The following is a 441,968-nucleotide window of genomic DNA, read 5'->3' as shown; positions in this document are numbered from 1 at the left end:
TCTGTACCTGTCTGTGCATTTTAAAAGATGGCGATGTTGAGATAGGACCAACTAAAGCTGAGCACAAGCTCGGTATCTAAATCTTCAACCCTACGGGAATACATCTGAGTTACCAATGAGAGACACAGGATTAAGGGATTGATGGAGGCAAGGAGAGAAAGATGAAGGGAAGAGGTAGATCCCTCACGTCTGTATGGGTGTAATTCACTTCCTGACTAAATGCCTTATTACATGCTGGGGTGAGATATGCTGGAAGACAGTATTTTGCGAGGGAGGCACAAAGCAATAAAGATGGAAACATCCTTTTGCAAGTCTACCTGCTAATGGATTATTTGGAGAAAGTGAGACCAGGGACAGATGCAAAAAAACTAGATTAACAAGAGGTTCATCATTGAACAAAAGAAATGTTGATTTTTGAAAAATGTTCTGTTCCATATACACATATAAAACAACAGTTCAGTCATTTTATACATCACTGCACTATTATGCATATATACTCAATATCAAGTAGATCACAAAGTTAAAAATTAAATAGATATGAAAACTTTAAAAACAGATCAACACACTTTTTAGTAGAGGATTTAACTTTAGAAATCAAGTCACTGCCCTCCAAAATCACACACACAAAAAATGTCTCTGAAGCCTTTCAGTCATCAGGTTATGTTAATTGAAGCTTTTTTCTCTGAAAGTGGATTTACCTGAAGTTCTTGAAGGCTTCTTGAGTTTTTAACTCAAGAAGCATTTGGGATGAAACGTCCAGTTGCCTTTCAGATCAAATAAAAAAAATTTAAAAAAAAAGAAATGCTTCAGAGTGTAATCCATCAAAAGACATACGGTATTGTATATGGTGACCTATTTACATAATCCAACAGGTTGCTGTTTTCACTTTACCCACTTACCAACGTTTCCATGGTAACGTTGGTAAAGGTAAAAAGTTTCACAATTTATGACAATGTGGAGGAGGTTCTTCACTGATAACAATGGAGAGACCTGAGTCAAGTTAAACTATAAAAGGGGATTTGTAATATTACAAAGAAAACATTATACCTATTGGAGGCAGAGCCTTCAGTTATAGACCTGTCTTCTGTTCAATCACATTATGATACATGGAGGCAAAAAAACCTTTCAAATTTTAACTTTTGATGGGCTGGCTGTGGTAGAGTGGGTGGTCTCCCAATGGGCAGTGTCGATCCCCAGCTCCTCCAGTCTATATGTCAAAGTGTGCTTGTGAGTGTGTGTGAGTGTGTGTGAATGTGATGTGTAATTTACGCAGCAGCATCTGCTGTCAGTGTGTGAACATGTGTCTTATGCCTTTGTTTATTTGTTTGTTTATGAGTATATTTGTTTATTGTATTGTGTGTGTCTGCTTGTTTCTTTGTTGTGTGTCTGTTGCATTGTTTATTTGCTAGGTTAATTTATGTGTCATAACGTTTGTGTTTTCTTGTATGAGTGTCTGTTTTTTTGCTTTGTTAAAGTGTTCATCTGTTTGTTTGTTTGTTTGTGTGTGTCTGTTTGTAGATTTATTTATATGGCTGTCTGACAGACTTTCTGTTTGTTTGTTTGTTTGTTTGTGTCTGTTTGTGTCTGTTTGTAGATTTATTTGTATGGCTGTCTGACAGATTTTCTGTTTGCATATTTGTTTGCTTTGTAAGTTTGTCTGCTTTCTTCCATCTGTGTGTTGGTTTGTATTTCTATCCGTCCTTTTGTTGTTGTTTTTTTTAAGCTTTGTTTGCTTGCCTGTGTAAAAGGTAAAGGACTTGAGTTTGTAGAGCACTTTTCTAGTGTTCTGACTATTCAAAGCGCTTTACACCCCAGGTCACACCTACACATTCACAGAGGTTGCGGAGGATGAGACCATCAGAGGTAACTGCAGACCTATTCAGGGTGAAGTGTCTTGTCCAAGGACACATCAGACATGCTGTTGCAGGAGCTGGGGATCGAACCCTCAACCTTTCGGTTGAGAGACAATGACTCTACCAACTTAGTCAAAGCCGCCCCATACACATCTACACATGTGTCTGTTTGTCTTATTTTTTGTGTTTCTGTCTTGTTTTGTTTGTTTGTGTTTGATCTGTATTTTTCTGTATGTTCTTTCGTTTGTTTGTTTGTTTGTTTATTTTGTGTGTTTGTTTGTTTGCCTTTTCTGTCCATCGCTCTTTTGGCGCTTCTGTTTTTATCTTTTTAAATTATTAATTGATTGTTATTTGATTATTATTTGTGTAAACAAACATAAAGACAACAACACAGAGATATAAAAAAAAACAATTGGTCATCTATACATCCTCTAAATCTATACTGACGGAAATACATGTCAATTCATATGACATTTATCACCTCTGTCTATTTATCTCACTCACTCTCTCACTCGCTCTCTCACTCACTCACTCTCTCACTTGCTCTCTCACTCACTCACTCTCTCACTCGCTCTCTCACTCACTCACTCTCTCACTCGCTCTCTCACTCACTCGCCCACTTGCTCCCTCACCCACTCGCTCGCTCGCTCACTCACTTACCACTTACTTGCTCACTCACTCACTCACTCTCTCTCTCACTCACTCACTCGCTCGCTCACTCACTCACTCGCTCTCTCACTCACTCACTCACTCACTCACTCACTCACTCGCTCACTCGCCCACTTGCTCCCTCACCCACTCACTCTCTCTCTCACTCACTCGCTCTCTCACTCACTCACTCACTCGCTCTCTCTCTCACTCACTCACTCACTCACTCACTCACTCGCTCACTCGCCCACTTGCTCCCTCACCCACTCACTCTCTCACTCACTCACTCACTCTCTCACTCACTCACTCACTCACTCTCTCTCTCACTCACTCGCTCTCACTCACTCACTCACTCGCTCTCTCTCTCTCTTTCTGTCTCTGTGCAGATGTTGGTCTCACTCTTAAAAAGTTATTTTTTTATGTTATCATGTTTTTTAACCTTGTTTTCCTTCCTCACTTGTAGTTTCAGTTGATGTGTGACTTTTGCAATATCATTTGTTTCATGGATTGGTTGATTTTGGAGACAATGAAGAACTGATACACAAGTTGTAAGGTTTCTTCTCCTTCTGGAGACTATAGACATCAATAAACTCACAAATGAGATCCACAATGCTGGAAGCAAACATATTCCCTGGTGGTATAGAGAACAGAGTTGATTGTGATGTTTGTCTGTGTTTGGGTGAAACAAGCACACATGGTTAGATGTGAGATTGTAACAACTCCTCCCCTTGTAATGAGTTTATACCTCAGTATTGTCAAATGATGTATGTGTCAAATAGTCTGATGAAGCCAAAGAGCAAGTGTTGCTGTAGGAAAAAAGTTGAAAGGTCAAGTTGCCAACTGGAGAATGACAGCTCTGGGAGGGGGTACCATAGAAGAGGACAGCAGAGACAAAAGGAAAAAAAAGAGCCAATAGAGAGAGAGGGGACTGAGGGAGGGGAAGGGAGGGACGGTGATTGGGTGAGAGAGACACAGAGTGCAAGTACAAACAGAATTGAGAGAGAGAGAGACTGACAGCAGAGTTTTACCCAGAGGACGGAGGCTGAGAGTGAGAGACTCCTGAGAAGTTCAGTCTGACAAAATGCTGAGGCGGAGGAGAAGCCTTTCATTTGGTGGATTCGGCTGGTGTGTTAACTTTTCATTGAATGCTATTATAGTGTGTGTGTCTGCTGTGTGTGTGCTCATAGTAATGGTAAATTCAATGTAGTCACTATAGACAAAGAGGCAGATTATTATCATTTTTGCAAGGGAAAATTTGTGTGTGTGTGTGTGTGTGTGTGTGTGTGTGTGTGTGTGTGTGTGTGTGTGTGCGTGCGTGTGTGTGTGTGTGTGTGTGCATGCGTGCGCGTGCATGTGCGTGCGTGTGCGTGTGTGTGTGCGTGTGCATATGTGTGTGTGTGCGTGCGCGTGTGTGTGGATTGCTAAAATTTAAACATTTTTTTCTAAAAGGAAGGATGGGTGGGGACTGAGGCTGATCCTGTGTGTCACACCTCTCCTCTAACACTTTGTCCTCTGCTTGACAGCCTTGTGTGTGTGCGCACGTGGGTGTGTGAATGCATGTGTGTGTGTGTGTGTGTGTGTGTGTGTGTGTGCGCACGTGGGTGTGTGAATGCATGTGTGTGTCTGTGTGTGTGTGTGCGCACGTGGGTGTGTGCATGCATGTGTGTGTGTGTGTGTGTGTGTGTGTGTGTGTGTGTGTGTGTGTGTGCGCGCGCGCGTGTGTATACGTACAGTTTCACTCTGTGATATCTCTGTTCATTACTATCAACAGGCCTCTTTGTCTCTGCCTGCTGTCACTGTCTGTTGTTTTTGTTGTTGCTCTCCTGTTACGGGACAGTGGACACAGCTCTGTTTACAGGACACAGTGCTGAAGAAGCTGAACACTTTAGTGCTTGAATATACTGACACACTCAGATGTAGTGTCAGCTGGGCTGAGGCAGACTTGACTGCCAGACAGACAAAAATCTAAGTTGAAAGAGCTGAGGGGCAGCAACTCACATGAAATTTATCAAATTACAAAAACAGAAGATTTATCAAGGAGTGCTGGCTGTGTCATGGGGAGTGCTTGCACTGTCAACAGCTGAAGAAGTGGTTTGTAGCTCTAAAGGAGAATTAACATAAATAACCCTGATTTGCATCAAACTGAAGAATCAAGGGTTTTTTAGGGTTTTTTTTAGGCTTTGTACATTTTAAGCCTCTATGGTTTTGATTTCAACCAGTCTTTGTTAAAAGGTTATCTTTGCTATGCCAGACCAAAACTAAAGTGCAATGTAAAAAGACAACAATCTGTCTGAAAACACTGATGCCTCTCATAACCAGTCTGACCAGCTTGTTGAGGCAAAACACAGAAGGTGGGGGTTTGATTCTCAGCTCCTGCAGTCACATGTCAAAGTGTACTTGGGCAAGGCACTGAACCCTGAAGTGCTCCCACTGTTATATCAGCAGCATGAATACATGTGAAAGGATTAATACTGTTAGGCAGTATAGTGCCATCAGTGTGCGAATGTGACATTTACTGTAAAAAACACTTTGCGTTATCAGAAGACTAGAAAGGGGCTTTGCTTGTCTGAGACCATTTATCATTCACCATTCTTTATTTTGAGATAACACTTGTTATGAGTTTACGCTATACAAATACACTGAATTGAATTGAATTGAATTTGAATCACTCAACAATATTATCATGGCTTTTTAAGCAATTTGCATCATAGGTGTGATCATTAATATTTCTGTGTGTGTGTGTGTCTTTCTTTTTGTGATTTCTGTGTTTGTTCTTCAGGATTGACAAGTCCACTTTGTCTGCACTAAAAGCAAGGTAAGTTATTTATTTCACAAATCCCTCCTTGGTGTCAGTTTCCAGGCTTCATATACATGACTTGTCATAGACAACCTCTTCAGCTGCAGATTGCTGCTCCAGCAGTCACAGAAAGGCTGTATCCTGCTCTTTGAGGATCTTGCAGGCCAGTGCGACACAACAGTAGACTCTGAGCACAAGTGCTTCAGAGGCTGTAGCATCAGCACAAAGGAGTACTCCCAGGTGTTAGCTTTGACATCACCACTAACACCTAGGAGTGTTGGAGCATGTTTGCCCTCACGTTAGCTGACAGGAAGTTTTAGGTTCTCTCTCTGTGATGGTCACTTTGGCTCCCATAAGGCAGCAGTAAGCAGCTATGCCCACCAGTTCAGTGCCAGCTCTTTGTTCAGTTGCCTAACTGCAGCTTCCCCGATGTTTCCCAGTCTCAGTCAGGGCTCAGAACTGTGCTGATGAATTTTGTAATTCATAAAATGTGGGTAACACATTCTACATACGTTGTAATTATTAAGGCAAACCAAGAAAGCTCACTTACACATGTAACACAAACTAAGTTGAACTTTTAACAATGCGTGTGAGAGTGTAATGAAATGTTACTATGGTAATAACGTCAACAATGAGTACTCGAGTACCCGGAATATCGTACCCATACCTAATAAAATCCCTGTGATGGGTGAAGTTTGTTTGAAATTATTAGAAAGATCAGCAACACACTATTCAGGATTTTATTCACGGTTTCCCTCATAGAAGGCACAAGAGCCAGTTCCAACGCTTTAACTTTTAGGTTGACATAAATATATATGTGTCAATCAAATTGTGATAAGAACTTAATGATTTCTTGTCATTAAGACTGCCAATTAGCTTTGACAGCTAATTGGCAGTCTCACAGCCAATTAGCCGTCAAAGCTAGAAACCCCTGTTTTCAGATCTAATCTGGGCTGACTGGGGACATCCTTTATTTGTGTTGGTTTCTGTTTTTCTCCAACATTCTTAGACAAACTAGGAATAAGCTGTAGTTCTGTTTTTGTCCTTGATCAACACTGGTCTCAGAGGTGTAGATGGTCGACTGGCTTTGTGTGGCTACCCTCTGCTCCAGAACTGTAATGGTCGGTCATAGGACTAATTAGACAACAATACAAAAAGAAAACTCTTTGACAAAACAAAAAGTCTCATCTAAGTGGATTAGGCAAACTTGTGCAGGATACTTTACATTATGTTTCTTACTTAAACTCAAGTTAGCTTTGATCATTTTTTATTATTATTGTCATAATCGTTGTGAACAATTTAATAGTTGCCCTGTTTTGCCCCACCATTTAATATCTTTATGTCTAATGCACTTGGCTAATGTTAGTGTGCATTTTCACCTGCGCACTCTGTCCTACATATGTATTTGATTGTTTTTGGGAGAGAATTGAGTTTAATAAAAAAATATTGACTTTGTTTGTTACTCATGGCTGTACAAAGAGAAGTAGCAGTGGAGGTTTATCAGATTGGGATTTTCAAGTTGTCCAGGTTAAAAAAAAAACAACCAATAATGTTAATTAAAACATCTCATTGTGTAATGATGGTTTAAGGTCCATTTACCTGACAGCAATTAGGTCAAAGTAGTCTGGACTGAGGGGCAGATAGTAAGGGGCTATTATTTGCTTAATTTAATTTTGCTTGTTCTTTGAGGATATATATATGATAGGACAAATACGTTTACTGGAGTGATGGGTAAGGAGTGTGTGTTTGTGTGTCATTAACTTCTAAAGCACCAAAACACAATGTCCTTTTTAAGCAGTTTCAAATCTCAGGTGTTTCCTCACGTACTGTCTCCAAATCTAATCACTATCTCTTTCATAGCTCAAGTATTCTATAAACGTCATTATGAGGCTACCATGTTGAAACTCTCTCAAATTTGTTTGAGACTAGAGACTAGTAGCCTTAACTTAGAAACTGTTTCTGTCACCCTCAATATTTGTCAGTTAGTTTATTTCAGAGACTTCGTTCAGGTACTATTTGACATGTCCAATGTCTGCCTCTGTCACTTACCAGGTGTCACTGGACTCTCAGCTCTGGAGTGAGCTCATGACCTCTTGTCCAGATGTTGAACAACTCCAATTGTGTGCATTTGAAAACAGTGCACAGACAAACATTAGAGAGTTGAGAGTGAAGGGAACAGAAGTGACTCTCTGCAGGATAGAAAGGATTTGTATGTGTCAACTTAAGCTTATACTTGTTCCTAATTAGGGAGAAAAGACGGATAGAGAAGTGAATCTGAAGCAGAACTGCTTGTGGAAACGCTTCACATGCAAACAGGGAAGGAGGGTTTCTGAAATAGTTTTTACTGTGAAGTCAAACCTTAACCTAACTACATTAGAACTTCTTGATGATCCTAAATAATGCAAATTATACCAATAATATCAAGTTATCCCCAAAACTTCTTTCCAGAAACATTTGAAAACTTGACGGTTACAGTGATCAAGGAGCAGGGGGAATGACAATTGTAAAATACATAATTGGAGACCTCATTTGGAAATCATCTTTCTCCGTCAGGTGCAGGTCAGGCTTAAGGCGATATAGGCAGTTAGGGCACCAAGTTCTGAGGGGTGCTGGCAAGTGCCTCGAGTTTGTATAGATGCAAATATGGTGTGCATATAAAAAGAGGAGAGAAGATGTGGGCTTTCATGTCGATTTGGAAAAACAGAAATATCAGCAGGGCTGTTTATCATTAATTAACTGCATTAAATATTGTATTATTATTTTTACCTGGACATTAATTTGACTTACAGTTTAGTAAATTCAGTTTCCATTAATGACAAACCCTGCTCTTACATGATGAGACTATAACATGCTGTATCCTGTATCTTACTTTAGAGAGCTTATCGAGAATACGAATATATTTCTCTAGTGCAGATAGAGAGTGAAGACAGTGGTGATATATTTAAAAAAAAAAAACGATTTTGTGTGTAATGTTGAGTCTTCTGAGTCATCATGACCTTTTTAGAACTTGAGTCTATTCACATTGCAAGAAGCTAAAGTTTTTTTTATTTAATTTTTTACAATACCAGTTAATGTCAACATTTACGCCAACATTAACGTTAACTTTAGTTATTAACGGAATGAAATGATTAACAGCTATCAAAGTTTGTTAATGGATTAATGGTTAACGAGTCCATTTTTGAATAACTGTACCCATGTCTTAACTCGGTATCCTGATTGTTCAAAGAGAAGGAAGGGTAGCCTAGGACGTACAAGACTCTGAAATAACATCTTTATTTTTCTTGATTTACCATGCCATTGTAGGTGCCATTGTTTAGCTAACAGGCTATCGTCTGATAAAGCAGTAAAGCTCTATTTCGCCGAGGTTGCCAAAATGGCCGACCTGATAGAGGGCTGTCAACAAAGGTAGAGTGCTGGCTTACAGCAAACCAGAGCTGTTTGAGCCTGTTGTGCTTTAAATTCTTAACTTGTATTATTGTTTGGAATGTGTGTATTGTTATCTAATGGTCCATATAGCCTTTTATACTATATGTCCATAGGTGTGGTAAATTAAGTATGTAAAATACAGTTATATTTAGATTAAATTGCATCACATCATGGTCCCAAACTTCTCCAACTACATTAAAACCTATTGTTTCTATAAGCAGACAATAAACATCATGGACCAGAAACCTATGAGATGGCATCACTGTGGCATTTAAAAAAAACAACCTTTTCACCTTTGGCAATTTTATGAATTTTAGACTTCTTAAACTGTTCTTTAAATGTGAAAATAATCATGTGTCTCCACTGTTATCTGAATTAGCCATCAGGCGTCAGAGCTCTCGTAGGGAAGTCACACGAGCCTCCATCAGCAGTGATTGTCTTGTCCCATTGTACAAGACATCTTTTGACCAGTCTGCTTTCTCTGCAAAGGGGGCAAAACTTTGGAGCTCTCTGCCCACTGGCATAAAATTAGAGAGCAACAGTAATGCTTTTAATTAGAGGACTCAAACAATGGCTAAACTCAAAATCAAAACAATTCATGGTTCATTGCATCCTCCTTAACAAGTACAGGACTTTGATTTAATTTGAGTCACAGTAAAGCATCAACACAAACAGTAAAGAAAAGAAAGCCACAAAGGAAGAGTAGATAACAGAAAGGTAGAGGTGAACCAGGGAAGTAGAAGGCCAGGTGAACAAAAGCATCATCTGTATATCTGACTTCAAAGTTTGCAGCTGTAGAACAGCAGGTGTAAAGATTTAATTTAATGTCTGGTCTGCACCCAGCTCATTGTGGTTCTTTTATTTCTCCCTCATGCCAACTTTACTCTCCCTCTCTCTGCCCTCTTCGGTCATTAATTCCCAGTGTTCCTCTGCCTCTCCTTTGCTCACGCTTAGCACAAAGAGATCTCACTGAACTCCTCATTAATAATTGCATAATCAAACCCTGTGTGTCCTTGAAGCCTGCAGTGTGTATGTGTGTATGTGTGTGCGTGTGTGTGTGTGTGTGTGTGTGCGCACACACTGCAAACACATGCATCTGTTTTATGGGTTTTGTCTTGAAGTGGTGGTGAGGGTGAATGAATATTATATTGGGACAAACAGGGATAATAGAGGAGTGAGAAGATGAAACACAGAGAGAGGGACTGAGAGGGAGAAGGTGAACTGATCATTTTGGTAAAAGGCTTTGACGATGCCTCGCAAACTGTGGTAAGTTAATACTGTCTGACTTGTTTTCTCCGATGCCCCGATAACTATGATGACAATTATTTTCCTTCTTTGTCTTTTCTGAGCTCCTAAATACATACATTTGACTGCTGCTTATATCTTTACGGATGTACAAAAGAAATCGAAATGCTGATTAGAAAGAGCTTTCCATCATGTTTTGTAAGTTTGGGGATGGTTGCTTAACTGTTTATAGATTTAATGCGCTGAGATGATACAATGTAACATAAAATCAAATCATATCATTTAACATTTAATGAAGAAGGTTTTCAGTGATTGTGTCGATTGGTAGGTCTAATGTTGAAAGTGAATCATTGTAAGAACATTTATGTAGACACTAGGTTGAGTGGCTTTATTGTTGAATTCACAGAAGAGGGAGAAGAGTAGATTAGTAGGATTAGTTTGTAAAGTGTAACACTAGGACATGATGGGTAAGGCTGTTCTCATGTTTCTATTGTGTTTTATGAGTTTCTTCAGGAAATTTAATGGCTCTAGTCATAAAGCCCTTCAGTCAACATTGTTTCATCACAGCCTCAGATACAGATTAACTCTGTTTTATTATAGGGGGTTACAAAATAAGGCCCTGATTTATGTTGGTTGAGCTGCTGGTTATTCTACAATTCTACGATTCACTTAGCAGACGCTTTTATCCAAAGCGACGTACATCAGAGAGTAAGTACAACACAAGCAAGGATCTAGAAAAAAGGGAACAATGTCAGTAAGAGCAAATGATCAGCTTTGAGTCTGATTGGACACACAGATGCTGACAGGAAGTGACCAGAGGCAAAGCGCAACACTGACGGTAGTTCTTGAGAGCTCTAATCAGTATAGAAACCATCTTATAAGTCGTCATTATCAAACAAAAACCATCGTCATTACCATCATCATCATCAATAATATGGAGACCATCATCATTAAGTTAGTAGGTATTCATGAAAGAGCTGGCTCTTTAGCTTTTTCTTAAAGGTGCAGAGGGACTCTGCAGATCACATGGAGTTTGGAAGTTCATTCCTCCATCTGGTAGATTCCCACAATATTAATTCTAAACGAACAGACCGACTGCCTCTTCCAACCTTCTGTTATCATCATTGATGTGTATGTAGGGAAGAGAGACGCTACAGCCATCTGTTCCTTATGAGATACTGTACTTGTCATACATTATTTCCATCCTCCTCTGCAGTCTTCTGCTCTTCCCTTCACCTCTGCCATTATCGGCCCGATTCAAAGAGAGCAGCTAGTTCAATGTGAGAGCATTGTCTGCCTCTAGTCAAGAGGCAAGTATACTACCTGTGGTATTCTCTATTGCACTTCTAAATTATAAGGCTGCAATCATGCAGTTTCTGGAGAAAGGTGGGGAGCATGTTATTGACCTTTTTACCAAATGATTTGTAATCAAAGATATATATTTTTTTGCACTGTGAAGGTGTCCATAGTGCTATTTTGCTCTATTTCCATTTAATTTCAGGAATTCATATTTTTGTCTATCTTAGTTGTTTGTGGATAGACAGGCAGATAGAGAGAGAGGTTGCTGATAGGGGTTGCCTTTTTCTTAAAATTTTCCAAAAATGCATTTGGTTCTCAAGCCAATATTTTAGAGGCCGTGTGTAAATGTTATCTGTCTGCCAGCATCATCGAAATGAACAAATGGAGAGCTGCTATTTCTGGAGTCTGACATTTCCCCTATCTCCTAGTGCAACTTGTATATTGCAAAGGAGTTTGGTAGTTGTTGTCCACCACTGCGCAAACATGAAAATACATTTCTGCTGGTAGCACATTAACTTCAGGTGATGGCTAATTAAAGCTCAAGGCTTGCACAGAGAAGAAAGGATTAGTCACAGAGAGCCTGTATAAGCCTTTATGAGCTTTTTAATTATTAGACATATTTGTTGATGCAGTGTACATATTTACAAACGGCTGCCTGTAAAATAATAAAGGAGTGCAGATAGAAGGGATAGGAACAGTATTTGCAAAAAGACATTTAGTGGATTTTAATTGTTAACAACACTCAGGGTGTAAATCAGTCTTAGCTTTGGTAAACTGGTTAACTAGTGTTCAGTCTAAACACTCTCATTGTAACACAGAACTGTTTACGTTGATCGACTCTCTTCCCACAGCACATTTTCACATCATTATTTTAAGATGAGAAAAAAGTTGCTCTGGTGTGTGTGATTGTTTTCCTCTACCTATGGGTGTATGTGAGAAACCGGTAGTGAAACTAAGACCACAAGATACTTGTAACGCTCGAGTTAGGGATGTGTGCAACTCCACCCATCCTCAAGAGCTCGAGAGAGGAAGTGCAACATCCTCAGCTTTTACACATTCAAACCCAACAAATAAAAAATGTGGACCATGAGTCATGGCCACTTTTTTAAAACAAGACATTTTTGTTTGACAACTAATTTTAAATACACCTGGATTTATGGCAGACTAGATCTGATCATACAATTATATCTGCATACTGTATATTCAAGATTACATTACAACAATTCCTCCTAGTTTGAATTACAATAAAATGTTTTGAACTATTCCTGTTCATGTATTTTCTTTGTATGCTGTCTTCTGTCATTCAGAGCACAGTTCCTCTCTTTGTGTGATCTGTCCACAAGAGGGAGCTTAAACTACACATATGTCAGACAGTATACCACACAGAAGGAGAAATGAAGAGATGACACCTGCAGTGCAAAAGACGGTGCACTGGAGTGGGCACTTTCTCTATTTTTTTACCTGCTGAATGAGTGTGAAGCACTGTGGCACCTGTTAACATGACTACCTGTTGGAACCGGTATTAGGAACAGCTCTGGTGTTAGGAACATGCCCTGTCATCAAACTCATTTATTGCAAATATATCTAACGGAAAAGTTTCAATTTTTTTGCAGAATCGTATTTGTTTTTTGTTTTATTTATCTATCTTTTGATTCTTGACAAAATGTCGTCTTAATGACAATTTACATACAAAACCCTAAACCAAGTACGTATAGGTTATCACTGCAAGACAAGTGTGTTGGGTTTTTCAGCCATACTGTCGGTAGCATCCTATGGGGAGCCAAGGCTGTTGCCATGGCAACCAAAACTGGGATGGTCCACTATTACCATGGTGATGGGCCCTTGTTTTCTTGCCTTCCAGCCAGAATAAGCTATCAGTGCATCAAACATGACCACCCGAGGATAATCTGACTTGTAATGCTTATGGGTGCCTATAGACCTGACCACAGTGTGTTTTCTTCTTTTTAATACTGAGAATGTGTGTGTAATGCAAAGGGAAGTGTGTGAGATACATAGGGGGAGCAACATTTGAATGGTAACATGACACCTACAATATTATATAAATGTTCTGCTGCATGTCTTGGCCAGGACGCTCTTGTAAAGGATATTCTAAATCTCAATTCTGTTTTTCCTGATTGCATAGATATTAGATAAATAAAACAACATATGCCCTGTATGTCCTGTATAATGAACAACAGCCCAACACCAACTGTCAGGAAGGAGCTTTCATTTAATTAAGGCTATTTCATTCTCTTAAATATCTTTGAAATGATCCTAAAAGATGTAACCTATATTAGGCAAAGCATGGCTTTTTAAAGAATCATTCCCTGGTTGTTGCTAACTGATGTTATGATCCTGAAATCAGATATCGTTCTGATACTAAATCAAATAGTTGGATTGGGTAAGAGTAAATATGTGCTGATCAGTAGTCTCCATCCAAGTACATGCAGTGTATTGGTATGTCTTGGTATAATTCATAATATGCTACTTAAAAAATGGTTCTCTCACCTAGCAACAATGCAGACAGTCCTTCTGAGACAATATCCAGTCATTGAGCCTTAATGCAAAATTATATGTAGTATACTGTACATCGTCTCTCAACCGGAAGGTCGAGGGTTCGATCCCCAGCTCCTGCAGCAACATGTCCGCTGTGTCCTGGGGCAAGACACTTAACCCTGAATTTCTCCCGCTGCTTCGGCAGCGGCGTGTGGATGAGATTTAGTTACTTCTGATGGATGATACTACATAGCAACCACTGCCATCAGCATGTGAACGGGTAGGTGTGACATGCGGTGTAAAAGCGCTTTGAGTAGTCAGAAGACTAGAAATGCTCAAGTCCATTTACCATTTATCTGTTGCAAAAGCAAGTACTACACACTGCTGTGCAAAATCTGAAACATTTTACATTTCTACACACTATATTCAGCACAGTATGTTAAGTATAAAATATTCTATATCAATCACCCACTTGGAGAGTTTCACATAAAACACTACGTCTTTGACATTTGTATTTGTACTGAACTGCATTTACTTTTACACACTCATTCAAAATAATACAGGAGCAAGCCTTCAGTCCAGATTTGCACAACTATACCCAGAGTTCATTACCCCACTCAAGACAATACTTCCTCTGATGTTTGGCCAGAGAGGACTGGGCTTCTGATGTCAGTGTGATCTGATTGGTAATTTGTCCTCACATGTGTATTCTGAGTTCAGGTGATTGATAACTGTTTTGTGTTCCCGGGGCAGTGTAAGCAATCAACACACACAGGCTTTCAGTTTTTGATATGTCTCATGAAGATAAGTGTGTTTGGTGTTTTGCAAAATATTAGTCTGAGTCTGAAAAAGTGCAAAGTTAGGATATGAACTCTTCTTTTGGCAATGTTCTGGTTTCCCCTTGAGAACATTGGGGAAACATTTGACTGATTGATCTCCAGCTACGAGCTAATTGTTTCTGAGCTGGTCGTGCAATGTTGTTGTTTTTTTTTTCAATCTTAACGGCTATCTTTCAAATTGTCTGATTGCATCTAAACGAACCAACAGCTATGTTAACATGGACATAAATAATGTGAATAAAGAACTGATCAGAATCCAAATGCTTCATGTAAACACTTCATTCAAAAATCAATTATCCAATCCGGCTCATTCAGAAAGAAAATATATTCAAAAAGGGTGGTATGTGCGGTTTGTTCTACAGATCAATATCCATGTAAAAGCTTGATCCCATTGTGTCTCCCTGGTTAGGGAGGAACTTTTCTTACTGTCTGAAGGTCCTGTACCCCTGCACTCTCCCATTGTTTATGTTTGTTAGTTTCTTGCATGATAATTACACACTGCTGAGCTTACAGCTTAGTATGGAAGGGAAGAAGAAACAAGTCAGATAAAGTACAAATTAAATACAAACATTCAAAGTCACAGACAAGAGCGAGGAGGAGAATGAAATCTCTGTTTCACAGTGAGGGGGAGAGTGGAGGGGACGTGCAGCCACAGCGGTGTTTGTTAACAACACAGGAGGAGTCAGCTTGCACGAGGCTCTGGCAAAGCTTTTAAAAAAAACTACACAGAAAATAATGACGGAGCATGTACAAACAATGGGGCTTGAGTTCTGCTTGAATTAGATCTCACTCCGAAAAACATTATTGACACACGCCCAGTGACAGAAAACACAAACCTGATGTACCAAAGAACAGAGATCCATTTCTCACTAAAGTACACTGAGGCAACAGATTATTTGATGATACACATCAGACCAGCAGCTCTGTGCATGTCAGAATGTTTTTATTCTAATTATTGATGCATGTCATAAACGGATCACTTTATTAAAGAGGACATATTCTCCCCCTCCTCCACCTTTTCAAACATTCCCCTGTGGTCTAAATGAAACATCTGTGCTGTTCTTTGGTCAAAATTTAACATGAATCAAGCACCAGAGGAGGTTTGTGACCCTGTATAAACCAGCTCTCTCAGAACACTCCGTTTTGGTGTGTGTGTCTCTTTAAATGCGATGTTTTGTCTCCCTTCTCTCTTTCGTCTCCCTTCTCTCTTGATCCCTAAAATATGTGTTACCACTAGTGTTCCCCTGTGTGTGTGTGTGTGTGTGTGTGTGTGTGTGTGTGTGTGTGTGTGTGTGTGTGTGTGTGTGTGTGTGTATGTGCTCTGATTGTAAAGCACGGGTCTTTTTATTCTCAAGTCCCCCTGACAACCAGCTGCCTCTTTGCCTGGATAAATATTTACTTGTTGCCTTCTGCCTGATGCACACACTTAGACACTTAGACTAGTTGATAAGCGCACCATCTGGACTGAGTGCTGGTTGTTAAGGGCTCATAAAACAGACCCTTACCTACTTAAAGGCAGAGGTCTCCCTGAGCGCCAAGCTGTGGAGAAAACAACACACATACGTTCACCTCTGCATTCAACCATGCATAGTTACACACACGCCCACCCACATGGGGAAAAAAAGATATACAGGGATGGATTTTTACAAAACTACAAACTAATCTTGTGACACATGCATCACGGTTCCACGTGTTAGTGCAGTGGGGTTTGTTGTCGAAAAAGTAAATTCATCATTGCAGTAAAAAGATTAAAACTTAATGTATGCCTGCGAAAATAAAAACATATATACCCCTCAAATGCAAATCCAATCTATTCTTGGGGTTTTAAAGGAGAAAGGTAAATATTTGTCTTATCTTTCTCTTGGAATTATTGACTTTAAAAATGTTTTTAAAAAACCCAGAGGGGTATTCCATCAAGGCAAAGACAAACTTAAAAGAGCAAATGATTTGTGATGCAACAAACAGTTTGGTTAACATATAACTACAGCAAAACAAATGATGATTATCACAGTAGGAATGTATTTCACAAGAGGTTAAACAAAAACACAGTTCATGATAAAATATGCAGAATATTTTCACTAAAGTTTCCAAATTAATTAAAAATGGAATAAAACTATGTATATAGATTGAGTACTAACATTACTTCAAATGTTTCCAACAGTTATCAAAGCCGGAGAAATCCTTCATTTAAACGTTGTAACAGGACGCGTCTTGTTGTGGCGGTCGCGGTGACGCCATGATTGGCACAATCTGTTGGATGTAACATCAAAGACTGATCGCCGAGGGTGGGAGCTGCTACTGAAAGCTGCCATACTGTTGCTGCTTTCATAAAAATGTAATGTTTATTATACTTGGATACATTACCTCATTGGTAAAGTAAAGTTACCATAAAGGAAAGGCTGGCTAATGAATGTTACCACCTAGCAGTGTTGGACAGTAACGCATTAACACGTTACAGTAATAATATTACTTTTACTAGTAACGAGTAGTGTAACAAATTACTAATGAAATTCCAGTTATAATATTCCAGTTACTCATTACTACCTTACTGTTGTTGTTATTACCCCACTTCTGATTTAAAATGCAACAATCCCCAGATTCATTTCATCGCGCTCGTCAGCCGAGCAGGAAGGCAGCGAGCATCATGGTTGCCAGGTTTGTAGTTTTTCTGCTGAATTGGGCTTCTTTTTAGGTGCTGCTGCGGGTAGTTTTTCTTTTGGCCATTGGGCTTATTTTGTCAGTTGTTGTCATACATACCTGGCAACCCTGGCTAGCTTGGAAGATGGAAGCCCTTATTTTTACATTCAGCGGATGGAAATATTCCCATTACTTTAGAGAGTCGAGAGGAAAGATGAGAACATTGTTGTACTAGGTCTCTTTCTACTTTAAAAAACACGACCTCAAACCTCCTTAAGCACTTACATCAACAACAGCACAACAATGTGAAGCTTGTGTAAATAAACACCACCAACGAACCCTGTGCGGCCGCAGAGGATAGCTGTAGCCCTACAATACCTACAAAACAAGACTGGATTTTGATAGTGGACAGCTACAAGCAAAAAAGAACAAATGAAACATGTGGCTTAATAAGAAAAGTAATATAACGAGTAGTGTAACATATTACTGTTGGCAGGGAGTAATAAGTAAAGTAATTACATTACTTTTAAAAAGAGTAACGAGTAATGAGTAATATATTCCTTTTTTTTAGTAACGAACCCAACACTGTCGCCTAGGCGATGGTTAGTTTGGATGTCAGAAGCTTTGATAGGCATGGCTTTCCATGGCTTCAATCTACAATGTTACAATTCACTTAGCAGACGCTTATACCAAAGCGACATACATCAGAGATTAAGCTGGGGATCAAACCCTTGACCTACTGGTCGAGAGGCGACGACTGTACCAACTGAGCCACGGCTGCCCCACCCCACAAGCTACGTCAACATATTAACACTTTAGGGTTAGGGCTGAGAGAATCACTCCTATGATTTCCCGCCAAGACTATACAAATCAAATGCATAGGAAGTGTACAATCAGAAACAATCTTTGTCCAAATCCTAGAGACTCCAAAAAGCTTCTACAGATTCAGAAAATATTTCAGTTGTAAGCAAAACATTTGTGTTTCTGGAAAAGTTGAATTAGTTCAAGCAGGTTAATCTAACATTAATTTAAAAAAAGCAATACACAACTCTTCCAATATAGCCAGTTAGGCACTCTCTCACACTGCCATTGCTTGATTGAGAACAAACAACCTTTATATGTTCATGTTCATCACTTCTCCATGTTGAAAATCTCTGTTGAGTTTTTTACAGAAGTAACAGGCCTTGACAGTGTTTCTGTTGGTAACCAGCTCAGGAGGATGTTATAAATTATAGTCTGTGATTGCTGCTGTTACTGTTTTGAACACAAACACTTAAAACATCAGCAAGTTACAGCATGTCTCCAAGGCATCTCAGGAGGGTGACGCTAAAAGATGCTGAAGAAATGGAGAGAGACTTTTCCCTGAGGAGGGAGCAAGGATGCAAAAGAGCCACCGAGCAGTTTGGATTAGTGCAGTTTGGTAAACTCTGATCTTACTTGCGTTTTCACAGTGGGTGCATATGTGCCGCTTTCTCTGTGACCCTGCACCATTTTGCTGGAAGGTATGGTGTTCTTGTACTTTTTAAATAAATATAATATATAATGGGTATTGATTGTTACACCCTTCACCTGCTCCTCGCTGAAATCCTGCTTTTTTTTGCCCAGTCAGACTTACCTCAGGTTAGACCTCCTCAGCTCATTGTTCTGTGGTTTAAAAACAAATAACAGGACATTACTCAGGTGTACCTCAGATAGTTGTTATATACATTTCTTGGTTTAAGAAGTAATATTTTGCAAATAGTAATCTATTTCAGATTTCACATAACAATGCAGAATCTGTAGGTGCGGGACAGGATTTTGGTATTGAGCAGTCGTAGTATGTAATATGTCCTGATGCAATCTAGGATCAAATACCATTAATCCAAGGACAATTTTGCTTTAAGTTATGTCTTTAATCAGACACATACATGTACAACCAGCTCTACACTATTGATTCTCACAACCACCTCCATTTTCATTTCCAAGTTGCTAGACAAACTGTATAAAGTACAACACATGGAAAACTGGGCTGGAATTTCCTTATCTCTATCAGCTGCTCAACAGAAGACCGAACGAGTTGGCCATGCTCCCAGATTCAGTTTAATTTAACTCCATGTTTATGTGTATAGCACATTTCAAAGGTAAACTGCTTTACAAAAGGGACAAGAAAAAAGAGGTTATACACAAGCACAATTACGGATATACAGATCAAATGCATACTAAAGTGCATTGCAGATGATATCCCTGTAAGCAATCCGGAGATTGACTGTGCAGACAGATGCACTGTGCAACACCCACATGTTTTCGAAATGCTTTAAAGACAGCACCCTCTGGCAGCAGAGAGAAAAGCAGAAGTACTGTACAAGCAAATCTATATGTGTGTGTGTGTGTGTGTGTGTGTGTGTGTGTGTGTGTGTGTGTGTGTGTGTGTGTGTGTGTGTGTGTGTGTGTGTGCGTTTGCGTGTGCGTGTGTGTGTGTGTGTGTGATGTAACCAATCTCCTCACTATTTTCTTTCCTACAATAATGTAATGAGTTCTTTATATCCCTCCTCATGCCATTTCTATTTCTACATTTTAAACTGGGGATGAACCAGCAGTCAGTTAACAAAGCAAACCAAGAAAACAGGAAATTGATTTACCTCTCTGATGGAAGAGTTGTAGTCAAGACCACACTAACTGACACCAAGACACGCCAGAGACCAGAGTGCTCCGATACAAAGACAAAACCAAAACATTTAGAGGTTGAGACCAAGACAAGACCAAAACAAGACCAAGACCATGAATATCAATCATCACAAGATTAAATCAAAGAGCTCTCTTTTTTGATTTAAGTTTTGTTTTAAATTAATTTAACAGCAAAAAATAAGGTCTATGCACTTTGTTTTCAAAGCACCACAATGCAAAGAAAATCTCAAGTCAGATTTTTATCTAACCTTTTGTCAAAAATATTTCATTACACTTCATCTGAGAAGTCCAGATACACTTTTTTATATCTTGAAATAATAAAATGGAACAGCCTTATTTTCTGAACTTGTGTTTGTGAGCGAAAGAAGAGGTAGAATTTTGCCCAAAGCTTATTTGCCAACACATTAGCAAAGATAGACAAGCATACTGCAAATAGCCCAGAGTGTTTGAATATAATTATCTGATGACTTTTCTGTCACCATGAAATGACAAAAGGGAGATAAAGGCTCGTCAAGACCAGTGTGATGAGTGAATAACAACAACCGTATGTGATTTGACAGGCTAATCAGTGCTTACTTGTCATTCATCTGCTCCATCTCCAGTCTGCGATCTCTCACATTTTCTCATTATCTCCAGCTCACGTTCCTTCTTGTTAATTGTATGCTTTTAAAGGTCCCATATTCTTCTTTTTCTTCTTTTTTCTGGTTTTATATGCCCTTTAGTGTGTTTTCCAAGTGTCCTGTGCATGTTTAGGCACATCTATGTGCAAAAATTAAAAGTCCGCGGAAACGAGGCTTCTCCTACGTCCTCCTGTTAGCTGTAGCATTAGCTGCATGTAACGCTCGGTTCTAGCCCCCCTCCATAAAAATTTGTCAGTGCGGCGTCATTGTCAGTGTGAGATCACTGATCTAAGCCCTCGTTGTGGCAAGCCCTGCAGCTCATGTTGAAATTTCCGAGAAGCGTGCTGAGCAACTGACCAATAACGACAGAGGATTAGATGTGTTTCCCCCAGCCCATAACAGCGTGTAGGGGAGTTTTGTCAGTTGATGAAATTCAGTGATGGGACGCCGGTCAAACCGGTGAATATTGTGAACACTGGTATTGCGCCAAACAGACAAAAGCTGATTGCAAAAGGCGGTTGAACCTTGGTTTGGCTTTCACCTGTGATCATTTAGTTGGCCTGTTTTGTGTTGGACAGGCAGGGGCCAAACACCTGAGCGTGTTCTAGTAGGTACAAGCAGTAAATGTACAAGCTAACCATGCAGTGGGAGTGCACTTCTGGTGGTGATAAGCCCAGGAGGAGGGCTCAAATTTGAATGTTTAACGAATTAACTGTAACAAACATTGTTTTTAGTATGGTTTTGGATTTGGATTTTTGAGACAGAGCAAGTTCCCCTGTTTCCTCCAATCTAAGATGCCAGGATGTGGGCATTATTGGCAAGAGAGAATAAGTATGATTCCCAAAATATCAAACTGCTGATGCAGGTAGAATAAAAAAAATGTGCCGTATAAAAACAAATAAGAAGGCAGGACCTGAGGCCATGCTTGGCCATGGATGGATATAGAGAAAACATATGTTGTTCTGTTACATTAAGTAAGTACATTAAACAAAGAATATGCAACTTTTTGATCCAGCCGATGTCGCCCTTGAGCACCAGCATGAAACCAAAACAACTCACACTGCATTGTTGTGTTAGCATGCTAATGCTAGCGATCTTTATTATGCTCGTATCTTCAGACTGCATGTAAATTTACCTGAAATGAGCGTGATCTAGAAACACAGTTAAGCAGTGAGTACAGTATGTTATTCTTCTTTTCTCTAGTCCCTCAATTAAACAACTTTTATACTTGAGGTGATGAGCCAGCCGGCCGTCCTGGCGATGTAAACAAACTGAAGTTAGGACTCTGAAAACTCTGAAAACATCACAGACAGTGGGACTCGGGTGTTACACCCATTGTAGACAGTCATGACTCACAGGGTTATTTTCAGAGGATATACTTGATTTCTGCTACATTTATGTATAAAATGTTGCTTATTCAGCCTTTAATATTTTTTTTTGTCATTTCTGAATGCTAAAAGACAAATGACATATTATAGTTGTTGAGAATGAATTGATATTATACAGCATGTAGCCTATACCTTCTGTACTTTCTTCTCAATGCAGATAGCCATGGCATAGGGCGCCAGCTGTCTCCGCTGTCTGTGCTGCAGCCTATGGTGACCAGACACAAATCATACATCAGGCCCCACTTTGGATGCTCCGGGGATGAGACAGCAGTTTGAAATATGTGTCTGGGCTCTGTGTTTTGTGTGTAATGAATGTTTGCTTTGGGGGGAGGCGTAGGGGGTGCTAGAATATAACCTGTTTTCCTCTGCTTCCCCGTCATGCTCTGAATCTCACAGGATTGCTCACTGGCCCTGAAGGTACAAACAAAAAACACATATACACACTCGCACCCATGGACAAACACACACACACACACACACACACACACACTCTCAAAGACAGTTTTATTACTATTTCCTCTTTAGTTTATCTCCTTATTTCTCAGCAGGAAAGTACATTGCTGTTAGCAAGGGAGAGTGCGTGTTTGTCTTTGTGTGTGTGTGTGTGTGTGTGTGTGTGTGTGTGTGTGTGTGTGTGTGTGTGTGTGTGCGTGTGTGTGTGTGTGTGTGTGTGTGCGTGTGTGTGTGTGTGTGTGTTTGTGTAAATGTATGTGTTATAACTTGCCAATATTGCAGCCCCGCTTGTCACATAGCATTGTGTGTTTATGTTTATGTGTTAACTGTCATTATCACTCAAAGCCATGTGAGCCCTCGGTGTTGAGTCAGATGGTCAAACACTGTTCAGGTAGTGCAAAACTTGATATCTACACTGACTTATCTTTCATCTGTTATTCTATTCCAAGCAAAGAAAAATATGAATTACAATAGATCAACTTTTTTTACCTTTGATTAGTTCCACTTATGTTTAATTCTGTAATTGTAAACATCTTCATTAAATGCATTTTACTTTGCCTAGGATGTGCCACTATGCCATGTATTTTACAGTTGAAGGTTGGGATGCAGCTCACCATCTGCAATTACCATTTTGGTAATTATGAGATCTGGATCTCGCAATTATGGGATCCAGATCTTGTAAATGATGAGGCGGATGTACATTTATCTGGTGCCACTAATTAGTGCTAAATCCAAGTGGCTTGCTGATGGTAAAGTGCAGACAGTGTTTATAACCTGCAGCTATGTACTGCTTATCTTCTGCACTGGCAAGCCGACCAGTTTCTCAGTAAAGGGGGCGGAGCTTCTCCTACAACCCAACTTCAAAAATACAGAACTATCCCTTTAAAGACAAATAAATGTAAGTTTAGTTATTTACATATTTTATTGTTTTGGTTTTAAGTTTCAATGGCCTCTTGCAGGAGTGACCCTTTGTGGTTATGGCTGGGACATATGAGGAACAGTTTTATCTTTAGGTGTTGAACTATAACATGTAACAACAGATAACCTTTAACAGATATTCTCACCTCATCCTTTTAAGGTTGGGCCAATGTGTGTATGAAAATGTGCAATCACACGCCACCTGTCCTGTCTATCCCTCTCCTGTCCTCCTTCTCCATCTGTCACCTCCTTACCAACACATGGTGTCTTATTTTGCCGACTCAGCAAGGCTCCAGGCTCAGTGAGATACATGTATAATCACACACACTTGTGCATCTCTCTTGCACTGTTGTGTAAGGTCTGTGATATATTTGGTATGAAGGAATATACAACAGCTCAGAGAATGGACAGAGGAATGTCAGGTGACATTAAATTAATAAGAATGGAAAGCATAGAAAGGCAAAAAATAAATAGAAAATGACTATCTCAGTTCCTGTATAAGAGAAAGTGTATTGTATTCACTTGAGATTTTTGATAGGTTAGTCCTGTGTGTCTTGAAATTCTGCCTGAGTTTTTGCCTTATTTGGCAATGGATATATATGTCAGAGTGAGCAGGCTGATGAAGTTAGATTACATTTAATTAAAACCCTTGAAGATGAAAGTGACAGATTCTTAGTTAAAAAGGGAAAGCCTGAAGTAATGGCTTTTTGGAGGCCTCAACAGGGCTGTAAAAAAATGTGTTTCCACAGTATTGATACATTGTCGTCCCAAAAAATTGCTTTTTACATATACAGTACATTTAAAGCAGGATTAGAAATGGAGACCAATTTAACTATTTTCTGATGTGTATAAGTCACTCGCAACATCTACATGAGGTTTGTGGGTCAAGCTGCTAAATGCTACATTCACCTGATAAGAGTTTTTCTATCAGCCATGAGGTTCATAGTGCATGGTGAGTATATTTACCCTTTCCAGTTACGTTTACTTTCTTATACCATAATTTCCTTATGATTTCATGTAAGCACTGCAAGTTAACCAAAACACAGCAATGAAGGCTTAATAAAAAACAAATGATGAGACTAAAGACAATAAATTCTAAGTAAAAAAATGATGGAAACTGTTGTTTAGTGTTAATTCTCTGAGACTTCTTGCAGTGAAAGAATAAAGAAAAACCTACAAAAGCTTGCGGGTTAAAAATGGTATATCTTCCATTAGTGCTCATTGAGGTCATGTTTGTTGAACACCACTGAGCTGATCTCATTGCTTCCCATGTCACTTCATAATATATATTATCCTGTATCAACTGTGTGTGGGTACATGCTCGTCAATTTCCATGTGTGCTTGAGACTTTTGTGTACATAAATGATATTTACATAATTTCGCTGCCTCAGTGTAATAATTCACTTCTGTTACCTTGGCATAAGAGGAACAGAGAGCATGCTGCAGTAAAACTCCTCAATAACCCACATTTATTCTTTGTTTGCTACTCTCTGGCTTATATGGTACAGCAGTAAATTATGAAGCTTTTAAATTGAATAACAGCTGTCAAGGAGGACTGGGAAAATACCTTTCTCATATAGTAAATATTCTTTATATTGACTACAAAGCATTTAGAGAAAACCAAGATGTCCAAGTGTTCTTGGATAAGGCACTGGGGGCATAGCCAGCAATGTGTGAATATTGATGAATAAGACCCATTAGTCCACCTTCAGCATTTGAATGTGTTTATGAATGGGTGAATGCCACATGTTGTGAACAGCACTTTATATTGACAAAAGAGTTGAAAAGCCCTTTGTAATACAGTATAATACATGTACCAGTTAAATGAGGGGTTATTATATGGACTTTGTTCAATTGTAAAGGAGTGACTCAAAAAACTAGACAATGCCTCCTCAGGTAATTAGCAATTACCTTAAGTCGATACTAGAACCTAACTGGTATTCAGGTTTGTTTCACTCAAGGAAGGCAGGAGATGCAATTTCAAGAAGCTCAATAATCTTGATCACATTTAATAAAGTTGTAGTATCAAAAACAAAGCATCCTGAATACCTAACCAGTCACCTTTATGGCACCTCTGACATTTCCATTTAGGGCAGCTGTGTATCAGTAGTTGAGTAGGACGATCCCCAGCTCCTGCAGCCACATGTCCAATGTGTCCTTAATCAGCACTTTGAGTAGTCAGAAGACTAGAAAAGCGCTACAAGCTTAAGTCCATTTACCCTGTTGACCTTGTTTCTCTATTAACAAAGGTCACTTCACCTTTCTTGCCCAGCATAAATGAATGAATGAAACCTTTATTGCCCCTGGGGGAATTTGCCTTGCACAGAGAGCATAAAAAACACAATACAAACAAACATTTACAGGACAGCACATAAGAACAAATAAAAACACATTAAAGCATCACATAATTCAATGAGGGATTTCAGCAAGTTAAATAAAGTGCAGATTGCCGAGTTCATCCTGTATAACCAGTTCTTATTAAGCAGCTGAATACTGAGCGGTACAAAGGATGTAATGCCTCTTTTAGTCCTCATCCTGGGCATTCTGTACCTGCACCCTGAATTCAAGATTTCATACTCTGACCAAAGGGGGTGCAGAGGGTCAGCTGTGATTTTGATGGCTAAATTCAGTGTGTACAGGTCTGTCAGGAAAGAAATGCTGTACATTTGCTTCCCAGTTATCTCGCTGCCTAGTTTAACAACCTTGTCCAGCTTGTTCTTATTTTGTAAGGACAGTGCAGTAGCATTGGTTGCTAGTTGAATTTAATGTAGCACACATATATGGACACTCATACACATTCAGAAACAAAAAAAACAGACGTAAATGTGTCACGATGAGATGTATTTCCATTTTCCCAAAGTACTGTATAGAGCATGGATGATTGGAAACTCAGGAAAGTGGGAGGAGGGAGGGTTTGTTTAAATGTGTTGGGGGATGGAGTATAGTTACTCAGCAGCAGTTGTGAAGGTCATTTTCTCCAGTGGGGCGGGCTTGTTGTTCGGTCAAGCATTGAGTGTTTACAGACGTGTGTGTGTGTGTGTGTGTGTGTGTGTGTGTGTATGTGTGTGTGTGTGGGTGTGTGTGTGTGTTGCCAGGCCTATTTTCTGGACTGCTAAGGGATCGTAATCCTGCTGGGCAAAAATAGTGAAAGCAGACTGGTACATGTTGTATCTTTCTTGTACAATATGTCGATAATCCAGTTAGCTGCTTATAGCTGGATGGTGCTAATCATACGGTAGTTGATTAAACAGTAATTATATCTATGCCATCGTGTGTGTGTGTGTGTGTGTGTGTGTGTGTGTGTGCGTGCGTGTGCGTGTGTGTGTGTGTGTGTGTATTGCCAGACCTATTTTCTGGACTGCTACATTATTTTTCCTCGCCTTTCAGGCACATTTCAGTCATGTTTGCACGTGTGCTAGAAAACAAAAGCTTCAAAGATTGTTTGCATCAGCATGTTTTTGATATACTTAAAAAGGTGTGAAGTGGCAAGAAAGGCTGCCTGGATGCATTTGTTAAATGGGTTGTTGAAGTGCATCTTTAAAGATTCCATATTCTGTCCTTTTTGGGGTTCGTATATTTAATCTATGTATCTACTTTTGTACGTTCACAATAGCTAAAGCTCTAAAAAAGTGTCTGTTTTCATGTACTGCTCCTCCTTGCTCCCTCTACGCTCTGAGTCCGTCAGCTGCACTCTGTTGAGCCCCCACTGTTAGACCGCACGTGGGCCAAGTCTGCTCTGATTGGTCTGCTGATCCGCTCTGTCGTTATTGGTCAGTTGCTCAGCACGCGTCTCGGAAATTTCAACATGAGCTGCTGGGCTTGCCACAACGAGGGCTTAGATCAGTGATCTCACACTGACAATGACGCCGCACTGACAAATTTTTTTCGAGGGGGACTAGAACTGAGTGTTACATGCAGCTAATGCTACAGCTAACAGGAGGATGTAGGAGAAGACGTGTTTCCGCGGACTTTGAATTTTTGCACATAGATGTACCTAAACATGCACAGGACACTTGGAAAACACACTAAAGGGCATATAAAACCAGAAAAAGCATGATATGACCCCTTAAAAGTAAGAGGTCATGACTTCAGTAACCAGTACAGGTTTTCAATAACACACATTATTGTAGACTTTGTAGTCTTAAAAATGTATCATAAATGACTTTGAATATTTGCACAGTAACCTAATTTATGTACCTCCATCCATAAGTACATTTAACTACACAATGTGGATGTTAATTCAAGCTCAGTGATGTTAGTACACCTCTTGTTATGACAAAGGAAAAATATCACACTGTGTGTGTGTGTGTGTGTGTGTGTGTGTGTGTGTGTGTGTGTGTGTGTGTGTGTGTGTGTGTGTGTGTGTGTGTGTGTGTGTTGTGTGTGTGTGTGTGTGTGTGTGTGTGTGTGTGTTTGTGTGTGTGTGTGTGTGTGTGTGTGTGTGTGTGTGTGTGTGTGTGTGTGTGAATATGACTTAGTGAGAGAGAGGGGGGGGGCAGTGAGTAGTGTTTGTGTTTCTGACTGCGAACACTTACAGGTGTTTCTTCCACCCCCTGCCTTGATGACGCACAATAGAACCCTAGTGAAATAGCACAGGGTGTGTGTGTGTGTGTGTGTGTGTGTTTTTCATAGGCAACCCCTCGAGACATGTGATAGTCCAGCTTGTTCGCCTCAACACAGTTGGTAAAATCCTCAGATGGCTTTGAGCAAGAGAGCCATATTGTGTCGGTCAGATTTTCAAAGGAAACTCCACAGAGGGCAGGAAACAAAAATCTACTGAGCCTCGCTCTGACAGTCGTCAAGGGGATACAGCCTTAGGGGTCCTTAAGGCAGATCCTCTGGCAGCTGTCTGGTTGCCATAGTGCTGATCACAGAGAAGAGCAATGAGTGAGGAGAAAAATGGGACCTTCCAGTAAATTGTTGTGCTTGTTGTTGCTGTTATCCTTTCTTAACTCCTCCCTGGCTTCTGTTGAACGATCACTTCCTGTTAGCATAGTTTACTCAGTCACTTTGTCTCATTAAACATAGCCTATCTATTGTTATCATTTGTAGGAAATCTGAAGATCTCAATGTTCGCAAGCCATAAAAACCTTTAATATTTACACTCCTGTTTGATGGTTCACATGTGCAATGTTGGTTGCACTTTGTTTATTTTATAAGTTTTTATGTTGTTTGTATTTCATTTTGTGTTTCTACAGAGTGATATCTTCTCTTTTTTATTACCTTTAAGCAAACAGAACCCTGTTTAATGTTCCATACATTATCATTCAGGCCTTAAAAGACACTTAACAAATTAGCTTGATGAGGAAATAAATGCTGTAAAGCCCGGCTGTTTAGTTGTGCAATGAGATAGAATAAAGGCGATGAATCGGATTTTCATTACCAAACCAAAAGTTCCAATTTGCAAATATTTTTGGTTATTCTGTAAGGAGGTTAAGTGCGTTTTTTATGTTTGGAGTTGGAGGATATTTGATGATTTGTTTCATTGTCTTGAGTTTTCAAAATATCACTTCCATATTCAACTGTTATGAAGCTGGAGCAAGTGGCAAACTCTGGTCCTGGAAATGAAGCCAATGCGAAAGTGCAAAAAACAGTAGAACCTCAAGTTGGCTCGTTGCAGCTGTTTGCCTTGAGTCTTAAAGAGCCCATATTCTGCCCTTTTTGGGGTTCCTATATTTAATCTATGTACCTACTAAAGTATGTTCACAATAGCTTATGTTATAAAAAAGTGTCTGTTTTCATACTGCCGCTCCATGCACCGGCTCGCTTCTGACTCTCTCTTTAAGGCTCTGAAGTGCCCACGTTTAGAGTCCCCACGTGTGCCAAGTCTGATCTGATTGGTCGGCCTGTCGGCCCTGCCGTAATTGGTCAGTTGTCAGCCACTTTGGCTCCAAGTGGAGCAAAAACATTAGCACCTTAGCACTACTGTGCTACCGCAGGCTACCGCATATCGTGGGCGTACTACAGAAGTTAACGGGCGTGCAACATGAGCTGCTGGTCTTGCCACAACGAGCCAATGGGCTTAGATCAGTGAGCTCACACTGACAAGTGACAAGTGACAAGATCTCACACTGACAAGTGTGAGATCACTCGACAAATTTTTATCGAGGGGGGCTAGAACCAAGTGTTACATGCAGCTAATGCTACAGCTAACAGGAGGACGTAGGAGAAGCCGCGTTTCCACGGACTTTGAATTTTTGCACATAGATGTGCCTAAACATGCACAGGACACTTGGAAAACACACTAAAGGTCATATAAAACCAGAAAAATAAGAATATGACCCCTTTGCCTCAGCTCCAACTCTTTGCCTGATTGACCTAGTTAAGTTGAGATAGAATTAAAATTTGGTAACGGCCATCATTCAGCTTGAAAAATCCCCTTCAGTAACCAATGAGTAAAGTTTATACGTCCATGTTTTTTATTGTCTATGAGCTGGAGCAATAACATCATTAGGTTATGTTAATGTTTTTTTCTAAAGATTAAGAAATTAATAAATATCAGTAATGTCAGCCTTTTTTTTAGTTTAGTTTAGTTTATTTGTTTATTGTTTCATGGACAGTCCCCTTTAATTAACTGTACAGTAAAAGAAGCAGCATAGCCTTTACGGCTAATTTCCAGCAATAGTCCTCGGCCAGTAAAATACAATAAAATACATTACATTTATAATTACAACAGGTCTAAGCAAAAGGAATAGACACACACAATTGGAGCAGGCACAACCAAGCAGTTCATGCAATAAAGACAATACTGGGGCGACAAGGGAAAAGAATAATCACAGAGGCCACATTGAAAGCAAATACAAGACACAACATGGAGGCAGACAGCCTCTTAATACTCTATATTGTTTGTCCAGATCACCTAAAACTTGAATAAACAAAAATAGTATCTAAACAGAGGTATAAACTGTCATTTCTAGTCTAGACTGTTACTTTGTAGTTTTTTATTCAGACTCATGGCATGAAAGCTGAAGGAAAACAAATAGTGAACAAGCACAGAGGTAAATGATAAGCCGGCTTGTTTGAAGGAAGAAAGTAGGAGAAAGCACAGTAGAAATATTACATTTTGCTATCTAATGCCAACATATTAAGGTTGCTATTCATTAGATTAGCCAACCATTCACTCACTTAATCAATTAATACATCAGTTGGTTAACCTGAATACACAGGTAAATGAGAGGATGGTAAATGGACTGGAGCTCGTAAAGCGCTTGCTAGTCTGCTGACTACTCAAAGTGCAAAAAATAGCAGAAAGCTTGCAGGCAGTTTGTGAGTGGTGAGAATACCAATAAAGATTGTGAAATAAGTACCAGTGAACAGAAGGTGTAGTGTGTAATATTACATTACTATTGTGTGTATAAGCATAAATGAGGACATGTAAAATGTGTTCAAATACTATTTTTTCTCATGGCCTCATTTATTCAACTTCCATTCTGTTAGGTAACATTTAAGTTCCAATGTCCTTGGATGTGCACACAGACTGGCGAGCCTGTGTGAAGTGTGTGTTTCTCAGACAGATTGAGTAGTGTGGCTGTGAAATCATAAAACCAGGCATAGATAGAACAAGGTCAGGGAGATTAATCTAAAATTGTTAACAAGGTAAAAACAAGGGCAGGGAGAGACGGAGAGGGGCAAACAGAGGAGGAGGAGGAGGAGGAGGGGGAGGTGGAGGTGGTTCTTGTAATAACTCCAGCCTATAAGAGTGAGGAGGGAGGGGCTCAGCAGTCAGGAAGGAGGTAGCAGAGCAGCAACAGACACAGATGAAGAAGAAGCAGAGCATGTAAGAGAAGGTGGGGAGGCAGATGTAGATGTGACAGAAAGATGCAGTGCCACGGTGTGTCTTTCTGGAGAGCAGTCAGCAGCCTTTTCTTGTCGTCATGAAGTGTGATGTGTAATGGAGCTTCAATGCACAGATTCTCTGCAGAGGCACGGACTGCAGATAGAAGTTCACCTTGAGCTGGAGTGCAGCTGTGCAACCCTGGACCTCTGGGATAACAAGAAAGGCTTATTGAATCCTACACCAAAAACAGCGTTTTTTGATCTGACAACCTATCAAAAGTGGCTCATGAATCTTACTTTTTTGAATTGCTTGTCTGGATTTCTATCAGAATATCTGACAGAAAAGCTCTTACCTTAGACCAAACAGGTACTTTGTTTGGCAGAAACTATTTGCCCACACTCCTGACAGGATTCAGTACTAAGACTGGGACTACCACCATTCACACTGGATCCCCGCAAAGCAACAACCAAGCAGGACCTGCACTCCAGGGATCCTGGAGCTGGTCTGACCTTGGACCGCTTGTCACCTGAACCCCTTCTTGCACCAGCAGAGGTGCCAAGCATGTCTCAAACCGGGGGGCGTTTCCACAACAAGAAGGCAGGCATTCGGGCCGCTGTGATCCTGATTGGACTCCTGCACAAGTCCCGAAAAGCCAAGGAAAAGGAAAGAGAAAGAGAAAAAGAAGAGAGTGAAGGGTGGGTGAAGTTTGTCCTCTTGTGTCACCTGTAGGCTTACTGGATAGATAATGTACGGCCTTGAAACAAGCTGAGTCTGCTTTAAAATGTCAAGCTATTCAATGGAGGAAAAACTCTATGAGGATTTATTCTTTTTATTGTTTCAGAGTGATGAGGCAATTTTTTTATATAGTTTGCATCTGAAGTTTAATTATAAGTCCCTTTTAATAGAGTGCTTAGCTGTGTGATTGTGTGCTTCTTGCTGAATGCATTTGTGTGTTTATCTTAGTCGGTTGAAATAACAAGCACAAAAGACAGACAGGTACAGAGGATTGAGGGTCAATAGAATAGTGAGTGCAATGGAGCAATAGAGAGGCCCTGAGAGAACAGGAGCAAAGCGGCATAAGAGAGAGAAACGTTGTGTGAAGTATTAGAGAAAGAGAATTATATGGAAAAGAAAAAAAGAAAATGGTTCAGAGCATTTTCTTCCACTCGTTTGTCTTTAGGATCTCAAACATTAACAGACTAAGCTGGAAGCAGCAATGGACACTTGTTGATGTCTGTAAGGCTGTTCTAGCTGTACAGCATGAACACATGTTCAACTGGGAGACTTAAATAGGGGAGCTAATTACAACTATTGTAGAGAAACAAAGCACAATGTCATGCTTTATAAGTCCACAACCCAGCTCACATCAGCAACTATAAAAACAATATTCATCAGTTTTTGAATACATGTATTATGAACTATAGTGGCATTAAAGAAAGCACAAAAACAATAGTCCTGACAACTATATACTGTATGCCAAAGACCTTCAGGCAGAATTATATAACAGCATATTAGGCCTTCAAAAGTATTGCAGCCTAACTTTCACAGAAATATCTAAATCAACATGTCAGGGAATTTTCTGCATCTTGTTACTTCAAAATGATCTTACTGCTACAGCTTCCTTGGATCAGTTCAGTCAACAAGACCCATGGGAATATCCAAGCGAGTATCTGTGTGGCTGGCATTTGTTAAGACACAGAAAACTGTCTGTCTGAGTTTGTGTGTTTTTGTGTGTGGGAGCAAGTGAACATCTGATACGCTGCCTTGAATGCACTTTGCCACTCAGTTTCTAATAGCCTGAACCAAAATAGGTTACATTAAAATAGACTGTAACTCACTTTAAAAATGTGGATAAGTTGTTCTGACCTCTTGGTGTTTGTGTATGGATGTGTCTGTGTGTGTGTTTATTTGGTTTAGTGTCAGATATCTGGAAACTGCAAGGTCCTCGTCGGCCCACAGGTTCATTGCGTAACAATGAGATTCATTGAAAGTCTTTTAGTATGTGCACTACTTAAACATAAACGTGACCTATTCAAGATTGAATAACCTTATCCTGTTGTCTTGTTTGGTTAAAAGTAAGCTTCCTGTGCATAGTATTTTGGAGTTTTTACAGTTGATATGTGCCCTTGGGCCCTCTAGTGGTTTACTCCAGCAATGCCTGGAGGCTGTGGTAGTTTTTTATTAAACCAGTCCAATATTTCCACATAGATATACACAAATAAACCCAAAAACCTTTGGCATTTTTTTTGCATGTTCAGGCTTTTAATTCTAAGTACATTTATATCTGGATGGCATAAAGATCTTGAAGCTCTGCTGCTATGATCCACCGCTGTCATTTTATTGCACAGTCACTCAATGATCCAGGCAAAATTTGACAATTTCTAGCTGTGCTTTTGAAAGGGGCATCCTTTAAGACATTTACCATCACCAATGTTCTCAAGTGTAGGGAATCTATTGTGACAGTGTATTTCAGAATCAGATTCAGATTCAGATAGGGATTGTTTATTGTCCCACAAGGGAAAATTTGCGTTGCAGCAGGAGCACATAGAAGACAAGAAACACAACGACAACATCACCATGAAACATAAAGGAAAATGAATTTAAAAAATCAGACTGCACAACAAAATATAAAACCAAATAAAACATAATAAAGTGTCACAATAAAATCTGTCAAGAGCTCATACCAAAATAGCAATTCCTACCAAGTCATTAAAGTGCAAATGTGCAATTCAAGTGCAAAAAGAGCAACAAATGGCTGATTGTTGTTTAACATATTAATTGCACTTGGTACAAATGAGACCTGGAGTCTTTTTGTCTTCCTTACAGGAGCTCTAAAACGACGACCTGAGATTCTGTTGCTTGTTTTTACAAGTCTCACAAGTCTATTCTTATTAGACAAGTTCAGGTTTCCATAACATGCAGAGATGCAAAAATTTAAAACAGATTACATTTCCTCAAAGACACATTTTATGGGGATATAGAATCAATGTTGACCTCAAATGTCAGCTGGAGCAACACTGTCATTCTTCAGTTTATGTGTTATGACCAATGAAACTGGACACTCCAGCATTGTTGTCAATGCCATAAAGTATAAGGATGCAATGCACCACACTAGGTCTGCAGTAAAGTTTAGCTTGATTAAATGTTGTATAATATTTAAGTCAACCAATTGTTTATTTTAACATAAAAAATTCACACAACATTTGAAATGTCATTTTTGTTGTTGGACACAAAGCTGATTTGCAATAAAAGCAAAGGCTTGAAAATCTAAAAGGAAATAGCATGTAGTTCTTCTGGGCCACCCCCATCATGAAATAACAATACTGGTGCCAGAGGTACAATTACGTCTGTAGCTGCAAAGTATTAACTGTTGATAAATAGAGAACATCTGCAACAAAAAATTTTTGACACTTCAGTGCATCACTCGGATAGAGTAGAAGTTGAAATATAGGAAACAATCCCTTTTCAGCAGCATCTGGTCTCTTATGGCGGGCTCCATACAGAGAGCAAAGAAGAGGAGGCTAACCACCCAGAGTCTCCACCAGTCTGGTTTCCTCAAGTCATACTGGCATCAGCTGACACCAGTCCATTCACCTCTCAACCCTTACCTTCATCCATTCACCCATTTATCCCTCCATCCGTACCCTCATCCCTTCATCCCACATCCCTCGACCCTACCCTTCATCTATCTAACCTCAATCTTCTCTCCTATCCAAGCTCACCTCATCATTTCGATCTAAATAAATATCTTTCTTGCCATGGTCTTTGATAGTGAAGCATTATTATGATCATAATGACCAAAAGGCTCAACACCTCCTGTTGAGTACGAGGAGTTGGAACAGGAGTGGCAAAGAGAGGGATTAACCTCCACTGTAAACTCAAGGTTTGATGTGTGTTTTGAGGGCTTCACTAAAGAAAACAGATCCACTTCAAGGGGAGAATGTCCTGATGTAGACTATGAGCTGAGCAGATGGTAAATGAGGATAAAAGCCCAGATCATTTGTAAAAAGGATTTACAGACAAAGGTTGTTGCAGACATGTAAATGTAAATTGGCAAAGTGGTGCTTTAATTCAAATGATACAAATCTGTATCAATCTGATTCCAGTCTGTTTTCCTCATATCTTTACAGTAATCGCTTAAGGTGGGTTTTTTTAAATCCAGTAAATCTAATCTAATCAAAAAGAATTTCAAGGACTATTATGAATTGAACACCTCTTTTGAATGCATATCCTTTGTGTGTCTCAACTAAGGAGTCAGCTTGACTCAGCACTTTAAACTTAGCAGACCTCTTCATTTGTGCTTCATTTGATTCAATTTTCTTTCAGCTGTGAAAACCTCAAATAAACACTTTTTGCATCAAAATTCCATCTCTAAGTTCCATCAATGGACTGAAAGGGATTTGTCCTCTCAGTGGGATTCTGGTAAAAAAAATACAAAAATACCCTCCCTTCCCCTGATATCTCCACCAATGGACGACTCCACCCCTGGCCTAGAGCAAAACTTTAACGCAGGTCCGCCATTTTTATTCTCACTAGCAAAGGAGTCATGTCTCCCATCATCGCATTTAAAGAGACACACACAACAAAACGGAGCGTTCTGAGAGACTTGTTTTATACAGGGTCATAAACCTCCTCTGGTGCTTGATTCATGTTATATTTTGACCAAAGCACAGCACAGATGTTTCATTTAGACCACAGGGGAATGTTTGAAAAGGTGGACAAGGGGGATAATATGTCCTCTTTAAACAAAAAGCTTACTTATTTGTAAGTCTTTCAAGGGTAGATGTTTTTGTCAGATTCAGATTTGTCAGATATCGGCTGCCAAGTCCATCATATTTGACATATGGTCATGAATGGTAAATGGACTTGAGTGCTTTGTTTTTTGACACCGCAGGTCACACCTACACATTCACACACAGATGGCAGAGGCTGCTGTCCATCAGTATTAACTATCCCATTTATACACATTCACATGCCCAAGAAGAAGCAGCAGGAGCAACTTGGGGTTAAATATCTTAGACACATCAGACATGTAGTTGCTGGGGAACTAACCTCCGACCTTCCAGTTAAGAGACAACCGACTCTGATCCCTGAGATTGGAATGGATTCTAAAAGTATATCAAATATATTTCCCAAATCTTAAACTGTTGTAAACTTAATAGAGTAATCCACGAATATGGACTCCTAACTTCAAATTTCTATAATTCAATTCAATTTTCAATTTTATTTGTATAGCGTCAACTCATAACAAGTGTTATCTCAAGACACTTTACAAAAAGCAGGTAAAAGACCTTACTTATTGTTATGTTACAAAAAGCAGGTAAAATACCTTACTCATTGTTATGTTACAAAAAGCAGGTAAAAGACCTTACTTATTGTTATGTTACAAAAAGCAGGTAAAAGACCTTACTCATTGTTATGTTACAAAAAGCAGGTAAAAGACCTTACTTATTGTTATATTACAAAGACCCGGCCTATCCATCATCAGCACTTTAGCAAAGCAGCAAAAGTTACAGTGGTAAGAAAAAACTGCCTTATTAAAAGTTGTTCTGGCAGAATGTGATGTTATAGATGGATAACATCACATTCAGATCTGATGATCTCAAAAGTCCAACCTGAATACCAATTACTTAAAAGGCTCTGCAGATGGCAAGGGAACTCAACCAATTAACAACATTACATACATACTATACATGATCAAAATACAGCATTTTAAATGCACTGACACTGTATGATCCTGTGTGAGGTGCACATCATTATTTTTTATAATTTATACTACTATTTTAACCAATGGGTCTCAAAGACAGTGCACAGTGTACCTTTAAATCAAAGTCCACTTATGGTGCCCATAAAGTCTTCTTCACTTTTGAATGTGTATATCATTTATAAGGAAATGGCACCAACAGACACATCATAAAATGTGCAGATGATTCACTTTTTAGTCAGCCTACCAGGATGGGGTGGAATAATATCAGCAGTCTGTGGAGGAGGACCCTGTGTCATGTTGTGACAAGTACTTCATCCTGCTGAATGGAGCACTAAACTTAAGATGTGTATCCATTTAAGAAAAAGCCATCCTCTGTGTTCTTTTTTCATCCTATGAAAACTGAATCATTTGTTTCATATTTAATGGAGGATTAAACACCATTTGTATTTATTTACTGTCATCTGGTCAAGTGACTGTCCTCTTGTTAGGATGAGATCCATCCTTGACATCGTATTTTTCAGGAATAGGAAATGCCCTAAATGTTTCCTTTTGGATAGATATTCTGAACAAGGTAACCATGAGCACATATATTATAGAGTGCCTTTTGTCCTGTTTTCAGAAAATGCACTTCAGATCTGATATGATCTTAATCTTATTCATTTCCAGTTGGTTTTCTTTGTAATGGTATTACAGTTTTATTGAATTGTCCCAGTTGTCTGATTTGCTGGGGTTTTTGTGTGTTTTTTTAAATTCTTCCCCCGATTTCATATTTTCCTTTTTTTTGGAAAATTTAAAAAATTGATTGTTGGACAGTCTTGCAAATATCTTAATAGTTTAGGAGAACATTTGATCAAACACTTGGCCTTTATGAGAATTTTGAAGAGCGTCTGTGAGGCATAAAAAAAATGAAAATAATTAGAAAGAAATGTGGGGCTTTCTCCCTTGGCAGGATATTCAATTAAGAACACTTTTATTCCTTTGAAACAAGTATACAAGCTTTTCAATGGAAAAAAAAAACATGTGCATTTAGACTTTTCCTAGTAATTTAAATCTGGATCATGGAGTTTTTGCAACTGTATCCTGAAGTGTCCTTGGGGATGTTGAAATGTTTTGGACTGAACAACCAAGAGAAAATAATACAGGAGCAGCTGGTAACAGCAACAACCCGTTCCTCTGACACAAAGAGTCAGCTGTGACTCTGAAGCCAGCCAGGCAGCAGTCCAAAAGAGCACACACCCATTCATACATTACACAGTTCTTAAATATGTTGTGTGACTGCACATCAATTCAATTGTATTCATTTTCTTTAACTTCAAACATGAAAAATGGCTAATATGCTAAATATCTTGAACACTCAGTTTAAACTTTTCTGATTTATTGTGCACCTCCTGCATCCTTACCGTTCTGTATACTGTAAGAAGTTGCTGTCAAAGACTTCAGCTGTTATGGGAAAACGCAGCTTGTGTGAGAGCCGCACCACAACATTTCCTCAATAAACAGCTGAGCTACTGAGAAGCTTTAAGATTCAGAAAACAGCTACATTACCTCTAAGCTTCTGAAACATGTAGTTTAAACTACTAACGTCTCTTTTTGTCTTGTTCTTAAACTGTAATATTGGCGGTTTGGTCCCTGGATCCTCCTGTCTGGTTGTCAAAGTATTTTTGCGTATTAAACCCCAAATTCTCCTTTAAGGCATAAACTGGTGTGTGAATGTGTTTTAATGATGAGCTGAAGAAAGGCCCTTGTTAAGAGCTGGAGTTCAGCCTTTTCTAACCAAATACAACATCACTGTTAGGCCACTATAGGTCACCCACCGCCTAATTGAAAAGGTAAACATGTATCTTGATAAACATAATAAGCAACATATTGTCATATTTATCACCAACAGTTCCATTTTAATTGAATCTGCCATGGCTTTCCATTTTCTTATCATACATGTTTACATGTTCATTTCATGCTCCCAAAAGGTGATCATTTTACAACCCAGTCTCATGTCAAAATGTGTAATACCTACGTTGGTCCACAGCGCAAAACGTAGTAGTTTCACAATACGGGCTCTAAAATTGTGACATGTCTACATTTCCTTTTTCTATTCTTTTGTACAGACATACCTCAGGTCACGTGACTGCCCAGTTTTCCCCGGCGAAAAAGAAACATGGCGGACATCCCTTCTATTTTTGGTGGAAAATGCAATATTTTAAAATAGTTTGAGGCTTAAGTGTCGTTTTGATAACCTTTCTGGCGACAAATGTACATTGTATCTTCATAATCTTCGTTCGGTTTATGTTTATGATCTTTAGTTTGTTCGTTTCTACGAAGATTCTTTCAGGTCTCGATAGAGAAACGTTGAACTGTTACGTTTTCTACTGTTGCTATGGTGATAGCTATGGACGCTATCAACAACGAACCGGAAGGAAGTGGACGTTCGGTTCGTGGCTCTTTTTTCGGCTGCTCTGGTTCCGGAATTAAATTTTCCCATTCAAATCCTCCATTGATTTTTCACAAAATCCTTATATCAAGAGATTGGCGCCTGGGACCAAGACAACAAGCTACCCCAACACTTGTGACCATAGTACATTCAATTCGGCACCAAAACGGCGTTAAAAACGGAAACAAAGGTATAGGTATATACATTTTTTACAACCCTAATTATGTTCCCTCTGTGCACAACGCCAGACATAACTACCAAAATTGCCGTTTCTAGAATAACAGTCAAAATATCCGAAATTAACTGATATATGTACTTTATTTTAACATATATCATATATGTACTATGCAATAAATACTTCGGCCACACGAGATCCGTGACATATTCAGTGAATATATCTTTTGTAAGCCTTTTATAATCCTAGTTACAACCTTTTTTTGGAAACGGAAAAGACTACAATTATGGCGCCATTCAGTATCAAGCTGTATGACTTGACTCTGAGGAATTGTAGTCTTTTATACAAATTTCAGTGTTTCCCTTACCTAAGAAGTAATATATATTTAATTGCGGGTACACAGGGGAGTTAACACATTTATGTTATCAGATATTTAAAAAATAATTGATACATTTGTTAAAATGTATTTTAACCATATATAGCTGCTCCCCCTGTTGTTTTGGTGAGCTGACTACCCTCTCATGGTACTTTGTTCCAAGACCTCTCTAAAACAGTTATTCCCATGTCTGTAGCCCCTTTTGTTGCTGAGGTATAAGCCTTCAAACATGCCCTTGGTTCAAGGTTCAAAGGGCATTATTTCAAAACAGGGGTCATGTTGAAACCTCATCTTCACATATGTTACTCTCCAGGATGAGACCTTTCCAACGATGTATGTCGTTCAGCTCTAAGCCAAAAACTTATTTCATAGGCATGGGGTCTTGCAGTCATACTTTCATAGAGCGCTTTCAAAGCCCAGTACATTAATTTTTTTTATTTTTTTTTATTTTGTTTGTTTATTTGTTTTGATGTAAGTATATCATAAAATCTGGGGAACCATATGCTTGGAGGACAGCCTGAAGTGCTTGGTTTAGAATTATGGCTAAAAGTAAAACTCTCTTATGTTCTTGTCCATATTAATTCATCCTAGTACTTTTTTATCCTTCTTTCCTTATACAAGAGTTAATCTAATTTGTCATCAGTCATTGTTTTAATATTCAGTTTAATGTCTTTCATAGAGCAACAGGGTTGAACAGGTCAAAAGGCTTCATGTCTCTGCTAGGCCTCAAATGGTCAAATTAGCTCTTTTAAGCACCTTTAAAAGGAGTTTTTAACATCAGTCTTGTTCACAAAGCATACAGCATATAGTGGAGAATGACCATCTGTCTTTTGGAACATTTTCACACTTTTTAACACCCTTTTTTGATGTTTTGATAAAAGTGTTTCAATTGTGAAAGGTTTGGCAAATTGAGAGTGGGGCGTTAAGTGACTTGTGGGCTCACAAAATCTCTTAGAAGAGACCTAGGAAGTTGATTTCATTTAGGTGACAGTTCCCAATCTCATGAACAACTGGTGAAAATTTGGGGGTTCTAGGTCAAACATAAGTGTATGAAAAAGGGATTTAAAATTTGAATCTACGGAGAGGAGGGAGAGGGGGACGGGGGGCCTTGAGTCGATAGTGAACGCGCCCTCGGCCTTTAAACCGACAGTGGGCGTGACTGCACGATTGCGCATGTCAGCAGCACACTGGCAGACGATAGCATAGTGGGCTTTTTGAATGGGATTTTGCTTAGATTCCTGGAATGGGATCTTTGGTTAACACAGATTTAAGATGTGATTTTGAAACCAACCTCCAAAAACATCAGTAAATACCCCCTGAAAGATCTAATAAAGAGGTCACTCACAAGTGACGATTATCAATACGTCATTATTTGATGTCAGTGTCATGCGCCCGTTTGTAGTTTTTATCGCCGGCCGTTTACTTTATTGATTGCATTTTCTGGTATTAATCTAATCCGTCAGGATTATTTTGTTAAATAAAATTATTAAATCATATAAATCACACAAACTGTACAGTATTGTCTTTATGTATTGTTACATGTTATAGTTTATAATGTTGCTAATATGCATCGATCTGTTCCAATCGTTTTATTAAATTTGGTTGTAATGAAAGACATCCATAAAAATGTAACAGAAATCATTATTTATTGCATCGGAGTTTAGTTTGATGTCTAGGGTCTGATGTAAACCCGTTTTAAGAGCCGCGAGCCGAACGTCCACTTCCTTCCGGTTCGTTGTTGATAGCGTCCATAGCAACCACCATAGCAACGGTAGAAAACGTAACAACCCAACGTTTTTCTAGCGAGACTTGAAAGAATCTTCGTAGAAACGAACAAACTAAAGATCATAAACATAAACCGAACGAAGATTATGAAGATACAATGTACATTTGTCGCCAGAAAGGTTATCAAAACGACACTTAAGCCATGTTTTTTTTTTCGCCAGGGGAAAACTGGGCAGTCATGTGACCTCAGGTATGCCTATACAAAAGAATAGACAAAAGGAAACGTTGACATGTCACAATTTTAGAGCCCTTATTGTGAAACTACTACGTTTTGCGCTGTGGACCAACGTAGAACAGTTTACCAGAAGACCTGAGGGCAGAACACAATGTAAACAGTTTTAAAAGCAAACTCAAGACCTACCTTTTTAGTAGAGCTTTTAACTGAATCTCATTTCATCCTCCTGTGTTTCCTTATTTAGAATAAATGATAGCGTTTCCTCAGTACCTGTTCTTATCTAGTTACTTTTACTTTAGTTTTTGGATTGTGGGATGGGGTGGGTGAGGGAGTCATGTTGTTTGCTGTTTGATTAAATGTTGATGTAAAGCACTTTGGGATACATTTGTTGTATGAAAAGTGCTATACAAATAAAGTTTGATTGGTAGATATTAAAATGAAAGAAGATTCTGAACATTTGTTCCTATGAGGGAGAAATATGCGTGACACAGCTTTTTTTTATAAGTTCAACCTTTTATACTGCTCGTCTTGAACACCTTACACAGTTTTTCCTTGTTCCTTTCCACGTAGTCCCTGCCCTCTTCTGGCTGTACAAACCCTAAATCTCTCGTTTTTTCTCTGACTCACTTGTATTTCCATCCCTTCCTCTCCCCCTGGTTTTCCGCTCTATCCTTGAAAACACCCTATTTAAAACTCCTTCTTGTTTGTCTTTGCCTTTCACTTGTTTTTGTGATGTGAAGCAGAAGAGGCACATGTACTCTCTAACACACTGTATTTTATTGCACTTGAACTCACACATCCCTTTGTTTTTTTGAGTGCAGTGTAAGTGTGTCAGTCAGCTGTGTCTCGGGTTACAATGAGTGAGATGTCTGTAACAAATGCGACCCACCTCAGACGGGACGATTCAACCAGCTCTGTAGACTGAGAGGGCTATTTATAGTCAGCAGAGATTCATTTATTCTCTTGTTCTCTACCTCACTCTCTCGCCCTCTCTGTCTCTCTCAACAATGACATTCATTCATTCTTCTGCACTCGCTCTCAGTCTATACACATTTTTTTTCTCTTTCTTTAGGACATTTCTTGCTCTGGTGTGGTTGTACACTCGAGGTGGGTTGAAAAGAGATATATTCAGTAATATTCAACAGATGACTTACTCTATTTGTTTCCTCTCTACCCAAGTCAGTTAGACTGTGTAAGATTGGGCAATGATATAGGAGAAGAAGGACTAGAAACAGGAATAGAATTAGGCAGGTTTTATGGTATTTCCACTGTTATGACAGAGAGAGTGGGGATATCAGGCAAACACTTTTTTCACTGCAATGCAGTATTGAGCCAAAGGATCAAACATCTTCTATTTTAAATACATACCTGATGGCAACTCATACCCTACTGGTCGAGAAATTGATGGCTATTGAGTAAAGACAGTATAACAGCAAAGACAAAGCAGAAAAAAATACCAAAATGGAGACAACTAGAAAAACAAACAAAAGAAAATAGACATATAATAATACATTAGAACTTTTTTATTCCATAATGATCAACAGAAGGTACTTGGGTGATAATAAATATATAATAGCAATAATGATAGTTGTAATTAATTAAAAAATATAGCAGTATGTCATGAATAGAAGTTCAATGCATATTTTCTTGAGTGAATAAAAAGTATATCTACAATATATATTGATGAATAAGCTAAATAAAAAATGAATAAGGAAGTGCTGCTCTATCTTTACTACGCTAGTAACACACCATCACCTAAAAGTAGATTTAACAAAACATCAGGTTCAGTCAAACAAAGTCTAGTTAACAGCATAACGACACACACATGATTCAGTCCATTTCCTGTGTCTCACAGTTCAGTTCAGATGTCTGCTCTGTGCAGAGCCAGACAAAAGCACTGCTGACATTTCAAAAGTAAGACAAAAGCCATGCTGTTCATAACCTTTTACTAGCTTTAATTGTTTGACATTAGCGTTTACATGGTGCATCTAGATCAGTGTTTCTCAACTGGTGGGTCGCTACCGAAAGTGAGTCGCTGTGCCATTTTCAGTGGGTCGTGAATGTGTGCCTGGAAAAAAGTCTCTGTGTCAAAAAGTCTATTAAGGGTTTCAAAACATGCTTTTTTTGTCACGTTTTGTACCGTCTGAGCTCAAAATGGCTACATTTTTCATTGAACAATTCTGATTGGTTAAAAAATATCTGAAATTCGGGTTTGGATTTTTCATGAGGGAGTTGGTGGTGGGTCCTGAGGCTAGACCAGTTGAGAACCACTGGTCTAAATACAATGTGTGTGTGTGTGTGTGTGTGAGTGAAGCCTGTCATTGGGACTAAGTCAATGTTTTTCTGATTGGCTGTTGTACTTAACATGAGGTAACAGATATGACAATGAATTAACACCGCGTGTCATAGCACACTTACATCTCATTAACCTGATCTCTTTGAGAGGAACCAAATTACACACACTCTCATACTTTCTCTATGGGGCACTTTGTGTGCATGGAGGGAGCAAGACCTGTATGAGTGTCAGATTAGTCTACCACTTTGATTAATTACAGAGGGGAATGAGAGAGGAGTGGAGTATAGAGGTTATCTAAGAAGACAGGTGGGAATTAGAAAGTAAATGTGAAACATGGGATTACTTCCATGAGTTCTTTTTATAATTTTATGGAGAAATAATTTGAAACAGAAAAATAACAACATAATTAAAGGGCAATATTAAAACGTATGGCAGGTTGCAAAAATGATGAAGCTTGGTTTTATACTAAAAGTAGAAGGTAAATGTTTAATTGTTTATGAGTTACATGTGGTATGAGAACTGGTATATTCTTCTTGTGAAGGGGCAACTGCATGGAGAAAAGAGGAAGTCAATAAATGTCCTTTAAAAATCAGTCTAACGTACTCTGTAGGATGTGTAGAATGAAAATACTTTTGCCTTTGTTTTGAAAAGAATAATATATATTGATAAATTCCAAATCATCAAGTCTTCATTAGGGACCAAGTGGAGAGCTTATTTTAAAGCACAACAAACCCACAGTATCCAAAGAGCCCCTGTACTGTATGTGACTGAGCAGGGCTTATACTCCTTTGTCTTCAAGCTCAGTAGGACTTATTGGAAATAGAACTGAAACCCCAAACTGTTTATCACTTGAGTTTAAATGTTTGAACACAAAGAGAAATAGAATCACAAAATCGATATCTCAGATGCACAAAAACAAAAGGTGTTTCTACTTCCTCATCATTATTCCTGGTCGGACTACTGTTCTGTATTTGTAAAGGTAGCATGTCTCTTTTACTCCCCTCATTATCCGTCTGCCTGTTCCTCTTCTTCTCATTGATATCCAGAGTATTTTAGTTTTGTCTGGCCAGACAGTCTCTTGCCTCCTTACATGTTATTAAAGGCAACAGGCAGTCCTCTGATCCCTGTGCTCTCCTCTAGGACAGCTCACTGACTCATACATCCATTTCTTAATCTCTACATGTAGCAGTCTTTAAAACAAGGACAGAATGAACGAATCGGATACTTTTGTACAGGTGCTTAAAAAATGTGTAGCTTACATTTTGGCTGGGGATGGAGTCCATGTGTGGAGATACCAGGGGAGAGGAGGGTATTTTGTTTTTTTTTACCAGAATCCCACTGTGACATCACAAGTTGAGCAAATTTGAAAAGGAGAATTTTTCTCTGTGTAGTAAGACTTAAGCAGACCACAAACAAAGGACTGGATTTATTTCACATTTGGTGGGTCAGTAGACACTCAGGTTACCCAGACATATGTTCAAAAACACTGTTAAGTGGATTTCTCATTATATGTCCCCTTTATTACTCTTGCTTAACAAGCATCACCTCTGTCAACTGCTGAATGTGTCATCAGCCCAACGTGCTTATTAGAGTTGTAAATATTATGTTAAATCTGAATATTACAGAGGATTTTGATGGACCATGTGAGTCTTGAATCTCAGTCTACTTCTATAAGCATCAGGGTTAACTGTTCCTCCTCTGCATGCCTTCTTATGCTCACTGCTCTCCATCCCTTTACAAGTCTCATCTTTCTTCTTTTCTCTGCCTCCAATTACTTTTTCTACTAACTCCATTAGAGAAGCCATTAGTTGCATAATTGGCCAATTGGCATGAGGATCATGCTCCTTATCAAATTTCATAACAAATATGAAGCACAAATGGAAACAGGCGTACGTCTTTAGCCCCTGGGAGAGGCTTCATATCCGAGAGCAGCAGTTCACCCTCTCCTTGATCTTTCTCTGCCCTTCTTTCTTTATAATCATCCTCCCTTCACACACCATTACCCTGATTTCATTTTTTCATTCTTCCATCTCTTCTTCCTGTATCTGTCCATCTTATTGCAGAGTGTAAGGGAGTTGTTCCACACACACACACACACACACACACACACACACACACACACACACACACACACACACATTCTCTCTCATTCTGAGTCCAGACCTGGGCCCTCATGTCCTATGCTTGACACCTTAACTCACTTTAATTCTTTCTGCAACAACAATTTTCCAAAGTCCTTCAAAGACTAGAGGTACCTTTGCTGTTCATGGTCAGAGGAAGACAAATGAGAATGCTACAGCATTCCCTATGTTCCTCACACAGCATTTCCAATGAAGTAAGATAAACTGTATGGCAGCTACTACCCATATAGCTTGCTTGTAAATTTCTGATTCCATATGTATTATTTGTGACTGCTCAGAGCCAGACGTTTGAATGCAATGTGACCTTGTGACTTAAATCCACATCTCAGGATCTCTCCACCGTTAGTAATGAAGGTATCAGCAGGATGGAAATGACAAACTAAAATCTTAGTTTGTCTAAAATCTAAAATCAAACTAAAATCTTAGTTTGTCCTTTAAGTCAGGTCCTACAAGACTCACACATAATCTCAGGCAGCTAACCTTTAAGTATTGCTATCTTCTCTTTATGTTAGGGGGAGAAAGACATTGTATGGTTGAGGACAAATCTTCTTTCTGTGTACCTTTAGACCTTCAGCGTCACCCTTTGGACTACTTTCAGTCTCCCTTTGTTTTGTCCTTAACCCTTTGTCTTCCTAACAAGTGTTGGTATCATGCAATGCTGTGAAAGTCTAATATATGTAATCCCAAATGTTTAAGAAGCAAAAAATGCAAACTGTTAATGTTTGCCTGGCAAGGAAAGCATGTTTGTAAAAAATTAGTTTTATTATGACACATATTTCTAAAGGAATTTCTAGACTCCTCAAAGACTCTGGTTTCAGATACTAAGCACTTATCTAAGTATCACCATTTAGCTCTCATTATGCACATAAGATTATTTTATATTTTCAATGTTTATTTCATGCTTTGTCATAACCTTTAGAGTGGTTGCACTGCTGTCAGCTTTGTTCCTCCTTGTCTGTGTAAACCCACTTTGCAATAGACCCTGATGTTGAATCTGAAACACCTTAGAGGCACTTTGGCTACATGTCTTTTTTTTTACACTTTGCCAAGGTTTCCCCCTCCATACTCTCCATGACCTCCTGCTCTCCCAGAGTACAGTTTGCTCTCCCTTCCTATGGGATTCTCTGTGTGCAGGTGTGCAGTGAGTGCAGACAGCTAGAGAAGTGTCTTCCTCAAGCCCATACAGAAGACAAAGTCCTTTTGTAGACGCAGCAGAGATTTGCCTCAGAGACAGTGGTGTGAAAAAGCTTTTTTTCTTTTTATAGATCAGTGGGGAAAACATTGTCTTCCTTAATTTAGCTCATAGTTTTGTTTTTATCACTCTTTTAGTTTGTCTACGTATGAGTTATTATACTGCCACTTTACATACACTGACTGACACAGGGGTGCGTTTAAAGCTGAGTCAGTGGAAAGATCAGAGCAATATGACTTCCTCTGGACAGTGAAATTAACCAATGCTTGATAAGGGAATTGGTGTAGTGTATTTTTTTTTACTTTAAGCCCTACAGAGAATTTGGTGTAGAGGGACTAACAGAGATTGTTTGTTAGTTGTGACTTCCCCATTTGTTTTTGTTTTTTATTGGTTGTGTATTCATCTCTCCCCCTATCCCTTTCCAAGCCCGGTGCAGCCTAGGCCTGTGAAGGCTGTTTCCAGTTTTTTCTTACCACTGTAACTTTTGCTGCTTTGCTAAAGTGCTCATGATGGATAGGCAGGGTCTTTGTAACATAACAATAAGTAAGGTCTTTTACCTGCTTTTTGTAACATAACAATGAGTAAGGTCTTTTACCTGCTTTTTGTAACATAACAATAAGTAAGGTATTTTACCTGCTTTTTGTAACATAACAATGAGTAAGGTCTTTTACCTGCTTTTTGTAAAGTGTCTCCAGATAACACTTTTTGACTGACTGATTGATTGACAGAGTCTTTTAGGGCCTGTGTCCACGGACAGCATCTTTGAGTCGAGCGTTTTGCAGCGCTCACTGTCCTCGTGGTGAGCAACGCTCTCAGTGTCAACTGTTTATTGTCGCTGCGCTCTCAGTTGAAAGTTCAACTGTTCGAACAAAGCGGCACACTGTCTGTGTCACTTCTCCCTCACCGACCAATCAAAATCATGAAGGGGCAGAACTTATGCTGCCAGCATAAAAAAAACGCTGTCTGTGCACACAAGCTGTTACAGGTGATGTTAAAAACTATGGTGATTAAATTTATCAGCGAAAATGGGTAGAAGAAGTTTGATCTTATCTCTCATGACTCTTATCTTCAGGAGAATCTTTATTTCAGATGAATCCTCCATTCAAACGCTTGTCATGACCTTCCATTTGTTAAATCTGAAGTGCTCAGTGATGGAATCTGATAGTTCTACATCATGTATCCATTCAGAACTATACAAGGGTCTGAATTCAAAGATTTGAGTGTGGTTGGTTGGTTGGATATAAGTGTATCTGTCTTCAGAATAGGCAGCAGGTTTCTTGGGTAAAGCTTATCTTTCTGCTGTCTCCCAGTGACAGCTCAACCTTTTACATCAGGGATCATTAATGTGCTCTCATGCCTTGGAGTGAGCTTAAAAGCATAAAAGAGTAGAAGAGGCTTTCTTGCCCCAGGGGACTTATCTTAAAGTCTCCTTGACAGCCCCTGAGACTCCTGAGAGTTTATTAAAACAGCAGAGAGCCATCTGATACCTCAACTTTCCAACAGGCTCTCTGACTCACTCTGAAACCTTAGAGTAGCTTTTCAAAGTAAAAACAGATTGCTCTTAAGTTAATGGCTCTGGGTTTAACCAGCTATGAAGTACACAGCCTCAGAAAAAGAATCAAAACAATACTTACACCAAAGGATTCTTGCCAATGTGCTGTTTGTGTCAAACCAGCTTGATGCTAAAACATTAAGAAATCTTGTTGCCCATACAGTTGTGATATTTTGAGAAAAATCCAGCTAGAGATTGCCTGTTATAAATTGTCAGTTGTAAACAGTAAAATTTAAGCTTTTTGTTGTTCAGTTAGCTGGGTTATTATTTCACAGTTTTTAGCATCAGTGAGCTCATAGCTGTGGAAAAAGAGACGTCGCTATAGCTGGATTATGATTCATAATGAAGCTACTTTAAGATTCTTAGTTATTTCTCTTTTAGGATGTAAGTTACCACTTGTTGCAAGATACTTGTACCTTTTGTTTTAGTTATGTAAATCACACAGTTTTTAAGGATTTTCCTTTGATTCCTCTTTTCCCCTGAACGGTGTAGAGCAAACCATGATGATTACATGAATAAACACCATAAATCTAAATGTCAAACATTTTTTCATCATTAAAAATAAAGAAATGACCACAGTACAATGTCTACTCTTATGCCAACTGTATGTTGTCTTATCACCTCTGCCAACTAATAAAAAGAAAGAAAGAAAGAAATAAACTTTATTTATAGTCATTGTATTTTTTTTATTTCTCCCCAGGAAGCAGGAGCTGCTTAACATCACCAATGTCCCTCTGGGAGAGTGTCCCCCCTCCCCGCCCCGCACAGCACCGCCCAGCATGAAGGTAAGACATGCACACACTATTGTGCATGTGCACAGGCATGCAGACAGTGTACACACAGTTTGAGATTGATATGAATGTTCTTCCTTTAACATTTAGGAGAATTTAAAAAAAAAGATTGATTCTGATAATCCTCATTATTTCATGCATGCATTTCAGCAAAATGGCTGTAACTTATCTCAGCCGTCATTACATCTTTGAACATCATATCTATTGTGCTATGGCGTAATATTAGTGTCCCAGTCTGTGAATTCAATGTGAACACAGTGAAATCCAGAGAGAGAGAGAGACATACATGACATGAAACATTTGTTATAAATTAACCACAAAACCGACGCCCCCCCCCCCCCCCCCCCCACATATATATTAACCCCAAAAAAAGATTTAAGAATACTAGATGAATCAATTTTTTTTAGCAATGTTTAAAAAGAAGAAAATTATCAAAAAACAGTTAGTGCAAACATTAAAGTTGCGATTTCAATAATTGTGAGGTTACCATTAAAGTGTCTAACTAGAGGCTGACTCTTGGGACAGCTGAGCAGATGAGAAATGGAAAAATAAAATTTTGTCCAAGAGTCAGTGTGTGTATCATTGCAGCTTGTAAGCTAACTCAACATTCAGACTGGGCCCCTCATCCTGGGGTCATCTCCCCCACAAGCAAACACTCCCTGCAGGACGTAGTGTCAACCTTTACTGCAAGCTACCGCCCTTTAGCCCATGCTAACTGCTGATGTTTGGTGCCTTCCTGTCCAACAGATCGCAGGCCAACTCCCCGCCAACACAAGCTTTATCCCTTTGCCGTTTCTTCCCACTGTGATTATATCATCTGTTCTTTGCCACAAAGTCCACATCCATCATATTCGCTGGCTTGAATTGCTTCCAATCGCTGAATTATATCCACTCTTAAACTCACTTGTTCGCTGTCAGTGGCTGTGGGAAACACTCCAGCTCCCCATACCAGAATCATTCAAGTAAAGTGAAAACACACCAAAACATGAAAATCCAGTCAGAGGACTCTGCAGTCTCTGCAGACACAGTCACCACCACACACGGGATGATTGAGCAACAATACCTTTGTATAAAAGCTACTGACACTGCCTTTAAGGAAGCAAAAATAAGATCACAACATTTGAAAACTCATCAAATGTGTACTTCACATCTGCATTTACATTTATCTTCAAATTTTATATGAGTCACAAGTATCCGCCATGAGCATTAAGAGCTGTGAATGAATGCATGAATTAGGAATGAGAGTGACTACTTCCAGCAGTTTAGTAAGACTAAAAGTCTTTTGGGCCGGGTTTACTATGGCTAATAAGGAGTCAGGGATTATCTCAGGCTTATGCTTGCAGAAATGTTCATATTTAATTAAAATGTGTCATCACAGGACACTTTGCTGTTACAGGTGCATGGCAATTAGAAAAAAGCAGCAAAAAAAAGAGGACGAATGGTTTCTCGTCAGGTATCACCTGGTCTCATTGAGTGCACAGGATTGTCTTCTTTTTCTCAAAGCTGTAGCTCAGACAATTCAACAAAACATTTGAACAAATCCAACATCATCTTTCTCAGGTTGTCCCTCCAAATCATGCAGCAATATGAAATTTAACATTTTGCTACACATATGGGTAAAGCTCTTTATGAGATTGTATGAATGATGTTTTACCACATCCATTACCCACACTGCAACTGTTGAACAGCTGAAGAATGTGTTCTGTCTTCCTGCTGCAGTGAGGAGACAGCAGGGAGGCGGATTAACAGGACTATGTACATGAAATAGATAACAGCTCTTGCCAGAGAGAGACACTTTCACCTTGAACTAAGCCATCATTATTGAATCTGCTGAAGAAACACAGGGGGAACTAGCAGAGAGAGGAGCAGAGGCACAGGAGGAATAAAGAAGGCTCACGGTGGCAACACAGAAAAAGAGCTGATTGACTGAAAATGTGCTCAGGCCACAAACAAAAACCTAATGCATTGTTGGAAATGTATTTTATGAAAGAAATAATTCTGAAATAGGAAGAAATCCGTTATCTATTCCATGTGTTTCCAAAGATTATAAATCAGTAAGTCATAGTTTTGCTGGGATTATAACGCTCTAATCGACAGATAGTCATCATCAAGCAGAAGGGGCGGCTGTGGCTCAGTGGTAGACTCATTAACAATATCAGCTGACACATTCAACAGAAAGCGAGCAATGTGTGTGAAAAGGAGTAGGATTGACATTAAGGATTCAGAATACAGAGATTTTGTTTTCCCATTCCATTTGCACATTATATGTATTTATATTACACAGCATGACATTTTTATTTGTAGTACATGTTCAGCATGCTGTAAATGAAATGGAAAAGTCACACAGTAAAAGTGTTTTTAAGAAAATTATTGTTAAATATCATTAGAAAAATAGAAATATCAAAAGTGTTTGAGATACAGCACAGCATTGGAATTATGTGGAGTTTCTAAAGTTTAGATGATATTTGAAAAAGAGTTTATGTAGTTTAGAGTGCAGCAGAGATTTTAAATGTTGTGTGTTTTATGTATTTATGGGTTTTTTTGTGTGGCGTTTTGACAAAGAGGGACATCGTTTCAGGAACTGTGATTATGCAATAATGAGAAACTGTATGAAGGGATTCCTTTTGGTCAGTTTGCTGACCCCTGGAAACCCCCCTCATCAACCACGTCTTTTGATATCAACCTCTCTGCAGCAGGCATGCAGCTTTTATTAGCGAAAAAAAATTGTTTTCACTTATTATAGCGTGCGTGTGTGTGTGTGTGTGTGTGTGTGTGTGTGTGTGTGTGTGTGTGTGTGAAAGAAGGAAAGATACATTTAGAGATAACAGTAAATCTCTGTTGAATTCCCTTTTTGGATAGGACATGAGGGCCCAGGTCTGGACTCAGAATGAGAGAGAATGTGTGTGTGTGTGTGTGTGTGTGTGTGTGTGTGTGTGTGTGTGTGTGTGTGTGTGTGTGTGTGTGTGTGTGTGTGTGTGTGTGTGTGTGTGTATTTGTTTGGGTAAACACAGGCACACTGGAATAACCTGTTCTGTCTTTACATATGATTCAGTTTGCAGCCTGACTTGACTTTCCTGTTTTAGCTTTCTGCATTAAAAGGCAAAATGCCACATGTAGAAGGGAGGTAAGAGTAAGAGGGAGACAAGTACTCAGATGTTTAGCCAGCTGTGAGAGGGTAAGTTTGCATTAACCATTAACAAATGCTATTACAGGTTTAAAATGCTATTAGCTTGCTCAAACTGAAATGACAGAAATGTCTTCAGCCTGAAAAAGCTGGAAGAGGAACCCCCGTACTTCTCTGATATTCAGTCTTGGCCATATTCATGATGGTCCTGTTTTAAAGCATTTTGTATTCTTAAGTTCTCTAAATGTAACAAAGTACTCTGAAAATGTGCTGTAGTGTAAAGATCTAAATGGTGTTTGACAGTTACAAGACTTTAAAACATGTGTTGTCTGGTCAGTGAAGACTTTCGAATCAGTCACTGAGGGTTGTTTAGCTGCAGGAATAGATGGTGTTTGATTGGAATGGCATGCCTAGCAGATTTATTCCCACATGGTTCATAATGCAGTGACTATCCAAAACATTATACATGATGTATCAAATAAATAAGTACAGGAATCTCAGCAAATCTTCAAGATATCTGTGCTGGGGCTCCATCATCGAGCCACACATACTCACACAGTGAATTCTAACTGTCAGTCAATCAGTCAAGTTGACAGGCAGGCAGCTTGCCAAGTTTCTGTGTTGAGACAGAACATCTACAACCCAGTGGGATGTTTGAGAAGAGATGCAGATGTTATTGTCTGGATGGTGTGAGAGAGGTTTGGAGGTTAAACACAGAACAAGAGATTTAGACAGAGGGGAAAAAGAGAAAAGGTCAAGAAATACAAGGAGGATAGAAGATAACAGAAAATAATATCAGAGAAAAAGGAAAGAAGGAAAGAGAGGATAACATGAGACTGAACAAATACAGACAAAGTTGTGTTTTATAATGACAGTGAAGCAGAAAGACGGAGAGGTGTGACTAAACACATATTAGTGCTGCATCAGTGTGACTTTTAAACTCTGACTGTCAATGGCAAGGACAGTTTCACTCACATCTTGGTACATTTAAAAAATAATGAATAAAAAAAGCTAGCAGATTATATGATGCCATTGAGTGTGCAAAACCCCTGACTTGCATTGATAAGTGGAATAGGATATGTAGTTTGTGGTGTTGGCTGTCAGAGAATGTAAGTTAATGCAGTTGATTGTTTTATCACTAAATTTAACTTGTGTTTCATTTTCATTGGTCAAGTTGCAATTTAACAGCATGGGGTTATGTGGATGTAGCTTTGCACACGTTTTAAACGCTTTTATGTGCATTTCTTCCTTTAAACCAGATTTATTTTATTAGGAAGTTGAATTCGTTGTCATTCATACCGTATACTGTGTGTGAGTGCATAAAGATGCAGGCAATATATTATCACAATTTTATTATATATTTGTATTATTATTATTATTATTATTATTATTAATAATAAATTATTTAAATTGCACCTTTAATGTTTGCACTGACTGTTATTTAATGTCTGGTTTTTGATAATTTTCTTCTTTTTTAACATCGCTAAAAAAAATATATTTTTCTAGGGGTATTCTCAAATCTTTTTTTGGGGTTAATATATATGTATGGGAGGGGGGACGTCGGTTTTGTGGTTTAATTTGTAACAAATGTTTCATGTCATGTACGTCTTTGTAACCTCCTACTGGATGCTTTGAATTTCCCTCGGGATCAATAAAGTATCTATCTAACTATCTATCTTTTGTGTAGTCTAAACCAGTGTGCAGGCACATTATACATGTACCTACATCTGAGGACACAAAGCATGTAGACCATAAGTGCCCTCATATCTTGTTTATTTGAGATGGAAGCACTGGAGGCCAGGATGTGTGAATGCACTCAAGGATGTGTGTCTGTTTGTTACGTTCTGAGGAAGTGGTTTCTTATCAGCAAATGTTCATGTTGGTGTGAGAGGCTGTTGGGAAAGTATCTCCCCTTCCCTGCCCTCTTGACACATCTAATTTTAAATTGTGAAGGAGATTGTATGCAGTAGATGGTCGGTAAGATGTGCTGCAGTCAACACTCTGCAGAAGTAAGACCTTAAAATACAGAAATCGTGAGGTTTGAAGTGGAGCCAGCGATGTCTGAGTTGGTGACAATGGTGCTCTAAAATTCAAAGCTTAGAAGTGTTTTGTATTTTTAACATGTTTTTTTATGATGACCTGTTTTTGTCTGTTTCAGTCTGCAGAGTTCTTTGATATGCTGGAGAGGATGCAGGTACGATTTATTTATTTATAATTTAATATAATTTCTGTGACTCCAGTTCTTTTCTTCATTAATCTTTGTATCTCATCCTTTTATGAACATCTCAGTATCTCCATCCTCCCTCTCTGATTAATGATTCAATCAGTGTAGATCTGCTGCCTAGATCAGTCTGTTGCTCAGATTGGATAAAAGACATGCTGGGGACATAGAACAGAATAATAGCACTGGAAAGTTCTAGACTGGAAGAACTTTTCCTTAAGGAATCCATCCATGCAACTTATATGAACCCTACCCCGGCCCCTTAGGGCATGGAGCTTTGAGTACTGGGGGGACCAATGGAGATGTGAAAGGGGTTGATAGAGGAGAAAGAAGGTTTGAGGAGAAGTTTTAGGCAATGGAAAGATTAAAAGGGAAAGTGTCCAAAGCAAGGTAGAAAGAGGAGGTGAGGGCATAATTTAACCATAAAACTGGTTAATGATTAACAATTAGATCCCAACTTAACTGAACTGAGCAGCAACCATGCATGTAGTCATTGGAAATGTTTTGAAGATGAGAAGTTAAGAAAAATCCATTTTGAGTAGTCAGTATTATACAACCACCCTTGAATACATGAAACTATCCAACAAAAAAGAAGAAATGCTGCTGGCTTTAGTGTCTCCCTGATTTTATAGTCTCTCATTTTGAGTCATAATTTTTCGATAACTTTAGTGTATTTTAACACTGTGCTGTTGCTGAGGCAATAAACCTTTAATGATCTGCTTCTTAAGATAGTCTAAAACACGGCCCCCACAAGATAATTTGTCTTTTTATTTATGTCTTTAGAAACAGGGTTATGGGCCGAGGGCTCACCAGTGGACCTGCTCACTTGTATCTTTACAAACATCAGCTCGCTGTCTGTAGCTCTGCCTCGTATAAATACACTTTTGGACCTCAGCGCTCAGTGTGCTACAATGCTATACTCTGGATGGTGCTGATGAAGGTCGCCTTGTTGACCGATGTCTTATTTTCCCTCCTTTCTCCTCCCTCTTCTTACTGCGCCCCCACCACCCCTCCTCCCTCCTCCTTCTTGTGTTCTGTCTGGGTCTTTGTTATCACCTTGTGACTATAACAGCTGCTCAATCAATTTGCACTCAGACCAATACACACCATTGCCTGCAGACTGTGTGCGTGTGTTTATTGGGGCTCATGTGTTTGGTTTGTACAGTCTGTTTTTCTCACATGATTTAGTCATTATCTTTACGTTTTTATGTTCAGACATTTTGAATGAATTTGTTTCCTCACATGCTCATGATTACAAAAACTGTGTCAATGGTCCTGAACTCTAAATGGCCAATTATCCTTTTTGAATTTTTATATCTCCATACTGTTTATCCAAAACACAGTAGATTTAGAAAACAGCAGTCTTTGTCCTAAAGGAAAGGTTGTGGCAAATGAGGAAATGAATGTGCATGTGTGGAAGCTGGATCCAAGAAGAGAGAAGGATAAACTGTTACCTGTGGGAATGTGTCCGTGTACAGTACAGTGTGTGTGTATGTTTTGAGGAAAGTGATTGAGCATGACTCACTTATTTGTCACCTGCCAACAGAGACAATGCGGCCTGAGAATGAGAATGTCATGTTCAAGCACAGTTTTTTTAATGCACAAATAAAAATAGCATTTTTTTTTTTTACCTTTGTGCTTTTCCGTCCTCATGCTGCATACGGAAACTAAAAAGGTTCCTAAGGCGGAAGAGACCAAAAAATGGAAGGTGTGACAAGACCTCAGATACACCAGTACACAACTCATAAGTTGTTGTTGTTGTTGTTGTTGTTGTTGTTGTTATTGTTATTTAGTCCTCAATTTCTCTGCATTCTTTCCTTTATCACCTCCTAATAATGCATCCATTGTCCATGCATTTGATCTTGTCTCATCGTTTTCCCATTCTTAACACTCCTCTTAATGCTATTCAGTTTTACAGGGCTTTGTGCAAAATCAATTGCTTCCTGATCTGATTGATTAAACGTTGAACAAACTCCAACTGTCAATTCATCCTTTCTTAAACTGCCACAATCCTGACTCCTGCTGCTGCACAATATGAATGACTTGCTGTTTTGTTGCAGTGTGGTCTCTGAGCCACAGACTCAGCAGTATTTAGAGGTCATACACCAGAGCTGTGCTATGCTAGCAGACTGCTTAATGATAGAGTCCTGCAGCCTGAACCTCAGGGGCTAATGAATGAAAAAGCAGCTTCTGATATCCTCAAGGAGTGACACGTCCTCATTGATTTTTGCTGATGACTCTGCATACCAGGCTGTTGCTTCATTGTCCGACACTCCATACGGCACAAAAAGTTGTTTTTTCCATTTTTTTGACTGTGTTTGTGGCTGTGCTTACAACTTCAACTTGTCAACTATCATTATGGAGAAAATAAATGAAGATAAGCTACATTTAAAGTAGTCATTTTAATACTGTTTGTATGTTCTCTATTTCACAGGATGACTATATTCCCTACCCAAGAATAGAAGATGTGAGTTATTTGTCCTCACATAATACACTAAAAGTACATACACATACATTAAAAGTGGAAGTATTGCTTTATTATTCTTTTTATTTACCTCCTTCCCTGGGCTCTTGTAATAAAGGTTTTGGAGAAAGGTGGTCCATACCCCCAGGTGATCCTGCCTCAGTTTGGGGGTTACTGGATAGAGGATGTGGACGCACCAGCAGGGAGTCCCTCCTCCTCAGAGTCCAGTTTCTGTGGAGAGGAGGATGAAGGAGAAGGCATGAGTCCTGGTGAGGGACGCAGCTACCGCCTGGAGTGTAACGGGACAGCTCGGGCATACCGCAAACATTTTCTTGGCAAGGTTTGTGGGCCTGTGTATTATTGTCAGTTTAGCAATGTATTTCATCTTTTTGTTGGTGTTTGAACTGCATTCTTACTATCACACTTCTCTACACCTATACATCTAGGAACACATGAACTTTTACTGCACTGGCAGCAGCATAGGCAACCTCATCATGTCCTTGAAACACGAGGAGGCTGAGGGACAGGAGTTCCTACGCATCATGCTCAGGTAACAAGAAAAATACTCAGTCTATTTTTTATGTTACAGACTGTAAAGTACATCTTACTATAGCAATAAAATATCTGCATAACATCCTTTATATTGGCTTTTGCCCTTTCTTGAATGACCCATATTTCAGTTCTGTTCAGGCTATGACAATCTTTAACGTGTCAGCTCTCCTCTTATTCTTTGTTCTGTTGATGTTTTTGATGTTTTTCTGCTTGTCAGTGGTACTTTTGGGCAAAATTTAAAAATATTTTTCCATTTTGTCCTATATCAAGGTGTTTCAAGTGAATTATAATATCAAGGCTAAGGGCACACTCACACTAGGCCCAGTTGCCCATACCTTGTCCCCCCTCCTACGTAGGCCTGCACTCACAATGCTCAAGGCTCATCAGCATCAATGTTTCAAATCAGTTTTAGCAGTAGTACTATGAACCTTGTACTACAGCAATGTTTCCTCTTCTTAACCTAAACAGAACCAACTATAATAAGTGATATTTACAAAACTGTCCCAGATCTGCTCTTAACAGCCTAGGTCCCTTGCACACCACTAAGTGCACTTTCAAAAAATGTGCAATTCATGATGGTATTAAAACATGCTATCCATTATTAGTGGATCCATTCCTTAAGTGTGCACAAACCACATCCATTGTTACTAACATTGACAGCTTCTTAAATATTTAGTTATAAACCTCATATTTTTACTCATGGACATGGATTCATACTATTGGGAACATGAACTGCTCAAAGAATCAGAAAGACAATCCAATTATCACAATTGGTGACATTCTCACCTGAAGGCGAGAAAACAATAGAGTAGTGCTGCCAAATATAGGCACAGTAGCCAGTTGACTGCAAATCATAATCTTTCACAGCAGACAGTGATGATGCCATATATAATATTGTAAATATCACACATTCATTTTTGCAAACCTATGTTATGTCTCTGTTGACAATTTCCCTACTTCACCTTATTGCATAAATAGTAATTGGTCTCTTAAAATCAAAAGTTAAAAGTCTCATTGACAGAATCTTACTGGCAGAACCCCTTCTCTTGTTCATTTGCAGGTCAAGGATCAAAACAGTCCATGACAGGATCTCTTTGGCAGGCATCAGCCAGCTGCCCAGTGTCCCCCAGATTGCCAAGGTAAGATACAGATGCAAGTGCACAAGGTGTAAAAAAGGCATTTTCCTGAATTTACAACCATCTACTATTCCTAACTGCAGAGTAAGTTGGAGAGGGAGGGTATCTTTTATGCAGCTTCACATCTAATTATTTATTTATTTGCAGAATTAATGGAAAGAATCTATTGAATTAATTCAATGCACATTAATCAAACATGCTTGAATTACATTTCTTACAATTAATTTAGCTGACGATTTTGTCCAAAGCCACAAAAGCGACATATATCAAGGAGTAAGTACAAACAAGCATCGATCTAGAGAAAAGGAACAAACTTAATGTCATCCATTGTCCTAAAGGAGGTACCTACAAAAACCTATAGCACGGAAATGCTACGGTTTGAGGTCACATATTTTGGCTGCCTTCTTAATGAGAGATTTGATGGTTGTAGCTGGCTAACTGTTCTAAAACAATGTTATTAGAGAAAATAACACAGACTGGAAAGTGAGAGAAGGTCTATGTATGTTTACCTCTGTTGATTATGGGTTATATTTTTTTCCTTTTATGGTTTTGATATCAATTTTGCTAATTTGCAGTTGGCGTGGCTTTACCTTGTTTTTACCTGTGCATTTGTGTGGTGGGAGGCTAGACAAAGTGGGTTTGAATATTTTCTGTTGACCGTCATCGTTATCCTCATCGTCATCATCGTAACTATGAACATTGTTTTGTCTTTTGTTTAGAATTATTTTTAACTCTTTAGTTTAATAAATCAACAAATATATCTGGACTTTGAATTTAATTTTTGATACGGACGAGTCACAGGGTTAGGGTTAGGGTTATTCAGCATTCTCCAATCTAAGCCACCACAATAAAAGGTATTTTATGAGGTTTGCCAGGTTGAACTTTATTGCATCAGAACTTGTTTTAATGTGTTCCTTGAATATAAGAACCAAACACATCAATATACTGAAGTTGGTCTCTCTCCATTTACCAGTACGTGTGGTTGTCGGCCCTCTGCTGGCTGTTGGGAGAAAAACATGCAAACTGTTTTCTTGTATTGAGATTTAAACATGGTTTTTGAATCCATAGTGTACTAGGTAACCTAGCTGTGAATAGGATAGCAGTGATCTGATCTCTTGCTATGCAATTTCTCCCATATGACGCAGAATGAATAATGTGAGCTTAATTTCCTTTCAGCTTCTTTGTGATGATGCCACAGGGCTGAAGTTCAACCCAGTACTGTACCCAAGAGTAAGTTCATTTTCCACCTGTTCTTTTGGTCTGCTTCTGCCACTAGTTGAAGGGGTATTACGAGTTGACAGTGTTACATTCATTAACATGGACACACAACTTTAACCTTCATCAGTAACTTTGTTAATGTTCTACTCATCCATGTCCAATAAATATAGCCTGCCCTTTAGGCCTGAGGTATTTATAAACAACCTTATTACTTTCCATCCCCATCCACCCAACCCCCAAACCAGTACAGTACACAACATAACACATTATATGCATAAGCCCTCTACCTCTCTAACATCTGCCCTTTCCAGTAAGTACACATTAATAAATAATGAATGATAAAAGAGGGTAACAATTTTCTAAAAGGCTGTGACAGACCTGCATCTCCCCCTGTGAGCCCTGTGTAGGAGTGTTATGGAGAATGCTTCCAGCCTGTGCCGCAGGAAAGGAAAAATAAACCATCTGTGTCTCAGTCTGCAGGATCCCCGCCCTCGCTTAAGGACTTACAGTGTGTTGACTTATGTAACATGGGCCTAAAAAAAAAACCTGTCCTAGAACATGCAGGAAAAAACAATTAACACAGAAAGAAGAACAAGCATGTTTCAGGCGGAGTAAGTTAGAAGTTCTTGTTTTTGTTCATGTGCAGGGATCCCAGCTGATAGTAGCTTATGATGAACACGAGGTCAACAACACCTTCAAGTTCGGAGTCATCTACCAGAAATTTGGACAGGTGAGTGATTATGTTCATTTCAGTTATTGTAGTACATCTGGTTTGTTTTACCATGTTTTCTGTCCGATACTCATCATGTGTTTCTTCCTTTCAGACATCAGAGGAAGAGTTGTTTGGGAACAATGAGGAGACGCCGGCCTTTAAGGAGTTTCTCGGCTCTCTGGGTGACAACATTGAACTGCAGGACTTTAAAGGGTTAGTTCAGGACTAAAAGACCAGTGACTAAGAGATTCTGCAAATCTGCTCTACATAGGGAACGGAAAAATGGTCCACAAGAGACAAATTAAGGATGCTACTTAAGTGCAGTAAGAAACTGAAAGGATTAATGACTTTTACCATGATGCAATGTGACCTGCTGTTTCACTTTCAGCATGGAATGAAGATTAACTCCTCGGCGTAAGAGGAAGAAATTAAATAATGTCCAATGTGGACAAATTTTTACAGCTTTATATACAGTACAGACTGAATCCTTCCTGCATTTAATCCCATATTCTCTTTTATAAAGCGTCTCCAGATAACACTTGTTAAAAATTGGCACAATTCAGAAAATGATTGACTGAGTATTTATTTTGCTTGTTGAACACAACATTTGATGGACAATGAATAACATAACAATCTTATCTTATTTCTGAAAGCTTGAGAAATACAACATGATACATGTGCTTTGATACTCTGACAGGTTTCGAGGTGGATTGGATGTTTCTCACGGACAGACAGGCTCTGAATCTGTCTACACTGTCTTCAGACGGAGAGAGATTATGTTCCATGTGTCAACCAAGCTACCTTTCACTGAGGGAGATGTCCAGCAGGTACAGTAACGGCATTGTTGTTTCAAATAACAGTATTTGATTTGAAACCACTACAGGACTTAATGATCTATGTAAGTGGTTCTCAACTAGTCTAGCCTAGGATCCACCACCTAATCCTTCATCAAACAACGAGACTCAAATTTCAGATATGTTTTACCAAATCAGATTTATTAGGTCCAGTTTGGTTTACAGGAACACAGATTCATTCATCGTTTAAAAAGCACTTCATTTACTTTTTGACACATTTTTTTTTTTCATCCACATCTTTGCAACCCACCTGAAGTGGCTCCACATCCCACCAATTGAGAACCACTCCTCTATGTGACACAGAAAAGCTATTTAATATGTCCTTGTTTCAAAGGCCCTCTGAAGTAGAAAGCCACAACCCCAGAACAAACATATCAATCTCATCTCTTCTGCTTCACTTAGCTCCAGAGAAAAAGGCACATAGGGAACGACATCGTGGCAGCGGTCTTTCAGGAAGAGCCCACACCATTCGTTCCAGACATGATTGCCTCCAATTTTCTTCATGCTTATGTGCTGGTACAGGTTGAGAACCCCTGCACAGAAAACACAACATACAAGGTACAAAGAGGGCCTGTGTGATCAAATGAACGACACTGTATATGTCCAATCAGAGACACTACTGATGTGTGACTATATTCTATGTCAACAGGTGTCTGCTGCAGCAAGAGAGGATGTACCTCCTTTTGGACCCCCACTACCCAACCCAGCTGTCTTTAGGAAGGTGAGAGACACAGTTAAGATTAATAGGAGAAATCATTTAATAGACTTGGGTCTGTGATTTACAAATACTAAACTCGTCTATTAAATGTACAGGAAATCTGCTGATTATTTTTTACAATGCAAGTTTTTTTAAATCCAGGGCCAGCCATTCAAGATGTTTTTATTTTTCATTTTATATCTTTATTTTTTATTTTTTTATCCCAGAAGGGCAATCAGGTTTTACACACTTAGGTACTTAGACATACACACATCCTGCACAAACAGAATCTATGGACATGCATTGATGAAGAGATGTAATGTTGAGGGGGCTGCAGCAGTCCTAATGGTGCAGTGCACTCAGGTACTTGAGAAGTGAACTGGCACCACCCCAGCTACCAGAGCTAATTTACACTTTGGTCTGTAATGGGACTTGAACGACCCTCAAGTTCCCAACCCGAGTCTCTACAGATTGAGCTGCTGCTGCCATGTGTGGGAGGTGTTAGAAACTGTTTTTGACCAAGTAATATTAAATGTTTAGAAAGAGAAAAATGTAAATCTACAAAGTACTGCAGCTAGTCTACAGTGTCATAGGGACATACAACACTTGTTACAGGGCTTGTTGTGTTGAGACAAATAATCGAACAAATTCACCTGTGTGACACGGCTGAAAGGTTTTAAATGGAATGCAACACTTAATGCACTTCAATAATGTAATCTTTATAGTGCAAATAAAGGTCACCGTTTTCTTATCACATTGTTGCCCCATCCATACCTCTCTGATTTTAGACCCCTCTTCTCGCCCCCTCTCTCTCCAGGGTCCTGAATTTAGAAACTTCCTCCTGACCAAGCTGATCAATGCTGAAAACGCTTGCTACAAATCCGATAAATTTGCCAAACTGGAGGTGAAACACATTTGCACAACAACACTCAGAAACACTGCAGCGAATCTTAAATTACAATTTCAGTTAATAATCAGCGCTATCATCACTAGCAAAGTGCTCGCTCACTAATGCTCTTCATTTGTAAAAATAATTCCAGGGGCGAACACGAGCTGCGCTGCTGGACAACCTACACGATGAACTCCACAGACAGAGCCAGTCGGCCCTGGGTCTGGGCCAGGCGGGAGAGGAGGAAAAGTTGGAGAATGGGGGCCATGGAGGTCTGCTGGAGTCCTTCAAGGTGATCATGAAAAGAGACATTAGTCAAATGTCCGCTCCTTTGATTTTTATTTAATCACCATCAGATACAACAGGAGTGAGAGTTTTCAAGCTGTAGGTTAACTAAATATCACAAGCCTCCAGGATGACTTAAATTGCTAAACTAATGTGTAATTGCTGCTTTTCTCTACACTCACTTATGCCCTTATATCTAGCCTTCACCCGTGTTTGGGTATGGGTAGGCGCATATCTTTGTGGATCTTGATTATTCTCCTTCATTTACTCAAACTTACTACTCAGTTTTTTCTTTCTCTCTCACTTTCTCTTTGCACTCTTTTGCCCACAGCTGATGCCTTATTTATTTTATTAGAGCAATATTTCCTTGTGTGTGTGTCTCTGTGTGAGAGGAATGTGGAACTAATGTAACCAATTGGCTCTCTTGCTCTTCACAGGCATTGTACACAGCTACTTTGCTCTTTCTGCAAGCAATCCAAGGGGGCGCTGTTGTCATTGTTGTCCTGGCAGTCACTGCATATTACCTGTGTGCGTTGCTGTGAAATTCAACATAAAATCAAAAACATAATTAATAAACATTTTTAATATGATCTTGTTTGTGTTTATATTTTCAAAAACAGCTCCATTCTTTTCTCTGCAATCAATCTTAGAATTAAAGGGTCAAACATTTAAAAAATAACATTACATTACAGATCAGAACGTGTCACACACATATTGTTATAATGCAACACATGAGTATAAAGGAAGAAGAATAAGGATTAGGATTATACAGTTTGTGGTTATTTTCTGAAAAACTGCAACCTCTGGTGGTTGGATTGTCTATGAAACTGAATGTTAACTCATGAAGCCATTTAAAGCAACAAAAAACACTTTTAGTTTTCACCCCTTGTTTACATTTTCATTATTATTTAATTATTCTGTTATTACTCCACCCATCTGCATCATTTCCTTTTCTCTGTGATCCTCTGCCTCATCCACTCATTCCTTTGTTTCTCCTCCATCCAGAGAGCCATGCGTGTTAGGAGCCACTCCATGGAAACCATGGTTGGGTCCCACCGCCACCGCAGCCCAGGGGTAGGGGTCGGGGTCCCGGCCAGCGTGAGTGGAGGAGGGCTGCCGCAGAGCAGCATTGAATGCACAAAGAGCACCTTCACTGTGAGTTCATGGGGATTACTGACACCTGTGTGCTATATATTATACAATACAGACAAAAGCTATTATGCCCAGTGAGCTATGGCATTCTGGGGGAAATGTAAAATTATAGTTTTAGCTATAGTTACTGTGAAAAAGGAGAAACCTCATCTCTAATCTGTGATCTGCAGCCTCCTGTTTTGTCAGCCAAGTCTCCTCTGAAGAGTCCAGTGAAACGGCGCTCAGGCCTCTTTCCTCGCCTCCACTCCAGCACAGACAGCCCGTCAGACAAACACACACGAGGGTGGGTGGTATAATTATAATAATGATGTCAAATCATGGACACTAACAATACAAATTTGGTGTCCATTCAAACAGGCGACAGAAGTTCAGGAAGTCATCGTGTTGGCTTTGTTTCAAATGTGTTCTTTTGTCTGCAGTGACCAAAAGACTTCAGATGTCTTCCTGCCAACTCAAGAAGTGAGGTCAGAGACATCATCCAATCCCAGTTCACCTGAGATCTGCCCCAACAAAGAGAGGTAACACTCCTATTACTGTAAGTCTGACAGATCATTACAGATGTGTTAATAAAAGACAATCATTGTGGATACAAATGTCGATTACAAAGCCACACTCGTATCCTGGTTGTTCTTCTGAGGCTGTGGTGAAGCATGTCATTTTTCTCTTCATCTCTGTTTTTGTCTTTTCAACAGGCCATTTGTTAAGCTGAAAGAGTCCAGTGGTGGCAGGCCAAACATCTCTCGTTCTTCATCCAGCACCAGCAGCTTCAGCAGCGCCACAGGAGAAACAGAAACTCTAGAAGAGACCGAGTCAGTGAGTACAGCACCAGTCGACTCTTATTTTATATATATATATATATATATATATATATATATATATATATATATATATATATATATGATGTCAATGATATATATGATATACTGTATATATAAAATGTCCAAAAAAGTCACAACATTTTCTCCCACCTTATCCACTGCTTACACTGCCGCAAGCGTGTCCTCTAAAAATACTTAAGGTAAATGGTAGGAGAGAACACAACTAGAAACTAGAGTCCTACACTACACTAGAGTGTGTGGTTGTTAGTTTTATCAAAAGTTTGATGGATGAAAATGTAACTACCAAGAACTTCTTTATAGAGAGTGTTGACTTCCTGCATTTAGTATAAACGTATCCATTCATACACATTTCACTGATGCAGCAACAGGAGCAATTTGGAGCCTTGCCCGAGGACTTCAACATGTGAATGCAGGAGCTGGGGACTCCCCAATCACCACTGATCCACAGCTGCCCCATAGGAGCATCCGTTTGGATAGTTCTATGGAGCAGCTGCAGCATACACAAAAAGCAGTGTTTCTTTAATGGTTGTGTCCTGGAATACATATAGATGAAAAGCCTCCCAGAGGTTTTCAGCAAATATTCCAAGACTGCCTTCGGTCAAACTGCAAGTGTTTATGGCTTTGACACTTCTGAACAAACACGCTAATAAGCAAGTTTTAGAGATAGTGGTGGGGATTTTTTTATTTTATTTTATTTTTTTTACTTTTTTTTAAACTGCTGGCTTAAGCTTTTCAAAATGGAATATGTCCTTGTAACTGGTAAATAGTTTTTTGCCATAAAAGAATGTGGTTTAACCTTTATTAAAGCAAAGGTTAGGATGGCTCCCTAAGCATCCTTTGAGTTGAACTCTGGTTGTGCATACAGTACATTCAGACATTAAGGGCTTACATCACATCCTTGATTCTCTGAACCTCCTCAGTGTCAATGCCCTCTGCAACTACAATATAATAATGTCTGCTCCCTCTGTCCCATAGGCCAGCCATCAGTCCATAGGGTCCTCATATGCCTTTAGTCCTGCCCTCAGTGTTGACTGCCAGGTACCAGGTACCCCTGTAATTATGTGTCCTAGTCCAACAGGTACATAGTCCCTCAGAGAGTATTCAGACCATACTGTAAATATGTGTTCTTTAATAATCATTTCATTTCATTCCATCATGTTTCGGTATTGAGCAGATGGGAGAAGTAAGACTTCACCAAGGTCAAACTTGAAGTTCAGATTCGACAAAATGAGCCACTCATCCACAGCTGTGAGTACTGTAATGCCCTCTGGTTTGCATGTTTTGATAAATGTTCCAATAAAGATGTTTTCTTGCTGCAAACATTTGGACCTTTCAAGGATTTACATTTTAAATTATTACAATTAGTGTAGCAGGTAAGACAAAATAAGAACAAGTCTCACCTTTACTCCTCTGGTCTCTTTTGTTATTTTCTGTCTCTTTTAGTCTGAGTAGTTTTGTGGATTTGGAAAAAAAAGAGACTTTCGCCTCAAAGTGGCTGCACAGGCTGATTGATGGAGCTGCAAATACAATACCACACCAACCACGCCAACCAGACTGCTTCCTCAAGCCAAGGATAATATGAAAAGATTACCAAGTGTAAGAGTTCCTACCCTATGTAGACTAACTGACAATACTGTGAGTGTATAGTGAGAAAAAGCAGCTGAAATGTGGCTTTATTTTGAACCTTCCTTTGGGTACAAAAGGTAGCCCAGACTTTGTCTCATTACATGTAGCTGTATCTCAGTCATTCTGTTCACTGTACAAAGTCCTAGCATGGTGGGCCAAGCTAGACTCTGCCTAAGCTCTTTCTCAAGTTTATAACAGTAATGGTCTCAAAGAATGCTAACATGAGACTATGGCTGAACTGTTAGGTGACTGCTGAATGGTCAGAGGAAAAGACATCTTTAAGAATAGTTAGACATCAGGATAATCCCTTTTGCCTTTAAAACTTGATGATACATTTGGCCACAGTTTCTCTTTAGGGGAAAGAAGTGTGCACATGACAAATGCCCAGATATGTGACATACAGTAGCAACATTTTGAAGACACCACTGGGAGTCTTAGTTGACTCTGTCAGGATCTGAGTTTGTTCTTTGCTTATAAAATGCCCATTAAAGGAACCTCTTATTTTGGAGATATTTTTGTAAACTTTGCTAGCTGCTGCATTGTGTCTGCTGCACTTTAATCCAAACATTGCTGCAATTCACTTGATACAATAACATGATCTCTGTGTATTTAAGGGTTACTTCATATTACTGAACTCAAGTGCTTGGGCAGTGGAAATGTCTTTATTTAGGGAGGAGTTGGGTACACTGCCAACTCCATTTGCCATAAGCTTAATTTAGCCAAAGCTGCGCCTTACAATCTTGCAAAGCCTGTTTCACCACTGATGGCTCGGCCTGTCCGTCTGTCTGTCCCTGTCATTATGTGAGAGGTTAAGAATCTACTGGATCCGGTTACAGCACAGTTGTTAGTAGCAGATAAACCCCCACATATGCTAAGAATAGACTTCATGCACTCACCTTCTGATAACTTCCATAGAAACTTTGTATGCTTTCATATCCAGTTAAAACAGGAAAACTTCTAAACAGGAACTTCTCCAGGGTCTGAAGTGTCCCAGCGAGCTCAAGATGATGACTTGAAAAACAGTGCTTTAGGTTAAGTTAATCTTTGTATCACCTTCAGAATCAACTCTTTGAATGTGAACTTTGATCGTTTTTTTTTTATTTACAGTCTTTGGTTTGAAAAAAAAACTTTTTAATTTATTTTTTAAATGTATTTTGCAAAGCCAATTGCATAAAAGCACAGCAGGACAATAGGTTAGCTCCAGTTCTCGACTACTCCATAACATTAGACTGCAGCTGCACAAACTAGAACTAGCAGCACAAAGTAGAAGCTACTCAAGAAAAAGCTTAAAGACACACTAATGTGTTTTCTATGCGACCAAACAGCCAAGCCTGTAGGTTTTTTGTCAGAATGTTGATGTACTCTTACAGCTGTTGGAAAGAGTAGGGTGAACAAGAGTGTGAAATCCCTGAGGGTTTAAAGGGTGAGTCCAACAACAACAAATACTCTGCTTTATAATACAGGCATCTTTAAAATATTCAACAAGCTGTTCAGAGAGGTGAGAAGTACATTGACTGGACTGTAAGCATATGTGTGCTCTGTTAGTATAGACTGGTGCTTACACCTTCAGAAAGGGAAGCATGCAGCTATGATACAAAGGCAGGATCTTCAGATATATTAGGTTTGTTGCAGGTATTGCCTGAAATTCTTGCAGCGTTTTCTCTGTTCATATGCTTTATTTATTCAATTTGTTTTGAGTCTTTTGCATTGATGTCATGTAAAAATGTAATTGCGAAGTGAACTTATTAAAACAGTGAAATAATTAAAGGATATATATATTAATTTAAATGATGTCAAAACAGGTAAATGTATTTTTTCTTGTATATGTTATGTCCTGTGCCATTGAGAATTTATTCTAAAATAAAATGTTGTATTTTGTGTCTATCATTTGTCATCCTGTTTTAAATTTCAAATAACCTTTTTTTTTGCAACACCTTCAGGGTGGTTCAGCTGCTCCACATGCTGTTAGTCACATTTGATGCATGAAGAAGGATTTAAGACTTTTTTATTCGTCAAAAAAAAAAAAAGGACGATCAGATCACACACTCATGATAGAGAAAAAAGACGCTCCCAGGTCCCATCAATCTATTTTAAAGGTTACATTAAGACATTCATAATCAAGTTGAAATGAATAGATAACTGATCTGCAGCTGACAACTTTGCACCTCTATTATGTTTTGACAACAGTCTGAAATTTGAGGGATGAGTACACAGTTGACTGGGGAGGCTCTCTGGTGGCTCCATGTTGACTCAGTGCTCCCTGGGAAATATCTGCATACACCACCTGTAACATTGTAAAAACATTAAATAAAGAAAACAAATGAGTACAAGGGTTTATGCCTGAACTGCACCAAATAATGTTATGCGCATATATGCACAAAGAGCATCTTGCTGTAAAATACAAAGTTCCATCACCTCAGTGTTCCTCTGGGGCTTTGGGGGTGCTGTAATATGCAAAACAAAAAAAACAATTTAGTTATAGACAGTAGTTTTGACAATGCTTAAATAACTTTTACCAGTAGAACAGAAAACAAGTTCTTAATAGTTTACCTCTCTGAGATGAGGAGCTACATTTCTGATTTACTGGTTTATGTTTCAGGGTTGGCAGACATGGTGTTGGAAGGTGCGGAGTCGGGTGTGGTTGATTTCTGTATAAGTCATCATGTGCTGGAACTGGCTGAGGCTTGACTTGTGAACTCATAAAACGTGCCAATCCCAGAATGATGGGAAGACAAAAAGACGCTCCAGCACAGACAAAAACTCTGTGCGATACACTCCTCTGCAATGGGAGAGCTGAGGGAGGAGACAGAATAAGTTAAGCATTTATACATGTCTGCCTCAAAACTGGAAATCAAATGACCCTCTTGTTATTGTATATTGTTTGTTACCGTGGTTATTGCAGCTCTGCAGTTCTTTTTCTTTGATATAAATAATACAACATGAAGTACACTGACATGCTTACACACCCATTCATTTGCACATGGCACCAATTATCAAAATATGTATCATTATGCATACCTGCAGTAATGTTCACATAAGTCCAATGCCCCTGAGCAGTTTCACCTTCGACCCATTTAACTTTACATCCATATGAACCTTCATTTGATTGGTCGACCCTGACAATATACAAAGTTAGTCGTGTTTCATTGGCTGAGAGCGTCGCGCTGCTTAAGCCATGCCTCACACTTTCCTTAATCATGTAATCAGTATTTTCTTCTGTTGAATTTCTCCACATCCAGTCCCCCGTCCATGTGTCTCCACAGTGCTTGACCACGCAGGACAAAGACAAACTGTCCCCTGCAGTTACATGAAGTGTCAAACGTCTCGCCAGGACAGTCTTGCTGCACTCTTCACAGAGACCTGGGAAAAGAAAGTGTCCTTTAGCAAATAAAAGAAGCTAATGTGTATATATAAATGCAATGAAGTCTGTTTTCATATCCCGACTTTTGACATGTTTCATACAGCAAGACAGTAGGTAGCTATGTAGGTACTTTATTAATCCTTTGCAGGAAATTACATTGTCACAGCAGCAACTGAAATCACAGTCAAGACACCAAACAAACAAAAAATAACAGATATCATTTAGAAATATCATTAAAAGACACTAAGATCAGTAATTTTTTCAAAACTAGACTAAAACTTGGGAGTTATAAATAAAATATATCCTACAAATGTAATTAACCTTAAGTGTGCAAAAGTATCCAGTGTGCAAAAATCTGAGTAAGTTTATTTATAAATAAATAAATATGAGTAACTATAAGTAGTAGTACAGTGTGTGAGGAAGAAAGTCTGAAAATATTAGTGTTAGGAAGGATTACAATTAAGTTATTATGACAAATACCAACTATCTCCAACAAACTGTGAAAGTCTTCAAGTGTTGAATTGATTTTACTGCAGTATCATTTGGTGGGATTTCTTCAGTTACCTGCATAATTAGGTGCAAGTAAAAACCTGCATAATTAGGTGCGAGTAAAGGTTTTTTTACTAGAACCTAAATGTTTAACAGTTGTTGTTTTTTTCCCGACAGTATCTGACTTACAATTAACACATTCAGAAATAGATTATTTTTTAATTGAGACTTACCAAAAAAGAATGTCATCTTAATGAAACACCTTACAGAATAACGTTCATTTATCTACTGCAACAAAAGTGAATTAAAAGTTGAAAGATATTTTTCTTGTTTGACTGAGAACTCAGATTTTAAACATGTTACTTACCAGACTGAAGAAGGCAGAGACAACTGATGGTACTGAGAAGATAAGAATGTAATTTTGTGTTGGTCATGATTCATCGAAGGTTTTTCCTCCTCTGTATAGACTAAGTATACGGCATGTCAGGAAGGCTTCATTACTTGACTTGACTTAACTTGTTCTGAACTGCTTGTTTCTCTTTCTTAGGAATCTATTTAGTTCTCCTTTCTCTTACTTTCTTTTCCTGTTCTGGATCATCTACAGGCTTTCCATTATCCTGCTCTTTTTTCACAATAGAACTGAAGGAAGGAAGTGACCCACTAAAACCTACCCCTCAACAAACACACACACACACACACACACACACACACACACACATACACATACTTTCAGCGCCACGCACACACACACACACACACACACACACACACACACACACACACACACACACACACACACACACACACATACACATACTTTCAGCGCCACGCACACACACACACACACACACACACACACACACACACACACACACACACACACACCTCGTAAATGGGAACATAATTTTCAGAAAGGAAGGTCAGCTTTAAGGAAACCGCGATACAGAACAGGGGGGGGGGGGGGGGGGGGGGAATTAAATAATATTGAAACTAAGTGGTTGTTTTGTTTGACTTTCCAGTCATGGAGCACTCTACTACAACACAGTCCTTGTCCAACCTTAAGCCTTCTTGACATTCATGCTTCTATATAATTGTTGCAGAAAACATCAGTCAACACGCCACAAAAGTAAACATTATAAATAACAAGATGGACTGCTTTGATTTCATTGTATATCCACTATAGAGAGAGACATATATAAATGCTTTTGACACCAATTAGAAAAATCCAGAACTGTTCAGGTCAACACAAAGATGACTTGCAATGTTCAGGGAATTCCATTCATCTCAGGTCTTACTTTAGTCACTGTAGAAAAAGCATTCCCATGTTTTTTGGCCTCTTACAACAGAGTGGTCTTGAAGTTAATGCTATGGGTCCATCCAGTTGGGGTAAAACCACAGGACCAGAAGGTAAGTGTCAAGTATTATTAAGCTGTGGTCAAATCATGACGTCAAACTTGTTTTTTCTCTAGTTATGGAGGTATCACAATGCCTGCAGCCCAATGGATCATTACATAATGCATTTTTTGTTTTTGTTTTTACAGCATGAATACGGTATATATATTTTTACTTAATTTTAACAACAAAATCTGTCAGCTTATCCGTTAAACTCACTTTGAGTGTATCAGAATCAGAAATACTTTATTAATCCCAGGGGGGAATTTGTTTGCTACAGTTGATCATAACACCAAAAATCAGCAGGAAGTACAGATAAATTCACAATATAAAATTAAAATTAAAATAGAAAAAACAATATAATAAGCAACCAAGTGAAAGCAATAATAAAGTAGTAATAATAATAAGCTATGTTCAAGCCCAGGTAATTGAGAATATAAACAATATTTACAAATATGAATACACACTGATGTATAAACAGCCTAGATATTGCACGGTTCATGTATAAATATTGTCCAGTTTTCAACAGATTGCACAGTTTTAGGAGGAACATAGAGGTCCAGGTAATAGTCCAGAAAAATTGCAGACTCAGTGTCTGAGTCTTAAATGTAAGAGTTATAGAGTCTGACGGCCACAGGCAGGAATGACCTTCTGTGGTGTTCTGTGGTGCATTGTGAGGGACTGAGTCTAGCACTAAATCGAGATCGTTGGTTGACGGCCTGAGACAACCAACAAGCATTTTGCCAGCACATCATGGAGTGGGTGAGAGGCATTGTCCAAGATGCCACGCAGCAAGGACAGCATCCTCCTCTCTGACACCGCCATCAGAGAGTCCAGCTCCGCTCCCACGACGTCACTGGACTTGACAGTACTTTGCTCAATATTAATTCAAGTTAACTTAGGGGAAGATGTGATGGCTCTACCAAAGAAGGACATCTGAGCTGGAGCTACACTTCTCAGTGGTTTACAATCAAAGCACTGACACAAGTACTTGTACTGAGGGGGTTGTGGTTTCATAGCTCCCCCATGAGGCCAGTGACTGTGACACAGCTGATGGTTGAATAATTTGTTATTTTCTGTAAGGATTGTTGCACTGTAGTATTTATCATTATTGTTAATATAACCCACTAAAATATTTAATATAAAGCAGAGAGAGATGCTCAACTAATGTCAATGTACCAAACAAACACAATGACACCATGTATAGGGTGCATTGAAGATGTAAATTGGCAAAATGTTGTTATCCAAGAGCAAACTATGTGATTAAGATATGGGCACATAACTATGAATTAAAAATATTCAGGGTATTTTACTCTTGTAGTTTTTCAATCTGCAAGACAACTATAGGCACACCAAAACACTCAAGCACATCCTATCCATTCATGGGTACCACCAAATTCAATCTCTGGACCTGTCTGCACCTCTTTTTTGTGTTTGCTGTTCTTAGAAACAAGTTACACATTTGTACTTGATTTAGTAGTGGGCCTACTCACCAGAAGAAAAACGGTAAGTTACCCAAAAAGAAAATACATTAATTCTCATATTAACTAAAATACTGATTATCATGAACCAACTAAATATATGTTTGGAAGCTATTATGTGTACAGTAGGCCTAGCAGTTAATAAGCTAGGCCTACTGTACTGAACTTGAGACGGGAAAAGAAAGCTGGATATGGAGAAAAAGACAGAGAAAGATAGAGATATAAAAGAGGGGAGTGGGAAGCTCTTAAACAGGACAGTGTAGAGTGGCACTTAGCTTGTGGTTACCCTTGGCCGCTGATAACCACACTAGTATCTTTACATGGAACTGAGGCCCATTGGCCCAAACACATTCAGGCACCTTAATACCACTTTAGGCCCCAGGGCTATGGATGCTACTCCCCCATTCCTAGAAGAAAAACTTGCTGTGGATATATGATGCATTACAGATGAAAAACCTAAATCAGACCTCTGATTCCTCATGAGTGATGCATTATGTATTTTTAAACTCCAAGTGAGGAAATAGAATAATTTCATTTTGCATTAGCCGTTTGAAATTCATATATGCTATTCTTTTTGGATACAAAAATGATTGTTTTCAAACTGAAACTCCATGCCTTAGCTTATTGTCCGTTGAAAAATTTGTGGAAGAAAAAAAAGATCACTATGTACACATGCTACTGAAATCCACTGAAAGCGTTTTTAAACCGCAGGTCACACCTACCCATTCACACACTGATGGTAGAGGTTGCTCTGTTAAGTGACCATCAGAAGTAACGAATCCAGTCAGGCATGCATACGCTGCTGACGAAGCAGCAGGAGCCAATCAGGGTGATGTGTCTTGCCCAAGAACCTATCGGACATGTTGCTGCAGGAGCTGGGGATTGAACCCCCAACCTTTGGATTGAGGGACAACCAATTCTACCAACTTAGCCACATCACCAACTGTTTTCATATAGCCTATCAGATCATCATGTTAAGAATCAACATGATTAAACTATACAGCATTTGATCGTGTGTTATAGGCCTAATCTTCATAATATTAAAGGCAGGGTTGGTCATTTCCTCCAGATACACTTTTCAAGATTTTGATTGAAATTGTCTTTAGGTCCTGACAGAAATTAATAACTCATCTTCTCTGAAAAAGGAACAAAGAAAATCCATCATCTGTTTCAGTTGTAAGCCTGTAAAAACTTCAACCAATGACTGCTACGAGGTACCAATCTGATGAACCAATCACACGCCTCCCTGTCTCCCAGCTCGTTCTCTACCCCATGCTGCACGAGCCCACACTCAAAGCATGAGCTGAGGGTCCGCTTCTGGAGCAATGGCACATGTGCATGTAAGTGAGGGTTCATGGCTTTTGAGGGTGCACAGAGGGGAGGGGGTGGGTGCAGATGGAGCACAGAGGGAATTCTACTTTCAAAATCATACTAGTTTTAGAAAATGACCAACCTTTACATCGGCCTAAACTTGTCATTGTATGGAGCAGTGGACATTAAGGACAACCTTGGAAAGGGGCCACATGTCATCTATGCAGGTGCACACATGGGCATTCCCGTACAACGTATAATAAAAATAAACCTTTGCACAGTCCTGCCTATTTATATGTGTATAGACTGTAAATATTACAGTTACAACATAGGCAAATGGAGCAGCCATGCAGTCTATGATTTCTACCCAAAAAAAGGTTAATCCTGGACTATTTTAACGGAAGGTAAAACCTCACAATAAAAGCTGCATGTCACTCTTATTCAAATTGACATCATAACTGGTTGGTTTATGGTTTAGACCTGTAATCACTTCTCCTGTTTGTACGGGACATTAAAGATCCTTCCGTTGTGAATTTTCTAATGTAAGTCATGGTGAATCTGTATAGGCCTTTAATCGTTGGAAACTTGACTAATGAATGTTTACTGAGATTTGTTTTCTGTCAAGTTTGACTGTAGTCTGGCAGGTCGTTCTACAATTCTACAATTCACTTAGAAGACGCTTTTATCCAAAGCGACGTACAACAGAGAGTAAGTACAACACAAGCAAGGATCTAGAAAAAAGGGAACAATGTCAGTAAGAGCAAACGATCAGCTTTGAGTCTGATTGGACACACAGGTGCTGACAGGAAGTGACCAGAGACAAAGCACAACATTTAGTGCAGTTCTTGAGAGCTCTAATCAGGATAGAAACGATCTTATAAGTCGTCGTTATCAAACAAAAACCATCGTCATTACCATCATCATCATCAATAATATGGAGACCATCATCATTAAGTTAGTAGGTATTCATGAAAAAGCTGGGTCTTCAGCTTTTTCTTAAAGGTGCAGAGGGACAAAAATGCGTTATAACAGCTCTAAATGAGCAGCCTATTTCTTTGTAAAGTATGGTAACATTTTAATTTTCATTATTCATTAATATGAATGATCTAAAGTGGTCGAAATTGTAGGGTCGCAGAGCCTAACTTCTGGTCTAGGATTTTACAATTGTTTCAAGATAACAAAAGTAATGTCGGAATTTATGTTAGTTTGACATGAATTAATTTATTACACGTGGGGACAGAAGGCTCTGGTCAGGAGTAGGGAATAGTCCTACCAAGCGAAATGTGCTACCACCATGCGGATCTTGCCGATTGGGAACTCCGCCCAGCTGCTACGTCACAAATATACGGTGATGTGATAATCGAGCGCACCCTGTGTGCACTGAGTGACTGTGTGTGAATGAAATAAACAAAGAGCCGGTGACTTCTCAGGCTAACAGAAAACGCTCCTCAAGCTAAACAAAAACATGGAAACTGGTAGGTTTAGTGTACATTATTTTAATCAGTATTGTGTTTCCGGTAGCAGCAGCCTGTATTTAACAGCTGGAGGATGACACTTACACAAGCTAACGTCCACTTGCTAAGTTAGCATTAATTGCGTTTAATGGCAGCATAGAAGCAAGATTTCAACGCAGATTACTATGCTAGTAACATGACAGGTAGTGCCGATAACCTTTCAGGAAGGCACCCTCATCCAAACTTGAGACAAATACAGCTAGGACCTTTATTCCGTGTATCTGGTGTCGGCGACATGAGCCCGGAAACGTTAGCTGATGTGGCTAACATTAGCTAATCATTAATGAAGCTGTCAAACTCTAAACAATAGTTCAGATTCATTTTAGCGGGTTTTCGTTTGGAAGCACAATTGTAACCCTCAAAAGCTACTTTGAAAATGTTGTAACATTCTTCGGATACGTCCAAGTTTCGTGTAAATCAGCAAAGTCCATTGAATTGGGTTGTTTCGATTATAGGTTACTTCCATTTTTTGTTGATAGGCCAATGTCCAAACTTCAAACAGATGATTAAAGAGATGTATGGGGTTTTGACTATTTAAAGTAAGATTTAAAATGAGGCCGTGTTATTGTCGTGGTTTTCTGACCTTTACACTATTGTTGTACCCGCCCCAATGTAAGGCACCATGCCACCTGACATTTAGCCCTATGGGTGTAGTGATGTGCTTAGGTAATATAAAGCCAATTGTACATCCACTGATGTGTAAATTTACCCGTGCTTGGCCCCTCGCCATAGAAAACACTGTGATGTCTGTGCTCTGATCATCCATGGTCCCACTTGTTGAATGACTTGACAAACTACATTACTGACTGAGAAGACTCAAAACTTGTTGGGCCACAAGCAAACAAATATGTTGAAACTCAATGCTGGCCTGTTCTAAAAATATATTATCCGTCCATAGGCCAGTTATATGATTACAGGAGTATGAATGTAAGTTTGGCAGGGACACTATTCTGCATCTGAACTTTGTGTGGGCGGAAAGCAACAGAACACAACTGAAAGAGGGGTTGAAGTCCAGGCAGCATGCATGACTAGGCAATGTTCTTGTCAGTGTTAAATTGATTTGCACAGTTATTTGACTAAATTTCAAGCCATAGATCAGTGCAGGTTTGATTTTGTCAAAGTGTGCACCACTTCTCCTGTCCAGGGAGTCGACTTGCTTTCCAAAGTATTCCTCGCACACAGGGAGCTGGAGGAATGACACCATCAAGCTCTGATTCACTCTTACCAGGGCACTTATCGCACCATTAGGAAGCATTCTATATTTCTTCTTTGTTTGTCCCTCCCTCTCTTAGTATGCCCTTTTTTCTCTTTAAGACATCTTGTCATGATTGTGTTTGATGTCCTTAATCGACTCTTATCCAATATAATCTGTCCATGTACTGGAGAAGGGTTGTACAGTGAACAATTCTTCTGTGAACAATGTGCTACTATGTTATGACTATTGATCTGGTATTTTCCTGGTTCTTTTGTGACAACTGAGTCTGAGAGTGCTTATTCATCTTAAGGGGGCAGTGTGCATAAACATCATCCACAGCTTGTTTATCTAGCTGTGAAAGTCTTCCTAACTAAAGTCTAAAATCTCCATCCTTCTTCTATTCCTTATATCATTCATTCCTCCTATCTTTTATTCTTCTCTTCACCCTGACTTCTCTGTTTTATGTTTTTTGCTCTTCCAGGTCTAAGTCAGGAGAAGGTAGCCACCTTCCTTAAGCGGCTGCGGGCCGAGCCACGTTACCTGTTGGCCCAAAACGTATCAACCTGCATTGACCCGTTGGAGGTTTGTCTGCACCGGCAGACTGTCCAGGATACAGTGCATATCTTTCAGCACTCTATTCCCACGGAAGGCAAGCCCATTACCAACCAGAAAAACTCAGGTAGGAAAGCAGTATTGGAAGAATGACAAATACTGTACATAGCATACTTATAGCATCAAGTGAAGCATGGAAAAAATGTTTTTTTAGCATTATTCAACTCTCCTTCCAAATAATCACTGGTTTATGTTTTATTTTGAAAATCATTTATTTGTTCATAATGCATAAAATAGACATGGAGGTTTGCGCAAATTTTCAGCAAGCTTTGGAAGGCATCCTCATAAGATGGTTAGATCACACACAATGCTACTGATGTATCCATAAACACATGTTAATGATCTGAAAAATTCTTAGAATTGTTCTTTGTCTCATTATTTCACCAGGGAGATGTTGGATCTTCTCGTGCCTCAATGTCATGCGGCTTCCCTTCATGAAGAAGTTTAACATAGAAGAGTTTGAGTTTAGTCAGTCGCATCTCTTTTTCTGGGACAAGGTAAGACACAGCACAGCACTTAACATGTTTGGTTTTACACTCTTCACCATCTTAGAGGGCAACTATATGTTGTTCCTGCTCCATTCCAAATTTCTCCCTATTTTGTGGTTACATTCACAGCGAGTATACAGATAGTCAGTGTGTTACTTGTGTGTGAGGAGGTAGCATTGGTTTACGTTTGTGGCTGGTTTTGTGTATGTTTTCTAACTTTCTTAAGTTTTAGGTTTCTAGTGATGTAAACTTCTGGCTGATGAATGTTTTTGTTGTTTTATAGTCAGTACACCGTGTGTGTGGTTGTGTGTGAATGTGTATTGGTACTGTGTTATTGTACTGCCGTCTATTACTATACCATCATTGTCCACCTAAAACCCTCTTTGTGTTGTTGTCAGGGCTCTTCCAGCGGTGACGTCACAGTGACAACAAGCTAAATGTTTTTATCTCTGTCTCTGAAAAATCATGGGTGTAGCCAGGATGTGATACTAACCCACCAGTTAGAAATTATTTTCCCAGTAACTGGCAGAACATTTTAGTCATTGGGACATACATCTGAGAGACACTTCATTGGACACTACATTTCATATATGCCCCTCAGTGTAGGATAAGGCATAATCTTATGTTTTCAAGATGATATTTCCTGAACACTTATAAGAATTAAAAAAAGAAAAAAAAGGTCTGAAAAAGGCCTTTTTTGTTATTGTCAGGCCAGATACAGACATGCAGTAATATGTAGACATATGTGATATAAAACACCTAATGGGAAATTAAAAGGTCCAATTCCAGTGTACATTTCTGCATGTACCATAACATTGTGACATTGTTTCTTTGAACTAAATGTATTTCTCTATTTTGTTTTGGTTTTTTTTGAACAGATCGAGCGATGCTACTACTTTCTCCAGGCCTGTGTAGAGACAGCACAGAGGAAAGCCCCAGTGGACGGACGCCTAGTCCAGTTCTTGCTTTCGAATCCAACCAATGATGGAGGACAGTGGGACATGCTGGCCAACCTCATTGGTTAGTTCTCTTCATGACGCATAATCTAACTTGCCTAACCCCTGTTTTGCTCTGCCAGCAGAGCAGGGGTGTGCTATAAAACAATCTTAGATGGTGAAGGATTAGAATGGGTTGTCGATCTGCAAAAGTAGAAATATCACAGTATTGAGCAACAACAGTGTGCATTCTATCTGATGCAATTCTATACTCCTACACAGACGTTTGCCCTCCCATTTTCTTCACAGCGGCACGGGATTCATGGCTAAAACGGAAAATGAAGAGGTAGTCTGTGAAAATAACTTCATTTAGTTACATGGGACTGTTTGAGATTTTTCCAATTCGACAGGGTGCAAGAAAACAATTATTTGCAGAGTTTGCACTGTCAAGGTTTGCATTTTTTTGGTTTAGTTAGTAACAAGCGTCTCCACTCAAAGCTCACCTGAGGAATCAAGAATGAAATGACATTATGACTTCAGCGAGGTCCTGACCTCAGTTGTTAAACAATGTTTTGAACAGCACATTCATTTATTTTCATGCATTGGATGCTTGAAGCGATGTCAGTGAGTCAACAACTCTAGCAGGCAGGTGAGAGTGAGTAACGATGGTGACGCTGTCTGTCAATCATCGTTGTCCCGACCCCTCTATAAATAAAACTCAAGATTTCAGTAAAACTTACTTAGATGTGTCACAGAATACTTACATTCTGGATTATGTTTGAATTGTTTTTGTTTCCATTCTTGCCAGTCCATAAAGAAAACTAAAATAAATCCAGTAATGTTAAAATTAGACTATTTGAGCTTCTATGACTTGTTTTTAGTCACTGTGTTTACCTCTAAGTAGGCTGAAGCTTCTAAAAGAATCCGCTTTGTGCTTATGCAGAACTGCACTCAGCGGTGATGCTCGATGACGCTGGCGGGAGTAATAGCATCCACAGCCACTTTTTTGCCCATGAGTCAGAGCCACAGCCCGCTTCTTTGAATCATCTTAAGAACTTGAAAAGCAGGACTTCAGTTTGAACAGACCTTCAGCAGGTGGACCTGCTTTAATGGAGATGCTAATCCCTGCTGCACTTGCTGAAGTGGCACCGAGCCTAAAGCACGTAACCCATCAGGGATCCAGTTTACATTGTTACCACAAATCACCCAGTTACATTTACTTTAATTCTCTCTTTGTCGGTCTCTCTCTCTCTCTCTCCATCTCTCTCTAAAAAAGGTCTATCTGCCTCTCTGTCGCACCGGTGCAATGAGGTAAAATCGTTTGTAGCACAGCACGTGTGACATATATGTTGTACTGTACAGCCCTGCTGTCAACAAAGGTTACGTGTATGAAACTACAGTTGTAGGAATTCTGCAGGGCTAGAATAGTACAGAAACACAAGAAGTTGAAGTCCACATGTTTGCGAGTGAATACATCACAGTGTGAAAATGTACCTGATGAACTCTAAAATAGATTTAAAGACCCAAAAGAAAACGCTCAAATTGTGCATAAAAAGTGTTTAGAATGCATCAAACTGTGAATGAGTTCCTGCCATGAAAATATCATGATATATCTTTCCATATCACTCAAAACTACAGCAAATCAGGGGAACATTTTAAAAGTACTTACAGGTTAACGTGAGGTTAATAATGAATCTACACCAGACGTCACAACTACGATTAAAAAAGATAAAGAAAATATGATCAGTCATATGACGCCCTCGGCTTCACTTGTTCAATGGTGGGTACTGAATTAAGCCACACCCCTTCCCTTTGCCATCCTGCCTGTGTGAGAGATTTTCCTGCAGTTGCTTCAATCACCACAGAATACAGAACTTAGAGTGGTATCTTCAGAGAGTCAGGCTGAAGATTTAAACAAAACAAAAGTGTTGTTGTTACATATTAAAAATGGAGAAGTTGCATGGTGTCACTCTGATTGCTTCATCTTTAAAAGATGCCTGTTGTTAGTTGGTTTTTTCACTATGTGGTAAAACACTGAAGTTGCTATTCTGTACTTTTTGCAGTTTGACTGACAGTGTGATAAATGTATATGTGTCAATGTCTATGATGAAAGGTGGGGGAGCTTGAAAATACTTTTCGTCTTCCAGAAGGGGGCCCTACAGAACCACTGTCCTAAACAATGAGCTTGTGCAGTTTCAAAGTTATTGACTGTCAGTTAAAGGTTTACTCTAAATCATCGGGAAATTATCTAAATGTCTGTAAATCTGTTTTCAGAAAAATATGGAGTCATCCCAAAGAAATGCTTTCCAGAGTCACACAGCTCAGAGGCCTCACGGAGAATGAATGACATCCTTAACCATAAGGTATGTTTACACATTTCCTTCAGTCAAAACTAATTAACCCCCATTATTGCAGCATGTAATCGGTGAGGTAAAGCTAATATTTCTGTTTGACTGTGTGTTCTAGCTGAGAGAATACTGCCTAAGACTGAGGAACATGGTGGCCAGTGATGCAACTAAAGCTGAACTGCATGATGCTATGGACACCATGATCGAGGAGGTGAGACTGAAACATCATTATACAATGATGATAAAGATTCTATCTATCTATTGTGAATGTGCACAATTAGATGACTAAACCATTAAAAGCAGAAATCTCCGCCTGGGTGTAAACCAGCACATTAAATAAGGCATCTCATATAAAAGCTGCGTCAGGTTAAACTGGTATATAACCAGTCAGCTGGAGTAATGCCTAACCACATTCAGCACAGGCATGAGGATGTTAGTGAGGAATAAAGGCTGGTGACGTGAGCACTGCTAATGTTAGCCACAGCACTGTTTACCCACGGGGTAACTCATGTCACAAAGAGCCACACATTTTAGAGGCATTTAAAATAATCATCAATTCCATTATTAAAGTACGACGGAGGCTTATGGCCACATTGAAAAAAAAAATATATATATGTATTTTGAGATTAAAGTCATAAATTAACGAGTATGAGATCAGCCTGCGCAGAAATGATGAAAGTAGAACTCTTAAAGTCTTTAAAGAATAAAAGAATAAAGTGGTTATTTCAGTCTATATGAGAAGAGCAGCAGCATCCTGTTCTCAAATGACAAACATGGAGCATCTTGTCCTAAAGGTTTCACTAATAAGGAAATAGGATACTTCCTTGTGTAGTCGGTAAAAACAGTTGAAGAGAAGTTTTCACTTCAACTTGAAAGACTTTGTTTATCTGTAAAATGATAAACAAGACACAAACTGTCTCTGCACATGAGACACTTTAACAAGGCAGACAGATAACAGACACAAATAGTTGTGTTGTTTACTTGTGCAGATATGAAACTACACATGCTTTTGACACATCATCATCTTCACATTGTCATAAAATATCAGCACCCTGAAAAGATTCTGCAAAAAACTGAAGAAAGAACCACACTGACTGACAGGATTATTTAAAAAAAATATATATTTTTTTTAACATCCTCCGTCGTATTAAATAGTTTTATTAGTTGTTTCAATTTCTGTTTAATCAACGGGGACATTAGTCACTGGGAAGATCCCAAAAAAATCACATACATACTGTATATTTTAAAATGATCATTAACATGCCCACTCCAGGATGTTTCAGAGGGAATCAAGATCTTTTCTAGGAACTCAGAAAGGTAAACTGTGTTCAAAAACTAAAGACACATCTTAATTTGTCTTGAAAGCTCCAGGTGTCAGAGTCCCTGCTTCTAGTATTTGTTTTCACATTTAGCATCCTTTTAGTCACCATAGCCTTCAGTTGTGAATACAACAACCAGGGCTCAGAGCTGCATCCTTACCTGTCATAAGTCTCGCAATGTTATTATAAAAAGGAAAGTAAATAATGAACAGCATTTTGCAAAAGAGACTCGAACATCCTAGTTCAATAAATGGACTCTTTTATACTATTGCAAAGAAATAAAAGTGCATTAAAAGTGAGGTTTTCTCTTAACAATGCCCTATTAATAAAATGATTACATATGGTGATAAAGTATAAATCCTTTCAATGAAATTATTAAAAAGAGAGGACGCACTAGTACATGCATTCTTAAACACTCTGTGGCCATTTTAAAAGTTACACAGCTACTTTAACACAAAACGTTTTATTATCCACAACATTTCAACCAGAGGTAACTTTATACTTTTTAGTTACTATATGTAGAACTATGAAAATGTTCCCATGAATGAGACCTCTAGTCGAAACGTTGTGATTAACGTTTTGTGGCATTTGAGCAAGTGTGCAGGCTTTTTTTCTTCTCTCTGCTGCAAAAAAAGGAAAGACACCTTGCTAAACTATGACCTCAATAACAAACAGAATTGGAGGAACACATTTTGGACAAAATAATGAAGCACTTTCAGCTTTTTTGAATTGTGGGTGAAATGTAGAATTGAATGCAGAGAGATTTTATTTAACTGCAAAAGACTGTAGTGTAACCTTTACCGGGGCGTGTGTGTGTGTGTGTGTGTGTGTGTGTGTGTGTGTGTGTGTGTGTGTGTGTGTGTGTGTGTGTGTGTGTGTGTGTGTGTGTGTGTGTGTGTGTGTGTGTGTGTGTGTGTGTGTGTGTGTGTGTGTGTGTGTGTGTGTGTGTGTGTGTGTGTGTGTGTGTGTGTGTGTGTGTGTGTGTGTGTGTGTGTGTGTGTGTGTGTGTGTGTGTGTGTGTGTGTGTGTGTGTGTGTGTGTGTGTGTGTGTGTGTGGGAAAAAAAAACTGGTAGAAATGTTATTTTATTTTGAACACGCTTCTTTCTTGTTGTATTGTTCTATTTTGACCAGAAGAGGGGGCTGTAAATTAAGACATAACTGTGAATCGATGCCTTTGTCAGAACTGACTCAGTGTTAAGACTGAGGTCAAGGTTAAAGGTTCTCTTCCCTTACCTAAAATTCAAGTTAATGCTATTGATTTTTTTTTTTAAAAGAACATATAGTTAAACAGTCTAAACCCATTACTTGGGATACATCATATGATATTTTCTTGTTCAGTATACAGCTTTAGTAATACTTACTTGTATTACCTCAGAATACCTACAAATTAGTGTTTAATACCGTAATGACTTTATTCAGCAAAAAAGTTTAAAGCAACACAGGTGACACTCTTGCCTGCGGACAAATTTGATTTTTGCAGATATTTTTAAGAAAAATTATTTTTCATTTTTAGCACACTAGATCTGTTTTTATAAAGGCATGGATTATATCATTTAAACAAATGTAGCATAATAAGGACGTTTTTCCAGTATTATTTTGTTGAATGAAAGCAAAGTATGCCTGAAAGTCTCTATCTCATATGAGCTGATAAACGTGTGTGAACAGATTGTGCAGAAGAGATAACCACAAGCCCAAAGCTCCAGATGTTACACGGTTAAAGATGGCAATCTTGTTTATGGAACAGTCTGTCCTGAAACAGACTGAAAATAAATGAAATCCTTTAAATAAATAAATAAAAGGTGAATATGTTAATGTAGACAGGTTCTTCCACACTGAATCACACCTGTATTCAAGCAGTGACGTGCAGTCATGTGCCTACAATGTGTGCTTTTTCATGGCTTGTACAGGTCAACTCTATACAGTAGGTGTGTATGCATATGAAGCAGTATTTACACTTCCTGTGTGTTTGAATAAGCTCGGGGCCAGTCAGTCAATCAGCTTCCTATTGAGATGATTCACGCAGAGCAGGGGTCTGGTTAAGCAGCCTTTGTTGTCAGCTGTTTGGTTGCATTGTGCTGCTGGCTGCTTGCTTGTTTAAACAGTCCACTGTATCTCAAAGTGCCTCCAATGGACGTCCAGCCATCAACACCACCACACAAACACATGTTGTGCAACAGTAAAGACTGCTCACACTGCACCGCACGACAGAGTGAGGGGCAGGGGGTTGACAGGGTCTTTGTTTGTCCACCTGGAACTGGTTTATTTTATGAAATGCCAATCTATCATGGCCAAGTAGTAATGGAGGTTTTGGTCATTTCATAACAACGACTGCCATGAGGACAGTCAGCTTTGTACAGTTGTGTCACGTACATTTGACCAAAATCATTGTAATAGCTATTTAATGTTGTTCCATGTTCCCCCCCCCCCCCAATTCATGTAATCAGAATCAGGGTTTATTGCCATGTACATTTACACATACAAGGAATTTGACTTGGTGTATTGGTGCTAAACAATTAACAAGGAAATAAAGCAGAACTAGCAACAACTTAAATAATACAGAATAAGAAGATATTACACTATATAAAATAGAATTTAAAAATGTAAAATATAAAAAATAAAAAACACAAATGTACAAAATGTGAGATGTAGGAGCTGTGCAGTGGACTATGAGAAAACATCTTAATGTGTGTAACTACTCACAGAGTGCATGTAAGGAAGATACATTTTTAAAGTCCAGTGGACATTAATGTAACACATAAAGAACAGTTCAGCATTCACATTACTTTGATGTTAATCATGGATCAAATTGAACCTTTCCATGATTTTTTCGTCTTATGACCTCATGTCTCTATATTTATATTTGTTGAGCACGCTTTTTAATTGTATTTTCAAAAATAGATCCATTTGTCTATTAGATACAAGTTAACTCTTTTATTTATTTTTATATATGTGTGTATAATGGAAGATTTCAAATATATGGTAAATATTTGCTCGGTTTGCTTTTTTTTTATACATACTAACAGGTTAGTTTTTGTACCATGACAACAGTTCTAATTGTTTTCTTATTTTATGAAAGCCATCTAATTAAACTTAACCACAGCAGAAAAAGGTCTCTTTGCATCTATAGTACGTGTGCACATGTGTTTCTCACGATCAAATTGTCAGCCCTACTTTGGTATATGTGGAAGTGATGCTGTCCATCCTCCCAACTGGCAGATGTGATTATACCCTGCACTTCATCATCTCAGACCCCCACACACTTCCATGACATGCAACTGGGGTCAACATCTCTGCTTCCACTTACTGTACACAGGTAGCGCTCGACTCAAAGGGATCCCTGTGCGTGTGAAGAACTGCTTCTTTTTGTTAATGCCAGAAAGGAACCTTTAAAAAATCACATTTAGGTTAAAAGCAGCTTTCCTCATTTTAATCTTGACTGATACACACTTCAAGTTTCTTTTTGTAGTAGCTTCTAGGATGACAGGATCCATACGCTGCATCATTTAAGCAGAATGAATTAGTTTGAGTTTCAAAGCAAGTATTTTCTTTCATTCTGTATCTGGTGTGTGTCCCTGCTCTTCTACTCTCACTTATGTAGACAACACACACACACACACACACACACACACACACACACACATACATTCATTGGTTACTGTACAGTGCCATACAGTTCTTCACACACATGAGTGCACACAGATGGTATCCCTCACACCACAACTGTAGCCTTTTCATGCTCCATTGCGTCATGGAATCAGACTCACCATGTGCGGATCTGCTCTCGGCTCTGACTTCATGTGATTCTTGAGACATTAATTCATGAGACAGTCATCAAAAATCACAGAGGAGCAACCTTGCTGTGTCTTAGTACTGCTGGCCGTGGGCTCTGTTGATATGTTTGTTTGCTGTGGGTGGCGTCCTGTAGATGTGTCAATGTTAGGGGCTGCAACAATAGCTTTGCTCTTCCAGTGATGTCCACTTACACTCTAAATTTCTTTTTCACCGATGTTCCAATTTAACAATGACCACATGTGTTTCATGTTTACAAAATATGGACGTGTAATCAAAACCTCACTCATTTTTATCCAAACTGTTTGTATGGTGTCATTTGCTTACACTCACAAGTCCAGCTTTCAGACAATCGTTATAAATTGAATGCAGAGTACAAATTGGGTGCATGTTTTGTCTTAATTTGGCGTAAACTGGATGAGAGCCAGCTGCAGACCCTCATTATGTCTTCTTTGGCTTGGCCATAATTGTTTATTCAAACATTGTTGGATGAGCTTTTATCCTGCTTAAAGTCAGTTGGATAAATCTAATGTACAAATGTTTTTAATTAAAGATTTTATTTTTATTTAATCACCACTTTTATGTACAGTGAAATGTACTAAATACAAAAGTCATTCAATATTTTTAATGTACATTCTGTTTTTATTCTTTGAACCATAGCACCGTCTGGTTATAGTGTGTCACTGCTTTCTGTGGACCACACAGATTGTCCGGGGGAAAAGGAGGGCTTAACTCCTGCAGCCAAGCACCACAGCTATCTTGTAAAGTGGGGTGCCTTGCCCAAAGTTACCTATATATCCAAGTTTACTGTTGTGTGTTTTCATTGGCTAGGACTGTTTTACTCTACTTAGGGGATTATTTTTTGAAAGAGCCCATATTCTGCCCTTTTTGGGGTTCGTATATTTAATCTGTGTATCTACTTTTGTACGTTCACAATAGATAAAGTTCTAAAAAAGTGTCTGTTTTCATGTACTGCTCCTCCTTGCTCCCTCTACACTCTGAGTCCGTCAGTTGCTCAGCACGCGTGTCGGAAATTTCAACATGAGCTGCTGGGCTTGCCACAACGAGCCAATGGGCTTAGATCAGTGATCTCACACTGACAATGACGCCGCACTGACAAATTTTTATCGAGGGGGGCTAGAACCGAGTGTTACATGCAGCCAATGCTACAGCTAACAGGAGGACGTAGGAGAAGCCGCGTTTCCGCGAATTTTTGCACATAGATGTACCTAAACATGCACAGGACACTTGGAAAACACACTTAAAGAGCATATAAAACCAGAAAAAGAAGAATATGGGACCTTTAAGTCAATTAAAACAATTCAAAGTGAACAGGGGAGCACAGATGCTATCATATCATAACATTGTGTGTGTTTAGGATGGGATTGTATGCAGCCACTCAGCTTATTGTTTGTCACAGAGTTAATGCTGACCTGAGGATGGACCTTCTGCTAGATTCTGATTAGTCCAAGAGAAAGTAACTTGACAGATGGTTCTTGAAACAAGTAAGATTTGCAGGTCTTTGAAATGTTAAGATACGAATATTGGTATCTGGTGGTGCAGTGGTTAGTGTGCGCACCATGTTTGGAGCCTGTAGTCCTCTAAGCGGGCGGCCCAGGTTCAAATCCGACCTGTAGCTCCCTTCCCACATGTCATTCCCTACTCTCTCTCTCCCTGATTTCTGACTCTATCCACTCTATCTCTACATTAAAGGCACAAAAAGCCCAAAAATCAATCTTTTAAAAAAAAGAAAAAGATATGAATGTTGAAGTCCGCAAGAGAAGTGAAGATTAATGTGATGACAAATGTCACAAAGTTTAATCAGTATTCATTCAGAACATAAACACCCCCTGCTCTTTGTGGAAATGTTTTGTGTGATTCAAAAGCTAATTAAATAAGAAAAATGTGAAATAATGATAGCTTTATATCTAAGAAGTATTGCAGTGGGAGGAGTTTATTAAACGTGACCAACAATCAATCAATCAATCAATCAATCAAACTTCCTCTACTGTAAGTCTCTTAGGTTTGTAAATCAACTGTTTTTGTTTGCCGTTCTCTTTCTCTCTCCATCCCCTTTTTCCTCTTTTACCATATTCCCTCTTTCTCTGCTTTCTCTGTCAGTTATGTGTATCTGTCATCGATGCAGCAGGTGTTTTAATATTCATCCTTCTCTGATGTCCCTGTGGCTCTTTATTTCCTGATTTAGACCTTTCTGTCGGTCTCTGCCTCACACCTACTTTATTTACCTTGTAAATATTAGTGGGTGACAGCAAGCTGAAATGGCATTAAGAGAGGTCCTTACACGAGGCTCAGTGTTTAAGAAAAATAATTGTAAAGTCATTGAAAGGCTTTAAAGTTGCTTTTGAATTATTCCTTGAAGTGGGAGGGAGGAATATGGAAACATCTAAAGTGAAGGAGCTATGGTATCTGGACAAACATTGAAACAAAATGTAAACAAAGTCATTAAATAAGTAAGAAGATGTATAGGGGGCTGGGAGTTAAACAGATGCCTTTGTTGACACAGCCACATGTATTTTTGTGTGTGTCTGTATTCTTTTGAATACACTATCAGTGATGAAGCAGGGGATAGTTTGTACAAACCTTGAATTTGACTTTAATGTATGCCCTTTCCTATGTTTGTCTCTGTGCTAGGCTAGCATGTGCCCAGTAATGGCGGTTGGGGGGGTGGAGATACTGGGCTCACAGGGCGCTGTAACTACAAACCAGAATCCGAGAATGTCTTCTCTATGAATCAGGTTTTAATATGTGTTGACTTAGCTTGAAAAACTGCTTCCATGGCTACTTTATTTCTTCAGGCAGAGCCAAAAATAATTCCCCTGACAGAAGTTATATACTGTATGTCTAGATATTAGCTGCTGCACTCTAAAAAGTAGCATGTTGTGATTTATGGTATATTTGTCCTCTAAGAGTATGATGTTTCACCAGTAATTACCACAGTCAGAACATTACTCTGTGTTGTGGCTCACCGTACACTTTGTGAAACAAATTAAGCACTGGCGCTTCTTATGTCAGCCACTGACAAGAGGCTGTGCTGGATCTTTATTTCTCAGGACCTTCTTTGCATATTTTGATAAGAAAGCATCGGCTGCTTCCTGCAGAACAGAGAAGGGAAAAGCGAAAGTGGGAAATTCCTGAAATAACTATAACAGAGGTTAGAAGGGCGAGATTGACAGACAGTCTAAACAACCAGATTTAGCACACAGGAACCCAGTCTGAAGTTCAGCACCACAGGAAGCCACATGTACAGAGGGGGAATAGGTGTGGTGTGTAAATGAGCAAATAGAGTGATATGAAGAAGGTGGATGGGTGGGTTGCAATATAGAGAGGGAAAAGAGAAGAACGTGGGGGGGATAGAGTAGATGAGAAGTCATTTCAGCAGTGCTTCTCCTCAACAGGTTTAAGAGTATGAACTGTCTGTAGTAACAAATATTTAAAAAAAAAAAAAAAAACACTGTCATTAGATGATTATTGATTGATGATTAATAATAGTGACCCCTCTCTTACCTGAATTGGAAGCCCTCTGGACCGTATTCATACAGGCACTGCACATTCCCATTCAGGCTGAGGCTGGATTTAAATTTAATGTACTATGGCAGGTTAATAAAACCTTGAAGTGAGCATGATGAGGAAATGGGGGATTTTATGTCCTACTTCATTTGCCTTTTCTGGTTTTAATTGTATTGTCTGTTTTGGTTTGTTTCTTGTAGTGGTTGATTTTAGTCCTTTTGGTTGTGTCTTTGTACATGTCTTCTAACTGTTATATTGTTTGAAAAAAGAATAGTGACCCTAGTCTGTAGTTATGTTGATGTTTGAACTGTGTTTTCTGTTCAGGTGTTCCGTGTGGCCAGCGTTTGTCTAGGCAGCCCCCCGGAGACCATCTGTTGGGAATACAGAGACAAGGACAAGAACTTCCATCGTATGGGACCACTCACCCCTCAGGAGTTCTACAGAGAGCATGTCAAACCCCTATACAACATTCAGGACAAGGTGTGTGAATCAGCCATGTAGCTTTCTGTTAGTCCCCTGTGTTGAACACAGTTCCTGACACCCTGTGAAATTCAGCCCTTTGTTTTTTAAATCATGTGGTTAATCTCTTTTCTCAGGTCTGCCTTGTGAACGACCCTCGACCCCAAAACCCTTACGGGAAGCTGTACAGTGTTGAGTTTCTAGGTAACATGGTCGGTGGCCGCAGCACTCTGTATAACAATCAGCCAATCCAGCTGCTTAAAAAGGCTGCGGCTGATTCCATCAAGGACGGAGAGGTAGGTTAGGGCAGGCAGAACAGTAGAGACCATTACATTGATGATGACTGGATTTGTTTGCATGTGTGGAAAAACGTAATAAATCTTAAATGGCTGCTTTTTTTTTTTCCTCAGGCAGTGTGGTTTGGTTGTGACGTCGGAAAACATTTCCACGGCAAGCTGGGCATTAATGACTTGAATGTGTGAGTATAAAACATCTGGTGTTTGTAGTAGACTCTCTGAAATGATTGTATTGTAATGGGAATAAATATCCCAAAGTCCAAGTAAATGTAAAGCTTTATTGGATTATTGGCATGCAAAATGAGAAAGATGTGTGTTCAGGGTTTTCCATACATAGACTTAACTTTAGGGCCGTGCATATTATTGGAGGCAAAAGTACATTTGGAGACCGAAAGTCTTTTCTCCTCTTCTTTTTTATTTTTATTTGAGCAAGACAGAAGCATTCGAGATGAATAAACTATTAAAAATAATCACAGTCGCATATGGTCTCCAGTAAATAGACTAATTGTTGCCTAAGTCCATGGGGTTGATAGAAAGTGGGTGGTTGTACTCACATCAAGAAGTTGCAGGGCAGCAGCAGCAAGAGAAGGAGGACAAGCCCGAATCATTTACTCAATGCCGCAAAAGTTTAATAATGCCAACATTTTGACCAAATGATCTCTGTCATGTGTTTTGAAATAACACATGACGGTTTGTGTCAGTGGTATTTGTTACAACATTAGCTCTGACCATTCTGATGATAAATTACATCTAAATTATAAATAATATAAAGTAAAGAGTAAATATGGCTCAAAATAAACATGTCATCAATTCAATTCAAAAAATTTAATTTGTCCCCGGGGGGCAATTCAAAGGCACACAGACTGTAAATTAACAACAGTGCAGGTAGACGAAACATTTTAAACCTACAATATAAAGTGTCAATTTAAATACAACTTTAAGCTTAAACTTAACTTAAAATACAAAATATAAAAGTGGTAGATATAAGTGGATGAATAATGAATAATGTCTGAAGCTTCTTGGTCATACAGGCCATGGTAGTTCTACAACAACTGTGATTGAAGTTCTTGAAAACATGTCCCTCTCATTTTGTTCACTGAAAATTAAATAAAAATTTGAAATCCCTAAAACAAGAGATGTAGTAAATATTTTCACTTGAATCTGGGCAGACAAGTGAAGACTTCATCTCCCATCATGAGGTGTCAGCCTCTTCACAGGGACAAAGTTGCTCATCTTTAACCTTCAGGTGCATAAGCATCTGTCTGAGTTGCTGGCGCCAGGTTTTAATTTGCACACTGATCTAAACCAGCATGGGGCCATAAGTCTGGAACCATCTCTATTGACGCTCGTCTTCCGGACAGATCTTTTCTGGTGCCGAATCATCATAATTGGAAAGAAGCTGATCCTTAATGCAGCCTAATTTCTGCATTCCATCTCAGGGAAGAAATAAAGAGAGCAGTCTTTCAGCACATGTAGAATCCCGGACTTGTGAGATTAAGCTTTTGGATTTTAGGGTTATCACAATTCTTCTGTTGCTTTTCCAGAAATCTTTATTTTAATTGTTGGGATATGATATGGAAAATCTCCACATGAAGTTATCAAAAACTTTGCCTGTTCTGAAATGTTCAGCTTGAATAGTCAATTAAATGCATATTTTGATATTCTTGTTTTTTTTTCCTTTAGAGATTGTGCAATAGGATTTTTTTTTGTGTGTTTATATACATGCAGGTTCAACCATGAGCTCGTGTTTGGAGTCTCTGTGAAGAACCTTTCGAAGGCAGAACGACTGATATTTGGAGACTCTCTCATGACCCACGCCATGATTCTCACTGCTGTCACAGACAAGGTATGAATACACAAAGGCACAGTTCAGGTGTGGGACAGCTCCGTAAACTCTTCTACAAATACAGAGCACATACAAGCAAACCAACAGGAATACACACATTCAGAATTTTCCAGGGTTTAATGTATCAAAGCCTCGCTGTGTGTTTATTCTGCTTTAATCTGCTGCAGTGTTTCATAGTGATGTCAATTTCCCCCCATGTAAGTAACCCCAGCTGTAAGGACACTCTCCCTCCTCCAGTCTCAGCTTCTCACTCTTATCTCCCAATCAAGCTCACTATTTTTCTCCTTCAGGACGGGAAAGAAGGCTTTGAGAAGTGGAGGGTGGAAAACTCCTGGGGAGATGATCGTGGGAACAAAGGTAACACATTATTAAACTTTTGATGTCCTTTGGTCTGTGATTTTGTTTCTATGAGTGTAACCTGTGAACAACATGCAGCGTGTTTATGGAGTTACTTGTTTTCATAAATCTTAGTTAGTATATTATCAAAAAACAATAGACAAGCCGCTTTTAGGAACACAATTATTTAACATGATGATTCTGTCAAAACTTAAAATGCCACAGAAGGCCTGAGCTGCATTCAGTCAGCCATCAGATGGTAATTAGGATATTATTCAAGGGACCAGTGGAGGGAAATGGAGTATGGAGTAAAAACAGTTGTGCCCAATGGAGAATATAAGCCACATAAGCCGGCGTTGCTTCCCCTAATAGATGCAATATACAGTCAGATGTCACTTTGCACCATCACACAAGAAGAACATTATGAGTATTAAAGACAAAGGTTCTTTATACTGCCATTCTGTTGGAACATGTGGTGGATTTTCTGTGTTATAACAAAGGTGTTTTCAGTCTGCCTTTAACCACATGCCTGAATACATGTAAAACAGAGAGCCATAAGAGCACCACTACAAATAAATCAAGTGTATTTAACTTAAAGGTCCCATATCATGCTTTGTCTGGTTTTATATGCTCTTTAAGTGTGTTTTTCAAGTGTCCTGTGCATGTTTAGGTACATCTATGTGCAAAAATTCAAAGTCCGCATAAACACAGCTTCTCCTACGTCCTCCTGTTAGCTGTAGCATTAGCCGCATGTAACACTCAGTTCTAGCCCCCCTCGATAAAAATGTGTCAGTGCGGCGTCATTGTCAGTGTGAGATCACTGATCTAAGTCTATTGGTTCGTTGTGGCAAGCCCAGCAGCTCAGGTTGAAATTTCCGAGAAGCGTGCTGAGCAACTGACCAATAACGACAGAGCAGATCGGCAGACCAATCAGAGCAGACTTGGCCCATGTGGGGTCTAACAGTGTGGGCTCAACAGAGTGCAGCTGACGGACTCAGAGCGTAGAGGGAGCAAGGAGGAGCAGTACATGAAAACAGACACTTTTTTAGAACTTTAGCTGTTGTGAACATACAAAAGTAGATACATAGATTAAATATACGAACCCCAAAAAGGGCAGAATATGGGCTCTTTAATAAAATAAGTGCAACACACTGATAACAATGAGGAACAATAATAGTTTGATCACTTTTGTAGCCCTTTGGACATCAAAACTGCCCCTCAAAATGAATTTTGACCTTAAAGAGTCCTTCAACCTGATGTAAAAGTGTAAAAGTAGCTGTCTGAAAACATCTAAGTCGTAGCTTGCACTTGAATCTTTTTCCTGAAATAGTAGACAGGCTTTTCCAACAGAGTTCTGTGTCTGCCCTCTCTCTTTTGAAATCGTTCTCACACCACACTGTCTCCTTATAATTGATTAAGGAACAGGATTAGACTGTTAAATCAACTAGTAATTGGTTTTGTCCTGTTTCTACAGACTCAAGAACATAAGCACAAGCACAGCTGTCCTTATTTAACTTGACTTATTTTTACTCCGTCCATCTGGGTCCAGTTGCAGAAATATAATTCTCTATAATAAAAAAATAAAAAAAAGCAGTGGAGCTGTAAGCTCTGACGTACTGAATACTCACAGAGCTGAGCTACTGTAGCTAGCAAGCTAACCACTGACACAATAACCAAATGAGACATGAGCGCACTAATAACAATGGCTTCCCTTCACTTGTCTCTTCCCCTCTGTTTACTCCTATTCTTACAAGAGTTGAATTAAAGGTGTAAAAAGCTCTGCAAGACAAAGAGAATGCTAACCAGCAGGAAGCTGGCATGGTTGCAGAACATATGGTTAATTCAAAAGAGAAATGAAGTATGTTCAATAGGATTTGTTGAACCCATTTCTTAGCTCTTTGTTGCCATCGTTTGTTTGTATTCGTATTCTGAAATCAAAGTCACTTTGGATTTAGCCACCAAGGAGACAAATTGATGCATCATGGGAACAAAGTCTGTCAGGTTGGTTTTGTCTTTCTGCAACAAGCCTCACAACACAGCAGGTTCTCCACATCCCTGCCCAAGACTGTTCCTGTCCACACAAACAAACCACAAACCACAGTGACTGATGGGAAAACATGGGAATAGCCCTTCATCAAATCAAATGTATTTCACACATATCTTATTCCATAGACACCCTTAGATAGGAGAGCAGGGTCCAGGGCCCCCAGCCCATCCACAGCCAGATTAATAAAGTGTTTGAGAACAAAAGTTCAAGAAGTGAAGTTCACTTTGGAATCCAGAGAGTTTATTTGTTTTACTAAAGCTGAGGAATGGAGAGGCAAGCATGCAGGAGAAATCAGGGAGCTGATAGAGAACTTGATGCGTAGTACCAGTGGACTTACTTAGAGATAGAAGTTAAAGACTATTAGATTGTATGGAATATTATTAATCTGCTTTATCGGGTAAAAAAGGATCAATGTATACATCATTTTTAAACAATAATCAGATGTAACAAAAGTACATGATGACAAGCATTCCTAAGTAATCTAAAAGGATATTACTACCACTGCTAAATGAATACAGAGAATAAATCATAAACTATTTAAAGACTGTGGGATTTTCCTGCATTCTAATCATGAGGCTCATGAGAACTGCAGCATGAGAAATACTAAACGGTACACACTGGATTTCCCTTATAATTCTAATAAATAAATAAATAACAGCTTTCAGATTTTTCTGTAATCGCTCCCCGATTCGTTCACTGTGCTTCTTCAGATCCAGGCAGTAGAATGAGGAACAAAGACCCACCAGCCTTAGCTGCAGCCCTAGCTCCTGCAGGGTGGATGCATTACAGATTAGACATAAAACCCCCCAAAAATATGAACAGTTTATTGAAACAACTAGTCATTCTGGTGCCAAATAGCGAGGCTGATGACATATAATGATACATATGACATGAATATTTTAGTCAACTAATCACACACATCCTTAATAAACACAAACTTCAGTGAAAGTCTTGTGCTGTGAATTGCTGCTTTAAGGTGGAAAGCGGCTGCTCTGCACTCCTCTAGCCCACAGTATAGCCATCTGTTCTTAGATGGGACAGTAAGCCTATCCCTGAAAACAAATAATGACACCCAACTCACATCCACACACACATACACACAAAACATGCCACCCAACACGCTGGTTCCAGGAAGGCTCACATCAACACACGAGGATACCACAGTGAGAACTAGGCACTTTGCCATTCAAGACTTGCGTACTTGGAAGAACACATATACACAACAGACACGCCATCCCTGGTACATTGTTTTGAACTGTGGCACGTTCTTGCGGTCACCCCGACGTCTTCAATAAGTCGGCTTGACGGTAGGAGGGATGCTCATGTTTGCCTAACTCTGAAAACATGAGGAGGGTAAAGAATGGATGGAAGGGGGGAGGAGTTAAGTAAATATATAATAAGGTATTCAATTGTTTTGAGTAGCAGTGTACTTTGAATTCCGCTTCTTTCACATGACTTTAAGTCCTACTTATCTAAGACTCTTACACACACACATTGTTGATTTTAATTATTTCAGTACGAGCTGCAGCACATTCTCATCCCAGAAGGAAGATAAGGTTATCACAATATGGGAAGTCCAGGGTACACTTGCATAACAACCCCACATTCAGCCACACTGACCTTGTATGAATGCATACACAAAGATAGAGAGAGGCAGACATTGTTTGGTTTTATCAGGGTGGGCGTTCAGAGGTGATAGCAGAAGGATTTCATACATTTTACACTGCAGGATGGGGAAGTGTAAACCATGACGGGGTCGGGATCCCTGTCGTTATCCACCCTTCTGCCCTTTGAAACTGCCCTTTTTTTTGTGATTAAAAAAAGCACTTAAAGCAATAAAATATACATACACTGATACAACTTCTCTCATGAAAAGTTCTAAGCAGAGATACTTTCACGTTCTCTCTTTGATTGTCCTGTATAATAAAATAAAATAATAACTAAGAATTTATCTAGAGATCATGGTCAAATGTTAGTGTGAATCGAGAAAGCAGCAGAAACTATCATGACAAACCTTACTCAGACATATGGGGCCGTGGAATAAGAGGCACTTGGCCTTTCAATAAAGAGATGAAGCAGTGTGCCATAACACTATTCCAACTGCTTTTTTTTCACTGGATCTAACCACAGAAGTGATATGACATAAACAGCTCAGGAGTCAGGAAACTGAATCTACCACATGCTGTGGCTCAATGATAGAGTCGGTCAATCCTTACTTCCTGCTCTCATGTCCAAGTGTCCTTTGGCAAGACACTGAACACCAAAGTGTCATCCCAACACTGAATTAATGATGCAAGCAGCTTCTGCAGGTTACAAGCATAAAAATAAATCTTTTAGTTATTCAGTGTGTCATCAAACGTGATGTTACTGCTTTAGACAAAAATGTAATATTTGAATGAAATGTGAATGTATTAATTATGAGTAATGTTCAACTGGAAGCACATAAAGGTGGCACTACGTTCATGTATTGTTTGCTGTTGGGTTTTGTTTTTCTGATCATGTGAAGACATGTTTTCTATACACCTACTTACATGAGGGAATGGCATCACTCGTTTAAAACTTGAGTATTTTTGTCTTTATTTACTTACAATCCTTGTATAAGACAAACATTGTAACAGCATATCCATTTACTTTGTTGAGCTTTGATCAAACATTTTGTGAAAAAGTTATTAATTCATGCGCCACGTCAATAAGAAACTCACTGCAGAAGTATTATTCAAATCTGAAACCCATTTAGTACAGTGGTTATTTTAAATTTTCTGTAAATAGCCATACCTACTTTGATCAATAATTACCATTTTCATCAGCTGAGCACTGACTCAAGATTAGTGCAAACCAGATTTTGCATCAGTCCATAAAGATGCTTATGCTATATGAACTTCACACATTAGTCTGGCCTCCTAGTGGCAACATTAAGTACTACAGAGTGTAGGTCAGATGCACGAAGTTTGGTTTTGCTTTCCATGTTAGATTTAGTTTTTAATTTGGTTGTGTTTCCTGTCTGTCTTCATAGGTTACCTGATCATGACGGATGATTGGTTCTCCGAGTATGTGTACGAGGTGGTGGTAGATAAAAAGTTCCTAACCTCCGACGTCCTGGAAGTGATGCAACAGGAGCCAGTTGTACTTCCTGCCTGGGACCCGATGGGGGCGCTGGCCTAACTAAAGAAATCAAGGTTTTAGCCCCAACCTCGGATCTATTCAACTCCGCCCTATTCCCTGGCTGCTTTGACTTCTCCAATTATTACCCCACACATCCTTCCAAACAAGCCTGTTCCTCTAGATAAAATAATAAAGGTTTTGATTTCTTTTGTACTTCACTGCTTTTGTCTGCTGTCTTATTTCTACAGAGAGTGGTGGTTAACACTACCACAACATGTGTTTGTTTGTATTCTGGAATGGTTGAATGAGGTTTAGTGCATCATAACTGGGCTAAAGATTAAAGAGTTCATGAAATCTGTGCTGTGAAAACCCTAAGTTGCTCGGTTTTTTGTCATTTTTATATTAAATTGAAATTTCTATTCTACAGTTGGACCAGCATCTTTTTAAACAGGCAAGCGTCTTACTCACAAGCAAAACAGTTGTGATTAATTTTACTTCCACAGATCAGTGTCAAAAGGAAGATAGCAGAGATTTGTCTTTACGGTTAATCTTTGGAAATAAGTGATTTTTCATTGATTTAGACTAAAGATTATATTTACACAAATTGTTTATTGTAAAAGTATTTGTTTCAAAGATGAAGGATGGGAATTGTGTAATGACTTTGGTGAATAGACTCCCATCATGATGTCTTCATGTATATATGTATGTACCCGCCTGATGGAGTCTGGGTACTGGTGGTGGTAGTTAAGGAAGGTCACAAAGTGTGGTCAGGACTTCTGAGAAGAACCTGAACAAGTTGAGTCCATGTGCATCTGTTTGTGCTGGACAGGAGTGATTGGCTTTCTTTAAACCATACAGGAGGCTTCATCACACACTGGCACTCATTATTCCATTTCTGTTTTTTCTCTCCTTCCCTTCTCAGTTGTGTGTGTAAGTGTGTGCATGTGTGTGTGTTTGTGTTTGTGAGCTCATGCTTGTATGTGGGGATTTGTGTGTGTTGCAATAAGGATTAACCTAGTGCTTCAGCCAATACTGATTGGAATGACGCTGAACATACACAGGCCGGCTTTCCACAAAAAGGTGGGCCTGGAGTCTGTGTGAGTGTTTGAGTGAGATCGAAAGAAGGAGGACACATCGATCAAAATATGACGTCAGCATGACAGTGTTGTCTGCCTCTTACATGTCTCTCCTCCAACACACACACACACACACACACACACACACACACATAAAGGCTTAGACTGACTGGGCTACTGTACCTAGCACTATGCCTTTCAGCCCAATAGTTTATAGATGGCTGTAAACGGGGTAATTAGTCCAGGACACAGACACACTGAATGTGAGGGAGAGATTATTCTGTCTATCAAACATTTTATAATGCGCACATTTCACCATGCTTGTTTTCCACATTTTATGACTTCATCTATTGTTGCTCTCTTATTCCTATCTTGCCCTCTTATAAATATGCATCTGTGCGTCCTGGATTAGGGGCAAGGATCCTTTGCTAAAGCTCAGCATGTGTGTGTGTTAGTGCCTGCATGCTTGAGTATGTGTGTTTGTGTCTTAAGCCAGGCAAAGCAAGAGTACGGCCTGCTGTAAGCCCAGGCATGAGTGATTTGTGTGATTTGGTTTAGACTGTTGACATGCAGCCTCTTGGACACTAGATCACCAGATACTCTATGGACAATGCAGAACATCAAACTATAAATATCAAGGTAAGAGCACACTGCCTTTCTTCTAACATTCCATGATATTATTTCTAGGAGGTTCATCATTTACAGTTTCCCTTAGTTAGTCCCAGCTATAAACATATACCTGTACATGTCTTTGAGATATAAATCGTGCATGGGTCCAGTGTCATGAGGTGTTTTTAAAAAGATCTTTTTCTCTGTGTATGCCTAGTTTGAGCATGGTTTCTATTTGTGGCCTTCCTTTTCAACATTTTTCATCCTCTGTATTATTTATAAAACCTCTTTGACTTGAAGTTAGAGGAGTTATAATGCATGAGTTTTTGGAACAGTAACACATTCCAGATTTGGGTGTTAGTGATTTCATTAGAGATATTTTGTGTTTTGATTAACTACCTAGATTGTGTAATATGCATTTATACACGACCACTTTGTGCCATTGGTAATGGAAGAACGACAAAACAAATTATCGAGAGTTGAATCCAAAGACTTTTTTTTGGTTTTCACTGGCTGTCTCATTATTTTTGTGGTTTAAATTCAAATTTTCTTAAAATGGTTTCATAGTAAAGCCATAAGCCCAACCCATCGACAGGTCATAAGATAAGATCAGATATACTTTATTGTCCCCAAAGGGACATTTATCTTGGACTCTGTCCTGCAGTCACAGGAGAATTAAAAAGTACATAAATAGAGATCATAAAAACACCTTCAGTAATAACATATTGAGATATTGCACAGCCCTTTGGCACATCTTCATTTCCTCTCTTCACAATATTAATGAGCATTGGCATTGTAGCGCCTGCACACCTCCATTCATTGCTTCCTCATCTCACACTCCAATGAAAAACAGTCACAGTGCCGCGAAGTCTGAATCCGTCGTCCAGGAAGGACATTTGTATAGGTGTAAGTCACCGGTGATCGAGGTGGAGAGTCATTGAAAGAAAGTCAGTGAAGGAGAAGTGTTACCTCGGCACAGAGCGTGATTGAAAATTCGTGTTATATCCGTTTTGTGTGACATCTTTGTCGCTGGAGGTCGTCTTTGTCAGGCCCGATTACCTGTTGGATTTGTTTATTTCCCTGTTCCTGGCGGATCAGCTGTTCCCTGGAGTCAGGAGATGCCGGTCGCCATGGATCAAAGTCCAACTCTGACTCTGACTACTGACTGACTTAAAAACTTCGGTACCGTGAGTACCTGCTGTGTCTTTTGTTTCTTGCTGGTTTTCTTTGGAGTTTGTTTCCTTATTTGTTTTCGATGTAAAACCCGGAGCGGAGTTTAGGTGTTGTACTTGAACATTGAACTGAACTGGACTGAACTGTGGGTTGTGGGTATACCGGAGCGGACTTTCCGGAGCGGAGTGATCTTTGATTTACAAACAGAGGCTGTGCGCGCATTCATTTTGTTGCAGTGTGGTTGATACATGGGATAATATATATATTTGAAATCGCATTGTTGTTTTGTTTGATTGTTTTGTGGCTCTTGTTTATGTCATATTTTGTGCAGGTTGACTATTTTTTGTTTGCATTTAAATATTATTTGTCAGATTTGACTCTGACTGGCACCCCAAAATTAAAACCTTGTCAAACCCGCTACCGCATTTATCCCTAAACTATATAACAATGAATCTATGAGAATGTTTGCAGTAAATAGCCTGTGTCCTGATAATCATGTTTCATAGTGGAGGTATGGTTGCTGCTAAAGGTGGAAATATCTTAGTACTAAAACAACTCCGAGGTGGAGTGTGTAGTGATACTCTAATCCAAAGGTCACTTAATGACTTGTAAGCCAGTTAGTTTAGTCTCTGCATAATGCACTTGACTTTATGCCAAAGCTAATTGTAAAATACCGGCTGCCTTTGAAAACTCACTTACATCAAAGACAAATACCATGTTTTCTTCACATTGTAAGATGTACTGTTTGTATTGCCATTGTTTTTTTTTTTGCCTATAGTCAAATCAAATTGCCTTTTGAAGAACTGAGATATCCTGCTTGAAGGGGTGCTTTGCAATTTTCCCACTGTCAGATTTCTGTCCGCCTTCACAGTCTAATTGATTTTGTTCTTTACTGGCTGATTGTTGTTGATCCATGCCAATCCAAGGCAACATTTAATGAGACACCAACCCCTTAAGGTGTGCCTGCACTGCTACTGCAGTCTGAAGAGTTGTATGATCAGCATCTTGACCTCTTCTCCACCAGATAGATTCTGTTATAGTGATAACAGAACAGAAACAATATGACACTGATTCTCCCGACCATGAATGCATGAGTTGAAATTTTTTCATAAAAACATTTTGAGTTAAACTTGTTCCTTTATATGATGCTTTAAGCCCTGCAGTTTAACAACAGTCAGTGAAAAGGAACAAATGAAAACAATGTTTATTTGGTTGATACTGAGCCCTAAAGTGTCTAACATGAAGGATATACTCAACCTTTGTTTTATAGTAAAATCTTCATAGAGCCATCATTAGTCATGCACAACGTGATATAACTACTCGTAACTGTTGGATAATTTGGACTGTTATGCCGGTTTAAACACAAGGGCTGTGGATCTGCCAAGACAAATGCATTGGGGGGGGCGGGCCACTGGGTTTGTAAATCTGCAACGGTACAGTTCCAGTTGCTGTAAAAAATAAAAATAAAAATAAACTTTATTGAAGCACTACAACAAAGGGCATTTGTTGAATATGCAGCAGCTAGAAATGAAATAAAATACTCTGTTGTAGAGAGTCCCTCTGTCTAAAAGTGGCATGTTGTCAAGGCTGCATGACAGGGTCAACAGGCAGATTTTCTCTATGGAACAAGCAAAAGTGCTATAATTCAATAATACCCACATTAACATTTTCCACATTTCCAAATGTCTTGTGCAACCGCTGCACAGCTAAAGGAAGTTAATCTCTCCTTCAGGGCAGGTTACCATGCATGTCTGTCACTGCCACTGAAAATGTGTTTTTCATGTCTACTTATCAGACTGCTCCTCCATCAGGGACGTTTAAAAACCAAAGGTGTTATCTCCCAGGAGTAGTTTCTTTTTGAATTATAACACAGTACAACGGACTACTTCTTTGTAGTTTGGCAGGTTAAGGGGATTTCAGTCGATACTTTTAACAGGTTTCCCTGTAAATACTCGAGCACTATTTATTTTTAATTTTCCAGGGCCCTTCTCAGCATGATGTGGTATTAAAATCTATAACCCTAGCGTTCTACACTGATACAACTCATTTAAGCAAAACGTCAGAGAATGAGTTTAGTGTTTTTAGACAAATTAAGGTTTTATTCAGTAACAGTATTTTCTGTTAACCAGATGCTTCTGTTAACCAGAGAAATGCCTAATGACAAGAGCAAATATGTGTTTTCATTCCTATGTTTTGTTTATACATGACAGCCACCGAGTTAACCCTTTCACACATCGTTTTCACTACAGACCACGAGCTTTTTCTACTTAATGAGTTGGTTTTAAAGAAATGGATTTTCATGAAACACTTCAGGAGGTTCATCCCGTACATCCTGCCATAAGAGGTGAACCATCAAATTACCAAATCAAGATGGCAGCTCAGGAAAATCTTGCAAATCCTGTTTTAATAAATCAATCAATCAATTTTTATTTGTATAGCGTCAACTCATAACAAGTGTTATCTGGAGACACTTTACAAAAAGCAGGTAAAATACCTTACTCATTGTTATGTTGTTCAGGCAAATCTGCAATAAAGGCCCTTGCAGATTTGTTTTTTAACATCTAGTGACAACTAAGGAGCAGTATTATTTTTTCAAATTTCCGAGTAATGATTTAAGGTTTGGAGAAAACTCAAATTTAATCACTTGTCCATCATGCATTGCTGGATTTATTTCTATTACAATAAATATAAATATTGAGACTTTGATGTGGAGGTATTTTTTTTCTGTAAGCTGATTTATTTATGTTATCAAACTAACTTACAGATTTACTATTCCTGTAACTATGTCAGTTTCTTTCAGTGTTATTCTACGGTTAGTTTCAATTCAAATCCAAACTCTGTTAATATTTGCTCTCCCATTAAACGTCTGCTGTTGTGCTGCTCTGGCAGCATACAGGCTGAAACTGTTGAGTTAGGTTTCTTCAAGAATATTGAGGATATTAAAGACAGAAAAGACAGAAAACTATCTCATTAAAATATCAAGAAATCAAGGTGGTTCACTCCAGTGAATATAGGACAAACTGCAAAGAGAAACATTTTTATTCATTTGTTTATGTATTAGATAGTATTTTTTTAAATCATATTTGCATTACAGCATGGTATGATGTCCACTATTGTGGAGATTCCTTTAAATTCCCCCAAAAATGAGTGTTTTATAAATTGAAGAATCATTTCCCTTTATTTGTCCTAGAAGTTAATAATACTTTGAAGAATATGTTGCTCTTTTACTCAAAAAAATCAATGCAGCTTAAGCTGAAGCTGTGTGGGGGGTTTCACAAAATGAAGAAAAACTGAACACCAAGAGGAAAGTTGGACAGAGCAGGGAAAATAAGTCTGAAACTACTCAGGAGCCCCCCACTCTCAAGAGTTGCCAAAGTAGATCCTGATAAGAATATTATTTTTCCTGAACCATTGGCATCCATACCCAACACTAAAGGGTGTAGGCCTTACTTTAAAAACAGACAGTTTGTAAAAGCTGGCAACGGGCCCGAGGCTCTAAAAGTTGTTAGGGAGTAAAAAGGAGACTGAGCAGGCACCTTCTGGATCTCTTGGGGAATTCAGAAACACATGCAAATGTGGTTCAGTATACAGGTACTCTAGTGTAGGAATACTCTTCATTTAAGCATGAATTGTGGTAAATGTATTCATTCAACATATCATAAGAGGTATAAGATTGCATGGGATTATCTTCACTGTTGTAAATAGTTACTGTAACATGGGTATGTTTAAAGTGGTTAGTACATACTACAAGTTTGCACTTGTGCCTATCTAAACTTGTGTTCCCGCCTTTGCCTATGAAATATGAACAAAATACAACTCTAAGTTATTGACTGGTTTAGTTTATTTACAGCTGAGTATGGTTCAACCCAACAAAAGACATGCAACAAACTGTCGCAGTTTGATCTTATACAGGATTTTTACAAGACTTCACTTAATCAAGCAAACATGCCAAACTGACAGCATCAACTAGTTCAAGGTTATGCCTCTGCTGTCCAACCAGGGAGGTGTCCACCGCTACCACAGCCTTGCGCTGATTGCAGGAAGCAGGAGAGTTCAGGGACTAAGACTCTAGATTTTTCAACATTTAGAAACACAAAAAGTAATACCTGGAAATTCAGGGTTCCCTTGTAAACACATGTTGACCAAACACCTTTTACTGGAACATCTGAATCGATTGCAGAGACCTGTGTGTGAGGTGTGAACATGACCTCAAATGAAAGGTAACTTGAGTGAGAGCAGCAAAAGCATAATATCTGCTTGATGACAAAAGAATAAAACATTACCATTTGAGGAAAATGTTGGAACTTAAGGCGGATTGAAAAACATTCTGAGTTTTGATAGTGAATGATGGAAGAGGGAGTGTGAGTTTACCAGCCAATGTTTCATGATTGTGTGTGTGTGTGTGTGTGTGTGTGTGTGTGTGTGTGTGTGTGTGTGTGTGTGTGTGTGTGTGTGTGTGTGTGTGTGTGTGTGTGTGTGTGTGTGTGTGTGTGTGTGTGTGTGTGTGTGTGTGTGTGTGTGTGTGTGTGTGTGTGTGTGTGTGTGTGTGTGAGAGAGAGGGGGTGTGTGTGTGTGTCTGTTTGTTCATACTAGAAAGACGATTGCATGTAAAATACTGACACAGAGTCAGTCTGAAGGGTAGGACTTCCCCTGTCTTCAGTGTGTGCTTCCATGACCATACAGTTCATCATCACTCTTTGTGTTTTCTTTGTATCAAACCAAGCTTTAAAGTGAACTTCTTTTTGCATTCTGTTTCCTCGTTATGTTTTGTCTAGGTGCATGCATTCATAAGCCCATCTCTGTGTGTATGCCTGCGTGGCTGTGCGTCTCCCGACATGACATGTGTGTAAGTGTGTGTGGTTGTATGAGAGGAACAACAAGGGAGGGAAAGAGAGTGAGGGAGAGAGAGAGAAATAAGAGAGGTTCGAGAGCTCCATGGGAAAACACCGGGTCCTGACGTGCTAGAGCAGACTCTTTCATTACCTCAGGATTCTTTAAGTTTACTGTTGTAGTTGCTGCTTTTTGTATTTCTTTTCTCAGCAACAAGTTCTACTTGATGTCACTGTTTCATTTACAGTCTCTTAAGGTAATGTATGGAACAATTATTCAACCTTTTTTCTCTTAGTTGTTGAAATGGGGGATTTATGATTTGTCTGAGGTTTAAGGTAAAGTTAGAAATTACAAACAGTGTCTACATTTTTAAATGATTTTCATAGGTATTTCTCTAGCTTGCTCTCTTTTGGTTTATCTTTGTTAATAACTTTCTCTTCTCACATCACTCTTTGTTCCTTCATTGAACTTGTCAGGGGAATTCCTAATGAAAGATTTTTGATTTTCGATATGTAGAGTTGTTTTTGTAATTAGGGACGAAGGACATCAGAGTTATCAAACTTTATTGGAACCATATGTGTTGCTTCTTCATAAATGTTTTCAGACAGTGATTAAGTGTGTTCACATGCAGATCATAGCGGACTTTTGATTTTATTGAGCTTTAGTTTGTGTTTCTTGATCTTCATCTGTGCAGCTGTCAGTCGTTTCTTTAATGACAGATTGGTCAAGAAGAGGAGTTTTCAGTTAAATATATTTTTTATATATTTAATTAAATGATTATTGAGCTATTTTGTAACAGCCTTTACAATTCCCATCAAGTTTAAGTTTTCTAAAGTTACTGAGTTTTATTTCAGAGGGGACTCACTGGACTTTTGTCTGACTAATGGTTCAAATTAAACTGAGGTCATTACATTTGCTTTCATTTGGAAGTTAAACTTGTATTAAAATAAATAAAATGATAAAATGCTAGTGTTAAAATAGAAGATTTTGCATTTCCTCCACAGCGGCCAGAAACACAACAGTTCAAATGATCAGATGTTATTGTCGTTGTGTCAAACTGCAGGACGTTTGTTGTAAATGAAGACGATTTTGTTTTAATTTTGTCTTCCTGCAGTGTTGCATTAATTGTTAATTCCACTTACACCATAAGTCTTATTTACCTTATATCACTTTCTCAGTTTGACTCAATGATCCTGTGATAGTATATGGATGGAATGTGTGTGTGTGTAAATATATATTAAATGGAAACAATATCAATGTTAAAAATGTATTTATTTTTGTTACAGTTATTCCCTTAAACAGAAGTTATCAACCTTCCAATTCAAAATTACAAAGTGTTTCTGAAGCAGCTGCGGACAAAATGTGTGCTAGGGCAGAATATATTCTCTCATCATGCCATTTATGTACATTTCAGATTTTAAGAAATGAAGTCCATACAATGTATTAACTAGCATTTAATTAAGACAAAGGTCAATCTTATGCATTCATCATCACCGTTCATGGATCTTTACATGTACTGTATCTAAATGTGTTATAATAATCCATTAAATGTAGTGACACAAATAGTTTATTTTGGTGGCCTCGTTCACACTTGTTCAAACTCAGGGTAAATTGCATTTTGTGTTTTTTACCATGATTCAAATTGATTAAAATGTTTTATTTTTTGACATTTTGAATTTTGTTTTTTCATTTATGAGGTTTTTTTGTTGTTTCTTGTCTCTGAAAATGCTTCTGTTAAAGAAGAAGAAGAAGAAGAGAATTACTTTATTTATCCCTGCAAAGGGAAATTCTGTTTTTACCTGAATACATCATATGTATACATCATATGTACATCCATGTATACTGCTTTGATCAGAGAAGCTCAACAGGTTATGAGAGACCGTGTGAAATGAGACACATGAGGAAAAGCTGAGCACAATCCTCTCACTCAGTACTCCTGACACTGGACTTCATAATTGTACTTCCTTGTCATGATAAAAGCTCCTATAGCATGGAGAAACAGATTGTATAGATATTATATCCTGTCCTTACTTAAAGCTATTTTAGAAACAGAATTATTTTGTTTTCTTTCTGTGTTTCAGAGGATAAGCAGTCGGTGAAGAAGAGATTTTTCTGCTGGCTCAAAAACATCTCTTCTCTCTTTTCTCGTTCAAAAGACTCTTTTAGTCCACTCATAATAAACACATACCCTCCCTCATTGCAGCCCCCCTCTCCTCTGGGGAGAGCTCCCGTCTTCCTTACCTGTCCACAAGGATAACCCCATTTAGCTGAATTTGTCTTATGCCATCACTGCTTGCTGTTCCACTAATGGGCGCCACATCAGACAACAGTTCCACATTCCCTTCACTGTCACTGAGAGCCTCTCTCCACCCCTAACTGCCTCGCCAACACCAACACTAACACAAGCCGATGGAGAAGAAAGACATCATCATGACGAGCCTGCTGACAAAGGACAAGGGGGAGAATGAGGACGAGAGGAAAGAAGAGAGAGAGGAGGTGGAGGGAGAGAAGGAGGACATGCAGCAGGGGGTCTGTGGTCTGACTCTGGCTGACGGTCTCACAGATAGAGGACCCAAAGCCCTCACCCCCGGCTCTGTACAGCAGGTCTCCAATGGTTTCACCACATCCAGCCCTCAGAGTCCTAAGGAGGGACCGGGGACTGCAGCCTGCTCTGCAGGTACATCCTCTGGGTCTGGAGGAGCCACTGGCCCCTTTGTGCCACTGGGAGGCCTCAGGACTCTGGTGGTCCAACAGACCACCCTGGAGAGGCCCAGAGAAACCTGGAGCAAGAAGATGGACTTCTTGCTCTCTGTGATCGGCTATGCAGTGGATTTGGGAAACGTGTGGCGTTTTCCATACATCTGCTACCAAAATGGAGGAGGTGAGAAGGCATAGATGTTTAAGATCAGCTTACCGGAGATGTCATGCTATTAAGAACAGCATTTAGAAGATCAGAAAGAAAACATTCTTTATAGGTAGATTTTAATGCTTAATGTTAAATCAACATGATAATTCAGATTTTTGTGAACATAACTTTTTTCACTGAAGATAGACGTGGTTAGGAAATTCCTCTTGTATAAATCATTTATTCAAAAGAAATTAATGAATAAAAAAACCTAAACCTGCAGTTAACAGTCTTTTTTAACAGTCTTTCTATCCGTTCATTTCTTTGGTTCTTTCAGGTAGCTAATGTAAGTGAGCATATGTTTTTTTACAAAGTCTTTGAGGCCTGCACCCTGAGACTACAATATCCTAACCTTACTGCACACAGGGCCTCCCTTTTCGCTTTTATTGGATTTGCAATAATAAAATCTTTGCAATTTCCTGTGTTCTGTGTGTGTCTCCCGGAGCGAGGTAGAGATGGGGACCGGGGAGACACTTGATAGAGGCAACAGTATTAATTGTGGTTTTTATGAAAACGCTTTCAGACTTTTTCTTCTTGCTTAATAACCTGTTTCTCTCAGGCAGCTGCTCAATCAACCTTTATCTCTTCTTTCATGACACAAAGACACAAGGCACACACCAACTCAACCATATGCACAAATCATATTGTGCATGAGGTAAATAATGAATATTTACTGTCCATGCTGTATTCCATGGTGCTTTATTTCTTCAAATGATTCTCCTCTGTTTTCCCTCTATTTTCACTACAGGCTTCAATCCCTTTATTGTTTTCCTTCATGCTCTTCTTACTTCTTCCTTTCTCAAAGCCTGTATTTAACCCTTATCTCTCTCCTTCTTGTGCGTCCACTCAGGTGCCTTTTTGCTGCCCTACCTGCTGATGGCAGTGTTTGGAGGTGTCCCCCTCTTTTACATGGAGCTGGCTCTTGGCCAGTTCCACAGAAGTGGCTGCATCTCCATCTGGAAACACATCTGTCCTATCTTCAAAGGTAATAGAATGAGTGCAGAGGGGGATGGGAGGGGGAAAAATGGAAATGATTTACTAACTTGGTTAAGAATAGAAGAGGAGAGAACAAACACTTCTTATCCAGACAGACAGACAGTGTGATGCTGAGTGTGAGAAACAACTCATTTGACCTCCTTCATGCCCTCAGTGTGCTTCTCTTGAAGAGCATCCCTAAGTTCTTATACATCTAGCAATATGCAGTGTCTCTCTGTTATGGAAATTGTCACATTTCTATGCCAAATGCCAGATGCCAAGAAACATGATAGTATGTAAATTATTGTTATTCTGAAATGTCAGCCACTTAACCAACAGCAACTTGAATTGACTTGAAATACCACTGATGCTCTTTGAACATCTCGGAAGCGCTGGCTTCATTATTTTAAATGTAAAGTAGATATTCAAGATAGCGCAAGCTTGAGTTTTTCTAAATGCTTATAAAGTGCTAACAATATTTTCTTACATTCATTTAGGTATCGGCTTTGCTATCTGCATCATAGCCCTCTACATAGCCTTCTACTATAACACTATTATGGCCTGGGCTTTGTACTACCTACTGTCATCATTCCGGCCCACCTTGCCCTGGACCACCTGTACCAACAGCTGGAACACTGAAAACTGTAACCTCTACATGTCTACTGACCACAATGTGTCCTGGTCCAACTCCTCCACATCGCCTGCAGAGGAGTTTTATACGTAAGTGCATGACTCACTGATCCAAGATGTCCACAAAGCACTTCTACACTACATGGCCCATTCACCAGATCACGTTCACACACTGATGGCAGAGGCTGCTCTAAAGGGCCCAACTGCCTATCAGCACTGATCCATTCACACGCATTCACCAGAATTATAAAAAATGTGACATCCATGGATCAGCCTAAATCTAATGTATAACTGAGTTCAATCAGATGCTAATTTGCAAGAATGTAAAAACAGCCTTTAAGTGCCAGAAAGTGCTTTTGACACTTCTGGGATTTGAGTAGTTGAGAGTAGAATCTGAGAGGCTGAAGATGCATGTTAAAGAAACTGTTATGAAACATAACAGCAGGTAATCAGGTGTTAATGAAGTTACTTAGCCTATGTGGTGTATAAACACATTACTAAACGATTGTGTAAAAATGATTACAAAAATTCTTTAGAATGAACCTTGTTGTGAAATAAACAAAACTGAAAGGAATTTGAAATTATCTTAAAAATGACTAAGAAAATATTTGTGCTCGATAACTCTCAATTCACCCGTGATAAGCCTGCCAATACGTGCAGGAGGATTAGGACAGAGGAGGGGGAGAAGAAGTGAGAGAGACAGGCCTTATTGGTAGATAAAAAGATGGATGAGAATGTAATAGTTACTGTAAACATTATCAACACAAATATATTGCCTAACCTCCAAATATGCCATTTTACAAAAAAAATAATCATGACTGACATAATATTTAAACAGATTATGTTTAAATAAATTTACCTTTGGCATGTTTTATCAACTGTAATAAGCATGTCACTGAACTCCTTTTGAGACATGTAAAAACAATGTCTTTGTATTTCAGTACTATCTCCGTCATATAACTTCTATCTGCACTAAGTCTGTGTCCGTCCACTGAGACAGATTATGTTGACTTTTCCTAATTCAGGTTTAACAGAAACAAATTCCCTGACTCAGTCTGGCGCCAGAATTTCCTGTTTTCAACATAAATCATATCTCTGTTTTTTCATGCGAGCTCTGTGTTCTTAACCTGTGACCAGATGTTATCCACACTCTTCATTTCAGCCTCCTTCTTTTTGCCCTGTAGTGCTGTTTTTTGCTTTGTGTGGTTATTGACATAAATTTGCTTCTTTTAATTCCTTGTGAATTTTTTGATTAGTCTGTGTTCCCTTTTTGGTGAACTTTCATTAAATCTCATTCAATCAGTATTTGTAATCAATGTGTGGGAATATATCAGAGTTTAGACTCCCATATCTTTCTATGCTGTCCTGTTATTTTACTTTCATGCTGTCCATTTCTCGATCAGATATTTGCACTTCCTTGTTCTTTCCTTTTCCTTTACTTCCCATGTTTGGAAAACATCCCCTCATCCACCCTATCTGTATTCTTACTTCTTATCTTCCCTATCATTTCCTATTTTTCTCCACATTCTTCTCCTTCCGTTTGGCCTCCCTCCACTTCCTTCTCTTAGTTCCTTTCCCTTTTTCTTGATTTCCACCACTCCTGTGTCTCCCCCTGTTCATGGCTTCAACCTATATGTAATGTCCTCCCTTTTCCTGTTATCACTGTCTATTCTTGTCTCCCCCCTTGTCTTCAAAAATCAATCCCTTCATCCATCCATCTCCCTCCAGTCGCCAGGTGTTGCAGGTCCATCGTTCCCCAGGTCTGCATCAGCTGGGCTCTGTGAGCTGGCAGCTGGCCCTCTGCCTGCTCTTCATCTTCACCATCGTCTACTTCAGCATCTGGAAGGGAGTCAAGACGTCTGGAAAGGTAACTGAGAGGGCGCCTGCATGGTTAATGGGGCAGTCAGTTAGGGTAAATGGATGGAGAAAATTATGAAAATGTTGTTATCCTGTCATTTATTCCCCCAAGGTATACATCATCATCATGAGCACAACATACAGTTTGATAGGCTTAAAGTTAAAACATTCATTATGTGGCCCCATAAAGGGCCAGACATGCACCTAGCTTTTTTTAAATTTATTTTATTTGACCAAGGAAAGATTTACTGGTTCATACAAAGTAATGTGTTGTTAAGACTTCAGCGCTAGAGCTATCAAGATTTACTAAACAGTATTTATAGGATGACTGAATATCTTTGACTGACTACACAAACGATTTGTTCAAAAGAAAAACTTGTTCATTTTGCCTCATTAGGTGGTTTGGGTGACTGCTACCTTCCCCTACCTGGTCCTTCTGGTGTTGCTCGTCCGTGGGGCGACCCTGCCGGGGGCTTGGAGAGGCGTTGTTTTCTATCTCAAACCTGATTGGGAGAAATTGCTCAGCACAACAGTAAGTCAGTTAATGCAACCAAGCACAGCTTCTTTTTTCACTTGTGTTGCCTGGGTTCTTATGATGGTTCTTGTGTTGCCTGGGTTCTTATGATGGTTCTTGTGTTTCCTGAGTTCTTATGATGGTTCTTGTGTTGCCAGGGTTCTTATGATGGTTCTTGTGTTTCCAGGGTTCTTATGATGGTTCTTGTGTTTCCAGGGTTCTTATGATGGTTCTTGTGTTGCCTGGGTTCTTATGATGGTTCTTGTGTTGCCAGGGTTCTTATGATGGTTCTTGTGTTTCCAGGGTTCTTATGATGGTTCTTGTGTTTCCAGGGTTCTTATGATGGTTCTTGTGTTGCCTGGGTTCTTATGATGGTTCTTGTGTTTCCAGGGTTCTTATGATGGTTCTTGTGTTTCCTGAGTTCTTATGATGGTTCTTGTGTTTCCTGAGTTCTTGTGATGGTTCTTGTGTTTCCTGGGTTCTTATGATGGTTCTTGTGTTTCCTGAGTTCTTGTGTTTCCAGGGTTCTTATGATGGTTCTTGTGTTTCCTGGGTTCTTATGATGGTTCTTGTGTTTCCTGGGTTCTTATGATGGTTCTTGTGTTTCCTGGGTTCTTATGATGGTTCTTGTGTTTCCAGGGTTCTTATGATGGTTCTTGTGATGGTCAGGTTATATATGTCTGTTGGGTATCATGCACTATGGGATCTTTTCTGTTGAACTGTATTTAATTATTTTTAGTATTTAGCATTTGTTATGTTCTTGCTGTTGTTTATGTTCTTCTGTGTTTGGTTTAGTTTGTTCTTGTTTTTGCTGTTTGTCAAAGCACTTTGTAAAAGGTGCTATATAAATAAAGTTATTAATATTATTATTATTTTACAATTCTTTGTTGTTATACAAACTCCTTGTCTTGTTAAGGTGTGGATCGATGCAGCAGCTCAGATCTTCTTCTCACTGGGTCCAGGGTTCGGCGTGCTCCTTGCCTTTGCCAGCTACAACCCGTTTCACAACAACTGTTACAAGTGAGATGTCTTCAACAAACATGTGTAAACACTCTGCGATGGCTACACTGTTGATATTTGTTGGAGAACTTCTGTCATCTCACTGTCACCACTCCTCTGCTTTCCCCGTCTCAGAGATGCTTTGGTCACCAGCTCTGTGAATTGTCTGACTAGCTTCCTGTCTGGCTTTGTCATTTTCACTGTGCTGGGCTACATGGCCGAGATGAGGCAGCAGGATGTCGATGCTGTTGCCAAGGACGCCGGTAAGACAATACACCAACACAATCCCAACAACACCTTTACTTGGGTTTCATGAGATATAAATCTAAGTTATTATTATTATTATTTACTTGGTCTTGCATTGTTTCAAACCATGGATCTTGAAAGAATAAAATAAATGTCTAAATCCTAAAACATTTCCTTCTCTCTCCAGGCCCGAGTCTGTTGTTCATCATTTATGCAGAGGCCATAGCAAACATGCCTGCTGCTACTTTCTTCTCCATTATCTTCTTCCTGATGATCATCATGTTGGGTCTGGATAGCACGGTGAGTTTGCAGATTTCTCTTTCAATGTTCAATGGGGTTAACCAAGAGAATATTCTGTTGTCTGAATGTTATGTATCCTCACATCTCCTCCTTCTTGAAGCCTCGTGCTCAGCTCTTATGTGCTCTCCTAGAAACAGAGGTTTAATGTTTGCCCTGCTACAGAGGAGAATGCCTTTGCTGCTATATTATGAGTATGATTTTTCCTCCTCGCTGTTGTTTGTTTTGCTAACAGTTTATGAAAACAATATGACAGGGCTTTCATATTAATATTGTGTGGTGATCTTGTCTCCCTAAGCCTCTGTTTATCTGCTCCAAGGAAGCCAGCTGGAGAGACTCATAAGGCTCTTATCAAGTCCTGATAATCAGTGTAGAATCAGCGTTGGGGTTGCTATGTTACTTCATTTTAGCACTGAGAATATTACAGAAAAACGTGTCAGTGTGCATTGCTTCATGTCCAATTACATGAACATGGAGTCCCTCTATTTTTCTGTGATTGTGCGAGGGCTGTAACACACATCGCCCCTACACTTGTTATTCATAATCATGCTCTGATTATTAAAGATCCTACTATTACTATAGAATAGATCAAACTGATGATTATACAAATTCTTGAAAACTTAAAGATTTATATTAAGTTTCCTCTGTGTATTTAGGCCTTTCTTCTTCTTCTTCTGCCCCTTCAATCTGTTTTTGTTTTGTTTTGTAGGGTGTAGTATCTTCTCTGCTCATGTTGTTCTCCATGACTTCCCCTGTGTCCTCCAGTTTGCAGGGTTGGAGGGGGTGATCACAGCTATGCTAGATGAGTTCCCCCATCTCCTAGTGAAGAGGAGAGAGTGCTTTGTCTTCGGCCTGGTGTGTGTCTGCTACCTCGGAGCTCTCTCCACACTCACATATGTAAGTCAAATAAGTATATTAACAGCTGTATCTCCATAATATGATAATAATAAGAAATATCTATCATGTCTCTTAACACCATTCAATAAAATAGAGCAACAAGCTAATACTTTTCAAAAGTATCTTACACATTTCCACTATATATTTGGTAATTTGATGGTGCACAGTTAAGAATCATCTGAAGTGAGATAAACCCAGTCCCTGAGTTGTAATCTGTTTATCTCCAACCCACATTAAATAAGGACCAAAATGTGTCATTGCTCCATTAAACAATCACCATACCTTTCCAAGATAAAACATCTTTCATACAAGTACTGAGTAATAAGCTTAGCAGACATTCAGCCTGTGTATAACTTGTCTTATCCTCTGTGTCAGGGAGGAGCGTTTGTTGTGAAGCTGTTTGAGGAGTACGCTACAGGCCCTGCAGTCATCACTGTGGTCCTGCTAGAAGTCATCGCTGTCTCCTGGTTCTATGGTATACCTCAGCTATGTTCATTGTGATGTTGGCATTTTGAAACCATCTTATTAATGGCTGTAAAAGTTGTTTGGAGAAGATGACACAACACTGTGTTAACATAAGTTTACAGTATGTACACACTGTGGTGCTGAGGTTACAATATGTCATTTACTCAGCTCAAACATGACAAAAGGAAAATGAAAAAAAAGAAACGTCCTAATATTTTGAGCGTGTTAGTGAGCGTCTGTGTATGTTCCAGGTACCACCCGTTTCTGTAATGACGTCCAGGTCATGATTGGTTTCTCTCCTGGTTTTTTCTGGAGGATCTGCTGGGTGGCCATCTGCCCCTGCTTTCTCCTGGTGAGGCTCTTGTACAGATTTTACACACACACACACACACACACACACACACACACACACACACACACACACACACACACACACACACACACACACACACACACACACACACACACACACACACACACACACACACACACACACACACACACACACGTAAAAGGAGGCTGATCAAAAGCTGGAAAAATCAATTTGAGACTTAACACAAGAACATGCAGTAACTAGAACAGCTGCTATAATTACCCTTGTATCTGATCCTTGTTGTATCTGACCTCTTTGTGTCCAGTTCATCATCATCAGCTTCCTAGCCTTTCCTCCTGAGGTCAGGTTGTTCCACTACCACTACCCACCATGGACCACTGTCCTGGGATACTGCATCGGTGTTTCCTCATTCATCTGTGTGCCTGCTTACATGGTTTATCACCTGCTCAATGCCAAGGGCACATTCAAACAGGTACGGCATGTCTTCACATTTCACTTAGTATATTTTTAAAAACCCACATGACCCTTTTCTGTATCCTTCTCCTTCTTAGTCATATCCTCGCCTGACCCTTATTCCATTACTGACACCTCTCCAAGAACACGGGATTACCTCTTTTTCATTCCCTTCCATGCACTGTCAGGGTCCACCCTCTCCAGTGAACACATGACAGTAGATCAGATCAGATCAAAGGAGCGAGGGAATAGCACCAGCCGGAGATGAGCTTGAAAAAAGCAGTGAAACATCAAGGCCCTGTAGAGCTACACACATGTATTCAGGGAGGGTTTACACACATTGAACACTCACTCATAAAGGTTTGAGAGAGGCTGAACTAAGATGTGTGTTTTTTGCCATTAGTAGTGCATTAGCATCAGAGCACCCTGCACAACATTTAACATGTTGCTAAATCAGCATAATTAAAAATTCACTTAAAAAGGCAGATTATTCTAGATTCAGACCTTTGACTGTGTCCTTTGTTGATAATATCGCCCACTGACGTGATCCTCCTTGATTTCTGATCTTGAATATAAGCACTAGTTGTAGCCTTACATAATAAAATACAAAAATCCAGATGAAATCCATGTTTTGGACATTATATGTAGGCTAGATATTCAAATAAAAACTGATCTCAGCTCAGGTTTATAAAACCTTTATACACCAATCATTGATTATTATTTGATTTTTATTTCATAAATCTTTAAATAGATTAAAGACTTATTCAACCAATTTCTAAGTAATACATTCATTCATTCATTTATGATGCAAGGCTGTTTTTGCCTTCTTTGTAGTTTATTTCAGTAGGAAAATATAAGTTCAATGTCCTCACTTTGTCTTGCTGCCTCTAAAGTATTCTCCTTTATTCACAGCGTCTGTTAAAGAGTATCACTCCAGTGCCCAGCACTGACCAGCAGAGAAACTTCATCGTCACCAACGCAGTCTGACCAAAACCTGAACAAAAGAAGGTGCCATTCCAGCGACACACAGCGCCCTCTCCTGGACAAACTGCAAAACTACCTAACAAGGGGGCTACCTTTCACCGTCTTTGCCTCTTTTTAATGCATCTTCTCCTCTTGTTGTTAGCGATCTCACACCAAGATGTAGGACCAAAGGAGAAGTTAGAGCTGCAGTGTTAGAGCTTGGTTTAGTTCCTTCAGTTTTAAAGAAGTTGTCAAAGATCACCATGGTAACATCATCTTTTTGTGTGTGTGTTTTATCCAGTCAAAAGTCTTTCTCATAAAGTTACCAACCATTCGTCAGGTTAAACAGGTGACACATATCTTTTATACATTCATATAAATGAATGCTCATATAGACAGAAACTGGAGAAGGCCGGATTGTTTCGCTCCAATCCTCTCTCACCATTAACGGCTATATTTTCCTATCATGCTGGTATGTTATGCATTCGTTGATGTAGAGAAAAATCAGGTATCTTTTTACATCTCTTAATAAAGCCAAATATGTGATACCTGTTTTATTTACATTTCCTAAGATGTTTCAATATTGCAGTTGATGTTATCGTGATGACTGTTAGCCTGTGTGTTTTTTTTTTTTGGTGACCTCTTAAATGAATGACAGTTTTGCAAACAATGTGAAGCACTGTCTGAAAATGGCAAGAGTGTGTGTGTGTGTGTGTGTGTGTGTGTGTGTGTGTGTGTGTGTGTGTGTGTGTGTGTGTGTGTGTGTGTGTGTGTGTGTGTGTGTGTGTGTGTGTGTGTGTGTGTGTGTGTGTGTGTGTGTGTGTGTGTGTGTGAGACAGAAAGACTGTTATTATTTCTAGTGTAAAAATGGGTCTCAGACAGAATCAACAATGTTTACTGTATTCATTCAATGACTGTAAAATGAGGTGTATTTATTTTTACACGCATCATTGCCACTCACAATCAGTTTGAAAACCATCTCAGTATGTAGTACGGATATTGAAAACAATGATAGTCTAAATAACGTTAGGATCAGAGCTAATAACATCATCAAGGCATTGTTGGAAATCAGCTGCTCTTTACTTTGGACCAAAAGTTGTGTGTGTGTGTGTGTGTGTGTGTGTGTGTGTGTGTGTGTGTGTGTGTGTGTGTGTGTGTGTGTGTGTGTGTGTGTGTGTGTGTGTGTGTGTGTGTGTGTGTGTGTGTGTGTGTGTGTGTGTGTGTGTGTGTGTGTGTGTGTGTGTGTGTGTGTGTGTGTGTGTGTGTGTGTGTGTGTGTGTGTGTGTGTATCTGTGTTTGTAGGAGCAGGAGTTAAAAAAGTTCTTTACATCTACCTGTGTATTTACTAGTGGCTCTGGTAATTGGTGTAATATATTCTGTGAATACCTGTCTCCTCTCTCCATCGATGTGTGAATGTTCGGTGTGCTTGAGTTTGCACCTTGATTAGTGTGCCGGTGCTCACATGGGTGGTTGTGTGGAAAAAAAAGGATTGGAGTTGTTAAGCCCACTTTTATGTGCGCATGCTGTGGTGTGTGTATACTGTACCTCAAGTGTGTGTGTGTGGCGGGGAGGGGGGTGGATGTGTGTTTATTGTGATTCCCTGTTGTCTTGTGAACTGCCAAAATATCTTATGAAGGATGTTAACTCCCTCTTGCCTCTTTCTCTCTTGTACCTCTCAGTTTATGTACGATCTATGTATGGAGAAGTGCACCTGTATAGAATAAAGATAAATAAATATATTGGAAATAACAGATAATAAAGATATATGGGGAAACAAAGTATCTTGTCTGTCAGTTGATTCTTTGAGTCATATGTCAGCTATGTACACATAATGTTGCTGTAGTTTACTTTAGCATGTTTTATTGGAACATACTTATGCAGATTTCAACATAGTGAACATTTAATGTGTACATTTCAACACTTTCCATATCCACACCCAAAACATAGACAGTTGATGTGCACATGTAGTGAGTGAAGATCAGTGCTATACAATACAAAATATTTGAACTAAAACCATCAAGAAAAGAAAAGTATTTATTTGTACGATTTTAACCTCTGTGACAGGTCTTTATTTGTTCATTAAATTGTTTACATTGTATCAAATATTTTATTTATTCTTGAAGTTCACTCTCCATAGTCTACGGACTAACTGTAAAGATATTCAAACAATGTACACATCTACACTTTTTTTTTCTTCTATTTTTTTGTTTTTTGTGCCTTTATTGTAGAGATGAGATGAGGGGAATGACATGCGGGAAAGGAGCTACAGGTGGGATTCGAGCCTGGGTCTCCCGCTTGGAGGACCACAGCCTCCATACATGGGGAGCGCGTTGTAACCACTGTGCCACCAGCGCCTCTACACATCTACACTTAACTGTAAAAGACGCTGTAATGACAATCAAAGGATCTAAACATGAAAATAAATGCTCTGCAAAAAAACATGTTCTATCCACAGGAGCTAGACTCATTACACATATCATATTCAAACATGTTCTCCATCAGTGTACGTATCAGAGGGTGAAGCAAACCACATGGCACAATGAAGAGGACGGGCAGATTCTTGTTAGCTTTGCTTCAGAGGTAGAGTTGGTTGTTCCTGATTCTGAGGGTCAGAGGTCTGAAACCCGCCTCCTGCAGTCTACTTGTCCTTTATCAAGACATTGAATCCAAAATGTCTTCCAAAGACATATCAACAACAGTTTGCATGTGAGAGGGAAACTAGTACATTAGACTCTGCAATGAGCCCACAATAACACAAGTCATTTCAATTGAATCAAATATTTCTCCTTACAAAAGCTTTTAATGATGTCTTTGTCTTCATATGGTAAAACGTATTTAAACTATCATCAATAGTTCTTAGCACTGAGGGACATTATTGTGTTGTTTGTGATTTAGATTCATTAAATCGCATTTCTTGCTTCGTATTGGCTGATAACAATGTTCATGTTCTGCAGTGTGCAGGATTGTATATGCTGGTTAAATAGGTGGTAACATGTTGAGCCTCAACACTGCCAGATTAAAACTGCTGACAAAGTCGCCTAAATGCAGCAACAGGATCAGATCGTTCTTATATAAGTGCAACTCTGTGGGCAAATGGCACAAAGGGCTCCCTGTCCTTGTAACTGTGTTTAACAGTGTGAGAACTCTGTTACTCATTCTAATGGCTGCAGAATAAACTGCTGAAAGACAGGACCACATCTGACATCAAATAACATGTTAAAACAATTACATAAATAGTAATAATGGAAAACTATGTTCAGTTCAAAATATTTGAATTGTTTATGCTTTTGGCCCAGCAGAATGAAGGCTTCAACAGAGGTGAGTGTGTTGCACTGAGCTCCTTTCATTTAACCAACTTATGTCATAATTTACTCTTGTTTAGTTTGTTTATTCCTTTTTGTTGCTTAGTTGTATTTTGTCAGTTGTTTTCTTGTGTTTCTGTTTCCTGTGTCTTTTTCTGTTGATAATCCTGTGGCTCAGTCGGTAGAGTCATCGCCTATCAACCAGAAGGTCAAGGGTTCAATCCCCAGCTGGGCAACATGTCTGATATGTCCTTGGGCAAGACACTTAACACCAAGTTGTTCCCACTGCTATATAAGCTGAAGTCCATTTACCATTTATTCAGAGCATTAATAAATGGTTAATTATGGTTAAGTAAGGCTTATTCAGAGCATTAATAAATGGTTAATTTTGGTTTAGTAATGCTTATTCAGAGCATTAATAAATGGTTAATTATGGTTAAGTAATGCTTATTCAGAGCATTAATAAATGGTTAATCATGGTTAAGTAATGCTTATTCAGAGCATTAATAAATGGTTACTCATGGTTAAGTAATGCTTATTCAGAGCATTAATAAATGGATAATTATGGTTAAGTAATGCTTATATAACATCAACAGTAATGATAGGTTAGGGTGTAAATTAAGAACGTCTACATGAAGATAAAGGAACAATCTAACATCTACATGAAGACCATGGTGTGGTCCACTGATCTCAACCTTTACCAAAAATAAGTCATCAGTTGGAGAATGGACAAGTAAGTGAACAGTCATAAACCTTTAATAAACATTAATAAAAACAGTTTTGTCTTAATGACATGAATTAGCTGTGAACCTCAAGACATGTATCTAAATGAACATCTTTATCAACCATTTAGTAATATTAGTTAATAGGCTTAATTAACATGAAAACCCTTAATTAAGAGACATCTGTTAAGGGTTTCTTAATGTTCATTAATGTATTAAATTACTGTTAATTAAAGCTTATTACTGCATTAACTGATGTTAATAGCATCCTTAATAAGGATTAAATAATGTATTAATTAATACCGTAGACAACATGAACACCCTTAATAAATTATTACTAGGCATTAGTTAACCGTTAGTAACCATTAGTTAAGGCTTAATAATGCCTTAACTAATGTTAATTAATGTACCCTTATTGTAAAGTGTTACCCAAAAGGTATATTTTCAGCTCACATTAATTATACTGTGTATTCCCTTTTATTTTTAAATCCTGCAACATAAAAAAAGATAATTCCCCTTATTATATGAAACCTGAATTATCAATTACAATCAAGTTAGAAGTTCATCTTCTAGTGCAACATAAAAAGTGAGGGCATCATTCATCATTCTTTTATCAAACCTTGCAAGAATTTGAAATTCATGCAGAGAGTACATGTCATTTGGTGTTTATATGGAAAAAGCAATTGTATTTTCCTTAAACAAAAAAAGACAATCTAATGACAAATTGGTATAATAAGTACACCAGAAAGCAGGGAATAAAGGGTATGACACTCAAAACTTCCCATAGTAACCACATGTAGCTAGTGAGTATAGTACATTTTAGGTAGTGAGAATAAACGTTTAGACAAGTGTACGTATGTTAGCATGTACCAGGATGAAATTAAGTTGAACCAAAAATTCAATTTTTGTTTTTTATTTTTTGGAAAATTTTATATCTCTGGGAGTGCACAAAATGGTATTTATCCATACATTTAGTTGTGTGGGAGGGATGTCTCCTTTATTTATAAAGGTGTGAGCTTTATTGTAGCAATTTCCTCTGAGCCTCCGGGACTGATGGACATATCTTGTGTTCTCTGTCTCGCCTTATCACCGCAGATCTATATTAAACAGCATAACACAGCCAGTGTGTCATTCCACCTTTGGTGCACCTGCCATCTCTGAATCAACCACTCACTATTGGGTGTCTATCAAGACAATCTCATTTCATTCCTCTTTCCAGCTCTCATATCTCCTTATTTCTTCTCTCCTATATTAATTTTGGCAACACTCTGTGTTTATGTGTGCATGTATTTATCTTTCTTAAATGTGTCAGTGGGTTCTATTTGATCTGCCCTGTATCGTATTCAAACAGCTCACTATGACTCCTGAGTTTGACATGTCTTTGAAATTCTTTTTTGTCTGCCAGTCTTCCCCTGGCTTTGGGTTTGAATATGTTTTGAAAGCAATCCAGATGGTCACTCTTTTTCTCTGAAAGAAAATCCTGGCATTTACCTTCTTAACTTGCGCCTTCTGTCCCCTCAATCTCTGCATTTTTCCCCCTCTCGTCAGCCTTTCTGCTGATCCCTTGATACTGCTGCTGCCTCTGAAGAAGAGGAAATTAAACTCTTTTTTGTCAGTCCAATATGTCGCTCCTGCCTGTTATCACACAGAAACCTTGCTTTCCAGCAATGCCTGTCTCTCACTCCCCTAATGAACTCATTTTGCACGAAGAAAGAATACATCCTTATCTCTGCAGCAGAGGCCCTTTTCTCTCTCTGACACACACTCTCTGTCTCTCTCTTTTCTCCATAGCTTCTCCTACATTCATAGTTCACATAAATGTTACCAAGATACAGTAAGGTTTACTTATTTGTAGAATTGTCATTAGAGGTGAAGAGATGAGAAACACAAGGATTTAAATAGAGAAAATGTATCCTTAATAATATTCCAACATGTATTCTTTGTTTTTAATGGGATCCCAAGCTCTTGCAGTTCCCGTGTGGAAGTGTCCTCAGTGTGTGATATAAAGAACTTTGAACATTAAGAGAAATACAAAGGACTTAAATCACAGCAGAATATTTAGGATTTACAAGAAAACAGAACAAAAGTATAATTCATTTAAGAATACTGTAAACTGGAGTGCGGATAGCCTACAGTGGTTATGTCCCTCCCCCCATGTACAGAGGCTGCAGTCCTGTGGGTTCTAATCCGACCTCTGCCCATTACTGTATGTCATCATCCCCTTTTCTCCGCCCAACATTCCCTGTCTCTCTTCAGCTGTAATAAAGGCAAAAAGGCTTAAAAAATAATAATAATATAAATTTAGTTTATCTCATACAAACAGTTGACTTAGTCAAAACCAGTCTGCCAAATACTGTAGTTTCACCAGAGATCACTTGGAGCTTAATCCAAATGTAAACTCCCCAGCCAGATGTGTTCCACTATCTGTTCTTTAAAGTGTCACTTCTTCTAATTCTACTTAACATGACATTTCAGATTTGTATGTGGTGTTGCCTTTTTAAGATATTTCAATGCAAATAGACATGTGACTTGCAGTGTAGTAAAGTTTTCCAACGGACCATCCAGGAAGTATATGCTCCAGTGTTTTGGTGAACCATGTTGTAATTACGTATGTTCAATTAGCATGTTTCAATATTTGTGCTCATTGTCTTGGCTCACTGGCTCATTCAGGGCCCGACGTACACCAGGTGCAAAGCGTCTTGGTGTGCAGCAGAGTCATAATTGATATTTTCCAGCCACTGAAGTTGTCATTTTAACGCACAGCGCCTGTGTTGTTTGAATAGCAAATGAACTTGTGCCCCTGTTAGAGTTTCTATCTTGAGGATAAATGAGGAATGGTCAGGTGTGGTGGTGTGTTTTAGGATTTTAGACTAACAACAACCTGATGTGTTGAGAAGAAGGTAAGTAAGTAACCTGCTTAGTTTGATTTACCCGCTACCTGCTACTTGCTAAGATGAGTATAGTAGCAAGCAACGAGTTTGCTAACTAGCCTTGATAAACTTTTCATTTCAGTGAAATCAGACTGGCTTGGCTTGCCTGTAACAGACCTCCTCAGCCCTAACAATATATCCAGGCCGACATGTCAGTCGCTCACTCACGGCTTAGGCTCAAAGGGGATCATGCTTTTGCAGTCAAAGCCCCTAAACAGTGGAACAGCCTTCCCCCTACCAGGAGGTCTTCCCCCTCTGTTGACTCAAAACATGGTTTTATATGTTCGCATTTGGACTCATCTAATTATGAACAGGCAGTTTTTAAGGTTTTTGCTTTTTTGCTTTCTTTGTTGTTCTTTCTTTATTCTTATTATTTGCTGTAAACTCCTATACTGTATGTAGTGTCTGTACTGCATTGTACAACACTTTGGTCAGCTGCTGCTGTTTTCAAATGTGCCTTATAAATAAGGTGACATAACTTGACTTGACTTAACTTGTCCTGATGCTTTATTAGACGCATTGCTGCAAGATAAAAAAAAATCAAATTCATAGATTTGGCTTCACCGTTTAAGTTAGGAACATAGTTTCAATGAGTAATGTTGACTTCATGATGTTGGTTAATATATCAACTTACTTCTGTTTGACATTTCATTTCACATTTATGTGAGAACAGATAAAGAACGACAGAAAATTCAATACGATTGACCTGATAACTTCAGTTTCTCCACCTTGAGTTAACACTTTCAAGTCACCTCCTCTACCAAGAGAACATTCTGCTAAAGTCTTAATGCAGTCTTAAATTTTTTAACCCTTTAAAAAACATCTCAACAGGTAACTGATCCCTTGATGTTTGAAATAACGCGTTGTTTATTTTTTCCACAATTTTAGAATTTTGACATTAAAAGCTGACATTATTCTCTTTTAGGAACTGAGCTGCCTTCATACCAAAATTCATACTTGGGCCACAAAACAAAATATCTTTATAAAAGTTTGTCAAACACTGACTCCATTTTTTTTTCGTCCTGCAAAAAGGGTCTCGTTTTTATTGCATTATGATGTTTGTTTGCTAAATTAAACAGCCACAAGTTCAACACCTCTGTTATATTCAGGAACCGGAACCATGTATTTCAACTGATCTAAGATTCACATGTTTTGACAGGATGTCCACTAAGAAAGTGTCAGTGGAAGTATACAGCAACGACGGCCCCCAAGTCTCAAGTCTCATCAGAATCAGAATCAGAATCAGAATCAGCTTTATTAGCCAGGTATACTTACACACACAAGGAATTTAACTTTGGTGAACTGTGTGGGGTTAAAAGTTTGTGTCCAGAGTGTGTCTGTTTCAGCAACACACACTCACACACCAATAACTTTGCTTCCAGGAGCAATTTGGGGTTCAACATCTTGCAATAGGTCACTCCACTTTGGGGACAGAAAGAGACATGGGCTTAAATGGCAATCTTGGAAGTAGTGAATTACCTGCAGTCCATTAACAAATAAATGAAGACATTGTCCAATTATTGTGTTACATTTCCTCCCATCAGAATCCACACTCAGCCTTTATGGAGCTCTGATCCTCCCAGTGGTTGGCAATGTAAGCTACTCCAGATGTAAGGACATGATACACCAAAAAACCAACAGGGTGGGATATGTGGCCAATAAAACCCATCTTATGTTGGGGAAAGTGATCTTAAATGACCACAACATCCCTAAATAGACTTTTTTTAACCATTGGTTAGTGGAAAGAGTGAAGACAGGGCAGCCTAGTGTAAGAAGTTCAGTATGTTTACTGCAGAGGGTCAGTCCGGTTATTTCCTCTGACATTCTGAGGCTTTCCACATCTGGCTGCCATGAGGAGACCTATGCCTTCATCTAGTACAATAATTCATAGGCCAGTCTGTCTGTCCCAATGCAGGGTGTTTAAATACTTACTTAGATACAGTATGGCCATCTGGTTGAGTTCCATTGCTTGCAGCTGAACCCTGCAGCGACCGACTGTTTTAAAGTATAACTACAGGTATGATAGAGAATCACATGGGACAGCCATGCAGATAATTAAGAATGAACTCTGAAAGCACTTGGTAGTTGCTATTCAACAAATAGATGTTTGACTGATTTGACCACAAGTGGACAGCATTGAGTTAAATCCCTATAGGGATGTTGAAGTTTCATCCCAGCACCCCTGAAATATCACTGCATGTGATATCACTGCAGATCTTTTTAAATTTGAAAGGTATTTTGTAAATATCTTCATGTTATTTTTTATTTACATTCCGGTTGAGGGATGGCCGACTCTACCAGCTGAGCCACAGCTGCCCAACAATGATTTACTTTCACCACTGGTACCCCTGATCTGTGGGGGGGGGGGTACTGAGAGGTAAAATACAATGCTGGACTTGCTTTAAATCACAGATGAAAGGTTAGATGTAGCCAAGCTGTCGGCCAGTTTAGCTCTGTTATAACACAAGGTTAAATGGGACTTACTCAGAATGTGATTATACACTTGGTACAGTGTGCTCTCTCTACAATAATAATTGCTGATACACGACATGTTGAAATTAATGCAGTTATTGAACAAATATCCCGCATTCTTTCATGACTTTTTTTTCTCCATCCCTTTTTTTTTGCCTCTCCAGGAGTTGGGTACTTGAGTGAGGATGACCACCATTTCCAGCCCAGGAGGTAAGATCACTTCCCATATTGTCTGATTCCAGTTTGTTTTTGTTTTTTGGTACTGTTGGGCCTCAGCCATGTGCATGGGACAAAAGACTCAGGCCTGTATCACAGTTCTCAAGCCTGACTAGAGTATTTTGGAGGGAACTGAACAAACGGGTCTTAGCCCAGCAACCCCCCAACAGAAACCAACGAATAGGTGTGAAAAGTGGGGGGGTGTCTGAATTCTCTATCCTCATTGGAGGAGGCCTGAGGTAAACCCACAGGCAGCTCCAGTCTTTAAAAGCAATCACCAGGCATTGCTTCCTTCTCTTCAAGTGTGGTCTGCCGACACCAGAGGATACCCTCTCCAACAAGATGGACTCCAGCATTCGAGACAAACCCTTTCCTGCTCTTCAAGTGTTGTCTGCTGACACCAGAGGATGCCCTCTCCAACAAGATGGACTCCAGCATTCGAGACAAAGCCTTTCCTCCTTTTGACTTACATAGGTTAAACTCTAGAGCTGAGGTTGCTCAGTATAGGTAGCGCTTCACATGCTGAATTCAAGCATCAGAGGATTCAGCTGACTACTTCCACTGCATATTTTTAGGAGTTTTGGGCGCAATCAGGTTCGAGCAAAAAGAAGAGTTTCTTTCCTTTGATTTTTCGTAAGACGTCATTGAACGCAACTGGACAGGAGCGCTGAAGGAAGCCCACTGATCCCTGAATCCACAAGGACACATAAAGAACTCGGCTCCTGCAACCAGAAGACCCTATAGAGCAGCGCTCTGGTCGAAGATCTGAATCCCGCTACCCTCCTCCTACATCTGCCACGAAGGAAACCTGCCTGAATCTGTTGATTTAACATTCAACAGAGTGACGATCTAACCAACTTTGCAACGATCACCAGGAGTTACCCCAAGTAAGAGCTTTGGTCTGGGCAGAAATAGTTATGTTTCTTTTATAACCACTGATAATTATGCATCATTGTTGACGACACGTCACATTCTGTTTATTATCTGTTGTAAGCTACTGCATTTGTTTTATTGTAATGAACTGCTGTGTTCGTCTATGTACGTAATGCTATGCTAGTTTACCTTCAGTCAACGGTTTTCACAATCAGAAAGACCAGTGAACCTGCCGTTGAATCAAAGTCCAGCCACTGGCTTTCTGGTGTTTAAGTAACAGTTACTGAATTCAGCTCAGAGAGCTCAAACTATTTCAAAAGGTAGCCACACGACTTCCTTTGTTGTCCACCATTTTGATGAAGCCACATGGTGCATTGTCTCTCTCCACCATCTTGTTCTCTCTCTCTCTCTCTCTCTCTCTCTCTCTCTCTCTCTCACACACATCTACATACACACTCATCTACACACACACACACACATTTACACCTCATCCACAAGCCTTGCTTGATAATGTTTGTTGCTTAGATTAGTTTATAATAGTTATTTGTTTAATTAAGTTCATTGATTTTGGATTGATGTTGCTTTGTTTAAATAAATTCTGTTATAATTTGAGAGCAGTTGTTTGTGATTACTGGTGTATTTGCATTGTGATATAAGCTGGGTGCGAAGGCTTTGTGTACGGATTTCACGCCTTCAATTTATTAAATGTAGTTATTCATTATTAATAATATTAGTAATTAAATAACTAATTTGAGACTGTTTTATTTACCTGATTACAGGTTGGTGCGCCAAAACGAGATTAAACATAGTTTAATGATATTTTATTTATATTATTAATAATTAAGTATAATTATTAAAGAATATAACCAAAGTTGACTTGATACAACCCCAACAGTACGATTCTTTTTAACACTATTTCATACCACACTAGAACCTGTAAGATAGGGCTGAAGCCACTAGGGGGTGGTAGTACATTGGATTTACTGTGTTTTTCAATTGCAGAACAACACAGTTTGTTTTATCTTCAAAAGATATGTGTCAAGATGAAACCAGGGTATCCACACAAACAAAATGAAGATTCCTTTTGTTTGCTTTAACCAGTGAAATAAGAGTTTTTTTAAAATTCTTTTACTGTTTCTACTATGTATGATAAAAGAAAATAGAGCACAATAAAGTCAGCATATGCAATGGTTATGGTATCAATGGGCTTATGTTGAATCTAAAAAATTAAGTAATTTACTAAATTAGATGTTTTTTTTATGTACCATATAGTTAAAATTGAACTTTTGTTTCGAAAACATCACATCTGTGAACAGATTCACATAAAAACTGATCACCTGCCTAAGTCCTTTGTTTCAAGCTTCTGAAATATCTGACTTATCAAAATGTGAAAAGACGTGTTCTGAAGCATTAGTCATTAGCATTTCTAATAATATCAAACCCATTTAACCACAAAGATCAAACTGTCAGTCAGATTTCAACAAGTTTTTCACACACTGCTTTTGTGCCGAGGACACATGCTCCCAATTATCTGTTAGGTAATACAGCACCAGCAGCTGGTGATCATACTAACAGATGCCTGCAGACACACACACACACACACACACACACACAATAATACATAAAGCTTCTGTCCCATACACCAGAAATGATAATAGTCCTGTTTTTTTTATTCATTTCAGTTACGTCATGCGCAATTTGCTCAGCTTTGGCACATATCCACTCTGGAACTATCAGCCCACGGTTCAATATGTATCTCAGCAGGTTTTTTTGATCACAGGTTTTTGGTTTGGTTGGTTTTGAAGGCCCAGGCTGTTGGAGTGTTCTTTCGATTCACAAGCACGTATTGAAATGTGGATACCGTACTAAACTGTTCAATATTAAATTGACAATTACTGCATCTGTGGTATCCTCACAAACATGCACTCTAGCAAGTAGGGTGGGGCCAGGGGCATAGCTGAGTGACCCTTCTGTAAATTACATAAGAGTTAAGATCCAACAAATGGTGTTCTCCCCACCCTACTATGGATTTAAGCAGCAATAAAAAAATATAAATATATATTGTAAAAGGTCCACTGAGACCGAGGTGCACTCAAACATTAACTTCTCTTAAGTCTTTATCTCTTTAGTCTCTTCAACACAGTAACACCCTGTAACTCTCACTCTGATTCTTCCTCCCTCTGTCAATATCTTCTTCACACAGACACACACAAACAGCTGTCTGTACTCCCCTGCACCTCACAATTGGAGTATAATGTTACTGCAATGCATTAATGACTCTCAGGCACAGACTGCTGCCTCAGGATTGACTTTCAGGGACATTGGTGAAGACATTTTTTGTCCAGAGTTACAAAACCAACCTTAGTTTGAAGGTTAAATAAGACTTTAAATGGTTGGGAAAAATGTTCAGAATTGCTTCTAAACAAAGGAGGTGTTTGTTTCTGACCTTTCTTGTGACTGCAGGGGAAATCATATGAGACGGCATGACTTGTCAAAAGTGACAGCATTGCACAATCTATTCAAATTGTTTCTATTTTCATTTTTTAAACGTCGAATTATGAATCTTTTTTCTGATGTAACAGCACCTTAACCTAAAAAGACCCATTGGAAATGTTTGTGTCAGTCCTTGATTGCAGTTTGCATCAGCTTCAAACCCAACAGAGGAGCCTTTATGTTGCATGGGCAGGCTGCTGAATGCCTGTTGTCTCTCTGCTGTAGAGCGTTTTCTTTGTCATGGAAGAGTTTGATGTGAGCAGAAGTTGATTGTATTATTTAAGAAGAGAGACAACATTTAGTCTGAAAGTAAGTACATTTTGAAGAATAAAACTGGACCAAAATGTTTTGAGTTTCTATAACTCACTCAAATGTGACTGAAACTCATTTTTTAAATAGTCTTGACTGAGACTTGGACTAAATTGATAGTGGTTGCCAAAATTAATACAGCATGAAGGGATATTTTGAGCAATTGTTTTATAGTGTGTTAGAAGTATAGAAGTGGGTATTAAGCTACATGAGCTAGCAACAACACATTTGTATTTTAATTGAATCAGTATTTGGCTGTTGGAGCATTTCATCACAGCCAATGAGAGCCTTTGTTTAAAGGAGGGGCCAGCCCCTGTTCTGACTGTACTGATAACTGACATTTCTTGTAGCCAATGAAATTCTCAAAACATGATCTGCTGCTTCTATCAATACTTTTTGGATGAGTTGTTCACACAGAGGAGATTGATTTAAAGAGTTTTGCCTTTTATTCACCTTTAACTTTATCAACAATTTTGATCAATAGCCATCTAAATTGTTTTTATTATTTTTTTTTTTTTTAAATGGGGGGGGGGCAGCATCACTACAGAACAACAGTGCCTTTGAACTGCATGTTTCTTCCTTTCACATCGAGTACTGTAAGATATACTACAAGAAGATTGTGCACCATAACAGACTCATGTACCAGCCACTGGACAAATGAATTCCCTCTGCTGGTAATGGGTTACATCCCACTTGTGATATAAAAGTTGTCCAAATAAAAGATGAGTTATGGTAGGAGCATGTGTGTTCATGTGTGATGTGCATTATGTGTTATGTGTGATGTAATCAGATCAGCTGTAGGCAGAACACAGAGTGTATAGTGTTCACAGTCACCTGCCATTTGACTTCATTTTTATATCTTAACAGGTTAAGCCTCATGGGAATGTAAAGCTGTTTTTTTTATTATTTGTGAGATGGATTGTCTTGTTCCCAGGAGAAGATCTTAAGTTATTGTGTTGGTTATTGGAAATAGGCTTCCAGAAATGACATTTGAAATGAACTACACCTAGATGAACAAATTGTCATGTATCCTGACACATCAGTAGAATTAAAAATGGTCATTGGGATATAAAATGACCCAACACACATTTTGTCCATTTAGCATCTCAGGTGATCTTCCTATTCTCTGACTACCCTCATGTGAAGGCTCCTCTACACTTAAGACTAAAACATGGAGCCTGCCTTGCCAAGTCTTTGGCCTATTACAGGCACTGAGTCAGAATAACCTCAGCATGTTTCTCATTTGTCTGGCCTCTTATGTAACGTGATCACAAGGTCTGTACTTACTGAGTAAGTCTCCCCATTGAGCAAACCTGCCAAAGCAAAAACCTGTGTTGATGTGATAGACTCAATTTCATTAAGCATGAGCATGTGCCCTACAAATGGCAAATGGCCATGGAATTGACACTGCTTCTGCTAATGAAAGAATGCACCTACGTACCATAATACAGGTGGGTATAGTCCACAGCAAAACAGATTCTTGTCAGTTTGAAGCAGACAATCACAAGTATGGAAGTCTAAGACTGTTGAGTTGTTGTTGATTACGTCTTCTCTTGCCGTTTTCTGCTGTACTCTGCTAATCCGGTGCATATTGTGCTGCAGGAACTACATTCGTCAACAAAGCTGTCAATCATGGCATAATATATGGTGTCAGTCAGATAACTTATTTAAAAGAAACTTCTCAGAAAAAAGGTAACTTGAACATAGAATGCCATATTACTATGGCAAAAAACTTCTGATGTGCAGTTTGACCATGTCCAGTATGTAATAGTATTAACATAGAGGAGGCAGTGTTTATGTCTTATACTGCAGCCAGGCAGAGGGGGGAGCTCTAAATCTTTGGCTGCATTCCCAGGAGGCTGTTGTGCAATCCATATTAATCTAATATACAGTCTGTGGTCCTCACCTTGACACTGCTCAACGCTCAGAACTGGGGCTCCGGGTTTGTGAAAGGCAATGCAGAAGGGGTGGGAGAGAGGGCAGTCGGACTTCCCTGATGGCCTCATTGGTAACACGCTTTCCCCCAAAACACATGTCGCAAACTCCACCCTCCTGTGCCTTGTGGAGTGAGAATCGGACTTGAGTATTACATGTTAGTACTGTCTTCATAAGGATATCTACTGCTCAGTAGAGGGGATGTGTTTAGCGGACAGGACGGAAACATGTGGAAAATAGCTCTCTCTATCGTTTTATTGGGAAAGTTTGGCCAGGCAATGCTGTCGGAAGCAGGAACATTTTTAACTACAGCATCTCAATAACTTTGGAAACATCTCGTTTTAGCGGTGTATATTTCGCGGGGTATTTCGTCAATTGGAAGTATAAGTTCTTACAAGAAGACAGTGGACAGACAGCCTTCTGGACATAACAGAGCACATGACTGTTGGCAAGAAGTAAAAGATTTCTGTGGACCAAAAGCACCAGCCACCCTTCTCCTCCGTCCACTCCACTCCGGTATGACTCTCGGCGCAGTGTCCGGATCCGACAGCTCGTCGGCGGTCAGCGTGTGCTCCTGCTGCGGGGTCAAGATGGTGCCATACTTCAGCCATGATGCGCTGTTGTCAAACAATCAGATCAATCAGCTGTAAGTTAAACAAGTGGAATCAGATCGATGTAGCCTACTTTGTTATTTAGAAAATGTTTACACATTTAAACACAAGTAGCCTATAGGACTAGTGAAGGCTGTAGCCTAGCCTAAAGATGACATTAAGTATCTGGGTTATTAAAATAAATAAAAACCTAAGCAAACATTAGCTCAACTTAACTTTCAAAAGAGCTATAGTATTGGAATTGTTTTTTGTTAGTTTTTTTGTGCCTTGCCAGACTTTTTAAACTTAATGAAATATGGTTAGCTTAAATTTAAATTAGTTATAGGTACACCATAGCAAAATCTCAGTGTGCATGTTTCCTGCTGCTATAGCAGGATCCTCTGCATCTTAGTGCTCTCTTTATTTGACCTCGATAGTGCCTCTGCTCGAGGTATGAATCATCCAACCTGTTTCTCTGCTCCAGACCAGCTCCAGACACATGCAGCCTGATCACCTGATTACTGTATCAGACATTTGTATGGGGCATTTTGTCCTTCCCTTTGGTGTGTCCAAAGGTTGGATATTGTTTGTTTGAACACTTGAGTGTTTGGTGTAATAAGGATATTAGGCTGCATTAAACAACTTCTTCAAATTAAGTTTAAGTTTGATTATTGTCATTCACCTGCTAAGGGCTGGAAAGAAGTCAAATAGTGATGGGAGGAATTTCTGATTATTTGATGAAAAGGTGCTTGTTAACCCGAGACCGACAACAACTCTTTCCAAGGTTTCTTCACAAGTTAATGTTCCTATGAACTGATCAAAAGGTCAATATATCTGTGTAATACAGTCAAAGGATTCAAAGCTTGCAGGTATGGCCATTCTTTAGGTTTCCTTTTCTCACCTTAAAGAAATGGGCCACAGGACCCTGCCCCACAGGGTCACAGAAGTGATGACAACAACAGTCTCTAGTTCTCAGAAATATTATTTTGTTTTTGTTTCTCCTTTGCACTGTTTTGTGTCATTCTTAATGTCAGTAATTGGTTTTGCCCTGCACATGAACTGTGAAAAAAGTTTGCTTAAGCAAGTTGTTTAAGAGTACACACACACACACGCACACACACACACACATTTAAGAAGAGTTTAGCATGCATTGAAATATAAAACCTTGTGCATGAATTTGAGTCGATATGTTTAATTTTGTATGCTTGCCTGTTTGTTTAAGTATGTTCAATAAGAATGTATCCTCCCTGTTTTATTCAACCTGAGTTTGAGGGAGTGACTAGTCTTGAAGTTGTCAGTGGAGTTAATTGTCTACTCATGCTCCCGGCCAATTAGTTTTGACTTGTTGGACTTTCATGATATTAGTCAAGTTCTCGAAAATATTATTTTTGGGCATATAATTAGATTTTAGTTCCATAGTTGGGAAATAATAAATTGTTGACAGGAAACTAGACCTATTAGATTAAGACTTTAAAATATATATAGTTAATGAGAGCAAGCAGAAAGCAAGCAACATATGTACAAATGCTAACATCAATAATGATTCACAGTGGTTTGGAGCGACCAGAAAGAAGATGCTTTTGTAAATTAATTTCAACGAAGTAAAACATCAATTCTGCCTTTAACTTTGCCATGGCTAGCACAAATGCTAGGCTAGCATGATGCGTTATCTTCATGTCATTGTCTAAACTAGTTTAGAGACTTCTATATTTAAAGGGTTTTGTGTTATGTTGGCTGGATTTGTGAGGATAAAAGCAAAATAATAATTTGCCCTATACCTGAACATTTGTTATTGGCTTTGGTTAAAACTAAAGAACCCTCCACTCTTTGACTTTTTTAAAAGACATTTGTGGTTAATGAAGTAACTTCAGGGTTAACTCTGGGTTTTCAGTACCATACAGGTAGATCACCTTTAATAGTGTATATTGCCATGGCAACATGGCAACTGCAGGATAAGAGATCATTCTCTTAAAAACACAACTTACAGACCAATCAGATGTCTTGCTGACTGAGGTCTGTGACATGAGTGAGTGAGAGGAGGATTAACACTTTTGTCTTGAATGTATTCATCCTAAACAGAGACTGATTTAAACACTGCAGCTTTGTACTTATTGTATTCTAAAGACAGAAACATTAGCATACCTACAGCTTTGATTATGTATTGATATCCTTTTGGTTATCTCTGTAATGCTGTGTTTGAGACAGCAAGGCTGAAACTCATATGACTAAAACCCTCACACCATTACATCTGAGCAATACATCAATGTGTCCTCCCCTTATAATCTGCTGTGCTATTGGATGAGTACCAAACAAATGTACAGAGGAAATGTGCTTTTATTGGACTGTTTAGAATAAAGTGATGCTGGAATGAGTGAGGGAGATGATAAAAGATCCTCAGCAAGACTTGGGCTCAAAAAGTACAATGTGATAAGTTTTATGTTAAAATGATATAAGTCATCACGTTTATATATATATAGATTTATATATAAAATTATTTCATTTTAACAATATAATTTGATACTGATCCTTTTTTTTATTATTCCAGCCTGGCAGCAATATTTTTGGGTATTCCAGCTCCTTTGCTCGTTACACATTATCCATTGACCCCCCATTGCCCAGACCAGTGTGCACCTATTGACATCCAAGCAGCCTATTCTTTTCTTTTTTTTCTGCCTCGGGCGTGAACTAGTAGTGCCTAAGTGGGGCTGGACCTGCATAGATCAGGACCCTATATTTATCTCTCTCTATCCTGAGAGTGACGAATATGGTCATGGGTAGGCGTGGGGGTTCACTGAGTTATCTGGCCACTATGTGGAGTGGTCCTTACATAGTGATGATTGTGTCTGTGGCTGTTGCCCTTACAAGTACCTAACACTTGTCCTCTGCTTAAAGCCTGAAATGGCTGAATACCAAAAGAGGACCCTTGCTGCTTTCTGCCACCACACTCTGCTTTGTCTGTCTTTCTCTCAGAAAGAGAGCATTTACATATTGGCAGAAGTGTGAGCGCAAAACAGACATATGATAATATATGCCTGCCTGGTCTTTTAGTGAAGTGACACATGATGATAGGTGACTCTAATGACCGAGTCCTCCACATTCTGGGATCCACTCATGATATTTGAATTTTCTGATGTAACTTCAGCACTAGTTCAACTAACATGTATTTGCTGTCCTTGCCCGATTCTAAGCTTAAAGGTCCAGTTATATAATATATAAAATAATGTAGCAGAGGAGAATTGTTCAAGGGCATAGAAAAATGATGGTACAGTTTGTTTCCATTCAGTTCAATACTGACCTCCTGTATCAGCCTCATTGGGTTCATATTTAACAATAATCAAAGTGTTCTAAAATATGTCTCCCACCATTGTTCTATATCACACCAGATAAAGTATTCTAGTTATTGTAAGATTGGATCTTTTGTCACAAGAAAAACCAAGCATAGCTGATATTAGTTTCATCTGTTGTTACAGTTTTAGTTAATTGGGTTTTTTGTCTGGTGGGGGAGGAGACAAATTCCTCCCTGATGGGTTATTTTTAGAACTAGTTTATAAAGTTTACAGCCTACCAAGCTGTTACTCCTGCAGCACTCTGTACAATGATGCACATGTAGATTAAAAGTGGGAGATCTGTCTTAAAAATGCAAGACTGGTCTGGTGATTTGAATTGACAGCTGTTGCTTGGCAGTGTTTTATCATTCAGACATAGCATAACAAATGTATCACTTCAATCAATTCAGTCTAGAGGCCACTTTACTGCAGTAATAGACATTGCTTACAGAATGACGGGGACTTATCATTGTAGGGGTTTGAACAATTGATTATCAAAACAACAAATATTGATGATTTTCTGTTGATACTTAATTAAAAGCTCAGCTTACCATTGCAGTTTGAAAGCTGAAACAATGGTTGTTATCCACATCAAGTAGCCTACATCAATTCCTTATGCAGGCTTCATTGTTAAACATGTGTAAGAGGGTTTTGTTGTGTTGTCAAAGAAAAGCTTCCTTATACAGTAATTCAGCGAAGCTCTTTTGAATGCAGCCTTTCAATAGCTGTAACTTTTAAAGGACTCCTGTATTTTTAGTAACTAAGGTTAAGTGTCATTTAAAGCCCCCATCTCTTTAACCATCAGGCTAAGATTACACTTTGTCACTGTGTCTCTGAGCAGGAGGAGAAGTGCAGGTTTACATGCATGCACATTTATCCCCTTCCGCGCCTGATATAACAGCTGTCATAGTACAGTAGCACTGCTATACTGGGTCACTGTCAAGTACAGTCTATGATTCTATGTCTACAAGCAGCAGGACATGAAACAGCAAGAGTTAAGGAGAGTGACAGAGAACTTAAGGTTGTGAGGACAGCTGTTGGGGTTGTATCAAGTCAACTTTGGTTATATTCTTTAATAATTATACTTAATTATTAATAATATAAATAAAATATCATTAAACTATGTTTAATCTCGTTTTGGGGCACCAACCTGTAATCAGGTAAATATAACCCAAATATCACTCAAATCAGTCTCAAATTAGTTATTTAATTACTAATATTATTAATAATTAATAACTATATTTAATAAATTGAAGGCGTGAAATCCGTACACAAAGCCTTATATCACAATGCAAATACACCAGTAATCACAAACAACTGCTCTCTTAAAATTATAACAGAATTTATTTAAACAAAGCAACATCAATCCAAAATCAATGAACTTAATTAAACAAATAACTATTATAAACTAATCTAAACACGTGTGTGTGTGTGTGTGTGTGTGTGTGTGTGTGTGTGTGTGTGTGTGTGTGTGTGTGTGTGTGTGTGTGTGTGGGGCCTACGTGCGTGATGGCGCGGTGGTGGAGTTAGTCTCCAGACGTACGTTTACACAGGAATATGTGTGTGTGTATGTTCGTAGAAGGGGAAATAAAAGAGAAATGCGTGCCTGAAGAGGCCGGATCACAGTCCGACTCCCACGCCACAACTCGGAGTAATTCCCTTCATTCACAGAAACAAACCAATGGCCGAATTCAAGTTAATACAGCTTACACTGGCCTTTCTGATCAGAAGAGTAATACCCGGTTATAACGCTGTTACGCTAAACACATATAGGATGCAGCGGTCCGAAACAACAACAAGAGTTTTAAACAGGTAAAACTCAGGACACAGCGGTCCAACAAAGATAAAAATTGCAGTTTCTGCTTCGATCAACAATTGTTAAAAACACTCTCTAAAGCTAATTCTGCCCAGACCTAATTAAGCCTCACTTGTGAATCGCTTTGCCCGCGATTGGTGAAAGGAAAAGAGTCCGGCGATGGAGCAGATCTTCTGTCCGTCCTGGTGCAGAGGCGTCTGATGGCGGCGAGGGTCCCTTACGGCGAGAGCGGCTTCGTTGGTTCTCCGTCGAGTGGAAAGATGTCCTTTGATGTCCTTTCGTTGCAGGACGGAATAAGACCGTTATCGTTCTGATAATCTGTTATAGTCTGACGCTCTCCGAGAAACTGAGATGCGTTCACTGGACAATGCCGGCCGCGGATTACCTGCGCGCCAAAACTTAAAACAAAGAAATATTGTTGCAGAAAACAGGAGGTGAGCTTGGGTCTCCGAGCACTAGAAGTCAGCGCGTGGAAAGAGAAAGATCAATGGAAGTCTTGGAGTTTTGTAGCCTGGCCTGCTCCATGGGGGGTCTACCTCAGGTCCCCTCCAATGAGGAGAGAGAGGTTCCGGTCCCCCCTTACTGCACGCGTAGGTGTGAAGTACCACAGGGGATTCTGGGATTAAGAGTCCTTTTAGGCCTCTTTGTGATCTCAGTGAATAACTCAAATGAGGCTTTTACAGAGGTGCAGGCCCAAGTCCATTGTTTGACTGTCCTAAGCCTGCGTGGCCCAACATAGCAGAAAATGAATTGTGACAAACGGCAGAGAGAAAGGAAACTGCAGGGTCAAAGTTTGGAGGGTTGTGGGAAATAAGCTCAGCACAAGGCTGTTTTTATCTTCAACATCCAGGGTCTCAGCAAAACTCAGGAAGGTCAGTTAGATAACTGGCAAGATGGAAGGATAAAGTTACAGAGAAAAGGGGAAAGAGAGGAAGCCTAATTTGCAGATGGCATTGGCATTTTTTGCCTTGAGTGTAAAACAGAAGAAATATAGAACAATGTGAAGTGTAGATGTACAGCCTGCTGCTCAATTCAATTCAATTTATTTGTATAGCGTCAACTCATAACAAGTGTTATCTCAAGACACTTTACAAAAAGCAGGTAAAAGACCTTACTTTGTCTGTTATCATTACAAAAGAGAAGGTAAAAAGACCTTACTCATTGTTATGTTACAAAAAGCAGGTAAAAGACCTTACTTATTGATATGTTACAAAAAGCAGGTAAAAGACCTTACTCATTGTTATGTTACAAAAAGCAGGTAAAAGACCTTACTCATTGTTATGTTACAAAAAGCAGGTAAAAGACCTTACTCATTGTTATGTTACAAAAAGCAGGTAAAAGACCTTACTCATTGTTATGTTACAAAAAGCAGGTAAAAGACCTTACTTATTGTTATGTTACAAAAAGCAGGTAAAAGACCTTACTTATTGTTATGTTACAAAAAGCAGGTAAAAGACCTTACTTATTGATGAGATGGATATTAATTTGACTCGTCAACTGAGCTGTTTAAGTGTTTTGTAAAGTGAAATGAGACCTTCACAGATGAAGCTGGTTTGTTCTTTTCCATCACTGTGACTACTACTGAGGAGTAGTGTGTCTACAGTGCACTTGAAGGGACAAAACAGCCTGTGATTAATCACAATTTAAATAAATGAGCGCATTAATAATTTCACACCTTAATTAATCTTGATTCACCAGTTAATGCTGTAAGTGTTGTTATTGATTTGCCCTGCACCAATGTGCTGTGGGTCCTACCACATTTCTTTAATGCACCAAGAGAGTGTAAATGAAAACCTAAGCCCTTCTTCAACCGGAGGAACTATCCCCCAGAACTAAGAACCTTTCGAGGAACACTGCCTATGCAGGAACCAGGGTCTAAATTTAGTTCTGGGTAAAAGATCCACCCCTAACAAAGACCCTGCAAGTGGGGTAGGACTTTCTAAAGGTCTAGGGACTTTGGAGGCCGGGGCATGCAGCCCCTGCAGTGCTGAAAGTCTCTGATTGGTCAGGCACAGCAGGGTTTTAGATCCTCCAATGTGTTTAAAAGACCCATTGCCCATCCCCACGCGTTTATTTAAAATCAAGAGTCTGGCTGTTACAATTATGAAAAGGTACAAAACATACTTTTTTAAGTCTAAGCATGACTTAAAGAACAGTTCTAATTTTTCTAACATTTTCATTAGAGCACAGCTTTAATTAGTGAATCGATTTGCAATGCAATATAGTCTGATTTTCATAATCTTCCCGGGACTTCTGGCAGCGGGGGCTGCAGGAACAATTTAGTTCCTTAAAGAGAAGTCTCTGTACCTTTTAGTTCTGGGGACCTTTGGTAAAAAAAGGGGCTCTAGTCATACACATAGCATCTTGAAGTACTCACATACTAAATGCTTGTTATTCAAGTTGAAAACAGTGACCTCAGTTTGTTATGTTTCCTTTGGGAATGGAGTCACCTCGGACACATTTAATAAGATTAAGTGTCCCAGAAAGGAAAATAACCCTGGTTGATGCAGCCTGCTTTGCTGTGTGGTCCTACATGCTGGCTCCTATCACTCCTTCTGTAGGAGACGCCTTGTTCTGTTTCCCCTCTCATAACCCATGTCTCCTCCCATTCTCACATCCTTCCAAACTTACTGAGTTTGTGTGTGGAGGAGCAGAGAACATTGTGTTCTGAGTTCAATGCGGCGCTGGGATCTTGATTTCTTGAGTCAGTGTAACGGTTGTGATTTGGGGAGCGTGCCCACCAGAGGACAGCTGAATGGAGCTTTGTAACTCTGACATAAGCCCACTACAACACTTGGGTATGGTGCAGGCCTTGTTGTTCCCTTCTTATGCTTTAGTGGGAGGTTGGAAGCAGCATTAACATTAAAGTACTTTTTTATAGTTCCATAATTAACCAGAAAGACAAGCTATGATCAGATAAATCTGTATGTCAGGTTTCTGTTCATGATTTCTTATTTCTGTTTTCTTGATTTTCAGTATCAGTGAGAGTTTCCTCACTGTTAAAGGTGCAGCCCTGTTCCTTCCCAGGGGAAATACCCCCACACCTGACTCTGCACCTTGTATCAGCCAGCGCAGGAACAACCACACAGGTAAATAATGCAACACAAACACGATAACTGCAGCTTCCACTTTTCTTCCAAAGTTTCACTGGTAAGCCTCTGGTAAGAATTTGAGATTAACACGATGGTGTTTTCAAATGGACATTCCTTTGCAGCATCGTCAGTAACAGCTGGTGTGAACTTAATTGAAGCTGTTTCACAACATGGATGATAAGATTAGTGCAATGAGTTCCCTGTTGTATGATATGTGATGATCTGGCAGTTTGATGAATATTATATAAAACCCACCTTAAAAACATGCTTTTACCTATTGACAGTTCAGGGTCTTCTCTGGCTCAAAATGATGTGGTGGTGGTACCTTTCCGACCTTGTACAGTACTTCTACACATGTACTGTGTATACTGGCTCAACACTTGAATTGTAATAACTGTGTATTTGAAGAAAGGAAAAATCTCACATTAAAACCAAACTTATTATACAAATGAATATGCCCTGTTCAAAAATCAGAAGCATTACAACATAGATCCTCATGTGTTCATTTCCACAGTATGAGCAAAGATGTTGACTTCCCCCTCTTGTGTTCTGGTGTAGTTTTGTGCACCAATTTGGCAAAAAATCGGATTTATTTTTCAACGGTATGTTGTCCAAAAGAAATGGAAACTAACAAGGAAGTTGAAATCTTTTCTGTTTAGGTGACCTTCAAAAACATCTTGAGACTATGTTCACTGTGCTGCGGCCTGAGGACACCATCAAACTGGTCAGTGGGACACACAAACACCAACACAAAACACAGTAACACACACAAGAGCAAAAGTCAAGAGCAAGTCAGCATTGTGAGCAAGAAGAAATGATATTTCCAACAGAGGGGCTGCTTACAGCAAACTTATAGAACTGAAACTCAGCTAGTTATTTGTCGTCCCTGGAAGTGTCAGAGACAGGAGGAAGAGAACGGTCAAAATAAAGCCTTTTGGGGGGGGGGGGTTTCTGCACGCCCCACTATACGACCTTCTCCACTGTAAATACATTGATTTGATATTACCATACAGACACCAAGGCTGGCCACCTATATTAACAGTTGCTGAGAATATTTGCAGACCCATTTTAATTTGTCTTCCTGTATGCATTTTGATTTTATCCACCTGAAAGATAAACACCAACATAGATTGATCAATACGTGAACATTGTCCACTAGCTTTCCAGACATGTTTGTACATGTTTGTTTTGAACATTGTACACATTCTGCAGAGAAACCCTCTCTGTGTTAATGTATAGTTAGTGCAGCTGGTAGTTGTTGATAACCTAGGTAACATTGCAAAGTCAATTTTGGATAGTTTAAAAACTCAATGAAAAAAAAGGTCTTTATTTTTATTTATTTTTTAAAACGTTACTAATGCAGAACAAGCTGACTTACAGGAATAGAGAAACACGAGGAGGCAGGGCAATCTGCGGTGAGCAGTTAGAGAACAGGGCTAAAGATGTCTGTCAGGGAAAAGTTACCTGAATCTGATTTTATTCATTTTTTTTGCTCCTTTGTGACTCGTTTCTATTTTTTTATGACACATAGAATCTTCTCTTTTCAAGTCAGATTTCAGCCACTTTCATATGTGTTCATAAACACAAGCGTCTTTGAGTATTTAGAAAAGCGCTATATAAATCTAATTTATTATTATTATTAAACCTGGTACAGGTGGGACATTTGAAATGCGACCTCAGTTTGAATAGCTTTGACATCACTCTGACACTTCTCACAGATCTGCACTGGCAGCAAGGGTAGGAGAGGAGGCTTATACAGAATTCAACATATCCAGGCTAACACAATCATGGACAAGTTTTCCTCCAGCAGATCATCCTATCTTACAAACTCAGAGCAAACTATTAGACTAGAAAAATCTGAAGAAGTTAAACACTTAGAAACGCTAGAAAAATTATCGCTGACTGTGTAAATGCGCTAACTAAGGATTATATTATCACTTCACCACTATAAGTGCACAATAGATCTGAATATAATAACACCCATTTCTTTTCTCAAATTCATTATTTTCTTATGTCATGTCTGACAGTTTTAGACAAAATATTTCAGCTGCGACATACAGAGCACTTCTCTTGATCGCTAATATGTTCAGATAGTGGAAGGCTACAGTGTTTAGTTCAGTCTCTGTTGTAGGATAACTGTAAAGCTTTAATAATATCTTTCTACATCATGTAATTTATATGAAGAATCACTTCCCCTCTCACAATCCACTCACAGACCTCCATGATGAAGAGACCTGATTGGTCAGTAGACTTTCATACAGGTTGATTTCTTTTATTGAACATAACCTGCTCCAGCGCTAAGTTAACATGGCGGTCTACACCAATAATAAGTAACCACCATTGTGTTAAGAACACAGTTAACCCTGAAGATAGCTTGACATCACTATGTTCATCTGAAGGGGGTTTAAGATCATCACTTCTGACTATTATTATTGTTATCTCTTTTCACAGTGCTGCATGTGACTGCTTGTCATTCCCCACTCTCTCACCCTAGCTCTACCCACTATCCTTTACAAAAAGCATAAAAACAAAAAAAGAACAAAGGGAATGGGGTTATACATTCTTTAAACTATCCAAATACAATTTCACACCAAATTATGCTTTCATTTTATATTTTCTGTTTATCTCTGCTTTCGTCACTTCCTTCACCTTTTCTTTCTGTCTCTTTCTGCAGGCTGTGCGTCTGGAGAGTTCCTCCTTTGAGTTAACGCGCTATATGGTGGTCGTCTCAAACAGTGGTAGACATGACACGGAGGAAAGCATTGTGCTTGGCATGGACTTTGTCTCCTCTGATAGGTCAGTATCACAGTACAATATGAAGAATGACATTTACACTAACTTGATTCCTCATACTAAGATAGAGATTACAAGTTTCCCCCATTATCAGTTTACTGTTATAGATACCTGAGTAATGAAGGGCATGATGGCCACTATTGTTGTACCTTCCAATTTACTTTGAAAAAGTCATCACTGGACCTACATATAATTATGTCATGTTCATTATTGTCATGTTCATTAACTTTAATAATTAAATATTGTCAATTACAAATCGCCACATGTTGTATATAAGTGGTGTTGTTTTGTTGTTCTCTTGTTTAATGTGTTGGTCTTTCTGCCAGCTTCTGCACAGTGGGTCTGGTTCTACCTCTGTGGAGTGACACAATGATTCACTTGGATGGCGATGGGTAAGACACCACACCCAACTCCTGCTTCCTCTTACTGCCTGCTGATGCAACTAACTAACTCCTCTGTTGCTCTTGTTGACTAATTTTCAGAGAAATTGTGTTATTTTGTGTAGAATGATGGTAAAACTATTGCTGGGAATCCGATTTCTAAACTCATGTTTTTTCTCTCTCTTGTCTTCACAGTGGATTTAGTGTGTCGACAGTGAACAGGGTTCATGTTTTCAAGCCAGTGTCTGTCCAAGCCATGTGGTGAGCAACCTCTAAGTTCTAAACAACAAATCTGTAGTTCAATAAAGGTTTTGGTTTCAGGCATAAAAATACTCTGACCACATGCCTTTCACCTCATTGTTTCCTATCCCCCCTCTCTTTATTTCTGATCTAACTGCTCTGCCTTCAGTCTCTTCACTATCATTATGTTTGTGTCAAATGCAACTGATACCTTTTATAATTTCTCACTTGTCTTCATTTTGTCGTTTTCTTATCCTCCTGTGACTTTTGATCTTTGTTTTACCACCCTCTCCTTATATCTACTGTTAAATATGTGTAATCATTCCATCCTTTCCTCATTTTCTCTCAAAGATCATTGAACCAACCTCTTATTATTTCTAAATTGTGTATTTATTTATGGCGTGACTTTCTATTCCTTTGCCAGTTCTGAAACTCTCTCCTGAGTTTTATTATTTCTCTATAAACTTTTCATGTGACAAACACAGTCCGCTTCATTACAAATCTCATTTCTATTTTTGTCTCCGCCCTTGAGACAACCTTTCAAGTACGAGTCCTTTTTGTCCCGTCTGACACAGGTCAGCTCTCCAGTCTCTCCACAAAGCCTGTGATGTTGCACGTTGCCATAACTACTACCCTGGTAGCCTTTTCCTGACCTGGGTCAGCTACTACCAGAGCAGGATCTCATCCAACCAATTCTGCATTAATGAGTGGAGTGTCATGCAGGACGTCGAGTCACACCGTGCCAATTCACCCATTCTCTTCACAGACCTGTGAGTAGAAGAACAGATACCCCTTGGATAAACACAGAATATTGTGTGTTCTTTTTGTCCATTTCAGATAGCAATTACACAGATTTAGCAGATTTTCTACAACTGTGTATGTACCACAGTAATATGTGGGGGGGCAGTAGCTCAGTCTGTAGGTACTTGGGTTGGGAATCGGCGGCTTCAAGTCCCAGGGTAGGACAAAGCATGTCCAAGGCACCAAACCCCAAACTGCTCAGGCACTCTTTCATGTGCCACCCCCTTACTCTGACATCTCTCCACTAATGCATGTCCACAGGTCCTGTTTGTGCATGTGTCTCTCAATAACAGAGTGTAAACCAGATTTTTTGATGCCTGTTACTGCTGCCATCAGGTGTTTGGCTGTTAAATGGAAGCAGGATTCAATGTTTTGTCAAAAAATACAACATCTGCTGCTTTTGTGCACAGGGGTTGCCAAGATCTTACAGTTATTTTAAATGCAACTGTCAGACCAAAAAAACATGTTTATTTTATGAACTTGAAGTATGTATAGACTGTAAGTTCTTGACCATACCCTTTGCCTTTCTTGTGACTCACATTAATTTTAGACTATGCATGCCTTTATGTTTGATATACTTATCACATCCTCGTCGCAAATGATCCGCACAGACTCAAGTTCAAACTTTCAAAAAAACTCCTTCAGCTGTGTCTTTGATTAATGGAGAGCCTTGTAATCGGGTTCTAGATGGCAGCAATGATGACACATCCAGATGCATTCTAACAAGGTCACATTTGACTCTTTCACACCCACAATTTGTTTTTTTACAACACAAGGCAGCTGGTAATGATAAGGCATGTCAAAACCAATTTCTTTTTCTATCTCCCAACTATTTCTGTGTTTTCTTCCAGAGCTTTTGTGCACAGACTAATCAGTGGTGGATGTCATTGAAGTCTATGTGTGGTAAACACCCTATGTGGAATAATAGGGTGTAAAATAAATCTACATTCACACATGTGAACATGAACAATCCAGTATACATACTTCCTCTGTACCATGCACTCACAAGTCTGAAGACTTGACCACCCACCACATGCTTTAATTATGAGAAACACCAATGTGTTTGACAGTAGCTGTAATAGTGCAAGGTCCACAATAAGATATGTTCAGTGGCATCACTCTAAGGTATCAAGAAGCAAAAAAAAAAAAAACATGAGCTAAGGAAAAACCTGACTACACTCTGAGACATAAACAGATCCACCATGGAGCATAGAGAGTCAGTGAATTACTGCTGCTGTTAGACTCAGGTCATGGCTGATACTGTACCAGGGAAAGTCCGGTTTGTGTACTTAGTCACCTGACTCTCTACCTATTTGTAGCTCTCCCTCTCTCTCTTTCTTTTTTTACTCTCCACAGACACTCGAGAGGTCTTCAAGTGTCAAAAATAGTTTAGGATTTAGCTGGCTTGATTTACGTTTGGAAAAAGTAATCCATGCAGAGAAACAAACGGACTCACACAGGACAGGGCAGAAGCAGACTCTGAGGACAATATAAATACAAGCAGAGACTGGCAGGGTCAATTAAAGGTGTTAAAGACTTCTACATATAAATAACATCTCGCTGGTCATCCAGCAGATTATCTCTGGTTGAATTTGCAATACTTGTAGCAGTGGTTGTTGTAGCAGCAGAATCTCACCTTACTGTTGGCTATGGATGTGTTTTTGATGCTTTCAACCTAAATAAATCAGATTCCTTTTCATTAGGGTGAAACAGGTATATGTGATTTTATCCTTGTCAAACTCTTAAAAATGTTAAACAATCAGGTGTGTGTGTGTGTGTGTGTGTGTGTGTGTGTGTGTGTGTGTGTGTGTGTGTGTGTGTGTGTGTGTGTGTGTGTGTGTGTGTGTGTGTGTGTGTGTGTGTGTGTGTGTCTGTGTGTGTGTGTCTGTGTGTGTGTGTGTAGGCCCACAGAGGGGGAGCGCACAGAAAGGCTCATCAAGCAGCGCCTCAGAGAGATCATGATGCAGAAAGACCTGGAGAACGTCACCTGTAAGGAGGTGAGAAGCATGTACACACTTCATCTTGCTTTTGCACATTTAGGCTTTTTTCTCTTATTAAGATACAAAAAAAAAGATGACTTCTTCTCTATTTACCATGTAAGATTGGAGGTTTTATATATATATATATTAGTGATGCACAGCCACTGCTGCAGAAGCATTTTTCTGTATAAGAAAAAAGTCATTTTTAATCCAAGTCTTTCTTTTGACTCAGACAGGACTGAGAGTGATCAACACTGAACTGTTGTTTACCTTTCACCAGATCCGAACTGAGCTGGAGATGCAGATGGTGTGTAACCTCAGGGAGTTTAAGGAGTTTATAGATAATGAGATGATCGTAATCCTGGGACAAATGGACAGCCCCACTGAAATCTTTGAACATGTCTATCTGGTAAGAACATTTGTGACATATACAACCAAGAAATGATCCGATTGTCAAATCCTGAAGTTAAAAAAATCAAACATTAGTAGATGTTTACCAATTCTAATTAGGTCATTGTTGAGTAAGACACATATTCGACACGTATTCTACACGAGGCTGAAGCTGTTTACAAGAACCATGCTTCAAATATCTGACCTCATTGGTTTTGTGTTTTCTTGTGTGTTTAATAATGTGTGAGTAACTTTATATTGATTGGACTGGTTTTCTCTGCAGGGTTCTGAGTGGAATGCCTCTAACCTGGAGGAGCTTCAGAACAGCGGGTAAGAAACCACACCTAATGGAAACCACACCTAACAAGGCTTCATGTTTTAAATATGTGTTCTACATCAAGTTAATGGACATAAGAGAATCCCTTTTAGTTGCATTAAAGTCAAGATTCATGTTCATAAATTGTTAAAATACACTGATCAACGTAATATGTTTTTAAGAGCATTCAATCATATGGTGTTCATCAGCATCATTTTTTAAGTTTTCTTCCAAGTTGATACTCACCTGTTTTGTAGCCATGTATGTCTTGTGTGATATTACCTTAGCTTTCATCAACTTAATGAATTGCATTGAAAATGAATTGATGACATCTGTAAACAGTTTTAGAGGTAAACATATGACCCCCTCCTCTTCCTGCCTCACAGAGTGCACTACATCCTGAACGTGACCAGGGAAATAGACAACTTCTTCCCGGGTACGTTTGAGTACCACAACATCAGAGTTTATGATGAAGAGGCCACCAATCTGTTGGAGTACTGGAACGACACCTACAAGTTCATTTCCAAAGCCAGGTAGGCCTAAACAGCACACAAATGTTGACTTTGGCTCAGTAGTAGAATCAGACGCCACTCAAATGGAAGGTTAGCAGTTCAATCTCCAGCTCCTGCAGTCCACATGGCAAAGGGTTCTTGGGCAACCTCAAACCTCAAATTGCTCCTGTTGGCATTAACATCAGCCTGTGAGTGTGTAATAAATGGCAATAAACATCTATTCTATTCTATTCTATGTGGCTAAGGAATCTGGGGATTGAACCCCAAACCTCCAGGTTAAGAGACGACAAACTCTACTAATTGAGTCACAGCCGGCTCATCACCCTAAGTCGTTTTTAGGCTGAAGGAGTTTCTTTCATCTTGTAATTTCTCTCTCTCTCTCTCTCTCTCTCTCCCTCTGCCTCTGTCTCTGTCTCTCTATCTCTGTCTCTCTCTCTCCCACTCTCTCTCTCCCTCTCTCTCTCTCTCCCCCTCTATCTCTCTCTCTCTCTCTCAGGAAAGCTGGTTCAAAGTGTCTGGTTCACTGTAAGATGGGTATAAGTCGTTCTGCCTCCACAGTGATTGCCTATGCAATGAAAGAGTACGGCTGGGACCTGGACACTGCTTTAGAGTATGTGAAAGAAAAACGAGCAGTCACCAAACCAAACCCAGCCTTCATGAAACAGCTGGAGGAGTACCAGGGCATTCTGCTGGCCAGGTGTGCTGACATATGGAAAACATTGTACAATGTACATGATGATGGCAGTATTTTCATGCTAACAAACACTTGTTTTTCTTTGCTTCCATAGCAAACAAAGGCATAATAAGCTTTGGCGCTCACACTCTGATAGTGATCTATCAGAAAGCCCAGAGTCACTGTGTAAACCCACCTCTCGCTGTCCGGGTCACCCTGACTCTCACAACAACAACTCTTCCTCGCCCTCCTTGCCTAACTTCCTGGGTGTGGCTGTGTTGCAAGCGCCTGAAGTCTTTACCAAATCAAACCCTTCTCACACACCTGACTCACACACAGATTCAACGTGTGTGTTTGACTCACCACATCGGGATGACATGGGAACCAACTGTGGAGAAACCCTCCCGTTTCCTCTGCCCGACCCACAAGCAGACACTTTAGTCCCAGAGGAGAACCTGGACAATCCAGCAAGTGTTGCTGTATCTGTGTCTCCACCATCACTCCACACCTCACCTACAACTCCTGGACTCCCTTCTTCTCACCAGGGTCGGCCTACAGAACTGTCTTTGACACTGCCCCAACACAAAACAGTGACTGAGCAAAGCAGCTCAGATGAAACCTCTGGTGTCACTCTGGAATCCACTGACTCAGACATTATAGACCAATCAAATGTAATGACTGACAAACAAAGCCCAATCAGCCCTGAAAGCATCTCCTCCTCCTCATCAGGTTCTTCCTTTTTCCCTAGAGACAACAACAACAATACGAGTGAGTTACAGACAGGCAGTGAGTTGTACACTGCAGAGGAGTTTTCCCAACACAATACGGACAACATTAACTTCTTCAGCGCCAGGGAAAAGTTTCAGTGCCGGGCCAAATATGTCAGATCCAGGACACTTTCTGAGCACACACAACAAAGAATACCTCCATCACTCGAGGAAAATGGAGTAACTGAGACGGAGGAAGAGGAGCTGGGAAACCGGATGAGTCAGGTAATAATAACAATAATAATAATAATAGGTTTATTTATATAGCACCTTTAAAAACAAATGTTTACAAAGTGCTGTTACAGACAAAGCAAATACAGCAACACAACAACAGAACAGAGATCAACAGAGGGGCCAAACAGAGAGGGCAAGTATAATTCAAATTAATACACAAAGGGACATTTAAAGGCTAAAACATTTAAAGAAGAGAAAGATTAAAAAGGTTAAAAGCAATAAAATGAATAAAAGGAAGGGATAGATCTTTAAAGGAGAAATCTCATAAAAGCAAGTCTATAAAAGTGAGTTTTAAGAAGTGATTTAAAAGATGCCACTGACTCTGCCCGCCTTATCTCCTCAGGCAGGTTGTTCATAAACCTTCAGCCTTAATAGGCTTTTAACACTAATTAATGAATGATTAATTAATCCTATGGAGATATTTGCTTGGATTAAAAAACACACCTACACATCGGAATAGAAAATGAACAAAGGTGCTTTAAAAAAATGATTTTGAGTGACACCTGCTGGACAATGAGAGAATCATCAAGATAATATAAGTCAATTGTATTGTTGATTTGTAGTTAAAGACAATGACTAAAATGCACATTGCTCTCTTTTGTTATTCACAGACATCTGAACAGTCTGAAGACAGCATTGACAAAGACATCTCTGACCCAACTCGTCTGCCTCACCATGACAATGGCGTATCAGTTCGCCATATTGTCACTGAGATGGAAGCCATATGCCACCCTGCCTGTTACCTCCCTGCTCCCTCCTGTTCATCCTCCCAGAGCCCTCAGCTACGACCAGGAAACCAGATGGAAGCAGAGACTTCTGAAATCACCAAAAACTCTTTAACCCCCCCTTCACAACCCCAGGCTCCCTCAGTAATGCCATGTGATTGGCCGGCAGGCTCGGTGCGGCGAGCAACCGAGCAGCTCGAACAGAAGCTGAAGCAGGAAACAGAGATGGCTGTTTCTCAGCGATCTCCGCATGATTGTCCTGGCGTCGAGCACACACCAGTCAGACTGTCCCTGTGTTCAGAGAATCCTCCCCCCTGCTTCCCTCAGCGCTCGATAGAAAAAACGACATCTGAGGGAGAGGACACCGCTGAATATGTTGAACGCAAAGACGGAGAGAGAGAAACAGAGATACGCACAGAGATTCAAAGTCCTGACTCCTCAATCAAAGACCCTTCATACTCCCCTATCTCAGATATCAGCAAAATGTTTGGTGCTTTACCCCAGCCAGAAGAATTCACCAAAAATACCTCAGCCCAGTCCCAAAGACGTAGCAGGCTCCCCACCCGAAACCAGCAGGCTGAGCCCAGTCCTCAGGCCTGTTCATACCTGGTCACTCTGGATGTGATGACAGTTGAGAAGCTTGACTCCAGTTCCCAGGGCGGGCAGGGGGCATTGGGCCCTGGTTACAAAAGCTACAACAGTCTGTCCTGTGGCAGCCAAGAGCTTGAACTGATTCAGCAGACACTCAGAGAGCTACAGGCGTTCCTCCATGAGGGGGTCAGTGTGGAGACAACAGACAGTCCAGAAGAGAAAGTGGGAAATGTAATAGACACTGAGCCTGGACTCTGTAAAGGGACAAGTTCTGAGCAGAATCCTCCAGGCCTGCATGTCAGGCAGTGTCATAGGGAGAGACGAGAGGGAGGGAGTGTCCTGGAGCCGACAGGGTGGTACAGAGCTGTGGAACTAGAAGCTCGTATCCGTCATGCCGGCCTCACAGCCCCTTCTTTAATGAAGAGGTCAGCTTCCTTGGCTAAACTGGACTGTCTGGAGCTGTCAGCCGATGACCTCAGCGACTTGGAGCCGAGGTCACTCATCAGTACCACATCCTCCCCCTCCAAAGACTCTCTTCCCTTCTCCCCCTCTCACCCTGACGACACCTGGAAGAAGCAGAAAGTGTGGGCTCAAAACACTTTGTCCCACACAGGCAGGGATCTTGATGACTTATCCTCCTCACCATCCTCCTGCTTACCTTCCACTACTCATCCAAACGATGACACTAGTAGGAGGGAGGAGCAAGATAGTAGTGGAAGTGTGTCAGTGACTTCCACACGTACGCAGGGGAGGGGACACTCATCGAGACGTTGTCTCAAAGCGTCTGCTGAAAGAAAGCAGCAACCTGTCACTTTGCTGTACAACACCATGTGACCTCAGTGTGGCTTGCATCACTCTTCATCATGATGTGTGTGAATGTGTAGCCTTGTGAAACACATCATACAGTTAGTGAGAGTTGAAGAAATGTTTGCATGAACATCACCGTTCAGTTGAGGTTTTAATGTACAGTCATGAAATATGTATTTTCAATCTAAGATTGAACTGATGCATAGTATTTTCTGATGAGGCTGTTTTTAGGATGTTTGTTTTTTAGTCCTTTTTTTTAATTGTTCTCAAAACATGCACTTTACCAGGTTGATACAGTGATCTTCTTTATATGAAATCTGTTTCTTATCCAGGTGGATTTATTTGCACTGATCACATTACTCTTGTTTGTGTTTGTTTCTGTTTCCAAAGAAGACAGACATTTAATTATTGAGATTTTTAATCAAAGCAGAGCAAATTGATATATTTTTATTGTTCTGTGCTTTGGCAGTTAATTAAAAAACTGTGAGTATGTTTTAACTGCAGTGACAATGTGTTTTAGTGTCATTGCTGTCACACACCTATTTGGTAAAAACAAGACAGGAGTTACAAACACATTGTTAACTCTACTTCCATCTGCTGTACAGACAGAGAACTACAGTCATTTCATAGACAGAAGATACAATGTACTGAACGTGTGACATCACAGGGGTTATATTCTTCAAAGTAAAACCCTTACCTATAGAAATGCAATATACCTTAACAAATCTCTGTCCCTTAAACAGAACAATCCCAGGGGAACTCCAACCATGTTTAATACAGATTATTTCAGACTGACATTTACCAGCTGTTTCATGTGGGTAATTAAACAGGGAGATGTAGGCCATCAGGGCCCCCACTGAGACACAGATCAGATCATATCATTGACTAGGAAATCCACAATTATGCTTGAACCGTGTGTGAGACATTCAGGAGATTTTATGTCAAAAATACAAATCTGTGGCTCAGTGAGTTTTATGTGGTTAAGTGAAAAAAATGCAAAGGTGATGCTGAATGAAGAGGCAGGCCAAGATGTATTCACCAATTATATCCCCTGAAGCAGATCAGCCATATGAGTTTAACAGTGTCTTCCAAAACTAACAACTAGCTAGAACAAAGGGAAATGGTGAGGAAGAGAATCTCAAGAGAAGAAAAGAGAGGGTTGCAGCAACTGTCTAATTTCGTCAGTGGGGCTGCTGAAATTGGGATTTCTATAATGTGAATAATAATGCTTTTAGATTCTGTGTGCCTGTGACAGACGGGCAGACAGCTTGTTTTGTGTCTTTGGCTCTTTAAAAATTCATTTCACACAGGCTTGCAGGCCAGTCAGATGTTATAAATAATGTGAGGCTGAGCAAAGTGCAGCTGCAGATTCACTTAGAAAATAATTTCATTTTCTCATTTTCCCTCGATCAAACACATCACCAAAGTACGCTCAGAGCCTGGTTGAACTGAGTTGGATGATTTTGTTGGTTTTAAGTCGCTAAGCTGTCCTTTTCTTCACCGTCAAGACTATAATAACTACTGGCATTAAAAAAGGATCAGACTAAGACACTGAGATCCATGCCACAGGAGGTACAAGCAGCATTTAACAGATCTCTCTTTCTCTCCCTTTGGCTCAATGCTCATACAAATGAGTTGCTTTTGTCTCCTACCCTCAGTCTGGCAGGCCACAGAGCTCAGTAATCAGAAACCTGCATGTAAAACTGGTTTTAAAAATAACTATGAAAAATAACTTACTCATACATTGCCGCTTCAAAAGACGTTTTTTTATTTGACTCTAAACTCACTTAGTGTACACCATGAAAACATCTCTGCAGCAATACAAATGAAAAGTAAAAAAGGTTTTGTTTTTTATCTTAACAATCAGGCGATCTTAATTAAGATGTGCAGAGGGGACAGACAGTTTTCATTTTGTGCTGATATTAAAAGGTTCATTTTTTACATTTGTTTGCAAACAGAAAAAATGAAAAGACAAGTTGTCCCTTTCAGTCATTGAAACAAATATGAGCTTTGAGCCCAGCAACATTCATTTTTATGAAGTCAGTATTTTAATAATATTTTCAATCCATAAAATGAAAGCTCCCAATATTTTTTGTAATTTGCTGATTTTATGTTAGGGTACCAACTAAATGATCATGGTGCAACAAAACAAAAACAAACATCTTAACAGTTCATCTTCCAGGTTACATTCACCCACAGAGACGTGCTCTTATACTGCAGGTCTCTGGGCTACGCTCGAGGACAAAAATGAACCCAAAACTGTGAAAACCATGCTGAAATATTGTACAGTATTCTACCGTGACGCCACATAAGTACAGAAATCATCTGCTCATGTAAGGTGAGCAAATATACAGAAAAGCTTTCATTTACATTTCTACTTAACTGACATGATCATGTCACTTTATTGTTTGTGTAACGTATAGGCCACATTCACATAAAGTTTACACAAAGTCTTCTTCATATCTGTGCTCCTGAAGTCAGGTTAACTGAGTTCACTTGTGCTCAGACTCCTCATCTACACCCATTAACAGTCATATATGTGATCCACCCACAAGCTAAGTACAGTACATCTGGATTTTGTGCAAATCAATTTAAAATGTACCAGTCCTTTTTTTTTTTTCATGAAAAACTTAGAAACATAGATGGATTGTTGACCTTCAACTAGGCCAGACAAGAAGATTTGAAGTATTCTGCACACAACTGGTCCTGCATTTTCATTTAAATTAAATCAGAGTTATGATGGAAACCACACATACAATGGCAACAGGACTTGGTAAGCATTTCTGTTAGTGTATTTTCAGAACAGAAGGTGACCTCTTGACCCCTGTTTGGAGAGCTGGTTTTGACACACACACACACACACACACACACACACACACACACACACACACACACACACACACACACACACACACACACACACACACACACACACACACACACACACACACACACACACACACACACACACACACACACACACACACACACACACACACACACACACACACACACAACACACACACACACACACACACACCATTGAACTTGTTGTATTGGGTTTATTGTTGCTTGTAAACTGGCACTGGTCAAGAAAGTACCATGTAGCAGAAGAGAGAGGAGACTTGTGTCTCAGGCTGTCTGAGCCGGGACCGCCCCGTCACAGTATGGCTTCATGGAGAGGGTCTGGCTAAGCTGATAGGAGAGAAAGGATCAAATAATTTAAATATGTCCAGTCACTTAGTGAGTGTGCTTTAAGTTAAGAGTAGCCTCTTTTCTCCTATGCGTCTTTGGTCCAGACCCTTCAAACCCCTCAGCTCTCATTTCTCCATGAGTGACAGCTTAATGATACGCTGTAACTCTGCTTCCTCTTGGCGCCGCTGAAGCTCCGCCTCTTCCTGTTCCCGAGCTGAGATTTCCATGGCGATGCGAAGCTGCTCGTCATAGCAGCAGTTGGTGGGCTTCTTCTTGGAAGGGGTGGAGGAGAGGTTGGATTGGGAACAGGGCTTGTGCTGGGGGGTCCTTGGGTGAGGATTGGGAGGGGGGTTAACAAAAGAAGAACACAGGTGTAAATTCAGTCAGGGTTGCAGTGGATTATTTTCACTAAACAGTTTTTTATATAATCAATGTTTTAAAATCATTTAGCAAGGCTATAAAACATGTTTTGGTTTCCAGGGGTTAAAATTCACTTTTCCTGTGTTCATGTTTCAAACTTCTACATAGTTTGTCTTCTGGTAAAGAGACCATCCTTGCAAACATGTCATATACAAACTTATTTTCCAGCTCCACACTTCATGGGTTAAAAAACTTGTTGTTACTGACTTCAATGTAAGTTGTAGATTGAAGTTTAGCTTAATAAGGAACCTGTGATCTTTGTAATGACTTCACTCTCATGTGTAGCCTCATTATTGATGGCTTATTAGAAAGTAGACACAAATACAATTAAAAAAAGAAATAGCTGACAACAGTCTAAAAAAGAGACACACGTGCACAGACTTGACATAAAGAAATGATTGTAAAGTCTATTGTCCAGTAAAAGAGCCCAATATACTTATGAGAGATTATTTCAAAAGTGAACAATCCTAAAGAACTATTTTTCCACAGGATGTTAAAAGTAGATCAAATGACATAACTGGACAAAAAAATAAGGTTACCACATTCTATTCTGTTTTCATCTCAAACACATTGTCCTTCTCCATGGATTATTTAGTTTCTTTGGATTTCACGAAGTTAGGAATCTCAATGACATATTTAGAATACTTAATTTAAATCAGACAAGATTGCATTTGTTTTTTGTTTTTTTTACCTCTTACATGATCGAGAGACACTCCAAGCCCTTTTAGGATTTGAATAAGTACAATAAGTTAACATGCTTGGTTTCATTTTGATTTAATTTATTTACAGTCTGTGTATCTGCCAACAGATCTGCACATAGGGAAGACATAAAATAATACTTTGTCTAAAGGTAAGAGATGAAGAGTCTTTCTTTCTCTCTCTCACAACACAGTCGACAGGAGGGGAGAGTCTGGACTGATGTGAAAGAAACTTTTGATATCAAAGAAATGGAAGGGTGCAAGATGTTGAAGAGAAACCATCGACTGACTGTCACATTGTTCTACTAAAGAGAAAGAGGCATGCTGTAGGAGAAGTCATTTGATCTTGAATTACAATAAATGCTTTTTATCTTTATGTTCCTCGTCTGACTGCTGTTCATTTGAGTGCTACCTTCTCTGTTTCTCATCCTCATCTCAATCCATCATGCAACATGCTGTGCCTTTCACCATCTCTACAAAATCACTCCTCCCAAAAATGACTTTCTTCAATTCAAGTCTGCCTTCCTCTTGTCAACAAGTGATTGGAAGGAGAAGAATGACATTTAGTCATTTACAGAGCAAGAGGAAGAAAATGACAGAAAGAAAAATCGATTTTTACCTCTCTAGGCGACTCGGGTCACAGGAGAGAGGGATCGTTCCTGGTTTGCTATTGGTCAGTGCCTCCCAGATGGTCACCTACAGAAAGTTGCACAGGAAGTGTGAGTGTGGAAAACAGAATAATGAACGGATGAAGCGATGGCATCTCATTTAACAGATGTGTCCTCGCTGCAGGTTTCTTACCTGTTCATGTATGCTCATGTCACATACAGCACATGGACATCCAGCTGGCTTTATAATGAATTATGTATCTGACTATAAATTATGAATACTACTACTGATACACCTATTACTGATAAGATGTGATTGAAGTGAATGAGCACCTTGTAGCATTACACTTTTAATGTACATCTTACATATCTTCCTTCTTTAATCATTCAATGTTTTTAGTTTTATCTTCATGGATAGTACACTGTACCATATTTATAATGTGTTGAACTAGAAACATTCAGCGCTCACTGACATTCTGTGAGTATTCCAGAGATCTGTTTGTTTGTTTCAGGGACTTTCAGGGACGCATAAGTCAGGAGCAGGTGTATGCTGGGGGCTCAGTTGGGGAAGTCTGCATAGTGACTTCTCTTCTACTGGGTAGTTTACTTCAATGGTGAAATATCACGACCCTCTGATATGTTTTAAAAGATTAGAAAAATTATGTCAATGGTAAATGATGTTTTCAAGAAGGCACAGTCAAGACTCTTCTTCTTTAGGGAGCTGAGATCTTTTGAAATGATCAAGAGTCTTCTTTATGTTTTTATCAGAGAGGCTTGGCTAGTCTCCTCTTTTATGCTTTTATGCTGTGGGGGGGTGGGGAGTGGCAGCATCTGTGTGGATGATAAAAACAGGATCAATAAGCTGATTCAAAAAGCTGGCTCTGTGATTGGCATTAGACTCACTTGAGATCACTGTTCATAAGAGAATGAGGACCAAACTTAAAACTGTTTGGATCTATGAAGGCGATCCTCTACATGGTGTTTTTAAAGGACTCTTTAGTGATGTCACAATGTTCCACTGAATGGCTCAGGAGCTCCTCTGTTCCTGCAGCAGTCCGATATTTTAATGAACATTTTTAGTTTGTTTAATTGTGTGTATGAACTGACCAGGTGACAAATGAGTTTCCCTGCAGGGGATCAATACCATTTTCTAATCTAATCTAATCTGATGGATTTGAGTTTGTAAAGCACTTTTCTAGTCTTCTGACTACTCAAAGCGCTTTAACACAGCAGGTCACACATTCACACTTATTCTTACTCTGATGGCAGGCTGCTATGTAAAGTATCAGCTACACATTCATACACTGCTGACAAAGCAGCTGGAACATCTTGGGGTTAAGTGTCTTGCCCAAAGACAAATTGGACATGTGGCTGCACGAACCCCCAACCTTCTGGTTGAGAGATGACCGACTCCACCACTGAGCCACAGCCTGTTTCTCATTCTAGTAGATGCTGTTAATCGCACAGTATCAGCAGTATAGTCCATTAACAAATGCTTCACTACTGTATGAAGAGATTGCACGACTAGTCAGGACAATGTCCCACTGCTGGGACATTGGACCAGGACGTTATGAAAACTGGTCAGCTGATTCCTCTACAACATCCCCCTCTTCTATTAAAGCTAAGAAAACTGTGTGGAGGAGATGGATTTTATCACTGGCCCATTTAAACTTCCTTTTTGTACTTTTGGAAGAAGGCTGAGCAGCAGGATCTCTGGGGTTCTCACATCTCAATTGGGGCAGTTACTGTTAAAGGAGTTAAAAGATTTAACAAAATAAAAGGTGATATTATAATGATATTATCCAATAAAAGCCTAGCAGGGCTAGCTAGTCAAGTCTTTGGACTTACAACAACACAAAATGAAGTGTGAGGAATGGATTGATCTGTGTGTCTGTTTGCTCTAATTTAACTTCCCATCACTTTTCAGAAAACAAGGAGCATTTAATCAATCCCAGTATGTGGGATTGAGATGTTATTAAGACATTTTTAGGAGCACAGTTTCTGGGTAGTTCTTACCAACAGTAGAACCCTGAATGCATTACAAATTTAATGTAGACGCTCTATCCTGTCATCTTGTTATTTACTGACCTGGCTTTAGTTTGATAAAGAAGGTGAAGAAGACATACTGTTATTAATCCAAGAGGGGGAGTTCAGTTTTACAATGTAGGCCAGGAATACACTCACATGATCCTATGGACATGCACTAAAGCAAGACCTTCCTATTCTTTTATCTTGTGTTGCCTTTACATGCTTATTAAAACTTGGTTCTGAATTCTTTATCATTTTGAAGTGCATACAAATACAGCAGCTTTAGACATTTCAGTTGTATGCTAACAGACAAGATATGAGGGGGGGGGGGTGTCTCACCAAATACATTGTGAGTAGACCCCTTTACAAACTTACATATATCCTAGAAACGTTAAATAAGCTTGAAATATTAAAAGGTGAGGAGGAGCCGGCAATCTTTCCTAATTCAAGGAACTAAAATAAGCTCAACTAGCTCAGCTGATTAAAATGATATCTGCAGCAATAACTGTCAGTTTAGCAGGCCAAATGAATTGTCACTGGGTAGAAGTGAACAGACTGCTTTTCATCCCTTTGTCTCCATCTTTAGTTGGAAAAATTAGCAAGATTTCAAGTGATTAATGTGCAACTGCTATAAATTCAAACTGAAAGCGTCTGGAGAGAAAAGTCAGACTGACTGGCATAGCAACAGAGACTTAGGAGGCGGAGCTTATCCAAAAAATCTTGAAAAAGTTCTCATTTGGAGTTGTTTGACCAGATAGAGGATAGCAGTAGCTCACTCTGTGGGGACCAGAGGGTCACCAGTTCAACTGGCAGAAGAGTCAGAGTATGGAATTGGGATTGGAGGTACCTGTTCACTCCCTAAGAAAAGCTCTTTAGCCAGGCACCAAAGCCCTAACTGCTGAAAAGGTGCCTGTTCATGTGCAGCCCGTCACTCTGTCATCCCCCCCCTCACACAAGCCCACCTGATCATACTCGGAGCCGGCCTCCAGCAGACTCTGCTGGATTGCAAATTGGAGAAGGTCTTCTGCATCATCCCTCATGCTGTCTCTCTGTTTGCCACCCAGCATGGTGTATCCAGGGGGGGGCTCAAAAACACATTGGGGAATCTCTCCTCCACGACATGACACTGCAGCACATGAGGGAAAGGGCAAGAGATGGCATTATGGGAAGTCAAACAACACTTTGAGTTAAAAGAAGACCAATCCAGATTAGGACTATTTCAATTATTTGGAAATATATTTTGCAACTGAACTACTAGTCCATGTATTTTTATTTTTTTTTCATGGGGAATTCTAGCCTTTACTGGATAGGACAGCCGAAGAGAAACAGGAAATGTTAGGAGGAGAGTAGGGGATGACATGCAGCAAAGGGTTGAGGCCGGATTCAAACCCGCGGCCACTGCAATGAGGACCATAGCCTCCCCACATGGGGCACACAACATTACCGCTAGGCCAGGGGTCTCCAACCTTTCTTTATCTGAGAGCTACTTTGAGATTTCTCTTCATTTCTCAACATTTAGCAAAAACTTTATCAGTCAAATCACTCACATGTATTTACACAGCACACATCAGCTGAATGAAGCTGTTTGTACTCTGTGAAATTATCAATAATCTTAATTTCACATCAAGGTCCAAGAAAAAAACATGAATATTTTACACTTCTTCTTGTGCCACATAGTAAGCTATGGTTGCTGAAAATTCACATCAATGTCCAAGAAAACAATACTGCTTTACACTTGTTTTTATGGGCCAAATATATGAACTGTCGTCAGATTTTTTTTTTTTAACACAGTCGGTCAACCTGCCCCCAAGCTACCTGTTGGAGACCCCTGCTCAAGGCCATGTATTTTTTAACATTTACTATTAACAAAGACTGATAAGGATTACATCCAGGATTTGAGAATTGGTAACCTTCACATTGTAAATGTTGTCTTCTCTCTGCATTGCTGCAAATTTAAATGAAACTTATCAAGTGATAGGATGATGAAAGTAAGACAAAACCAGAACAAAGAGAACATATCAACATACAGTAGGTGATAAATCCTTCTTATGACTGTGTGATACTACTGTCAGCACTATATGTGAGATTCAGAATCAGCTTCGGACTATATATCTGTTGAAAATCACTTGTTAAAGTCTCCATTTTCAAGATGATTCTCAACACTGTAATTTGATAGAAAAGAATGTGTCCTATGCTGTTATGTTCTTACTGGTGGAGCTGGAGCTTGACACACTGGAGGAGTCACTTCCTGGAGAAGGGGTTTCTGTCCTCACAGTCTCTCTCTGTACATCACCCTCCACCACAGGGTCATTGTCAGCACGGACCCCTGTCCCCTCCTCGCAGCCGTTCAGGTTACTGAATGTGATCCTAGCATTCAGGATGTGGTAGAGAGGGATCTCTGAATTCAATAAAAAGAAACAGTTAACCAAGAGTGTCCTTTTGAATACATTGTTTTCTTATAAAAAATGTCATTTTATCTCACTTTCTCCCTATTTTTATTTTGTTCAGTTGATCTTTTATCTTTTTATTAAATGTAAAACCTTGCATCATTTCTTTAAGCCAACCATCCCCTTAACTTCCCTCCCTTCCTCCTTCTATCAATCTCACTAACTGTATCTCTGCTCTCACCAATCTTGACAGGGAAGCCAGGTGGCAAGCGCAGAGTGATGAAGTCACGCAGCTTAGCGAACAGGGCGTTTGAGATGGCCATGAGATCGATGATGGGCACCACTTGTTCTGCCAGAGACAGAGGATGGGACTCACACAACCAGAGCTTGGCTTTAAACCTGGAAACAAGAGACCACACACGTTACAAACACATTCTGAATATTATCCAAAAACATCAGACCTTAGTAGTATTTTAAAGCCATGGAGGCAACATTCATGTATATAGTTATTTGGCTAGAGGAATACAAATATATGAATGACATCAGCTTAGAGTGAACATCAACAAACAGCTGTTATATATATATATATATATTATTATTATTATTATTTTTTATATTTAACCTTTATTTAACCAGATAAAGAACCCATTGAGATCAGGATCCCTTTCACAAGGGTGACCTGGCTAAGAGGTCGGTAGCACATGTCAAAAGAAAAGTTACAATTAAGTGACAGTATAGCTTAACAATATAGTGTTTTCAATAAAAAGAAAGTGTGGGAGCTGTGACACAACAATAAAACAACAATTTAAGATTTTAAAAACACGCTGTCTGTCCCTCAAGATAGAACGGAAAGCTCCAAGTGGAATAAGTTCAGGGAGTTTTAATTCAGTCTGTAGAGTATTCCATGCTGAGGGGGCAGCAAAGCTGAAAGCTCTTTTTCCTAATTCAGTCCTTACCCGAGGAACAGATAGAACAAGTGTAGTACAAGAACGCAGGGCATAGCAACTGCTTGTTCTCCATAATAAAGCACACAAATATAAAGGAATCAAGCCTAAAAGAGCCTTAGAAATTAGGGTCAGCCAATGTGCGTATCTGCGTGCACTCAAAGAAGGCAAGTTCGATTTCAAATACAATTCACAATGGTGGGTGAGATGACTACAGCCAGTGACAAATCTCAGTGCCGAATCAAAAATAGTGTCCAAGGACTTGAGACATTTGGATGACGCACTCAAATAAAGCAGGTCCCCATAATCAAGAATGGGCAAGAAGGCTGCTGACACTAATTTCTTTCTGACCCTGAGAGAGAAGCAGGTTCTATTTCTAAAAAAGAACCCAAGCTTCATGCGAAGTTTAGTGACCAGATTATTGATATGAGCTTTAAATGAAAGCTCCTGATCTAGGATAAAACCCAAGTACTTGTAGTTTAAAACCTGCTCTATAGGTTTTCCTTTAGATGTTACAATATTTGTAATGTTCTGTGGTAGCATCTTTGTATGAGGGAAAACCATGAGCTTGGTTTTATTTGTGTTTAATATAAACGAGACTGGATAACATTAAAAGCAGCTTGTAAAAACTCAAAAGCCTGGGTGAGTGAGGTTGAACAGCAATAAATAATGGTGTCGTCTGCATAAAAATGATACATTGCATTTGACAAGTTATTACAGAGATTGTTTACATAGATTGAAAATAAAATGGGTCCCAGCACTGAACCTTGGGGCACCCCTTTAGTAATGTCCAGAAAGGAAGAGGTAGTTCCAGCCACCTGAACACATTGTGTTCTGTTGGATAGATAGTTGGCAAACCAGGCAGCTGCATGTTTAGATAAGCCAGTGTGATGTAAGGCTTGAGTCAGCAGGTTGTGGTCTACTGTGTCAAATGCTTTCAAAAGATCAATAAAAAGAGCGACACAATATTTTTTGCTGTCCAGAGCTTCAATTAGATCATTTAGGACCTTCAGCACAGTTGTAACAGTGCTGTGCTGTTTTCTAAAGCCAGATTGGAGGAGATAAAATATTATTTGATTCTAAAAATTCCTTTAGTTGGTCACTGATGATCCTCTCAAACAATTTAGCTAAAATACACAATTTAGAAATTGGTCTATAGTTATTTACATTTGTGGGTTCACCCCCTTTTAACAGGGGGAGAACAAAGGCCGACAAAGGCCACTCACAGCCTGCGGAGTCAAGGGTGTGTTAAAACTAGCCAGACCAGCATTTGTCAGTTCAGGGTTTAGTGACTCAAACAAGGATCCAGCAGAAATAAAATGATCATTAAAACAATTTAGTATGTCTGTCTTATCAGACAGTGTACCAGATTGAGTAATTAAAGAACTTGGTAAGTCATTAGTTGTCACATGATTTGAAGAAGATTTTATGACTTGCCAAATTTTTTTAGGGTCATTTATATTTTTTATGGATTAATTTAAGTAGAAGTCAGACTTAGCACTCTTAATAAGGGAAGTACATTTATTTCTAAGCTGGCGAAAGCTGAGCCAGTTTACCTCTGTCTTTGTTTTCCGAGCCCTGGCCCAAGCAATGTCTCTCTCTTTGAGGAGGTTTCCAATTTCAGAGGAAAACCAGGTATTTTTTTCGGCCCTTTACCCTAAATTTTCGAAAAGGAGCACGTTTATTGACAATACGTCGGAATTCATCATGAAAGTATTCCAGAGCCAGCTCTACATCATCAAATAGAGCAACTCTACTCCACTCAAAGGCAGCTAGATCGTGCATAAAAGCTGAGATGCAAAAGTTTTTAACATCTCTTTTGCATATAATATTGGGCTTTGACTTTGGAAGCTTAAGAGTTTCTTGTAGCTGCAATGGTACAAGGATAACTCAGGTCATTTGCAAACACACCTGTATCCGTGTACTTGTGGGGAGCGTTTGTTAAGATAAGGTCAAGTAAGGAAGATTTTGATGGGTTTTTAGTATTGGGCAGAGTAGAGGAACTGATCAATTGAGTTAAATTTAGTGAGTCACAGATAACTTTTAGATTATCAGACGAGGCAGTCAACCAGTCAAGATTTAAATCACCAACCAAAAGAAGCTCACTGGAATTAAACCTGGTCACGCAAGATGCAAGAGAGGCTAGGGCTTCAGGGGAGGCAGAGGGAGGTCTATAACAACCTATAATTGTGAGAGATTGGCCATGGGAGAAATCAAGCTTCAGGGCAAGGAGTTCAAATTGTTTGGTGATGGAGAGTGAGGATAACAGGGTAACATGAAATTTGTTTTTCATATATATAGCCACTCCTCCACCTTTTCGAGGGCGATCACATCGGAAGACATTATACCCATCGATAGCAATGTCCTTGTCAGAGACTGCTTTACTTAGCCAGGTTTCTGATAAAATAAGGATGTCTGCATTGGTTGACTGAATCCAGATTCTAACAACATCTAGTTTTGGAAGCAGACTCCTAATATTTAAATGAATTAATCCTAGGCCTGTCCTGGCTCTGAATTCATCAGGAGTACTAATGTTATTTAAAGCAGGGCCTGGATTCGGTTGTACATTGCCTCATAGCAGGAGTAAAAGTAATATAAAAATTCTCTGCTCAGAAACCTCTTTCTGCTATGTAAGTGACAAAGAACAATGAAATGGACTCCTGAAAAGGAAAAGCCAACTGACAGTTAAAGGATGAAGGACAAACGATTGGTCAGAAGGTTTCAGCTTCTGGAATGAAACAGGATATTAAAAAATAGGGTTATTAAAACAGTAATATCCAAACCAAACGCTTCAATATATTCAGGAGACACTGCAGGATTCCCTCCTTTGAGTTTCTGCACTTGGAAATGAGTTTGAAGGGTGACATTAATGTGTGCATGGCTTCCTGTTCTTTTACTGTAATCACCTCTGGGTCTTGGTGGTTAGCTGGCATGGGTGGCCAATGTCCCTCTGAGTTGGTAATATGCCGGGGTTGAAGTATTCCTCGGCTGTCAGCGCTGCAGGATTGGTCACAGCAGGACAGGACATCTGGGTTACCAGGGCCTGCAGACAGTTAATAATGAATCTTTAAAAACTGCTTTATAACATGTGGCTGTTATTTAAAATGCTAATCAATGCCACCATATTTTTTGTAAAAATGTAAAATGTGTTTGTTTTGTTATGAATGTTTGTAATTTTTTTGTTTGGCTATTGTCTATTTGGGAACTGACTTCATACTTAGATTTTGAGATTTCTCTTAATTTTTCAGCATTTAGCAAAAATGTTATCAGTGTCTTATTTAATTTATTTTAACAGGGAATGTGATTGTTCACTGCTTCACAGTCAATGTCTAAAATACTCATATGTACACATAATTACAGGAGGCAGAGGCTCATATGGACTTCAGTAACAGAAAATACATTTTTTATTTTACATTGTTGCATTTAAAAAACAGCCGTGCACAAATCATTGGAATATCTTTTGTAGAGCAAATACTAGGCGTGTGTGTCTCAGTGTTTTTAATCAAGAATAGAGAGGCTTAAAGGAAGAATGTGTGATATTTTACACATAAATACAGCAGAGTATATCCTATGTCTACAACGAGTGACAAGCCCTAGACCCGCCAGCTGTTGTACTGTTGTCGGAGCTTTGTTTACATCATGTCAACATGGACGGGACGACCTTACATATAAAACTGTTTTAGTCAAAGATAAGAGAAAAGAAGGATAAACTAGTCTACTCACTGATTATTTGGATGTCATGTAAGTTGTCTTTAGATCACAGTCATTCTGTGTCAATTTATGTGCAATATGAAGCTATGAGCTAACCAAAATGTGTTAACATTAGCATGCTAACACAACAATGCAGGTCACAGGCAAGTGCAGCTCAAGCCAAGGACAATTTTGTCTGCTTCTTCTTTTTTTTTTTTTTTTAAAGATTTTTTTTTGGGGCTTTTCATGCCTTTAATGCAGAGATAGGACAGTGGATAGAGTTGGAAACCAGGGAGAGAGAGTGGGGAATGACATGCGGAAGGGGGCCACGGGTGGAAGCGAACCCGGGCCTACCGCTTGAGACGAGAGTCTCAATACATAGGACGTGCGCCCTAACCATTGCGCCACCAGCGCGCCCCTGCCTCTTCTTCTTAATGGTGATTAATTATGGTGCGTCCTAATTCATCACTCCTTCATGTGATCGTGATTGGAGAGGGGTTGGAGGTGTGCTGCTGGAGGAGTGCAGAGGCTTCAGTACAGAGGAGGTGTCACTAAACAGCAGTTTGTTTTGGTTTAATGCTGGGCTCAAGAGCGACATCTACTGAATCAAAAGAAATCGCACAGTCTTCCTTTAAATGTTTAAATATGCAGAAGCGAGGGTGAATGGGAAGAAGTGAAAAAGCAGAAGGCAAAAAGAGGAGAAGATGGTATGAGTAGGGGCTCATCAGCAGAAAATAATTAAAGAATATTATCAATATTGGAAAGCTGGTTGAGGACTTTGAATTAGTGTTTTGCTCTGAGGACATTGTTTCCTGTCAAGTCTATCAAAACATGCAGTTGATAGTGATGGTGCTCATATGGAAGATCATTCATATCTTATAAAGAATGTTTTGAAACTTTTAAAAAGTCATCATTTTATAATTTTTCTGTATGATCTGAACATCTTTATTCACTAAACAATCACTTAAACATTGTACACTTACCCCATTGCTCGGCCCCATGTGTTGCTCAGCGATCCCGAGGAAGTTCTGCAGTGGAGTCTTTCCACCTTCTCAAAGATACACAGAAGTGACGGACTGAGAGGATATAGTCAACAATCACAATTCACAACCCTTCCTGTTTGTCTTCTCCACTACAGCTGTCCAGAGTTACAACATAATAACGTATCAGCAGATTTGCTAGGTTGTAAAACCACTGGCAATATTGATTTGATGAACAATGTAGAGTGGTAAAGGTCATCATTTAGATGCAGTCCCAGCAATTGCATGTTTTGAATTTTTTCACAGTTGAATACTTTAAACATTTAGCTTAATTAAACTTAGTGCTTAAGGGAGTCAATTTGGTCTTTTCACATTGAGAATTCACAGATAAATAAACAACATTTAAAATTCAAAAAACATATTTTCAGGTAGGAACTCAGAAGCAAAGGAAATGTAACCATGTTGGATTTTTTTGTGCTCTCAACTGTCGTACTGCACTGGTTGTACTCACTTAACAAACTGGAAACAACATGCCCAGAGGTAGCACAAGTGATGTGCAAAGCCTGTTTATCTTGTTTTTGATTTATGGGCTATAAGCTGGAGCCTCTGTATGATGTAAGTTTAAATTAAATGAGTCTTAAATCAGATGTGTAGATGCACTTTGGCCAGGGTTTAAAGTGTGGTAATTAAGCTGACACAGGGGTGATGAACTTGCATAAAGAGCACAGTAAAGCCTAAGAGGTAACACCATGTTATGCTTCTCTGACACCAAAGTATAATGACTGGACTTACCCTTTGTCTTGTTCTTGTTCTGGTCTGAGAGATGGTCAGTTCTAGTCCTGGTGATCAGTTCCAAGTTAGATGCTGCATACACCTGAAAGAGAACAAGACAATTCACTTTGTTCTGTTTGCATTGGCTTTATTTTTTCTCATTTCCTATACAGATGTGCAACAGTTTAGTTTTATTTATGACTGACATTGGCTGACATTACTTTAAAAGAATGTGCTTGTAAGGTTGAATTCATGTTGGCCCACATGCTGCTTATAATTACAGAGACACAACAATGATAGGGAATATTAATAACTTGAGCTTGGAATCATGACTAGGAATGTGAACAGTACACAAAGTTTATATTATATTAATCTTATGTTACCTTAAATAGATACAATACGTCATTGATATGCATCCTTCTAACAGCTGTGTTTTAAAAGGTAAAGTAAAAAGTAGTTTTGTCTTCCTCCAACTAAATCCAAACGCAAATGCGACAGCTTGCATATCAACACTGCCCTTTGAGGACCTTTTCAAAAATAATTTCAGGACTGATTTACAGAAGTCTGGAATTAACACGTGAAGTTGAAATAGAAAATATCACAGTGTTCTGATAATAGTAGACAGTGTGAGATCAATGAGCTGTAAAGGCAGCTTCTACCTTTGCTTCATATCCATTCACCATCTCAGTCTTCTCACTTCTCCAGCCCAGTATGCCTGTCTTATTCCTGCAGCACAGATTCAACAGTCTGATCAACATTAAACCAACATTACAGTGTCTGTCCCAGGACATTTGTATAATTCACCTGAGAGGAAATATCTCCTCTTAGATTGAAATCACAGGCTCTGGTTTGACTTTATAATGTAAAGTCTGAAAACATGCTCTATTGATTTTGTTTTTAATGGCAAATGGACTACGACTCAAAAAGTCAACTAAAACAGTCAGAGGTAAAAAAGTTTCAATGTTTGATGTCACAAGGTGGAGATTACTTTTGACTTGTCAACTGAGCCGTCTGGGAGCTTGTTTATCTTTTTAAGTGAAATGAGCCATTCAAAGGCGCAGAGGTTTTGTTCTTTTTCATCACTGTGGCTTAGCTACGGTGTGCCTAAAGGCAAAAAATAGCATTCAATCGATGCAAAAGAATATTAAATGCATTAATTTCTGACCTTTTGCATCACAAATAACATGTTAATACAGCTCTATATTTTTCTTTTGCTATAATTGAAAACATGTGCAACCACATGCTTGTATGGAGAGAACCCTATTGCTGCATGTATTCATATGAGCAAGGGTGTGTAATAACACAATTTAATTCAGTTTGTAATAGGAAGATTTGTTTTTGTCTTACAAGCTTCATAGGATCACTTTAGATTTTAACAGGATTTTAGAGTTAACACAGGTTAATGCACCTTTGTTACAGAGATTCATTCCTGCTGGCTTGTAAATGACAGTAGGCTACTGTACATCAGTAAAACATCATTTTACATTCTCCCTCATTATGTTCACTTTTGCTAGTGATTTGTAAGTGTTTTGTTTTGTATGGCAGACGCTTGTGGCTCAGTAGAACAGTCAACTGTCTCCAAACCAGAAATATGGGGATTTGATCCCAGCTCCTCCCATGGGTGGTTCTAAGCAGGGGCCAACAGGGGCCAACAGGGGCCAACTGGGGCCAACAGGGGCCAGTGCCCCTGTAACACTGAGCTTGGTCCTCCCCTCTGGCCACCCCTCCAAAAGGAAGAGTATTAAAGTCTAGTATTAAATACTGTAACGGAAACAAATATAAGTCATGGTATTTTATGTTGGCATGGACGTTCTCACTTATACTCTACCATATCACATTTATTTTTGTAATATTCAGATTTCTTTGCTGTATCCCTGACTAATACTTCTAATGACATGGGACTGAGTTTAACTTTGAGCTCGCAGTCATTCTGCTTTCCATTCAAAATCTCCATGGCCAAAATCTCACAATCTTATAAACATCAGACTGAAAATGTTATGATGTTTTCAAAAAAGAAATGCCCCCAAAAACATGGGAGTCTTTTCTAATGTTGTGATTTTAAAGAGTCTGATTATATTTGTAGACAACTTATTATTTGAAAGAAATGAAACCATGGTTACATAAAGTACTTATTTCCGTGGGAACGAGGGGATTTCATCCCAAAGCTTGCTGTCTCCCCATGTTTTATGAGTGTGATGGGGCTGGTTTGTGTGAATGGATCCCTATTTTCAATGTGATTGAAATATGTCTGCACATACCCTGGTGCCCTGATTCACACTCAAACTACTTCCATGTGTCACTCTGATTGTGCATTAGCATTATTCATATATTGTGAATACTGTTATCCAATCTGACCTTTCGAACGCAATGTTGCGGGTGTCCAGCTGAGTGGTCACCACAGGGGCGGACAACCTTCCTGCTACCTGCTCGTCACTGGGCTGTATGGCCCCCAGAAGACCCAGACCAGCTACGGTGTTGCAAGCACCGCCATTCAATCTGACAGGGGAGAGTGCTGCTAGAGACGAGACACACAGGGTCTCACAGTACACCAGCTGCCTGTCGTGGTCCACTTCCATCACTTCAGCATTAGAATCTGAGTGGCAAGAGGGGGAGAAATGTGAAGCAATGTTAGTAAGCATAAGGAAAATAGGAAATGAAGACTATGAAAGTAGGCTACAAACCTTTACTTTATTACAAACCAAGAGTAAATTCAAGGCCTTCTCTTTTTGTAAGTTTGGCACTATACACATAATAATAATAATTTATACTTTATTAATCCTTGCAGGAGGAAATTTGTTTTTACACTCTGTTTAATGAACATGCTACACACACATAGTTTGAAATACACACACATGCACAAACAGGAATCTATGCATTAATGGAGTGAGGGGGCTGCCCACAGCCAGCACTCCAGAGCAGTTTTTTGGGTTTTGGTGCCTTGCAGTGCTCTGGAAGTGGACTGGCACCTCTCCAGCTACCAGACCAACTGCCGGACTTTGTCCGTGCTGGGACTTGAACATGCAACCCTCCAGTTCCCAACCCAAGTCCCTACAGACTGAGCTACTGCCGCCCCCACTAAGCTGCTGCTGTCCCAATAATAATAATGATAGGTTGACTAATTATAACTGTACATTATTAAACATTAGTTAAGAATAGGTTACATTCTGCCATTATAATGCCTTTGTACTTTATACTGATTCCACAACTTCTTAATATTTGTGTCCCTGTCTGTGATTTAACATTGCCATACAGTGTATTATACAGAGATTTGTGGAAAAGAGTTGAAAAGAGTTGAAACTGAGGCAACAAAGATACTTATTTGACCCTTTTGTCCTGGAAAAGCATAGTGACACCTGTACAAATATCTGTGATTATTTGTTCAGTCTTAAAGGTTCATTCAAATGAAGTCAATGTGACTGATACTGGTATTTGTTTCTTTAAATGTAGCTTTGTTAATCTGATTTGCTTGTAAAGTTTAGGGTATACCTTTATCGAACAGATTGTTGGTTCTCTGAAATATCAGATATCCAATGTGTTTAGTTGATGCAAATCTCTGTACTCCAAACACTGGGCTATTTGATTTGAGTGAATGCAAATTAAAAAAATTAAAAAAACACAAAACATATGTGAAGAAATGTTCTAGTTGAGATAATTATGAGAATATTGATACCAAATGTCTGTGTAAGCCAGTAGCCTGTTAGCTAGGATTTGTCATAAAGTGGGAACTAAGTGGGCAGAGTCCGGTAATTTAAATCACCTACCAGAGGTTCATTATTAAACATGACATCTCTCATTTGTTTAATCTGTAAAAGGAGCAAGCGTAAAAACAGGTTTTGGTTTTATGGAAAGTTATGTCTGATTCATTTCTTGTTTCTTTAGAAACAATTTTGGGGTCATCTCATTTACTCTTGGCAAGAAATTGAGTAGTATATCCCTACTTATCTAACGATTTATATATAATTTAGACACACATAATATAAAGTGTTCTTTTTCCTTTGTAGTATTCTATTAGATACTTACCATGACCTAAAGTGCTTGATAAATAAATATAACCTAATACAGCACACACTCACACACAGGTTCATACATTGCAGGTATAGTTTTAAAAACTGACCTTGTCCTCTAAAAATAAAGCTTCTGTTTCCTCTCTGCCAGGTCATTTGTTCAAAGCCCATCAAGGTGGTGTCAACGCGGAGACACTGACCACTCTTCCAAACTCTGTAGGTGTCACTGGGGCAGATACGAGACACAAGGGGCACTAAGGACAAAAAGACACGCCTTGAATGAAACTGTGCCATTTCTAATGGATTTGGAGATAATTAAGGCAGTCCTATAGTTATATACTCTGATATATCCACATTATTATATAGAAATTTAAAAGTCACAAATCCAGTTTACACACTTACACTGCAATTCATTCACTTGTGGTTCTGTAAAGCACTTTAGATGAAATTCACAAAGTGTCTATAAAACCAGACATACATTATGCTAGGCAGGAAGTGTGTGAGCTTCAGTGTCCAGTAGAATCAGAACTCTTTAATCCCAGAGGGAGATGATAACATTATTAGTACTGACTGCTTAGACTTATTTACTGACTGAGAGGACTGAGAGCCTGGACTTACCCCAGCTGGTAAACTCCCATTTCATCTCCACATAAAAGTCCTGAGCCTGGTCAGAAAGAGGTAAAGACAGGAGAAAGACATTGGGGAGGTTAAGACAAATGACAGAGAACGGCAATTAAAAAGAGACAGAGCGAGAGAGAAAGAGAGAAAGAAAGAAAAAATGTAAGAAAGAAAGAAAGAGAGAAAGAAAGAGAGAGAGAGAGAAAGAAAGAAAGAGGGAAAGAAAGAAAGATTTTGATTTTTGCAAAACACTTTATTTACATAAATTTAGTTTTTACAGTTCAACAAAGTGCTAATGCATTAAAATCCGAGTATGTTTAAAAAAAATAGTTTATCTAATAAAAACTTGTGCAAAAACCAACTCTTCATCAACAACTGAACAAACTATGTCATTAAAACACCAGCGCTGTTTAAAAGCGTCCAAGTCTCCAATGTGTTTATAAAATCTAAAATCTAGCCAGAGTCTTGCTCTAATGTTAACCAGCCACACTGCCTTGGCCTCCTGCCCTTCTCTGTTTTCCACTCTGTTTTTCCTGCTGATGTAAATGGCCATTTTTGCCTCACCTGAAAGGTAGTTAAGGAGCTGCCACTTCTCTTTTTGTTCTTTTTTGTAGGCAGCTCCCATAATAAAAACCCTCTCAGTAAAAACCACATCAAAAAAACTAAAAACCAATGTTAAGAGAGAGAAGAAGCTTGTGAGCCTCTTACACTCTATAAAAACATTCAGTCTCTGGAAGGCAACAAAAAGGACAGGTGTTAAGAACAGCAGGATTAAGAACAGAAAGAAAAGCATTGGAGGCAATAGCACCATGTAAAATCCTCCACTGGAAGTCGGCAGTCCGTTTTTTGAGGGGAGGTTTATATAAAATCCTCCACTGTGGGCCGGCTCCATTTGCTCCCAGCCTGTTTGACCACACAGTGGGGGGGCGGTTGCACAGTCCGGCCTTGTGGATCGCCTTCACACAGTTCATATACCAGGTGTATTGTCAGCTTTTCTGAGTGTGCTATAGCCAGCAGGGGGCCGGTGAGTTCCCCCAGGCCTGGGCTCAGGAAGACGTCAGGGAAGGGGTCTGCAGGGTCCGGTCTGGCCTTTCTTTTCCCATAGTCCATGAGGAGGCTCCTCTCTTTCCCAGAAAGCTTCTGGCGCCACAGCTCCAGGAGCCTCCCCGCCACCCGGACAGAGTGCAGGCCCAGAAGAGAGCCCAGTGCCCGGGCGTCACCCAACGCCGGCCCCACTGCATCCACCAGCTGCTGCAGGCACAGGGTCTTTGTTTTAAGCAGCGCCACCGTCAGGCCGGGGGTGACGCTGCTGCTGATGTCCAGCTTGGCCCTGTGAATCAATGGCTCTCTCAACAACCAGTACAGAGAGTCAGACTTTGGGCACCTTTTACAGTTAAAAAGGGCCCAAGACTTAAAAACACCCTGATAAAATGGAGGCAGCCCACTTAATTTTAAAAGTTTAGAATCAATTAAAAACAGAGCAGCATCCAGCCCCAGGAAATCTGCACGTCTGAGAATGCAGCTGGCCACATCTCTCCACACTAGATCAGCCGGACCTGTCAGATATTTTTGTAAGAACTGTAGTCTGAAGGTGGCTGTCCGGCTGGCCAGGTGGACGAGGCCCTGTCCCCCCTCCTCCCTGGTTAAAAACAGCACCCCTTGTGGCACCCAGTGTAGACCATCCCAAAAAAAATCTACCATTTTCCTTTGTAACTGGGCAAGCAAGCCTGAAGGGGGGTCTACACAGGTTAAACGGTGCCACAGTTGGGATGCTACAAGGTTGTTTAAAACCAATACTCTACCTTTAAAAGACATTTGAGGGAGCAGCCATTTCCACTTGGAAAGTTTCCCCTCAATTTTTTCTGTGACGGTCTCCCAGTTCTTCTGGACTATCTGTTCTTTTCCGAGGAAAACCCCCAGGTACTTAAAGCCATCTTTTTTCCAGGCCAAGCTCTGGGCAAGAACTGGGAGACCGTCACGCCACTCACCGACAGCGAGGGCTTCACTTTTTATCCAATTCACCCTCACTGCCGATGTTACGCTAAAATGTTTTCTAATGTTGGTTAAAATATCTGCATCCCTCTGGTTTTTTATAAAACCAACAATGTCATCAGCATATGCACTTAAGACAATGTTGCTATTAAAACCAGGTAAAACCAAGCCCTGTAAGTTGTAGCGTATATTGTTAAGGAGGGGTTCCAGGGAGAGTGTGTAAAGCATGCCGGACAGAGCACAGCCCTGCCTGACGCCTCTACACACCCTGAAAGGAGCACACAGGCCGCCGTTAAACTTCAGCACCCTCAACCCCACTGTACAACACTTTGATCTTGGCTATGAACCCAGCGCTGAACCCAAACTTCTCCATAACTTTCCAGAGGAAGTTGTGTTCAACGCGGTCAAATGCCTTTTCCTGGTCTAGAGAAATCAGACCAGTGTTACAACCCGATGAGCTGGAGACATCCAAAACATCACGAATGAGGTGGACATTGTCCACCATGGACCTGCCGGGCACACAGTAGGTCTGGTCCCGGTGGATGACCTGCTCCATAGCCTTCCCCAGCCTGGAGGCAAAGAGTTTGGACAGAAGCTTGTAATCCACACACAGCAAAGACACAGGGCGCCAGTTTTTAATGTCCTGCAGGTTACCTTTTTTTGGGAGCAAGGTGATTACGGCTCTCCTGCAAGACATGGGCATTGAGCCAGAGGCCAGACTTTCATTAAAAACATCTAAAAGATCTTTTGCAAAGATGTCCCAGAAGGCTTTGTAAAATTCCACACTCAGGCCGTCTATGCTGGGAGCCAGCCGCCCTTGCATGCCCTGCAGAGCGGCCTTCAGTTCCTGCATCTGCATGGCCCGTTGAGCTGTGTGTTGGTCTCCTCAGAGACCTGAGGCAGTCCATTACAGAACTCCTCCATCAGAGCTTCCTCCTCCTCATACTCACTTGAGTAGAGTGCCGAGTAGAAACTCACAGCTCGCCTTCTTATCTGGCATGGCTCTGTCAATGTTTGCCCTGTGTCTGCTAAAAGTGAGTGGATTACCCTCCTCTGCCCACTCCTCTTCTCCAGGCCGAAGAAGAAACTAGAGGAAGCATCCATCTCTGTGATGGCTTGAAACCGGGACCTGACCAGTGCACCCTGTACTTTAACATCCAACAGGTCGGCTAAAGCTAGCTTTTTGACTTTGAGGATTTCAATATATCCTCGATTTGCTGTGGACTCGCTCAATCTTTCTAGTTCCACGATATCAGTCTCCAGGTCTTTCATAGATCTGGTGATGTCTCTGGTGACATTGAGGGTGTGCTGTTGACATAAAAGTTTAATCTCAGTCTTACCATGGTCCCACCACTGCCTAAGACTGTTAAACTCACCCTTCCTCTGTCTAAAAACATCCCAGAAATAAATAAGAACCTCTTTAAAATGTTTATCAAATGTTAAGACTGAATTAAAATGCCAATAAGCACTTTTAGGTAAAATATTTTGAATAAAAACATTACACAAAAGTAAAGAATGGTCAGTAAAACCAGCAGGAACAATACTGCACATTTAAAAAAATATTAAAATAATGCTTAAAACAATAAATACAGTCTAGTCTAGCTGAGGAGATCCTACTCTCTCTGAGGTGGGACCATGTGTACTGTCGGCAGTCTGCATGCATCCTTCTCCACACGTCCACCAGGCCATGAGAATAGACCAGCTGCCTCAGAACATGTTGGGAAACTGGATCTAAAGATGCATTTTCTGTACAGTTAAAATCCCCACCCAAGAATAAAAAATCCTCCGAGGCACAGCCATTTAAAACATTGTTACCTTTTTGTAAAAACAGCTTCCTCTCTGCACCGATTGTTGGAGCATACACATTGATAAAAACTGCAGTAAAAAGGTCGAACCGTGCTTTAATTAAAAGCAACCTCCCCTCGATAAAATGCTCGACCTCCAGTGAAACCGGAGTGAAAGACTTGGAGAGGAGAAAGCCAACTCCTCCACTAAGAGAAGTGTTGTGACTTAAAATGACTTCCCCCTCCCACTCTCTCCTCCAGTCTGCCTCATTGGTGCTATCACTATGTGTCTCCTGTAAATAAAAAACATCAATATGTTTCATTTTGGCCGTTTCATATATAGCTGCTCTTTTTTTTTGACTCTCTGGCTCCATTTATATTCAAACTTCCCACTCTAAAATTATCCATAAGTGAGAAATTAAGAACAAAAATAAAAATCAATAAATTAATTAAAACACACATTGGAGCTCTTCCCGTCATCATTGTTCAGTTGTTTTCTAACTTTAAGCACAAGTTTTTTTAATCTAAAAACCTCCTTGTTAGTGAGGCCAGACTCCTCCTTTTGGTTCATGTGGAGTCTGGCCAAGGTATAAAACAAACTTAAAACTGGGAAATGCTCTTCAATTTTAACACCTTTAGCATTTTTGGTTTTTGCTAAAAACGACTGAATCATTTCTGCAGAGTAAAGTTTTTTCTGTTGACTGTTACTTATTTTAAATCCAGATATATCACTGCTATCAGTGACACAGTCATCACTTTCACTTTCCTCCGTCTGTCCCTGTCCCCCTACTGTCTGTCTGTCCTCCTCCTCCTCCACTTTGCTATTCTTTGCCTCATACTTTGTGCCCCTAGTTTTCCTTCTGCGTTTAGAAGCAGATTTGACCTTCACTGCCTCCTCTTCCTCCTCCTCCATCTCAGCCTCTTCCACCTGTTCCCCCCATGTAAGTTTACTGTTCCCCCCACCTGCCTGTGTTTCATCTTCTTCCTCTGACACACCCTCCTGCGTTTCACTGACGCCACTTGCTTTATTTATCTGCATTTCACTCACACTTTTTCCAGCTGTTTCTTCCCCCTTTTCTTCCCCCACCTCACTTTCCACCACATCACCCAAAACCTCTCCTTCACTTCCCTGATTGTTTTCACCCACACCGTGCACATCATTCATACTCACCAACCCGTGCTCCAGGTCAGACACAGCAGCGGCGAGGCGCGGCCTCCCGCCGCTCTGCTGCAACCGGCGGAGCAGCGGAAAGCCCCGCCACAGGGCCGAGCGTCACCCCACGGCCAGGCGGAGCCGGATCCCCTTGTCTCGGACAGGCCTTCACGGTGTGTCCCTCCTCACCACAACCAAAACATTTCATAGCCGACGAGGTGGCAAATATCACGTAGTCATAATCATCTACTTTAACATGGAAGCGGAGGTTGAGGTTAAGTATTATAAACAGTTGTCTACGGTGAGACACCACGTGTTTCAGCAGCTGAGATCTACATCCAGACAGAATCTTTTTTATGGGGGACACCACCTTCCCATGTCTGGAGAGCTCTCTGCTAAGAAACTCGTCAGTTATGAACGGAGGGACATTGGACAGGATGACTCTGGTGGAAGGCTGTGTCAGCGGAGTCACCTGTACAAACATTTCGTTCACCGTGATGCCCGTCTCAACGACTCGGTTCACCTTCTCCACCTGATCCAGGAAGATGACCACGGTGCTGTTCATCCGAGCGGCCGACCTCACGCTGCTGTGCCCGACCTTCTCTCCCACCGCAAGCCCAATCTCCTCCACGCTGCACGGAAAGCTGCCATTGATTTTAATGCCATGCTTTCTCGTGAGGTGGCCGAAGGTGACTCCATTTACCATGGCGTCTGAAGACGCCGACCGGAGAGACACCGGCAGGAGAGAAAAAGAAAAACACAAACACAAACACACACTAACAATTAACTTAAAGTGAAACTACAACCAATAAACTACATTAAATTAAACCAAATTACTAAAGAAAAACAACCATGAAAACCACTCGCTCAGCGTCTCACTCCGCACCACTCACTCCCAGCATGCACCAGAGAGAGACAGCGAGAGAAAGAAAGAAAGAGCAAGTTGGGAGACAGTGGTCACTTTAAAGAAGGAGAAACAGATAGTAAGTGAGAAAAAGAAAAGGAAGAGTTAATGTGATTCTTCATATGGGAAGATTGGCCAAAAGAAGAGGTTGCCTATTTGTATGTTCAGAGGTAGAATAATAACTGATGAATGGAGGCATAGAAAACAGAATGAGGAAGGGAGTAGCAGCAGGTGAAGAACCGTTTGATGTGTCTGATGTTTGCATGAGTAGCTAAGTGTGAGAGCTCATTGAGCTATGTGTTATAATGTGTTTCTCAGGTAGCTGGTAGGACCAAATACATACACTGTGTGGAGACATTGTACTATTTTTTTCTTCATTTTATTGGACCTACTGGATCAAAATGCGCACTTGTCAGTATTATAGCTTGTCTATTACTTCTTTTTTATTGAGTTAAGCAACTTTCTCTTTACCCCTTTAAGGGAAACTACAATCCATATTACCTAAAAACACAGAGTTGACAGCAACACCTAATCGTTGTACATTTACTATTAAAGAGTGAAAATCGTTATAATTTCACTTACAAGATCAAGAAAATATTAAAAGATTAATCTACAGTTCAAATGATTGCATCTCTGCTCACCATCCCTCTTCAATCAAGAACTCCAGACGCTGTAGTTTCAGTATGTTTTGTTTTTTATTTCATGAATGTTTATATTTATCTGTGCTTCTCACACTTACATGATAATACATGAATATCCAGATAAATTAAAAATGTTTGGGGAACCTTGTTTTTTAAAAGTGCATTGACACTTTTAATAGAATAAGGGAAATCCTACCTGGCGCAGTCGCTCCAGTAGGATGGGTATACCCGCCAGCCTCTTGGCTGTCCTCTGGTAGTCACGGTAACGAAGTACAAGACGCACTAATTCAGGATCTCTGGTACTTACAGCCTCTTGAAGAACTGCAAACAAGAGAGAGAGAGAGAAGAGAGAGAGATAGAGAGCAAGGGCAGATCAATCAAGAGAAAAGCGTCTACGACAAATTGTTGCCGCTTGCCAGCCATTTATAAGTGACAGGCTTAGTTAAGTTTGAACAATTATACAACAGTTTCCTTTCTCTACAATTGGTATAGGTCCAACGTGAGGTAAGGTTAGAATATAGTATATGCACATACAGGTAAAACAAACTATATGTAGTTAAAAACCCATTATGTGGGAATAATAAACAGTACAAAATGAGTTTGTAGATCGTTCATACCTAATAAATGTGGAAAGGAAGTGGAAAGAGTTTCAACATCAAATTCTCTGGAACACAAATCACAGAGGACCTCTCGTTGACAATCAACTTCACTGCCATGAAAAAAAGCAACAATAAAGGCTCCACTTCTTCAAACTCTCCAAGAGATGAACCTGCCTGCTAAACTGCTGCTGTCCGTCTACCACTCTTCTACAGAATGAAAGAATACTCACACACTGGATCACAGCATGGTATGCTAACTGCTCAGCAGCAGACAGGACAGCCCTCCACAGAGTCATTAACTAACTCATGCCTACAACTACCTTTTTTCCCTGCTGCTAACTGGAAAATGTTTCATGACCCTTAGAACCTTGGCATCAAGGTTTAAAAACAGTTCATAGAGCCATCACAGAACTGAACTTGACAGGAACACTGCCCAAAACGCCCCCTCCCTAACAACTCTGACTTACATTTTATTTTATTTTTTTAAGATTTATTTTTGGGCGTTTTGTGCCTTTATTATTGAGACAGGACAGTGGACAAAGTCAGAAACCAGGGTGAGAGAGAGTGGGGAACGACATGCGGGAAAGGAGCCACTGGTCGGATCTGAACCTGGGCCACCCGTCTGGAGGACCACAGCCTCCAAACATGGGGCGCCCGCACTAACCAATGCGCCACCAGCGCCCCTGACTGACTTATATTTTTAACTGAGCATGGTGCATAACATTTATCTGCAACATTATATTATTGATGTTGCATTAACATTTAATGTACAATAATATTCAAGATTTATTGTGCAATGTGTTTTTAGTTCTTATGATGAAATAACAATGTACAAAAAAAAACATGCTGCATTATATCAAATGCGCGATACTGTAATTTCTAAGAGCATCTCATGTACAACATTTCAGGTCACATTTCATGTGCAATATGATTAACTATCAATTATACATAACGTGTAATTTTGTATCCTTGTTATGGGCATGGACCAATAACACTGTAGACTTCACTGAATGCACTACCTCTGTTTATTAATTTTTAAACTTTTATGGATGTGTGTGTGGCTGAATGGGATGAATGGTAAATGAACTTGAGATTGTATAGCCACTCTCTAGTCCTCTGACAACATGGCAGGTCACACTTACCCATTCACACATCTTTCACACACTGATGGCAGATGATGCCAAGTGTCTATTAGTACTAACTAATCCATTCATTCACATGCCAACGAAGCAGCAGCAGGAGTTGGCAGGAGTTGGGGTTAAGTGTCTTCCCCTGCTCCTGCAGTCATATGCTGTAGTGTCCTTGGGCAAGACACTGAACCCCAAACGATGGGTGAGTGGCATATGAACATGTATGAATGTGTATGAGTGTATGATTGGAATTAGGTAATATGGACACTTCCGCAGCATCCTCTGCCATTAGTGTGTGAATGTGTTGTGAATGGGTAGTCAACTGATTAGAAAAGCACTATTCAAGCTCATGTCCATTTAACCAGTCTGCTACCGCTTACCATTCATACTCATTTACACAAGAGCAATTTGGGGTTCAGTGTCTTGCCCAGGGACACTTCAACATGAGGAGATGGACTAAAGTACAAACGAGTGCACATGGGCTTTCTTATAAAATGTTTTCAGTTACGAAGTGCACATTGAACAAACTACAGCGCTTGTGCACTGATAATGGTGATAATGTATCACCTCTTTCTTTTATATTTTTCTCTTAAACATGCAATTGATTTTTGACCTTTTTCTGTCTGTTTTCTGTTTTGTAGATATATGTCTGAGTTTTCCTGATCTACTCTGAAAACTCTGAAAACATCACAGACAGTGGGACTCAGGTGTTACACCCATTGTAGACAGTCATGACTCACAGAGTTATTTTCAGAGGATATACTTGATCTCTATTACATTTAAGTGTGAAAAATCGCATATTCAGCCTTTAAAGAAACATACATGACAGTTCAAAAGGAAGAACCCATATAGAGTGTTATTTGTCAAAATATTTTTTTGCAGACCGCTAGATAGCCTAATATTTATGTAGCACTCCCCATGTACATGGGTTCCAATCCGACCTTGGCCCTTAGCTGCATATCATCCCCCACTCTCTCCTCCCGGCATTTCCTGTCCCTCTTAAGCTCACCCATCCAAAAAATGAATTAATTGCAGGCTCGAGTAGGGTACAGTAACACTAGGTCCAGCTGCCTGTACTGTGCTGAAGCATGATTGCCCCCCCCTCTGTGGTGCCATACGTCCTGATTTGACCAGGACCATCCCGTTTTCAAGCTCCAAGTCCCCACGAATATCTACAAAAAAATAATATTTCCCTGTTTTAAACAGTCCCTGTCCTGGTTAAAGCCCACTATAATATTAAAACATGCTTGCAATTCTTTACACAATAAAAACATGTTAAAGGCTTAATATGTGATTTTTCACACTTAAATGTAACAGAAATCAAGTATATCCTCTGAAAATAACTCATAAGTCATGACTGTCTACAATGAGTATAACACCCGAGTCCCTCTGTCTGTGATGCTTTAAGGCTGACAAAGAGTATGGCCTCTGATCCTAACCACGCTCTAACACAGAATAAGAACTATTACCATTAAATCAGAGATACAGGGTCCCATGTTTTAATAAGGTCAGACTGAAACACCAGTCAATACTACAAATGCGGAGCTGAATCCCAGATCAAAGCACGTTTAAGGTTTCTGAATATTTATTTGGTGTTTGAATGTTGTGTCAAATGTTTGTATCTTTGTATCTTGTCTGTTTGCAAATTGAGCCGCTGTGATGCAAGACAAATTTCAGACGAAGGTCTGACAATACATTTCTATTATCATTAAACACTTGATCAGTCTGAACATATGTCAATAAATGCTGTTGCCAAGGCTGTTGCTGTTTTAACCAAAGGGGAAAAAATCATAAATGCACCAAGAGGCAAGAGTTATCATGAATGCATCAAGAGTGTTTCTACAAATTTATCTGTACATGTGTCAATCAGTCTGTGGCTGTAGATTAGCTAGCCTTTCTTATCATACTAACAGGAACTGTTGCATCACAACAGGAAGGGTAGCTGTCATGCTGAAAAGAAAGTCAGCTCTAGAAGAGGTACAAGATCCTTCCAAAAGTACCCGTCAAAGAATATGCTGCATTTTGCACTCACTACAGTGTTCATTTTCAGTCGCCAACAGTGGAAATGGCAACATATCAAAGCCAAATTAAATGAGCAAACACAAAAAGTGGGTGAAGGCTGGAAGGCGCACTGTTGCAAACACCTGACAGCCACCTTTGTGTGACCATTGCAGGTCAACAGTCTGTGGATGGATATATATGAGTTTGCCGTAAAATCATAGTTTCCCAATTTGGAGGTTTTAAAATTTGGTCACCCTACCTCCCCAGTCCCCTGCTGGCCTGCACTCACATTGCTGAAGGCCAAACCAGGCCTGATCGCGGCTACCTCTTGTACATACATCATCAGGTCTTACTACTATTAATATTCGCATCTGCCCAAAGACCTTTACTTTGGACCAACGTGAGCCCTTAGCTGCTATTGTTTAAAATGATTGTCGAGAGGAATGGCTGCATCGATAAGGCTGTACATCGTGTCCACGTTACGTACAAGTGTGTGTGCTCATTCATGAGCAACCATACAGGGCCAAAGCACACCTCTACAAACCTTGCCAGGGCCAAGGATGTGTACCATGCTCAGAGCACTCAAACTGGGCAAACAACCTGGACTTTTGGGGATTTCCTTTTGTGAGTGTCCCCTTAGGGCACGGTCACACTGGCCATCTGTACCGTGCTGTAAGAAGAATTGTCTGGCAAAAGTGACTGTTATTCTGTGTTGAAATAAAAGGATTAGGAGTTAAACCATTCTAGAGCATCAAGAGGACAAATAAACACACAAGACAGAAACACACTTACCAGTCCATCCATTGCGGTTGTCCTTGCTACTGTCAGCTCCGTGCTGCAGCAGTACCCGTGCACAGTCAAGATGGCCCAGTGTCACAGCCAGGTGGAGGGGGGTCCGACCACGAGGGTCTAGTGACTCTATATCAGTCTAATTGGAAGAAGATGGAAGGGAGAATAACAGCATGAGCGAGAAAAAGAAAGAAAGAAAGAAAGAAAGAAAGAAAGAAAGAAAGAAAGAAAGAAATATTTTGAGTTAAAAAATTCTACATATATAAAAATGATTACATTTCATAACTGATAAAAAGTCTGAGAATCCATTGCTGCTACGTCAAACAGCAACTAAGACTAAGGTTCGCCACAATTTGTTCTACATGAGCTTTGGTACTTGTAGGTCTGACATCATGTCACTCAATAAATGAGTTTGATACCACTGGCTGTATTAACATTTTTGCCATAAACCTACCCAACTCTCTCACTTTCCATTGTTCAAGCTAGTCAATGTTCGAACGTTTTTGGTTGTCTCTTTGCGACGTCCATAGTTTGTATCACCTATCCTACGAATCAACACATCTTATCTCGACCGACTGGAAAACTGGATTGGAGTTTCTGGCATAGTACTAAACTGGCTTGAATCTTACTTGAAGGACAGGTACTTCTTCATGTCTATAGGTAACTTCAAATCTGAGCAAACGAAAACTACATGTGGAGTTCCCCAAGGTTTCATTCTGGGGCCTCTTCTGTTTAACATCTACATGCTTCTACTACCTAAGATCATAAAAAACAATAAAAAAAAAGTTATCATAATTACACAGATGACACACAGATCTATATTACAATGTCGCCAGGTGACCATGGCCCCATACAAGCACTGGGTGGATGTGCAAATTTTTTTTAAGTTAAAGAAAGACAAAACTGAGGCGGTTGTTTTTGGCGCAAAGGAGGAGAGATTAAGAGAGATTAAGCTTCAGGCTTCATCAGGTGGAAGCACTTTGAATTGCCATGTTGTTGAAATACACTATAAGCTTGCCTTGCCTTATCTGAGCATGAAAGCAACTAACAGCAACACCATCAGCCAGGGTCAGGAATGATTCCAAGTGGGTTCAGATGGTCCACTGTGGGCTTGAATCATTTAGTAGCTTTATAGTGTTTAAATACATATTAAGTCTCCTTTAAGTACATAAGGATTTTATTACATTATTAACAACTGAATGTTGTTTGTACAAGAATTGATAATGGTACTACCACTCCTTGAACATGATCTCGTAAATTAAGGATTTATTTACAATTTTCACATTTTTCATAATCAAGTCACTGATTTTAAAGGTTGATGGAGAGGGGGAAGTGGGCATGTACCCATCACTCTGGTCCTGCCCTGACCCTCCCATACCCAACTAATAGAGGAGAGAAGTGTGTCAGTTTGAGTTTTTGTGCGCAGAAAGTAAATCCAGGTAAGACATGGGTTGTCTTACACTGCGACAGGACACTGTCGCTGTGCAATTAATGTTTTTCAGCACCAAAGCAGGGAACGGATGTATAATACTGCCACTATGCGTACCTATTTTGTTTCTGTAACTGTGTGTGTGTGTGTGTGTGTGTGTGTGTGTGTGTGTGTGTGTGTGTGTGTGTGTGTGTGTGTGTGTGTGTGTTTGTACGCGCTTGTGTTGACCATTGCGATTAGCGTAGTGAGTGGTCACAAGTATTGTAGCTATAACCTGTTGCAAAGACTTACATTGCTTTTGAGCCCCTTTGCTGGTTGTGCTTTAAACACAATAGTAATGTGACACTTACGATTCAGTTGGCAGTCCCCCCTACTCAAAACATCTTGTTTATGTCTAAATCTGCTTCCAAAACTATATCGTACCACAGTTCCCCTCTTGTTTGTCTCTCTTTTTTTAAATTGTGTGAGTGTGTGTATGTACGTTTTGGTGAATAAAAGTAAAAAAAAAAAAATAAAACATCTTTCCCGTGCGCCTAGCAGGGAGTGCAGGTCAACAGTGCGGCCTGGAGGCCAACAAGGCCAGCACGGCAGGTCAGGGGGGCAGCCGGGAGGCAAACCAGGTGAACAGAGCAAATGCGGAGGTCTCTGGGAGGCTTAGGAACTTGCAAAGGCAGGAGTCAACCGGCCTGCAGAGGTGGAACAAGGTGTCTACCAGCATGCCAAGGTGTCTACCAGCATGCCCAGGGCTACCAGTTTCATGTTTTATGTATTTAGGCACTTAATGTTGTCTTTTAGACCCAATCCCAACCAAGCTGTTTAAGGAAGTCTTTCCCTTAGTTAGCAACTCTATATTAGATATGATCAATATGTCTTTACTGGCAGACTATGTACCACAGTCATTTAAAGTAGCGGTAATCAAACCTCTACTCAAAAAACCTACTCTAGATTCAGGAACTCTAGCTAACTATAGGCCTATATCCAACCTGCCTTTTATCTCAAAGATCCTGGAGAAAGTGGTAGCTAATCAGCTGTGTGACTTTCTCCATGACAACAGTTTATTTGAGGAGTTTCAGTCAGGATTTAGAGTCCACCATAGCACTGAGACTGCACTAGATAAAGTTACAAACGATCTACTTCTAGCTTCAGACAGGGGACTTCGCTCTGTGCTCGTCTTGTTAGATCTTAGTGCTGCTTTTGACACCATTGACCATCAGATCCTATTATACAGACTAGGACTTGGACACACTTGGAATTACAGAGACTGCTTTAAGTTGGTTTGAATGGTAAATAGTAAATGGACTTGAGCTTATATAGCGCTTTTCTAGTCTTCCGACTACTGAAAGCGCTTTTACACCGCAGGTCACACCCACCCATTCACACCCTTTCACACACTGATGGTAGTGATCGCTATGTAGTATCATCCATCAGAAGTAACTAATCCCATTCATACACCACCACTGAATTTAGGGTTAAGTGTCTTGCCCAAGCACACATCGGACATGTTCCCCAGCTGGGGATTGGTGATCATCAGATCGATCTCAGTTTGTACATGTTAATGATAAGTCCTCTATGCACACCAAAGTTTGCCATGGAGTGCCACAAGGTTCAGTACTTGGACCAATTCTCTTTACATGTATATATGCTTCCTCTGGGAAATATTATGAGGAAACACTCCATATAGTTTCATTGTTATGCAGATGATACTCAGCTTTATGTATCAATGAAGCCCGATGGCACCAGTCAGTTATGTAAGCTAGAAACGTGCCTTAAGGACGTTAGGACCTGGATGACCAGAAATTTTTTGCTACTTAACTCAGACAAGACTTAAGCTATTGTGCTAGGCCCTAAAAACCTCAGAGAGACTTTTTCTAGTGATTTGACTGTCCTTAATGACATCAGCCTGGCATCTAGCACCACTGTTAGGAATCTAGGAGTTCTATTTGATCAAGATATGTCCTTTAGCTCTCACATCAGGCAAATTTCAAGAACAGCCTATTTTCACCTTCGTAATATCTCCAAGATCAGGAATATCCTGCAAAATGATGCAGAAAAACTAGTTCATGCATTTGTTACCTCCAGATTGGATTATTGTAATTCTCTTTTGTCAGGGTGCTCTGGTAAGTCTCTAAAGACTCTTCAACTAGTCCAGAATGCTGCAGCTCGTGTACTGACTAGAACTAGGAAAAGGGACCACATTACTCCTGTGTTGGCTTCTCTGCACTGGCTCCCTATACAGTCTAGAATAGAATTCAAGATCCTTCTTCTCACTTACAAAGCTCTAAATGGCCAGGCACCATCTTCTCTTAAGGAGCTACTAGTGCCGTACTGCCCCTCGAGAACATTACGGTCCCAGAATGCAGGCCTACTAGTGGTACCTACAGTCTCTAAGTGCATATACAGTACATCATATTACTGCATGTATCTATCTGTAAATCTCAGTCACTAACCACCTACTTTCCTGGGAGCTCTTGAGCTCTCTAAGGCTCCTCAAGATCGTTGGTTAACGGCCTGCCAGAACATAACAATGAGTAAGGTCTTTTTACCTGCTCTTTTGTAATGTTAACAGACAAAGAGTAAGATCTTTTACCTGCTTTTTGTAAAGTGTCTCGAGATAACACTTGTTATGAGTTGACGCTATACAAATAAAAATTTATTGATTGATTGATTGATAATTTTAGTTGGATTATGTATTTGTGCTGTTTATGTATTTGCATTTTTCTGGCTGCAAACAAATACCTTTGACCTTTGCCCTTGAGTCTGCCAGACCTCCGATGGGAAACCTGGGTAACACCCAACTCTGTAACAGGGGGTCACAAGCGCTCAGCAGGAACAGCAGGCCTGAGGCGCTCAGCAGGAACAGGGCGCAGACGGCACTCTGGCAAAGACTCCAGGGCACAGGGTGGCAGAGACTTCAGGGCACAGGGTGGCAGAGACTCCAGAGCACAGGGTGGCAGAGACTCCAGGGCACAGGTTGGCAGAGACTACAGAGCACAGGGTGGCAGAGACTCCAGGGCACAGAGGGGCTGTGTCACTGAACGCACACGGGCAGAGTCACAGGAAACCCGGGAAGCCGAGGCTCTGGGAAGCCAGGAGCCAGGATGCTCACACAGTAGCTGCTCATCAAGCCCCCCTCTTAACTTTTTTAATATAATTCATTCTTTCCCCTCTTAGTGGGTCAGCTGATCAGAGTTGGTCAGTCATCTGTACAAAAAACCCTCCACGGCTCTGTTTACATGTGTTTAGATTGATGCAAAGGGTATCATCATGGTGTCAATGCAAGTACATTCAAAATACAAGTAATTACTAATCTAAACTTGGAATGATAGTACCATTAATGTAATGTGTCTTTGTACCATGAAGATCTAATCTACAAATGTATCCAATAATCCCCTGTTTTTGAATAATCCTAATTTTTACACAAGAAATGGGTCATAAAGTGTTGATATTTCAATATTCATGGCTTCTTTGTATCATAGGTGCCTTAACATTCCTCCACTCACTCTCACCATTTCTGCTTTTATAATGCAATTATCAGCTGGTGGTTGCATGTGCTGTTTAAGTGATACTTCCATGGCTACCAAGGAGGACAATATAACCATAGTTTAAAAAAAATATTTGAATCAGTTGCATCCCTACCTGCTTCACTGCTCTCCCTCAGTTTAATTTTTTTCTTTTTATACTACCCTCCCTCAATTGAGAACTTGGTGGAGGTTGCATTATTGAAAGCCATCTTTGGTATCGGCTTCATCTTTTCGTCATCCACTCTCTCTCATACACTCCCCCTCTCACTTGCTCAGTGTGCGCCTTGCCTGATGTAGCTTGGCAGGTACTTAAGCCAACATCAATCTTTCATACAAACATAACACACACACAAAATTGTGCTTACAGAAATACACTATGTCTATGTCTTTCCTAAAATGTTTGTGGTTGGTGCACACAGGATAAGAGGATGGCAATGACAGGGAGAGGTATAAAAATAACTTGTCCTCCACCCTTCCTCCCTTCTTGCCTGCGTGATTCTACGTGTAGAAAAGACTATGACAAACGTTATACTGATGTAAGATTTCCATTTAAAGACAGCAAAAAACCTGCCTCAAACTTAAAACAAATGGTAATACCTCAAATGAAAACTATCAATATCAAAACCTACCTTGTCTCATTATCTGAGTAAAGGTTCATTTCTACCTGTGCAGGTGCAATAAAGTGGTGGGAACCATAAAAGACCTTAAAATTAACCAAGATAATAATAATAATAATAATAACAATACTTTATTTGTATAGCACAGATAATATGTAAAATGTTGACCTACATTCTAGCATATGTTATGTTCCCAACACTATCAAGAAACAGATATGCAAATAGACTAAAGTACACAGAAACAGAGGAAATTGTTTTAGACAATTATGGTCTTGTAAAATAAGGCAACATTATAAAAACTAGACTTAAAGTTTCTCTAATGTTTATGGTGCTGTCACCTTTTTGTTAAAATGAGATGACAGGCCCCAATGAAACACAAGAAGACATTCATGCAGACCAAGAGGAAAGAAATATAGTCACTCCTAAAACTCTCAAGATGCAGTCCAACATATATATCAAGACAAAAAATATTTTGTTGCAATGATGCAAATAGTATGTACATACACTATAAAATAGCATAATACGATAATGTTATTATACTGTTACCTATTCTAAAAAGAACTTCAAAAAACATTTCACTGGCAGAAATATCATTATGCCCTAAGGCTGTGTTGTGGATTTTATTTAATTAAACACTTTTTCAAAATCAGTGAATATCTCTTTTCAGCTGATGAGCTGTAAAAAATAACTGTTACTGTTCTGCACTCAAATCTATGTCTCTGGTACTCTCCCCCGTGGTTGTCGCTGACAATCATTAGAGGTAACAAAGATATTTGTTTCTTACAAACAGGATTCCTTTGCAGCTGTGGTTCAGTGGTAGAGCAGATTGTCTCTCATCCGAAAGGTCGGGGTTTAATCCCCGGCTCATGCAGTCACATGACAAAGTGTCCTTGTGCAAACAATGAATCCCAAATTTTCCTCCCGCTGCTGCATTAGTGGCATGTGATTTGAATGTGCATGGATATGATTAGATATAATTAGTTACACCTGTGGTGTAAAAAGCAGCTTTGAATAGTCAGAAGAATAGAACAGTGTAATACAATGCACTTTAATTTTTGGAACGGTATTGCTAAAATGTCCAAATAACAACATTGTATTTATGCTTCTGTGTTAAAATCACTTACTACTGCACGTGAGCTGTCGTTGTGAGCCAACTGTATAACTGACCAGAACATGTTCTGTTCCTGTGGTGGCATCACATGTGACAGGAAATGGTGAAAAAATAACCAAGGAAAGCATGTGACATGGCCTTGTGACAACACAAGATGGCAGGGACAAGCTTTGCTTAGGTCGTTTTCACCATAGACTGTAAATATTAAAGGATGAAGCCTGAGTGACGTCAGCCCTTTTTTAGGGCAGGGGGTTCCGGAGGCTCATCGGCAGCAGCCGCCATGTTGGACATCCTGTCTCAGTCTAACTTTCAGTCAACCTAAAGACAGGCTGAGAGCTGGAGCTGAGGTGCGTTTTAAACCTCCTGACAACCTGTCAATCATGTCAGCTGGATAACACGTATTGTTTTCAAAATCAAAACAGAGCTGGTTTTTTTTTTTTTTTTTTTTAAATCACCCCCGTACAATGTGTGCCAGTGATGACAATAACTAATCAGGGCTGTTTTGTATTTTGTACCAGGCTGTAAACGTGTTTAACTATTTTTCATGGACACATTTGTTACATTGTTGCATAATAACCTCAAGTTTGGTCTGTGTTCACACTGTGACAAAATCTGTCAAGCATGAGGAAGTGGTCTGAATTTCTTGCAGGAAAAATCCTGGAGGTAAACAAAGACTGGTTCACTCCTGCCTGGCTGTGACTGCGCTAAAGCCATTCTCCAATTTCAAAATGGACAGACAACTACACGGATTGATGTTTGCTCTGATCATGGGTATTTAAGGCAAACGATACAGGTTAAAAATTTGGAGCAACAGCAACTAAAAGAATTGTTTAAAAAAATATGTTGATGTACTGTGGTAGCTGAATGTACGGAGCCCCTGAAGTCTCGAAAATTAAAAAATATATACCTCTGGTTAATATCTTGTGCACACAAGATAATTATGTCCGTATGAATGTGCTTATATGAATGTGCTTAGAGTTTAGGAGAATTAATGAATCCTCCTGGACTATGACCTGCTCATCCATCAAAACTGCCTCTTAAGATTCATCAGGTAAGCCTGTGGTCTTTAGCACATGTTCAGCAATGATGAACAGAGAGTGCCAAAGGTGGTTGCTTCCTTCATTTGGGTCAGATTGAGGTCAGTTTGTGTTCTTTCTACAAACAAACTGCACCAGAGTAAAACAAAAAGGAACCAACAAACACATTTTCAAGCGCTTTTGGTGCAGTTGTTTGGTACACTCCAGGGTTTGATTGTCAGCCTTCACAACAGCTCAAACAAACTGCACTTACTTGATGGTCTCAAGTTGTTTTAACAAAACAAAACAGGTTAGGTGTCAAAACAGACTAACTCCAAATGTCCACATAGTCAGTGCACGCCCAATCTGTCAAGTGTCACAGTTTTGCTCCGCTGGAAGGTTCCCCAATGGCCGAGAGCGTGCCTATGCTCCCACATTTTCCAAAATTAGGCCCTACGTTCCAACATTTCCTTTTTCATAAATTTGCATCAGCACCCTGTGGGAACATGGGGCCTAATTTTCAGAAAATTCTTAGAAATGTGGGAACATATGGCTGACCCCCGATGACCCACTGGTTCCGTTTCTGGAACATGAGATTGTGCTAGAACGGGGCGCTGTTGGCGCAGTGGTTAGTGTGCGCGCCCCATGTATGGAGGCTGTAGTCCCTCAAGTGGATGGCCCGGGTTCGAGTCCGACCTGTGGCTCCTTTCCTGCAGGTCATTCATGCAACGCTCTCTCTCCCTCTCCCTGATTTCTAACTCTATCCACTGTCATATATTTTCAATAAAAAGGCACAAAAGGCTAAAAATAAATCTTTAAAAAAAAAGATTGTTCTAGAATAAAGACAAAAAGTTCACACATGTTGTTTTGTCTTTCTGGGGTTGCTTTTTTCTATTAGTCTAGTGCCTGTTTTGACTTTGTTTTGACTAAAGTGATGGAAAATACAATCGTGAGTCTGTATATTGTGTTTTATTTTGAAATTGACCGGAGGCTCTGTGCATTTCATTGTCTGACTTCCTGTCCGGGTCGTTCTATTTTGTCCAGTTTGAGGCATGGTTGCAGCATTCTGTCAAAGAGAGACTTGCAGCGTATCTGAACGGTAGCAGAGTGTAGTGGAGCTGCTGGCATGCTCCTGGGGCGGACCGTGGCGCTCGCTGTGGAAACAGGAGCATCTACTAGAGTGGCAGCTAACGGCGGCGTAGTGCGCTGACAGACATGGAGTATGTGGCAATTTATTGGGAGTTAGTCTCTGCAAGGTGTGTCTCTTTAAGGTGTGTATAACTGACGCAGCGACGTGTATGTGTATGTTTATGTAGTGTTAGTAAGAGAGAGGAGGAGAGAGAGTAGAAAGATGCCAGCTTAGCAAACAAAGCAGCTCTAACTCAGTCATTGAGAGCCAAGAACACAGCAGAGTAAATCAAACAAACAGGAATGTGGACATGTTGCAATCCGGCAACTTTAAAACAAAAGCAGCAGATTTAACAACAAATATAAACAGACTTAAAGAGTCTCCACCCCAAAAAAGCCTTTGACATGACTGAGATAGCGGTAGCAGTGTGTGTTAAAAGAATGAAGGTGGGTCCATAGAGGGATCTTCTGTTGCGTCTCCATGACAGTTTGAAGTTAGAGCGAAAGGTAATGGGAGTCGGCTCGCCAACACGAGCAGATTCCATTGTCTTTCTGGTTGCAGAGGAGACTCCTTTTAGTGTCCTTCTTTAGGTACCAAGAGGCTGTCTGTAGTTTGAAGAGAAAAGAGGAGAGGAACATTGTCCATGCTCAATAAGCTAGCTGCTGACTGTGGGCCAATGACCTTAAAAAGTGCCATGGAGTCTCTGGTCTATGGAAAACGCAGAGAGGAATGGTTTGCTGGGTTGGATCTCCTCCGATGACGGGATAGAGTCCTGGTCCCTCCTTCACATTTAAACCTAGGTATGAACTACTGCAAGTCATGCTGGGAAACTGGCTGCCTATTGCCACAAGCGGTCCGTCAGCGCTGGGCATTATGGCGCCGTTCACTGCCACTCCAGTCAATGTTCCCACCTCTGTAGCAAGCGGTCTGTCTCCGGAGCGTGCCAGCAGAGCCACTACACTCTGCTCCGCCTGTGGCATCGCCTCACATTGTCGTTTGTCTTGGCCAAAAAGTTGCACGAGAACCATAGACTAGAACACACCCCAAAGAGCCGACGGCCAACCACCGTGTACGTTCTGCACATGTGTGAGAGGAAATTAACTCTCTATGCCAGCAGGCAGCGGTAATTTGTTCTAATGAAAAGATAATTTTCACAACGCAGTCGCACACCACTCATAGGTGACCTACTAATGGAGAATAATGTCTGATAAAAAGTAGAAAATGGCGCTGGCATTGTCAGCTTCTAGTTTTAGTAGAAAAAGAAAAGAAGAGGTGGAGGAGACAAATAAGGAGAAACCGCACTAATGGGTGAAAGCATGGATACTACAGCGACATGCTCAAGGGGCTTTCCTGAACCTGTGAGGAGAGCTGGAGAGGAATGAAACCTCCCAACAGCCAATCAGAGAGATCCCTCTCACCGACAACAATTAAACATGTCGAATTGGCGAAAAGAAGGCAGACGGACGGGGACCAACAGTTACAATTGTTACAATGTTACCACTGAAGCAGAGGGAGCAATGCAGGGTTAAGTGACTTGCCGAAGGACACATCAGACATGTTGCTCAGCTGGGGATTGAATTCTTGATCTTCTGGTTGAGAGGCGACGACTCTACCAACTAAGCCACAGCCGCTTCAAGTCAACAGTCACACCACAAAAAGTAGCGCGACGACCGCTCACCAAAGGACCGACGGCCAACAATCTCCTTGGTGTGTCAGGGACTTAAGTCCTCCTGCAACCTAGGTATCATGATTGATCACCAGACAAAGATTCACTTAGCCTCAAATGTTGGTCATGTAGATTTGCCCTGCACAACATCATGAAGATTATAGACCCAAGCAGTCAATGTCATGCATCCACCACTGCAACTGCCAATTGGCATGTCTCCCTGGATGCATATTCAAACCTTTGAAGGTCATCCAGGTCTACATTACCTTCTGATTTTAAGATATTTATTCCTGAAAAATGTAAAACTATGGGCTTATTGACTGGGTCTATTTGTGTAAACAAAGCACACCACACATTTCTGTTTACAATATTAAATGTGAAATTTTACGGATAAAATAATTAATATTTTCAATGGACTTTAGATTGGAGCACGTTAAAATAATGTCCCAGTTTGTAGACGAACACATCTGAGTTGAGAAAAAGGCAATCACACATGGCAGTATCCACAGCCCAATCCAGATGGCAGTAATGCGTTCAACTATTTGCTAACCAATATTACAGATGAGGAAGAAGAAGCAAGAAGAGTTATACAAGGCCTGAAGGCCTGACTGCTATTTATATCAGATGTAAAATGCTGATTGGCAGTACGGTACCACATTGGCCACACATTAAACATGCTAATGAATATTAGACAGCATCGCCCAGAGGTGCCAATCACAGGAGCTAGGCAAAAGAAACAAGTGTCAAACAATTTATCCCTGTTGTTTTTTGAAAGCCTTTGTGAAAGCAGAGAGCGTAACAGACATTAGTGGATACAGTTGTGTAGCTAAAGCTAAGATTGGCTGTAGCCCCGGTTATTGGGATTTGTCTCCTTGCTCTCCTGAATGTGAACAAGCACAATAAATGAATGACATCTTGTGGAAGCAGCACGGTTTGGCAGTATTCTGATCTAGAAAATGAGGATCAAGTTGAAGGATGGGTCAGGTTAAACTATAGTAATGTTGACTGGAAACAATGAGAAACCACATTCAGCACAGGCATGTGTATGTTAGCTTGCTGACAGGAACAAAGGCTGGTGATGCTAGCACTGCCATCGAAGCCACACCAGGCACACCAATTTGACATTGTTTTCCTGCAGGTGCTGTGATTTAGCCATGTGAAACAAATTAAGCAGTTTTAGGGGGGTTTCTTAAGAGTAGACTAGTCTGCATGAGGCACACTGCTAATGTAGCTACATGCTAACTTATCAATGCAATGATTAATTAACTCCGAAACCAGACAAAAGTCCAACTTGTTCATTTTCATTTGTTGAGCCAGCAGGGCATACTTAACACTAGGAACGCTTGCACTGTATCTCTCATAAACGTACAACTCTTATCATATCATCGAGAACCTCCCTAAGGTGGTTACTTAAATTGAACTATTTGGTGAAAATTATTTTCAATGCTTATGATCGCAACAACCTCATAATAAATGTATCATCCCAACACTGTATTTGCTGTGATGGTTGGCAACTGTCCGCCCACATGCTCAGTATCTGCATTGTCTCACCCACTCACAACCTGATTTGCTGGTTGGAAGGCAGAAAGCCTACAGTTTTGAGGCGATAACTCAATGATGTTGCTTACATTCGTGCAGAAAGCACTGACACACACACACACACACACACACACACACACACACACACACACACACACACACACACACACACACACACACACACACACACACACACACACACACACACACACACACACACACACACACACACTCACACACACTCTCTCTCTCTCTCTCTCTCTTTCTTTAGGTTGAAGTAGCCTATAGGGTCAGCCATTACAGCATTTGCACTTGAATCTTTTTTTATAAACTCCAGTTACAACTTCCAATAGCCTACACATTATAGTAGAAGGATGGGTGTTTTAAGCCCAAACACAGTAAACACCATTTTTCACATTTCATTCTGTGATTACAAATGAATGTCACAAATAAAATAGAGTAAATCAAAATCTGATTAGACCTATTTGGTCTTCAACCCACCAACACCACTATCCCCTAAATATCACAAATAGAAACACACGGGGCCATATAGACTTTAGGTTAATCAGCGAGGTGCTCCTTGGGTGACAACGATACCACCACAATTTGATCATATCAACGGTTGTTTAGACACAGGCCTACATGTCTGTAAGCAAATATGTATTTCATCGCTCTCCACAGTCTCACCTGCTCGTTCTTTGTCAGCTCTTTCTCCAGGTGTCGGTGTTTGTTGTGCCACACCAAATAGTGGATAGGATAACGACTCTTTTCTGGAGTTGTCTTAGCAGAAATCATCCTCGGATCATAATTAAACTCCTGCGCTTTCGAGTATGGATTCCAACTATAGCCTACTTGGTTGGTTCTGAATTTACGCTATATAATCAAACCTATCATTATCGGAGTGATGCCCAAAGGCGTATCGATGCAGCTTGCGGCGCAGAATGCTGTGCGTATTGTTAGGAATAAAAAGCACACATCCGTGAAAATCAGCAGCCTAATAAAGATAAATACCTCGTTTGAGTCTCTAAAGGCTGGGCTACACCTTTTTTTAACCATCCGCGTCTCCGCCCTCTCTCTCCCTCTCTCTCTCTCTCTCTCTCTCTCTCTATATCTATCTCTCCTACCTAATCTAGTACTTGTTCCTTCTAACCTTCATTGGGCGATGAAAAAGATGCGTTGACAAGCAATGAAATATGCGCACACTAGCTACAGCCAATCCGCAGGCTGGGATGTTGTGATAAAACATGCCTTGTTCAGAAGAACTACAGGAATTAAAACACATTTTATTTAAATAAAGAAATAATAATAATATAGCCTATTCCCTACAGAAATATTTTATTAGTTCTAGCTAGGCTCTAGAGCTACCGCCTGTAAACGATACAAAATAAAATATTCATGGTCAAATGCATAAATTAATGTAAGCCAACTCTTGTTATTTTTCATTCCTTCAATGTGTTTGCAATTTGAAGCATTAACCTACTTTTTTGTGACACTAAGGTAGGCTAAATTCAATTTGATTAGGCTATCAGATCTGTCCAGGCCACATTTTGAATGGATTCGATTAACCTTTTTTGCCAATCTTATAGGAAGTTATTGTACTTGAGAAAATGTTACTTTGCTATATGACAGTAGCCTAAATATTGACAAAACGATGACGTCTTATTTTTTGATATTGGGATAATAATGGAAATATTAAATTATTAAGCAAGCCTGTTGAAATATAACAATATTTTTGCTAAAATCGCACAATTAGGCCATAACAAGCAGATATCTAAGCATAATAAACTGACAGTAATATGTGTGGTTTCAAGGTAGGAGTGGGCCTATATTAAAATCATGTTCTTTTTTTCAATGGAGCTACACATTTCTGGGAATACTTTGGTCTGTTTAGGAAATTCACTTGATGACTGGAATAATGTTGCTCCGTTACCCCTCCCTGCACCTCCATAGGGCTGCATGGCTGTTGTTGGGTGTGTGTGTGCGGAAACTGACAGGTAGGCTGCTGTCGTCCTTACGCGAGCTATAGGCAATGCAGTGAACGGATATACTCAATATTCTATGAGGTTCGTGCTTAAAAACGAGATGTCTTATTAGCTGGGCCCAAAATAAGTTGCCTGGTGAATGTGGGTTAAGAGGCAGCAGGAAAAAAAACTGTAAATACAACTGTCAGCTTGCCGGGAAAGACGACCACACCAACCGGCTTCCGGGGATTCAGGGGCCGCATCGATTGACGGCAATCGTCGGCGCGTTGCTAGGGGGGATAGTGGCGAACCACATCATCGCCAGTAATCAACCTCTATATTTCAGCGACTTTCGAGATGTCAAGAAAGCTTCAAAGGACAGAAGTCTGTGCTGACTGCAGTGCGCCAGGTAGGGGAGATGAAGTAAATCCAAAATAGAGCCTTGTAGTTGAACAATACGTCGTGAGTGCGACATGGTGGTACAACGGGGCGAGGATGCAGCCGCTGTCAGCGAGTCCTCAGAGCAGGGCTTCCCACTGTCACTAAGGCCCCAAATAATCTGTGTAAAATAGGCGTAAACAACCAAGAAATACGATTTGCTATGATAATCAACCACAAATGTTCTGTATTGAGCAGATTCTATGAAAATTTACGTGGCCAGTAACATGCGACGAATTGTTGCCCTGAAATATCAGGTTTATTTCACTTTCCTACTTGAGACGTTTGTTTTGATTTTGTGACCGGGACTCTTCTTAGCCCGTTAGCTTAGCCTTGCTAATGTTCATGCGTTTTTCTGTGTTGTTGGTCTTTATTATCAGTTCACCTGGCTGATACAATACATATCGTCAGTCAACACCCAGATTATATTTCAATAATACTGTGTTGCAATTAGCTAATTGCTGTGGCGTTTGAGATTGTATATATGGCTAACGTTATTAGCTTAGCGACAACTTTAGCGGGTCTAGCTAACTTTGGTTAACCAGCAAGTAGCAAGTTTAGCTAAAACAACTCAGCTAATGCTAACCACCAGCCAGTCGATTAATTGGTATCCGGCATTGATCTTACATGAGCTTGCATAGTTTACAGCCTATTTCTAGTGTTTGTTAAGTATGTTGCTAACTTATCTTACTGTCTTAACCAGTTCCTACTTTGTATTATGTTTTGATGCTACTCATTGGTTGAACAGCAAACTTACATATTTAAAGTAGATCTTTTGATGCTAATTCGACAGTGTTCTGAATATTATATATATTGTTTGCATGACATGTGTCAAACAAATGAAATTACATCATTTTCATGTTTTTTTTTCTTAACTGTGTTTGTATTAAGTGAGGTAAACTTAAACTTTAAGCCTCGCATATACAGCCTCACATGACCTCATGTATAGTATGTTTACTGTGATTGTGTGTTTACATCCATTCATGTGCACGCATTACAACTTTTGCTATCCTCAAACAAAGCATGTCCCCCTGGTAGAAGACGATAAGCTATAGGTCTCCTGTGCTAAGAGTTGAATACCTTGTTGGCTATACTTTATTACTGTTATATGAACTGGAACTATGTCTCATGCCTAGAAACACTTACTGTACGGCTGCAATGCTCCATTAAAAACCTTTGAAACTTCTTAATCTAGCAAGCACCATTTAACCTCAGGTGAAAACCTGTTTTGATGTTTGATAAAAAGGAAAAGATTTGCAGTTGTTGTAGGCAAACATGTATTGGCAATGCTTTTGTTGCATTTAGTATAACTTACTTTTTTTTTAAATAATTGTGAGCAGGTTGTTTGTCGATGTTCCTGTTCAAAGCTGTTTATATCTGTCTTTTAATAACTATAGCCCTTTCCTTGAGTCAACATACACACAAAGCAATGCATTCTGCAAAATGCGGACCTGGGGCCTGTACTACGAAGCAAGTTCAACATACCCAGCGTATATTTGGGTTATCTGGCTCCACTAACCCTAACACAAGAGATCATGCTTAACAGTCCTATGGAGCTGGTTATCAACCTGATAGGTAAACCCAGAGTTTCCAAGAGCGCATTTACTTAAAGGGGCGGTGTTAGCTTCATATAACCCATCACAATCATAACTGCGTCTGCCGCCAGCAGAGTGTCTTATCTGACAAACTCTGAACAAACTATATTAATAATATAAATACTTTTAAGATAAAACTGCAGGCTTCCAAAGAATAAAATTACACAGCTGCAGGAACAGATGCAGGAAGGACAATTGGCAGATAAAAGAAAAATGGTCCAGTATTAATGTTCACACTACGGCTCATTATATATTTTTTCCCTTCATTAGTTCCCTTTAAAACTAATGATAATAACTCATGTTTTTTCCCTTAACTGGATGTGTTCCTCTGACTCTTTTATGTGGTGTGTATAACAGTTTGAGAAGTTATATTTCAGCTGCAGCTCTGACGATAACAGAGTGGCATGGAGACACTAAACATTCATATGAAGATATAATTCAAAACCATAAGAAGCTTTTCATAATTTTACATGTTAAAAACACAACTCAAAGGCTCCGTTGCTTTTTTAGTCTCTGCTGAAGGGTGAAGTACGATATCGGTAAAAAATAATCAAGTTATATCAAAAGTTGTGATTGGTCAGTGGGCGGAGATTTTTACAGGTTGCTCTCATATCTCAAACATAACCTGCTCCGGAGCGTTACCGTGGCGATATACCCAGGTAACAAGTGAACGACCTACGTAGGATTGAAAACCCTGGGTTAACCCTGAAGTTAGTACAGGTCACTGGTGACAGGCCAGCTCCTTTCTACCCAGCCCTGTGTCATACTTAGAGGTGATTCAATTGCATGGCTAGAAAGAACAATGAATACTCCAAATAATCTCCATTCCTCAAGAGGATAAAGGTCAGGCAGTGGCAATGGTTAATATCATCAGTGAAACACGGCAGCATCAACAGTTTATTGAGCATATACAATAGTTAAAGTTACATTTAAAGTAAACACAATATACGTGTGGACTAATGAAATACGATGTGGTGAAAGTTCTAAGGGAACTTTGACAATGAGGTCACAATTGTTTATGGTAATGGACTGTGAAGTTACGCTGTTGGTGCTGTAAAAGCTAACACTGATAACTGCAAGAAACACAGCTGTAACTTTGGCTTGAATGTACATGTTTTTTATTACAATAGCTATTTAGAGCTTTTAGAATCCCCAAGTTTTACTCTAGAAAGTTGAAAGTACCATTGTATAAATGCAAGCAGCAGTTACAGTGTTTACCTTAGTGTTTTGATCCCTAAGCAATCTTGTAATCATGAATCATTGTCTATATATGTTTGCATACAGACTAATTGTTCTCTTATACAAGTCAATATAAAAAGTCAATATAACAATAATGGTAATGCCTCAAATTGTTTCTGCAAGATGAGAAAATCATGTAGCCTATTAGAGTTGTTTTATTTTTTTATCACAGATTAAGGAATTGAATTTGTTGCCACCAGCCTTTAAAGCATATGGATTACTGATCTTGGCATTCCCTGGTACTTTTTCTGTATGCTGGTAGACTTGCAGCATGTCAGTTCATCTGATGATGGAAAACTTCTGTTAATGCCCTAAACCCAGACAGTTCGATCCATGCCTCAGAGTAACTAAAGCTATGTAATCATATTTTTGTGTGTATGTTTCAACATGGCACCTGCATTAATTGTGTGCTGCTCATCATATCAGTGTCCTAAGGGCATAAAGTTAATAGTCTATTGACTGAAATAGTTATCCTATGCTAGAAGACCAGTATTTGCCTAAGTTGACCCCCCAACCCAAAATGTATGTGTACTTGACAACGCCTAAAGAATAAGGTTCACTTGTCAAAGGTAAGGGGGTAATTTCCCAGAACTTTTGACATCCTTATCTCACTAGACTAAAAGATATATACAAATTGTTGTTACAGACACCTTAAACTACTGTTAAAAAACTACTAGAGCTGACTTTTGTAGCAGCTAGTGAAGCACCACTGGTCATATACAAAACTTCTTGTGTATTGTGTTCATGTTTCCTTAAGGTTTTATTTTAATGATTATATATTTAATGATTTAGTGCTTTTGAAAACAAGATAAGAAATAAATCAAATCTTTATTTATATAACACACATGCATAACAAAGACCCTTTAAAGCATGTCTAGACCTCAGTTTTAACTTTATTTTATGAAGACCAACATTAATCCACCATGAGCACAACACTGAGCAACATTTAGCAAATATAGAAGGCACTTTTAAAGCAGTTGATCAAATATTACAAAACTTAAAACATAGGCAAGTCTAACATCGTTTGTTTTTAAAGGTGACTTAAAAGAAGAGTGTGGGGTCCGGAGGTCAGAAATGTATTCTTGCGCTGACCCTCAACTAGCTTTAAAAGTGATCACCAGAACTCAAAACCAATTCTAAAACAGACTGGAAACCAATTAAGTGATTTTAAAACCTGTGGGATGTGTTTTATCCTGTTGGACCTCCTTGTTGTGAGACTGACTGTAGTATTTTGGATCAGCTTTAATTTGTTGAGATGTTGTGTGAGACAAGAGTAAAGTGAATGGCAGAAATCTGAAATGAATACATGAAATACTGTTTCCATGTTTAAATTACGATTACCGTGTTTTTGAGAGTTTTCTTAATTGAAAGAAAGGTGGACAACTAAATTAATATGTTTATCAAAACTGAGGTGTAAGTCAAAGATGGTACCAAGATTTCTACAAAGATGGGCTGAATTAGGATTTTGCAATTAGTCTGGGCCTGTAATAACAACTTGTCACTTTTGTGAGTTTAACTGTAGAAAATTTGTTGCCATTCAGTTATTTATCTGCAATTCACGTGTGGAGGTTGTGTAATTGATTGGTGTCCTTACTATCAAAGGAAAGATGTAACTGTGTGAGGTCGGCGTATGAATAGTAATTTAAATTTGTTTTTTATTAACATGGCAAATGGTAACATGTCCATTAAAAATATTAAAGGTCCAAGAACAGACTCTATGTTAGTGGTACTGACATCATTTACAATGTCCTATTTCAACGCAGAATGATCTCTCTGTGAGGTAACTATAAAACCAAACCTGAAATGCCCACCCATTTTTTAGGATGTTTGATTAAATTACAGTGACCAACGGTGTCAAAATCAGCCGACAGATCCAACAGGAGCAAAACAGTGTATTGACCAGAGTCAGCTGCTAAAACGTTAATCTTCTAAAACCCTGAGGAGGCCAGTTTCAGTTCTATAAACATTTCTAAAAACATTTGGTGATGCTGCTTTCAGCAATTACGCCCCAAGAAGCTGGAACAGTCTGTCTGATTGATATTTTTAAACTTAAACATTGATTCAGTCTGGCTATTGCAGTGTTTTATTTTGAAATTACTGTTCTTATTTCACTCATCTTTATTGCTATTTTAAGTGCTTTTATTTATCTTTAACTTTTTATTCATATTGGTGTGCTTCTAAATCTATTTTAATTTGTACCATGTTTTGTCAGTATTTTCTCTTTTTTCCTCTTTTTCAGACGCTGTAAAGAACTCATTGCATTTGATTTGTATGAAAGGTGCAATATAAATAAAAGTGTTTTTTACACCACTGGATAAACTGTAATTTAGGCCCTCCATTTTACTTTGTGAATTTAGGAGTTTGTTTCAAATGATGTGTTAATAGTCTACACAGGTTTGATAATTTCTGCAGCCTCCTTACCTAAAGTTAATGTTGTGTTAAATAAATAAAGATTTGTAAACCCATCTCCTTGAAAAATCCTAAAACCACCCATGTGTGTTTGTGTGACAGATCCTGGCTGGACCAGTATCAACCGAGGGGTCCTGATCTGTGATGAATGCTGTTCTGTCCATCGCAGCTTAGGCCGGCACATCTCCATAGTCAAGCATCTGAGGCACAGTGGATGGCCTCCTGCACTACTGCAGGTGAGACACATACATAAGGAGTGAGTGATGGGTTAAAAAAGGCAAAATAAATGTTCAGTACCTGTGGCCATTAAATATTGCCATTCCAGGGTATTTCCTTGCTCAAAATGAGGCTGAGGTTGTACCTCTGCACACATGTGAAAACATGCCTAACAGCTCAACCAAACACTTCCTCCAACATAATTTATGAATTCTAATAATTGCATAATTGAAGTACGGACACTTTTCCTGTTAGGGCCTGTTTATGTTTTTTATTTTAAATAAAGTGCCCAGTTAAAACTTAATACAATAGAAAATATTAGAAAGATTAATACAGTAGAAAATTCTAGAAAAATATAGAAAATATTTTTATTTACACAGTCTGGTTCTGGGCCTTGGGGGTCTAGGGTTCCCCCTCAGCAGATTTTGAAAGTTAAAAACTATTTATTGTTTTGTGGTGTATTTTTAAATAATATAGTGATGCATTGTCTTTTTTTTAACAGGAAAAGTTATTAAACTTAAAGAATAAACAACTGGCTAGTACTTCCTGAATGAATGTCAAATTTCACATTCTAGTAAGATGTATAGTGTCACCATTCACATGATGGTCTCTCACAATGGCCAAGACAGAGAGTGTACTTCTCTTACAGAATTATGAATTGTACTGAATTTAACATAATAGTTGAATCCATTTTTCATAATTCAATTGCAGAAGGAAACATTTCTTTTATTAGGTGGTCCACTTACGACATACAGTAACAGTATGCAGAAAATACACTGGCATTTTAAGGTGAGTAACAGTACATACATCTGACCTTGCAACGAGGATGCAAGTTCAATCCTACAGGTTTATAATCTGCTTTTGTTTCAGAGATTATTTACATTTTTCTCTGTTTTTCTTTTTAATATGCATATTGTTAGACTTTTCTGGTCATACTGAAACCATCCAAAACATCGGATATTTCCCAAGAATAATGTTCTTTTGTTAATCATGCAAGAGAGTGAACCTTGCTGAGTCAATGCTTTGTGTGTGTTTCAGATGGTTCAGACTTTGGCGAGTAATGGGGCCAACTCCATATGGGAACACAGTCTCCTCGACCCTGCTCAGGTGCAAAGTGGGCGCAGGAAACCCAACCCCCAGGACAAAGTCCAGTATGTATATCAGACATAACCCCAGCACAGGTGATGTGTGGGGGTTATGTCTCTGCAGCACAGGAATGTTGTGTTATTGTAGAGTATTTGTACCAGGTTGCTGCTTAATACCCTCTGAACAGTATCTTATGAGCTTATCTCCTACATTCATAAATTGTGTTCTTTTCTGACTGGGCTTAAAAAAAGGGAATAATTTTGAACTTCTTTCAAACCTTGGACAAGCCAAGTCAGGAGACGGAGGATCATCATCAACTAAAATGGACTTTATCAGAACAAATGCTTAAAGTATTAAGTGAGGAGTAGGAGCTGCTGGTCCATGTGTGTTTTAAAAGCAGAGTGGACGTGCATTGTGAACTTAATGTTTGAATAGAGTGGCCTTTAACTGGATTGGAAATCGTTTTTTGTTGATCATTTGATGAGCACTTTCTGCTGCTTCAAGATTGCATTGCAACACCAATTCACTTAAAACAGCTAATTTTAAGAGCAACACAGATAGGTGCAATTACTTATGTAAGTTACACAACGTGGGTGCTGGGCAAAAAATGGTAATGGCATTTGCACTGTGCTACGATGTTCAAGGTAAGAGATAAAGTTTCTTGCCTTCTTAGGGTGTTCAGATCATAACATAATTGCCATTTGCCACTCAAGGTTTGTGATCTATAAAAACAAACCTGATGGTAAAATGTGCAAACTGAACCAGGCAGGCGTACGTACATTTTGAAGGCATGGGGAATAGGTGACACATTGAATTGAAGTAGAATGAACATTGATGCCTCTCAAACATTTTATCATACTAAATAGACCTATCAAACTTTACTGACAGATCCATGTTATCATAATCATTCATTAGATTCATTTAAACGTGCGCATGTAGTGAGTGAAGTAACTTCAATATGATAATATATAAACCTTAAAAATAATAATAATAATAAAAAGTCTGCCACATATTTCATCAGTGTCTCGCCTTCGTTTACAGAGCTCGGAGGACCGGACTGTGCCCTAATGTAATCACTGATGTAGAAATCAAAATCAGACTTGCACCACCAGTTTGTTTTAATTTCTTTCAATATCCTTCATTTACCATCAAGTGTGATTTTTAGTTTTAATAAAGTTGACTACGTGTCAAAAGCACACAGTGACACGGCTGTGGCTTCACACATTTCCCCTTCTTGTTACTCATCTTCATCACCTGCACGTGTTTATCATGGAAATGAAGTCGGGGTATCTCACACACGATCATTAGGTCTATATATCCCCATAGTCACAGAGCAGATGCTGTTTTCCACAATGTGACCAACAATAAAAAGTTTTGGTTTATTGATCAAACGTTTGATGAATGATATCATGGAGTGAGGCAGACTGCTGACTGATGTGAGCACTCTGACAATATGAAGAAGTCAGTGCTGGTCCTGTAAACATTTAAACATTGCAGATATACTCGTGCGTAATGAACGCTGGATGTTTGCTGGAACGCTGGAAACTACCACTATGTGCTTTCTAACCTTCACTTCATTCACTTCTCCATTTCGGAGTCAGAAAGTTTATTTTCTTTGTCTAAACTTCCTGTTTAAAACAAGGGTTCCCGTGCTGGAAACCTTAGCTCCGCCCCCTCGTTTGTATGAACTTTCATTTGCATTGAGCGTTTATGGTTGAAGGTGGGCGAGTAGAGAGCAGAACATGGGGCTAATCTACATGTGCACACTTCCTGGTGGATTGTGATTTATAAAGGGAATATAGCATGCAGGTCTGCGTACGAACGGTTTTATAAATCTGAATTATTTTGGGTGCACGTACACTTTTAGTAAGGATTCTACACACTGGACAGTTGGACAGTTGTGAGAGATATGATTTATTTTTCCAAAGATTAAAACTTTTTTTATGTGGTTAGATTTAGTTAATCACCTTATCTCTTTCCATTTTGCAGTCCAACCAAGTCAGAGTTCATCAGAGCCAAATACCAGATGTTGGCATTTGTGCACAAGCTGCCCTGCCGTGAAGATGATGGTGTAACTACCAGGGACCTCAGTAAGGTGGGGCCCCTTTGACAACCATGGGTTAGGGTTACATTTCTAAATAAAGAGATGGAGAGAGAGATGAAGAGGTATGTCAGTGTTTCCCACACATAGAAGACTCAAGCCCAGGTATATTAGTTTATCTGTATATGCATCAAGAGAGGAGAGATGCAAGTTTGTGTAGATAAGATTAAGAGAGGAACTATTACTATGTTAGGTAACATGTGCATATTTTATATAAATATAAATACTAAGTCCAACATGGGTGTGTACCCAACACGCTGTGTATTACCATAACAGCTGTAACAACCAAATTTCCCCCTGGGTAGATTAAAGTATTTCTGATAATAATAGGTAGACCTCTCATGGAAACATTTACATCTGAATTAAAACAAAAAACAGGCCCTTACATACTCACTTATAAAACCACTTTGCACACAACAGAGTAGATTGTTCTAATGATCCATAATGTTCTGATTCTGCCTGTAACTTTCTGTCTATGATGTTTCTGTTTCATCTCTCTATTCTGACACTTCTTGTCTTTGATTGTTTTTCAGCAACTTCACTCCAGTGTACGGACAGGGAGTTTAGAGACCTGCCTTCGACTCCTATCCCTCGGTGCTCAAGCCAACTTCTTCCACCCGGTCTGAAAAGTTCTATTTTACCAATCCCTTCAGAAATAAGTCAGGCTGTCAGGTGGTTTCTTTAGACCTGACCTCATTATGTGTGTGTCTACCAAACCATCCAGGAAAAGGGCACTACACCGCTCCATGTGGCAGCGAAGGCAGGCCAGATCCTGCAAGCCGAGCTTCTAGTAGTGTATGGTGCAGATCCTGGAGCACCTGACATTAATGGCCGCACACCTATGGACTATGCAAGGTACAAGACAGCAGAAGCATACATTAATAATCAACATAACTTGCTTGGAAAAAAAAAAAGAAAAAGGTCAAATAAATATTGAAGTTTAACAGTTTTTCTTTTGTGTCTGTGTTTAGGCAGGCGGGCCATATAGAGCTTGCAGAAAGGCTTGTAGAGTGCCAGTATGAACTGACAGACAGACTTGCATTTTACCTGTGTGGACGCCGACCAGGTAACCTGCTGCATTAGTTTCTTTGCAAGTTGCATACCCTAAAGCGAAGTAGAGTGTTTCCCACATGTAGACTATTCTCTGGTGGGCCGCTCGGGTATATTTATGGCCACCCAAGTATATCTGCAGACTGTTTGTAAATAAGAGAATGGAAGGAAAGTAGGACACCCCTCCACCCACCCTTGTGCCTGACCTCTCCCGCCTTAGGTACAGCGTCATTATTTGGGCAACACTGTGGTGGTTATTATAATTGCATACTGTGGTAGCTTTTATCCAGTTATAAAGTCTGTTTTTCTTCCCTTCTCTCCAGATCACAAAAATGGCCATTATATCATTCCTCAAATGGCAGACAGGTATGAACCTTGACATTTTGTTCATGCTGAAGTGGGTTTAGCTGCCTTGCATGGCATGGTTTGATTGCATGAAGTATCTGTGTTGGTATACATGAACTATAGTGAGTCAACCTGCCAGACTGGCCGTACTTTATTTCACTGTCTGTACCTGGTATGGATTCATTAATCACAGATGGAATTTTCCATATTTCTCCCACCTGAAAAGTTGAACAACAAGAATTGAATTATCCATGAGGATGTTAGTTGTAGTTCAGCTCAAACTTCACCTATTTATTTTGAAGTCAGCAGTGAGCTATCCTTGCTGTTTTTGCTCATTTTCCGTTCTTCAAACGTGCTCTAAAAGTAATGTAAGAAGCTTTTTTGTGGCAGACAGCTAATGACACAGCTGTGTTTCAGTTACAGTTTGATGGGTTTAGTGTTTTAGTGTTTTCAGTTACAGCAGCTGCCAGATGTGATGTCAGCACTTTTGTTATTATTGTTGATGAATAACCAGAGAACATTACTTACTTGAATTTATTTTATGATACATTTACATATTTGTAGCTGATGCAAAACTACAGAAGTTACATCTAAAAACAATGAAACAAGGCGGTTCAAAGCATAAATATACTAATTCTATAGAAAAGCCATCAATTTCTGCATAAGAATTAACAAAAATCCTTGAAATTCAGTTTTAAAGAGCCCATATTCTGCCCTTTTTGGGGTTCTTATATTTAATCTGTGTATCTACTTTTGTATGTTCACAATAGATAAAGTTCTAAAAAAGTGTCTGTTTTCATGTACTGCTCCTCCTTGCTCCCTCTACACTCTGAGTCCGTCAGCTGCACTCTGTTGAGCCCCCACTGTTAGACCCCACGTGGGCCAAGTCTGCTCTGATTGGTCTGCCGATCCGCTCTGTCGTTATTGGTCAGTTGCTCAGCATGCTTCTCGGAAATTTCAACATGAGCTGCAGGGCTTGCCACAACAAGCCAATGGGATTAGATCAGTGACGCCACACTGACAATTTTTTTTCGAGGGGGGCTAGAACCGAGTGTTACATGCGGCTAATGCTACAGCTAACAGGAGGATGTAGGAGAAGACGTGTTTCCGTGGACTTTGAATTTTTGCACATAGATGTACCTAAACATGCACAGGACAGTTGGAAAACACACTAAAGAGCATATAAAACCAGAAAAAGAAGAATATGGTACCTTTAAACTGGATAGATAACAATTTGATTCTGATGCAGTTAAGTTTTCTGACCAGAGGGTGGCGCCATAATGTGTAACTTCACACAAAATAAGCCTTTCAAGCAATCATGCATCATTGACAGAGGTATTCTATCAATGATTGCTCTAAATGCTAAATTGTGATCTAAGCTTCACAGTAACCTTCAATAATTTAGATACTTTTGTGTGCTTGATTGATCACAACTCAACTAAAGGTTTTGATTTGTGAGGTGCAAAAGTGCACAAGGTAACTCCTAATGAAACAAATTCGAAGAGTAGCTCACCTTAGTATAAAAAGGGGAGGGGGGCGGGACTCACAGCAATGTCTGATGCATCTTGTCTATGGAAAGTTGATGATGCTCTTTTTTTCTTTTCTTTTCTTTTTAAGTTTATGACACTGTGGGAGGGAGGAAAAGCAGTATTGAGAGGGGAAATTATATCTTATGCTTCATATAAGAAGAGAGAGAGGGAAAAAGGAGTTAAAGAATTAGAAAGATCAATTAAAACTTTGGAATTACAACACAAGGCCAAAGGAAACCATTCTGACCTGCTTTCTTTGAATGAACTGAGGAATAAACTAGATCAATTACTAAATGAATAGGTAGAGAAATCACTGATATTCACTAAACAACAATATTTTGATAAAGGGGCAAAAGCAGTGAAGCTCCTGGCCTACAAATTGAAAAAACAACAGATGAAATCAAATCAATCAATCAATCAATCAAATCAAAGTTTCTATCAAAGACCAAACTAAGAATATTAACATAAAAGGTAAGCAAGAAATAGTACAAGAATTTGCAAAATATTATAAACATTTATATAGTCCTGACGACAACCTGCTTCCGCAAAACAAAATCAAAGAATATCTGTCTTGAATAAAACTACCACAGATAACAGAGAAACAAAATTAAGACTTGACTATGCCAAATACATTAGATGAGATTAAGGTAGCGATTAAGAAACAGAAAAAGGGTAAAAGTCCAGGGAATGAAGGCTTCACAGCCGAATTTTATAAAGACTTTGAAAAAGAACTAGCACCGATCTTAGAAAGAACTTTTAATTGGGCACTAGATCATAGTCAGTGGGCAAATACCTGGTGCAACTCTCTAATTACAGTCATACACAAAGAAGGCAAGGATCCCTCTGACTGTGGATGCCGATTACCTTATTAAATGTAGATCAAAAGATGTTAAGCACTATCTTAGCAGATAGATTATGAAAAATTATCCCGCACATCATAGATCCGGATCAAACGGGCTTTATCCCAAATAGACATTTATCTGATAATGTAAGACGTACTTTGAACATAATAGACTACTCACAAAAAATTTATGTACAAACATTGATCCTCACCCGGGACGCAGAAAAAGCATTCGATAGGGTGTCATGGTCCTTTATAATAGAAGTTTGTATGAAATTTGGTTTCCATGACACCTTTATCATATGGCTTCAAGCCATATACAAAACAACAAGAGCACAGGTCAAAGCAAACGGGACCCCGTCAGACTGTTTTGAGTTAAAACGAGGAACGAGACAAGGAGACCCACTATCTCCATTAATTTTCACAATTTGTATTGAACCTCTGGCAGCATATATTAGAGCGACAGACAAAATCGAAGGGGTGAAAATATCAGGAATGCCACAAACTGGCCTTATATGTGGATGATGTGGCCCTGTATATCACAAACCTAGGAAAATCACTACCAGCACAAATTATTAATAATTATAGCTCAGCATCAGGATACAAGCTAAATATACAGAAGTGTGAAGCAATGGTTATAGGTGTGCCAGTCAGCAGAGAAATTAAATTAATAGCTGCCTTTGGAAATGGGACATGGACAGTATTAAATACTTAGGAACTGTGATTCCAAAGAATATTAACTTATTATATCACATGAACTTCAATCGCCTAGAGGCACAAATTAGGCAGGATCTGAATAGGTGGAGAACAGTTGTCTTATCAATGAATAGCAGAATAGAGACCATTAGAATGAATGTACTCCCTCGCTTCCTATTTCTGTTTCAGACAGTACCACTGTCCATTGGTGCAAATGTTTTTAAAAACTGGGAAAAAATGATAAGTAAATTTGTGTGGGATGAGAAAAAACCAAGAGTTAAAATGCAGACGTTGAAAATGTCCAAAGAAAAAGGGGGACTCACTGTTCCTAACATAAAGCACTATTACTATGCAGCTCAAATACAATCAATAAGCACCTGGCTAAATGATAAGTCTGAAGCAAGGTGGAGATCTATAGAAAAACACATGTGCCATGTTTCAATAAAAACAATACCCTTCTGTACAAAGACTAAAAGTAGGATACAAGTAATCAACAATGCATTAATAAGAAACACCTTAAAGACTTGGCACATAATTTAAAAAAAATGCAAAATGAAAGAGGACTTAATTGTGCTGAGAGAAATAAAAGAAGATCCTGAATTTACTCCTAATAAACAGGATACAGTCTTTAATACATGGGCACAAAAGGGACTGACCATATTTGGACAATGTTTAGATGAATGAATTATACCATTTGAATCTCTAAGGACACATTATGATTTACCCCACTCCCACTTCTTCCAATATTTACAACTGAGAAGTTACATTCAGAACAGTGAAATAGGGAGGAAGACAAACAATGATATCCATCCACTTGTGCAATGAACTTTAGTAATGTTAGAGTACCACATCAAATTTCAACTGTGTATAACATTTTAGGAAATGGTCAAAATTTTGAAGATATATGGGCAAAGCTAAGATGGGAGGAAGAACTTAACACACATATCTGAGGATACCTGGAAGGAAATGAATCGGAATGTACACTCAACCACTATATCTCCTTACTGGAGAGAATATGCATGAGAAATACAATCTCGTTATTTTATAACACCAGTGCAACAAGCTAGATATAATAATAAAATATTGCCAAACTGCTGGAGGAAATGTGGCGAATCTTATGCACACTTTCATCACATTTTTTGGTCCTGTCCATTATTAAAAGTGTTCTGGAAACAATAATCAGAGGGAAATCAAAACCATTTTCAATGACGCCATTCACTTGAATACAGACTTCATATTGTTAGGTAAAACAGTGGACAAAATATGTAATGAAAATGATCAATATTTAAGAATTCTGCGTATAGCATCACTGAAACAAAATTGGCTTAAAAAAACATGCCCCTTGATATATAAATGGAGAAAAACAACTCAACAAATATATCAGATGGAAAGTTTAACTTATAAAATGAGGGGGAACTCAAAACTATCTGAAAAGAGATGGTCTAAATGGTCAACATATTATGGTTGGAAGGAAATGAACTGAAACTTTGGGATCATGACAATAGGAATGACAGCCACTAAGGGGAGCACTACCTAGGTTTTTTTTTCTTTTCTTTTTTTTCTCTTGTTCTCTTTGTTTTCTTTCTCCTTTGACTCTTCTTCTCTTTCTTTTAATTGATTTTTGTTGTTATTATGTTATTATTTCATATAACTAACTTGTTTGTTTGCCCTTCCTAAAGATATTAAATATCGTAGAGAAAGGGAAGAAAACCTTGACAGAGGGAAACATTTATGAATTTATGTCATACAGATCCAAGCTACCCCAGTTTTACTTCAAGCTACTTTAAACAACTGTAATACATGTTTCTGTATTGTAAGTGTTATTTTTTAGAATTTTCACATCACTGGGGGACACAACCTTTTTGACACCACACCACTTGTAAAAATATTGTCATCTTTATGTTGAATATAAAATATGTGTACTGTATGTTAAGACATGATGACAATAAAAAGTAATAAAAAAATAAAAAGTGCACCAATCAGGTTCTAGATTAATTTGCCCAGCCAAGATGTAATGGGGGATAAATGAGCTGCTTAAAAAATCATAATATTGACAGAATATTCAATGTACCTTAAAGTTTAGGTGGTATACATTCTAGGCTTATGTTGTGTTCGTCATCATATTTGTGGGCCATCATTTGAAGTTTAAATTTCCAACTTCCATCAATAAAAACAATTTCATATGCATTCACAGCAGCTTTCAGACAATCACATTCTCATATCAGTGACAACAGATCAGCATGAGCACAAATTGCCAGATGGGAAACCAGATAATAGATAAATGTATCAATAAATAAATAATTAGAGACGCTTTACAGTTTACTCAAGTGTACAAGAACTTCCAATAAATCAATTACAGCTGTCAGCATTCAACAGCCTGATAGATACTCTTAACTTGTATTCCTTTGTTTGTTCTCCTCAGAAGGTCAACATAGTACCATCTAGAAGGCATTAAAAAAATGTCGGATAAGAGTATGTGGTCGGGTGGATTTATTATCCCTTTTGCTTTCTTGAGCACAAGTTTCCAGATGGACTCAATTGCTCTTGTAATTAACTGACAACCTGTTAAACCTGCAGATAAAAGACTCTCAATAAAAGAATAATAAAGCTACATACAATGTTTTCAGAGACACTGAAAGAGTTAAGCCTCCGTGTCCAGTGTAATGGATGCTGTGATTCACAAATTTCAGAGTATAGAGAAAATGTGTCTACAACTTGGAAATATTCGCTATGGCTACTGCTGGTTTCTGGTTTATAACAATAGTGGTTTGCAGTACATGCATAGGTGGAACATTTCAATTGTAGTTGCAATAAATTGTTGTTTTGCCATGCTGCCAGTAGACAGAAAGACAGATATTGCAACTGTGCCGAGTATATATATATATCTGTGTTATTTGATCTTAAGAACCTGCTATATTTGCCCCTTAAGCGGGTCATAGTTGATCTGCTATCTTCCTCCACTCTCTTGTGTTCTGGTGAATGGGGACTCTTGATGATAATAAAAGCTGTTTTGATGTGGCCTCTCTACCCCTCTCTCTGTCTGTTTCTTCTTTTTTTCTCACTTATCTTCTGCTCTCTCCTGTTTGCTGCGCTTGGTGGAGACAGAGCTCGTCCTAAGTGCCCAACTCAGAGGTACCTTTTCCTTGCTACTTTTTTCTAGAATCTGTTCTGTCATTTCAATCCCCCTGTCTCTGATTTCCATAGCCATTGTTGATTTCCTTTTATGCTTACACAGAAGATCATTAGGCCTTATGTTATTTTATTATGAGACAATAGAGTTGTGAAAGAAAAAGAAATGGGATGATTATAGATGTGTTCATATTGTGTGGTTGTTTTCTGATCATGCAGTAAAACCCTTGACTAAAGTTTAAAAAAAATATTGTTCAATAAAAAATCATTACAGCCAAAAACATTTAGTAAGATTAGGTTATGCTTGACTGATGGGCAATGTGCTTGTTATGACCAATACATAGAGCCCTTTTTTTTAAAATCTGAAAATCAGTGCCCCCCCCCCCCTCCCCCTTAAGGATTTTCCTTCCCTCTCCATAACACCCCTCTCTAGCCAAGCACCCATCTCACTTACTTTCCTCTCTTTCTTCTCTTCACTCGGAATCTTTTTCCCAATCTCATTCTCCATCTCTGTAATCGTTTTTATATTGTGGAGGCTGACAGACTGTTGTCCTCTCTGTTTTTTAGTCTTGACCTCTCAGAGTTGGCAAAAGCTGCCAAGAAGAAACTCCAAGCGGTGAGTTAAATGAAGAGATTAAAAGCACACACACACACGCAAAGGGAAGAAGATTTAAAACAGACTAAAAAGATAAGTGCTTTGAAAAAGGGACATAGATGTGGTCGGTGTAACTGTTTGTTCTTAATCTGCTAAAGGGACATTTGTTAAGCCACAGTGATGGAATCCAAAAACTTAAGCAAGAAGTAACCTTTTAATGACTTCTTTAACCAACCATGACCCAGAAATGTATAAAAAGTATTTTATGTTTACCAATTCAAATCTTAATATTTGTGAATTTGTTTGACAGGGGTGATCTCTTTTTCTCCCTCTCTTGTTAATGATGTGTTCAATGTCACCTAGGCATGTTATGATGATGGGAATATGCATTAATGGTGTAATTAATTAAATAATTAGATTTTTAGATAATGGCATACAAGTCATTATTTTATATTATATTGTATATTATTGTATAATTAATATCTATTAAATTGAGTTAAAAGGGGTAGGACTAGATAAGTTCTAACTTCCTACTCCTTTTCGGGCATGTAAGAGCAAATGAAGGACATAGAATTTTCTTTATGTTGTATATTTATTTTATTTGTTTTCTACATATTTTTAATGACAGCATTTGTTTGTTTTTGTTGTGTTTTTTTACATGTTCAAAATACAGAAATCAAATCAAAAACCTGTTAATAGATTCGGTCAATCTGTTTTTGTGTGTGACAGCTCAACAATCGACTGTTCGAGGAGCTTGCAATGGATGTCTATGATGAGGTGGATCGCAGAGAAAATGATGCGGGTAAGCGGGATGTCCTCCTTCCTTACTCGTTCGTCCATTTAAAGAAAAACATCTTTCTGTGGTTTGCCTTCTTTTATTCTAAATGAAAATATTTTCACCAGACATCATGTTCATGAACTTTGAGAAGGAACAAGATAAATCAAAGAAAAGTAGATGTTTAACGGTAAGGTAGTGCATTACTAGAACAGGGTGAAGTGAAAACAAAATATGTTCTGTCTTTGACAGAATCTCTTAAACAATTATGGTGCAATCTGAAGGCGCTCCAGTATTTTTACTGATTGGAATACTGAGGGCAGTCTAGCATACCATTGAGTAATTCTCACACAGCTATTCTCACAAATCTGTCACTTACAATGCAGGAAAAACCCACTCCTTAAAACATGTGAAGGGCAGATGTGCAGTGAACGGGGAAATGACTGACAGCACACATCTGTAACCAACTTTAACACACATACCAACTTCATGGCTTGTTTTATTTTAACAAATACACACAAAACAAATAAAATCGCAGCAGTACATTTTTTACACCATGATGATACATTTTGCAATGATGTGCAGCTCTCATGTGGTCCGATTGATGGGGAGTGATCTAAACGGATCGTTGATAAATTGTGATCTGATGCAATTAACAAGCATTAGCTAGCAATTGCTAACTTTAGCCATACTAAACTATTAGTGTAGCTCCTCGGTCACAAGTGCTGCAGTTGTTTCTATTAACACAGACAGGGGTCTCAAGAAACGAGATGTCATTGTTTGTTAAGAGACTGATTCAGTTCTAGCCTTAGCCATAGGCTATCTTATTATTATTTAAAACAATTACAACAAAATGACACACAAAGTGAAAGTCTAATGCCACCTCCGCCTAGTAGGCATGTCATTTACCAAATGTAAACAGAGTCACAGGCACAGATCCAAACACCCATGTACTCTTGTTCACAGTCAACCTCACACATCATATAGGTGTATTGTATGCTAGAGGTTAGGTTTAGGATCTACCAAATGGTTCTTTCTGTGCTTCCTTTTTTTATGTCTATGTATGCGTTTGTTGATTGAACTCACACAAAGACTGGTCTTTTGTTTCACATTTGTTTCTCTAGTGTGGCTTACAACCCAGAACCACAGCACTCTGGTAACAGAACGCAGCGCAGTGCCCTTCCTACCAGTCAATCCTGAATACTCAGCCACACGCAACCAGGTAAACATTAACAAACCTCCAATCATCACTGGTGGCTTGCATGTAATCTTTCCTGGGGGTAGAATAAGAGAGAAATTCTATGTCCCTCAACGTTGAAAATATGAGCATTCATTACACACAGATACTGTATATACCCCGCTGTGCCATATTTGCATGCTCTAATTTGGCAGTCCACTTGCCCAGGAACTGCTGTTGTGATGAGAAGAAAATAATCACTCAAAATATTTTTTATTTACCTAAGAGATGTGTTCAAGGACTGTCTCTATGAGATAGGTGTAGTTCCTCACTTCAGTGGAGAGTGCCCTTATTATTCTATTTTTTTTGTATGGATGCCACCATGCTATTGAAATAACATGGTCTACGTTTCTTTGATATATTTGTGTGAGCTGACATTTAATGGCGTCCATTGGATGTGTATTTGTGCATGTTGTGAGTTTTCAAAATGACAGTTTTTTTTCTCCAGTCATTGACCAAAACAGACAGGCAGTAAACCACTGGCTCTTGGCTGCAACATGTCTTTATTCCACAGAACATATGATGGGCATATCAAGTTGTGCATGTGTGTATTTATTAATCTAAGTCCTAGCTTCTGACCTGTTCTTCAGGGCCGTCAGAAGCTGGCCCGTTTCAATGCTAGGGAGTTTGCCACACTCATCATCGACATCCTGAGTGATGCCAAAAGAAGACAACAGGGGAAAGGTCTCAGCAGCCCTACAGGTGAGAGACTAAATATATAAACGCGTATGTGTTCATTCAATTGTAAATAGACAGGGGAAAGTTTTTGATTGATGAATTTACCTCTAGAAGTAATTGTGATAGCTGTGTAATATTTTGAGCCTCAGTCACTCATTCAAGGGGGCACTACAGGAGACATCAATGGTCCCTACTCCTTTTCAGCAGGACTGCCCGGGGAAGTCTCCCGTTTTGCTTGTTCATACATGCACCGCAGAGCGAGACACTATCGCGGTCAGGACAGGAGGGGGGACGGGGGTTTCCTGAGCCAGGATATGACATAAAAAGACAACACAGAAGTGCCAGATGAAACAACAGAGGCCGCTTATCGTGCTTTAATGATCATTTTTTATCGTTTGCCTTTATACCAATGCTGTGTGAAGTTCCACAGACACTGCATTAAAAATAAAACATTTAATCACCTCTGCATCGCTCTTCCACTTTTCTGCATTCTAACCTCTCTCTATTGTTCAAAAGCATCTACATTTGTATCCTGGTTTTACAACGTTTTTGGTCCTGGAGCTTATTAGGAAAAATTCCGAGGCTTTTTAGGTCAGGTAGAATCAGTTCTATCTGAACCAGTTTGTTTGCCTGCTTCTATCAATCCAAACACCTGTTGGTTTGCCATTTGCAAACAGAGGGGCGTCCAACACGGCTGAGTGGGGGTGCTTTAAAACCGCCTGCTTTTTCTGTTGAAAACATAAACAGACCTTCTCAGACCAGAATCTAAACTAAGAAGGAGGACATACTGGCTTCTGCGTTGTTGTCAGAGCAGGTCAAAAAAAGAATGTTTCCTTAATATCTTGATGCTATAGTAAGGTCATTTTATGAACCATACATCTCCATGGTGAACTCTGTAAATTCACATTGCGTTTTGGAAGGCCAGCACAGCGGGAGCTCTACACAAACACACAGTCAGACATGCATGCACACACAGTGCTGTGCTCCCTTGCTGGCTCTGCTTATACCGTCTCGCCTCTGTAAGGCTTCTGTCACTACCTCCAAAGACAGTACAGATGGGGGGGAATCACTTTGTCCCCTCAGTGGTAGAGCTGGTCGCCTCTCAACCTGAAGGTTGGGGGTTCAATCGCAGCTCCTGAAGTCACATGTCCTTGGGCGAGACACTTAACCCCAAATTGCTCCTGTTGCTGAGTCAGCTGTGTGTGTATATAAAACATATAAAAAGTGCTTTAAGAAGACAGAAGGCTAGAAGAGCACTATTCAACGTCAAGTCCATTTACCAGAATACTGAGAGGTTTAACATACAAGCACTTTGTCCTTTTCCAGACCCATTAGATCTGGCAATTGATGATGATCAGCATGACTACGACAGTGTAGCCTCTGATGAAGATACAGACAGTGAGCTGACCACTCAGAACAACAACAACACACAACGCAGCAACCGTGCAAAGGTATGGTACATACTCACACACAACTTTAAAAACCAATGCACACATTAAAAAAAACACTGAAAAACAACTCTGCACATACTGACATGTTTTCAACTATTCAGCTCTGTTCCTCTGATTTAACAGTCATCTTGAACATTTTTGCAAATACACCAACCAGCAAAGGTTGTCATGGTTTCCGTTTTTTGAGTCCCAGCATGCTTTGCAGAGAGTGGCCGTTGTCAGAGCTGCCAAATATCTTAGTCGTGACATCAATAGTTATTCTGGGTTGTGTTACAGTGGCATCGTTCAGACAGAGAAAGAGCCTATAGCTGCATCTCAAGTCTCTTAAATCATGTCTCCGGCTCCTCGGGCTAAACCAGAAGTAGCTCCGGACCCGCCATGTTGAGGAGCATTCCAAACCCATTAAAGCTGTTTGAGGAGAGAGCAGGGAAATCTGAGAAGCAATGAGGATACACAAGAGCCCTTCATGGAATTTAGTTTACTGACAGGCATGCCTCGTTATTGGATATCACTCACTGATTGGACAATGCAGGGGATCGGACTTCAATAAAAATTATCAACATCAGATTCTAAAGAGTCGGTTTGTAATGAGCTGGGATTAAAATAAATGTTTGACATGAGGATTAAGAATTAAATATTTAGCATAACTTTAATGAAATCAGTATGATAGAGTGTATCACTCCCCATTCTTTGTGTTTGTTTTCTGATCCATCATCAAACAAAAAGTCAGTTAATTTGTTAATTCTGTTAATCAAGAAGATCATCAACAACTCCTAAATTATTAGGCTGTAATAGAATTATTATCTTTTCATGGTAAGTTCACTTTTTAATATTAATGAAGATAATTCAAATCTGAAACAGTGGCAGTCTGTCAGTAAGAAACACTTTTTAATCATCCTGTCAAAGTTCATATACAGCCGATCCTTAATCAGCATCAGGGTTTGATCATTGTTTTTATGATTTCAATATTTTCCATACATTTAAATAATATAGAGACAGATCGTTTATGACGCACTGTAAAGGTATCTGTGTTTTCTAAAATACAGAGTTTACATGATAATCAATCATAAATAGACTTGTAATCAGGTAACATACAGAGACAAAACACTGTTATCGTGTGTATTTTACAAGTGCATGTGTTCTCTAGACAAGGCTGTCTAGTGTCTCTTAAAACGTTTTTCCCTGTTCCCTCTCTCCTTCACTTGTTTCCTCCCGTCTCTCCATGCATCTCTGGTGGGAGGGGCTTAGTGTGAGTGCTGCAAGTAATGTAGGCATGGATGCGACTTAAGAGACTTATGTACCCTCTGTATGTTGTCATAGGAAAGAGAAGAGGACATTGATGGAGAGAAAAAGAAAGGCAACATATGATCAGAAACTAGAATCAATTTTATCAGCACTCAATGCACTTGAGAAATAAGGGAGAGGAAGTGGGGTAGATAATGCATTGAGAAGCAGGTTGTACTGACCTTGAGGCTGCAGGGCAACATCCTCCTCTCACACAGATACAAGTAGTTTTATTCAACTCAACACTGCCCTATCCCCATATTATTCCTTTAAAAACTGCAAAAATAATACATTTTGAATTTACAGCACAATACTGTTAAGTGAATCTACAATCAACCATTCATTCTGAAGTCAAAACACAACACAAATAAAATGTTTCTGTCTGTTTCTGTACTCTCTTATGTCCTTCCTATCCAGAGTATGGACTCTTCAGACTTATCAGATGGCCCGATCACACTGCAGGAATACTTAGAGGTGAAGAAGGCTCTAGCCTCCTCAGAAGCTAAGGTACAGCAGCTGATGAAGGTCAACAACAATCTGAGTGAGGAGCTACGACGGCTTCAAAAGGAGGTAGGGAATATAAAGGAGGGGGAAAAAAGGACAAATCGGGCCAAAAAGGTCAGAGGGGTCACCATAAGCAGAACCTCAGAGTCGAGGAAATATGTAGCAGAGGAGAGGGCTGAAAGTTGTTTTTTTACCTTCTGTAACAGCTGTAGAGTGCAAGTTATTCAATATAATAACACCCATTTGCCTTTCACCATTGCCTTGTTGATCATCATTAGCTTAATGTTTTCATTAGTGGCTGACCTGTGACTCATTGACCTATTTATTGCCACTTTGATCAGGTAGTCAAAGAAAAGGGAGACATGCAGATTAACAGCACACACTACAGACAACAAATACTATAGTGAAATAAGGTGGTAGCCAACAGTACCCTAATGCAACTGAGCCCTCATTTCCCCTCATTGCTGAAAACAAATGAAGTGCAGGACTGTGGTCTTCAACACCGTTCTAACCTGTCCTGCCATGCAACACATAAAGTGTCTTGATCACCCATTCCTACCATGACTTAATCTGTATGAGCCTTTTACTAAACCTGTGATTGTGGATGCTTGTCTCTGACTATTCAGTTGACCCCCCTTCCTTTACCCCCCAATGCCCCTCCCTATGTGCCCTCATCCATCCTCTCATCCTCCCCCGCTCCCTTCCTGTTCTATAGATCACACGGATGCAGACTGAGAACAGCGTGCTGCGGGGGTGCCAGCAGGCTGGGGGCTCAGCTGGCTATGGGGTAGGGGTGCCTGGTGGAGGAGGAGGGGTAGGAGGACAGTTGCAAGGCATCGGGATGAGGGGGGGGATAGATGGAGGGGGTCTGGGTGGGTTTGGACCAGGAGTGGACCCCCCTGTACTCTCTGTGCCCTTTTCGGCTGTCCCCCACTCCTATCACCACCGGAGGGACCGCCAGGCATTCTCGATGTATGAGCCAGGGGCGGCCCCGAACCCCACGGCCCAGGGTACCCCAGCCCTGGACTCCCTGGCAGCCCGCCTGCAGCCCCTCAACACACCCAGCGTAAGTTAGAACTTCCCTGCCCCCTTTAACTCCCCACCTTCTTTTGGGTGGCTAGAGGCTCTTTCCTGCCTGTTTGATGGGTGATGTACTCATCACTATATCCCTTCAGTATTTCCATTCCTACACCTCACTTTCAGATCCTTCTCTTTTCAAGTTCCAGTTGTGCATGATTTCCATTTAAATGTGAAACAATAAGACCATACTCTTTGATCTTTCACACTATAAAGGAAAAGTACATGATTGTGATGTTAAGAAGAAAGATGGAAGAGGGGATTTTGTTTTCTGGTTTGGTAGCCCTGTGGAATACCGTCCACACTCTACCTTGCCTTGCTCCCTTTAACCTTCACATTCTCAACTCTTCTTGACCTCCAAGTTAGCTCTCCTCCTTCTGGACAGCTTTATTACTTAGGAGTTTCTATAACCACCTCTATGTTTAAGTACACATACTGTATGTCACACACACATACACACACTGTGTGAGCAGCAGCCTATTTACAGAGAACACTATGAAGTCCAGTTCAACATTCCCTTCCACAAGATTTACCTGTTTGTTTGTTTTTCTTTCTGTCTGTCCTTTCACCTGTCTGTTCGTTGCTCGCTGAAGTGCAGCAGTGCATCCTTTGTATGTAAGCATTCTGTCTGTCATTGCATTTTTTGCTTTTGGATCACTTATAGGATTCTCTCACGTGCAACTATGCCTCACTGCTGCTTAATATTCATTGTTTTATTGGAGATCAACATTAGTGTTAATGTTTTTGTAGTGATTGTAAAATGTTTATTAGCAGCTAGTTTAGTTGACAAGTGAATATATATTTTAGCGTTAGCAGTTAATAAAGACGTAGTGCTGATGGGGTGATGAGTGAGCTGCAGAGCTGTTTTGGAGCAGCTCTAACCGACCTGTTTTGTTTTCCTTTTTTTATAAAAACACCAGTGTCTGCACTTTTTATTCATACTTTGTCTACCTTGTTCTCCTAATATTTTATTTTCCACACACCTCTCTTTCCTCTCTTTCCTATCTTGTCTCTATTTCTCCACGTTGCTTTCCTCTTTCTGCCCTTGTCTTCTCCTCCATTCACAGGTAAGGAGGGGTGGTACCGGGAGTCAAACAGCTTTTGGAGGCCAGCATCTATCTGGATCTACAGAGATTGGGAGATACATGGCAAGTCCTTACAGTTTTAAGTTTACACTTTAAACTGTCATGATCCCTCACCCAGTCATTGAGATATGTTGTTAAACCTTGAACACTTTTGAAGAAAGAATAATACAAATAATTCCTTAATGTTTAGGTAAGGTCCTTCTTGTGTTTGTGGGAGTATTTATTTATCTCTTTAGGAATGAGTTGCTCAAACGTTTTTGCATGATATTTGTTTTCTTCCACAGGTCCCTAAACTGGAAAAGCATGGCAGTGGCACTGACAGTGACTATGACAACACACAAATGTACGAACAAACACTAAGGTAAGACCCACTGCTAGTCACTGTACACTCTATGTTCAGTTTTCTGGAAATCATTTGAATGACTTGCAGTGTTAAGTTGCAGAAGCCCTCCACTGATACATGCCCCCTTTAACTGTCAGATGTCTTTGTTTGTCAGAGTTGTTGATAAAACTATCGTGTTTCCCATGTCAGTATGGGCCGCAGCAGTGAGGAGGAAGGTCGTGGGGAGTCTGAGGAGGGAGGAGGTCGAGAGGTTGGGGAGCCAGATCCCACCCTGCCCTGCACAGAGGATGTCATACTTAAGACTGAGCAGGTCACCAAGAACATCCAGGAGCTGCTGAGGGCCGCTCAGGAGTTCCAGCACGACAGGTTAGACATCCCAGATATGAAACAGTGACAATAAACATTTGCTGCCTTAGCCTTAAAACTATACTCCTTATTGTATCAAGTGTTTATCTCCATTGGATCACACAGTGAAAAGTCACAGAAACACATTTTGACCCCCTCATTAACAGCTGCACCAGGTGAAAGCTTACATGGTGTGTCACAGCTCAGACTCAAAGATGGTTCAGTTAGTTTATGCAAGTTCACTTATTATACATAGTCTGTAAAGATTAGTCCTAAACATCAATTTGTAACAAACAGCCTGATTACCTAAATAATCATGTGTGCACCTTTTTCTTTAGCTTTGTCCCATGTTCTGAGAAGATTCACTCTGCAGTCACAGAGATGGCCTCACTCTTCCCCAAAGTAAGTTCCTTTTGTCCCTTTCCCTCTCTTTGTGCTCTCATGTTCTTGATCTTATTTGTCAGAAGCTGCCGTCTGACTTCAGCATTTGAATCACTTTGTTTCTCCGTAGCGCCCAGCACTGGATGCAGTCCACTGCTCCCTCCGCCTCTTGGCTTCCAGTGCCTCACGGTTGCAGTTGGAATGCCGTAAGGCAGCTCCGTCAGAGCCCGGGGCACCTGCAGTAGACTACCAACTTCTAACTCAGCAGGTCATCCAGTGCGCCTACGACATTGCCAAGGCAGCCAAGCAACTGGTCACCATCACCACTCGTGAGAAGAAACAGTGATGCAGACAACACTATCTCTCCCAAAGGGATGGACAGATGGAGAAGAGAGCGAGAGAATGGATCAATGCATGAGTATGTGGGAAGGGAGGCATTTAAGATAAGGAAAGATCTGTGATATTATGGCATTATAGATTGGACCAGGAAGATGGAGAGAATGAAAGGATGACCCAATGAAGCATGGAAAGATAGGAAGATGAATGGAGAAGGAATCTGATGGAAGGCAAGTAGGTTGATATTTTAGAAGTCACACCATAGACAAGAGGAAAAGGTCAAATTCACAAGTGTAGAAGTGAAAGTAGGAAAGGATAAATGGAAGGATCCAACATGAGACTATGGCTCGCTGCAACCATAAACTGTTGGAATCAAATGTGTTTAATAATCCGCTTAAACTGTGATAAGCATTCATGGAATATAAATACAATGTTGATATAAAGTGAACTGGATTCTAAGATGTGGCCGCTTTATTTATTCTCAGCTGTCACTGGTCAGCCTTCCCCCTCCCCGTTAACCAGAACTATTGAGAAAGGAATGAATGTATGGTATGAAAGAGGAACAGTTGGACCAACCATGACATACTCACACCTTCTCCATCCCTCTGTCCACTGAGGAGTAAGGACATGTTCATACTCCTGCCTCTCTCTCTCTCTCTCTCTCTCTCTCCTCTCCTCTCCTCTCCTCTCCTCTCCTCTCCTCTCTCTCCAATAATGAGACATGAAGAGTGTGCAGTGCAGAGTCAAACCTCTGATCAACACCCCGAACATATGCTGGAACATAAGCTTTTCTCTGACACGTCATCCGATGACCCGGTGTTATTGTTGGTAACCTGCATGATCTGTTATGTTTTATCTTCGTTCCTCTCTTTTCTTTACGTTTGTTTTTTTTAACTTTTGAATAAGCAGATTAGTTTGGTCTGCACCTCTGGGGAGAAAATGTATGCTTTACACAAACACTTACACTGGAGTTATTGAGATGTATTGTTGTTTATTTGTATCTATAGTTTTACAGAATGTCATTTTGATTCATCTCTTCCTGTATGATTATTTTATTGTCTCTAATATGATACTCATTTGCAGAAATAGGGAGAAAGATGGTGAGCATGTGCAAAGCCTCTTACTAGGATTAAAGTAAACTTGCACGCATATACACATAAAGTTACAACCTGTGAATGGTCCTTACAAATTCTCATGCACTACTTTTCTGAGTGACAGTTGTGATATGTCGTGTGCCAAAGAGGTTGTACAGTTGCCAAAGAACAAAGAAAGGATGGAAGAGCAGATTTGTTGTTTGGTTTTGATTTCCCTTCATACTGTAACCTCTTGGTGCATTTTTACAGGACCTTGATCAAAACCTTTTGTTTTCATGTATCCTCAGCTGTCATTTTGGATTTATTTTATAAATTGCCTCATTTAATTGAACCAGTGGAATCATCTCAGAATCAGTCTGTTATTTATTTTTGCTGAGCAACACAATAAATTTTGTCCAGTTTGCTTATGGTGTTTATCCTCCCTTGTTATGCTATACAATTTTTTTTTTTTACATGTTGAATTTGCTTTTGGGTGCTTGTATTACACAGCAGTCATCATTTGCAAGTATGGAAACACTATAAAGTTGATACTGTACATAAACGTGTATGTTACACTGGAGAAGATACTCCCAAATTGAATTGGATTTTGCTGCCTTAAGGGTACTTGATAACATCTGTGATGGATACATTTAGGCTTGGACTCTTCGGAAAGCACAATCAAGATCTTGTCTGTCATTGCCTTCTGAACTGGTTCTCAGAGATACTAGTTGTTTCTTCTAGCTTCTAGCTGTGTTTGAACTCTGCCAGTTGGGGACAAAGCATACCATTTTTTTTCCTGAAGATGCTCTCATTTTTACGCTTCAAATGTTGTTTTGCTGTGCTGAACAATTTTTGTCACACCTGTTAAAAAAGGAAGCTCATGGCATCTAGCAACGCTCCCCTACTTCTGATTTGACCTCTCACCGTCTCCATTGATTGGACGATGGTTTCTCAAAGTGTTTGTGGCTTCATTAGTTATTTTGCAATGGTCTGTTGTAAATCATGCCCTGTAGTCAAGTGTTCACTGTAGATGAAATTTACTTGCATGAACTTTCCCTCAGTGCATCTAAAAAACTGTTTTACTTGTATGACTGCCTTTAAGACAAACTCTTAGACTGATGCTCGACAACCTTCAGCACTTCTCTGTGCACTTACTTCCTCTTTTGTTTTTTCTTTCCATCTTTTTTTTCCCCATTACGTCAGGTCAATGACTGTCATTGTTCCTCAGTGTGGTACATGTTTCGCCATAGGGAAGGTTTAATATCTTAGACAGAACACATCCAGAAGACTATGGAAATGTATTCTTGTTGAATATCAAATCAACATCATCATCTCTGTGTAAATGAGTTCCAGTGGTATGCTGCATTAAGACGGGGCAGAAGAAAAGATTGTCCCTTACGATGATTGCCGCAGTTTATGGAATAGAGCAATTTATACAAACTCAGATTTTCATGTTATTTTGTATTCTTTAGGGTTTTATCTGCAAGATCATTGTTTCTGTTTTGGCTGAAGTAGGCTTTGGTTGTCTATTGACCAAACCTTCGATTGACTCCCACGTCTATATGTATTTGTATTTATTTAAAGTCTTGAGTATACTGTGGCATTACCTCCTTGTGTTGTAAGATTGTACTTATTAAGGATCCTAGCAGAATCCAGAGGGAGTGAAAAATGAGAAATGTTTGATTCATGTGATTATCAAGCAGCTGGGTGAAGTAGGATTTGATGGTTTGATTTGGAATGGGTCAGAACAGGTCTGAAGCAGTCTTTCTTTTAAAACAACATACAGTTTCAGAGGAAGCTCTAAAATGTAAATGACCTTCGGGTGACTCCAGAGAAAATGTGAAAGCTTCCGTGGGTTCATGTTTGATGCACTTTCTACACCTTTATCATTCTATCCCCCTTCAAAACCCACAACCTCAACTCATTTTTTTTTAAAAAGATTATATAAAAGTAGAGAAAACAATAACTTAGAGGTCAATCGTAATGGAAACTCATAAGCTGTACATTTGTAATAAAATAGTAAAACAAGTTGTTGTCCTGGCTCTTTTGCAGAGTTCCCACTCTTTAGGGAAAAGTGTAAAACTTTGTATCTTTAAAGACAGTATCAGTCAAATGTTCGTCTTGCTGAAATGATCATCTTTAATATATTATTAACAAATGATTACTAGAAAAATAAAGATTCCCCAGATTGATTTTTTTGTGATAATAAATCTCTAAAAATTTAATTTTTTTCCCAATAATATTTTGACGTTTCATTCAGTTTTACTTGACAATCCCTATAATTGGGCAATAATCTGAATACCCTAAAAGGTTAGTCATCAATAAGGTCCCGGTTGTCCCCCACCAGGTTCAAGACTCTCATTCATTCTGGCCAGGCCTTGCTCAAAAAAGAGGTCATTTGATCTCAAGCAATTCTGCCTGGTAAAATAAAGGTTAAATAAAAATAAATTCATCCTGAATTTAATTTGACATTATTATGAAACATTAAGACATTTGACTGCGTTACATTGACACTTTTTCAGGATTGTTATTTCTGTACTCAACACTTTGCAACATTCAGTAAACTTCTTACTAACATACTGCACGTCTGAACAATATGAATATCATCATCATTGTATTGTGTTTAAATAGCCAAAGAGACAGTGGGAGTACTTCCGCTTACTTTGCCTTCAGTTGATCAATTCTGTCTAAATTTAATGTAAAGCACCAAAGACATCAAGACAATTTGTAGTATTTGTAAACTTATAAACCCTAAATCTGATTACTGTTCTTGGTTTAGTTGATTCTTCTTAAGCAGACTGATCAATAATGCTACATCAGCTTTATGTTTCTCTTACAAGTTCTCAACAATAAATCTAGTTTTCAAGTTAATAAAGTTGTTATTTAGGTCACTGTTGACAACTATACATGCAGTTGTAAATGCTCTTGATTAGTTTGTGCTAGACTAAGAAAACAGCCAATATCAATTTCACCGGATACCACTGCAGTGTAGAAATCTTCTACAGAGCATAGATTTAAAGAAAAATCAATATATAAGGTTTTTTTTACTACAATTTTGATAGAAGAAGCCTTGAAAAAATAATACATATCAGTCTATAACAGGCCAGGTGCGGACTTGTTCATGGTGTTAAAACAGGAGAAGAAATCCCAACACCCAAAGCAATTACTTCAAACATCAGACTCCACACTGAAAACTTCTGTCAAGGAATTTATTGTCGCTGTAAACCCTTTTCTTGAGCCTCTTCAAAAAACCCTCCCAAATGCCACTTATCAAATTCCTTCTGTTGAATGACAACAGACTTTTCCGAGCATGTACAGAAATGGGTCATTTTAGTTTATTCTAAAAAGAAGCATTAAAACATGCATCTGGTCCAGAATAAAGAGGCAAGTGTTGCTCTCTCGGGGGCTGAGATCAAATCTCAGAAAAATGCATGAAAGCAAAAATAGATGATTGTATTCACTCATCCACAATGAGGCATGCTGTTGGAGGTTGTTTTATTGTACCTATATTAAAAACCACATCACCTCAACATTCAGTAACAAAACAGAGCAATGCCCAAATACATTATACAAGAAAATAAGTTTTTTAAAATCACCTAAAGAGCCCTTGTGTTACCTTTGTAGTTATTGTAGATTTGTGTAATATGTATATTGTGATAAACAATGTAAACAGACAGGAGAGCTTCAAGCTGAAGCTCATGGGGATATAACCTAATAAAAATAATCAAAAAAACATTAGTGTTACTTAGAACAGCAACTTGCATATTTACATCCTCAAACTTTGCAGGTAAAAGCAAAATCACATTTCCAAAGGAAAGTAAAATATGTCATTGACAAATTGTGACCTACACACTTAATACAATCTTAGGACTTGTCTTTGGACTCTTGCATAGTACTCATAGGGATGTTTATAGGGGTCAAATGTTCCTTTTGATTCTCTATTTTTGCTTTTGGGCAGTAGTTTGGACTACTTACAGGTTGTTGCCAAACTCCACTCTTTACTTCTCCCACTTGTTGGGAGACTTGTTAGGAACGTTTCCTTGTTTATCTATAGAAGTTCTTCTGAACTGGAAGAGCTCGGCAGAAGAACACACTCCTGTCTCCTACCCCTTCTCTGCCTCCTCTTTGCAAGTCGTATCCTCCTGTGGATCACATCTAGAGGAAACATACACAAACAGGTGATAACAAAATAATTGTTCAATTATATTAGAATACAAATGAAGTCACTTTCTAATCTACGACTATGTTCATGGTTTCGTGTGTTAAAGAGCATAATCTCTAAAAACTGATATTAGGGTGCACAGAATAAACCCGGGAAGATCTTAACATGATCCTAAAGGTACAGAGTTGTTGGAGGCTCAGAGGATGCACACATGGTGCCTCAAGCCTGTGAGATTCACCTACCTGCTACACTGTCATAGTCCTGCTTTGGGTCATGCCAGTACAGACTGGGTGATGTCCTCCAGTGACGGTACAGGCGTGTGTGAAGCACTGACAGGGTGAGGAGAACCAGGAGGAAGCCGAGTGCTGCTGCTGCCCACAGCGCCTCCTCAGTCCTGGGGGTCCTTGGCAACCCCTTACTCGCAAAGCCAGTCTTCTCATCTTTGTTGTGCGAGTGTGTGTGTCTGTGTGTTTGCTGCTGCTCTGACTCTCTCTCTTTAAAAACTTCATGAACCTTTATCAAACTGTCTGCTGAGTGTTTCTCTTTGGACCCTGTCATAACATGTTTCACATGTTTCACAGAGTCTGTACCTTCTTTTGATTTGATGACCAGGGATTCAGTCCAGGCAGTAGGCCTTTGTAAATCAAACCTAGCTAAGGGTTTTGGTCTTCTCAGGCTGATGTTTTTATGACTGTTCTGTTGAACTGCTTTGGGTAGTCTGGTTTTTTCAGAATCAGTTTTGAGTGCAGTTTCAGCCACATTGGACTCCAGAACAAGAGAAGGCCTGTGTGTTAGGATCTGATTTATATTTTGGATCTTAAGATGTGAAGGAGCTTTGTTTAGACCAAGAGCATATGAGGGAGTCCTGTTCTCCCACCGTGACATGGCTGATGAGTCAAGTGTGCCATCGTTGTTGTTATGGGCGTCCTCTGTCCTCTTGAGGGGGGGTCTGCTAGTTCGGTTAGACCTGAATTCATGTGTAGTGTTTTCTTTATTGTTCTTTTGTTTCCCTCTGATGCTAGCTCTGACATGCCTGTGTGTCCCTTTGTCTCTTAATATCTTTAAGCTCTCTCTCTTCTTCTGTGACTCCACCCCTTCTTCTATGGTTCCATTGTGAGAGGAAATGGTCCGTTCGCAGCATTGCCTCAGAGACTCCTGTGAATTTATAACAACATCTACTAAGAGTCATCAACAGGAACACTCAAATAAATCAGCTGTGTTGTTTTTACTGCGATCAGAAAGTAAAACCATGAAGTCAACAAACCTTCAGTTTAGCTGGCTCTTCCTCGAGTCCCCGTCTGTGTGTCTCAGCTGAAGACGTTAACAACAGGTTATACTTTCTGCTCACATCAACAAACTTATTTCTCCTGGATGTTGTTTTCTCCAACCAATCACAGACATGTGAAGTGGCCATGGTGGACAGCTCCAAGGTGCGACCCCAGGACACCAAGGCTATTGGCTGAACACAGGAGACAAGTTAAATGAATTATAAACAAGAGAAAAAGAGACAAAAAATGTGTAAATTACATTTTTAAGTCATTTGTTATATAATTCTGGCAAGACAACTCAACTGCATACATAAAGAAAACCTATTTCTGTTTCTGTTTTTTTTCCTTTTTACACTAACAACGCTAACAACGACAACAGTCAGTCTACATTTCATCTGCTCTAAAAAGAAGTCATGTTTAGGTATTTTTCACACTTACACAGAGATTGTTAAACCCTTAAATTTGTAATAACACTGGCTTTATCTTGCTTTGTCAACACTAAATAAGTCCATAAGTTATTGACTGTTGTTAAGTCACTTCTTATAAAAGTCTGAGGTCCCTTACAAGTGTTTACAGGACACCAGAGGAACAAAGGTTTGGACTCACTGTGTGCTTACTGAGCTGTTTATGTGCTGTGATGATGTAGTGTGGCAGACAGGATCGAGCCAGGACAGACAGAAGTAGACGCTCATGGAGAGGCGCACAGGGATGGTGAAGCAGAACAACAGCTTCATGCTGTGAAAGAGACAATAAAAGAAAAACATTTACCTTTCATTGTTTCCATGCTCGACCAAAAGACAAAAAAAACTGAATACATTTTTTCAACTTCACACTCCTGCTTATTACAATTTAATATTGACTACTTTGATTTCTTATGGTAGCAGAAGTACAAAAAATGTTGCTGTAAAAATGATACAATCAACCTTTCTAAATGAAGAGCGTTGAGCGGTTGTATTTAAAAAAAAAGGGATCTAGCTACTAAACTAAGAGAAACATGATTATCTCTCTGATACAGTATGTGTAATGTGGTCATTGCCTGTGTAGCTGATGTGTCTCTTTGCAGATGCCCTGAACAGAAAAGTCAGTTCATTCATTTAGGGTACTTAGCAGTATGAAAATAAATGCTGATGCAGCAACAAGTGCTGTTTGACTTTGTAACTTACGTGTAAGTTATTGAGCCAGCGTTGAGGAGGACAATACAAGTATTCTCCACTCTCTGCTCGTACTGGTCTGTAAGCTCCACTGCAACATAATACACAGAGAAGCATCTTAATATCTACAAAAGCCCAGGCAGGAATATGTGTAAGGACAAATGTTATCTGAAGACACTTTACAAAAAGAGCACTTTGTTATATATGATGTTATTACTATAGTTATCAGTGTCTCTTTACTTGACAATATTCACTTTGATAGAATACAGGACTCAGTCTCCAGAGCATATTTTCTTGCCTGTTTGGGATGGTGTAGTTGTATGAAATAGATGAATCCATACAGAAGTGCCTGGCTGGCTGCAATGGAGAAACATGTATCATATGATAAGTCATCGAACATACCTGGGTAAACACTCAGTTATTACTCACACATTGACTCCATTCTGGCTTCAACAAGCACATTTCAATACATCAACAAAAACATGTTTTAAAAAGGCTTATGTTGTGTTTGTTGGAATAAGTGTAACATTTGAGATATTAAATGTGTCACTGAGTGTTACCACATTGTACTTTAATATGTAGGGATATCTATGTTCAAATAGACATTCTTGTTAGAAAGTCAAAGGTTGTGAAAAGTAATTTGAAAAGTATCCTCACCTCAGGATCATACGATGTGTCAATGACAGTGGGATGTCTCTGTGAAGTATCCTATGAGAGATGAAAACAGCTTTAAGCCTACATGTACGTGTATTGTCTATTTATGTTCTTTAATGATTTGTTTGACCTGATTTAAACAACAGGATTTACCACAACAACATGTTCATCTTAGTTATAGTCTGTTTGAACCACAGAGACTTGATGTTCATTATGATGTGGTGATACATTTACCTGACTGGACACTGGACAGTCCCAATGATCATCACCCACAGGAAGGTCCCTCTCTAAATACAGCTATCACACACACACACACACACACACACACACACACACACACACACACACACACACACACACACACACACACACACACACACACACGTGAAATTGAGCGCGTGCTGCCTATAATGACTGATCTTTACTTATATCCTTCACCAAGGGGTTAGGATAGATCCTACAGTCCTACCTTTCCATCGTCACATCGTGGACCAGGGGACTCTGGAACACCGGACCGACCCCACCTGACCCAAAACACGACGAGCAGTGTCACGGTGAGCGGTGTGGACATCGTGGGGTTCAACGTGGCGAGTCAGGAGACACCTACTCTTCAGAGTCTATCAAGGCCAACATGTAGTTAGTTATCATGGCTCACAAAGTGACTTTACATAAAGTGTATGTCCATATCCACAGGTCCATGACGTAGAGCGTAGCCCCTCCCCCCGTGGGTAACGCGTCACTTATTCAGTTAGTTTATCTACATGACAGTTTAATTCATCGAGTTCAGGTATTAAACAGAGTAAATAATTATGTAATACTTTTACAACTTCGAATCACGGCTATCAAGTAATCAACAATATTACAAGAATGATTTCCGTATTCTTTTCAAAATAAAATCCTTTCATTTTCTTGTATCGTTTTCCAGCTATCATGTGGAGGTTACTTTAGATGTAAAATATTCACACATATATTTATCCTAAGTGGTTGTTGCTTTTCGCTGTAATGTTGTTGTTGTTGTTGTTGTTGTTGTCTTCGTGTAGTATGCTGGAGCCTTTTATTTTGAGCTTTGAGTCCAGTTTGCGGAAGTACACGGGGTCTTCGCAATCCTTGGTAAACGAGGCGGTTCAACTACGGAACCTTGAAGGGAACAAAATACAAAGTTTTGAGTTGAAAGCTACGCTCACCCCAACTGGGGGGGGGGGGGGGGGGGGGGGGGGGGGGTGAGCGATGCAACAGCATATTGATTTACAACCTTTTTGTATCTGAGAATGATTGTCCTATAGACCAAAGGAACACATCACTACGACGGAGGATTAGGGCCACGTTAAAAACATTATTTTTTTAATTTCGAGTTTAAACTCGTAAATGTACGAGTTCAAGACCAGCCTCGCAAAAATGATGAAAGTAGAACTCTTAAAGTCGTTTCCTCTGCAGACAGCTTCCTCCCAGTCAGTGTGGTTCTTTCTTCAGTTTTTTGCAGAATCTTTTCAGGGTGCTGATATTTTATGACAATGCGAAGATGATGATGTGTCAAAAGCATGTGTAGTTTCATATCTGCACAAGTAAACAACACAACTATTTGTGTCTGTTATCTGTCTGCCTTGTTAAAGTGTCTCATGTGCAGAGACAGTTTGTGTCTTGTTTATCATTTTACAGATAAACAAAGTCTTTCAAGTTGAAGTGAAAACTTCTCTTCAACTGTTTTTACCGACTACACTAGGAAGTATCCTATTTCCTTATTAGTGAAACCTTTAGGACAAGATGCTCCATGTTTGTCATTTGAGAACAGGATGCTGCTGCTCTTCTCATATAGACTAAAGTATATATCAGATATGATTAAAGTCGTAAAGATATGATTAAAGTCGTAAATTTACGACGTTAATCTCGTACATTTTTGACTTTATTCTCGAAAAAAACATATTTTAACGTGGCCCTTATCCTCCGTCTTACATCACTACCCCGCTCACACCACTTTGATAACAGTCTATCAGCTGCTTGAAACTAAGGGCAACATATATGATATTTAACCCATGAGCGCATGTTCTTGTTTTTCATTCGGCCCATTTAGCCTTTGTGTAACAATGTTTGTAATTACTGCTGTAGGCCCACTGACCCTTTAAGCACACCTTAGTGAATGTGCACCCTGTACCGTTCTGCTCTAACTCTGCAGTGAAACAGGTCTTACCTGTCGGTGACAGGTAAACCAGCCATACCAGCTTTGCATGGGACATAACTTCGTAATAACAGTCATATATCCCAGGGTGTAAGTCGTTGTTGCTTTCAAAATAAAACAGATTTGATATAGGCCTAATGAAACGGGCTATTAAGGCGCCAGTTGTGGTGTCACAAACAACAATTCAATTATTAAAACCTATAAACCTATAAAAACGATCAGTCTATTAGGTTAGTTATTGTTAGTACCGATACGTATTCTTTCAAAGTGGGTTTGATTTTGAAAGGTTTAAAAGGAAATGTCTATCATTGTGGCTATGTTCACACTTTCCCTGCTCCACACCCTACAACTATCTACCTCCACACACACCTTTATGCATCGGTAGGTCTGTCAGAGAAGACGCTGTTCTCCGGAGAGATATGGACCCCCCCCTCCCTCAAGGTTTGTTGTCTTGTTTTTCTTTTATTTGGAGAACATGGGCTTATGGAAGTCTCGTAATAGCTTTGTTAAAGATGTTTTCCATTAACGAATTACCATTATTACTAAAAACATAAATAAATAAACTTTCTCTAAAGTCACATTCTGTTTAAGGTGTGGCACTTTGCAATGATTTTGTCAAATTGGTTCTGGTTGCAAAGCGCAGTAAAGATTCATCATTCAGCATGCATCTTTTTGCAAGTTTATATAATTTTCTCCCGGTTAAAGTTCGCTGTCAAGTTAAGGAAGTGGGAAATTGAGGAAGTGCAGCCTTATCCATTTGCCTTTAGGTAAAATGGTTGCAACATGAACGGACTAGAAATATTGATAGTTTGCATAAAGCCTTGCAACTCATCTGTTGGATTTCGGGACTCCTATAATAGATCAGATTAACTGCTGTCCAGATGACCAACACAACTAACCCTGTCATCCTTCAATGGAAAGCCCCAGGTGTTGCAGGCGCTGCAGGTAACCAAGAACCAGCAGCGTTGCGGACTGGTGGTCTGCAGCCCCCTGCTGAGGTCACAGAGCCTGTAGACATCGGCATTGTGGAAGGAGACCAGATGAAACCCGGACATCCGACAGTAACAGGAGATGGACAGGTGAGCAATAGAGACATTTATAAACTGATAAGACCTATTTTACCTTATCACCATTAAATGTAGGCCCTGCTTCCTTTCAACAGTTTTCTATGTTTTGGATTAAAGACCTAAGTGTGTCTTCTATGCTAATCTGTTCTGTTTAATATTATTTTCACTTTATTGGATTCTAAAGTTACTCACTCAGTTGCTCAGCCTTTTGTCTGTCTTTGTCCAGCAGTTGTACTCATTTGACAGCTCTCTGTCCTCCTCGGACAGTGAGGACGAGGGTTACAGCAAGAAAGCTAAAAAGAAGAAGAAGCTCAAGAAGAAGAAGAAGAAGAAGAAGAAGAAGGTATGTGTCTTTTAAAGCTATACACTGTTGTTGTTTTTTGCCACTATTGAGAAGCTCTTAAATTATTTGGGAAGTACCACTGATGAAAACTGAATAGATTACATTTGGACAGGGTATGGCAGTTACCTAACCCGAGTGAGATGAAATCACTACACAGAGTCACTTGATCCTCTGGCTCTTATAGGGAGCATATGTAAAGTTGCTTTGTTTGTGATTCTGAAAAAGTATAGAAGTGCAAAGAGGGCTGAACTCAAAACTAATGACATTGATGTGATTATATTGAGTGATTGATTACATATCTGCAGATCAACTGTTCCTTTTGCAGTGAGTGCCTCTCCTCATAGCTGAAGTGGGTGTGTCTGTGTGATTCTGTGTGTTGCTTTAGTTCTTGTATAGTCGCTGGGTGCTTGAGGCTGCAACCCTCCTTTTGCCATGTACACCGCATTCTCTAAGCACCAATAACAAAGCCTCTCTCCACTGTGTTTGTAGAATGCCTCATTCTGTTTGATTTCTCAAACACTTTCCTCACCAAGGGCAGTTAGCATCAGAATCAGAATCAGAATCAGGGTTTATTGCCAAGTACATTTACACATACAAGGAATTTGACTTGGTGTATTGGTGCTAAACAATTAACAAGGAAATAAAGCAGAACTAGCAACAACTTAAATAATACAGAATAAGAAGATACTACAATATATAAAATAGCATTTAAAAATGTAAAATATAAAAATAAAAAACACAAAATGTACAAAAGGTGTAATGTAGTAGCTGTTCAGTGGACTATGAGAAAATATATTCAATGTGTGCACGGAACTAAACAATAACTTCTCCTTTTTTTCTCAACAGGACTCAAGCTCATCCTCGTCATCTTCATCTTCTTCCTCCTCCTCCTCCTCCTCCTCTTCTTCCTCTTCCTCTAGTAGCTCTTCAGATAGTGACAGTGAAGTAAGTTGTGGGTTTTGGCATCTGTAGTTGTATAGAAGTATATGTCTGTATAGTTGTATTGAACACACTGAGATGTCCTGACAAGGAAACTGTGCAGGGACTTAAACCTTGATAACACAACCACTACCACAAAATGATTTCAACTGAAGTAAAACTAATGCTTGTTAAGACATGTTAATAAGGGTGTAGGCATGATGGTTTTATAGTACATACTACAGAAATCTCTTCTCAGGCATGGACTAAGTTAAGTTCTTTAAAACAAGCAGCTGATATATCTCCTTGGACTTTTAGAAAATCAGATATAAAAAAATCAGAAAGGCTAAAATGGAATATAACATTTTGAGCAAGTTGGGGGAAAATCTTATCACCCCTTTTTTTGAGTCATCCATGAATATAGAATCATCGAAGGACAAGTACCTTACTTTTGTTAAGGTTGAAGTGGCTCAGGTCATTGTGTGATGTCTACATTTCTAAAGGCATTATCAGAAAATCTGGAGAATCAAGAATGACCAAAAAAAAAATCCCTTGAGCAAAACAACAGAGAGTACATGTTAATAACCCTGGAATTCCTTTGGCCCTGAGCTCTGGGTGGAGGCACCTTTATCCTGAATCTTAATAGCTGGCTGTAACTGACATGTGAGGTTAACACCCAATGACAATGTGTGAAAAGCCTATAACCACAGCCGTGACAATATAGGTGTGTGGTTTAAGACACTTTATCTGAAATGCTGGGAAACCTCAGATGTGTTAGCCTGCTTAAATGCTTTCTTACTAGTAATATGACTGTATGTAATCTTTATGTGTGTAGATTTGTTTGCCATTCTTCATGCTGTACATATCATCTGTTAGGATCCAGATACATGAAAGGAGCTCAACTTTATGAGCTTCCTGGAGGGCCCAGAGACAATCAGAGACATTCTTGAGTATTAACCTTATAGTTGACAGCCAACCCTGATGATTCAACTTTATTCATGGTCTAAATGTAACACATGGACATGGTATAAAAACCTATAAAACACAGCATATAGTTATTTAAAAAATCACATTCTCTTGCAGGATGACAAGAAGAAAAAAAGAGACAAGAAGATAAAAAAGGAGAAGAAGAAAGAGTATATCTGGGACAGTGTGGTCATATCCCAGGCTGGTATGTGAAACACAGCTTTAGCATTTACAATAAATATCAGCTTTATGGTTTTCTAGTCCAAAAAATTGAAAAAAGGTCAAAAATGAAAGTTAATGTCATATTTTTACAAAGTAATGTTTTAAAACAGAATTATTATTGATCGATCAAACACATGTTTTATATTTAAATTGTCTATTAGGTCCCGATGGCCAAATGGATCAGCAGTCTAGAGAGAAGGTGAGCCAGGTAAGAGAGGAATCTATCAGAGTCCTCTTGTAAACTCTTTTTTAGCCTTCAACTCCTCAGTAGAGCATTTCTCTGTTTCTTTCTGAAGGATTGTGGCTCTGCAGATGATGATGATGACAAGAGAAAGGAGAAAAAGAAGAAGACGAAGAAGGACAAAAAGAAGAAAAAGGTAATATTTTCTTATAATAAAGTCAAAAACCTTTTTAAGAATTTGGACTTAAACCTGTATTAGAAAATTCACTTAATTATTCATAGAACCAAAAAACTGCTTTTTTAAAACTTTTGTTACTGATGATCTACTGTGTTCCCTTGTCCTAGGATTCTTCATCATCTGACAGTTCAAACTCTGACAGTGAGAGTGAGAAGAAGAAAAAGAAGAAGAAGAAGAAGAAGAAGAGCAAGAAAAAGAAGAGCAAGAAAAATAAGGTTCATTTCTTTTGACATGTCTCCGGTGTTAATTGTCTGATCTGTTAGTTCTACCTCTGTGTAAATGTAATTGTCACTCTTCCACAGGACTCCAGCTCCTCCTCCTCTTCAGATAGCTCCTCCTCTTCTGATAGCTCCTCCTCTTCCGACAGTGAGGATAACAAAAAGAAGAAGAAAAAAGACAAGAAAAAGAAAAAAAAGAAAGATAAAAAGAAGGTAAATAAATGTGGATGGTTTTTGTCTTATATCCAATGAGGCCAGAAAAGAAAAGTGTAAAGAAACTGGGATGAGTAAGAAGTGTGTACATACTAACATATGTTAACATATGTTTTATTTTTTTTAAAGATATTATTTTTATTTTTGTGACTTTAATGTAGAGATAGGTCAGTGGATAGAATTAGAAATCAGGGAGAGAGAGAGTGGGGAATGACATGCAGGAAACGAGCCACAGGCCGGATTTGAACCCACCCACTTGGAGGACCACAACCTCCATACACGGGGCGCACACACTAACCTCTGAACCACCAGGGCCCCACTAACATATATTTAATTTAATATCTATTTGTGATGTATGTTCTGATCAATTCACATTGTTGGATTAAATAGTAATGTTGCACATATTTATGCATGAATGTGAAATTGATTCTTTCTCTTTGATTTGAGATTAAAAAACGCTTTCTGTTGACGTAGGATTCTAGCACTTCATCCTCATCATCTGAAAGTGATGATGATAAGAAGAAAAAGAAGAAGAAAAGGGACAAGAAGAAGAAGAAAAAGAAGGATAAGGTAATTCCCTTTCTTGTTTTGTTTATGAAGTATAATCCTCAAATGTATTTGGAAGGGGGGGGGGGGGGGGTAACGGTAGACAACCTACCTAACATTTAAACACACTGAACATGTGTTCCCCTGTCAAGACCTGCTCTGTAGACTCAGATCTGTCTTTGTAATTACAGTATGCACAGCATTGTATTGATTATTGCTTGATGTTTTTTCTGCTTTTCACAGGATGAAGGAAAGAAGAAACCCAAAAGTGTTAGTGCCTTGTCAACAGCTGGTGAGTGTTTCCACTTTAATGTGAAAAACAATCACACTCCATGAGACTAATGTGGTGTTGTTGGTCCATTTTACAGGTGGTGAGATTGCAGGACCAAGTACTGAAGGAGATAAAAAGGAAGATGAGGACACAGATAAGGTGAAATACTCTTACTGTATATTTTATTATTTTTATTTAACCAGGTTGGTCCCATTGAGATTAAAAACATATTTTTCAAGGGAGACCTGGCCAAGACAGGTAGCAGCAAAAACACAAAGTTACAGACGGAAATACAAAGAGAGACAAAGTACAATTTAAAAAGCACAACATTTTGGATTAAATTCATATCTGGGAATCAGTTGTTCAAACATCCGAGCTAAAACATCGACATCCTGTAGAATCTGCTTCCATGACTTTCATTTTAGATTTAAAAACTTTTAAGGACAGCAGCTCCTTGAGGTTTAAGTCATTCTGCAACAGATACAGTATATAAAGACATAAAGAACACTCAAAGAAATTGATGTTTCTCTTTGTAATGACAGGCCAAGAAGGAGCTCAAAGACAAACTCTCCTCTACATTGGCTGGTAAGTGTTTTACTCTTACACAAATCAAGCATCTGACGGAGGCTTGAAAATGTATTTTGATTTGTTGTTGGGATCATTTTTCTTGTCCAGGGGAAGGATTGCAGGTATTGCCTGGTACTGCTGAGGACGGCCACCTCAGCGATGACGAGGGAGAAGGAGGAGAGGAGATGGATAAAAAGAAGCAGAAGTTGAAAAAGAAGAAAAGGGTATTCAGAAAATGTATCATTCAATTATCACACCTGTGTAATATCACAACATTTCCTGAATGGTGGATTTATGTTACATAACAATTAGGATCAAAATTAATTCTGTTTAAAAAACACTTAATGTGTTTTAACAGGATTCTAGTTCACACAGCAAAGATGAGAAAAAAGACAAGAAGAAAAAGGTTTACAAAAGTCACAGTGCTTAGATTGTTTAACCTGGCATCACAATAAAAACATATTTTCTATACATTTATTTAGAGATAATAATGTTTGTGGATGTTTCATTTGATATATAGGACTGCTCCAGCTCTGATAGCTCCTCATCAGACAGCGAAGATGACAAGAAGAAAAAGAAGAAAAAGGTTTGGCTCTCTGCATTACTTATGTTTTTCTTTTAGTTTGTATTATGTCCTTCTCACCTCTCTCTCTATCTTTCTCTCTATTTATCTTTCTTTCTCTGAAGGATTCCAGTACCTCCTCCTCCTCTTCTTCTTCCTCCTCTAATAGTGAAGATGACAAGAAAAAGAAGAAAGGGAAGACAAAGAAGAAGAAGAAGAAGAAGGTTCATAATGTCTGTCATTTCATTTAGACACTTCATTTATTGATGATCATTGTAGGAGCCAAAATGCTTGTTTTATTTGATCCTTGCAAGAAACCCCAACACAACACTGCAAATTTGTATTTGAGTGTAATTCTGACACTGAACACTAGGAAGAGTCTTGACTTATACTGTGCATAAAGCCAAGGTTCCAGGTAATTGGATTCAGGTGTGTTTGGAGGCATATAGTTTTTTGACTTAATGTGGTAACCATTTTAAAACAAACCCTATAATGTCCAAAGCAGTCACCACTGAGATGTGAGCTGTGGAACTATTTCCGGACACGTGCACCTGGCGTTGCAACAAACAAATGTCTGATACTCTTTTCCAATAGAGTCTTCAATCTGTTTATCGGGGTTCACTAATGCAAATAAATGTCCCATTCTGTCCAATACATCATAAAGCATAAACTGTTACATCCAAGTCAACCCGACACGGTCAAAAAACTATATGCCTCCAAACACACCTGAATCCAACTACCTGGAGCCTCGGCTTTATGCACAGCATAAGTCAAGACTCCACCTAGTGTTCAGTGTCAGAATTACACTCATACAAATTCATAGTGTTCTGTTAGGTTTCTTGCAAGGATCAAATAAAACAAGCATTTTGGCTCCTACAATCATTTTTTTCTGTTTGGGAATTTTGTAAGGTATAGTTTAGCATTGTTTGTAGGTGTATGCTGTGTGGTGTTATGTCATTCTCACCCCTCTCTCTGTCTCTCTCTCTCTTTATCTCTCTCTCTCTCCCTCTCTATCTCTCCCTCTCTCTCTCTCGCTCTCTCTGTCTCCCTCTCTCTTCCTCTGTATCTCTCTCTCCCTCTCTCTCTCTCTACAGGATTCCAGCTCTTCCTCCTCTTCTTCATCTTCTGAAAGTGAAGAGGACAAGAAAAAGAAGAAAAAGAAGAAGAAAAAGACTAAGAAGAAGAAGAAGGTTCAATAAATCTGCAAATGATTGACATTAATATTACATTAGGGTTAGGGTCCTGCATTGACTGTAGTTTTGCAGCTTTATGGTATCATTCTTTTTGTTTTCTCTCTCTCTACAACTATACAGGATTCCAGCTCTTCCTCCTCTGATTCCTCATCCTCTGATGATGAAAAGATGAAGAAGAAAAAGAAGTCAAAGAAGAAGAAGAAGAAGAAGAAGAAGGTAAAGCACATTTGAGAAGTCGTTTTAATATTGAAAAGCTGTAAAGGTGTTGTTTCAAAGACAGCTCAGTTGTCTATGTTGTAGTTCATTAAAGTTAACTAAAAACAAACTCCTTTTTAAAGACCAGCTCATCTGATGATAGCACCTCTTCTGGTTCAAGTTCATCTTCCTCTTCTTCTGATAGTGATGATGACAAGGTGAGATCTGTCAACCACATCAACTCAGTTTAACGAGGTTGTTCCTCAACACTTAATCGTCTACATTCTTTAGAAAAAGAAGAAGAAAGATAAGAAGAAGAAGAAAAAGAAGGATAAGAAGAAGAAAAAGAAGGTAAGAACAAATCAATCAACTTCCATTCCAAGAATCTAGTTGATCATTTGAGTAACAAAGAAAATGTTTGTTTACAATGTAAACTCTTCAAATTTAACAAAAATGTCCAAAACATATCAAACACAGTGAAAGTGGCAAAATGTCAAAATGTGGATTCACTTAAGAAGACGATGTTCTCTACATTTCCAGATGTTTAAAACAAAAGCAAATAATGATCTTTTTGTCTGTTTAGGATTCTTCTAGTTCAGATTCCTCCAGTGATGATGATAAGAAAAAGAAGAAAAAAAAGAAGAAGAAGAAGGTTAATGAACATGTTTTTACTATACAGTACTTCATAGTACTATATTTAAGTGTTTTGAATGGGGTATCTCTGGGGGTAAAACAGCAATGCAGTAATTAATTTACTCAAGAAATACATTTACTTTATCAAGGACTCGGATTCTTCTAGTAGTGATGATGATAAGAAGAAGAAAAACAAGAAAGACAAGAAGAAGAAGGACAAGAAGAAGGACAAGAAGAAGAAGGACAAGAAGAAGGTAAGTTAAATTGTGCTCAAGAAGAACAAATGAATGCTTCTATATTTTATTTATTATTATAGATGATAGAGGGTTGTATTATCTTTCTGCAGGACTCAAGCTCTAAGTCATCAAGTTCATCTGATAGTTCCAGTGACAGCAACAAGGAAAATGAAAAAGAGAAGGACAAGAAGAAAAATAAAAAGGTACATTTCTTATAACATGTTAAAATCAGCAGACTATGAGCCATTTGAGGTGTAAATTATTATTTTTTTGCTTCTGTGTGTGGCCTTCAGAGTTCAGGAGGATCAGAAAGTGAAACTGACTGTAATAAAAAGATAATATGTTTTTTTCTTGATATTATGGTGTTAACTCAGCAATTGGAGGCGATTCCAACTGACTGACATGGACATAGCTGCAGAGAATATTTAAGCAAGCGAGCAAATAAAGCTTGTTCTAAAGTGAGGGGGAACCTTGAGTTAGCGTTCAGGCACTGCATGGAGTTAGCCTGCTTTCTGTTGAACACCACAAAACACAACAAAACACCAGTGGTTAGCTTGTGTTAGTGCACGGTAGTTTGAAGTTTAAGTACATACAGTTGCAATCAAAATTATTCAACCCCATTGCAAATTAGGTTTATTGGCTAAATTTACAAACTTTCAGCTGCTTGCAATGAACAAATCAAAAAAGCACAATTTACATAGCTCAACACAACTAATAATATCAGTGGTTTCTCTAAGTTCAACACAAAATGCCACTTTTAATGCCTGCTGCAGTCTCAAAATTATTCAACCCCTTTATGACAAGCATCTTTAGTACTACGTAGGGCACCCTTTTGCTGTTATGCCCTGCTGCAAACGTGATGCGTAGCCAGACACCAGCCTTTGGCAGCGTTCCTGAGGAATCATAGCCCATTCCTCATGGGCGATTTGCTCCAGTTCTCTAATATTCTTGGGTCTGCGTGCTGCAACTGCCTTCTTCAAGTCCCACCAGAGATTTTCAATGGGGTTCAAATCAGGCGACTGTGATGGCCACTCCAGAATCTTCCAGGACTTCTTCTGAAACCAAGCCTTGGTGGACTTTGAGGTATGCTTGGGATCATTGTCCTGTAGGAAGGTCCAACGACGACCAAGTTTCAACTTCCTCACTGATGGCATGACGTTTTCTCCTAGAATTTCCTGATATTTTATTGAATCCATCTTTCCCTCTACACGCTGAAGGTTGCCAGTGCCAGAGGAAGCAAAGCAGCCCCAGAGCATCATAGAGCCCCCGCCATGCTTCACTGTAGGCAGGGTGTTCTTCTCAGTGTATGCTTCATTCTTCCTTCTCCAGACAGACCGCTGATCCATAGGCCCAAAAAGTTCCACTTTGGTTTCATCGCTCCACAGAATAGAATCCCAAAACTTCTGTGGCTTATTTATATGGTTTTTAGCATATCGGAGCCGGCTTTTTTTGTGCTTTTGGGTCAGTAGTGGTGTACGTCTTGGAGTTCGGGCATGGAGACCTTCAGCGTTTAGTATGCGCCTAACTGTGGAAACAGAAACCTCAGTGCCTGCTGCCACCATGTCTTGCTGCAGGTCTTTTGCAGTCACTCGAGGGTTTTTGATCACTTGCCTTCTCAGGAATCTGACGGCAGCCATTGATAGCTTCCTCTTTCTGCCACGTCCAGGTAGTGTAGCCACAGTTCCTTTAGCTTTAAACTTGTGAACTATGCTTCCAACTCTAGTATCTCTAGGAACATTCAGTGCCTTTGCTATCTTTTTGTATCCTTTTCCTTGTTTGTGCCAGACAATGATTTCTTCTCTTACCTTTTTGGACAATTCTCTTGATTTAGCCATGTTTCTCACATGCAACCAATTGTCACTGTCAACAAACTCCTTGTCAGACCAGGTATTTGATGTGTTTCAGGCACACCTGATGGAACTAATTGAAACCAATAATAATAACAATTGTCTAAAGCTCTTAAAATTGTTGTTGTTTGGTTTGTTCATTGCAAAGAGCCGAAAGTTTGTAAATTTTGCCAATAAACCTAATTTGCAATGGGGGTTGAATAATTTTGATTGCAACTGTACATCAAGCACCAAGGAAGTGAGCCCAACCTGGTGTTGGAGCGTCACATGATGCCCTTAGGCCCAAAAAGACTTAATCCCATAAGCTTCCATTGGGAAAGAGACTTCTATAAATTAGTGTGTTATTATTATTTCTTCAGTACATCAACTTCCAAATACAAGTCCTTGAATAATTGTACAATGCAGATATAGAGATATGTTTGTAGACATAATGGAAGTCAAATTTGTTTTGCTACATGCCTCCAGTGCTGTTTCCATTCTATGATACATCTATGACGTGCGGTAAATGTACACACCAGCAGTGAATGTGTGCTTCTGGGACGGTGAGCCCAGGAGCTGGGGCCCAGTTTGAATGTTGTGTGAACATCTTTCTGACTCTGCTTTCATGTATCCTTCATGTTTGATGTTCATTTTGGTTTCATTCCAGGATGATGGTGATCAAAGTTGTGAGCCAAAAATGGAAACTCCAGGTTCAGATGCTGGGAGACTTTCAGCTGACAGTGGCAGCAGCTCTAAGCCTGGTAGTGCTTCAGTTGTCTCCTATGTGTCCCTCCCCTCCAAACCCATGGTGAAGCTGGATCCTTTGAGCCCTTCAGCAGTCTCTAAAACCTCTGTCCCTAGTTCCTTACTGAGTATTGGAGATCGGGGCTCCATCCGCAGACCTCCCAGCCCCATGGAGTCGCTGATGGGGAGTCCAAGAAGGTTAGGAGATGGAGGCACCCGTTCCACCCCTCACCTCACCTCTTATGATCTACTGAGAGGCCCCAGGCCTTACCAATAATACCATATCATAGATCAAAAGAAATGTTACCTAATTACAAAAAAAAAAAGAATTGCTCACATAACATTAGTGGATGTTGAGTGTAAAACAACAACAAATATTATGGCTCAACTTACAAAATAAAAGGAAAAGGTTATTGTGTGGTTTGTGGTGGGATTCAGGTTACTGGGTAAAGATGCATTGTGACATGAGAAGATGTTGAAGAAATACAAAATTAAGAAAATTATATTTTGGGTTGAAATGTAAATTTATGATCAAATGCATTAGCTCACAATGCTTTCTTTGTGGAATAAAACAGTTATGATATATTTGTTTGAAGAAGAGCTCATATTGTGGTATGTGTGTCTATATTTAATTTATAATAGACTGGTTTACCTTTCCATTTCTTAAAAGTAAGAAGAGTCTGATCCTTGTAAAGAATGTATCTTCGAAGCAGATGATTAAAGATTGTGTTTCTCCCCGGACAGATTCATTTAGATGGAAAGGTTACTGTTAGCACAAGCATACAAGTGTTTTTTAAATTCATGAACAATAGTATACTTCATATTGTAGTCTGTCACTCTGAGTTTTCTTCCATGTTATTATTACAATAATCTTTGTAGCATTATAACATTCTTTAACTAAATAAGCTACTTATGATATGACATGATAGACAAGCTGTTCCAGGTTTCCATTTTATCTGTTTTTATTGTGATAGACAAGAAGCAGCACAAGAGAGAGAGAAAACTAAAATAATACACACAACGCTATTGTTTATTTGACAACTAGTGGTTGAATATAACCAGTTCAAGAAGTGATGCACTTCAGTCAAATGTTGAGGTATTTAGAAAGAACTTGTATGCAGCCTTCTACTCCACTCTTATTAGCCTACTTTTTACTCTACTCTATTTATATCATTGAAGAAAACTATTTTGCATTTCAGGATATAATTTAAAAATCTGCCAGTTAAGCAAGAATAATTTAACATTATTTCAACAAAGAAGCTGGGGCCGTATTCACAAAGCCTCCTAAATACAGAGAGCTGCTCCTGGGGACAAAGAACATTCAGTGATAACATTGTGGACATCACCTGTTTTATTCAAGGAAATAACTTTTAAAATGTTCATCCTGTCTGGGAATATGCCAGTCTGAAGGGATGTATTATCAGTTAAATGTTTGCAAATGCAGTGAATTGTTTTCTTTATTATAAACAGATCTATGTCATCACTATCCGTGGAGATTTTATCACAATACACTTATTTACAATATTAAGGAGCTCAAGTTCAGTCTTTCCACAAAGATTGAATTTGAGACTTTACTACCTAAGTAAGATATATATTATATTGTATTATGGTATATTTGTGCCAACATTTACAAAACAAGAGTTTAATTAATCTACCATATAATTCTTGTAATTATAATAATCAGGAGTATTATAAGATAAAAATGTATTAATTGGACTCCATCATGACGACGGGGTAATAAGGCCGACAGCAGGATAGGATAGAGTCTAGACACTGGTGATGGTGGTGATTAAGGAATGCAGGATGAGATAAGGAGTGGGTTTCTGAGGCTGTATCCGGACCCCTCCTAGCTGTAATGGAGGTGACTGGGGCGGAGAAGGGTCGCAGCGATTGCACTGAAATGACACACTGACTGTGGAAGAGATGCACAGAACAGAAGTCACAGTGGTCAGAGGGTGCCTGACCAAACATTCATGAGGAGCTCAGTCATCCAGTTCATGGTCAATTCAAAGCTTGATCCAAAGGCAACTGGACTGGTTGAAGATCTTGAAGACATCACCATCCCTTAACCGAGGTGGTGGGCTGTGACACCATCTTTCACCAACTTACAATGCTGTTTTGAATTATCTCCCTAAACAACTGAAGCCCCTTTCCCACCTTGAAACGAAGCAAAAAAAACAAAAAAATTCAGGTGCCAGGAAGTGAACTGGCGCCTCTCCAAATACCAGACCAATTTCTAGACTTGATTTACATCGACCCTCCTGTTCCCAACCCAAGTGAGCTACTGCCACCCCATTTAATAGTTGTAAAGGTTATGCATGGTTATATGATAATCCTCAAAAGTTCCAGAATGTTGTTGCCATTTTCATTTACAGTGAAATATTTTTCAATCATTATGGCTGTTATACATTCATGTCTTTGGTATAATAGGACACAATATTTTGTGAAAAGTGTTGTTAAAAAAAAAAAAAACAGAATAACACTCTTCCTGCTCTCTGAAACATTAAATAAGGATTTATCATCCATGAATTAATGCAAAATAGACTATTTATACATTTATAAAGATCTGTAATTAAAAAGTATTCAGTTTAAAGATACTTTGCTATAAAGGAATTTCTGAACAGGTCAAACTTGACCCTGACCATAGTGTAAAGGCATCAAATATGAACAGTTTGTAAAGGTTAAGTCCTACAACTCAAATACCAAGGCTGTCATTATGATTTCCACATGATTGTTAGTCTCTACTCTGTCTTCTCAGTCAGCTCTGACATCTTTACCTGCCAGCAACTTCTATCTCCTTCATTCCCATCGCCTACTCAACATTCTGGATTGGGCAATAGATGTCACATGTCACCACTGAAGCATGCACAGATTGACTACTTACCATCAGAGAGACAAATCGGGCTCTCCCAGTGATCTGCCAATATGATCAGGTAATTATCATTTAATGAAAAGAGACAAAAAGTTAGCACACAAATGTCCTTTAGCTTTCTTTTATCCGGCAGCAGCAACGGATGCATTTTGGCACTTAGGCCTTCACCAGCTCTAATGAAGGACATTTGTGTGCTGACTTTTTGTCTCTTTCTAGTCTTGTTACGGTTGTGCACCTTTTACTGTGTTTAACTGTCGAGAGTGCTCCTTGTTTGTGTTTTTTTAATTGTAATTTAGTAGGCTGATTTCTTTGTACGCTACATGTTACTGTCTGACTATGTCAACTGAACTGATTGGCCTCTGCTTATATGAGCATAACAAAATTGATGACAATAGTAAGAATGTTTTTTTTTTCCAAACTTTGAGGAAAACAAATGAAGAGATAAATGCAATAAGGTCTTATCATTATCGACGTCTACATGCATTCCTGCTCTGTCTTCTCAGGCAGTTTTGAATTACCAGTTTCATCTCCCACAATCTGAATAACCCATTATTTAGTTTACCCCAAAAAAGGGGTCAAAATGTTGTCCTGTACATTAAACTGTTTGAATAAGAAAGAGCTTGTTTGAAATGGTAATCTACCAATGCATAAGTTCCCCCTGAGAGGAAGTACCCAGGGCAATAAATAACCTAGAGGTATCCTGTATGTTGCCTGTTATTATTATAACCTGCATGGGCAGACCGAGAACTGTAAGAACCAAGTAATCCTATTTGCCAATATGTTTGTCTGCAGCCAAAAGATAATAAACTTGGCCTCAGTGTTCCTAGGTACCCGCATTGAGGTAGGGTTAGCGTGTGGACAGGGAGCAGTTCAATTAAAAATCATTCATGAAACATATTTGAAACATAAACAAGTTGAGGGAAGCCCCATCCCAACAGTGGGAACACTGAGCGAAGAACAACACACCTTTTTTCTTGAATCTTTTTTTTACTTAAGTCAACTAACTAATAATATGATTTATGTTAGGATACAGTTGAGTTTTGCTAAATGAGTGTTTAAAATGTTGCATAATATACCTCTAGGGAAAAACTCATGAAAAAAGGGATTACAGAAGACGCTTGCTACAGCCGACACACAGCCTGTTTGAATAAAAGGAGCCGTTGGGCGCTACCCATGCCACCAGTCTGAATAGTTGTAGACTGCTATGTCTTTATCAGTAGAAAGGGCAGGACAAAAGACGACTCTGAGAAACGTGTCAAACCCTAACAAACACTCAAACAAGTAGCAGCCTGCAGACATCTGACTGTTGACGCAGAGAGAGACTATCAAACGCCCGCACTGATCGTCCAAAATGTTCAGGTAATTATCATTGAATGAGGATTGTCTTATTGTTGTGCTTCATTTTTCTATTTATAGAAACACAAAAATATCATGATTTAATGAAGGTTCATTTAAAGTTATTTTAATCATAGCTTTACTTGTGATCAAATGATTACTCTTTTACACAGTTTTAATGTGCTTTCAAAGAGGTTGAGCTTATTGACATTTTCTATAGGTACATTACAATTAAATTAAGAAGCAAATCTTTTATTTTGTGATTGATAAAGGGAAACAACATTAGCCAAGGGCAATATATTAAAAAATTTCCAAGCCTTTACATCTTTTTTGAGATATAATGAAACAAAAAGGTTTTTCAAATTCATCAACATTTTCTGAAGAGGCTTTGCAAGGTTCAACCACAGAACCTCTGCCATGAGTGATTAGTCATCATTTTGTCTGAAAAATATAGCAATATTGTAGAATTCAGATTAATCACCAGCTTTTTTAGGTGCTGATAACAAGTAATCTTTATTGGCAGTTCTTAATTAAAACACTTTAAAACACACAGAGACACACACTAACAAAATAAATACTCCACTGAATACCACAGAACACTAACAAACAGGCTGAGTAAGTGTTAATGTCGTACTTTGCCATAGGGCCCCACCTATGTATAATATTAGCTTGTGAGCTGGCTCTTAAGTCAACAATCAATCAGTCAAACAATTTTTATTTGTATAGCGTCAACTCATACCAAGTGCTATCTGGAGACACTTTACAAAAAGCAGGTAAAAGACCTTACTTATTGTTATGTTTCAAAAAGCAGGTAAAAGACCTTATTTATTGTTATGTTTCAAAAAGCAGGTAAAAGACCATACTCATTGTTATGTTACAAAAAGCAGGCCGTCAACCAATGATTTCGAGGAGCCTATGAGAGCTCAAGAGCTCCCAGGAAAGTAGCTGGTTAGTGACTGAGATTTACAGATAGATACATGCAGTAATATGATGTACTGTATATGCACAGAGAGAGAGAGAGAGAGAGAGAGAGAGAGAGAGAGGAGCTCAAGGTGCCAGTTCCCACGGTAGTCTAAGCCTATAGCAGCATAACTAGGAGCTGGTCTACACCAGCAGCAGCCCTAACTATACGATTTATCAAAAAGGAAAGTTTTAAGTTTATTCTTAAAAATACAGACTGTGTCTGCCTCCCGGACCCCGGCTGGAAGATGATGATGACAATGTTGATATGTAGCTTGTAGCCAGACCCAGACAAGAAGCCTAGCTGCTGCTAGGGCACCAAGGCAACTCTCATTAAGACTGATTAACGTATGTGGACTGAACAATATAAACACTGAATTTGATTTATTGAGTTGCAGAAATGTTTGTAAAATTCAACTGACATACGTTATAGGCCTAAGGGTCAACAGGTCTCAAAGAATGGTTTACTGTAATATTTGCAAAGCAATATTTTGGGGCACTCATTAATATGACCAAGTGGTAGCATGTGGTTATAGAATTAAATTGGACCTAAAACTGAACCTTGTTGTACACCACAGATGTTATTAGTGGAAGAGAAATTACCTATGGTGACCAAATGGGGTTGTTCTTGAAGGCAGGAATGAAACAAAATAGTTCAAGTATCCTTGCTCATTTTCTTATTATTCACAGTAAATAAACTCATTTATATTTGTTTTCCAATTATTTGTAATAAATTAAAAACAGAGAATTAATACATGAAATAATTTTATAGAATTATAAATTATAATATATCTCTGAAGTCATGACTGCACATTAAACACTTGACATGATTTCTGCCAGGTTGTGAACTAAACATGACTGCTAACAACATCCCAAGCTTCAGCTCACTTCCTGATCATATAAAAGACTTTCTATATTATAAACATTGTAGACATTTTCCCATACTACTGGATCTTCCTGACAAATGTAGAGGAGCTGATCAATCCTCAGGAGTCTTTCTTCTGCTGGTCATCAAAAGCCCTCCACATAACCACGACCGCAGAGAGATACTGCGCAAGACCTGGGCAAATGAGAGGTTAAAGAACGGTGTATGGACCAGACGTATCTTCATCTCAGGAACAACAGGTTCTGGTTTTGAGAAGAAAAGACTGAACAAAGTTCTCAAGTTGGAGCAAAGTAAGCACAATGACATTCTTCAATGGGACTTCTGTGATACATTTTACAACCTCACCTTGAAGCAGATACTCTTTCTGGAATGGATGGAAAGAAATTGTCCAAAAGTACGTTTCCTATTCAATGGTGATGATGACGTCTTTGTAAACACAAACAACGTGGTCAAGTATCTCCAAGGCCTTGAGGACAATGATGGAAGCAAGCACCTCTTTACTGGACATTTGATCCAGTCTGTTGGGCCAATTAGAATACCATGGAGCAAGTATTTTATTCCAGTTCAGGTGCAGGAATCAGACTCATATCCCCCATACTGTGGTGGTGGGGGCTTCTTTTTATCTGGTTACACAGCTTTGGTCATATACAACATGTCCAAGTCTACTGCCCTACTTCCCATTGATGATGTTTACATGGGAATGTGCCTGGCCAAAGCAGGACTAAGTCCTGTTTCACATATCGGTGTAAAGACTGCAGGACTGTATATACCCTCCAACAATATAGATAAGTATGACCCTTGCTTTTTTAGGGAAATTCTACTGGTTCACAGGTTCAGTATAGCTGAAATGTTTCTTATGTGGCACAGAATAAATGACCCCAAACTGAAATGCTTTGGCTTTGCTAAATAGTGACTAACAAGTTATGACAGAGTGTCACTGCTTAGTTCATCACTGGGTCTTAGATTGGAGTATTGTTGCACTAGACTACATTATGTTGAAATGTGTTTGCAGAATTCTGCCACCTACATTGATGCAGCATGTTAAATTGCTGTGTCGTTATTTAATACGATGAAGTACTCACTGGTGCCAAATTATTTAACATATTTGACACATTTGACTAAATTACAGAATATAACTGTAATGGTATGTTGTTCCATTCACAGTAAAATTGTGATTTTTAATTGTTTAATAAAATGGCGGTTCATTTCTGAGTTTAAGTGCATAGTCAAATTAAAAACACACCTTTTTCTGACCAAGCATGACTATATACTGTATATAAACACAATAAAACTTCAAAACATAACACAGAGTAAAAATGACAAAAACACACAAATGGGAGCCATACGTAGGGAAAAATGGTGGGTAAATAAAATGTTAATTAGAATATTAAGTTCAGTTTACTGTAATGCAAGTTATTGCTAACCACTCACAACTAAAATACACACTGAGGGGGGTTCTTCTACAAACTCATGTAAAATTCCTTGCAGTAATGGACATGACCTCCACAATAAGTAACTATAGTAGACCCCCCAAACAGGTGTTTGTTTTCAAGATACCCCTACCCAAGGTAGAACAAAACACAGCCACATCTTTTACAACTTTAAAATGTCTAGTTTACAAAAAGGATGACTGTATAAAATATTTTACCGCAAAAAACATTTAAACTGATTTGTTCTTAACTCAAAAGTAAGTTATTTGACTTTTCACTTGACCCTCTGCTGTCACCAGCCCATAACAGGTGTTGAAAGATCAGGAAGAGTTAGGCAATTGTTGAATTTGTTTTTACCATATATGTTCTTTTTCTTTTATTATCATTTAATTATTTTATCCTTTAATTCATATGTCATATAGTCATAACTCCTTTTATTGCTTTTACATATCCTGTCAATCATGCACAAATCCGTGGTGCCTATGCACCTGTGAGGTCAGGATAAGTGTGCCATACTTTGAGCAAAACCACATACAAACTCGTGGGTGTATAGCGTTTCTGGGAATCTGCCCGGTTCCCGGTCTTCAAGCTAAAACCACATATGAACTTGGTATCACCTGTAGATGTATCTGGTTTCTGCTAATATGCATTGTTGAGGTTTTACAGAATCTTGGAAAAAAGAGACAGTTTGGCTATAGAAAGGCTGTCGAAAAGCTGATCGAGGTTCTTTTTTGGCTTTTCTAAAGGACTCCACGTCACTCTGACTTTTAAATTCCCGTTTTGGGACTTAGTCTCTGAGACCAAGATCTTTTAAAACCTCAAGTGTCTACACTCTCGGGTTTAGACTTTGGTCTTCACTTTTACTTTTTACATTTTTACTTTTATTGTTTTGTATTTGCATTTGGAATATCATTTGAAGTTTTTTAAATACATTTTTGGAAACTTTTTGAAATCATTTTCTGACTGAAATCATTCACACCACAAAGACCGGAGTCTCCCTTAAGGACCCCGTGAACCTCGGAAGGTAAGCTTGAGCAGTCACACCACGGCACACTTCTACTGACTTTTACTACACACCTCATACACATCTAACATCCTAGCGGGGAGAGATTACAGTTATTCCCTCTCCGGGGGGTAATCTAGAGTCGTATACCAGGGGTTATTCTTGAATCTAATTATTCTAGAAATAACTTGTCCTCTGTCCTCCAAAGGGTGTTAGCGGAGTAATTTTACATAGCTCCAGGTACTAGGAAAGACTAGACTAGCGGCTGGTAGGGAGTGAGCTCTCACTTAGTTCTAGGAAAGAGTAGTCTAGTTAACTAATGGGTGGTGAGCTTCCGTTAGCTATAGTAAAGTTATTCACCCCTTTTTGCATGTCCAGGACATGTTACACAGGAAACTAGTGGAGCAAGGATTTCAGGGCGAGCAGAACGATGTGTATGTGTCAGAATCAGAATCAGCTTTAATAGCCAGGTATACTTAAAAACACAAGGTAGAGGTAAGAATGAGCTTGTTTACAGGCATCCATCCATGGCAGAAGCACCACTCAAACTAACTTTGAGGATAAAATCAAGCCACCTCTAGTGATGTCACTACCCTAATTTAGCAACACAGTATGTCTTAAAGGTATATTCCATAATTTCAACTGTTACAAGTGGCCAAGTGGTTAGTTTGCACCCCCCATGTACACAGGCTGGAGTCCACAATGCAGGCCTGAGTTTGAATCCAACCTGTCCCTCCTTATCTGCATGTCATTCCCCACTCTCTGTCTCTCCTCAATACCCGACTCTTTCCACTCTTATCACAAGTCAGAAAATCCCATAAAATTAATCTAAAGAAAAAAAAACTATTTCAGAATTCTTTTAATTTGGAGGAGTTCAATCTGAAGTTTATTTTTTAAATCTATTTCTATTTGATTTATTTTATAGCTGTGGTTAATTTTTCATGTAGATGTGAAAAAAGCACAATAATACAGTAGGTATGTTGGTCTAAAAGTACTAGTATCAAGTATGATTTTCATTTTTGCTCACTGAAGAGCATTTTAGGTTAAAAAACTCTAGCAGCACACAGTTACACTGAATTCACAAGACAACTCTGTTTCAACAATGATTCTGCTGATTGATGAAATCCCAACAACGCTCTCTGACAGGTTCAAGAGTGCCAACAGGATCCTTTAATTACAGGACTGATAAACATCGTTGATGAATGACTTCATATTTAAATACCCACTGTCAAAATCATTTCCCCTGTTGTTTGATAAGGGATTAGGTTTACTTTTATTGATCCCCACAAGGTGAAATTTCTGTTTTTATGCTCTGTTAACACACACATAGGCTGAAATATACACACATGCACAAACAGGATCCTATGGACATGCACTAATGGAGAGATGTCAGAGTGACAGAGATGCTGACAGCGTGTGCTCCAGAGTTGGTGGTAGGGGGTTTTGTGCCTTGCTCAAGGGCACCTTGGCAGTGCTCAGGAAGTGATCTGGCACCTCTCCAACTACCAGACCAACTTCCATATTTGGTCCATACCAGGACTTGAACTGGTGACCCTCTGGTTCCCAAACCAAGTCCCTACAGACTGAGCTACTGCCGCCCAAGAGTGCTCCTTTAAGGGTTTTAACCATAGACTGTAAATATTACTGGACGAACCCTGACCCGTCTGTTACATAGGCAGAAAATGAGTCCAATCGACGGCCGCATCCATATTGGATTTGCAGATTCAACCTAACTTCGGATCAACCTAACGACAGCAGTAAGGCGGGACCGGCGGGACTTAACTCCGCCCATTCAGCTCGACGTTAGCAGTCCACTTGACAGCATAGCTAACAGCTAGGCTGCTATCATCCTCTATTCCTGCTCGTCCTGAGAAAACTCTACAAACAGTAAGTTAACATTTAACTTTTCTACAACACAGTTAAAACTAATTATATTCAACTCAAATATTTAATTAAAGTCTTAAAACTACACTTTTTTAAATATACAATCATGGTTATTAGTTATTTGTCAGAGCAGTTAGACTTTGTCAGTGTTAGCAGAGAAATACATTAACAAAGTTTTATCCATAAACTGTAAATAAATATGAGACATCCAGAAGAAATCAATATTACAAAGCATACAGTTCATGTTACTGTTCTGACAAAAAGAGGAATGGCTGTGTCTTATATTTACTGATGTCAACAGCGATGAGGTGAAAAATAATTATTTTGTATTTATTATGAGACATTTGTTTTCTATAGAACCCCGTGAAGTCATGGAGTCTGTGGACAGTGTCAGCTTCACACCAAAAACTAAGTATTAGAAAAAATAGTGTTTAAGACTGGCATCTATTATTATGAGTTGCAGCTACCTTGTTCAATATTATTCCTGCAGATGTGGCTAATAACAAAAAAACAGCCTGAGCTGTCACATGTAGTTAACTGTACATTTTGTCTTGTCTGAGGCATTAATTGAACACCTTTGTATTTCTCCTATAGACACAGTGTGGATTATTGGTGACTGGTCCGTCGAGGTGCCCAGAGAGCTGCAGAGACAGAGGAAGAAACCTGAGCCTCAACAACATCTGCATTTGTTGGTTCTTCTGGGGTGGACTTTGGTTGCTTCTCTTCAACAGCTCACTGTGAGGGAGGTCTCCCCCGGATGGCCTGAGTGATGACACCCACAGACTGAGAGCTGGAGCTGAGGCGGGTTTTAAGCCTCTTGACAAACCATTACACCGCGCCCGCCTGTCAAGCTGGTCAGCTACACGCCTTATCGTGAATAACTCTTATCCTTCATCAAATCAAAACTGATGAGTCATCAAAACATTCACCCCCATACAGTGTGTGTCCATCGAGACATGAGCTAATCACACCTATTTGTTTGTTTTGTACCAAGCTGTAAACATGTTCATCTCTGCTGTAAAAACAGATTTTTTTTAATGTTGTTTTTCAGATTAAATAAATATTTCTATATAAATGCACTCCTTTATGTCTACTTATGAGTATACATTTCAGATTTGAAATGACAAGACTAAAATGTGCATTAATGCTCAACTCAATAGCTTAGGGAAGGAAGTCTACTTTTACACAACTTCTTATTCTTTCGACATTTTCTTTTACCAAATACTAATGTAGTTCATTTCTGAAAGTGGGATGGAACAGAGTCATTGCAAAAATTTGCCCTTAAACACAGCCCCATTCTTAAATCAAGATACATGGAGAGTAAATAAGATCAATAACTTGTGAATAAAAACACAGTTAAAAATGATTTAGAAATGTAGTCCTCCCTGATCTATATCACATAATATCAACTTCTCCCATCTAAACTGGACAAAGGGTTTTAAAATGGGAAGAAAATGGTTTGATTGCAAGTTGTTTGGAGGAGATCTATTTTTATTTGAACAGCATGAATACAGTCTTCCAAAGTGCAAACCCTCCTCCTCCTGAAGCCTGTGGAGCTCCTTCATGTACTGCTGTCTTATCTGCTGGCCATCTTCTCTCACCAGAACTTTGACTGTTGAAAAGTAATTCTGAAGAAGCTTGAGCATGTGACATGGATCCAGGAGAACATGGACTTTAAGTGAGGGGTCTTCAGGATGGCAAAGAAAGAGAGAAAATATCAGTTATTCATTAAATCATTTTTTTTGTTCTCATCTATTTTTCTGTATTCATCTGTGTGTAAGAGCACATTTATAAATTCAACAGTGTACTACCCAGACAACAAAGGTACAGTATTCAGATAATCAACATCTATTCAAAGTTAAGAAGATAAACATTATTGTAATCATGCTGTTTTCAGCTCTCTCACTCACTTGCACAATGATATTCCACATCAAATTGTCTCAGATTTTGTGAGGAAAAATTAAGCAGTTTATTGTGGATAGTACTTCATCTTAACATGAAACAAATATAATCTGAATTATTTAAATCATTAACAGGTCCCAACTCTCTGTGCTTTAGTACAGAACATACAGTAACTCATTTATTATTAACATGAGCTCGGTACATGGCTGTATTCTTCAAACTATTTCTTATACTTTATATCTATGTGCTTTAAATCTTATTTTCATTCCATATGTTATTTATATTTTATATTTCTACAGCTATATTCTGTGTATGAGTTCAGTGAAAATTAATATGGTTATTAATATAGTTCTTAATGGTTACAGATGCTCTTACAAAGTGCATTTTTTTTTTAAATTTGTTAACAGTTTGCTCAAATCTTAAGACACTACATCAACCATGTAACTTTACTGTCATCCTCTATAACCTACACAGCACATTAGGTTCAGTTGAGTTCAGTTTATGTTACTGACGGATAATTACTACACAAAGTTTGTTTTTTAATGTCCACATTTACGTGGAGTATAACATTCATCATAACGTCAGATAACCATATTTACAGTCTGTGGTTAACAACCGAGATGAACCTTTAGCTTCTAACATCACACAAACTCATTATTTTCAACAACAACATCTTAACAACAAACATTTCTAAACCATTGACCGTAAATAATGAGCTACACAGTTAGTCGACTGGTTTACAAGCTAATGCTAAACAAGCTAGGTCCGTAAATATAAATACCGACACACAAGTATACAGTAAATATAACACTACTATATCACTTACCGAAAAAAACTGAAGCATCAACTTGTTGGATGGTCTGTTAACCGCACAGCAAGCCATGTATGTTGTCAGATATGTGTTAAACAAACTCTCCAAACGAAGTAAGAAAGAGGAGAAATCAGACGGATCAAGCTGTTAGCCTCCTGACCTGACCGACAGATGCAGCGCGCAGAGCTGTCAATCAAATCTGACACAACCAAATATGGGCATAGCCGTTTTCCTTGATAGAATAAAATCCGATGAGTTATAAAAAAATTCACCCCCCCCCCCCACAGTGTGAGGAGAAGGGGCCGTCAACTTATCAGATATATCTCGTTTTTTGAACCAGGCTGTAAACATGTTGATTCCTGTGGTAAAAACGGGCTTTTTTGGCTGTGGGCTTATGGCACTTCCGGCGCTTCTGAAGCCAGCCTCAAGAGGAACCTCGAGGAACTGCAGTTTTTTGTACTTCCGCATAGGCTTCATTTTTCGAGACCGGAGATTGCCCCTTGGTTTTAACAAAAAAACATTTTCTTGTTGTAGTTTTCCTTCATGTGTTTTTATGGTAATCACTTTGGGATGATTAGGATGAAGCACTTCAAGCAATGATTCTGTTAAATAATGAAATCCCAACAATGCGGTCTGACATGTTCCCACAGTTACACTAAACTTGCAAGACAACTCTGTTTCAACAATGATTCTGCTGATTGATGAAGTCCCAACAATGCTCTCTGACAGGTTCCAGAGTGCCAACAGGATCAACAGGATAGTGCCAACCGGATCCTTTAATTACAGGTCAGATAACATCAGTCATGACTCACTTCATGTTTAAAGGTGCACTATGTAGTTTTGGTAGTGACATTTGAAAGTCGGAGAAGTGAATAATGAAACGCTAAATTTTCTTTAACTGAATACACAAAGTTTACTCAAAGAAAAAAATTGGTCCCTGGAACAGTTTGGAGCTAAAAGACTACCAGGTGAGTTTCGGTTTCACTGTTGCGGGCCCACCGCCACAACTTCTCATGTATCATTTTATCTTCAGTGTTCCAGGGAGCACATTTTCCTCTGAAAGTTTGCGTATAGAGTTATGAACATATACCTCAGAAGCTCAAACTTTCACATTTCTCTTCCAAAACTACATAGTGCACCTTTAAATACCCACTCTCTGTCACGCAAAATAAACAAACAAAATGAAATCTGGTGGTTGCCTTCCTTTATAAACTGGATACAGCAGTACAACCATAAGGAGGTTGGTTTTCAATCTGAATCATATCTTTTCCCTGCTGTTTGATTAAACTGCTCCTTTAGGGACAACAGGATCCTTTAATTTCAAGTCAGATAACATAAGTCATTGAATGAATAAATACCCACTGTCACACATAATGAACAGAAAAATACCTTTATCTATAAATGTAAACAACAATATTGTCATGTTCAGCACAAAGTTAGACCCTTATGCAGACCACCTCAATGATTTATTAGAACACAAGACTAATAAGGCTAAATCAAAGGCTGACCCCAATTCACACATACTCCATGCGAGCCGCGGTACGTCAGCGCCACGGTTTTGCTCCGTCGACGGCTCGCGCCCATTCACACTGGATCCGTTTCTGGGACGTCAACGCAGCGGAGCGCACCCATGACACATCACAAGAGAACTACAAGATCCGGCGGGAATAAAGAGAAAAACATGCAAACAACATGTTGCTTTGTCTTTCTGAGGATGCATTGTTGTTCATTCGGAACCTGTTTTGACGTAATGTTGATAAAGTGTTGAAAAATACGATCGCAAGTCCGAATATTGTTTTATTTTGAAATTGACCGGATGCTCTGTGCGTTTCCTTGTTTGACTTCCTGTCTGAGCTGTCATATTCTGTCCAGCTTGACGCGTGCCTGCAGCGTACTCCGGTGAAAATAGACTCGCGGATTAGAGTCATAACATTTTTTAAGTATTTCTTGCTTAAAGTTGAGACTACATCCTTGTAAAGATAAAAGTTATTCAAAAAGCTTCTTAGCCATTAAGAGAACTGTTATGAGTAGTGAGGAGGACTTTTAACAGGATGAAGAGTTTCTCAAGCTGAGGAGGAAACAGAGAAATGTTCTTCAAACTCTACATGAAGAATATTATTGAATCATTGTTGGGCCAAACATTCAACAATTATTTTTGCAGACATTTCAATCCATCTTGCAGTACAAATTGAGACATGTGTAACAGGTACGGGATGGAACCTGCTTACAGCTTAAAGAATATCTGAAAAGACAAAGAAAACACATTGAGTTGACTGTACTTGTTCACTCTTCTCTCGCTTCTGAAGCAGAGCGCAGCCCGCTCAGCAGGGGAGGTGCTGCCCCCTTGTGGCATATACAGGAACAGCTTCAAACTAACTTCTTTAACCAAAACATAGATACATTTGTATAATATTCATACAAAATAACCAAATACAATAACAAAATGTGACAACACATTTCGGTGTCACACATGCATGTTGAATTTCTCTACATGTGGTTACCTCGACAGGTGCATCCAATCACTAATTAAGGCTACAGTTAGATCAGCATGTGAAGAGGCTGCTGCACAATGCACAAGTGATTTCAAACAATCTGTAGGCTATATAGGCTTACTTTTAAGAAAGTCTTAAAATGTATTTAACAGAGATGTTGATTTAATAGTGTTCATAATTACACACAGTCTCACTAACTTCTATAATTGGGTCAAACTGATTTCACTGGCGGATGTATACCCTTTCCAAGTAGGCCCAGCTAAAATTCCTTGCTAGGATATTCAGTGAGGAGGATTCTCAGAATGTTTGAGTTTGAAAAGGGGCTAAATCTTTTTGTAGACTATATGATCTTGATTCTAAATCCCAAATATTTAATTCAGTCTTCTTTAAATATTTTCTATTTTGCATTATTCCACTCACGTTTAGGAAAACACTTGGGCCTATAGATTCAATTACTAATTTAAAATAACTTGGAGATTTGTGACCTGTTTTTCACTATTTAATATCTTAAGAGTGTGACGAATAGGTTTACCTTTACATAAGTAGCCTAAACCCCTAAACGCAGGGCTATTACCAAAATGTAACCGTTTTCTTCTGTTCTGTTCAAATTCACAATATTGTATTCTTTGTAATCATTAAATATCCTAATGTATGAACGTGTTGTCAGTTTAAATGTTTAATGGCACCGTCATTTATCATACGTTTCCTCTTAAAAACACAAAGTTCACTGGTCTGAATATCACACGAGTATGCTACGTTTACTGACTTCACGGACATTAGGCTACTGGAGGCGTTACCAAAACATGAAGTAGGCCTAGCAATTGAAAGGAAGTGATAAATTGCGAAGAAATCTGATTAGAAATAAGTGCATCACCCAAACTCACCTCATCGGTGAGGGGAAAGGGGCGTGGTGTAAGAGCGGTCAATCAAGGTTTCCCATGTGTATGGAAAAACATCTCGTCAGTGTTTGTGATAACTTACTTGGGCAAGTACACAATGGATTTCAATCTGTCGGCAGGTAGGCTCAAATTGACTTTGACAAAATGTTTTACGTTTATTGTCAGGCTACAAGCTTTAATGTTCCGAGGTTGACTTTATTTCCATGAGGTGTTTCGACGCGGAAGCCTAGGCACTTTAAATAGCTTTAAAAACAAGAAAAGCTCGTGAAGTTTATCAAATTTTTGGCTGCATCATTACCGCTGTGGTTACTGCTTTTTATTTAAACTCATGTTCTTTTGGTAGGCATATAGCCTGCAGATATTTAGGCTACATGACATTTAGTGTAACCGAGTCCTTTCCACTGCTCATACCTGTTTTGAATGTGTGCAGCTGTGGAGGAAGAAGTGAAGCCGCAGCAGGCTCAACAGGATGAGATAAGTTGGCCTTGGCGCAAGAAGGATAAGGACAAGGTAGGAGCATTTTATTCTATAAAGACTCTTGTAATTCCTAAAGGGATTGGTGGTCTTGTAAGTCTGGATAAAAGTAAAACTGATTTTTAAAACAGTTGCTGGTAAATCTTTTTCCCATTACCTTTAGTTACCAGTTCTTTGACACAAACCACTGAAGCTCATACAGTTGTTCACTTACTGATTAATAAGGTTACACATATTGGACTGAAAAATACACTTTAAGACAAAATCAACACTCTTAATGATTTATTCAAATTTAACTTTTGTTTATTCAAGGGAGACTCCAAGTCCAAGTGTGACAAAGATAAATCTAAAAGTAAGGAAAAATCTGATGATGGAGACAAGTCAAAGTCTGACAAAGGCCTAAAGGAGGTAAAGAAGGACAAGAAGAAGAAGAAGAAGAAGGAGGGGGAAAATAAATCATCCTCATCCTCATCATCCTCATCCTCCTCTAGTTCTAATGAGGTGGGTCCAATACACCAGTTAATTTGCAGATATCTTGCTTATTTTATGATTGATGTAAAAGGGTGTTGATTTTTGATCCCTACTCATTTAGTTCAACTTCTGGTTTGTAGTCTTAAAACCTTTTGAATTTGAGATGTAATAAATTGCAGCACACAAGGTGTGACAGGTGACATTCCTGCCATACCTTGTTCAAAAGGTTGGTGTGTTTATGAAGGCTCCAAAACAGGTCATACCAGCAGTGCCAGTTTTAGTCTGACCTGACACCTTCCTCCCTTTTGTGTGGTCATGCTGTTTACATTTTGCATCTCATTACGTTCATACTTCCGTATGCAAAGTGTTTTTCAGCCAGTCCAGTACAACTTCTTCTATTTTTATCACTGTGAGACAAACTACTGAGACTTTATTCTGTTGAAACAAAGTGTACTATACATTGGTTAAATTTGCTTGAACGTTTCCCTTGCAAAGTCAAATTAAAAAAGAGCCAAACCCAGGATCAAGGGAGGGGAAATATTAAGATAGTTGTGTCATAAAAGAGCAGTGGCATTTTAGATTTTATGACTCACTGCTCTTTAATTAATCATGTTCCCTCACTGCATTACAGCATTTTCATTTGTGTCATTTTAGGATTGATTCCTCCTCATGGGCTGGCCTGCTCTGATCATTCATACGAGTGTTTGTTTAAGTGTCCAGTCATACCATCCTTTCTTCCTTCCTTCCTTTTAATGGTGGTGTAAAAAATGATGCTGTTGTGTGAACATATATGCTGATTCTATAAAGTAAAGGTAACTGTAACAAATAATGTTCTTCAACTAAAGTGTTTTTTTTCCACCACAAGATGTCAGTGTTGTCTATTTTATAATCGATTAATGTTTAAGATCCCGTTTGAGCTCAGTCTAATTTTCAAAAATAACAAATATGTTTTCATTATGATTGATATGTTGCATTGACAATCAGAACATGATTGTCATTTAGGGAAATAATTGATTCATTATTTTTATTTGAATCCCCTTTTATGGTTAAGCATCAATTTGTTAAACTGCTATGAAGGACAAACGTCATGAATTGATTTTGCCCTGGGTAGACTCTCACAGCAGGTGTTAATGGACAAGAGATAAGTATTTTTATCCTTTCTCATGTGACTGTGCAGTAAATTAGAGCAAAAAAATACATTACACCAACAGTAGCCTACATTAAGAATATTAACAGGCAAAATGTTCACACAATCCAAATTATTTATTAACATCAGCAAAATGTATCCTCCAGCAGTACCAATTTGACAACTTGGTTAATCTGACAAATGTGGATTGAGAGCAGGTAAAGAAATGCGTTGATATGTAGCCTTAAGCAGTTTTTGGGGAGACACGATCACTAGACCTTTTAAAGGGTCGAGACATTTCTGTGGGTATACGATAAGTACATACACAGTCATATGTATTCTTTTAAGTCAATCGTTCTGTGATCGTTCTTTTGCGTCAATCTGTCTCTCTCCCTCCCTCACTCTCTCTCTCTTTTCTCTCCCTCTCTCACTCTCGTTTCTCTCCCTCTCTCCCTCCCTCTCTCGTCTCCGTCTCCCTCTCTCGGCTGGCGTCAGCGGTCTCCCAGCAACAGCCAGGCTTGAGCTCATCTCAATCATCCTCTCGTGAGCGCCGTGAAGGCGCAGAAACAAACTGAGACCACAACAGGAAGAGAGGTGGAAAATAACAGCACAATGATTCTGGACGTGTTTCCTGTAGTTCATATCAACGCAGGCCTATTGGTCGTAATCTTTTTTTTATTTTTTTTTATCTTAGACTAATTTCTCAAGACAAGTTTTGAAATGACACGTCTTTCAAATATAAACATAGCCTATAGCCTATTATTTATATATTTATAGCTTATATCACTTTAAAAATGTTAAACAATTTTTAAAAAAAGTAACGTCATTTCTATTTCCTGATTCTGAGAGAATTACCTTTTTAAATTGTATTTCAGGCTACAGAAGAGTGAGAGGAACATATACAAATCACTACTATTATGATATACACCACCGACATGCTTCACTTGTGTTTTATTTTGAAAACATCAACCGGAAGTCGTATATCTGCAAAGCTACTTTTTTGCCCCCAGGTCAGCTCATCTGCAGTAGAAGAACAGAGGAGAGATATGAAGCGCAACACGCGGGCGGAAAGATGCCAGTTTGTTTCTATGTGTAGGACACTTTTAGAGACAGTGGTTGTTCTGTTTGTAGGTCACTTTTAGGGACCGTGGGTATTCTGTCCTTCAACGGTGATTGGATGTTAAGTTATTACACCCGCGCGTAAATTGACTGGAGCGGTCGAGGAGAAAAGAAGTAACCGGGAGCTACCAAAGGACGGGAGGAAAGGACGGGAGGAAAGGAGGAGTGCCTGAAGCGCTTCAAAAAGAAAGGGACGCGGGTTTGATACAAATGCCATTGGTGCAGTTTTTCTCCACGCAGTGAAACATTGAAGAGTGTGTAGATGAGATGCTGTTGTACGCCCGTACGCTGCGTATCACCCGGACTGCTATCATGTCTGTCACATTTCTTTAGAGGGAACACTTACTTTTGTTCATTGAGCTGTGAGCGGAGCTGAGGTTTCACTGAAGAGGCTCTCCATAAAACGCAGTGCATGAACATTTACGAACGATGGTGAAGTTTCACAACTCAGATCTCTGGATAGCCTGGGTGGTCATTTTCTTCTTGAAGGGTAAGTTGTAGCACTTTAAACTTGTGTACGTTACCAATCCCTAACCCCCCCCCACCCCACCCCACCCCACCCCACACACACACACACACACACACACACAAGCACAGTGCACTTCGTATAATATCAGGCCGACACTACTACACTAATGACAATAAGAATATTTAATAAATTGGTCACATAATTAAAAAAAAGAAAAGTAAAGAACACCCTAAAGTAGGCTATATGAACATTATTTTGAAAAGTAAAGTCATTTCTATCACGTGCCCTAATCATTTACAATCCATCTGCAGCAATTCTGCAAAAAACAGATGTATCTCGAATTTAATTGTGCCAATGGTTCAGTCTCTCAAAGCCCCCCCTCCCCTATTTTTGGAGCTGACAAATCCCCGATATTACCACATAAAGCACTGGTTTAGGATGGATTTTCCCCAGAAGTCGAAATGTCGGCTCACGCTCAAAGCATTTGGGACATTTTAGTGTCCATGTCTTTCTGCTTTCTGTAGTTACTGATTTCACTTTATAGGATTTTGAAGCTTCACTTTTGGTTTCAATTATCCTCTTTTTTAAAAACGTGGAAGTAAAGACGTGCTACAACTGTATTACTGTTTAGAAACAAATACAAAGGAGGACGAATTACTGAAATACCAGCCTGACCAAAGATCACAGAGGCATTGCTGTGAAGGAGAGCATGCATTGTGTGACGGTTCATAAGCACTGTCTTAGCATTTAGAAGACTTTTGATATTTGTTGTACACTGAAATATCAGGCACATATTGAAAATAGAACAATCTCACTTGTATGTGATATGTGATGTTATTTTTTTTGATTTTCTATAGACTAGTTCTATATTTCAGAGTAAGCATTCAGAGATATAATTAAAGATGGACAAAATAGCAGCTATTCATTAGTGAACATCACATGAGCATTGTCATGATGTGAGCACACTTTATAGAGATGTAAAGACGCTACACCTGAAAAAGGAACGTGTCAATATTTTGGCAGAAAAAGGCAAGACGGAGCATATACAATGCTGTTAAACTCCATCCTATTAGAGCCTTATGTAACAACACAAAAATAACTTTTCTTTTATTTATGTATACACACACACACACACATCACTTTATTAGCCTTTGTAATGAGTGAAGGTAAAAGTCCGGTGAAATAAGAAATTGCTCAGCCAGGGAAAACTCAGCTGTTCTGTTGACCGACTTTTACAGAGAGAACTTTGTTTACTGGAGAGTTCTTTCTTTCTTTCCTTTTATGTCTTGTAGGGATCTGCCAGTGTTTGTTCAAAGTCCAGAAGTGACTTGTTTTGTCTGTTTGAACTGACCTCTCTTTTTTTAATGTCAGACCTCTCACTGGATTGATCCTATCTGTGATTTATGTTACCAGACACTGAACTTCTTGGATTTTTAAGTAATTCTGTAGAATTGTAAAATTGTAATGATATCTTAATGGTTTCATTTATCTTGCTTTCCTTTAAAACATATTGTAATATTACAAGACAAAAGAGTAATATGCGTGAACATAATGGACATACCAGAATGTGTGTTTTTTTTGTAGCTGTGTACGTACACTGGGTACTTAAAAATAAATGTTTCTAAGTCTTGAAAAGACAAAATAATCATCAACTATGAAGGGAGAAAGTCAAATTCATAAGAGACCGGCTCAGGCATCAGCCATCTACCCATAAATGTTGAATCTGTTCTTCTGGAATAATAAATACGATCTTACAGCAGAGCTGGCTGCTTCAAATGTGAAGTGCCTCAAAGTTTAAGAACAAGTTTGTTAAAGTAAGAAGAAAAGCAGCAGAGGCTTTCTGCTGATAAACAAATTGGTTCAGCTGTTGTCACAACACATCCCCCTGGCGATATGAACACAGAGATGCTCTGTCCATGATGCCCAAACTTAACGATTCACCCAGAACAACCCTCAGGGGGGGGATTCAGGGACTGTTCCGGAGCTCCATTCAATACAACACTTTGATTCAAGCGGAGGTTGTGACTTTGAAACGTTCAACTAGTTGTGTCTGTTTTTGTGTTGTGCACAATAGATCTTAGAGAACATTTCAAACTTTAACACACTTTAATGTTAGCGTCTCCATGCTTCTCTTGTCCAGCCAGTAAGACTCCAGTCTGCAGTTAAAGGTCTAGTTGGACGAGGAGCACTTAACCACAAACACAAAACAACACAATTGAGTATTAGTTTAGCACATGACATGATATGATGATATCCATGTCTGCATCAAAGCTGTACAGGCAAGTTCTCCTGTGATATCTCTGTGGGCTTGTTGCTCTGCACACAGTCATGAAATGACATAGCAACCCTGGTCTGTTTGTTGTTTACATGGTCGTCTATGTTAGATGATGCCATTTGAGTCCATTTTCATTCAAATACGATTCATGCCATTCAGTTGCTCTGTGTTTGTGGTCGAAGTTTTTGACTATTTTACAGGCCAGAAAACATCTAAGCGTCAAAGCAAAACCTGTTCTAAACTTACATTCAGTAGCTATCTCATAATGTTTAGAAGGTTCTAAATCAACAGTGTGTTTGAAGGTATAATGAAGATAAAGATAACTAAGTATGAAAAGCTTTAAACAGGATCTTTATGTTCCCCTTGATTTGTAATAAAAAAATGTATTTCACCCCTTCTCTTTGTTGGAACATGCCCCGCAGGTTTAAAATCCTATTGATGCAGAATGCTAATGATAAAAAAAAAATCCTGTCTGTGTCAGTTGAGTCTGATAGGTTGCGCCCCACCCCCCTTTTTCCGCCTGCTGCTAAAAAGGAGCAGCTGGAACAAGAGTGTTGGACAGATGGAACTTTCCACCTCGATTATTTTTCTCTCTAAAAATAGCTTCTCAAAAATTAAAAGACCTCTGGGACCGCTTGGAAAGTGCCTGAGTGAGCATGCGTATGCTCGTGTATGGATGATCGACAGAGGCGCAGAGAGGTGCAGCTTCAGATGATGGCTTCCTCAGATGATGGCAGCAGCAGCCATCCTGGGAGCGTGGATGAATAAATGATAGGCAGATATTTGGAGAAGAGCTAGCACAGCATTCCCCCAGTCCCCCAGTCTCTTAAACGCACACTGAACCTAACCCTAAAGAGTCCACAGTCTGCTCTGCTCACAGGCAGTCAGCCAAGCATCTGGGCACGCGTTTGACGTGGTCAGTTCACAGTTTTTTGGGGGCGTTGGGGCCCTGGTTGTACCGTTAAAGAAAGTGGTGAATTATTCGTAAATCTTGAGCGTATTAGCAGGATGATGTAGTTGATTAGTTTTGAAAGATCCTGTGAGCTACTTAATTTGAGTTAATGTTGGTGAGCCATGTGGCCGTCCTCTCATGTCTCTGAACTCGTCTCCTATGTCATGTTTGTAATGAAAAATGTCTTTCTGATTTCTTTTAAAGGCTTTATATGTGATTTTTTGATCCAGCAGATGTCGCCCTTGAGCACCAGCATGAAACCAAAACAACTCACACTGCATTGTTGTGTTAGCATGCTAATGCTAGCAATCTTTATTATGCTTGTATCTTCACACTGCATGTAAATTTACCTGAAATGAGCGTGATCTAGAAACACAGTTAAGCAGTGAGTACAGTATGTTATTCTTCTTTTCTCTAGTCCCTCAATTAAACAACTTTTATATGTGAGGGGAGGAGTCAGCCGGCCGTCCTGACGATGTAAACAAACTGAAGATAGGACTCTGAAAACTCTGAAAACATCACAGACAGTGGGACTCGGGTGTTTCACCCATTGTAGACAGTCATGACTCACAGAGTTATTTTCAGAGGATATACTTGATTTATATTATATTTAAGTGTGAAAAATCACATATAAAGCCTTTAACATTCAAGTGTGCACACTTTTGGTAACAGCACAATCTCTGTCTCATGTTTGTATTTACACCTCACCACTCTGTAGAAGTAAGAATATGTGGTATTGCGTGTGTTGTTTGAACGACTGGCCTGGCGTGTAGACTTCATGTTTTTAGTTGTTTTTGCGGATCCTTGTGCACAACAGTTGTTATCAAATGTTGTAGTCTGAACGTACACACTTTTATGAAAACGCTAATGAAAAACAATTTCATTTTCAGTGGATGGTATACAAGTAAACGTGGTCTAAGAAAGCTGTCATGTACCAAATAGAATAACATCATATGGCAGGCATTACATCATTATTTATGTATTGTTTTATTTATTTATTGTTTGTAATTCTGGTCTACAGCACCTCATTCTAAAACACTTTTATTTCCTGTGGTAGGGCTGTACGTTTTAGTTTTTATATGAAATACATTTAAATGAATAAACTCGAACCAGCTACAGGGATTCATGTTTGGTAAAGAAGGTCAGGTTTTATTTAAAACACAAGTCAATCTTGATTCATGACGTGTTCAGCAGTATCTCCGGTCAGTAACATACTGTGACAGATTGAACCATTTGGATGAAACCATCGTTCCTGTAGAATGTGCGTGCAAAAAGCCCCGAGCTTATGCATATTTGAAGCGATGTCTTCCTCATGTCAGGGCACACTGAAGATCCTCTCCTTCAAATGAACATTTGTGCTTCACTACTGGACTTTCTACAGGGCGTTGGTGACAGGCCTCTGCCAATGACATCGCTTACCTACAGAGATAATGTTTCCACAAATAATCAGTCTAAAAATCTCACTTTCAAAGTTTTAGTTCAGTCAGTATGTTAGGGGTGGTAAAGTCTGTGTATGTGAACAATTATGTTCAAAACTCACTTTGTTGTATAAAGGAAAGCAAGGTTAAAAAATAAGTATATTTTCAGCCTAGCTATTAAGGACTTAGATAAACCCAGCTTCTTATTTTGGTGCTATTGCTTTTCATTTATTCACTCAAACCTTACAGAACCTAACAAAACCTTAAGCAGTCTATCCAAGTACAACAACATGAACATGAAATGTTGTAGGACCTGCATTGTGTTGGACAGTAAGAAAGTACATATTACTTGATTACTGTACATTTAAGTTAAACATTTTTAGTATCTGTACTTTTCTTGAGTAAAATCCAATATGGTATCTGAAACAATAATCTGTTTGGGTAGTGCTGCATCTGTCTCAAGTGGTGGTGATGTACATGTCACACATCTCATGGTTGAAAGTAAAGCGAACACAGCGCTAATGTTACGCAGATCAGGCAGTTCATTTATGGGATAGAGAAGCTTTTCTTTTCATGTTTAAGTTTATGATGCTGGGAGCTAACCTCACTGCAGAGAAGTGGAAAATCAAAGGGAGCTTTAGCCGTATCAGGAATAAAAAATATTATGCACAATTGCATAGTTCAAGAGGCCTTGCACCTACTGAAAGAATTTGAATGCTCTCTCACTGCAGTGTAAAGCCTGGCTGGCCATCGGGTATTTTTGTTTGTTCCTATTACTGTTCTTATTATTTTGGAACTGCAAATCTTGAAATCTGTAGCATGTGAGTTTAAAAAATGTAAATAATGTTTTCTAAATATACATGACTGATGATATACAGAATGTACACCCATGTATTCTTGGCCACAAATCTCAAAATACATTTTGAGATTTTAAAAACAAGGAGTTTGAGCCTACTTAAGTATATTAAAAAGCAAAATATCTAGTTCTTTCACTCAAGTAATAATTTGACTGAGTAACTTTCACTTGTATAGGATTAACATTTGACCAGGAGTATCCATACTTTGTGTACTTAGACAAACCTGTACTGCATTGACAGCAGGCTTTAAGGATCATGCAGATCAGTTTCAGTTGTTTTATGTCAGGGTTTCCAGATACAAGTGCTGAAACTGGGACTATATATAGATATGTTCAACTGTTCTCTCTGGAGTCCTGTGGCTTTGCATCACTAATTTGAAATTGATTCTCAATCGATCCAAACAAGAACTAAATGACCTTAGAGTACTTAATGAAGCCAGAGGCTGAAGTGACTGGTGTAACACAGAGATGCTAGAAATGATTTGACCTGCTTTAAGTGTGCTCTCTGACAGAAGCACATTAAAATGCAAATGTGACAATGACGGTGTAAAAGTGGCCAGGTTTATTGCGTAATGTGTAATGACAGCAGCACATTACAAAGCACATTTTGAAATGAAAAACTTAAACCTTTATCCCTGAAAATGTGGTCGTGATTACTGACAAACAAAGCTTGAACCTGCATGCTGGAAGTCCTGACGCCGACACTGGCTAATGGAGTTTAATCGCAGAATACTGTAAAAAGAGGAGAAAAGAGGGGAACAAAGTGAAAATGGGGACAGATTCTCCTGCATAAAACATGCCCAGAGCTTTTCACAGCCATAGGTAATTCATAAACTGGCTGTTCATAGAACACTGTATTATTGTGCCTTTTCCCCTTTAATCTTAATAAGTGTATCTTCTCTCAAAAGCTATGTACTAGAATCCCATTTCTTTAGACAGCAGGGTGGTAAATACAGCTTCAAGTAAAACCTTTGGCTTCATGTGACCTGAGATTTCATTTATAAATGTGATGTTAGCACAAAGCAGGGTCTAAAGTGGCACTTCCTATGCAAAGTGAGTGATCTATAAAAACAAACTTGATGGAAAAATGTGAAACTGGTAAGCAAACTCTGACCCAAAAGACACATTTTGGAGGCAGGGGGATTAGCGATGCAGATGTGGAGGTGTTAAATTGAAGCAAGGTAACGTTTTTCAAAGTAACTATCATATTCATATTCAAACACTAGTTTAGTGCTCAGGACTGCAGTGACTTGTTTTCCATATTAACCTTTCAGTATAAAAAAGATTTAAACATTTATTTAAATATAGCTTGCTAAATATTTCATTAGAACTTTCTCACCTTCACATTCCCCTGAAGGGCGGAGGAGAGGATTGTGTTGTATTGTAAATGAAGAGCTGGATGTTGAAATCAGATCAGATCCCCGTGCACAAAGACTGCAGCAGACACCCGGGTCACTACTTTACACTCTCTGCTGTCTCCTTACTCTACACCTCATCGTGCTGCTGGATAAGTTTACAAATGGGGGTCTGTGTTCACAGATCAAACATGTGTCAGATAAGATCCTCGAGTGGGGGAGGGGCAGCTGTTTGAAGTGTGCACTCTGACAAAATGTGAAGAAATCTGTGTGAGTGCTGAACACAGAAACACTGCAGTGACACATTCAGTACATTTACAAGATGTTCACATCTTAGTTAGTTAGTTAGTTAGTTAGTCTGACTGAAATCGTACCGAGTTGAATTTCTAAATCACACTAGCACACCTGGAGAATGCAGTTCAGAGTACTCTTACACCTCAACAGGGTAAGAAAACAGGACCAAGGTATCAACATGGCAACAGTACAGACATAAATGTGTGCATCTTTTCAATGTTCGACATTCAACCGATTTGCTACTGGCCAACTTGTTCATCGATTGTTTATTATATGATGTAATAGTTCAACCAGAAGAACGTCCACGAGTAACTATCTGAAAGCTGAGTCCCCAGGTGCATCATGGGTGAAAGGACAGTTGTCAAATTGAATGAATATTATCTCTAACTGTAGCTGAACTTAACTGTGCATTCGACTCAACTTTACTGATCACCCATTGGAGGAATTATTTTATTACAACAGCTCAAATATAGAAGGTAATGTAAACACACTGGGTGTATCCTGCTAACTTCATTGAGCACTGCAGCGTTACTTAACCACTGTTATGTTAAGGATATGTCCTTAAGAGAGTGAAGGGAGAGTGCTCTGGTTCCTTGTAAATGTGTGTTTGCTGGCTGAGTGCAACATGTGACAAGACTCTCAAACAACTGTTGCTTTTTGCTATCTCCCAGGTGTCATTCTTATTAACACAGTTCACAATTCCCTGGTTTATTTTTATTTGCCTAAATCCCCATGCATGTCTCTCTTTCCTCCTTCTATCCTTGGATTTGTTTCTTGGTTTTATTTTATTTTACTCATTTCAGAATTTCCCTGACTTTGCTTTTTTCATTTTTTTCACTTTCTTTTTTTCTGTGTCTCTCTTCCACACACTCTTAATGTCTCTCTCTATGGGCTTTCTTTTCTGTGTCCTCCCACACACTCAATACACAAATGACTTTCCAGGGATGAAACTGAAAAGTGGTCCCCACTTGTTCTATCCTTGCGTACGACAAATGAGCATGTCAAATCTGATGCATTTGAACAGCCAGGAGGAAGTGCGTGTTAAGGCACAAAAGAGAGAAAGATAGACAGAGAGAGAGAGGGATTAGAGAGAGGAGAGAGAGAGAGAGAGCGAGCGAGCGAAGAGGTCCCATCTGTGCATTTTTACAGCAGACTTCACCGTAACATTGTGGCTGTTTTATCCCATAGAACCTGAGGGGGCACAGGTGGAACTTTACAATTTCAGGGAAACACATTTACACAATTTATTAATGCACACGCATCACCATAACAATAAAACACTTATAAAATACTACATACATTGAAATAAAAAGACTTTCCATTTGTTTATACAAAGAAATGTGATATTCTACATTATTGTACAACAGGCTTCTCACCCCGGCTCTGCCTTCCCTCTCCTCTCTCTATAAACTCTTTGCTCTGTTTTTCCCTTTTCTCTTTTTACATGTGGGTAATGAGCCATGACAGCTAGCATGGAGAGGGTTGTTCTAGGACACCGAAGCTAACTATGAAGCCTCTTTGAGGTGTTGTGTACGGTGGCCGGTAGGGGTCAAACGATCAGCTACTGATGAAACGACATAGGTTTAGAAACACTGCACATTCAAAAGCAAATGCAAACTACCACAACAAATGCAAAGACACAAACGCGCTGCAAATAGGCAAAACAACTGCGTAAGCATCAAACGCGCTACAAGTACAGAAACGAAACTTAAGTCAAAACACACACAACCAGAAAACAACTGCAAACACAGAAACGCTGCAAGTTAATCCTTAAATGGAAGTGCTCCAGGCCTGTAGGGGCGCTATGGAACTGTTTACTTCGGTTTATTTACGGGAGAGAGTAAGAGACAGCTCGGATCAGAAAGTTATGTTTAGATGGGGAAGTTGTATCGTTGAAAGACACAGGATAACTTCAATGTTACTGAAACGCGGAGATAAAGCGAGTCCGACCAGGATTTTGACATCGGGGACGAGAGCTGAGTGTGGGTCTGTGGCTGTAGCCCCGGGATGCCTGGACCTACTGCTAGCTCTGGGGCTACGTGCTCCAACTCCAACTCATCCCTCTGCACCCGCTTTCCCAGCCTGACACTTGGTGCTTTCGCCATCCCCGGTGTCCAGGTTGAACTCGCTACTCATCTCTTTGCAACAGTTTAACATTCTCCCTGTCATCAAACACTGACACTTCACCCACAGAGAGCCCTCTGTCCCGGGCCTGACAAGTTCAAAATCCTGGCAGACGGAAGTCCCGTAGCCTACTCAAGCCGGGAAACGGTGCCGGTAGTCGGACAGCCAACTTAGTAAAGCTACCGCTCAACAAGACCTCATTTCTCAAAGTTGTGTTTTCCCCCCTACATGTTATAAAGTCGTGTTTGCGCACAATAGAACGTGGGGCATAGCCCCGGTGAAACCCTGCTCTGGTGAGAGGAGTCTTGTGGCTCCGGTGGTGTTTAATTAAGTTCACCTCCCCGTCTCCCTCCCGCATCTGTGAGCGACCTGAACGGGGATTCAATGAGAGCAGCCCGCGTTTCAGTAACATTGAAGTTATCCTGTGTCTTTCAACGATACAACTTCCCCATCTAAACATAACTTTCTGATCCTAGCTGTCTCTCTTACTCTCTCCCGTAAATAAACCGAAGTAAACAGTCATCTGTCTGCTCCACATACCCACTTACAACCCTATGGTCGACTTCAGTATTCACGTGCACTCCAGTTGCACATTTGCCACTGTATTCCTGTCACTAGTGGACTGTTTCAACATCGCACAGCACGTTTGAGGTCCCACCCAACTCAGTGGTCACACACTGGAGAGCGTTCAGCAGGTACAAGGTGGTCCAGAACCAGAAAGAACCATCATGTTCATTAACATTCAAACAGTTCATCCACAGAGCTGAATCACACATTGAGCCTCCTGTTACCATGCTAGATGGCCTGTAGACATACTTTTTATTTTTTACTCTTATCCTAGTGTATATTTTAATATTACTTTTGTATTTATATGAAATATGTTTTTCCCTCTAAATTTATTACGTTTGGGGCGCTGGTGGCACAGTGGTTAGTGCGTGCGCCCCATGAATGGAGGCTGTTGTCTCAAGCGTGCGGCCCGGGTTCACTTCCCACCTGTGGCTTCCTTCCCACATGTCGTTTCCCACTCTCTCTCCCTGATTTCCGACTCTATCCACTGTCCTATCTATCCATTAAAGGCACAAAAAGCCCAAAAATAAATCTTTAAAAAAAAAGAAAAAAAATTATTACGTTTTTGCAGCAAACACATTTCTGCTTTAATCTGTGTTGCAATTTAGCATTTTGCTAAAAACACTGAGAGCTGCTCATCTTGTGCATGGTTAAATGTTACAGTATGTCCATTTCAAATAAACAAATAGATTATTTAATGAATGTGAGTGGAGATGTCCACAGACTCCAACAGGTTGTGGGGTGACGTTGTTATTGTTAAATTATCTGCGGTGAGAGTGAACGGAATGAAGTCGAACCGACCGTTTGACCGGATCACACGTGTTCCCGACTCGGTGTGTGTGTGTGTGTGTGTGTGTGTGTGTGTGTGTGTGTGTGTGTGTGTGTGTGTGTGTGTGTGTGTGTGTGTGTGTGTGTGTGTGTGTGTGTGTGTGTGTGTGTGTGTGTGTGTGTGTGTGTGTGTGTGTGTGTGTGTGTGTGTGTGTGTGGGTGGGTGGGTGGGTGCGTGCGCGCGTGTGCGCGCCAAACTCAAAATCTACCGGCATTTGGTGCTTAGTGGGTGTTAATTTCAGACCCCACTAGGCACCTCAATAGGAGTAGTGGACCTTCTCTCTCTCTCTTTCTCTCTCTCTCTGTCTCTCTATCTCCCTCTTTCTCTCTCTCTCTCTCTCTCTCTCTATCTCTCTCTCTCTCCCTCTTTCTCTCTCTCTCTCTCTGTGTGACTCTCTCTCGCTCACTCTCTCTCTGTCTCTCTCTCTCTCTCTCTCTCTCTCCCTCTTTCTCTCTCTCTCTCTGTCTCTCTCGCTCACTCTCACTCTCACTCTCTCTCTCTTTCTCTTTCTCTGCTGATGTGATTCTGCTTTCTTGGTTTTGCTAGTCAAGAGGGATTTTTTTATGTTGTCCTCGAACGCTCTCTCTCTCTCGCTCTCTCTCTCTCGCGCACGCTCTCTCTCTCATTCTCTCGTGCACACAGCAATTTTATGAATAAATGAACAATTCAATAAAAGGAAAAATACTTGGGCGGCCAGGTGTCATCACTGTTGTGTAGTCTCTTAATGATTGTTAATAATTCTTTAAGGAAGTCTGGAACATGAACTCATTTAACCTTTCTCAGACTTTTCATAATTGAACATAACAAAAGTCCAAATAAAATCAAACTTCGACAGTATCTAACTGCCATGTCGTGACGTATTTTCTTACTGAAACAGGATAGAAACGAATCTTAAGATAGAAGGCGGGACATATTGTTAAGATGAATTTGATTGGATTGTTAGCTTAGACAAAGCTTTGTTGAAAATTAGTAAACTCCCTTGAGTGCAGGATGAGTCATCAGGCATTTATAAGTTTTACAGGAAGATAACATTCAGTCATTTTGGTGTAAAAATACTCAGATAAGGCTTGATTGAAATAAATGTGACAGATAATGGTAGATAAATGAACATTTAACACAGGAACTGGCAAAAAGTGTCATTTTAAAGATCCATATAGAGCTATACCAGCGTAAACTGCTCTTTTCCCTCTGTCATTCTACAGGTTTTTTCCTGTCCTTTTATTTTTATATTTTTACGTGAACATATTTCCTCTAACACACTTAATTAAAAAAGGTGATTTTTTAATTGTATTTTATTTTATAACTAACCTATTTTGTCACCCACTAAGGCAGTGTTGTCTAACAACAATATAAATGGGATGGATATCATGCTGCTGTGATGACAAGCAGGAAAACACACTCCCAACACATACTGCTCAGTATTTCAGTGTGCTCAATAAGGAAATCCTCTCGGCCCCTTGATAGTTTTGCCTTGATGTAAAGCGCCAAATTCCCCAACACACACACACACACAAATATATTGATGGAAATTTAATAAACCAACAAAATATCACATATAGACACAAATGTACAAACACATGCATTAATATCACAAGGTTATTAACAGACTTAAGTGATCTTACCAGTTACTATCAAACCCACTGATACAGTGTTTGTTTGTTTGTTTGTTTGTTTGTTTCATTTCTCAATGATCCTACCAAAAGCCTTCTTTTAGTACATCTCATGTACTGAAGCAGTTTAAATATTCTCACCAGACTAACATCATGTTGCTCTGTGAACCTTTTTTCTCACATGACATCAACTGCAGGAAGGGCTAAGTATAGACATACATTAGCACCTTTTCCAGATTACTAACCTGGAGAAATACACTTACTGACGGTATAAATAAAAAGGTGAACCGTTTTATGATACATATTTCAGGATAATTGTTCCAGTACCAGCTGACTGGGTGCTCATTAGCATACAGACTTAATTAAGAAAAAACTGGAAATACACATTGTTGAACAGCTGATAAAGCTTTTGTATACTTCAATAATAATAATAATGCAATGGACCTATACAGTACTTTTCTGAATACTCAAAGAAGTTTAACAACAAAACAAAGAATACAAAGATAAAATAATCTAAGAGAAGGGGGATAAGAACAGAATGTGTCAGTAGTTTTAGTTGATGTTGAAGAAGTGAGTTTTTAGCGATTTCTTGAAGATTGGGAGTTGAGGGGGAGTCGTTGATGTTTTTTGGGAGTGAGCTTCAGAGGGTGGGAGAAGGCCCTTCCCTCCAGGGTGGGTGGTTAGTCCTGCAGTGGTGGGACCGGAGATTGTGTGTGGGAGTGTGCTGGTGAAGGAGCTCAGACAGGTAGGGGGAAGCCAGGTTGTGGAGGGCTTTGTAGGCGATAATAAGGTTTTTAAAGTGGATACACCCGGAGATAGGTGTGGGAGTGTATGAGAAGGCAAGCAGCAGAATTCTGGATATATTGTAGCTTCTTAACGGTATAAGACTATTGCAGTAGTCCAGTCATAAAGGGATAAATGCGCGGATGAGGGTCTCAGCAACTGAAAAAAAAGAGGGTTGGACGGAGGCAGGCAATGTTTCTAAGATGGGAAAAGGCTGTTTTGGGGCTGTGTTTGATATGTTGGCTGAAGGAGAGGGTTTGATCAAAGTTGACACTGGACGGGGGAAAGGGAGCACGTGAGGGAGAAGTTCTGGGTGGATTTGATGAGGGATTTAGAACAGATTACGATGACTTGTTAAGTTTAAGAAAGTTGAATTGAAGTCAGGATTTTATTTCAATGATACAGTTGGTGAGGATAGAGTAAGTGGCAGGAGTGATGGCTTTTGGTGCAACATGGAGCTGGATGTCATCGGCAAAGCAGTAAAAATTAAATCCATGATGGTGGATTATGTGACCAAGGGGAAGCATTTACAGGATGAAAAGGAGGGGTCTGAGAACTGAACCTTGGGGAACACCTTGGTAGAGGGGAGCAGTCCCCCACTGCTCCCCCACTGTATACAGTTGTTAATGCTGATGAACTAATATCTGTCAGAGAGATTTTATGTGAGCACTGTTGGCTGATTTATTCTTTGTTTCCATTACAATATTCTGAAATGTACCAACCTGATGCTTCCCCTCTTCTCATCTTATTAGCTATGGCTGATGATCCATGCAGCTTGTCTCCTAAGAGGTGATTTGTGAATATGGAACAATGTGTAAACTATTAAGCCAAAGCCCAAATCATCTGCTAAAATGGGCTTTGGGAAAGATTATGTATGTCATTTAGTCTGTGACCCTGGTTTATAGATTTGAGATAGCTTTGGCTTTATTTGATCAGTTCAGTGACACACCAGCAAGACCTCACGTGGGTACACACACATAGGTTGCACATAGTGAAAGACAAGCCCGATTCAGTGAGCGGGCCACTGTTTGTACCAATTAATGTATCTTTCATTTTCTAATTGAGCAAATTTGTATTAACATTCTCATTGTATAGTTATGTAGTGTTTGTAAAAGCGGAGTGACAAAAACATAACAAATTTGAAGGGATTGCAATAATGCCAACAGGTTATAGCTACCTGCTTGCATTTCTAAAGATACAGCCTGGTAGGATATGCTCTGCTGCAATTTGTATTCTGATTAGATGCCATAAGGTTACCGGGCAATTTTTCATTTTTTGTACTATGTCTTTGTCTCTCTTACCAAAAGTGCTTCAAAGGACCAAAAGAATAAAAAAATAAAAAATAGTGGGAACTGTGTCTGTAAAAAGTGGAGCCAGAAGAACAGAATAGCACAGCATGTGTGCGTGCGTGTGTGCGTGTGTGTGTGTGTGTGTGTGGGTGTCGTATCTTGTCTTCATTGTTCTTCATTGTTGGAATACAACCTAAGTGATTCATAAAATCATCCTGCCTCTTTTGTTTTCTCAACACTGTGAGACTGTGTAAAGACACACACTGGGACACTAATATCATTCCATTGTGTGGCTTAGTGTAGAGTACAAAGGTTTAGTGATGGCAGAGCTTCACTGCTGTGTAGGACTATAGTGTACGGTGGCCTGTAGGTGCATAGGCTTGCCCGCAATTCACACATACTCTGTGCGTGCCGCGGTCCATCAGCGCCACGGTTTTGCTCCATCTTGCTCCATTTTGCTCCATCCATTCACACTGGATCCGTTTCTGGGACGTCAGCGCAGCAGAGCTCACCCATGACACATCACAGGAGAAATACAAGATCCCGCGGGAATTTAGCGAAAAACATGCAAACAACATGTTGCTTTGTCTTTTTGAGGATACATTGTTGTTAATTCGGAACCTGTTTTGACGTAATGTTGATAAAGTGATGAAAAATACGATCGTGAGTCCGTATATTGTGTTTTATTTTGAAATTGACCGGATGCTCTGTGCGTTTCCCTGTCTGACTTCCTGTCTGAGCTGTCATATTCTGTCCAGCTTGACTTTCCGCCTTCAGCGGACTCCGGCGAAAATAGACTTGCTGCGTATTTGAAACGGAGCAGAGCGCAATGCTGTTGGTGGCACGCGCTGGAGACGGACCGAAGCGCGCCCTGTGTGAACACAATGATTTACTAGAGAGGAAGCTAAGTACAACGTAGTGTGTGGGGCTAACGGACCGCGGCGCTCACGGAGTATGTGTGAATTGGGCTTTACAGCTGAAATGGCTTACAGTTAGAGAAATGCACAGCATGTAAAAACAATAAGATATTGTGTGTGATGCATGGTAAACCCTGGACAGGTCACTTACAGGGATGACATCAAGTCATAAAAATATCGCAAAAGCAAATTGACATCTCCTCCCAGAAAATGCTTTAGTTCATTAGAACTTTCTGTAGTGTCAGACTAATAGAGTTTAGCTACAATGGTTATTTGTGGTGTTGTGGCAAAATATTCAAACTGAAACCTTAAGACATATAATGCTATGATGTTAAGTAGACCACTCGGCCTAAAATGGTAGTGGTGTAGGGGGTCCTTTGTAGGTAGGGAATATATCTGGGTATGAACATTTTCACTCAGAAGATTTGACAGTGTTTCCCCTACCATTATATTTTAAGGGGGCGGCCCGCCCCCCCATTGCCCCCCCCCGCCCCCCCTTGAAGTTCAAGTTAATTAAAAATTGTATTTATTTATTTATTTATTATTATCATGAAAGATGCTCAGGTGGAAAAGAGTATAGCTTCCCTCATTTATGACGTCAGATTAAATCACACATGCTGAGGTAGTATTTTAAATTGTGCCTTAAAGCACATGAATTCAGAAGATCTAATCTAATTTCAATGGTAGATGAATAAATTTCCATGCTTTTTTTCCTGTCTGTTTTATCTTCCTTTTCTTTAGTTGTGTTTTACCATTTCAATCTTTTGCTTCTGTGATTTGATCTTTTCTTGTAATGCTCTTTCTCTCGTGCAAACCAGTGTTTCCTATTGTGAGCGTCAAACAGTATTCCACTTCCCCTCTTTTATCCATTTCTCTTTCACTTTAATGTGTCCATGTGACCAATCTCTCTAAGCCCCCCCCCCCCCCCCCCCCCCCCCCCTTACCATTAAAAAGGCCTGTATACTCAGCCTGAAAGCTAAATGCCAGTCTTTCTCTGCCAGGCGCCTGCTTAGAGCTGGTCTCCTTGGTGATGAGACCAACAATCAGCCTGTTCTGCACCAGACACTGAAGGGCTTGTGAATGAGCCTGCATCTTTTTGTGACTATGTGTGTTTATGTTTGTTACAGTTTATACTACATTTATGATTAAAGATACTGTATGTTAAGGAGAGGAAGCATGCAGTACAAGGGACATATCTTTTTTTTCTTGCACATTATCATTATCATGTGAATGTATTGTGTTTTCTGTTGACATGCCATAGCCGAACAAGGGGGCTCTGTTCTCTGTGCCAGGGCTCCTGAAGGGACCTAACGGGTTGTGGTTATGCACAGGCACAATTCACCAGGAGTGTAGCTCTACAGACACTGCTTTTAGCCTTATCCTGATGAAGTCTATCGAGCATCTCAGCAGCCACTTTGTGGGAATGAAAGACTTCTTACACAAATTTGATTAATTGAATAATGAATAAAAGAGTATATCCTAAAATATATCTATAAAAATGTAAGGATAAAAAAAGTTCAAATTTTAAGAAGAATTGAATGTTAAAATTGACAGAAATGTCCTACAGTGACAAAGACATGTCTGCATTTATTATCAGTTTGGTACATCCATTAGGGCTGTCATTTTCTATTTAAAATTCAAACAATCATTACAACCTAGTGGTGAGGGTGGGGGGGTTCAAACAGTGTATTAGGCAGTCTGATCCAGCAGAGTAACTTAACCATTGAATGCATTCTGGACCTCAGTTAATGAAGGCTGTGATGTTGTGGCAAAAGCAATAGAGCGGGGTATTACCTCTGATTGCCTGAATTGATTCTATTACAAATCACAAGGTCCCATTTGGGTTCAATTCCTGATTTGATTTGATACAATGTTGATTAATTTAGGGATATTTAAGTTACAATTCCAATTCTGCTTAAATACTGTATGATTAGGATTCTCAGAGAACTAATGTTGTAAATTAGGGAACCTTCTTACCATTATTAAAATTCTAAAAATAGACCCTTATGGCGTAGCAGTTTACCATGAAATCCACTCGCTTCAACGAGTCGGTGGCTTTTCTTGCTTTTTTTTCCTTTAACAATCACATCACCGATCTGTCCATTGTGTATACCTCTGTTGATAAAGTACATAAACAACACAGAGTTTAAGAGTTGTTGGACAGCTACAAGAACTACAGCTTAATCAACAAATATCTGGAACAAAGACAATGAAGTCCAGCTTCTTTGCCATGCAACGAATTAAGCCCTGATGTCCTGATTATTTTTTCCTCAAACAAATCCCCAGATTATTAAAAAATACTGGAGGAAAACTTTGTCTAGAATAGACTTTGTAGACAACAGGCGCGCACATAGCCTCTGTGTTGTTCCCCTTATGTTCGCGCTCGGTTTCTAGCTGCTGTTGGTGGTATTGATCAGACAGACAGAGACTCATTTTCTGTTGCAAATGACAAAGCATAGAGTAAGAGGTAAGCCATGTTGTCTGACCTATCACATCTCACTGGGACCAATTTATTGTCCATACCAGCTGTGGCGCTTTGTGTGTTTAGGGAGGGATGTAACATATACAGATGTGTTCATACATTTGCTCCAATGTCTTTGTGCAAACAAGATTAAGATGCTTTTACTCACATCAGTAAGAATGACAGAAAGTATTTTTATGACCTCCAATTCTTTGGTTTAGTGAATTAATAAAACATAACTCATGTCATTTATTGTCCGATATGTATTTGGAAATACAGGAGTTATGTGACTGGGCTAAAGTAACATGTACGTTCTGAAAAAGGTCATTTCAAATTGAGGTAGGCTATTTATTTTCATAGTATTGATTCTTCCAAGAACAGAGGATTTGAGACCCCCTGCTGATAGATGAAAGGAGATGGTCTGATGAGATGGTATGTTGAAAGGTAAGGCAACAGATTTGCCTTCATTATTTTATTACCTGACAAAGAACCAAAGGAGGCGAGAGTTCAGTACTGCAGGATAAGATTTATCAGGCCAAGATATTGAAAACATCTCTTACAAATAAGAAAATGACGTGATATATATATATATATATATATATATAAGATATCAAAAAGCACCACTTTCATACAAATGTCTGTAATATATCACAGTTGATCCGTACAAGTTGCATACTTAATAATCATAATGTAATCATTAGAGTGTGTATTCTGTGTTTTGGAACATGATTCTTTGTTGGTTTTATTTACCAACATGTTTTTACATAAGCTGTATTAAAAGGTCTCCTCATCAATGATTAATAGCCATTGTGCTGTAATGTAGGCTAAGGCCCAGGAGGCTAAATCGCTGGAACATAAAACAAATACATCATTCTCCATAAAGGAAAACATCTTTTAACACTGCATCGTACTTACCTGTTTTACAGACTTCAATCTCAGGGCTGACAATGAAAAATCATTATTATGAAGAAGTATTGAGGGCTTTTTATTTCTTGTTTTAAGACTCTCAGTGACTGTGTGTTTTAACATACACACGAGTGAGCACTCTATCTCACTCAAAGGCACGCTCACCTACTATCAAAGCAATAAACTAATGACGCCTTACAGAAACAAACAACTTGATTAAGTCTCAGAGGAGAAGAGAATCAGGTGTGAAAACTGTAGGTCATAAAATCATCTGTGAACATATGCCAATGCTGTGTTTTTAAAAGTGCTGTTTGTGTAATGCTCCATCACCTGAGGGAGTGAGTTTGGGCATGTTATCTCATACATCGCTGCTCACTTCTTCAGCACACTAGCCAAGGAGAGACAAATGTTGTTCGCCTTGGAAAAAAAGTGTTTTGTCTACCTGAAGCTGTGTTTCATCTGTGTTCCAGATTATACTCTTAAGGGCCCGTGTCCACAGACAACCTCTGTTTCAGAGCGCTTCTCACCAACGCTCATTAATGCTTACAAAAGTTTACTTCTGCTTCCCTCACTGATGTCCTTTAAGTGCGTTTTAGATAGCTCAGTGTGCTTCATATAGAAAACATGTACAAGAGTCATGTCCTGACATTAGCAGCAGTTCTTCTACCCTCAAACGATGATTCATACTATTGTATCCTCCGCCATTGATGTTAACAAAGCTGATATTAGAACTCCCGATCCTTCTTGTTTTTCACTGGTTAATGAGCGAGAAATGACAATGTTGAGCGCCGCGCTGTTCCAAAAGTTGAACTATTTTCAACTGAGAGTGCTGTCAGCTGAAGCAGAGGGTGTTGTAGTGCTCAGGCTGCTGAGCGCTGAAAATGCTGAACTACATTGGTTTTGTATTAAAAAACAAAGCCCTTTACTACAAGACCCTATTAGAACAATGAGTCATTCAACTCAAATCATTAACATTATATTTTTGAGTGGATTCAGAAGTTACAACTGTAAGATCATTTGAATTGCTCTTACTAGGTTCTGTTTGTCAAATAAGATATTTGCCGCATTTATCTATCTAAGATGTCAGGCACTGGAAAGTATGAATTTCACAACATGGCAACTGTTCATGACAAGGTTTAGTACTAAGCAAGTATACTATGTAAAAACAATTAAATCAAATTGCTAACAATGGTTTAGTTTATTTTAGTGTCATTGCTCCCTCAACTTGTCAAAGCAACTGTTATGAACTTTGATATTGTATTTTGAATTAGAAGCCCCTGTAGTCAAAGAGGTCAATGCATCTTATCTATCTGCTTAAATTGTTCTTGTTCTGTTTAAGCATTTGTCCTCCTGACAGAGTTTCTTAGGTTCTAGCTTTCTTTAAAGTATGCAGCTACTCTTTCCTCTGAGGGAATCTGCCAATCCCACAACACGGTACCACAGGTGCTGCAGCCATCAAAGGAACATAGACTTGTATGTCCCCTCTTAAAATCGGTTGTATTGTGTGCTCATGATAATGGAACTAGATTTATTAAAAAAGCACCTTGCTTAAGTGCATGTTGAGTAATCTTGCCAACATGCCTAGCAGCATTTCATGAATATTTATAATCAGGGAACATATAGACTCTGCATGGGGTTTGTTTTCTGTGTGATGTAGCAGTGAAGGACTTTATTTCTAATATGACATCAGACAGACTCTCAGGGAAACATGGAAACATGGAGTTTCATTTTCCATCAAACAATCAAAAAGTAGCAGAATGACATGTTTCACTTTGTATGATGTGACTATTGCATATGAGGATATATGATGGCCATTTTCAAAGGATGTACTCTGCAGCTGTGGCTCTGCCTCTAATCGGGATATCGTTAGCTGACTCCATGTGACCTGCAGTTTACATGGGAAGGTTTTCTTGGGTAAGACTCTGAGTTTCAATTAGTCAAAGCATGGCTATACGTGTATGACTGAGTGTCATAAGATCCTAATATACAGAATTCAAGTCAAACATTATTGAACATAATTAGATCATTGTGCAGGGCTGTACCTACCCTTCTTTATGAGTTTAAGAATGTGTTCATGAGAGGAGAATCTGGCAGATGTAAAAAGTGCTTTGAGTGTTTATAAGACTATAGGAGAGTGCTATAAAGGTGCAGCTTCTTATGATCCGCTGTCTGACCAGGGCTCAGAAAATCAGCAGAGACACCTCCCACCCCCACCAAGGACTGTTTTCGCTGCTGGACTCTGGAAAGAGGTTCCGCAGCCTCCGAAGCAGAACTTCCAGGTTCTGTAACAGCTTCTTCCCACAGGCCATAAGACTTTTGAACAGGAAAAAATAATCCCTCCATTCCCCCTCAAACCCCCACACAGGACTACCTCACTGGACTGTAAAACACAATATAACGTGCAATATATTTATCTGTATAGTATTTTTACTCATAGTTTTTCTTTTTATATCTATTTATATCTGCACCTTATTTTTATTTTTTATATGTAAATACATGCTGCTGTTTTTATCCTGCACTACAACGGGCCAAATGCAACGAAATTTCGTTCTTATCTGCACTGTAAAGTACAAGTTTGAATGACAATAAAGAAAGTCTAAGTCTAAGTCATATAATTTACCATTATATTGAGTTACTTAAAATGCCTATGCACTATATAATGTCTATGACAATATAATTGTCTTTTTTTTAAAGAACAAAGAAATACACTAAAAGGCAAATCACATGTCATAAATATGTCATTAATGACAGCTATAACAAAAATCCAGTATTAAAAGTTAATCCCCAAATTTAATTTTAACTAAATAAATACAGCACTGTTTTTTAAATACAAATAAAATGAATTGAAATGCAAAACATCAAACATATACTGTATATTTGCACTGATTTCTCTTTCTTCTGAAACTGAACATTTTGGTGATGTGACTATCACATGCTCTCTATGAGGGGTGTGAAAAGTTCTCGTGATCATGGAGGTCAAGTGAAACTTTTTAAAATGAGGGTTTTGTTGTGTTACATGGACCCCCCTCAGACTTAAGAAAAAATAAAAGCTGTTTACAACACTTAAGCATGGTTGGCAAATCCAGACTCCAAAAATCTGTGCGAATAGTTTACAAAGCTGTGCACTCATTAAGTCTGAGCAATGGTCATTACGTCTGTGAGAGATGATATCAGCTTGTTCTCTCTCTCTCTCTCTCCCTCTCTCTCTCTCCCTCTCTCTCTCTCTCTCTCTCTCTCTCTCTCTCTCCCTCTCGCTCCCTCTCCCTCTCTCTCTCTCCCCCCCTCTCTCTCTCTCCCTCTCTCTCTCTCCCTCTCTCTCTCCCTCTCTCTCTCGCTCTCTCTCTCCCTCTCTCTCTCCCTCTCTCTCTCCCTCTCTCTTTCTCCCCTCTCTCTCTCTCCCTCTCTCTCCCCCCCCTCTCTCTCATGTTCAGTGTGCGCAGGCAGATGAAAGCATTTCTGTTCTTTAACTGTCCCAACCCCTCTTTAAAAAAAGGTATAATAATGTCATTGCATCGTGATGATTCGATTTGTATCTATCATTTAAAGGCAGTAGTGCAGGTACTGCTTCTGATATTGCTCTTACAAAGATCTTCTAGAGTTGTATTTTTATATATTTTTTAGAGTTATCTTTATTTATTTCATGGTTTCTATCAATGGGTCTTATCTACAATCTTCTACCAACCAAAATAATAAAGCTAAAGATAAAGATAAAGATAAACTTTATTGATCCCCGTGGGGGAAATTTGTGCATTACAGCAGCTCCAGAAAACAGGGGACGGGAATATACTTATAAAAAATAAAAACAGAAGTTAAAAACAGATCAAACATATTTACATTTAAATAAAAAAAATACAATAATGTAAAAAAAATACAATAATGTAAATGTAAAATTACACAGTAACTTGTTCTTAAAAAAACACACAGTGTGTAGCATGAGGTGGTGATGTTGTTAAATAGTCCGATTAAACAATCTGACTGCAGATGGGATGAACGACCTGCGGTAGTGCTCTGTCTTGCAGGGTGGGTGTCTCAGTCTGCTCCTGAAGGAGCTGCTCAGGGCCCCCACAGTGTCATGCAGGGGGTGAGAGGGGTTGTCCATGATGGATGTCAGCTTCACTAACATCCTCCTCTCACCCACCTCCTCTACAGAGTCCAGAGGACAGTCCAAGACAGAACTGGCCCTCCTGACCAGTCTGTTCAGTCTCTTCCTGTCTCTCTCTGTGCTCCCTCCTTCCCCGCAGACCACTGCATAGAAAAGTGCAGACGCCACCACAGTGTCATAAAAAGTCTGTAGCAGGTTCCTGCACACTCCAAAGGACCTCAGTCGCCTCAGCAGGTGTAGTCGACATTGGCCCTTCTTGTACAGGACGTCGGTGTTGTGTAACCAGTCCAGTTTATTGTTGAGGTGAACACCCAGGTATTTTTAAGTCTCCACCCTCTCGATGTCCAAGCCCTGGATGTTCACCGGTGCAGTAATAACATAACATGTAACTTAGCTTACACTATTCAAGAGGATCACATGAGACAATACATACACCAAGGCACAAAATGAAAAAAATAAAGACATGTACATTTATATCCCATTTATTCATCTTACACAAACCGCACATACCACATAAGTCCTTGTCCTGTGTTTGACCGTATTGCTGTCGGCTGGCAGGGGAAGGGGGGGACAACTTTAAAGTTTTAGATTAACTCAAAAGTAATGCTGTTTGGCCTGACAACAAAACTTTTGATGCATAATAATTCTTCTTCAGGTGCAAAATATAAGAAAAACAGGCTGGTTTGACTTCAGCCAACTTTGGATGGTAGTAAGGTTTTGATGACAGCAAACACATTTCAGTCATACAGTTTAGATTAATGTATTTAGATGATAAACATAAGAGAGATTACTTAATGTTTTGTCAGTAGTTTACCCTGTGACGAGGTTGTTATGTGCTCAGTGCTGTGTGTGTGTGTGTGTGCGTGCGTGCGTGCGTGCGCGTGTGTGCGCGCGCGTGCGCGCCACACTGAAAATCTGTGTGTGTGTGTTGATGTTCAGTCCATTGCTGTTGTAATAATAGTTAATAATTATCTGTCATTTACAGTCTCTATTGAGGAAATGGGGATTGCATTTGAAAATTATTGTGACATATTTTTTTTACAAAGACCGAAGCATCTATTAACAGCAATGACTTTCTGCTCAGTTCTAGGCGAAGATTTAATTAACTGTCCCTAGTCAGGGTAGATAACTAGTCAATACACATAAACCCCCCCCCCCATTCCCTCACACACACACACACACACACACACACACTGTCCCTCTTTGTCCCTCTCTGTCCCCCCCATGTCTGTCTCTCTCGCTCTCTGAGTCAATATGTGTGCCACCCTCACGCTATGCCGTGGTTAGAATGAACTACCAATAAGTTGGTGTTGTAGTTAATGAACTATGTAGTTCAGTCTGCCACCAGAGAAAAGATACTGAGAATGATTTTCATTATAATTGCTTCATCCTTTTGGTAAGGCACTGCTCAACCTCTCTTGTGTTTACTCAAAGTAGTCATTATGTTTTCTTTTCTTTTTTTTGCAGGATCAGTGTTTGATCTACACAATAAAAAAGGTAAAAAGACAAGTCTTACACTTACTTCCTAGTCAAATCCACACATACAGTACATGATCCTGCAGTTCATGTTTACACTTTGTATCCGTCATAAGACACAAACACATACACAAATATATACAGCAATAGTTACTAAATAAAAGAATGCATCTATAGCTTTTAAATAATATCTTGACTAAAATACCATTTGTGCACTGTGGGTGCTTAGCTAAATATTTTATTGAAGTGTGTCTAGCATTGCTTTATATTTGATATTGTGTTGATTGAAAGTATCAGATGATTTGTTATAGAACAGCAGCATGCTGTCTCTAGTCAGACACTGTGTTTATTGTGTTGTTTAAGATGACAGTTATAGCTGTTTTGGGTTTCACCAGGATTTGATCATTATGGCTATTGTGGGCTCCTTTTGGGCTATTTCAGGCAGATTGAATCTGTAAAGGTTTATGTCTGTGGTCTTCCCTCTGTAGATCCCAGAGTATTTTAGTACTGAATAATCCTCACCATCTGCTGTCTCCTCTACTATGTTTCAGTCCTCAGTATCTCTCCTACTATCTGTCATTCATGTGTACTCCTTCATGCATATCCTCTTCTGCTTTTCTTTATATTTTTTAGGAACCAGTTTTATTTATGAAACCCCTATACCTGAGAAACCAAACACATGATAAATAGTTTATATTCATTCATTCTTTGTACTCTTTTGATCTTAACATTGCTATTTTCAGATCTGTATATTTTAAGTTAAATGTGAAAACAATAAAATATTAACAGAACAGCAATACTTATTATTAGGAAATTATCAATGACATAAGAAATGTGAAAACAATATGTTGCTTGATCAGAATATTTAAATCTCTTCACTTCCATATGATAAGCACTAAGCTGCCCAGGCAAAGCATTTGCTTTTCAGTTCTCTGTCAAATGGTACATGACTAATGCAAAAAAACTTAAAAATGCAGGACTGTATTTGCCCTTACTCTGAACTCTTCTTTTAGACTATTAGATTATCCAAGTGAGACTGTGTTCTCAAATAAATGCAACTGAGACCATGACAAGAACACATGACTCAGCGAAGAGACAGAGTACAAGTGTAATTATCTTGGATACACTTAGATCTGCTGTTTGTCCTCGAGTGACACCACATTAACAACCAAAATACAGACATGTCAGCACCATGTATGACAGCCATCAACACATGTACTAACAGCCGGATTAACAATGAATGAATGGATTAGTGTATGTGTTTCTTCAGTTCCCTGCTCTATATTACATTGTTTTATTTCCAACACACTCAGCGCTTCTTGTGCATAGATTTATTGATTTAAAAAAAAAAAATCTGCTTTTTTTTCTAGTTATTACTTTTTTCAAATTCATATTTCTTATTGTATTCCTATTATTCTGCTGTTTTGTTCAAGAGAAACTGTAACCATCACATTTCTCCAAAAGGGATGAATACAGTTTTTCTGATTCTGTGTGTAAAAGTGAGAATAAGACAGAATGATTAAAAAAAACAAAAACATTGGTAACTCATGTTGCAAGTGTGTAAAAACTGGATACCTCCAACAGAAACTGCAAATAACCTGAAATGATTGATTGTGGCTTGACTGCTAATCACATCACGAAACGATGTGTTCCACATGTAAATGACGGCCCTCACACACACACACACACACACACACACACACACACACACACACACACACACACACACACACACACACACACACACACACACACACACACACACACACACACACACACACACACAGCACTGAGCACATAACAACCTCGTCATCTGACCAAAATCCATTAGCAGTAGAAGTCACAACCTCATCCATCCTTTATTCTCCCTCGTTTTCCTCTTGTTTTTCTTCCTCCTCTTTCTTTCCCGGACATCAGGTCTGGGACAGATCCTCCATCTGGCACAGCAGAAACAGAAACAGCCAAAGTGTGATGCTGTTACGTCTAGTTTTCCTTGAGGGCACTTATTGTGCAGCTAACAAGCTACACCCTCGTTAACAAACTTGTTACCCTTACCCCATCACTACTCTGAATGTAAACCTTCTTACCATCCTCTGAGCATACACAGTTATATAAAGCTAACTTGTTTTTGTGTGTTTGTGTGTGTGTCTGTACATTGTTTTATTAATGTGTTGTGCTGTGAGTATATCAGTCATTAATTTAAGACATGCAGTTTTACACTACTTTAAAATGCTTATCGTAATACTTTAAAGATAGATCCTAGTTATTTACTTAATAGTTCACAGATAATGTGTGGATCTCAAGTTCGGTTTCTACTGTCTCTTACCAAATGTTGATACATATCACACCCATGCATGACACACACACACACACACACACACACACACACACACACACACACACACCTCGATGAATCACTACTAATACTATACACATTGACCTTTTTGACCCAATAGTTAGATAGATAAATACTTTATAAGGAGTGTCCCAAAACTCACAAGTTAGACAACAATAGAACAAAGAGAGAAAACAAAACATCAACATTAATTTAAAACTACATGGATATTAACAGTTATTTATTTAGCTTATTGACGGACCAAGTGTGGAGGAGAGAGACGCAACAGAGCTTTATAAGGACAGAAAACAGATGGAGAGAAAATATGTTGAGTTTGGAGAGCTGAGGTTGAAAGAGTCCAATGATTGTTGGTGAGAGAGGAAGACAAGGAGTAAATCTAAGGGGCGAGGGATGGAAGGGAAGGAACAGCTGTCTTTAGAAGTCAAACCAGAGACATCTTTACACAACCAAGAGGAGTCTACAGAAACAAACTGAAGAGACAGAGAGATGGAGAATATCAAACTTTGTTTATTATTGATAAAAATATGTTTCTTAAAGAGATATGTTTTTGATCTGTGGTTGCATGATGAGTAATAAGTCATCTAAAGTCCTGAAAGCGCTGTTTCTTTTACTCCTTGCTTATTTAATCTGAACACCAGAAGTTTGGCTACTGTGTTTTCTAAGGTCGTTTACAGAGTCCCATGACACCCACTTAAAACACATCATTATTTCAAAGATCCAAGATGACTGGGGGAAATGAGACAGTTTTCATATTTATTAGAATGCACAAGAGTGCTTCACCACAGCAGTGATCTATCTATTGTTTAGGTACACAGATGATCATACATAACTTTAATGAATTTAACACTGTGTGTGCAAAAGACCTGTGACCTCTTTATCATCTCCTGAATGGGTAATGTTTTCATTTGTAGCATAATTAAGTGTTTTAGGCCACAGCACCTCCATGTGACTGAGCAGAGGCTGCTGCTGTTTGTTTACTCAATTTGAACTTCAACTGCAAACAGTCAGTCATGCAGTTACACTATCTTAGATTGTTGTGATTCTTGGACATTGCATGTGTTCTCTTCCCACATGAGCATCAGTCTGGCCTTCTAGGCTTGATCAGATGCAGTGAATGTGTCAAGACTCTCATACTCGATATTGTCGCAAATTGTTAAAATCAATCAATCACTTTTTGAATAACAACTGTTATCTCAATTCACTTTACAAAAGAGCATATGGGATAATATGCAGGCAGGATTTCTCCTTTGTATTCCTTGCGTCCGTGCATGAATGAGGATGGCGATTGTTTAGGGGACAACACAGTCAGATGGTGGTGGCTGGGCGTCGGGTGAAACCACAATTAAGATATTACCTTAAACGATATAATGCACACTCCTAGTAGCTATTGCCAAATTTGATTTGGGGATGGCCTGGGCCATTATTTAAAATGCAAACTCTTTGCTGAAGGAGAAACAAATAGAAAAGCAACAGAAGCTTTTATATGTCACAATAACGTCACAGTGTTAGCTGGAGGCCCAACGAAGCTAAACTAGAAGGGAGCAACACCACAGGGTAGGAGGCAACAAAGGAGTCTTAACATGCTGTCTTGTTGTGTTGTTGGGTGCCAGATTACAAAGAGTAAGAAACTGAAATTCTACCGACCACCCTGCCCGTCAACAACATCAACATCAACAACAACATCTTGCTGACCTCTTAATATAGCTAACTTAACAAGTGTGGCTAATATTTGGTTTTCTACTTCAGTGCATGTAATCCATGAAAGTCACACTGATATCACTTATGTAGTTTGGTTGATAACCCCTTTCAAATATATGCTGTAGGTCCACTGCATACATGATATAGCTGTTAGCTTTATTGACAATGACCCAAGCCTTGTACATGGCTGTTCTTTGTCCTGCCAACAGTTTCGGTCTGTATGACAAAAACCTCATTGGTTAAATCATGTGAGTCCTGTACACAACATAATTATAGACATCTACTAGTAAAGTAGTAAATACAAACTCAGGACCTACATACCCTCAGTTTATATCTGCTATATACACGAGGCTTTTCTATCAGGAAGTTGTAGCTAGCATTGGCTAGCACGTTGTTTGGATAATTCAAGGATAGTTATGTGTGTGTCGATTATGTTTCCAGTTACTTTTTTAGAAGATAGCGCTTTTGGGCATCATCACAAACATTAGTCTTTCACTTTCAGAGTGATTTAATGTTTAAGAATCATTATCAAAGGCCGACATTTGAACTTTGCAGTGAGGTCTTTTTTATGTTACACATCAGCGTGCATGTCATATCAGAACTCATCTGCAAGAAGAAGTCATTACTCAGCATGGCAGATATCTTGTTTCTAATTTTTTTTTTCAGGTGAAGGCCACTGGATATATTTTATTTACAGGTTTTGTAAATTATTTATGGGAAGGTTTTTCTACATGGAGCAGGCTATCTAACTGTCTACCACCTATGTATGGTTGAGTTATTCTTATGATCCTGCTCTGTCCCTAATGTATTAGTGCATGCCTCAAGGCTTTAACAGAACTACTCATCAAAGATTTTCTCCACTGAGGAGGTTTTTTTTTTGACGCAAAAGGTGTTGCTTTTGATGGAACTTTCATGGAGGGGTGACATTCCCCCTCACAATCCTCTTGAAAGTGTTCGATCTGCATGGATGGATTTGCAATATCATTAGCATGAACACCTTTATGTGTACAAATGATGTGGGTCCTGCTGTGACCCTTCATCCAAATATGGCTGCAGTTTTTCAACTGTTTTGCTTTCTTGAGGGGGGAGGCTTGGGAAAAAGGCATTCTTCTCTCAAACTGATCTCTTTGAGCTGTCAGTTTTGACAAAGTGTTCAAACAATACCCCTTTAGAAAGTCCTGACTTCAGGCAGCCCTGTTCAGTGGAAATCTTTTTATACTTTAAAGTGTTAGATGGACAGTTTTACCTTTTACTTCATTAAAGCTTTAAGAATTGAAGTTTCAGCCCGAGTGGACTTCCTCTGGGAAGAGTTAGAATAACTCCTTACTTTCTATCATTTTCTAAACATTGATCCCTCATTCCTCAAAGCAAAAACAAGAAGACAGAAGGGGACAGATTACCTGCTATATATAGAACATGGTTGTTCCCCTTTTCATCTCCTCCCACCCCCAAGACATTTGATACACCTTTTGGTTAGAGTTAACTGTAGATGCAAATAGACCACCCCCTTCATCATCGTGCTTTCAAAATGCATTAGCAGGAGCTGCTTGGTTTTTCTTCAGGGTCGAGAGCCTCATGACCAAAACACCTCACAGTCAATAACACGTTCACAGATTGACTGTGAGGTTTGTTTGTTGGCCTCGCAATGAGAGTTGTTGTTTTGGTGGTAAAGCCTGTTCTTTAGTAAGTGGGCTTATGCATGTCTGTCCAATTGGGTGCTGTTGGCTTATATTAACATATTGAAACAGATGACTATGGTCCACAAAGTAACAGCATCTATTCCCTGATGTTACTTTGTTCTACAGGTTTATTCTCTCTTGGCTCTAGATTACTTAGAGTAAGGCAAGTTTATTCTTGCTCTCTAACTTTTTTCTGCCATTTTCACTATTCTGTGCTCTTCCTGCAACCACACTGTATTGCCTTTTTATCTCTGTAACCAATCTTACTAACCAAGATAAATCAAATGAATGAATAATTGTATATTTATACTCGTATTGAGCAATGTTTCACAAGATGTCTGATAAATTATTACTATACAGAAGTGTATTAGAGAGAGATAGGAGCGTCAGAGAGAGAGTTGGGATGACATGCATCAAAGGAGCCCCATGTTAGATTAGGTCCAGTACATGGTGCATGTGAACTAACCACTAGGCCACCTTAAAGGTCCCATATTCTTCTTTTTCTGGTTTTATATGCTCTTTAGTGTATTTTCCAAGTGTCCTGTGCATGTTTAGGTACATCTATGTGCAAAAATTCAAAGTCCGCGAAAACGCGGCTTCTCCTACGTCCTCCTGTTAGCTGTAGCATTAGCTGCATGTAACGCTCGGTTCTAGCCCCCCTCGATAAAAATGTGTCAGTGCGGCGTCATTGTCAGTGTGAGATCACTGATCTAAGCCCATTGGCTCGTTGGGTGGGCGGGCCACCCCCCTAATATAATGGTAGGGGAAACACTGACATTTCTTGATTAAATAGAATTTCACATCTTCAATAAACATACAAGGTTGTTTATGTAAAAGCTGCAGAAAGCCTTTGTCCAGCAACACCAGACTTTTAGTAGAGGACATTGTATACCGTATACAAATGCAAATGTGGACTAAAAAGAAAAAAACAGTTAAATATACACATGGCTTGATTACCAAAGGCATGTCAGTCGAGAGATTTTGAAAAATAAATGGAATAACATTTGATTGCATTATCATTTCATCAAAAATGCTTTCATCATCAGCAAATTACTTTTAAATTTTTTCCACTGTTTTGTGCCAGCAAGGAAGTGAAGAGACAAATTTTAGTTCTGACCTTATTCTACAGCTCGTAGATGGAGTAGGTCTTTGTTAGCCTCGTTGACATTCCACTTAACTTGATTCATTACTGTGTGCTGATGCTGTTATTGCTTCATGCAAGGAACTGGGCCACTTCTGTAGCTTTGAAATATCCTGATAGAGTTCATGAGACAACGTGGTATGAAAAAGAAAGAGTGAGTCAAACACAACTTGTTTGGCTTGTTTACAGACACCAGCCTATTTGTCACCATATTTGGTGAAACCATAGATACATATTAACATATATTTATAAAGGGACTTTATAGATGCCCTTAGTAAACTCAGTCAACAGTGTTACCCAATTGTAAAATAAATACATGATAATAATCATCATCATCATCATAATAATAATCATAATAATAATAATAATAATGCTTTATTTTTTAGAGCACGTTTCAAGACAGGAGCACAGAGGTTGATTGGTTTTATGCTTACACATTTCTTTACATACTTTTTGATGAGCAGGCATGTTTTTGTTCAAACTGTTTATCTGATGGATTGATTGAAATATGGATGCATGGACTGATTGATCCAGGATGGGGAACAATGATGAATATTGCCACACAAAACAGCAGCAGCTCATAAATCACTTTAGAAGTGATGAGTGATGAAGAAGAAGAGCTTATTGGAACTGAACCTCTAACTGATATACATCACAGAGGTTAGTGTTAGAGAAGGCTGAACAGTCACTGAACTCTTAGGTACATAAAGAGAGCAGTGTGTGGTCATCAGTCTATGCAGTCAGTAGGCCATACACACACACACACACACACACACACACACACACACACACACACACACACACACACACACGCTGGTCCATCTTGCTTCAGGGCTTCTTCTGCATGACTTGCAGTGCTTGTCCTCTTGTTGGCTAAATGACTCTGGGTAGCCTCTCAGATTCTTACTATGACAGTAAAAGTGAACTATTCCTCTGGTTGGAGTGACGATGTCTATTGTTCAGCTGGAGGAATGCGTACACAGATATTCTTTTGAATTATTCAATGACAATGATTAACATTAAAGCTCATTTCCCATGCTCATTGTTTTTCAGATACATAACCCTCAACCTTCACTCCATCACACCCCCTTGTAAGAGGATTCCTAATTACGATGTAGGGTTATTAAGTTATTTAATACATCTACCCTAAGCATATTATTGCAGGTTGCAGTTACACCATATGTAACAAGTTTGCACTACTTCTAGTTTTCTTCATTTTGTGTGTTTAATTTTGTTTCTAAACTTGTAGATACTGTGGAAGTTCCAGGGCCCTCATGGCTTCCAACAACAGCAGAGATTATGTTTGAATTCTGCTTTCAAATAAAAGTAAGCGGAAAGGATTATTGTAGGGTGAACAAACATTAAACTTGTACAAGTAAGTGAAGACGTTGAGTACATTATAAAGCACCAACTACAAAGGCCTCTTATGTTAGATGAACAGTTACATAAAATAGGGTTGGACATTATTTCTCTACTCTTTCCAGAATAAACAACAGTTAACATGCTGGTAGAAGCATTTTTAGAATATTTTGTGCACTATTAGGGCCCGAGCACGAATCGTGCGAGGACCCTCTTGAAACACTAGCGATTATTATTTTTATTATTGTCGTTTTTATTGTTCCGCCACTTTGCGGCCACTTTTGAGGGCCTGAACGTGCCCGAAAACTCACCAAACTTTCCATGGTCATCAGGTCTCGTGAAAAATTTGATATTTTGGTGGTTTCGTAAACGGAGTTCGCAAAATGGCTCAGTGGCGCCCCCTTGAAATTTTCAAAATGGCCTCCCCATAAAGGTTTTTTTCATATACACTCGAAAATTGGTACGCACATTAAGCTTGTCAGGATAGACTAATACTAAAATCCTCTTGCAGCGTTTCAAAAAACCCGACAGGAAGTCCACAAATGAAAGATGAATTTCACGATAATGGCCAAAATTGCTCAAAATCGCCGATTTCAGCCTTCCTATTTGAACACAATCTCAGTGTCAGTGCGTTCTAGACAGGCTCAGCATATCTCGTTGTGCTCTGCACATTATTTCGTCAAAGGGCGTGGACGTGGCCGTGGAGTGCATTTTAAATTTTTGGAGCGTTTTGGCAAGTTGCCAAAAAAGTAAATGCTTATATCTCTGCCACCTAGTGTTCAATCATATTAAAATTTCTCATGCATGATACGGGACCCGCCCTGAACACATCCATTATCAACATTTTTTGATTAGTCATAGCGCCACCAGTTGACAACAGGAAGTTACTGCTTCTCAATTAGCATTAGCCATTGCTACACAGTAGCTCATTTTCCCCTCAAAATTGGTGTGGACCATGCTAACACCTTGGCCATACAAGACTTTCAAGATCAAACGGCTACGTCCAATGCTGTCGGCATACGGACGCGTCGCTCGCCATCAAACAGGAAGTAGTTTTTTCACAGGCTTAACATAGTCGTACTGTCCCGAAACTTCATACATGTAATCCTGGTAGTAAAGTCAAACATCTTATACCATTTAAGTGACTGGGTGTGGCTTAATGGCTCAGTGGCGCCCCCTACAATATTTCAAACATTCAGCCCCCGCAGCACGTTGAACCTACAATTCTGAATTTTACTATGCATTTCCAACATGACAAAAGCTACAAAAAAGCCTCTTCAACCCACGCCCTAAACTCAACAGGAAGTCCACAAATCACATCGCCATCAAACAGGAAGTGGCTGTAACTTTTATATACTTTGTCTGATCTTCTTGAAATTTCACATGTATGATCAGGGTTGGCCTCTAAACACATTGACATAACAATAGTCAACTTCAACCATAGCGCCCCCTACTACAAGGAGTAAGTACTACACCCTATATACTTTGTCTGATCTGAATGAAATTTCACAGGTATAATCAGGGTTGGCCTGTGAACACAGTCACATGGCAATAATAAATTGTAACCATAGTGCCCCCTACTGCAAAGAATAAGTACTACATCCTATATACAATGCTCAATTTCCTCCAAATTTCATAGCTATCATGACAATGCCAGCCTGAACTGCTCTACGTCTACATTTTCTGTAATCTTCTTTATGTTGCCTTTTTCAGCATACCATAGTACGACTTTTACACAAATCGGACTGCACGGCCTGCTGCTTAGCCATGTTCCGCTGCTGCTGCACTCCCACGGTCGCAACACACCCCGACATGCACCGACATGCGAGGGCCCTTCATCACCGCTTGCGGTTTTAATTATATTTGTACTTTTACTTGAGCTGTCTAATTAATTAGCGATTTGATCGTTATCTCGATATGACCCTTTGAAATAAAGACATCTTCAAAGTCTGACTTTATCACATAAAAATAAATGAAGTGTTTATTTCCCCCTCAGCATTGCACCTATTGGATGGAAACCTTCATGTAATGTTAATGCAGTCAGATTAAGCTACAGCTAGCTTTTACTACCCATGGGTTTTTTTAGTGCCAGTTAAGTGGAGGAAAATAATTTATTTTGGATTCAGGATGGGATGGTGTACACAAATGTATTGTATAAAACATTAAGAACAGCAGATAGCCAAATAAACTGAGTTACAGCTATATGCACTCTTTATTTATTGTTTATTTATCAGTCTTTATATCATTATTGCAATATTGAAAAAAATCCCACATCGCATATTTTTCACACATAAATGCAAAAGTATTTTTTGGGGGACTGATTGCTCTTGGTGTGGCTGGCTTATGTCAGAGTAGACCCACCATTTCATAAACCCCTTTCCTGCTAGATGCTTTCAAATATCATGTCAGTACACGAAATAAAAAAAAGAATGGATTCCATGTCTGCCCAGTTGACAAAGGTCTGGTCTCCTCTGGGCGTATAATGTGACTCTGATTGTGTTACTAGCTGCTACCCCTCCTCCCCTTACCCTTTTGTTTCTTAGTGCTTGCCCTGTTGCTTTTTGCAACATGAACAGCTGCCCATAACTAATGTCATGTAACTTGAATCTATTATTTTAAAGATAATTAAATGGTCTAGGCCTCTTTTGTTTTTTAACATCAGTTAAAACAAGCTATTTAATTCAGTTGAAATATATTAATAACATTTGAGTGTTTCACTCGTTTGCGTCAGAGTTCACCATCTACAGTAGTTTGAAACTAAATGAATTTGGGATCTGTTGGGCCATGAAGGATGCATTGGATGATACTTCGTTGGGGAAGAGAAGAATGCATTTGTTGCCAACATTTGAAAGAGCCTTTCCAAATAGGACAGTCTTCATTGCTCCACTGTGACATAATCGGTCTTCAAATGTGCCCTCCAAAGATTCAGCCCCTAAATTGGGACATACCCAGTCACTAGAAACATAATGTTACTTTTTTTTGTTTAGGGAATTTGAATCTTTGTTATTGAATTGTTCTTGTATATAGTTTGAGAGGAATGCAGAAGGTTTTGTTGGTCAAAGAGAGATGTTAAAAATAAAATCCTAATTCAAACTACATCTTCTGAAACTCTAAATGATCAACACCCGTTTCAAAAGTAGCACATAACTCTCCATAAGAGCTCCAGTGGCACTGAGTTTAAACTCTCAGCTACTCCTGTCTGACTTAAGAACTTCTTGCGAGACATCTCAAGATGACTGTCTTACTTTTACATGACAGCAGCTGTGCCACTTGTATGGTGGAGGAAATTGTCCACAGTTATTTTGAGAGTTTCTTTCACCAGCCTCCGTAATTTAATCCATTTTATCTGTTGATGGGCGGAAGAGGGAGAGAGAGACAGAGAGATATGAGTAAAAGAAAGAGAGAAGGTGAGAAAAGCTTATTTGACCCAGGGAAAGTGAGAAGGGAATCCAGTTGCTGGTGCCACTGAGTGAGCGGACTATTCTAAGAAGCAGTGAACACTTTTATCTTTATTGAGCTGAAATACCTCTCAGGGCCGGCCTGTCTGTCTCTCATTATTCTGACTCTCAGTTCAAGGCGTGAGATTTACACGCCTGTGACATCTGGCCCTACAATATGAAGTGCAGCGCTGTGTTTATGTGTGTGTGTGCGTGCTTGTACAAGTGTGTGTTGTGAAGCTCACACTCTTTTTTTTCTACATGTCTTACTTCTGCAATGCTGTGATGCCATGTGACATCACAGACTGGGAAATGGATATTTACGCCGTTGCAGAGCTTTATTACAGCATTGTGGCATAATCACAATTTGAAAAAGTAATTTTACTCATTCTGAATCATCAGTTCCCATACAGCCATACTCTGGTGCTGATAACTGTTATTCTGTGTCTCAGACAGACAGTGAGTGTGGATGTTCTTTTTAAGAATGAGTGATGTCGCTGTTAACCCTTACCAGGAAACTGAGCCTGTGTAGAGTTCAAGTGTCAGGGGGATCTCTCTGGTTGTATTACTGAAAATGAATGTTATATTTAGCTGCTTTGGTTGTCCAGTGGTAATAAGACTGCAATTGCTTAAGCCGTGTCTCAGATATCTCAGGCCTCAGGGTCATCATTTTCTCCGCCAAATGTCTTTGAGACATCCCACATGATCTACTGATTTGATCCTTCAGGACTGTTTAGTGACATGTTTTCCTCTGATAGCAGACTTCATTGACAAACAGTTTCTTACCTCCTTTGTCTTGTACATGTGTAAACAGCATTTTTTTACAGAAAATCTCATCCTGCTTTTGTTTAACAGACGTATCAGAGAAGAATATTTGCCCTTGAAAATGTCAGAAAAAAGAAGTAGACTTTTAGCAACTTGCAGTTAATCACTTTGTATGATCTGTAACATGTGTTGGGTGTTTTAGGCATTTATAGTGAAAATAAATAAATAATCAATCTTGTCGCTGAACTATTTGCTCGAGTAGCAAATAAACATCAGATTTGATTGAATACTGTTTCATAACCCTCTAAAACTCCTCATAGGAGCTTTGTGGTGGAAATGCAATAAATATACCTCAATCAGGCCTCAGACAGGAGAACGCTTGTTTACAAGTGATAAGGACTTCACAATGGGTGGCTGTGGCTCAGTGGTAGAGTAGCTCCTGCAGCTGCATGCCTGATGTGTCTGTTGTCTGCTGTTTTGTGTTTTAGAGCAGCGGTGACAACTGAATTTCCCCCTGGGATTAATAAAGTATTTCTGATTCTGATAGGCATGTGTATGAATGGAAATTGTTAATACTGATGGACACTAAAAATAGCCTCGATCATCTTTGTGTGAATGGGTGTGAAAGACGCTATATGTACCATTTACAGTAAAATATATTATATCTTACAGGTTCACAGTTTATGTTCCTTAAAGGTCCCATATTCTTCTTTGTCTGGTTTTATATGCTCTTTAAGTGTGTTTTCCAAGTGTCCTGTGCATGTTTAGGTACATCTACGTGCAAAAATTCAAAGTCCGCGGAAACACGGCTTCTCCTACGTCCTCCTGTTAGCTGTAGCATTAGCTGCATGTAACACTTGGTTCTAGCCCCCCTCCATAAAAATTTGTCAGTGCGGCGTCATTGTCAGTGTGAGATCACTGATTTAAGCCCATTGGCTCGTTGTGGCAAGCCCTGCAGCTCATGTTGAAATTTCCGAGAAGCGTGCTGAGCAACTGGTACTGGTACGTGGGGTCTAACAGTCGGGGCTCAGCAGAGTGTCGCTGACGGACTCAGAGTGTAGAGGGAGCAGGGAGGAGCAGTACATGAAAACAGACACTTTTTTAGAACTTTATCTATTGTGAACATACAAAAGTAGATACATAGATTAAATATACGAACCCCAAAAAGGGCAGAATATGGGCTCTTTAATACGTGGCAGTAAGAGTGATGATGTTAATGTGACATATGTCCAATGTGATTCATTACTTTGTTTAAACCTGCTTCAAACACTTGAATGTCTCTCTGTCTCTCTCCTTCCAGTGCTGGGGAAGGTGTGAGTTGCTATAGTTGCCTGATTTGCTTTTTTACCTGAAAACACTTCTTATAACAGATGTGGCTCACACTGGTGTGTTGGTGGGAGCTTGTCCATAGAGAGGCCAAATAGAAAGAATGCAATCAATTCTTCAGGTTGAAGTTCTAAAAGCAACTAGTTTAGTGCACATTGTCTCTCCTGCTTCATTATGTTTATATTTAACTGTTTTTCTCCAGGATACATCCAATTGAATGAAAGAGAGAGAGAGAGAGAGGGAGAGGCAGAGAGAGAGAAAAGTGCGTGAGAAAGGCAAAAAACCTTTTTGTATGTTAATTTCAGTTTTGTCTTTTCGTACTGATATGTGTATGTCAACTAGTTGTTATACTGTATTTAATATTGTGTGTGGTATCAGTATGATTTAAATCTGTAAGGTGGTTTTGCTTACCATTATGTTTTCCTTTTATGAATCTGTTTTTTAATTTGAGGTTTTTGGTAATTTCTCCTCCATTCTGTTCTGTGTTCACACAGTTGGCAATGAGGGGTTATATAAGGTGTTGCTATCCGATTTTTACATATGTGTGTATATAGATTTTTTGTTTAATCAGTATGCAAGTGTGCGAGTTTGCTGATATTATGCACGTCACGTCACAGCCAATTAAGCCCCTGCATCCCGGAGTCCCTTTAAGTGTGATTTTTCACAGGAGCAAGTGAGAAATCTCAAGGATTGGATGAAAATCACACCAACTCTATATTCAGAGACTGAATCACGCTTCTTATTCCTTTCATCCAAAGCACTCCCTAAAGGTTACCAACCAAATGGATGTTTGTGTTTAAATGCTGATTTTCAGGTGAAAGTAAAAATATCTCCTTGGTTATCTATCTTCTTTCAAGTGGATTAAAATAGAAGGACCATTCATGTTTAAGTGAAGCTATTATTGACTCAAAATATATTTTTCTGTAATACAACAAAATAAACAAGGACAAGTGTTAGACTGAATTTTATCTAAATATTTAATATCTTAAGTATAAATAGTTTGGATGCTACAGCCTTTACAGTGTTATATATTGGCAAATTGCATGGGGGTGTGTGTGTGTGTGTGGCGGGGGGGGGGCTTCCTCCATTGTTGCTCATGCCCTTGATGGGCCTGAAGTAAATGTCAACATTTTTGTTGTTGTTTTGTCGTACAAGTTGTACAAGTGGAATGGATTCAAAATCTTGACCTCATTTGAAAACATGTTCTCTCTCTGAGGTCCCTCTCACCCATACTCAATGTGTAAGATGGTTTAGTCCGCCTGCACAAGTTGACAGGATTGATCCTATACTGCAGTCAAAAGAACAAAGTGACTGATGAGGCAGCACCATTTCTCCCGCAAGAAAGCAAAATCAGGATAGGGCTACAGAAAGAAAGAAATAAAGAAAGGAGAAAGAAAGAAAGAAAGCTGAGGGAATATGATTTCACAAAGTTTCTTTTATAAGAAAGGTGAGCACAACACACACTGTCTACCAATGGTTTCAGCAACTTCCAGCAATTTTTAAGAAGTTAGCCAGGAGTCTAGCTTTCTTTTATAACATTCAACAACAAACTCATGTTCATTATTTTAAAAAATGATCTTGTAGTGAAAACAGTCCACTTTGGAGAGATATTTAGCATCTTTCCCAGGGAGCTAGTGATATATATTTTCAGTGTTAAAAGAAGGAAGGTAAGCTAAGAACTGAGGGGAATTATTAAATTTCAAGGCTATATATTGTGTTATAGATTGTTAGTTATTCATTAATGTCAGTAGAACGTATTATTCCAAAATCTAACTAATAAAAAAACTTTCAGACTATAAAATATATCAGAACACTTCTTTAAGGGGATACATGTCTGGATCCTTACAGAGTAATCCAGGCGTGTGCGCTCTCTCTCTCACACACAGCAATTTTATAAATAAATGAAAAATTAAATAAAAACAGATCTGACATATACCTGGGTGTCATTACATTTACCTGCCGGCCTGCCCAGGTATCGTTTATGTGTGGGAAACAGTGTTGTAAGTGTGAGCCTAACCTCACCAAGCAGGCAAGGTTAGTCTCACGTCAGCACAGCAGCATCCTGGGAAAAAGAACAATCTAATCAGTAAAATACCTTCATATTGAAAACAACTACAGTGTTATGTGCGAGTGGTCACAGCAACACTAAATAAGGTGAACACTGATGAACACTGATATGACAATTGAAGCAAAAAAGGTAACACTCAAGTTACTTACCCAAGTAACTCGTTCATTTTATAAAGCACTAACTCTGTTAGTAACTCATTAACTTCAGTAACTAGTAACTGTAACTACAGTAGTTTTCTATCTACTGTAGTGGGTTGTCAACACATCACACATTAGCTGTGTGCCTTTCTCTAGCAGCTGCCACACAAACGATTTAAAAGTGCTGCCCTCACTAGACACACAGCTCATCACCTGTTCGACCTTTTGCCCTCTGGTAGAAGATAGACATTGGTCCCTCAGAGCAAAGAGCTCCAGAATGATTTAAAGGTTTTCTTCACAGTCAGACCACTCAACCCTACCATCCTGTCAAACCCTATATCACAGCATTGTTACAAAACACTGTACTTTAAAGTATTCTTATACAAGTGCTGACTATTTTCTTCTTTCCATTGTTTTTGTTGTTTTTTAACATTGTTTTTATTGATTTTCAAAGACAAAACAGTAACAGCTCAGTGTATTTGCATAGTTGGTCCAGGAGTCACATTCAACATCTACCAGTATAGTATTTGTAATTAACAGTGATGTTGTACAGTAACAATATAATCCTTAATCCCATTCAGTGATCATTATGACAAGCTGCACTTAACATTTCGAAGATTCAAAGGCTCCTCCCATTTCCTTTTAAGAGATGAGTCTTTCCTCCGATACAGTATCTCAACTTTTATAAAGTCACAACATCAGATATCAGTCCACAAGTGAACAGTAGGTTATTCATCCCCAACCCATTTTCTCATAATAACCTTCCTAGCCAACATTAAAAGAAATTGTATTATTTCCTTATGTTCCTTCAAAGGGTTCAGTAGACTTCCTAGGAGGCATAGAAGTAGGCTTTCTCCACATACTGCCTTCCAAAATAACAGATTTTTTTCACACTCCCAAAGACAGTGTATCGAGTTCCAGTCTTAGCATTGCATTTGGGACAAATTGGGGAAGCTCCTGTTGTGAACTAACTATTTTGTGGCAATTAAAAATACTAATTTGGAGTGCTGTTCTTGGTCATGGTAAATGGACTTGAGCTAATATAGCGCTTTTTTATTTTTCTGACTACTCAAAGCGCTTTTAAGCTTTTACCCTACCATTATATTAGGGGGGGCGGGCCCCCCCCCTAATATAATGGTAGGGGAAACACTGTGCTTATATTAAAGAATAAAAAAAGCTAAATTTCCCTTTATGGTACACTCAAAATGTGTGAAAACGTTTGTATGTTTGATATTATTGTTTATCAATATTGTTATTATTTAAGCCATTACATTTTGCTGTTTGCAAAAAACACTGCCTGGCTATGTGTTTACTTATCGGTCCCTTGGCCAACCAGTTTACCAGGTCTGTCCCACAGTGAATGCAATCGAGATCCAGCCAATGCATTATCAATCAATCAGTCAATCAATTTTTATTTGTATAGCGCTAATCTATAACAAATGTTATCTCAAGACACTTCACAAAAAGCAGGTAAACTAAAGAGCAAGAGGAAAAGATCTTACTTGTTTGGGATCAGCATGGACTGTCTCTCTAAGGAGAGGCTCAATGTTTTGTAACTCACAAGTCACTTTCTGATTTGGGAGGCTATCCTTAGCCTCTTGGGTTCTTTGCTGGTATGCAAAGCCAGTAGTGAGACATACCTTCCTCTTCTTCAGTCACTCGCCTCAGTGCTCTTAGCAGTTCATGTGATCTGCAAGGACTCTGAGAACTTCTCAGTCCTCTTGTGTGACTTCGGAGTGATAGAAACAGAGGTCTGGCATGGCTCTACTGGCAAGTCATTCACTTGCTGCAGGTTCCTGTGCAGGGAGACATTACATTGTAGGCAGGGTTACTCCTAACCTGCTCTCTCACAATGTAGACGGTATTTTCCCAGTATGGTTTAAGCCCCCTCTTTCACTGAGGTCACGGACAAGAACTTTGTCCCCAGGGTCACGCCCTTGCACCTTGTGTCATAGTATTCTTTCCCCTTGGAGCTTGACTGGTGGTTGTTTGCATTCGCTATTTGTTATGCCTCAGTCATCCTTCCTGCCCATTTCTCTGCATAGCCTTTTGGAGTTTCAGCTTTCAAGTCTACCAAAAATGAACGAACAGCAATGAATGAGGGGAGAAGTCTATGGACTCGTGCTCTGAGCAGTTGCAGGCGTGGATAATGTGGGGCAGGTGGTCTTTCTTGATCACTTTTTTTCGCCCCTAGTGTCCGAAGCATTTTTAATAGCAGCGGGATTACCTCGGAGGTGAAATGGCAAGGTTCTAGAGTAACCCACACCAGACAATTGTTGGAGTCTTCCAAACAACTTCTTCTCAAACTCCCACCCTTGGACATGGTTGGAGTGTGGTTGGACTACCAAACCTAGATGAAATAATTGACGAGCCGGTCAGCGGCTGTTTTACCAGCTTTGTTCCTAGTGGGGTAGAGCTGCGCTAAACTGATAAAGTGATCTACCATCACCAAGATGTATTCACAGCCATGCCGACAGCCTTCTGGTGGAGGAAGTCAATGCAAGTCAATTAGATGACACACATATAGGCGCTCTTTAAGAGCAGGACAGCTTCTTTTGTTTAATACAAGGTCACTTCCGAGTTATGTACTCTTCTGTTTGTCATTGTTATGTTACAGAAGAGCAGGTTAAAGACCTTAAAGACCTTGCTATATTATTTACAAAGACCCAACGCTATCCATCATGAGCACAGCATTAAGCAACATTTAGCAAAGTTACAGAGGCAAGAAAACAACGTCCTTTTCAAAGGCAGAAATCTTGGGGAAAACCGGGCTCATGATGAACAGCCATCTGCCCAAACTGCGCTTATGAAGATCCATCACATAGAACGGGCTCCGGAAGTTTTTCTTCTGTTAATTCTGTTTACAATCAGATGCTCTATGGGCAGTAATGGGATGAAAACCCTGATGGCTCATATTGGGGTTGTATCAAGTCAACTTTGGTTATATTCTTTAATAATTATATTTAATTATTAATAATATAAATACAATATCATTAAACTATGTTTAATCTCGTTTGGGGCACCAACCTGTAATCAGGTAAATATAACCCAAATATCACTCAAATCAGTCTCAAATTGGTTACTAAATTAATAATATTATTAATAATTAATAACTATATTTAATAGATTGAAGGCGTGAAATCCGTACACAAAGCCTTCGCACCCAGCTTGTATCACAATGCAAATACACCAGTAATCACAAACAACTGCTCTCTTAAAATTATAACAGAATTTATTTAAACAAAGCAACATCAATCCAAAATCAATGAACTTAATTAAACAAATAACTATTATAAACTAATCTAAGCAACAAACATTATCAAGCAAGGCTTGTGGATGAGGTATAAATGTAAAGAGAGACAGAGAGAGAGAGAGAGAGAGAGAGAGAGAGAGAACAAGATGGTGGAGAGAGACAATGCACCATGCGGCTTTGTCACATGGTGACAAAATGGTGGACAACAAAGGAAGTCGTGTGGCTACCTTTTGAAATAGTTTGAGCTCTCTGAGCTGAGTTCAGTAACTGTTACTTAAACACCAGAAAGCCAGTGGCTGGACTTTGATTCAACAGCGGGTATGACTGAAGGTAAACTAGCATAGCATTACATACATAGGCGAACACAGCAGTTCATTACAATAAAACAAATGCAGCAGCATTTAAACAGAATGTGATGTCTCGTCAACAATGATGCATAATTATCAGTGGTTATAAAAGAAAACATAACTATTTCTGAAACTATTTCTAACTCATGCTGGTGAACAAGTCTGCTCTGGACCAGGCTAACTGTCAAACTTGTTTAGCTGTGAGTCAAAGAATGCCTGACGTGTAGAAACAGACTAATATAAGACCGTTCAGTCAGGTGAGTTTCAGCGCTCACATCACTCATGTCATGTTATAATAATAATAATAAAGATCATAAAACTCTCAGCTTTATTCAAACTCTATCATGAATAAAAACCTTAACTATGCAAAAGTCACACATCTAATGCAACTACACGTGAGAAAATATAAAAAAGGTAAAAAGAACATGATCTTATAAAAAGCCTAATAAATAATTCACATCCCACAAGGACAAACCCTAATCTGTCTCTGATTGGGTGGTAAAACAAGAGCTACAGGCATACAGTGAGAGAGAGAGAGAGATAATAATAATTTATACTTTATTGATCCCGTGTGGGGAAATTTGTTTTTACACTCTGTTTAATGAACATACTACACACACATGCACAAACAGGATTATATGGACATGCATTAATGGAGAGGTCTCAGAGTGAGGGGGCTGCCCACAGCCAGCACTCCAGAGCAGTTTTTTGGGTTTCGGTGCCTTGCTCAAGAGCACCTCAGCAGTGCTCAGGAAATGGACTGGCACCTCTCCACCTACCAGACCAATTTCTGGACTTGAACTGGCAACCCTCTGATTCCCAACCCAAGTCCCTACAGACTGAGCTACTGCCACCCAAATACCAAAGCATGATGTAGGCCTACTGGAATGGAAATTGAGTGAAAGAATTTAATAAACAGCCAGAGAGTGAATGAAAGAAAGAAAACCACTATTCAACCTGGTATAAATGGCATCTCCTTTTATTTATTATTTTGAAAATATTGTGACAATAAAACAGAAATTTCACTGTATTGACCACTGTGGAATTTTACATTTTATTTTACACAAAAACGCATCTAAGTAAGGACTTACAGCTTTTTCAGCTGCACATTTGTTTTAAAAAGACAGTCTCTTGTTGGACACTTTAATAATAATATATTACAACAATTACCTTAAAGTAGGCTATGCACAGACTCATTATAAACTACCTCCATTCACACACTGCTGTACTATAAAGGCTTCTGTGCAGCTGTAACAGAGGTCTGCTCTATATTTTACAGGTGACATTTTAATGGTGTATGTCTAATTTGTATATGGCTTACATTTGTATCTCTAGGGGTTTATTTTGAATGTATTTGCAGGTAATAGGCTCTATACATACAGGGAGGGGCAGAGAAGTTTTAGTAAAAGATCAAAAAACACAGGATGATATAAAGTGAAACACACGTAGCATGAAACATGACATAACCCGTCGGTATTTTTCTACCATGCCATCTTCCTGGATCATTATTATTTGGAGTTTTACCTTTTTTTTAGTAATAAAATCTTTAAATTCTTCGAACAGCTCACTCAGCAGCGTTGGTTCAGCTGTTGAAAAAACGTTGCTCTTACTCTCCCCTCTGTGTGACTCATTTGATCGTCTTTTCATTCATCCATTCATCTGGGCTTCTTGTAAACATCAGGGCCCTTTCCGAATAGCCACAGTTCAGTATGGAGTTTCAGTATACTGAACTTTCGTGGTCATTCAGTATGCATCTTTTAGGTCCACCTCAGTATACTGAACATTTCAGTATGGATACTAACTTCCAGGTTTCATGCAGTATGGATCGGATGCATCCTTTCAGGAAATTAATTGTGTTTTACCACCCACAATGCTGTGCGAAATTAAACGTAAATCGTCTCGTCACTTCTCCAAATCAAAACAAACGAGCATGGATTAATATAATCAATTTTTAATCTAGAGTTAAAGTCCAGACTGAAATCACTACTTTTAATTAACAATAGAAAATATAACAAATGTCTGCATTATTATAAAACTTAGTTTATTTAGTTATTTAATCTTTTACTTGATTTACATTGTCATATTGTTTTTTTTTTACCTGACTGTATGCGCATTACTCTTCTTGAATAAAGCTAAACAAAAAAAACAAAAAAAAACGGGTGGATGCGGCCGGTTCGGGTAACGTAAATGACGTCACTTCCTTACTGAATGAATCAGAAGAAGTAGGCACAAATATCTGCCTACTGTGTGTGCATACTGAATAGTAGGTACTAACAGTATACAGCACGGATAGTACGTACTGCCTACTGCCTACTGAAAGATTGAGTAGGTACTTGGCAATTCGGATACGGCCTAGGTGCGTGCACAAAGCGAGACTATGCAAGCCTGACTTGAGTAAATCCTGATTAATTAAGGCTGGATTGTGTTCATGGAACCACTTGAGGCTTATTTGGGAGATGGAGTTAGTTTCAGTCTGACAAGTGAGCTTGGCTTTCTTTAGCGACGTTGATAGAAGACCCCCCCAGATTAATTTAAATTAACTTAAGTCGTTAAAATAAAATGTTTTCAAACTATCAATATCAAGGGCAATCAAACACGCTTAAATGACTGTTTAAGAAGGGGAACAAATAGAGGTTGTGACAAGAACGATACTGTTTAACCTCTCTGCATAGAAAATGTTTTATTTTTTCATAGGGAAGAAGGAAGCTCTTCAGTGATCTATTTGATACACCAATAGTTCTTCAAATATAGATGAATGCATAAATAACTTAAAATGTCAGCATCTCTGAGTGTGATTGTTTCATCATTTTCCCCACCCCCAACCCTTTCTCTAAAGAACTAATTTGTTCCCTTTGTTGCCACCCAACCCCCACCCCTGCTTCCTTTTCTGAATCAACACTACATGACCATCTCTTTTTTCTCCTACATTAATATATTTTTGAACATCTTCCTTTTATTTCCAAATAAATAATTGCCACAGCAAGGGTGACTATTATATAACATACTGTATAGGAAGTGAATGATGGAACTGACAGAGTTAGTAAAACAGTGGCTGAAACTGAAGCAAGTTTGTGAGCATTGACCGTTTCCTCTTAGAATAATCATTTTACTTTTTGGTTTATTTAGGCTCTTGTTTGTATTGCGATTATAATGTCTGTATTTGGATAGTATCACTGTTTCTGTAATTCTAATAATTCTGATTTAATCCTAAAAGACAAGCCAGCGACAGTGGTTGCAAATTAGCAAAGAATATATAGAAACTATATAACTATAGAAACTTGTCTGCGTGGCATCTACTTTGTATTAAATATATGAATCAATGTTTACTGCATGTGTCTCTGCTAAATAACCAAATCAATCAATAAATAAAAAGGTTAGACCCTTTCTATCTATCATTTTTGCAATATTTTTTCTCAAAAAGATTCCACTAAAGTAAGCCAAAGCATCGATAAATTTCTTGTTCTGTCCTAGTCAGACTTGAATCAAACTTAAAATTGAATTGATTGCATACACTACATTTTACAATCACAACATTGTTGTTGCAGTCATCTGTAATTTTTTGTATTTACATGTGAATTTAGCTTTTTATTTTTTATTTGTGAACAAAACAATCACAGGCTTCTGGGAATATTGTTATACATTTCTAAAAGTCGTTTTGAAGTACCTTTTTTAAAAATCCTCTTACATGATATGGGCCACTATATCTCTTTTATTATAATTTATTTTTGTTTTTTGACATGATGTCAGTTTATGATTTGAAGTTCAGAGGTCAAAATTTTGTTTTTATTTGTTTGTGTTTATTTGTGTGTATGTTTGTGTGGTGGGGGTTGCTCTCCATCATGTGAGTATGAGTTTGTTTTCATTAGTTTGGCTTTTCCGCATGTTCCAGGTTGCAAGAGGAGGCTTCTCTTCTGGTTGCTACATAGTACACACATACACACCAGAACTCACCCTAGTGGATGACTGCACGTTTCTACGGATGATTAGATTACATAAGAAAACACTGCAGAGCCCTAATAGTTGGTAAACCCAGATTACACAGGATTAGCGTCCCTTTTGCTCCGCCTCTGCTCTCCCTCACTGCATGTTTGTGTGTCAGTATACAAGGAGAGTGGATGGCAGGGAATAAAACAGGAGGAGGAGGATAGGGGAAGGGGTGGTGTGTGGGATGGGGCAGTGAATGATGCCACAAACACCAGAGCCAGATGGGACAGAACCTCTAAGCAGCTTAGAGCCACAGTAATCACGTACACTAAGTTGCCATCAATCGTGTACGTATGTGCATGTTGGTGTGTGTTGCATGCATGAAGATGTGCATTTGTAGTATTTCATACATTAAACTTAGGTATAGCAGATGCATGCTCTATACAAAAGCTGATGTCAGAAAGAGAGGGAGAAAGAGATGAAGCAAAGATTCTTATGCAATCAGAAAGAGAAGGTATTATTCTGTGTCTGTTCATCGAGATGGAGCAGAAAAAAAAAGTTGGAAGTGACGCTATGCTGATATCGGCCAATGGAAATCAGAAATCAATAGCCCTCTGTCAATAGCAATCTGCCTTGAATTTCTGCACCAACTAATCAATGAACATCAGAAAGGCTAAGTAATATCCACCTTTTATGACTAAAAAGTCAGAATATTGAGAACTTGCATGATACTAACATAAGGGCCTTTATTTGTTATGATGCATGAGCACATAAGAGACTTTTAATTAATTTCTTTTGTGTTTCAACACACTGAGAAACGAGAAGGCTTCAAATCTTCAAAACAGCAAACTGTATAACCCAGGAGAGATGCTTGCATAAATGTATTTACCTACATGAATATTCAATAATGGGGCTGCAGCACTTCACAAGGAGAAGAAACCACTGATTTATTCATAAGTGTTTGTGACATGCTATGCAATTATGCCACTGCAGGCAAGCTGTGGGCTGTGCTCTGCCCTGTCCTAAAGCTGTCTGTATGTAGCGTCCACATGTCTGTGTTGTGACTTTTTGTATTGAGTTTGAGTTTGCAATATTGATTTAAAAAGATCAATAGTGATGATTGTTCCTGTGTAGGCATAACAAAAGAGATGAGTCATTCATGGATAAATTAAAGGCTTCTTTCAGAGGTATGCAATCAACATATCTTTTTATGGTATCGGTCATCAGAGATTTATGAGCTTCTTTGTGTAATTACTTAATTCAAAGGCTGAAATCAAATGTTGATGTCACTCTCTGAGACTCAAATGTCTGTGATTGTATTCCATTCTTCTCTGGACTCTTCTTTTTTTTACTCCTGTTTCTTTTGAGAAGAGGGGGGGCTGTTTGCTTTGGTCTCTGCTCATTAAACATTCAACTTTGCTTTTGATGGAATTCATTTAAATGTAAATGATGCTATGATGGAAAAGTATTCATTGGCCCCAGCACAACATTTCCCACGCAATACTACCCATGTTCCCCTGATGTGTGAGCCAGTCCACTGAGAGGGAAAAAATAACAAAGAACTCGCTACAGTATCTCTCTCGCTCTGTATGAATAGTTTAAGTTAAAAAAAATGTTGGCAATATCTTTAGGCTGCAATAAATAAACCTGGGCCTCAGCCATCAGACCAGGTATATTTATGGGTGGGAAACACTGGGGGGCAATATGTGTTGGCCGATTTGGGGGGAGGCAGGTTTCCGGTGGAGCACAGAGTAGTGTGGATGTGACCCTTTCTGCAACCACATGTCAACATTTAACAGCTTCTGCAGCTTTATCAGGGGCATGTGAATGTTTATGAATTGATTATTTAATAATGATGATGATAATTTACATAACAGCCTCTACCATCAGTGTGTGTGAATGGGTAGATGTGACCTGCAGTGTAAAAAGTGCTTTGAGTAGTCAGAAGACTGGAAAAGTACTTCAAACTCAAGTCCATTTAATTTTGAGCATTTTCAGAGCTGTTCACAATTCAAGAATTTTGGAATTTATGAATGGAACGGCTGCTGTTAAGTCATTCAATGTTTTACCCCTCTGGATATGCTAAATGCCTGATTGCCTTTGAAAACAGTAATGTAAAATCATTGATGTAAATATTATTGGATCTAACATTGAGTTCACAATTGTATTTTGCAGCACTATTGGTATACAGTATTGCCATGAATTGCAACTAATTTTTTCATGAGAGGTTTAACAAATGTTAAGTTAGTTATATACATGTAGAGGGTTGCACCTATACGTACAGTAACTAGCTATACTAGTATAGGTGCAACCCTCTGAGGCTATTGCTATTAGGTTTATCCCCTCGCACAACTGTGCAGCAATGAAAGAGTTACAGTTGCAATCAAAATTATTCAATCCCCATTGCAAATTAGGTTTATTGGCAAAATTTACAAACTTTCGGCTCTTTGCAATGAACAAACCAAACAACAACAATTTTAAGAGCTTTAGACAATTATTATTATTATTGGTTTTTCCATATTCAACACAAAGTGCCACTTTTTAAAGAATACTGCAGTGTCAAAATTATCCAACCCCCTGAATAGAATCCCTCATAAAAGCACACGTTTGCAAATTGAGTGTTGTTTCAAGCACACCTGATGCAACCAATCAAGGGCTCAATTAGTTCCATCAGGTGTGCCTGAAACACATCAAATACCTGGTCTGACAAGGAGTTTGTTGACAGTGACAATTGGTTGCATGTGAGAAACATGGCTAAATCAAGAGAATTGTCCAAAAAGGTAAGAGAAGAAATCATTGTCTGGCACAAACAAGGAAAAGGATACAAAAAGATAGCAAAGGCACTGAATGTTCCTAGAGATACTAGAGTTGGAAGCATAGTTCGCAAGTTTAAAGCTAAAGGAACTGTGGCTACACTACCTAGACGTGGCAGAAAGAGGAAGCTATCAATGGCTGCCGTCAGATTCCTGAGAAGGCAAGTGATCAAAAACCCTCGAGTGACTGCAAAAGACCTGCAGCAAGACATGGTGGCAGCAGGCACTGAGGTTTCTGTTTCCACAGTTAGGAGCATACTAAACGCTGAAGGTCTCCATGCCCGAACTCCAAGACGTACACCACTACTGACCCAAAAGCACAAAAAAAGCCGGCTCCGATATGCTAAAAACCATATAAATAAGCCACAGAAGTTTTGGGATTCTATTCTGTGGAGCGATGAAACCAAAGTGGAACTTTTTGGGCCTATGGATCAGCGGTCTGTCTGGAGAAGGAAGAATGAAGCATACACTGAGAAGAACACCCTGCCTACAGTGAAGCATGGCGGGGGCTCTATGATGCTCTGGGGCTGCTTTGCTTCCTCTGGCACTGGCAACCTTCAGCGTGTAGAGGGAAAGATGGATTCAATAAAATATCAGGAAATTCTAGGAGAAAACGTCATGCCATCAGTGAGGAAGTTGGACCTTCCTACAGGACAATGATCCCAAGAATACCTCAAAGTCCACCAAGGCTTGGTTTCAGAAGAAGTCCTGGAAGATTCTGGAGTGGCCATCACAGTCGCCTGACTTGAACCCCATTGAAAATCTCTGGTGGGACTTGAAGAAGGCAGTTGCAGCACACAGACCCAAGAATATTAGAGAACTGGAGCAAATCGCCCATGAGGAATGGGCTATGATTCCTCAGGAACGCTGCCAAAGGCTGGTGTCTGGCTACGCATCACGTTTGCAGCAGGTCATAACAGCAAAAGGGTGCCCTACGTAGTACTAAAGATGCTTGTCATAAAGGGGTTGAATAATTTTGAGACTGCAGCAGGCATTAAAAGTGGCATTTTGTGTTGAACTTAGAGAAACCACTGATATTATTAGTTGTGTTGAGCTATGTAAATTGTGCTTTTTTGATTTGTTCATTGCAAGCAGCTGAAAGTTTGTAAATTTAGCCAATAAACCTAATTTGCAATGGGGTTGAATAATTTTGATTGCAGCTGTATAGTCCACGGCCACCCACATAGCACCCCACTCACAATCTCCCCTCAGTTATTTAAACTGCTGACATCATAGAATCTGCTCCAAAAAAGAACTGCTTTTTTCTTCAGCCATTTATGAAGCCAGTGGGGCCAAAGCATAGAGGGCTGCGCCTAGACTCATAGAATATGGAGTTACAGTACAAAACTAATGTTCTTTGTCTTATACACAAACAACACTCTCTTAAGGCTGAGCTAGATAGCTCTCAGATAAGGAGCAAGTACAGAGTGAGACAAGGAATAACAGGAGGCAATCCGCTTGGCAGACATGGAGTCACATAAAATGTGCCCTGCAGGGTGCAAATAGCTGCTGGAAACTACTCAAGGCAGCAGGGCGCGTAACGTGGCTTTATAGGGCACGCACTGGGCACAGAAGGTTAGGTGGGTCTTCCTCCTCAGATTTGTGAGGAGGGGGAAAAATCCCATACAGCATTATCACCCTCTATAAAAAGTGGTGATGTCTTTTTGGGCACAAATGCAGGATGAGTTTTCAAAACGGCTGAGCTGCCGTCTCATTAGATCCTGAGGCAGGAGGAGGGCAGATCACTAACCCTTTTGCTGATGTTAAGGCCAAAAACACAAACTCAAGTGGAACCTTGTCCAGTGGCTCAAATGGAGCCCTAAATGGAGCGCATAAAACCAGCACCAAATCCTACTGTGGAGTCAGGCTGTGTCAGAATGTGCCTCTGTATGCCCTTTAAAAAAAGGCCAGAGACGCTGGCCCAGCTGGACAGCTCCTGATTGCTCTCCCCACCGGCGATTGGGTATCCCAGCTATACCGGTCTGTTGCTCGCTTGAAAGCTAGGCTGCTAAGTTAGCTGCTAAGCTGCTGCTAACCTCTATCCAGGCAGTGTGAATTCACTGACATGCTACCAGCCATGTTTTTCAGTTTGCTGCCACAGGAGACTCTCCCATTCACCTGTCTCTGTTGTCCTTTCCATCTAACACTATTGAAATCCTGACCACTCAGACCTGAGAGTGTCAATCAATCAATCAATCAATCAATCAATCAATGACGCTTTATTTATATAGCACATGTCATACAAATCAAATGCAATTCAAAGTGCTTTACAGTGACTGAAAAAAGAAGAACAAGAAAGAAATAAACATAAAATATAGTAGTGACAAAACATGTTAAAAACAAAAACGGATTTAGGAGACTAGAAGTAAAAGTACTGACTAATGCACACAAATAGGAATAAAAAATAATGTAGTTAAAGCAATAAAAAAGGTGAAGAGTTAAACTTTTGTTAAAATGAAAACATTAACAAAAATATAAATAGTTGAGATAGTAAGAGAGTAAATATAAAGAATTAAAATCAAAAAAACACTAGCAAGTTTGATAAAATTAATAGTTAAATAATAAAAGATGAATAGTTAAAGATAAAACAATACAAAACAAAACCAAAAAATAATATTAGAATCTATATCATAACTACTCATAACAGTGTAAACTCCTATATAAAAGCCAGACTAAATATGTCTTTAGTTTACGTTTGTGTCAAAGTGTCAGACTGTTCCAGCGCCTCCGAGCATAGTGGCTGAATGCAGCGTCACCAAACATTTTTGGGACCACTTAATTATAAGAGAAGAGTTGGAGGATGTGAGGGGCCTTCTTGGTTGGTAAACTTAAATCATCTCTGAGATGTAGTGCAGTGTAAGGCCATGCAGTGCTTCATACGCTATTACATTAATCTTAAAATCAATACGAAAACTCAAAGGCAGCCAGTGTTAAGATTTTAAAATTGGTGTAATGTGTGCTCTCCTTTTGGTCTTTCTGAGCACTTGCGCTGCTGTGTTTTGAATGAATTGCAGCTGATTTACTGTATTCTTTAGTAGACGTGAAAGGAGAGCATTTCAGTTGTCTAGCCTACCAGTTATAAAAGCGTGCATACGTCTCCCTTTGTTTCTCAGAGAGAGAAAGGCCTCACCATGGAAATGTTCTTTAAATGATAAAATGCTGTTTTTGTGATCGTACATGTGGCTTAAAATTAAAATTAGAATCAAATAAAATACTTAGATTTCTTGTGTCTTGGCTTGGGCTAAGTCCAAGTGCATTTAGTGTTGAAGCCGGTTTCTCTCTCTGAGCCTTTGAGCCGATGACAAGTACTTCTGTTTTGTCCTGGTTGAGCTGTAAAAAGTTGTGAGACATCCAAGCTTTGATATCTAAAATACAGTTAAAAAGTGAGTCAATCAGCAACCAGTGTCATCAGGAGACATGGCCACATGAGTGGCTGAGTGTCATCAGCATAGCTGTGGAAAGAGATGCCGTGCCTCCTGATGACAGGGGCATGACATGCACCAACTATCCCGTGGAGCCTAAGAGAACTCAGGAGCTCCCAGGAAAAGATGTGGTTAGTAACTGAGATTTACAAATAGATGCATGCCGTAATATGATGTGAATGCACAGAGAGGGGGAGAAATAAAAGCTCAAGGTGCCAGTTCCCCCAGTAGTCTAAGCCTATAGCAGCATAACTAGGAGCTGGTCTACACCAGCAGCAGCCCTAACTATAAGATTTATCAAAAAGGAAAGTTTTAAGTCTATTCTTAAAAATACAGACTGTGTCTGCCTCCCAGACCCCGGCTGGAAGATGATTCCAGAGGAGAGGAGCCGATAACTGAAGGCTTTACCTCCCATAGTACACTTAGAGACTGTAGGAACCACTAGCAGGCCTGCATTCTGAGACCGTAATGTTCTCGAAGGATAGTACGGCACTATTAGCTCCTTAAAATAAGATGGCGCCTGGCCATTTAGAGCTTTGTAAGTGAGAAGAAGGATCTTGAATTCTATTCTAGACTGTATAGGGAGCCAGTGCAGAGAAGTCAACACAGGAGTAATGTGGTCCCTTTTCTTAGTTCTAGTCAGTACACGAGCTGCAGCGTTCTGGACTAGTTGAAGAGTCTTTAGAGACTTACCAGAGCACCCTGACAAAAGAGAATTACAATAATCCAACCTGGAGGTAACAAATGCATGAACTAGTTTTTCTGCATCATTTTGCAGGATATTCCTGATCTTGGAGATATTACAAAGGTGAAAATTGGCTGTTCTTGAAATTTGCCTGATGTGAGAGCTAAAGGACATATCTTGATCAAATAGAACTCCTAGATTCCTAACAGTGGTGCTAGATGCCAGGCTGGTGTCATTAAGGACAGTATTATGGAGTGTTTCCTCATAATATTTCCCAGAGGAAGCATATATAATGTAAAGAGAATCGGTCCAAGCACTGAACCTTGTGGCACTCCATGGCTAACTTTGGTGTGCATAGAGGACTTATCATTAACATGTACAAACTGAGATCGATCTGATAAATAGGATTTAAACCAACTGAAAGCAGTCCCTGTAATTCCAAGTAATTGTTCTAGTCTCTGTTATAGGATGTGATGGTCAATAGTGTCAAATGCAGAACTAAGATCTAACAAGACGAGCACAGCAAACAGGACAATATTGCATAATGTTGTCGCCAAAACAATTCAAAATTATCAATAAAAGTGAACCTAAGATTCTCAAATGCAGCTTTTAGCCATGAGTTAAAGAGCCCATATTATGCCCTTTTTGGGGTTTGTATATTTAATCTATGTATCTACTTTTGTACATTCACAATAGCTAAAGTCCGAAAAAAGTGTCTGTTTTCATGTACTGCTCCTCCTTGCTCCCTCTCCGCTCTGAGTCCATCAGCTACGCTCTGCTGAGCCCCCACTGCAGAGCCCCACGTGGGCCAAGTCTGCTCTGAGTGGTCTGCCGATCCGCTCTGTCGTTATTGGTCAGTTGCTCAACACGGTTCTCGGAAATGTCCCGCCTCTTTTACCATATTGGGAATGCAGCCACTGGCTCCGTCCGAGGGGAGCATAAACATTAGCACCTTAGCACTACTGTGCTACTGCAGTCTACAGCATATCGTGGGCGTGCTACAGAAGTTAACGGGCGTGCAACATGAGCTGCAGGGCTTGCCACAACGAGCCAATGGGCTTAGATCAGTGATCTCACACTGACAATGACGCCGCACTGACAAATTTTTATCGAGGGGGGCTAGAACCGATCGTTACATGCGGCCAATGCTACAACTAACAGGAGGTCTCGCTTCCGCGGACTTTGAATTTTTGCACATAGATGTACCTAAACATGCACAGGACACTTGGAAAACACACTAAAGAGCATATAAAACCAGACAAAGCATGATATGAGACCTTTTAAGTGAGAGAAGAAGACTGCATTTTTCTATGCCCCCTTTGGAAGTCAGCAGAGGTCCAGAGAAGATCTTTTTCAGTAGCTTTAAGGTTATTGAGAAAAGTTTGGTGATTCTATAGGGTTTCAGACTCACAGTAACAGGTTGTGTCATGGCTGCCATTATGTGCCACCACAGTACTCACATCTGTGTGCTTTTCCAGCATTGCTGTAAACTGTAGAGTGAGGTCCAGCACACGGGCTCCAGGAAAACAGTATACCGCTGGGGTGACTGTGTTCCGATATTAGCGGAGGCGATTAAATCTATGTTTCTTTCAGAGTGTTGTTTAGGCCTGTCACTTGACAGAGGAACATGTGCAGATCGATGATTTTCCTGAAGTTCTTTGATTTTGTCACATTTAATTTCGATCAAATTATCTGGTAAATCCTCCACATTAATGATTTAAAACATGTCACAAAGTTCACATGTTTGGGTCCTTTTACTCTCGATTGAAGTTTGATCTTCCATTTCTCAGAGTCCAGAGAAGTAGCAAGTCACCTTTTGTGGCAGACTGATGGAGATATTCTTATGTAAGTGCCCAGGTAGGTCAAGGCTTAAAACGTTTTTTTCTTCGGTTTCAGTTGATGTTAAAATATCATTAATCATATAACTAAAAAGATAAAAACGATAAAACAATTTAAAACTCAGAAACAAAACAAACCGGAGAAGACAGGCAGTGCCATCTTGGACATGCACAGAGTGTAACTTTGTTGCATTGTTCATTCTGTTCTCGCTTTTGGATCCAAATATAACCCAAAATGGGCCCCTACCTCCATGACCCTCACCTGGCCCTTAACCATATGTGAACTGATCACAAAGATGTTTGTGTCCTCTTATGTGCCTGTTTTTAAAGATTTAAACTGGCTTAGTTGATAAACATGATGTGTTTTGTAAATGTTGCATTCTGACTGAAAACTCTGCCATGCTGTTTTGTTTTGATGAACATTTAATTTCAGCTGAAGATTTTTTATTTGACTCCTTACACCTTACAATATGGCAACGTCTGATATTATGAAAATGCTTCTCTGGCATCTTGATAGTCAACTTACTGATCGACGTTTTCACCCAGGCCTAGATGAACCTTAAGTAAACAACTGGGACAATTTAAACACTTTGCATTCTGGCAAAAGTGTAGTGATCAATTAAAGGAATTTTTGAATGCTAATAGTAATCTAAATATCAGTGGGGTTTTATTTATCTACCTGTCACAGGAATTTGATTTAAAAAGTGAATTTATTATACACCAGTTTGATTCCTTCTGCTTTACTTTTCATTTGAGCAGCACTCAGTTTGCCTCACCTTTTTGTTGTTATATCCTCATTTTAATAATAAATCACTTTCCTAACACCATCTGCTTTTTATGTTGCCTCCCTTTCCCCTCACAAACTTGTTCATAGCTCCATTATATTTGGATCATGAAATGATTCACCTATCTCTGCTATACGGCCTTGGCATAAACATGTGAATCTTTGATGCTTTGTAAACTCAGCCTGTCTTTGACTCTCCTCAGCTCGTCATTCCTTAGACAGAGGTTAAAGGAAATCATATCTTTTGGAAGTCATACTTGTTCAATGTTCTCTCTGGGGCTCTTGAGACAGAAATAGACTGATAGAATGTGTGACTGCCTCCACAGTAATTACATCATGAATGGGTTCATTTAGTATGTAGCCCTGATCACTGAATAGCTCGACTGTTCTTTGAGAGTTGTGTTTTTTGTGTCTCCTGAACAAAGATGTTTAAATGAAGAGCTAATATCTCTCTCTAACCTTTTTACATGTACTTTTATTTGAAAATAAAATGAGAATTAAAATACCAACACAATCTGTGGAAAATAAAAATGTGTAGTCAAAATTTACCCCCACCCCCTTTTTTGGAGGCAAGCAACCTGCCCTAGGAATTCCAGCCTGTAGACAGACAGTAGAGAATTCACATTTACAAAAAAACAAGAACAAAGTAGTGATAATAAAAGAGACATTCATTAAATCGAGTCAAACCAACAGAATACAATAGGAAGAATGCCCTAAGTACTATTTTTTGAGAATGGATGTATCAAAGTTATTTGGATTCAAGAGAAGTAAGATTTTACTGTAAGTACAAGATGTTAGAAACCAATGTTTTGAATAAATTGGTATAGGAACCTTAACGTGAACATTTCATCTCTTTGCCACAGTGTAGCAGTTGGATTTATGGATTTCACAAATAATAAAATGTATCCATGTGCTATGAGTGAGGCAAATGCAACAACAGCAGAACATTTATTTCTCAATCTAAAGTGTATGATGACAGTTTGAATTCTTATGGTTAAATAGAGGTGGGTTAATATGACCACATCAGATTCACATCACAGTTGTTGTATTTTTGTTGCTTTTTCCATTAACTGTATCACAGTATTACGCCAGGCCTATTCAAAGGGATTGAGCAAATAGACATATATTCACAAACCAAGCCCCCCCCCCCCCCCCCGTAACCCCGTGAGCCACAGCCCTCTTCTTTTAATCATCACAGACTTAAACACACCTGAAGCAGGTAGATGGGTTGTAATGGCGGCACATAGCCTGTGCCAAAGCCCCAGACAGAGTCGCTCTGCACACGATCACCTCATGTTATTATTAGCTGAGCGGGGAGAATACACGTTTAGCTGATTGCTGTACCACAATTTACTTTCATCGAATTTGCAATATGTTGTGTTGATTGGTTGAATTTGCATTAATAGTTGCGATCACAACATTACAAATTTCTGATGGATATCTGATTGTATAAATTGGTTAATGAGAAGCCTTATAATTGCAATCAATTTTCCATTTTATTCAACAACATAACAAAAGGCATACTGACCTTCTAACTCTGCTCTTCATTTGAACAGATAACAGTCGAGGTTAGATAAACGTTTCAGATTAGTCAGCAGAGCAGGCGCCCCATGTCCAGGCCTGGTTACTGGTTGGACTTCTGATCAAGAAACATTTGGTGTATGTCAAAACTCTCTTTTCCACGCACTCTTCAACTGTGGAATTTTGGCCTTTTTGCCAAATTCATCTTTAAAAATGATTAATGTAACAATAATGCAGTTTTCAGTGTACAACTCTTCTTCGTGCTTTTTTACAACCCCTGTAGAATCTCAGTGGATCTTGGTGCACACTTTATGGCTTTAATTTGTACATCCATTCAAACCTTGGGGAGAAAGGTCATATTGGTGCGAACATTAACTTGTGATGTTCTAAATTTGTTCTAAGTAGTTTTATTGAAAAAATGACTGTCCTAACAGACATAGATGTGTTGGAAAGATGCCATTCACGCATGCCAATAAACACCCCTACAAACCAGAAGCCCCAGGACCAGGTCTCTGACCTGCACATCTACAACAGTGAAGGTATTGTTTCTTTATGATAGTGTAGTCTTTGTGAAAAGCTCAAGGCAGCGAATGAAATAAAGAAAGATGGGAAGAACGGGCAAAGTTAAAGGAAGCGAGATGGGGGGTGAGGGTGAGGAGGGCAAGAGGAAGGAGTACAAAGATTTGACAAAGGCCTTTGATGCTGTGCTTTTTGATAAAAAAAAAAAGATGTGCATGTCTGATATAAGTGAGGCGTAATCTTACATGTATTCCAAGGCCTTTGAAATCTATTAATTAACAGCTTGAGGTACACTGGTGGAAATCTTATGATCCCTCGAAGAACAAGATTTTGCATTTCACCATGATCTTAATTTTTCAATCCTGGAGGTTGTCGAATGGATCTTACCCAAGTCTTAACTTGTATGAATCTAATAAGGGAATATTATCTGCTGCCCACATGTCCTGTCTCTTTTCTGCTGTATCATTTGTCTTCTGCTATCAATAAATACAAAAAGCAAAAAAAAATAGTCTTGAAAAAACAAAGCTTGTTTCGAGGTGAAATTAATCTACCAACTGATAGACACACATGATTATTTTTCTTTTGTCTGCCTTTTTGTTTCCCTTTCAATTTTTCTCACACAATTTTCTCTCTCTCATGTTTGTAGACTTATTTTCAATAGTTCTCTTTTTTCATTGCACACTTTCTCTTTGTTGAAGATAAGTAGGAGGCATGTTTGCCAGACATATGGCAATGCCGGGAGCGTCCAGAACAGATTTAATCGGCATTGGGGCTGTGCTCTGTCAAGCACATAAAAACATACATACAAGCACACTAACCTCACTCACATGCTCACACACTGAGCAAGGCTTACTCCACGCCTGTTGTGAAGGAAGAGGTCCCTTACGATAAAACATTATCTGACTCTCAAAGTGAACATTTGCTTTCCACAGGAGTATCAAAACCCACAGCAAGGAGCGTGTGCTTTAATTAAAAATCAATAAATGTGATTCTTAAATGTTATTGCCCAACACAGTGTGCAGTGTTCTGAAATAATGAATCAATTTAATGAACACATATCAATTTAGCCAAATCATTTGAAAGGTATCAACAATGAATGTTTGTAAAACCACTGAAATGCCACCTAAATGTGTAGCCCTGTAAGGCAAGTCAAGTTTATTTGTATGGCAATTTCAACAACAAGGCAATTCAAAGTGCTTCACACAAGACATCAAAAGCATCATGACAGAGGAAAGAAAAGAAACATTAAAATAGAACATTTTAAAATCACTGAAATTATTAAATCTGAACATATGTTCAAATAAAAATAATTACAATGAAATTAATTGAAATAAATAAAGTAAAAATATAAAAAGAGTTAAAAGTTACAGTGCAGAGTAAAAGTTTAAAATCTTATTAAAGCTGTTTAATGAAAGGCAGCTGTAAACAGGTGTGTCTTCAACCTCAATTTAAAAGAGCTGAGAGTTTCAGCAGACCTGCAGTTTTCTGGGAGTTTAATCCAGATATAGGAAGCATAGAAACTCTGGGGACAGAGAACAGACCTGTCCCAGACGACCTGAGCGGTCTGGATGGTCGTAATTAATCAGGAGGTCACTAATGTATTTTGACCCTAAAACATTAAGCGCTTTATAAACCAGCAGCAGGATTTTAAAGTCTATTCTCTGACAGACTGGGAGCCAGTGTAAAGACCTCAGAACTGGACTGATGTGATCCATTTTCTTGGTCTTGGTGAGGACTCTAGCTGCAGCGTTCTGGATCAGCTGCAGTTGTCTGACTGATTTTTTAGGCAGACCTGTAAAGACACTGTTACATTAATCAAGACGACTGAAGATAAAAGCATGGACAACTTTTTGTATTATGAAATGTAATTAAAGCATAGTCATGTAATGAAAACTGATTTGCGATTCCTTGATATTTCAAATATATCATTTTATTTCTTTCTATTAACTGTACACTGGTTATCGACGACAGAGTTTTGTTTCATTGATCAGAGTGCAAGAAGACTTGTTTACAGACTTTGATGTTTTTGACTTCCTGGTTTCTTTGCAGTTTGGGAAAGAGCACTCTTGCCTTGAGAGTGCCGACTCAGCATGCTTGGGCATATTTTTCAGCAGTTTTTTGCTGAACAGTGGCAGAACATGGAGATGTGTGTTTGTCTTTGTGTATGTGTGTGTCTACAGTACACTTAAGAACTAGAGTTTCCTCTGAATTAAACGGCATGTAAATTTGACCAGTATGCAGTTTCAGAATGCAAAGGGGGTTCCCAGTGATTGCTGAGCCAGGGTTTGACCTACATCAAACATCCACAGCAGAAAAAGTCAAAGCAACACGCTGGTCAACACCCAGGCATGAAAACACATCAAAGGGTGTACGAGAAAAAAAATCAAACCCCCTCACATAAGCACTTCTCAGAGATCATCAGTTTCTCAGAGTTGATTTATTCCTTTTAATGTATGAACGTTTATTATTAATATCTGAACAAATGAGTAACAACTTCAAGTGTAAACTTTAACTAATAGTGTCTATTATACACAAATGATGGAAGCTTGAGCTATAATCATGTTCATTCAGGTCTAACAGCTCTGACACAACACCAACCACAGACAATATTTAGTTCCTGTTGGAAAGAGATTTTAAAAAGTAAACACATTTAGTGATGCATTAAACTGAGCCAAGGAGGCTGAGCTTTGATATCACTGCAAATGCTATTGTACTGACCATCATAATGGTCTGAAACAATAATATGAATGAAGGAGAGAGCTTCACATTTCTCATTCTGTGAAATACAAAATGACTCACTGACGTCCAATGATCCCTGGTTAATGTAAGAGCATTTGTATTTTTCTGTTGTTTCAATGTAGTAGCTCTATGTGTTATATAAATCAAACTATTTCTCCCTGTGATGCTCAGGCATGTATGTTGTATAAACATGTCACCTGAGGACATCCCTTAGATCTTTTGGGTGTTAGAGTCAGTGTTAGAGTAGGAGGATCCCCAGCTCCTGCAGGCACATGTCCTTGGACAAGTCTTTGCTCCCACTGCTATGCGGGCAGCGTGTTAATGGAGTAGTAATGTTAAACAGGAGGCCAATAAACATAACCTCTGTCATCAGTGTGTTGATGTAGTGTGAATGTGAAATTAAGTGTAAGAGAAGACTAGAAAAGGGCCTATAGTAGTCCATTTACCAGACAAGTCCAGTCAATTCAACTGAGTCTTCCACAAAGTGTCCGTGTAACAATAGCAACTCACTTGCACCTGCCTTGGTGCACCATGTATGGAGAGAGAGACAGAGAAAAGAAGAGAGACAGACAGAGAAAAGAAGAGAGAGAGAGCTGCTTGATTGATTGCGCCGATCAGCCTGCATGGAGAACAATCTCCTTATTTTACTGTGAAATAATGCTGACTTTAAAAAAAACCTCTGAGGCTCGGACGTCACAGAGATCATCATTGGGGTTGCAAAATTCTGGGAATTTTCAAAGTTGGAAACTTTCCATGGGAATTAACCGGATTTAATGGGAATAAACGGGAATAAACCGGGGATTTACAAAATTGAAGCTTGGCCCTGAACAGAGAACTTAAAAATAGTTGGGGAAATATATTTTAGCGTAATCTTGACTAAAACAACCAGATGTCATGCAAGTACACTTGAATATCTATTTCTCAATCACATGCACATAGCACACTGCTTACTGCAGGGCTATTGAGGCCACGCCCCCTCCCTGCACTGTGCACTCCTCCATCTCATGTACACATGATTTCTAGAGCCCTGGACCAGAGCACAAGACTATTGAAACCACACATTTTAGCCCGTGGACTACATAAAGTGAGTTAAGTTTTGATGATATTGTGGAGTTTCCGATTTGGAATATTTCCAAAATTCCCCAGCTTAACTTCCCATGGAAAGTGTCTGGAAATGTTCCACCCCTCTGCAACTCTAATCATAACCTCCATGGGTTTATCGCTGTCTGTTTGCTCCTTTGACAATCTTCATCAGAAATTTGCGTGTTTCATAAAAACTCCCATCATGATAGGTTTCACTCCTGATTACTTCACCAGAAGATTTGAGCCTCATGTCGAGACACTTCATATTAATGAGGTTGAAAAACTGAGTGCAGAATAACATCAGCTGCAACCAGCAGCACAAAACAACCAACACTTTATTAGAGGGCTCATATTTCACATGCTGCACCACAATCCATACATTTTGAGTCCCTCTCTCATCATCTGTAGAGTATATTAGACACTTCTAACAACAAGGATCAGTTGACATATAGATCATACTCTAGTTGATCAGTTTAAGATGGAAATCATACACAAATTTAAAAAAGAAGAGAAATCCAAAAATCAGCCAGCAAATATACTCAGGCCGCCATTTGGTAAAGGAGTGGGGAGCCAAGGCTGTGACACTGGCAGAGAGTCTCTACAGCTACCACACCGTGGCCTCCTTCACTGGATGGAGTAGAGGGAGCAGGTCTCAACCATAGACTGTAAATATTACTGGACGAACCCTGACCCGTCTGTGACATAGGCAGAAAATGAGTCCAATCGACGGCCGCATCCATATTGGATTTGCAGTCTCAACCTAACTTCGGATCAACCTAGCAACAGCAGTAAGGCGGGACCGGCGGGATTTAGCTCCGCCCATTCAGCTCGACGTTAGCGGTCCACTTGACAGCATAGCTAACAGCTAGGCTGCTATCATCAACTATTCCTGCTCGTCCTGAGAAAACTCTACAAACAGTAAGTTAACTTTTCTACAACACAGTTAAAACGAATTATATTCAACACAAATATTTAATTAAAGTCTTAAAACTACACTTTTCTAAACATACATACAATTATGTTTATGAGTTATTTGTTAGAGAAGTTAGACTTTGTCAGTGTTAGCAGAGAAATACATTAACAAAGTTTTATCCATAGACTGTAAATATGAGACATCCAGAAGAAATCAATATTACAAAGCATACAGTTCATGTTACTGTTCTGACAAAAAGAGGAATGTCTGTGTTTTATATTTACTGATGTCAACAGCGATGAGGTGAACATGACAATTGAAAAATAATTATTTAGTATTTATTATGAGACATTTGTTTTCTATTGAACCCCGTGAAGTCATGGAGTCTGTGGACAGTGTCAGCTTCACACTAAAAACTAAGTATTAGAAAAAATAGTGTTTAAGACTGGCATCTATTATGATGAGTTGCAGCTACCTTGTTCAATATTATTCCTGCAGATGTGGCTCATAACAAAAAAACAGCCTGAGCTGTCACATGTAGTTAACTGTACATTTTGTCTTGTCTGAGGCATTAATTGAACACCTTTGTATTTCTCCTATAGACACAGTGTGGATTATTGGTGACTGGTCCATCGAGGTGCCCAGAGAGCTGCAGAGACAGAGGAAGAAACCTGAGCCTCAACAACATCTGCATTTGTTGGTTCTTCTGGGGTGGACTTCGGTTGCTTCTCTTCAACAGCTCGCTGTGAGGGAGGTCTCCCCCGGATGGCCTGAGTGATGTCACCCACAGGCTGAGAGCTGAGACGGGTTTTAAGCCTCTTGACAAACCATTACACGGCACCCGCCTGTCAAGCTGGTCAGCTACACACCTTAATGTGAATAACTCTTATCCTTCATCAAATCAAAACTGATGAGTCATCAAAACATTCACCCCCTGTACAGTGTGTGTCCATCGTGACATGAGCTAATCACACCTATTTGTTTGTTTTGTACCAAGCTGTAAACATGTTAATCTCTGCTGTAAAAACAGACTTTTTTTAATGTTGTTTTTCAGATTAAATAAATATTTCTATATAAATGCACTCCTTTATGTCTACTTATGAGTATACATTTCAGATTAATGCTCAACTCAATAGCTTAGGGAAGGAAGTCTACTTTTACACAACTTCTTATTCTTTTGATAAATACTAATGTAGTTCATTTCTGAAAGTGGGATGGAACAGAGTCATTGCAAAAATTTGCCCTTAAACACAGCCCCATTCTTAAATCAAGATACATGGAGAGTAAATAAGATCAATAACTTGTGAATAAAAACACAGTTAAAAATGATTTAGAAATGTAGTCTTCCCAGATCAATATCACATAATATCAACTTCTCCTATCTAAACTGGACAAAGGGTTTTAAAATGGGAAGAAAATAGTTTGATTGCAAGTTGTTTGGAGGAGATCTAGTTTTATTTGAACAGCATGAATAAAGTCTTCCAAGGTGCAAACCCTCCTCCTCCTCCTGAAGCATGTGGAGCTCGTTGATGTACTGCTGTCTTATCTGCTGGACATCTTCTCTCAGCAGAACTTCAACTGTTGAAAAGTCATTCTGAAGAAGCTTGAGCATGTGACATGGATCCAGGAGAACATGGACTTTAAGTGAGGGGTCTTTAGGATGGCAAAGAAAGAGAGAAAATATCAGTTATTCATTAAATCATTTTTTTTGTTCTCATCTATTTTTCTGTATTCATCTGTGTGTAAGAGCACATTTATAAATTCAACAGTGTACTACCCAGACAACAAAGGTACAGTATTCAGATAATCAACATCTATTCAAAGTTAAGAAGATAAACATGATTGTAATCATGCTGTTTTCAGCTCTCTCACTCACTTGCACAATGATATTCCACATCAAATTGTCTCAGATTTTGTGAGGAAAAATTAAGCAGTTTATTGTGGATAGTACTTCATCTTAACATGAAACAAATATAATCTGAATTATTTAAATCATTAACAGGTCCCAACTCTCTGTGCTTCAGTACAGAACATACAGTAACTCATTTATTATTAACATGAGCTCAGTACATGGCTGTAGTCTTCAAACTATTTCTTATACTTTATATCTATGTGCTTTATATCTTATTTTCATTCCACATGTTATTTATATTTTATATTTCTACAGCTATATTCTGTGTATGAGTTCAGCGAAAATTAATATGGTTATTAATATAGTTCTTAATGGTTACAGATGCTCTTACAAAGTGAAGTTTTTTTTATTTGTTAACAGTTTGCTCAAATCTTAAGACACTACATCAACCATGTAACTTTACTGTCATCCTCTATAACCTACACAGCACATTAGGTTCAGTTCAGTTTATGTTACTGACGGATAATTACTACACAAAGTTTGTTTTTTAATGTCCACATTTAGGTGGAGTATAACATTCATCATAACGTCAGATAACCATATTTACAGTCTGTGGTTAACCACCGAGATGAACCTTTAGCTTCTAACATCACACAAACTCACTATTTTCAACAACAACATCTTAACAACAAACATCTCTAAACCATTGACCGTAAATAATGTAAATAATGAGCTACACAGTTAGCCGACTGGTTTACAAGCTAACGCTAAACAAGCTAGGTCCGTAAATATAAACACATGAGTAAGCAGTAAATATAACACTACTATATCACTTACCGAAAAAAACTGAAGCATCAACTTGTTGGATGGTCTGTTAACCGCACAGCAAGCCATGTATGTTGTCAGATCTGTGTTAAACAAACTCTCCAAACGAAGTAAAAAAGAGGAGAAATCAGACGGATCAAGCTGTTAGCCTCCTGACCTGCTGACCTGACAGACAGATGCAGCGCGCAGAGCTGTCAATCAAATCTGACACAACCAAATATGGGCATAGTCGTTTTCCTTAATAGAATAAAATCCGATGAGTTATAAAAAAATTCACCCCCCCCACAGTGTGAGGAGAAGGGGCCGTCAACTTCTCAGATACATCTCGTTTTTTGAACCAGGCTGTAAACATGTTGATTCCTGTGGTAAAAACGGGCTTTTTTGGCTGTGGGCTTATGGCACTTCCGGCGCTTCTGCAGCCAGCCTCAAGAGGAACCTCGAGGAACTGCAGTTTTTTGTACTTCCGCATAGGCTTCATTTTTCGAGACCGGAGGTTGCCCCTTGGTCTCAACTAATTACTGATCCCAGTCTTAACTCCTTCATCTCTCTGGGACATTTGGCCTGCTAAGCCCTTTAAACAGAGGGCACTTTCCTCCTTAGTTAGGGCTGTAATGATAAAGAACTTCATGTAGGGGAAAGGGTCCTAGAGGCCCGTGAATGTGCAGCTATCTCAAAGTCAGGACACTTCTGCTTTTGTAATTCATGTATTAGCATATAACTGTGACACATCATCTTTTTTTCATCCTTTTGTTTCCGTCTATCATGGTGAGGTTTTTCACCTGGAAGCCTCAGCATACCCCACTGGGTCATGCTAAGACCCAACAAGACCCAACATAATAAGCCCAGCACTGAGCAACATTTAGCAGAGTTATAGTGGCAGGGTACATGTAGGTATCTATACATGTTCATGTAATATGTAAGTTACCAACCACATAGGTTCCTCTGGATGGTTTGTGGGGACGGCCTGCTGCTATGGACCTCTAAGTATGATAATCTGTCTAATATTAAGGTACACACACACACGCACACACACAGGACCCTACAACACCCTCAACATACTAAGTTGCAGAATGTTATTAAGGGATACTCTGCTTGTCTTTGTTTTGTCGTTGGTGCATCATATCGTCATGTCTCTCACTCGTCTTGTTGTATTGTTCTGCATCAGTTAATAAAAAATAAAAAGCTGTGTGGTGGGAGGGAGTTCCAGAGGTGGGGGGCAGAGCGGCTGAAGGCCCTGGACCCCATGGTGGACTGGCGGGCGGTAGGTGCAGTGAGTTGAATGGAAGAAGAAGACCTGAGAGTGAGAGTGTGTTGAAGTGCAGGAGTTCAGAGAGGTACAGAGGAGCAAGGTTATGGATGGCCTTAAAGATGACGAGCAGAATTTTGAAGTTGATATATTTAACCTGAAACCAATGAAGCTGGTGTAGGACAGGGGTGATGTGATTAAGATTTAAGATTCACTTTAATAGTTATGTGTTAACAAAACAAACCATAGGTCTCAGGCCTCGTTCAAGAGGACTACCTGTATTTCATATTTGCAAAGTGTAATTAATTATTATAAGTAAAAGCCATATACAGATAATTATATTACATTATTTATATATATATATATATATATATATATATATATATATTATACATGAAATCTGACTTCATTAAATGGAACAGTCAATTGTTTTTTAAATGATGTGCCTTTCAAGTTTTTCATTTCTATTTTTGACTGTACTAAAAACTGCACTAATAGTTGTTTCAGTAACAGTATTTAATACTAGATTATGAGTCAAATAGTGGTGGGCAATATGACGATCTTAGATCGTGAAGGATTTTAACTTGCTGATGATCTGCCAAAGCAGAGAGATAGAACCGGGCTAATGTGTTTATTCTATCATCCTGCAGTTTATGTTCACCCTCTCCTTTTTGCTCCGCAGCGATGAAAACGAAAACGAGATGTAACAGTAAGTCCGCAAAAACAACTCCATCCTGGTTATATGCAACTGTTCTGATATTTTCTCAAACCGACACGGCGTGAGAAACAGTTAACTTATCTGCATAGTTTAGTTTGCACAGTTAAGTTTACATCTCAGATAACGAAACAGTTATACGAGCCGGAGAGATGTGAGCAGTCTGCAGAGAGTCAGACAGAGCGGAGCTCAGACAGACAGTGATGAGAGATATAACCCCGGTGTTTAAAATGTTGCTGTCGGTGTTTTCTGCTCTCTCTCAGTTTTTAAAAGTTACTATCAAGCCTCTCCACCTGAAGCTCACCTGTTGTGATAACCAAACTTATAGGGATTACACTAAACGACGTTACACGATGCGTGCAGCAGGCAGGTGAGAGTAAGTAACCATGGTGACTGTCTGTCTGTCAATCAACCATGTCCCGCCCCCTCTATGAATTAAACTCTTCTTTCAGTAAAACTTACTTTGATCATGTGTCACAGAATGAACACATTCTGTATTATGTTTGATTATATATAAGCCAAACTAAAGTTAGTCCAATGATGTCATAAAAAACAACAAAGGCTGCAGAGCCTGTATGAAGCTACAGCTGTAGGAACTCTGCAGGGCTGAAACAGAACAGAAACACAAGAACTTGAAGTCTACATGTTTTTAAATGAATGCATCACTGAGTGAAAATGTTCCTGATGAACATAAAAAGAGGACACATAACTAAATCATAATTTCAAAGTGGTGAGGAAAACCTTCAAATTGTTTATAAATATTGATCAAATTGAGGGAAAGAGATTTCTGTTGCTAAAGATGTTCTGGGTGAGAGACCGCCTGACCTCCTACAAAGATGTTTTTCAAATAGATTAAACTTGTTAGCACAGTTTTTGTGCATTTAAAAACATCATAGAGGGAAATAAGTTTGGTTGAACTGGTCAGGAACTTACAAATTTGTAATTTTGTGATAAAATCGTGATCGTGTTTTTGCCCCAAAAAAATTGTGATATGATATTTTTCCTATATCGCCCACCTCTAGAGTCAAATACTGTGTATGTGTTATTAGGGGGGGCTCTTCCTTTTGGAGGGGTGGCCACAGGGGGGGACAAGCTCAATGTCACAGGGGCACTGGCCCCTGTTGGCCCCTGCCTAGAACCGCGCATGATGCACACAATTGTTGTTATCTCCATTTTTGTATGAAGCTGCTTCACTTTGCTTCCTACCTGCCAGTATGTTTTGTTGACATAAAATTCTCATTATAGCATTGGACGTTATTCTTCTGCCACTGTGTCATTCTTTTTACATGATTTCTTGACTCCTGAGATCTCCCCCCTACTGCCAGACAGGGATAGTCTTCTGCTGTGAGGCGCATGTGTTAACTCAGGACAACTTAAAGGTCCCATATTCTTCTTTTTCTGGTTTTATATGCTCTTTAGTGTGTTTTCCAAGTGTCCTGTGCATGTTTAGGCACATCTATTTGCAAAAATTCAAAGTCTGCGGAAACGCGGCTTCTCCTACGTCCTCCTGTTAGCTGTAGCATTAGCTGCATGTAACGCTCGGTTCTAGCCCCCCTCCATAAAAATTTGTCAGTCCGACGTCATTGTCAGTGTGAGATCACTGATCTAAGCCCATTGGCTCGTTGTGGCAAGCCCTGCAGCTCATGTTGCATGCCCGTTAACTTCTGTAGCACGCCCACGATATGCCGTAGCCTGCGGTAGCACAGTAGTGCTAAGGTGCTAATGTTTATGCTCCCCTCGGACGAAGCCAGTGGCTGCATTCCCAATATGGTAAAAGAGGCGTGACATTTCCAAGAACCGTGCTGAGCAACTGACCAATAACGACAGAGCGGATCGGCAGACCAATCAGAGCAGACTTGGCCCACGTGCGGTCTAACAGTGTGGGCTCAACAGAGCGTAGCTGACGGACTCAGAGTGTAGAGGGAGCAAGGAGGAGCAGTACATGAAAACAGACACTTTTTTCGGACTTTAGCTATTGTGAACGTACAAAAGTAGATACATAGATTAAATATACGAACCCCAAAAAGGCCATAATATGGGCTCTTTAAGTCTGCCTGAAATCTTCAGTATAGCATATGTGAAAATGGCTTTAGGGCACAATTTTTATTGCTTAAGTTCTCAAAAGTGAAAATGGGCCATGCATGTTGAGAAAAACGTATGCGAATGTACCTGTATCATATCTATGACATATGGCTGCAGTAGCTAGGGATCACACCCCAAACCTTATGATTGCGACTGATTCTACCTATGTGTCGCAGCCTCTCCCGTTGGTTCCTCAAGTGCAACGATGGTGGTTGCCATGCGCCCCGTGTATGAAATGTATGAATAAGTCATTGGCTGAATAAAATGTTAAAGGTTACATTAAAAAAACATCTAGCCCCTGTCCCTAGCAGCGTGTACCCATAAAGAAAGGAGCCATCGATACCGAATAGTTTTTTTTAACCAGGCTGTAAAAATATTATTTTCTGCTGCTAAAATGGGAATTTAGAAATAAGACATCATGTGGATTTTGCTCATTTGAACCATAAACGTTTTTCCACTGTGTGTATACACATGTAACCCAATTTGCTATTTGTATTTCTTTTTTAATCACTTAAAAACATAGCAAAATCTAAATCAGAATCAGATTTATTGGCCAGTTATGCTTATACACACAAGGAATTTAACTTGGGTGAACTGTGCTCTCTTATGTACAGGTACAACATTAAATATCAACAATAAACAGAATAAGAAAAGACTAATGATAATAAGTAAAATACAGTTATGTGACAGATGAGTCAATTAAGATGTCAATTACAGTATTTACATAAATAAGTGTGCGTAGATTGATCATTTGAATTAAATAATATATATATACATGTATGTATATTCACAGTGACGTAATCCTGAAGGGCACTGATAAAATGGGCCATTTCATGAGAGACAAACAGATTTAAAGTTAGATTAAATTGACTGCACCTTCACTTGACTGTAAGTAAGAAAGATTCAGCTGCGATCAGCTGTGTGTGTGTGTGTGTGTGTGTGTGTGTGTGTGTGTGTGTGTGTGTGTGTGTGTGTGTGTGTGCATGCGCGTGTGTGTGTGTGTGTGTGTGCATGCGCGCGTGTGTGTCTGTGTCTGTGTGTGTGTGTGTGTGCGCGTCTGTGTGTCTGTGTGTGTGTGTGTGTGTGTGTGTGTGTGTGTGCGTCTGTGTGTCTGTGTGTGCGCGTCTGTGTGTGCGTGCGTGTGTCTGTGTGTGTGTGTGTGTGTGTGTGTGTGTGTGTGTGTGTGTGTGTGATGAACAAATAACATAAGAGAAAAAGCAAAAAATCTTAAAACAGGATTACAGTGAGGGTCCTTCATCAGACCGCTCTGTAATCTACGGTTGCCTACTTTCTACATTCTAAACATTCAATTTTTTTAATATTGAACAAACACTTAAACAAGAGACTTTCTAACAAAGGGTGATTGGACAAAGTGACCTTACTGTAGGTAGCTTAAGGGCCGTACCTTGCCTAAACTGTACTGATCCATTTCAGACCACTCGGTGGAAACAGGGCTTATTATTATCTAGTGCAGGGTTCCCAAAGTGGGGGTCCGGACCCCCTTGGGGGTCGCGAGACAAAATGTTAAATTTTATATTTTACCCATTATTGTAAAAAGATATACTAAGAAGTATCTGATTTTTGGTTGCCCTGCTCATCATTCCTGCATTGTTGCTGTGAAAAGCAAAGTTTGTCAGTGAATGTCACCGAAGAAAAAAGATCAGAGAAATTGTGAGAGCTGCAATGTAGATGGTGGCTGATATGAGCAAAGTTTGATTCTTTACTGGGGTGAAGTCTGGTTCATTAGCTCTTTCATGACACACACAACATTAACTAATTGGCATGTTTTAATGTTTTTCTTGTTGTTTGTTATGTTGTAATAGCTTTGATTTGAACCGTGTACTTTCGATTAATGTACTTCCCCAAAGTTGGAACGTGATGTTTTGTGTGTGTGTGTGTGTGTGTGTGTGTGTGTGTGTGTGTGTGTGTGTGTGTGTGTGTGTGTGTGTGTGTGTGTGTGTGTGTGTGTGTGTGTGTGTGTGTGTGTGTGTGTGTGTGTGTGTGTGAGACTAGGGCTGTATGTGCAGAGCCATCTGTTGACTGCTTTAGCTAAAGTCTTCCAGTGCTAAGGCTTATCTGTGCACCAAGGCAACGGCCTACTTTAACCTTCTGCTTTCTCAGTGCACACGAGTTTGGTTGATCACGCGTTCAGCTTAATATAAACTTACATTTTATTTGCAAAAATGTCATTTTTATGATTATTTTATTAAGTGAAATATTACTTATTTTTAAAAACAGTGAAGAACCCTACAATTGACTGACAACCTGACCGGGTATTAACCCTAGATGCACTGATCCACTTTTTTCAGTTCCAATCAGATTTCTAAACATATGTACTGTACAGATAACGATACTGATATTTTTATATCATATCTAATAATGTTATTGGTGTTGTTGGTAGTTTGTGTAAGGTTACACAAAGTATTGCATTGTGCTGGCTTCAACTTACAAACAGGAAGCAACAGCTGTCGGGTTTTTTCAACTGAAGTGTAAGAATTGTAGTTTTTACATATAGAAGGAGCTTTTCCATCTTGTCTGAACTTCGTCATGGAGACGATTTGTTGGCACTTCTTCAGGCCCTGACACACCAAAGAGATCATCGGCCGTCGGTCCTAGTTGGACCGTCCGTGAGCGGTCGTTGCGCTAGTTTTTACAGTGTGTTCCGCTCCGTTGCTACCCGTCTGCCCCGTCAGCCTTTTTTTGGCTGATTCGGCTCTTTTTTGATAAGATGAACTGTATTTCATGCCGTTAATTTAAACCAGGGATTTTTACTTTCTGTGCAAAGTAGAAAATGCTTTCATTTACTTCTTCTTTTGGACAACTCACCAACTGTTTTCTCGCTTAGAATATATTCTCAGTCTGAGTTCAAAAGGGAAAATGTCAACCACAATCACATCACTATTAAAATATGTGATTCTCATATGTTGAATACATACTCAAAGTTACCGTACCAATGGTTAGAAATAGCCCAGCACATTGGCCAACTAAACAGTTGCACTTGGTAGCCCACAATGTGTTGTTAAGGCAGTTTGTAGTTTTTCAATACGTTTTCAGGATGAGAACTGAATACTAAATGTGCTTGTAAGTTTATTTTTACATCAACCGTGCTTTAAGCATGGTGCTTGATGAGTTGCCATTTAGCAGCTGGGTACACCACTATACCACCTGGGTTACACACGTCTCTGCTTGCTTGTTGATTTTTCCTGGTCTCTAATGGCCAGTAGCAGCATCACAGCATCTGCAGTACAAAAAACTCAGTTCATCATGAAGCCTCTGAGTCTACTGCAAGAGACCAGTAAATAGTTTGTGTAAGGGCAGAGGTGTTGTGTGTGGTAATTTGTTTAGTTTTACATTTTTGATAAATGGCTTTTGCTTTTTTTTTTTTTACCTTGCTGTAGGTTCACTTTTAGTATTTGGTTAGATCAATAAATCGCTCTTACTTATCGTTTAAATTCAAAGAGGGAGAACAAGAGGGTGAGAGAAAGTATAGCTATGTTTGCATGGACAACAATAATTTTACCGCTTTTTCCAAACCTGATTCCAAATAATCCAATGAAGGGGGTCATGAGTTTCTTATGGAATATTCCATTCATATTCCTGTTTATAATAAAGCATAATACATCATGCCCATATGTCTGTAGTTCTCTCCAAATTGTGAACTGCAACCTGCATGATGCAACTGTACATCTTTGTGTTTTATTTATAATTCTGCAAAAGTTGCAACTCCAACTAGTTATTTATACGGCTATACAAAGGAGTATATGTCAGGCCTCTTCTGTACTGCTTGTCTGTCATTTATCTTCCTTGCATCACAATGATCACCTCACTACTAGATAAGAATATAATTAAGGATTGCTGGGAGGGAGTAGTTTTATGAGAAATCAGACAACAAAAGGAAAGACAATTTATGTATGTCCCTCAGGTCATTTGTCAAACTGTTTTCAATAATGGCCCCAAGCAAGTCAATGTGGAGCTGTGGAAAATAAAACGTCATCACTAATGCAATTTGGGCTCAAGAAATTAACCTTTTTAGCAAAGCCACAGTATGGTCTCATGCGTATATGGAATCTAATCAAAGTGCAAACCGTAGAGAGGCATGACAAGAACATCACACATCCTGCAGATAATCAGATGCATGATGTTAGCCACATGCCTGTACTTCCACCAACAGACAGATACAGGGACTCAACTACACAGGCTGCTCCTCATATGTTCTGCATGTATGACAGGTATTAATAATTTGGTTTTAATATATTCAGGGAATATATGACAGACACTATTATCCAAGTGACTATAACAAATATTAAAAATATATTATAAGAAATATATTAACAATATCAAATAACATCTGCAGATGTCTCACTGCATAAGCAGGCACTCCCATAAACATTTATATGCAATTGTCTTGTTTAGAAAGAACCTGCACAAGCAGCTTTGTAAATGACTGTGTGAGATCTGATCTTCTCAATGAGTGTGAAGTAATGACACCCTGAGATAGTTTAAGGCTTTGAATGTGTATATCCTACTCTTTCACTCAGGCATATTACTCTGCTATAGCACAGTATTTGTAATGTACATTGGCAAATGAATGTATTCAATGTTATGATAATATAAAACATATTGTTATCACTTTACAGTATGTGTGCTGATATCTGTACTGTTCTGTCAAAGTGTCTAGGAGCGTGAATGATGCTAATCAGAGCTGTTCAATTAGGCTCTTCCCTGAGGTAACAGTAAGGTTTTATTTACTTCATGGTCTTGTCTGTTGTTAATACATCTCCTGATTCTTTTTCTGTGGTAGAGTGGATTGTCTCTCAAGCACAAGGTCTGGGGTTCAATCCATAGCTACTGCAGTCACCTGCCGAGTTGTGGAAAAGACACTGTGTGAATGGATTAATTAATACTGATTATACTTCTTCCTTCCTGTTTTAAGATTAATCAATTCTATTTTATATTCAATTCCATAAAATCAGGTTCATATCTGAATATTACTGTCCATGAGGACGTGTGTTTCAGTGAGAAAGCAGAAGTGTTGCACTCTCCAAATCATGTAAAATGCACCTTGCTTGATTGAGGACATAAGTAAGCCCACACACACACACACACACACACACATTACCATAATCTCTGAGGTGTTTGATTTTCTCATGCAGTAATCAACAGCAGTTTTAAATTAAGGGAGATAACATGTTGTTGGTTGACCTTATAGCACTACATGCACTACCAGCTATACCTGAGTCGACTCTTTAATCTCTGCCTTCTTCTAATCAACTAAATCCTTCCACCATCTTTCTATCCAATCTATTTTTCCGTGCATTTATTTCTCTTTCTTCTTATCAGTTTCAACTTTCTCATGCTAAGTCCTTGTATGCTTTTTCGGTGTGCCAGTTGCTCATCCACTGCAGTTGACATCCTGCTTAACTCTTACATACAAGATAAATTATGTATTGATAGTTTTTCAATCATCAATGATATCATATCTGTGCCATTCTCCCCCTGACCGTTTAATGACAAAGTAGTAGTAGTAATAGTGATTTAATTACCTCCATTTGTGGTTTTAGGACATGGATACACTCTGGTGGGGAAGATCTAACTTAATTTAGATCTGTCATTTATTTGGCTGGTCTGAAAATAAAGATGTGCATGTTTGTCTCTGTTGGACTGTGGTGGTGGTGGTGAGTTCCTTACAGGGTATTGAGGAAGCAGAAATGAGTACATAAAAATAACCACCATACTGCTTGTCATGTTTATTTAATAAGTGCTTATATTCAATGTTAAAGAGATAGTTCAAGTTTTTTTTAAGTTGGGTTGTAAAAGGTATTGTGTACTTTACCCACTTAACAAAGACCTACATCCCAAAATTATTATACATGGAAGTTATGGATTTAAAAAGACAAGGGGCTGTCTTACCTTAAAGAAGTGGTGCATTATTTAACATTGTAATGACTTATATTTATCAAGTACACGTCCTCTGTGTTTGTGTCTTCTGTTCTGTTTCTGTTTCTCAAACTAAAGGCACATTTGTCACTGATGGAGGTGATCCTAAAGTGTGTCTTTCGACACTCTTAACAGATGATCAACAATATATATCTCTTGGGTCTTTCAATTTTGATGTGAAGATATTGTGTTTTCTCTTACCACTATCTGGTGGTCTTGTTTTACTGGTATGGTCTTTGGTAATGGTTTGGGTGGCTTTCCTCTTGCAGTTTGTGTGCAGGCGCTGGATGTGACTGTTTCCCAGAGCAGTATCCAGGTGGCCCGGGGCCAAGCAGCCATCCTGCCCTGCTCCTTTGCCACAAGTGCTGCCCTCAACAACCTGAATATCATCTGGATGGTGATCCCACTCTCCAATGCCAACCAGCCAGAACAGGTACAGTGCGCTTCATTAAGGCTTTCACTCAATTTATTGTTCCCATTATTTTGATACACATGGGTTGATTAGCACTAAGTTGTGCTCTGATTAAAACAATTCAGAGGTTGAAAGAAGGCTTACAAAGTCAAAAGTCAAGAAAAAACTTTGAGCCAAATTCACCTAAACTACTTAAGTTTATAGGATCCATCCAGTGAGATACATAATTTGTCTTTGTGACACAATAAATGACTATGAAAAAAAACCATATACCTTAATAAACATAAATTTGAATTAACTTAAATTGGTTTGATTCATATAAATGTATATATATATATTGTTTTATACATATTAGGAAGCAGTTTTCCTTCAAACAATAGGAGCACCCTGTAGCTTTTTTTAGTCTATTAAAGTTGTTTGAAAAGATTTACAGCAAATGGGAGACCTACATGATTTATATTAAAGTTGTTGCCATTAAGCTTGTCTTATATCAAGTTTAAAAACAACATCTCGTCCTCTTCTGATTTGTTTCTCCCCCCTTGTAGTGCTAATGTGATTCCATTTGAATTGTTTAACGTGCAGCTGCAGGCCGTACAAGCTCACCTGCCTTCTTTCACTTTGAACCCCCACGCTGATCGGCGGTCCAAATAATACAATCATCTTCTGCACTAATTACCTCACGCCTACAATGGGCTCTATTTCACAGCTGTTCTCACCACACACATACATGCACATGGACACACACGAACCATTACACACACACATATACAGGCAAGTACACACATAGACAAGAAAGGGACTGGAGCACCTGCCTGTGTGCCTTCTTTAGTGCCCTTGTTTGGAACAATTATTTACTTTTTGACCACAGCCTGTCGATCAGAATGACTTCAAAACATATGAATAATATCAGGTCTGGAGATTTGTTATCCACTTTCAAATGGGTATATGTACATAGTCACTCCTTCAGTTTGATAATGAGGCAGCTATGAGGAGCCGTTAGGTTCATTATTCAGAACTACCATGCAGATACACATACACATATTAAACCAAAGTCATTCACATAAAGAAAACCACACACATACAAGTAGTGCGCTCATATCCGCTACTAAAAAACTGCTCTCACATACACGCTCGTAAATACAAATGAAAAATATGCTCTCCTAAAACCACTGAAATGTTCTCACATACTCAAATGAAGAGCTCTAATACACACAACTGAAATTCTCTCAAAATAAATGTTTTAATCAACTATTGAAAATCTTTCAGAGTTTATATTGATAAGAAATTCCAATTTACGAATTAGTCACAGGATACAAACGTGGCCACCCTCTCCCCCTGGCTCGAGGTAAATTCTCTGAGTAATATCCTGCTGCGTTCTCATTAAATCACTAGAGGCTGGCAGTAGAAACTCTGCTGAACTCTGAGTGAACAAATTGGCTGTTTGCGTTCACACATACAGCTCCTGCAAATATCAGTAGTCTTTCAGAAGTTTTCTGTGTGTGAGAGCCCATCCAACAAATACACACTGCCCCAGGCCTAACAGCTTTCTCCTGAAGCTTTTGTTCCAGCTAGAGAGTCAAATGAACCCCTGCACCTCGAGGCAGCCATTCTTAAATCAAGTTTTGTGTTTGTTTTGGTTCATGTCACAAAGCTGTTGTTTTGCACAGTGGAAGTAAATACAAGAGTTTTACAGTGAGTTGAACCTGGACTGTGACAGCAGGGATGAAGTAAAGGAGACACGGTGGGGATGAGAAGGGGATGAAGGAGGCATGGTAGGGAAGAAGTGGAGAAGTGTCAGGTTCGATGAAAAAAAAACAAAGAAGAGGACCCAAGTGCAGGATCCAAACCAAAAATATTGATTTAAACTAAAGGCTAATAAGCAGACAAAAACATTCTTAAATGTCCAAACAAAGACTAGACTGGGTAATCAAACATAGTTAAAACTAACAAGACAAAGGTGAGGACAATTAGGCCAATCAAAATAGGAGGAAATTTGTTATTAATTCATAGAAGCTTAACTGGCGTTGGTACTTTTAAATTGTGAATTAAAAGAAACTATAAAGTCAAAATAACGAGAATAGTATAAAAATAAAAAATACTGCCCAATGGCCTATTTCTTGAATTTAAATATGTATGAGTGAGTTTATGATTTTTTAAATAATTTTTCAGTTTATGCACTTTTGGGGGGATCTTAATTTGGAGGGATGAGGGCGCGGTCGCACTGGCCATCTGTACCGTGCTGTACTCAAGCACGATTGCCCCCCCGCTGTGCCATTCCCATGCTGGCCGGCACGGCCCAAAGTCATACTGGCCAGGACTAACCGTGCCTAAGCACGATTACCTCTTGTACATAACGTCGTAATACAACACATGCACGCTTTATGTTATTATGAAGCATGCTCAGTTTACAAACAGGTGGACGAGAGAGAGAGAGAGAGAGAAAGAGAGAGAGAGAGAGAGAGAGAGAAAGAGACGCGCCGTCGAGTCTGCGTCTGTACATCAGAGAAAAACACAGAACATGACAGCTACTTTTCTGACTTTGCAGCTTATTTTAAGCCATTTTAATCAGACACAGCAATAAATAAATGTAAAAAATTAAATAGACGCGCGGCCGAGTCCACAGGCGAGTCAGCGGCCGCACATCGGAGAACAACACAGAGAACATGACAGCTACTTTGTGGCTTATATTGTGTCATTTTAGTCAGATACAGCCATGACACTCTGGATTTCTCCTGAATGAAGGCTGTCAGTGTTGTGTACCCGCATGCTTGTACTCGAATATGAAGTGTACCGTACCGAAGCACACCTCTCCGAAGTGTGCCAAAGCCAAAGAAGTGTACCGATACGGAGCGGTCACACTGGTCAAACGAACTGGACTTTAGGGTTGAAGCGTGCTTGGGCACGGTACAGATGGCCAGTGTGACCGCGCCCTTAGAGTAATAAAGTCTTTAAATTAAAAATGTTAAAGTCTTTAAATGCCTCACTAAAGGAATCACACACCTCGAGCACATTTTTCATAACAACACTCTTGCCTCATTCCCTCATTTGATTCAGAAGTTTGGCATTGGGGAACAGCACTTTTTAGAATATCATCAAATTCATTCCTCTATAAAAAGCAAAATCAATATTATTACATCCAACTTTGAACTTCCACCACTAACCACAGACATAATCAATATCAAAAAAAAAGGAAAAAAATATTATCTAAAATCTACAAAATAATCCTGAAATCTGATCAAACAATATCCGTACCCTTCACAAAATGGGAAACTGACCTCCAGATAGCCCCCAGTGCCGACTTCTGGACCCAAATCTGCAGAAACATATTCTCATATCAAACAATACAAACCTCATACAATACAAGATTATTCACAGAGTTCACTACACGAGTGAGAGGATGTTTAAAATGGGCTTCACTGATTCTAAATTATGCTCACACTGCTCACAAAACACCACAGACGGATACCTACACGCCACATGGGACTGTACACCGATAAAAAAATTCTGGCATGACATCACTGACCACCTTTCTGTACTCTTGAGCTGCCACATCCCATGTTCACCCACACTCTGCCTACTAGGAGACATATCTACCATGAACTTAAATATCACATCCAGCAAAATACTCCTCATAGCTTTAACCATCGCCAAGAAAACTGTTCTCATGAACTGCAAGTCGAGAAAAAAAATCAACATTACACATTGAAAAAACTTACTCACCGAATATATATCAATGGAAAAACTAACTGCCTCACTCAGAAATCAAACTGCCGAATTTGAATCTGTCTGGAACCCAACAATCAACAACCTCAACTCATAACTACCCCCACAACATCCCACCCATCAACTCTTTCTGCCTGTGCACCAATCACACCCAACACACACACAAACAAACACACACAAACACACACACACACACACACACACACACACACACACACACACACACACACACACTCAATTTATAAGTGACTGCATTTTCATACACTTTTATTTTTTCTTAAAACAACCCCAAAACCCCGGCTGCAGTCAACTTCCGCTAAAACATAATCATTACACAAACTCTCACCTCTCACACCACAACATTGTTTAACATCAACATATTAAACACATACCACTGCTCAACTCTTCAACTCTCTTCCACCTCTCAAGTCCCCTTTACTAAGCACCTTCTCTCCCTCCCCTTATCTCTCTCTCTCTCTCTATTGCTTCTTTCACTTTTTGTATCCTTTCTTAGGTATTTCATATAGTTTTGTATTTTTTCTGTTCGTAGTATGATGTGTGTCTGTTGATGTCTTATTTTGCTGTCTTTATTTGTCTTATTTTTGTATTTTTTATTTTACTGTATTTTGGAGCCGTTGTCCTGACCTTGTCTGTTTGTTTTTTTTGTGCCTGATTTGTATATCACCAGTTTGTCACTTTATTGCACCTAATAAAAAAAAAATTCAAAACAAACCATTGTCTAATATATAATAGGTTATGTGTTGCTTTTAATATTGTAGCAAAAATCTATAACATTTTCAAATACCCAGTAATATGGTATTGTTAAACTTACATTTGTTGCCACGCAGTTATAGTTACTTAACCATGAAAATCAGCATCTTTCTCTTTCCACTTACAAAAATATTATATATATATATATTATATATTATATATATATAATATTCAACCCTCTGTGAGCGGTGAAGTGAATACTGAAGAGAGTAGGGAGTTTTTAGCTGAATTTCTGCAGGTGAGGTGTCAGAGGGATAGGTTCGAGTTGGGATGGTTAACCTGTGAGAAGATTTAATTAAACTTTCCTCCACAGAGGGGAAGTGTAGGCAGGATAGATGACGTGCTTAACTTAGCAAAGTCTACGTCACCAATACTAGAGCGCCCACCTATCGTGCTATGGCCTCCAGTGCAGTTAAAACCCTGCACAAACACACAGACACACACACACACATATATATATATATATATATAATAGAGAAGAGATCCCCCTTTACTTACCTTTCTTCTCTGTACAACACAGACACTAGTTAATATTAGCTCCCTAATATTTTACAAATTTCTGTTCTATAAGCGTGATGGGCATGGTTATATAAGAGTGTTTTGAAGAGGGACCTGATGCTGTAAGTGTGCATTATCCTGGAATGTGTTTTACAAACTTCACTTGATTCTGTGCTTCATATTTTATTCAATTTTCCAATTTTTAACCTTTCAGAATGCAATAAAATGAATTTAAAATATAACTGGCATTCATTTTATCCATTAATTATACTTTAAAATTGTAATGCAGACTCAGCGCACAGTGATGATAATCTGATCATGAAGCCTAGCTTACAATATCCTCAGTGTCTGTTGTCTACACTTCTGTTAACTATCAGTGAAATTTAATAACTCCACATGTCTCTTTTATTACGTTAAGAAAACAGACCAAGCTCAGATTACACACAGATCCTTCTTATGAAATGTTTTTCTCCTCAATGCACTGCATTGTCATAAACTGGCACTTCACATATTCACAATCTGACTTCAAAGATTTGACTTGCCATACTTAGCTTACTCTGTTACTTAATTTAATTTACCTCTATTTATTTGTTTTACGACTCAATTTCTCTGAATTTCACCCTCATCCACTTGATACTTTATAATACACTTTAGGTTTTGTGTACTTTGAATTACTTTTGATATTTATATTTGAAGTTCCTTTGTGCTAATCTTTCTTGTTCTGTAATTGAGCAACATGGCACAGCAATTTCTTTGGAGATTTATAAAGATTTTATTATCTATCTTAAATCTACCACTTGAACAGATAATGAATATTCATTCCATGGGCCACACTTGACATCTGATGTCCCACCCGAACATCCTAAATCAACTATTTGGGCTGATTTGCAACTGGCTGCTAGTACATTTCTTTGTGTATTGTTCCAACAGCACATAACATAAGGACAGTGATGCATACCATTTGTAGTGACATGTGAAAAAAATATTTCTGCGAGCTGCATGTGTGCAAGACTTTGGGGATTTGTCTGAAAGTTAAATGAAATAAAGTGCTGTGTTGGGCAACAGTACACGTAGAAGGTCATTTTAGCGGAAGAGAATGTCATAAATGATTACAGTTGAGACTGAAAGCCATAAAGTATTACTGAATAGAACTCTGACACTTGCCTACCCTGGCATACTACATTACTACTTCAGCAAGTCTTCTCAGATGGCTCTCTGCTTAAAGACCATGTGTGGGGGTGCGTGTTGGTTTGATTACTTAGGTTGACAGGACAGATGAATGGATTCCACATGGATGGAAACCAAATCTTTAGGTTATTCAATTCCATTTAATTATTTATCAATTTCTTAATTATCAACATGTGACCCAAAATTGTTTTGTGAAACACAGAAACATTTAATAATAAAAAATAAGTTAATAAATCTATTTTTATAGAACTTTAAATTAATTAGTGTTGTTCATAGCTCATTAAAAAATACTATTTAAAAACATTACAACATAACAATTCAAACATTTAATAAAACTAAGATCAGAAATATGAAACAAAAACATTTTGTGTCACACAAAAAGAATTTGGAAAACGCTAAACATTTCTTGAAACACAAAAACCTTGCATGAAACGCATACATATTTAATGAAACACCAAAAACATTCTGTGAAATGCAAAAACATTTAAGTGAAACACAAAAACATGTAATATAATGCAAAATAATTTAATGATAAACATAACGTGAAACACAAAAACATTAAATGAAAGGCAAAAACATTTAGTGAAATGCCATAACATTCAAGAAAAGTGAAAACATTTTGTGAAACACAAAATATTTTGTGAAACAATGCATTTCATGAAATGCAAACACACGCACATGCACTCACACACACACACACACACACACACACACACACACACACACACACACACACACACACACACACCACAAACATTCACACAGGCATACACATGATACTTTTTTCCCTGCATTGGTTGAGGGCTCTTTTCAGCAAAATGAATAGACCCTCTGATTCCCCTCAATTAGTTGTGTGAATGTGTGTGTGCATTTTTGTGTGAGTTAGCTTTTTTGTGCGTGAGTACCAGATTTATTTGCATGTAGTATGTGTACATGTGTTCCCTATTATCTTTTGTGTGGACCCAGCTGAGGGGTGTGAGTTAGTGCCTGTCTTTTGTGTATGTGCCCAGTGTGTATGTGTGTCTCTTCTTCTTTGGTGTGGCCACAGGATGGGTGATAGCTGTCTCACATTTGAGCTGTTAAAGCTTGTGGCCTGGCAGAACTAATCATTTTATGCATTTTTAATTTGACCAGAGAAAAACCTACCTTCATCTTTAGATGTGTGTATGTTATCTTTGTAGATATTATCATCATTAAGTTTGAATGATTTAGTGCTTTTAAGGAACATTTAATACATAGCATTTGTTGGGACCATCATATTGCAGATTTTATGTTTTCTGTTTCAAATATTTTCAATTTAGAGGTAACACTTTACAATAAGGTAAACAAATGTTGCATTGTTACTGGGGAACAATTGAGAAATGAACTACTAATTAACCATTAGTTAATGGGTAGTTAGTGACTCCTCATCACATTTTATAGAGTAGCTAGTGATTAGAGAATGAATGCCAAATGCTGAATGTACTTGATTTGCATACTCTAAACCCTAGAATTGCTGAATTTTAAGTTAAAAGATTTTTGTTTGTCTTTTTGTTAATTTCTCTGGAAATAAAAGCCTGACTGCTCCTTTTCTTTCTCTGCCAATTGTCAAGCTTTTCCAGCCTCTTAGTAGAACAATGTCTCCCTCTAGTGAGAGACATTTTAACAAGCCAGTTAAGAGAAGTGCACTGATACAATGAAAGACCTTATCAAGTTCTACGGTTAGAAAGACTGGCGCCATATAGAATAGAATGCCTTTATTGTCATTATACATTATATGACTATATATATAAAGCTTCACCTTAAAGTGCACACACAGCTACCTACAACAAACAACTTGCATTCAGTTAAGATGTGCAGTGTGTTTGTAGAGAGTATTTACAGCAGGTAATATATATGTGTGTCTCTACAGTCATATGTGTAAAGGGAGTGGGCTCAGCACACACTCCTGTCGAGAGCTGGTGCAGAGTGTCCAGGTGGAGGAGACAAACAGTCTGGGGACAGTTTGTGAGGAAGTCTTTTATCCATGAGCAGGTGTATGAGTGGAGGCTTAAGTCATACAGTTTTGTAAGCAGAATGTCCGGGATGATTGTGTTGAAGGCTCAGTTTTAGTCGATGAAAAGTAACCTTACATCCTGATGTTCCAGGTGGCTCAGTGCAGTGTGGAGAGCCATGGCTAGGCGGTCCTCGTGGATCTGTTTGCTCTATAAGCAAACTGGTGTGGGTTGAAGGTCTGAGGAAGGCTGGCTTTGATGTGGTGTAAAACCAGCCTCTCAAAGCACTTCATAACGACCCGTGTAAGAGCGACTGGAAGGTAGTCGTTGAGGCTGTCTGTGGATGAATTCTTGGGCACGCGGATGATTGTGGCTGATTTCAGGCAGGATGGGATGGTGGCTTGTGACAGGAAGTGGTTTAAGATGCTGGTGAAGACTTGTGAAAGCTGGTCTGCACTCCAGCTGTTTGTGCTCCTGTACAGTGAGGGTGCTATGGGTTGGTGGAGGCTGTGTGGTGCTGGGTTGTCTCAAACCACGCAGAGAAGCAGTTGCCAGGTGTGATGTTGTAGTCCCTGAAGTTTGTGATGTACTGTATACCTTGCCACACCTGTTGTTACTTGAGGTGGTCTTCTATCCTCCTTTTGTAGACCGCCTTAGCATCCTTAATGTCTCTCTTCAGGTCGGCTCTAGCAGCGCTCTAAAGCACTCTATCACCTGACCTGAAGGCAGAGCTGCATTCTGACCTGGCTGGTCATCCAGCGTCTCTGGGTGGACAAAACCTGGATGCATTTTTCAACAGTGACATTTCCAATGCAGTACTTGAAGTAAGTCAGTACTGTCTCTGTGTGTTCAACCAGGTCTTGATGTTCAAATACATCTTACTGGGTGTTTACAAAGCAGTCCGCTAGCTGAGAAAGTGCATCCTGAAGTTGTGACAGTCTTTGTAAGGGGTGTCCTCCTGAGAGGGGTGTAGGGGGGAAGGAGTAGAGAAAGGTGGTCTGACTGGCCTAGGTGAGGGAGAAGTGTGGCTCTGTATGTCTGTTTGATGTTGGAATAAACATGATCAAGTGTATTTCTCAAGTGTAGAGGAGGCTTGAGTTTCAGCAGGAGGCCTGCTGTCCCCGATAACAAGCCACGGGGTACCTGTCGCAACGTTGTATATTCTAAGTGCAATGAAAAAGTCAGCTGTGATAGGTAACTTGTGCCGAAAACCAATACCAAGTAAGTCCTGGAAGCTGTAGCAGCGGTTTGCATAAGTATCCAAAAAAAACACAAACAAAAAACACAGAAAATAGCACAAAAAGGGAGATCCGTGCTGGAAAGGGGCCTCATATGTTACAATACTTTGACAAGATACGCTGTTTGATTTTAATGTGTCTGTCGGCCTTTTCCCCATCCAGGTGATCATTTACCAGGGCGGCCAGGTGTTCAGCCTCGCCAACCATCTCAATGGTCGTGTGGGCTTTGTGGCCACCATGCCAAGTACAAGTGCCTCCATCTTCATCAACAACACCCAGCTGTCTGACACTGGGACGTATCAGTGCCTCGTCAACAACCTCCCAGACAGAGGGGGGCGCAACATTGGCGTCATCGGGCTCACTGTGCTAGGTAACCAACTGCAGGTCACTACAGAGTATTGTTTTATGATTTAAAGAAATTAGACAAGAACAGTTTCTCATCTAAAAGAAGATCATCTATTGCGATACACTTTTTGGTGCTTGGTTCAGTTCTGACTAGTAGATGCTTTTTTTGCAATCAGTTAAATTGAATTGTTAGTTAAGGTTTATGGGAAAAAGGCTTTTATGTCTGCAAGAACTGCTTCATGTCAATCTGTTTCTATTCAGTTTTCACTATTTACATTTTTTAACCTTCGATGTTGGTTGTTCAACCACATTTTAGTTGGTAATGGCAATCAATTCTGTCGGAGTCAAAATAATTGTCAATCATGACAAAAATGTAAAAGGTAGAATCTCTAAATCTAAGAGGAAATTTCCATGCATGTATAGTTGGATTTATGGGATTCCATAAAAGTGATATTTGCTCTGCAGTAGGAAAACATTTGATTTGCTTTGTAAACACATCACTGCTTACACCCTCCTCTTCTGCCAGTGCCGCCCTCAATGCCATCGTGTCGAATCCAGGGCACGCTGGATGTAGGCAGTGACATCATGCTGATCTGCAGTTCAGAAGAAGGAATTCCCACACCGTCCTACTCGTGGGAGAAGCTGGATGCGCTGCCAAAACTGCCGCACAACGCCATGCAAGGTATTACAAACAAGCTGGCCATCGGAGTACCTTTTTGCCCCACCTTTGCTGGTAAATCTGACACACATAGCTCAGACTAAACAGCTCCATCACCGCCACCTGTCATGTGCCAGGCCTCAACTACTGCCCGACCCCCGACCCCATGATCCTGCTGAGGGCATTTTTAGTTTTTGCAAAATAATGTTATGATATAATCTTTTACAAAATGTTCTCTAACACATTCTTAAATTAGTTAAAAATACATTTTTCAAAAGCAAATCTCACCCACACTCTAGTGTTGAGATTACAAGTTTATACATATGCACCTGCTAAATTAACATGAAATTGAATCCCTCTATATGAAGCAGTGCAAAAAAAAACTGTTAGCTTATTACAACTTGATAATATTCCTTGCATGATACACTCTTTTAACACTTAGACTGCCCAGCTACCCTGTTTCCACATAATTGAGAAATCCAAAACAGGTTGCCTATTTCAGTCAGTTCACTTGTAGTAGCACAGAAAACCCTTTGGTAATGTCAGCCAAACAACCCAAAAATGCCAGAGTGTTGATACCTTTCTGTCAGTACAAAATCCACTTTTTGCCAAGGTCCTTCAGAGGCTTTTAGCTTTCACGTTTAAGAGCAAAGCGGCAAAGCGTCTTCAAGAACTTCAGAATTGTGATTTACAATCTATGGCTACCTTTTGAGTGACAGCACTACTTTTACTTGAAGAAACAGCTGCTACAATGGCAATTCAAAAGGAACAAAAATTCAGGGTTCTAAAGAGCCTAACATGAGTGTCTATCTATTGTTTACATGGCTGCATGTCTCTCACCAAAATTTAAGTTGCATTTGGGAAAAACAGGAAATCCTCAATATTGTTTAACGGTTACGTGTTTCCCCTTCTACCCACCTTTTTGACCAATCAAATCTTTCACATTGGAAGAGTCATTTGTATTGGTTCTCTGTTTTACATTTTTCTGCTTCTGTTTTTTTAACATTTGATTCAAACCAAAATGCAATCTTGGATTTTTAAGCCACCCTCTTTTTATATCGGTTTAGTTTAAGTGTCATTGTCAGGAACAGAGGTGAAAATGTGGATCTCTTCCTGTAAATCATGAAATGTTGACGCCTTTTAATGAATCCATTAGGCTCCCAACACAACTCATCATGTGATAGCTGACTCAACTATTCTTCCATTGAACTTATTTTCACATGAATTATAGAGTTCAGTATGTTTAGTTGATTTTTTATATATTATCACACAAATATGATTACATAAAAACTGAATGATTTTGACTTTATTTTAAAGAACACAGAGTAGTAAGTCTGAACGCCTAATGTTCACAATGTTCAGAGGCTAAAGTCCTTGAAGTAGGAAGCCCGGGTTCCAATCCAACCTGTGGTTCCTTTTCCGCATTTCATTCCCCTCTCTCTCTCTCTCTCTCCCTGATTTCTGACTCTATTCACTGTCCTGTCTCTCCATTAAAGGCATAAAAGCCACATTTTGCCATATGTGTATTGGGCTTGTGCTTTAATCACCTTCCTTACCATGTGGCTCACTGTGTGTTCATCAGATCAGATGCAAGGCACTGTCACGCTGAGAAATGTCAGCACCAGCACATCAGGACTCTACCAATGTACCTCCAGCAATGCAATCGGCAAGAGCAACTGTTTGCTCAACCTGCAGGTTGTAGCCCGTAAGTTGTTGGCCATGAATGTCTAGTGATTTACATATGTGTGTGTGTGTGTGTGTGTGTATATATATATAGATGGAAAACATTTCAATCTCAGGAGCACACTCATTTAATATGAAAAACAATTATCAAATTTATTATTATCAAATAGATAACTTTGGCCTATATGGTATTTTTTTCTAGGCTGCGTAAACATAGTGAAATGAAAACGACAGATATGACAAAGGAGACACCAGACAGAGTGTTGGTGGTCAGAGCGTCAGACGAACATTTAGCAGGTCAATAGTGTGTGACTGTTGAAATGCTTTCCTGTAATGCATGCAATGAAAGTACCTAGTATTTCACCTGTATACTTAGAAACACTTAAATGTATAGAAGAGTAAATGTAAGTTTAAGATAACTGCTGTGGGAGGAGGATACACTACTACTAAACAAGAAGGAATATGCTCTACTATATTACAGCACTCTGAACATTTACTTTTGACAGTAATAGAGGCAGAGGGTAGTTTTTAGTAATACAGCTTTACAGGCCTGACTGTACCATGACAATGTGTGACAGTATGATTTTTAGAGTCCAAATGAAATCAGACATTAGAATGACATCATTAACTACTGAGTACTTCTGTCACTCAGCAGGAAGAGCCAAAAGAGTGTATATCTGTTTCAGTCTTTTTAATGTAGTTTACTCAAGTATTAAACTGATTCAAATTGTAATTTCACATATAGAAAGGTACTTTGAATGTATTATTGTAACAGTAGTCATCTCGTAGTTTAGGGTCAAACTGTATTTCATTTAAAGTCTTATAGTAACTTAAGGTAAATTGCATGATGACGCATGAGCCAAAATCAAAACAAGCTCTCTCTTCAACATACTGTCATTTATTTGTAAAATGTTTGTGACACTTGTTCCTCACATTCCTCTGCCCTGCAGCCCAGCCTCAGAGTGTGGGACTTATAGCAGGCACCATTGCAACAGGAGTCCTAGCTGTCATCATCTGTTCCCTGTTAGTGGTGGTCACACTCTTCTACTGGAAGAACAAGAACAAATATGAGGAGGAGGAGATCCCAAATGAGATCAGGTTTGCCTTTTATTTGTCATTGAGCCCAATATAAGGAACTACTTTAATCGCCCAAAGCCTCACATTTCAGAACAATGATTTATCTTTTATATTCATTGAGTTAAATAGTTCTTTTAATGATATGAAGCTGTAACATACCTACACCTACATAATTACCCCATTACTCTTATTGTTCCCTTTCACTGCACAACTTTGATTCCAAAATAGTGGTGATGCTGTGGACAAGCAGCATAAAACAGATTATGAGGGCGCTGGTACAGAGGCTGTAGCCCTTAAAGCGGGCTGCCTGTGGCTACTTCCTCACATGCCATACCCTTCTCTCTTTCCCCGTTTTTGACTGTATTAAGTGTCCTTTCTCTCCAATAAAGGCACAAGAAGCCCAATAATACATCTAAGAAAAAGAATATGATCATTTTCAAAATATTGAAACCCCATATTTACTTGAAAATAGCACAAATACAACATGCCAAATATTGAAACTGAGAAATGTATTGTTTTTTTTAAATGATATGGCCATTTTCATTTTGATGCCAGCAAAGTTTGGATGACATACCCACTGTGTTACAACAGAGCTACATAGAGAAGCTCTCGATTTTTAATCTGTCAAAAAAAAGATTTGTGCTAAATATCATCAACTTACTTTCAGTCTTTTCTTATAATATCTTCATTATACAAACTTTTATCTCCTTTTCAGAGAAGATGACCTCCCTCCCAAAAGGTCATCCTCAGTAAAGGCTTTCCATGCCGACGCCTCATCTTCAGAAAATGACACTCTGACATCTACCAACACATACAACAGCCGCTACTGGCACAGCCCCAAACCCAACTATGACACCAACTCCTACACACGCTACAATGGAGACACTCGCCATAACTTCACCACGACTGGACAACAAGCGCATGGAGAAAACACAGGACATATCCAGAGTACAGTGGTCACAGCAGCAGGTTCAGCCCCACCAGCCCGCCACATGCAACCCACAACAGCAACAATGCCAGCATTTGCAAATGGCAGCCACACGTTACCACCTCCAAAGACTTTGGTTGTCACTACAAACTCCGCCCCTTCACCTCCTGCCATGGTGCGTAGCAATGGCTCTGTGAGTCTTAAACCTGTGGTACCTTCCCCTCATGGGCAACACACACACTCCTTCGCTGTGAGCCAAGCCACCCTGGAGCGGATGGGGGCGGTGCCTGTCATGGTGCCTGCCCAGAGCCGAGCCGGTTCACTGGTCTGAAGTCTGAGTCACTAAACTTAAAAGCTCTACTTTTTGAAATCCACTGATGAAAACCAGAAAATGGAACGATGCCTACAGCTGACCCTTTAAACTCTATCTTTGGACATGTCTTAAACTATTTATCTTAAAACAAACTGCTGTTTTAAAGTGCACAGTTAATTTAATGCCAATTCTTTATAGGAGTGGACCCTCAGTGGACAAAAGCACTACGTGGGGTTTGATCGTCTACTTATTGGATATATTTTTCCTAAGGTGTGGTTGGAAGTATTTTTTAAAGAAAAAAGTCAAATGTCCTGCAAAAAAGTAGGTTCAAATATTTTTGTCACAGCTGGCTCAGTGTGATTATTTTGGTTTCTTTTTTATTTGTATTTTTTCCAGAAGCATAATGTACTTTCATTTCAATGTATCCATACTGCATGGTTAGACAGAAGCAAGCAAGGATTCTTACATAAATGCATGTTTTATTGTCAATAGTAAAAGTGACATGTTTAAAAGTCTGGAAGAACATCTGAGGGAGGAAAACCAAGATATTATTATGGTGGAGGAAGCTAAGAGAGCTGCAATACATTGCATATATTATATTATGCTTTACTTATCTTTGTTAAGATCAATTGCTGTCTTATTTCTCACACAGTGCATCAATTGAAAGTTTTATCAGCACACACAATGAATATTGGAGAATTTGCAAAGCATTGACTTTGATGGGAAAAGCTCCTGAATACTTTTCATAACAGAAAGCTACCGTCCCTTTGATTTAGCCCTGAAGTTCAAGTGATTGTCAAAGTTTTTACTGTGTTTATCCTTGCAGTTGTTTGAGACTCATGTCAAATAATTGCTGCTTTAAAGAGAAGTGGATTCAAGGTTGTTTCTTGTCGGCTGAGGGTTGTAACTAAACGAGTGGGCTGGATTTTGAATTGAAGAAAATGTATCAGATGTCTGACTGAACCATATTTGTCAACTCGTGTCTTAATTTTGATTAGACTTTTCCCTTGTTACAGTACACAGCAATGTGTTACAAAGTCTTTTATTGTATTTGACTGACAGTCTTTATATTTTAACCAAACCTAACCATAGTAAAACAGTGTGTTTTCAATTGATTAATCCTCATTCATTATTGTGCATCTAAATGGACAATAATCATTTCTTGTAGCCATTATAAAGTATCTAATGCAGCAATCTTTTGTGGTACATCCAGAAGTTATATTTTTAAATACTTTACTAATGCCTGAGAGGAAAGTTTTGTTTCCCACTTTGTTATTGAGACATGTTTCTCACACACGACTGCTATGCGCTCCCAGTGCACACACCTCAGCAGTCCTCGGGAAGTGACCCGGCTCCTCTCCAGCAACCAGACCAACCTCCATCCTGTGGTCCATACCGGGACTTGAACCCTCCAGTTCTCAACCCAAGTCCTTACAGACCAAGCGACTGCCCCCCCACACAGTGTTTTTAAAGGACTTTTCTTTATATTTGTGCTTCTTCTTTGATTTAAAGTCTTATTTAACAATTGTATGTGCTAACAGCTCCATGTTGAACTAAAATAATCCCATGATGATGATGGATTGTGTCCAGATGACTTCTCTGATGAAACTCTTTGTATGACGGGATAGTTTCATGTATGTCTTCATGCAGTTTCCTTGTCGGTGTAAGATCCAGTCATATATAAAAAAGAAAGCTTTCAAGCCTTTTCAGCTCATTTATGTAGCTTGTTGTTTTAAACTTATATCATAAGTGATCTAAATTCCCCTTAATCTCAACAAATACTTTGGTAAAATGAGCAATAAATACAAGCCAAGCTGCTGCACTTTTGGGTTACTGATTTCATTCCATAAATTTACACAATAGAACATCTTAGTAACATTTATTTATATACTTTGGGACTGAGCTATGGTCATTTGGTTAAGTCCAGCTGCAACACACACATAAACACACATACACGCACCGATTTATGAATACAGTTGATGGGGGGGGGGTCAAATTATGAAATATCAGTCCACTTGTTAATTTGTATTGAAAATATTTGTTTTACTTTTTCCCTGAGACAATTCCAGGCTGGAAGAGCATAGTCTTAACTTTATCCTCTTTTTGGAGAAGCAGTGATATTGTGCAATCACCTGAAAACTAGATTTAAATGAAATACACATCCTCTATCCAGCCAAGGTTGGTGAGTGGCACACCTAGTGTGATATTGGCTCTGTGTGTGAATAATGACATGTAATATATTGCCGATTGTAAAACTATGTGTAAATATAAGATTCATCTTCTTAGTGTTATAGGTTAAAATCAAATAGGAAAAAGTAACACTGAAAAATGTAGTGAATAAATATTATTAATACAGTCCAGCTGGTATCCTATTTTATTTACTTGTTTGTTTGTTGTATGTTTTAGTTTGAATGATACAAATGTTCTGCCTTGTGTCTTAAGAACATTACAGTACATCATTATAAATGATAATCTTAAAATAAATAAAATATGCTATTCAGACCACAATAGTGGATGTGAATAGAAATATGTAGAATTATGCAATAAAAAAAAAGATTATTGCGAATATGAAAATGTAATTGTCCAAAATCTCTCTTAAAAGTAAAGATAGATTCAGGCCCAGTATGTGAAAGAATACCATCCTTCAAAACAAACATTTAGTTGGGAAACTTTCTGTTAAAGCTGAATGTTTTATAAAGCCACGTGATGTCTTTGACTATAACGCATTGAATACTTTGTTGTCAAAGCAAATGTCTGAGTAAAATCTCAGGGTGCAGAAATATAAATTCTGATGCCTATTCACTAGGTATAGAATGTCAAAATTAATTTAGGGATCTAGGGATGAAGGGGGTTCGTATTGTGTTAAAGAACCAGTGTGCAGTATTTAATGATGATTACAAAGGATTACATCTCATCCAAGAAAAAACCTCAAATGTTACAAAATAAAGACAACGCAAAAGTGCAAACAGCAGTTGTTATGTGTCCACCTTTAGCTATGTTTATTTCCATGATCCATATAGTAATGTATATTCTATTACAGTCAATACATTACATAAAGAAATGTTCTTACATCATTTAAGGCTTCAACTAGTAAATGAATTGCCTTGTTACCGCAGGCAATAATACAGCAATACTTATTTCAAATATGGGTGTTGCTTATCATATTTGAACATCCTGTACTCAGGAGCTGTACAACCAAACCATATGTTATGCATACAAGCTGTGTCATTCTTTAATATCTGACTTGTTTAGGCTCAAGCACCCTGCCAAAAAGCTTTTAAAAAGCACCTGCAAAATGTTTGAAATTCTTTATTATACAAATATCAAATTTGTTTATAATTGAGTGTTCTAAATGTGTTAGTGAAGAGAATTCATCAGGCTGGTTAGAGCTTGTAAAAGTATATACTGACACCTAGAGGCACATGTAAGAACTGGATTGTTAGCAGGTGCCGTTAGATGAAAAAGTCAAAGAAACATGAACTGAGGCTCATGGAATTCTACCTTTAGTTGGACGCAAAATTATTTTATCATGTGGTAAGGCACAATGCTTGCTGTTAGGCCAAGTCTTCACCATTTCATCTTCCGAGTACTACAATTTTTTACCAAGCAAGGTAAAAATGTTTTAAGCCTGCTTGGTTTCACAAAAAGACAAACTTTAACCAAAGCATTGCAAGACCAAGAAATAAAAGCAGTTTATTACAGTAATAGTTACTTTACTCAACGAATCAACATCTTTTACTTCCTGTTACAAGTGAAGTAGCCTAATTCAACCTTTGGAGTTTTGAGATGAATACTGAGGCGAATTGAGAGAAAGCAGAACAATCTGTTTGAATGTTCACACCAGCTAGGGGTTCAATTAGCTTACTTATAGTAATTAAAATTAGTGTTTTACACTAGTGACAAGAAAGGCTCATGTTTCTCCTACAAAGTTGACGACAGTACCGAGGCTGAAATTTAAAACATCAAAAGTTGAGGCTTTAAATCATTAAGGTGCAACAGCCAGGAGGCTGTGGAACAGTTGGTAGAGTCGTTGCCTCTCAACCAGAAGGTCAAGGGTTCAGTCCCCATCTGGGCAACATGTCCAATGTGTCCTTGGGCAAGACACTTAACCCTGAATTGCTCCCACTGCTTCAGTGGTAGTGTATGAATGGCATTTGTTACTTCTGATGGATGATGCTACATAGTGATCACTACCATCAGTGTATGAATGGGTGCATGTGACATGTGGTGTAAAAGTGCTTTGAGTAGTCTGAAGACTAGAAAAGCACTATATAAACTCAGGTCCATTTACTATATCTCAAGGAGTGGCAGTCTTTACATTAACCACACAGGGGTTAACATGGAAAACTCCCCTTGAATTAACTACAATAGTTTAATTTAAAGACAAAATAGGAAGGGAGATTGAGACTGATCTGCTTGTTACTTTTTAAGTTACCTGTTTGTTTGATTTACTTTTCTTAGTTTTCAAAGCACTTTGTAAACTTGTGATTTTTGATGTGCTTTATAAGTATGATTATTATTGGCATATAGGTAAACAAGCAAAAAAAGGCAGTGACTATCAATTAATAATACACACACAAATATATTGTATGTAGGCACACACCAGTATACTTTCCTTTAAATAGAAAGCTATTTTAGCCATGAACGTTCAGATGAATCTGCATCTTTGATAGTCATGTGGGTTTATTTAGGTCACACAGGGCAGTGATACAGACTGCAACATGTTGTGCAGGCTTCCAGCCACATTGAATGATGCATCTAAAACAGAAAAACTTGAACAAGTCATTGCCACTTGGTAGACGAAGTTCAAACAAGCTTCAATCATGCAGCGCAGCTCCATTTGTATCTTTGTTTCTTTTCTTTTTTTTTTTGCTTATTTTTTGTGCCGCAAATGCTTGCTGAAATGCAAGACAAATTTTTGACTATGTCTGACAATAAAGTTCTATCTATCTATCTAAAACAGCAAATAGGTCATACGTGTCACATTCAGTTATATGCTTGTTATTAAAACTATCAAGAGGTGAACAAATTCCAACTTTTCTATTCCAACGTTCCTACAAACAAATCCAGCAGATGGTGCATCTCAGGGACAGACTGTGTATGAGCTACTCACAGCCAACTGGTTCAATATTCCCTTGTTCCTATGTGAATAGGAAAAACCTACACAAGAGGACGTAGCTCTCAACTTAAACAGGAGATCCAGAAGTCAGAAAAGTCCAAACGCTGCAAACAATGTCCACAGCTGACCGTCTGTCCAAGTTCTCATCATGGTCCCAAGAAATCGAGGCAGTGGCCATTCTTCTGTGTCGGGCTCAGAAAATCAGATCAGACGATCCTGTCACAGTAAAGTGAGCATGAAAAAGCAAAGTCACATATACATGTAGATAGTACAGTATTCCAAATTAAAGACTGTTATACGACTTGTTACAACAGCGTTATGTTTACAGCACTAGACTGCTGGATGATACTACAGACAGAACATGCTTTGGTCCTGTGTTATTTCCTCACCTGAAGAGGCCGTGTGTTGATCATTGAAACCCTAGATCATACTACACGGTGTCAAAAGTGGCCCGTGAGTCACGAAAATTAACTAAAAAGGAGGGTAGGCCACGGAATGGCGAAGTTTAATCCCCCAGCGAATTTTGCCTTTGACAAGCCGACTGAATGGCTCAACTGGAGACAATGCTTTGAGCGGTACAGGCAAGCTTGACAAAGACAATGGAAAAGTGCAGGGGAGCTGTATTAAATATACATATATAAATGGTTCACTTTTGCTGAAGACGGACATAGAAACAACTTTGTGGTGAGAAAGTTCCCAAGGAAGAATATTATCCACGGGAGGGCGTGTTCCCACCAGGCCAGGGTAGAAATGTTTTATCCGAGCCCTGTATGATCGATCAGAGCACTGTTAGTTTGTTGCCAACTGAGAGGAAAATATCTGCAACCTTATTGTCGTCGGGATGTGAGATAAGGAGCTCTCGCGCAAGCTGCAGCTGATGGTGGATCTAACGCTTGCACTGACTATACAGTCCGTTAAAAGAAATTTGGGAAAGCCCAGATTGTCAGAGATGAAGGGTGCCCTGCAGTTAAAGCTACATGCCACAACTGCCATTAAATGGAACACTGGGCCAGGGTGTGTCGCAACAGCAACAGGTCAGTGAATGAGGTCACAGAGACTGGGCAGTGGACTGTGCAACTACAGGTTGATTCCATCCCAATGGAATTTAAAATCGACACAGGAGGTGATGTCAACGTCTTAAAGGGATACTTTGCCCATTCACATTAATCTTTGTATCATTAGAAACCTGGTAGTATTTTTGAATGGTCGTGCATCCCGCCCTCATTTTCCCCTGAGATGGGAAATCTTTGTCTGAAAAAGGAGCTTCCGATGACGCAAATATCGTCATATTGCATCACTGAAAGCTGTTACGGTTAGCGGGGTGAAACTACAACACTAGTTCTTCATGTTTTTCGACCACTGAAGCTACAGACCAATCACAGATCATTGGGTGGGAACTCACTCCCAGAATCAAAACGTAACGTCCGCCATATTGCTTGGAAGCTATGCTAACAGGCTCTATGGAGAAAGCTGATAATGGCGAAAAAATATAAATATAGCGGCGAGATGGATGGGGCGGACTGGTAGTTTCGGTGCTCTCACTGTTTGCCTATGGACACAGTCATAGAGTCTGTTTTCTGCCAGGAATTTCCAAGATCAATTCTGGACGAAATCTCAGAATCATTTGAGGAAACGGCCTTATGTGTTGAAGTAAATATCTCTGTAAATGTTTTTATTAATATATTTCTACTGCTATTTTGGAGAAACTGTAACGATCGAATTTTCCTCTGGGATTAATAAAGTATTTCTGATTCTGAACTAGAGGACCTTAGTGGGAGTGGCCTGCAGTGCTGTGCATTCTGGGATTTGGTGTCTTTCATCAACATGAGCCAAAAAGACACTTTCTGCCTTTTCACAGTCAAGAAGGCACCAACTTCAAAATTTATTTCACATTTCTACTACATATATGACCCAATGTCAATACAGATTCATGTTTCAACGGGTGAAGCATCCCTTTAAGTGAGGATGCATTCAATTCCATTCAATTCAATTCAATTTATTTGTATAGCGTCAACTCATAACAAGTGTTATCTCAAGACACTTTACAAAAAGCAGGTAAAATACCTTACTCTTTGTCTGTTAACATTACAAAAGAGCAGGTAAAAAGACCTTACTCATTGTTATGTTACAAAAAGCAGGTAAAAGATCTTACTTATTGTTATGTTACAAAAAGCAGGTAAAAGACCTTACTCATTGTTATGTTACAAAAAGCAGGTAAAAGATCTTACTTATTGTTATGTTACAAAAAGCAGGTAAAAGACTTTACTTATTGCTAAGTGCATTCCACACACTGACCCCAGTCAGAGCACTGGAACCTGCTGACACTCCATTGTACAGCCCAGGAGGTGAGCTGTTGTGTCTTTGCCTTTGTCTACTGTTGGAGCCATTTTTGGTGTTTTGTTTATTGGGCTGACCACTGGGTGGCGCTGTAAACCCAGGGAGCCAAAGATTATTTAAATAATGTTGATTAGCAGCAGGTGTTGCTCACAAGGATGGTTTTTGACTATGGCAGACCATGGCAGATGGTCAGAAAGTTGTATACTGAGGCAGGAATCAGGTGTAAAGTCTTTATTATGTTGACCAATAAAAAGGATTGGCATATCCAACTGGAAGATTTTGTGTTTGTTAGTTTGTTTTTGGACTCACGCCAAGGAGCCATGCGTACTAAACCCACCCAACAAAGAAATGTGTGTCAACACATGGGAAGAATTACCCATTCAAAGCATATGTCAACAAGTGTCAACAATCTACTCAGCCGGTCCCTGTCAGTGAGAATTAACTTGATGAAGTGATGCACACCACGAGTGGACGCCAGCAAGCTTACAGTGCGCATGGTACACTAAAAACTGAAGCAGTCAGAATACATTTGAAGGACTGTGCTCAACCATACACTGTTCATACTGCACGCCGTGTGCCGTTCCCAATATTACAAAAATGGGGTCAACGAGTCAGTCAAAGGAGAGCGGTATATCCTACCTCTCTCGGATGAGATCTACCTACTGCGCTCTCTGGGGCATCCCGACCCGACCCTGACAAAGTTGAGGCCATTCAACAGCTGGCTCCACCAGGAAATGTCCAGGAGCTAAAAAGAGCTGGGCATGGTGAATCAACTGGGGAGGTACGTTCCAAGCCTGTCCACAATAGGTCAACCACTGTACGAGCTTTTGAAAAGCAAGAACAGCTGGAGCCACTCACAGCAGTCAGCCTTTGACAACATTAAGGAGATACTGACCATGGCGCCAGTTCTTTCCTTCTACCATGTTGTTCAAGCCCACAACTGCGTGTCCGCCGATGCCAGTACCTGCGGCCTGGGGAGTGTACTGCTCCATCTCCATGAAACATGGAAGCAGGTGGCCTACTGCTCCATGCGTCTCACCGAAGCCGAAACACACTATGCCAGATGGAGAAAGAGTGTCTGCCTGGCATATGGGTCAGTGAAAAGTTCAACATATATCTATGCAGCTTGGATCAGTTCAGGTTTGAGACCGACCACAAACCACTAGAACAGCTGTCAACAACAGAAACCTGGATAATGTACCATTGAGATGTCAGCGCTTACTGATGAGACTCATGAGGTGCAAACCTGTAGCAGAATATGTAGTTGTTTACGCCCTGTCTCGTAGCCCACAAACGCACTCAGGACGATGTGGCATGCTACGTAGCCACAGTGATACAGGGCATCCTCGCATCTCCAACTAGAATGGAGAGCATCAGAACGGCAACAACAGCCCACAGCGAACTACAGGCCGTCATTAAACTCATCAGAAAGGGATGGCAGTAATGTCCCACCATGTGCCAGAGACTACATGAAAGGAAAAAACAAACTATCAGAAGCTGATGGTTTGGTCACACGAGGAAACAGGATTGTTATTCCAAAGACATTGAGAGCAGAAAATACGCAATGGGTATCAGGGGCTCATAAAGTGCAGAGACAGGGCCAATACATGGGTTTGGTGGCCAGGGCTCTCTATAGGACTAAAGAACAAGTATTACACCTCCCCTAAACGACCAGCACTCAGGTTATTCAGAGACTGAAAACAACCTTCCCTAGGTTTGGGACTTCAGACACATAACTCATCAATCTAGTCCTCTAGTCCAGGAAATGGTCATGCAGAAAGAGCAGTGCAGACCGCAAAGAGAATCCTGATAGATCCGCTGTTAGCCCTCATGTGCTATCGTTCAACTCCCTGTAGGCTACTACCACGGGAATCAGTCCAGCAGAACTGCTGATGAGGAGAAAGATCCGAACGACTACACTTGAGAGAAATCTGCAGCCCAAATGGCCCAACAGAAAGACTGTTAAAGGGGACATGTTATGAAAAATTTTGGTAAAAAAAAAAATCCCCTCCACTCCCCTGATATTTCCCCCCTGGACTCCACCCCCAGCTTAAAACAAACCTTTTGCGCAGGTCTGCCATTTTTATTCCCATTAGCGAAAGGAGTGATGTCTACCGGGTGGCTGTGGCTCAGTTGGTAGAGTTGTTGCCTCTTAACTGGAAGGTTGAGAGGCAACGCATTGCATTTAAAGAGACACACACACCAAAACGGAGCGTTCTGAGAGAGCTGGTTTATACAGGGTCACAAACCTCCTCTGCTGCTTGATTCATGTTATACTTTGACCAAAGCACAGCACAGATGTTTCATTTAGACCACAGGGGACAGGGGGAGAATATGTCACCTTTAATCAAAAGGACGCTAATGAGAAGACAAAACAAGCCCTCTATTACAACCATCATGGTGCCAGGCATCTTCCTGCTCTACGGCCAGGCGACAACTACATCAACGTCAAGCTTGACCACGGAAGACACCAGTCTCAAAGGAGTGTGTTACTCCAAGGTCTGACCTCGTCATCACACAGGGAGGAGCAGTGCTGCGACGGAACAGACTTCACCTCTGGGCAGAGTCAACTCCTCGACCTGAACAGAACACCCCACTGGCGCACACCACTGAGAGTGCTGGGGTGATTTGATTTCCCATTCCAGAAGATATTTCCCCAAATCCAAGTGAAGCGACAACCCACAAACACCAGGTCTGGCCGTGTCAGTAAGCCAGCTGCTAGGTTGGACTTGTAGAGAAAAGTATTTTCTTGGTGTTTCACATTGGACATTGGGGTGAAATAAAATAATAAACACCTATGGCCTTTTGGGGGGAAAAAGAAAAAAAGAGAGAAAATAAATCAAACAATCACCTCTTTCCTTTGAGAATGTATATAGAGTCATGTTTACTGAACATTTTGTTATATAGCTTCTACAATGTTTGCACAACTTATTTTTACAGGAGATTTAAATTTAACCTAATGCATAGCTTACTTACAGTTTGAAAAGAAAACTGAATGATGATGTCATCCCAGCAGTAATATTGTTTGTTATTAAGGAGCTGTTATTATCTCTGTTTAAGTTAACCTTGCAGTTATTTGAAATAACTAGAAAAGGGGGAGATGTCAAATATGCATAGATGACAGTATTCCTTTCATACAGTAATTATTTTTAGCCATCTAAAACATAGGTTTATCAATTTTGAGTCCAATTATTTGTTCTAAGCACCAACGTTCAATCTGTAATTTGTTTAATTTGTGTAATTGAAGTGTGTTACTTCTTACAAGTATTACATCCAACCATATCAGCATCCAGCTGCAGGATCAGCAGCCTGATGTGCTGAATATTTCCTCTTTTCTAGTTTGGTAGGCTACCGGTCATACCTCTTAGCAGTAATGGTCCTCTTCTGTCCAATGACTGTTTGCCACTGGGAAAGCACGCTGTTTTTGCTCATGCCAGCCAAAACTGCAATTTCGGTATGCCAGATGCTCTGACTCAGTCTCAGTCATGTACTTGTTGATGGGGAAGAAAACACATTCTTCTAGGCTTTGTGTCCGGCTTGTCATCAAGCCTAGGTTTCTTGAAGGAATTACAAAAGGAGCTTTGTTGTTGTTGGGTTCAGTCAGGTCAGCTATTTGCGAATTGGTTGGAAGCCAATTGACGAAAATATTTTTTTTAATGTTTTTTGTAAAACAACAAATACTACAAAACAACAATAGCCTAAATTTAAAACAAAAAGTTTTAGTTAGACTATATAAAACAACTGCATCTGTGTCAGCTGCCAACTGCGCTCCTCGCCTTTCTTGTGAAGGAGGGTTTTTAAATGAATGAACAGCAATACAAAGGATGAGGGTTTTTAAATGAATGAACAGCAATACAAAGGGGAAGCTTAGCAGATACAGTCTACCTATTCTTAAATGGCTCATATTAGGACATTTAAATGTAGCCTAAACGCTATTAACTGTCATGTAGGCTATCACAGGGTGAAATACCCCTCAATCATCCGTTTGAAAAATATATAGCCTATAGGCGAATGTTCACTTAATCGTACAGCAAAAGTTTTCATTCATTCATTTATTTTCGATTTTAGAAAAAAATGCCCTTTTGTGAATTTGGGATAAAATGATTTTGGCCATAGCTGTGATTTAATATTGTTAAAGTGATCTAGTGATGCATTCCTGACTTGTGATGCATTTTGGAACTAGATCACTTAGTAATCGAGAAAAGTTATTGTCATGGATCTGATATTAGAATTTAATAGCCTGAATATTATAATTCTGAAAAGTCATGGCGTTACTTTAGCGTCCTGAACAGCCATCGAGAGACTCATTTAGCCAAACTTTTCATTATGCTACATGAAGCTATCCGCACGCGTTTTAAAAAATGCCTAGGCCTAAATAAATATCAGGCATGAGAGGTTTACAGAGAGCTCAACGTCTCCGACAACTCATGCTAAGTAACAAGAACACCTGATTGTTGAAAGGGCTCGCTACCTTTTCAGAATGAAGAGAGTGCCCTAAAGAGGAATTTGAAATATCGTTATTCTTCTTCCCACTTCATCCAATAATGACTTTAGCCAATGCGCGCTAGTGTTTACAAGCAGCTTGAAAATGTTGCTCTCGGAAATAATCAGGAGTAGCCTTATGAAATTCGGAATAAAAATATATATTTTTAAATTATCTAGTAATTGCGAAATTTTGTAATGTATCCATGGACATGCATGCTCATTTATTCTGCCGAGATTGTAGCCTACCTTTTAGCAGTAGAATTGGTATTGGTACTACACGGCCATGAAACTGAGCCAAAATGTGACAGTTCTTTGCTCCAGTCAATATTAATAATTTCAGATTTAAACTGAGATAGTTTAGAAATTGACATTTTTGAGAAAAATCGACAAGAACGGCTTTTCGGGTGTATGATATAAGAATTGTGATCTGACATGGCAGTGTGAATTACTCGAGCAGAGCATATTTATTATTTCTTTAGATGGAGGTTGATTTGTAAATACGAAAGAGTTTAAGGACTGCTTGTGTATGGCTATTAGAGATCAAGCTTAATGCAGATGTGTCATTCCAATTCATAGGCTACTGATATCACCAACAAGCTCTTTTGTTTTCACTGATTTTATGACGTGTAAAAACTAGGATAAATAAGCGTGTGATGACATCTGGAGTTTTTTTGTGACGATAATTTTAGCCTAATTGCAGGTTGATTTTTAAAATTCAAAACCAGTAGCAGCATCTCAATTTCAGTTTAAATATTTGTTATTGAATGTGCATATTTCTGACTCAAAAGACAACTGGCAACTGCATCTCGAGTTTTATCAGGGCGGTCTCTCTCTAATATATAAATCAATCAATCAATCAATCAATCAATCAATCAATCAATCAATCAATCAATCAATCAATTTGATTTGTTAATTTGTTTGGTCTCCTTTGCCTATCCATCACGAGAGTAGCACTTTAGCAAAAGTTAGAGTGGCAAGAAAAAACTTCCTTTTAACAGGCAGAAGTCTTGGGCAAGTCCAGGATCATGACGAAACAGCCTTCTACAGAAACTTTGTCGTTCAGGCAGGCCGGCCACCAACGATCCCGAGGAGCTCAGGAGGCAGGAACTCCCCGGAAAAGATATGGACAGTAACTGAGATGTACAGATAGCGACATGCAGTATATATGATAATTATATATATGGTAATTATCTATTAAAAAGTCTGGAATGGTATAAGTTAACCACGATTCCAAAATGCCATTATGTGAGCTTTTGAGTGCGTAATAGTGATCTTAATTTCGTCGTTTTGATACAGATATAGGCTGATTAACATCAAGCTCCCCCTGAGCTGATGTTAAAACAGATGAAAGCTCCATTTATACTCAATGAAACATTTTAAATATTTAATATTATTTGAATAATAACCTTTATTTAAGGTTAAAGTTACTTTTGTTGAACGACACTCTGGATATATAATTATAGGATTAAGTTACTTCTTTAAGAAAAAAATATTTTTCAATATTTATTTTTGTCAAGATAAAGAAAAATTCTTACAATGTTGTGTAAAAAAGAAAAACAGACAGCTTCTGCCTAAAAATCTCCTGGTGCAAGGCCCTGAACATTTGTCACTTTCTGCTTAGCTCCAGGGTTAGAGGTCTCAATACCTTACCTTCATATTATCGTTTTGGTAAGAGATTATTTCGATGTCTTGTCACTTAAATGTCTTGATTTAAACCCCCCCCCCCCCCGGTGATTATGCAGTCCGGCTGGTCAGACTCCTCCCTGCTACTTATAAGAGCCCTGATCTGATCACCACACACTGTTCGAACTTTGTGCTCTGAAATGGAGCACTATAAAACTTCGGAGCGGTTTTATCACAGTTCTTTATTCAGCATCGGCAGTCTGTGGAGGCGAGTGGGTTTGATGGATGAACAGGAGTCTCTTTCCCCGTTCCAGAAACTAGGAGACGCACATCAAGAGAAATACAGTCCAGAGATAATATTTGACTCTAAGATGGACAGCAAAATCCCAAAACGGCACACTGAAGAACAGACCAACCAGGGGACTTTAACTGGGAATGGAGAATTGAGAAAAGGAGATTCAAAGATACACGGGGGCGCAGCAGTAAGCGTTGAACCTAAGAAACCTCCTTTCAGTTATAACGCTCTCATCATGATGGCGATCCGTCAAAGTCCCAAACGACGGCTTACACTCAACGGGATCTATGAGTTTATTATGTACAACTTCCCATACTATAGACAAAAAAGACAAGGCTGGCAGAATTCAATCAGGCATAACCTGAGTCTAAATAAGTGTTTCGTTAAAGTGCCGCGCCACTATGACGACCCAGGTAAAGGCAACTACTGGATGCTGGACCCCTGCAGCGAGGACGTCTTCATAGGGGGCACATCAGGTAAACTCCGGCGCAGGACCACAGTTGGCTCCAGAGCGAGGATTGCACTTAAAAGAGGAGAGGGTAATCTTTTATCCTCCAGCTCTGCAACTGGAATGACCTTCACCTCAGCAGGTTCATTTTACTGGCCGGTGCCGCCGTTTCTGCCTCTCCCAACACCAGTGCGCACACATTCTGGAACAAAGGCTTACCTGAGCGCTCACTCACGCCTCCATAACACCGCCACATCGGTAGTTCCACAACGACCACGCTTAAGTGAAACAAGTGCTGCAGCCGCTGACCGGTTCGTGCAGATGCACCAGCAGATGTCCTACATCGGAGTCAGCTGCACGCAGTCTCGTCGCCATCAGACCGGCACTGCCTGTACCGCTTTCTCCGCATCTATCCCTGCACGCAACCTGCCGCTGACCGATCAAAGCTCCTTTGGTCTGATTTCCGGAAAAGCCAGCTACTTGTACTCTCGCCAAATCCCATGTACCAGCACGTTTGGTCCGTGCCAAGATGAGTATACTCACAACCACTACGCCAACCAAAACGCCACAACCAGGACGTCACCAGGACAATTCCTATCCAACAACAGTCTGTTGGAGCCCGTGGGGTGCTGTTACCAAATGCCATATTGCTGCCCTCAGGTCAGGTCAGGCTCTGATCGAGATGGAATTTAGAACAATAGATTAGGATCATACTCATCATAATATCTACCATTTATAATATGTTGTATAATATAATAGGAGACTACCACACTAATAAAGAATTTAATTTCTTGATTAAATACAAATATGGCCCCAATAAATAAAAAAATCTAATTTGAAATGGGAACTTCTTTGCTCTTGTTAAGACGCCACTCTCAGAAATGTGTATGTAATATATATTATTATTATATTATTATATATATTCTAATATAATTCTAATTCTATGATATTTTAGTGTAACATGGTCAAAATTTAATTTATTTAAAATTAATTTGATGGTCATTTGTTCTGCATCTGTAAGGATACCTAAAAGTTTTCTTAGTATATTTCAATGTGTCTAAACCTATTCACTTGTTTATTTAGAAATGAAATCTCTGTCTCAAGTATTGAATTGAATTAAAATTGAAAGCCTTTATGTCCTTGTATATCAACGAGATCAAGAGCGCCACTCCAGGTTGGTGCATATACGTTATAAGGTCACACTTTATACAGTTTAAAAAACAAAATGCACAGAGAAGCATATCCCATACAAACAAACAGATTCACGTAAGAAAACAACCACATTCCATAGACATAGACATGTCCAGTAAAAAAGAAGACATTCATGTAAGAAGCAACTTTAAATAAATAACGAAGTGCTGGCTCAGTAATAAAAAGGGAACCATTGTAGATCTGAGGTTCAGATGAGTTGTAGCCCATTAATATTACAAAACTAACAAAAAATATCATTGTTTTTTTTCCCATCATGTAGTCCAGGCTTTGGGCTTCTAATGATTTTTACAAGGTTTATGAGGCTGACGTCATGGATTAGTTTACTAGCTTAAGAGTCGTTGATTTATTAAAATAAAAAGGTGATTTAAAAAATTAAGTAACAATCTGCTGGGTTTCTTTTATTGTCTTCAATTTCGTTAATATGGCAAATAAGATATATTACATCAATATTTAATTAGACCGGGTATTTAAAGAAAGATGATTTTCATTAAAAACTTTTGTTGTCGACTGTTCTTGGTTATGTCATTAAATGTTTCACACTGGGGCTTTATGGATCGACGTCATTTTCATATCTGACTGAGGAAAATAGTCCCGATCGGATGCTCCCCTCTTTTCAGTCAAAATGTGCACCTGGCGCGTGCTTGAGGAGACCCCATGATGTAACAGTTCATTGACTGAATGTATTAATATTATTAACAAGAAGAATCACAATCATAATCACAGTAATAATAATACTTTAATCGGGCAGACACTTCCAGTCCCTCCAATCTAATAGATCCATTGTTTTTAATATTTGTTTGTGTAGCCTTCACTGCTTAGCGTGTGTCTCTTTATCTCTCCAGTCCCCCAGCAGTGCACATATCATGGCTTTCATTGTTGTTACTTTGTTGTTTTTATCTCTGCTTTGTAACGTGACTTTAAGTGCTTTGAAAGGCACCCTTACATATTATTATTATTATTATTATTATTAGACTATTAAATTCGTTGTGTAATGAAATTAAGTATTTTACAAAAGTAATGAAGATTTAGCTCTTTTCTTGGATTAACATTTCATGGTGCTTTATATTCCTACATCTCAGATTGAAGTGCTTTCGGATTAGCTGTTTTCTAAATTTGTGAGCACAACCAAAACCTTAAATCGGGCCAAAGAATGAAAACACAACATTATGCAGCTGTGATATATCGGTATAATAGAAATTCAATCAGGAGAGACTAACTTCAGAATGAACAACTATTTATTTAACAATTTAGGAAATAAATGTGCAAAGTAGACTATTTGAGGATTAGACGCCATCATCATGACGTACTCTGAGGGGTAACGATGCCGACAGCAGGATAGGATGCCCCCCTTTAGAGTTCAGACCCTGGTGGTGATAGAAGAATGCAGGATGTGATGAGGAGTGGGTTTCTGAGGTTGAACCTGGACTCTCCTGAGCTGGAATGGAGGTGACAGGCGGAGGAGGAGGGTCGCATACTGAAATGTCAAACTGACAGTTAGAACAGGTTTTAAAATTTGACTGCAGCAGGATTGAGAGAGGATGTGGCAGAGTCAGGTTGGATTATTACGTAAAGAGTAAACAACCCAAATCATCTGATCACCAGAGCAGGGAGACGGAGGAAGTGGTCGAGAGAGAGTGGCTAAATGGAATGAAGAAATTGACTGAAACTTTCCTGGGAGCTCTTGAGCTCTCTTAGGCTCCTCGAGATCGTTGGTTGACGGCCTGCCAGAACAACACCTCACAATAATCTTGAGGATATTATGATACCACACAAAGCTAATGCTCTCACTGCTAAACTAGAACATCATTAGCTCTAACGCTCATTATCGTTACGGCCCCATATACTTCCCTGCAACCCGGTATCATGCCAAAGCGTGTAATAGACACGTTGGTCCACTAGAGGATGCGTGTCAGTGTCACGCATTGCCTGTCTTCAGCGTCAAATGTACACGCCTGTGATCTGTGCCGTACCAGCAGGGGGCGATAATTTACTCAATGTCAACATTTACTCAATGTCAACATTGCACTTCTGGTGAGATGCCAAACCTCATTTCGTTACTCTATACTTGTATATGTGTAATGACAATAAAGTTGAATCTCATCTCATCTCATCTCATCCATCGCGGACAAAAGAGAAGTGTTTCAGTGTATTCCAAACCTCCTTCCTGTCAGGTAAGAGTAATTACCCGGGATTAATATTTATTATTAACTTATTATTAATCTAAGTTTGAAATATTTGAGGTTGCCTATGACTGTTTTTCATGCTAAATACATGTCGTGTGGTGGTAGAGAGCCAAGGTTATTAACATGAGAGGAAATTGAAGTAGTAACGTAATGAAAATGCATTTAGCAATAGCATTTAGCTACCCAGCTAGTTTAAAGACTATCTCTACAATAATGTTTTCTCAAATTAAACCTGATAAACTTGGGCTAATATTAGATCTAGCTAAGGTTGAAGCAGTACAAGATAGATCAGTATTTGGACCTGTTTCTGTGTAAACAGTGATCGTGTTAACTGGCGGTGTTACGGTGTGACCAGTGACCGTGTCATCTGATGGCTTACAGCCTAATGCGGACGTGCTCTTCGCGGTAACCGCATCTAATAAACACGAAAGGTGTCCACGCAAATGCCTCAAAATGCACTCTTTAGATACGTCTGTAAATGAATGATTTAACAGAAGAGGCTCTATCCGTTTCTATTCCGTTGTGAGCAGGACACCAACAGACGCGTTCGGGTGAAAGTCTCCAGTTAACGCGGTCACTCTTTGCACCGTAACACCTGTCAGGCAATTTCTGTTTTAGCTTTTTATCTTTTGTACACAAAGGGCCATTTAATAAATCCTAACTTTTGTCAGGCCTCCCTCTAACATGAAGACAGGGGAGGTATTTTATTTATGGTCAGTATGGGAGGACTATTGAATAACTGGTTATATCAGTAAATGACATCGATGATTCAGACATTTGTCTCCAGATTAGGAACCTACGGCTTCTATATATCCCAACATTAGACTACTACATCATAGACTTTGGTTTAAATCAGCATAGCTTAGTTGGCATGCTCCTAACATGACAGCCAGTGGGAGCTGTATTTTCACTGGCTTCTATTTGTGATGTGGCTTTGATTTGATCATAAATTAAATAACAATTGAATACTTGCTGTTGTTTTTGTCAGAGTCTGCAGCTACCAGTGGTGACGACCAACATAATCTTCAGCTGTCAATTAAACAAATGTTTCTTGATGTTCCATTTATATTACTTGCAGATGCATCATCTGGATTGTTTTGGTATCGAGAAGTCTACAGCTCACATACCTTATGTCTTTATTTAAAAGAAAGTAGGCCTGCCTTTTATGATATTCAAGTTATTTCATTTTCTTACAATTTGATTAATTGATTGTTTATTCTGTTTTAAGAAGTAATCTTTTAGTTTTCTGATATCTGCATACATATGCTTGTACATTGTGTTTTCTGTTTGTATGTCTATAGACAGCAACAAAATTAGGCACCTTAGACGAAGGAAACTCCGGGAAAGAGAAGAAGAATGGAACCTGCTTACAGCTTAAAGTATGTCTGTAAAAGACAAAGAAAACACACTGAGTCGACTGTAGTTATTCACTCTTCTGTCGTTCTGCCAGACTTTTATTAAACAAATGTTTAAATACCAAAACATACAAAATATGTTACTTCTCTAAGTGCTTTTCAGACACTCTGATTAATTCACTAAATACAAAATCTAATTTTACTGTTCAAATTAACATCCATGTAAACACAAGCTCATTATGGTTTAATTACCTAAACTAGCATTTGCCTCTTTTTTTATTTTCAATGGGAAAAACCCATGTTAACTGACAGAGCTACCAGATAAACAAATAACATTTAACTTATGGAACAATCTTACTTTTGTACATAAACAGAATGAATGATCTATTTATTTATTTTACACAGTATCATGAGCGTTTTTGACCAACTGAAAATCAGAAGGGAATTGAAAATGAAAGTTACGGTCATGCACAAGGCACTTTTCTTAGCATGCTAGCACTCAAAACCGTTTTTACTCTCTTTACAAACATAAGACCAACAAAGTGTTATAGAACCAATAAAACTTTAAGTGGAATTAAATCTACATCATATTGTGAAAGTTCTGTGTTTTAAACTTCAATTACTAACCTGTAAAAGACAAAGAAAACACACTGAGTCGACTGTAGTTATTCACTCTTCTGTCGGTTCTGCCAGACTGAAGCAGAGCGCAGCAAAGACAATAAACAGCCCGCTCAGCAGGAGAGGTGCTGCCCCCTTGTGGCATATACAGGAACAACTTCAAAATAACTTCTTTAACCAAAACACAGATACGTTTGTATAATATTCATACAAAATAACCAAATACAATAACAAAATGTGACAACACATTTCGGTGTGTCACAGAAACAATGAAGTTCTACAATGAACAGGTTCCAGATGTGGAGCGAATCATTGAGGAGAAGTTGGAGTTCATGTCAAAAGTGTGGCTTCAAGAGGAAAAGATCATTTTGATGAGAGAGATGAGACAGCACTGCACCTACCTCAGAAGGCTGGCCTGAAATCATCAGGACAATGATAGAAGAAATGTCTAATGGTAGAAGCAGTGGTAAGAAGCTAGCTTTACATATCTGCTAAAAGAAAATGACACCATGCAACCCCCACTGCAGAAGTTATACTATTGCATTTGCTGTCCAACATCATGTGCCATACAGGGAAAACCACTATAGAATCAGTTTTTAACGTCAATTTCCTTTATTCCAATTAACTCCAGCTCAATTTAAATATGTGCGGCCAAAACCTGTCAATAGTCTGTCTGTGTGAAAACCCACTATATTTTGCAGGTTGAGCTAATATGGTGCCAAGACAGTTCATTTTAAGAAATCAAGAGTTAGTTATAATCCCTGTTGCTAATTTCTATTTTGTTAGGTACATTTGGGGAAATACTTCCAGGCAGTACCCAGTTGGGCCTGCCTACTTGTAATTATACTAGAGTGAATTATGCAAAAAATGATATCTCCCTACTTGAAGGTCTTCAAATCCATTTGTGAACAAACATAGTTAGTCTGATTGTTTTATGTAGTGAAGTTAACTTCAGTGACAATGGCACTCCTACAGCATATCAGAAATTTAGATACATTTGTCTGTAGAACATGGTATTTCACAAATGTTATGAGGAAGTTAAAGATGCAAGGTAATGAAGTAGGAGGGGAAGAGCACTGGTTTTATGTTGTGGGGATAAAGAGTTGGCTCAGCTACATTCTTAGCCTGATTTTGACAACAAAGACAGAAAAGAGGTGGTAAAGAAGCTGAAGACTGGACAAAGTGACTTGCCATCATTTTAAAACTTCTCCCTAAAGGACATCTTATTGTTAGGTTGTTAATGTTGGTGCCAGTTTAAGGTCTGTCTGGTGAGTAAAATATATCTTGAAGAATGGGCCTAACTGTTCTTGAAACATGGAAGGAGTTGGTGTGTCAAAAAGTACATCAATCATATTTAATAGCAAATTGGAGAACATTTGTACAAACAGAAGGTCCATCATCACTTTGAGACTATTAATTGTTGCCTTTTTAATTCCTTGGCACTAAAACTAAAGCTGTCGTTCTTTATGAAAGTAATTTTATGACTAGCTGGGCAACATTCCATTGATGGGAATGATGTAATTTCTCTTTTGTTTTTCTAGGCAGTGTCACTGAAGAGGGGCATCGTGGGCTACTATGTCTGCTTCAGAGAAGGCTTGCAGATGTCAAGGAAAAGTTCCAAGTTGTCTGCTCAAGTTAAAGCCAGGCATTGGGACCAAATGCTATTTCTCTTCTGGAGGATGGGCCTGAGGAGATACTAGTGAACCATAATGAAGTAGATTATGAGAGTTCTGATGAGAGTGATTTGGAAACAGTGTGAATGAGTGGCTCTCATCTGGTGGGTTGAAGCAAATATTTTGAAATGTTGGGAACAATTACACAAAAACAATACAAATCAGGCAGGTTTCAGTAAGCGTCTTCGGAGTGAATAAATGAGGCTGTGTTGTATCATTGGAAGATGTTATTGTTTTTTTAAATTATCATAGACTGTAAATAGAATTATAAAGACAGAGTTACGTCACCCATTGCTTTCTGAAGAGCTGTTTTTGTAGCCTATCCATGACAGTCTACCTATTGGAATTGCTACCTTTGGCAAACTGGTCAACCTAACAGGCAAACAGCTGAGGGGAGTCTTTAGCCTCATTACAAACCACTAAAATGTGTTCGCTTGCAGTCGGATCGGTCATGTCATTAATAACTAGTATCCTTCATAAAATCAAAATGAGTGGCTTATTAAATAAAATCAATCCCTGTAGAATATTTGCTGATAAAGACATTAACTATTAAGACCTAAATCATTTGTAAACGAATTGTAAAGAAGTTTATTTCCGCTGTTAAAATTGACTTTTTAGTATGGGCTGTTTTATTTTTTTTACACTTCCACATAGGTCTCATTTTTCCAACACAAGAGGGTGCCGCTTGTTTTTTTTACACATGGCTGTAGCTTTATGTCTACATCTCAGAAGAGAGGTCTCTAAATGCACAGTGATCAGTACAAATATTGAGTCTTGATTATATGTGTCCAGTTGTTATCACGCCACGGTTTTATCATGCCAACAAAATAAAGTAATATACCATGCCAGTACTTTAGGTAAGGACAACACTATGTGGTTTAAGGCATGTAGATATCTCATGCAGAGGTGCTATTTTGTTTTTTCTCTGTCTTGAAAATAAAATATGTATGGGGAATTGTGGTCTTTTGTATCTCAATAAGATTGTAATAGAAAGATTTTATTGTCAGTATACAACTGTACAATGAAATTAGAAATGCTTCACCTCAAAGTGCACAAACAACAATATATATAAACAAGATATCCACAACAACAAACAACTTGCATTCAAGAAAGACTATTAAAAAAAGGACAAATTAGAGCAGATAATGTATATTGCACATGGCATTGTATATCCTTTGTGGACAGAACATTTAAGTGACTGAAATTGTGCAGAATTACATTTTCAAATTTTTCTATCAACTGAGTAATAAATCAATCTACAGCCATATATCTTTAATATTGCCAAAGAAAAAAACTGCACAACCAATAAATGTAAGCTTACAACCATATGGTATTTGCTTTATGACTACCAATTTTATACATTTAATCGAGTATGTATGAATAATCTTAAGTCTTTTTATGATTGTATAGAATTGCCCTATTCATAGATAAATGCCATAAAAATAGCTATTGATGTACATTTACACTGTAAATCTTGTGTAGCCTCTCCATTGGCTGTGAGTCAATGACGTCATGCGGAAGCTGTAATCCACGGCATATTCGAGTCCTAATTTGTCTAAATTGTATGAAATAAGAAATCAACTTTAGTTTCTCTTACCGATTTTTGCAGAGATTCCATGTTACTGCTAATTCGGCTGTAATTTAAATAAGATATATTCAGCAGATATATGTATATTTATGTATTAAAAGTTGAAACTGGAAGAATTCCCAAAACAAAACGTGATTTCTACTAAAATCGCAAAATTGTGTAAATTAAACCAGCACCATCACTTTTTAAAATATATATAGTCTAGATTATGTCACAAAACCTATTCGGCTTTTGTAAATATTAGATATAATGGGTAGATATACATCTTTACACCCCTAATTTTGTTCGCGCTTTGCAAAATGCCAGACATACGGACCAAAATGACCGCTTCTAGAATAACAGTCAAAATATCAGAAGTTATGTGATATATGTACTTTATTTTAACATATATCATATATGTACTATACAATAAATACTTCGGCCACACGAAATACGTGACATATTCAGTAAATATATCTTTTGTAAGCCTTTTATAATCCTAGTTACAACCTCTTTTTGGAAACGGAAAAGACTACAATTATGGCGCCATTCAGTATCAAGCTGTATGACTTGACTGTGAGGAATTGTAGTCTTTTATACAAATTTCAGTGTTTCCCTTACCTAAGAAGTAATATATATTTAATTGCGGGTACACAGGGGAGTTAACACATTTATGTTATCAGATATTTAAAAAATAATTGATACATTTGTTAAAATGTATTTTAACCATATATAGCAGCTTCCCCTGTTGTTTTGGTGAGCTGACTACCCTCACATGGTACTTTGTTCCAAGACCTCTCTAAAACAGTTATTCCCATGTCTGTAGCCCCTTTTGTTGCTGAGGTATAAACCTTCAAACATGCCCTTGGTTCAAGGTTCAAAGGGCATTATTTCAAAAGAGGGGTCATATTGAAACCTCATCTTCACATATGTTACTCTCCAGGATGAGACCTTTCCAACGATGTATGTCGTTCAGCTCTAAGCCAAAAACTTAAATATTCTCATTTCATACGCAAGGGGTCTTGCAGTCATACTTTCATAGAGCTCTTTCAAAGCCCAGTACAAAAAAAAATGTTTTGTTTGTTTTTTCTATTTGTTTGTTTGTTTGTTTGTTTTGGTGTAAGTATATCATAAAATCTGGGGAACTATAGGCTTGGAGAGCAGCCTGAAGTGATTGGTTTAGAATTATGGCTAAAAAGTAAAAATCTCTTAGTGTCTCGTATTTGAGGGTATGGACAGACAACCTATAACATCATATAGGTTGAAGGGCTAGTTGTTGGAGTCTTGTCATCTTTAGATAATAGTAACAAATCACCTCCCCTGGAAATCATCTACTTAAGTTATCTTTCTCATTAAGAGGAACAACCTCTGGAACACATTTCCATCTGAAATTTAAAAAATGACAGAGTAAGTAAAACAACAAGTAAAACAGTGGCTGAAACTGAAGCAAGTCTGTGAGCATTGACTGTTTCCTTTTATAATCCTCATTTTACTGTTTGTTCTTATTTAGTCTCTTATTTGTATTGAGTTTATAATGTCTATATTTATCTATAGTACATAAATGTCTTCATAAAAGCTTTTCATTGACCAAAAGTTAACAATTTGATTGGTAGGCCTTGCTAAAGTTCACATTTTAAAATGAAGTGATTACTCAAACACATTGTTTTATAATCGTTCCTTTTGTTACCTTGAATATACATGTATTATTCTTTCTCTTGTTGTAGTAGTAAATATCAGTTACCTTTAATCACTAACCTTGTTCACCTACCCCACCTCATTTTCCTCACTTCATTTCTCCTTTCCTCACCATTGATTTGTTGTTGATGTTGTTTGCACCCTGTCAGTCCTTTTTAGCCTGAATTTACCTGACCACTCCTTATTTAAAGACTGCACTTCCTTGCGCTCTCTTTTTGGCATTTCAGGATTAGAAGGTGCTTTTCTCCTATCCCTAGTAGTGTAGTGGTGACTGAAAAAGTGGGAATACTCTTAATTTTCCACTCAAAATGTTTTTTTTTCAGGTTACCCGTCCAGCAGAGGGAAAACGGCCTTTGTTGTCAACAGTGACATGTGAGACTATTCATGCACATTCAGTTAGTACGTACTAGTCAATCAGACAGAGTAAGGAGGGTCATCCCTTCACCATCCTAGGAAATAATTGTAGCGAACTACTGAATATGGTCACTCAATCAATGGTGTGAATCAGAGGAGATTTAGAAGTGGGTATACTCTGTGATTACTGAAAAATAAGTGGGTATACTCCATACTCCATTGGTCTTATCCATATTAATTTATCCTGAGTACTTTTTTATCCTTATAGAAGAGTTAATCTAATTTGTCATACTCTATTGTTTTAATATCCAGTTTATTGTATTTCATACATTTGAAACATCCCATGTGTTTGTTAGTCCCCTTTATTAAACTGAATTGCTTTGATAAATAAACAAACTTTTGTTGGTTCCTTGAAGTTTCCTTGTTGGATCTCTTCATTCTGACAAGATGCCCATGGTGATAGTTTACCTGTTCATTTGAACCTCCCACTTAAGCCCATTCTAACTGTTAGGAAAATAGTGTTGTGAAGTTGTGTAATGGTTTGGTATTTTGTAATCAATGCTGTATTTCATTGAATAATATAGATGGAGAGTGTAGCTAAAATATGTGCTTTATAAATTTGTATGAGTAAGTGGTATGATCTGATATTAAACACTGAGTGAACTACAGAATGTGCATTCAGATTTATAGTTTTGCTATACATAGATTAGTCAAATTCCTGAATCATTTTATTATCTTGGATGTTGAGGTAATGAACTTGAGTATAGTGTATGATCTTAAAGAATAAATGACTTCATAACAAAGTAAAAAAAAAAAAAAGAACATCGATTTAATCGTCAATGACTGGAGTGTAAACAGAGTACTTAAGTGCTATTTTCATAAACATCTGCCAAAATAAAACTTAGTCACAATCTGCAATTGAGGGGCACAAGAAGCAGTCTTTTGGTAAACAGTGACAGCTCCAGAATTTTGGGCACTTAATAAAGCTGAAGAATCAGCACGTGTCTTCATCCGCCACACACTCCAATGGCCACTTCTTTCCACTGTAACACAAAGGAAGAGGAGTTGAGATGTTAGTTAAGCAGAAATACTGTAGACACATTAAAACACACATGGAGACTAAGGTCGCTGTTTTGCAGTGGCTGCATTAAAGTACATTTTTATTACTGGATGTGAAAAAAAACAGATCAACTAGTCAAGAAAAATGTATAAAAACACTAGGTGGATCCCTGCATTTTTACTGTGTACAGTTTGGTTTTTGGTTAATGTAGATGCCTAATCCATGTACCCAACTATTCAGTACCTGTTATAGTTTGAGATCTTGCTATATGAGAGCTTTAATTTACTGCAATATGTCTGTGCAGATGTCTTCACTGATTCACTGAAAAATTAAGTGAGGTCCACGTTATTATAACTGTAAATTTACCTACAACAGTACACTGTAAATTTCTCGGTTGTGGGATGAATAAAGGAGTATCTTATTTTATAACACAATATGTGAACATGTACACCAGATGTGACACAATTTTCCATTGTCATGGTTTAGCTGTCCGTTTACACGACAATGGCAACGGGCAAACAGGTTCCAGAGTGAAAACTTTTGAAAACTGCACCTTCTCTGCCATCATGTACAGTAAAGACTGTAAATACACTGTTCCTCTGAAAATGGAGACTTCAGGCGCAGTTAAGTCTAGACCTCAATTCGTAGCCACATTTCAGTTCATACTTGTGATGCCTGTCTCAACGACTCGGTTCACCTTCTCCACCTGATCCAGGAAGATGACCACGGTGCTGTTCATCCGAGCGGCCGACCTCACGCTGCTGTGCCCGACCTTCTCTCCCACCGCAAGCCCAATCTCCTCCACGCTGCACGGAAAGCTGCCATTGATTTTAATGCCATGCTTTCTCGTGAGGTGGCCGAAGGTGACTCCATTTACCATGGCGTCTGAAGACGCCGACCGGAGAGACACCGGCAGGAGAGAAAAAGAAAAACACAAACACAAACACACACTAACAATTAACTTAAAGTGAAACTACAACCAATAAACTACATTAAATTAAACCAAATTACTAAAGAAAAACAACCATGAAAACCACTCGCTCAGCGTCTCACTCCGCACCACTCACTCCCAGCATGCACCAGAGAGAGACAGAGAGAGAGACAGAGAGAGAGACAGAAACAGAGAGAGGGAGAGAGACAGAGAGACAGAGAGAGAGAGAGAGAGAGAGAGGGAGAGGGCGAGAGAGAGGGAGGGAGGGAGAGAGAGAGAGCGACAGAGAGAGAGAGAGAGAGAGGGAGACAGAGAGAGAGACAGAGACAGAGACAGAGACAGACAGAGAGAGAGAAAGGGAGACAGAGAGAGAGAGAGAGGGAGGGAGAGAGAGAGAGAGACAGAGACAGAGAGAGAGGGAGAGAGAGACAGAGAGACAGAGAGAGAGAGTTTTTGTAAATATGGGTGATTGAGTGATAAGTAAGAGTGAAAAGGGATGGACTGGGTCTGTAGGACAAGAAGAACAAAAAAAAGGTTATTTCATCCACAGCAAAATTTCCAGGATTTCTCAAATTATAAAATCCTGAGCTGTAATGTCATTGGGAAGATAACTGTGACATGTAATGAATACAGCTTCCTAGTATTAAATAAGTACCTGTATTCAGTCACATTTAGCATGTAAACTGCATGAATGTTACCAAAATAGGGAATAAACTACTAAACTGGTCAACAAGATCAAATCAAAGCCACATCACAAATAGAAGCCAGTGAAAATACAGCTCCCACTGGCTGTCATGTTAGGAGCATGCCAACTAAGCTATGCTGATTTAAACCAAAGTCTATGATGTAGTAGTCTAATGTTGGGATATATAGAAGCCGTAGGTTCCTAATCTGGAGACAAATGTCTGAATCATTGATGTCATTTACTGATATAACCAGTTATTCAATAGTCCTCCCATACTGACCATAAATAAAATACCTCCCCTGTCTTCATGTCAGAGGGGGGCCTGACAAAAGTTAGGATTTATTAAATGGCTCTTTGTGTACAAAAGATAAAAAGCTAAAACAGAAATGGCCTTACAGGTGTTACGGTGCAAAGAGTGACCGCGTTAACTGGAGACTTTCAGCCGAACGCGTCTGTTGGTGTCCTGCTCACAACGGAATAGAAACGGATAGAGCCTCTTCTGTTAAATCATTCATTTACAGACGTATCTAAAGAGTGCATTTTGAAGCATTTGCGTGGACACCTTTCGTGTTTATTAGATGCGGTTACCGCGAAGAGCACGTCCGCATTAGGCTGTAAGCCATCAGATGACACGGTCACTGGTCACACCGTAACACCGCCAGTTAACACGATCACTGTTTACACAGAAACAGGTCCAAATACTGATCTATCTTGTACTGGGGGATATACTGCTTCAACCTTAGCTAGATATAATATTAGCCCAAGTTTATCAGGTTTAATTTGAGAAAACGTTAATGTAGAGATAGTTTTTAAACTAGCTGGGTAGCTAAATGCTATTGCTAAATGCATTTTCATTACGTTACTACTTCAATTTCCTCTCATGTTAATAACCTTGGCTCTCTACCACCACACGACATGTATTTAGCATGAAAAACAGTCATAGGCAACCTCAAATATTTCAAACTTAGATTAATAATAAGTTAATAATAAATATTAATCCCGGGTAATTACTCTTACCTGACAGGAAGGAGGTTTGGAATACACTGAAACACTTCTCTTTTGTCCGCGATGGATGAGATGAGATGAGATGAGATTCAACTTTATTGTCATTACACATATACAAGTATAGAGTAACGAAATGAGGTTTGGCATCTCACCAGAAGTGCAATGTTGACATTGAGTAAATGTTGACATTGAGTAAATTATCGCCCCCTGCTGGTACGGCACAGATCACAGGCGTGTACATTTGACGCTGAAGACAGGCAATGCGTGACACTGACACGCATCCTCTAGTGGACCAACGTGTCTATTACACGCTTTGGCATGATACCGGGTTGTTCCCTGACACATTATGAATGTATTTGTACAAAATCATCATATGTGATGATACTCAGGCAATAAATTGATTTACACATATAAAGGGTGTGTACACCGTGTGAACACGGTGAGTGTATAATAATACATGAAACATACAAAGGACTCAGCAGACAGGAAAGTAAGTAAGTAAAGTTTATTTGTAGATTGTCTGCAAGTACACAATTCAACAAAATGAAGTAGGAATAACAATTAAAAAAGCACAGGGCTGACAGGTAAAAGCACTGCAACAATAAAACAAATGAGTTTGTAAATATAACAGTAGTGCAAATAAGCTAACCAAATGATTGTCTGAATTGAAACGTTTTTCAGCTGTGTCATGAAGGTGTCACAGGAATATAGGGACTGCAGAGACAAGAGCATTTCAGAGACAGTGAGCAGCAGCTTGGAAAGCATGGCCACCTCTGGGTTTTAAGCGGGTACGGGAACAGCCAATAGTTTTTGTTCAGAAGACCTGAGAGGCCGATAAGAATTGTAAGGGAGGAACTCAGCATTGGGTTGATAGACCATGTAGATGTTTGGTTTATTAAGAAAAACAAAGAGGTGAACCCAATGGCAGAAAACCAAAATATTGAATTAAAAAAAGGCAAAACGAAACAAAGATCTTCAAAATCCAACAAAAAAATCCACAAGGAGAAAACTCAGAGTCACAAGGTAAGACTATAAACGCAGGCAGGTAGAGGTATGAACTGACAACAAGAGAGAAGGAACACTAAAGCTAAACAGACACAGGTGAGACAAACAACATATTGCAGAGCGCACAAGCTGGCTGACAGGTTGTTAAAGCACCAGTACTGGTGGAAAATGAATCCTAAATTACAGAAGTAGAAGTACTTAGAGACCCCATATGCTCTTAAATCTTAGAAATGGCGTATTCAGGTAATAAGAGTTTCAGTCTTATAGCATTCAACTGAAGGGAGTTGTCAGCAATCCATGTCTTGATGGCATCACAAAACTCATGAAAATTACAATAAAATGATTAGGTGTAAAAGATGAATTCAACTGTATATCATTGGCATAAAAATGATTGTTTTTGAAATAGCACTAAAAGGACTAATCATCTGACTAAGAGGCAGCATATAGAAAATAAAAACGAAACACACACCAAGCAAGAGGTGGTTAGCGGGGTGTGAGGGGTCCTCAGGAAGAACAGGCTCTGCTGGGCTCTCTTGATGATGGTCCTGTTCAGGCTCCAGGTCAGCTCCTCAGCCATGTGCACATCTCTCCATCGCCTCCCTGTTGATGCACAGACAATCGTGGTGTGTTTTTTTGTTTTCCTGAATTTGATTCTGATTTCTTTCGTTTCTTGGAGGAGGTCGTTGTCCTTGCACCAGGTGGTCAGTTTCTGGACCTCCTCCCTGTAGGCAGTTTCATTATTGTTAGTTATGAGTTCCATTATGGTTGTGTCATCTGTGAATTCAAAGAGGGTGTTGGAATTGTGGGAGGGAGTGCAGTCATGTGTGAAGAGAGAGTACAGGGCTGGACTGAGAATGCAGCCTTTGGGGACACCGGTGCTGAGAATGATAGTGGAGCAGGAGTGAGGCCGATCCTGACATGCCAGGAAAAGGAAGCAACATTAAACCAGTTGTTTTTGGTAAATTAAAGTTATTTATTACAAAAGAAGAAAGTTGTGATACACAACAAAAGGTGAAACTGATAACGGCCACCAAGTGCTGCTCAATTAAAAAACATAGTAAAACAGAAGGACTCTAAATAAGTGTTTGATATACTAAGTCTAGTTAGTGAGATAAATTAAAATAAAACCTCAAAGCACCCCTAAACCTAATGTTTCTAAACAAATACAAACCTAATGTGAAGTGTGTGTGTGTGTGTGTGTGTGTGTCTACAAAAATACTAACACCTGCCCAGTCAAACAGAAAACAAGAGCCTCACTACACAGAAGACAAGAAGTTCTAACATTTAACAACATAGACAAAGACAACAAGAGGCACAGTGTCGCACTTAAAACTAACAGAGCTGCGCCCCGACCGCTGGCTGACCAAGGTTCTCAAAGGTGTGTGGCTGCAGGGCTGTCCTTTAAATGCCTCCTGCAGCTGTGTTCCAATCAAGCTTTTCCAGCAGGCAGCAGGTGAATGAAATCAGGCCATCAACACACACACTCTCACACACTTCAAATGAAGGGTCAATCACAAACCCAGGAGAGGTGGTGTGGCTGTAACACCAGTTTGTTTTTATTGGGTTGATTGGAGTTGAATGCAGAGCTGTAATCCACAAGCAGCATCCATGTAGCTGTTGGGGTTTTCCAGGTGTTTGAGGACTATTTGCATGATGCAAACGGTATCGTCTGTGGATCTGTTGTTACTGTATGCAAACTGGAGATCTTTATCTCGTAATAACACGACACCAGGCAGCACAACAAAAATCCCCACATGAATGCAATACACTTCCGTAGCATTCAGTATTTGGTCAGATTTTTTTAAAAACAAAACTGTATCATCTGCTAGTTGTGTAATAATATAAATATATATACTTATTTTGGGTTGGTTACAGTTGTATTGTCTACATTTAGAACATTAATTGTATTTTTATCTGTCTTGTCTTTTCTTATCTACTGAAATAAGAGCTATTTTTCTCACCAACTTAAAACCATTTTGCTCGGGATCTAATAAAAACTTAAAACTTATCAGTTCTTCTCTATTTGTGTCTAATGAAAACATATTCTACTGAAGTCATTAATGTCATTTATATATAATTCTTCTTGGTTTTGACTGATTCTTTTACCATAGTACTACAGAGTACTCTCACTTTATATTTAAAAAAATAATAATTTCATCATTTTTATTAACTATAGATAATATTTTCCACACCATACTACAGTACAGCTTATCATTAAGACATTTGACATTACATTTCCAGTATTTTTGTCTAAATTAAATTTATGTTTCTGGCATAATGAGTGCCTTTCATTGGGATGACAGTAACTCCAATTACTTAAGGAATTAAGGAATAATCACTGCAAAAATTCAAAAGATTTGGATTAAGTTCATGGTCTATACAATTCATAGGAAGTCTATCCAATCATTCATCAGGAACACAATTGCCCACCAACTAAAATATTATTGGTTGGATATGTTGCTTTCAGTTCTCTAATAGTATCTGAGATTTGTTCTGTATTCTCCATTATATCCATAAACATTCAGAAGAATCAAAGCAATCCAGTGGGCATCAGTATCTCCTTTAACCTTCATGATGTTTCCTGGACAGTTGTTTAACCATATGGCAACACCAGCACACCTTTACGATCCATGGATGAACAAAATTGTGTCCCCGCATTGGTTACTCCAGAAGGTCGAGTTCTCTTTACAGGTATGACTCTCTTACACACTGTGCCTGCTGACAGATGTTCTCTTTGTACTGTCATTCAGCCCATTGACATTTAATGAAATAAAAGAAAGCTTGGAACATATTGTAATCATACTATTCTGTATATATAGAACAAGTTAACAATAAGACATCTCTAAAGGAACTTAAACTTGTTTAGAAAAAGAAATGTTATTTGGACCCTCTAAACAGAACTCTCATTTGTCCACTTTAATGATCCATAACTTGTGTGTAGTTTACCTTCTACGGGAATATTCTAATGTTTTTTATGAAGCCAAAGGACCTTCAGAAGAAGGCTCTTGTTTTGATCTCTTGCTTCTTTAATTCTTGGCCACAGAAGCTCCAGTGCAGCCCTTTCTTCTTTTGTTAAATCTTCCAAAGCTTGCAAATCTCGTTTCTGAACTTTTGTTAAACAAACTGAATGATGACTTTCCTGCTGCACTTGTGCTCTCTCCTGCCAACACAATGAACACTGTCACCCCCTCTTGTTGGTTTGATATGCTCTATTCCTTCGGCTCTTAAGAGAGTCTCATTGCTTAAGTGATGTTGGTAGAAATGTCTTGCCATGGGATACGCCATATTGTTTGTTTTTATGGCGTGTATGTGTTAACTGATACGGTCCTATAGTGTACGATGGACGTACCAAACTTTTTGGATCTGCAAACTGCAAGCCATGATGAAAGAATGCATAACTTTGTAATTTTGAAGAAATAAGTAAACACTCGAAACACAGACAAAATAAAAATTGTTATTTTATTGAATATTTCAAACTTGAATCAAAGCATAGGTTGAATTGAAAATTTCACATTTCAGCTTTTATGTAAAAATCAACATTTTTAAAACAAATAACTTGCACCTCTTACTTGTAACCTAAATATAATACATTTTAACCATTGCCATGTGTTGCACCTTCACTAATGTATTTGTTTTTTCAACTATAAGAAAAAGCACTGACTATCTTCTTGCACACCCTCATTGCCCGCTCCACACGTTCAGCTTTTAGAAAAGAAAAGGTGAATAAAAAACAATTCTGGCCCTGATCAAAAAACATCCTGACAGCAAGTGTCAGTGTGGCCCGACAGAGAGACACCTGGGAGAAACATTCAACAACTCTGCTAGATGAAGGAGTCTCTGAGAAAACAATAACACTGCTGGAATCTCTACATTCCACTGGACTGTGCCGGTGTAAATAAGGACTAAATAATTGACGACTTCAGGCTGTGGGGGGCAGTATTAAGCCACTGTTGCCTCTAGTCGGTCAGTCCAAAAGGAGTAGAAGAAGAAAAAAGACGCAGAAGAAGAAGAAGGACCGGAAGTAGGTCGATCCACGAGACTCGCTGAATCGTTCGAGGGACGATACCCACCGTTGAAGAAAGAAGGCAATCTCAGAAAACTGGTTTTATACACCATGTAAGTATCAATTTATCAGTCTTAATGCACTTAACATACAATTTTTCAAGACGGATATCAAGATCACAGCAGGGACCGCTGCTATGCTAACGTCGCCAGCAAATCAGTTAGCCAGAGTTAGAAAACCTCTTTGTCGGGCTGTTTGCCGCCAGATAAGTTCAGGCCCGACTGTGTTTGAAATATGATATCATAATAATAATAATAATAATTATAATAATTATAATAATATATCTCTTTGGTTAATAAACGACTTTGTGACGAAATTGTAAAGTTAGGCGCTAGAGCTGGAACATTAGCACACATAGACGATACATGCTAACATGAAGCGTTATCTACTGAAATGGTTGAACAAAATAACATGTGTAAAGATGAATGTTTCATTTGTAGAACTTAAACTGTCTTGTGTAAATACATCATTTGTATTCCCCGTTCTAACACTATTGTAAATTCACACATTATTGTCTTCATCTAATGTTTGAGTAACCTGTTTCATTTGTGTAACTTTCATTGTCTTCCCCCGTTTGAACGCTTTTATACATTCAGAGATTATTGTCTTCTACAGTGTCTTAAGAAGAGGCCTTCATACATTTTGTTAACACATCCTTTATTACCAGTTGAAGTTATGCAAGTTTTCACACTACCAATTATATTAAACACAAACAAGAAGAACAGGCAATGAAATACTTAAAAATCTTTATAATTCAGTTAAACTTAAAGTATACATTCAGTTTTAAAATGTGTAGTAAGCCAGGGAGTTATCAAGATACTATAATTCTAACTTCAATACAATTCTAATAAGTATTAAACAATATAGATACCTGTCTGACTACAGTATCATTAATAGAAGTCCTGGATGCCTGATATTGGAATAAGTCTAGGTTTTAATGACCAAACATCATAAGCTAACCTATGCACATTGTCTAAAATGCAACATGATAATCAAAATAACAGAAATTGTATTGTTTTGAAAATCTTGGAAGGCTGAAGCAATATTGTGTCAATTTTTACATTTCTATAGCCCATATGGGCCGACTGTAGAGACGTTTACAATGTATGTATACCATACTAATGCCATCAAGCCTTTGAGGTCATACTAACTCTTTTATTTAAAAAAATTTATCAAATTTTTTTTGCTTCATTTTGTAGGAGTCTGTTAACAAAGCCCAAGTCAGAGATGACCCCGGAGGAGCTCCAGAAAAGAGAGGAAGAGGAGTTCAACACTGGCCCCCTGTCTGTACTTACACAGTCTGTGAAGAACAACACTCAGGTTCTCATCAACTGTCGAAACAACAAAAAACTGCTCGGAAGGGTCAAGGCTTTTGACAGGTATTCAGCTTTGTGTTATTTAGTATTTGTAATGATTTAACCACACACTTTTACCATTTTGCTTTTTGTCCTTATTTATTGATCCTTCCTCGCGGAGTGAGGTTGTGGATGGCCTTGAAGGTGAGGAGCAGAATTTTGAAGTTGAAGGGAGTTGCAGTAGTCAATGCGGGATGTAACCAGAGTGTTGACGAGGATGGCAGTACTGCTGGGAAGAGTTTATACTTTTCACAACCTGGGAAAAAAATCAAGAAAACATCTCAAACTCATTTGACTTAACATGTTTGAAATGTCGGCATTTTGTTCCTAAAAGATTACTTGTATGATGCAGACGGACCCACTGTTCCCTCAATCCAGAAATGTGATACTTTGAGTAGTGGTGTGGGATAAGACTATTTTAGATTCTGAAAGGATTAGAACGTGTTGACGATCTGCCAAAGCAGAGAGATGGTAGAATCATGCTACAGTGTTCATTCTATCATGATGATACGTCTCCCCCTCCTCCTTTGCTCAGCAGTGGAGCAGGATTCACCTGTGAAAACAAAATTTAAGTTAATCCGTAAAATAACCCCCTCCTGGTTATATGGAAGTGTTTGAGATGTTTCCAAACCGACAGGGTGCAAGAAAGCTTATTTACAACACAAGAAACCTGTTTAAGCACAGTACTTTGCCCCTAAGATTGTTCTGCAAATTAAATGTAACGTGTGATCGACATCTTTCTATAATCAAATGCTACATTAAAAAGTTAATACATAAATAGGCAATGTCTTATTATCATAAAAATATAAGAATTGAAAATTATGGAAATTTTACGACCCTTTCCATCAAAATGACCGTAATCAAGAAAGTCTAGGCAACCTCTAACTGAAAGACACCTTACTTACTCTGACCTACTACAGACTGAACAAGAGGAGAAAGAGCTACGGACTGACATCACTTACAAGAGCATGCATGGGAATCAATGATTGTACTATTAGAAATATAATTATTTTTTAACAACAACAGTCTTTTATCATCGCCACCCTCCATCTCATAGTCGTTTCATTCTCCTTTCCGTTCTCACAACATGTGAGCTTTGAGTGAAGAGGCTTCTTAAACCCTTTTCACACATTTGGAAAAAGGAGATTACCCAGAGGGACTTTAGGCTATATGTGAACGCGAACCACCAAATTATTCACTCGGACTTGACCTGAAATTTCTCCTCCAGACCCCTAGTATTTAATCTGCAGCAAGTCGGAGTGAGTTAATGTGAGAACGCAGCAGGATATACTCCTGTAGGATTCAGCTCGAGCCAATAGGAGGGAGAGTGACGTTATATTCTGTGTCTGTTGCACGGTGAATAGAGTGTCTGCACTCGACCACTACGATCTCCGTGCACGTAATGAACCTGCTGCATTGTGTTTTCTGTTCGTCAGTATGTTGTTCTCCTCTCTTTTGTGGATGTTGTCATTCCATTGGATTACACATAGCATTGATATAAAGACAAATATTCTCATTATAGCGTCGTGTAGCGGACTCTGTTGCTACGGCCGCTATTTCCACCTTGTTCATTTATTAAGTCTTACCTCAGGAAATTCCCCCACGCCCCCCTCCCCCGCCTGACAGGGATAGTCTCCCCCCCCCCTGACAGGGATAGTCCCCCGCTGTGAGGAGCATATGTGAACGACTAGTTCCGGAGAATCTCTTGAGAAGTCCTCCTGTAAATATCGAGATATTATCCGGAGTGCATGTGTGAAAATGTCTTTAGTAACTTGTAAATAACCGAGAGAGAGCACTAGTTTAAATAATGAGATTATATCTCCTATCACTGTCTCTCTGAGCTCTGTGACTCTGAGCAGACTGTTTTTCTCTCCAGCTTGTTGAAAAGGTTATTTTTGCCGCCGTCCAAAGTGCAAACCTTAAATGAGCAAACTCTGCAGATAACTGTTCCTGTCACATTGGTTATGTTGCCTGAATCAGTTTCTGTCTCGTATCTTAAAAAAACGTGTCAGTCCAGGATGAGGATATGGTGCTCAGATTTGGGGTTGTATGAATTTATAAACTATGTATTTTTAATAAATTAATTTTTAAACATGTTTCTTTCAAACTAAAGCATTATGATTTATATGTCAAACTAGAAACTGAACATCAATAGCAGTTATTCAAGATTAAATCAAAGCAAACTAACCACAAAGGCAATCATCACAACCACATTTGAAGTCGCCTCACCCCACCTCATGTTTACACGGAAACAATGCCAACTGCTAGCTAACAAACATTCTTGCTACAGAACAGTGCAGCAGCAGCAATGCACGGCGCCTGTTGCTGAAATAAAGCACCATCATGGAAGCAACAGTTATCACCATGACAATGCGTTTTTTTTTTTTTTTTTTTAAACCTGTACATTAGCTACAGAATATATTAGGTACTTCATGTAAAATCGGCTAAACTGGCAGAGGTGTGGATGTTCTCTTTCTCTTTCGTCATATACTTTTATTTAAATCATACTGTACAGGTTTTTAAAAAACTCAACTGTTGCTTCCATGACGGTGCCTTGTTTCAGCATTAAGCACTGACTACTTCCTGCAGCGAAGCAGGCTCACCGCTCATTGGCAGGAATGTTTGTGTCAATGATTGTCCAGGCGTTGTTTTTGTTAATAAAATAAATAAAAAATCATGTGGGCCAAATGTTATTGCTGCTGGGCCAGTTACTAACCCCTGATTCACCAAAAAATCAAATACATACATTTTAAAATGACAGGAGCGATAACCTCCAGTAAGCCACCCTGGATCACTGATATTTTTCCCATATCACCCACCTCTAACCAACCTTGTGCTCCCGAATGTCGAGTATTTGTTGCGCCCCAGGCCTCAACTGCTGAGTGGCGTCTGTCTGGTCGCGTCCTCACTCACACTGTAGTGGAATCACAGGGACTGCTGCATTTGGCTCAGTGTCTGTAGCTCCTGAGGCTAAAAGCACACTGCATCCCGCTACTACCATGCTTGCCCAGGAGGTGGGAGTGTGCCTCGTTTCCTTTCTGTCATGAATATCTTTGCGCCTCTGTTTGTACAGTGATGTGTTAACATGGTCATGTCACATAAATAGATCAGACTTTCCAGTTTATTGTGTTTCCCTTTTCTGATGTCCAACATTATCCAGATTAAAGCTCAAACTGTGAAGAAATATGTTTTGATTTATTTGCAGGATGGTCTGCACATTTTCCCGGCTTGTCTAGAGTTTGCAGCAGGCTCTGCACGTTCTCACATCACGCTGATTTGTATACATTCTAATGTGTGTGGGAAACACAGCAAACTTGACCCTTTAGTGCATACACACCGTTTATTCAGGAAGCTCCAGACTTTTTTAAATAAATCATACCCACATTTCTATTCATTACATGACTCCTCTGACATGTATGGATATTTATACATTTTGTTCAACTCGAAGGAACATTTAAATCACTAGAAAATTGGTTAATGAAAAATACTGGTATTTTCTTTCAACTGAAAAATTAACTTGTTCAAATTCTAACCAGCATCTTTGTTTGATTGATTTAATTTATTTCAGACATATAAAAAAAATACAAAACAAACTGAAAAGCACGAAAATACAATGTTCAAATTATTTCACAAAAAAGAAAATTACATATATTCAATTGATATGCCTGAAAGAGTAGGAAGAAGTATAAAACTTATTTAATCCTACCCCTTTTCCACAGCTCAATAATTAATATTTATTAAATTAAATTCCTGTGTTCCTTATAAGCTCTCTATATATACAATTTGCTATACTATATTTATGATACTATATTTGATATTTACAATCCAATGATTTTCCAAACATATATACAACTTGATATACTATGATTCTTTTATAATTTATATATTTATACAATCCATATATCTATATATACATATCTATTTGTACAATTTGATGTACTATATTTATATATTATACAATCCATATGTATACAGTTTGGTACAGTATGTTTACAATTATACATTTGATGCAATCTATATATATATATACACTTTGATATAGGCTACTATATGTACAATTTACATATATATATATATATATATATATAATACACATTAACATACACCTGTGTATACAAGACTTGTAAACCCAATCATTATTATATATATATTTTTTTCCCCTTCTTTCTTACTGTCAATGCAGGCACTGCAACATGGTCTTGGAGAATGTGAAGGAGATGTGGACAGAAGTTCCCAAGAGTGGGAAGGGAAAGAAGAAGTCAAAGCCAGTGAATAAGGATCGCTACATTTCTAAAATGTTCCTGAGGGGTGATTCTGTCATAATCGTACTGAGAAATCCTCTGATTACTGGGAAATAACTAAGTCTATATGCACCAGTCTTAACCTTTCTTGGTTCTATTTTCTTATCTTTTTTTTTTTTTTATGATATTCAACTGTTGACTGATGTGTCTTGTGTTTTCATTTAAATAATAAAAGTGATGCCTGGCTTCAGATGTTTTGATTGGTTTTTTTTGCTTCAGGCTTTTATGCTTACAGCTTTCTGAACCAAATGTTTTATTTTATTTTTATATATATCTATATAGTGGTGTCAGTTGTAACTTAATAAATGTATGAAAATATACATACATTTCTTTTAATTAAGTAAGTCAGAATAAAATCCCCAGAATATCTTTGACAAAAGATTGTCCTGTATCCTTCCTTCTCACTGCCTTTGGGAAGATAGCTTTTTCTGCGAAAGCCAAGATTCAGATCCAGTGGCAGCTTTAAAAACAAACTATTCTACTTAAAGACACTCCACTCAGTAACCACTGATTCTTTTTCAATTCATCTTTACTTGCGTAGTGCCAATGCATTAACTAAATGTTATCTGAAGACACTCTTCAAAAAAGAGTAGGTCTAGAGTAGACCATTCTATAATTTACAGACCAAACTTGCAAAGCACTATGCAAAGTAAGTACTTAAGCAGAACCAGACTTTTGTTAAACAGTTACCTGCTGTGGATGTTTTGGGATTGGAGAGAGGACAAATAAACAACATTAACAACAACGCATGAAACAGATTTATGATTACAATGCTAGTAAATGATGTATGTATGCTAGTAGCAGGAAACAAAGTGAATGAAATTTGACTCTCCATTCTAGCATTGACTACAATGACAATAAAATGGACTGATAATATTAATTATAGCACTTAAAGTCTAGCAGCTCTAGATTCATATAACAAATGATAATAGATGTCTGACAATAATAGATGTCTGATGGTTGTAGCTATCAGAGTCTGGCAGGTCAACAGCAGCAGGCCGTTTGTAGCAACGATCCAGAGGAACCTACCCGATAAAAGAGCCAGTGCAAAGGAGTTAAGTGATGTGATCTCTTTTACTAATTTAAGCCAGTACACAGCATTTTTAAACCTGTCAATAAGGTCATATTATTCATTCCTAGTACAGAAGTACTAACTAAGGGAAAGACTTCGTCATCAGTTGACACCTCGCATTGTGTTCTATTGCCTGGGCTGGAGTTCGCCCTTGGAACCTCTTGGCAGAGCCTCAGGAACAGCCATGAAAGTATCCCTTGTCACACAACATTCTCCTGTTGTGAATAACTTTCATCTTCACACAGATCTAGTCTTAACTTTTAGAGGAAATTCTAAGATAATGTCATGATTCTAAGAATTTTGTCACTAGGAGCAACTCTTACTCGTACTTAGGAGGTACTTGAATACGGCCCCAGGTTGCTGAACCGGCCCTCACACCTTTGCTACTTTGACCCATTTTTTAAAAGCAAAAGCTCAAAATTGCTGACTTGATGTCGAGTTGGCAATATGGGTCAAGAGGCTTTTCTGTAGGTCCTGGCATGATCCCAGAATCCCAGGTTGATTGTGCTGTGGGAACTGAATTTTTAAATATTGTAGGGGCCCTCCATCCTCTCCTTTTGCTGAAGGTTATTGATCAAGTTTCCTGGTTGTACAGAAGTTTTAAGCCCCTAACAAAACAAATTCCTGTTTAATGACGAAATTTTTTTGCTATGGCCAAGGCTTTGGACATGGACCTTTGACACACAAGGTAGTATAGCAAAAATAATTTGCATGTTCCAAACACATTTTTAAGGGGATATGAAAACCCTTGTATGAATAGTAAGTAAGCAGGAGCAGGAACTTCCTGCTGTCAGTAGGGGGGCGCTATGACCAAAGCTGTTGAAAGAGAGACTCGCGAAAACTGTATTTCAGAGTGATTGATCATTATCCGATTCAGATAGGTACCAGAAGTTTTGGCGGGCAATTTGAATGAATTACACAGAGACAGAACTGAGATTGAATTTGTAGTCAATATTTGCATTGATTTACCCTATTAATATTTTTACAGTACACCGACATGTGTATGTGTTTATATGACTTATGTATACGTAGTTACGTGAATGCGTCTTTTTTAAACGTAAAATTTGAAGAAATCTAGCATGATAATATTTATTGCTTTGAATTTGTTTAATTTATTAAGTTGTTAAACATTTATGGTTAGAGCAATCACATCCTTGTGTTTATTGTTATAATTAGAAGGAGGATGTTCAAAAATTCACATTAGATTATTTTCTCACATTTCAGTAATCCCATGGTAACTGAGGGCCTAAGTAATCTTGATGATTTAATATAATCTTTCTGACTATCAGATAGGACAGAAGGAAACGTACACGTGACTGTCAATAAATGTTAACTGACAGCACTACAGGTCCAAGGATTAGCCATCAGCAGCATGATTAGAATAAAATACATCTTTCTGGTAGCAATTTGTACGAATCCCTGTACTTATCAGTAAATGCATGAATGCATAGTATATTCAAATTCAAAACAACTTTGTCCACTTTTTGCTTGCAAAAGGTAGAAATATATCTTTGGCTGATAATATGCAATCTGATTATTTAATCGTTTTACCTTTAGTGCGCCATTGGGCTGCTAACGTCAACTGCTATTGTCTGGGAACTATGGAGAAGCTCCTCGAACCGCCATTGCTGTAAAAAAGATGTTCTATTTGAGTGAACGGGGATGTCGCGAATCTCTTTTACAAAGGCTCTGACTTTGACTATAGACATTCACTGGTAACACTTATCATACATGCAAAAGTTGGAGAAGATTGGGCTCTGTATTTGGAAGTTTTGATGGTTTATTTTGGGCAATTGGCCAAAAAAAACTCTGACCTGTGGGAGCACCTTTGGCCTAATAGTTTGTTTGCGCCCCCCATGTCTGTACATGGGAGGCTGTAGTCCTTAAAGCGGATGGCCTGGTTTTATATCAGACCTATGGCTCTTTTCCCAAGGTTTTCCCCACTCTCAACTCTATCTACTGTCCTGTCTATGTAATATAGACATAAAAAGCCCCCCTTCAAAAAATAGGAGTTGATAACATGAAACCCCTAGTTCCATTTAGTTAGTTTAAATATGAAGCCTGTAAATTGTTTTTCACGATGGTGATAATTTTGCTTAATATTCACGTGTATAAGGGACTTAAAAATGACTAAAGGTTCACTGAGCAGGATTCAACACTTATTCTCACACATTCAAAAATCTCTTTACAATTGACCAATTAATTGGACACCATCAAAGAGCAGGGGTTAGGTGCCAGCAACTGGAGAGAAAGTATGGAGAGACTAGCTGTGAAGGTCTTAAGACAATTAACAAGTGCTCTGGAGGGGGTTGGCAGAAAGGGCAACAGCCTGAAATGGAGAGCGATGAGGGTGTGAAGTGACAGCACATCTGGTGTCATCAATAATGTAGTGGGCCTCTAAATGTCTCTTTGTCACTTTTTGAGCGTTGCCCACTGAATTCAAACCCGACACCTAAGACCCTGTCAGGGGAGTTTGAGAAGTAGATTGGGGTAAAACAACAGAAGGCTGCCAGAAGAACCAGAGAAATAAGAAGCAAAACTTTCGCTGAGGCATTTTCAGATAAATCTAATGTACGTAAATCCATTAAAATTTAAATTGTTATGATTAATCACATTTTCAATCACAAGTTCACGCTTCGTTCCTCCAGCAAGTTTTTCTTACTAAAACCACGATCAGTCATCACCTGCACGCATGAAGTCGAGAAATCCTGAGTTCTGTGTTATGTACCTGTCACTGCATTTGTCCCGATAAGCATCTGAAATAAACATGATTCATTGTTGAGCAATTGCCAATAAATATTTCACAGTGTTGCTGGTATAGTACTATATGATTGACTTCTAGAATCCTGGGGCCTAATTTATCAACAGTTCATACGCATAGATCTTAGAGAGTGTAAGAACATTTGCACGCAAAGAATTAATGAATTCATCAACCTGTACTTTTACTACTTATGCATGTTCCGAGTTTACTTTAGTTAAAAACCCAAAATGAGTGATATGTCTAGTTTGAAACAGACACGTTGCTTTATTGATCTCTGAAAAGCTTAAAAAGACTTTTAAAATGTTGTTATGGCTCATTTTGCACTCTGAGATGATTTGTAAAACCCTGGATCGCATTATCATTTGTAAGATGTACTTTAAAAGTATATAGCCTACAAGGTGTTTGAAATCACATGCTGCAGCAGCTTCTTCACATGCTGATCATTACATCAGCAGATAAAGAGCCTTAATTAGTGATTGGATTCACCTGTGGAGGTAACCACACGTAGAGAAACTCAACATGTCACACTTTGTACTGAATAAAGGTCGTAGATGAATTGAAATGTCCACACAAATAATTGTGTCTGTTCGACCCGACTATGAGTCAAAAATAATTTGTTATGTAGTGTTTGGAGAACATTTATCCATTTCCTCCTCAACTTGAGAAACTCTTCATCCTGTTAAAAGTCCTCTCCACTACTCCTAACAGTTTATCACCTTAGGAGCTCTCTTAAGACACTTGGTGAATAACATTTATCTTTACAAAGATCTAGTCCTAACTTTGAGGGGACATTCTTAGAAAATGTCCTGATTGTAAGAATGTTCTTAGAATTTTGTCACTAGGAGCGACTCTTAGTACTTAGGAGGCTTTGTGAATATGGCCCCAGGCTACTTTTCTAATTTTAAATAATGAAATTATTGCTACATTATTTAAAAATGTATTTTCTCTTTATTTAAAGCAAACTATTAAACAGGCATTTTTGATTCATCTAACACCCATTAAGAGCATGTGAGTGTAGAGGTTTGTTGTTCTTGGAAATATCTGTGTAGAAAAAACTTTAGATATTAAGACTTTGTACGACAGAGGATTAGGGCCACGTTAAAAAAAAAAAAAAAATACATTTGAGATTAAAGTTGTAAATTAGCGAGTTCGAGACCAGCCTGCGCGAAAATGATGAAAGTAGAACTCTTAAAGTCTTTAAAGAATAAAATAATAAAGCCGTTATTTTAGTCTATATCTATAAAAAATCAGGATGAGTGGTGATTGTAAACTAGTGACTGATTGTGAATTGATGAATTGTGAATGACTCCCTATGATGCTTTACAACCTCCTTTCCAAACTCCTTTACCCTCTGTGGCCACCTAAGTGGAAAAGCGGGACTGAAAAGGACTGCTAGTCCTGAGCTGTCCCTACAGGAACCATGATATTCTGTCTGTCTGTCTAATCACAGTAATGACAAGTCAGATAGCGCTACAATACTGAGTAAAAATGCTTTCCATTCCGAGACGAGACCGAGACCTTTGAAAAGAAGTCTCGAGACTGGTCTTGAAACAAATACCGAACACTATTTTGAGAGTATTGGTGTGATGTTTTTTATGCTAGCCAGGAACAACTCCCAAAGAATGTTTTTTTTTTTTTTTTTACTGACAAGGTCATAAACTTAAGAACATACAGAAGGTGCAACCAATTTTCTGTCTACTTGACTGCCTTCACATTTTGGCAGTGGTTACTACTAATATATATAAAAGGCATATGGCTTAAAAAACTGAAACTACAACATTGAGGTGCAACTGAAGACATAGAGTGAAACTAGTTGTTAAGCGTGTTCAGTGGATGATGGGTAACCAAACACATAAAGATGATTTTATTGGTGCTAAGGTGATCTATTGTAGGTTATTTGGAGTAAGTGTTGTTTTCTGACAATTAGTAAGTGGGTCTTTTTTTTAAGAGTTGTCAGAAAATGAAGAAAACAGAAACTTTGGGGACATCATTTGTTGGACTTTTCCATACAGGGTCTCATGTAATCTACCTTTCTTGTGTCAAGATGACTCAATAAGTCCCTATCCCTACATATTTTGTGGATTAAACAATCCATGAGCAGGAAGGTAGATGTTTTATTCAGTAGGTAAGCGATAAGAGGGAGGAAGTGTAATTTTGATAGCGATCTGTCATGCATCAACACTTAATCTCCCGAGCAATACAACACCATGGAGGGGATCGATCGGCCGGGTAACTGGAGCTGGCACTACAGTTTGTTTTTAAGCAGAAGCCCGCTTGCAATTTCAGTGCCACTAGGCGAGATAAGTAAACAGAACTGACAAGAAAGTGAAGAAAAGAAGACAAGGAAGAATGCTTTACAAACTCAAAACACAGAAACGTTGCACACTTTCATCTCTCTTTAGGTAAAAATTATAGTTACTGAAAGGACAAACTTTTCATCATCTCTGGTTAATGATCAGTGGTAGTCTAAGTCTAGCAAGGTTGCAGCCTCTCAAAAGTTTTTTTTGGCTGATATTGATGTAAAAAAAGAAAACACCCAAATGATATTTTAAAAAGCCTATGAGACAATTGAATAAAAAGGTTGTCTTTTTTTTATTGTATTTAATATTCAATTAAATTGCTATGAGACTATTCCTCAAGAAAGAACTATAGCCAAGGAAAAATAAGACACAAAAAAGCAGGCCTATAATTTTTCTCTGACAGCAAATAACAAAATACAAGAATTTGACTTTACTGAGGAACCCCTCTACTACATTACTATTTAGTGTACAGTGTAAACACTTCTCTGTGACAAAGGTCACATCGCCATCTAGTGGATGAAAAAGTGACCTTGAGTGCTTTGAAAGGCGCCTTAAAATAAACGATATAAAAATGAAAACAAGCTTTTTTTCTGGGGGAAAGGGATATTGTCTTAATTCAGTTGGAGTTGAATTCAAGAACCACTGAAAACAAACTACAGTTTAAGAGTTGCCAGAAAATTTGAGTGTTGTTACCTTTTTTTAGAAGAGTGCCCTTTTATAGCTCAGTTCTTGTTTGTTTTTCTTTGATTTCTCTTTCCCTGTCAAAGAGTACATGTGACCAATGTGTTGCTCAACAACACCAGCTAGGTTTGAAAAAGCCTATAGGAAGAAAAAAAAACAATGGACTAAAACATGCTAAAAATAAACGATTAAATGTTTTAAACCATAAAATACAATTAGCTGGGGTAGAGATTGTCGAAAGAACAGATCAACTAAATGGTTTAAAACTAAAAATATAATAGCTAAACGTGCCCCAATAAAAGTCAATTAAATACACAAAATACATGGATTAAGAGTTGGTTTAAGAATACCACAGTCCCAAAGTTTCTCAAGGAAACGTCTTGACGTGTCGCTACTATTTAAAAACGTTGACTCTTGATAAATGAATAACCCTGGAAAAGATGTGCTCGGGTGTTCAGATCAACTGAAGCACTGGCTCACGATAGGGTGGGATGAGGGTGATGGGGTCTTGGATGCAGGGGTATCCACTGTCTCCAATGAGGAACCATGCCTGTGGGGGGTACAGTTGATGAACACACACATCAGATTGCTTGAGGACACGTGCATCATGGACTGATCCAGGGTAACCCACGAAGAGGTCCAGGAACTTCCCCCTGTGGTCACAGTTGGCCTGGAACTGGATCGAGTGGAAGAGCCTGCTCATGTGCTGCTGGTGCAACCACTCTCACATGACAGCCATCAATGCTGCCAGCCACACGATCAAACACTGCCGACCCCGCCAGGCGAGCAAAACCAGAAACAGATCACCCGCTTCACAATGCCCAGAATCCTCTTGCTGGCCTTGTGCACCAAGTCACAGACTGTTTGCTTAGGTATTGCAAATGCCTCTGCCACGACACAGTACGATGTGGCACTAGCCAGCCAATAGAGGAAAACCAGTATCTCCACTTCTCTGCCCTATCCGTGGGTAGAGTGGTCTTACTCCAAAGTGGCCATGAGCAAATTCAAGGGGCCCCTGCTCAGGTGGAAATGTGGCCTAGTATCCTCACATCCTAAGTACAACCTCAGGAGTGGTTCCCGGAGGTTTATTTGGCAGTATAGGCCTCTAGCTCCCCTGGTATTCTGAGTTAGAATCTGTGTAGTAATTCAGTTTACAATAAACTGTTCAGTTAATGCAAGTCTATCATATCAACTGCAAAAACAAATAACTGAAAACATACTGGACTCACTCAGACAATAATTGCACATTACGTTATTTTACATTGTCTGTCAATTGCAAACAATGAATGACTAGAAACAGATTTTCCCAATGCCACACAGTTTCAGTGTGCTTTTGGTGTGTATGACTTGAAAACAGTGGTGGTTCTATACCACTTTTACTGAGGGGGCCAAACTGGGGCCAGTTGTTTTGTCAGAGGGGAACATTTTGTGTGAAGCTGACCTGTGGGGTCCCCCAGGGGTCTGTCCTCGGACCTCTTCTTTTCTCCCTCTATATGCTACCCCTGGGACACATCATCCGAAGTCACAATCTGAGTTTCCACTCATACATAGATGATACCCAGCTGTATTTGTCTTTTAATCCTAATGATTTTAACCATTTTAACTCACTGAACAACTGAATCCGAGCCCTTAAATGCTGGATGGCTCAAAATTTCCTACAGCTGAACCTTGCAAAAACAGAGGTGATTATAATTGGCCCTGACTCAGCACAAGTTGAATCCACTTTGGGTTCCCTGACTCTTCAATTCATAGAATTGATTTTAAGATTTTATTATTTACTTATAAAGCACACTCTGGACTTGCACCAAAGTATATATCTGATCTCCTCACCCCTTACATGCCAGGTTGTAACCTGAGGTCCTCAGCCAAATCTTTGCTTGCCATTCCACAAACAAGGCTGAGGACTAAAGGTGACAGGGCTTTCTCCATCAGGGCCCCCACTCTCTGGAACAACCTCCCCGAGGAGATCAGACTGGCAAGCTCTTTGTCCACTTTTAAATCTCTTTTAAAAACACATTTTTACAAATGTACTTTTAGGGGAGTTGTTGTTTGAGCATGTTTTTCTGTTTTTCTTTTTTGTTTATTCCTTAGATAGTGCTTTTATTATTAATTATGGTAGAATCCAGGGCAGTATCTTAAATCTCTTATGTCCTTGATCTTTTATCCTTTTAATCTGCCTCTTTCATTCCTTTAATCTTTTTGGTGTTTTTATATTGACTTTTCTTCTTTCTTCTGTGATTTCTTGCTGGTTTTAAATTGTTCTGTATCCTTCTAATTTGCATATTCTGTGGAACTCCTGTATTGTACTCCTCACATTTCTCTATTTTTTTTTGTAAAGCACTTTGTAACCCTGTTTTGAAAAGTGCTATATAAATAAAGCTTATTATTATTATTATTATTATTATTATAAATACCGCGTTTTTCCCCAAAAGTGGTAACATGTTTCGAATGACAGAAAAATAAATGGCATGGGTAACACTTTATAATAACCATCATCTATAAAGGGTAAATAAGGGTAAATAGATAGTAAATTAGTTAATAGTTATTTACTGTTAACAAGCAATGAAACAATAGTTAATAATGTTTGCTAATGATTTGTAATGCTGTAATTTATGTTATGTTAACAGTTTATTGACGCACACATTATAACATTTCATACACTTTATAAAGTGTTTGTTAATGATGACCAAATGATTTATAAACCTTTAAGAGGTGGTTTATAAAACATTTATAAACATTACAGAGATACATGGACCAGATATTTGTTCATGGTTTGTAAATATTTTATAAAGCGTTTATTAACATTTTTTGGATTGGTTATTATAAAGTTGGAATTGAAGATTATAATCCCTTACTGATACTTTGTAAAGCATCTATAAATATTTTTTAGATAGATAATTAATATTTTATCAATGATTCATAATTGGTTTATAATCTATCTACAATCATTATCCACGCTATGTTTGTGCGCCCCATTAAATGTTTCATAGATGACCTATAGAAGATTAATTGTTTGCACACCAATAACAGTATTGAAAACACTATATTTTACAAACCTTTAAGTTAATGTTGACTAGAAGGAAGACTCAGGGGGAATCGCACTGAGTACCTGCTAAGAGATCACCTGATTGTGATAGAGTGGAACGAATGGCTGGTTAAAAAACACTATAATGTTTTTTTGGGACGCCTGCTTCATGATATTGCTAAATGTAGCCCAGGTTTAACTATGACACTTTCCTTTATTTTAAAATGAACATATATGTAGTGGAGGTGTAACTCAAGATAAAAAGTTATTAAAAGATAGTTAGAAATCATTTTATGCCTAAAGAAGACGATTGAAATTTGCACGTGTCCTCAAATACAATCATATCTAGCTGTCTCATCAAGTCACTACTAAGGGTTAACTTTCTGTTGTTGTCTTTGAGTGATTTGATGAGTTTGTAAGTGAGCCGGCCAATCCAACTACCAACGCCTTATTTGCTGCATATTTTCCTACAAAAATGAAATCATAGGATGGGTTTAATATGTAGCCAAAACCCCCTTGTATTCATATGTCATGTGTCATAATTTCTACATACCTCAATGAAATCACTGTGAAGTTTTCCCATTGTCTATTTCCTATTGTGTCCTAGTTTCAATCTAGTGCTTACATGCACTTTCCTAATATCATGTCCCAAACATTAAGCTGGATCATCTCCTTAAACCACATTTACACATGTATCCTTTATTTGCCATGTAAAAATGTAATTGATAATTTTCTCCATTATTTTGCACATTTTAATGCAATTGGTCTGTAATGTCCTGGACTTGTACAATCTTTTTTTGTAAATTAGAGCTATGACAGGGGATATTTGTTACAGAAGTTTATTTGTTTTGAACACAAAGAACATCTTTGTGTGTGTTGGAAAGAAACTAGGATTAATACACGAGTAATTATTACTTGGACTTTGTTGTTAAAAAGAGTTCCTGAATATAGAATAAACGTTTTTTTTTTTTTTCAGCAAATATTCTCAACGTGTCATTAAAAACACTTTGTTTCATTGTATTGGATCCTAAGATAGATTTAAGGATGTTATAAACGACCTGTGTCTTTAAGTGTGTGTTATATGCTTTATGAAAAGTTCTCAGGTCTCAGTTTGATTTGAAACGGTTTGTGAAACATTATCCTGGAGAAATGTCAACTTCTCATTATATGGAGAACATTTTTACAATAGCTCAAATGAATTGTCATTATTAAAAATGTTGTATTGAAGGAGCAGTGCTGAAAGACAAAGAAAATGTGTGACTCTGGTGTGACGAGCCCTCCACACTGTGCTGCTTGTTTGTTCTCTGTTACAGGTTCAGGTCAAGGCAGGGTCGTAATCAGGGGATGGGCTGCACCTTGGCCCGGTGTAGTCCTCATCCATATAATCCTCTCTTCAGGACAGACGCTCTCTATCACCTTGTTCTCACATTTGATCATTGTAAATAAATGTGGTGTTATTTTGGTAGACCTCGTCTTCGACTCCTGTTTTTATTGCAGCCTTAGAGCCGGGTTGTAACAATGGAAAGAGTTTCTAATGTCATCCAATGTCAGAGAAATGTTCCTCAAAGTGAGCCATGTTTTCTTATGAATATATTCAGAGCTGTTTTCATGAAGTTACCATTGACACTTGACACACTCTTTTCTTCTTCTCTCTCGTTGTCGGTCTGTTCATTCAGCCTCATCCTGTCTGTGTCCTCTGTGTTGCTTTCTATCTCCTCTGTTCTGTTGTTCAGGGCTCTTCTTTAGATTTCAGCTCCTGAAGAAAAAAAAAAGAATCAAAAAGGATCCCATGCTGAAAACAAACATTGTGTAGGAATCAAACTCACCTTTTTTAGATCCCACCTGTCCGCTGAGGGAATGAATCAAAGAGACGCTGGGACATTCAATGAACCAAAAAGTTCATTTTGATGAAACAAAATGTAGCTCACATCACATGACCTGATATTATGTGGCATCATTAATCATCACATCACATCACATCAGATCACATGACGAGACAACACATCACAACACAACGTAACACACAAAGACACAACAAGACACAACAAAACAAAACACAAACAAGACAACACATCACAACACAACGTAACACACAAAGACACAACAAAACAAAACACTAACAAGACAACACATCACAACACAACGTAACACACAAAGACACAACAAGACACAACAAAACAAAACACAAACAAGACAACACATCACAACACAACGTAACACACAAAGACACAACAAAACAAAACACTAACAAGACAACACATCACAACACAACGTAACATACAAAGACACAACAAAACAAAACACTAACAAGACAACACATCACAACACAACGTAACACACAAAGACACAACAAAACAAAACACAAACAAGACAACACAACGTAACACACAAAGACACAACGAGACACAACAAAACAAAACACAAACAAGACAACACATCACAACACAACGTAACACACAAAGACACAACAAGACACAACAAAACAAAACACAAACAAGACACAAACAAGACAACACAACAAAACACAACGTAACACACAAAGACACAACAAGACACAACACTGCACAACAAAACAACACATGACATGAATAACACCACATAACACATGAACACAATATAATATAGAAACATAATATCTGAAAAAAACAAACAACAACACAACAAAATACAAGACAACACATGACATAACATAACACAACATCATGTGAAAAAACATCAAATCTGAAAAAATCCCAACAGCACATTAATATCCCCTGACTATGTTTTCAAGTTTCCAATTTTCTATTGTTAAGGTCTTAAGAGCCAGAGTTTACTGTATTTGGATGAGAGGAGGAGTCGAAGAGGAGCAAGAGGTTACCAACAGAAACATATCAAAAAGTTAGCAGACAGTCTGAGCCCGTTGTTAGTTGATGAGCTGGTGAGGGAGCTTTTTGACAGAATAAGTCGACAACAAACCTGAATCTCAAATAAGAGCTGCAACAATAAATGACAAACACTAAACAAGATTGATGTTCAGTGAGTAAACACACTGATATGTGCATACAGTGAGAGCAACCAGAAGTTCATAATAACATGAATAGATGCTGTCACTGTGATATAACTCATTGGTTTGTTGCCTTTTTAAAGCCCGTTGTTACCTGGAGACACAGGTGCATTAGAACCAAATGCCAATACAAGAAGAGACCAGATAACCAAACAGTCTGGACAAATAGCTAGTAAGCACAATGTTCATGACATTAATGTAGTATGAGACTGAAGTTATCTAAGATGCAAGAGTTCATAAAACAGAAGACTTGCCCCTTCCCCGCATTCATTTCAAAGGTTAGAGCAGCAGGAGAATGTCAGGTACCAGGAAAAGTAACAGGTTTCTCATCACACCATCCTGATAACCATGCAAGAGCCATTACAATTCAAACAATGTAACACGCCAGGTACATTTAGATTACATTTCTATCACACTTCATATTCAGGTTTTTGTTTAATTTCAAGTTATTTCTGATGCGACCATATTTGGACATGAGGAGGAGGAGCTTGAGAGGAGCAGGAAGTTAGCAAATGTCAAGTTATCAGACCAAAAGTCCTTACTCCTTATCAATTCGTTAGCAGCTAAAACAGCTAGTTTCCAGAATGAGTTTCTACATTAAGTGATAGTAGGTGATAACATCACAAACACATCACAACCATAGACTGTAACACTGACGTAAACACTGTGATATAACCCTCGCTTTTGTTGCCTTTTGGAAGCGTTTGTTACCTGGAGCCACAGGTGACTTGAGGAGAGGGTGGAGCTGAGGAGGAGTGCTACATGAGAACAACCTTGTGCAGGAGATGTTCAATATAATGCTGGAGGAGGAGCTGGAGAGGAGCAGAGGTTAGCAAATGCTTATTTAGCATGTGGCTAATTCATTAGCTGCCTAAAGAAAGTGATAACAAAACATTACATCACAACCATAGATTTGTTAAATGAATAGATGATCCCACTGTAATAGAACTCCTTATTTTGTTGCCATGTCAAAGCCTTTTGTTACCTGGAGATGGAGGTGACCATGTGTGAATACAACGGTGGAGCTTAAGAGGAGTGAAGCGCTGGCAAAAGCCAAGTTGCACGACCAAACAATGTAACAGTGTTCAAACACAGAACAACACAATATACCAGGTACAGTGAGTAAAGACACTGATACCATGAGCACAGTGTTAAAACACAGAACAACACAACATACCAGGTACAGTGAGTAAAGACACTGATACCATGAGCACAGTGTTAAAACACAGAACAACACAACATACCAGGTACAGTGAGTAAAGACACTGATACCATGAGCACAGTGTTAAAACACAGAACAACACAACATACCAGGCACAGTGAGCAAAGACACTGATACCATGAGCACAGTGTTCAAATTATTTAATGAAATCCTGGGTCTTTCATTTTCACATTTTTGTGATTTTTGGAGGAGAGGAGGAGCTGGTGAGGTGTTATGTTCCCTGTAGTTCTAGGGGATGCGGGGAACAACAAATTTATATTTACCCAGAATCAAGGTGGAGACCAGAGTTCGGTTTCAAAAATAATAGTCACTGTATTTAATTGTACAAGAAACACACAGGAAATGACCAGCTTTAGGTGCATCCACAAAGGTACACAAATTTAGAACAACTGCAACGGAGACGATCTGGCACTCCAGCAGCCGGCGTTCCAGCACATGGATATGACTCTTTGTCTTCCCCCTCTGCAGCCTGCACCCCATGCCTTTTATTCATCGACTGCATGTGTACACAGGTGATTCCACTTCTCCATCAGTCTCCCCCAGAGATGGGCGGAGCACCAATCTGTCCAGGAACTCAGAGAGGGAGGGGAGACACACACAGACAACACAACCCATAACATGAGGAGCAAGAAGTGAGCAAATGAAGATGTCATTCTGGACCTCTTATTAATTCATAAGCTGCTAAACAGCTAGTTTTCTTCACATTATAGAATAGTTATAACACCACAGCACATCACAACCATAGACCGTTAAAATGAATGTATCCATTTTATCTAAGCTTAACTTATCGAAACTTATCGAAACTTATCTAACACGGGAGCTTATCACTAGTGAGGACTTGTCCGTGGAGGCTCTCCTTCCGCCCGTGCAGTCGGTCTCTTCTGATGATGCCTAACAGAGGAGGAGCAAAAAGAGGGGGGGAGGAGGGGGGAGGGAGAGGAGGAAGAGGAGGAGCGAGAAGAGGTAGAGGAGGGAGAGGAGGAGGTAGAGGAGGGAGAGAAGGAGGGAGAGGAGGGAGAGAAGGAGGGAGAGGAGGAGGGAGAGAAGGAGGGAGAGGAGGGAGAGAAGGAGGGAGAGGAGGGAGAGAAGGAGAGAGAGGAGGGAGAGAAGGAGCAAGAAGAGGAGGGAGAGAAGGAGGGAGAGGAGGGAGGGGAGGAAGATGACGCTTCCGTGGAGGCTCTCCTTCTGCCCGTGCAGCCGGTCTCTTCTGATGATGCCTAACAGAGGAGGGAGAGGAGGAGGAGGGGGGAGGAGGGGAGGGAGGGGAGGAGGGAGAGAAGGAGGGAGGAGGAGGGAGAGAAGGAGGGAGAGAAGGAGGGGGGTGGAGGGGAGGGAAGGGATGAGGGAGAGAAGGAGGTAGAGGAGGAGGGAGAGAAGGTGAAAGAGGAGTGGAGGAGGGAGTGGAGGAGGAAGATGATGAAGAAGAGGAGGAGCTCACTTGAAGGTCAAGGATCAAGCAGTTAGAGCAGGGGTGCCCAACCTTTTTTAAACCAAGATCTACTTTTAAAGTTGCCAGTCTGCAGAGATCTACCAGTCCACATAGTGAGCCATAGCCTTTACCAACAGCCTACAAACGCATTTAATACTCACACAACAAACAGAAAATAATTTCAGATATAATAAATGAGAGTTCTGTAAAAAATAATGCACATTTTTTAAACTCTTATTTTAGGGTAGGCTACATTTTAATATTACGTTTGTATTTATATCACATATGTTTTTCCCTTAATTTAGTTTACAACAAACAACTTTAATCTGTGTGGAGATGTTCACTGACTACAGCAGGCTGCTGTGAGATGATGTTGCTTTTGTTAAATTAGCTGCAGACACGGTGAGAGTGAACGGAGTAAAGTCCAACCGACCGTTTGACCGGATCACGTGTGTTCACGCCTCGGTCCGTACGGATCACGTATCAACTGTGTGCTGTAGCACTAAAAGTAAAAAGTAAAAAGGTTCGCGTGGTGGCTGGCGCTCCAGTGCAAGTGTGTGTGTGTGTGTGTGTGTGTGTGTGTGTGTGTGTGTGTATGTGTGTGCGTTTGCGCTGTTTGTTGGTGTGTCTCGTGCCCCGCGATGCTCACAGTCATGACAGCAGAGAGGAGCAGAGAAAAGTAGCTGCAGCTACATCAAATGCGCTTAATACTCGTAGCATAGTTTATATATATGACTTTTTGGTAAAACATTTAGCCCCCCGGTTTTACCTGCACGTCCTTGCGCATGCCTGCACTCTCTCTCTCTCTTGCACTCTCTCTCTCTCTCTCTCTCTCTCTCTCTCTCTCTCATGCACACAGCATTTTCATGAATAAATGAAAAATTAAATACAAACAGGTCGGAAGTATACTTGGGCTCCCCACACAGGTATCGTGTGTGGGAAACAGTGCAATGAGATGAAATTGAAATCACTTTTCTATTTTACAATTGTATTTTATATTGACTAAACATCTCGATCGACTGAGAATCAGTCAGCGATCTACCTGTCGATCGCGATCGACTGTTTGGGCACCCCTGAGTTAGAGGGACAGGCAGGAGGAGACACAGAAGGGGACCTGGGTGGAGACGGTTCTGGAGAACTGGCTGCTGCAGGGACCCTCCGCAGGATGAGCCTCAGACTGGTCTGATCCAGGTCGTGGACAGTCCAGTGGGAGCACTAAAGGCAGAAACAAACTAACATTTCAACATTTAAAGTCTGAAGTTATAAAGAACATTCAATAAGTGTTCCTTTAAGCCATTCAAACAAACACATTTCTACAAGTATTTGCTGCAATTCATATTTGTATTGGTTTGTCGGCAGGCTGTCAGCCTATATGTTTGTTGTTTGGTGTGATGTGCTTCACAAAGTGCACACTTACAAAGATTGATTTTGGATAGAAAATTAATTATCTGAACCAAACTTCTTTCACAGTTTCTTCCACAACACAATATTAATAAAAACATTGAGGTTTTTAACCAGTAAAAAGATAAGTAAACATAAATATTTAGTTTGTAAAAAGATCATGACAGAATCAGCTGTTAAAATGATCAAGGGTTTAAAGAAAGTTCATATGTAACTTTTGAATATGTTTCATATTTGAGTTTCCATATAGAACTTTAAATAGCCTCTAAATAAAGGTCAGTATTTAATGTTAAACTAAACAATCAGATAACTACAAACAAGACTTTTACTGAAACTTCAAGTTGTTAAGGATCAGTGATTTACTTTAGGGTTTAAAAAAAGATTTTAATCATTCTTTAGATGAAATGCAAACCAATTGTTGAGTTAAAAGGAAACAAGTGAATAATTACCTCTGCAGGAGAGGAAGGAGAGCGAGGAGGAGTTACAGGCGGGGACCTCGGTAATGAACCTCCTGAAGAGCTGGCTGAAGATGGGATCCTCCTCAGGATCACCCTCGGGCTGGACCAGTCCGGGTCCTGGACGAGGGTGTAGGCCATCCTGAATCGCTGGTTCGTCTAAAAGACAGAAACAATCCCAAAATGTAAACCTCTGATAAATTGAAGAATATGTTTTCTAAAAAATAAAGTCCTCACATTCTCACACTATAAAGTTATGACCAACAATCAATAATTATTCATTAAATTATTAAAAGTCTCATTTCTATGAGTATTTACAGTAGAAAGTATTTTGTTAATATCTATATATTGTTGGTTTAATGTGTTATTAAAGTTTACACTCACATAGATTCATTCAGGATCAAACTTAAAGTTCCTGAACCGAACTACTTTCACTGTTTCTTTCTCAACACAATATAAATGAAATAGACTATTTGAGTTTTAAAACAGTTAAAGGTGTGACAGAAAGTCATTTAGTTTTTATAAAGATCACGACAGAAGCAGCTGCCAACATTATTATGTTTTAATATTTAATTTATTACATGTTTTCATATCTGTTTGTGATAAAAAGGTGAACGGTCTTAAAAACCTCTGAGTCCATGTTATCTTATTGAACTTTGAACGTGTGATTGTGTCAATCTAGTTTTATTCAAATCATCAATCTTACATCCTGCATGCTCAAATACTCTGAAGATCTTTTGTGAAGAAATCCTCAAAAATATGAAACTTTTAATCCACTTTGGATATTTTCTGCTGTCTCTGAGTTTGTTTTTGTTCGAATAAATTCATTTTCGTATCTGGTCTATCACCATGGCAACCTGCAGCAGGTTACTATGGAGATTTAAAATGCTGTTTACTTTTTAAATATAGCTAACATTATTTTAAAAGTGTATTTAAGCTACAACATGTAAATTTAAAATGAGCTAGGCTTCTCCTAGACAGAAATAACAGAAATAAAGTTCATGAATTAAGACCCTAACGATGAGAAAATAATAAAGGATGAAAATTGAGACAAACGCACATCATGCCAACATCTGGGGCAAAGTTAGTCGACTTTCATTAGTTATTTTTTTTGTCTATTTGAATTTGACCTGGTCTGAAGTGTAGGCCTTAAATTAAATTGTGTTACTATTTTGTGTTGTTTACAGTTACTGTTTGTGTCAAACGTCTGTCGTGTAGACTAATGTGAGTTTTAAATGTCATTTAATAAACTTTAATCAATCATCGTTTAATTTCAAAGTTACGATCGTGTCGACAGTAAAACAGGACGTTTTATTTAAAGAATCAATCTCATGTCGTCCATGTTGACACTCTTGAGCTTCGTGATGATGTTCAGTCGATGTTTGGAGAACAAAAAGTCCTTGATGAAGATCTTTGTCCAAGAAATCCTCCAAAATATCAACCTTTGAAACCACTGTGAATATTTGCTGCTGTCTCGCAGTGAGATTTGTTTCAAAGTACTTTGACTTTGTTTTTGTTCGAATTACTTAATTTTTGAATCGTCTCCTGGCAACCTGGGTTACTATGGAGATTTGAAGTATGCCTACACATTATTTAGGCTATTTGAATGTAGGCTATTTAAATCTACAATCTACATTTTTTTTAAATATATTAAACTGGAACTTATTTTTAGCCAATTTTTTTTTTTTGTGAAATCAGATGGACTGGACTCACATACATAGCTCTTGTCTAGTCTTCTGACCATGAAAACACATTGCATGTAGCCTATAACATTCCCCACAGATTTGTTTGATTTTTTCCCCCCTCATATTAACCCTTCCATGCATGAATTATAATATCAGGTAACCAGTTTTCTTTAATGCAATTTGCAATTTTAGGACATGCATGGTTACATTATTTATTTTATTTTAAATTCATAATTCTGAAGAAGTTACAGAAATTTCCACCAGAGTGGACATGAAGCAAACCTAAAATGCAAAAAATACTTGTATTTATTTATTTTAGAGTGCATTAACTTTTCATCTCATAATTCCGACTTTTTATCTCATAATTTTGACTTTTTACCTCATCATTTCGACGTAATATGGGCAATAAAAAAATTCTCAACAAAGTTTAAATTTTAATATTTCTAACTGGCGGAAATGGGCTTCCATAGCCTGATGGAATTAACTATTAGATTTCACTATGCACTTTTAATCTAAGTTTATGGCACCATTAGTAAAGGAATTCACCCAACCAGGGCTCTCCAATTATTAAAGCCCCACAATGGCTATTTAGTTTTTAACCCTAAAATTGATGCTCCTAGTCTAACATATATAATTATTTTCCAACAATGGGGAAAAAAAACCCTAAACTGTAGGCTATTTGATTAGCTGTAGCCTACTTAGAAATAGAAAGATTTCCCATCTCAGGGGAAAATGAGGGCGGGATGCATTCAAAAATGCTACCAGGTTTCTAATGATACAAAGATTATTGCAAATGGGTGAAGTATCCCTTTTACTGAATGATAACATATCTGTTAAATTTAATTGTGTTTTATCTGTTTATAGTGATTAAAGGGGCCTATTTTTAGTTAATTCTCTCCACTGTTACCAGTGCAGGGAGGGATATTTAAGCACGTAAACGTCTTAATGCCTCGGAGTTACATTACTATAGTTGAAGTCCTGTGAGGAAACTATTCATGCTGATGAATGTTAACTTGCACGATGCATTTTATGCCATTTTATTTATGATAGTTACTAATGTAACTCAGGTTCTCTGAAACTTGAATTAAACATTTAATTTGATAAAAGTTTGTCTATTAACGTATTTACATTTTTGATACCTGAGGAGAAATGTAAGCATTGTTGTACAACTAACCTGAGGTTTTGATTTGCCTTATGGGTTTACTGAAATATTACACTCATTCTATTTTAACAGTAGCCAGTAGCAAATGATTTGATTACAGAATGATAATTGAGAGAAATGATCTGGCCTCATTTCTAGGTCAGGTTTTGGTGACAGGCTGGAAATCATCGGACAGCCCGAGGTCCATTCCACAGAGGACTACGGATTCCAGATTGTCCTCAGATCTAGATATTCACAGATTCCAGTGTTTCCAGATTGCACACAGATTCCCAGTCCTGTTGGCTGGGTGGTGAGCTGGATCATGACTGGGACTTTTACTTTAGAAGGATTTTCCCTTCCTTGCTCATCGTGTGGTATGACAAACACTGAAACACATTCATAAGGGCCACAACGGTTAAAAACTAAACTCAAGGGACAAAAAGGGTTTTCCTTTCGTTCGCACTTTATTATTTTAGTTTGTTATTTTTCACATCTGTCATACCTGTTTATCTATGTATGTATGAACCATATTTTGAGTATTTAATATACAGGTTCAAACTTTCATTCTAGTGTGGAAATTCTCTTTATTGATATTCAAATGCTCTGGCTCTTAACAATCTAGTTTCTTTTGATATTGGTCCAAATTCACATTGATGACAACATATAAGATAAAATTATAATACTTTAGACCATTACTAAACTGTAAGAAGGGCTACAGAAGCAATACAAATAGATAGAAATCAAAAAGAGCTGCAAGCGACAATTATAGGGGTCGAAGCATTGAAACATTGAAGTAGCAGCAGCAACCATGTATCTGACTTTGCCAATTTATTGATTGTTTGTGTCTCTCTGGCACCATAGGGTTGCATTAAAATAAAGTTGTCATTTCTGAGTTGTTGTCTTATCTTTTTTGAAGTCCCATGTCTTTCTGTTTATAAATGTGTTTTACTTGATGTTTTATAAACCACTTAATATTTCATTAATTATAAATATTACCAGTATTAGTTGCAATGTTATAATAGTCATTCACATATTGTTCATGAATGGTTTATAAACCATGTATAAAGCAATTGTTAGTGTTATAAACATCAATTCCAACTTTATAATAACCACCCAAATAAAGTTAATAGATGTTCTACACATTATTTATGAACCATTTACAGAGTATTATAATCTTCAGTTCCAACTTTATAATAGCCATCCAGATAATGATTGTAGATGGTTTAAAAACCAATTATTAATCATATGATAAAATATTAATTATCTATCTAAAAAATATTTATAGATGCTTTACAAAGTATAAGTAAGGGATTATAATCTTCAGTTCCAACTTTACAATAACCATCCAAATAATGTCAATAGACGCTTTATAAAATATTTACAAACCATGAACAAATATCTGGTCCATGTATCTCTTTAATGTTTATAAATGTTTTATAAACCATCTCTTAAAGGTTTATAAATCATCTGGTCATCATTAACAAACACTTTATAAAGTGTATAACATGTTATAATGTGTGCATCAATAAACTCTTAACATAACATAAATTATAGCATTACAAATCATTAGCAAACATTATTAACTATCATTCCATTGTTTGTTAACAGTAAATAACTATGAACTCATGGTTAATTTACTATCTATTTACACTTATTTACCCTTTATAGATGATGGTTATTATAAAGTGTTACCATGGCATGCATTTATTTTTTTCATTTCGATTCAATAATCGTTTAGGAAGAGAAGCACAATGATTAAACTATAGGCTATTGTTACCTATTTATAGCCAAACATAACTGAACATTCACAGCCTCAGCATTATAAAGAATTTAAACATGGTCTTTTATTTCTTCCTATTTCCCTCTTTTCACCAACATTATATTTTAAACTGGGAATTTCCTTTTTCTCGGGCTGCGCGTCTCTCCCCCAGGTCATGCGCTCCTCTCCATAGTGCGCTCCTCTCCTCCCTCTAAAGCCCGCTGCTGCTACTCTGTAGGACACTTCAATTGGGGGACCTCACCACTGTTTGTACCCCCGTCTTCGATACCTTTTTCCAGAGCAGTTATGTCCGATCAGACACAGCACTGGCCAGCTGTCTGGAGCACAACAATGTGCAGAGTGTCGCGCCTGAGCGCCACAGAAGAGACAGCTCACACCTCATGCACAATGTATGACAATTCATCTTCAAAAGATGGAGGAAAGAGAGGCCCTGTTTAATGCCGAGGTTTTCTTATAAGCCAAATTTTCTTTTTGTAATATTCAGATTTATTTTCTATAACTTAAAAATATTGTACGTTTATTTGCCTCTTCCACTGATACCTATTTTGCGCTTGCAGTCACCCTGCTTTCCGTGCAAACTCTCGGTGACGTAAACCAGTAGAACACGCAAAAACCTAACTTAAATAGTTCCGCCTCCACAAGATTTGCACCTGGTGTCATTCACGCTAATGTTCTTAGTAGATCACCCGCAAATCGCACACCAACCAAACATGCAATTTTTTGGAGTGAACACGCAATTTAGTACTCTTTAAATGGGAGCTTAGTAAATCAGGCCCTTTGTGTATAGCATAGAGTATATTGACATGACAAAAACGCTAAGAACAAGATCAGATGCAACAGGGGTCATTAGTCTGATTCACATCTTCAACACTAGGAGCACACAGGATACATAGCCTGCTTATCCATTAGAGGTGCCCTGTCCAAGCCCCTAACTTGCTTTTAATCAGCTGTGTTCAATTTACATTTTAACATGGCATTATCTTATACATTATTTTATATACTTGAAAATTGGACTCTGTAGTGTTTTCTAATGTATTATTGTGCGTTTTCTAATCTGTCAATCAGGATAGTGTCCCTCAGATTCTGCTCCCATTGGCTGGTTCACTGAATACAGACTCTCGATTGGCTATGGGAGATTAAGTCCCGCCTCCTACACAGAAAAAATTCCGAGAGTGCACAGTAGGAGAAACCAAACGAGTGCTACTCATGTAGAGGGAAACTTATTTCAAACCAGTATAACATTTGATAAAAAACGTCTATCTTGCAGTTAGACGACACTTTGAGAAGAGGGAGAGATAACCACCAGGAGCTTGAGAGCTGCAGTGTCTTGGCTAGGTTATTGAGGTATCCTAGATTGGATGTGGATTCTCTTGACGAAGGAGATGGCGAGCCGACCCTGAACCTGTGAGGAGAAAATCATCATTTCTTCTATCCCATTACTTGATATCAGTGTGGTAGGACTGTTGAAGCCCTATGGTTGAAGTCCGACTTAAGACCACCTGACTTTTGGATCTTTCAAAATACTGAGCTCTTGAACTGAATGACATTGACCTATCTGACTAAATCTTAATTGACTTCAACACAAGAACATTCAAACGTAAAGAACTTTCAACTCTTTAAAGAGACCTTTGGAAGGGATCTGTTTTTATTTGTTGTTTATGAACACTGTAAACATTTTTGTTAATGCTGTTAATACTGCATTTCATATTTCAAAAGCATTTCGTGCTGGTTTAAAGGGAAACATTTTGTGTTCAATATATATTTTATATAGTACACTGTCGCTCCAGTTCTTATTGTGTCTGTCAAATTACTTTTAAACCCCTTCCTGAGAACCTATAGACAGATTCAACTTCCACATCGCAATGTTTAAAATATTTGTTCACAGATGCAAGTTATTTTAAAATGGCAATATTTAAGATTATTTATTTTGTTTGCAAGTAATGCAAGTTATTTATTTTCTACTGTTTGAGAGACCTTGATTTTTCTTTAAACTAGGACATTTTCAATTCAACCAATGCTTTGCTTTCAGTTCAAATTTTTCAAATAAATAAACATAAATAGTTCATTTGTGTGTTTCCTTTATTTTTTTTAAATCACAAAGCCATGCACTCTTACATGAGAAGAAATATCCCAGAATTAATAGTTGAGGATATTTACAGTACAGACCTTGTCAGTGAACTATGAGGGTAACAAAAACAAAAGAATCCTTAATTAGGCTAATCAAGGTCAAATGTTCAACTAAACATGATATTGACTCTCCCGCTTGTGTGTGGCTGGACCATAGACTGTAAATATTACTGGACGAACCCTGACCCGTTGTGACATAGGCAGAAAATGAGTCCAATCGACGGCCGCATCCATATTGGATTTGCAGTCTCAACCTAACTTCGGATCAACCTAACGACAGCAGTAAGGCGGGACCGGCGGGACTTAACTCCGCCCATTCAGCTCGACGTTAGCGGTCCACTTGACAGCATAGCTAACAGCTAGGCTGCTATCATCAACTATTCCTGCTCGTCCTGAGACAACTCTACAAACAGTAAGTTAACATTTAACTTTTCTACAACACAGTTAAAACTAATTATATTCAACCCAAATATTTAATTAAAGTCTTAAAACTACACTTTTTTAAATATACAATTATGTTTATGAGTTATTTGTCAGAGCAGTTAGACTTTGTCAGTGTTAGCAGAGCAATACATTAACAAAGTTTTATCCATAAACTGTAAATAAATATGAGACATCCAGAAGAAATCAATATTACAAAGCATACAGTTCATGTTACTGTTCTGACAAAAAGAGGAATGTCTGTGTCTTATATTTACTGATGTCAACAGCGATGAGGTGAACATGACAATTGAAAAATAATTATTTAGTATTTATTATAAGACATTTGTTTTCTATTGAACCCCGTGAAGTCATGGAGTCTGTGGACAGTGACGAATGCCATGTGTCAGCTTCACACCAAAAACTAAGTATTAGAAAAAATAGTGTTTAAGACTGGCATCTATTATTATGAGTTGCAGCTACCTTGTTCAATATTGTTCCTGCAGATGTGGCTAATAACAAAAACACACCCTGAGCTGTCACATGTAGTTAACTGTACATTTTGTGTTGTCTGAGGCATTAATTGAACACCTTTGTATTTCTCCTATAGACACAGTGTGGATTATTGGGGACTTGTCCGTCGAGGTGCCCAGAGAGCTGCAGAGACAGAGGAAGAAACCTGAGCCTCAACAACATCTGCATTTGTTGGTTCTTCTGGGGTGGACTTTGGTTGCTTCTCTTCAACAGCTCGCTGTGAGGGAGGTCTCCCCCGGATGGCCTGAGTGATGACACCCACAGGCTGAGAGCTGAGACGGGTTTTAAGCCTCCTGACAAACCATTACACCGCGCCCGCCTGTCAAGCTGGTCAGCTACACACCTTATTGTGAATAACTCTTATCCTTCATCAAATCAAAACTGATGAGTCATCAAAACATTCCGCCCCCCCCCCCGTACAGTGTGTGTCGATCGAGACATGAGCTAATCACACCTATTTGTTTGTTTTGTACCAAGCTGTAAACATGTTCATCTCTGCTGTAAAAACAGACTTTTTTTAATGTTGTTTTTCAGATTAAATAAATATTTCTATATAAATGCACTCCTTTGTCTCTACTTATGAGTATACATTTCAGATTTTAAAAGGACAAGACTAAAATGTGCATTAATGCTCAACTCAATAGCTAAGGGAAGGAAGTCTACTTTTACACAACTTTTTATTCTTTCAACATTTTTTTTTACCAAATACTAATGTAGTTCATTTCTTAAAATGGGATGGAACAGAGTCATTGCAAAAATATGCCCTTAAACACAGCCCCATTCTTAAATCAAGATACATGGAGAGTAAATAAGATCAATAACTTGTGAATAAAAACACAGTTAAAAATGATTTAGAAATTTAGTCTTCCCAGATCAATATCACATAATATCAACTTCTCCCATCTAAACTGGACAAAGGGTTTAAAATAGGAAGAAAATGGTTTGATTGCAAGTTGTTTGGAGGAGATCTAGTTTTATTTGAACAGCATGAATACAGTCTTCCAAAGTGCAAACCCTCCTCCTCCTCCTCCTCCTTCATGTACTGCTGTCTTATCTGCTGGCCATCTTCTCTCAGCAGAACTTCAACTGTTGAAAAGTTATTCTGAAGAAGCTCGAGCATGTGACATGGATCCAGGAGAACATGGACTTTTAGTGAGGGGTCTTCAGGATGGCAAAGAAAGAGAGAAAATAGCAGTTATTCATGAAATCATTTTTTTTGTTCTCATCTATTTTTCTGTATTCATCTGTGTGTAAGAGCACATTTATAAATTCAACAGTGTACTACCCAGACAACAAAGGTACAGTATTCAGGTAATCAACATCTATTCAAATTTAAGAAGATAAACATTATTGTAATCATGCTGTTTTCAGCTCTCTCACTCACTTGCACAATGATATTCCACATCAAATTGTCTCAGATTTTGTGTGAGGAAAAATTAAGCAGTTTATTGTGGATAGTACTTCATCTTAACATGAAACAAATATAACCTGAATTATTTAAATCATTAACAGGTCCCAACTCTCTGTGCTTCAGTACAGAACATACAGTAACTCATTTATTATTAACATGAGCTCGGTACATGGCTGTATTCTTCAAACTATTTCTTATACTTTATATCTATGTGCTTTATATCTTATTTTCATTCCATATGTTATTTATATTTTATATTTCTACTGCTATATTCTGTGTATGAGTTCAGTGAAAATTAATATGGTTATTAATATAGTTTTTTTTTAAATTTGTTAACAGTTTGCACAAACCTTCAGACACTACATCAACCATGTAACTTTAATGTCATCCTCTATAACCTACACAGCACATTAGGTTCAGTTCAGTTTATGTTACTGACGGATAATTACTACACAAAGTTTGTTTTTTTAATGTTGACATTTACGTATCGTGGAGTAAAACATTCATCATAACGTCAGATAACCATATTTACAGTCTGTGGTTAACCACCGAGGTGAACCTTTAGCTTCTAACATCACACAAACTCATTATTTTCAACAACAACATCTTAACAAACATTTCAAACATTAACAAACCATTGACTGTAAATAATGAGCTACACAGTTAGCCGACTGGTTTACAAGCTAACGCTAAACAAGCTAGGTCCGTAAATATAAACACGAGTATACAGTAAATATAACACTACTATATCACTTACCGAAAAAAACTGAAGCATCAACTTGTTGGATGGTCTGTTAACCGCACAGCAAGCCATGTATGTTGTCAGATCTGTGTTAAACAAACTCTCCAAACGAAGTAAAAAAGAGGAGAAATCAGACGGATCAAGCTGTTAGCCTCCTGACCTGCTGACCTGACAGACAGATGCAGCGCGCAGAGCTGTCAATCAAATCTGACACAACCAAATATGGGCATAGTCGTTTTCCTTAAAAGAATAAAATCCGATGAGTTATAAAAAAATTCACCCCCCCCACAGTGTGAGGAGAAGGGGCCGTCAACTTCTCAGATATATCTCGTTTTTTGAACCAGGCTGTAAACATGTTGATTCCTGTGGTAAAAACGGGCTTTTTTGGCTGTGGGCCTATGGCACTTCCGGCGCTTCTGCAGCCAGCCTCAAGCGGAACCTCGAGGAACTGCAGTTTTTTGTACTTCCGCATAGGCTTCATTTTTCGAGACCGGAGGTTGCCCCTTGGGCTGGACACGCCTGATCGGTGTGTACGCCTCACTGCAAGTCTTGTAACTCCTCGCTGTTGTTGTGTTTTTGTTTGTATTACTAGTGTATTTATGTGCAAGGACAGGGACTGCTTGCGGGGCTCGTACCTGCTCCTCTGGTGTGGTGTGACGGTGCTGCATTCACTCAGGAATAACTTCTGCTTTGCCTCGACACGGCTTCGTTGAGCTTCGTTTTGCCTGTTTTGCCTCTGTGCTGCTTCACCTTTCTGCCTTCTTTGAGCCTGCTTTGCTCTGCTTTGCCTTGCATGACTTCTTTCGCTGGCTGCTTGGTGTGTGATTCTTATGTGTATTCATGGAGTTGTCAGCAGTGATAGTGCAGGGTATACGTTTCTTATTTAACTGTCTCCATAGACTGTAACCACTTCCAAATCTCCTCCGATTCACACCAATGATTGACTGACAATATACTGTAGAATGCTGCAATTTTTTGTAGGATGGTGAGGGAATCACCCTTCCTACTCTGTCTGTAATTGGCTAGTACGCACCAATTATGGAAGAGTAGTCTTGAATGTCCATTTTTACAGCAGAGGCTATTAATCCTCTGCTGGACAGGACACTTAAGAAAAACTTTTTAGGGAAACATTAAGAGTATACCCACTTCTTAAGGCACCACTACAACACTGGTTGTCAGCCCTCCTTTTGCGGGTCAATTTAAGGGGTTCATGTACTAAATGTGGGGTTGATTATATGCTTTTGCTCTTGATTTGCTGTTCATCTTGTATTTTTTTTTTTTTTTTTGCTTTTGCCTATCTAGTAGCTGAGCCTGCTACACGTTTCCGTAAATGGTATTGTCATGTTTTTGTTTATGAATTTAGGAGACATCAACATCAACATTTTTTATATTGAATTTTCATTATCTTTGCTATTTTTGTTTATTGATTTTTTATTGTACTTGAGTGCTGCAGAAATTCTTTTGTAACCTTGGCCAGATCTGTGCCTTGCCACAATTCTGTCTCTGAGCTCCTTGGGCAGTTCCTTCGACCTCATGATTCTCATTTGCTCTGACATGTGCTGTAAGGTCTTATATAGACAGGTGTGTGCCTTTCCTAATCAAGTCCAATCAGTTTAATTAAACACAGCTGGACTCCAATGAAGGAGCAGAACCATCTCAAGGAGGATCAGAAGAAATGGCCAGCATGTGAGTTAAATGAGTCTCACAGCAAAGGGTCTGAATACTTATGACCATGTGATATTTCAGTTTTTCTTTTTTAATAAATTTGCAAAAATTTCTACATTTCTGTTTTTTTTCTGTCAAGATGGGGTGCTGAGTGTACATTAATGAGAAATAAAATGAACTTTTTTGATTTTAGCAAATGGCTGCAATGAAACAAAGAGTGAAAAATTTAAAGGGGTCTGAATACTTCCGTACCCACTGTATGTGAAGATGAGGTTTCAACATGACCCCTGTTTTGAAATAATGCCCTTTGAACCTTGACCCAAGGACATGTTTGAAGGCTTATACCTCAGCAACAAAAGGGGCTACAGACATGGGAATAACTGTTGAGAGGTCTTGGAACAAAGTATCATGTGAGGGTAGTCAGCTCACCAAAACAACAGGGGGAGCTGCTATACATGGTTCAAATACATTTTAACAAATGTATCAATTATTTTTTAAATATCTGATAACATAAATGTGTTAACCATCCAATTAAACTCCCCTGTGTACCCTCAATTAAATATATATTACTTCTTAGGTAAGGGAAACACTGAGATTTGTCTAAAAGACTACAATTCCTCAGATTCAAGTTATACAGCTTGATACTGAATGGCGCCATAATTGTAGTCTTTTCCGTTTCCCCAAAAAGGTAGTAACTAGGATTATAAAAGGCTTACAAAAGATATATTCACTGACTATGTCACGGATCTCGTGTGGCCGAAGTATTTATTGCATAGTACATATATGATCTATGTTAAAATAAAGTACATATGGACTTTTGGTGATGCAAGCACCTGAGTAGCCACGCTCTATCAGAGCTCCGGCACATTATCCTGCAACATTGGTTTCACTATTCCTTTTGGCGAGAAACTTTGAAGCAAAGCAGAGTAACTACTCCAGGTGATGTCCTTGGACCAATTTTGGAGCAAAATGCCTCCCAAACAGCTTTCTAAGAAGAAAGATTCACCTGCAGCCTCCCCTGAAAATGGTGACGCCAGGCCAGCAGCTAAAGCGTGTGATGCACCGAAGCAGACCCGAGGCTGACCAAAGCTCTGGAGACAATGACAGTAAATATTGCCGCTATGATGGATGAAAAGCTAGAAAAGATGGTACAGGATATTCACACCAATATCTCCCAGAGTTGAAAAGAAGTCACCGACAGAGTTAATGAGGCGGAGCAGTGGATACTAGCTGTGGAAACCATGTCAACCGGCGCCGAGCAACGTCTGGTGGTTATGGGAAAAAAAATACATGAGCTAACTGAACGGCTTAACGACTATGAAAATAGAGGTCGACGTAAAAACTTAAGGATCATGGGCCTGCTGGAGAAGTTGGAGGGTACGAACGCATCTCTTTTTATGGAATCCTGGATCCCAAAGGTCCTTCGCCTGGACACCAAAGCGGGCCGCGTCAAGCTGGAAAGGGCGCACAGGCTCCCGGGTTCCGTGATGTCAAGGTTTCCTCGAGCCATGATAGTGAGGTTTCACAACTTCAGTGATCGCCAAAGAGTAATGGATGCAGCCAGACGTCTCAAGGACCTCCGAATCGACGGTACATGGATCCATTTCTTTCCTGATTTTTCTGCAGCGACACAGAAAAGACATCGCAAGTATGACCAAGTGAGGAAGAAGCTCCAGAACATAGACAGGGCCCGCTACGCCATGATCTACCCCGCTTCTCTCAGGATTACGGTGAATAACACTGTTAAAACATTTAACTCTCCAGAGCAAGCCTCAGCATTTGTTGATACTCTGTAGATGACCTAAAATACACAAATGAAGCCTAAAATGTTGTCTTTTTATATATAATATGAGAGCAGTGCTCACATTTAAACACACCTGTCTGCCTGGAGTGCTTAAATCGGTTTCCTAAACATCTTAGGGGTATCCTACCATTCTGTGTTTTGTTAAGCTTTATGGAGGAGAATAGTTAACACTCCCTAATCTAAGCTCTTTACCTATCAGGTACATTTATGTTATCTAAGTTTATATTGAAGCTTGAGGATAACAAAATAATGATGCTGCATGGTGTAGTTCTACATTGAAGACTTGGAGGCTTAAACCTAACTACAAATTACTTAAATCGTTTTTTCCTTTAGTCTCCCCTTATTTTCTTTGCCCAAATAACCACTTGTAAGAGTCATTACTGCCAACAGGAACTGTAATCTACCAATTATGTTTTTTCTTCACTAGTTTTCTGGCACATCTCCTTCTCTAGTATATCAATGATGTTGTTTTTTTTGTGTCCATAAGGTTTAGTTAACTTTTAAAGGCTTAAAATCTAAAAATAAATGCACAGATGACATGCTTTCATCCTTTGTTTTGAGGACCTAGTCTAAAATTTATATTTATTATACATTTTTAGAGAATATTTGGGGTATTTAGGCCAAAATGTCAAAGTGGTGTAACCGTTGAAACTTTGTACCAAAGAATTAAACTTCCTTTAAAAAGGTTAAATTTTCATATTACACCCTATGAACTAGCCTGGCATAATCTTACAATAGAACTGTTCAATATTAAATAAAAGTAATGGAACATCATTGTTCTTATTATTATAATTATTTTAGGGAAATCGTGTAACCCAGTCAAGTACCAAATTGTCAACATGGTGTAACCACCATTGAAGGAGCCATTTTGTTAATATATTCATCATATCATGTGGCAAGAAGTGATATCACAAAGAAGAACCCCTGATGGTCCTAACTGCTGCACGCCATGTTTAGCAACTCTCTTTTAAACATGAGATAATTTGACATTTTAAGGGCGTGGTCAGGTATGTCAAATGGTATGACCTCAGAAAAACATTAACAATTTATGATAATTATAAAAATTTGTATTCACTTCGAAAATTAGATTTGAAATGTTCACACCAGGAAATGTGCTTATATAGGTCTCAATGATAATGCCTGTCAAATTTGATTTGAAGTGGAAATGTCAAATGGTGTAACCGGTCACACTATTTGACATTTATGACAAGCCTTTCTGTTAGAGGCCACTTTTGTCAAATATCAGTATTTCTTAATGTTGATTAAAGTGGTTATCCATCCACAACCTTATTATCAAGGGTCTAGGACAAAATACCCTGGCATTTTGTAAATGTTTAGCTTCAAATTGCATATTTGTGTTCCATTTACTTACATTTATAGAGGTGCACTATGTAGTTTTGGTAAAGAAGTGTGAAAGTTGGAGAAATTTACAGATTATGTGGTATATGTCCATCATAACTCTAAACACAAACTGTCCTCAGATGAAAATTTGGTCCCTGTGACACTGTTTGAAGATAAAATGCTACTGGAGAAGTTATAGTGGTGGGCCCGCAACAGTGAAAGCCTAACTCTCCTGGTAGCTTTAGATCTCCAAACAGAGTTCCAGGGACCCATTTTATACTTTGAATAAAGTTTGTGTATGCAATTTAGAAAATATATCAAAGAATTGTTTCACTTCTCCAACTTTCAAATTTCACCACCAAATCTACATAGTGCACCTTTAAACATGTATAATCTAATATATGTATGTATGCTGTAATATTGGCGCCAGTAGTTGCATTTTAGATGTGTCGGCTATTAGGAGCCATGTGGTAGGGTAGGTAGTATCAGCATGTCACTACCTGGAGCTTGCTTGCCAAAGTCTGGTACTATAGAAGGTGGCAATGCTGTTTGTGCTGTGATGGCCATGATGTAAAGAAGGAGAGATGTAAAGTGTTGCCTGTGGGTATGTTATCCTTTGATTAGGGCACAAGTACCTTGAGTTTATTCCATATACTGAAGAAATGAATTTCCCCTGAAGATTTTGGTCAGATGTTGTAATTTATTTAAGATATGAATTAATTAAGGGTGCACCGATCCTGACTAAGACAGCCAGATCAGGTATCAGTAAGAATTTGCCGATCTATGAGACCCATCCAAAAGGCCGATCTATTCACTTCAGTTTTATGCTATTCTGTGTTTAAGACAAATGTGCTACATTACTGTCTTCAGCGTATTGGTATTCTGTGCACTTTGGAAGGTGGAGCAAACATGAAATGGAGGAAGCTAACAACAATTTCTTCAAGAAACAATGGCCTTTGACTGTAGAAGCAGTATGGTCAGTTGGTGTAACTGGTTTGCTTTAATTGGTGTAACCAGTATTTCTTGTAAAAAATATAATAAAATACAGGACAATTAAATTTGATTAAAAGTAGTCCTCTACTGCAGTGAAATGACATGTTTTTTAACAATTTTCACATAATTTGCCAAAAATTATTTAGAAAACAGAGGTGGTTTCAGCTTTGTGTCCCGCTCATTCTTGAAAAAAGGCATAACTTATAAATTTAGGGATAATCCTAATAAAATCTATTTTCTTGTGCTATTTTAAAATGAAGTAATTACAATCATGAGTACACTTACATATACTCTAGATGTATAAAATATTCAATATTCTTAATTTTTCAGTGGTTACACCACTTGACATTTGTAGGTCCATTTAGTCTTACTTTTTGAAAAAAAGGTTTAAATGTCATTTTAAAAAACACAAAACCAACATGAATACAAATCTCACATTTTAATGAACCTGATGCATGCTTTCAAATTGTGTTTTTAAAAGATTTTCGAATTGTCATCTGAACAACCCTTATTTGTCACTGACCTATACATAAATACATTTATAATTATTTACTGCGCCAGCTAAGGAAGGAAAAAATAAATGCTTGCATTTAGAGTCAGACAAGGGGTCCTCCACCCAATAGGAGGTTTAAATCTCACTCTTTGCAGTCAGTTCTTAGGTTTAAAGGCCGTAATACGGCCTGTGAGGGATCTCGTAATAGTGTTTGTAAATAGTTTTGTTAAAAGGGCCACTGTTCTGTTAATTGTTCGATATGCATTACGTGTCACCAGAGTTTTTTTTTTTTCATGTGTTTGACAGTGTTGAGCAGCACTTATTTACATTATGTTGCAGTCAAATTTGATTATGAACATTCCTAGTATAAAGCTGTGCACTTGGAATGTGCGGGGCATCCATCACCCAGTTAAGAGAAAGAAGATCCTAACTTCTCTGAAGAAGGAAGGAGTGGAAATTGCACTCCTGCAGGAAATGCATCTTAAGGACCAAGAACATCTTAAACTGAAGAGGGACTGGGTTGGTGATACTTTTTTTTCATCTTACACCTCGAACAGTCGAGGAGTTAGTATCCTGATTAATAAGAAATTGCCTTTTAAGCTTGAATCCTGCGTCAAAGACAGTGAGGGACGATACATTATAATTAAGGGTGTATTGTATGGAAAATCAATCTCAATTCTTAATATATATGTCCCACTAAACCACCCCACAGACTTTGTTACAAAGACGTTTCTGGAGTTTGCTGAACTTGAGAGTGAATGTTCTGTTGTAGGTGGAGATTTCAATTGTCACCTGAACCCACTCATTGATAAGCTACCTGCTGAGTCTGGAGCCCCTACAAAAAGATCAAGGGCATTAGCAGACACGTGTGAAGAGGTTGGGTTTGTAGACGTCTGGAGAGCTATACATCCTAACCAAAAACAATTCACCTTCTTTTCAAGTGCTCACAAAAGCAGCTTGCGAATTGATTATTTCTTTATCCCTAACCTAATGCTATCTTCTGTGGTGTCTTGTGATATAGGAGTCATTTCTATTTCAAACCATAGCCCAGTTTTTCTACAGTTGCTTTTCAGGGAAAAAACAGGCATTAGTAAATCCTGGAAGTTTGACCCACACCTACTCAGAGACCCAAATTTTATTTCATATTTTAAGTTAGAATTTAAAATATTTTACTCGATAAATAAAACTCCTTTAATTTCCCCTTCCATACTTTGGGAGACTCGCAAGGCGTATGCTAGGGGCCTAATCATCTCCTACGTAAAAAGTAAACAGCGCAAGGCGCGAGAAGCCCAAAAGAAACTAGAAAGCAAACTTGCAGAGCTAGAAAAGACATGTGCTTGTTATCCGTCTGATGTTAATATGAAAGCAATGTTGGCTACAAGAGCTTCTCTGAACTCTCTTCTTACTCACAGGGCACAGCAGAGTATTAGGTTCGCTCAACAAAGGCTTTATGAACATGGTAACAAGCCAAGCAAATACCTTGCTAAATTAGTAAACAGAAAGACTGATTCACACACAATTTCTTCCATTAAAGACGCAAAGGGCCACATTAAATCTGATACGAGCGATATTATTAGTGTCTTTAAGGATTTTTACAGTGGGTTATATACTAGTGGGGAGCCCCAAGGCGTACAGGAATTGATTGATAGATTCATGTCTAAGCTAACTTTACCAAGATTAACAGATGAACAAAAGCAGGCTCTTAATGAACCTATTACAACTCAGTAAGTTTTGGATGCACTGCAGACCCTTCAATTGGGAAAGGCCCGGGGCCCTGATGGTCTTAGTTGTGAATTTTATAAAGAATTTAAGTCAGTACTTATGGGTCCTTTTTTAGAGATGCTTCAAGAATCATTTGAAAAGGGGGTCTTGCCTTGATCTTTGACTGAAGCCAGTATTAGCCTCGTCCTTAAAAAAGGGAAGCCGGCTGATGAATGTCCATCATATCATCCCATTAGCTTGTTAAATGTTGATTTTAAAATATTATCTAAAATTTTGGCACAACATCTTGAGAAGTTTCCCCCCTTTATTGTTAAGAATGATCAGATTGGGTTTATTATTGGTAGAAACTCCTGCAACAATATGAGGAGGTTGTTAAATGTGATTTAGTTATCACATCAGGAAAAATTGGACAGTATGGTAATAAGTTTAGACGCAGAAAAAACCTTCGACCGAGTCGAATGGCACTTTCTTTTTTCAGTATTAAACAGTCTTGGGCTGGGGGACATATTCTGCAGATGGGTTAGGTTGCTATATAACAAACCACTTGCTGCTGTTCGGATTAATGGCCAATCCTCCTCTTTTTTCCACTTGGGGAGAGGGACTAGACAGGGGTGCCCTTTGTCACCGCTGTTATTTGCAGTTGTAATCGAGCCACTAGCAGAAGCTATAAGAAATAGCCCAAACATCACAGGAATCTCTGTCGGGGATAGAGAGCACAAAATAGCTCTGTATGCGGATGATGTCCTAATTTTTATAAGTAACCCAAAGACCACTTTACCAGCATTATTGGAGTTAATAAATCAATTTAGTGAATTTTCAGGATACATTTTTCAAGGTCTGAAATGATGCCCTTAGGCAATTCTCAGTTTCAACCATCATCGCCTTTTAAATGGTCACCCAAAGGCTTTACTTACCTGGGGATCTCAATTACTCCTTCTGTGGAAGAAATGTACAAGGCCAACTTTGAACCTCTCTTAAAACGTATAAGCGATGATCTAGATAGGTGGGTTTCCCTACCATTATCTATGCTGGGTAGGATAGCATTACTGAAAATGAACATCCTTCCTAGACTCCTTTACTATTTTCAAATGATCCCGATCCTACTTGGTACTAAAACTATCAGAAAGTTGAATAGCTGGTCCAGTAAATTTATCTGGAATAAAAAGAAGCCACGATTAAAAATGGTTAAATTACAGATGCCTGCTGAGGAAGGAGGCTTAGATGTTCCAAATATTAGACTTTATCAGTTGGCTGCACAACTTCATTACATAGCTGAGTGGATTAACAATGACCCAGAATCAGTATGGATAGACTTGGAATCGTTTAATGCAAGAAACTCGCTGCCGGCTCTTTTATTTGCTTTAGACTTAAAGAAGGTTAAGCTTGATGTGAACAACAATATAATGATTAGAACTACCCTGCAAACTTGGCAGACAATAGGAAAGGTGGAGGTTCCGCTCAAAGTCATTATCCTCCCTGACTCCTATACAAGGTAACATTGATTTTGCTCTGGCTTTGTCTGATCAGGGATTTAACATCTGGAAAGACAGGGGGATTTTGACACTTGGACATTTATATGACAGAGGAGTTATGCTAACATTTGAGCAAATAAAACACAAATTTCCCACCCATTTTTTTTAGATTTTTGCAAATCCGTAGCTTTGTTATAAAACAAAGTGGTAATCTTTTTGATTGCCAAACTTCACAGATTGAATCTTTACTTCTTCACAGAGGCATGAAATCAATTATTGGTCAGGGTTATGCGAAACTCCACCTTGCTGGTAGCATGTCTTCAGATTACTTGAGGCAGATGTGGAATACTGACCTGAACCTAACAATGGATGAAGCAACATGGGCTCAAATATGGAGCTCTGCAAAGGGGATCTCCATATGTAATAGAACTAGAGAAACTCAGTTTAGAATACTACATTGCTTACAGATTACCCCCCAGCTAAGACACAGGATGAATCCAAGTCTGTCAGAAATGTGCACAAAATGTATTGTGGAGGTGGGAAGCTATAGGCACTGTATGTGGTCATGTATCCACATTGAAGATTACTGGGTTAAAATTGCTGGTAAACTAAATTTGATTTTTAATGTTCAATTTAATATTGAGCCTCAAACTCCTGCTCCTTGGTTTACCCAGTCCTCAGCTAAAGGGCTTTTATAGAAGAAGGCTGTTCAGTATCCTCACGTTTGCTGCCCGGAAAAACATATTACTAAAATGGATTGATAATACTCCACCTTCAGTATTAGGATGGCATAAAATCATCTTTGACCTCATACCAATGGAGTATTTAACATAACATATAGGTTCAAGTGTAAAGGTGAGGATTTTTTGGAAATTTGGACACCCTTCTTTAGATATAATGGTAAAAGACTTACAAATTATGTACTAAAGGGAATGATAGATTACAGCCCAGAAAACAGACAAAGGGATATTTTTGAGTCACAAGACAGAACATTTAAATTAAAAAAAAAAAATGTATTTAGAAACATTTATTTGATGCCCTTAATTTTATTTTATGTGTTGTTTTCTAATCTTGCTTAAAAGACATTGCTTTTAATGTTAAAATATTTTCAATGTAAAAGAAAAAGAGGTGCTGCTTCACTGTCAACTGGGGTTATTATACACTGTTTCCTGCACAAGCTTGGATGCCGTGGCATTCTTCGTGCCATACTTTGTGGTTACAGGCATAACTATTTTGTCTATAATGTATGGGGTGTGCCATCTGTCTGAGATATAGATGAGAAATTTAATTTGTGGCCAATGTGTGTGGTTTGTTCTGTTGTACTGTTTGATTTAATAGTAAAATAATCTAGACTATATATATTGTAAAAAAGTGGTCAAATCAAACCTGTTTTAAAAGATAGTATTAATCTGTCAGGATTATTTTGTTAAATAAAATCATATAAATCACACATGAACTGTACAGTATTGTCTTTATGTATCAAGGATTGTTACATGTTATAGTTTATTATGTTGCTAATATGCATCAATCTGTTCCAATTGTTTTATTAAATTTGGTTGTAATGAAAGAGATCCATAAAAATGTAACATAAATCATTATTTATTGCATAGGAGCTTAGTTTGATGTATAGGGTCTGATGTAACCCGTTTTAAGAGCCACGAACCGAACGTCCACTTCCTTCCGGTTCGTTGTTGATAGCGTCCATAGCAGCCACCATAGCAACAGTAGAAAACATAACAACCCAACGTTTTTTCTGGCGAGACCTGAAAAACTGAATAAACGATATCATTCGCAATGGATTGTGGTATGGGTAGTTCCTTGACTCCGGACGAAAATGATGTACACAGTCTTGAACCTACACCTTTGTTTCCGTTTTTAACGCCATTTTGGTGTCAAATTGAATGTACTATAGTCACAAGTGTTGGGGTAGCTTGTTGGGGGATGTCCGCCATGTTTTTTTTTTCGCTGGGGAAAACTGGGCAGTCACGTGACCTGAGGTATGCCTATACAAAAGAATAGAAAAAGGAAACGTAGACATGTCACAATTTTAGAGCCCTTATTGTGAAACTACTACGTTTTGCACTGTGGACCAACATAGGTATTACACATTTTGACATGAGACTGGGTTGTATTTTGTGCATGTGATTTTTGCTGTTTCCTATCCCCCTGTGTGTTCTTTGTCTTGCAGTTGATTGTAATCAATCTACTGAATACTGTTGGTGGTGAAGCCCTCAGTAACCCTTTTCCCTTCACTTTTCTCCTCCTGTGGGTTCCCCAGGAGCCCTTCCCCCTGTACTGGTAATGTCAATCTACCTATATTTAAGCTTTTTTTTTTTCAATATCTATTTAATTAAAACGATCAATTTCTGCAACTTTAAGTTCACATCTCTGTCTCATTCTTTTGGTTAAACAGACCTGGGTGTTTTGGGGATGTTGTCTGGGTTAAATTCCCAATATGTCGTGGCTTTCCCTTGGTCTGATCAGTCTTTTGAAGCTGATTCTGGATTTCTTGTTCCTCCTTAGGAAACCTGTAAATAACTTATTAATGTATTTGAATACATTAGGGGGAATTTAAGTGGTAAAGCTGATATAAGAAATAATAGTCTCGGTAAAATATTAATCTTAATCACTTCTGCCCTTCCACATAGTGAAATAGGTAAAACTGGATCATCTTAAGGAGGTGTGGGCCATTTAAATAAAAAATCTCCTGTATGGGAGTCCTGATGTTTAAAAATTGTCTATTTTGACATCAAGTGGAATACCCAATGTAGAGAATATTTTGTCAATTTTAGGAATCGTGGCTCTGGCTGACATGGACTGTAGAACCTCTGCCTCTGGATACCTGGAGTATTCATCAATGACTAGAGGGGAACGGACCACAGAAGTCCACACCAACTTTTTCCCATGGTGAAGATGGTAGCTCAGACATGCTAAGAGGCAGCCAGAACTTGTCTGTCGATGCCAGGAAACCAGACTTTCTCTCTGATCAACTTCTTGGTTTTGACCACCCCCTGGTGGCCTTCATGTGCGATTGATATTGCCCTGACTTGTAAAGACTGAGGGATGACAATTCTTGTGCCCCGTAGCAGAGTGTCATCAGTCGTGGTCACTGTCAGTTCATCCTTGATTTCATGACATTAATGTAGCAACATCAACCCCATCAGCTAAATCCTGCTTTTCAGACAGCGACTCCCACAAGCTGTCTTTAATCAGTTGAATGACCTTGCATAGCGTAGGGTCAGCTTTGGTTGCATCTTGATTTTCAGCCAGTGTCATTGCCTTCGGGACAGCATTTGCAGTGACAAAGTTCACATATTCTTCGACTTGTTTTCAGTGTTTGAAGCATCTTGAGACATGTGATACTTGTGCAGGGTGGGGTGACATATAATTTGGGGGTTGTTGAAAATCCATATCAAGGGTTTATGATCACTGACAAGGGTAAAGGTTGCTCCGTAAAGATATATGTGGAAATGTTCACAACCCCACACAATGGCAAGAGCTTTGCGTTCTGTTTGTGAATATTTTTGTTCAACAGGAGACAGTGCTTATAGCTTATCACTCTTGCTGGGTCACTTGGGCCATTTCTTTGTGCTAACACAGCCCCAAGACCTACTGGACTTGCAACAACAACTAGTTCAGTCAAAGTAGGTCATCACAGCATCGCTTGTTAGACTCTGTTTAATTTCATTGAGAGACCTCTGGTGCTTGGTGTTGGACTCTGGTGCCAAGTCCAACAAGCAGACTTTTTCATAAGTTCCCTCAAAGGTTGAGTTGTGGTGTCAAAATCCTTGATGAAGCGGGCACTGTAATTTGCCATGCCAAGAAGACTGCGGACCTCACTAGCATTGGTTGGGGCAGCAGCGTCATGAAGCGCCTGAACCTTCTTGGAATCAGGAAAGAATCCTCCATCTGAGAATGTGTACTCTAAGTCCAGAGTAGTTTGTGCGTATGAGCACTTGGCCTTGTTGAGAGTCAGGTTCTTCTCCTTCAATCTCTGAAATGTTGCTCGAAGAGCTTGATCATGGGCAGCCCTTGTTCTGCCAAACATCAAAATTTCATTACTTAGGATGATAACTCCTGGGATGCCATCCAGGGCTTGTTGAATGGCATTTTGGAACACTTCTGCAGTTACTACTTTTTATCTTTGCAAGTGGGAGATTTGCTTTTGGTCGGGAAACTGTGTAAAGATATTCTTCAGAAGACTCTTTGGCTGCATTACTTGTTGCTTGAGGTGAAATACCACTGTTTACATAAAGAGTACAAAGAGTAATGCTACCCTGCTAAATGACGTTTTTAACCCGTGTTTGTGCACGCAAAGAACTTAAAAGCAAAACGGCGAATAAATGGAACTTTAATTTATTTCAAACCAGGCAAAGGTCTTAGGGATAAACGAATAAAGCCAAAAGGATTACTTGGCGGACATTTAAATATTAGAAGCATGGCATCCAAGACCGAGCAAAATTAAAAATTGCTGATTGACTCCATCATGGATTTTCTTTTCCTTTCTGAAACATGGCTTAGTAACCTCTGAGTGTTATATGTTATTTTGTTATACCTGCATACCATGTTTTTAGAAGAGACAGAAAATCCGGCAGAGAAGGAAGAGTTTCTTGTTTGTTCGAGATAATTTCAAATGCGCAGAAGTGCACCTGAACTCCTCAGAGGACTTAGAAAGCATTGCTGTGTCGATTGTATTGTCCCCTCATGTGTCTTTTATCATTGTTGTTACTTATCGAACCCCTAATTCTAAAAATGTATTTTATGATAAACTTGACTTATTATTGAAAGAAATTGGCACTTAAATGTATTTAATTTTATTTGGTGATTTTAACACTGGATAGAGAAAGCAAACAGGAAAAACTCACAAGTATATCTGATCAGTATCATCTTACTCAAATAATTAAAGGTTCAACAACTAGGGTTACGAAAACATCACAAACACAAATAGATCTCATTAAGTAATAAACCGGAAAGAATCACAGAAACATTTAATTTCATGTCAGATCATAATCTGACTTTAATTGGAAGAAAACTCACCAAACAACAATTTTTACTCAAAAACTCAAAAATACAGTAAAGCAGCTGGACTGGAATGACATCCTACAATCCGATGATCTAGAAAAGGCATCAAACATATTGATGGAAAGAATTAATTGGACAAAAAGTGAATTTTCTAAGAAAGTCCCTAACTCACGCAAAAAAATTAAGTTGCCAGGGGTATCTCTGCACATTAATGAAGTAGAGAGACGTAGCATTAAAAACAGCACTTAAATCTGGGTTACCACATGATAATAGAACATTTCAGGATTTAAGAAATAAAGTAGTAAAAGAAATAAGACAGGCAAGAGCGAACTATTTTATTAAATAAATGTCTGAGTGTCAGGAAAATAAGAAATCAATTTGGGAAAATATTAAAAACATCTTAAAGAAGGAGGACAAATCAACTCAAAATTTGACTTTAAAGGAAAAATCAAAAGTGATAGAAGATAAAGAAGTTGCAGAGATTCATTCTTTGTGTAGTCAGTGCAATGTTTAGCCAAGCATTTTTAAGACCAATAGTTCTTAGACCATCAAATAATGAATTATCTGATTTTACTATTGAAAATGTTTCTGAATCCACAGTAATGAAAGTGTTAGACTGCCTTAAAGGGTCTAAATCTAAGGATGTATTCAATATCGATGCTAAATCTGTAAACGATTATAAATCAATACTATTAACCCATTTGATAAATCTTTCAATAACAAATTCTTATTTTCCTTCCTCTTGGAAGACTGCAGTGGTGACTCCTGTTTTTAAATCAGGCGAAAGAACTAGTCCATCAATCAGCAATATGTCGCATTGAAGGCAGCGAGCAGCGTTGAACTGCTAGTCTAACAACGATGATTTTAAATGATGATTTTAAATGTATTTTAAATATGTAAAATAAATCCTTTTTTTTAAATGTATTTTAAATATGTAAAATAAATCCTTTTTTTAATTGTATCCTCCCAATAGCTTCTAAAATCGCAGAAAGGGTAGTTTGTAGTCAACTAGTCTCTCATTTAAATGAATGTGAACGTCCACTGCAATTTGGCATTCGAAAGAACCGTTCAACAGAAACAGCAAACCGCTTTTTTGTTGAAAAAGTCAAAAGTTAGATTTGGAAAGTAGATTTCCTCACTTACCAGCTGTACTGCTGGGGTCCCTCAAGGGTCCATCCTTGGACCAATTTTATTTAGCGTATTTATATATTATTTCTCTCAAGTTGCAAAGTCTAAAGAAGAAGCTTCTGCTAAACTGACAGCTGCTATGAGCAGGGTGTCAGATTGGCTCACTCACTCCTGTTTGACTCTAAATTTAAACAAAACTGTCTGCATGTATTTTACAGCAAGGAGAGACAACTCAGTGAATCCTGACATTCTGATCAATGGTGAAGTCATCACATCTGTGACACTCTGTTAAATATCTGGGCATTATACTTGACACAAATTTGTCCTTAAAAAAGCAAGTCAGGAGAGTCATTCAAACAGTTAAATTTAATGTAAATAATTTCAAAAGCATCAGTTATCCTCATCCGCGGCAAAGCTCTTTGTATACACTATGTTATTTCCACATTTGTCTGATTGCATTACAACTTGTTCACAGGCAAATCCACCAGGTGGGACTGGGTGTCACAGTTCAGAAGGATGACATTTAATCAATCAGCAATTTCAATTACAGCAGTGACAAAGAGGAACTATACCTACAGACATTAGACATTTAGGAAATC

General features: G+C 39.0%; 14 protein-coding genes and 3 long non-coding RNA genes across 39 annotated transcripts in view; 12 read left to right on the top strand and 5 right to left on the bottom strand.

Moving 5' to 3' along the window:
- Positions 1 to 69,329, top strand: part of rap1gap2a (RAP1 GTPase activating protein 2a) — a 73,279-nt gene extending 3,950 nt beyond the window's left edge. The window contains exons 1-25 of one of the 11 annotated variants that reach the window (XM_029279470.2): positions 3,523 to 3,626; positions 5,281 to 5,316; positions 22,070 to 22,329; positions 49,588 to 49,672; positions 54,961 to 54,996; positions 56,699 to 56,731; positions 57,458 to 57,490; positions 57,606 to 57,827; positions 57,934 to 58,037; positions 59,100 to 59,178; positions 60,352 to 60,405; positions 61,040 to 61,123; positions 61,218 to 61,318; positions 61,803 to 61,932; positions 62,362 to 62,517; positions 62,609 to 62,680; positions 63,474 to 63,560; positions 63,697 to 63,837; positions 64,836 to 64,985; positions 65,153 to 65,265; positions 65,402 to 65,500; positions 65,675 to 65,795; positions 66,797 to 66,899; positions 66,996 to 67,069; positions 67,265 to 69,329. In XM_029279470.2, the coding sequence (XP_029135303.1) occupies positions 49,667 to 49,672; positions 54,961 to 54,996; positions 56,699 to 56,731; positions 57,458 to 57,490; positions 57,606 to 57,827; positions 57,934 to 58,037; positions 59,100 to 59,178; positions 60,352 to 60,405; positions 61,040 to 61,123; positions 61,218 to 61,318; positions 61,803 to 61,932; positions 62,362 to 62,517; positions 62,609 to 62,680; positions 63,474 to 63,560; positions 63,697 to 63,837; positions 64,836 to 64,985; positions 65,153 to 65,265; positions 65,402 to 65,500; positions 65,675 to 65,795; positions 66,797 to 66,899; positions 66,996 to 67,069; positions 67,265 to 67,273 (2,007 nt within the window). In that variant the 5' untranslated portion in view covers positions 3,523 to 3,626; positions 5,281 to 5,316; positions 22,070 to 22,329; positions 49,588 to 49,666 and the 3' untranslated portion in view covers positions 67,274 to 69,329. Of the gene's footprint in view, positions 1 to 3,487; positions 3,627 to 5,280; positions 5,317 to 9,973; positions 9,991 to 22,069; positions 22,330 to 31,038; positions 31,756 to 49,587; positions 49,673 to 50,064; positions 52,854 to 54,960; positions 54,997 to 56,121; positions 56,179 to 56,698; positions 56,732 to 57,457; positions 57,491 to 57,605; positions 57,828 to 57,933; positions 58,038 to 59,099; positions 59,179 to 60,351; positions 60,406 to 61,039; positions 61,124 to 61,217; positions 61,319 to 61,802; positions 61,933 to 62,361; positions 62,518 to 62,608; positions 62,681 to 63,473; positions 63,561 to 63,696; positions 63,838 to 64,835; positions 64,986 to 65,152; positions 65,266 to 65,401; positions 65,501 to 65,674; positions 65,796 to 66,796; positions 66,900 to 66,995; positions 67,070 to 67,264 lie in introns of those variants that run through there. The other 10 variants (XM_020644556.3, XM_065960034.1, XM_020644557.3 and 7 more) reach the window with 10 other exon arrangements.
- A 106-nt stretch (positions 69,330 to 69,435) lies between these two features.
- Positions 69,436 to 71,964, bottom strand: si:dkey-52l18.4 (uncharacterized protein LOC560708 homolog). The gene is made up of 5 exons (XM_020644610.3): positions 71,665 to 71,964; positions 70,466 to 70,807; positions 69,998 to 70,240; positions 69,863 to 69,891; positions 69,436 to 69,731 (listed from the first exon to the last, which is right to left on the bottom strand). The coding sequence occupies exons 1-5, from the start codon at positions 71,729 to 71,731 to the stop codon at positions 69,618 to 69,620; spliced, it is 795 nt and encodes a 264-aa protein (XP_020500266.1). The 5' UTR covers positions 71,732 to 71,964; the 3' UTR covers positions 69,436 to 69,617.
- Positions 71,965 to 76,807: 4,843 nt separating this feature from the next.
- On the top strand, positions 76,808 to 99,514 carry blmh (bleomycin hydrolase). The gene is made up of 12 exons (XM_020644605.3): positions 76,808 to 76,956; positions 78,672 to 78,869; positions 79,190 to 79,299; positions 80,169 to 80,310; positions 82,500 to 82,588; positions 82,692 to 82,784; positions 91,535 to 91,690; positions 91,807 to 91,965; positions 92,080 to 92,147; positions 93,694 to 93,811; positions 94,102 to 94,168; positions 99,208 to 99,514. Exons 1-12 carry the CDS (start codon positions 76,947 to 76,949, stop codon positions 99,354 to 99,356), a joined length of 1,359 nt encoding a protein of 452 aa, XP_020500261.1. The 5' UTR covers positions 76,808 to 76,946; the 3' UTR covers positions 99,357 to 99,514.
- Positions 99,515 to 100,874: 1,360 nt separating this feature from the next.
- Positions 100,875 to 120,298, top strand: slc6a4a (solute carrier family 6 member 4a). Of its 2 annotated transcripts, none has more exons than XM_020644581.3 (14): positions 100,875 to 101,011; positions 109,066 to 109,865; positions 110,740 to 110,874; positions 111,362 to 111,584; positions 113,223 to 113,361; positions 113,749 to 113,883; positions 114,782 to 114,885; positions 115,000 to 115,127; positions 115,298 to 115,410; positions 116,173 to 116,304; positions 116,680 to 116,779; positions 117,021 to 117,121; positions 117,408 to 117,575; positions 118,469 to 120,298. In XM_020644581.3, exons 2-14 carry the CDS (start codon positions 109,394 to 109,396, stop codon positions 118,541 to 118,543), a joined length of 2,025 nt encoding a protein of 674 aa, XP_020500237.1. In that variant the 5' UTR covers positions 100,875 to 101,011; positions 109,066 to 109,393; the 3' UTR covers positions 118,544 to 120,298. The 2 variants fall into 2 exon arrangements, with proteins under 2 accessions (XP_020500237.1, XP_020500236.1); XM_020644580.3 differs by lacking the exon at positions 100,875 to 101,011 and adding an exon at positions 105,330 to 107,240.
- A 13,451-nt stretch (positions 120,299 to 133,749) lies between these two features.
- On the top strand, positions 133,750 to 155,017 carry ssh2a (slingshot protein phosphatase 2a). 3 transcript variants are annotated; one of them, XM_020644572.3, is made up of 14 exons: positions 133,750 to 134,417; positions 142,480 to 142,592; positions 143,255 to 143,319; positions 145,270 to 145,391; positions 145,715 to 145,780; positions 145,964 to 146,029; positions 146,584 to 146,778; positions 148,713 to 148,806; positions 149,069 to 149,197; positions 149,462 to 149,508; positions 149,881 to 150,027; positions 150,503 to 150,703; positions 150,795 to 151,671; positions 152,292 to 155,017. In XM_020644572.3, exons 1-14 carry the CDS (start codon positions 134,290 to 134,292, stop codon positions 153,828 to 153,830), a joined length of 3,789 nt encoding a protein of 1,262 aa, XP_020500228.1. In that variant the 5' UTR covers positions 133,750 to 134,289; the 3' UTR covers positions 153,831 to 155,017. The 3 variants fall into 3 exon arrangements, with proteins under 3 accessions (XP_020500228.1, XP_065816110.1, XP_065816111.1); XM_065960038.1 differs by lacking the exon at positions 133,750 to 134,417 and adding an exon at positions 142,098 to 142,301; XM_065960039.1 differs by lacking the exons at positions 133,750 to 134,417; positions 142,480 to 142,592 and having other exon boundaries at positions 143,253 to 143,319; positions 145,726 to 145,780.
- A 537-nt stretch (positions 155,018 to 155,554) lies between these two features.
- ankrd13b (ankyrin repeat domain 13B) lies at positions 155,555 to 198,338 on the bottom strand. Of its 3 annotated transcripts, none has more exons than XM_020644573.3 (15): positions 197,855 to 198,338; positions 185,143 to 185,278; positions 180,817 to 180,941; positions 174,147 to 174,192; positions 173,639 to 173,782; positions 171,880 to 172,117; positions 170,184 to 170,250; positions 169,546 to 169,627; positions 168,757 to 168,824; positions 166,990 to 167,126; positions 163,381 to 163,538; positions 162,962 to 163,150; positions 161,715 to 161,878; positions 158,736 to 158,812; positions 155,555 to 157,325 (listed from the first exon to the last, which is right to left on the bottom strand). In XM_020644573.3, exons 1-15 carry the CDS (start codon positions 197,960 to 197,962, stop codon positions 157,124 to 157,126), a joined length of 1,941 nt encoding a protein of 646 aa, XP_020500229.1. In that variant the 5' UTR covers positions 197,963 to 198,338; the 3' UTR covers positions 155,555 to 157,123. The 3 variants fall into 3 exon arrangements, with proteins under 3 accessions (XP_020500229.1, XP_020500230.1, XP_065816115.1); XM_020644574.3 differs by having other exon boundaries at positions 168,757 to 168,821; positions 197,855 to 198,336; XM_065960043.1 differs by lacking the exons at positions 180,817 to 180,941; positions 185,143 to 185,278; positions 197,855 to 198,338 and adding an exon at positions 179,094 to 179,219.
- Positions 198,339 to 199,132: 794 nt separating this feature from the next.
- git1 (G protein-coupled receptor kinase interacting ArfGAP 1) lies at positions 199,133 to 228,994 on the top strand. 4 transcript variants are annotated; one of them, XM_029279465.2, is made up of 21 exons: positions 199,133 to 199,537; positions 204,912 to 205,045; positions 206,064 to 206,176; positions 208,101 to 208,206; positions 208,746 to 208,832; positions 208,937 to 209,067; positions 209,184 to 209,278; positions 209,586 to 209,628; positions 215,779 to 215,805; positions 216,370 to 216,418; positions 217,127 to 217,199; positions 218,297 to 218,394; positions 219,000 to 219,111; positions 220,414 to 220,538; positions 222,240 to 222,392; positions 223,042 to 223,392; positions 224,471 to 224,551; positions 224,773 to 224,831; positions 225,021 to 225,197; positions 225,515 to 225,578; positions 225,688 to 228,994. In XM_029279465.2, exons 1-21 carry the CDS (start codon positions 199,486 to 199,488, stop codon positions 225,901 to 225,903), a joined length of 2,346 nt encoding a protein of 781 aa, XP_029135298.1. In that variant the 5' UTR covers positions 199,133 to 199,485; the 3' UTR covers positions 225,904 to 228,994. The 4 variants fall into 4 exon arrangements, with proteins under 4 accessions (XP_029135298.1, XP_020500207.1, XP_020500208.1 ...); XM_020644551.3 differs by having other exon boundaries at positions 199,134 to 199,537; positions 224,773 to 224,849; XM_020644552.3 differs by lacking the exon at positions 215,779 to 215,805 and having other exon boundaries at positions 199,134 to 199,537; positions 224,773 to 224,849.
- Positions 228,995 to 230,444: 1,450 nt separating this feature from the next.
- Positions 230,445 to 235,301, bottom strand: tp53i13 (tumor protein p53 inducible protein 13). 2 transcript variants are annotated; one of them, XM_020644549.3, is made up of 9 exons: positions 234,671 to 235,301; positions 234,436 to 234,498; positions 234,205 to 234,255; positions 233,846 to 233,904; positions 233,560 to 233,638; positions 233,014 to 233,131; positions 232,393 to 232,587; positions 231,371 to 232,283; positions 230,445 to 231,121 (listed from the first exon to the last, which is right to left on the bottom strand). In XM_020644549.3, the coding sequence occupies exons 2-9, from the start codon at positions 234,465 to 234,467 to the stop codon at positions 231,015 to 231,017; spliced, it is 1,554 nt and encodes a 517-aa protein (XP_020500205.1). In that variant the 5' UTR covers positions 234,468 to 234,498; positions 234,671 to 235,301; the 3' UTR covers positions 230,445 to 231,014. The 2 variants fall into 2 exon arrangements, with proteins under 2 accessions (XP_020500205.1, XP_029135294.1); XM_029279461.2 differs by having other exon boundaries at positions 233,003 to 233,131; positions 234,671 to 235,296.
- Positions 235,302 to 236,657: 1,356 nt separating this feature from the next.
- Positions 236,658 to 248,098, top strand: LOC109992102 (uncharacterized). Of its 3 annotated transcripts, XM_065960040.1 has the most exons (25): positions 236,658 to 236,815; positions 237,296 to 237,453; positions 237,668 to 237,784; positions 238,631 to 238,729; positions 239,786 to 239,873; positions 240,052 to 240,098; positions 240,187 to 240,267; positions 240,417 to 240,524; positions 240,612 to 240,740; positions 241,215 to 241,310; positions 241,530 to 241,578; positions 241,655 to 241,716; positions 242,100 to 242,142; positions 242,233 to 242,348; positions 242,483 to 242,530; positions 242,645 to 242,710; positions 242,812 to 242,919; positions 243,781 to 243,876; positions 244,000 to 244,095; positions 244,218 to 244,292; positions 244,366 to 244,425; positions 244,658 to 244,726; positions 244,857 to 244,961; positions 245,054 to 245,146; positions 247,437 to 248,098. In XM_065960040.1, exons 1-25 carry the CDS (start codon positions 236,794 to 236,796, stop codon positions 247,788 to 247,790), a joined length of 2,385 nt encoding a protein of 794 aa, XP_065816112.1. In that variant the 5' UTR covers positions 236,658 to 236,793; the 3' UTR covers positions 247,791 to 248,098. The 3 variants fall into 3 exon arrangements, with proteins under 3 accessions (XP_065816112.1, XP_065816114.1, XP_065816113.1); XM_065960042.1 differs by lacking the exons at positions 236,658 to 236,815; positions 237,296 to 237,453; positions 237,668 to 237,784 and having other exon boundaries at positions 238,678 to 238,729; positions 240,052 to 240,089; positions 240,162 to 240,267; XM_065960041.1 differs by lacking the exons at positions 236,658 to 236,815; positions 237,296 to 237,453; positions 237,668 to 237,784 and having other exon boundaries at positions 238,678 to 238,729; positions 240,052 to 240,089; positions 240,159 to 240,267.
- Positions 248,099 to 251,651: 3,553 nt separating this feature from the next.
- LOC109992103 (N-acetyllactosaminide beta-1,3-N-acetylglucosaminyltransferase 3-like) lies at positions 251,652 to 256,146 on the top strand. Its single transcript, XM_065960400.1, has 2 exons — positions 251,652 to 251,744; positions 253,521 to 256,146. The coding sequence occupies exon 2, from the start codon at positions 253,535 to 253,537 to the stop codon at positions 254,474 to 254,476; it is 942 nt and encodes a 313-aa protein (XP_065816472.1). The 5' UTR covers positions 251,652 to 251,744; positions 253,521 to 253,534; the 3' UTR covers positions 254,477 to 256,146.
- A 1,015-nt stretch (positions 256,147 to 257,161) lies between these two features.
- LOC136180531 (uncharacterized) lies at positions 257,162 to 258,962 on the top strand. Its single transcript, XR_010667151.1, has 2 exons — positions 257,162 to 257,886; positions 258,478 to 258,962. It is a non-coding gene; the product is annotated as an uncharacterized lncRNA (long non-coding RNA).
- A 4,964-nt stretch (positions 258,963 to 263,926) lies between these two features.
- wu:fb18f06 (protein SREK1IP1) lies at positions 263,927 to 265,761 on the top strand. Its single transcript, XM_020644540.3, has 4 exons — positions 263,927 to 264,106; positions 264,418 to 264,497; positions 264,774 to 264,962; positions 265,587 to 265,761. The coding sequence occupies exons 1-4, from the start codon at positions 264,085 to 264,087 to the stop codon at positions 265,590 to 265,592; spliced, it is 297 nt and encodes a 98-aa protein (XP_020500196.1). The 5' UTR covers positions 263,927 to 264,084; the 3' UTR covers positions 265,593 to 265,761.
- A 605-nt stretch (positions 265,762 to 266,366) lies between these two features.
- Positions 266,367 to 361,491, top strand: igsf11 (immunoglobulin superfamily member 11). Of its 2 annotated transcripts, XM_020644613.3 has the most exons (8): positions 266,368 to 267,667; positions 291,852 to 291,881; positions 344,594 to 344,757; positions 354,290 to 354,497; positions 354,999 to 355,154; positions 356,713 to 356,835; positions 357,764 to 357,911; positions 358,606 to 361,491. In XM_020644613.3, the coding sequence occupies exons 1-8, from the start codon at positions 267,607 to 267,609 to the stop codon at positions 359,147 to 359,149; spliced, it is 1,434 nt and encodes a 477-aa protein (XP_020500269.1). In that variant the 5' UTR covers positions 266,368 to 267,606; the 3' UTR covers positions 359,150 to 361,491. The 2 variants fall into 2 exon arrangements, with proteins under 2 accessions (XP_065816289.1, XP_020500269.1); XM_065960217.1 differs by lacking the exon at positions 291,852 to 291,881 and having other exon boundaries at positions 266,367 to 267,667.
- On the bottom strand, positions 293,532 to 311,366 carry LOC136180468 (uncharacterized). Its single transcript, XR_010667120.1, has 3 exons — positions 309,329 to 311,366; positions 307,578 to 307,683; positions 293,532 to 293,797 (listed from the first exon to the last, which is right to left on the bottom strand). It is a non-coding gene; the product is annotated as an uncharacterized lncRNA (long non-coding RNA).
- An 11,363-nt stretch (positions 361,492 to 372,854) lies between the features above and the next one.
- foxg1c (forkhead box G1c) lies at positions 372,855 to 375,167 on the top strand. The gene has a single exon (XM_020644603.2). It carries the CDS (start codon positions 372,896 to 372,898, stop codon positions 374,129 to 374,131), a length of 1,236 nt encoding a protein of 411 aa, XP_020500259.1. The 5' UTR covers positions 372,855 to 372,895; the 3' UTR covers positions 374,132 to 375,167.
- Positions 375,168 to 375,867: 700 nt separating this feature from the next.
- LOC136180504 (uncharacterized) lies at positions 375,868 to 379,030 on the bottom strand. The gene is made up of 2 exons (XR_010667137.1): positions 378,155 to 379,030; positions 375,868 to 376,124 (listed from the first exon to the last, which is right to left on the bottom strand). It is a non-coding gene; the product is annotated as an uncharacterized lncRNA (long non-coding RNA).
- Positions 379,031 to 392,742: 13,712 nt separating this feature from the next.
- snrpd2 (small nuclear ribonucleoprotein D2 polypeptide) lies at positions 392,743 to 398,692 on the top strand. The gene is made up of 3 exons (XM_020644546.3): positions 392,743 to 392,897; positions 394,044 to 394,223; positions 398,383 to 398,692. Coding segments are annotated over exons 1-3 (357 nt in total). The 5' UTR covers positions 392,743 to 392,895; the 3' UTR covers positions 398,558 to 398,692.
- Positions 398,693 to 441,968: the final 43,276 nt, after the last annotated feature.

This window comes from Labrus bergylta, chromosome 11 (genome assembly GCF_963930695.1).
Source record: "Labrus bergylta chromosome 11, fLabBer1.1, whole genome shotgun sequence".
NCBI lineage: Eukaryota > Metazoa > Chordata > Actinopteri > Labriformes > Labridae > Labrus > Labrus bergylta.
Note: the sequence above shows the minus strand (reverse complement) of the source record. Positions and strands in the feature narration are given on the sequence as shown.

Bases quoted from the DNA above. Each gene is read 5' to 3' on its own strand.
- si:dkey-52l18.4 (XM_020644610.3), bottom strand. From the start codon at position 71,731: ATGACCAACACAAAATTACATTCTTATCTTCTCAGTACCATCAGTTGT. The intron at 70,808-71,664 runs GTAAGTAACATG...TTCTTTTCCCAG, and splicing joins TCTCTGCCTTCTTCAGTCTG to GTCTCTGTGAAGAGTGCAGC. The intron at 70,241-70,465 runs GTATGCATAATG...CTCCTCCCTCAG, and splicing joins TTATGTGAACATTACTGCAG to CTCTCCCATTGCAGAGGAGT.
- blmh (XM_020644605.3), top strand. The intron at 80,311-82,499 runs GTTAGTTCTCTT...ATCTGTTTTCAG, and splicing joins CATGCTGGCCAACCTCATTG to AAAAATATGGAGTCATCCCA. The intron at 82,785-91,534 runs GTGAGACTGAAA...TTTTCTGTTCAG, and splicing joins TGGACACCATGATCGAGGAG to GTGTTCCGTGTGGCCAGCGT.
- slc6a4a (XM_020644581.3), top strand. From the start codon at position 109,394: ATGGAGAAGAAAGACATCATCATGACGAGCCTGCTGACAAAGGACAAG. The intron at 109,866-110,739 runs GTGAGAAGGCAT...GCGTCCACTCAG, and splicing joins CTGCTACCAAAATGGAGGAG to GTGCCTTTTTGCTGCCCTAC. The intron at 115,411-116,172 runs GTGAGTTTGCAG...TGTGTCCTCCAG, and splicing joins TGTTGGGTCTGGATAGCACG to TTTGCAGGGTTGGAGGGGGT.
- ssh2a (XM_020644572.3), top strand. From the start codon at position 134,290: ATGACTCTCGGCGCAGTGTCCGGATCCGACAGCTCGTCGGCGGTCAGC. The intron at 145,392-145,714 runs GTCAGTATCACA...TCTTTCTGCCAG, and splicing joins GACTTTGTCTCCTCTGATAG to CTTCTGCACAGTGGGTCTGG. The intron at 150,704-150,794 runs GTGTGCTGACAT...TTGCTTCCATAG, and splicing joins CAGGGCATTCTGCTGGCCAG to CAAACAAAGGCATAATAAGC.
- ankrd13b (XM_020644573.3), bottom strand. From the start codon at position 197,962: ATGATTTCTGCTAAGACAACTCCAGAAAAGAGTCGTTATCCTATCCAC. The intron at 185,279-197,854 runs GTGAGACTGTGG...TCTTCCAATTAG, and splicing joins AGCTGACAAAGAACGAGCAG to ACTGATATAGAGTCACTAGA. The intron at 158,813-161,714 runs GTGGGCTTGTGT...AACTTTCTGTAG, and splicing joins CCGGCTCCGAGTATGATCAG to GTGACCATCTGGGAGGCACT.
- git1 (XM_020644551.3), top strand. From the start codon at position 199,486: ATGTCAAGAAAGCTTCAAAGGACAGAAGTCTGTGCTGACTGCAGTGCG. The intron at 216,419-217,126 runs GTGAGTTAAATG...TGTGTGTGACAG, and splicing joins CCAAGAAGAAACTCCAAGCG to CTCAACAATCGACTGTTCGA. The intron at 225,579-225,687 runs GTAAGTTCCTTT...GTTTCTCCGTAG, and splicing joins TGGCCTCACTCTTCCCCAAA to CGCCCAGCACTGGATGCAGT.
- tp53i13 (XM_029279461.2), bottom strand. From the start codon at position 234,772: ATGTCCACACCGCTCACCGTGACACTGCTCGTCGTGTTTTGGGTCAGG. The intron at 233,639-233,845 runs GCAAGAAAATAT...ATTATGTTGCAG, and splicing joins AACTACACCATCCCAAACAG to TGGAGCTTACAGACCAGTAC. The intron at 232,284-232,392 runs GTTTGTTGACTT...ATAAATTCACAG, and splicing joins AAGAGCCAGCTAAACTGAAG to GAGTCTCTGAGGCAATGCTG.
- LOC109992102 (XM_065960040.1), top strand. From the start codon at position 236,794: ATGGACCCCCCCCTCCCTCAAG. The intron at 237,785-238,630 runs GTATGTGTCTTT...TTTTCTCAACAG, and splicing joins AGAAGAAGAAGAAGAAGAAG to GACTCAAGCTCATCCTCGTC. The intron at 242,143-242,232 runs GTAAGTGTTTTA...TTTCTTGTCCAG, and splicing joins ACTCTCCTCTACATTGGCTG to GGGAAGGATTGCAGGTATTG.
- LOC109992103 (XM_065960400.1), top strand. From the start codon at position 253,535: ATGACTGCTAACAACATCCCAAGCTTCAGCTCACTTCCTGATCATATA.
- wu:fb18f06 (XM_020644540.3), top strand. From the start codon at position 264,085: ATGGATTTCAATCTGTCGGCAG. The intron at 264,107-264,417 runs GTAGGCTCAAAT...GAATGTGTGCAG, and splicing joins GGATTTCAATCTGTCGGCAG to CTGTGGAGGAAGAAGTGAAG. The intron at 264,498-264,773 runs GTAGGAGCATTT...TGTTTATTCAAG, and splicing joins GCAAGAAGGATAAGGACAAG to GGAGACTCCAAGTCCAAGTG.
- igsf11 (XM_020644613.3), top strand. From the start codon at position 267,607: ATGGTGAAGTTTCACAACTCAGATCTCTGGATAGCCTGGGTGGTCATT. The intron at 267,668-291,851 runs GTAAGTTGTAGC...TTTTTTTTGCAG, and splicing joins GGTCATTTTCTTCTTGAAGG to GATCAGTGTTTGATCTACAC. The intron at 291,882-344,593 runs GTAAAAAGACAA...TTCCTCTTGCAG, and splicing joins TGATCTACACAATAAAAAAG to TTTGTGTGCAGGCGCTGGAT.
- foxg1c (XM_020644603.2), top strand. From the start codon at position 372,896: ATGGAGCACTATAAAACTTCGGAGCGGTTTTATCACAGTTCTTTATTC.
- snrpd2 (XM_020644546.3), top strand. The intron at 394,224-398,382 runs GTATTCAGCTTT...CTGTCAATGCAG, and splicing joins AGGGTCAAGGCTTTTGACAG to GCACTGCAACATGGTCTTGG.